The 492,058-nt window shown below is 41.0% G+C and overlaps 1 long non-coding RNA gene across 1 annotated transcript; it reads left to right on the forward strand.

The window, feature by feature from the left end:
* The first annotated feature begins 157,312 nt into the window (after nucleotides 1-157,312).
* LOC122810978 lies at nucleotides 157,313-464,259 on the forward strand. The gene is made up of 3 exons (XR_006366171.1): nucleotides 157,313-157,369; nucleotides 236,073-236,241; nucleotides 464,153-464,259. It is a non-coding gene; the product is annotated as an uncharacterized LOC122810978 (long non-coding RNA).
* The last annotated feature ends 27,799 nt before the right edge of the window (nucleotides 464,260-492,058 follow it).

The raw sequence follows: 492,058 nt of genomic DNA on the forward strand, positions 1-492,058 counted from the left end.
GAATGACAAGGTTTGAACCCAGGACTCTGTGCATCACAAGCAAAGTACAGAAAGAGTAAGCCATGACAACTTAGGGGAAACAGCCACTGTTAACATACATATACTTACTAATGGTAGTTTAACCATTACTAAGCAGGTCTGCAGTCAGCCGAGAATTTTAAAAAATGGCCAATCACAAAAAAGTGCGGGAAATGCAGCATATTTAATCCCCATAGGTGGGAATACATGCCATAACTGATTGTAGCTCACATCTGCAGTTAGAATGGTTGGTGTCAGAGAGGGAACACGCTTCCGAGCGCAACGTTGGGGCATCGAGGAGTCGAAATACATGGTTTGGCTCCTTGTCCACCATCATGAGTCAAGACTCCTGCAGGGCCGGTTTCAAGGGACAGAGTACAAGGCAGAGGCTTGGAACCGGTTAGCTCATGACCTCACCAGTGCCACAGGCATTCCTCGGACTGGTGAGCAGGTCCGTCACCACCATGCAGACCTGAAGAGACAGACGCAGGACCGCCTGAACCAATGGATACAGGAGGCCTGTGGGATGCAGGATGCCCCACAACTGAGTATGTAGCCATGGAATGCAGTATGTAAGAATTGATAATTGAGTATGTATAACGGATAGGTATGTCTCAATATCCCTTCATTTACTTTACAGCTACAGGTGACCGTGCTGCGAATCAGCAAGCCTATGCTGATAGGCTGCTAAGGCTGCACCACCAGGCAGGTTAGTGATTATTCTGCATGTATTGTTATTTGTTATATAAAATATGGGAGAGAGCATGAAAGAAAGTGTTGTAGTCCAATAATACAGCCATAAAATTGCCCGAATAAGTCCTCTGCATGTACTGTCAGATAAAAACGTCAGAGAGGCAGAAAAAGAGTGTAGTAACCCATTAAGAAAGGTAACATATGTCTGGAATAATATCTCTGCAGGCACTGTCATTTAAAATAAGTGAGTGAGCCTGAAAAAAGAGTGTTCTAAACTATTAATAAAGGTATAATATGTCTTGAACATGTCTGCCATATGCACCGTTAAAACAAATAAAGGAGTGAGCTTGTGGAAAAGTGTGTAATGTCATTAATAAAGGTCTAAAACCCAGAGTGTGTCTGTGTCACAGAGTTTGAAATATTGTTGCACCCTTGCATTATACAAATAGTACTGTTTGAAAAACTGCTGGCAACCCAGAGTTGTGCAGTCCCATATAAAGTGGGTGATGGAAGTGCTAGTAGCTGTGAAGCATATATACAGTCCGCAACAGTCAGTTACTGGCTGGCATGCATAAGTAAATCTGGCACACATGTAGCATGTTATTTTTTCCCCAGAGATGCGAGTGTGTGTCAAGAAATGCAGGGTTCTGTACAAATCAAAGTGAAAATGTCATATGAAAACATCTCAGATATGTAGATAAAGAAATAGAAATGCAATCAAAAAATATATAGCAGTAACATCTGCATCCTGGACAGTTAGTATGTCAGATATAGGTCAGACATATATTGAACTAGCCAAACCCATTACACAACCTAATGTATGGTGGCAAGTGTAATAATACATGTAGGGGATATACACTTGCAGTCACTAGGAATGTAGTATAGACTAAAAGGTAATTTTAAGATGTTAACTGAGGTTTTTTTCTACACCCTACTGTATGTGCATAAACCATGCAATTCCACACCTCAATGGGTATGTGTAATCTTAAATATTTGTTGGGACATATGTCCTATTTGCATTCACGTTGATGCATGTGCCCTGTTTAAACACCACAATCATGGTGGCCTGTTGCTACCAAACATCCCTGCATGCTGTTGGATTATCCACTATGGTTCAATATATGCATGTGTTATGCTTGCTGTTCAACTGTTGGAACCTTGGTGTGTTGGGTTAATGGGAATATTACTGCATGCTGTTACAACTAATCTGGAATGCTGTTGTTTATGTTGTAATTAAACACACCTACTCACAGAACATATGGGAAGGCCAGTCCCAGTGGACCCACCTGTCCCTCCTCAGCTAGCGAGTGCACCTGGCACCAGCAGGTCTGGTGCCCAGCCCGGGCTCCCCTCCTCCGTTGGTCCTGTGCCACCTTCGGAAGGAAGCGCTGCAGGGGATGGGGCTCATCCCCCTGTGCAAGCGTGGGCAGAGAAGGGTCACCTGTCACCCTTTGAAGGGTCCAGGTTGTGGTGCGTAGGGAGATCCAGGGTTCAGTCACTGATCCCCTATGCCAGCTTGAGGCGAGAGTGGCACATCTCACGGGTGAGCCGGCCCGTCCTACACAGCCCCCAGCACAGCCACCCTCAGGGCTGTGAAGGTGCAGTGGTGACTGCCCATGGGTGGGGATCTCAGTTCCACTGTTACCATCTGTGGGCTCATGGGCTTGCGATTTCCAAACATCCGACCCCGACAATTGTGTTCACCCACCCCATGTGTCATACAACGCCCCTGTATGCGTCTTGTCTGTCTTGTCTGTTTACCTCCCCAACCTACCTCCCCGGACATACCTACTTCCTCTACCTCACTTCCCACTCTCACCTAAAAAAAAACAAAAAAAAAAACAAAAAAGGCAATCTGTACCCACAAAAAAATTATGTCCCATACATAGTTGCCAATTTCGCACACATGTCCATTAGACATGTAAACTGATAATTATAATTTGCAGTACAACATGCTTTGTTGTCCTCACCCCTCTCCCAGGCGTGGAAGGTTTCAAATATCACTCCATATTTATTGCATATGCACAGCTGTTGCTGGTAAAGAAATGGGCAGATATGGACCTTCTCTACACCTGTCCTGCACAGCCTGAGCTTGTTTACCTACTGTTTGTCCCTCTTTGTGCCCCCTTTTTCACCACTTTCCTATCTCCCCATTTTCTTTTCTTTCAAAGAAATTAGCGCGGGGGTTAGCGGGAGTAAGCACTTTTAAGCAGTAGTAAGCGGGTTTAAGCAAGTGTGTGCATGTGTGCGCTTATCTAAGCATCACGCAAACCTGCTTACAACTGCTTAAAAGTGCCTTAGTCACTCTATGGCAGGGCCCTTGTTCTGCTGAGCAGCAAAAGAAACAACCTCTGCCAGTCTCGAACCCCAGACCATTGACACAATAGACTGCATGAATTACCACTAAGCCACAGCAGATATACAAATAACTTGGTTCCGAAATAAATATATTGTGCATTACAATGAGGGAATGTAAATGGAAATTAGGAATGGTATAACACAAATCCTGTTCTGTGGGTCTTTACCAGAAGTTGTTGTGGAATTGCATGACATGACTGTGAAAGGAGAACCAGCCGTCCTAGCAGGGAATAATGTTACAGTAGCACCTTACAAACACCACACAGTATCAGACCAGGATAAATACTGGCAAAGTTGAATAGGGCAGAGGCCAGACTCCACAACTGTGACTGCTTTACAGGGATGTCCCTGATTTGTAAACCAATGTTAGCTGTGCCCCACTGAATCACTCTGAAAAGTACTAACTGTAGGCAGACAAGTGTGGAATCACACATAGTGAATAATGTCAATAGGTGAGAGTAGACACTGCTTGCACGTCAGAAAAGGTGTACTTATACATATGCTCTGATTCCCAAGAAAGTCTCAACTGCGATATGTCAGTAATATATTGCAGGTGTATCTCGCTTATATGTACCTTTCATTGAGGCCGTTCAAATATATACCTGAGAGTATCTGAGGCCTGGCAGAGGCAGAAACACACAGGCATATCAGCATTACTGCTGTTACACACTCTGCAAATAGCTTTGGAAGGAGTTCCACAAGCATGCCCTTATGTAGGAGTACAACACAGGAATATCACAGGATGTAGCCATGTACTGCAAGCAAACAACTGACAATGCCAATGTGTCACTGCTGAAAAGACTGGTGTGGTGCACAAAGTATAATAGGCTAACCTCTAGCTACCATCTGGATATGTCCACAGATGTGAGCTACACAGACAGACTACTTGCCTTGATAGATTAACAGGTACACAGAAACCCTGTATGTTCAGTAATATAAACCTCGCATGATAATAAAAAATGCTCTTTGCAGTTCTGCACTCCTACCCAAAGGTACAACACACCTATGTATTCAGGCAAAAACCAGGGTGTAGGTAGGCATACTCAGTACTGAACTATGTCCAGTTGTGTTGAGCAGCCTGTGCTAATGTCAACACAAACAAACCACAAACTGTTCAGAACTGAGTAACATAATAATTACAGTATAGCAGTTCACAAACACTGCATGTGCCACAGGAATACAGTGCAATAACCACATTTGTATGGCAGTTAATTGTGTAAGTCAGAAATAAAGTGCATACTCCCATGTATCCTGTGTTAGCATTTGGAGTGGTGAGTACATGTCTACACTGAGAAGTGTGTACTGGAAGCAGCAACATTCAGGTTTGAGTACAACATGCATATAACTGGCTACAACCCTAGCTTCAGATAATAGACATATACCAACCTTCTGAGTGACACAACGGTGTCCAGAGCAAACAAGCATGGGCCCCACCTTGGAAAGATGAAAGGGCTACGCCTACCTAACCTAGCATTTTATAGCAGTGGGCCGCAATCACAGTGAGTATTGCAATCACCACACAGCAAGCTGTATGCAATTACTGAATGGTGGGCAGCAATTGGTGCAGAGGCTGTCACATGCACAAGTGCAGATACCTAGAAAAGCAGGCTGTACCTGCAGTCCACACATTCCACACATACAATTCTATCATTGCAGTTGCTGCGAGATAGAGAGTGAGAGAGAGAGAGACACGGACACAGACAGAGACAGAGACACAACAGAGAGAGAAACTGAGACATAAATCGAAATAGAGGGGGAAAACCCAAAGCAAACAACCAAAAAATAAAAAAAATAAAATAAAAACCTACAAAACCATAACACACGGAGCAGGGAAATACAAAGGTAAGGTATGTAACTCACATGTATGTGTTGGCATGTAGTAGATGTTCCTGAAGAGTACTCTACACACTGCAAATCATCCATGTGTGGCAGCAGTACATATCTATCTGTATCTGCACATGTGCATAGGGCAAGGGACATACTGCAACTGTTAGTGAAGGGTGGACAGATATCTGTCATTGGAGGTTGATATGTACATATATCTATGTAGGTTGTAGTGTGTGGCCTAGAAAACAGCATGCAGTGCTGATATATGTCATGTGATGGTTAAATGCTGTGGGACTGATTTGTCAGATCTGCTGTGTTACAGCCAGTGAGGCCTGCTAATGCTACATGGGCTAAGGACACCCACATGCATTCTGCACAACACTGTGCAATATAATCACATAACTGTACTTCCCACAACTGCCGCATAGGTGATATCCCCACCATGAGAGGTGGAGTGTACATGTGCCTATATGTACATCCATGTGTACAGCAATGGATGTGTACAGATATGCATATATATATATATATATATATATATAGATAGATATATAGATATATATATCCATATAGAGAGAGAGGGAGAGACAGAGACACGGGGTCATATGTACTGCAACAGGTGTGTGGTGACCAAGGCATGGACTGTAGACAAGTATTGATACTGCAGTGCCATTCCTCCTTTTCAAAACACTGTACCCATTAACTACCACATAGGTAGAGATCTTCCTAATAGTGACGGTGTGATAAGGGAACATGGGACACAGGTGGACAGTAGCCTCCGCTTTGATGAAGACAGTGCCACACTACACCTGTAATCAGTCTGCGTGGTATGTTTCATGACAACAGGTGTGTCATCTATAGAAATATAGGACAGTGTTCCCCTCTACTCATCACAATGCCCTGTGTGGTATGTACCTCACATGACAGCTACACCAGGTGAAAAGGCCACAGACATACCTCCCAAAGGGTAATACTGTCCGCAAACAGATGCCCTATGCAGACTGACTCACAAAACCACATCTACACTGTATTGCATACTGGCCACACAGAGGTGACTTCTGCCGGACATACAGAGGTATGTCATACCCATAGCTGGGTGACAACCACCATGGCAACATATCACAATCCCTCTGGGATACACGCTCCAGGGCCCTAAACCTTGTCAGCTCACTAAACAGCACATGCTGGTGGGATGGGTTCCCATCTCAGAGATATGCCATACACCGGAATAGACCACCTAGCAATAGCAAACAAGGATCCTCATTAGCTTGTCATAAATACCCCTGATGATTGTGTGGGAGATTGGTAATACACCCCAGGAAACACCTCTGTGGTTCTGGTTGGCATAGGCAAGTGAAATCAAAGTACATGAGTGTCAAAGGCCAGGGTAGCATATGGCTAGGCTGCCATAGGCCCTAGGGCCAACAGCATATTACCTACCTATGGCACTATGCACTCATACATGTACTCAATGCAATACCTGCTATGTGAGGTTGAATAAGTGTAACGCTGAATGTGTGCAAGGTCTGTAAAGGTGTGATAGCTTAGTGTGAAGATGTATCTGACATGGTAGTGTCTACCCTAGCTGTGAGGACAGCAAATGATGTGTAATGTACTGTTAGGCAGACATAGTAGTACAACATATGATGTGACGTAGTTCCTTGCTGACGAATGTGGTGTCTCATTGTAGGCTAAGGCAAAACATGTATGCTTAGTGAGTGGTACTGCTGGTGAATCCAACTCCCATATGAACTGTAGTACTACCTGAAGCTGTAGGCCAAAACAGCACAGTATGGTGTGTGTTCACATTGCTTGGAAACACTGTCATATGTGTTTCCTGTAGTCTGCACAGAGGACAAAACTCAGGCATAAGGGTGTGTAAGTAGTGGCACACAGTACTGTATGGTACACAGATAATGCTCATCTGTGTTGGCATACAGTGGTGTGTTGTATGTTTGTCCGATGTGTGTGTAATTATGCTTGTACAATGCCTGCAATCATATGTGTGTTACAGGGTATACGTGTGTATCCAGCAACATATATGCTCTGTTACAGCAGTATGCCACCTATAGTAACAACTGTACACATCTGTTAGGCAGGGCTATGGCATCAATGACTAGGGTGGTTGACTAGTACTACTGTACCTGTACTTTACATCCATTGCAATGGATGACATCTCTGTTAGTGCATTGGTGTGATATACCCCTCTGTCTTGAGGTTGTGCAATGTGTCACAAACAGTGTGTCGGGTACTGTTGTATAGTGGTGTGATATATAGAGTGTGCCAGGCACTGTTAGTTGTGGCCTGAGAACCAATAAGTGGTATTGAACGTGTGTAACCTCTGACAGACAATAGGATGGTATATATGTCAGTAAAGTGATATCTGTGGTTGAAGGTGTAAAGTGTGCCACAGGACTCACTCACACATATTGTTCATATCTTTTTCAGTGAGATGGCCCACCAACGCAATCCATCGTACACAGCGGATGAGGAAGAGGTGATACTGCAAAGCCTATTGCAGCAGTACACGATGCTGTTCTCCAGAAGCAGCCAGCACCAGCAGGAGCGGACTGCAATGTGGCAGGAACTTGTTAGTTGGGTAAATGAAATAGGCATGCATAACCAGACATATGAGCAGGTACGCCATCACTGCAGTGATTTAATTAGACATGTCCGGTGGCATGCGTCTGATATCCAGAGACAACAGCTTGCCACAGGTGGTGGGGTGGCCATTCATCCCCCCTCACCAGAGTGGAGGAGCTGCTCCTAAGCATGGTGGCTCCTGGACAACAGCAACATCAACCTCTGACATGTGTTGTCATGGAGGCCGGAGCCACCCAGCACGTTCACCTGGAGCAAGCAGGTAACATGCCCTATCTGTAGACGACAATTAACTATATTGTTAGATTATGTCTACATGAGATGTGTACTGTGTGTTTAGCAGTTCTGCTGCCTAGTGTTGTGTAATACTGATATTTTGAATAATATCTCTACACCTGTGACTGTTGACTGTTGTTATACTGCAGTTTAGCATACCCACTGTAGCAATGCCACAGTTGTGGGCACTGACAAACTCTCTCATATTCTCATAGGTCCCTCTGGTGTGACAGCAGGGCAGCCGATCCATGCTGGTGAGTGTGTTATAACTGCAATGTTGGTAATGAAATATGCATGTCATAGGTGAGGTGTAGGCCATGTACACGTAACACACCTACGCATAATGCATGCCGTGCATGTTTGCTGTAAGACGTTGCATAGCTCAGTAATGTCAGTAGCTGCCTCACTGACATGCAATACACAGAGCATAAGACACAGTTGTGGCAACCCCGTACTGCACATTAGATAGGCATAGTTGCAACACCTGTACACAACATAACACGTTTATCATACGCAGTACACAAAGACATGCTACATATGGCATAACCACACACCCACTGTAAAGTCACACTTCAGTATCCCACATGTTATCCACACACATGATGTACCTCAGGGGTAGAGGCCTATCATGGGGCTGTGAAACACTCTTCAACACATAACAGAGTCATGTTAGGCAATGCTTCCTATTGGGTACCTCATACACCCATGTACAAAGTGGCTGTGTAATAGTGAATGTAGCCATGGCACTGCAGTTCAGGTACAGCATGCTAGGCGGTGGTCTGTCACACAGTAGTAGCCATGAGTGACCACAAGATGCATGATGATGATGATGGCACATGGTACTACATCCCATCCAGTTACAGTGACCACAGTACTACACATAGCAGTCTTTGCTTTGCACCTCATTGTTGTGTGTGTGCAAACATATGCACCTAATACACAATATGCATAGCATGTTGTGTGTGTGCTTACATATGCCAGTATACACAATATGCACAGCTATTGCCATCTGTACAAAGAGTCACATATATGTCCTGGAATGCTATTGGGTGTATAGGTCGCATGCCACATTAGGTATGTGTGGTGTTTAATGTTGCAGTCGTGTAGCATGCCATGTCATGGCTGGCACCGACATATTTGCAATATGTCCCACACTCACCATAACCACTGTACAATGGCCATGTCGAGCATTGGGATTCCTTCACGTCTACATCATCCCATGTCTGTACATTGCATGCATTTGCTACACCTGTGCCCACTATTATTTGTTATGGGCACAGACACTGTAATCAGACATGGCAATCTATGTGTCACACAGATAACACATGCAGCCATGGTATGTATACCATTGAGTGATGGTGCACAGGACATTGTAGAGCAGATAATACTTGCACAGCAATGTTGTGTCTATGTACACATTGTGTTCCAAGGTGTAGACAATCACTGAACAACTACAAGCATGCATCACAGTCATGTATAATGTCATTAAATAGGGCCGTCTACACTTGCACTGCATAGTCTTGAGCAACACATTCTGCATGCTGACACATGTGAGGTGACTGTTTGCCTTGTGATACTGTCACCCACCTTCACCCACTATTGTGTATGTGTTGAATTGCTGGTGTGTGTGTGTGTGTGTGTATGTGCTGTGGTGAGCAGTTTATTTGTGTTCATGTGTGCATGTGTGCTAACATCATGTACAGATTGTGAAGTATGTTTCCTGTCTTCCTTCCACAGGTGCTGAGTTAGGGGTGTCTGAATGCAGCAGGGAACCTGATGTCACTGCCACTAATAGTGGAGATGATGAGACATGTATTATGGCACAGGAAGGCCTGACAGGGTCTGTCATTGGTCCACCAATCGACAGTACACAGCGTTCAACCCCATCTATGCGCACACTCATACTGCAATACATCCCTCATCACCAATGGCCTTAGCTGAGGTACAGCATACAGTTGGCATTGACCAGGAGAGTGTGGTACCCATGGAGCATGCATCCTGTCACAGCAGCCATAGCCAGATTACTGGAATGGTACCACATAGGCGGATGTCCAGGGGTTCTCGAGGAAGCACCACTGGTCGTATTGCCCCTGGCAGACGTGCCCCCAGAGGTATTACAACCTCCAGTATGTTCTGGGCTGTAATGCAGGCACAGGCACGTATGGAACGGTACACCCGACAGGGACTAAGGGCGCAGAGGGCCCATTACACTACTATCAATGACAGCATCTGTGACCTTGCCAGTGCCATCAGGAATTACACCGAGGTCACTGATAGCCATTGGAGGGAGACATTAGATGTCCTCCAGAATGTGTTAGCCATGAGCCAGGACCGTGTGGGACAGATGGGAAGCCGATATGGACGCATGCCAGCAACAGCATCAGCTGGCAGTCATCGCGGATGGACCACGAATCACAGCTGCTCCAGTAGTGGCAGTACCAGCCCCAGCAATGCTGGGGCTGGTCTGTCCATTGACCATCCTACTAGACCACGTGCACTTGGCACTGGCCAGTCCCAGCAGGGACATGGGTCCAGTCATCATACCTCTGCCTCTGATGATAGCACCCAGTCAAGGTTGGTACCCAATGCTGCCCGTAGCACCCCTGCTAGGCACAGGTACTGTGTCCGTGGCTAGAGACAGTGATCTCTACAGCCTAGCAGGTACAGTCTGTGGCTGTCCCACAGCCGCCCGTATGTGGCAGCAACATGGTGGAGTTGTGTGCATGCAGACACACACACATTAACCAAACAACTAGGGCTCACACATACACACATTAGATCAACATTGGCCCATGCTGTACTGTTGTCCCTCACACATACACACACACACACATACACACACACACACACACACACACACACACACACACACACACACACACATGTCGATTGGATGGGTCAGTGTCGGGCTCTGGCAAACCAACAACACACCCTGTGCATATGATGACACCTGTGCCACCTCCTGTCATCTGTAACATTGATGCAGGAATAGGCTAACATGGTTCTGATGCACAGGGTGACATTATAGCAGTGTAGCAATAGTAGCAAGTTGCCAACAGGAAAGTGTAATGATATCCTTGTAGGTATATCTGAGCAAGCATTATGCATCACAGCTCTGATAGTTATTGTAGCATTGTTTACACCAGTGTTAGCTCTCAGTATGTATTGTCCACCCATGTGCCACTTGGCTGAAGTGTACAGTGTTGCCAGCATGTGTTAGTAAGTGGACAGTACGTGTGTGATGTGTGCATTACACATTAGCAGGTGTACATCTGTGAACATGGTGTGTGCGCACTGTCTGTATGTACGTGCATAGTGGGCACGTGGGATGTGTGACATACCCTGTTGTACACATTGTTAGCATCTCATGGTATCTTTCGATGGCCAGTATGCATTCTACTACAGATATGTACTAACATGGGTACACATGTGTGTATGACATGGGTTGACACTATGCTGTGGGTGATACTGTTGATATCTGTCAGTGATCTGCAGTCTGGTAGTATACACCACCTCAACAGCATGACTATAACCAATCATTAGATGATGTCCTGACAAATGACACACAGTTGTAGGGAACTCAGTAACAGTTGGATCCTTCCAGTACTATACTATAACAGTAACCAGTGGTATTGACCGCCACATTCCTGGGACCAAATTTGTGTGGCATATAACCCTCTTAGGTACATGCAAACTCACTAGGGATATGTCCATCCACATCTGGAAATGCATGCATTGGCCTACATTGCATTCCCTGGATGGGATCCATATCCTACACAAGGGTATCATACAGACAGATACCTGTTGTCCAGTACATGCTGTATAGTCGTAAGCCGACTATGGCATAGTCATCCACATTTACTAGACATACTATCCCGACAGTACCACATAGGTGGTAGCCCTCAACATGTATGTTGGGTACCAATGTGTACAGACAGACACATGTTATGTCATCTGTCCCTTGGTATCCACATATCCATAGGTATTGTGGGGTCCATCGGTGTTTCACATAACACATTAGGGGCCTGCATGCATATCCACAGGGCTGTTGTACACCTATAATGACTGTCCATTACTGCCAGTCGTCATTGTGTATGAACATGTCTGACATATACCGCAGGCAATTACCCTCACTCACAGTACTCTATAGTACGTGTCATGGGTGTGTGTGGCACAGATGACCTTGGCCATGGATCACTACAGTGGCCAGGCTTGTTGCATACATACATATGTGACCGATGATCTGAGAAGCAGTGGCTCAATCTGTCAAAGGAAACATATGTATTCATGTGGTATGCAGGCTTCACACCTATGTACTGATTGAGGTCACATGTACACATTTATTTGCCATGCAGATACCCAATGTGTGCAATGCACATACTGTTTTAATCATTTGGCATACCGTAGTAAAAGCAAAACCCACACTGCATTGACCACCTGTGGCACACACACACTCAGCATTTGCAGGATTCAAACCCCTACCTAACTATGTTATGATACTAGAGAGCTACACATTAACACGGCGCAGTATATGCTTTACTTGGTGGTTTCTGTTCTCCTGATATATTTGTAGGATGCTGACATCATCAGACATTCCAAAGAGGGATGTACCTCTTTTATTGTGTTTTTCCAGTCTCCAAAAAGGCTACTCCTCTCAAAGGAAATCACACACCCCCACACACACACTAACACAAACTATCAGCGTTTGCAGGATTCAAACCCCTACTTAACTATGTTATGATACTAGAGAGATATGCATTAACACGGCACGCTATATGCTTTACTGGGTGGTTTCTGTTCTCCTGATATATTTGTAGGATGCTGACATCATCAGACATTCCAAAGAGGGATGTGTCTCTTTTAATGTGTTTTCCCAGTCTCCAAAAAGGCTACTCCTTTCAAAGGAAATCACACACTAACACACACTGTCAGCATTTGCAGGATTCAAACCCGTACCTAACTATGTTATGATACTAGAGAGATACACGGCGCACTATATGCTTTACAGGGTGGCTTCTGTTCTCCTGATATATTTGTAGGATGTTGACATCATCAGACATTCCAAAGAGGGATGTGCCTCTTTTAATGTGTTTTCCCAGTCTCCAAAAAGGCTACTCCTCTCAAAGGAAATCACACACTGTCAGCAGGATTCAAACCCCTACCTAACTATGTTATGATACTAGAGAGATATGCATTAACATGGCGTGCTATATGCTTTACTGGGTGGTTTGCAGGATTCAAACCCCTACCTAACTATGTTATGATACTAGAGAGATATGTATTAACACGGCGTGCTATATGCTTTACTGGGTGGTTTCTGTTCTCCTAGTATATTTGTAGGATGTTGACATCATCAGACTGGACATGGTAATGTGTGTGCACTTTCTTTTATGCAATCCCAGGAATGATCCATGTGAGTCGGCAGGTATCAACAGCTTGAGCAGGACCCTGTGAGTCTCACCTTGTGTGATCTGTCTGTGGACACATTGACATCCCTTCATATGTCAACACATATCTAGGCACAGATTGTTGGTTTTGTGGATACCACATGTGTCTGTCATGTTGATGAAGAGCTATTCAAAGTCTATGTGGGACATGTGTAGCTCTGTTCAGTGATGTATGTCCTGGGTGGCTGCCTTGCAAATGGTGTAGCATGTTTGGGAACCATGATCTGCACATGAACATACCACAGTTGGTAGGGTTGTGTGCTTTTCAGCTTCCAATAGCTCTGTTTATGACTTCAGCCATGATGCACTCCATGGCCTTGCAGATCAGACTTTATAGGTTTACTGGACTATACTTCCCATGGTGTGTTGTGCACCCACACCTGTGGGGTGTGCCATATGTTGCTGTAACACATTCGATGGTTCCAGACCCTGTGGAGTGGGTGAGGCTCAACAGACTGTTCAGGTGCAGGGTCTGTTTGTTCTGTCGTGAATGCATGACACACATTGGGAAACAATGTAATCCAATTGCTGCCATGCTTTTGGCTTTGTTTGGAGCTGATCAGCCATTCTGCACGTGATATCTCCTGGTATGATGTCAGGGACTATCAGCAGTGGGAGGTGGGTATGTATATATGGACCTGTCTGACAGGATGTCGGCATTGTCAGTAAGGTGCAGTTGGCCCTGACTCAGGACATATATGAGTGTACATTACTATTTATGACATAGCTGAAGGACATGTCATGATTCTCAGTCTGGACTCCTTCTCAGCTACTCTTTACAAAACACCAACAAACCTGAGCACTAATCCCGGTTATACTCTTTTACACATTTAACACCCTACTGATACTTTGTTATCAGGCTACAGAGTATGTCATCATAATATACTGGCATGTCCAGGGGTCGGTTTCGTGTGTACTCTCCAGTCCAGCTAGTGAATATTGTGGTTATGACACAATGTCACATCTGCCTCATGTACACAGACAACCCTCTCCTCCTCCCAACACACTCAGATATATGTGAGAGATGCAACTATATTGACATACAGGAGGCTGAGCTCTCTCGTCCCAAAACTGGCATAGTCTATCAGGTGATGAAGGTGACCACACACACCACATATCAGTCTCACATACACCGATAGCGACAGCAATCAAACCACATTATCACACATACACATACTCGGAGGCTCTACATACACTCTGCCTAAGCAGCAGAGACCTCCAAAGCAGACACACAAACAACTGCTACCTCACTACAATACCCACATATCACATAGTTCACAATGTCACTGTGCCACACAGTCACTGCCCTTCGGGCTAAACAACACACCTGATACACTTGTAATAGGTGACACTTAATGTCAGACACACTGACGTCCCACTCACCAGGCCAAACAAGGGAATAGTCACTTTGAGCTGTCTCTCAGGTGCCAGGATCCGCCACATAACACATGCACTCAGGTCACTCCAAAGCAAGTCCAGGACTGGCTCCATCATTGTCCATGCTGGTGAGTACAACCTCAGACATTCCTCCCTGGACCACATGACATGGTACATAGAGGAACTCTCTGATCATGTAGCCCAGGCCAGTATGACCCTGACCTTGTCTAGCATCTTGCACTCACCATGTATGATGTCTTAGTATACCAACAAACTGATCACGTTTAACAGTTGGCTAACATATTGGTGTTATTCAAAGGGGATACAGTGTCTGTCAGCCTGGGGTGACATGCTCGACATGCCACGTAGTTTCCCTATGGACAGCTTGCACCTGTCACCCTTGGACTTTTCCCTATGGACAGCTTGCACCTGTCACCCTTGGACTTTTGAATACTGGCTAAGGCACTTGCTGTCACCATACTGCCTTATTTAAGCGGGGCACAAAAGACAGACATACCACCATAGACATTACAGAGTACATGACACTGAGGGTAATGCTGCTCAACACCAGATGTATTACCCTCAAATTGCGCACACTCAGGAATCTCCTCAGTATGGAGAATAGCAATATCTGTGCACTAACAGACACATGGTTCAGGCTCTCACATGCACACCAGCACTACCAGGTTATATTTCGTACCATGCTTTCTGACCACATAACTCAGAATGGCCAACACAAATAGGGGGAGTATCCATATACATCACAGATACACATACCTCCGGGTTGGTAGCACTGCAAAAAGCATCACAGACCATACATATGCACCTAACATTGTGCAAATCTGCCTTTTGGTTTGTTGCCTGCTACAGAGCACACTCACAAACTCAGCAACCACACTTGGCTTTCCGGGGAACACTGAACAATATGACGGTCTCCCCAAACACCATTATATTGGGTGACATCAAATACCCACACATTGACCGGGGATAGTACTCAGGCTCCAACATCCTCACCCAACAGTTGCTACTATTTGTAAACTCATATGCTATGGCACAACCGGTCACCACACCCACAAGAGGGGACAACATATTGGACATGATCATCACCAACATGGGGACTCTATGTTCCACACCTGCAATATACTCCTCATTGGTAAGGTCAGAACATACTTTATCTCACGGGACATCCATATCCCGTCCCCACACCCATCCTGGGTAATCTTGGTGAACTTCCCAAAAGCAAACGTCACACTTCTCCATACCACGGTGGTATCCTTCAGAGACCCTAGGTCAGTGGTAAGTATGGCTCAGACTGCTGAATCCTTTACATACACATTCTATGGACACCTAGTGGACTGCATGGATCGTGCTATCCAAAATAACACCTGGACTCACTCCTCCAATGGCAGCGGACCTGTCTGGTGGACCCTGGCCATTAATACACTATACAACAAAAGGAGGAAGCTACTACATGATAGAGCACAATCCCAGACAGGGAAGGCATCTGTGATCTGTACTAGCAGACAGCTACAATCACTCGTGTATTTATGTCAGGCCCGCTTCTAACGGACAATTGCACCAGACACATCGGACACTCATAAGGTCTTCTTCAGTTAATTCAGGTACCTGGCTGGACACTCACTGATATGCTGTGTGTTACTGCATACTGACTAAACATACCCTGAACCCACAGACATTGCCAACATCCTGGCAAACAGTTTCAGTGCAGATGCCCCCCCCATCCCCCCTAAGGAGGTACTGTCCATCCCAACAGAGTGTAACCTCCCTGACATCACAAATAAACAGGTGAGTGCTGCCCTCATCACAGCAGACAACACAGCATCAATGGGACCAGACGGTGTCCCGGCCTGTGTCGTACACGGCCTTCATGACAGAAGTAACCCTCACATTACGTCACTATTCGATATCAGAGTTACTGCAGGATTTGTACCCACGGAATGGCGTACAGCTATAGTGGTCCCGCTCCACTGAATGCTGCCACAACAGACCACAGACAATATTGGCCTATAAGGCTAACTAGCCTGTTCTGCAAAGCTATGAAGCGTATTGTAATGAGACTCATGCACATAGACATGGGAAACCTACAGACACTGGGTCCTACACATTACAGCATTGTTGTCGGCAGATCTTGCCTGTTGGACCTGTTTGTATTCTTTAAACAGTTACCAGGTCCATCAGTGTTGGGACAGTTGTCCACACAGCCTGCCTGGACCTTGCACAACCCTTCAACACAATACCCCACTCGGCCATTATGCATAGGCTCACCGGCATCAATATCGACACATATCTCACATGATGGATTGCTACCTGGATCAGGGATAGCACCCACATGCTCAGTGTTGCAGGTGCCATGTCTGACTATACACCAGTTACACATGGCATCCCACAAGGCTCAGTCCTGGGACCTCTCTTGTTCAGTATATATTTGTGTGATGTACAGGCTATCACAGGAGGGATATGGCTGCCCATGTTCGCAGATGACTGCAAACTGGGTGCCATAATCAACTCTCCAGCTGGCACATGCATACTCATACAGGGTCTCACAGAGGTAGGATGACTGGTGCCTGAGCCATGGCCTATGGCTACATGCCATTAGTTGCATAGTCATCCCCTTTGAGAATGACAACATGCCCACACATTACCACATAGGTAGTAATCCATTACATACGGTAGTAGTTGTTACGGGTTTGGGGACGCGACCTGTTCGTACTCTCGCCTTTGACAAACACATTGCCAAAATGGTTAGACAGTACTTCTACATAGCCCACCATATCCCACATGGTTTCACATGTTGATCACATGTGGTCATTGTGCCCCTATGCTCATCACGACCATGCTTGGTTACTATGCCACATTTGGGATGTACCTTATCCGACACCTGCAGCAACTGTAATGGCCACAAATTTTACTTATCAAGCAGATGTAGGGACTCACACGGATGCCCTACACAGTTCAGATACAGTAACTCCAGCTCTACTCAGTCACTTACCACCTACACGGATGTGTTATGTGCCTGTAGTTTAAGGCAATATCTGACCCAGAATTAATGGACATGCTCCACCTCAGGATATCCAACTCCCTTGGAGCTACACACTCCAGGGACATATACCTCAGCACAGATGTTAATAGGACATGCTGGGGGGACAGATTATTATCTGAAAGGCTCCACTCACTGCGGAGTGTAGTCCCAGTTTTGCATAGGCAGAGCCACCCACTGACCACCTACAGGTGACATCTTGACAAGTAGATGGGTGATTGTATGTTTACCCATGGGATATCTTCTGGGTCCCTGCTAGACAGAGGCACAATACACTAAACGTAAATGGGCTATCTTGTGTGACCTACTATTCACGGGCACAGTGTTCTGATTTGACTGGATTGCAGAAGCCAAACACACTCTGGCTATGCTTGTGCATGCCCTAGGGCAGATAGCCTAGTATCAACCTCTGAACCTATGATAATGTTCATGATGCACAATGTTTATTGCTGATACTGTTTGCAGGTTTTTATCATCTTTGCTTTCCCACTTTCTATGAACTGCTTAGGTATCTGCAGAACATATTTGATTATGACAAGGTTCCACTATATTATATACGTGTCTGTTGTCATATAAGTGTGTGCACAGGACAGATTGCTGGATAGTGAGAGGTTCCTGGGTTAACACATGCAACTGCCTGATTTGTGTGGCCCACTACTGTACTCAGACATGGCCTAAGTGTGTGAGCATGCTCAGTTCAGACTGTCAGTGTTCTGTTGCCTGACATTTGTCTCATGTATTCAAGTGTGTGAGCATGCCCAGTGTGACCTTTCAGTATGTTGCTGTTTGAGGTCCACTACATTTGTTGATGTATGTGTACATGTCCAATATTAACATTTCTACTGTGTGTGTTGAAAGTCTGGTTCTATTCTTACTGCAGGACTCACCTTTGTGTCATAACTCTACAGGGATTATGCTGTGCCTGCAGGGTTTCCATGGAATACTTTGCATAGACTTATCAACATTTCTTCATACAGGCAAACCACTGCAATACTGTCATGGTTTAGTGGTTCAGTACTATGACTATAGTGCACAGTGTCCTGGGTTTGAGGCCCATCACCGCTTATATTTTCATACTGAGCAGACCAGACTGTTTAAGGGCCAGTAGAGCAACTATGAGCATGTTGGCTTTTGTTCAGCTATGCCCTACTTAGACCCAGCTTGTCCAACATTGCTCAATATTAACCATCATTGCTGGACGTTGGCCAATATTACTCAACATTGACCACATTTGTACTAGTAGGGGTGTGCGATTTTGTTTACATATACTACATGGTGGTAAATGCTGTTTAGCACTGCTTTATATTGCTTAACACATGGCAATCTTGCCTCAGGTGTTGATGCAGGGCTGCCTATGTCAGATGCACATACTACACTCCCTATACATGTTTGAAAGCAGGTAGTGTCAACGTAGGCATCCCTTTTACTATATGTGCGGGTCAGAGAGAGGTATCATTTCCAGAGTTCCTACTGAGCCAGTGTATGTGCTATGCGTTGCCTCTTTGCCAAGGCCAAAGCATACTGGGCATGCCTCCTTCTGCCTACTGGGGCAGGCTCAGGTTGTTCCTCCTCCGAGTCATGCTCTGAATGTGACGACCTTGGCAATGGTGGGGGGCTGTTTGGCCCGGGCCTATGCTGGTCCTACTGCAGCTGTTTTCGCAGGATCATATTATGTAGCATAGCACATACCATGACAATTTGGGTACATGTAGTTGGTGAGTACTGCAAGGCTCCACCAGATGTGTCCAGGCACTGGAACCGTGACTTGAGCAGCCCAAACACACGCTCTATTACATTTCGTGTTTGTGCATGTGCCTCATTATGGTGTTCCTGTTCAGGTGTGTGTGTGTTTCTGATGGGTGTCATCAGCCACGGCTCCAGTGCATAGCCAGCATCCCCCACTAGGTGTCCATGTGGGATGTCCCCATTGGCAAATGTCTGGTACAGCTGCGTCAGATGCCAGATATGGGAATCATGGTAGCTTCCAGGGCAGCCAGCACACACATTCAGTATTATGCCCTGGGCATCCCACATGACCTGGCAGTTGATGGAGGGGAAGCCCTTGCGGTTGAAGTAGACCCTACCCCGCTCACCGGCTGGTGCTTTGATGCATATGTGCATGCAGTCTATTGCACCCACTACCTCAGGGTATTCTGTTATTTGCTGGAAGAGACGCATATTGCTGGCCAATACTCATGGGAATTGGGGAAGTATACATGATCACTGACATGTGTTGACATGGCATCCAGGAACTGGTGCAGTACCCTGGATGCTGATGCCTGTGATATCCCCATCATATCACCAGTTGGTCTCTGGAAGGTACCTGTTGCTAATATTCTTAGGCCAACACATACCTTAGTTTCCACTGGGATGGGTTCCCCTCTGTTGGTTCTGTGTGTGAGGCGCAGCCTGCACAGCTCAACAATTTGCTGCAAGAGGTCTCTGTCCACTCTATAGCGCTCCACTATCTCCAGCTCATGTAGCCCCTGGTAGGTTACCCTGGGCCTGTACACTCTTCTCCGTCTCCTCACTGTGGGTTGTCCAGCAGCATTTACATTATCACCACCCTCAGCATGTTGCATATGGCGCCTTATAACAGCAATGGCAGCCCCTAACATTTTTTGTCTCAGTAAAGCTTTTTCAGTTTTCACTTCTATTAGCTTACTGCAGTGTTGCAGTGTCTCTTGAGAGAAACATAATGGACTGTTGTTTGCAGAGTTTTAAGTGCTGGGCTGGGCTGGGCTAGTGTTCTGCCTGGGTAATTGCCTGATTCTGATTGTTTTCACCTGCTAGCTCTGCTAGTACTCCCTGGTAACTTCCCTACTATTTGGTGTGCTTTCTTTTTCCTTTCTGTTTCCTGAGGGGGGAACGCTGCGCAAACACGCGCACAGCAGCTAACACGCACGCACACATGCTTACACGGACCAAAACTTGCTTATTCTTATTAAAACGCACGCACACCGGCACAAACACGCTTACAACTGTTTACACAGCTGTACATATGCTTACTCAAGCTTACACTCGCACACATGCTAACACGCACGCACACTGTCTTACTCAGGTTTACTGGCGCGTGCATGCATGCTCAGCAGAAAACTTTGGTGTTATCCACGGCATACACCTTCCATTTCTTGACTTTACCTAGCCTACCTATTGACACACCTCTTTCAATAATATGTAATTTTCAGCTGACACATGACACTCTGCTCCAATGAGCTTCACTCCTTTCATACATACCCCCCCTCGTGATGTCACCTATCTTCTACACTGTTACTCCCCTTATCCTACTTCTACACTCCACTGACTGTGCTCATTTCCTATGTAAACTTACGATTCACTATCCTAACTCTCATTTGCATAGAATTGCCTACTAATGCTTGGTTACATCTCTTAGACTGAGCTTCCCCCCTTAGCAACCTCTGCTCGGTGGCCATGTTGTCTTCAGCCTGCCATTCACTTGCATTGTAAATTCATTTTAGCTATAAAATCCACATTTGTGGATTTTAATTATTAATTTTCTGGTTTTTAGGGCACAGCATGTTTGCGCGGCGCTGCACTATGGTTAAACCCCAGAGATCGGGATGAAAAAAAAAAGTTATTTTATTTCTATTTTGCATCACTTCCCATTGCCAATGGCTGTATTTTTGGCCATTGGCATGCTTCCTCCTGTAAATGCATGCTTTTTTTGCAGCTGTCACGGCTCCGTTTTGCTATTTGCAGAACCGTACTCAGTTATCAACTGAGTACATTTCTTCAAATAACACTACTCCTACTCGGACAGGTTCGGGTTTCCTGGATCGCAACTTTACCTCATTTGCATATCTTTCGCCTGCAATTGAGATAATTTGCATATCCAAGCCCTGTCCGTGTAGGACTAGTTTGGAGAGCTCAGTTGCACGCCCCTACCGGCTGTTCCTGGATCGCTCGGCAGACATGTTGGCTGCACGGAGTCTTACTCTACTCTTAACTCCGTGCAAGCCTTCGTGAATCCAGCCCTAAAAGTATCCCGACAGAGTAACACAGCTCTCCTTATACTCAGTAGTGTAAAATTAAAGGCCCTAAATCCTTTTAACTATCCTGACAGAGTAGCACAGCTTTCCTTATAAACATTAGTGTAAAATTAAAGGCCCTAAATCCTTTAACAATCTTAGCAGAGAAGCACAGCAATCCTTATACTCAGCAGTGTAAAATGAAGGGCTCTAAATCCTTTAACTGTCCCAACAGAGTAGCTCAGCTCTCCTTATAAACAGTGTAAAATTAAAGGCCCTAAATCAGTTAACTATCCAGACAGATTAGCACAGCTCACCTTATACTCAGTAGTGTAAAATTAAAGGCCCCAAATCCTTTTAACTATCCTGGCAGAGTAGCTCAGCTCTCCTTATAAACAGTGTCAAATTAAAGGCCCTAAATCATTTAACTATCCAGACAGACTAGCACAGCTCACCTTATACTCAGTAGTGTAAAATTAAAGGCCCTAAATCCTTTTAACTATCCTGGCAGAGTAGCTCAGCTCGCCTTATAAACAGTGTAAAATTAAAGGCACTAAATCATTTAACAATCCAGACTGGCTAGCACAGCTCACCTTGTACTCAGTAGTGTAAAATTAAAGGCCCTAAATCCTTTTAAATATCCTGGCAGAGTAGTTCAGCTCGCCTTATAAACACTGTAAAATTAAAGGCCCTAAATCATTTAACTATCCCGACAGACTAGCACAGCTCACCTTGTACTCAGTAGTGTAAAATTAAAGGCCCTAAATCCTTTTAACTATCCTGACAGGGAAGCTCAGCTCTCCTTATAAACAGTGTAAAATTAAAGGCCCTAAATCCTTTAACTGTCTGGACAGAGTAGCACAGCTCTCCTTATACTCAGTGGTGAAAAATTAAAGGTCCTAAATCATTTAACTGTCCTGACAGAGCAGCACCTCTGCTCTCCTTAAACTCAGTAATGTAAAATTAAAGGTCCTAAATCCTTTAACTATCCTGACAGAGTAGCACTGCTCCCCTTACACTCAGTAGTGTAAAATGAAAGGCCCTAAATACTTTAACTGTCCCGACAGAGTAGCACAGCTCTCCATATTCTTAGTAGTACAAACTTAAAGACCCTAAATCCTTTAACTGTCTGGACAGAGAAGCACAGCTCTTATACTCAGTAGTGTAAAATTAAAGGCTCTAAATCATTTAACTGTCCGAACAGCATAGCACAGCTCTCCTTATATTCAGTAATATAAAATTAAAGGCCCTAAATCTTTTAACTGTCCCGGCAGAACAGCACAGCTCTCCTTATACAAAATGAAAGGCCCTAAATCCTTTAACTATCCTGAAAGAGCATCACAGCTGTCATTATATGCAGCAGTGTAATGCTTGCTTTTAGGTGGTCTTTGATGCCCTAAGTCCTTTAACTGTCCTGACAGAATTGCACACCTCTCCTTATACTCAGTAGTGTCCTGGCTGCCATGAGGTGGCCAGTGAGGCACTTTTTGAGCCATGAAATATATGGTCCTATTTTGCCACCTATTTTTTGCAAAACCAGTGGCTCATCAGACACTCATAACAAAGACCTAAATTTACAGCAACAAACAAGACTTGCTGGAGCGAGGGGTCCTTAATTCATTGTATTCTCAGTCTAGTGAGTGAGTCACCACTACACAGCAAACAAACTATTTTGTCTGCCTTTAAAGTTAGTCTTGATGATTAGATTTGTAGACATGAATTTACACCTGAGTTGTTATGTATGACTCTGAGCTGGGGTGCAGGCACTATTCAAAATTCTAACCACCCTTTATGAGTACTTAAGGTATATATACCTAGGCTTTTTATGGTCCCTGTGACCACCTGCCTAGTATTGTTCCTATGTTCATATCTTCATAACTCCACCTATTGCAATTTTTATGTGTTGAACAGGGGATATGGTTTCATCATCACCTGCTACTGACAGTATGTAAGGTTAGCTGGTCATAAGTGCATGAGGTACATGTGCACTGTTGCCTCAAGTAATAACCAACTACCTGCCTAAGTCAAATAAGCTTTATACTGTGCAACTGCAAAGCAAAATTATGACGACTGTCTCCCCTTGATTTTACCCAATACAGACTGGCTCCTTAGCAGCAGGAATTGAAACCTAACTAACATTATTTTTGCATGCAAACACACACACAAGCATATACAAACACACAGGCATAGACACACACACACACACACACACACACACACACACACATTTTCCTGAAGGGGGTTGTGATATCTGTTCAATAATCACCCCCATTGTTGTAATCAGCCAATACGTATTGATATTGTAGCTTTAAGAGAGGTCTACCCTAGCTGGTTTTAGATGGGCTTTAAAAGCATACCTATTTGAAATGGCCTTTAGTGGTGTGGACTATGCCTTTGTATAAATTGATAATGTTTTTACTTATTTTTATAGTTTATAGCCTAAATAAACTTTACTAATAGCTTGAGTGGTAACTCTTTGAAAGGTTATGGCCAACAGATATTAATACTCAGTTCTAGTGCATCTTAAGCAAATAAAATATGACCTGCAGCAAACATTTAAAAATACTTTAAATAAATAAAACTAAGCAATGCAATTCATAAAATCAAACATACAATAGCAATAAAAATGCATATAGAAAATACAAAATAAATGGTTTTAAATAAACATCTGAAATTCAGCAGAACTGTAACAAATAGCTTTTCTGGACCCATTTCTTCCAGTGCCTAAAATTATTCATGATTTTCTGTTTCTGACTTGAAAGTGAAAACTATAATGGTAAATCTTCATAGGCCATAAATTACAACTTGTGCTCTGTCCATAAATACACTTTTCCTGTTGAGTCTAAAAGTAAGGAAGTAGGAATACCTTCCTTGGGATTCAGAAACATTTTTCATGTCATACAACCTGATTTTGCATGGGGACTGATTCAGAGGAGCACTGAACTCTATTGCCAATGGCCAAGAAATACCGCCACTCACATGATATACAAATGGTGGTATAATGACATAGATATGAGCAACATTATTAAAATAAGGGACATGGCAACAGCAAATTGGGTGAACAATATGGCATAGTAATTCAGAGGCATAAATATTTTCTCTGAAGAGGCATTACTGCCAGAGTTGTTGACCACAGTAAAATCTAAATATAGGAGTTACATGAGGTAGACCATGAAAACATGTATGGCTTACTGTATTAGTGAATATGTGTATCTGAGGGATTGTTATTGCCACCTGTAGTCAACAATGTGCACGTCTTCACCATCAGTAGCATAGAGTCATTATTCTGCATTTAGCCTACCATGCTGTCCACTACACAGAAATTATGGACCACTGCTTGTGTGGATAGAGGTTCCATGCAGGACCAGGTCAAGATATAGAGTTCATATATGTATGCTTGTGGGATGCATGGGGTATCTATATCTGTGGACACCAAGATATATACGGCTTTGACACTATTAGAAACAGGGTCCTTTCAGTAGTTAATGGGGACAGAATGTATCACAATCATCTGCCTCAAGGATACCCCTCCAGTTCCTTGATGTCAAGCTACAGCAGACGAGGGATTGCATGTGGTTTCTACACACAGTAGAGGAGACAGGCAACACTGTACAGGCAGGCATTTTATGATATCTCCCATTTTGAGCCATTGGCTATGACCTCATTACAATAAAGGCTCTGGGGAGCAAGAGCAATGGTATAACAACCATAAATGGTTACACATCAACTTCCAGATGCTCTGTGATGCAGAGTGTTAATACGCATTGAGTTAGTAGGGCCTTGACTCTCACAGCTGGCACAAATGTGACAAGTACCAGTGGTTTGTTCAGGTTGATTTTCCATAGGGCCATCTTACTGGCCATAATAAAGGATGCATACAATAATGTCCTGTCACAGACCCAAGATATTGCTGAGACTGTATTTGGACTGCTGACGGGCTACTTGTGCTGTCTAGATGTCTGTGGCAGTGCATTCTAGTCTGGTGCTGGAACATGCAGTAAAATCTTTGCAGTATGTGCAGTATTATACAACATGCTGATACACAGTTACAACATGGCAGATACACTTAGGAAGATGAGAGCTCAGAATCAGCATCTGAGGATGTGCCCAATTTGGCAACTATAGAAAAGATGGCTGCAGAGAATGGTGATGTAAGATGGGGGCATTATCATTCTCCCACCAGTACTGGATGATATGGCAGAGCTTCTCAATGTTCTTCTTAGGCTGTAATAATCTACAAACCCTATGAACCTGTGGTGGTGGGCACAGTACACTGTGGCACTGGCTGTGAGACAGTGTGTGTCTGGTATAGAACTATTTTCCAGAATAAGTATTACATGGAGCAGTAAAACTGATGCATGCAAAACTGCACCCACACTGTGTTATACCATGCAGAGGCTGGCCACACTGTGCATCAAACACTGGCTACCTGAGTAACAGAATATTGAGGTGCAGGGCACAGATACTGTGATGTCACAAGAAAAAGTGCCACAAAAATCGAACTTAATGCCGTTGATACTAGCAAAAGAAGATGCAATATAATGACAAGCAGTAAAGCTACTAAATTTTAATTTCTCTCATGTTTATCAACAGTCACACATAACTTGACATCTAGTCTTTTAAAATATCTGTGTACCAGAAATCATGTAGATTTTTGCCCCTTCTTAGGCAGACATAGATTTTTCTAATAGATAATTAGAGTGTTGTTTATTCTACATCACAAGTTTCCATCCCTTTAAAAAAAAGTAGATGTTTCAATATATGTATTACTTGCCAGTATAGTATTCATTCTTTTTTTCCATATAACCCCCTTATTTTGTGTATGAGCTTTTAAATAATCTTCTTACAGTTTGATATATAAAGTTGTGATGGAGCTAAAGGGAAAGCCAGCCACTCTTACAATGCAGCATCTTTGAGGAAAAAGAAGATGTCCTTTATTTAACAGATGATCAATAGCAAAAAAATATGGGATCATTCATGCATGCTGTGGTAATGGCCATTTATATGTGATCAGTATATCCTGCTTTAGTGGTAACTCACTATATAAATTGCATAAAATTATGTTAACAGCAAAATGTTGTTGATGTAAACAAGAGGGGACCGCTTTGACTCATATGTTTTGGACATGTGAAAGGGCAGAGATCAGATGGAGGCAATGTTAGATGCTCTCAGAAGGCATGTTTGACAAAATAACCCAATGAATTTGGAAAGTATAGGAATTTCTAGGCTTAAGGATAGAAGGGATACAGCTAGATGGACTGAGGAGGCTAAGACTCTAAGGCTGATTCTCACTAATATTCCTAAATCGACTCTGACAAGAAAATGGAGGACTGACTATAATGCCAGACCCACAGACATTAACTGCAGGAATTCATAAAGCTTTTGCAAATGATAATGTATGTATATCAAATTTAACCCCCAAGGTTAACAGCAGAGGGAGCAATGGGAAAAGTATTTTCTTTCTTCCAAATAGGACTATACTAGGTTTGGCTACATAAAGAACACTACACCTGAAGGTTTATTTCTCCACTTCAGATACGGATATACTACTGGTCTATATGAAAGAACATTCGTCTTCCAATAGGAAGCTTTTCTGATTAACATAATATTGAAGAATTAAAATATATCCAGGCCTTATATGGAATCAGAACAATGGCATGATATTTCATACTAATGCTGTAGGGATGAAGCTATTTATTTTAATTTTTGTGAAATATAATGTGGTAAACCTTGTAGGATAATTTATATAGAGTAATATACACATGAAAGTATGAATGTTGTTCATAACTATTTACAATATCAGTGTTAAACTTCACTGTAATGTACAATGAACAGAGAAAAACATATGGATAGAACTTGATGTATCTGTACTGGCATTTATGGTACACAGTAAAGGAGTATTTATATCTATACCTGGCTAATAGTACTTACCATATTATCGTTGTTATTACCATTATCTGTGTCACTATTTTTACCACATTTGTTATATTCTAATTTTTTTTTCACTTTAACGCTGGAAGAAAAATTCCTTAGACAGACAAACTAATCTGATAGACATTCCCGGGATTCATTAAACAAAATATTCCATGCAGGAACAGTTTAGCCACTCCTGCATGGAATATGTCTGCCGAACGATTTAGCACACAGACAAACTGACGTACACAATCCTGCCGACACTGTTCCTGCATGGAAAGCCATGCAGAATGCTAATTATCTCATTTGCTAGTGAAAACAATGCAAATGAGGTGATTTAGTGATTCAGGAAGCAGGCAGGCATCCATGCAGGAAGAGTGCTAGTTGCAGAAATGCATTCGATTACTAACCAAACACATTTCTGCAAATAACAAAATGGGGGCATGACAGCTCAAATAAAAGCATGTATTATAAACTTTAGGCATGCCAATGGCCAAATATATGGCCATTGGCATGGGAAAGTGTTTAATTTAATAAAAAAATCAAAGTTTTTTTTTTTTTGGCCGATCTCGGCTGTTTAAGCATAGGACAGCGGTGCACAAATGGGATCATGCTGAAAATAAAAAAAATATATATTAAAACTTAATTTTAGGGGAAATCTGCACTTTGCCATTGGAGTCAATGGCATGCAGAAGCAAAACATTACCAGGGAACACTGGTTGTCAAGGGGAAAGGCTCCATGTCAGAGCAGTAACTATGGACTAAGGCAGGGGGGTATGCAAATGAGGGGAAATTTACTGAATCACAAAATAGAAAGTCCACACACTGCACCTAACCATGTAGGTGCCAGAACAGGATAGTGTAGGGAGGAGGAGCAGCTAACATGAAAAGAGGGTGTGTCATGCTTGCAGTAAGCACATTGGAGCTCCATTGTCCAGGTTTGTGCTTAGCTAAGCAAGGGGGTGTCCCTGAAGCTGTATAACTTTGTTTACATTGCCTAAATGGGTGTGTGCGGTGCGCACCGGGTCTTAGACAAAAAAAAAAAGAAAACAGGAAATGGCAACAGTGTGTACATGTTAGCAAGGGTGTGTGTCTTAGGCTGTACAGCCGTGTTTACCTTGCCTAAAAGGGTATGAGCGGTGTGCAGCGGGACTTAAAAAAAAAACAGGAAATGGCAGCACTGTTTACATTTGGGCAATGCGTTTGTGTGGCACACCTTGGGGCTTAAAACTGGAGGAAATGGCAAGTGGAACAAGAAAATAAAGAGAAACAGCAGAATACAGCCAGTTAAATGCAAGTAATATAGCTGGCAGGTGGAATGTGTCATACTCAGCCAATCACACAGGCAGCATCAGCAGCACACCACTATAAACTGTGCAAACACCTTTCAGTTTGTTTTTTTCCACAAACTCTACACCACAGGTATATACACAAAGGGGATTTTTAACTGACAAAACTAACAAAAATGCTGTTGGCTGCTGTCACTTTGATACACCAGCATGTGCTAGAGGCTGAGGGTGGTGAGAAGGATAATGCTGACAACCGCCCCAGACTCATAAGGAAAAGAAGAGTGTTCTAACCCAGGGTTACCTATCAGGGGCTACATGATCTGGAGATAGGAGAGTGCTACAGGGTAGACAAAGACATCCTTCAGCAAATCATTGAGCTGTGCCAGCCTCAATTCAGACCCAGAACCAACAGAGAGGAACACATCCCAGTGGATACCAAGTTACGTGTAGTCTTAAGAATACTAGCTAAAGGTACTTTCCAAAGACCTACTGGGGACATCATGGGGGTCTCACAGGCATCTGCATCCAGGATACTCCACCAGTTCCTGGATGCCATGCTGCCACATGCCAATGAGCACATCTACCTCCCCAACACCTGTGAGGAGAGGACCAGCAATATGCATCTCTTTCATCATGTAGCAGAATACCCAAAGATACTGGGTGGGATAGACTGCATGCACATCCACATCAAAGCACCACCCGGTGAACAGGATAGGGTCCACATAAACTGCAAGGGCTTCCCCTCCATCAACTGCCAAATCATGTGCAATGCCCAGGGCATTATCATGAATGTGTGTGCTGGCAGCCCTAGAAGTTGTCACAACTCCCACATCTGGCATTTGTCACAGCTGTACCAGGCATTTGCCAGTGGGGGCATCCTGTATGGCCATCTTGTGGGCGATGCTGGCTATGCACTGGAGCCGTGGATGATGACACCCATCAGAAATGCACACACACCCACACAAGAACGCCATAATGAGACATACACACAAACTAGGATCATTATAGAACATGTATTTGGGATGCTCAAGTCACAATTCAAATGCCTTGACATTTCCAGTGGAGCCTTGCAGTGCTCTTCAGCCACATGTGCACACATGTTCATAGTATGCGCCATGCTACACAATATGATCCTGCAGAAACCGCTGCAGCAGGAAGAGCATGGGGAAGGGTCACACAGCCCCCCGTCATTGCCAAGGTCCCCACAAGCACAGAGGGACTCACAGGAGGAGGCCCCTGAGCCTGCCCCTGTAGGCAGACGGAGGCATTGCCCAGTATGCTCAGGCCTCGGCAAAGAGGCAACGCATAGCACATACACTAACACTGTAGGGATCCCAGGGACTGACTCCTCTCTCTGACTCGCACAAACAGTAAAATGGAAGACACACACATCACATTACCTATAAATTACAATGTATAGGCAGTGTACTGTGTGCATCCGACATAGGCAGCCCTCAAGCACCGTCCTCACAACTGCCTCAGGCACAAGGTAAATCAGTCTTCTTAACAATAAATGACTGGAGTAGAATTTTCCGATAGCATATCTGTGGTATTGATGCAAGCATGCAAAGGAATGGGGTGGCTTACTGGGATAGCAGCAGACAACTGGCAGCTATGTGGGAGAGCAGGAAGAGTATAGCCATTACTGGCTTACTCACACTATGCAGTATCACCCTAGTTGACAAATACCATTGCAGTATATGTGGTGAGCCAAATAACTGTGGGGTCATAGGTCACATGCATGGATGTCAAAGTGGGGGTCCCATACTCATCCCCAGATTCACCCAGCATATCAGCTATAGAAAACCATACAGAAATGTCTGGCAAAGGCCTCCAAATGGCAACATCCATGAAATTCCCAACTACAGACTTTACACAGTGATATCACAGCAGGTCTGGCAGTGGCAGTATGGCTCTGAAAGCTAAGAAGTCCAAAACTAAAAATGTGTACGGCAGAACAATCTGACCTGTGGTCAATACTGTAATGCTTGTAATCTCAAAGATAGGGCACACCACTATTCTAAATGGGACCAAAATGTTAAGCAAATAGCAGCACAGTCTGTGCAAATGTGTATTATGTACAGGTCTGCCCATGCCACCCCCAACTGTAGTCCCATAAAAATGCAGTAACATGTCCCTAGCCTTAAGAAGCATCCAACTATCACCCAGAGTGATGGCTCAATATGAACAGAAAACAATCGTCAGTAACACCCACTCACTTACTGGTGCCATCCCAGGAGTGTCCACTGCCTGGTAGCCTGGGAACATATGATCAGCAGAATGCACTTCCTTGCTACAGATGACCTGCATTTGTCACACTTGGCCTACAGGCCTCTGGCAAAGGCCCATGCCTCACCCACAGTGCCCTTTTAGGGAGTGTCATGGGGTCCATAACACAGTCAACAAAAAGCAAAGAAAAGCCATGCTGCTAACTGCTAGGAGCAAACCTGCCAACATCAGAGAGCCAGATATCTGGACAAAGCCATGAATAATGGGGTGATAAAGGTTCAAAGAGGAGGACACCTTTGAAACACTGCTCTAATAATGTTAGAAAGTTGATGGAATGATTGTATCAGCATGGAATGTGTGAAGATTATGAAGTCTGAAACTGCAATGTCAACTGTCAGTAATATCTGACTTCAACCCTGAGTGAGTTGCAGAACACTTTTGCTTGAAAACCACACTTGTTTGGGTAACTGGACAGATATACAACTCATGAATCTGGACTTTCTGTGAAACTCTGTACAGTCGACAGGTATGGTTAGGAGTCTAAACATGGGAATGCACTCATTGCAGGCAGTCCTAACCCTGGAAGATGGTGACATGTCTGCACCCACAGAAACCTGGTCCACAGCCATGGGGAGTAACACAGCCTTCCCTGATCACTCAACCTATACAACATCCTGACCCCAAAATGTGGGTGGCCAAGCCAAATGTAAGACACACACACACACCTCCAGGCTGGTCAAACAGTCTGACACACACAAGACCCTCCAAGTGCCGTCAACCCATGAGAAGACCCCATGCAAAGTTTTGGTAGCTACAGGCCAACATATCTGACCCAGGACAGCTCCCCCACATATCTTACCTCGTACAAATCTATCTTGCGTCCGCCTGTGACCCTTATCCTGCCTGACTTATATTACCCTACCTTGGACTGGAAATCAAACCATGCCAGAACAGAAATGCACAGAGATTCCCCCATTGTAATATATCAACAAGGTGCTAGACCATTTACACAGCTCCAGCAGTCAATTGGTTGCAGGCACACCTCTCAACAGGCTGGATTGTGCAAGAATGCCTACCAATTGGCCCATAATATTGGTTTTTGCATCTGTATTCCTCTGGTAAATCACTGTGATGCTCCAAAGAGGTATGTCATGAGGTACTGAAACAATACATTACAGTGTCACATGTCATATATGTCAGATGTCTGCTAAAACAAACCCTGTAACTCCAACAACTCATACATTACTAAGAGAATTAGTCACAATCACACTTTGTATTGCCCATTGTCTCCCCATTTTGATAGACTATCTCCAGATATCCTGCACCAACAAATTGAGAGGTATGACTGTAGCATATAAAACACCATACTGGAGTACAACAATCTCTGGAATGGAATCCCACATTTACTGTAGAAGGTCACACTGGCATGCTTATACACTTAGAGAATTGTCAGTAGGATCTAGGAATTAACAGTCCTTTCCCATCCAGTGCACTTCCCATTGCCCTACTTTTGCAGTCCTGAAGACATCTGTCACCCTAGAAATACCTCTTGGCAGCACTCAGCCCTGTAAGCTCTGTGGCGTGTGTGATAACTGTGTAACATTATAGTATATGTAACTAGTTAAGTAGGAGTTCTAATCCCAGTCCTGAAAAATGTAAAGGTGTGTGTGCTTGTGTTTATAAGTCAAAGATTTTGGGTCCAGTCACACCCAGTACACTTTCCATTACCCTACTTTAGCAGTCCTGCAGATATCAGTCACCTTAAAAGTTTATTTTGTCAACCCTTAGCTCTATAAGTTCTGTGGCAGATGCGATAACTGTGTAAAACTATAAAACAAATAACTAGTTAGGTAGGGGTTCTAATCTCAGTCCTGACAAATGTAATAGTGTGTGTGTGTTTATAAGTCAAAAATTTTGTGTCCAGTCACACACAGTACACTTACTATTGCCCTACTTTAGAAGTCCTGCATATTTCAGTCACCTTAGAAGTATCTTTTGTCAACCCTTAGCCCTATAAGCTATGTGGCATGTGTGATAACTGTGTAACACTACAGTACAAATAACTAGTTAGGTAGGGGTTCTAACCTCAGTTCCGGCAAATGTGTGTCTGTGTAAGTGTATATATGTGCATCTTAAAGTATTTTGAGGCCTCCCACACCCAGTAGATTACCAAATACCATACTTTACAAAGGCTGGTGATGTTTCTCACCTTAGAAGTAGCTTTGGACAGCCTTCACCCTATAACCTCTGTGGTGCATGTGATAAATGCATGAGACTGTAGTAGCAATACGTAAATAGGTAGGGGTTCTAATCCCAGTCCTGGCAAGTGTGTGTGTGTGTGTGTGTGTGTGTGTGTGTGTGTGTGTGTGTGTGTGTGTGTGTGCGCATTTGAGAACCATATCCATTGGGGGTGATTTTTGCTGTTACCCACCCAGTACAATTCCCAGTGTCCACATTACAAGACCCACAGTGGTCATTCACTGTAGAGGCAGCTGTAGACATTTCACAGCCCTATCAGCATTGTGCCATGTGCAATAACTATGTGATAGTATGGAAAAGATAGCAAGATAGGCACCCCATTTAATCCTTGGATAACACTCCCCACTCAGGAATCATACACAAACACACTCAGCTAGACATCAACCCCTATATCAGTAGGTGGCCTGCAAACCAGTTCACAGATAGAACCCACAGTGTTAAAGAAGCGGACACCATGTCAGACTACTGACCAGTCATGAGTGGAGTCCCACAGAGTGTGGCTCTGGGTCCTGTCATCCACACCTCTGAGGACCAACCTAATATGAAGACACCCTGGCTGACAATGTTTGCAGATGACTGTAAGGTGGGTGCTATCATTTCCCCACCCGATGATGATGACATCCTCTCTGAGACCTATGATTTTGTCAGAACTCTGGACATTAACTCAATGCCAGAAGATGTTCTGCCATCCCCATTGGGTACAACATGGTCCCATAAAGTAATACATTGATGGTTATCCACTGAACACTGATGTTGTTATAACAGAACTGGGAACACATGTTGACACTGAGCTCTCTGTTGACCAACACAGTGCCACTGTCTTCAGAAAGTCCGTCTATGTGTCACATCTCCTGACTAGGGGTGTTGAATCCAGGAAGTAAAAGGACAGTGTCTCCCTGTACTCTCCCCTCAGTAGGCCAATCAATGCGTACAATGGCCCATTTGCCATGTACCCCACTGGACACCTGCAACAACAGGAGAGGCTGCAAAAGTACCCCAAAAGAGGATCATAGGTCTTACCCACTTGCCCTATATGGACAGACTCCAATGACTCCAGAGAATCTCTGTTTCAGGTCTATATCAGTTCATCGAAACGTCTGAATATTGAATACCAGATGTTCGAACTGTAAAATTCGAACACTGGTAATCAAGAAGCCGTGGCACACTGAATTCTTTCCCAGGGAAAGAATTTGGTGGGCCATTTCTGTGGCTTCGCAAGTATCAGGACTGTGGTGGGAAGTTACGGGTCGAATTGAGGTAAGTGTGTGAATGTGTGGATGTTAAGATTAGGGCGCAGGTTAGGTGAGTTAGGGTTAGGATGCAGGTGAGGTGGGTGTGCGATAGTGAAAGACTTTAGGGTTGGGGCGGGATAGGAGAGTTAGGGTTAGGGAGTGGGTAAGGTGAGTGTGTGGTAGTTACAGACCTTAGGGTTAAGGTTGGGTTAAGGTAAGTGGATAGCTAGTAGTGTATGTAGGGTTTAGTGTAGGGTTTTGTGAAGTGTATGTGTGTGTATTATGTATTTTGGTGTACTTGTGTTGTGTGTATGTTTGTTGGAACAGCGAATTGTTTCCCTGGGAAAAAAAAATCGCTGTTTTGAGTGTTCAGTGTTGTGGTGTTTTGGGTGAAATGGTTCAATATTAGAACATTAGAAGTAGTAATACTTCGATGTTCTAATATAGACCCCTCTGTTTCATATTGGCTACTTAGGTCCGATCTCTGCCTGACTTACACAGCCACGTCTGACCCAACTCTGTTGAAATGCTATATCTGAAGAAACCAATCTGTCCACACCACATGCCCCAGAGACCTCAACCTCATCCTCACAATCAACAGGACATCCTGGAGGGACAGGTTCACAACCCAGTGACTGGTCACACTATGGAGCAGATGTCACATACATGTCAAGCCAAGCACATCACTGGCCCTCTTCAAGATAAATTTGGAAGAGTGCATGGGGAATAGAATACCCACCCTGGGATTCACTCCAGGGACTATACTCAGTAGACACACGGGGGGTATCATTGGGTGGCATGATGCCAGGGTATTCCCATGGGCTAGCCTTGTATAGCCTACATGGCCATTTGTCTAATACACACCTGTGAAGCTATGAACCTATGGATCTCAGTCCTGGCAAATATGTGTGTGCACTAGTGTGTTTAAAAGTGTTTGAGTGTGTAAACATGTGGGTGAAAGTAGTTTGAGGCCTGTCTCAACCAGTCCAGTTACCATTGCCGTACCTTACAAGTGCTGTTGATGTTATTCAGTATATAGGTACCTTGGGACACTCTTCATTTTATTAGATCTGTGGTGCATACGGTAACTGCATAACACAATAATACCAATAACTACACAGGTAGGTGTTCTAATATGAGTCCTGGCAATTGTGTGTGTGTGTATTTATGTGTAGGTTATTGTATTTTATGGCCTCTCTCACCCAATACATCACCCATTGCCATACTTTGCAAGGCCTGGTAAGGTCCATCCCCTTAGAAGTACCTTTGGACAAGTGTCACCCCATAAGCAACATGGTGTGTGCAATAAATAAGTAACAATGTAGTACCAATACATAGATAGGTAGGGGCTGTAATCTGATTCATGGCAAATGTGTGTATGTGTGCGCGCGTGAACTGTTCCAATGTTTGAGTGAGAACTATATTCATTGGATGGGTGGGTTTTACAATTTTAGGCCATTATACTCCGAGTACATGTCCCAAGGTCCACTTCACAAGGCTCGCTGTCTTCATACACAGTACAGGTATCTGTTGACACTCTTCTGCACAATAAAGCCCATGTCACATACAGGAGCTATGTGACAATATGGAGTGACTAACAAGATAGGCATTCTGTGTGTAAGTGTGTATAACTGTAGGGTAAGGTATATTGAGTACATTCTCAAAGGTTCATATGTTGGTACTAGGCTATCAGCCCTACAGCCTATACAAGCCTAGCCATAACAATTCCCTGGGTATTTCTTCCCACAATATTTACTTCCCTGGACCCCTGTCTACTAGGGTGACAGACATGATTCCCGGGGTGAATTTCCAATCTCCAATCCAGTTGTCAAGGTTCCTTTTGAAGAAAGCCAAAGAGGCATTCTGCTTGACATGTATGGGCAGTCTATTCCAGACTGTGGAGTCTCTGGGTCAGGAACCTATCCCTCCAGCATGTTTTGTACATAGTGATGACAAGGTTTAGATCCCTTTAGTGTGTTGCTCTGAGGGATTGGGATTTCTATAAGTGTAGCATGTCCAGCAGCTCTGGGTTTGACATGGCCTTGTATGTTAAGCAGAGATAGCCTCTGAATAGACGATATGCGACAGAGTATAGCTGGCATTTTTTTAGATGGTCAGCATAGGGTATCTGCTTTAGGCCTGTGATTCTTTTAGCGAGGTATTTCTGCAGCCTTTCCAGTTGTTGCAGATGTCATGAGAGGTACATACCAAACAGGGCATTGTATTCTGTATTGGGTCTAATGAGGGATGGGTACAGTGGGACAATGACCTCCTTTTTTCTGGAAGAAAAGCTCTTAGTGATGAGATATGCCACATAGAAGGATTTTCTGACTGTTGTGACAATGTGGTTATCGAAGGTGAGACCACTGTCCACCTGTGTCCCTAAGTCTCTTATCATACTTTTGGTGTTTAGTGTACTGCCACCTATGTGGTAATTCATGGGTACATGTTTTTTTCCCCAAAGGGGATAACTATACATTTCTTGGCATTAAGCTTGAGCCCATGGCTCTGGCACTAAGCATCTGTTTCTATAAGGCCCTTTTGTAGAATATCCACATAATTTGGGGATTCAGTAATGGCTCCCAGTTTGCAGTCATCTGCGAAACTTGTTAGCCGGAGTCCCTTAGTGTTGGCCTGTACTTCAGAGAAGGAGATGCCAAACAAGAACGGTTCCAAGACTGATCCCTGAGGTACTCCACTTGTCTGGAGCTGGATTTGGAGTCGGCTACTTTTACAGTGTGGGTTCTGTCAGTAAGCCAGTTAGCAAACTATTGAGTAATGTAGGGATTAATGCCCAGCTTAGTATGTTTATCTATGATTCCAGAGTGGGGGATGGTGTTGAAGGCCTTGGCAAGGTCCAGATAGGCTGGGTGGACCGCCTTACCCTCGTCAACAGCTCTGGAGTCTGATTCGAAGAAGTCAGTCAGGTTCAGGAGACAAGATCGGCCCTTCACAAACACAAACTGGGTGGGGTACAGTATTTGAAGGTTGCCAGTGCCTTTGTTTATAAGTTCCATGATAACATGTTCCATGGCCTTGCAGATCAGGCTCGTCAGACTGATGGGGCTGTAGCTACCAGGATTACAGGTGGATCCCCCTTTGTGGAGCGGGATAATTGTAGCTGTGTGCCACTCAGTGGGCACAAAGCCTGAGGTGAGGCTATGATTAAACATGACACTTAGGTGAGGTGCCAGTTCATTTTGTAGTTCATGTAGTACACAGCCCAGGATGTAATCTGGTCCCATGGATGCTGTATTCCTAGCTTTGGAGAGTGTGTTTTTTACCTGTGTGGCTATTACTGGAATTTAGCAATCTTTCGGTATTGAGATGGTCCCTTTAGGGGGGTGAAAAGGGGGGGTGAAGTTGGCACTGAATTTATCTGCCAGGATATTGGCAATATCCTTGGGATCAGTATATTTAATTCCATTCTGTTGTAGCTCAGAGCAGATCTCAGCATTGCCATTTAGATTCTTGACATAGCTATAGAATGCCTTGTGGCTGTCTTTGGAATCTTTGGCAATTTTATTTTCATAACTAGCATTGGAGGATTTTAAGAGGGATCTCAGCTTCTTACTGAGGCTGGTAAGGTAGTTTTTTGCATACTGGGATTGTCCTCTTTTCTGCAACAGTTTCTTCCCTTTGTTGTAAAGTTTGTTTATGGCAGGGGACCACCAGATTGGCTTCCTTTTTTTGGAGGAGAGCATCCTGGTTCTATTTGGGATGGCGCGATTCATGCACAAGTGGATGTGCTCGTACAGTGCCTTAGTGTAGGATTCAGCAGTCAAACTTTCAGTTCCCATCTGCATGGGTGGCGTGAGGTTTGTCACTTCTGACTTGAGTAGCATGAAGTTGGCTTTGGAGAAGTTTTTTACAGAGGATTCCTTACTGGTGGGTGAGAGAGGGATGTGGATGTCAAGGGTGATTAGTTAATGGTCAGACCTGACCAATGAGGGGGTGACCATAGGTGTGGAGCATCGATTTCCTATGCTGGTAATGACCAGGTCTAGGATATTGGAGCCCCTGTTGGAACTATGGATTAGTTCATCCAGGGCAGTGGAACTTATGAATTCCAAGAACCATTGGGCAAAGGTGTTGATACATGATTAGTTTTCCCAGTTAATGGTAGGGTAGTTGAAATCACCCAGTATTAGGGTATTTGGTTGTATCTCAATATTTTGCAGTATGTTTAGGAAGGTGTAGTGAGAATCTTGGGTCATGGTGGGGGATCTGCAGCAAGCTACAATTTGGATTTCAGTCTTACTTAGTGTTAGTTGAACCTGGAGAATTTCAGACGCATTGTGTTGGGCAACTAGCCAGGTGCTGTGAATATCAACACTCCTCCACCTTTAGTGTTTCAGTCCTGGTTTGTTGGCCGAAAAGTGTGGTATGAGCTGTAGCCTGGTATTGCAGGGGTGCTGTCTGGAGTCCTGAAACAGGTCTCAGTTAGGAGTGCCTCGAGAGAGTGCATTTTGAGGTTTAGACTTGTAGCATTGAGTAGCATTACCTTCGGATTTTGCATGCTTGTACCTGTTACGGTGTTGGTTTTGTCCTTTGAACTTTGCCTAAAAAAGGCACTATAGGGGTGGCAAAAGCCTTAGCCAGTAACCTGAATCCCAAAGGTAACAGGTGCAGACCATCTCTGGCAAAGCATCATGGTCTGTCAATCATGTCATCCCAGGCAGACAGATACTGGATCCCCTTTGAATGACACCAGAAACTTAGCCAATTGTTGAAGTCAGTCATTTTGTCCTTACACTGTGGAATCATTCTGGGCAAAGGCAGGATGCTACTCAGGGCTAGGGTCATACCACATGATCCGAGAGCTCTTCCATGTCTCTTTTCATGTAGTCCAGAGAGGTACGTCTCAAGTCATAAACTCCAACATGGACAATGACAGAGTCATATTTGTACTTGTTGTGGTGTGATTTGAGTGCGTGGCAGATCCTGACACCCAACAGGCAGCTAACTGCAATTTTCTCCTTGTTCAGCCTGGTGAGTGGGACATCAGTGTGCCTGACTATAGAGTCACCTATAAAGTGTTGGGTACATTGTCTTGCCTTAGGGGCTGTTGTTGGGTGGCACACTGTTGTAAGCTATGTGACACTTTGGTTGTGATTGGTGTTTGTTTGCATTTCAGCTTCAGAGGTCCTTGTTGCTTGGGCAGGATACTGCTAAGGGCCTCCGCATATGAGGGGTTTAGTGTTGCTATGTGAGGGTGTTGGTGGTGTGGGTTTAGAAGGGCTATGTGTTTGCTTCCAGTTGGGCTATGTAAGTGCATCTCTCACAGGTTGTAGTGTTATGTGGTAGGAGGAGAGAGTTGTCTGTGTACATGAGGCAGTTGCTGCATTGCCCCAGTATGCCCATATTCACCAGGTGGACAGGAGAAATCACCAGAAGCTGACCCTTGGACATGCCTGGTTTGGTGTTTTGTAAAGTACAAGAGCTGTTTTCCCTTACCTTAGCAAGGTACTTTGCAATTATAGGCTTAGTGCCTACGATTAATTTTTCCTTATTAACAAGGAGTGTTAAGTGCTTTTATCAGTTTAAGGCTTCCTTGTACTTTCCAGCAGGTTTTAGAGCAAGTGCTAGTCACAGGGATGCTTAAAGGTAAGGAGAAAAAATGGTTTATCATAAACACTGTAGTATGCACTAGAGGAGTTAGATGTGAAAGTAGGTAACTTAAGTTTTACTTATCTAAAAAGTTAAGTTTTAGTGGAGAGTCACTATTTTTAAAACAGCAAGATAGATTGAAAGGGGGTGGTCACATTTGTATTCTGGTACTATGGAATACAGTCGGATGGCCAATAAATTTAAATAGTTGAAGGGGAGTGATTCCGCAAAATAATAATTTTGCACTTACTCACACAAGCCAGTAAAAGCAGAGAGGAAATGAGATATATGATCAAATTAACATAAAGGGCAGACAACTAGAAAGACAGTGGTGTTTTAAGAACACAACACTAACCAGGTGGGAGGGTGGGGAAAAAATTCCTGCTTAATTCACAGGACACAGAGCTGTGGTCTCTTTTCAATTTTTAATATGCAGTTAAAAGAAGAATACAAGTAAAGCACAAGGTAAAGAAAACAAATCACAGTATTCAAAATAGAAAAAGGCAATAAAGTTATACAAAATACAACAAATAAAAAGCATACTAACCTTTCCCTAACAGCAAAGTGTAACAGAGTCTGGGTGAGCCTTTCTAGTAAAGCTCTGAAGTTTTTTATTTTACCCGTTAAATAGAAGTTTTAGTTTCTAGCTCCACCCCCTCAATTCACAGATGATTAACCTTAACTGACCTGCTCTATGTTATGTGTGAGTCCTTAATTGAGCTGTTTTGATTTCTGCCTGACTCACAAGAGACAGAGCTGTGGTCTCTTTTCAAGTTTTAATATGCAGTTAAAAGCAGAATACAAGTAGAACACAAGGTAAAGAAAACAAATCACACAAAATAGAAAAAGGCAATAAAGTAATACAAAATACAACAAATAAAAAGCAAACTATCCTTTCCCTCACAGCAAAGTGTAGCAGAGTCTGGGTGATCCTTTCTAGTAAAGCTCTGAAATGTTTTACATTCTCACCCAGTACATCTCCCATTGCATACTTTACAAGGCCTGGTGATGTGCTCACCTTACATGTACCTTGGGACACTTTCCACCATGTAAGCTTTGTGGCACTTGTGATAAATGCATACCACTCTAGTAGCAATAGGTCAATAGGGGTTCTAATCTCAGTCCTGGCAAGTGTGTGTGTGTGTGTGGGGGGGGGGGGGTGAAAAAAGAGTATCTTGTATTTGTGTGAGAAATAGATCCATTGGATAGCCATGGTTAACTATTTTATGTCATGGTACTCCCAGTACACATCCCTAGGTCCACTGTATGAGGTCCAATGTTCACATCAACCTTAGTGGTATGTGTAGACACTCTTCAGCCCTATAAGCCCTGTGCAACAGTTTTGAACAGTATGGTATGGATAACAAGATAGATAGGGCTGCTATTGTCAGTACTGGCAAGTGTGTGTGTGTGTGTGTGTGTGTGTGTGTGTGTGTGTGTGTGTGTGTGTGTGTGTGTGTGTGTGTGTGCGTGCATTGGTGTTTATAACAGTGGTTGTGAGTGTGTAGGCTTGTATGTGACACTATTATGAGTACTCTCAAACCAAGTACACCCACAATTGCCATACATCACAAGGCATCAAAATGGCTGAGTGTAACAGTTGTGTGCATGGTCACATGCATGACCTTAACATGCCTGGGGTACTGGTGAGCTACAACAGGGAAATCCCATACTTATCGGCTTCAGGCTGCTGTCCCACGTGCAGACCAGAGGGACCTATTGGGGGAGAGGTAATGTCAGCAGATTTATGTATGGCATTGGTACAAGATGAATGCTATGTTTCTCCACAGGTACAGTACACACTATGATATTACACAATTTGCTGTCCTTCACCATAGATGTGCACTTGTTTGCATTACTTAACTGCACCCACTAATCCATTTTCACTGACATATGCATCTAGAGACTCTATAGAGGACAGTTTCTATGCTACCTCATTACATTGATGTGCACTTTGGCATTACCTGCACACTCCTCACCTGTTACCTGGGGACCACCCACCTCCATGACTGGAGTTTCACATGTTTTATGTTGTGTGGAGGCTACCCCAAGGTTGGCAAGCAGCACCTCTGTTGCCGTAAGTGGGGCCTGTGTGGCTGGACCCCCACCGGTAGCAGTAGAGTCTGTAGCTACAGTAGCAGCCCTTTGCCAGGCATGACATATCAGGTCAGTTTCTCTATGCCTGACCTGATTGTATGTTCGTCCATGGTGGCCCAAGATGTTCACTCTGTTGACAAGATTATCCCACATGGCAGTCTGCTCTCACAGATTTTGCCGCCTACGGCCAAAAAGAACAGCATAGTGTGTTATCACAGCTTCTGTGATGGCTGCTGTCTCCACAGCAGTGTATACAGGTTGCCTCTGCATGGCACATGGAAGACATAAACAGGGAAACACATCACAGGACCTCAGAAATTGCCCAGTCTTCTTTACAGAGCTAGCACATGAATAGTGCCTATTGTTAGCCACCAATTACAAACACATCATACCCCTGTACCTAGCAGCACTGTATGGACATGACATTGTACTCCTTGCTCTGATGTGTCATGTTCCCCTCAATGAGGGCCAGTACATTGCATTAACCACCATTCATCATTGATGTTTGTGTAGAGGGATGACCGTGGCCATGTTTCTTGCAGATGGGATGTCAGTGGTGCTCAGGATTCACTTGCATACAGTGTGTAATGGAGCTGGAAGCATATGCTTGGGTGCATGTAGGATGCAGACATGAATGTTATTAGGCCCCAACGGGACTTGCTTTTGTTAACTCTGGTTAGACAGTTTGCACCTGATCCATGATGATGAGGGAAGGAGTCTGTGTGCTGTGCATATCCACCTATACTGATGATGAGCCAGGGGTGTGATATTTGCTCTAAACCTGTCTGCAGCAGGTTGTCTGTAGCTATTGTATGTGTGTATGTGGTGTGGATGACCACCATTACAGGGTGGGTTGGGTTGTTGCCTCTGAGACTGCAAACATATGTGAAGATAGCCTTGCAATTTCCTAAGTGGATGTGTCCAATTTGTACTCATAGTTAGCCTTAAAGTAATCCACCTGTGACCTAATATGCTCATGCAGACAAAGGTTGACATGCTGCCCAGTTGGTGCATGATCCTACTTTGCCTTGTACAGCCAATATAGCATCCCATTATGTGCTTTGTGCATTGCTGCTGTCCAGCAAAGGAGATTCTACTGGTGGAGACAGGTTTTAAAAGTAAGGTATTGCTGAGGCCATACAGCTATGTCCATGGTCATATATCTGTTTGTAGTAGGCATGGACACAAGGTCATATCACAGTTGGATACCTCTCCAGTTTCAGCGTGATACACATGCTTATTCTAGTACCCGTGTCTGTGTCAGGGCAATGCAACAACCATTAGCTGTAGAAGTGTAACTCTGCTGGATGCACAGAAACTTAGATTACACACGTATACAACACGTACAGCTTATTTACCTGACATTTTGCATCCCGTGTCAGTTGTTATTAGGCAGCCAGGTACACCTACCCATGCATACATATGCACAGGTAATACCTGCTATACATTTCTGTTCCATGTCAGGATGGCACACTGTAATTACATTCTTGCTGCTCAATCATTCATGTCAACTTGTTAGGGCAGTGCAGCTGGAGGACACTGCACATTTATAGTGGGCTATGGACCAAAATTAGTGACACATTCTTCATATTGCTTAACATGCCTATGTCATTTGATAGTACAGTAGCCTTTGCATTCGGAGACATACCCTGGAGGATGTCTGGTGCTCATATGGTAGGCAGAGAGGAGATAGGCTAGGAGTGTGGTAGTGAGGGTAGGAACTGTTAATGTTGTGAGTATGACTGGTATGGGGAGAGAGCTAGCTGATATGATGGACAGAGGAAAGGTGAATATATTGAGTGTGCCAGAGACCAGATGGAAGGGGTGTATGGCTGTGTGTATTGGAGTCGGGTACAAATAGTTCTATCATGGTGTGTATGGGAGGGGAACTGGTGTAAGGGTTAACCTGAAGTAACATTATGCCAAGAGTGTTTATGGAGGTAATAAGAGTGTCGGGTAGAGTGATGTTTAGGAGGCTGAGAATTGATGGTGTAATGATAGTTGTTAGTGCATATGCTCTGCTAATTGCTTGTGTGATGGATGAGACATATGGTGTGCATGGCAAAAAGAGTAGTGGCAAAGACTGAGGATGGGGCATCTGAAGGGTTGCACGTAAGGTTGGTCACCGAGGATGGAGAATAGGTCCTGTACCAATTGGCTAGATAGAGGCACAAACTATGAAGGATGTGCAGCAAATAAGGTTGATAAAGGATAATGGTGGAAATGTACTTACAAGTGATGAGAGTGTGTAGAGCAGATGGAAACAGTACTTTGATGGGCTGTTGAATGAAGAGAATGAGAGAGAGAGAGAGAGAGAAGGTGGGATGATGTGACTATGGTGAATCAGGAAGTGCAACAGATTAGCAAGGAGGAAGTAAGGATAGCTATGAAGAGGTTTAAGAATGGAAATGCTATTGGTCCAGATGACATACCTGTGGAAACATGGAGGTGTTTAGGAGAAATGGCAGTGATCTTTTTAACCAGATTGTTTACTGTACTCTTGGAAAGTGAGAGGATGCATGAGGAGTGGAGAAAATGTGTTTGGGTACTGATTATGAGAATAAGAGTGGTGTGCATTGCTGTATTAATCACAGAGAGATAACACTGATTAGTCACAGCTAGGTTAAGAAGGGAGGTGAGGATTACTGATCAGCAGTATGGTTTCATGCCTGGAAAGAGCAGTACAGATGCGATGTTTGCTCTGAGAGTTGATGGAGATGTACAGAGAAGGCTGGAAGTAGCTGCGTTGTGTCTTTGTGGGCTTAGAAACAGCATATGACAGGATGCCTAGAGAGGAGTTGTGGTATTTTATGAGGAGGTCAGAAGTGGCAGAGGAATCCATAGAATACTACAGGATATGTACAAGGCTAGTGTGACAATGGTGAGTTCTGAGTTGGGAGTTAAAGGTGCATTTAAGGTGGAGGTGGGAGTACATCAAGGATCAGCTATGATCCCTTTCTTATTTACAGTGGTGATAGACAGGTTGACAGACATGATCAGACAGGAGTCCCCACAGACTGTGCTGTTTGCAGATGTCATTTTGGTCTGTAGTGAGAGTAGGGAACAGGTTGAGGAGACCCTGGAGAGGTGGAGGTATGGTCTAGAGGGGAAGGAATGATAGTCAGCAGGACTGAGATGGAATATATGTGCGTGAATGGATGGGAGGATAGAAGAATGGTGAGGATGCAGAGAGTACAGTTTGCAAAGGTGGATAGGTTTAAATACTTGGAACAACAGTTCAGAGTAATAGTGAGTGTGGGGAGAGGTGAAGGAGAGAGTACAGGCATGATACGGGTGGTGGAGAAGAGTGTCAGGAGTGATTTGTGACAGACAAGTACCATTAAGAGTGATATGGAAGGTCTACACGAGGGTAGTGAGACCAGCTATATTATAAGGATTGGAGACATTGTCATTGAAAAAATGAGTTAATGAGGATAAGATTTGCACTGGGTGTGATGGGGTGGATGTTATTAGGAATATGTATGTTAGGGAGTCAGCCCAGTTTGGACAGCTTGGGGACAAAGCCAGAGAGTGGCAAGATTATGTTGATTTGGACATGTGATGAGGAGGTATGCTGAGTATATTTGGGAAAGGATGAGGCTCCCAGGCAAGAGGAAAAATGGAAGGCCTGAGATAAGGTATATGTATGTGGTGATAGTGGATGTGCAGGTGGTTGGTGTGACAGAGCAAAATGCAGAGGACTGGAAGACATGGGGACAGATGATCTGCTGTGGCGGCCAACAGCCAAAAGAAAAAGAAGGTGATGTTGTAATGTCAGTGTTCACAAGTTTACAAGTATTTGCCAGACATAACACAAATCTTGATGACATAACTCCAAATATGACGCACACATATGGACAGTGTGCATAACACTGGACAGTTGAATGGTATGAGCTGAGTATATCACATGCAGTTCAACACACACAGCTGCGACAGTATTTCAGTATGCAAATACCCTGTATAGATCCATCACATTTCTGAGACAAACATGTATATCATATTTGTATTCACAAGTAACATATGGATATCTGTGCCATCCCAGCAGCTGGCCTAGCAGTGCCACAGTCAGTATTGTTCAAAACACACTCCAGTAGTGGTCATATGTGAGCCATCTTTTCCTGGAGTGACTCAGGGCCCTGAGCTGTGTTCTATGTCACTGCAGACAGACACAGATGCTATGACCATAGGTTCTGATCAGCAATATAGCAGTACAGTAAGTGTTGTTGAGACATAATATTTGCTGAACTTCCTATTTTCCACATTTACATACCCCTACTACATTCCATTACATGCTAAATTGTTTGGCATCCCTGTTTTTTTATTCAGTTGGTATAATCTTCACTTTCAGTGTGTATGTGTGTGTGTGTGTGTGTGTGTGTGTGTGTGTGTGTGTGTGTGTGTGTGTGTGTGTGTGTGTGTGTGTGTCTGTCTGTCTGCCTCTCTCTTTCTCTCTCTGAGACAGATGTAGGATATACATCTGTTTTGCATAGGCAGCAGCTTGCCTTTTGTTAGTAATGCTCATGAGCAGCTAAAGGCCTGTGCACCAATTGGAGTCCCCCACTTGCTAATTGCATGTAGAACAGCTGTGATATAATTCCTATACCCAATAGCATGGAAACACAGTCCTATAACAGGGTACTTCATGTGAGTGTTGCCTCTTTTCCATGCCTGTGAGGAGGACTTCATGGAGGTATGTGACAAATAGCATCACAGAGGGTAGCTGGAAATCCCTCTTACAACAAACACTGTGGAGACAGCCCAACAAACTGGCGGAGAATGTTCCAGACATAGGGACAGAATGTAAGTATTGCTGTTATACAGTTGAAGTAATGCTAGTTTGACAGGGTTTGTGTGGATATGACTACTCTGTATGATTTTAAGTCTGACAGTGTTATGTGGTTGACATAACTCTCAACTGTAGGGCTATCTGCAGACTGGCCAGAGATTTGACTCTTATATTTGGTGTGTTACTCACACATTTTTTGTCCTTGCAAATTCAGTAGCATACTCTGAGGAGTGCAGTCAGTAAATGGTAACATTCAGATGTCATGCAGCAAGAGGTGGATAGGTATGGTATATCATTATATAGTGACTTCATTCCTGATATCATCCCAGTGATGTATCAGACTGCCAGACATGTTATGTGTAGGAGGCCTTATATATTAGGACAAAGCCTGGACATTCTGTGGGACTCTGTACAGTTGAGAGGTCTGTGTATTTCTGGTGATTGTTGACAGACTGTCAGGATTGTGTAGCAGTGTATTGTGAATGTATTATTTAGCCTGTGTAGGGAGGGGGGTAGATGTAAGTGTTATGGGTCCTTTTCTATCTGACTTTGCATGCTGCTCTGGTTTCTGGTGCTCTATCAGCTCTATATGTTTGTAGGGGCAGACTGAGACATGTCCCATACCACAGTCAGGCGTCAAACTACACTGTGAATTGGGCCAGTATATGTAGTGGTAGTGTGTGAATGGCAAACATGATGATGATTTTGTTACACAGTCCATATACTCTACTGGTTCATTTGACTTACCAGTATGTCACTGTGAATGTGGTGAGATTGGTTATGGGTATGCACTTCCACACTGCTGTCTGTCAGTGCTGTTACATCCCTGTAGTGACAGATATATTTGCCATTACATGTGTATTCCCCATAGCAAAATTGGGTTAATGTTGTGTCAGTGTGCCTGTAGTTTAGACAGTGCTTATGTCCAGATATTTCTCAGATGTACTGTTGCCTGGTCCCCATAAGTGTTGTGTATTTCTGGCACATCAGTGGAATGATGTGAAGATTTATGTCACTAACTAGTGGGAGGTAATTGGGATTTGGACCTAGGCTATTCCCATCAATATATGTTAGAACAGACAGGAGGGTGTTACTGCATCAACTGTGTCACCTTATCTACTTCAGTATTTGGGATATATCCTCAGATTCATGGCTTTATCTCCCCCCCCTCTTGTCAGGCTTGGTCCAGATTTGTTGCACTAAGGGGGTCTGAGCATACCTCTCGACTGACCAGCTTGTTTCAGACTGTCCAGGTTTATTGCTCATATGTATGCTCTGTTCCACAGAATCATTATTTTCATTTTTCTGGTAAATCACTGTGATGGTATGAGGATTTCTGTCAGTAAATGATGACATACATTTCAGTTTCAGAACTCACATCCTTCAGAACATGTATGGTGACACAAAACCTGTTACTGTAGCAACATTCTACATTTATAACTGCAGTACATACATTATGTCCCTAGTCTTGGCCCATTGACCCCCCATTTTGACAGCCTTTGTCCAGAATTCTTGCACTAAGAGGTGGAGAGGTATGGTGCTGGGTATGACTCCACTACATGTTATGAGCGTATATATATATATATATATATATATATATATATATATATATATATATATATATATATATTGGAGAAAGATAGTAGGTACATTTGGGGAGGTAAGTTGGGTAGGAAGACAGACAAGACAGACAAGACAGCTGACAGGGGCGGTACACGACACATGTGGGGGGTAAACACCTTGAATGGGGAGGGTGTTTGGGAATCAGACATACATGAGCCCCCATATGTTTACAGTGGGACTGAGGTCACCACCCATGGGCAGTCACCACTGCACCTTCACGGCCTTGAAGGTGGCTGTGCTGGGGGCTGTGCAGGAGGGGCAGGCTGACCCTCAAGATGTGCCAGTCGATCCTCAACCTGGCCCAACTGATCACTGCGCTCTGAACAGAGGATGCTACGTACCAATCCCCAGACCTGACTGCGGGTGATGGTCTCTTCTCCGTGTCCACTCCTGGGGGGGACAAGCCCCATCCCCTGAGGCGGTTCCACCCAAAGATGGTGCAGGACCAATGGAAGAGGAAGGCCCTGGTTGGGTCCCAGACATTCTGTGGCCCGGTCCCACAGCCAGATGAGGCAGGACAGGTGGATCCACTGGGATCAGCCTTCCCAGATGTGCTATGGTGTTTCAGTTTAAAAAATATTTGGATTAGTGATGAACAACACATTTCAGGAACAGCATGCATGGGTGTTCCAACTGACCCCATAAAACAGAATCAAAACGTTGCATAGCAATCAGAATACATTCATATATGAAACCACAGTAGGCATTATGACAGCATGCAAATTACATTGATAGCAACAGGCCAACAATGATAGTATTTGAACAGGGAACATTAATATTCAAATGGTTCAGTATTTGAATAAAAATTGGACACATGTCCCAACAGTAGGTTTGGAGAGGAACATACCCATTCAATATGTATGAAGTATTGGTGCAGATAGGGTGGGGAGAGAGGTCAATTAACAACTGTCTAGGCTTCAGTTTTCAACAACTGTATAGATCATTACTCTATTCATTACTCTCCAGGGCCGATGTCACTGTATATCTACCTATTGCCTGGGGATGGACAGTGGGATTGTTGTACACATTGTATTGGTTAAGTCTTCTGACAGCTAATAGACACATTTCCTTACCTGGCAGACCTGTTGAAGAAATATCTGTTAACACTACCTGACTGTTTCTACACATATTCACATATTCAAATTACATATGTGACACTGACACGGGTGCCTGACACTCATGCTTGGGGGGTGTGATACTGACATACTCCACCAGGGTTTCTATCTGCCTCCCTGGTTATTAGCAACAGTAACCATTAGCTGTGACAGCATGACACTTGAAGGACATGTATCGGAACAAAGTGCTTGGTGTATGTACTTATCTTGCTGTCATTTGTAGCCTTGGGGTTGGACAGTGGATATGTTGAACACAGAGTGTGTGTTAATAAAGCCTTCTTACAGCTATTACAAACATTTCATTACCTCACAGACCCATGGAGGTAATTTATGTAAATACTAGCTGACTGTTTATACAAATATTCACATATTCTTATGTGACAATATGCATTCAGCATACTACCACTTTCAGGATTCAAACCATGCCTTTTTGTGCAAAAAGGTACACCACAGCTGTGTTTCATCACAATGAGCTCCTGAGTAACTGCTGATTTATGCTTGACTTTTTTCTCCCTAGTACTCTCTGGTTTGCACAATCTGACCTTGTAGTTAGACAAATACCCTAGGTAATGACAACTGTACTGCAATTTTCAGACAACAGATATGTGTTAAGATTTCAGTAATAGCTGCATAAAACAGTTATTTTCTACCAGAAACACATAACTATGCAGAACTTGTACACATTTATATTCCTACCACAACATGACAGAGTAAACACAACAGTCTGGAATTTTATTTTTATTAAATGTTACAGAGATCTTTATTCACCTGATAACAGTCCTTTATTTATTGCATACAGTACAGAGTTTACCTACTAGTTGTTGACAATCTACTACTTTCTAATAATTTACCATGAATACTGCAAGCTAGATTTTTACTTACCAGACACCCAGCACAGCGTTAACAACTTGCTGGTATGTGTGTCAATATTTGCAGTCCACTCATCTGCAGCTGTACAGGAGATAAATAAACATTTATGCATACTTATTGATTACATACTCAGGCTGGACTTTGCAGAACACTAATTGATACTGATACTTACACACTTCTGGGACATTCTTTGCCTGTGCATCTTGGATCCACTGGACCAAGAGATCCCTCTTTCTATGCTTCAGGTCAGCGTAATGGTGCTGGGACCTACTCACCAGTCAGAGAGATACCAGCAGCACTGGTGATGTCACATGCGAGATGATCCCAGGCCTCTGCTTTGTATTGGGTCCCCTGGTACTGGTCCTGCAGCAGTCTCCCTTCATGTTCTTTTATGAGGAGTCCAACCATGACCCTGAACTCTTGAATGCCCCAACACTGTGCCTGAAAGCGCACACCCACACCAATGCCAGCCATAGTGCCTGCAGTGATCAGCTACAACTGGTTATGGTTGCATTCCCACCTGCGGAGTTTAAATAGGGCTAGATTTCTACTCTTTGCTGTGATTGGCTGATTTTGAATATGCTGAGCTAAGCTAAGCAAAGTGGAAACCCGCTTAGCTAATGTTGGCAGTGTTTAAAAGGTTAGATGTTGAGTTCTGCTTAACAATGCACAAATCTGCTTAACTGGGCTACTCATTGCTTAGCATTTACATGTAAGCAATGCTTACACCAGCTCTGCATAGCTAGGCACTACTTAGCATTGCTCAAATTTCATTTTATAGACTATCAGCTTTATAGGTTCATAGGTTCATAGGTTGATACTAGGCTATCAGCCCTAGGGCCTATACAAGCCTAGCCATAACAATTCCCTGGCTATTTCTTCCCACATTATTTACTTTCCTGGACCCCTGTCTAGCAGGGCGACTGACGTGATCCCTGGGGTGAATTTCCTTTCTCCCATCCAATCGTTAAGGTTCCTCTTGAAGAGGTCCAAAGAGGCACTCTGCTTGACATGTATGGGCAATCTATTCCAGAGTCTGGGGAGTCTCTGGATCAGGAACCTATCCCTCCAACATGTTTTGTTTATTGTGATGACAAGGTTTAGATCCCTGGAGCGTGTAGCTCTGAGGGATTGGGATTTCTTTAAGTGTAGCATGTCCAACAGCTCTGGGTTTGACATGGCCTTGTATGTTAAGCAGAGATCGCCTCTGAGTAGACGATATGCGACAGAGTATAGCTGGAGTTTTTTAAGGCGGTCAGCGTAGGGCATCTGCTTTAGGCCTGTGATTCTTTTAGTGAGGTATTTCTGAGGCCTTTCCAGTTGTTGCAGATGTCTTGAGAGGTACATACCAAATGGGGCGCTGTATTCTATAATGGGTCTAATGAGGGATGAGTACAGTGGGACAATGACCTCCTTTTTTCTGGATGAAAAGCCCTTCGTGATGAGGTGTGCCACATAGAAGGATTTCCTGACTGTTGTGGCAATGTGGTTATCGAAGGTGAGACCACTGTCCACCTGTGTCCCTCAGTCTCTTATCACACTTTCTGTGTTTAGTGTACTGCCACCTATATGGTAATTCATGGATACATGTTTTTTCCCAAAGGGGATAACAATACATTTCTTGGCATTGAGCTTGAGCCCATGGCTCTGGCACCAAGCATCTGTTTTTGTAAGGCCCTTTTGTAGAGTATCCACATCATTTGGGGATTCAATAATGGCTCCCAGTTTGCAGTCATCTGCAAACTTTGTTAGCCAGAGACCCTTAGTGTTGACCTGTACTTCAGAGAAGTAGATGCCAAACAAGAGCGGCCCCAGGACTGAACCCTGAGGTACTTCACTTGTCACTTGTCTGGAGCTGGATTTGGAGTCGGCTACTTTTACAGTGTGGGTTCTATCAGTAAGCCATTTAGCAACCCATTGGGTGACATAGGGATTTATGCCCAACTTAGTAAGTTTATCTATGATTCCAGAGTGGGGGATGGTGTCAAAGGCCTTGGCAAGGTCTAGATAGGCTGTTTGGACCACCTTACCCTTGTCCATGGCTCTGATTCAAAGAAGTCAGTCAGGTTCAGGAGACAAGATCGGCCCTTCACAAACCCAGACTGGGTGGGGTCCAGTGTTTGAAGGTTGCCAATGTCTTTGTTTATAAGTTCCATGATAATACGCTCCATGGCCTTGCAGATAAGGCTTTTCAGACTGATGGGACGGTAGTTTCCAGGATCCAAGGTGGATCCCCCTTTGTGGATTGGGATAACTGTAGCTCTGCGCCACTCAGTGGGCACGAAACCTGAGGTGAGGCTATGATTAAACATGACACTTAGGTGAGGTGCCAGTTCATATTGTAGTTCATGTAGTACACAGCCCGGGATATCATCTGGTCCCATGGATGCTGTATTCTTGGCTTTAGAGAGTGCGTTTTGTACCTGTGTGGCCGTTATTACTGGAATTTGGCAATCTTCCGGTATTGAGATGGGCCATTTAGGGGGTGAGAGTGGGGTGAAGTTGGCACTAAATTGATCTGCCAGGATATTGGCAATATCCTTAGGATCAGTATATTTAATGCCATTCTGTTTTAGCTCAGAGCAGATCTGAGCATTGCCATTTAGATTCTTGACATAATTATAGAATGCTTTGTGGTTGTCTTTGGAATCTTTGGCAATTTTATTTTCGTAACTAGCTTTGGAGGATTTTATGAGGCATCTCAGTTTCTTACTGAGGCTAGTAAGGGAGTTTTTTGCATCCTGGGATTTTCCTCTTTTCTGCAAAAGTTTCTTCCTTTTGTTGTAAAGTTTGTTTATGGCAGGGGACCACCAGATTGGCTTCCTTTTTTTGGATGAGAGCATTTTGGTTCTATTTGGGATGGCACGATTCATGCATGAGTGGATGTGCTCGTACAGTGCCATAGTGTAGGATTCAGCAGTTGAACTTTCAGTTCCTGTCTGCATGGGTGTCATGAAGTTTGTCACTTCTGACTTGAGTAGCATGAAGTTGGCTTTGGAGAAGTTTTTTATGGTGGTTTCTTTACTGGGGGTGGGGTGGGATGTGGATGTTAAGGGTGATTAGCTTATGGTCATACCTGACTAACAAGGGGGTGACCATAGGTATGGAGCATTGATTTCCCATGTTGGTAATGACCAGGTCTAGGATATTGGAGCCCCTGGTGGGACTATGGATTAGTTGATCCAGGGCGTTGGAATTTATGAATTCCAAGAACCGTTGCGCAAAGGTGTTGGGACATGAGTAGTTTTCCCAGTTAATGGCAGGGTAGTTAAAATCACCCAGTATTAGGGTGTTTGGTTCTATCTTAATATTTTGGGATTGATTTATCATTACTGACATATTATAATTTTATGTCTAACTTCCCTGACATCCCACTATGTGCTTTCATTACATTTATTCTTGTGTGAATATACTGTATGGGGCACTTGTGTTTATATGGGGGTTTCACATCTTTTCTGGACTGATGCCTCACTTTTGGACCTGCTACACTACCCTGGTTACTAAATATTATTTACTACCTCATTTAATAAAATATATGATGTTTACAACTGCTTTCACATGTAAAAATGAACATACTTCATTGGGGCTCAAACCATGAATGCCTGTATACAAAGTTGAAGCTCTAACCACTAAGCTATCTTGGGCAGATAGCTTTACCTGTATATTTCTATTTAGCGCCTTTAGATATTTAAGCTATGCTAAGCACAGCTGCAAGATGTGCACACCCACTCAGCTACTCTTACATTTTACTTGGGATAAAAAAAAAAAACTGATTTTAAATTTTGCTCATTTTAGGGGTATGCACATATCTCCAACCTCTTTCAGCAAGACATCTGGACAATGTCATAAGTAATGGGTGACAAAGGCACAAACATAGGGGCAATTTTAGAATTGTTGTCTTAGAGACCTCACATGTTGATAGATAAATTGGTTTTGCATGGCTATGTATTTTGTCAGGTGTATGATGTCTGGCACCCGAGTTTCTGTGGTCATATACTTTTACTTTGGCCTTCAATGGCCAGGAATGTGAGGCAACAGTCTGGACATTCTGTGAATATTTGAACAGTTATGTGGTATGTCCGCAAACAACTGTTGTTTACATTTAACGGTGCCATAATGGCACTTTCTGAGTGCAGGGGGCATGTAACATTTGCGGGCACTGCTGTAGCATGCCCCCTGCACTTGTTCACGGATCGTGTCCGTGCAGGTTATACAGCAGCGTGCCTTCATGAATATGCAAGGCACACTGGTGTGCCACATGGGCACACTCCACTCAGTGCAAGAATAGACTTATTTTTGCATAGAGCTTTAAAGAATCCCAGGGATTGTCAGTGACACCTGCATGGCCATACCTCTCAAACTCTTAGTATACAAAATCTGAACAAAGCCTGACAAAATTGGGGGACAAAGGCACAAAAATAGGAGTACATTTTAAAGTACTGCTGTTATAAACTTAGATAGTTTCTAAAGTAACAGGGCTTATCGTAACATACATTTTTCTGAGGGATTTCAAGTATGAAACTCAAATGCATGTCATTATTTGGTGACTTCAATCCTCAGATCATCTCAGTGATTTTCCAGGAAGCCACAAATTTTATGGGAACAGACCAAAAATATGAAGCAAAAATCTGGATATTCTGCAAAAATTTGGACTGTTGAGAGGTAGGTATGGAGCATTGATTTCCCATGTTGGTAATGACCAGGTCTAGGATATTGGAGCCCCTGGTAGGACTATGGATTAGTTGATCCAGGGCGTTGGAATTTATGAATTCCAAGAACCGTTGCGCAAAGGTGTTGGGACATGAATAGTTTTCCCAGTTAATGGCAGGGTAGTTAAAATTACCCAGTATTAGGGTGTTTGGTTCTATCTTAATATTTTCCAGTATGTTTAGAAAGGTGTAGTGAGAATCTTGGGGTATGGTGGGGGATCTGTAGCAAGCTACAATTTGGATTGCAGTCTTACCTAGTGTTAGTTGCACTTGGAGAATTTCAGACACATTGTGTTGGCCAACTAGCCTGGTGGTGTGAATATCCTTGGTGAATATTGACACTCCTCCACCTTTAGTGTTTCGGTCCTGGTTTGGTGGCCGAAAAGTGTGGTAAGAGTTGTAGCCTGGTATTGCAGGGGTGCTCTCTGGAGCCTTGAACCAGGTCTCAGTTACTGCACAGATATCGATGTTCTCCATTTTTAGGAGTGCCTCGAGAGAGTGCATTTTGAGGTTTAGACTTCTAGCATTGAGTAGCATTACCTTCAGATTTTGCATGCTTGTACCTGTTATTCAACCTGTTATTGGTTTTCCAATTGTACAAGAGCAACAACAACAAAATCACCCTCGAAGCAAAAATCAGAAGAATCTGCGTTCGAGGTGGCAAAAAGAACAGGAGCTTTTATGACAACTGAAATTAAATGCTTGCTCTTTTCCTGTATTGAATGAATGCTGTTCATTGAAAAGTATACTTAAGTTAAAAGTTTTGTCTTGCTGAGGGGAGAATTTGATTTTGTATACAAATTTGTGCAGTTTTGTTTTTAATACACATATAACCTTATTTAGTTAAATTTCACATTAAGATTTTTTCAACATTGTGATTTTTATTTTTCGATCTGGGGAATTTATTTAGAAAGTGGAGGATGTCTTTTTAAAAATGAAGGGATTTGTAAAATGAGCAAAATTTAAAATCAGTTTTTTTTTTTTATCCCAAGTAAAATGTAAGAGTAGCTGAGTGGGTGTGCACATCTTGCAGCTGTGCTTAGCATAGCTTAAATATCTAAAGGCGCTAAATAGAAATATACAGGTAAAGCTATCTGCCCAAGATAGCTTAGTGGTTAGAGCTTCAACTTTGTATACAGGCATTCATGGTTTGAGCCCCAATGAAGTATGTTCATTTTTACATGTGAAAGCAGTTGTAAACATCATATATTTTATTAAATGAGGTAGTAAATAATATTTAGTAACCAGGGTAGTGTAGCAGGTCCAAAAGTGAGGCATCAGTCCAGAAAAGATGTGAAACCCCCATATAAACACAAGTGCCCCATACAGTATATTCACACAAGAATAAATGTAATGAAAGCACATAGTGGGATGTCAGGGAAGTTAGACATAAAATTATAATATGTCAGTAATGATAAATCAATCCCAAAATATTAAGATAGAACCAAACACCCTAATACTGGGTGATTTTAACTACCCTGCCATTAACTGGGAAAACTACTCATGTCCCAACACCTTTGCGCAACGGTTCTTGGAATTCATAAATTCCAACGCCCTGGATCAACTAATCCATAGTCCCACCAGGGGCTCCAATATCCTAGACCTGGTCATTACCAACATGGGAAATCAATGCTCCATACCTATGGTCACCCCCTCGTTAGTCAGGTCTGACCATAAGCTAATCACCCTTAACATCCACATCCCACCCCCACCCCAAGTAAAGAAACCACCATAAAAAACTTCTCCAAAGCCAACTTCATGCTACTCAAGTCAGAAGTGACAAACTTCATGACACCCATGCAGACGGGAACTGAAACTGCTGAATCCTACACTAAGGCACTGTACGAGCACATCCACTCATGCATGAATCGTGCCATCCCAAATAGAACCAAAATGCTCTCATCCAAAACAAGGAAGCCAATCTGGTGGTCCCCTGCCATAAACAAACTTTACAACAAAAGGAAGAAACTTTTGCAGAAAAGAGGAAAATCCCAGGATGCAAAAACTCCTTACTAGCCTCAGTAAGAAACTGAGATGCCTCATAAAATCCTCCAAAGCTAGTTACGAAAATAAAATTGCCAAAGATTCCAAAGACAACCACAAAGCATTCTATAACTATGTCAAAAATCTAAATGGCAATGCTCAGATCTGCTCTGAGCTAAAACAGAATGGCACTAAATATACTGATCCAAAGGATATTGCCAATATCCTGGCAGATCGATTCAGTGCCAACTTCACCACCCTCTCACCCCCTAAATGGCCCATCTCAATACCGGAAGATTGCCAAATTCCAGTAATAACGGCCACACAGGTACAAAACACACTCTCTAAAGCCAAGAATACAGCATCCATGGGACCAGATGACATCCCAGGCTGTGTACTACATGAACTACAATATGAACTGGCACCTCACCTAAGTGTCATGTTTAATCATAGCCTCACCTCAGGTTTCGTGCCCACTGAGTGGCGCAGAGCTACAGTTATCCCAATCCACAAGGGGGGATCCACCTTGGATCCCGGAAACTACCGTCCCATCAGTCTGACAAGCCTTATCTGCAAGGCCATGGAGCATATTATCATGGAACTTATAAACAAAGACATTGGCAACCTTCAAACACTGGACCCCACCCAGTTTGGGTTTGTGAAGGGACGATCTTGTCTCCTGAACCTGATTCACTTCTTTGAATCAGTCTCCAGAGCCATGGACAAGGGTAAGGTGGTCCACACAGCCTATCTAGACCTTGCCAAGGCCTTTGACACCATCCCCCACTCTGGAATCATAGATAAACTTACTAAGTTGGGCATTAATCCCTATGTCACCCAATGGGTTGCTAAATGGCTTACTGATAGAACCCACACTATAAAAGTAGCTGACTCCAAATCCAGCTCCAGACAAGTGACAAGTGGAGTACCTCAGGGTTCAGTCCTGGGGCCGCTCTTGTTTAGCATCTACTCTGAAATACAGGTCAACACTAAGGGACTCTGGCTAACAAAGTTTGCAGATGACTGCAAACTGGGAGCCATTATTGAATCCCCAAATGATGTGGATACTCTACAAAAGGGCCTTACAGAAACAGATGCTTGGTGCCAGAGCCATGGGCTCAAGCTCAATGCCAAGAAATGTATTGTTATCCCCTTTGGGAAAAAACATGTATCCATGAATTACCATATAGGTGGGAGTACACTAAACACAGAAAGTGTGATAAGAGACTTAGAGACACAGGTGGACAGTGGTCTCACCTTTGATAACCACATTGCCACAACAGTCAGGAAATCCTTCTATGTGGCACACCTCATCACGAAGGGCTTTTCATCCAGAAAAAAGGAGGTCATTGTCCCACTGTACTCATCCCTCATTAGACCCATTATAGAATACAACGCCCCATTAGGTATGTACCTCTCAAGACATCTGCAACAACTGGAAAGGCCTCAGAAATACCTCACTAAAAGAATCACAGGCCTAAAGCAGATGCCCTACGCTGACCGCCTTAAAAAACTCCAGCTATACTCTGTCGCATGTCGTCTACTCAGAGGCGATCTCTGCTTAACATACAAGGCCATGTCAACCCCAGAGCTGTTGGACATGCTACACTTAAAGAAATCCCAATCCGTCAGAGCTACACGCTCCAGGGATCTAAACCTTGTCATCACAATAAACAAAACATGCTGGAGGGATAGGTTCCTGACCCAGAGACTCCCCAGACTCTGGAATAGATTGCCCATACATATCAAGCAGAGTGCCTCTTTGGACCTCTTCAAAAGGAACCTTGACGACTGGATGGGAGAAAGGAAATTCACCCCAGGGATCACGTCAGTCGCCCTGCTAGACAGGGGTCCAGGAAAGTAAATAATGTGGGAAGAAATAGCCAGGGAATTGTTATGGCTAGGCTTGTATAGGCCTTAGGGCTGATAGCCTAGTACCAACCTATGAACCTATGAACCTATGAACCCTAGCTTTACAACAACCTTTTCAAGTGATGCACAAGCACTGGGGAAGATTTTAAATACAAATTGGGCTTTAATTAATGAGGATTTGGGTGTGAGAAGCAAACTTGGTTCTAAACCTAAGATTACATTTAGAAGGGGGCGGAATATTAAATCTGTTTTGGAGGGAAATATTAGATCTTATGTCCCAAATAAAGGCATGAAAAATGTGGTCAGTGCTCTTATTGTAAGTTTGTGGAAATAACAGGGTCCTTTACTATTAGGAATATGACATTTTCCCTATCAGGGAAATATGACTGTAATACTACGGGGTTGTATACCTTGCCAAGTGTCAAGTGTGTGATTGTTATTATCTTGGTAAAACTGAGAGACACTTGAGGCAGAGGATATACAAATACCAGTACAGCATTCAGAAAAAAGATGTAACTAATACTTTGGCCAAACACATTTTAGAAATACCTGGTCACCATTTTCTTTATTTGGTGATTGAAAAGGTTGAAATGAATATTAGAGGGGGGCCTTGGGCATTTAAATTAAAAAAACAGGTGCTTTTATAGTAATTGAAATTAAATGCTTGCTGTTTTCCTGGAGTGAATGAATGCTGTTCATTGAAAAGTGTACTTAAGTTAAAGGCTTTGTCTTGCTGAGGGGAGAATTTGATTTTATATATAAATTTGTGCAGTGTTTTGTTTTTAATACACATATAACCTTATTTAGTCATATTTAAGATTAAGATTTTTTCAACATTGTGATTTTTATTTTTCGATCTGGGGAATTTATTTAGAAAGTGGAGGATGTCTTTTTAAAAATGAAGTGGTTTGAGTGATGATGTCATGGAATATTTATTATTTAAGTCATGTGAAAATGTAGTTTTACTGTCTGAAGAAGTTCATTGATTAAGGTGGATGAAAGCGCTCACAATAAATCAGTGTATTTAACCATGTTTTTGTTGGTGCAGTGGAAACTTCTGAAGTTTTGCTTTTCATTATTTGTTTTAATTTTCCTAGTTTGTTCTTTGATAGTCATACCTGACTCTCACAAGTTCTTTCTCACACTATCCATCTATCTCTTTGCTGTATGTCCTCATCTCTTCTGACATTCTTCCTTTCTGTCCCAAATCTTCTTCACCAGAGTGGCTTCTGCTTTCCTGCACATATGCCTGAACCATCTTAATCTATTGTCTTTGACCTTCTCTGTAATTGGAGATACTTGGGCTTCTGCTCTAATGTTCTTATGTCCTCATCTGTCCAACAGTGTGCATCTTATCACCCATCTCATGCACTTCATCTCCATCACCTCAAGAGTCCTCAACTACTTTGTCTTCACTGCCCAGGTTTCTGTATCATACAGTAGTACTTGATGCACCACTGTTTTTTATAACTTACTTTTTAGTTTCTTTGGCATTCTTCTGACACACACTACCCTTGACACTTTGTGCCATTTGGCTGCATTCCCTCTAATTCTAGCTTTAACTTTCTCATTCAGACTTTTCTACTATGCAGCCACCCTTCCGAGATACTGGAAGCTGCTAACCTGTTCCACTATTTCCCTCTTCTATCTCAATTTTCAGCTTCTTTTAATTTACTTGCTGTCATTCCAAATGTCTTATCTAGTTTCATCCTCTGTGCCTTCAGCTTTCATTCCATTCTGCTATATTTGCTGATGTTCCTATTCAGAGTCTGCCTGTAATACCACGTCAACCGCATGGTAAGAATCAAGGCCTGCAAAAACTACAAGCACAGTTGTTGACGAATTGCTGGTGAGGAAAGTAGTCTCTTTGTATCTGTGAGTTGCTTAAACTGATAGAGCTGCTTTCTGTTTTACGTGTTCCATTTTGTTTTCTGTTTTGAGAAATCTGCTTGGCCTGGTGTTTCTGTTTGATATGGCAGATAAACACTTAAATAAACCAGGCTACACATTGCACATGATTTTTTCATTGGTTAATTTGTTTCATGAGTGATACGTAAATACACAGAGTATATCTGCAGCCTTTTCTTTTCATTTCTTTTCTGATAAGACTAAAGGCCTGCAAAAATTACAAGCACTGTTGGTGACTCCCTGCTGATTATCTTTCTCACCCAACATCCCATTCCTTGATCTACTTTTTAAGATTGGTGATTTTTAATCTGCACCCCCTTACTGTAAATTGAGTTTTATAAACCCCTCCCTTTCTATACTGCTGTTATCTTAAATTATTTAATTGCCTTTCCTTGTGCTTATTTTGAAAAAAAATGTGTATTTTGGGTCTCATTTTCTGTTATACAGATTTACTTGCTCTGAATTTATTATCTAACTAGCTGTTGGATAAAGTAGTGTGAATTTACACTCTAGCAAGCCTTTTTCTTTGTTTTTTTACATCAAGAGGACAAATGATTTTCCAGTGGGTGGTAGCCTGGACTGTATAGGTTGGAGAAACACACTAAATATTCCAGCATGTAGTTGTTTTATTGGTCGGAGGACTTTTCAATCAACTTACTTTGTTGTTAGTGTCTTTATAAATTCTGCACAATTGAATGGCTGTTTGCTCATTTCTACAAAGCAAATTACTTTTATTGAATCTTCACATTTTTACAAGCTATTTAAAGTGCACTGCTGTTATCTTGAATTATTTGTTGCCTTTTTGGAAGTTTTATTTTTTTTTATTTTTTATTTTACATTTGTTGACCTGGCTAGTCCAACTGGATATATGTCCATTTTCAGTAGATGCCCGGGGAGATAAGCTCCACGTAAACAGAATGATAGCAACTTCAGGTACAGTACTATTTTACAGTCTAGAATACAATTGTTATATAGTAGCATAGCCACTTTTAAAGTAGCATATAGTAAAGAGAAAGAGACAGAAACACACATATAGGTATATGCAGGTGAAAACATGTTCATACAGTAAAAATAATTACTATCCAAGTTCGTACTCTGTAGTGGTTCCTATATAAGATTAAGTTTTTAGAGACTTTAGTTAGCTTAACTGGTTCTACTCACTAAGGCTAATGAAAGAGTTGGATATAAACATTGCAAATGGTTAGATAGATAGAACTTTAGACATAGTTGGAGGGGATTATTAGTCTGGGTTACTACATGGGCATAGGCAGTGGTTTTTGAGGTATTCTCTAAGTTGCTTTTTGAAACATTGCACTGAAGAAAGAGATGAGAGTTCACTGGGAAGCAGATTCCAGATTTTACCCATGGTGTTGGAGAACAGTGAATCCCCAGCCTTATTTTTGGATTTCAGTGTAGATACTAGTACTTTATTTGCTGAGCGAAGGGTTGTAAGATTGTTATAGGGGGTGAAAGGGATAGTAAGTATTGGAGTATTACTGGGATGCTAAAGGATCTAGTGGGCAATAATAAGTTGGTGAAACTGAACCTGATTATGTTGTTCCAGCCATCCTAATTGCTTTAGGTTTTGACAGTGGTGAGTTCTAAATGAGGAACCAGTAGCAAATCTGGCAATGTTATTGTAGGAGGTAGCCAGTTTGTTGAGGTTGTTTTTTGATAGCTTGGTATAAATGGGAGAGGCATAGAGGAGTGTAGAGATTAGATGGGTATGGGTAATAGTAGTTCTAGCTGTTGGAATAAGGAAGGGTTTAATCCTGTAGAGGGAGCCTAGTTTTCTGTTAACTGATTTTATTGTAGTGTTGATATGTGTGTCAAAGTTAAGGTTATGGTCTATTGTTACACCTAAGAGCTTGGTGGCTGGGTCGGGAGATATGACAATGCCAATGTTAGATATAACTGTGGAGTCTCTTGGGGAGGACTTTTGTGTGTGAGTGAAGTGCAGTAGTTTTGTCTTTTTGTGGTTCAGGAGGAGGCTGTGTTGTAAGAACCAGTTTTCTACTATGTTAAGCACTTTTTGGGTAAGGGACTGGTGTTCAACTGCAGAGGTGGTGGAGCATATTAGTGTAGAGTCGTCTACATATTTTATACATGTAGCTTGAGGAATTATTACATTTAGATAATTGATAAAAACTGAGAAAAGGAGAGGGCCCCAGATTGAGCCTTGAGGGACACCTAGGGTAATAGGAAAGTGTGAGGATAGATTATTCTCCCAAAGCATGGTCTGTTGCCTGTTTTCAAGGTAGGATTTAAACAATCATAATGCCTGTGTATCTAGTGAAAGGGATTTGAGTATATTCATAAGTAGCTGATGGTTAACCATATCAAAGGCTTTTGAGAGGTCGATAAAGAGTGCAGAGGATAGAGTATTGTTGTTACAATTTTTATTAATGCAGTCAGAAAAGGATAAGAGGGCTGTGGTGGTACTGTGGAAAGGCCTAAAGCCATGCTGACAGTTAGCTAGTAAGTTATTTTGGTGGAAGTGGTCTAGTAGTTGACGGTGGATACATTTTTCCATTATTTTTGCTAAAGGAGGGAGTAAAGCTATTGTGCAATAGTTTGAGAGTTCTGTTGAGTTGCCATCCTTATATAGTGGGATAATGTGGGAGATTTTCCAGATAGATGGGATGGTTCCTTCAGTAATGGTTCTATTTATTAGGATAGAAATATAAAAGGCTACCACTGTTGCTGCTATCTGCAGATATTCTGCTGGTAGAAGGTCAGCTGAGGGGATACAAGGTTTAAGTTTTTGAAGAAAATTGCAGATGAGGGATGTTGTAAATGAAATGAGGGAGGTAATCTAGTCAAGGAAGATGACAGGCTTGTGCTAAAAGGAGGTAATGCATTCGCTAGAGACTGGACTGTCTCAGTAAAGAAGGTATTAAAGGCATTAGCAATATGCTTGGGATTCTCATGGGTGGATCCTGCTGGGGTTGGTGTTTTGGACTGACCTGGTTGTAGGAGTCTATTTATACCTGCCCAGAATTTTTGTAGTTTATGTTGGTAAGTTTGCTGGATGTGATGGTAAAAGTTTTTTTGTCTAGAAGTATTGATGTTTTGGTAGCATTTCTCAGCTGTCTAAATATTTGATGATCTGCTGGGTTTTTAGTTGTTTGCCATTTGGCCCAGATTTTATTTCTTAGTAGAAGTTTATGCCTTGTCTCTTTTGTAAGCCATGGAGCACTTTTAGTCCTATTTCTGATTAAGCATGTAGGGGCATGGTAGTCCAGGATTTCTAAGAATTTGGTATTAAAGTATGACTCTGTTTCATCTAACTGGAGGTGTTTTAGGGGTAGCCAATCACATGCTTTAAGTTCAGTTTGGAAGTTTACAGGGTTAAAATTTTTGTTGGATCGAATAGTTCTATATATGGATGGGTTGTGAGTATTGATCTCTTGCCTGATTATGTAGGTCAGTGAGTGGTCACTGATGTCATCAGGAAGGGTACCTGCTTTATATAAAAGGGGGTGACTATTTATAAGTATCCAGTCTAAAGTGGTTTCTTTATTGTTAGGTTTACGGATCCTAGTGGGGGACATAATAGTTTGGGAAAAAACATAAAGGTTTATATGGGTAGTATGGTTGGCTGAAGTGCAGGTGTTCCAGTCAATATTAAAGTCACCCAGCATTATGGTTTCTTGTGGTATGTTAGTCGAGAGCCAGCAAAGGATATTTTCAAGGGTGTTGATGTTGTTACCAGGAGGGAGATAGGAGCATATGATATAGATGGATTTACAGGTGTTGATCTGAAGTTTTGAAATAAGGATTTCAGTGTTATTAATTGAAGGTGGTTGCACATCTAATGATGTAACTTGTAGCTCTGTTTTGTATAGTATTGCTACCCCCACCCTTTTTGGCTTTGCGGTCTATTTTTAGGATATTGTATCCAGGTGTGGTGATTTCATTGTCTTGAGTTACAGGTTTTAACCATGTTTCTGTTAGGCATAGGATGACAAAGGAGTGTACATTTAAGAGAGCATGGAGGTAGGCAACTTTATTATTTAAGCTCCATATGTTGAGGTGTGCTATAAGGAGAGAGTTAAATGTTTTTGTAGGGGTCTGAGAGGTAGAGGGATTTGGTTTGTGGGGGTCAGTGGTGCCTGTGGTGTTTGGACCAGGGTTGGGGTGAATATCACCATCTAGTAGGGTATGTTTATGAAGTCTATGTACGATATTTAGGAATTTACAGGATGTGTTTTGTATTTTCTTGGGTTGGTGATAGGTAATACGGACTAAACAATGACATTTTGGAAGTAGATAGGTGGGTGTTTATGTAATGTTTATGTGGTTTAGAGAAGGTGCCAGATTTGCTAGGGAAGTTTGCTTAAAGGAATGGTGAAAGTCTGTAAAGGTTTGATGTTCGTAATTAGTTAGGACATAGGGTATAGATAGTAATGGTAGGAGTGCATGTAAGAGAAATAGTTTTGTGTGTTTAGACATGGGTGTTATGGGCATAGTGAGGAAATAATGTAAATAAGCTACTAGGGGTAAGGACTTGAAAAGTGGATGGTAGAAGGGAGGTTCTACTTAGTATCTTATTACCTTAAAGAGTCAAGTATGTAAATTTTATGTTTTGTACTTTGTAATTTAATGAGTATCTGTGAGTAATTGGAAGTATAGTAATTAATACTTTAATGAGTAGGAGGATGTCATTGGATGACTAGGGATGGGGGTGTGCCATTGGAGGTATATGGGTAGGATCTCTGGGGTGGGTGGGAATTGGGGGTAGGGTACAGGAGCAGAGTGAGCCCGCAAGGCAAACGTAGCAGGTTAGGACAAGTAACTGAAGAAATGTCAGCAAAAACAATCTGTGAGCAGCTGACTCCTGAGGTACTTACAGTTGGTAAGGGTAAGTATGGAGGGGAGGATACAGTTGTAGTGATAGTAAGGGATAGCTGAGTGCAATTACAGAGGAAAGTAGCAGATAGAGTGGGAAAGAATGGACAGGAAAAAGTTCCTTAGTCTTTCTTTGTTAGTTTAGGGCCTGATCTTTAATTAAGTTCAATTTTGGAGAGAAAAGATAGCTGTACTAGAAACTAGACTAGTTTAGGCTGCCATCTAGTGGGCAACAAATATATTACAGCAGAAGCTAGGGAGCACAGATAGATGGTAAAAGTTTTCTGAAGGCTCTGTAAACAGGTACGGGAGACAGCACAAGGAGAGGAAAAAGTTTATAGTTAAGGGGTAGAGAAGGGGTATGGCTGCTGGGTATTTTGGCTAGGTAGCATGTTTATATACATACGCAAGTTATTTAAGCAAGTGTTCAGCTTTACCGCTAGGTTTAGATAACACATACTTTCGTGCCTCCTTTGGTAAGAGGGTTCCTAAGCAGGACGGCAAGTTTCTTTTTATATGGAGGAGTTGGTTGGAATTGTTTGCACAGGGTCCTTTTCACCAGGTAGGTAGATTCTCAAAACCCTAGTGCAAGATAGATGGATTGAAATCTAGGAACGGTGGGGAGAAAAGAAACAATGAAGGGGTAAGAATACAGTAGTTTAAATAGAATTAGGGTAGTGAACACAGCATTTCAGTTAAAATCACTTCTAAACATTCATTACTAAGATTTCAGAGAAATAGCAAGGCATACTATGGTATCTAAGTCTAGTGGCACCAGTACACAAACTAAAATGGCACAGATTAATCTATCAAAAGTTAGGGAAGAGTTCTAAGTAGCTTAACACAGTCTAGCTAGGAGTGCTTTACAAAGTACAGGTATGTTCTCCTAGGTCATTAAATAGTATAAACAGTGAGCTATGGGGACACTGAGGCTGTTTGTAACATGAGAACCAAGTGGAAGCAAACCCTTGAGGTATTACATTCGGACTAGTTCCTCACTATCGACCACAATAGTACAGGAATAGGCAATAGCTTTTCAGGTCAATTAAAGCAGTACCACATAACATGGAAGATAGTATGCCTATGTTAACATATGGAGTCAAACGTTAATTTCTAACAGCTAATGATAGCTACATGTATCACTGCCCACACAAGTCTGAGGTACCGTAAGCTCTTCTCACTTCTATAGATGCCTGACTGGAGTTGAGATTATAAACAGGGAGGCTACAGCTGTTTCTGCCCAAGCACAGATCTAGGCTAACATCACTGCTAGTACATGGTAAGCCCTGAAGCCATATTGTAAATTTCATCCTACTGTTTAAATGAAGAAAGGAGGCTTTGAGTTATTGTGCCCATGGACAATGTATAAGTAACAGCGCTACCCTTACCTTGACAATGCCTCGATGTTAACTAGCATATGTTTAAGACAATGTAGCCAGAGGAGGTATCTTGTGTCTTATACCTGTTGTTAAGGGGAAACCTTTATAGCACCAAGAGTACTGATTATTTAGAGAACTATAGTTCCATGCAGCTTTTGCTGAACACTAAGTTACCACAGGAGGTATTTAGTACCTTATCATTGCTGTTGAGGGGAGATCCTTGCAGCGCCAAGAGTTTGAATATTTACGGCTCTTCAGTTCAGCCCAGCAGCTAGTACATTAGATTCCCTCAGGCTAAAACAATTAACTAGCATAGTGGAAGAGTGCAAGCAATACTCGCACAACCTGGAGTTGGTTAAAGTGAAATAAAATGCTCGCATTACCCTGAGGTCATATAGTGAAGGCTACCAAATTTGAGGTGTACAGGGGTATGACCATTAAGCAGGCTAGTTCCGTATAAAATACGTCCAGCAAATGTATGAGCCACGAGACTAATTAGAAATAACCCTCTAAGTTGAAGGAGTACACTAAGGATTAACACAGCTCTTTCTCACAGAAATGGAATAGCTTACAACAACTCCACGTGGTATGTGCAGAAGACAGATGACCGTTTCCACAACATGTACATCAGCATATAGTAATTAAAACAAGCTAGACGTTTATAAATCTATAACTAGTATTTCCATCCAACAGTTGAGCCGATTAAATTAGTCAGTCATTATACAATAAACAATAATATCAACATAAAGTAGCTTACAGAGTCAAAGATGCTGGGCCAGGTACGCACAGCAGCCAGCGGGTAAATTCCAGTTAATAAAGATGACACCTTGCAGGGCAAGAAGGATTTATGGGATTAGAAAAGATATGAGGTGGGAAGGGGTGGGAAATGGAGGAGCGGACAGGTAGACCAGGAGGGGCTAAACCCTAGAAGGTTAACAAGTGGAAAGTGGGACGTCCTATGGAGATATGTTAGGAAGGGGAGAGGAAGAGAAACGTGTGGGATACAGGAGTAAAGGGATAAGTTGTAGGTGGAAGTATGATCAAGAGGCAGACAGACAGTGGGAAATAGTAGCAGAGCTTGGACAAGTAACTGAAGAAATGTCAGCAAACCAAACTGTGAGCAGCTGACCACTGAGGTACTTACAGTTGGTAAGGGTAAGTACGGAGGGGAGGATACAGTGGTAGTGATAGTAAGGGATAGCTGAGTGCAATTACAGAGGAAAGTAGCAGACAGAGTGTGAATGAATGGGCAGAAAAAGTTCCTTAGTCTTTCTTTGTTAGTTTAGGGTCTGATCTTTAAGTTCAATTCTGGGGAGAAAAAGAGAGCTGTACTAGGAATTAGCCTTGTTTAGGTTGCCATCTAGTGGGCCAACCGTATATTACAGCAGAAGTTAGGGAGCAGAGATAGATGGTAAAAGTTTTGCGAAGGCTGTGTAAACAGGTATGGAAGACAGCACAAGAAGAGGAAAAAGTTTATATGTTAAGGGGTAGAGAGGGGGTATGGCTGCTGGGTATCCTGGCTAGGTAGCATGTTTATATACATACACAAGTTATTAAGCAAGTGTTCAGCTTTACCGCTAGGTTTAGATAACACATACTTTCGTGCCTCCTTTGGTAAGAGGGTTCCTAAGTAGGACGGCAAGTTTCTTTTTATATGGAAGAGTTGGTTTGAATTGTTTGCAGGGGGTCCTTTTCACCAGGTAGGTAGATTCTCAAAACCCTAGTGCAAGATAGATGGATTGAAACCTAGGAATGGTGAGGAGAAGAGAAACAATGAAGGGGTAAGAAAATAGTCATTTAAATAGAATTAGGGTAGTGAACACAACATTTCAGTTCAAAATCACTTCTAAACATTCATTACTAAGATTTCAGAGAAATAACAAGGCATACTATTGTATCTAAGTCTAGAGGCACCAGTACACAAACTAAAATGGCACAGATTAATCTATCAAAAGTTAGGGAAGAGTTCTAAGTCATTTAACACAGTCTAGCTAGGAGTGCTTTACAAAGTACAGCTATGTTCTGCTTGGTCATTAAATAGTATAAACAGTGAGCTATAGGGACACTGAGGCTGTTTGTAACATGAGAACCAAGTGGAAGCAAACCCTTGAGGTATTACATTCGGACTAATTCCTCACTAACGACCACAATAGTACAGGAATAGGCAATAGCTTTTCAGGTCAATTAAATCAGTACCACATAGCATGAAAGATAGTATGCTTATGTTAACATATGGAGTCAAAGGCTAATTTCTAACAGCTAATGATAGCTACATGTATCACTGCCCACACGAGTCTGAGGTACCGTAAGTTCTTCTCACTTCTATAAATGCCTCACTGGAGTTGAGATTATGAACAGGGAGGCTACAGCTGTTTCTGCCCAAGCACAGATCTAAGCTAACATCACCGCTGGTACACGATAAGCCCTGAAGCCATATTGTAAATGTCATCCTACTGTTTACATGAAGAAAGGAGGCTTTGAGTTATTGTGCCCATGGACAATGTATAAGTAACAGTGCTACCCTTACCTTGACAATGCCTCGATGTTAACTAGCATATGTTTAACACAATGTAGCCAGAGGAGGTATCTTGTGCCTTATACCTGTTGTTAAGGGGAAACCTTTATAGCACCAGGGGTAATGATTATTTAGAGAACTATAGTTCCGTGCAGCTTTTGCTCAACACTAAGTTACCACAGGAGGTATTTAGTACCTTATCATTGCTGTTGAGGGGAGATCCTTGCAGCACCAAGAGTTTGAATATTTAGGGAACTTCAGTTCAGCCCAGCAGCTAGTACATTAGATACCCTCAGGTTAAAACAATTAACTAGCATAGTGGAAGAATGCGAGTAATACTCGAACAACCTGGAGTTGGTTAGAGTGAAATAAAATGCTCGCATTACCCTGAGGTCATATAGTGAAGGCTACCAAAACTAAGAGGTTTACAGGGGTATGACCATTAAGCAGGCTAGTTCCGTATAAACTACATCCGGCAAATGTATGAGCCACGAGACTAATTAGAAATAACCCTCTAAGTTGAAGGAGTACACTAAGGATTAACACAGCTCTTTCTCACAGAAGTGGAATAGCATACAGCAACTCCACATGGTACGCGCAAAATACAGATGACTGTTTCCACAACACGTACATCAGCATATAGTAATTAAAACAAGCTAGACATTTATAAATCTATAACTAGTATTTCCATCCAACAGCTGAGCCAATTAAATTAGTCAGTCATTATACAATAAACAATAATATCAACATAAAGTAGCTTACAGAGTCAAAGATGCTGGGCCAGGTACGCACAGCAGCCAGGGGGTAAATTCCAGTTAATAAAGATGGTGCCTCGCAGGGCAAGAAGGATTTTTGGGATTAGAAAGGATATGAGGTGGGAAGGGGATGGGAATGGAGGAGTGGACAGGTAGACCAGGAGGGGCTAAACCCTAGAAGGTTAACAAGTGGAAAGTGGGACGTCCTATGGAGATATGTTAGGAAGGGGAGAGGAAGAGAAATGAGTGGGATACAGGAGTAAAGGGATAAGTTGTAGGTGGAAGTATTATCAAGAGGCAGACAGACAGTGGGAAATAGTAGCAGAGCTTGGACAAGTAACTGAAGAAATGTCAGCAAACCAAACTGTGAGCAGCTGACCACTGAGGTACTTACAGTTGGTAAGGGTAAGTATGGAGGGGAGGATACAGTGGTAGTGATAGTAAGGGACAGCTGAGTGCAATTACAGAGGAAAGTAGCAGATAAAGTGGGAATGAATGGGCAGGAAAAAGTTCCTTAGTTTTTCTTTGTTAGTTTAGGGTCTGCTCTTTAATCACGTTCAATTCCAGGGAGAAAAGATAGCTGTACTAGGAACTAGCCTTGTTTAGGGTGCCATCTAGTGGGCAAAACATATAGTATCACTGTTATGTCAGAGGTAGACGGAGGCACAGTATACCACCCATGACATATGTCATGGCAAACTCCAGTTACAATGTGTGTCGAAAGACAAACACACCCTGTGACTAGCATCAGAAATGACCTAGGGAACATCGCTAGTGTTTGCCAATGTCCACCTATGTTGTGGAATACACTACCAATGTTGGACGAGCCTGGTGTAGGTAGTCCATATCTGAACATAATGCAACATGGTCATATGTGCACAACTGGCCCCTACACAGTCTGTTGTGCACACTATGAAGATGTCAAGCAGTGATAGGACTAAAGCCCAGGATACTGTCCACCACAGTGAAAGTACTGAACCAGTACACTATACAGTACTACAGTGTTAGGTCATTATGAAAGTATGTTGACAACTGTCTGCAAAGTATCCCATGCAATCCCTGCAGGCACAGTATAATCCCTGTTGTGGCAGACACGAAGCAGTTGGCCAGTTAGTACACAACATGACACCCAACACACAACCATAAGCGTGAGATATTGTTGAAGTTCACACACACACAAATATGTGGTGGACTTCAGAGTGCAACATATGGAAAGCTCACACTGGGCATGCTCGCACACTTTGATAAATGAGGCATATGTCAGACAACATGCCATGGAAAGGCTGAACTGGGCATGCTCACACACTTGGCCATATCTCCATTTAGCAGTTGGCCACACATATCTGGTATTTGTACGTGTCATTTCAGGAACCAACCACAACACAGCAATCTGCCCAGTGCACACAGTAAATGACTACAGAGACTTAAGTGATATAGTGGATCGCCGTCATATGCAAACATCTTCCACAGATACACAAGTTGGTCATAGGAACAGGGAATGCTATGGCAATAAAGACTTGCAAACAGTAGAACAGCACAACAAATATTGTGCATCTGACAATTGAACATATGGGTGTAGAGGTCAATACTAGGCTTGTTGCCCTAGGGAATGACAGCTCAGCCAGAGTGTGCTTGGCATCTGCATCCCCAGTACAGTAGGCTACTATGCCACTGTAAAGTGGGTCACATAAGGCAATGTGTGAGGCTTGTGAGCTGTGCCTCTGTCAAGCAGGGGCACAGTGGAGATCCCAGGGTTTGAATGTGCTAAGCCACAGCCATGTTGTTGGTGTGTGCTGGAAGAGGGTTGCAGAGGATCCCTAAAACTAAGTGGCCATCAATAACAGACTGAGGGGAGCCCTATCTGCATTGTCTGGACAATTTCACTGTCAACACTGTGTTGTGATGATTATGTGGGAATGAAGTGTTGTGTCGGAACTGTTCACAGATGTCCTCTCTCTGTGGGCTTCAGCTCTGCAATGTATTAGCTCACTCTGTCTGTTGGACGGCTCATATATGACTGGAGTACACCTGACAGGTGTCTTGTTGTGGAGCAGTCATGGGTATATGTGGGATAGCATGATCAATGCAAACTGTACACATGCTCATAGAATGCAATTGTCAAGGATTATGCTGAGTGGCCAGTATAGTCCCCCAGCATGGGTCCTTTGAAGTCGGCCACCCCAGTCTTCACAAGTGTAGAGTCTGCTTGTGCTAAATACAGTTTGTGTGCAGTGACAACCTTGCCTGGGGTGGGGATGGGATATGGATGTCCAGGGAAAGGTGGGTATGGTCAGATATCAACAATGGTGGTCTACCTCTGGTGTGGAACAGTGAGTACCCATGTTGCAGATGGACAGGTGCAATATGTATTCCCCCATGTGGCTGTGGTGTGTGGTTCTGCCATAGCACATGGACCCACAAATTGTAGTGGCTGTAGGGTAAAGTGGTAGAGGCCTGAGTACTTCTCACACACAATATGCCTGTACCTGATGTTAACAACTGGAATGGTGTATGTGAACACCTGTATATCCCGGCACTGTTCCCAGGGAATCTAAGTGTGTGTCCTGGATGTGGGTGTGGTGTTCTGGACTGGCTGTGTTGTGTGTTACAGGTCCTGTGGTCACGAAGCATGGTATAGAACATAACCTGCCAGTGCAATGTGCATATCTGACCCTGACGTAGGTGGCTGCAAATGCATATATATGCTATCCCCCACCTGACAGGTAGTACTAGATGTACATAACTCTGTAGAAATAAAGATGTCAGCACCCTATAAATACTGCAGGTGCAGACCAGATGCCCTATAATTCGGTTAGCGCGCTCTGCTAATGCATCTCCCTCAAGTGTCATAATATAGGTAGGTAGGAGTTCGAACCATGCAATTGCTCAGTGTGTGTGTGTGTGTGTGTGTGTGGGTGAGCGGGGTTGATGTGTGTGCATGTCTATGTGAGTAAGATGTCCCTTTTGGCAACTGTGAAAGCACTCTACAGGATGCACATTCCCCTGTCTCAGCACGGATGATGTCAGCACCCTATAAGTACAGCAGGAGAAGGAAAGCCTCCCAGTAATTCGAAGAGCGCGCTCTGCTAATGCATCTGTCATGAGTGTCATAACATAGTTAGGTAGGGGTTTGAATCCTGCAACTGCCCAGTGTGTGTGTGGGGGGATAGTGTGTGTGCAAGTCTGTGTGAGGGAGATGTCCCTTTTGGCAACTGTGAAAGCACTCTACAGGATGCACATTCCCCTATCTCAGCACGGATGATGTCAGCACCCTATAAGTACAGCAGGAGAAGGAAAACCTCCCAATAATTCGATTAGTGCACTCTGCTAATGCATCTGTCACAAGTGTCATAACATAGTTAGGTAGGAGTTTGAATCTTGCAACTGCCCAGTGTGTGTGGAGGCGGGTTAGTGTGTGTGCAAGTCTGTGTGAGGGAGATGTCCCTTTTGGCAACTGTGAAAGCACTATACAGGATGCACATTCCCCTATCTCAGCACGGATGATGTCAGCACCCTATAAGTATAGCAGGAGAAGGGAAATCTCCCAGTAATTCGAATAACGCACTCCGCTAATGCGTTTGTCACGAGTGTCATAACATAGTTAGGTGGGGTTTGAATCCTGCAACTGTCCAGTGTGTGTGGATGGGGGTTAGTGTGTATGCAAGTCTGTGTGAAAGACACGTCCCTTTTGGCAACTGTGAAAGCACTCTACAGGATGCACATTCCCCTATGTCAGCACGGATGATGTCAGCACCCTATATGTACAGCAGGAGAAGGGAAACCTCCCAGTAATTCGAATAGCGCACTCTACTAATGCATTTCTCTCAAGTGTCATAATATAGTTAGGTAGGAGTTTGAAACCTGCAAGTGTGTGTGTTTGGATGTGGGGAGTTTGTGTGTGTGCCATTCTGTATGAAAAACATGTGCTTTTTTGCAATTAGGAGATCACACTACATGATGCACATTACCCTTTCCAAACAGTGATGATGTCAGCACCCTATACATACAGCTGGAGAAAAAACACCTACCAGTAATCTGAATAGCGCAGTCTGCTACAGCGTCACTCTCAAATGTCATAACATAGGTAGGGGTTTGAAACCAGCAAATGGCAAGTGTGTGTGTGTTTGGATGTGGGGAGTTTGTGTGTGTGCAATTCTATATGAAAAACATATTAGTTTTGGCAATCAGGAGATCACACTACCTGATGCACATTACCCTTTCAAAACACTGATGATGTCAGCACCCTATAAGTACAGCCAGAGAAGAGGAACTTCCTAGTAATCCGAATAGTGTGCTTCGCTAATGCATCTCTCTCACATGTCGTGACTTAGTTAGGTAGGGGTATGAATCCTGTAAATGGCAAGTGTGTGTATGTGGGGGTAGTAGGGTGTGTGTAAATGCAAGTGTAAGAGAACAGATCCTTTTGTAAAATATGACAATACACCAGTAAACACAGGGGATGTCACCACACTATCAGCACAGCCAAACAGGGCTAGTTGGCCAGTAATGCCAATAGTGCGCTCTGCTACTGGGTCTATTACCATTGTCAGAGTACAGATAGGTATGTTTTGGTAACCCACAACTGCCACGTGTGGTTGTGTCACACATTATGACCATGTGTGGGTCTTTGTGCATAACAATGCATGCCATTGCCTAAACCAGCAATGGCAATGCACACATGATGTATGTGTGTGACACATACACATAAATACCTGTGACCTGCAGTAGTTACCATGTCTGACACATGCCTCAAGTGGATAAATGGTATTTGCAATACATAACAATATGACTGTGTCTTACTGTGTAGGGGCTGCACGCGGTATGTGTCTATACAGTGTATGTGTATATGGTAAAATACCTACAGCAGGGGATACACATCTGGTCTGGACCATATAGTCTACATGTAGTTGATGTACAGGTGCTGCATGTTCCTACCTGTTGTGGGAGTGGTAACATGCCATTCCACTGCAATTCAGTGACCACATGCTGGGAACCCTTCAACTAGTGTGTTGTAGCTACAGTAATGCTCACATACAATGTTTGGCTGGATGCAGTCCAGCCATATAAAGACAGTTCTTGAGACTTGCATATTGCCAGTGTTGTTATGGAGGATAGGTGGGTTTCCTGTGTATGGGAGGGTTGTGTGTGCCAGGCTATGAACCAGACAGCAGTCTGACACACTGTTAGCTGCACATGAATAGGCCCTGATGCTTTGTGCTGTGCCAACAACCTGGAGGTGTGTGTATCTGTGGTGCCTTGGGATACCACCCCCCTGTCCAGTGTTACATGTGTAGGGGATGACAGGCATGGTATGAGGTATAACCTGGCAGTGATGGGTTGCACCTGTGAGCCATGAATCAGGACTCTGGTACTGCACAGACATTGCAGTTCACCATGCTGAGGACAGTGTCCAGTGCATGCAGGCTTGCGGTGTACACTGCAGGTGTTGTGTAGCATCACTGTTAGTGTCCTATCCTGTATGATACCCGCGGAGGTGGCTATGTAATCCATGTCCTGCAGCATAAGGCAGTATGTGTGTATCAAGGGGCTTCGCCAATATACATTGGGCCATGGGTGTCACGTGCAAGCTGCCCCTCGCACATCATTGTGGCTTCCCTAGCATGTAAGCACACGTTGACAGCCAGTGGATGCCCTATGAATGACATTGGAGACTGAGCAGAATGTAGACATAGAACACCCTTCCTACATATAGTGGTAGCATACCTGGTGAGGGTATGATGGCAACCAAGATCAGGCTCATACTGGCTCGTGCCACATGCTGAGAGATCCCTTCTATGTTCCCTATCATGTAGTCCAGGGAGGTATGTCTCAGGTCATCCATAGTGGCATGGTCAATGACTGAGTCATATGTGTCCATGCCTCTGACTGACCTGTATGCATGTGTTTTGTGGTGGACCATAGTGCCCCAGAGGCATATTACTGTGACCTTCACCATGTACAGCCTGTTGAGCGGGACCCCACTGCAGCGGCCATGAGAGAGGTACCTGACACATCTGTAGCAGGTGTGTTGTGTAGCCCTACAGGCTGTGAGTGTATGGCACACGGGATGTGTGTGCCATGTGTGGCATGTGCTCTGTTCCAACGTAACATATGCCTGTGTGCCAGCTGCGGAGGTGTGTGATGCTCAGGCAGGATGCTATTCTGAGTCCCCAAGTATGCCCCAGTGTGTTCAGCTTGCTGTCAGTGCGTGTCTATGTCTGACTGGTATTGTAGTCACTGTAGTATGACATGCCACCTGACAGGGTATGGCATTACTGGGTTCAGAGTGCTCAGTCCCCAGATTGGCTATGTGGTGGCATCCCACACATGTGTTGTACGTTCCTGGCCAAGGGTGATGGTTGACTGCATACATGTGGCAGCTGTGACATTGCCACATGACTCACAAACCACAACTGGACCATAGAGGTGATTCACAGGTTACCTTTGCACATGCTACCCTAGTAGTGTGATTGCCATGGTGAGTACCAACACATAGGGCCAATGGGGAACAACATACTGAAGGTGTGTATGTGTGGGTGTACTGCTACTGTTTCATAGCACTGGCATATATGACTGCACACATGGGTAAATGCCAGGTAAGACATGTGCAATGTGTCACAGGCAACGTACATGCGAACAGGACAGATAGTGACATTCTGTCATGTGTAAACTTGACATACGTATCGTACACTATGCAGATGTCACTAGGAGTCCACAGAAGCACTGTAACTCTGCATTGCAGGTGGAAGCAGTGTTCCAGGCAACCCCAAGTGAACATGCATGCAAACAAAGCTACAGTAAGCAGGGCTGGAAGTAGTCCATTGTACAACAAAGAAGGGGTAACACTAACAGTAGGTAACAGTGCAAATATGTAGGCACTATCAACATGTACCCAGGAATGCACAGCGCAGATGCCCATGGTAGAACTGATATTATGTCATAGTTAATTGTGATTTGGATTACATTGGTACTGCACACATATCAACATGCGCAAACATCCACATAGCATACTCGTTGTGGGCAACTTGCCACCATTATTGTACATGTCCATCATTGCATATCACTACTTGCATTAGCTTCCCCCCTGTGCTACCCATGTATGTGGCTATATGTTGACATCCTTACCACCGGTATGCAATTATGTGCAGCTGTTACACTTTGGTGCGTACTATGGGTGCAGATAACAATTCAGGACAGTCATACGGTTACTGCAGGAGGCATGCTGGGATATACACACAGTCATATCAGCACACTGTACTGTTACCAAAATGATACTACTAATACACTTCCATGTAGTCACCCTGTGCATCAGCAATGTGTTTACCTGTTCCTGCACTGATGTTGGAGATTGCAGGAGGTGGCACAGTTTCATCATATGCACAGGGTGTGAATTAGGTATGCCTGAGTCTGCCACTGATACCACCATTTGACATGTGTGTGTATGTGTGTTGGTGAGGGACAGCAGTACAGGATGGGGCACTGTTGGTGCAGTGTGTGCGTGTATGTGGTAGCCCTAGGTGTTAACATTTCGCATGTGTGTATGCACACACAGTTCCACCTCATGGCTGCCATATACAGGGGTTTGTGGACAGCCACAGACTGCACCTGGCAGGTCATACAGATCAGTGTCTGTGGGCACGGACACGGTACCTGTGCCTGGCAGGGGTGCTACGGACCGTATCCGGTACTAAGCCAGACTGGGTACTGTCATCAGAAGTGGGAGTGTGTTGACTGGACACAGGTCCCTGTTGGGACTGTCCAGAGCCACGTGCACGTGGTCTCCTGGGGCGTTCCGATGACAGCACAGACCCAGCATTGCTGGGGCTGCTGCTGGCACTATGGGAGCGTGCGCGGGCCTGTTGTCGTCTGCTCTGACTGCCAGCTGCTGCTGTTGCTGGCATATGGCCACGTCGACACCGCAACCACCCACCATTGCCCTGGCTCATGGAGATTTGGTTGTGGAACTGCTGTAATATGTCCCCACAACGTCTGTCTATGACAGCGGTGAAATTACAGATAGCATCCGCGATGTCACACATACTGTCAGTCATGGCTGTGCGACATGCTCTCAGCTCCCTCAGACCCTGTCTGGTGTACCTTTCCATACGCGACTGTGCCTGCATGACAGCCCGAAACATAGCTGAGGTTGACAGACCTCTTTGGGCACGTCTGCCAGAGGCAGTACGCCCACGGATGCTCCCACGAGAACCCATGGGCAACTGTCTGTGTGGTACCATTGCAGGACCCTGCCCATGGCTGCTGTGTGGGGAAGCATGTGCCACAGATACCACATTACCCTGGTCAATGCCCACTGTATCCTGTCCATCACCTAGGGACAATGGTGACAAAGGATGTACTGGCAGGATGACTGTGCGCAATGATGGGGTTGACAGCTGTGTACTGTCAATTGGCTGACCAATGGCGGACCCTGGCACACCTTCCTGTACCATTACACAGATATCATCATTACCAGTACCTGTGGCACCAGATTCAGGTTCCCTGCTGCAGGACACCAGAGCAGCACCAGAACCTGTGGGAGGAAGACAGGAAACACAGTTTACAGTGTCCACACAATGTTACCAGTGATGCACTTATGCACACATGCACACATGCACACATGCACACATGGACACAGGCACACATGCACACGTGGACACATGCACACATGGACACATGCACACATGCACACATGGACACATGCACACATGCACACATACACACAGGCACACATGCACACATGCACACATGTACACATGTACACATGCACACATGCACACATGCACATGTGGACACATGCACACATGCACCCATGGACACAGGCACACATGCACACGTGGACACAGGCACACATGCACACATGCACACATGCACACGTGGACACAGGCACACCTGCACACATGCACACATGCACACCCCGCAGTATACACACAGAGCACTACTGAGTTACACTATTATTACTAGCACTATCAGGACTATTATAGGTATTGTTAAACACACTCACCAGCATGGATGGCCTGCCTTGCTGTAACACCGGAGGGACCTGCAGAAATGAGGAGATTAATGTCAGTGGGCACAACTGTGCCATTGATACTGCATATGATACAGTGCAGTAGTACACCAGTTGCCTTTCACACGTCAGCTGCTGATATTGCCAATATCACACATGCACAATTACATACTATGTTGACAGCTACATACCACGGACACACCTTACACATGCATAAACTAACAGTGTACAGAACAGTCAAGTGTACATATGGCATATTACCTGCACGCTCCATGTCGTGCTGCTGTGTGGATCCAGCCTCCATCATGATGCAGGTGTATTGCTGTTGCTGTTCCAGGGCTGGATCCACAACACTTAGGAGTAGCCCCTCCAGTCTGGTGAGGGGTGGATGTGTGGCCACCCCACCTCCTGTGGCAACCTGTTGCCTGTGGATATCCGACGCACGCTGCCGGACATTTCTGATTAAATCACTGCAGTGATGTCGTACCTGCTCATATGTCCTATTATGCGTGCCAATGTCATTTACCCTACGGACAAAGTCTTGCCACAGTGCAGCCCTCTCCTGCTGATTCTGGCTGGTGCGGGAAAACAGTATGTCATAATCCTGCACCAGGCTCTGGTGTATCTCCTCATCTTCCGCTGCAGAGTAGGCGGGATTACGCTGACGCACCATCTCCCTGGAAGAGAACACAAACAGGATATCAGCAGACTATGTCAGCAATATATGGCACACATACTATACATGATACTCAAGTGTAGTGATATACTACTACTCCCATATGTCGCATGTGTGTGTCTCGTGGTGGATACACAAGTACATGGCCAGATATCAGTGCTCAGCCAACACCTGTGCAACAATACCTGCCACATTCCATACAACATAGTAGCATGCCCCATCGGTCAGCACACTGCGACAGGTCCAATGCACAACCTCACTCTGGGGATTCATACCAAGGTACTGTATGTGGAACACCATCCACTAGTGTGATGTGGACACAAGTTACTCGGCCTGGATATACATATCCCACCACCACCACCAGCACAGTAGACTACTTTGATATGTATGTGATTAGACAGTTATTCACTTGTTAGGACTGAGATGGTATCCATGCAGCCCACTGGGCCATTGGCAGCCACAACCCACAATGCTGACCCCTTTGCGAATGCTTACCACGGACATCCCACAGATTGCATGGAACTTGCACAGACATTTCTAACCCAGACCCTATGCACAAAGGTTAGGCATCCTGTCCGGTGGACCCCAGCCAGAGGCAGATTGTATAACAATAGCAAGAGGCTACTGCAGGACAGAGCAGATTCACATTAAGGGAAGGCATCTGTGGTCAGCACTGGTAATACGCTACGGTCTCTCATAACAAGAGCCACGGCTTACTTTGGGATGGAAACGGCCACAAACACTATAGATAACCACAAGGCCTTCTTCAGTTATGTTACACATATGGACCAAATACCTCAGGTATGCTCTGAGTTAATACACACCTACTTAACATTCACCGAACACACAGATATTGGCAACATTCTTGCAGACAGGTTCGGTGCACGTATTCCCCCTCCTTCTCCCCCACAAGTAGAAATACTTATCACAGCTGAATGTAACCTCCCTATCATCTCACATGTCCAGGTGAGGGCCACCCTCAGCAAAGCAGAACACACAGCATCACTGTGACCTGATGGTATCCCTGGATGTGTGCTATGTGCACTCCAAGAGGACATACAACCGCATATAAGACTGATATTTAACCTTGGCCGTACTACAGGATATGTACCTGAACACTGGCATACAGCAACAGTGGTCCCACACCACTAAGGAGGCACCTCTAGTGACCCTGGGAACTACCACATCATAAGCATAACCGGCCTGGTCTGCTAAGCTATGGAATTATTCAGTATGGGACGCATATACAGCGATATTGGGTACCTGCAGACACTTGTTCCCGGCCAGTTTGTCTTTGTGATTGGCTGATCCTGACTTTTGAACCTGGTTGACCTTTCAAAACAGTCACTACAGCCATTGATGAGGGCAATGCACAGACAACTGCTGCCAGGATCATGGCCTAACACTGACTGACATGTAATGTATAGTCATCCCCTTTTGGTGGAACTAAGTACACACAACATATCACATGGACATACCTATAGATACAGACCTATGACACATTTGGAGGGTTCACAGTATGCAGACTATTAACCTGCTACTTTACATTACCTGTGATTGTCACAGCTGGTTGCATTACCATTACTTCTGCTTCCTGCTGCTGCTGGCACGGCTGGCTACTGTCACTGCTGACAGCTTAGACTCAGTGTGTAGCGTGTGTATTTTTTTTTTCTCTCACTCTCTGTCTCTGTCTGTCTCTCTCCCTCTGTCTGCTTCCAGACAGTGCAATGAATGTATTGCATGTGTGGAGTGTTAGTACAGGATGCTTTTCTAGGTATCTGCATAGGTCCATGTGATGGCCTCTGCACCAATTGTAAGCCAGCATTTTCTAATTGCATGCAGCCATTTGTGTACTGATTGCAGTTCTCACTGTGATTTCAGGACAGTGCTATAAAAGGGTATGTGAGATAGGCATTGCCCTTTCAGATTGCAAGGGCGGGGACCATGCTGGTATGCTGTGGACACTGTTCTGTGAGTGTAAAGGTTAGTATCTCTCTCATGATTCAGGCTGTGTTGTAGATTCACATTTCTCCATTCCTCTCTCCTGTTCCCTGTAGTAAGTGTGTATGCACAATGACACCTACAACTATATATATATATATATATATATATATATATATATATGTAAATATACATACATTTATATATGCACATTAACTGACATTATTACCTACTAGCTACCAAATAGCATGGCTGTTTCTGTTCACACACTACTATTATGGAAATCCACTAGTTTTGACAGTAATTCTAAATGACATGCTTTGTGTACTACACATCCTATATTCCCTTTACATTCATTCCTACTATTACATGATATATTTATTTTAGCACAATGTTGTTCTATTAGAGTCATGGCTTAGTGGTAGGTTATGCAGACTACTGTTTCCTGGGTTTGGGAATGACAGTGGGATTTTATTTTGCTTTTGAACTGACTACAGGACCTGTCAATCAGAGTGACTAAGGCACTTTTAAGGAGTTGTAACCGGGTTAGCGCTGGTTTGCACGGAGCTCACGCATGCGCACTGGCGTTCCGCTCCGCGCACACCCGCTTACAACCGCTTAACAGTGCTTACTCTGGCGCACACCCGCTCTATTTTCTTTGAAAGAAATGAAAATAGGGAGACAGGAAAGTGGTGAAAAAGGGGTCACAAAGAGGGTAAGACAGTAGGGAAACAAGCTCGGGATTTGCAGGAGGGATGTAGGTAAGGCCCATAGCTGCCCATTTCTTCATCAGCAACAGCTGTGCATATGTATCTAACTTGGTGTGACATTTGAAACCTTCCACCCCTGAGAGAGGTGTCAGGACAACAATAATACTTGTTGTACAGCCAATTGTAATTGATAGTTTCCATGTCCAGCAGACATGTGTGCGGAATGGGCAGTTATGTATGGGGCGTAATTTTTTTGTGGGTACAGAGTGCCCTTTTTTTTTTTTTTTTTTTTTTTCAGGTGAGAGTGGTATGTCAGGTGAAGGAAGTCGGTATAGCTGGGGAGGTAGGTTGGGTAGGTCAACAGACAAGACAAACAAGACACATACAGGGGCGGTGTATGACACGTGTGGGGGGGTTACACAATTGACGGGGACGGAGGTTTGGATATCCAGAGCCCATGAGCCCACAGATGGCAACAGTGGAACTGATATCCCCACCCATGGGCAGTTGCCACTGTTCCTTCACTGCCCAGGATGGGGCTGTGCTGGGGGCTGTGTAGGCCGGGCAACAGGCATGCCCGTAAGTTGTGCCACCTGTGCCTCAAGCTGGCGTAGGGGCCCAAGAACAGAGTCCTGGATTTCCCTACGCACCACAGTCCAGACGCTACGGAGGGTGAGTGGTGGTTCTCCTCCGGCCACACTTGCAGAGGGGGGACGAGCCCCATCCCCTGCAGCGCTTCCACCTGCAGGTGGCACAGGGCCACCGGAGGAGGGTCCAGACTGGGCACAAGTGGCAGGTCCACTCGCCAGCTGAGTTGGAGAGGTGGGTCTGCTGGAACCCGCCTTCCCTGTCGTCCTATGTTTTGCATTATGTCATGACAGTTTGGGTTAGTAACATATAATACCAGTCACAATTAGTTGTAACAGCATGCATTAGTATTCCCATTAACCAAACACCCAGATATTCACACCATTGAACAGCGAGCATAACACATGCATAATTTGAACAGCAATATACAGTCCAACAACATGCAGGGTTGATTGATGGCAACAGGCCATCAGGTTTGGATGTATGAACAGGGCAGATGCATCAACGGACATGCAAATATTTATGACCCAACAGAACAAATGTCCAGGGGGGTTAATTGTGATTGCAGATACCATTTTCAAGTGGAATGGGTTATATGTGGTTATAGGGTGGGGTGAAGAAAATAATATTAACACCTTCGAATACCAATACATATGCTGTACATTTCTAATAGCTGCACATATATACACACTACTGTTCTAACTACAGTTTCCTATATGATAACTACTTCAATTTGGTGATAGGACTGTTACTGCTACATCAATATACATTTTATTGTTCTTCATACACATTCATATCTGGCTTTGTTCAGCTACATCATCCTGCTACATTTGCTTTATATATCTATAGACAACTGTGGATGTTTGGTATGTCAGACAATCATACTATCTGCATATTGCAGACTGAGAGCAACATATCCAGATTTTGGGATACACATTCCAGCTGCAGCAACACTTTGAACAGATTTTGCTGTTTGGTTTTGCTTCTCACATGCATTTAATTCTGTACTGACTGCAGTATACTTTATTCAGGGGTTATTACTACTTTATTGGTGGATTCGTAACACTTTCTCACACTCTGTCACTTGTTTTCATTTTACTATTCAGGATGGTACTTACTTCTAGGCTTTATTGACATGTTTTACCTGTAGTTATTACAATCCTATCCAGCAGTCTCACTTCTGTCATGTTTCAGTATTTCAACAGGGGTATATTTCACACATGTGATTTGCTCATCTTCTGCAGCTGTACTTTTCAGCCTGCTGCTGGTTGTGTACTATTATATTACAGGTGGGGCATCTTTATTTCAGACTTTATTTCAGACATTTTAATTTTTCTGTTTGGATTACAGACTGCAACACACTTTTGTAATCAAGCAATACTTGCAAACACTCTTACACTTGTTACTTGCACATTCTATTACTTAGTGACTACACTGCACTCTTTTGCTAACTGTCATACTTTTATATTTCTTTACAGTTACTGGGAGAGGATTACTGACCTGCCTGGTGGCGCAACCACACCAGCCTATCGCCATAGGCTCTGCGGTTCACAGAACGGACACCTGCAGCTGTAATATAAATGAAGTAATATTGGAATACACATCTCCATAATATCAGCTAGTTTAATTTCTTACATACATAATTACATGTAACTTACTCAGTAGTGGGGCATTGGGCATTTGCCGGGCCTCCTGGATCCAAAGGTTCAATTGGTCCTGCTTGCGTCTCTTCAGGTCCGCATGGTGGTGACGAACCTGCTCACCAGTCCTTGGAATCCCTGTGGCACTGGTGAGATCATGAGCCAACCGGTCCCATGCCTCAGCCCTATATGCTCCCCACAGGACCTGGCCCTGCATGAGTTGGGTCTCATGATTGTGGACTAGGAGCCAGACCATGTATCTGGACTCCTCAACGCCCCACCTCTGTGCTCGAAAGCAACTACCCTCACCTACTCCTGTCATTCTGGCTGCAAGTCAGTTCTACAATTATTTATGCTGTGTATTCCCACCTATGGGGCTTATATATGCCGTTTTTCCCGCACATATCTGTGATTGGCCATTTTGGAATTGTATCAACTTCACAAAACCTGCTTTGTCATGCTCCACTTTGTATTCATTCCTATATATTTGCTATTACTGCATTTATAGGTACTGCTGTCATGGCTTAGTGGTTCAGTACCGTGACTATGGTGCATAGTATCCTGGGTTCGAACCTGGCCACTGCTATTTATTTTTTATGACTGTCTAGACAGGCTGAGGGGTGTGTCTGTGTAAAGGCAGTTTTGATACGGCTTGCTCAACGTTGCCCGTTGGTTAGCTTGTTGGCGCGGTGCACAGCTCCGCGCAAACGGGGTACGCTGGTTTACGCCTCATTTGGCTATCAACACGCATATTACGCTCAGCTCAGCTAGGGGCACACAGTTTCAGAGTGTTAAACCACTGCTCACCTACGGGCACTCATTTTGCACCTGTTGAACCACTGCTCACCTTTGGGCACTCATTTTGCACCTGTTAAACCACTGCTCACCTACGGGCAAATGCACTCACCTTGTTAAACTGTAGCTCAGCTATAGGCACATCTGGCATTTTTTATTATTTTGTTATCTCACATTTCTTCAAAATAAATGGACTATTTCATTACATTTTACATGAACTATGATTTTATATGTGTACATGCTTGTCAGGGACTTGTTTCGTGCTTATTTTACTAAAAATAAAAATTGGTGCTGTGGGGGCTCGAACCATGAATGCCTGCTCTTCAGCCGACGTCTCTACCGCTATGCTATTGCTTCTTGGTTTACTTTGCATATGTAGTTCTTATATGCTTTTCCACAGACTGCTAACTGTGGCTAAGCTACGGGCACGCCCGTGCAAACGAGCGCACTCACGGGCAAACATCTTTACGTTTAAAAAAAATATATAAGATGTTCATTCATATATTTTATGTTCATAGTCTGTGGGGGCATGTGTTGTGTTGTGTTTATTCACATTTCCATGGCCTCTGTCGTGGGTGTTTACTTTGGGGAATTTTACTCTTATGGGGGCGTGTCCGCTTGCAGGGCTCGGCCTACGGATACGCCCCCTACTGTCTTCCATGGACCGTGTTAGCCTTCGGTGTGATTCAGCATGCCCTCATGCATATGCATGACATGCTGACGTCATACCGTTTAACTGCAAACTCCGTGTAAGCCATGTACCTCTTACACGGAGGCTTCGTGAATCCTGCCCATGGTTTAAACTCGCTAAACGTACCCCAGCAATGCAAGGTAATAATGCCTTTCAGACCTTTAGACTAGCTACTTCACAGGAGGGAACTAAAGGTGGAGGAATGTCAGTCTATATTAAGACTAAACTCACATCCAGACTAATTAAAGTGTATGGCCCACTGGAGCTCATACATGTGTAACTTATCATAAACAAGGGTGCCATGCCATATCCTTGAAACATATCGGTCCCCCTACATGTCACAGAAACCCCCTACTACCTATCTCAAGGTACTAGTGTCCCTCACCGTTCAACCCAAAACAATATTCATGGGGGATCTCTACTACCTCCTATAGATTGGGAATCCTACACCACTTCTAATGCACAAGCCCAGCAATTCCTAAACTTTATCAATACTAACATCCTGGAACAGTTGGTTCATTCTTCTATCAGGGGTACAAACATCCTTGACTTTGTAGTCACAAACATGGGGTGGCCAGTGCTCCTCACCTAATGTAATAACTTTGCTCATCAGATATGACCATAAGGCAGTATTACTTGAAATAAAAATTAAATCCAGTAATCCAGCAAAACCAAAAACCTTTAGGAACTATTCCAAAGATAACTTCTCTCTACTAAGCAACACCATTGCTAAATTCCAAGCATGTTCACACCCAATAAATACCTCAGAATACAGTGAACTCTTTACAATATCTCTGTACAGCCATATTGATCGCTCTATAGACTAAGCTGTGTCTACTTGTATTAAGAATAAGACAAAGCCAAAAGACAAGCCACCCTGGTGGAATCACGCTATCAATCAGTTATATAATAAAATAAAATAAAAATCTTGGTCAAGTGTAGGAGGAACAAAGCCATGCATACTAAAAGCCCCCTGACCAATCTTAACAGGCAACTAAGGGGGTTAATTAATACTTTATAAGCTAAATTTAAAGAAAAAATACCTCAGGTGAAGGACAACCTCAAAGCTTTCTACAGCTATGTCTGTAACCTCAGAGGAAATGCATAACAATGCACAGAACTTATTGTGAGTGGCATCACCCACACTGAACCAGAGAACATTGCCAACCTTTTGGTTGACGGGTTCAGCTCAAATTTCTCCCCCACTCCCACCAGTAGCTCAAAAGAAATACCACATAACACAATACCCCCAATGATTACTAGATAACAGGTCATCATTGCACTTTCCAAGGCTGAAAACACTGCATCAATAGACCCCAATAATATCCCAGGATGTTTAATAAACAGCATGAAACATGACCTCTCTGTTCCACTTGAATCACTTTTCAGCAGGAGCCTTCAGTCAAGTTTTGTGCCCATGGAATGAAAGATGGCCAAAGTCATTCCCCTGCACAAAAGAGGTCCAACCACTGATCCAGGTAACTACAGGTCCACAAGTCTTACCAGCCTCATATGTAAGGCCATGGAAAGAATCACCATGGACATGATAAATGAGGACATAGGTAACTTGAAAATGCCGGACCCATCACAGTTCAGCTTTGTTAAAGGAAGGTCATGTGTATTAACTGGTAGATTTTTTTGAGAGGGTCAGTGGATGAAGGTAAGGCTGTTCACACAACTTACCTCCACCTGGCCAAGGGTTTCAATACATTACCCTACTCAGGCATTATAAACAAGCTCAGTAATGTAGGCATAAACCCTTTTATCACTCACTGGATAGCCAACTGGCTCACTGATAGGACCTAGGAGGTCAAAATAGGTGAGGCCACTTCCACCAAGAGGTCAGTCACTAGTGGAGTCCCCTAGAGCTTAGTACTGGGTCTGCTCCTCTTTGGTATCTATTTCTCTGAAAAGGAAGCAAATACTGAAGGTTTATGGCTGACTAAGTTTATAGATGACTGCAAGCTGGGGGTGATCATCATCACCTTATAGACACTAGCATTCTTCAAGAAGGTCTATCTCTGACTAATAGTAATAAATGGTGCTAAAGCCATGGTCTTAAATGCAATTCTAAGAAATGCATAATTGTAATAATTGAGAAAACAACCATCCCAGCTAATTACCATGTTGATAATACACCCCTAGGAGTCGACCCAGTGGTTAGGGATCTGGGTATGCACGCAGACAGTAGCCTTACCTTCTACCTCCATGTGGCCACAGTGATGAGGAAACCCTTTTCTACTGCAGAACTTATAAGTAAGGGCATGGCATCTAGGCCTAAAGAGGTCATTATCCCACAGTACTCTGCCATTATCAGATCAATCATAGATAGAGTACAATGCTTTCTTTGGTATGTGCCTGACCAGGCATATGCAGCAACTAGAGCAACTTCCAAGGTTACGTACAAAAAGAATACAAGGTGTAACAAACCTGCCTTATGCAGAGTGCCTTAAAGCCCTTTCCCTCTACTCAGTCTCCTATAGATTACTGAGGGGTGATCTATGCCTGGCTTATAAGGCATTCACAAACCCCACAATTGTGAATCTCCTACATATTTGTAAGTCAAAAGTACCAGAAATACAAAATCTATGGACCTGAATTTTGTCTGTGACTTAAACAGAACAGGCTGGAGATACAGATATATGTCCCAGAGACTGCCCCTTCTATGGAAAATGCTTCTCATCCATGTAAAGCTGAGCTCATCTATTACCCAGTTTGAACACGGCCTGGGTAAGTGAATGGAGAAAAGGAAATTTACAATGGACTTGGCACCCATGTCCCCTATGGACAGAGGTAGCTTACTAATACCTGGCCCTCAATGTCCTATTTGGATGCAGGACATCATTATTTTTTCAAGAAAACTTGGCTGGGCTTAGAAAGACCCCTTGGGTCATTAGCCTAGTAATAGTCTATGAATGTATGAATCTATAAAAAGATATATCAAAAAATGACCCGTATATAGCAAAAATGTATTATCAGATCAATAATCCTAGTTCAGATTCATTCATTCATTCTAATAATTTTTCCCAGTAATTTAATACAATCTGCTCATGCAAATCAATAAATAAGCAAACAATTAAATTGACTGGTTTTACTGTATAAATTACAAAACTTACAACCTCCTATCTGACAGACTCATGGAGTTGGGTGGTACATTGCTGGATTGCGAAAGGCACTGTACCATGGCCTAAGGCCTCTACAGATTTGGTGACAAAGACAGATGGGAATCCTCAGGCCCAAGCAGTTGTCAATGGCATGAAAGACGTCTGCAGCTGCAGAGGAAGTAAATTATAGTAGGCATGGTGTGGGTGCTGGAATTGCAGGAGCTTTATGGTGCTCTTGTACTTCTTCACTGAAGCACATCAGTTCTAAAATCAGACCTACAATGGAAGAGAAATAAGAAAATACCCTTTGGACTCTGAAGCAAAAATAGTCAAAATTCTGACAGTGAAGATCATCTTTACAAACTCTTGTTAAAAGTTGTGTTTTACTGGTGCAGTGGTTCATACAGATTTATTCCATGGTAGTAGGATCTGATGTCTTCATTACTGATGTGTGCATCATACACTGATGCAAAAAAGTTATGGTTATCTAATTGCTTTCATGCATAGCAATTTAATTTGTGGACAGGGAGAACCCCTTAGACAAAGGGTCCTTTTACAAGATAGCCCCATGTATCTATCCAAGTTGTTAATACTCACACAGATACAGCAGTCTGTATAACTAGTGTAAAAACAACATATACTAAAAGTAATGCACATCAAAGCAGATGAAGAGTTACAAAGGATGATAACGTTAACTGCAGTGTAAGACAAGTCTGAGAAATATATAATCCTAATAAAGTTATGCAGCAATGATGATACAGCCCAAAACAGAGTACATTTATTTTTTCCAGTGAACTGGAAGTAAACAAGTGTAATACTGATATGTAAATCTGTGTAATCAGAGCTGGATCATGCTCAAATGGAGCCCTAGGCAGGGTAATGTATCAGGGTCCTCTCCTTGCTGCCAACCCACCCCCACCGTCAGCCCCTGCAGGCATTCTAGTGTCCCATTACTTGTCCATCTCTCTCCAGTTGCCATAAACACTATTTTTTCTTTACGTCAACAATGATTACATATATTTGGATTTAATTTAAAACTTTTATTGCAAATTTTATAGCACTGATAACCATTATCTAAACAAAACAATACAATCTCACTATGGAAACAGACTTGACATGAACAACAGTAAACATTTCTGCCCTTGAAACACATTCAATGAAAATGCATTGAAACCCACATTAATAGAAAATACAGTTTACCTGTAGCAGATTAAGTGTACCTTTGGGCTGTTTTCAAACCATGGGCCCCCTCCACACGTTAGTGTTTTAAATTTGTAGTTTTTAACATTTTTCCAGTAAGCAGTGAAACAAAACACATGAGCCAATAATGACAAAACTACCCATTTCAGAATATTTCAACCATAAAAGGCCACTCAACTGCTGTCATTATAAACCACCAATATCTATCAACATGCACAACTTACCAGAAGTAAAAGTCATCTGAATAATCTCATATTAAATATAACTGTAACTAATGAAAAGGTTGCTGTTGGGAAACAACATTTCAGTACTTCATATACAAATTAAGTTTTTGCTGCCATTGAAGAATATGTTGCCTATATTACATTAAAAATGCTGTTAACAATCAATTTACCTGCTGTGACAAGAGAACCCACAGCCTTCTGCACCAAAAGCAAGTGTGCTATATGCTGCATCACTGACATTGAACAACGTGACTTAGAAATTCTGTGACTGACATTGACAGACAGTTTGTTTGTCTTTTCAGCTTTCCCCAGTTAGGGGTTTCCACAGCAGAACTCCGATCCGCTAATGATTGGCAGTCGATTTTCATGAACGCCGAGGTGCCAGCTCAACATTCAACCTTCAACAAAGGTAATTTACAAAACAAAACAAAAAAAACCTCAGTACAATTAAAGGATAACTGGCACTGGTGTGGAGGTTTAAGGCACTTATTTGCCAATAATTAAGATCAGGGTTTGGTTCATAGGTTCATAGGTTGGTACTAGGCTATCAGCCCTAGGGCCTATACAAGCCTAGCCATAACAATTCCCTGGCTATGACTATGAGCAAAGTCACTTAACTAGACAGTGCGCCCAACTGGGGCATTTTACACACACATACACACACACACACACACACACACACACACACACACACACACACACACACACACACACACACAGACACCTTGAAGTATACATCTACTCACAGCTGGGCTTAGCTGCTGCTCTGTGTCTGTGTAATCCATTACCACAGGATTTTTCTTAATGAGGCTTGCTGTGTTGTATTGTGATAGAAGTTGTACTCCTCCAAATCTGTTACCCAATCAGATGTCTTAAATCTCCCTCAGTTTCTAATGTAGCAGGTTTCTGGGGATTGCTGTACTGTGTGGTAGTGGAACTCAGAGTGCTGTGTCTCTTGCAAGGTCCTAATGCAGGTGCTGTGTGGTGACGGAAGTCCGTGTACTGTGTCTTCTATATACAAGTGCTGTGTGGTGACAAAAGTCAGCGTGCTGTGTCTTGTGCAAAGTCCTTATGCAGGTGCTGTGTGATGATGGAAGTCAGTGTGCTGTGTCTCCTGTAAGGTCCTAATGCAGGTGCTGTGTGGTGAAGGAAGTCATTGTGCTGTTTCTCGTGCAAGGTCCTAATGCAGGTGTTGTGGGATGATGGAAGTCAGCATGTTGTGTCTTGTGCAAAGTCCTAATGCAGGTGCTGTGTGATGATGGAAGTCAGTGCGCTGTGTCTCCTGTAAGGTCCTAATGCAGGTGCTGTGTGGTGAAGGAAGTCAGTGTGCTGTGTCTCGTGCAAGGTCCTAATGCAGGTGTTGTGTGATGATGGAAGTCAGCATGTTGTGTCTCCTACAAGGTCCTAATGCAGATGCTGTGTGATGATGGAAGCCAGCATGTTGTGTCTCCAACAAGGTCCTGATGCAGGTGCTGTGTGGTGAAGGAAGTCATTGTGCTGTGTCTCCTGTATCCAAGTACTGTGCGGTGATGGAAGTCAGCATGCTGTGTCTCTTGCAAGGTCCTAATGCAGGTGCTGTGTGGTGATGGAAGTCCGTGTACTGTGTCTTCTATATACAAGTGCTGTGTGGTGACAAAAGTCAGCGTGCTGTGTCTTGTGCAAAGTCCTTATGCAGGTGCTGTGTGATGATGGAAGTCAGTGTGCTGTGTCTCCTGTAAGGTCCTAATGCAGGTGCTGTGTGGTGAAGGAAGTCATTGTGCTGTTTCTCGTGCAAGGTCCTAATGCAGGTGTAGTGGGATGATGGAAGTCAGCATGTTGTGTCTTGTGCAAAGTCCTAATGCAGGTGCTGTGTGATGATGGAAGTCAGTGTGCTGTGTCTCCTGTAAGGTCCTAATGCAGGTGCTGTGTGGTGAAGGAAGTCAGTGTGCTGTGTCTCGTGCAAGGTCCTAATGCAGGTGTTGTGTGATGATGGAAGTCAGCATGTTGTGTCTCCTATAAGGTCCTAATGCAGATGCTGTGTGATGATGGAAGCCAGCATGTTGTGTCTCCAACAAGGTCCTGATGCAGGTGCTGTGTGGTGAAGGAAGTCATTGTGCTGTGTCTCCTGTATCCAAGTGCTGTGCGGTGATGGAAGTCAGCATGCTGTGTCTCATGCAAAGTCCTAATGCAGGTGCTGTGCGATGATGGAAGTCAGTGTGCTGTGTCTCCTGTAAGGTCCTAATGTAGATGCTGTGTGGTGAAGTAAGTCAGTGTGCTGTGTCTCACGCAAGGTCCTAATGCTTGCTGTTAGTCAGGTTTTACTTTTTTATTTACAAGAGATTACAGGGCCCCCCAGACAACATGGGCTCTAGGCAATGACCTTGTTTGACTAGTGGTGGATTCGGCTCTGTGTATAATCATCATCATCTTCCATTTTCCCATTTTCTACATGGTTGGGGTGTCACGTCAACTGTCACCATCTCTCTTGATTCAATGCCACTTTCCTACCTTCTTCAACAGTCACGAAAAGCAAAACTTCAGAAGTTTCCACTGCACCAACAAAAACACACGGTTAAATGCACTGATTTGTTGTGAGCGCTTTCATCCACCTTAATCAATGAACTTCTTCAGACAGTAAAACTACATTTTCACATGACTTAAATAAGAAATATTCCATGACATTATCATTCAAATCCCTTCATTTTTAAAAAGACATCCTCCACTTTCTAAATAAATTCCCCAGATCGAAAAATAAAAATCACAATATTGAAAAAAATCTTAATGTGAAATTTAACTAAATAAGGTTATATGTGTATTAAAAACAAAACACTGCACAAATTTGTATACAAAATCAAATTCTTCCCTCAGCAAGACAAAACTTTTAACTTAAGTATACTTTTCAATGAATAGCATTCATCCAATCCAGGAAAAGAGCAAGCATTTAATTTCAGTTGTCATAAAAGCTCCAGTTCTTTTTGCCTCCTTGAACGCTGATTCTTCTGATTTTTGCTTCGAGGGTGATTTTGTTGTTGTTGCTCTTGTACAATTGGAAAACCCTAGCTTTACAACAACCTTTTCAAGTGATGCACAAGCACTGGGGAAGATTTTAAATACAAATTGGGCTTTAATTAATGAGGATTTGGGTGTAAGAAACAAACTTGGTTCTAAACCTAAGATTACATTTAGAAGGGGGCGGAATATTAAATCTGTTTTGGAGGGAAATATTAGATCTTATGTCCCGAATAAAGGCATGAAAAATGTGGTCAGTGCTCTTATTGTAAGTTTGTGGAAATAACAGGGTCCTTTACTATTAGGTATATGAAATTTTCCCTATCAGGGAAATATGACTGTAATACTAGGGGGTTGTATACCTTGCCAAGTGTCAAGTGTGTGATTGTTATTATGTTGGTAAAACTGAGAGACACTTGAGGCAGAGGATATACAAATACCAGTACAGCATTCAGAAGAAAGATGTAACTAATACTTTGGCCAAACACATTTTAGAAATACCTGGTCACCATTTTCTTTATTTGGTGATTGAAAAGGTTGAAATGAATATTAGAGGGGGGCCTTGGGCATTTAAATTAAAAAAACAGGTGCTTTTATGGTAACTGAAATTAAATGCTTGCTGTTTTCCTGGAGTGAATGAATGCTGTTCATTGAAAAGTGTACTTAAGTTAAAGGCTTTGTCTTGCCGAGGGGAGAATTTGATTTTATATATAGATTTGTGCAGTGTTTTGTTTTTAATACACATATAACCTTATTTAGTCATATTTAAGATTAAGATTTTTTCAACATTGTGATTTTTATTTTTCGATCTGGGGAATTTATTTAGAAAGTAGAGGATGTCTTTTTAAAAATGAAGTGGTTTGAGTGATGATGTCATGGAATATTTCTTATTTAAGTCATGTGAAAATGTAGTTTTACTGTCTGAAGAAGTTCGTTGATTAAGGTGGATGAAAGCGCTTACAATAAATCAGTGTATTTAACCATGTTATTGTTGGTGCAGTGGAAATTTCTGAAGTTTTGCTTTTCATTAGTTGTTTTAATTTTCCTAGTTTGTTCTTCGATAGTCATACCTGACTCTCACAAGTTCTCTCTCACACTATTCATCTATCTCTTTTCTGTATGCCCTCATCTCTTCTGGTGTTCTTCCTGTCTGTCCCAAATCTTCTTCACCAGAGTGGCTTCTGCTTTCCTTCACATATGCCTGAACCATCTTAATTTATTGTCTTTGTCCTTCTCTGTAATTGGAGATACTTGGGCTTCTGCTCTAATGTTCTTATGTCCTCATCTGTCCAACAGTGTACATCTTATCACCCATCTCATGCACTTCATCTCCATCACTTCAAGAGTCCTCAACTACTTTGTCTTCACTGCCCAGGTTTCTGTATCATACAGTAGTACTTGATGCATCACTGTTTTTTATAACTTACTTTTTAGTTTCTTTGGCATTCTTCTGACACACACTACCCTTGACACTCTGTGCCATTTGGCTACATGCCCTCTAATTCTAGCTTTAACTTTCTCATTCAGACTTTTCTGCTATGCAGCCACCCTTCCAAGATATTGGAAGCTGCTAACCTGTTCCACTGTTTCCCTCTTCTATCTCAGTTTTCAGCTTCTTTTAATTTACTTGCTGTCATTCCAAATGTCTTATCTAGTTTCATCCTCTGTGCCTTCAGCTTTCATTCCATTCTGCTATATTTGCTGATGTCCCTATTCAGAGTCTGCCTGTAATACCACATCAACCACATGGTAAGAATCAAGGCCTGCAAATCTACAAGCACAGCTGTTGACACCTTGCTGGTGAGGAAAGTAGTCTCTTTGTGTCTGTGAGTTGCTTAAACTGATAGAACTGCTTTTTGTTTTACCAATTGTTTTGTTTTCTGTTTTGAAAATCTGATTGGCCTGTTTTTTTTTTTTTTGTTCTATGTGGTAGATAGACACTTAAATTACACAGGCTGCAGATTTTACATGCTTTGTTTCTTGAGTGTGACTTAAATACACAGAGTATATCTGTGGCCTTGTCTTTTCTGATAAGACTCAAGGCATGCAAAAACTGCAAGCAGTGATGGCTACTCCTTGCTGTTGAGGAAAGTAATCTCATTGTGTCTGTGAGTTGCTTAAACTGATAGAGCTGCTTTCTGTTTTACCTGTTCCATTTTGTTTTCTGTTTTGAGAAATCTGCTTGGCCGGGTGTTTCTGTTTGATATGGCAGATAGACACTTAAATAAACCAGGCTGCACATTGCACGATTTTTTCATTGGTTAATTTGTTTCATGAGTGATACGTAAATACACAGAGTATATCTGCAGCCTTTTCTTTTCATTTCTTTTCTGATAAGACTAAAGGCCTGCAAAAATTACAAGCACTGTTGGTGACTCCCTGCTGATTATCTTTCTCACCCAACATCCCATTCCTTGATCTACTTTTTAAGATTGGTGATTTTTAATCTGCACCCCCCTTATTGTAAATTGAGTTTTATAAACCCCTCCCTTTCTACACTGCTGTTATCTTAAATTATTTAATTGCCTTTCCTTGTGCTTATTTTGAAAAAAATGTGTGTTTTGGGATTCATTTTCTGTTATACAGATTTACTTGCACTGAATTTATTATCTAACTAGCTGTTGGATAAAGTAGTGTGAATTTACACTCTATCGAGCCTTTTTCTGTGTTTTTTTACATCAAGAGGACAAATGATTTTCCAGTGGGTGGTAGCCTGGACTGTATAGGTTGGAGAAACACACTAAATATTCCAGCATGTAGTTGTTTTATTGGTCGGAGGACTTCTCAATCAACTTACTTTGTTGTTAGTATCTTTATAAATTCTGCACAATTGAATGGCTGTTTGCTCATTTCTACAAAGCAAAGTACTTTTATTGAATCTTCACATTTTTACAAGCTATTTAAAGTGCACTGCTGTTATCTTGAATTATTTGTTGCCTTTTTGGAAGTTTTATTTTTTTTTATTTTTTATTTTACATTTGTTGACCTGGCTAGTCCAACTCGATATATGTCCATTTTCAGTAGAGGCCCGGGGAGATAAGCTCCACGTAAACAGAATAATAGCAACTTCAGGTACAGTACTATTTTACAGTCTAGAATACAATTGTTATATAGTAGCATAGCAACTTTTAAAGTAGCATATAATAAAGAGAAAGAGACAGAAACACACATATAGGTATATGCAGGTGAAAACATGTTCATACAGTAAAAATAATTACTATCCAAGTTCGTACTCTGTAGTGGTTCCTATATAAGATTAAGTTTTTACAGACTTTAGTTAGCTTAACTGGTTCTACTCACTAAGGCTAATGAAAGAGTTGGATATAAACATTGCAAATGGTTAGATAGATAAAACTTTAGACATAGTTGGAGGGGATTATTAGTCTGGGTTTCTACATGGGCATAGGCAGTGCTTTTTGAGGTATTCTCTAAGTTGCTTTTTGAAACATTGCACTGAAGAAAGAGATGAGAGTTCACTGGGAAGCAGATTCCAGATTTTACCCATGGTGTTGGAGAACAGTGAATCCCCAGCCTTATTTTTGAATTTTAGTGTAGATACTAGTACTTTATTTACTGAGCGAAGGGTTGTAAGATTGTTATAGGGGGTGAAAGGGATAGTAAGTATTGGAGTATTACTGGGATGCTAAAGGATCTAGTGGGCAATAATAAGTTGGTGAAACTGAACCTGATTATGTTGTTCCAGCCATCCTAATTGCTTTAGGTTTTGACAGTGGTGAGTTCTAAATGAGGAACCAGTAGCAAATCTGGCAATGTTATTGTAGGAGGTAGCCAGTTTGTTGAGGTTGTTTTTTGATAGCTTGGTATAAATGGGAGAGGCATGGAGGAGGGTAGAGATTAGATGGGTATGGGCAATAGTAGTTCTAGCTGTTGGAATAAGGAAGGGTTTAATCCTGTAGAGGGAGCCTAGTTTTCTGTTAACTGATTTTATTGTAGTGTTGATATGTGTGTCAAAGTTAAGGTTATGGTCTATTGTTACACCTAAGAACTTGGTGGCTGGGTTGGGAGATATGACAATGACATTGTTGGATATAACTGTGAAGTCTATTGGGGAGGACTTTTGTGTGTGAGTGAAGTGCAGTAGTTTTGTCTTTTTGTGGTTCAGGAGGAGGCTGTGTTGTAAGAACCAGTTTTCTACTATGTTAAGCACTTTTTGGGTAAGGGACTGGAGTTCAGATGCAGAGGTGGTGGAGCATATTAGTGTAGAGTCATCTGCATATTTTATACATGTAGCATGAGGAATTATTACATTTAGATCATTGATAAAAACTGAGAAAAGGAGAGGGCCCCAGATTGAGCCTTGAGGGACACCTAGGGTAATAGGAAAGTGTGAGGATAGATTATTCTCCCAAAGCATGGTCTGTTGCCTGTTTTCAAGGTAGGATTTAAACAATCATAATGCCTGTGCATCTAGTGAAAGGGATTTGAGTATATTCATAAGTAGCTGATGGTTAACCATATCAAAGGCTTTTGAGAGGTCGATAAAGAGTGCAGAGGATAGAGTATTGTTGTTACAATTTTTATTAATGCAGTCAGAAGAGGATAAGAGGGCTGTGGTGGTACTGTGGAAAGGCCTAAAGCCATGCTGACAGTTAGCTAGTAAGTTATTTTGGTGGAAGTGGTCTAGTAGTTGACGGTGGATACATTTTTCCATTATTTTTGCTAAAGGAGGGAGTAAAGCTATTGTGCAATAGTTTGAGAGTTCTGTTGAGTTGCCACCCTTATATAGTGGGATAATGTGGGAGATTTTCCAGATAGATGGGATGGTTCCTTCAGTAATGGTTCTATTTATTAGGATAGAAATATAAAAGGCTACCACTGTTGCTGCTATCTGCAGATATTCTGCTGGTAGAAGGTCAGCTAAGGGGATACAAGGTTTAAGTTTTTGAAGAACAGTGCAGTTGAGGGATGTTGGGACTGGTTGTAAAGGAAATGAGGGAGGTAATCTAGTCAAGGAAGATGACAGGCTTGTGCTAAAAGGAGGTAATGAATTAGCTAGAGACTGGACTGTCTCAGTAAAGAAGGTATTAAAGGCATTAGCAATATGCTTGGGATTCTCATGGGTGGATCCTGTTGGGGTTGGTGTTTTGGACTGACCTGGTTGTAGGAGTCTATTTATACCTGCCCAGAATTTTTGTAGTTTATGTTGGTAAGTTTGCTGGATGTGATGGTAAGAGTTTTTTTGTCTAGAAGTATTGATGTTTTGGTAGCATTTCTCAGCTGTCTAAATATTTGATGATCTGCTGGGTATTTAGTTGTTTGCCACTTGGCCCAGATTTTATTTCTTAGTAGAATTTTATGCCTTGTCTCTTTTGTAAGCCATGGAGCAGTTTTAGTCTTATTTCTGATTAAGCATGTAGGGGCATGGTAGTCCAGGATTTCTAAGAATTTGGTATTAAAGTATGACTCTGTTTCATCTAACTGGAGGTGTTTTAGGGGTGGCCAATCACATGCTTTAAGTTCAGTTTGGAAGTTTACAGGGTTAAAATTTTTGTTGGATCGAATAGTTCTATATATGGATGGGTTGTGAGTATTGATCTTTTGCCTGATTATGTAGGTCAGTGAGTGGTCACTGATGTCATCAGGAAGGGTACCTGCTTTATATAAAAGGGGGTGACTATTTATAAGTATCCAGTCTAAAGTGGTTTCTTTATTGTTAGGTTTACGGATCCTAGTGGGGGACATAATAGTTTGGGAAAAAACATAAAGGTTTATATGGGTAGTATGGTTGGCTGAAGTGCAGGTGTTCCAGTCAATATTAAAGTCACCCAGCATTATGGTTTCTTGTGGTATGTTAGTCGAGAGCCAGCAAAGGATATTTTCAAGGGTGTTGATGTTGTTACCAGGAGGGAGATAGGAGCATATGATATAGATGGATTTACAGGTGTTGATCTGGAGTTTAGAAATAAGGATTTTGGTGTTATTAATTGAAGGTGGTTGCACATCTAATGATGTAACTTGTAGCTCTGTTTTGTATAGTATTGCTACCCCCCCACCCTTTTTGGTTTTGCGGTCTATTCTCAGGATATTGTATCCAGGTGTGGTGATTTCATTGTCTTGGGTTACAGGTTTTAACCATGTTTCTGTTAGGCATAGGATGACAAAGGAGTGTACATTTAAGAGAGCATGGAGGTAGGCAACTTTATTATTTATGCTCCGTATGTTGAGGTGTGCTATAAGGAGAGAGTTAGATGTTTTTGTAGGGATCTGAAAGGTAGAGGGATTTGGTTTGTGGGGGTCAGTGGTGCCTGTGGTGTTTGGACCAGGGTTGGGGTGAATATCACCATGTAGTAGGGTATGTTTATGAAGTCTATGTACGATATTTAGGAATTTACAGGATGTGTTTTGTATTTTCTTGGGTTGGTGATAGGTAATACGGACTAAACAATGACATTTTGGAAGTAGATAGGTGGGTGTTTATGTAATGTTTATGGGGTTTAGAGAAGGTGCCAGATTTGCTAGGGAAGTTTGCTTAAAGGAATGGTGAAAGTCTGTAAAGGTTTGATGTTCGTAATTAGTTAGGACATAGGGTATATATAGTAATGGTAGGAGTGCATGTAAGAGAAATAGTTTTGTGTGTTTAGACATGGGTGTTATGGGCATAGTGAGGAAATAATGTAAATAAGCTACTAGGGGTAAGGACTTGAAAAGTGGATGGTAGAAGGGAGGTTCTACTTAGTATCTTATTACCTTAAAGAGTCAAGTATGTAAATTTTATGTTTTGTACTTTGTAATTTAATGAGTATCTGTGAGTAATTGGAAGTATAGTAATTAATACTTTAATGAGTAGGAGGATGTCATTGGATGACTAGGGATGGGGGTGTGCCATTGGAGGTATATGGGTAGGATCTCTGGGGTGGGTGGGAATTGGGGGTAGGTTACAGTAGCGGAGTGAGCCCGCAAGGCGAACATAGCGGGTTAGGACAAGTAACTGAAGAAATGTCAGCAAAAACAATCTGTGAGCAGCTGACTACTGAGGTACTTACAGTTGGTAAGGGTAAGTATGGAGGGGAGGATACAGTTGTAGTGATAGTAAGGGATAGCTGAGTGCAATTACAGAGGAAAGTAGCAGATAGAGTGGGAAAGAATGGACAGGAAAAAGTTCCTTAGTCTTTCTTTGTTAGTTTAGGGTCTGATCTTTAATTAAGTTCAATTCTGGAGAGAAAGGATATCTGTACTAGAAACTAGCCTAGTTTAGGCTGCCATCTAGTGGGCAACAAATATATTACAGGAGAAGCTAGGGAGCACAGATAGATGGTAAAAGTTTTCTGAAGGCTCTGTAAACAGGTACGGGAGACAGCACAAGGAGAGGAAAAAGTTTATAGTTAAGGGGTAGAGCGGGGGTATGGTTGCTGGGTATTTTGGCTAGGTAGCATGTTTATATAAATACGCAAGTTATTTAAGCAAGTGTTCAGCTTTACTGCTAGGTTTAGATAACACATACTTTCGTGCCTCCTTTGGTAAGAGGGTTCCTAAGCAGGACGGCAAGTTTCTTTTTATATGGAAGAGTTGGTTGTAATTGTTTGAACAGGGTCCTTTTCACCAGGTAGGTAGATTCTCAAAACCCTAGTGCAAGATAGATGGATTGAAATCTAGGAATGGTGGGGAGAAGAGAAACAATGAAGGGGTAAGAATACAGTAGTTTAAATAGAATTAGGGTAGTGAACACAGCATTTCAGTTAAAATCACTTCTAAACATTCATTACTAAGATTTCAGAGAAATAGCAAGGCATACTATGGTATCTAAGTCTAGAGGCACCAGTACACAAACTAAAATGGCACAGATTAATCTATCAAAAGTTAGGGAAGAGTTCTAAGTAGCTTAACACAGTCTAGCTAGGAGTGCTTTACAAAGTACAGGTATGTTCTGCTAGGTCATTAAATAGTATAAACAGTGAGCTATAGGGACACCGAGGTTGTTTGTAACATGAGAACCAAGTGGAAGCAAACCCTTGAGGTATTACATTCAGACTAGTTCCTCACTGTCGACCAAAATAGTACAGGAATAGGCAATAGCTTTTCAGGTCAATTAAAGCAGTACCACATAACATGGAAGATAGTATGCTTATGTTAACATATGGAGTCAAAGGTTAATTTCTAACAGCTAACGATAGCTACATGTATCACTGCCCACACAAGTCTGAGGTACCGTAAGCTCTTCTCACTTCTATAGATGCCTGACTGGAGTTGAGATTATAAACAGGGAGGCTATAGCTGTTTCTGCCCAAGCACAGATCTAAGCTAACATCACCGCTGGTACGCGATAAGCCCTGAAGCCATATTGTAAATGTCATCCTACTGTTTAAATGAAGAAAGGAGGCTTTGAGTTATTGTGCCCATGGACAATGTATAAGTAACAGCGTTACCCTTACCTTGACAATGCCTCGATGTTAACTAGCATATGTTTAACACAATGTAGCCAGAGGAGGTATCTTGTGCCTTATACCTGTTGTTAAGGGGAAACCTTTATAGCACCAAGAGTACTGATTATTTAGAGAACTATAGTTCCATGCAGCTTTTGCTCAACACTAAGTTACCACAGGAGGTATTTAGCACCTTATCATTGCTGTTGAGGGGAGATCCTTGCAGCGCCAAGAGTTTGAATATTTACGGCTCTTCAGTTCAGCCCAGCAGCTAGTACATTAGATTCCCTCAGGCTAAAACAATTAACTAGCATAGTGGAAGAGTGCGAGCAATACTCGCACAACCCGGAGTTGGTTAAAGTGAAATAAAATGCTCGCATTACCCTGAGGTGATATAGTGAAGGCTACCAAATCTGAGATTTACAGGGGTATGACCATTAAGCAGGCTAGTTCCGTATAAAATACGTCCAGCAAATGTATGAGCCATGAGACTAATTAGAAATAAGACTCTAAGTTGAAGGAGTACACTAAGGATTAACACAGCTCTTTCTCACAGAAATGGAATAGCTTACAACAACTCCACGTGGTATGTGCAGAATACAGATGACCGTTTCCACAACACGTACATCAGCATATAGTAATTAAAACAAGCTAGACGTTTATAAATCTATAACTAGTATTTCCATCCAACAGCTGAGCTGATTAAATTAGTCAGTCATTATACAATAAACAATATCAACATAAAGTAGCTTACAGAGTCAAAGACGCTGGGGCCAGGTACGCACAGCAGCCAGGGGGTAAATTCCAGTTAATAAAGATGGTGCCTCGCAGGGCAAGAAGGATTTATGGGATTAGAAAAGATATGAGGTGGGAAGGGGTGGGAAATGGAGGAGTGGACAGGTAGACCAGGAGGGGCTAAACCCTAGAAGGTTAACAAGTGGAAAGTGGGACGTCCTATGGAGATATGTTAGGAAGGGGAGAGGAAGAGAAACTTGTGGAATACAGGAGTAAAGGGATAAGTTGTAGGTGGAAGTATGATCAAGAGGCAGACAGACAGTGGGAAATAGTAGCAGAGCTTGGACAAGTAACTGAAGAAATGTCAGCAAACCAAACTGTGAGCAGCTGACCACTGAGGTACTTACAGTTGGTAAGGGTAAGTACGGAGGGGAGGATACAGTGGTAGTGATAGTAAGGGATAGCTGAGTGCAATTACAGAGGAAAGTAGCAGATAAAGTGGGAATGAATGGGCAGGAAAAGTTCCTTAGTCTTTCTTTGTTAGTTTAGGGTCTGATCTTTAAGTTCAATTCTGGGGAGAAAAAGAGAGCTGTACTAGGAATTAGCCTTGTTTAGGTTGCCAACTATTGGGCCAAACGTATATTACAGCAGAAGTTAGGGAGCAGAGATAGATGGTAAAAGTTTTGCGAAGGCTGTGTAAACAGGTACGGGAGACAGCACAAGGAGAGGAAAAAGTTTATATGTTAATGGGTAGAGAGGGGGTATGGCTGCTGGGTATCCTGGCTAGGTAGCATGTTTATATACATACACAAGTTATTAAGCAAGTGTTCAGCTTTACCGCTAGGTTTAGATAACACATACTTTCGTGCCTCCTTTGGTAAGAGGGTTCCTAAGCAGGGCGGCAAGTTTCTTTTTATATGGAAGAGTTGGTTTGAATTGTTTGCAGGGGGTCCTTTTCACCAGGTAGGTAGATTCTCAAAACCCTAGTGCAAGATAGATGGATTGAAGCCTAGGAATGGTGGGGAGAAGAGAAACAATGAAGGGGTAAGAAAATAGTCGTTTAAATAGAATTAGGGTAGTGAACACAACATTTCAGTTCAAAATCACTTCTAAACTTTCATTACTAAGATTTCAGAGAAATAACAAGGCATACTATGGTATCTAAGTCTAGAGGCACCAGTACACAAACTAAAATGGCACAGATTAATCTATCAAAAGTTAGTGAAGAGTACTAAGTAGTTTAACACAGTCTAGCTAGGAGTGCTTTACAAAGTACAGCTATGTTCTGCTTGGTCATTAAATAGTATAAACAGTGAGCTATAGGGTCACTGAGGCTGTTTGTAACATGAGAACCAAGTGGAAGCAAACCCTTGAGGTATTACATTCAGACTAATTCCTCACTAACGACCACAATAGTACAGGAATAGGCAATAGCTTTTCAGGTCAATTAAAGCAGTACCACATAGCATGAAAGATAGTATGCTTATGTTAACATATGGAGTCAAAGGCTAATTTCTAACAGCTAACGATAGCTACATGTATCACTGCCCACACGAGTATGAGGTACCGTAAGTTCTTCTCTCTTCTATAGATGCCTCACTGGAGTTGAGATTATGAACAGGGACGCTACAGCTGTTTCTGCCCAAGCACAGATCTAGGCTAACATCACTGCTAGTACATGGTAAGTCCTGAAGCCATATTGTAAATGTCATCCTACTGTTTACATGAAGAAAGGAGGCTTTGAGTTATTGTGCCCATGGACAATGTATAAGTAACAGCGCTACCCTAACCTTGACGATGCCTCAATGTTAACTAGCATATGTTTAACACAATGTAGCCAGAGGAGGTATCTTGTGCCTTATACCTGTTGTTAAGGGGAAACCTTTATAGCACCAAGAGTACTGATTATTTAGAGAACTATAGTTCCGTGCAGCTTTTGCTCAACACTAAGTTACCACAGGAGGTATTTAGTACCTTATCGTTGCTGTTGAGGGGAGATCCTTGCAGCACCAAGAGTTTGAATATTTAGGGAACTTCAGTTCAGCCCAGCAGCTAGTACATTAGATACCCTCAGGTTAAAACAATTAACTAGCATAGTGGAAGAGTGCGAGCAATACTCGCACAACCTGGAGTTGGTTAGAGTGAAATAAAATGCTCGCATTACCCTGAGGTCATATAGTGAAGGCTACCAAATCTGAGATTTACAGGGGTATGACCATTAAGCAGGATAGTTCCGTATAAAATACGTCCAGCAAATGTTTGAGCCACGAGACTAATTAGAAATAACCCTCTAAGTTGAAGGAGTACACTAAGGATTAACACAGCTCTTTCTCACAGAAGTGGAATAGCATACAACAACTCCACATGGTACGCGCAAAATACAGATGACCGTTTCCACAACATGTACATCAGCATATAGTAATTAAAACAAGCTAGACATTTATAAATCTATAACTAGTATTTCCATCCAACAGCTGAGCCAATTAAATTAGTCAATCATTATACAATAAACAATAATATCAACATAAAGTAGCTTACAGAGTCAAAGATGCTGGGCCAGGTACGCACAGCAGCCAGGGGGTAAATTCCAGTTAATAAAGATGGAAGAGTTGTAGGTGGAAGTATGATCAAGAGGCAGACAGACAGTGGGAAATAGCAGAGCTTGGACAAGTAACTGAAGAAATGTCAGCAAAAACAATCTGTGAGCAGCTGACCACTGAGGTACTTATAGGGTTGCCACCTTTTAACAAGGGCAAAGTGGGACATGGGGGTGTGGTCAACAGGGTAGAGGTGTGGCCAACATGACACTGGCCACACCCCCACCACGACATTACCAGAGTTGTTAAAGGAGATGCAGTATTAGCTATGGATGCAACATTATGACATTACAGCATACTGAAAACTCAAACCATTTAAATGAAGTGAACTATTACTGCAAACACACACTAATCAGTTGTAAACTTTAAAGGAATAAAAAACACACTAATCATTAAACACACTTTATTTAAAAAGTAAAATTCATAAACCAACCATTGCTATTCAGAAAGAAAACTTAAAAAATCTACATACCACATACAAGCCAAGTATAAAATTAAGACTTAGTCAATTAAAGGTAAAGCAAAGAAAAAACACAAAACTACATACCCTAGTACTACATATGCACCCTAGCAAATTAATGCTAAACAAAGAAACACAAAATTACAAACTGCACCCTAGTACTTTATACTGCACACTAGTACAATAAATCACTTTTTTTTAAAAGTGTATTTTGAATTTGATTTTATGGCTTGAAGAAGGGCCCGATTTGAAATAATATTTGAGTAAAAGTCACAACATTTCATCCGGTAATTTACACTCATCATTAGTTCAGCTTTTAACAAGTCCACACTACATCGGTTTCGCACATCTGTCCATTTACATTTCATCAATGAAAAAACTCTTTCTGCAAATGCGTTTGAGGGCGGTATAGATAAAACCCTAGCAATTACCGGATAGAGTGTAGTCAGTTCAGGCCCTTCTTTGAAAAGCTTCAGCCACTTCACTCCTGGGGTCAAGCTTGTGTTACATAACTGTTCGAGAGAGGGCCTAATTGCCAAGTAGTCCCTAAAAAGATAATCTTCATCTACATCCTGCAGACTCAGGGCAGTGGTCACATTAAGCAAGTCACTGAAGGCAAAGGGCTCATTTAGAGATAATTTAGATAGTGTAAACAAGTAGTTGCTTTCAGTATAATCAAACCACTGCTCCAGGTATTTCACTGCTGTCTCCAAGAACACAATGAAGTCTCTTTTCAGTTTGTTAGCAGAAGTGCTGTCTAATGTGCTCATAAGTGCCCTAAGTTTCCCTCCAAAAAAGGCACCTTCAGCTCTTGCCTGCAGTTTTTGCTTCAGAGAGACCATTACACAAAAAGTTTCCATGGCAGTAAGTGCTGATTTTTCTAATGTACTTATATGTTCATTAAAATCGACAAGAACAGCACAGAGAAAGTGCAAATAGTACTGGTGCAGTGTAGGCAATTCATTCTCACCATGCTCATTAGCTGAAAAGTACTGCCATATCTGCCGGGGGGTCTCCTCTTCTCCCTGAGAGAGGAAATAGGACTGGAGCACTGGGAGATTTTTCACTACTCTTTCAATGGCTGGGAGTAGTGACAGCCACCTTGTTGGCACATGTCTTAACAGACTCTCAAATTCCATGCCACAAAACTCAAAGAAGTCTTTCAAGTCTCTGGTCCTTGTGGCGAACCTGAGAAGTGGCTGAAAAGTCTCATTACAAATGCTTCCACATCGTATGGTAGTTGTGCTGCAGCTTTTTTGGCTGCATTGTGAATGATATGGGCAACACAGTTAGCCTTCTGGAGTGATGGGCACTTTTCTTTTAATCTGGTATACACACCAGATTTCTTCCCATAGTTCACATTGGCATTATCAGCCCCATAAGCTGAAATATGGTTCCAGGGCAAGGAGTGCCTTTCCATAATGTTGGAAATTTGCTGTGAAATAGCCTGTGCCGATTCATCAGGGTCTTCATAGAAGTCCAAAAGGCCATTCACCACCCCTTCTTCTTTAGAAAATACCTCACAACAAGGGAAATAATTTTATGTTCCCCTTGTTGGAAGCATCTGATGAAATTGCAAATGAAGTACCTGGTTTTTGAAGGTCATGCAGGAGGCATTCCAATGAGTGTGGTCCCAAAACATTTTCGACTATGGCTTCAGCCTTGGTTCTGCACAAGATAGTTTCTTTGCAGTGTCTGAGTCACTGTACAACTGGCTGGCCAACTTTACTGCACAGTCCAAGCTGTTATACGAAATATTGTGCTTAACAGCATGGAAAACCTCAGAGGCTTCTGCTGCAATGATCCTAAGTTCTGGTCCCTCAAGGTTTGCGTTCCTTGCCCACTTTGTCATCAGGTGAGTGGATTTAGCTTGAAGAATGGCAGTCTTATGTTGTTCAGTTGCCTCGTGTTGTGCGACATCATTTCTTCCACCGTGGGTCACTAGAAATTCTCTCTTGCAGTACATGCAGAATGCTTTGACATCAGTGCATCTCTCGATCCAGTCAAATTCTGTTTTCCAAACGTCCTGCCACTTGCACATTCTCTTGCTGCTGGTTGACTGTGAAGCTGCTGCTCTCTTCATGCTTGAATCTGTACTTACCTGATATGCAACATATTTACCAACACTGTGTTAGTAGGGTTCAGTAACATACTGCTGCACAGTACAAATGAACTGGCTTAATTGGCACAAAAAACTGGCTCGAAAAATATTGGCACACGAAAGAACTGGCTCGAAAAACATTGGCATGCGAAAGAACTGGTTTGAAAAACATTGGCACATGAAAGAACTGGCTCGAAAAACATTGGCATGTGAAAGAACTGGCTTGAAAAACATTGGCATGCGAAAGAACTAGTTTGAAAAACATTGGCACATGAAAAAACTGGCTCGAAAAACATTGGCAAACGAAAGAACTGGCTCGAAAAACATAGCCACAAGAAAGAACTGGCTCAAAAAACATTGGCATGTGAAAAAACTGGCTCGAAAAACATTGGCAAACGAAAGAACTGGCTCGAAAAACATAGCCACAAGAAAGAACTGGCTCAAAAAACATTGGCATGCGAAAAAACTGGCTCGAAAAACATTGGCAAATGAAAGAACTGGCTCGAAAAACATAGCCACAAGAAAGAACTGGCTCAAAAAACATTGGCATGCGAAAAAACTGGCTTGAAAAACATTGGCATGCTCAAGAACTGGCTCGAAAAACATTGGCATGTGAAAGAAATGGCTTGAAAAAACATTGGCACACAAAAGAACTGGCTTGAAAAACATTGGCATGCAAAATAACCGAGGAATGGAGCAAAAAAGAGTTTACAGTTTGAAAAAGGTCAAATAGTAAATGAGGTAATGTAGGGGGCATTTTGGCCATTGAAAACTAACATTAATACAGCTTGTAGAAAATTAAATGCATTATTTTTACCACTGAACATGCCCACCTCACCCCACCCCTCAAGACAAACAAAGTTAACCACATTCACTGAACCAAAAAACACTAAAATGAATGAGAATGCACAGTGGATACCATAGACCTGCTTTAGCTTTTGACCACAGCAGTTAAAAGAAATGTACGGCACTAATTTACACAGCGCAATGATCTATTAATGAACATGCCCAACAGCAGCACTGGTCGTAATCGGACTATAATGAAAACAGTACACAAGTATGTTGAAGACATCACTAAAACACAAAATACAAACTTTGCTACTTATAAACGCAAACTACCCTGTAACAACGACATGGTTTAGCACAATCTCAAATACATTGCATTAACTTCTGAGCATCCATCCACAAAAAAAAATAAACGGGAAAAAAGTCCATAAACATTTTAACTTTTAAAAATACTTCTTGCAAGAGAAGTAACAAACTACAATGTACAGCAGACTCCATGGGCTCCTTTTACCTCAAAACAGCAATTAATCCAGCACAGCAATGCAATAAACAGGCCCAAGTAAAAGCAACACACCCATATTCACATTACAAGCAAAGCAGTACATTTTAACCTTATTAAAATGCATAATAAATTAAATGCACACATTTACAAGTATAAATGAAAACAATCTTGAAACAGCTTCGCAAATTGGCAACATGTACCTACTAGAATAATAAATGAATTACACTAAGTGTTAACATTCCCCTCAAAAGGTAGACTTGTACCACATACACATGGACTTGCAGGAACTAACAGGAAAAATTACCTAAACAGTATATCGTAACTTCCTGAAAACAGCATTAAATTGCACACATTTCCATACAAAAAAGTGCAAACTATGCTTGAACATTTCCTATCTGCAAACAGACAATACCCAGAAAAAGCTATGACAATAGAAATGAGTCACACTAAATTTATATTTCACTGCCCCCCAACAGAAACAAACAACTTCTATACATAGTTCAGCCTTTTAAAAGTAATGCTTCCAAATCATACCCCCAAGAATAATAACAATTATATACATTCAGGTTTTATATCTTTAAAAACTACTACTCAAAAATATCAAAATAACCACTGCACAGATTTAAATACTGCGTACTGCACCCACCATCTACCTCTAAACATTAAAAAAATGAAACCACAATATATTCCCATTTTAAACTAGTACTCAAAAGTCTCAAAATAACCACTGCACAGATTTAAATACTGCATACTACATCCCCATCTACCTCTAAACATTAAAAACTTAAATAAAGCACACTATTCCCATTTTAAATAACTAAAGCCACAAAATGCAATTTACTTACCACTATCACAGTTATTGCTGGGCTAACTTGCTTCCTTCCCGACAGAATGGCTAGATGGTTTTTCAAGCAGTGGCTGGGCTGGCTGGCTCCCTTGCTGGCTTCTTTCCTGGCTGGCTGGCAGGTAGGCTCCCTTGCTGGCTTCTTTCCTGGCTGGCTGGGCTGGCTGGCTGGCAGGCAGACTCCCTTGCTGGCTTCTTTCCTGGCTGGCTGGGCTGGCAGGCAGGCTCCCTTGCTGGCTTCTTTCCTGGCTGGCTGGGCTGGCTGGGCTGGCAGGCAGACTCCCTTGCTGGCTTCAATCCTGGCTGGCTGGGATGGCAGGCAGACTCCCTTTCTGGCTTCAATCCTGGCTGGCTGGGCTGGCAGGCAGACTCCCTTGCTGGCTTCAATCCTGGCTGGCTGGGCTGGCAGGCAGACTCCCTTGCTGGCTTCAATCCTGGCTGGCTGGGCTGGCAGGCAGACTCCCTTGCTGGCTTCAATCCTGGCTGGCTGGGCTGGCTGGAGATAGAATATTCAGATCTCGATCGCAGCTGCTATAGAGCTTAGTGCTCTACAGCTGCGACCTTTATGGGGCTCTTCTAAGCAAGTTCCCGCCCCCTCCAACCCCTGCAGCCAATTACTGTGCTGCATTACCACCCGGACCTAGCAGGGAATCCCTCTAACTGCAGGTCCGGGTGGTGACGTAGCCGCATTGCTGTGGAAAAACCGGAAGTATTTTCGGCTTTTCCACGGCAATTAAATTATTACCATTTTGCGATCGCAAAACGGGACTTTTAAAGTCCCACGCTTGGTGACTGCGGGAAGCGGGATGAGAGGCCTCAACCCGTGAGTGTCCCGCTGACAACGGGACGGGTGGCAATCGCAGGTACTTACAGTTGGTAAGGGTAAGTATGGAGGGGAGGATACAGTAGTAGTAACAGTAAGGGACAGCTGAGTGCAATTACAGAGGAAAGTAGCAGATAAAGTGGGAATGAATGGGCAGGAAAAAGTTCCTTAGTTTTCTTTGTTAGTTTAGGGTCTGCTCTTTAATCAAGTTCAATTCTGGGGAGAAAAGATAGCTGTACTAGGAACTAGCCTTGTTTAGGGTGCCATCTAGTGGGCAAAACATATATTACAGCAGAAGTTAGGGAGCAAAGATAGATGATAAAAGTTTTGCGAAGGCTCTGTGAACAGGTATGGGAGACAGCACAAGGAGAGGGAAAAGTTTATAGTTAAGGGGTAGAGAGGGGGTATGGCTGCTGGGTATCCTGGCTAGATAGCATGTTTATATACATACCCAAGTTATTAAGCAAGTGTTCAGCTTTACCGCTAAGTTTAGATAACAGGGTTCCTGTTGGTAACAGGGTTCCTAAGCAGGACAGCAAGTTTCTTTTTATATGGAAGAGTTGGTTATAATTGTTTGCAGGGGGTCCTTTTTACCAGGTAGGTAGGTAGATTCTCAAAACCCTAGTAGAAGATAGATGGACTGAAACTTTCTTGCCTCCTTTGGTAACAGGGTTCCTAAGCAGGACAGCAAGTTTATTTTCATATGGAAGAGTTGGTTAGAATTGTTTGCAGGGGGTCCTTTTCACCAGGTAGGTAGATTCTCAAAACCATAGTGCAAGATAGATGGATTGAAACTTTCTTGCCTCCTTTGGTAACAGGTTCCTAAGCAGGATGGTTAAGTTTGCCTCTTTACAGAAATGTAAGTTTGTTTGTAGTAGAATTTCACTTAGGACACTCTTTTACTGTGTTTTTACATTAGAAGGACTGGGATTTTTCATCTAGTGGCAGTCAGTGTTTGTGTGGCCTATCTGAGTTGGGAAGTACACAAAAGGGCTCTAAGTGTAGTCTTTTTACTGGCCAAAGGCCTCAGTAGTTAGTTTTCTGTATTTCCAGTGTTGGTATAAATTAGGCAGATTTGTTCCAAGCTGCTCACCATGCCAGTGCCCTGTACAGATGCAAACATCTAGAAACACATTTCCCTTTAGAACTGCCCATAAAACGGAACCCTGTAAAGCAGTAAAAAACAAATACCTTGCACAGTGACAAAATCAGCAGCTAGTCGCATATGGAGAGCAAATATTTCTAAATTTTGTATTTTATAGCTTAGTCTGCCACCAGCCCCCTCCAAAAATGCACCCTTGATAGTCTTCTGTTAACTCACATATGCCACACTCTTATATCTCACCAATTAGGGGACCAGACAACATGAATATTCAATTTCTAATTTCTCTGTAGCCAGCTTTGTGGATATTAGTATCTTGAAACAATGTAGCGATTTTGTCTGGTTTACAGACAACCATTTAATCCTTAAAGTAACTGATACAGTATGCAAGAGGTAAACATACACAATGTCATTAGAGGCTAAACTTTTGCATAAAAGCACAGGTTGTCAAAACCTCACACACAGCCCTCCCCACACAGAACACAAGACACACAATGACCATCATATGCTGATGCAATTAAATGCAATCTTCCTAAACAAAAGAGATCTCCTAGAACACCCATCAGCAAATATTATCCTCAGAAAACCCCAAAGCACTCAAGAAAAGCAGCAGTTAACATCATACATACAGCCTCAATAAGTGCAGCCCCAACTACAAAGCCCATGGGGCAAGCAAACACACATCCGGGACTCTAGTAATAGAGAACTCTATTGTAAGATATACTGATGCCCCTCTAACCAGGTTATACAAGAGGAAGATAACAGTTAGCTGCCTATCCAGAGCCAGAGTCCTCCAACTTATGCATGGACTCAAGTCTCTGCACCACAGGTGGCAGTGTGATTATATCATAGTCCATGTAGGTGGAAATGGCCTGAAACATACCTCCCTAAACTATGGAGAGAGACATTATAGATCTCTCTGACTATGTGTCTCAGACTGGTTTCAGTCTAGCACTGAGCAGCATATTACCTTCACCAAGAATTATGCCACAATACCAACAAAAGATGATTAATTTTAACAGTTAGTTGAGTTTCTGGTGTCATTCTAAAGGGCTTTAATATTTGCCTGCATGCAAAGACATGGTTAACAAAGCATGTTGCTTTGTCAGGGATGGTCTGAACCTATCCCCTCTAGGCATTTAAATACTGGCTAAAACCTTATCCTTCCCTATAGAGCCTTTTAGGCAATGCTAAGCTAACAAACCTACCAATGTAGCAAAGTTCAACTCAGCTGAGCATCAGAGTGTTATTATTGCTCAATACCAAGACCCTACATAAAAATAAATAAATAAACTATAGACACCTATGCAGTTACTGAGACATGGTTTAAAGCTGCAGACACCACTTCAGTAGTACTAGATTTCAGTGGCTTCCATGCTTTTGACCAGTAGCTGCACAGATGGGGACTAAAGTTGGAAGTGTCTTGGTATACATCAGTAATAATGATACCTCCAGATTTGGTTAGACAGGACAATACACTGGAGTTTCTCCATGTGAAGGTCACCACAGATAAAATCCTGTGCCATGTCCTAGCAAGATATATCTCACCCTCTATGTCCCATGAAACCCATAGCACCAACTTAAATCTATTGGAGACACTCACCATCCAACCTAACACCTTACTTATGGAGGACTTTAATTACCCATCTATAGACTGGGAATCCTACATGGCTTGAAATCTGAAGACACAGAGATTCTTGGACTTAGTAAATACAGCCACCCTTAATCAGTTAGTGTATACACCCAATAGATGTTCCAACAAACTAGACCTTGTACTCAAAAATTTGGAAGAATGCTGTACCATCCCCAATGTCATGTCTTTCCTGGTAAGGTCTGACCATAAAGCTGTTCCTTCGAAATCAAAATCAGCTCTGTAACTCCAGTAAACCCAATAACAGTTAAGAACTATTCCAAGGCAAGGAACCTTTTATTAAGCAATAGTTTGTCAAAATTCAGTGCCCCTACAAATACAGAAAACACAGCAGCCTATGTAAAATTGTTCACAGAAACTCTGTATAACCATATTAGTGGCTGCATTGAGGCTACTGTACCGACCAGAAGTAAGCCCAAAACTAACTCCCAAAACAAATCACCCTGATGACATCCCAGATTTATTTATTTATTTATTTATTTTATTTTCATTTGGCATTTGTTGACTGGGATAGTCCAACTGGATACATGTCCATTTTCAGCCAAGGCCCAGGGAGAAAGGCTCCAAGGTAGAACATACAGTAAAAATCACAAAATGATTACAAGTTACACACAGTTTACAGGCTCCAGTTGAGCAAGCAGGTAATATAATCATACATTTTCAAACAGTGTTGACAAATTGACTAGGCAATGTAACATGATTACAGACTATAGAGGAGGATCTAGTCAGGTTTTGAACTAGGGCATAGTCAGTGAGTTTTAAAGTCTAGCTTGAGGCTTTTTTTAAACTGAGTAAAAGAGGGTTCAAGAGTAAGACTAGCAGGAAGAGAGTTCCAGGTTTTGCCAACAGAGTTAGCAAACAGAGAGTCCCCAGCAAGCAGAGTTGTTGATTTTGGATGTTTGAACCAGCAGTTTATTAGAAGAGCGAAGTGACCTCAGGTTGCTATATGGGTTGGTGATATTTTTAAGTGCAGGCGTAGTATCAGGGTGGTTGAGAACTTTATGGGAAATTATAAGCTGGTTGTACTGAAGTAGGATAGGCCATTATAGTCAACCCAGAAGATTTAGGTTGTGACAGTGGTGGGTCCTATAGGCTGTGCCTGTTGCAAATCTAGCAATATGGTTATAACAGCTGGAGAGTTTGCTAAGAGTGGATTTGTTCAAATTAGTGAGTAGAGGGGAGGCGTAGAGAAAAGTGGAAAGTAGATGAGAATGAGCAATAACAGTCCTAGCAATTGGAATAAGGAAAGGTTTGATCTTATGGAGGGAGCCAAGTTTTTTGTTAATGGTTTTGATAGTTTGATTGACATGGATATCAAATTTGAGGGTGTTGTCTATTGTGATGCCTAAGAGTTTGGTTTGCGCACCTGGGGAGATAATGGCACCATTATTAGATTTTATGGTAAAGAGTAGTGAGGAAGACTACAAGTGGGGGAGAAAAGAAGCAACTTTGTTTTGTTAGGGTTTAATATCAGCTGCCAGTTAGAGAGCCAGTTTATATACAGGTTATATAACAAAAGAGAAAAAAAACATAGCTAAAATCAGGAAGTGTAACTCCTATAAAGATAAGAGCTCTCTCATCAAAATAAACAGGCAGCTAGGAATGCTAATTATGTCTAATAAATCCAATTTTGAGGTCAAGGTAGCCTCCCAGGCAAAATACAACAATAAGGCCTTCTTTAGCTAAGTCAGAAACCTCAAAGCCAGCAAGTAGAAGTGGCTCATTTACTGAGCCACTCTATATAGAGAATCTGCTGGCTGACAAATTCAGTTCCAACTTTACCCCCCACTCACCCCTGGAAACCTCCCATGAAATGCCTTCAAACATAACCCCTCCAGCTATAAATAGACAGCACGCCCAAACACAAAGTCTCAATGGGCACATATAATATCTCAAGATGCGTCCTGTATAGTCTAAAACATGACCTATTAGGTCCACTGGAATAACTATTTAACTATAGTCTTAAAACAGGCTTCATGCCATGAGAATGGAGAGCTGCAGCAGTCATCCCTCTTCATAAGGGTGATCATCAATATATCCCAGAAAAATAATTATCATGGAAATGATCAATAAAGACATAGGAGACCTTCAGACAGTTGATCCATCCCAGTTTGGCTTGGACAAAGGAAGGCATCTCCCAAGGGTTGGGAGGGTGGCCTAATGGTTAAGGTGTTTGCCTTACAAACACAAGGTGTGGGGTTTGAGTCTCACAAGGGATGATTGGCTAGGCTTAAAATGGCTTGCAAGGGCAGTTAGCTTACTACTAATCTATGAACCTATGTCTACTGAACCTGGTGGATGTCTTTCAGAAGGTCACCAAGGCAATGGATAAGGGTAAAACAGTACATACTGTCTACCTTGAACTGGCTAAGGCATTTGATACAATATGCTACTATGGCATTCTTAACAAACATACAGAATTAGGCATAAACCCTCATATAACACACCAGCTGACTCAAAGATAGGAAGTTAGGATTGGTGAGACCACATTCTCAAAGAGAGAGCAGAGTCCCCCAAGGCTCTGTGCTGGGCCAGCTCCTCTTTGACATCTCCTTCTCAGAAGTCAAGGTTAATGTCAATGGTCACTGGTTGACCAAGAGTCCGTCCAAGATACTAACATCTTACAAGCATAACACAGACAATGCCAAAACCATGGATTAAAACTCAATACAAAGAAAAGCATTATAGCAATTTTGAGAAGTCAGCCACCACAGGAAACTACTTCATGAATAAAACACCCCTAAAAGTTGACCCACTAGTCAGGGATCTGGGAAGACATGTTGACAGTATCCTGGCCTTCGACCAACATGTATCCAAGGTAGTAAAGAAATCCTTCTATGTTGCTTAATTTATAAGTAAGTGCATGGTATCTAGTTCCAGGGTAGTCATTGCATTACTATACTTGGCCCTCATTAGACCCATCATTGAGTATAATTCCCCCTTCAGTATGTAGCTGACCATACACATGCAGTAAATATAATGTCTGGAATTAGTTTCTTACAAAAAGAACACAGGGCATAAACACAATGTCCTATGCAGATCCCATCAAAGCTCTGTCTCTATACTTGGTCTCCCACAGACTATTGAGAGGCGATCTATGCCTGGCATACAAGGCATCCCTGGACCCCACTCTGATGAACCTTTTGAATGTCTGCAAAAGAAACAGAGTCAGAACTACTAGCTCTAAAGACTAAATATGCTTGCAACATAAATAGGACATGTTAGAGAGACAGATATGTATCTCAGAGAATTCCCTTTCTCTGGAATAGGCTTCCCATCCCTAAATTGGAGCATTGGGTGGAAAATCAAAAATTCACTCCTGGTCTGCCACCCATGTATCTAATGGACATAGGTAATCAGTAAATTTTATCATAAGCAAAAATCACCCCTATATAAACATCTAAAACATATAAGTTGTGGACACACTTGGGTTGCACAGTTAGGCTTATAAAGCCCCTAGTGGTCGTTAGCCTAGTATACACCTATGAACCTATATGAACCTATGTTGATCTGTCTCTTCCAACCTGTTTGCTGATGAAGTCCATCACCAGAATGAACAGCAGTGGGCTCAGATCTAAACTTTGGTGGACACACACTCCCACTCACACTGGTAACCCCTAGGTGTGTCTGAACACTGTCTGTACATGTTTTACTGGTTTCTTGTACATAGATTGCACTAATTCTACCAATGTTTCTGAGACTTTGAAACATAGCAGGACTTCCTAAATCAGATGTCTTGGAACTTTGGCATATGCTTTCTCCAAGTCCTTGAATGTGTAATTAGACTCTTAGCTTATCTATAGCTTCTTCTCATCTATCTGTCTCACTGCAAATATCAGGTCAGTTATCCTGCTCCCTAGTCTAAATCCAAACTGCTCATCTCCCATCTTGCTGTCTACTATTCAGTATATTCATTTATTGATCATCCTCTCCAGAACCTTCATGCAGTATGACAGGAATTTGATACCGCTGTATTGCTCACAGTTATGAATGTCCTCTTTGTTTTTATAGACTGATATTAGAATCCTTATACTCTGTCATCTGGAATATGCCTATGTCTCCATACTGCTATGAGTACCCTCTGAAGCCATTTCTCCCCTAACTCACCCATTATCTTGATCATATCTGCTATTACCGCATCTGAGACAGCTGCTTTCCCTGACTTACATTTCTTTAGTGTTGTTATTATTTCTTCTAGATTGGGCTCCTCTTCTTGATTCATTGTACAGCTTCTGTGGGATTTTCTTCATTTAGAAGCTGCTGAAAGTATTCCCTCCATCTGCCTTTGATGTCCTCTGGACTGGTGAACAGGTTGGTGCTGGCATCCCTTATGAAGGAGTCTGATGACTACTTTCTTTGTCGTTTTGTCTGATAGAGTTTGTTTCTCCCAGCTGGTGAGTCACTTTCCAGAAGTGAGTAGAGTGCTTCTAATGTCTTGTTCGTTGCTATTGTAACTGCTCTCCCAGCCTCTTTGTATCTATCCAGTATTCCCTCTTAGGCTGGTCTGTCCTTTCTATCTCATATCCCACTTTTTCCTGCACTACTCCTTCTTTCTTTTGATGACTTCTTGCACTTCTGCATTACACCACTAATTGTCCTTATGTACTTTATTTACATACCTCACTCAGCCGCATAATTTTCATAGTCCTCACACATGCTGTTTTGAGGTGCTGTCATTCATCTTCAATCCACCTATTTCCTCATTTTTTCTGAGGTGCTAGAGCCCTGAGTATTTCCCTGAACTCTTGTGCTTTTTCTCCAGTCAACTTCCAGGTCTTCAGCCGAGTCTCTGTTGACTTTAGAGCCTTTTCTGACCACTGTTTGCAGCTTATGGTAGCAACCAGTAGTTTATGCTCTGGGCCCTCTCTTTGACTTGAATGACTTTGCAATTGCTGATTCTACTCCAGTCCCTTTCCTTACTAGGAAAAAGTCAACCTGCCTTGCATGTTGACTATTTTTGTGATCTTGTGATTGACTGTCTTGCAAATCATTTGTTGATCACCATCGAGATATTTGCCAGACAGAAGTCTAGAATGGCTTCTCCTTCCTTATTCCTGTTGCCCCACCCATTTAGACCCAGACAGTCCTCATATCCTGTTCTATCTGTCTGAGCATGTGCATTCAGGTCTCCCATTATCAACACCTACTTACATTGTTCTGCTTTATCTAGTAGGTCCTGCAACTGCTACATGATTATACTCCTTTCCTCACTATCTCAGCCCTATTGAGGAGTATAAGCTGAGATTAAGAATAGTCCTTACACCAGAGTCTCATTACTGTGAGCGTTTTACCAATTCTGATGACATCCCTCATTGTCTTCTGAACTTTCTCCATCACCATAATTCCCCCACCATTTCTACGCTATCCTCCCCCTGAATAGTATATTCTGATCCCAAGCCAGGTGGCTTTGCTGCACTGGACTTCCATCTTGTCTTCTGGATATACAGGATAACCAGCTTTCTCCCTGACATCATGCCAGCCACTTACAAGCTGTGTCCTGTCGATGAACCTATATTGAGTGCAGCAATTCTTAGTGTATGTTTGGCATTTGTGTAATGTTCACATGTATTTATTTAATAACAGCTTGTACAAAGTAAGGCAGACTGATAAGTTCTGAAAAAGGGGAAAATACAGATTAATAAGATACTTGAGAGTAAACGATTTTAAATATAAATTCTATGATTTAATAATTGTCTTTTTCTTACTGTATTATGGTAACTTACAAGGCCAAAAATGTTATCATGATATGAGTAGTGGATCTGATTAACTAAACAACAGTATACCACCACATCCATGCTTTTTCACAATCTGTTGGCACCATTTCTGATTTATTTTTGGGTTTAGATTGACTTGCACATTCATCTCATCATGATGTGGCATGTAGGTATGCAGACACACACACACACACACACACACACACACACACACACACACGCACACACGTATATAAAATATAAATCGGCTTGCTTCACATTCAAAAATTAGCAGTGAACAAGAGTCATGGAAATTTATTGCTAAATAGCATATCTGTTTTGCAACCAGTCCTTTACTCCTTTGGACCATATTTTGGGAGGAAGGCCCCCCTTCTAACTTCTCCACATAAAGTGAAGACCCCCATGGGACTCTTATTTAATATAATCAATTCCAGGGTTAAGCAGAAAGACATAGAGGTATCCTATTTTGGGATCATTTTAGTGAATACGGTCATTGAAATTAATTCTATACAACACAACAGAGGCTATTATTACATCATATCACTTATACTATTTATTTGTTTTTTTTATTTTTCCTTTTTTCTCACTTTGCACCAAAGCTAAAAGAACAAAAAAAAATCGGAATTTTAAAATAAAGTAAAAACTGCTGCCATTCTAACCAAAGCAATTAAAAGCAGACATTTTATGGTTTCTCATTTGTCTCACTGAGAAACTTGGATTTTAAGGATGCATCACAAGCATACCTAAATTAGAGTCAGAATCCTTTGTTTCAATGACTGGTCACAAATGCCTATGTTCTTCAAATAAATGACGTTTTGATAGGTACGTATTGACCATTAGCCTTGTTTTGGTAATGGATTCTAAGCACAGAGCTGCTTAGTAAATACCAAACAGCACACTATTGTGTGCGCGATGCACTATGTATGGGCATTTGTGAATCCAGCCTATTGGGAGTTGATATATACTTGGCATTCATAATAATTTTTGAAGTAAATGGTATGTTTTCTGTTAAATGGCAGGACTTCATTATGGTATGATTGTGTTACTGAATGCACATATCAATCATATACAGTGAATTCTACAATAATATTCAGTGCTTGATTGCTGCTCATGATTTATATAAACCATAATTTTAGATGTCCTGGATTTGTTGCCAATAAGGATTTTTTTTTTGCATGGACTGATTAATCCTACCTCATTGCTTTCTGTTTTAGATGCTGGCTAAGTCTGGAAAGAGGCTTCATATGGAGCTTCATGGGACCTGTATGTTTTATAATTTTGGTAAGTTATTTCCTTAATTAGTTTTTAAATCTTCAACTTTACCCAGAAATGCATTATTATTTAGTTTTTGTAATAGGTAAAATTTAAAGCTGTGTTCTTCTGTATGTGTCTTCTATCTGCATCACAATATGAAGAAGGAGGTACTGTTCTCCAGCATGGAAGTATCAGCTACACTTCCTAAATTTCTAACACAAATCTCTTGTCTTTTTTATCTTTTGTTTATGTTTTCATCACTGAATAATAGACACAAGACAAACAAAAATGCATTTAGCCCTGGCAAAAAATCATATCCTAATTTCACATAAGGATCTTCTGTCACCAAATGCTTTTGTAATATCACATATATGGAAGATGCTAATAGCATAGCCAAACTGTATTAGATAATGTACACAGAGACAAGAGGCAGTCTGTGCATGGAAGTCAAATCCACTGTTCACTAAGAGGAAGTATTGTTGTGTGTGTGTGTGTGTGAGTGTGTGTGTGTGTGTGTGTGTGTGTGTGTGTGTGTGTGTGTGTGTGTGTGTGTGTGTGTGTGTCTGTGTGTGTCTGTGTGTGTGTGTGCGTGTGTGCGTGTGTGTGTGTGTGTGTGTGTGTGTGTGTGTGTGTCTGTGTGTGTCTGTGTGTGTGTGTGTGTGTGTGTGCTCCCTTAGGTAAAATTCTTAAACTCAGCAGGTGTTCAAGACTCAGTGTAGAGTAGAAAGGCATACCAATATACAATCCCTGGCTTAATTCTAGAAAACTACAGAAGCAGTTTAGATGCAAAGTGTTAAAGCTAGTATGTTATACAAACCAGATTCACCTAGAGCATTGCACAATGTCAGCAATAATGCCACAGATGGCCAAAAGCAAGGTATAAATTATCAGAAGCCCAAGTTCACTCTTCAAAGTAATTCATTGTTTGTGAATTAGCCATATTTGATGAAAATTTACCAAATAGTAATTATTGCATAAGCCAGTGTGAGTTGCCATTATGTTCATGAATTTAGATTGTCAAGTAATACAGTCACAATTATACATACTGCCTCTGTGTAGTAGGGTGAAGTAAACTTAGGCAAAACACATGTAAAATCCTGAGAACCACACGTGTGTAGAACACTGTGTTACAGTAGTCAAAATGGGATAGTAACAGCCAAAGATTTCTTACATATCTCTCATCTCAGATGTCCAGACTTTTGTAGAATGTACAAATTTTGCCTCATATTGTTGGTCTGTTCCTTATAAAATTTAAGATTTTCTTGCAAACCACAGAGAAAATAAGTCATTAAAGTATGCCAGACATTTGAGTTTCAGACTTCATGTCTTTCAGAAAATGCATGCTAATGCAAAATCTTTGTTCTTGGAACTTTCTACATTTATAAGATCAATGTTTAAAACACATTCCTGATTTTGAGCCTTTGTCCCTTGATTATTTTTGTTTTTGCCCAGAATTCTTGTGGTTAGGAGCTGAAAGGTATGATTACTTATCATTAAAGAATTTAGCCATATCAGTGCTCTTCCTTAAATGAGATATACTGAAGATGCCAGAAACATGAAGGAGATTTAAGCAGTGTACGAACTTAAATGTGTTTGGCTATTAGACTCCACAAGCAGAAGTAAAAAAAACTTTACTATACATTACTGTTGTCTGGTAACAAATGGAGAGATAATCTCAGCTGGCTGTCACTGCAATTTGATTATCAGATCGTACTCCACTTATTTTACAAAGTTAGTGCGGTGTGTTATACAATAAGTGAGTACTCCATTTTGGCTCTAACAATGTTATTTATTTTTTTTACTTTGAACAATACAATCTTGGATAATGTGAATACAGTAAGGGATTTGGGGTTGCTAGTATGGTGTAAACTTTGACTTGAAGATAATTTAAAGATGGTGGTTAGGAAATGTTATATAGCTATCAAAGACGTCTTGCATGCAGTTGTTAGCAAGGACAAGCAAATCCTTTTACCCTATACAAATTTGTAGTTAGGCTATACACTAGGTATTGTGTATCAGTCTGCTCACATAATAAGGCTCAGCTGAAAAAGTTAGAAAGAATTCGGAGGTATTTTGCAAAACAAATACCTCAAGTTAAGGAACTGGACTATACGACCACACTAGAAAGATTGTCATTGTTTATTGTCAATTACAGGCAAATAAGGAGGGCGATCTGATACTGATGAATAAATGTGTTTGCTATGAACAACTGGCAGTTAACCCAGGAGTGGAAGTCAGTAATCGCACAGTAGGCACCAGGAGTAAAAACGGATTTGTGGATGTTCCTTTTTATATAATACTGTTTTAAGAGAAAGATTTTTTAATTGCCAAACTGGCTTGCTATGAAATGCTCTTCCATATAGATTAAGGAAAGTTAGTAACTTGATGGTCTTTATGAATGCTTGAATCATTGATTGCAAAAAGTTGGGATGGGTTTTCTCCTCTTTAGATCCAGGTTGTTCCCTCCTCCTTTGTTTGGACTATTTTCTGACCTATACCCTGGAGTTACCGACTAGGGGCTCCCTACTGTTGGGGTAAGAAAGTGCTGGGATTGTGTTGCCAGCTGACTTCCTTTATACCAGTACATTTTGATGTTGGTCAGGGTGTCCATCAGCTTCAGGATGAGGAAGAGGAGGAAGTTTTCTGGTGGTTGGGCCAGCTGAGGGCTTCTGGGGTAGGAAATCCCATCAGTTTGCAAAGCACTAAACTAAACAACCAGTGTAAGCAGTCATTTGTGGGTCCAATTTCACGCTTTTGATTTTTATAAGTTTTTATTGTTCATGAATTGGTGGTGTTTTGTTGTTCATTAGTCGGATAGAAATTATATTTCACAAAGGGCCAGTGCCATGGCATAGAGGAATAAAGCCCTAACTGCATCCCAAGTGACCCCTTAAATTCAATTAACTGCTCAGGCATGTGAGATGCTGGCAGGGAGGGATGGGTATGCCCACCTCTGGGGAATGGTGTTCATCTAGGTGATCCATGTGGGAAGACATGGTCCATAGAGGGAAGTATCCCTCAGATGTAAGCAGTGGAGAGGGGAACCAAAGGGTAAGTCATAACTGAAAAATCCTGCAGCAGAAGCAGACAACAGCATGCCTCCAGGGATGCCTTTAGGTTTGCTTTGTCCCCAATTTTAGAATGGTGGTAGTCCAGGGGATGTAGGAGAGGCAGGTCCATCTGGCGATGAATGAGGCATTGGGTAAGGCAGAATGGATGAAGCAGAAGAGGAACAAAAAAAGAAATAACTTTTTACAGGCGCATGGGATGGCTATTTAATGAAAGCTTTGAAATACATCCAATAATGATTGCAGATCATGCAACAATAAAGACAAGATGAAAATGTAGGAGAGTGAAGTAAAAATGAAGCACTATTGCTTTCCTTGTTATCTATTAAAATTGAGGTATATAAGGAATGTGCAATGGAATTGATCTGGGAGTTGTTGGGGATGATATAAATTTCTTTAGAATGTATAGCTAAGAAGTAGGACAAAATAAAAATGAAATTTAAAAGTATGGTTGTAATAACAGAGAAAGAGATATGAGAAGGAAGTAAAATTAATTATTTAGAGCGGTTGGCAAGGTTAAAATATTGCAGAAGGGAAGCAAATATTTTTGATAACTTCAGAACACAATAACTCTAAGCACAACAAGTTATACAATAGAAGGTAGAAAGGGTTGTTGCCAAATTTGGGAGCACACGACAAGAAAAACAATCAAAGAGCCTATAGAGAGGCAGTAGACATATTTTGGAAATTCTATGAACATTTGTATAAAGCAGAGCAATGGGGAAGACAAGAAAAGGCACACATAATAATACTTATGGAAGATTTGTCTATGCCAAGGATAGAGGAAGACGAGGCTCAGGAATGAATACCCAAGTTAGGAAATGATGTGATAAAAATGGTGATAGGAGCATGTGGTATTCCTGGGGATGTTGGGAAATTAGGCATGAAGAAAAGTTTTGCTTAACAATACTTTAAAAGGAGGGACTGTGCTAAAATCTTAAGCTGTGATGGCTGTATTACCGAGTGTTGTTAAAGACCCATTAGACCTAGCTTTAGTATACCATTTTCAATTTTTAAATCATAATTATAATGCTTTACATCAATATTAACTAAAGGAATGGCAAATGTAGTGCCAGAAGTGATAAATATGGATTAGTGAGGTTTTGTGGAGGGTTGGCAAACATGTGACAACATTACTATAACAATGATGATCCACATGGAAAGCTGAATGTAAGAAAACACCACTATTCTTGGTGGGTCTTCACACATTCAGTAGAGTCAGCTGGGATTTTATGAGTAGCACAATGGTAGCATTCCTTTTTATTCACTCTATCCAATTTGATATGTAGGTCTGTGAGCTGCTGTTTGGACCCAATCCAGCAGAATTGGTGCTGCAGCCTTGAGCCTCTTTAAGAAATCTTGCTTCCTATACTGTACCTTTTCCCCTAGTTAGGACAGATCTAATTTTCTGCCTTTGCAACCAGAAGCATAATCTGAAGTAGATAAGTGCACTATCATTTTAGATAACTAATTGCATAAAGTTTTTATCATTTAAAGTGGTTTCTTTATCTAGAGGTTTTTATCATTTAAAGTTGTTTCTTTAGCTAGAATATAGCCTTATCTTCACTCTGGTATGGTCCTTTATCACTTTTACTGGAATTTTCCAGTCAAGGTTTTGTACCTAACTCTTCTTTGGCATTGTTCACCATTTTCCATCCCTCTGGGTATCAGTAATTAGGATTAATAGATGTTTGCACATGCTGTTATCTTGTTATACATAGTGTGCTAATTGTTAGATATTGTTAAATGATTTAATGTGCACTTAACCTTCTTACATTTATATTTACAGTTTATTAGATATGTAGAGTTTCTCTTACAAGTCCATGTACATTGGACATTTCCTGCTCTTGATGGGTAATTAATTGGTGTCTTGTTTAGAATTTATTCACTGTGGATACATAAATTGCTGGATTGCTGGCTGGCTCACAGATAGGACCCAAAAAGTCAGGATTGGTGAGACCACCTCCACCAAGAGACTGGTCACCAATGGAGTACCTCAGGACTCTGCGCTGGGCCTGCATCTGTTTGACATCTACTTCTTGGAAGTCAAGGCTAATGCCAAAGCCTTTGGCTCACCAAGTTCATAGATGAGTGTAATTTGTGAGCTAACATACATTCCTGCCACACCACCATCTTGCAAGAGGGTCTAACACAGACAAGTCACTCATGCCAAAACCTTGGTTTAAAACTCAGTGCCAAGAAATGCATTAAAATTCCCTTTGGGAAATTGTCCACCCAAATTAATTACTCCAGTGATAAAAAAATCCCTAAAAGTCAACCTGGTAGTTAGGGATCTGGGAACATTTGTAGACAGTAATCTGGCCTTCAACCATCATGTAGCAAAGATAATAAGAGAATCTTTCGATGATGCCCAACTTATTGGTAAGGGTACTGCATCAAGATTCAAGGAAGTTATAGTGCTACTCTACTTAGTCCTTATCAGACCCATCATTGAGTACAGTGCCCCCTTTGGCATGCACCTAACCAGACACTTGCAACAGTTGGAACACCAACAATGGCTACCCACCAGAAAAATCCAGGGCATGAATATCCTGTCCTACACAGACCACCTAAGATCCTATCACTGTGCCTGCCTTACTAAGCGTCCTCAGATCCAGCCCTGATGGATCTTTTGCACATTCATAAAAAAAAAAAAGCACTAGAAACACTAGATCCAATGATTAGAACTTCACTTGTGACATAAATAGGACAGATATGTGACTCAAAGAGTCTCCCCCCCCCCATTTTATGGAATAGGCTTCCCATCCATGTGAAGCATAGTTCATCCCTGACCCTTTTCAAAAGAAATCTTGACCACTGGATGGGAAGTCGCAAATTCACCTCTGGCCTAGCTTCCATGTCTCTGAGTGACAGAGGCTGTCTGTAAATAAAATGTTCTCCAATTGATACCCCCCCCCCCCACACACACACACACACACACAAATCCCTTAGCCATCTCCTTACTAATGTACCCTTCCTCCCAATAGACATCCAAGGTACTCTAGATCAAATTGGAGCGGGATACATGGCTAGGGTTACAAAGGCCCTAGAAGTCATTAGCCTATTAACAACCTATGAGAAACAGATTAGTTTTAAAAAGCATGTCAAGTGTAGGCATAAGATTCCACCTCAGGAGCTTCATGACTTGTATGTTGTTTGATTAAGAGTTTAACACATCTCTGTTTCTTGTGAAGCTTGTACTTCCATTGGACCCAGAGCTTCTCCTTCTGCCAGATCCAGAGCCAAAAAAATATATATATATATATATAGAGAAATCTGCAAAAAATCAAGGAGTCTGGATTGTAAAAGAGGTCAAGTGAAATTTGTCCCTGACTCCTGCTCCAAAGGTTCCTATAGTTGAGGAGGATAGGGCTTGAACTCCCACCTATACTCCTGCTCCTCCTCCAGATCCACAAACTATGTATACCATTACAATTCAAGATTTTCCTAAAAATCTGGCTTCTAACAAATTGGATCGTCCTCCTTCCAGACCACTCTCTGAACTTTCTGTGTGGTCCTTCAGGTCTTATAGGAGCACATCAGAGGCAGCTTTAGATTACCTAATGCAGAAATTTGTCAAGACCCAGATTGAGAAGGGGGTCACTCCATCCCTTTCGAATCCATATACAGTTGGTTCCACCCAGTTCACCCATCCAGGCTCCCTCACTGGTCCGTATCTCAACATTGTTTTCCTCAGAACAGTTGTGCCTTCTGGATCCTGTATCCCAGAGAGAAACATTCCACATTTATTTGGCTCCAGGACTCATTGCACAGAGTCATTTAACTCAGGCATTGTCAGATCTGACTGAGTTTCAGGTCCGAGGAGTTGTCATCAATGACCTCTGCTCCAGTGATGGTGATAAGTAGGATGAACCAGCCTACTCCAACCTATGCTAGGGACCCATGCTAATGGTGGGAAGGGTGTATGTGCCCCTGTTGGCCAGTGAGTGCTTGCCATAAAGCCCAGTAGCCCTGGGTCAGTAAGCTGACTGGTCGGTGTCCATTTTCCCAGCTTGGGTTACCTGGGATAAGTTTGTTGAGCCAAAGAAGGATGTAAAACTAATCAATTTGCCAAACATGAATTGAGAATTGCTACATTCAGTGCAGGTTCCCTGACAAGAAGGAGCTTAGAAGTAGATGACATGATGGTAAGGAGGAGGCTAGACATCCTATGGATCCAAGGAGGAGGCTAGACATCCTATGTATCCAAGACACAAGATGGAAGGGCAGTGCAGCAAAGCCATCATCATCATCACCCCCTTTTTCCCATTTTTCTACATGGGGTCGGGGTATTGTGTTAACTGTCGCCAACTCTCTTGATTTAGTGCCACACTCCTGCCTTCTTCAACACTCATGCCTGACTGTCACAGATCTTCTTTCACACAATCCATCCACCTCTTTGCTGGACGTCCTCGCTTCCTCTTACCTTCATCTTGTCTGTCCCAAATCTTCCTCACCAGATTGTCTTCTGCTTTTCTACACATGTGCCCAAACCACCCTAATCTGTTCTATTTGATCTTTTCTGCAATTAGAGCTACTTTGGCTTCTGCTCTTATGTCCTCATTTCTTCATCTGTCCCACAGTGTACATCCTATCACCTTTCTCAGGCACTTCATTTCCATCACCTCTAGCTTGTTCAAGTGTTCTGCCTTTACTGCTTGGTTTCTGTACCATACAGTAGTACTGGTCGCACCACTGTCTTGTACACCTTACTTTTCAGCTTCTTTGGCATTTTTCTGTCATAGACTACACCCTGATACTCTATGCCAGTTGGCTGCAGCCCCTCTGATTCTAGCTTTGACCTCTTCCTCAACTAGCAGCAAAGCCACTTGGCTTGGCATCCGCAGTCTATGACTGAGGAGGAAAGCAGGCTAGAAATGGTGTGGGAAATGTGGTGAGGGAGAGGCTTCATAAGGCAGTAAAGATTGTTATTGGAATTCGTGACAGACTCATGGCAATCAGACTTCATCTAAATGATGGGGCAGTATTCATAATCTCAGCCTGAGCCCTACAGCAGGGTTGTGATTGTGAGGAAAATAGTGTATTCAGGCATCAGTTGCAGGACATTCTAGTTAAAGCAGGATAGCATGAACTGGCACTGATAATGGGTGACCTAAATGCAAATATCAGTACAGACAGAGCAGGAAATGAGGACTGCCTGGGGCAACATGGGTGGAGCAACAGGAATAAAGAAGGAGAGGCCATTCTAGACTTCTGTTTGACAAATGGCTTGATAGCAACCAATACATGGCTCAAAAAGAAAGACAGTCACAAGATCATATAGAAGATTAGCCTACATGCAACTCAGGTAGACATCCTCCTAGTAAGAAAAAGGCAGTGGTAGACTTAGTAATTGCAAAATCATCTCCAGAGAAACAGTTGATCCACAGTATAAACCACTGATTGCCACAATTAGCTGTAAGTAGTGGCCAGGAAAAACTCCAAGGTCATCAGACACCAGGTTGAAGTCCTGGAAGTTGACTAGAGAGAAAGTACAACATTTCAAGGAATTACAGGGCCCTAGCACCTCAACAAAAAGAGGAAATAGGTGGAGTTGAAGAAGAATGGCAGTGCCTCAAAATAACATATATGAGGACTACAGAACAGATATGTGGCTGAGCCAGATATGGCAATAAAGTATATAAAGAAAGCTGGTTGTAAAATGCAAAAATCTAGGAAGTCATCAAAAGAAAGGTGAGAGATAGAAATGACGGACAGGTTAGGAAAGAATATTGGTTGACTAACAAAGAGGCCAAGAGAACAGTTGCAATAGCAAAGGACAAGGCATCAGAGACACTCTACCAGCTTCTGAAAAGTGACTCAGTAGAGGGCACAAAGAAGATATATCAGCTTGCAAGACAAAGACAGAAAGATAAATAAGATAGACACCCTTCACAGTGGATATGAGTAACAACCTGCTCACTAGTCTACAGGACATCAAAGGCAGATGGAAGGAGTACTTACAGCAGCTTCTGAATTAAGAAAATCCCACAGAAGCTGTGGTGTTCCCGCACAGCCTATGATGAGAGAAGAGGAGGAGCCCTGCATAGAAGAAGTAAGACCAACACTAAGGAAAATAAAGTCAGGGAAAGCAGCAGGTTCAGATGAGGTCACAGCAGATATGATAAAGATGTTGGGTGAAATAGGGGAGAAGTGGCTCCTGAAGGTGCTCATACTAGTGTGGAGAGAAAGTTGCATCCTGGATGACTGTAGAATAAGCTTACTAGTGCCAGTGTTGAAAAAAAAAGAGGACATTCACAAATGTGGGCAGTACAGCGGTATCAAATTCCTGTCACAGTACATGAAAATTCTGGAGAGGGTTACTGATAAACAAATACACAGAGTAGTTGAAAGTAAGATGGAGGATGAGCTGTTTGGAGTCAGATCAGGATACAGCACAAATGAACCAATGTTTGCAGTGAGAGATAGTAGACAAAAAGCTAGAGATGAGGAAGGAATCCAACTGGGTATTCCTAGAGTTGGAGAAAGCATATGACAAGGTCCCAAGACAGCTGATTTGGGCAGTCCTTTAGTGATTCAAAATCTCAGAAACATTGGTAGAATTAGAGAAAGCCATGTACAAGGACCCAATGACTCCAGTAGGAACAGTGTTCAGCCTCACAAAGGGGTTCTCAGTGGGCATGAGTGTGCATCAGGGTTCAGCTCTGAGCCCACTGCAGTTCATACTGTTGAAGGACTGCATTAGCAAACAGGTCAGTAGGGTAAATCAACAAAGCTGCTGTATGTAGACAGTGTGGCATTACAGGCAGACTCTGAGTAAAAACTTAACAAAGGGTAGGGGAATAATGCTAACTGAAGGTACATGGGATGATACTGAGTACAAATAAGACAGTTGTAATGGCAGTAAATGGGGGATCAGTAGAAACTGAGAATTCAGATAGAAGGGAAAATAATGGAACAGTTTAACAGATTTAAGTATGAGGAGAAGGGAAGTCTGAATGTAGAGGTCAAAGCTGAAATTAGAAAGACTGCAGCCAACTAGCACAGAGTGTCACTTGTTCCATATGACAGAAGACTGCCAAATAAGTGAGGTGTACAAAACAGTGGTGCAATCACGGTGGGGGTGGGGAGGTTGGTTTAACAATTAAAGTATTTATTTCACAGATTCAAGGTACAGGGTTTGATTCTCTCAAGGCTAAAGTCAATGGCTTCTGGATGACTAAATTTGCAGATGATTGCAAATTAGGAGCTGTCATTGAATCACTCACTGACACAAATGTTCTCCAGGAAGGGATGACACAGATAAACAACTGGTGCAAGAGCCATGGACTAAAACTGAATGCCAAGAAATGCATAATAATATCCTTCAGGAAGTCATCCACCCCTAGTAACTATCATATTGTCAATACAGCCTTAAGTGTTGATGCAGTGGTCAGGGGCTTGGGGACACACATAGACCGTAATCTAGCCTTTGATCATCACATATCTGCAGTAGTGAGGAAATCATTCTACATTGTGTACCTTATAAACAAAGGTATGGTCTTTAGGTTCAAGGAAGTCATTGTTCCACTGTACTCAGCATTTATGTGACCTATCATTGAGTGCAATGTCCTGTATGGTGTGTACATACCAGCTGTATCCAACAATTGGAATGTCCATAGAAGTTCCTCACTAAAAGAATGCATGACATAAGTAACATGTCCTATGCAGACTGCCTCAAGGCCCTATCCCTGGTATTTTGTCTCCTACAGTCTGTTGAGGGGAGATCTATATCTGGCATACAAGGCATTGTCAGAAACCACTCTGATGGACCTCTTGTATATCCACAAAACAAACAGTACCATAATTACCTGTTCTAAAGACTTAAACTGTGGTATGTATCCTGGAAATTACCCCTTCTCTGGAACAGGCTCCCCATCCATGTGAAGTAGCGCTCCTCTCTAACCTAGTTGGATGGGGAACAGGAAATTCATCCATGGTTTGGCATATGTATCTCTAATGGGCACAGGCAACCTGCAAATGGTTAATCTCCCAGGCATCTGCTAGTAACTGTTTCACATCCCAAGAGTGTTTACACTTATCAAGTGTACCAGAACTTGTCAGAGATCTGGGATGCATGGATAGGCTTACAAAAAGGCCTGTGTGGTCATTAGTCTAGTAAACACCTATGAACCTAGGTATTTGATCCTACACCAACAAGTCAAGAAAGGTGAGTCTGCCCCCACAAAAAGGCCAGTCACTAACATAGCCCCCAGGGCTTGGTGCTATGGCTTATCCTTTTTGGCATCCAGTTCTCTGAAGTCAAGGCTAGTGTCAAAGAGCTTTAGCTCACCAAGTTTGCACATGATTGCAAACTAGGTGCATCATAGAATTTCCTAAAGACACAAGCATCATCCAAGAAGGTCGGACACAGACCAGTAACTGGTGCCAGAGTCACAGTCAAAAATGGCACAAAATGAATAATAGTATTTTTTGGAAAGGCAGCCACCTCTGGACATTACTGCATTGATAATACACAAGTAAGAATTGACCCTGAAGTTAGGGATTTGGGAAAGCATATAGACATGATTGGACCTTTGACCATCATGTGCATGCTGTAGTAAGGAAATTATTTTATCTTGCACAACTTATACACAAGGATATGGCATGTAGTTTCATTGTACTCAGCCCTCATTAGACCAGTCATTGAGTGCAATGCTCCATTCCAACTGTACCTGAAAAGGTGTATGCAACAACTAGAAAATCCACAGAGGTTCCTCACAAAAAGAATACAAGATGCAGACAACATGCCCTATGCAGACCACTTCAAAGCCTTATCCATAGTTATTCCCATAGTTATTCAACTGCAACTTCTATCAGTGAATGTGGAATTGTAAAAGTTAACCCTGGTTGGCCAACTATGTCCCTGTTAGAAAAAGGAAGCTCATAAATGTTCAGTCACCTATACTCAAGCTATATCCCTCCCTCCAATAAAATGAGCACAGTGAAAACCTGTCAGTTACATTTGTGAAGCATGGTTAGGCTTATAAAAGCCCTTTATGTAGTAATTACCTATGAACCTATTAACTTTTGTTGTGATTTCAGAGTATGAGGGAATTTAATGAAGTCTACACTTTCTTATTTACCCTGTAGGCATCATCCTATGGTGCTTATATGAAAATAAGCATATTTGCAATCCAGTAAGCACTGCTGGGTGGCACGCATGCATGCCCAAACACGGGAAGTTCCATGGCATGCAAATCACCTCATAAGCAGATGAATCTCAGCAAATAAGGCAGGTAGAGGGATCCAGCAAGCAGATAGGCAGCCCTGCAGACCCCGTGTCAGTGTCCGTAGTGTACACGGAAAAGTTTCGTATACAGGACTGTGAAAAGACAAAAGGGGCTGTAAAAATGTAGTTAGATGGAAAGAAATGGAATACCAGACACATATATGAGTGAAGCTACCCTCTTTGTGTTTCAAATGTTGCAGTATATATATATATATATATATATATATATATATATATATATATATATATATATATATATATTAAAATATTTTTTTTTAATAATCTGGGCATGTTTGCATGGTGTACCACAGTGCCATATAAAAAATAAAACAAAGTGTGGAAAAATCAAAATTAATATATGAGACAGAAATGTATTACAGGATCCTTCATGCAGTATTTACAACGGTGCATTGGTGCTGTTGCTAATGTGGTAGTGCATGGAAGTATGTAGCATCCAAGGTGTGAGCATGGATCCCTAGCCAAATGAGGGGGAGTTACTGAAATGCATAATGGGGTAATCATGTCTGCAGATCCCCTCTGTGTAGGCAGAGAATCATGTTGGTGTCCACAGAGGAGATAGCTGACATCAAAAGAGTCCACTAACTTTTGAGCTGATTGGAGCACAGCTGCTCCTGTTTGCATGGTGCACCGCCATCCTGAGCATGCAAGTCTGAAGGGGGTGTGCCTTGAGTGCTAAGTCTTGTTTACTTACGAGGCATGCGTTTTCACGTGTTTGCACTGCACAATGCTGTGTTGAACTTGCAAGTCTGGGGTGGTATGTCCACTGACATGTAAGCTTTGTTTACCTACAAGGCACATGTTTTCACCTGTTTGTGTAGTGTGCCACTGTGCTGAGAGTATCTAAAAGTATGTAAAAGGTCAATGATGTATTAATCACTGTTTATCCATGATTAACCTAAACTAGGGCCAAGTTAGTGATATACTAGGCAGGTGCAATGCATCATAGGTTGCCAGTCTTGCAGGCAACACCTACAGTACATCACTATAAAGTAGACATAGACCCTACAATCTGATTTTCCCCCATATTCTGCACCATTGGAGTACAGACTTGGAGAATTTTAATTGTAAGAATGCTAGGGGCTACTGCAAGTCTGCTACACAGGTATGTGCTAGAAGCTGAGGCCATTGCTGCTGACAATAGGCCTAGGCAGAGAAGGAGAAGAGTGTTCAGGCCCAGGGTAACCTTCCAGGAGCTACATCACCTGGAGACTGTAGAGTGCTACAGGGTGGACAGGGGCATACTACATCAACTCACTGAGCTCTGCCGCCATCAACTCAGACCCAGAACGAACAGAGGGGAACCCATCCCAGTGGAACAAAGGTATGTTTAGCCCTGACGATAATAGCCACAGGTACCTTCCAAAGACCAACTGGGGCCATGATGGGGGTCTCACAGTCATCAGCATCCAGAGTACTCCACCAGTTCCTGGATGCCATGTTACCACATGCCAGTGAGCACATTTATTTTCCCACACCCCAGAGGAAAGGGCCAGCAATCTGCAACACTTCTACCATGTAGCACACTACCCTGAGGTACCGGGTGCCATAGATTGCACTCATGTACACATCAAGGCACCACCTGGTGAGGAGGGCAGAATTTACATCAATTGCAGGAGGTACCACTCCATCAACTCCCAGGTCATGTGCAATGCCCAGTGGCATTATAATGAATGTGTATGCTAGCAGCCCTGGCAGCTATCATGACTCCCATATCTGGTGCGCATCACAGCTGTAACAAATATTTTATGGGGGGGAGTCATCCAACACAGACATTTACTGGGGGATGCTGGCTATGCACTGGAACTCTGGATGATGATATCCATCTGAAATGCACACCCACCCACCGAAGAATGCCAAAATGAGGCACACACACAAACTAGGAACATCACAGAGCATGTGTTTGGGTTGCCGAAGTCACAGTTCCAGTACCTTGATATATCTCGTGGAGCCCTGCAGTACTGTCCAGCCACACATGCACATATGTTCACAGTATGTGCCATGCTACACAATACAATCCTGTGGAAACAGCTGCAGCAGGATCAGCAAAGGGAAGGGATATACAGCCCCAAACTACTGCCTAGGTCGCCACAGCCACACTCACAGGAGAACTCGGAGGAGGAGCCCCCTGATGATGTCCCTGTAGGCAGATATAGGCATGCCAGGTATGCCCTGACATTGGCTAAGAGACAACGCATAGCACATTCACTGACAACCTAGGGTCATAGGGACTGACACCTTATTCCTACTCACACACATATATTAAAATAACCAGTACTATGCGTTCCTTAATATTCATTAGGCTGCATGGTTGAAATAATCACAACATCAGGCAAGGGAGATGTTAAACAGTAAGCACACATGACATCTGGACTACTGTCTACCCAGTCTTGTCATGAGCTGCTGTTCCCCCACTCTCAACACAGCAGTGTACCCATATAACCACTGTAACAGAAAATCAGTTATGGTATATCAGTGAACTAGGCAGTCTCAGGACTGTAACATAGATATCACTCACACATTGTATGTCTCTCTTCATGCAGGATAACACTGTACATATGTATGGTGTTGATTGTATGATGAATGACCCCTCTCTGTTTAGTGACCTGTGTGGTTCAGTGGACTAGGGAAGCTAGCATGGGTGATGGTGTTGATGGTTCTAATCTGGTATTACTCACATCTTTTTGCATGTGAGGTAGTACTATGTTGGTGTTTGCAATGAATATCATACCTCTCAAACTCTTAGTGCAGGAAATCTGGAGAAAGCTAGAATGATTGGAGAGACAAAGGTTCAAACATAAAGGATAGATTTTAAAGACTGGTCACACAAACCGAGACAGTTGCTGGAATTAAAGGTGTTGCAGCATTACATATTTCCTGAAGGATATAAAGTGTGAAACACAAATGTTTGTCTGTAGTTTGAAGAATGTATTGATGTCTACATTCAATAAATCACAAGAAGTCAACAAATGTGTGAAGAACAGACCAAACATATGAGGCAAAACTGTGGACATTCTGTATAAATCAGGAGCATTGAGAAGTATGCAGATTATCAGTCTGTTGGTGGTGTAACACTACCAACCTCAGTCACATATTAACTACAGTAGACAGCTGAGGAATGCTGTGGACATTTTGAGTAAAGTGTTGTACAGCAGAAACAGGGGTGGATGTTAATGTCTATAACGTACAAAATCCTGGACTGGAGTACAGCTAGGTTCATAGATTCATAGGTTCATAGGTGTTTACTAGACTAATGACCACAATGGCTGTTTTGAGCCTAGCCATGCATCCCAAATCTCTGACAAGTCCTGATACCCTTGATAAGTGTAAGAATGGGCCTGGGAGATGAGCCATTTACAGGTTACCTGTTTGCATCAGGGACATAGGTGCCAAACCAGGGATGAATTTCTGTTTTCCCATCCAATTGTCCAAGTTGCACTTGAATTAGATTAGGGAGGAACTCTGCTTCACATGGATGGGGAGCCTGTTCCACAGACAGGGTAGTCTCTGGGATACATACCTATCTCTCCAGCAGGTCCTATTTATATCACAGGCATAGTTTAAGTCTTTAAAATGGATAATTCCGGTACCGTTTGTTTTGTGGATATGCAGGAAGTCCATCAGAGTGGGGTCTGACAATGCCCTATATGACAGGCATAGATCTCCCCTCAAAAGCCTGTAGGAGACAGAATGCAGGGATAGGGCCTTGAGGCAGTCTGCATAGGACTTATTACTTACATCCTGTATTCTTTTAGTGAAGAACCACTGTGGACATTCCAGTTGTTGGATATGCCTGGTTAGGTACATACCAAAGGGGGCATTGTACTCAATGATAGGTTTGATGAATGCCAAATACAGTGGAACAATGACTTCCTTGGACTTAGATGCTATACCTTTGTTTATAAGTTGCCCAACTTAGAATGATTTCCTCACCACTGTAGACATGTGATGACCAAAGGTTAGATTACTATCTATGTGTGTCCCTAAGTTCCTGACTACTGGGTCAACTCTATGGGGTGTGTTGTCATTATGATAGTTACCAGGGATGGATTACTTCCCAAAGGATACTATTATGCATTTCTTGGCATTCAGTTTTATTCTGTGACTCTGACACCAGTTGTTTCTCTATATCAGCCCCTCCTGGTGAACATTTGTGTCAGTGTGAGATTCAATGAAAGCTCCTAATTTGAAATCATCTGCAAATTTAGTCATCCAGAGACCACTGACATTGGCCTTAACATCTGAAAAGTAAATGTCAAAAAGGAGCCATCCAAGGACTGACCCCTGAGGGACTCCACTTATGACTGGCCTCTTTGTAGGGGTGGACCCCCTCAATTCTAACTTCCTGGGTCCTGTCTGTGAGCCAGGTGGCTATCCACTGGGTGACATATGGGTTGGTACCTAACCTCTTAAGTTTCTCAACAGTGCCTGAGTGGGGAATTGTGTCAAATGCCTTGGCCAGGCCAGGGTAGGCAGTGTGAATGATTTTGTCCTCATCTATTGCTTTGTTGACCTTCCCAAGGAAGTCCACCAGGTTGAGTAGGCATGATCTGCCGTTGGCAAAACCTAATTGGCCTGGGTCCAGTCTCCGGAGGTTTGCTATATCTCTATTGATCATTTCCATGATAATACTTTCCATGGCTTTACATATAAGACTAGTGAGACTTATGGGTCTGTAGTTTCCAGGGCCTGTAGATGGCCCACCTTTGTGCAGATGGATGACTGTTGCCTTTCTCCATTCATGATGCACGAAGCCTGTTTGGAAGTTACAGTTAAACTGTAATTAGAGAAGCCCTGATAGGTCATGTCTCATGCTATTTAGAAGGCATCCTGGGATACTGTCTGGGCCCATTGATGCAGTGCTCTTGGTCTTAGAAAGAGCATTAAGGACCTGTTCCCTAGTTATAGTAGGGGGAGTTATATTTGATGATATTTCCTGAGGGAAGGTTGAGGGGAGAGAGGAGTAAAGTGGAGCTGAATTTATCAGCCAGGAAGTTTGCTATATCTTCTGGCTCAGTATAAGTGGCTCCATTTACAATGAGCTATGCACACAATTGTGTAATGACTTTGAGGTTGCAGACATAGCTAAAGAATACTTTGTGGTTGTCCTTGACCTGGGTTGCGAAACCTACCTCAAATTTTGCTTTGGTAGACTTTCTTTGTCCTCTGAGTTCTATGTTTAGCTTAATGAGAGTGCTTTTATCCTGCTGGATGTTGCACCTCCTAATTTTTGCCATGATTTTCTTCCACCTGTTAAACATCTGATTGATTTTGTGATTCCACTAGTGTGGCTTGTTTTTTGAGTTAGTTCTGTACTTCTTCCTGGTTGGTGCAGATGCCTCTATGCAACTTTTAACATGCTTGTACAGAGTTTCTGTGAACAGTTCTGCATAGGCAGAAATGTTCTCAGGTTTTATAAGGGTTTGAAATTTTGCCAGGTTCTCACTTAGTAGCAGGAGGTTAGCCTTAGAAAAGTTCCCGGTTTAGCTGTGGGTCCAGGTTTTATTTCTACTTCACCGGAGACCATTTTGTGGTCTGACTTTGCCAGGGAAGGCATTACAGTAGGGGGTGTGCAGCACTCTCCCATATTAGTGAGGACCAGATCCAGTATGGGTGAACCCCTGGTTGGTGTATTGACTGTCTAGTCCAGGGAGTTTGTGATTACAAAATCCAGGAATCTCTTTGCATGTAAGTTTGCTGTTGTATAGGATTCCCAGTTAATAGTGGAATAATTGAAGTAACCCATGAATATGGTATTAGGTTGGATGGTTAGTGTTTCTAATAATTTTAAATACATAGTATGGGTTTCCTGGGTCATAGAGGGAGACCTATAGCTTTCAAGGAAGTGGTATTGGATTTTACCTATGGTGATTTGAACATGGAGCAGCTCAGACCAGCCTTGAAGTATAATTATTTTTGATGTAGAGACACCTCCACCTTTAGTACCTACCTGTGAAGTAGCTGGTCTAAATGTGTGGAAGGCATTATAACTCTGCACTCGTGGTGTGCTGTCCATGGCTTTAAACCACATTTCAGAGACTGCACAGACATCAGCATTCTCTAAGGTAAAGAGAGCTTCCAGGGAGTGGAGTTTTTTGTTTAGGCTCCTAGCATTGAGCAGTAATACCTTTATATTTTCTTGGTTTTGATTTGCTATGTCAGAAGTACTTTCAGTTTGGCATTCCCTAAAAAGGCACTATGGGGGAAGACAATGTTTTAGCTAATATTCAAAAGCCTAGAGGAGATGTGCAAACCATCCCTGCCAAAGCAGCATGGTCTATTGACTATCTCCTTCCATGCTGACAAATATTACATCCCCTTAGAATGACATTAGAAACTAAGCCAATTATTAAAGTCAATCATCTTTTGTTCGTATTGTGGCATCATCCTTGGAGAAGGTAAAATGCTGCTCAATGCTAGGCTCATACCAGCCTGAGACATATTCTGAGAGCTCTATGATGTCTCTCTTTATATAGTCTAGGGAGGTATGTCTCAGGTAATTTATTCCCACATGGACTATGACTGAGTCATATTGGTAATTGTGATCCAATGACCTGAGTGCATGCGTAATTTGGTGGATCCTAGCACATGAATAGCAATTGACCGTAACTTTCTCCTTACTCAGCCTGGTGAGAGGGACATCAAGTGTGTCTCACAATGGAGTCTCCAATGACTAGAATGTTGGATTGTGTGGTGACTTGCCTTATGGGCTTAGAGGCAGAGGCTCCATGAGATGTAGTTCTATGTGTTGATGTGGGGGTTGTTTTAAAAGAGTGCATTTGGGGTTGCTGAGGGCATTTCTTATGTGTACTTTGTCTAGGAGGTCTTTGTGGTTAAGGAAGGTTACATATAAGTGCCTCATTATATGTGAGTCTATATGTCTGCTTTGAACAATTCAAAGCAGACATATAGGCTCTCATATACTGAGGCACTTACATGTAACCTTCCTAAACCACAAAGAGCTCCTAGACAAAGTACACATAAGAAATACCCTCAGCAGCTCCAAATGCACTCTTTTTAAAACAACACCCACATCAACACATAGATTCATAGGTTCATACTAGGCTATCTGCCCTAGGGCATTTATAAGCCTAGCCAGAGTGTGTTTGGCTTTCGCCACCCATTTTAAATTAATTTTGCTATGCCCTTTTTCGAGGTTAGTATACTGTGCCTCTAACAGTGACACAGAAGTGATACCCGGGGTAAACCTACGATCTCCCATCCACTCATCAAGATTCCTCTTGAAGAGAGTCAATGAGGGACTCTGCCTAACTTGGACTGGGATTTTATACCAGAGTGAAGGGAGCCTCTGGGTTATGAATCTGTCCCTCCAGCATGTCCTATTTATTTCAGTGCTGAGGTTCAAGTCTCTCGAGCATGTAGCTCGATGGGATTTGGATTTTCTGAGGTGCAGCATGTCCATTAATTCCAGGTTGGACATGGCTTTATACGTCAGGCACAGATCGTCTCTGAGCAGGCGGTATGCCACTGAGTAGAGCTGGAGTTTCTTTAACCAGGCAGCATATGACATCTGTTTGAGCCCTTTGATCCTCTTGGTGAGTTGCTGCAGGTGTCTGGTAAGGTACATCCCAAAAGGGGCATTGTACTCAATTATGGGCCTGATGAGGGATGAGTAAAGAGGCACGATGACCTCCCCTGATTTAGATGTGGATCTCTTCATGATTAGGTGGGCTATATAAAATGTTTTTCTAACCACTTTGGCCACGTGGTTGTCAAATGAGAGATTGCTATCAACTTGGGTCCCCAGGTCCCTAATTACTTCTTTTGTACTTAATGGATTACCACCTATGTGGTAATTTGTGGGCACTTTGTTTTTGCCAAAGAGGATGACTATACACTTTTTGGCGTTTAGCTTGAGGCCATGGCTCTGGCACCAGTTGTCTGTTTCCATGAGGCCCCATATATAAATATGTTATATTTAAAGAGTGGGGCTACATCTCATGGAGCCTCTACCTCTAAGCCCATAAGGCAAGTCACCACACAATCCAACATTCTAGTCATTGGAGACTCCATTGTGAGACACACTGATGTCCGTCTCACCAGGATGAGTAAGGAGAAAGTTATGGTGTGGTCTGGAGTCACATTATAAGTACTGACAGTCCTGCTGGGCATGCCTGTACACTTAGGAAAAATGAGAGCATTTCTGTTGCCCCATCATTGAAATGACTGGTTATGTATAAATTGTCTATATGTACAGACATATATGTATACATATGCGTCTGTCAGATTCTCTATCTCACATGCATAGTATATCTATTGCTATGTAGTATCAAGTAGATATATACCGATATATATATAGCTATATATCTCAGTATATATATAGATATATATATATATATATATATATATATATATATATATATATATATATTAAAAGGATACGTAGACTTCCCTATATATCTGCAAGATATATATACATATCATGCACACAGCTACATTTATATATACATCCTTGTTATACTGTTATAACACAGAAATATGTGTCCCTGCCCACAGTTTCACCTATCTAACTGCAAGCAGCCACATATAGCCATACTGGTAACTGTACACACATAGCTAGTATGAAGCAATATCACCCTGCAGGATACAGATGCTCAACATAAACCTAGTTTGTGTGATGCATAATTACTTTGCCTGCAATCGCATGCACAATAGACATAACTTGTGGCATGTGATAACTACTGTGATCTGTCATTTATAAGCCTAGATATATAGGGATTCTAATCTCCCTGTAGCCCACATGATGCATGTCTATGTGGGTGTATACCTCCCTGCAAAACAACAGCCAGTTTTCATGGGCTGTTCACCCACAATCATTATGCACGTTTTGGGCCTATAACTTGCTGGTGGCTTCCAAACTGCCCTCTCTAAAAGGCATGATGATGTCAGTCACTTTAAGACTACCATCTGACAGTGCAGTATCAGATGTAAGTTGTGGTACATGTGATAAATACTGTCCTCTGTAGAGTGTAAGCCTAGATAGGAAGGGGTTCTAATCTCATTCCAGCCCTCTTGGTGTGTGCATGTGTGTGTGTATACTCCCCTGCAAAACAACACACCGTTCTCATGGGCTAGCCACCTGCAATGGTTATGCACTTTTTGGGCCTGCAACTTGCTGCTGGCTTCCAAACTGCCCTCTTCTACAAGGCCTGATGATGTCAGCCATCATAAGACTACCAGCTGAGAGGGTAGTATCAGATGTAAGCCATGGCACATGCGATAAATAAGATCTATATTATTTAAATGAAGATTTCTAACTTCAAATACCATATGGCCGACACCATATGGTCAAAGTTAGAAAACTTTGAATATGGGAAAAAAATCACCTAAGATGTTAAAGCAGGGGGCAATCCCTTCTGCACCTCCATACCCCCTGCTCTTTAAATATACCAACTCCGAGATAGTACTGCAGTGCAGTAAGGGGAAGTCCTCCCTTTACCACATTATAGTGCAGTCTCAGAGTTGTTATATTTAAAGAGTGGGGGGGTGGGGGGGTGCAGAGGGGCTTGCCCCCTGCCTACAACCCTTAGTTTAGGGTTTAGTCTTTTTTTTTTTTTAATGAATTCAAAGTTTTCTAACTTCGACCATATGGTGTTGGCCATATAGTATTTGAAATTAGAAATCTTCATTTAAATAATATAGACTCAATAAATACTGTGGTTTATAGTATATAAGCCTTGATAGATAGGGGTTCCAATCTCACTCCACCCAAACCGGTGTATGTGTATATCCATATGACTGTGCAACCTAGACATAGGTAACGTTTTGCATTACATTATTATTTGTAGTGGGTGATGTGCCCCCCCATCAACGAGCATTATAGGTTTTATACTGATAGTACTAGCAGAGATGAGGTGTGCTGCATGCATCAGGTACTGTGATCTGTAGTGTGCATGAGTACATATGTATACTAATCTACACATATCCAACTTGCACTATGTGTTTGCCTTGGCGTGTACTGTATGCATGAATGGAAGTGGTGCTAGCCTGAATGTGGCCATGTATGTGTGTGAGGCTGTTACAGCATTTAACATCATGTTACAGAGCCATAAGACATGTGAACTTGACTAGCATAATGTCATACAGCCCTCACAATCAGAGACATCTTTATAACCCTCGGTATGGGATCAGCACATATTGTCCCAGTCCAGGAAGGATGCAGGCAGATGCTGTGTTAACCTATGGAGCCATGCACGTATACTGCTGTACCTTGCTGAAGTCATATGTCTGCTGTGCTGCCATGCCATCCTGTGTGCTGCTTTACTTCCACCATGTGTCCATTGTTTATCCTTTCAGACTCCTGGAACAGAAACATACGCAGGTCCATGTCACACCTGTCATTGTGCAACAATACCACCAGTACAACTTCATACAACATAAGGTATACAAAAGTATGTTGTGTAAAGCATACAGTATCTGTTGTCGACTACTACAAGTGGCATGGCAAAACAATAGTACATTACACAAAAACATGCCAAGTAATATAGTCAACCTGTGCATCAGATACATAGCTTCATGTCCCTGCACCAATGGGAAGGATGACAGGGATGTGGCACAGGTGTCATCATATGCACAGGGTGTTGTGTGGGGGTGCTGGAGGCCTAGGCTGGCCTAAACAGTTGACAGCATGTGTGTGTGTGTGTGTGTGTGTGTGTGTGTGTGTGTGTGTGTTAGGAAGGGGAGTGGATTAGATGGACCATGGAGAGGTGCTGTGTGTGTCTGTAGGTCATCTGCATGTGACAGTGGTGTGTGAGTGTGTGCGTGTACACAGTCAAGCTCAGTGCTAGTCCTATATGTGTGTATGTTGGACTGCTTTGGATCATACGTGGTAGAGGTGACAGTTCCCCACCTCCGGCCCTGAACATGTGAACTGGCTCTGCCAGGAGTTGCACTGACACCACCATGCTCAAGGTCAGATGTAGTGCTAGTACCTGATGGTGACTGCTGTCTGCTGGGACCGTGTCCCTCACAGGACCAACTAGGAACATGAGGCCATGTCCTGCCATGTCATGGTGTGGACAGCACACTCCCCTTTGTAGCGCTGGATGTACTGCCACTACAGGAGCGTAATCATGCACGGCCATGTGGACTCTCAGCAGAAGGAGTTGCTGACCTGTGTCCACAGGTCTGATGCCCTATTCCAACCATACATTCCAGCACAGAGAATGTGCAGTCCAAGGCAGACACTGTCACAGCCCACTGTTGGTCCACTGCATCAGTGAAATGATTCAGGGTGTCCCCAATGCAGTGGAGGCAGTCAAGGATATCAGACTGTGCTGCATTCATAACCCTAAGCATACATCTGGTGTTCCATTCAGTATGTGCCTGTGCCTCCATGATGGCCCAAAACATGCACTGAGTGACCTATGATGTGACACCTGCAACAGGTGGTGGATAGACAACAGTCATCATATGCACAGCCCTGTCAATCTGCCTGTGTGGGACCTTGACAGCTGTCTGGCTATGGCAAGGGTCTACACTCACTGAAACCATAGTTGCCACACTGTCCTGTTCAGTGTCACTACTCTCTCTGACTGTCCAATATCTGTGGCCTCTAGGCACTAGGTATGTGTGGGCATACTGACTGTGTGCAGTGACAATGGAGGCAGAAGAAGGATATCAACCTCTGGGACAGATTCAGCCCCTGACAACCTGAAGAGACACTGACATCAGGTTGTGTGGGGGAGAGTTTCTAACCCCTTTCATCACCTGTGGAAATCAAGACTAAAGCAGTTCATTACTACCTGCACTATTATGTATAGAAAATCCACACAGACTCATAATAATGGGGATCCACAACTATATTACCAATCTCACATCTTCTCATCTCCACTTTCATGCACAACAGACTTCCTCACAACAAGATACACATTCCACTGCAGCCCTTTATAACAAGCACATCAGGTAAATCAAGTGAAACTTGGCCAGTATAACTTACTCTTTACTTATGCAATATGACACTATATACTTGATAAAACAACACTTACAACCCAGTACACCTATCTTAACAAATATATAGACATACACGTTTCAATGCCTAAGGTATGTACAATCAACCTTTCTGTTTTTAAAAGGCATGTTGGATTAATTGTCACATGTAACCCAGGAGGCTTATTCACTCTTAAATATAACTGCACAAGTGTTTCTGTTCATTTAACTGCAGTGCTGTGATTGCCCACTCTAGGAACCTAAGGCACAGGTTATGGACTAGAACATACCAAGATTCTACTGTGGTTACACTCAAGATTAATTGTACATAGGCCATTATTCTGGCCCTTAACTTTAATAGCATATATATGTTCCACAACATTACAGTATCAAGGTTACCAGGAGCAAGAACATAGCCTGAGACACCACTTGATGGACCTGTAAAAAGGTGAGGATGAGGTAATTTCAGTACCACTGCATATTGCAGCATAACAAGGTAATTCCTGCATATGTCCCACATGTACAATAGCTACTGTGTTACTTGATGTATTGGTGACATTCTGAGTATGAGTGTACAACAGAGCACAATCCCCCCCAAAGCACTTAGACCTGACACCGACAAAAATATATGTACAGCCTGACAGAACGACTGCTACACTATTACAGTGGTGATCACAGTAGGCTTACCTACATGCTTCTCTGCTGTGGACACTGTAGCACCCACCTCCATGATGTATGGTGTGATGGATTCCTGGGAGCTGTCATTTGTCCCTAGATTCATCAGGAATTCCTCAGTGGCCATGAGTGGTTGTTTGGCTGCAGATCCTCCACTGCTGATGACAGAATCCCTGGCTACATCAGCTGCCCTTCATCATGCAGCATTCACCATGTTGGTAGCAAGGTGTCGAATCTGCTCATATGTCCTGTCCTGGTGGCTACCAGCATTCATCTCCCAGACAAGGTCTGCCAACATTGCAGCCTGTTGTTCTCTGCTATGCCTCCCCCTGGACAGGAGTATGTGGTGCTGCTGCCTTAGTCCTTCAATTATCAGGTCATTCTCAGCATCTGAGAATGGGACATGCCTTCTAGAATACATTAGTTCTGAAAGACAACAAAAGGGAAACACATTACAGGATCATATACATGGATGTCCACTATGTACAGGTACACCAAGAACAAAATGGCCAGCACTATCCAATGCTTGCTCACACATGCCATACCCCACATTGTCACAACATACTATGTGTGTGGATACAACTGACTTCCAGCATTGAAAAGCAGTTATTACACTTGCAGTGATTTGTGTGGATAAAGAGTGCATGAGTAATTCATTCATTGCTGTCTTCACAATAATGTAATTGACATGCAGCACAACACTGGATTTGAACCCAGGACTGTGTGTGGCAAAAATCTACTGCATATAAGGCATTTACCAAACTGAGCTACTGACTCACAGCTAGAGCAGCTGTATTTTCAAGATATATGTGCATGTATACAGACTGTGACAAACATTTTCTACATCCATCAGTATGTGCATGGCTTTATATGGCTGTATTTCTGCATCAAGATCCCAGTTGTACATGTACTTTGCCAACGATGTCTTAGCATTTATCTTTCTACATGTTGCTGATAAAAGGGAACATTTACCTGCTATCACAGGCCTCCCTTGCATCCATAATCATGTCTGTGGCTGTCTAGTGGTGTACTATTGCACTAGAGTCCAAGGTACACACCCATTTTTTCCATTGTTTATTATTCCAGTTTGTGCAGTGCAGTGCAGGGTGCAGCTCTATTGAAACACGCCTAATGACTATAATTGGCAATTAGTTATGTTTCGTATAAATCACCTGCTTTAATAAAGAGTTTTGTGGCATGGCAGGCTAATGCAGTGTGCTATAGCTGTGATGGCCCTTGGCTTGATACATGGCAAAGGTGTTTATTTTGTACATGCGTCTGACAATGTGATAAACACATACAGTCATTATAGCTCTATATAGCTGAGCTGAGCGAAGCTGCATGACTCTGCACATCGTGCAGCACCATGCTAAAAAGATATAAAAAAAAAAGAAAAAAAGGGGAGATAGGAAAGTGGTTAAATGGGGACAAGCAGGGGGAAGAACATAGTGAAAGAGCAGTAGGGATGTGCAGGAAGGGTGTAGGAAAGAACCATAGCTACTCATTTCTTCAACAGCAATAACTGTGCACTTTAAATGATTTGTATCTGAATTTTGACTGTAACCCCCAGAGAGTGCATTGTCAAGCCAATTGGACCGAAATACATGTGTCCAGTGGACATGTGCGCAAAATGGAAAGCTATGTATGGGACAATATTTTTTTTGGGACAGGTGCCCATTTTTTTTTTTTTAAGTTCAAAGTGGAATGCTGGGGAAGGAACATAGGTACACGTGGGAAGGGAAGGTGGGTAGGTGAGGATGCATTTGCAATCAGACAAGACAGCAGACAGGGGCAATGTGTGACACATGAGGGGGGTGAATACCTTGGAGAGGGAGAGTGTTGTGGAATCTGAGTCAGATGTGCCTCCTGATGGCAACAGCATGACTCATGTCCCCACCCATGGGACTGCTGCCACTGCTCCTTCACTGCCCAAGGGTGGCTTTGCTGGAGGTTGGGCACCAGGGTGAGGCTGCCAAACCAGGTTAACTAGCTTGCCCTCAATCTGGTGCAGGCACTGATCATAGCCACGGTAGACTATCTTGTGCACCAGGACCAGTAGCTCATCCCAGGTGACCACTCTACCTCTGCCGCCAATCCCAGAAGGAGGCTCGTCCCTGTCCCATGGGGTGGTACTACCCAACACAGCAGGTAGTGCAGGGGCAGCAGAGATAGCACCACTGGTCTGGGTCCCAGGTGTGCTGGGACCCAGTGCCATGACCGGTTGAAGCAAGGTAGGGAGATCATCTGGAACTGGCCTGCCTTGACATGCTGTGGTATATGAGGTATAACATTAAGTTACGGTTAGTAATAACCAAACCATTGATAGTATTAACAGAATGGAACATCATATTTATTAATTCAAATACAAATTAATGTATATTATGTGCAACACAACTATATAACATAACAGTATGGTAACTGCATGCAGGGTGAAGTAAGCCATAATCCCAATACAACATTTAATTTAACAACATCTGTTAATATTGCATCATAATAACACATAACAATAATCAACCACAATTTCCAAAATATAGTTAGCTTAAGAAATTATGTTAATATTAATTCATAATAATACATACCAGTAATGAATAAATTAAGATAAGGGGTGGGGAGAGAGACAGAACATTCCTTTAGAAACTTTGCAGATGATATCCCTGACAACACATTGGTAATAGATAGTTATACAGGTGTGTACCAGCAGTTGTGATTACAGTGACTATAATTCTCTTATAGCTGTTGTAGCATGGACATACCTTTCAAACTGATAGCATGGAACAGTAAGGGCCAGGCACTAACAAATGCAGGTACACAATGGACACAGAACAGGTTCACATAATGTGGACTTAAATAACTGCCAGCATGTTCTGTAAACTGATTTGGTAATACATTACATTCCAGGTAATAATTTATCTGGTAATCATGTGACCGATGGATTAGTCAGTTTTAACTACATTACAAGAAATCGCAACACTTGAGAGGCATGTTTGTGTACAGTAATTAAACTAGACAGCCGTCATGGCTTAGTTGGCAGGCATGGGAGTAGAACCCAATAGCTTTGACTGCAGGGGACATCTGCAAATAAGTTAATGATTGACTGCAGCAGCAGCATAGTACAGACATGCAAGGGATACAGCCATATTGGGATTATTCAGATTTATTTATGAATCAACAGTGATGATGAACACATTCCTGGTATTGATTGTAACATTATGTGAGATCTAAACACAATATTTCCACATAATATGGGCTAACTCACCCATATATTTTTTGTGTTCCTGAGGAGAGAGAAAATGTGAGCATTACATGACTGATACTGAAAATGTAGTTCTACATACCACTGGATTCGAACCCAGAACTGTGTGTGGCAAAATGTACTGTGTGCAACTAACTTAATGGACTGAGCTACTGAGTCACTGCTGACTACTAGGTGACAGATACTTGCCTGGGAACATACTATGCACTGAACAATACAAGGTACAGGACATTCCTCTAGCATTCTAGTACTGTTACAGTGTTATACTAGACTGCAGTGACAATAGAACACACATGCATGGAATACAACCATGCTGAAAATATTAATACAGCTTTATTTTAGATGCAACAATGCTGGTGAATACATTTTATTGTTATTGGTTTGAAATATCTGGGAAGTCCACACACAGTATCTGGCCTTGGAGTGGGCTATCTCACCCATATACCTTTATTACCTGAAGTCTTAGGAAGAGAGGGCATTATGTGACCGATGTTGGCCTGTAGACAGCCTTGAACAGTACTATGAGTTAATGGATACACTTTGCAGGCCATTAGATTTGCATTCTACAGCTATTACAGTGTTATATTTGACTGCAGCAACCTTACCTTACAGACTCAACGCATACAGCTCTACTGCAATGGTTATGACAACACAATCCTGCTGCACACCATTTTGCTTACTGGTATTGGTATTGTTTCTTGTTTTTATTGAACTACAGTTATTATTCCTTTATTGCATTACAGCTCTAATTCCACATTTATTGCAATACCGAATTTCTTGTATATACTTTATTGCAGTTAATGCTTTACCCTTTCATGCCTATTGTACTACAGTTAGCATAATATAGCCGTACTCACCAAACTCATGGCACAACCTGGCCAGGTACCTGGCATGAGACTCAACATTGCGAGCCTTCTCAGCTGCAGCTGTTGGGAGAGAAGCACACCATTATGCATATCAATTTTGGAGACATTGAGCTTGCATTTTGGAAAGACAGTGGAAAAGATACTTACATACTTGTGGAGCATTCCCTGCTCTCGCTTCTTGGACCCAGGTCTCCAAAGTTCCCTTCTTTCTCCTTTTCAGGTCATCATAGTGGTGACAACACTGCTCACCTGTGTGGGGTTACCAGTAACACTGGTGAGTTCTCTGGCCAATAGGTCCCAGGGCTCCGCCTTACACTCTGAGCCCAGGAAACCGCCCTGCAGCAGCCTATAATCATGTTTTTTACAAGGAGCCCAACCATGACCCTGGACTCCTGAATGCCCTATTTCTGTGCCTGAAAGTACATACTTTCACCAGAACTGCCTGCCATATCAACATTCAACTAAACTACAATGAATGCTGCAGAATTCCTGCTTATTGGGGCCTTAATATAGGCTGTTTTACCACCCTTACATGTCATTCAGCAACATTCAGAAAAGTGCATTGCTGCTTAGCTAAACAGAGTTGAGCAGCACAAGAACCAGCTAAGCAGAGATGAGCAGCATGAAAACTCACACAACAGCGGTTTTAGCGAGGCTTAGCAATGCGCAAACATTGGCAGCTGTTATCATGTTTATACGCTGCTTAGTATGGCTGTGCAGAGCTCAGCATAGCTCAGCATAGTGCAGCAGTGCCATATTTTACAGTTTTGATATTAATTAAATAATACAAAAGCAGTACATGTCATTACAGACATGTTCTGGCTGCTAAGGACTCCAACCCAGGACCTACTACACATGAACCCAGAACTCTATGCATATAGCTACTTGGATATCATGAAAGCTACTACACCTTCACATATACTACTGTGTTACCTGTTAGGTTCATATGTTCATAGGTAGGTACCAGGCTATTGGCCCTAGGGCCTATACAAGCCTAGCCAAAAAAGGTAGCCTGGCTTTCGCACCCAAGAAAATTATTTTCCTGTGCCCCTGTTGAGCAGAGCCACAGAGGTGATCCCCGGGGTGAATTTCCTATTTCCCATCCAGTCATCAAGATTTTTCTTGAAGAGTGCTAATGAGGAGCTTTGTTTGATATAGATAGGTAATTTGTTCCAGAGTATGGGAAGACTCTGGGACAGGAATCTATCCCTCCAGCATGTTCTGTTTATTGTGGTGACAAGGTTTAGGTCCCTAGAGTGTGTAGCATGGAGGGATTGGGATTTCTTTAAGTGGAGCATGTCCAACAGCTCTGGGTTTGATATAGCTTTGTATGTTAGGCAGAGATTGCCTCTGAGTATGTGATATGCGATGGAGTAAAGCTGGAGTTTTTTGAGAAGGTCTGCGTAGGGCATCTGTTTGAGGCTGGTGATCCTCTTTGTGAGTTATTTCTGCGGCCTTTCCAGTTGTAGATGTCTTGTGAGGTACATACCAAAATGGGCATTGTACTCTATAATGGGTCTAATGAGTGATGAGTAGAGGGGAACAATGATCTCTTTTTTCCTGGATGAGAAATCTTTTGTTATGAGGTGTGCCATGTAGAAGGATTTTCTGACTACTGTGGCGATGTGATTATCAAAGGAGAGACTACTGTCCACCTGTGTCCCAAGGTCTCTTATCACACTTTTGGTGTTAAGTAGACTACCACCTATGTGGTAGCTCATGGGTACTGAGTTTTTACCAAAGGGGATGACAATGCACTTTTTGGCATTGAGCTTGAGGCCATGGCTTTGACACCAGGCATCTGTCTCAGTGAGGCCCTTTTGTAGGATGTCCATATCGTTAGGAGTTTTGATTATGGCTCCAAGTTTTCAGTCATCTGCAAACTTCATTAGCCAAAGACCTTCTGTGTTAGCCTGCACTTCAGAAAAGTAGACACCAAACAGGAGAGGACCCAGTACTGAACCCTGTAGTACTCCACTTGTCACTGGTCTGAAGTCAGATTTGGAGTCTGCTACTTTCACAGTGTTGGTTCTATCAGTGGGCCAGTTGGCAACCCATCTTATGACATAGGGATTTATACCTAGTTTAGTGAGTTTATCTATAATTCCAGAGTAGGGGATAGTGTCAAAAGCCTTGGCGAGATCTAGATAGGCTGTGTGAACCACCTTACCCTCGTCTATAGCTTTGTGACTGCTTCAGAGAAGTGTATTAGGTTTAGAAGACATGATCTGCCTTTTACAAACCCAAACTGGGTAGGGTCCAAAGTTTGGAGATTACCAATGTCTTTGTTTATAAGTTTCATGATGATACGTTCCATGGCCTTGCAAACCAGGCTCATTAGGCTAATGGGGCAGTAGTTCCCAGGGTCTGTGGTGGCTCCCCCTTTGTGGAGTGGGATAACTGTCACTCTGCACCATTCAGTGGGCACAAAGCCTGAGGTGAGGCTATGATTGAACATGGTGCTTAGCTGGGGTACCAGTTCATTCTGTAGTTCGTGTAAAACACAGCCTGGGATGTTGTCAGGTCCCATGGATGCTGTGTTCTTGGCTTTGGAGAGTGTGGTTTTTACCTGTGCAGCCATGATTACAGGAACTTTACATTCTTCCAGTATAGAGATGGGCCCTTTAGGGGGTGAGAGTGGGGCAAAGTTAGCACTGAACCTATCTGCCAGGATGTTGGCAATATCAGTTGGTTCTGTATATTTAGTGCCATTATGCTGCAACTCAGAGCGGATCTGAGTGTTGCTATTGAGATTCTTGACATAGCTATAGAATGCTTTGTGATTATCTTTAGAATCAGTGGCAATTTTGTTTTCATAACTAGCTTTGGAGGATTTTATGAGGGATCTCAGCTTCTTACTGAAGCTGACCAGGGAGTTCCTCCAATCATGGGATTTTGCTCTTTTTTGCAACAGTTTCTTTTTTCTCTTGTAGAGTTTGTTTATGGGAGGGGGACCACCAGATTGGCTTCCTTTTTTTGGAGGATAGCATCTTGGTTCTGTTAGGGATAGCACAATCCATGCACTCGTGTAAGTGCTTATAAAGTGCATTTGTGTAGGATTCGGCAGTTGCACCTCTATTGTCCATCTGCATGGGTGTTGCGAAGTTTGCTTTGGAGAAATGTTTTACGGTGGTTTCCCTAATGGGGGGTGGGGGCAGGATGTGGATGTCTATGGTGATTAGCTTGTGGTCAGATCTGACCAATGAGGAATTGACCTCTGGTGTGGAACACTGATCACCCATGTTGATAATGACCAGGTCTAGGATATTGCTGCTCCTGGTGGGAGTGTGGATAAGTTGATCCAAGACATTGGAATTTATGAATTCCAGAAAATGTTGAGCAAAAGAGTTGGTACATGAGTAGTTTTCCTATTTAATGGTGGAGTAGTTGAAATCACCCTAATAATTTCCAGTGTATCAAGAAATGATGGGAATCCTGGGGCATGATGGGGGATCTGTAGCAAGTTAAAATTTGGATTGCTGTCTTGCCCAGAGTTAGTTGCACTTGGGTAATCTCGGATGCATTATGCTAAGCAACTAGCCTGGAGGTGTGGATATCCTTAATGGATATGGATATGCCTCCACCTTTAGTGTTTCGGTCCAGGTTAGGTTGCCCAAAGGTGTGGTATTATAGCCTGGTAATAAAGGGGTGCTCTCTGGAGCCTTGAACCAGGTGTCTGTCACTGCACAGATGTCGATGTTCTCCATTTTAAGGAGTGCCTCGAGTGAATGCATTTTGAGGTTTAGACTTCTAGCACTGAGTAGCATTACCCTCAGATTTTGCTTGCTTGTACCTGTTATGGTAGTGAATTTGTCATTTGAACCTTGCCTAAAAAAGCACCATACTGCACCATGCAAAAACCCATAAACACGCGTAAACACTTATAAACAACACTTTAAATAAATAATTAATTACATACAGTTTCTATTTTTAGATATCTGGCATCCATTTTCTATTTTTAGATGTGTAGCACATGCCAGCTGTCTATATATGTGTGCTGCTTGGCATTGCTATGCTCCACACTGCACAAACATGGGTACATAAGTAAAAAAAAAAAAAAAACAGTTAAATGGAACATTATAAAATAAAACTTGCATATTACAAATTTGACAGACTTCACAGCCTATCAACAGTGGTGGGGTGCATTAATGGCTGCCTCACCGTTTACTAAACATCCGAGCAGGCATCTGCAACCATGAGGATACCCTATACCTCTCCCTACACTGATTCAGTAACCCTGTTCCTTGGCTCTCCATTAGCAATGTGCCATCATTAATATGCATGGCGCTCTGCTGAGGGGCAACCGTGGCTGTGTACATGGATACATTCTGTGTAGGCTCTACACGGTGCCTACACAGATTTTACTAAATCATGGGGTATGTATTCCTGTACAGAAGTATATGTTGTATGTGTTATGGCATAAATTTAAATTAAAAACTGATTTTTGTCATTACAATTCAAGTCGTAGTTGCTGGCTTTTTTGCCTTTAAGGGAAGGAGCCCAGACTCAGTTTTTATATATATAATCATGTCAGTGAATTGTTTTTGAAAGATAGGCATATATTTACAGATAGAAAAGATACATAAACCAGGTAGTTGCTTAGAAGCAGTTCTCTGGAATATAGTTTGTAATAAAAGGATTACATGTAATTGATTGAGTAAATGCAATAAAAGATACCATGCCTAAAGTAGTATGTCTTACTCTATGTTTTCTAGTGTACACCACTTATGCTAGTAATGCAGTTTGCACCCGGCTGCAGATATAAATGACTTTTGCTATGAAGTATCCTTAATTGTACATTGAGAGTTATGAACAGATATGGCCAACAACAAACTATAAAACTAGAAAAATGGGTAAATTCTGAGTAAAACTGGCTAGACTTTTAAAGGCTCTCGAGCCATTAGCCTGCTATTTTCCTATGAAACTATGACCCTAAGAACTTATAGTTTTGGTAGTTTAACTAATTGTTGATGCCTTTTTGTCTTCAGTCAGCTTAGTAAACCAGAAGGATATATTAAAGAGTTTCTTGATCAGAGATCATGAATTCAGAGCATGAATCTTTTCTGTTTTATATGAGAATTAGTGGCTTGTAATATGCAGTTTATGTAAATTTACATCCATGCAAATAAAAGTAAAAAAGCTTACAGCTGCAAATTATGACTTATTCTTTTTGTGTCTATGCATAAATAACATCCTTCAACATCTTTCAGTGATCTGTTGACATATACAAAGAGTTCAAACTGAGCTTTATGCATTTGCTTTATAGAAGTACATATAGCAAAATACATTTTGCCATTTGTTTCTCTGTCTTATTGGAAGGATATTGTATTTTTTATTGAGTAGAATAATACTGAAGAATTTTGCATGTGCTAGAACAAGTTTAGATAGCAATGCATAGTAATTGTGCATATTTCAGTATGGTAGAGGAACAATCACTGTATTAAATTATGATATCATTGTAGAATATGTATAAATTGTTTTGGTGAAATAATTTCAATAAAAGGTAACAATTTTAAGTTTATTGTTTACTTCCTAGTGTCTTTTTTTTGGAGGATGCATTTTATAATATTTTGCCTTACGTATGTCCGTATTTGCTGCTGCAGAGTTCCTAATTCATATTTATCTCAGGTTTGGGGCACTGTTTGATCATGAAGGCTAATATTCATAAATATATACATTAGACTAAATTCTGTCACTGTGTATTGCATTTTATAATGGCAATAATTAATGCTTTCTTTCAGCATTGTTCTGTTGTTTACCAGCATGTAAATTTGTGCTTCTTCTAAAAGCATGCTAATTAGTATTCTAATTAGCTACAGTGTCCTGTATTTTAGTGAGACTGCCAAACTGATAGGATAAGTGATCTGGCTTCTGATTTGAGTGTGGTACACTTCAGTAGCAGATACAAAAAAATACCCATTGTAACGTATAGTAATGCACCATATTAAGGTGTACGTAATTTATGATTTTCCTGCAGCGGGGAAGCTGTATAGTCACAAGGGCAAAACATGAGTATACAAATTACAAACTTGCAAACATGGGTAAATGTACTCCCACCTCCTTTCATCTATCTCAAATCTACATCATAGAGAACTAGCAGCCCCTCTAATATCAGATAGAATGCAGTTAACATACTTAATAACATAATTTCTTCTGCATACTCTTATAAGACACTATGGGTGACTACTCATATATTTATTATATGCCGAGTCTTGACTCTTTTATTATTTCTTAATATAGACATATAAATTCATGTATCTGATACAGTATGGTGCAAATGTTACTGTCACTTGAATTTTTTTATTGACTGTATAATTTTGTACAAGTATTATAGTGTGGTGCAAATGTCTCCTTTTTACATATTTTCTGTGTATTACTGTATGGAGCTTTTCTCCCTAGGCCACCACTGAAAATGGACAGCTCTGCCTAGTCGGACATTCTCTGTAAACAAATGTAAAATAAATAAAATGACCTTTACCCCTGACATAGTGTATAAGTTATTATGCAACCACATTATTTTAAAAACAAACATCTTACATTATTAAAATAACAGTATAATATATTTCAAACTCCATCTTCTTCCTTATATCTGCAGTGATGCAAGTCAGTGGGAATGGTTTTAAAATATGCACTGCGTGTGTATATCACTGCCATGGTGAAATATGCATAATGCTTAGAAGGGTATAGTTTTTGCCACTTGCAATCATGGCAGCAGAAAAAAGAAACTGCATTTTGTTAATGTATAGGACGGGGGCATTTTAAAAATAAAGAACTGAGGGAAGTAAATGAAATACAATATTAAATATAGCTGACTCAAGAATAGCTTTTAAACTTAAATAAATATTAAGCTGTGTTTGGCTTCTTAATGGTGATTACAAATCTGGACATTTTGTAAATACTTTTGGCTGCTACACTGACCAAGGTTTACTTTGGCTATTGAACTCATATGTGGGAGTTATACATTCCAATGTGTTGCACTTCCATGGAAGGCAAAAAATCTTCCTGTTACATAATGTTGTTTAAAAATGTCCCTTGGTGTATTTTTATTATGTCTTTTTTTTTCTAGATGAACATATTTTTATCCATAAAAACTGTCTCTCAGTTAAGAAAATATTTTCAGTCAATCGATAAAGATGTATCAAAGATCAAGAACACAAAGTAAGAAATTGTAAGACTTACTTACATGGCTTTATTTTCTTTTGTTCAATACTTCCTCTAATGTATGTGATACTGACATAAAATGGAAATATACTTCACAATTTAATCATATGAGTATGCTAAAAAAGGTTAATAATGTATGTGAAGAAAATTGATTGTGTGGTAAATTATGCTGAGCCTTGGAAAGACATAGCGTGGAATTCAATAAACCCCACACGGAGCAATTCTCCATATAAGAATAGCGTTGCAGCCTGAACAAGGAACATGGCCACCAAGCAATTCAGGAAACAGGGCTGAGGGGCGTGCACAAATGTACGGACATGGAGTTGTCCGTGGAATGCAAATCACCTCCTAAGGTGGTGAAAATCATGCAAATGAGGTTGATTTGTGATTCAGCAAACAGAAAGGCACCTGTGTAGGTGTCATGCAAGTGTAGGAAATGTACGTGGTTAGAAACCATGTACCGGACTGTAAAAGTTAAACAGGGGCTGAAAAAGCCCTCCAAAAAGGTGGACAGTGCACAGTAGGCATCCAGATTTCCAAAACTATGGCCAGCAATTCCAAAAAGCAATGCAATGTAATAAAAATATAAACTTTTTTAATATATCTGTCACTTTTAAGCAGCGGACAGCGATGAGCAAACATGCTATTATGCAAAAAAATAAATAAATAAATAAATAATAAAAACTTTATAAAATGAAAATTAGACACTTGCAAACGTATTGCATTATAGTGCCCAGCAGGCAGGTTACAGTGGTTGCTAACGGGACAGGCCCTGATGTAGTGCAGTATTCAGTGTATATGCAATGAGGTGTATGTAAATGAACCAAGGTTATATAACAGCGAAAAGGGCCACCGTGTCTGCAGGTACAAACCATGGTAGGGCTAGAACAGTGATGGTGTAGGCAGAACAGGTAGCTGATATCACAAGGGGGTTAGTCACTCTATGCTAAAGCAGATTGGAGTTTAGTGGCATCTGTTTGCTCTCAGCTAAGCACAGATAAGCAGGGGTGTGCCTGATGCTGCTGAGCATGCTTTAGCTAGTTTAAGAAAAGCTAAGGGTGGCCATGGTTGTGGGAGGGTCAAAACTGCTGAGCACTGTTTACATTAGCGCCGCAGGTTTGCGCGATGCGACACACTGCTTAGCAGTGAAAGAAATAGGAAAGAAAAAGTAAAAAAAAAAACTTGCCTGGGAAAGCTAATCAGGTAGAAATGACTGATAAGCCCTGTTCAACAGACACTGGCCCATTCAAACCCCCCCCCAGTGCTATACCTATCAGGTGGATTGCAACATAATGAGCCAATCACAAAGGCTGCACCTGCAGCACACCAGTATAAAGTATGCATACATCATACAATCTTATTTTCTCATATACTCTGCACCATTGGAGTACACACTTGGGAATTTTAACTGACAAAATGCTAGGGGCTGCTGCTGATCTGCTACATATGTATGTGCCTGAGGCTGAGGTCATTGAAGATGATGATGCTAACAATAGGTCCAGACTGAGAAGGACAAGAGTTTTCAGGCCCAGGGCAACCTTCCAGGGGCTACATGAGATGGAGATTGTAGAGCACTACAGGGTAGACAGGCACATATTACAAGAACTCACTGAGCTCTGCCACCCTCAACTCAGACCCAGAGCCAACAGAGGGAAACCCATCCCAGTGGAAATAAAGGTATGTGTAGCCCTTAGAATATTAGCTACAAGTACTTTTCAACGATCATCTGGATATAATGGGGATCTCACAAGCATCTACATCCAGAGTACTCTGCCAGTTCCTGGATGCCATACAAGCACATACCAGTGAGTGCATTTATTTACCCCGTACCTCTGAGGAGAGAGTCAGCAATATGCATCTCTTCCACCATGTAGCACACTACCCTGAGGTGCTGTGTGCCATAGACTGCACTCATGTGCACATCAAAGCACCACCCAGTAGAGAGGGTAGGGTCTATGTCAACAGCAAAGGGTATCACTCCATCAACTGCCAGGTCATGTGCAATGATGAATATGTGTGCTGGCAGCCCTGGCAGCTTTCATGACTCCCACATCTGGCATGCCTCACAGCTGTACCAGACATTTGCCAGGTGGGACATCCCATACGGCCATATAGTGGAGGATGCTGGCTACACACTGGAACCATTGATGATGGCACCCATCAGAAATGCACACACACCTACTGAAGAATGCCATAATGAGGCACATGCAAAAACTAAGAACATCATAGAGCATGTGTTTGGGCTGCTCACGTCATAGTTCCACTGCATCGATATAGCTGATGGAGCCCTGCAGTACTCTCCAGTCACGTGTGCACAAGCATTCACAGTATGTGCCATGCTACACAATATAATCCTGTGGAAACAGCTGTGGCAGGAATATTACAGGGAAGGACACACCACCTTCCACCAGTGCCAAGGTCCCCACAGCCACAAGAGGACTTGGAGGAGGAACCCCTTGAGCCTATCCCTGTAGGTAGATGTAGACATGCCCAGTATGCCCTGGCCTTAGCAAAGAGGCAATCCATAGCACATGCACTGACAACCTAGGGACCTAGAGACTGACACCTCACTCTAACTCACATGCATAGTAAAAAGGATGCCAGCCACACCACACAAACTGTACCTTAGAATGTATTGGTTGTGTACAGCATGCATCAAACAGAGACAACCATGAAGCACTGCTATCTCAACCGCTGATAGCATAAGGTATGTCACTCTTCTTTACAATTAATTAATGGGTTGGTAGACTGGGGTAGCATATGTATAGACCTGCCGCATGTATGCAAGGGAATAGAGTGGGCTAGCAGGATAGCTGCAGACAACTGACAGCTGTGTGGGGCAACAGGAACTCTCCACCCAATACTGGCAGTAGGCCCCAAGCCAGCAAAATGCAATGCACTATGTGAGAGAATGACATACAGTAGGGTCACAGGACAGATGCCTGACTGTCAGTGCTGGAGTTCCCTACCCAAGCACACTCGTATCCTCATACAACTGTAGTCACAGTATATTTGCAAGGTAAAAGCACGCACCACACAATCCCTGGGCTGCCCCACTCAACCTGGTGATGTACCATTTCCCCAATATGCAGGGTTCAAAGGGCTATGTTTGTCTGGGGTTGATAATGTCAGGAAGTAAACTGCACTGTCTGGTGGCTGTTGTGGCTTAGTGGGTAAATGAATTACCATGGTTGATGAGGTACATGGTTCGAGACTGGCTGCACCTACTGTTTTGCATGTGAGCTACAGCTATGGTAGGAGTTCTACAGACTGTCCATATTTCAGTATTTCTTACTGGAAGAAAGCTGGACAAAGACAGACATAATTGAGGGACAGGTGGTCATGGATATGTACAGTACATAGCCTTCAGTAACCTAGACAGTGGCTAGTAAAACAGCAGATTGTAACAAGTCAGTGTAGCAGCAGGATATAAAGGCTGTAGTGTAACTGTTTCTGTATTTACAGCAAGTCAGTGAGAACCATCCATACCCCACAAATGTACAGAGTTTAACAGAATGTCCACATTTATGGCTCGCATATCTGTTCTGTTTGTCATAACATTTGCAGCTTTCTGGCAAACTATTGACAAATGACTAAAGCTTGCTGTGAGCAACTAATAACAGACAGGTGAGATGCAGACTTCATACCCATTGGAAAATGCATGGTAATACAAAACCATTCTACCAACTGTCTAGGTTTGTAACAGCAATATTAAAATCCTGTCCCCATGTTTGGGCCTATGTCCCACTGTTATATATGGCCCTGTCCACATTAATGGCTGTAAGAGTATGAGAGGTTTGGGCAACATGTAGCCTTATAATAACAGTACAAGACAAAATGCCTGAAGAGCAGAGCAGATGTATGGGGCACTATGCCTGACAACCTGCAAAACAGGTACAGTCAGAGGTGTGAAGTCTGTAACCCTGTCTGTGGTGTTACATCTCTTATACCACTCACAGTATACCTACAAGTACACAGAGCAGCAACTGTGGACAAAGGCAGGAACTGGAGCAGGGCAGGACAAAGCTCCACATATAAGGGGAAGGATGAACTACTGGCCAGACTAATGTAGAAAGTACAGAATACAACAGTTTGTGTAGCAGCATATATTCCCTGCAGTGTATGGAGTCAGTAACCCAAATGTCTGTCAGCGTTTCCTCACATCAATCTATAATGATCTGCCACTGATGTTCCAAGAAATCACAGTGCTGTGTAAAATGACCAGACATATGCAAAACTATGTTCAGTCCAATACACGCTGTACACACCCTGCATATGGGTCAGATATTGCAGACAGCACACAGCCACAAAATCCCTCAGACAGTATATCAGGGAGGTGTTAGACTGTTCCACCAGGTCCAGCAAACAATTGGCTGTAGCACAAAAAATCTTGGACTGGAGTACAGGTAGTTCTGGCCTGGAGTCCCATTGGTAATTAATGATGGTCATACTGGGCATGCTCCTACACTTAGCTAATTTCAACTCATGTCTGAGCCCACATCTGACTATAGAACTGTAATGTCCATATATCTTTGTGCATACAGACAGCTATGTATACCTCAGCTGTCTCTCTCCCTATCCCCATCAGGCGTGATTACCCTTATCTATCTGTTTGTGGCACATAAAAGATATATCTGGATCTGTTGGGTTTAATATAGACACGTATATATATAGATTATCTATATATATATATATATATATATATATATATATAGAGAGAGGTAGACAGAGGGGGAGAGAGGCAAACAGAGAGAGGGAGAGAGATAGAGAAACTCAGTAAGGCATAGTATGATGTAGTGCTGCAGCCACTTGTCTTCTGTTGATAACCAATGGCACATGCGAATAGTATGGTGAGCAGTAGTGTGTAATAGTAGGTAAGTTGGAGTTCTAATCTAACATTGGCCACCTTGTGTGTGTATCTGTATATATTCCACATACAGCAGAATACACACACCCAACAGGCCTATGTCTGTGCAGTGGTCACTTATTTTATGGCCCTGTAACTACTGTCCTCCACAACAGTTGCCTCCCTGTCAGCAGCTAATAATGTTATCTACCCCAACAGCAGTGCAGACACTATCCAAATGCATAAGCTCTCTGGTGCATGTGATAACTACATAGCATTATAGTGTAAAGAGATTGATAGGTAGTGGTTCTATTCCCAGCAACAATAACTCAGTGTGTGTGTGTGTGTGTGTGTGTGTGTGTGTGTGTGTGTGTGTGTGTTTAAATATATCCCCTTGCAGCTGTGTTTAGTTTCTGCCTAGGTTTGTGCAATGCCAATATATTTTAAAGCATGTGCATACCTGTGACTCCCCATTGGCCTACTTTACAAGGCCTGCTAATTTCATCAACCTTTGATGCACCATTAGACAATCTGCAATCACATAAGGTCTGTTGCGCATGTGATAAGTATATAGCACTATAGTGTATACAGTTAAATAGGTAGGGGTTCTAATCCCAACAATGATAACTCAGTGAGTGTTTGTAACTAAATCCCCCTGTAGCGGTGTGTTTATCTTGACTATGTGTGTGCAGTGCCAATACATTTTATGGCATGTTTCTCCCTGTTAACCCCCCCATTGGATTACATTCCAGGGCCTGCTGCTGTCAGTCATGCTTAGATGCACTGTTAGACACTTTCCACCCACATAAGCTCTGTGGTGCATGTGATAAATATGTAGCACTATAGCAAAGGTAGGGATTCTAATCTCACAACTGGCAACTCTCTGGGTGTGTGTCCTGTAGCAGTGTGGCCGCCTTGTGTGTGTGATGGTTATACCATTTTGAGAGCCTGTTAACCCTCCCATTGGATCATATAGGCCAGACTTCCAGACCTTATTACGTTACGTATATCTGAATATCTGAGCAACATTAGGAATAAATGTTCTACAAATGCACTTTATAAACATGCTATTAAACATCCAACTGCCAAATTTCAATTTACAGTCATTGACAAGGTATGTGGCAACAGGAACTGTAAGGCAGGTTGGCATAATATTTTGAATAGAAATGAAAAAGCCTGGATTGTTAGACTTGGTGGGTTATTTCCACCTGGTTTAAATGAACATTTATAAATTAATTAATTATTAATTGGCTTAGTGATAATTGTGGTTCTTAAATTACTAGATATGTGAGTCTTGATACTGCAGTCTATGTGATACATTGAAAAAGGCTTTGTGCCAAAACCAGTCTGTTGATTGTGGTTTGACTTTAATAAAGTAAATGTTTCCTCAACTACTAGTGCTGGCCTCATTTATTTGATGTCATGTACACACTCAAGCCATGCGTCAGCCCTACATTAGGGTATGTTGGACAGCTGTGGAACATAGGTTCATAGGTTCATAGGTAGGTACTAGGCTATTGGCCCTGGGGCCTATACAAGCCCAGCCAAAAAGGTACCCTGGCTTTTGCCACCCAAGAAAATTATTTTCCTGTGCCACTGTTGAGCAGAGCCACAGAGGTGATCCCCGGGGTGAATTTCCTATTTCCCATCCAGTCATCAAGATTTTTCTTGAAGAGTGCTAATGAGGAGCTTTGTTTGATATAGATAGGTAGTTTATTCCAAAGTATGGGAAGTCTCTGGGACAGGAATCTATCCCTCCGGCATGTTCTGTTTATTGTGGTGACAAGGTTTAGATCCCTAGAGCATGTAGCTCAGAGGGATTGGGATTCTTTAAGTGGAGCATGTCCAACAGCTCTGGGTTTGACATAGCTTTGTATGTTAGGCAGAGATCACCTCTGAGTAGGTGATATGTGACAGAGTAAAGCTGGAGATTTTTGAAATGGTCTGCATAGGGCATCTGTTTGAGGTATTTCTGCGGCCTTTCCAGTTGTTATAGATGTCTTGTGAGGTACATACCAAAAGGGGCATTGTACTCTATAATGGGTCTAATGAGTGATGAGTAGAGGAGAACAATGACCTTTTTTTTTCTGGATGAGAAACCTTTTGTGATGAGGTGTACCACGTAGAAGGATTTTCTGACTACTGTGGCGATATGATTATCAAAGGAGAGACTACTGTCCACCTGTGTCCCAAGGTCTCTTATCACACTTTCGGTGTTAAGTATACTACCACCTATGTTGTAGTTCATGGGTACAGAATTTTTATCAAAGGGGATGACAATGCACTTTTTAGCATTGAGCTTGAGGCCATGGCTTTGACACCAGGCATCTGTCTCAGTGAGGCCCTTTTGTAGGATGTCCACATCATTAGAAGTTTCGATTATGGCTCCTAGTTTGCAGTCATCTGTGAACTTTGTTAGCCAAAGACCTTCTGTTTTAGCCTGTACTTCAGAGAAGTAGATACCAAACAGGAGAGGACCCAGGACTGAACCCTGCGGTACTCCACTTGTCACTTGTCTGAAGTCGGATTTGGAGTCTGCTACTTTCACAGTGTGGGTTCTGTCAGTGAGCCAGTTGGCAACCCATCTTGTGACATAGGGATTTATACCTAGTTTAGTGAGTTTGTCTATAATTCCAGAGTGGGGGATCGTGTTGAAAGCTTTGGCAAGATCTAGATAAGCTGTGTGAACCACCTTACCCTTGTCTACGGCTTTGGTGACTGCTTCAAAGAAGTCTATCAGGTTTAGGAGACAGGATCTGCCTTTTATAAACCCAAACTGGGTGGGATCCAGAGTTTGGAGATTACCAATGTCTTTGTTTATATGTTCCATGATGATACGTTCCATGGCCTTGCAGACCAGGCTCGTCAGGCTAATGGGGTGGTAGTTCCCGGGGTCTGTGGTGGCTCTCCCCTTGTGGAGTGGGATAACCATTGCTGTGCGCCATTCAGCAGGCACAAAGCCTGAGGTGAGGCTATGATTGAACATGGTACTTTGGTGGGGTGCCAGTTCGTTCTGTAGTTCATGTAGAACGCAGCCTGGGATGTTGTCTGGTCCCATGGATGCTGTGTTCTTGGCTTTGGATAGTGTGGTTTTTACCTGTGCAGCCGTGATTACAGGAACTTTGCATTCTTCCAGTATAGAGATGGGCTGTTTAGGAGGTGAGAGGGGGGTAAAGTTAGCACTGAACCTATCTGCCAGGATGTTGGCAATATCGGTTGGGTCTGTATATTTAGTGCCATTGCGCTGTAACTCAGAGCAGATCTGAGTGTTGCCATTGAGATTCTTGACATAGCAATAGAATGCTTTGTGGCTGTCTTTAGAATCAGTGGTGATTTCGTTTTTGTAACTAGCTTTGGAGAATTTTATCAGGGATCGCAGCTTCTTACTGAGGCTGATCAGGGAGTTCCTCCACTCGTGGGATTTTATTCTTTTTTGTAAAAGTTTCTTCCTTCTGTTGTACAGTTTGTTTATGGCAGGGGACCACCAGATTGGCTTCCTTTTTTTGGAGGATAGCGTATTGGTTCTGTTTGGGATAGCACAATCCATGCACTCATGTAAGTGCTTATAAAGTGCAATTGTTTTGGATTCAGTAGTCGTAACTGTATTGTCCATCTACATGGGTGTCATGAAGTTCACCACTTCAGTCTTAAGAAGCATGAAGTTGGCTTTGGAGAAATTTTTTAGCATGGTTTCCTTAATGGGGGTGGAGGCAGGATGTGGATATCTAGGGTAATTAGCTTATGGTCGGATCGGACCAATGAGGCGTTGACTTCAGGTGTGGAACACCGGTCACTCATATTGGTAATGACTAGATCTAGGATATTGTTGCACCTGGTGGGGGTGTGGATAAGTTGATCCAGGGCATTGGAGTTTATGAATTCCAGAAAGCGTTGAGCGAAGGAGTTGGTACATGAGTACCCTAATATTTTCCAGTACATCAAGAAAAGAGGAGTGGGAGTCCTGGGGCATGGTGAGTGATCTGTAGCAAGCTACACTTTGGATTGCAGTTTTGCCCAGAGTTAGTTGCACTTGGATAACCTCGGCTGCATTATGCTGAGCATCTAGCCTGGAGGTGCATGGCAGATTGTACAGTTAACCATCTCTGGCCACAAACATGAGTACTGGTTCCTCCAGGTGTGGCACTGGCACCACCATGCCCACAGCCAGATGAGGTACTACTTGCTGATGGTAACCGGTGTCTGCTGGGTTCGTGTCCCTGACAGGACCATCCAAGGCCACGTGCCCATAGCCTTCCACATTGTAGTGTGGACAGCACCCTCCCTTTAGTAGTGCTTTTGACACTGGCACTACAGGAGTGTGACTGTGCATGGCTGCATGGGCTCTCAGCTGATGTTGCTGACCTACGTCCACATGCCTGACACCCTGCTCCCAAAGCATTTTGAAGCACAGACATTGCATGGTTAAGGACTGACAAGGTCTCATCCCTTTGTCTATCCACTACATCACCGAAATAATGTAAGGCATCATTAATTTTGTGGATGGAGTCATGCATTCTAGGCAGTGTGGCATCCATGACCCTGAGCATCCATCTGGTGTACTATTCACAATGTGCCTGTGCCTCCATGAATAACTAAAACATGCATTGGGTGACACATACTGTGACACCTCTGACAGGTGCTGGATGGGCAGCAGTCTTCCTTCCAGTACCCCGTCAGTCTGCCTGTGTGAGACCTCACCAGCTGTCTGGCTATGGATAGTGTCTACAGTCACAGATGCCATAGTTGCCACACTATCCTGTTTGATGTTACCACCCTGTGACTGTCCAATATCTGCGGAAGCTGGAAACTGGGTATGTGTGGGCATACTGACTCTGTGTGGGGACATTGGGGGAGGAAGTGGGATGTCAACAAATGGTACAGATTTAGCTCCCAACAACCCCACTTGTGCCTCACAATGGCCACCATCATCATCAGAGTCTGATGAGACACTGACATCAGGTTTTGAGAGGGACACACTCCAACCCCCATAGTCACCTGTGTGGGGAAGACAACATGACTACATTAATTCCTGCACTATAATGTCTGCTGATCCACACACATATACACACACACAGACACACACACAGACACACACACACACACACACACACACACACACACACACACACACACACACACACACACACAAAACATACAAGTGAGGTGCCACAAATGCATTAGACAGATCACACTTTATGACTGATGTCATGCATAACACACAAGCAGACCACAACAGACACACACAAGACAGGCCCTTAACAACATGCAGTGCAGCTACATCCATGAATGTTGCTAGTACTATACAACTGTGAGATAAGTGACATGTCAGTGTATGTGATGGACTTTCACCTACAACACAGTGCACCCATTTCTACAATAGTAATGTACCCCTTTATAGCAGACTACCTACACCTTCACAAAAATATGTGCCAGTATGTTACAGCACCTGCAAATATGCTACTGTGATTACCGATGTAATGCACTGTAGTGCACCCCTTCATAAGTGAACATGCAGGTATTGCAATATGGCTAAGCTTAACAGTTGTGTCCATGGCAAACTGGCAGCCCTTAACAAGCCAAGGGTACAGATGAGCCATAACAAAACAATTCCACACTCGACAGTAGCAGGATGATGGACCCCAGCCACACCAGAGGTACCTATGGATTTGAGAGGGAGAGGTATTGTCAGCAGACACAAATGTGGCATTGGCACAGGATAATATGTGCATAAAGCAAAACGTACAGTACAAACTGTGATACTACCCATATTGCTGAAATTTACAAAATGTGGTGCACACACATGCATTACAACCCCCCACAAATGCAGATTGACCTGGCATATGCGTACATATATGAAGAAGCTGCCACTATGAATGCTGCAGTGTTAACATGACAACTGGAGGCTTACCTGGATGCTCCTCGGCTGTGAAAGCTGTGCCACCCACCCCCACGACATATGGTGTGATCATTTCTTGTGAGCTGGTGGCTGTACCAGGTTTGCCAGGAACTTCTCTGTGACCGAGAGTGGTTGTTGTGTAGCAGACCCTCCACCAGTGCCAGCACGGTCCCTGGCCACAGCTGCAGCCCTTTGCTATGCATGATGTATCATATCAGTGGTATGCTGTTGGACCTGCTCATAGCTCCTGTTGTGGTGACCCACATGATTAACTGATGCATAAAGTCTGCCCGCAGTGCGTTCTTGCTGGTTATGGTGACTCATTGACAGCAGGACCTGGTGATGGAGTCTCTCTGCATCAATTATGGTGTCAGTCTCTGCTTCTGAGAAAGGTGGATTCCTACTGTGGGACATCCCTCCTGAAAGACATGAGGAAGGGAACACATCACATGACCACATACATTGCTCACCATTATGTACACACCCTGCGCATCCACATTTGCCAGCACTATCCACCACTAACTTCCACATCATATCCCACCATCTATCACCACAGTATGTATGTGACTATCAGCAACATAGTGGCAATACATCATGCATTGCCCTCCTGATCTTGATGTTTCCTGCTACTTGCTGTATGTCCTATAAGATGTTTAAATGCATGTTCCTGTTGCACTTATTACTGCTTGTTCATAACCTAACTATATTGTATGCAGTGGTGTCAGCCTCCTACTGTTGTAGTAAGCACCTGGGCTGTAGGCCCACCCCTTAGGTTTCCCTGGCCTTCCTCCCTCAAATTCTGGAATATATGGCTGGGCAAAGTCCTAAAGTTTCCCCTGCCAGTCCAGTTGATATGGGTATCCTGGCACAATGTAGCACCTGTCTTATGTACAGGAATGGACAACCATCTACAACCACCACCAAGGAACACACTGTGAGAGAGATGCTGTGACATTAGGAATCTACAGTCAATGCTCTCTCCCTCTCAAGCCTGCATATCTGTCCCCGAAGAGGTTGTTGACACAATCAGTACACCTCACACACCACCCACACATACACACACACACACACACACACACACACACACACACACACACACACACACATGCAGAGCTCCTCAACATACACATCCGCAAACAAAGGAGATCTCCAAGGCAAAGCCACAAGTGAATGCCACAGCCCTACACAGCACATACCACACATAGCCACACACCTGTGTACCACAACCACGAAGGTGTCACCACATATCAAATATATTACACATAGGAGACTCCATTGTGAGACACACTGATGTGCCTCTCATCAGGCTGTATATGTGGATGGTCACAGTTGCTTGTGTCAGTGGACAGAATCCACCATATTGCATATGCACTGCTGTCTCTCATCAACAGGTACTATCATGAATCTGTCTTACTCCATGTTGGTGTGCCTGACCTGAACTGTACCTGCCTGGACTATATGCAGTGAGACATGAGTAAGCACGCTGATTATGTGTCCCAAGCAGGTATGTCCCTAGCCTTATGCAGCATACAGCTGTCACCCAGACTGATGCCACAATACAATCAGGAAATGATTGATCTTAACATGTGGCCTGTTATCTTGTGATATTCCAGGGGGTTCTAGTACCTCAGAGCCTAGGATGATATGGTCAACAAACAGACCATGATGCTTTGCTGGAGATGGCCTCCATCTGTCCCAACTGGTCTTTAAATTTCTGGCAATGGTTCTCACCACCTCCATACTGCCTTCATTAGGAAAAGTGGTGAGGTTATCACTATCAACATACAACTGTCAGTGCAGCACACATTGAAGGTCATGCTGCTAAATGGTAGCAGTCTGAACATAACTTTGCCCTGAGTGCAAACATTCGTAACCCTGGGTAATGATGACATCTGTGCAGTCACAGACACATGGTTGAAAGCTACAGAGAGCACCCCAGTCTTACCTGGTCAATCATCCTATCATACAGTCAGACCCCAAAGTGTGGGCGGTAATGCCATGGGACATGGGATTTCAGTATGTATGAGACACATACACACCTCCATGCTATACAACCAGTAAGATGCACAGGAGACACTGCTGGGGCAGTTCACCATTGCCAACACACCTATTCAAACCATAGCTAGCTACCAGCCAACACATTTGACCAGGAAGCCCATTCTGCGTATATGAACCTCATCAACTTTAGTAGGATTTATATCTGTACCCTGATCCTGGGTTACTTGACTGACCCAAACATACATTGGAATACATACCAATGCCAGCACACAAATGGACAGAGAGCCATCAACACAGTAATTGCAAACACCTTGGTGCAGCTAGGGCTACCCCCACATGAAGTGAAGATGTGGTGGAGTTGAAATTACACAAACTGGGTTACCACTGCTGTATCCATACAGTGTCACTCTCCATGGCAAAGCAACCATCATGTGGTCATGTTTTCTGTTACTATCTCCCACAATACCTGTGTAGCTAAGGTCAGACATACATACATACATACACCACCAACGTGGAATACAGCCTCCTGTGGAGTGGTATACACAGCTTCCAGCCCCCAACCCCTCTGTAGGAACTGGCACCAATATCCACACATACACACAAGCGCTATATGTGCATTTGTATAGATGCATGGAGTCAGGTATATCCAACAGGACTACATCATACTCTGCAAGGATAGGTACACCTGTGTGGTGGACATCTGTAAGAAATAGTGTCTATAATAGGGATGGCATACCGCCATCCGAGACAAAGTAGGAGCAGGTGCCCATTTTAGAGCAATGTCTCCTTAGCATGAACAAGCAAATGGGATCACTCCTGGAAACCTGCACAGCAAACACAGAGCCTACATTGTCAACATCCACTACAGACAATCCTCTCCCCTTCTGCACATATGTCTACAACATCAGAGGAAGCACTAGAATCTGCTCACTTGTGGTGGACAAGGACACCACCTATACCAGTGTTGTAGGTTTAGCATACTTGATGCGTGACAAAGTCAGTGTAGGCTTCACCTCCTGTCCCCCCATCTGTACATCAGGATGTTCCCAGTACCTGCCCCCTTCTCCTATATGTAGTGAACAGATCACCACTGCCATATGAAAGTCATGGTATGCAGCCACCATGGGAGCCTATAACATCACAGGATACATCCTGTATGACCCCAAGCATGACCTTGCAACACCATAAGGCACTGTATTCAAAGGAGGCTTGACTACCGCCTTTGTCCCAACCATGTGAAGGACAACCACTGTCACCCCTTTACATTAAGGTGAGCCGTCCACCAATATGTCACATTATACACCCATCAGCCTAACTAGGCTGATCTGCAAGGCCATAGCACAGTTTATAGTGACCTCATTAACAAGGACATTGACAACATCCCCACACTCCATCAGCATAGTTAGACTTCATCAAGGAAGGGATCATGTCTGGTACACTTGGTTGACCTCTTTGACACAGTCACCAAAGCCATGTGGGGAGGTGAGAGTGCACACTACCTACCTTGACCTGGACAAAGACTTTGACGGTATAACCCATTTGGCCATAACAGATGTATGCTCCCAAGTATGCATCACACCATATTTTACAAGCAGGGTAGCACACTGGCGCGCTGACATGACCCACCTAATCCACATAGGAGAATCCACCTCAAGTGGTTAGCCAAAACTAGCAGCACCACCTGGTGTTTTGTGTTTGAGCCTCTGTTATATGTGGTGTGCACTTCTGATGTGCAGGGCACAGCCACTGGGCTATGGGCGACCATGTTTGCAGACAACTGCATGCAGTGTGCTGTCACCGGATTCCATAGTGATGTGGACACCTGCCTAGGTGGGTCTCACACAGACACATGATGGGTGCCAGAAACATGTCCTCAGGCTACATACCAGGAAATGCAGTGTCAACCCCTTTGGGGAGACTGACATCCCCACATATTATCACAGTAATAACATCCTAGGCACACAATCAGTAGTGAGGAATCTGTGCACACAGGTTGATGGCAACATGACAATTCCCTACCATGTTGATTCTGTTGTAAGGTATACCTTCTACATGGCCTTCCTCATACATAAGGGTATGTCATCCAGGGACATGGGATCATAACATCTCCCCAATAAGGCCCATTATTGAGTATAATGCCCTGTTCATCATTCACCTCACAAAGCACATGCAGCAATTGGGGACATCACAGATGTTCCCCACCAGGGAATACCAGGGCCTCAAACATCTACCATACACACATAGGCTATAAGCCCATCCCTCTATCCAGTTTCATACATACTCCTCAGAGGTAACCTCTGCCTAGTATACAAGGCAGTGAAATCATGGACTCCACTTTGTTGGGAATGCTGCACAAATGCAACTGAAGCTCAACTCTATTAACCCACACACATGCCCTCAACCTGGTGTGTGACATCAACTGGGCTTGTTGGTGGCTCAGATGTGTATCCCACACACTCACCCTTCTGTGGAATGGACACCCTTTCCACATCAGGCAGGATAGCTGTTTACACCTTTGCAAGCGGAACCTGGGTAACTGGGTGGTTAACACCACATACAACCTTGGGATACCACCTGTGTCCCTGTTAGGCTGTGGCATCAGGTGTTGCCTTGCATACACATGGGATATCATCTAGGCTAGCTTTATGGGGGCTCAGAGCCCATAATCTAGTAACCTCATATAATCATATGTATACCAGTTATGGCCTGTGTGCTGTAACAGACTGTGTTGTTATGTGTCCACACACATCACAGCCATCTACTGTGGTGTGTCCCCTATGGGCAACATTACAGTACCATGTCATACAGTGACCATCTGACAAATACATGAGTGTTATTACAAATGTATGTGGACATGTCAGCAACATGTGTGCTACACAATACTTGGGAGTGGTGCAAATGTGGTGTAGGGTTTCCTCCTGGTAGGTGCCTGACATCTGCAATACACAGATGTTTGTGGAATGTGTACATGTGCCTGATATATGTGAACCCCCTGCCAGACAAACGTGGATGTCTGAAAACCAGTTGGACTATATGTCATTGTTGTACCTAGACCCCTCAGAAGACAGTAATTAATATCTAGTACTGTATTTATTCCCTTACATTGCATGCTCAATATGTACACACTGCTGCTGAGGTGCAGCCTATGTCCCCCAACTACTGCTGCCTATAACCTGCTGTCCTGCTGCAGGGGCTCCCAGGTATGCTAGCCATAGCTGTCAGGCAATGGGATACAGGTGTGGCGTACACAGTGACCTACCTAACCAGAGTACATCAGGAACAGTCAGGAGCACCTGGACCCTGGTTGAACTATGCCTGTATGACAGTCACAGACTGAGAGGGGCTCACTGACAGTGCATTATGTGATATGCCAGCTGTATCCCCCAGTAGTTACTGTCACTATTGTACAACAGACAATCCAGTATCATTTGTATGTGAGCTGACCATTGCTGGGGGACTCAGGGGTCAGACCTGTGATCTATGTCACTGCAGACAGAGCCAAAAGGGAAGACTGTAGGTGCCTGACAGCTGACTAACAGCAACATGTCATCCCAAGATATGTTGTTGAGACCTACTGTTGGAATTCCTATTTCCCATGACTGCATTCCATTACATGGGGAATTCTATGGCATACCTGGTATATTGCTGTACTTCTTTGTGAGCAGAAATCCAGTGTTAGGTTTCCTAGAAAAGCACAGTCTGTCTTCATTAAGAAAGTCAAAGACCTGTTTACCATAGGCAGCAGCGTGCCTTTTATAGGTAATGCTCATAAACAGGTGATTGCCTTTGCACCAATTTGTGACTCACACTTGCTAATAGCATGTGAAAGCTGGGTTGCATTTTCATTAGCCAATGGCATGGCAACACAGTGCTATAATTAAGGCCTTCATGTAGGCCTTGGCCCTTTTTCTGGCCTGTGAGGAGGACATTATCGAGGTGTAGGAGCTACAGCATCACAGAGGGTAGGTAGAAATACTATCCACTGTTTAGATTGATGTGGTATGTCAACAGTTTTGCATGCTATGTTTGGCCATTGTTAACAGATTTTCTGATTCTATGGCAGTTTACTGTTTAACAATGTGTGTTGGGGTCAGTAAGAAGACAGGCAGATGTGAGTGTCATAATGGGTGTTGTGTGGAAGGGATTCCTATGTGTTTGGGAGGCATGTTAGGTCTGTAGCAGGTAGCTGAACATACTGTTGCATGTGTAGCAAGCTGCAGCTGCTGCATTCTGGCCAGATGTCATTCTCAGGATTGTGACCACATTGGGGGAGAGCAAGCTGTATATGTGAATGAGGGAACAGTGTCAGCTCTATTGTGACAGCATAGCCAGAGTGAGGGTACACATAACAGTCGAGGTGAGGCATGTGCCTCTGGTACATATGTTACATAATAGTGCCATCCAGAGAGTAGTAGGCAGCATTTAGGACACATATTTATATGTGTGACATGTGTCCCACCCTACAGGCCTTTGACATGCTACTGTGAGTGGAAGTGACTGCGATAGCAGCAACCAGTTCTGCTGGACATTGCAAGGCTCAGTTATTTTTATGTTGTATTAACAAGCATGTAGTTGTCATGCAACAGACTGGACTGTGGCCAGGACTGTGAGTGTCCAGATGTCACACGTGTTAGGTATGTCACAGACATTCCTACTGACTCATTATTATAGCAGGTGTAGTTTCATGACATATGTGCATGCATACAGTGTGTTACACAGGACTGGCATGAACATGTGTGTTTCGATGGGTATGACATGTGACACTGACATGTCTGTCCTGATTTTGTAACCTTAGTCTGCACTGACTTGCCAGTACGTCAGCACACAGAATAGGTTTTATGATAACCATGCCATAAGTAGGTGGCACAACTGTGGACATTCTGCAACAGTCTGTGCAGTTGTCAGCTCTACCTGATATCATAGGCCTCATGTACATCCATCAACATATTTTTGGGTGTGTACTGGTTTGGTGTCTGCATCACAGGCCCAAGTACACTGTCATTTATCCCATTATATGTAGATGTAGTATTTCACTGGCAATCAGGATATCTTTGTAAAAACACCAGTTTTTTTTTCACAGCTGAGTGGCCTGGTGGATGACTGCATTATGCTGTAGTTGGCAAGGTGCTGGGTTCAATACGTGTCAGGGGTGTATGTTTTTGCTGATGTGACATCAGTGTAATTAATGCATGATATATTTATAGAAACACCAGTCATTTTACAGAGCTGAGTTGGTTTAGTAGGATAATGTACTATGTGGTATTTCAGAGGGTCCTGGGTTCAATAGTTGGCAGGGGTGTATATTTTTGCTCATGTGACATCACTGTAATGCATGATATATTTATAGAATCACCAGTTATTCTCCAGAGCTGAGTTGGTCTAGTGGGCTAATGCTCTGTGCTGTAGTTCAGAGAGTCCTGGATTCGACACTTGGCAGGGGTGGTTATTTTGTTGATGTGCATAACAGTGTCTGAATCAGATAAGGTGATTAAAGCAATTTTAAGTGGGTTTGCACAGGTTTGCGCAATGTTAAGTGGTGCTTAGTCCCACTTAAACCAACCCTATTTCCAAAAAAAAAGAAAAGAAAAAGGGTGATAGGAAAGTGGTGAAATGGAGGCAAACAAGGGGAAAAACAATATGAGAGGCAGATAGGGATGTGCAGGATGGGTGTAGGAAAGGACCATAGCTCTCCATTTCTTGGACAGCAACAGCTGTGCATGTTGTGACAATTTGGAATTGGGAGCTTCACATCCCACAGAGAGGGGTTTGGGCAACATAACTTTCTTGATTAATTGCTGCGATGATTGATTGATGGCAGTGTACATGGGAAGAAATGGAGAGCTATGTATGGGGTGATATTTTTTTGCGGAACAGATGCCCCCCCCCTTTTTTTAAGGAGAGTGGAATGTTGGAGAAGGGTTGTAGGTACATTTAAGGAGGTAAGTTGGGTAGAAGAGGTTGTATTTGCAGACAGACAAGACAGGGGACAAGGGCAGTGAATGACACATGAGTGAGGTAAACAACTTGAACAGGGAATTTGGGAATCGGAGGACCAAGAACCTCCAGATGGCAACAGTGAGACTGAGCTCCCCACCCATGGGCAGTCACCACTGCTCCTTCACAGCCCCAAAGGTGGTTGTGGTTGGGGATGGGCACCAGGGCCAGCCTGTTCCTCCAGATGTGCCAGTCTGCCCTCAATCTAGCACAGTTGGTCATCCAAATCATGCTGGATAACCCTGCACACCATCCCTGGGAACTGATTTCGGATGACAACATCCTCTCCATGCATGGGGTGGTGGGCCTCATCCCCTGAGGCAGTTCCACCCATGGGTGGTGTAGGACCAATGGAGGAGGCAGCTCCAGGTTGGGTCCCAGATGTGCTGGGACCCAGTGCCATGGCCAGATGAGGTGGGATAGGCAGATCCAGTGGAACCAGCATACCCAATCATGCTATGGTGTTGAGGTTTGTCAAAGTTTATTGGTTAGTCATGATCAGAACATTTCAATGTTAGCTATAACAGCATGCATGGGTGTTCCAATTAACCCAGAACAATAGAATTGCATAGCATGCAGAACACAGGCATAAACAGAATAACATTCATTATTGTAACAGCATGTCAATAACAGTTATGGCAAAAGGCCAACAACATTGGTATTTCAACAAGGTATGTTAGTATGCAGCCATTGTAATATATAACCAATATTACAGCATAAGGCCCAATATTAGGTTTTGGGAACAGCATATGTAAAATTGCAACCATACCCATAGTATAAGAATATTAATTTATGATGCAGGTAAGGGGTGGAGGGAGAGGAAGGCATTCCATTGCCAACTGTATAGGCTATATTTTTCACAACAGTACTGCTCAATATTCTACAGTCTGTCTTTACTTCATGTCTACAAGTGCCCTATAGCTTTTGTAGCATGTATATACCTCTCAAGCTATCCAGATGGGATAGTATTGGCCAAGCTGTAATACCTACAAGTACATAACTACAGTGGACTGTAACATGTCAGGGGAACATATATGACAACCAAGGTGTACTCTGCACTGATGTTGTTTGAGTGTGGTACTGGCATACTTCAACTGGGTTAATATCTTTGTCCAAGGTTTTTGGCAGCAATGATCACTATCCATGACAGCGTGACACTTGAGAGACATGTACTGTACACAGTACGGAGAGTTTACACTTATCCTGCTGTCATTGGCAGGCATGGGGTTAGACTATCAGCAGACATTAACAGACACACTAGGCATACACCCATACTTACAGTAGACCATTAATTTGTCTTATTAACTTGGAATAGTACGTACTTCATGTTGTTTTATTTAATAGAGTCTTATCACCTTGCTGAGAAATGCTGTTTACACACTACTACATCTGGACACAGACATTAGTATACTCTTCATACAGCTACTACAGACATTTATTTACTTGTAAGTCCTGTGGGGAGAATATCTGTTAACAATACATAGCTATTTTTATAAATAGTTAGTACTACTTGGCTGTTACTATAAATATATCTTGCACATGTCCCTGGATTCAGACCTCGGTCTGTGTGCGGCAAAATTAACAACATATATATTGCTTATCACACTGAGCTACTGGGCCACTGCTGTGCATTGATTGAGTGATATGTACCTAAAGCTCACCTGGTGAAAAAGTCTGACTTGGTAATATAGGTGCAGTGTCACACAAGACTGCAGTGACAGTTGAACATACATGTGTGAGATTCAGGCATGACAGAGATAGTAGTGAACTGTGTATTAATGCTTGGAATGCAGGTGTACACACAATTAACCCCTAGTGGATGGGAATATGTGTGATCTGTACAGACCATATTGGGGTGCTGGGTTGCCTACCTGACCCATATACATTTGCAGATGGTATATTTGCTATTACACTTCCATACTTGCATGCATCAGTGTACATACGCTCAGGGATGCATGTAGCTGAAAAGTAAAGGTTAACACAAGACAGTCCTGGAAGAAACACACTATAGTACCTTACACAGTACTACTCTAGGTTCAAATCTTAGTGCAGAACAAATATCATATTGCATTATGTCATGTAGTACAGTTCCACATCTACATTTTAGCATGACAGTTATTTATTAGACAACCTTTGGTCACTTCTTGGTGTTATACCCATGTTTACTTCACAAAACCTGTAATATCTGATTTCTTGAATAACAGCCCAGAATACACACAACTGGCAGAACACAGATTTATTGAGGGTGAGATGACATAGTGCTTGGTATACAGCTGACAATATTTATTGTTCTACACTTTAAATAATGCAGGCATAGGAAGACATCTGTTATTACACAATCTATGTAGTACTACCTTTATTTATTCACAATTTTGACTGCAGATGTACTGTATTGCCTGTAGATTAGGAATGCAATTAATTTATTCCCTTCACATTTTCAATGCTGGTGTACTTCATTACCAGAACATGTAATATTACTACAGTATACACATGTTATTCCCAAACATTTTTAATGCAGTATTAACTTTCTTTCCATAACAGCGTGTTTCATGCTTTCATCTATATTGAACTGTACCTGGCAATACTCAGTTATATCAGTCCAGGTCTATGTACACATTCATTTCAGTACACTCACAATAGACTATACCTACTGGCAGTTACTGCTGTACTCTTTTTTAAATTAGATTACTATATATATATATTGCAAGATATAGATGTACTCACCATACTCTTGATGCATCCTGGCCAGACACCCTGCATGGGCCTCCAGGTTGTGAGCTCTCTCCTCTGCAGCTGTATGGGGAAAAGACACCATTATGCATGCCTGTCTAAAAGATATTCATACTAGAATTTGATAAATCAATGTTTCCTATAGTTACAAACTTCTGGGGCATTGCGGTCCTGAGCGTCTTGGATACATTGGGTCAAGAGCTCCCCCTTCCTTTGTTTCAGGTCATCATAATGATGATACACCTGCTCACCAGTGTGAGGGATTCCAGTTGCAGTGGTGAGATCATGTGCCAGCCAGTCACAGGCCTCTGACTTGTTTTTAGACCCTGGTACTGGCCTTGCAGCAGCTGATCACCATGGTCTTTGACAAGGAGCCCAACCATGATCCTGGACTCCAAAAAGCCCCAACACATTGCCTGAAAGCATGCACCCTCCTCCAATTCCAGCCATTGTTTCTGCAGTGATTAAACTCCAACAGGTTCTGGCTGTATCCCCACCTGTTCAGCTTAAATAAGACTGTTTTCCCTACCCTTTCCCACCAGTGGACCATTTTTAAAAACGGTAAGTGAAGTTCAGCACCACACAAACCTGCTAAGCTTAGCTGAGCAGTGCTTAAACTGGTAATGCTTAGAAGTGCTTAATGGTGCACAAACCAGCTTAGCTGAGTTGTGGACTGCTTAAATTGGGATTGCTTAGCATTGCCCAATCCAGCTAAATGGAGCTGTGCATTGCTAAGTACGGCTAAACCAGGTCCTGTTTAAGCATTGCTTGGCTTGGCTTAGCAGTGCTTAGCAGAGCTTAGATAAGGGTAAACCAGATTTTACATAATAAATAAAGTATATATTCACATGAATTGCTCATTCATGATACTTTATTATTATGTGCATGTATTTTACTGTACATGACCTAACCCTATGTATTTTAATTACGTTATCTTGGGATGTGACTGTAATGCATTGGACCTTTGTGTGCAGCTGGGGCTTTTCTCCTCGTATCTCCACTGAAAATGAGCTTCTGGACCAGCTGGACTAACCCGGTTAACAAATATCACTAACTACATTGATTAAAAAAAAAAAAATTAATATATTAATGATATCAGATGTAAAAGCTGAATGCCCTGCTGGGTAATCAAACCATAAATCTTCTGCACACAAGGCCATGACTATAACCATTCAGCCAATGTGGATGTGAATATTTCAGCTATACATTTCTGTATAGCTTTTGGTTATGTTTAAGCACTGATGAACGGCGCAATGCTGCATGCAAACCTGCTCAGCTATGCTTAAACATGACTTTTTCCATTAAAATTAAAAGCAGCCAGTTTCTGTTTTTAGATGTCTGGCATGTGTTCATTGGTAAGTGCTATGCTGTGCTGAGGAAACACAAGAGAGAGAGAGAAAAAAAAAGGAAAATGACACTTTAACATTTATATTGCAGTGCCATCCAGCACTTTGACAGTAGAGGAGGTGTGTTACCCATCTCTGGACACTGTAACACACCCTCTGCAAAAAAAAAAAAAAAAAAAACTTGGGAAGGGAACACATTTAACCTTTATATTTCAGTGCTGTCTAGCACTTTGACAGTACAGCGGTTGTGTTACGGATACTGTAACACACCCCCTACAAAAAAAATGGCCAAGAATACACAAATTTAACTTTTATATGGCACTTTGACAGTGCAGGAGGTGTGTTACACATCTCCGAGCACTGTGACACACCCCCTACACTGATTCAGTAACCATGTTATGTGGCTCTCCCTCAGTAGTATGCCTTCATTAATATGCAAGGTGCGCTGCCAAGGGGGAGCTACAGACATGGCCACAGTAAACTCCATGTAGGGCTTGCACTATTCCTACACAGAGTTTATTAAATCTGGGGGATAATAGACTCTTAACAAAATATGTAAATTTCTCTACAATGGTCCCCATGTTGAGGTGAACCTAAATAGAGCTGAACTCACTCTTTTAAGTGAATGGATGACTGCAGATACAAATGTCTCATCTGGAGTACAAAAGTTACTGATTATGACAGCATAAATTTAAAGAAAAAGGTATAAGTATTAAGCAGCTGTATAAAAATATCATAAGCAGGAAACAGTTGTGTCATATATGGTGTAGTCAAAATGGGCATTACAGTCACTTGAAAGAGTTAAGGGACTTATGAAAACTGGAAAAAAATTTGAAATTGCAAAAAGATAAAATACATTAATAATGGAGGTTAAGGCATAGAAAAGACTTTGAAACTTTTAAGCAGTCTCAATATCTCAGGCCTAAACAACCTCATCCTGTAAACAACGGACTCCTTCAAATATCTAGAGCCCTGGCTTGTCCAGTCACTCAACTTTTGGTCTCAAATAGGAAAAAAAAATTGGACAAATATTAATGTCTGCCTCTTCTGTGCCAAAATTATCTCTCGTTTTCCATCACCCTCTATAAGAACCTCTATTGGGAAATGAGTGATGCTCTCCCAAATTAAACATGTCTTCTCATTATTGCTCTTGCATCCAAAACAACACAACCACACTGCAAACCATTTTCAGTTCCATTTGCTGAGTCATCGCTAACTTTCCTTCCCAATAGGAAACATGACCAGCATATAAGCATACTATTAAATATCTACACCAGAAACTAGGCTCCCTTTATAGGATTAATGGATTCCTTACCGATACTACAAGAAAAATTCTCACCACCACCTTCTTATTGCCAACTCTCTTATATACCATTGCTATCCTAGTAAACTTAAACGATACAGAAAGAAAGAAAGAAACCTGCCTCCTGCTACAACAAAATATCTAAGCCACACCTCAGGCTTCATGCCCACTGAGTGGCGCACAGCTGCAGTTATCCCACTCCACAAGGGGGGGCCCACCTTGGATCCCAGGAACTACTGCCCCATCAGTCTGACGAGCCTGATCTGCAAGGGCATGGGATGTGTTAACATGGAACTTATAAACAAAGACATTGCAACCTTCAAACACTGGACCCCATGCAGTTTGGGTTCATGAAGGGCTGATCTTGTCTCCTGAACCTGATTGAATTCTTTGAATCAGTCTTCAGAGCCATGGACAAGGGTAAGGTTGTCCACACAGCCTATCTGGACCTCGCCAAGGCCTTCAACACCACCCCCACTCTGGAATCATAGATAAACTTACTAAGCTGTGCATTAATCCCTATGTCACTTGATGGGTTGCCAACTGGCTTACTGACAGAACCCACACTGTAAAAGTAGCTGACTCCAAATCCAGCTCCAGACAAGTGACAAGTGGAGTACCTCAGGGTTCAGTCCTGGGACCACTCTTGTTTGGCATCTACTTCTTTGAAGTACAGGCCAACAGTAAGGGACTTTGGCTTACAAAGCTTGTAGATGACTGCAAACTGGGAGCCATTACTGAATCCCCAAATGATGTGGATATTCTACAAAAAGGCCTTACAGAAACAGATGCTTGGTGCCAGAGCCATGGGCTCAAGCTCAATGCCAAGAAATGTATAGTTATTCCCTTTGGGAAAAAAACATGTACCTGTGAATTACCACTAAGGTGGCACTACACTAAACACCAAAAGTGTGATAAGAGACTTAGGAACACAGGTGGACAATGGTCTCACCTTCGATAACCACATCACCACAACAGTCAGGAAATCCTTCTATGTGGCACACCTCATCACTAAGGGCTTTTCATCCAGAAAAAAGGAGATCATTGTCCCACTGTACTCATCCCTCATTATAGCCATTATAGAATACAATGCCCCATTTGGTATGTACCTCTCAAGACATCTGCAATAACTGGAAAGGCCACAGAAATACCTCACTAAAAGAATCACAAGCCTAAAGCAGATGCCCTATGCTGACTGTCAAAAAAACTCCACCTATACTGCGTTGCATATCATCTACTCAAAAGCGATCTCTGCTTAACATACAAGACCATGTCATACCCAGAGCTGCTGGACATGCTACACTTAAAGAAATCCAAATCCCTCAGAGACACATGCTCCAGGGATCTAAACCTTGTCATCACAATGAACAAAACATGCTGGAGGGATAGGTTCCTTACCCAGAGACTCCCCAGATTCTGGAATAGACTGCCCATACATGTCAAGCAGAGCAGCTCTTTGGCCCTCTTCAAAAGGAACCTTGATGATTGGATGGGAGATAGGAAATTCAGCCCGGGGATCATGTCAGTCACCCTGCTAGACAGGGATCCAGGGAAGTAAATACTGCGGGAAGAAATAGCCAGGGAATTGTTATGGCTAAGCTTGTATAGGCCCTAGGGCTGATAGCCTAGTACCAACCTATGAACCTACATAATCTATGAACCTAAATTTGCTACCAGTTGCACTCATAGGAATCAACATTGTCATAGCTTAAAGCAATTAAACTGGTTTGAATTACACAACTACCTGATGTATTTACAACTACAGTGCACAAACTCATTCATCATCCAGGAAAATGCCCTACACTATATAACTTATTGCTGTCCTAATGTCCAGCAAGAGACCTGTCTATTAACAAATTCTTATTACTTACAAATAAGTTAAATAATGTTGCAGAGACTTGTTCTACTCCCATTACATTGCTAAGCTCTGAAATATTATTGCCACACAAATAAAACTCTCTGACAAACTCAGTAGTTTTAAATCACTGCATAAACAACATCTTAACCAGTCCTGGTCCAGCACATGCTCATCACAGGGTTAAGACTTTGTGTTCACCATACAATAGTCTATAAATACTCTCCTTAAACAGAATACTGTCAACCTCTCAGTGAAATGATAAAACAACTTTTATACATAACTGCTGCCTGTACAATCCACTAAAGTTGCATGTGGGCATTCTCTTTACAACTTCCACCTCTGTATATCTTAGAATGTATAAATGTAACTACTGTTTGTGTATAAATGTAAATAGAAATGTAGCTATTGTGTGTTTAACTGGAACTTAGTAGAATGCAGTATAAGCAAATTAATCTTTTCTCCCGAGCCACTGCTGAAAATATATATTTACCCAGTCAGAATTTCCTAGTAAACAAAGATAAATAAATAAATGCATAAATAACATCACTGCCTTTTGTTTAAAAAAAACACATTCTTTTCCCATTCAGGGAAGAGACCATCTTCCTAGCAATTCAGCTATTTTACTCTTCTATAACTACTACTTCCCTGGTCAGCCAAACTCCATGATCATACTTGTACACCTTCCATGAGAGATGCCCAGGATTAATAATCAAAAGGTGCCTCAACCACATCCATTGATGTCTTTCAGTGTAAAGGAATAGTGGCTGCACACCAAGATCTCCCTGGATTGCCAAAGTCCTTACTCCATCCTAGAGAGTTGTCCTAGCTATTTCGCATGGGTCCCTGATGACTAGCACTTGTACTTGTAATCTTATCCTTTCAATCACTATCAGTTTCTAGTAGAGTATCTGCAAATGAAGCTGTGGCCACCAGAGTCAAGACCTCCTCAGTGTGATCCTTCTATATCTTTACAACATTTACATTTGAGATCTGTATTTCTCCTTTGCTGATAATAACAACATGGGTAACATATTTTTGCAGAATGCCTGGGTCATTATAAAAGTCATTTTCTATGGCCTGCCAATCTCTTCCTTGCTTTAATGAATTCTGCATCTGTTGCTTTCCTGGCTTATCAGTATTCAGCAGTGAGCTGCATAGACCTCAACTAGCACTGCATATAATACATATCTTTATTGAACCTGACAACTTCTCACCACTGGTTTCTAAGGTTTTAACCATGGCAACAACTGAACATTTGGCCACATTTCCTTGCCATCACATCTATGAGGTCTTAAACAGATCACATCAGATTTTACATTCCTGACCTCACCACACACACACACACACACACACACACACACACACATATATATATATATATATATATATATATATATATATATATATATATATATATGAGAAGCTTTCACTGTAGTAGGAGTTAGACTCATCATATAAAGAAGTACTAGCTAGTTGTTCTGAGGACACCTCATAATTACATTTCCTGAGTCTGTTCAGCTACACATACCCAGGCATCTGATCGAGGTAATTTCCAAAATGCTGATCAGCTGACAACTCACCACATCTCTGGACCTAAGTGTCTCAGGTCTAATGATGTGGCTACAACGTCAAATGTTGATCTTTGGCTCAAGGTATTCTGGTGTCAAGTGCACTTATGAAAATCCTAGTGTTCAGACATGGTGCTTGTCATGGGCAATCTATCACTAGTACACATGTCCAAAAACAATTCCCAACTCGGCTTTAGATTAAGCATGGTGTTACTCATCTCACCTTACAGGCAAGTCTTTCACTCCCGATACAGGTTCATAGGTTCATAGGTAAGTACTAGGCTATTGGCCCTAGGGTCTATACAAGCCTAGCCAAAAATGTACCCTGGCTTTCGCCACCCAAGAAAATTATTTTCCTGTGCCCCTGTCAAGCAGACCCACAGAAGTGATCCCCGGGGTGAATTTCCTATTACCCATCCAATCATCAAGATTTTTCTTGAAGAGTGCTAATGAGGACCTCTGTTTGACATAGATAGGTAGTCTGTTCCAGAGTATGGGAAGTCTCTGGGACAGGAATCTATCCCTCCAGCATGTTCTGTTTATTGTGGTGACAAGGTTTAGGTCCCTAGAGCGTGTAGCTCGGAGGGATTGGGATTTCTTTAAGTGGAGCATGTCCAGCAGCTCTGGGTTTGACATAGCTTTGTATGTTAGGCAGAGATCGCCTCTGAGTAGGCGATATGCGACGGAGTAAAGCTGGAGTTTTTTGAGACGGTCTGCGTAAGGCATCTGTTTGAGGCCAGTAATCCTCTTTGTGAGGTATTTTTGCGGCCTTTCCAGTTGTTGTAGATGTCTTGTGAGGTACATACCAAAAGGGGCATTGTACTCTATAATGGGTCTAATGAGTGATGAGTAGAGGGGAACAATGACCTCTTTTTTTCTGGATGAGAAACCTTTTGTGATGAGGTGTGCCACGTAGAAGGATTTTCTGACCACTTTGGCGATGTGATTATCAAAGGAGTGACTACTGTCCACCTGTGTCCCAAGGTCTCTTATCACACTTTCAGTGTTAAGCAGACTACCGCCTATGTGGTAGTTCATGGGTACAGAATTTTTACCAAAGGGGATGACAATGCACTTTTTGGCATTGAGCTTGAGACCATGTCTTTGACACCAGGCATCTGTCTCAGTGAGGCCCTTTTGTAGGATGTCCACATCGTTAGGAATTTTAATTATGGCTCCTAGTTTGCAGTCATCTGCGAATTTAGTTAGCCAAAGACCTTCTGTGTTAGCCTGTACTTCAGAGAAGTAGATACCAAACAGGAGAGGACCCAGGACTGAAACCTGTGGTACTCCACTTGTCACTGGTTTGAAGTCTGATTTGGAGTCTGCTACTTTCACAGTGTGGGTTTTTTCAGTAAGCCAGTTGGCAACCCATCTTGTGACATAGGGATTTATACCTAGTTTAGTGAGTTTATCTATAATTCCAGAGTGGGGGATAGTGTTGAATGCCTTGGTGAGATCTAGATAGGCTGTGTGAACCACCTTACCCTCATCTATGGCTTTGGTGACTACTTCAAAGAAGTCTATCAGGTTTAAGAGACATGATCTGCCTTTTACAAACCCAAACTGTGTGGGGTACAGGGTTTGGAGATCTCCAATGTCTTTGTTTATGAGTTCCATGATGATACGTTCCATGGCCTTGCAGACGAGGCTCGTCAGGCTAATGGGGCAGTAGTTCCCAGGGGGTCTGTTGTGGCCCCCCCTTTGTGAAGTGGGATAACTGTCATGGTGCGCCTTTCAATGGGCACAAAGCCTGAGGTGAGGCTATGATTGAACATGGTACTTAGGTGGGGTGCCAGTTCATTCTGTAGTTCATGTAGATGGCAGCCTGGGATGTTGTCAGGTCCCATGGATGCTGTGTTCTTGGCTTTGGAGAGTGAAGTTTTTACCTGTGCAGCCGTGATTACAGGAACTTTGCATTCTTCCTGTATAAAGATGGGCCCTTTAGGAGGTGAGAGGGGGGGGTAAAGGTAGCACTGAACCTATCTGCCAGGATGTTGGCAATATCAGTTGGTTCTGTATATTTAGTGTCATTGTGCTGTAACTCAGAGCAGATCTGAGTGTTGCCATTGAGATTTTTAACATAGCTATAGAATGCTTTGTGGTTGTCTTTAGAATCAGTGGCAATTTTGTTTTCATAACTAGCTTTGGAGGATTTTATGAGGGATCTCAGCTTCTTACTGAGGCTGACCAGGGAGTTCCTGCAATCGTGGGATTTTACTCTTTTTGCAACAGTTTCTTTCTTTTGTTGTAGAGTTTGTTTATGGCAGAAGACCACCAGATTGGCTTCCTTTTTTGGAGGATAGCATCTTGGTTCTGTTAGGGATAGCATGATCCATGCACTCGTGTAAGTGCTTATAAAGTGCATTTGTGTAGGATTCAGCAGTCGTACCTCTATTGTCCATCTGCATGGGTGTCATGAAGTTTGCCACTTCTGTCTTAAGAAGCGTGAAGTTGGCTTTGGAGAAATTTTTTATGGTTGTTTTCCTAATTGGGGGGGGGGATGGGAGCGGGATGTGGATGTCTAGGGTGATTAGCTTGTGGTCGGACCATGTTGGTGTTGACCAGGTCTAGGATATTGCTGCCTCTGGTGGGGGTGTGGATAAGTTGATCCAAAGCATTGGAATTGATTTCCAGAAAACATTGAGCAAAAGAGTTGGTACATGAGTAGTTTTCCCAGTTAATGGTAGGGTAGTTGAAATCACCCATTATTAGAGTGTTGGGTTGTACCTTAATATTTTCCAGTGTATCAAGAAAAGAGGAGTGGGAATCCTGGGGCATGGTGGGGGGTCTGTAGAAAGCTACAATCTGGATTGCGGTTTTACCCAGAGTTAGTTGAACTTGGATAATCTCGGATGCATTATGCTGAGCAACTAGCTTGGAGGTGTGGATATCCTTAATGAATATGGACAGGCCTCCACCTTTAGTGTTTTGGTCCAGGTTTGGTGGCCGAAAGGTGTGGTATGAATTATAGCCTGGTAATGCAGGGGTGCTCTCTGGAGCTTTGAACCAGGTCTCTGTCACTGCACAGATGTCAATGTTCTCCATTTTAAGGAGTGCCTCGAGTGAGTGCATTTTGAGGTTTAGACTTCTAGCATTGAGTAGCATTACCCTCAGATTTTGCTTGCTTGTACCTGTTACGGTGGTGAATTTGTCATTTGTACCTTGCCTAAAAAGGCACTATAGGGGTGGCAAGAGCCTTTGCCAGTATCAGGAATCCCAAGGGCGACAGGTGCAGGCCATTTCTGGCAAAGCAGCGTGGTCTATCGATCATGTCATCCCAGGCAGACAGATACTGGATTCCCTTAGAATGACACCAGAAGCTTAGCCAATTGTTAAAGTCAATCATTTTGTCCTTGTACTGTGGTGTCATTCTGGGTGATGGCAGGATGCTACTCAGGGCTAGGGTCATACCGGCCTGGTCTACAAGATCAGAGAGCTCCTCCATGTCTCTTTTCATGTAGTCCAGGGAGGTACGTCTCAGGTCATTCACACCAACATGGACAATGACAGAGTCATATTTGTACTTGTTGTGGAGTGACCTTAGTGTGTGCGTTATGTGGCGGATCCTGGCACCTGACAGGCAGCTGACAGTAACATTTTCCTTGTTTAGCCTGGTGAGTGGAACATCAGTGTGCCTGACTATAGAGTCACCTATGACTAGAGTGTTGGGTACATTATGCCTTATGGGCTGTAGTTGAGTGGCACACTGAGTATGTGGACTATGTGTCCTTTGGGTTGTATTGGGAGGTGGAGGTTGCTTGTATTTCTGCTTTGGAGGTCTCTGTTGTTTGGGCAGATTAGTACAGAGAGCCTCCGCAAATGTAGGGGTGTGTTTTATGGTTCTGTGTGTGTTTTGGAGGTGTAGGTTTTGAGGGACTATGTGATGAGTGTGGTGCGGTGCAAGTGTTTACCTTCTCCTCTTGACTGTCTAGGCCTGTCTTTGGTAAAGAGAGCTTTGCTTCCAGTTTGGCTATATAAGTGCATCTTTCACAGGTCGTAGTGTTGGGTGGTAGGAGGAGAGGGTTGTCTGTGTACATGAGGCAATTGCTGCATTGTCTCAAGATGCTCAGATTCATCAGGTAGACAGAAGAAAACACCGGGAGCTGACCTTTAGACATGCCTGAATAGGTGCTTATTTATTAAGTACTAAAAACTGTTTTCCTCTAGACAAGTGAGGAAAGTTGAGTGCTGTAGTAATTTGTAACTTATTTAGTGCTTACAATGAGTTCTGAACAAGTGCTGAGATCAAAGAAACAGATGAGTGCTAAAACTAAAAAGCTGGCTAGTTGCAAGGGAAATTTTGAAAAACAGACTTTATGGCGCCAGGAATAGTTTAACCCCAGTTAAGTGGGGGGGGGGGGTTTAGGAGCTCACAAACAATCCTGGACTCAGGAAATCCGTATCTGACCTGCCACAGGAAAGGGGGGAAGCAAGCTTAGAATTAATTTTTTTCCAGTAAAGTGGAAATGGAGAAAGCTGGAACAGAAGTTAATTCAACGTTAAGAATCTAAGTGGGTTGGCCTTCACAAATGTTCTCTATTAGATTGAGTGAACTAATGACACTAGACTGGGAGGAGTGTCACAGATCAAATATACAGTATGGGCGGGCAACTGCAAAGCCACCAAGTATAAAAACACACAACACTAGCGAGGGTGGGTGGGAAAAAATTACAGTTCCTAGCTGTAGCCACTAAATGAAAGTTTTAAACAGATCAAGGAGCAGACTAGAGAATGCTTTTAACAGACAAAAATGCACATAAAGGTTCGGATAGAGCAATCACAAACAGAAAATACAACTCTCAGTATGAAAAAGCAGTTTACAGTTAAGTAATGTTAAAACAGTTTAAAACAGTACATAAATGCAGTGAAACAATAAAAAGCTTTATAACAGTGCAAAAATATAGTAGATCAACTGTATAGCACAATTATAAGAGTTTCAGAAGTGCACTTCAGTGAACTAAGTGTAAGAAATAACTTAGCCTGCTCTTGGAATCTTAAGGAATTTCCACTTATGCAATGCAATCCAGAGCCTGACAATACAAACAGAGCCTTTATAAGACACAGGGTTTATATAGCAGTAAGAATGGAAGAGTTGGGAAGATCAGCTTACTCCTCAGCCCCTGCTATTACCCAATCACTCGTACTACAGAAGGTCAGGAGGCCTTGTTACTCTCAATAATGAAGACAATCAGCAGAAAATGGCTGCCAGAAACACAAACAAAACTTCCAGCCTACACAACAGGCCTCTATCAAGATTATGCCACCTGAGCAGAACACAGAAACCTCACTTTAAAAGCATAGAAAGAACACCCACAAATAGAAAATCCAAGTCTCAGTATGAAAAAGCAGTTTACAATTTAGTAATTTAAATAAAACAAAAACAATTATAGTAATGCACAGTATTACAGTTCCTAGCTGTAGCCACTAAATGAAAGTTTTAAACAGATCAAGGAGCAGACTAGAGAATGCTTTTAACAGACAAAAATGCACATAAAGGTTCGGATAGAGCAATCACGAACAGAAAATACAACTCTCAGTATGAAAAAGCAGTTTACAGTTAAGTAATGTTAAAACAGTTTAAAACAGTACATAAATGCAGTGAACAATAAAAAAAGCTTTATAACAGTGCAAAAATATAGTAGATCAACTGTACAGCACAATTATAAGTGTTTCAGAAGTGCAATTCAGTGAAATAAGTGTAAGAAATAACTTAGCCTGCTCTTGGAATCTTAAGGAATTTCCACTTATGCAATGCAATCCAGAGCCTGACAATACAATATGAACATTGAAATTTACCTGTAGAACTACAGAATTCATTGGTGAAACCTCTATTGAACACTGCAAACACAGTCTCTTAGGAGAGGGAGTACTCCAAATAGCTGTTAGATGTGAATGCACAAACCACAGACAAAAATGTTCTTCTTGCACCACAATATTTCATTGAGGGGATCCTCATATTTACTGCAACCAATCTCCTGCTGAAGACCACACAGCTGCATGCTGACTCTTTGAAGGCCACTTCTAGAGACTAGAAATACCTCTCATTTCTGTGGTGGTTCCTTAATAAGATAACTTCACTGTGGAAAATTATGTATTATTTGCTACTTTTTCTTTCTCCTTGAATACTGAACATATCTTACCTAGTATAAAAATGTAACAGATCACATATTGCTTGTTGATCGTGGGTCTGTATGAGAATCCATGCCAAGAAAAGGATTATTATGCCAGATAAAATGCCTTTTCTGTTAGAGTGTGGTCTCTATCTGTAGTAGTGTTGTTGCTTCTTTTTGTGTCCCAAAAAATGGAAAATTCATGTGAGGTTATGCTGAAGGCTACCACAGTTCTCCAGGAGTGAAATATGGGGACATACTAAACCTATTTAACTTACAGTAACTGTTTATTGCCCTCATAAATCAGCAGGAAAACTTACTGGGGATTTCACTTAGGTGAAAGAATGACCTTCTGCCTTTTTTTCTGTCTAGTGGTGTTCAAACAATATGTGACAATAGGAAACAGGCCTCAAAGGCAATGGACCAGAATTTTTTATTCACACCTGTGCTATGAAAGATTAAAAGTATTGAAAAGTCACTCTGGCTGCTTCTTAAAAATGTAAAATATAGATTAATTTTACCATTACACCTATTTGGTTACACAGTCATGCCAAGCACCATGTTATTGCATCAACCATGGCATGGTATAATTTGTACTTAACTCCACATCTACAATTTTGTCTTCAAAGTCCAGAACAACACTGTGCATGCCTAATATTGCTTATATCTTTGGGCTATTTTGACAATAATAATTTAATCAAGTAGTCTTGTGCAAATGCTATAATAAATTTTGTCTGATGCATTGAGCGATGAACATCTACCATTTTGTCTGTGTATTGGGTATATCACTTTTCTGTTGGTGCTAGCATTTCACTGAAATACCCAACAGGCCTTAACTAAGTGTTAATGGTTTTAAACTGCTAGTCTTTGCCACTATTATCAAAACTTTCTGGGATGCTGTAATTATTTCCATGAACTCGAATGCAAAAGGGCTGCAGGTCTAAGAAAAAAAAAAATAGAATACCAGCATCAGCCACTCTTTTTTTTAATTTTTAATTTTTGTGCAGTTTCTTATTACAGTTTTGCACTATTGGTGCCCTTGTTTGTACCTCTTAATTCATTCAATAGCTATGCTAGGTTTGCTAATTATTTATAAATTCCCCTAGAGAAATTCATCAGATTGTGTAACAGGGCTCATACATTTCCTATGAGCAGTAATTTTATCTGAAGAGGTACCTCCTGGATTTCTTTTACTCCTTGCAAGATTGACTTATGTCTATAAGTAAATATTCCACTCCTGTGATCTAAACCTGTGATATGCACAACTGCAGCTTATCAGGATTCAGTGCAAAACCTTCCTGCTGTAAAGCTGTACACAGTCTGTGTAAAATCGTGTCTATGTCCTCAGTTTTTATCATATATCATAATTATATTGCAATACTTTATTTCACAAGTTCCCTGTATACAATACCCTTTCCAATATTTCATGAAAATAATTAGAAGAGATACGAAAACCTTGTGGCAAGTTAGTTGTAAAAATATGGTTTTGGAATGCAAATGCAAAGTGTAGAGCTGGCTCATGAATAAAATGCATTGCAAGAAATTGATTTGCTAAATCTAACTCTGAAAACTATTTTACATTTGGATCAAGTAATATCACAAAGTCAGGGATACAAAGAGCTGAATGTGCTACTTGTATGTTTTATCAGTGCTATACTCAAATCCATCACCATTCTCCTTGAGACATTTTTACTGGCCAAATGTTGCTATTACAAAATCAATTACCATTAACAATAATTTATTTTTTATTTATTTAAAATTTGTTAACCGGGAAAGTCCAACTTGGAACAAATACCAATAAAAACTTCGTCCCAAACACGTTTTTAAGGCTTTATTGCATCAACATCCACCAGATTGAGCGCTTTCATCTGCCCTAAGCAGATTCCAACTTGGAACAAAGCCAATTTTCAGCAGATGCTTGGGGAGAAATGCTCTAGATGCATGTCTTTGAACATGGGAGAAAACCAGAGCACCTGGAAGAAACCCACATGAATGCAGAGAGGGCATGCAGGCTCCGCACAGAAGGCACTCCAGCCAAGAATCGAACCAAAGAATCTCTTGCTGTGAAGTGACGATGCTACTGCTGCACCATTGTGCCATCATTTCTGTTTGCTGTAATCTGTTCATTTTCTCAATCCTGAATAGCCTGGCATATATAGGCTAAGGAACTGCCTCTCCTGGGATTTTTGTACTGCCACTAATTTGATACTAACTTATCCTCTTCTGCTAAACCATTTCAGACAAAAGACCACAATCAGTTTTTGATCTGGACAATAATTTACATTAATGTTTGCTTTAGGCTCTCATCTGAACTCACACTAGTAACTTCTTTAACTATTTATGTTTGGTCTGTTAAATGTGTCATAGTTCACACATGAGTTTGATGGCCTTGCATCAAGATCTGATTCACCATATCCATTACAATCCCCATGTTTGCCAATACAGCCATTCTAGAGATCATTAAGGATGAATGCGGATTTATTAAAAATAGCATCTAACTCCCTTTTCGAAGTGGACAACCTTGGTAGGCCGAGATCCAAAAAGCATCAAATGCAATTGATATAATTACATCCATCAGCCCTTAGAAGGAAGCTTACATTCAATAACAAATGCAGTAGCCCCAGTATCTTACAAAATGTCTTACTTGGCCATCTCCCCCCCACCCGGCTGCTTAAAAAAGGTATGCCATCTTTCCCAAAAGATAATGGAGCTAAAAAGTCCAGGCTAGCTGGAGGCTCACCCCATCAATCAGAGTTAGAAAGATCATTGCTAAATGTGTTAACATATTCACCATCAGTTGCTATCGATCCTGATTTTCCAGGCTCTTCCTGAAGGGATGAATTTGATGACAGCCCTGGAGGACCTGCCATTATAACTCCTAATTCCTCCAGCTATTTTCTTAAAGGAGTGCAATGTGTTTCTACCACTTTTATTTTAACTCTGTTGTGAAGATCATTGTGTTCTGAACCATTACTGCTTATTTCAATTTGTATCAGATTCTGAGTATCTCCATCAGAATTACTGGTTCGTCTACACAAAGTTCTATAAAAGAATTATCTTGTATTTGAATCCTCAACCATTTTCAGTTTAAAAATGGCTGTAGAGCTTTATCTACAGTATCTACTTGTTTGGGGAAAAGTATATGCCTTATAGGCTTGTTTCAGTGTAGCATCACCAGTCGGCTTTTCTGGCCATTCTAGTTTTCTGCTTTATTTCACCCTCTCAGTATACCATCCTAGACACGATTTTTTTAAAATTACCTTCTTATCTACAATAGAAGTGTAGAAACTTTGCTCTAATCTCCTTTTTATTTTGTTCTGGAGCACCGTCCCTTTGTTTGCTGTGGTTAAATGCCAACATTCTATTCTACTTTTATACCTTTTGTTTTGCTTCTCAGATACTACAAACACAATGCTTCACATAAGTTCCTCTTTTCTGACTTTAGCAGACTCTTTTTATCCAATAACAGATGAGCAGCATGCCCCATAATGTCTCCTTTTTTTTCACAGTCCTGGAACATCATGGCTTTATCCAGCCCTAGAATCTTTTGAATAAACTGTTTCATCATTAACTTCCTGTTTACTTCTTTAAAGCTGTCTGCATCCTTGTTGAGTACTAAACACCATGCCCAGCTAAAATTAACCCCTGTCTCTACCAGTATGTCAGATCTTTGGATGTTAAATCCTAAACCAAAAAGGTTTGCTTGGAGATCCAAATAAGGGCGCCAAGACCACAATGTATAAAATCCAAATGGTTTATTCAAAAAACAGCAAAAGAAAGTGGATTTTATCGCTAAGCACAGAAAATATGTTTTCAAATGTCTTCCTCAGAAATCAGATGATCATTTCATTTCTGAGGAAGACGTTCAAAAACGTATTTTCTGTGCTTAGTGATAAAATCCACTTTCTTTCTCTGTTTTTTTAATAAATCATTTAGATTTTATACATTGTGGTCTTCTTAATTTCAAGAACCTTTGGTTTAATGGTTTTAATTTGTTCGCTTTCATCTCTTTTGCTGGTTGCCAATGTTAAATCCTTCTAATAACTTAACATCTAAAATATTTTTGCTGTGTGTAACATAACTGCACAATTTCTGTCCTGAGATTCTGTTACATCAATTTGTTTTACACAAAACTGAAAGAAGCAAAACTTGCAGCTATCATCAAGAAAACTAGCAGAACAACAATTAATAGTCCACCCTCTGTGCAGATGCAAGCAGTGCTGCTTTTTTGACTTCCCTTTAAATATCCTTTTTATTAGGCCCCTATATGCAAAAAGTCATAGTTCCTTGTTGATAGTAACATCATATTTCCATGACATATACATTTAAAAGAGCTGTTCCTAGTAAGTTAAGAAAGTGGGTGTCTTGAGCAGTACTAAATCATCTGAAATGTGTTTGTTTTTTAAGTAGAATGTTTGAATTTTTTTTTGAAGCAACAAATTCTAAATCTTACTAGCTTGAGCTAAGGGCAAGTAGCATGCTCTCACATAATAGAATACATATGCCTGTAAACAAACAAAAAGCAGACCATTCTGAACTAATTTGTTTAAATGTTCTCTATTATATCTACTCCTTGTTTTGATGGAGGAACCCCAAGCTTCAACTTGATTCGCTCTATTTGAACTGCTATATGAAAGACACCCCCAAAGCTTGCTAGTTAGTACAGGAAATATGGGAAGAGGAAAATAACCTTAAAAGTGTGACAAAATTTTACAACCTAAAAGGAGTGATTAAGAATAATAATGCCTATAGTTTCTATAGTAAAATAATGCATAGAATGGGCACAGAAAATACAGCAAAGAACATACAATATAACTGCATGGTTTAAAAACATCAAAGCAAGGGAAAAGTATTTATGTTGGTGTTCACTGCTGAGAAAAAGAAGATCCTTGCAAAGTGTCAAGGACCCATAGGCACCGGAAGCTGTTGAAGACTGGGGGCGGAGGGTGAGAGGGGCACTTAGTGCTCTAAAAAGGGCAAACTTTTATAACTATTTACTACCACAACATAGGTTCACTTGGAGGACATTTTAAGCTTAGCCAATTCCCTTTTGGTGCTTGAATTAACATTTTTGATTGGTCTTACCTATCCCATGACTGATAATTGTATATTAGCCCTAGTGAGAATAACTGTGATCATACCATAAATAATTTGAGGGGACCCATGTAAGGGATGCAGCATTTAGGAACTGCCTCTATCCATTAGTGGCATGAGGAGCAGTCCTAAAGTTCATTTTCTATTACCCATCCTTTGATCCAAGTTGCATTTGAATATGGACAGATGAGCTTTGTTTTATTTTTACGGATAGTCTGTTCTGGAACAGTGGTAGCCTCTGTGATATATATGCATCTGTCCACAACATTCACTTTAGATACCTAGGCTGAGTACTTCTGATGACATTTGACTTGCTGATATTTAGTAGGTACATCTGTATTAGGTCGGAGGATGTCTTGTATGCTAGATATGTCCACTCTAAGCACTCTGTAGGATACTGAGTATAGTAATAAATCTTTGAGGTGGTCCATGCAAGACCTATTGTTTAGGACATGTATCCTTTTAGTAAGGTATCTCTGAAGGTATTCCAATTGTTGCATGGGGCTAGACAGATACATGCCAAAGTGGGAATTATACAAAGTGATTGACCCAATGAGAGCTTTGTAAAGGGGACAACAACATCTCTAGATCTAGTCACAATTTGTTTATAACCTGTGCAATATAGAAAGGCATTCTTATGACTCTGGACACATGTTGGCCAAAAGTTAGATCACTGTACACACAAGTTCCCAAATACAAAACAATTGGGTCAGTTCTCAGAGGGCATTGTCATGATTTTGACACCAGCTATTATCTGGGACAAACCTTTCTGCATGATGGTCAAATCATTTGGGGATTCAATAACTGCTCCTAGCTTGCAATCATCTCAAACTTAGCTGGCCAAAGCTCTTTGGTATTTCCTTTTACTTTTGAGATATATATGCCAAACAGAAAAAGTCTCAGCACCGAACCCTGGGGGACTCCATTGGTAACGGGTCTCTTCCCTATTTTGATCTCCTGCATCCTGTGAGCAAGTTGGCAATCTAGCTAGTGATGCAAATGTTTTTTCCTACATTATTTATCTTTTGTACTAAACCTGAGTAGGGGATTGTGTTAAAAGGCTTGGCCAGGTCAAGCTAATGTGGTGTGAACTGTTTTACCTTCATCCATTGCTTTGGTAACAAGAGTAAAGCTTAAAACTTGCCCATGATTTTGAGCCATTCACTCTTTCCTCTGGGCTGTTTTCAAACACATTTTAGGGCCATGTATATATGTATGCATTCTTTGATTCACTTCCTGATTGTATTAAATTATATTCATTGTATAAGACAGCACCAATTGTTATAATGTGTTTTACATTTGTAGTTTTGAACAGTCTTATAGTAAGCAATGAAACAAAATGTATGAACAAATAATGACAAAACTACCCATTTCAGAAAATTTCAGCTATGAAAGGCCACTCAAACTTCTGTCATTACAATCCACTAATATCAGTAAATATGCAAAATGTCTGCAGAAGTAAGCCATATAAATAATTCCACATTAAACACATCTCTAACTAATGAAGAGGTTACTGCTAGGAAACAAATGTATATTTCATTGTTTCATCTACAAATAAAGTGGCTGTTGCCCTTGAAGAATAAATTGCCTATATTACATTAAGAAATGATAAGATAGTAATATCGCAATAGGGAATGGATGGGAAACTGATAACAGATTCATAGTTACTAGGTAACTCTTCCAAAGGAGGACATTCACAGCACTGCAGCATCCACTCTCTTTAAAGTACAACACAGTACAGTATCAGCGATCCAGCTGCATACTGTGGAAGTAGATGCCTTCTGCATCAAAAGTAAGGCTACTACCTGTTGTGCTACTAACAATGCAAACAGACTTGGAATAAGCAGTGCTAAACTTCTCTTCCCCTGAAGTTCTCAGATCCTTGTAATATGTTTGATTTATGTAACATTTGATTACTAGGAAAGTCCAACTTGGAACAAAGCCAATTTTCAGCAGAGGCCCAGTAAGAAATGCTCCAGACATATGTTTTTGTAACATGGGAGGAAACCAGAGCACCCACAGATTACACACTCTGCACAGAAGGCACCCTTGCCATGAATCAAACCTGAGAACCTCTTGCTGTGAGGTAACAGTATTACCACTGCACCGTCCACTTGACACAACTAAGTCGCTCAATTTCACAGCAGAAGAAATCTGGAAAAAGGCAAAATTTATTTGGGAGGGGCACATGCCCAAAACCAGGGACACATTTTAAATATTGCTTGTATAATCTTAGAAAGTTGCTTAAATAATATTTTTTGTTACCATGCGTTTCCAAAAAAGATAGGAAGACTGAAACTTAATGGGCTGGTAATTCTAACCAGCAGGTATAAGTAACTGGGGTATTTTACACACACACACACACACACACACACACACACACACACACACACACACACACACACACACACACACACACTCTCTCTCTCTCTCTCTCTCTCTCTGTCTCCTGCCATCATAAAATACACACTTCTTTTGCATCATAAAATACACACCTCCTGCCATACTAAAATGCACACTCTCCTGCCATCCTAAAATACACACTCTCCTGCCATCCTAAAATACACACCTCTCCTGCCATCATAAAATACACACTTCTCCTGCCATCATAAAATAGAAATGGAGCACTTCTCCTGCCATCATAAAATAGAAACAGAGCACTTCTCCTGCCATAATAAAAGAGAAACAGAGCATTTACCCAGCCATAGAATAGAAACGGAACACTTACTCAGCCATAGAATAGAAATGGAGTACTTATCCATCCTTAGAATAGAAATGGAGCACTTATCCAGCCATAGAATAGAAATGGAGCACTTCTCCTGCCATCATAAAATAGAAACAGAGCACTTATCCAGCCATAAAATAGAAATGGAGCACTTATCCAGCCATAAAATAGGAATGGAGCAAGACACACTTCTCCTGCCATCAGAAAATAGAAATGGAGCACTTATCCAGCCATAAACAGAGCATTTATCCAGCCATAAAATAGAAACGGAGCACTTATCCTGCCTGCCTAAAATTCAAATGGAGCACTTCTTACCATGACTCTGGCAATAGACTTAATGTGCTGCCTGCCATAAAATACAAATAGAGCACTTCTTACCATGACTCTGGCAGTAGGCTTAACATGCACTAGTAGCAATGATGTGATCGGGAACATTTTCCGCACACTTATGTGTTTAAAAGTCATGTTACCATGTGATGCACACAAGAGTCCTCCTTAAAGGAAAATGTTACAGGTCTTCAGCTGTAAAAGTGGAGGCACTCTCCCTCCCCCTCACCCTATGGCTCCAGCGCCTATGCAAGGACCTTTGGAATTTATGGAAAAATTAAGCAAAGCAAAGAATAATGTGAAGCAACCTTGAAGAGGGAAACCAGAACAGATATACCACATCAAAGTAAACCTTGGAGAGAAACTTGGGTACTATAGTGAGTATTTTGTAGAAAATATTAAGGTCCCTCCATGCATTCTTAAGACACAGTAAGTGAGTCACTATCACTGTCGCAAAAATAGCAGTTTAAGAAGTTATATGAAAGAACAGAGATATATTTTCAGAATTGCTTTGCAGTACCAATTTAATCTAGCATGATATTGGAACTGCGTATGTTGGAAAGGTAAATCTATTACCATAGCAGATAACAGAGTTCCGGCAACTAGGAATTAAGAAAGAGCTACATGAAATATTCAACTTGAGGATAGAGAGGAATCTGAAAATAAGTGCAATAACGCCACGTTATGGGTCCCCAAGCCTAATGGAGCTATTAGATTTTGCAATAATTTCAAAAAACTAAACAGCATCTCCAGCTTCAACTCATATCCTATTCTCTGTATGAATGAAGTAGTCAAAACATTAGAAAAGGCTAGCTTTCTCTCAATTTGAGACATAACTGAAGGCTAGTGGAAAATTCCACTGGTCTCAGAAGTACTATGCCTGTCTATCTATCTATACAAATCATTTAAGGTTAGACATGTATTGAACATCCCTGTCAACCGCGCAATCAGACTGAGTTTCATTTTATCTAAGGACAACATATCTAAACACAAATGAGGTAACACAACTAATTTAAATACACTTTTACTTAAACCCAGCATAAATAAACAAGCATTAAAAAATATATATTTTAGGGGGCAAGCCACCCTGCACCTCTCAAATACCTCTCAAATGCTTAGTGTATGAAAGTTGAACAAATTCTAAAATAGTGGGGAACAAAGGCCCATAATTAGTGACAGATTGTAAATATTGCTCTTGTAAACTCAGAAAGTTGCTAGAATAACGCAATTTATGTTAGCATGCCTTTTTTGAACTATATGAAGTCTGAAATTAAAATATATGTCATTACTTATTCACCTTAGTCCTCAGTAATTCACTAGAAAACCACAAATTTTATGAGAAACAGACCAAAAATATGAGGCAAAAATTTGTACATTCTGCAAAAATCTGGGCAGTTGACAGGCATGGTGGAGGCTTTTCCCAACCATCCACCTACTTTATATATAATAACTCAATTACATGGTTGTAGTATACTGGAAGAAAAGGAGAAAACACTGGAAGTGCATCACCAGCTCAAGCAATCCAATACATTGTGATACAGCAAACTCAAAATAACTTATAAATATATAAGAAAGCTTATATCCATGATCAAAAATCATAAACTGTCATAGTTATCAGAGTTATAACTGGTAAAATGCCCTGCAGGTTATCATTGGATGAAATGTGATTAGATCACTTTTCATTAGACCACTTGTGACTGGATTCAAAGTTACATAGATTCATGGATTGTTACTAGGCTAACAACTGGCGGAGGCTTTCTAAGTCCAGCCAGGTTTTCCCAAAAGAATAATGATGTCCTGTATCAAAATAGAGCAATTAAGGGCTAGGCATTTATAAGCTACCTATGTCCATAAGAGACATTGGTGCTGGGACCAGTGTAAATTTCCTATTCCCCATCCATTGGTCTTTGCTGTGCTTAAACTGGGTAATAGAAGAACTCAACTTCACATGAATGGGATGCCTGTTTCATAGGAGGGGCAGTCTCTGGGACACATATCTGTCTCTCCAGCATGTTCTGTTTAAGTCACAGACAAAATTCAGGTCCCTAGACCTTATATGCCTGGTACTCTTTGACTTACAAATATATAGGAGATTCATAAGTGAAGGGTTTGCAGATGCCTTTTAAGCCAGGCATAGATCACCCCTCAGCAATCTATAGGAGACTGAGTAAAGGGAAAGAGTTTTAAGGTGCTCTGCATAAGGCAGGTTTATTATGCTTTGTATTCTTTTTATAAGGAGCCTCTGGAGTCACTCCAGCTGCTGCATCTGCCTGGTCAGGTACATACTAAAGAAGCATTGTACTTTATGATTGTTCTGATAAGGGCAGGGTGCAGTGGAATAATGACCTCTTTGGAGCTATATGCCATGCTCTTACTTATAAGTTGCTTAATATAAAAAGACTTCCTCACTACTGTGGCCACATGGTGGTTGAAGGTAAGGCTACTATCTATGTGCGTACCCACATCCCTGACCACTGGGTCAACTCTTGGGGTATATTATCAACATGGTAATTAGATGGGATGATTGGCTTCCCAAAGTGTAGAGTTATGCATTTTTTAACACTGCGTTTAAGACCATGGCTTTAGCACCATTTGTTAGTCAGAGATAGACATTCTTGAAGAATGCTAGTGTCTGCAGGGGAGTCATGGATAACCCCCAACTTGCAATCATTTGCAAATACAGTCAGCCATAAACCTTCAGTATTTGCTTCCATTTCAGAGAAACAGATGCCAAAAAAGGAGCAGGCCCAGTACCAAGCCCTGGGGGACTCTGCTAGTGATTGGCCTCTTGGTGGAGATGGCCTTACCTATTTTGACCTTCAGGGTCCTATGAGTGAGCCAGTTGGCCATCCAGCAGGTGATATAAGGGTTTATACCTAAATTAGTGAGCTTGTCTATAATGCCAGAGTGGGATATTGTATGAAAAAGCCTTGGCCAGGTCAAGGTAAGCTGTGTGTACAGTCTTACCTTCATCAACTGATTTTGTGACCCTCTCAAAAGTGTCCACTAGGTTTAATAGGCATGACCTTCCTTTAACAAAGCAGAACTGTGATGGGTCAAGCATGTCTATGATCATTCTTTTATGGTCTTACATATGAGACTGGTAATATTTATGGGCCTAGCATTACCTGGATCAGTGGTTGGACCTTCTTTGTGCAGGGGAATGACTGTAACCATTTTCCACTTCTTGGGTACAAAACCTGACCGAAGACTCCAGTTAAAAAGTGACTCAAGTGGACCAGAAAAGTCATGTTTCATCCTATTCATTAAACATCCCAGAATGTTATCAGAGCCCATCAATACAGTGTTTTTAGCCTTGGAAAGTGCATTGAGGACTTGTTACCTAACAATGGTTGGAGAAATTGTGGTATGCAATATTTCCTTTGGACTATCGGAGGGGTGGGGGGAGAAATTTGAGCTGAACCTGTCAGCCAAACATCTGGCAATGGCTTCTGGTACAGTGTGGGTAATGCCATTTACAATAAGTTCTGTGCATTGTTATGTATTTTCCCTGAGTTTATGGCTATACCTGTAGAAAACGTTGTGGTTCTCCTTTACCTGAGAAGCTATTTTTTTCTTAAAATGTAACCTTTGAAGCATTAACTAACCCATTGAGTGGAATACATATATATATATATATATATATATATATATATATATATATATATATATATATATATATATATATATGATGTATGACATTTCCTTGAAATGTCAACATGTCAAAACACTGTTCCTCAGATAATTAAATAATTAAACTAAAAAGTTCAAAGAACAAAACATCCAAAAAAACAGACTTTTTTGCACTACATAGGGGAGAGGGCAAATTCCCTGATCCTCACTGTTCTACATTTTCACAGAATAAACCCAGCAGTTTTTGAACTGCTGATTTTTGATCAGCTGAACCAGCTTTCTCATTTTTCACAAATAAATTGTTGATAAAATGTACTTAAGTCATTTATATATATAACACTGGACTCAAACCCCATAGATTTGTTGAATGTTTTACCATTATCATACTTTACATTACACCAAAATCATCTCAACTCATTCAAGTCTATATCACCTTTTTGCATACTTCCAGTTCACACCCAAACCTCTTTATGGTGGCCAGAACATTTTGGGTCTGTCTTCTTTAACTAAGTGACTTACCAGCTAATAATAGGCAGCATTAGGAAGGGCAAGCAGTTATTGACAAAATGACACTAAGATTGTTAGTCTAGGATGTCCTGGAATGCAGAAATTAATCTTTGCTAGACACTTATTATTCATATTTTAATATTTATAACTTTCTAACTGAGAGACCTACAGTTCATTAAGGTAATTGGTGTGTAACACTATTGGTGTAGACTGGACAATTCACTGAAAATTATAGTTTGTATCACACTATACTAGAAATGTTGCTAGTAATTATGGAAATAAACAATATTTCAATATGTGCTTAATACTTCAAAAACTGAGTGACTTACAAACTGCTGCATGACATTAGGTGAAACCTTAGATATTGCTGAAGAAAACTGTCTTTGATATTTGCACTGTAAGTTGCACATCTTGAGAGATATCCAGTATTATTTGTATTGCTAATTTTACGATTAAACATATGTTTTGATTTTCTATAAATATCTCAATAAACATGCACTTGTAGAGGGATCCCCTGTTTTCATTTGAAAGTTTTTGTCTGGTTAACATATATATTCTAACAATATATATATATATATATATATATATATATCTATCTTGTATAGTTTTTAAGATAGGAACATTTGTTTGTGAATGTTTAGAAACATATAATTTGGGGTTTGTATGCACTATAATACTTTAAAGTATTTTGGAAAAGACTATCCCCAGGATTCACTAACCTTCCATGTAAGACTAAGTTAGTCTTACAGGGAAACTGCAGCCTAAGAGTAAGACGTCAGCGCGTCATGCATATTCATGAGGGTGCGCTTCCTCAACTCTAAGGCTAACACGGAGCATGCACGAGTGCAGGGGGCATGTCCGACTGCCGAGCAGTCCAAAAATCCACGCCCCTGCATGTCTCTCAATTGGGAAATGTCAACTGACACGAGCAAGTCCGCTCAAATGTGTACATACCCAACACTACACTCCCCCACATTCTTAACCCCTGTACAATTATAAAATGTAAAACTTTTATTTATTTTTTATTATTCCCAATATAGCTGCCCGTATTTGCATGGGTTTGCGCGGGTTTGCCCATTGCTTAGCTACAGTTAGCAGTTTAGACATCGAAGAGGATAATAAGAAACTTATATGCAAATTAAGCCAAATAGCAATAGCGTAGTGGTAGAGCCTTCGCACAAAGAGGAGGCATTCCCGGTTCGAATCCCACCACTCCCCTTTTTATTTTCTGTTGGAAATCTGTATATAAAAATAATTCCTGACATTTATCCTTTACATTTTAGTAAAAAGCATTGAAATGGCCTATGTAGTAGTGAACAATATTTTATATATATATATATATATATATATATATATATATATATAAGAAGGTGAAATGGTTATGCATACTGATGAATGCAGAAGTGACATATCTTAAGCAATGTGAAGAACTGCTAAACAAAGTTTACCAGTATTAAGCACATTTAAGTATAATTGCTCATAGCTTAGCACTGCTTTAACTAGTGCAATGGCTTTGCGCGTAGCTGTGCATCGTGCCAACTAGAGCAAACAAAACATGTTTGCGTGTAGCTGCGCACCGTGCTAACTAGTGCAACGTCGAGCAACGTAGAGCACCATCGAGCACTATAGAGCAACATAGAGCAAAGTTGAGCAAAGTCGGCTAAACACAGCCACACCTCCTAGCTGGTCTGGCCAGTAGTAAAATAAAAAGCAATGACAGGCCTCAAACCCAGGATACTGTGCACCATAATCCCAGTACTGAACCACTAAGCCATGACAACTTTTCATATGCATGCACTTTCAACACACACATACATATCAATGGAAGTTTACCCATTGCTAAGCAGGTGTGCTTTCAGCTGAGATTTTTCAAAACCGGCCAATCTCAAATAAGTGCGGGAAATGAGGCATATTTAAGCTCCATAGGTGGGAATACTTGCCATAACTGGTTGTAGTTCCCATCTGTAGTCAGCATGGCCGGTGCTGGAGAGGGATCTCGATTTCGAGTGCAACATTGGGGCATTGAGGAGTCAAAAGTAATGGTTTGGCTCCTCGTCCATAATCATGATGAGAGACTCCTGCAGGGCCAGTTCCAGGGCACCCAATACAAAGCGGAAGCCTGGAACCATCTAGCTCATGATCTCACCAGTGCCACAGGCGTCCCTTGGACTGGTGAGTAGGTCAGACACCACTACTCAGACCTGAAGAGATGCAAGGAGGACTGACTGAACCAGTGGATACAGGAGGCCCGTGGGATGGAAAATGCCCCACTACTGAGTAGGTAGCCATGGAATGAAGTATGTAAGAATTGCTATTGTAGTCTATATTATGGATAGGTATGTCTCAATATCACTTCATTTACTTCACAGCTGCAGGTGTCCATGCTGTGAATCAGCAAGCCTATGCAGATCAGTTGCTAAGGCTGCGCCACCAGGCAGGTTAGTAATTATTCTGCATGTATTGTTATATAAAATAAGTGAGAAAGCCTGAAAAAAAGTGTTGTAGCCCAATAATAAAGGTATAATAAGTCTTGAATAACTTCTTTGCATGTACTGTTATATAAAATAAATGAAAGAGCCTGAAAAAGAGTGTTGTAACCCATTAATAAAGGTATAATAAGCCTTGAATAATTTCTCTGCATGTACTGTTATATAAAATAAGTGAGAGAGCCTGAAAAAGAGTGTTGTAACCCATTAATAAAGGTATAATACATCTTGAGTAAGTCTTCTGCATGCACTGTTATAGCAAATAAATGAGAGAGCCTCTAGAAAAGTGTGTTATGTAATTAATAAAGGTATAATTCCTGGAGTGTGTCCGTGTCACTTTCTTCGATATGTTGTTGTACTCTTGCATTATAGAACTAGTACTGTTGTATTAAGCGCTGTCAACCCACACTTGGGTAGGCCCATATAAAGAGGATGAAGGGAGTGCCAGTAGCTGTTAAGCATATATACAGTCTTCAACTGTTGGTTCATGGCTGGCATGTACAGGTTAATCTGGCACATGAGTAGCTTGTTATTGTGTTCCCCAGAAATGTCAGTGTGCTGCTAGAAATGTAGGGAGCTGTTAAAATATAACTGATAATGTCACCTGAACACATTTAGATATGTAGATATATAAATATAAATATAATATATAAATACGTGGCAGTAACATCTGCATCCTGGACAGTTTGTATGTCAGATACAGGTCAGGTATATAAAGAACTAGCAAAACCCATTTCACAATTTAACGGACATTGCGTAGTGTAATAATACATGTAGGGGATATATACCTGCAGTCGATAGGAATGTAGTGTAAACTATAAGTATATATAAGTTGTTAATGAAGGTATCTTTTTACACCCTACTGCATGTGCATAAACAATGCAATTCCACACCTCAATGGGTATGTCTAATCTCAAAACATTTGTTGGGACATATGTCCTATTGGTTTATAAATATCTGCATTTACTTTGATGCATGCGCCCTGTTCAAATACCAGAATCTTGGTGGCCTGTTGCCACAAATCAATCCTGCATGCTGTTGGAATGTCCACGGTTGTTCTATATATGTATGTGTTATGCTTGCTGTTCAACTGTTGGAACCCTGGTGTGTTGGGTTAATGGAAATACGACTGCATGCTGTTACAACTAATTTGGAATGCTGTTGGCTGTTAACAACCCATATTGTCATTAAATCCTCATAAACATAGAACATATGGGAAGGCTGGTCCCAGCGGATCCACCTGTCCCACCTCAGCTGAAGATGGCACCTGGCACCAGCAGGTCCGATGCCCAGCCTGGGACCTCCTCCTCCATTGGCCCTGTGCCACCTTTGGGTGGAAACGCTGCAGGGGATGGGGTCGTCCCCCCGTGCAAGCGTGGCTGGAGGAGGGCCACCTATCACCCTCCAAATGGTCCGGGCTGTGGTGCATAGGAAGATTGAGCGTTCTGTTGCTGATCCTCTATGCCAGCTTGAGGCACGAGTGGCGTGACTCATGGGTGAGCCTGCCCCTCCTACGCAGCCCCCAGCACAGCCACTCTCTGGGCTGTGAAGGTGCAGTGGTGACTGCCCATGGGTGGGGATCTCAGTTCCACTGTTGCCATCTGTGGGCTCATGGGCTTGCGATTTCCAAACATCCTTCCCCGTCAATGGTGTTCACCCACCACATGTCATATACTGTCCCTGTATGCGTCTTGTTTGTCTTGTTTGTTTACCTCCCCAACCTACCTCACCAAATATACCTACTTCCCCTACCCCACATTCCACTCTCACCTGAAAAAAAAAAGGGCAATCTGCTCCCAAAAAAAATTACGCCCCATACATAGCTGCCCATTTTGCACACATGTCCGCTGGACACATAAACTGATATTTAATTGGCAGTACAACATACTTTGTTATCCTCACCCCACTCTCAGGGGTGGAAGGTTTCATATTTCCCTCCAAATTTATTGCGTATGCACAGCTGTTGCTGTTAAAGAAATGGGCAGCTATGGACCTTCCCTACACCCATCCTGCACATCCCGAGCTGTTTTCCCTACTGTCTTTCCCTCTGTGTGCCCCTTTTCACCACTTTCCTATCTCCCCATTTTCTTTTCTTTTAAAGAAATGAGCACGGGGTTAGCGGGAGTAAGCACTTTTAAGCAGTAGTTAGCGGGTTTGCGTGAGTGTGCGCTTGTGTACGCTTAGCTAAGTATTGCTAAACTTCGCGCAAACATGCGCAAACCCGCTTACAACTGCTTAAAAGTGCCTTAGTCACCTTGCATGTGAGGGCCCTTGTTCAGCTCAGCAGCAAAATAAAACACCTCTGTCAGTCTCGAACCCCTGACCTTGGACACACTAGATTGCATAAAGTACCACTAAGCCACAGTAGATATACAGCAGGTTGCTGCTGAAATAGATATATCATGCATCAGAATGAGTGAATGTAAAGGAAAGATAGGAGTGCCATAATACAAAACCTGTTCTGTGGAACTTTACCAGCAGTTGTTGTGGAATTGCATTACATGACTGTGATAAGAGAACCAGCCATTCTAGCAGTAAATAATGTTACAGTAGCACTTTACAACCCCCCACACAGTATCATAGCAGGACAATCCCCACCCAAATGTACAATATACCTGTGTGTTCAGGGTCTACCAATGATGTAGGTAGGCATACTCAGTACTGGAATTGTCCAGTTTTCTTGAGCATCCTGTGCTAATGTCAACAATAAAAAGCACAAACTGTGCAGAAGTGAGTACATTAATATTCACAGTATAACAGTTCACAAACAGTTCATGTGCCAAATGAATACATCTCAATAACTACTTATGTATGGCAGTTAATTGTATAAATAGAAAATAAACTACATACTCCCATGTATCTTGTGTTAGCATTTGTAGGGGTGAGTACAATTCTACACAGACAACTATGTACTGGAAGTGGCAACATTCAGGTCTGAGTACAACATTTAAATCACTGGCTACACCCCAAGCTTCAGATATAAGAACTATACCAACCTTCTGACTTAAACAACAGTATCCACAGCAAACAAGCATGGGCCCCACTTTGGAAAGCTGAAAGGGCTACGCCTACCTGACTTAGCAATTTATAGCATTGGGTTGCTGTGACAGTGAGTACTGCAATTACCACACAGCAGGCTCCATGCAATTACCAAATGGTGGCCAAACAATTGGTGCAGAGGCCATCACATGCACATTTGCAGATACCTATAAAATCAGGCTGTACTTGCTGTCCACACACACAATAATTCCATCGCAGCTATTGAGAGAGAGAGAGAGAGAGACAGAGACAGAGAGAGAGAGAGAGACAGACACACACCTACATCAACATCAACAGAAAAAAAAAAGACACACGGAACTGAATACTACCAACACATACAAAGGAAAGGTATGTAACAGATATGTATTTACTGGCATGTAGTAGATGTTTTTGAAGAGTACTCTACATACTTTGAAACATCCATATGTGGCAGCAGTACATATCTATGCACAGATGCCCTACATAACTTCTGCCATGGACAAATCAGTGTGTAGCTGTGTGCAGTGGGACATAACTGTGACATATGTAGCTCAGCATTAAATGTCAAACATCAGATCCATGTTATCTGTGTTCTGTACAGTAGTGTGGACAATGGCTGTCTGGGGGAGTAGCGCATACAGCTATATAAACATGGATGTGACAGAGTAACACATGCATGATAGCCATATTAACGTGTAGCTTAGCATTGGCAACTGCTGTACCAGGCTAGTATGCTAATCTAGCATTTGTAGCTATATATACACCCTCTAATATTACTGTGTGCTCACACGTGACACCTGTTCATGTTGCAGCAAGGCCCAACAGGTCAGCCGTGAGGCCCAGCGACTTACAACAGTGTGGACCTTGTGTGTGTATGGCACACACATACGGAGAGATATATCTGTGTCAGATATATTAGCATCTGTACATGTGCATAGAGCAAGGGACATACTGCAACTGTTTGTGAAGGGTGGACATATATATGTTGGTGAAGGTTATGTGCATATTTGTATGTAGGTTGTAGTGTGTGGCAAACAACACAGCATACAGTGCTGGTATATGACATGTGGTGGTTAAACGCTGTGGGTGTAATTTGTTAGGTTTGCAGTGTTGCAGCCAGTGAGGCCTGCTAAAGCTACATGGGCTGAGAACACCTTCAATGCATTCCACACAAGACTGTGCAATATTATTACATAACTGTATACCTCACAACCTTCGCATAATTGATATTCCCACCATGAAAGGTGGACTGTATATGTGCCTATATGTATATCTATATGTACATCAATGGATGTTTATATGTATGTGTATATATAGATGTTTATATATATATATATATATATATATATATATATATATATATATATATATATATATATATATATATATATATATATATATATATATATTAAGAGAGAGAGAGAGAGACAGGGTCATATTTACTGTGACAGATGTCTGGTGACAAAGCCATGGCCTCAAGCTCAATGTCAAAAATGCATTGACATCCCTTTTGGTAAAAATTCTGTACCCATGGTAGTCTACTTAACACCGAAAGTGTGATAAGAGACCATGGGACACAGGTGGACAGTAGTCTCCCCTTTGATAATCACAGTGCCACACTAGTTATGTGATCTGTCTACGTGGCACACCTCATCACAAAAGGGGTGTCATCCAGGGAAAAAGAGGTCAGTGTTCCCCTCTACTCATCATTCATAAAACCCATTATAGAGTACAATGCCCCTTTTGGTATGTACCTCACAAGACATCTACAGCACCTGAAAAGGCCACAGACATACCTCACAAAGAGTATTACCGGCCTCAAACAGATGCCCTATACAGACCGTCTCACAAAACCACAGCTAGACTGTGTTGCATACCGCCTACCCAGAGCTGACCTCTACCTAACATACAAAGCTATGTCAAACCCAGAGCTGTTGGACATGCTCCTCTTAAACAGATCACAATCCCTATGAGCTACATGCTCTAGGGACCTAAACCTTGTCACCTCAGTAAACAGAACATGCTGGAGGGATAGATTCCGATCTCAGAGACATCCCATACTCTGGAACAAACTACCTATCAATAGCAAACAAAGCTCCTAATTAGCAGTCGTCATGAATAATCCTGATGATTGAATGGGAGATAGGAAATACACCCCGGAAATCACCTCTGTGGCTCTGCTTGACAGGGGCACATGAAATTAAATTACATGGGTGTCAAAGGCCAGGGTACCATATGGCTAGGCTTTTATAGGCCCTAAGGCCAATAGCCTATTACCTACCTATGAACCGATACACACCCACATGTACTTGTTGCAATAATTGCTATGTGAGGTTGACTGAGTGTGATGGTGAATGTGTCAAAGTTGTGTATATGTGTGATAGCTTAGTGGGAAACTGTTTCTGCCATGGTATTTTGTGTCCTAGCTCTGATTCCAGCAAAAGATGTGTATGCTATTGCTAGGCAGAAAAAGCACTATGGCATACGGTCTGACATATTCCCTTGGTGTTGACTGGGGTGTGCCATTGTAGGCTAAAAAGTACATGTATGCTTATTGATTGGTACTGCTGGTGAATCCAAATCCCGTATGAGCTGTAGTACTACCTGAAGCTGTAGGCCTAAACAGCACAGTATGGTGTATGTCCACATTGCTTGGAACCACTGTTTTGTGTGTTCCCTGTAGTCCTCACCGATTACATACCTCAGGCATAAGGTTTTGTAAGTACTGACACACAGTACACTATGGTACACAGGTAAAGCTCATCTGGGTTGCCATACCTTTGTGTCTTGTATGTATGTCTGATGTGTGTGTGGGTATGCCTGTAACATGCCCTCGGTCATATGTGTGTTACAGGATATAAGTGCGTATCTAGCAACATGTATAGTCTAGTACAGCAGTATGCCACCTATATTCACGAATGTGCACATATGTTAGGCAGGAGTTTGCCATCAACAACTAGTGTGGTATACTCGTAATACTGTAACTGGACTTTACAATCATTGCAATGGATGACATATTTATTTATGCATTAGCTTGATATATACCTCCTGTGGCTAGGTGGTGCACTGTGTCGCATACAGTGTGCCATGTACTGTTGTATAGTCTTGCATACTGGTTTCTCTTTGCTGCTGTGCAGAACATGGTTTAATATATAGAGCGTGCCAGGCACTGTCAGGCAGTTGTGGGTTGAGCACTGATATGTGGTATTGAAAGTGTGTATCCCCTGACAGACAATAGGTTGCTATATGTGGCAGTTCAGTGATATCTGTACTTTAGAATGTTAAGTGTGCCACATGACTTGCTCACACATATTGTTTCATTGTCTTCCAGGGTCATGGCCCACCATCGCAACCCAACCTATAGTCCAGCTGAGGATGAAGTAATAACAGCCAGTGTAGTTCAGCACTACACCCTGCTTTTCTCAAGAACCAAAAAGGACCAGCATGAGCGGACTGCACTGTGGCAAGTTGTTGTCCATAGGGTAAATGACATAGGCATGCATAACCGGACATATGAGCAGGTACGCCATCACTGCAGTGATTTACTTAGACATGTCTGGCAACGTGCGTCTGATGTCCGTAGACAACAGCTTGCCACAGGTGTTGGGTCACCATCCATCCCCCCTCACCAGAGCGGAGGAGCTGCTCCTGAACCTGGTGGCTCCTGGCCAACAACAACATCAGCACACATGTATCATCATGGAGTCTGGAGCCACCCAGCAAGTTCACATGGAACGTGCAGGTAAGATGGCATATCTGTAGACTACTGTTACCTCGATTGGTAGATCATGCATATGTGAGATGTGTACTGTGTAGTTAGAAGATGTGGAGCCTGGTGTTGTGCAATACTGATAATTTGGAACATAATCTGTAGGCCTGTGCCTGTCAACTGTTGTACTACTGTAAGATTGCAAACCTACAGTAGCAATGCCACAGTTGTTGCCACTGACAAACTGTCTGATATCCTTGTAGGTCCCTCTGGTGTGACAGCAAGGCAGCAGACCCATGCGGGTGAGTGTTTTCTACATTTAATATTGCAAATAAAATGTGCATGTCATAGGTGAGGTGTAGGCCATGTACACATGTAACACACCTACGCATAATGCATGCTGTGCATGTTTGCTGTAAGACTATGCACATCTCAGTAACGTGAGTAGCTGCCTCAAACACATGCAATACACAGAGCATCCCAAACAATTGTGGCTACACTGTAGTGGACATTGGATAGGCAGAGTCGATACACATGCACACAAGATACTCAACTTTGTCATATGCAGTACACGTTAATATGCTACACATGGTGTATTCAGACACCCGCTGTAAGGTCACACTCCAGTATCCCAAATGTCATCCACAAAGCACACATAATATACCTGGGGGTAGAGGCCTATCATGGGGTGATGCGAAACTCTTCAACACACAACACATTCATGTTAGGCAATGCTCCCTATTGGGCACCTTACAAACCCATGTAACAACTGGCTGTGAAATGGTGAATGTAGCCATGGTACTGCAGTTCAGGTACAGTATCATAGGTGCCGGTCTGGCACACATTAGTAGCCTTGAGTGACCACATGATGCTGTATGATGATGGCTCATGGTACTACACCCCATCCAGTTACAGTAACCACAGTACTACATAGCATTCATTGCTATATACCTCAATGTTGTGTGTGTGCAAACATATGCACCTATACACAATATGCATAGCAATCACCATTTGCACAAAGTGACACATATATGTCTTGTAATGCTATTGAGTGTATAGGTCACATGACACACATTGGGTATGTGTGATGTTTAATGTTGCAGTTGTGTTGTAGCATGCCATGTCATGGCTGGCACTGGCATGTCCACAATATGTTCTACACTCGCCATAACCACTGTACAATGGCTATGTTGAGCAATGGTATTCCGTCAGGTATACATGCACCACTCATCCTGTGTGTATACATAGCATGCATGAGCTAAACCTGTGTCCACAATTATCTGCTAAAGACACAGATGCTCTAATCAGAAATGGATATCTATGTGACACACAGATACACATCCAGCCATGGTATGTATACCTGTGAGTGATGGTGCACAGGATATTGAAGAGCTTTTAATACTTGTTGTGTCCATGTACACATTGCATTCCAGGGTGAGGCCAATCACTGAACAACAACACACATGCATCAAAGCCATGTATACTGTTATTAGCAAGGACTGTCTACACTCGCACTGCATGCTGTTGAGCAACACATGTCCTGCATGCTGACAAGTGTGATATGACTGTTTGGTTTGTGATACTGTACCCCACCATCAACGTCTATTGAGTATGTTCTGGATTGCTGGCGGTGTGTGTGTGTGTGTGTGTGTGTGTGTGTGTGTGTGTGTGTGTGTGTGTGTGTGTGTGTGTGTGTGTGTCTGCTTTAGTGAGGAGTGTATTTGTGTGCATGTGTTCATGTGTGCATGTGTGCATGTGTTCATGTGTGCATGTGTTCTGACATCATGTACAGGTCGTAAAGTGTATTTCCTGTCTTCCTCTCACAGGTGCTGAGGTTGGGCTGGTTCACTGCAGCAAGGAACCTGATGTCACTGACACAAATAGTGATAATGAGGATAGGTGTGTTGAGGCACAGGCATGTTTGCCAGGGTCTGTCGTTGGGCCACCAATCGACAGTACACAAGTGTCCACCCCATCCATGCACACAGTCATACTGCCAATACATCCGTCACCAATGCCCTTAGCTGAGGGACAGTGTACAGTCGGCATTGGCCAGGACAGTGTGGTATCTATGGCACATGCATCTCGACACAGCAGCCATACCCAGATGTCTGGAATGGTACCACATAGGCAGATGTCCAGGGGTTCTCGTTGGAGCACTGCTGGTCATCATGCCCCTGGCAGACGTGCCACAGGTCTTACAACCTCACGCATGTTCCAGGCCATCATGGAGGCACAGGCACATATGGAACGGTACATCAGACAGGGACTAATGGCACAGAGGGCACATAACACCACTTTAAATGACAGTATCCGTGACCTAGCAGGTGCCATCCCTAATTACACTGAGGTCACTGATAGACGTTGGGGTGAGACATTAGATGTCCTCCGCAATGTCATGTCCATATGTCAGGGCAGTGCGGGATGGTTGAGACGTCGACGTGGAAGTATGCCAGCAACATCAGCAGCTGGCATTCGCTACGGACGTCCCTCAAGTCACAGCCGCTCCTGTAGTGCCAGTACCAGCCCCAGCAATGTTGGGGGTGGGCTGTCTATAGACCGTCCTAGAAGACCACGTGCACATGGCTCTGGTCAGTCCCTGCAGGGACCTGGTCCAGTGTACATATGTCTACCTCTGAGGATAGAACCCAGTCTGGCTTAGTACCTGATACTGTCAGTAGCACCCCTGCCAGGCACAGGTACCATATCCCTGGCCAGAGACGGTGATCTGTAAAGCCTGGCAGGTACAGTCTGTGGCTGTCCCACAAATCCCCATATATGGCAGCCACATGGTGGAACTGTGTGCATGCAGACACACACACATAAACCAGACACCTAGGGCTAACACATACCCGCACACATTACATCAACATTGGCCCATAGCAGTACTCTTGGCCCTCACACACACACACACACACACACACACACACACACACACACACACATACACATACGTGTTGATTGTATGGCTCAATGTAGGCCTCTGGCAAACCAACAACACACCCTGTGCATATGATGAAACCTGTGCCACCTCCTGTCATCTGTAACATTGATGCAGGAACAGGCTAACATAGTGCTGATGCACAGGGTGACTTTATAGCAGTATAGCAATGTTAGCATGTTGTCAGCAGTAAAGTGTAATGATATCCTTGAAGGTGTAGCTAAGCAGGCATGATGCATTAAAGCTATGATTGTCAATGTAGTATTGTTTACACCAGTGTTAATTCTAATAGTGTATTGTCTGCCCACGTGACACTTGGCTGATGTGTGTAGTATTGGCAGCATTTGTTAGAGAGTGGACAGTACTTGTGGGATGTGTGCAGCACAGATTTGCAGGTGTACATTTGTGAACATGGTGGAGGTGCACTGTCTGCATGTACGTGCATAGTTGACACATGGGCAGGGTGACATGTCCTGTATTACACAGTGTTAACACTCCATAGTTTCTATTGGTGGCCAGTATGTATTGTAATACACACATTTTGGAACTTGGGTACACATGTGTGTATGACATGGCTTGACACTGTGCTGTGGGTGATACTGTTACTATCTGTCATTGGTTTGAATTCTGGTAGTATACTTAACCTCAACAGCCTGACCATAAACAATCGTTAGATGATGTCTTGACAACTGACACACAGATGTAGGACACACAGTAACATTTGGATCCTTCAGGTACTATACTATGCTAGTAACCAGTGGTATTCACCTGCACCCATTCCTGGGACCACTCCTGTTTAGCATATAGCTCTCTTAGGTACAATCAAACACAGTAGGGATATGTCCGTCCACATCTGGAAATGCATACTGTGGCCTGTAATGCATTCTCCAGATGACAAACACATCCTCCACAAGGGTATCATACAGACAGATACCTGTTGTCAAACCCATGCTGTAAAGCTATAAGCCAACTAAAGCATAGTCATCCACCTTTACAAAACATAGTATCCCCACAGTACCACATAGGTAGTAGCCCCCAACATGTTGAACAGGTACCGATGTGTACATACAGCCAAGTGTTACATCATCTCTCCTTTGGTAATCACATTTCCAAAGGTATTTTGAAATCCCTCGGTGGATCACATAAGCAATAAGGGGTCTGCATGCATATCCACAAAGGTTGTTGTACACCTATAATGAATAGCCATCATTGACAGACTTTGCTGCATTTGAAAATGTCTGAAATATACCTCAGGCATAAACCCTCACTCACATTATTCAATAGAAACCGTAATGAGTGTGTGTGACATGGATGAACTAGGCCAGGGATCACTGCAGTGGCTGGGCTTGTCACAAGCATACAGATGTGACCTAAGGTCTGGAAAGCGGCAGCACACTTTGGCAAAGATAACAGATGTGTTCATGGAGAAAGCAGGGTTCCCACCTATTAAATAATTGAGGTCACATGTACGTATATGTATTTGCCAGACAGCTACCTGACATGTGCAATGCACGTACTGTTGTCATAGTGATATGTCATACAGTAGTAAAAGCAAAACCCACAACACATTGACCCTCACCAAGTGCAGGATTTAAACCCCTATATAACTACTTTATGCTACTAGAGGAGTATGCATTAACACAACGCACTATACACATTACTGGGCATTCTCTTTTCCACAGGAATATTTGTAGGATGGTGACATCATCAGACTTGACAAAGATAAGTATACCACTTTTAAGGTGTTTTAGTAGTCTCCAAAAAGGTTGCACCTCTTCAAGAAGATACACGCAAACACTTGTCAAGTGCAGGAATCAAACCCCTACCTAACTACTTTATGATACTAGAGGAATACGCATTAACACGAAGTGCTATACACATTACTGGGAGTTTTCTTTTCCACAGGTATATTTTAGGATGGTGACATCATTACTCCTCTCCAAGGAGATACACACAAACACTTGTAAAGTGGAGAATTCAAACCCCTGCCTAACTACTTTATGATACTAGAGGAGTATGCATTAATATGACGCACTATACACATTATTGGGAATTCTCTTTTCCACAGGTATATTTGTAGGATGGTGACATCATCAGACTTGATAAAGATAAGTATACCACTTTTAAGGTGTTTTAGTAGTCTCCAAAAAGGTTGCTCTTCTCCAAGGAAATACATACAAGCACACTTGTCATGTGCAGGATTTAAGCCCCTACCTAACTACTTTAGGTTACTAAAGGAGTATATATTAACATGACGCGCTGTACACCTTACTGGGAGTTATCTTTTCCTCAGGTTTTTTTGTAGGATGGTGACATCATCAGACTTGACAAAGGTAAGTATACAACTTTTAAGGTAATTTAGTAGTCTCCAAAAAGGTTGCTTTTCTCCAAGGAGATACACACAGTTGTCAAGTGCAGGATTCAGACATCTACTTAACTACTTTATGATACTACAGCAGTTCGCATTTACACAATGCACTATATACATGACTGGGAGTTCTCTTTTCCACAGGTATATTTGTAGGATGGTGACATCATCAGACTTGACAAAGATAAGTATACCACTTTTAAGGTGTTTTAGTAGTCTCCAAAAAGGTTGCTCCTCTTCAAGGAGACACACACAATCTTTCATACAGTTGTCAAGTACAAGATTCAAAACGCTACCTAACTACTTTTGGATACTACAGCAGTATGCCTTTACACAACAGGCTATACACATTACTGAAAGCGCTCATTTCCACAGGTATATTTGTAGGATGGTGACATCATCAGGCTAGATAAAGTGGGTTACATTAAGTGACATTAGGTGGGCTACATAGAAGGAATTTCTAAACACTTTGGCCATGTGATCATCAAAGGAGAGTTTACTATCTACCTGGGTCCCCAGGGCCATAATTACTTTCCCCGTACATACTGGATTACAACCTATGTGGTAATTTGTGTGCACCTTGTTTTATCCAAAGGGGATGACTATGCATTCTTTGGCATTCTGCTTGAGGGCATTGTTTTGACACCAGGTATCTGTCTCTGTAAGATGCTTCTGTAGGATGTCTGTGTCAGCCGTAGAGTCGATTATGGACCACAATTAGCAGTCATCTGCAAACTTGTTCAGCCATACTCCTCCCGTGCTTGCCTGTACCTCTGAGCAGTATCTACTGAACAGGTGGGGTCCCAGGACCAAGACCTGTGGGATGCCATTTGTGACTGGTTTAGAGTTGGACATGGCACCCGCAACTCTGAACATGTGTGTTTGATCTGTGAGCCAGTTGGCCACCCATCCTGTGACATAGCTGTTAATGTTCAAGCTGGTAAGCTTGTCCATGATGACAGAGTGGGGAATGGTGTTGAAAGGCCTTAGTGAGGTCCAAATGGGCTGTATGGACTACTTTCACCTCCATCTATGTCCTTGGTAACTGTTTCAAATAAGTCAACTAGGTTTAGGAGGCAGGATCTGCCTTTAACAAAGCCAAGTTAGGTAGAGTCCAGTGTCTGGAGGTCCCCAATGTCTCTGTTTATGGGTTCCATGATAACTTGCTCCATAGCATTGCAGACCAGGCTGAGTAGGCCTATAGGGCAATGGTTTCCAGGTTCTGTTGTGGCAACCCCTTTGTGGAGCTGGATGACTGTTGCTGTATGCCATTCTTTGGGTACATAGCCTGTGGTAAGGTTGAGTCTGGACAGTGAATGTAGGTGAGGGTGTAGTTCCTTTTGGGCTGGTGTACGACGCAGCCTGGGACACCATCCAGTCCCATTGATACTGTGTTCTTAGCTTTGGAGAGGGCTGTTTTTACCTGCATGTCCATGAAGTCTGGGGCTCTGCATTCTTCTGGGATGGACACAGGCCCTTTTGGGGGTGATGGGTGGGAATTTGCACTGAAGTTGTCCCCCAGGATGTGGGCAGTGTAAGTTGGTTCAGTGTATTTCTTGCCATTTTGCAGTAGCTGACAGCATATTTGGAAGTTGCCACCTAAATGTTTGGTATAGCTAACGAATGCTTTGTGGTTGTTATTCTTACATTCCTTGGCAATTTTTCTTTAGAAACTGGCCTTGGACTATTTTATGAGCGATCATTGTGTCTTCCTAATAATAATCAGTGATGCCTTTCCTTTTGTGAAGTTTGCTCTATCATGTGTTTGTTTCCTCCTTCTGTTGTATAGCTTATTTATGGGCGATGACACCCAGATTGGTTTCTTATTTTTGGAGGAGTGCATCTTGGTTTTATTTGGGATGTCTCGATCCATGCATCCCTGTAGATGCTCATAGAATGCACTGTAAATGATTAGGCATTATCCTATAGCAAGGGGGATTTGGAATTTTCCACTTTGGTCTTGGGAAGTGTGCAGTTTGCTTTTGAAAATGTCTTCACAGTGGTTTCCTTGACTGGGGGTGGGGGGGTGGGATGTGGATGTCCAGTGTGATTACTTTATGATCTGATATTACCAGTAAGGGGTTTATCTCTGTTGTGGAACACTGGTACCCCATGTTGGTGATGATCAGGTCCAGTATGTTGTCACCTCTAGTGGGTGTGGTGACCAGCTGTTCCAGGGAGTTTGAGTTTTTAAACTCTAGGAAACATTGGGCAAAGGACGCTGTACATGAGTAATTCTCCCACTCAGTGTTTGGGTAGTTGTAATCTCCTCATTTAATGGTGTTTGATAGGACCTTTATATTTTCCACTATTCTCTGGAATACTGAGTGAGGTTCCTGAGACAAGGTACATGATCTGTAGCAGGCTACAATCTGATAAGCAGCTTTGCCCAATGTTAGTTGCACTTGCATGGTCTCCAAGGCCATGCTGTGCCACTAACCTGAAGGTGTGGGTATCCGTAAGGTAAATGGATACACCCCTTCCTTTTGTATTTCACTCATGGTTTTGGGGCCGAAGATCAGAGGGATTGTGAGTGTTTTACGTGGAGCATGTCCAACAGCTGTGTTTGACATAGCTTTGTATGTTAGGCAGAGATCACCTCTGAGTAGGCGATATGCGAGAGAGTACAGCTGGAGCATTTTGAGATGGTCTGTGTATGGCATGTATTTCAGGCTGCTAATGCTCTTTGTCAGGTATTGCTGCAGGCTTTCCAGTTGTTGTAGATGTCTTGTGAGGTACATAGCAAAAGGGACGTTGTACTATTATGGATCTAGTGAGTGATGAGTAGAGGGGAACAATGTCCTCTTCTATTCTGCATGAGACACCTTTTGTGATGAGGTGTGCCACATAGAAGGATTTCCTGACTACTGTGGGGATGTGATTATCACAGGTGTGTCCACTGTCCACCTGTGACCCAAGGTCTCTTATCACACTTTCAGTGTTAAGTATACTACCACCTATGTTGTAGTTCATGGCTACAGAGTTTTTACCAAAGGGGATGACAATGCACTTTTTGGCATTGAGCTTGAGGCCATGACTTTGACACCAGCCATCTGTCTCAGTGAGGCCCTTTTGTAGGATGTCCACATCTTTAGTATTTACAATTATGGCTCCTAGTTTGCAGTCATCTGGAAACTTCATTAGCCACAGACCTTCCATGTTAAAGTTTACTTCAGAGAAGTAGATACAAAACAGGACAGGACCCAGGACTGAACTCTGTGATACTGCACTCGTCACTGGTCCAAAGTCATACTTGGAGTCTGCTGCTTTCACAGTGTGTGTTCTGTCAGTGAGCCAGTTGGCAACCCATCTTGTGACATAGCAATTTATACCTAGTTTAGTGGGTTTATCTATAATTCCAGAGTGTGGGATGGTGTTGAAAGCCGTGGCAAGATCTACATAGGCTGTGCGAACCACCTTACCCTTGTCTACGGTTCTGATGACTGCTTCAATGTCATCTATCAGGTTTAGGAGACATGATCTGAATTTTACAAACACAACATGGTTGTGGTCCAGAGTTTGGAGATTACTAATGTCTTTTTTTATAAGTTGTATGGTGATACATTCCATGGCCTTGCAGAGCGGGCTCATCAGGCTAATGGGGCGCTAGTTCCTGAGGTCTATGGTGTCTCCACCCTTGTGTAATGGTATAACCATCACTGTGCACCATTCAGCAGGCACAAAGCCTGAGGTGAGGCTATGACTGAACATGGTACATCAGTGTGGTGCCTGTTCATTCTGTAGTTTGTAAGGAACACAGCCTGGGAAGTTATCTGGTCCCATGGATGCTGTGATACTGGCTTTGGAGAGTGTTTTTTACCTGTGCAGCCGTGATGACAGCAACTTTGCAGTCTTCCTTTATAGAGATGTGCTCTTTCATAGGTGAGAGGGGGTAAAGTTAACAGTGATCCTATCTGCCAGGATGTTGGCAATATCAGCTGGGTCTGTATATTTAGTGCCATTGAGCTGTAACTCAGAGCAGATCTGAGTGTTGCCATGACATGGACCTGTCTGTTGGGCAGAGATCTCCTGAGTAGACAGTATGCAACAGAGTACAGATTGAGTTAAATTTAGTCTTGTTGCATGGGGCAACTGTTTGAGGCCAGTAATCCTCTTGTTGAGGTACTTCAGTGGTCTTTCCAGCTACTGAAGTTGCCTAGTCAGATTCATCGCAAGTGTGTTGTGGTACTCTCTGACAGGTCTGAGGACTGATGAATAGAGGGAACCTCCTTTGACCTACATGCAAAGACCTTGGCAGTTTGTGAGAACACATAGCATGATTTTCTGACCACTTTGTGAATGTGTTTCTGAAAGTAGAGATTACTATCCACATGTGTCCATAGATCCCTTATTATCACCTCCATATTTAGGGTGTTGGCACCTATGTGGTATTTGTATGACTGTAGCTCGAGGCCATAATTTTGACACCACATCTGTCTGACTGAGACCCTTTTTAAGGATGTCTCTGTTGTCCCAAACATCGATTATGACAACTTTTTGGCAGTCATCTACAAACTTTGCTAAACATAGCCCTTGTGTGTTTGACTGTATTTCTGAAAAGTATACACCAGACAGGAGGGGTCCCAGGACTGAGCCATGGGGGACAGCAGTTGTTACCAGCTTGTACAGGAGACCACAATTCTTACCTTGTGTGATCTGTCTGTGCCCCAGTTGGCAATCCATCAGATGACAGACATATTTATGAACAGGTTGTTGATACGACATGTGTCTGGGATGTTGGCAATGGGCTTTTCAAGGTCTATGTGGGACATGTGTAGCTCATTTCATTGATGTATGTCCTGGGTGACTGCCTTGAAAACAGTCTAGCAGTTTTGGGAACCATGATCTGCCCATGACCAAACCGAAATTGGTAGGGTTGGGTGTTTGTAGGCTCCCAATAGCTCTGTTTATGAGTTCCATCATGATGGACTCCATGGCCTTGAAGATCAGGCTTAATAGGCTTATAAGACAGTAGTTCCCATAGTCTGTTGTGCACCAATACTTGTGGAGTGTGCCAAATGTTGCTGTAACACATTCAGCAGTTTCATATCCTGTACAGAGGGTAAGGCTCAACAGACTGTTCAGGTGCAGGGTCTGTTTATTCTGGAGTTCACTTATGACACAGCTAGGGAAACAATGTAATCCCATAGACGCCATGTTTTCAGATTTGGAAGGAGCTGTTTACCCATTCTATATGTGATATCTGTGCTTTCACAATCTCCAGGTATGATGATAGGGCCTTTTGTCAGTGGGAGGGGGGTATGTATGTATGAGCCTGTCTGACAGGATATTGGCAATGTCAGTCATTTACAGTTTACTGACTCAGGACATATATGAGTGTACATTGCTATTTATGACATAGCGGATGGAAGCGTCATGGTTCTCTATGGACTCCTTCACAGATTATTTTGCCAGAACATGGATTGGATAATGTTTGGAGTGGACATTGTTTATTGATGATACTGATTGCAGGTTTATTGATCTTCTTTGCTTTTTCACTTTCTGTGAACAGCTTAAGTACTTTTGGTACATAGTTTGATTATGACAGGGTTCCAGTATATATTATATGTGTCTGTTTTCATATAACTGTGTGCACAAGGCAGGATTGTGTGAATAGTGACAGGTTCCTGGGGTAAAACATGCAACTGCCAGATATGTGTGGACCACTGCTGTACTCAGACATGGCCTAAGTGTGTAAGCATGCTCAGTATGACCTTTCAGTATGTTGTTGCCTGACATTTGCTTCATTTATTTAAGTGTGTGAGCATGCCCAGTATGACCTTTTAGTATGTTGCTGACTGAAATCCACTACATTTGTTGAAGTGTGTGAGCATGCCCGGTATAGACATTTATACTATATGTGTGTGGAAAATCAAGTTGTATTTTTACTGCAGGGCTCACCTTTGTGTCATAAATCAACAGGGATCATGCTGTGCCTGCAGGGCTTCCATGAGACACTTTGCATAGACTTATCAACATTTCTACATACAGGGGGGACAGCTATTCTTTGCACATTTCTACCCGGGGGCACACCTTATTGTTACTGTGGGTGTACATAGGATGAGGGGTTCACCTGACACTTATACACATTTGCTAGGCCTGCACTGCTATGTAAGGTACACCATTTCAGTCTGTACTGTTGCCTATCATACTGGCTTGAGGCATACTACTGTACTACAGATCTTAGCATCCAATGTCACATATATTAGATTGCAACTTCATAGCCTACCCAACCCACATCACACCGCTTGGCCTGCTGTTCTCTGTCTGCATAGGCCTGTGGGGGATGTTACCCATATGCCTCTTTAGGGACATGATACAGCATTTCTTTGTGTTTGCATTAGTGTACAATTGTCCTGCTGTGTCTGTGCCAGTGAAATGCTGTCATGGCTTAGTGGTGCAGTACTGTGACTATAGTGCACAGTATCTTGGGTTCGAGCCCTGTCACTGCTTTTAATTTTCATGCTGGGCAGACCAGACTGCTTAAGGAACAGTGAAGCAAATATGAGCATGTTTACCTGACTTTGCTCAGCTTTGCCCGACTTTGCCCAACATTGCTCAACGTTTCCCGACGTTGCGGTAGTTTGCGCGGGCAATTTTGTTTACATATACTAAATAGTGGTAAAAGATGCTTAGCACTGCTTTATGTTGCTTAAAACATGGCAATCATGCCTCAGGTGGTGCTGCAGGGCTGCCTATGTCGGATGCACATAGTACACTCTCTATACATGGTCGAAAACAGGTAGTGTCAAGTTAGGCATCCCTTTTATTTTATGTGCGAGTCAGAGAGAGGTATAATTTCCAGGGTTCCTACTGAGCCAGTGTACGTGCTATGAGTTGCCTCTTTGCCAAGGCCAAGGCATACTAGGCATGCCTCCTTCTGCCTACTGGGGCAGGCTCAGGTTGTTCCTCCTCTGAGTCACGTTCTGCCTGTGATGGCCTTGGCAATGGTGGGGGGCTGTTTGGCCCTGCCCCATGCTGTTCCTGCTGCAGCTGTTTTTGCAGGATCATATTGTGTAGCATGGCACATACCATGACAATTTGGGTACATGTAGTTGGTGAGTACTGCAAGCCTCCCGGCACTGGAAATGTGACTTGAGCATCCCAAACACACGCTCGATTACATTTCATGTTTGTGCGTGTGCCTCATTATGGAGTTCTTGTTCAGGTGTGTGTGCATTTCTGATGGGTGTCATCAGCCACAGCTCCAGTGTGTATCCAGCATCCCCCACTAGGTGACCGTCAGGGATGTCCCCATTGGCAAATGTCTGGTAGAGCTGCGTCAGATGCCAGATATGGGAATTGTGGTAGCTTTCAGGGCAGCCAGCACACACATTCAGTATTATGCCCTGGGCATTGCACACGACCTGGCAGTTGATGGAGGGGAAGCCCTTGTGGTTGATGTAGGCCCTACCCCACTCACCGGCTGGTGCTTTGATGTGTATGTGCATGCAGTCAATTGCACCCACTACCTCAGGGTATTCCGCTATTTTCTGGAAAAGACACATATTGCTGGCCAATGCCTCATGGGAATTGAGCAAATATACATGATCACCGACATGTGCTGACATGGCATTCAGGAACTGGTGCGGTACCCTGGATGCTGATGCCTGTGAAATCCCCATCAAATCACCAGTTGGTTTCTGGAAGGTACCTGTTGCTAGTATTCTTAGGCCAACACATACCTTGGTTTCCACTGGGATGGGTTCCCCTCTGTTGGTTCTGTGTGTGAGGCGTGGCCTGCACAGCTCAACAATTTGCTGCAGGAGGACTCTGTCCACCCTATAGCGCTCCACTATCTCCAGCTCATGTAGCCCCTGGTAGGTTACCCTGGGTCTGTACACTCTTCTCCGTCTCCTCACTGCGGGTTGCTCAGCAGCATTCGCAATGGCACCACCCTCAGCATCTTGCACATGTTGGCTTATAATAGTAATGGCAGCCCCTAACTTTTTTTGTCTGAGTTAAGCTTTTTAAGTTTTCACTCTTTGTATACTGCAGTGTTGCAGTGTTTCTGAGAAAAACATGGGGCAATGTTGTTTGCAGAGTTTTAAGTGCTGGGCTGGGCTGGGCTAGTGTACTGCCTGTGTAATTGGCTGATTCTGATTTATTTCACCTGGCAGCTCTGCTAGTTCTCATTGGTTAACTTCCTACTACTTCTTTTCCTTCCTTTTCCCTTTCTGTTTCCACAAGGGGCAGCACCGCGCAAACAAGAGCAAACACGTGCACATGAGCACACACGAGCACACACACAGGCTTACACAGGCTTAGACGGGTGCACACGTGCGCACACAGGCTTACACAGGCTTACAGGAGCGCACACGCGCACACACGGTCTAAGCACATTTGCAAGAAATTTCAGATATATCCACGGTGTACACCTTCAGTTTCTGGGTTTCAGCTAGGACAACTGTAGACATGCCTTTTGCAGTCCTGAGCAACTCATGTCAAACACAAGCCACTCTCCTCCAATAAGCTTACAGTCTTTCAGACATACCCCCTCATGATGTCACCTATCTTCTACTCTACTACTCCTCTACTCCTACACTTACACTCTAGGGACATGGCTCACATGCCAGGGAAAATTCGTATTCACTATCCTTATCCTCATTTGCATAGGATTGCCTACTAATGCTTGGTTACATCTCTCAAAATGAGCCTCCCCCTTTAGCAACCACTACTCAGTAGCCATGTTGTCTTCAGCCTGCCATTCACATGCATGGCAGAATAATCTTTTTAAAAGGATCAAAAACGCTGCTAAGGTAAGGCTCCAGAACATGCAAATGTCAATGCATCAGAAGAAACTTTCTGGCAGTACTGTCTTTATTGCAACACAAGCGCTTTCACATTCAGCTTCATCAGGTGTATAAGCATACCACAAAACACACACCTTTTATGTCATACCTCTAAATCACATGACCCTCATCAATCAACATTTAAAAACATATTATTTGTTACTAATCATTAAAAGAATACATAAGAATTTTTAATAAACCTATTTCTAAACAAGGTATTAGAAAATGGCACAGAAATATATTACTTTCAAAGTACATTAAAACAGATAATAGTGATGAAAAAACAAATAAACTACCTACGTAAAGCTCTTTTTCCAAGTACAGGTTTCATGGGCACACAATCATTAAGCCCATGTCCATAATTTGCTGTAAGCATCACGATCCATTTTGCTTCCATCTCTTCTGTCCTTGCCTTAACATCCCCTTTCCTCATATTCACATATGTCCTACAAACAACCATAAATCGAAAGCTATGTTGATCACCCATACTTAAAACATGTTTCGCTAGAGCACTAACTCTAGAACCTTTTCTTATATGATAAACATGCTCCCTAATTCTTTCCTTCAATGTCCAGTCCGTTTTGCCTATATAAAATTTATTACAGACCAAGCAACTAGCCAGATAAACCACATGTGTGCTCTCGCAAGTAGCACTGACCCTAACATCAAAAATTTGTCCTGTATCAGGATGTTTAAAACATGTTTCTTTATTAATATATTTACATTGTGCACATTTACCACATGGTTTAGTTGCATGATCTAAAGTACTATGAACCTTATATTTTGGCATACATAACCTTCTCTTCAGATTCTTCTTATTTTTAAATGTAAACTGAGGTGTCTGTCCTACTATATAACTAATCTGAGTATCTGTTACTAATATTTTCCAATGCTCATTAATAATATCTGTATATTTCCTAACATCCCTTGAATAAGGTATACAGACTTTAAGTTTGTTTTCTTCCTTATATTCTTTCTTAGGGGGTCTCTCTGAAAAATAAGGCTTTGCTCTTGTGCCCCTTAACTGCTTAGTGACCATAACACTATTCTGAATCATTACTTGGTCATAACCCCTTTCTGAAAGTTCATAACTAGTTCTAACCAATTGTTTCTCATATTCATCATTCTTAACACTCAATCTAGAAACTCTTAAGAACTGGTTTTGAGCTACATTTTTAAAAACATATTTAGGATGCATGCTATCTCTATATAAAAGTTTATTTGCATGACATTCATTCCTATATAATCTAGTAGTAATGCTACCTGTGCCATCTTTCTCTACAAAAACATCTAAAAAGCTAATACCTTCACTTGAATAATTTAATGTGAATTTTAAAAACTCTGATGATTCATTAATATACCTGACAAAATCAAATAGTTGTGTTGTGGTCCCTTTCCATAAAAGAAAAAGGTCATCAACAAACCTTCTGTAAAATAAAATCAAATTACTAAAATGCCCTTCTAATAAGCTTTCTGATTCCCATACAGACATAACTGCATTAGCATAGCTGTTAGAACAAGAGCTGCCCATCGCAACCCCATTCTTTTGCCAAAATATCTGTTCACTAAATAAAAAAGCATTATTCACAAGTACAATGTTCATTAAATTCTGTAATAACTCAAACTTTTCAGTAGTAAATGTCCCAAATCTTTCCAACAACTTTTTCAAATATTCAATGCCTGCTTCATTAGGAATAACAGTAAACAAAGAGACCACATCAAGGGTAACAAAAAAAAAATTTAGTAACAAATAATATGTTTTTAAATGTTGATTGATGAAGGTCATGTGATTTAGAGGTATGATATAAAAGGTCTGTGTTTTTGTGGTATGCTTATACACCTGATGAAGCTGAATGTGAAAGCGCTTGTGTTGCAATAAAGGCAGTACTGCCAGAGAGTTTCTTTTGATGCATTGACGTTTGTGAGTTCTGGAACCTTACCTTAGCAGCGTTTTTGATGCTTTTGGACTTATTATTTCTATCTGCGAAGGTACCTCATGTTTGTTGGGCATTTTTATTTTCAGAATAATCTTTTTATTAAACATGCCTAGTTTTGGCTATTTTTTAATTATTTTCTGGTTTTTAAAGCACCGCACGTTTGCGCGGCACTGCTCTATGCTTAAACATCGGTGATCGAGGAAAAAAATGATTTTTATTAATTTTCAACCTATAAAAATGCCAATGGATTTATATTTGGTCATTGACATGCTTCCTCAACTGGATGCATCCTTTATTTGGAGCTGTCATAGCTCCGTTTTGCTATTTTCAGAACGGCATTCCATTACCAATGGAGTACATTTCTGCAAATAACTCTACTCTTCTACGGACAGGTTAGTGTTTCCTGGATCACAAATTTACCTAATTTGCATAGCTTGCAGCAGCAAATGAGGTAATTTGCATATCATAACACTGTCAGTGCAAGAGTAGTTTTAGGAGCTCTCATGCTCGCCCCTGCCGGCTATTGCTGAATCGCTCGGCAGACATATTGCCTGTCTGAAGTCTTACACTACTCTTAGACTCCGTGCAAGCCTTTGTGAATCCGGCCCTATGAATGCACGATCATCACTAAATACTTCTTAATGATAATGTTGCTACTGTACAGTTTTGCTAGCTTTTATTGTTCACAAAATATTTACATTTGTTTATTTTTTTTAAGTTTATTTTTCAGAATATGCTCTGGAATGCAAGATGTGTATAGGCGGGAACACTTTAGTATCTCAAACTTTTAAAAACTTGAATCTCATATGGATGAGCCCATATGATCGAGTTTTCAAAAATTCAAAATTCTAAAGTCTTAAAAAAATTTAAATTTACTTAAATACAATGTTTCTGCAGGGAGGCAAGCCCCCCTGCACCCTCCCTACTTAAATATACCATCTCCATGAGCACACTATAGCGAGGAAATGGGAAATCTCCTGTTCTGCACTTCTGCATACAGCATAGAATGGGAGATTTCCCTTTTTCCAACTGTGGCACAATCTCAGAGTTGGTATATTTAAGTAGGAGGGTGTGGGGGGTGCAGGGGGCTTGCCCCCCCCTGCAGAAACAATGTCTTTGACTATTTTTTTTTTACTACACTTTGGAATTTCAAGTTTCTGAAAACTCGATCATATGGTTTCAACCATATGAAGTTCGAGTTTTCAGGAAATCGAGATTCTGAAGGGAATCCATACATGCTGCTAAAGGTGTGACATTCTACACCCCATTGGTGTTAATGAGTTAATGAAATAATAAGCCCAATAACTAGTTAATAACAATAACTAGTTAGACAAGATAATAACCTGGGACTCCTCCACTTCCAACTTACTATTAACAAAACCCTTTATCATATCATAGCTAAGTAAAGGATCCCCTCTGTGTATTCAATGGCAGGGAACAGGGGAACAACACGAGGACATGAGGTGACTGTATTTTAACTAATTCAAGCAGTTTGATTGTAGAACAACATGACATTAATTTAGAGACTTGGTTGAAGCAAAATATTAAGTTTAATAAAACTGCACAAACAGTATTTATTGATGATTCAGATACATATGCTAACAATTTAAATAAACTGAATGACTTACTGTTTAAATTTAAAAGGATGAATGTGGACAATATGTACTTAAAGGAATGTATTAAGTCTAAAATTGTAAAACCACACACGTTGATTTATTATGCTGATAAATTCCAACACTCCACGTAAAACCACGATTCAAGGTACAGGTAAAGGTTCAGTTTGAAAAAGTCTGTCAAGTGAACAGACGAAAGCGCTTACTTAATCCTTTGGTACCTTGAATCTTGGTTTTACGTGGAGTGTTGGAATTTATCAGCATAATAAATCAACTCATGTGGTTTTAGAATTCTGTGTCTTGAGTGGTCTGTTCAAATTTGGATTGTTTTTTTTTTCTGAGTTGGTGTATTTTCCAATCCACATGCTTGTTTTTGTTTCGAAGTCTAAAATTGTGCCTAAGGGCTTAAGAGTGTACAGATTTCCAAACAATGTTGAGGAAGGTTCGGATTTCCATATGGAATTGTTTGAAATTTTAAAAGCTATTATAAGACAAAATGAAAGGGTTATGGAAGTTTTAAATTCGAGAATTAATAAGGTTAATAGCTGTTAGGTCAATGATTTAATATTCACTGTGGAAGAAGAAGAAAAAAGGAAATATTTTGAATTAAGGAAACATGGTGATGAGAAGATAAATGACATTATTTATCGGAAAAAAAGGAAAATGGATAGGGACCTTACTGAATATGCACAGAAAATACACTACCCTAAACCAAGAAGTTTTACTAACCTACTTAGGGTGGATAAGGGATTTTATAGGGCAGGTGGAGGTTGTCTCATGAGTGAGAAAGTGGATGAGAGACATAATATTAATAATGAAGTGTTTAATGAGAACGGGGAAGGCCCAGGTGACATCAATGACCCTTTAGAGTACCCCCCCTTTCCAAAGGTCCGAAAGACTAAAAAACAAAGGGAATGTGGTTTATTATCAGGGCAACTGGAGGGGGTGGCACAACAAAGGAATGAATCAAGGTTATAAAATGATTCAGTAGGAGAACATATTACATCTATGGGTAATGTAGGGCCTAGTCAAAGAACAATCCACATAGTAAGTAGTGGCAACACATTAACACTTAAAGGTTATAAGATTTTTAACTACAGCAGTTTAGAAGTTAATGAAGGTTACTTTGATCTGTTTGCAAAAGGTTTTAAGTTCGTCCCAAAGAGGAAAAGTGAAATTAGTAACTTGCTTATTGATTTAAAAATGTCTGTCAGAAAGAAAAATTTATAATTATTGTTAGGTAAACAAGGGGAGAAAGTAGAAATGTTAAAGAAAAGGAGTGTTTGGAATCCACCATTGCATCCGCAATTAAACAATTTTGAGAACATGGTGGAAAATAGTGTAAGGGTCAAAGTTATGAAAAATAAAATATGGTCCAATTTAAAGAGGAAAGGTCTATTTTGAATACACTTCGGGATACCAAATATGTCAGGGTAATGAAACCGGACAAGGGTGGGGGACTCTTCTGATGGATTCTATCATATATGACAGCAAAATGATGAAGCTTTTAAATGATGAAATTAAGTATTCCAAGGTTTCTGTAAATGAAATAAACATTGCATATAAAAAGATTTATGCGGCTTTAAATGATTTAGTGTTGGAGGGTGTTATGGATACAGATACATTTAAATTTTTATATAACAATGAACCAAGGGTACCCACCATATTCGGAATCCTGAAAGTACATAAGGATTTAATGGACCCACCCATGAGACCAGTGGCAGCGGCTAGTCAATCTGTTGCAGCTCATATAGCAAAATATCTTGATTTTCGACTAAAAAATATTTCTTTAAATGCAACAAATGTAATTAAGGATTCTTGGGACTTTCTTAGAAATGTGAAAAGTGATTTATTCAAAGAGAATATGATTTTCATTACAATAGATGCTGTTGACCTCTTTACTTCTATTCGCCACAATGAAGCTTTGGAATTGCTAGAAGAAATTTTAAGGGACAATAAAGATTTCAGTGACATGGACATATATGTGATTTTAGTCCTGATGGAAATAGTTTTGAAACATAATTTCATCTATTCTGAGGGAGAATTCTTTCGACAAGTGACTGACATAACTATGGGGGCCATGTGCGCCCAACATTTGCCAACTTGGTGTTAGTCTGGTGGGAGAAGAAATATATTTTCAATTCTGCGGATTCCGGCGTGTAGCTCACAAGACAGTTCCCTGCGAGCCACATTGCCGAAACCAAATGGCTGCAGCAGCACTTTGCCGTAGTGCAATTTGGCTGAAAAGCATTTCCGCTGCAGCTGTAATCTATGAACGGGCAGATACAGCCGTACGGGATGTGTAACGCATTCCTTCTTCTCATTCAATGAATGCATTTATTTAATTATTTATTTATTTTGTTGTCAGACTGACAACAAAATAAATAAATAATTAAATAAAGTCCTTGAATGAGACGAAGGCATGCGTTACACATCCCGTACGGCTGTATCTGCCCATTCATAGATCACAGCTGCAGCGGCTATGCTTTTCAGCCAAATTGCACTATGGCAAAGTGCTGCTGCAGCCGTTTGGTTTCAGTGATGTAGCTCGCAGGGAAATGTCTTGCGAGCTACACACCGGAATCCCAATTCTGCATATAAAGATTGCTGATCTCTTTATCAATGCTTTTTAGATGACATATGCCTGTTTTGGATAGAGAGTGAGGCAAAATTTGGGGAGTTCTTGGATTATATTACAAAAAGTACAGGGTTTTTAATATTCACCTACAAAATGGTCTGTGGGTGTATTGATTACTTGGATGTGAGTAGTGGGATGGACCATAGTAACAATAAATTTACATCAAAGGTGCATAGGAAAGACACTTATTGTAATTCCTTCTTACATCTTCAGAGTGCTCACCCATATATGCAAAAGAATTGTGAAAGGGCAATACGTCAGCGGTAGTAGAATGACATCAGGGTATGAGGATTTTATGCAGGAAGGTGAATTATTAAAATCTATGTTCTTGGAAAGGGGATATCCCAAAAGGTTAGTTTGTAAGACCTTCAAGGAGGTCCTTGGAAATAGAAATAATAAATTTGCCCCGATTATAGGTAAGGAAAATATTAATGAAGGAGGAAATCTACATGTTAATGCTATGGAGAATAGGTTTGATAACATTTTTGTTTTGGATTATAGTGGGGATGCTGAAATCATTATGGAAATTCTTAAAGAAGAATAGGGTAGATTTAGCAAATTGTCAGATTTGAATATAAAGTTTGATTACCCCTTGAAGTTTGTCTTTAGAAAAGGTAAATGTATAAGAATATTCTAGAAAACAAAGGTTTTGCCAAGGGGAATAAGAAAGTGGGGACGTACAAATGCGGGGCTTGTCCACAGTGTTCATTCATATCCAGTAAATCAGAGATATACATCCCTAGCAGGAGGAGGTGCATTACAGCGAAAGAGTACTCCAATTATGATTCAAAGGGGTTAGTGTACATGGCTTTATCTGGAAAATGTGAAAGATTTTATGTAGGTAAGACGGAAAGATGTTTAAAAAGGAGAATTTACGAGCATAATTACAACATTTAGAAAGTTAATAATAGGAATTCATTATATAAACATACACAAATGTGTAAGGAGGCATCTTTCACATTTTTTGTGTTGGAAGAAGTTCAAATGGATGTTAGAGGGGAGACCTTTGGAGACTCAAATAGAATATAGAGAAGTATATTGGCAACTGGTCTTAGAAACGAATAAATGGCCGGGCCTAAATGGTTTTACTGTTTTGTTCTGTGCTGTGAATAAAGGTTCTGGGGTGCAAACAGCTGTCCGAGTGCTTTTCTGGTTTGTTGGTGATTACCTTCAGCACTCTGTCCATTTTGTCACCTCACAGTAAGATGCTGTCCGGTTCGATTCTCAGCTAGGGCGTCTTCTGTGTGGAGACATGCGTGAATGGGCATACCTTCGTTGAAGGTTGTATGTCAGGGCTGGCAACTTGGCACGTAAAAATCTACTGCCAATCATTAGCGGACCGGAGTTCCACTGTGGCGACCCCTAACCGGGAAAAAGCCAAAAGATACAACTCTGTCCATTTTTGGTGAATTATCCCTTCTGTTTTCCTTCAGCCTATAACTCCTACCTTCCAAGTATGGATCCTTATGTACTAACCAAATACCATTCTCCTGTGAGAATTAAATTACCCCTCCATAAACTGGAAGATGTATACATCCTCAAACATGTATATTCAGAAATATCTGGACTTCATCAATACAAACAACATAGACTAGATAGTCTAACCCCAACCAGGGCAATAAAATTATGGATGCGATATTTACCAGTATGGGGTAGCTTTGCTCCCCACAAATTGTAACTTCCTCCCTGGTCAAATCAGACTACATATTAGTCATAGTCACCATAAGACTGAAGCTTGAAGCATCTTTCATTACTGTGGTATTCAGACATTATTACAGAATTGAATGATGACCTTGCTAAATTCAAAAGCCCTTCCATCTTGATGACCACATTGCTTGTGCAGAATCCTTCACTGCCAAATTTTGTGTGTAAGTAAATAGCTGCATAGATGCACCTGCCCCCCAAAAAATAAATACAACTCTAAATCTGAGCAGTATACCCCCAAGCTGGAACTCAAATATAAACAGGCTCTATAATAAAAGAAAAAATAATTTTACTGCACACAAAAATTATTCTAACTCTCAAGATGTCAAAAACACTCTTGCAAGACTAAACTAGTAACTCTGGATAATGGTCAAGCCAACCAAAGCCAAATAGGAGGTAAAACACCTACCAGGTAAAGGATAACCACAAAGCCTTCCTTAATTATGTTAAAATGTCAGAAAAATGCCAGTACTGTGCAGGACTAGTATGATACTCAGACACAGGGGCCAACTTCATCCTTTTTTTTTTCAATATTCTCATATCACATACCCACATATACACTCTCAATTCAAATCCCCCAAGAACACCTTCTCAGGACAACCTTTAAGCACAATAACACTGCATCTATAGAGCCAGATAACATACCAGACTGCCTGCTGTTTAGCCTGAGGAATGATTTGCCTAATCCAGTACACAAGCTATTCAGTATCAACCTCAAAAGAAGCTTCATGCTGGATGAATGAAGAACAGCAACAGTCGCTCCCTTGCACAAAGCTGGAGCTTAAACAGTCTCAGGTAATTATAGACCCATAAGCCTTACTAGTCTTATCTGTAAGACAGTGGAAAAAACATTGTGGAATTAATATACATAGGTAACCTGCATAGTCTTGCCCCAACCCAGTTTGAATTGATGGGTCCTGCTTATTTAACCTGATTAACTTTTTCATAAAAGTTATTGAAGCAATAAATGATGGCAGAACAGTGCACACTGCATATCTAGACCTTGTAAAGATGTTCAACACAATCTCACACTCAGGTATAAGCTCTCACGGCTAAACATTAGTCTCTGTGTAACTTGTTGGATAGCAAATTGTTTCACAAAACAGAACCATGGTTTTAGGGTGGGCAGCTATACCTCCTCCTCCGAAAGACCTGTCACTAGTGCACCACAGGATTCAGTCCTTGAGCCTCCTCTTTGGCATTTACTTCTTGCTGGTCAAAGCTAACGTTAACGGTTTGGAGCTGACCAAGCAAATGACTGCAAACTTGGTGTCATCATAAACTCCAAAGAGAACATCAAGATCCTCCAAGTGGTCTTAATTAAGAGCTAAACTGTTTTAGAGGACCAAGGATCTCATTAGTAGGTAAGATAAGATATTTCAGTATCAGAATAAATTAATTTGTCATATAAACTCAATCACAAATTATGCATGGCTTTAACAACCAGAAGGTAGTCTAGGACAATGGTGAAAATACTGTTCAGCTTCCTCCAAATTCACTAGTGCAATTGTTTTTTTTTTCACTAAATTCACTAGTGTAATTTGTTTTGTTTGCAGGATACCTCTTTTTAAGGCCATTGCTCAGTTCCTTGTACTGGGCTGTACATGGATATTTGGTATGTTTCAGTTTGATAAAGGGACAATTGTTATGTCGTATCTCTTCACAATACTGAACAGCTTCCATGGAGTTTTCATATTTCTGCTCTATTGTGCTGCTAACAAACAGGTAAGGGTGACACTCTACTTGTACATTAAACATCATTATCAGGTTTGTCTTTCTGCTGTTTTTTCCATTTAGTTACAAATGCAGAATGAATGCAGTTTCTAAAGAATGTAGATTCTTAAGCTGATTGCTCACTTAAAATGGTAGTACAAGTTTTATACTTTAAATCACTGCATATAGATAGCATATGGGGTATAATGTATTGCTGGATGTAAGATATGATAATTATCACAAGTAGCCAGTATCCATAAAATCTGACATAGTACTGAAATTTGTTTTCTGTAGCCATGTAATCTTAAACAACATCCATGCAAAGTGCTGCATGTATTTTTCTGTATGCTTACCTGCAGTGATGACATTAATTGTAGGCGCTGGCAGAAGATGATGTAGCAGAAGTACTGAATGTGCAGAGTAATGAATGTTCTGATTTTTCTACTTTTTAAAATACATATTTACTGATTTTTACAAGCTGACGTAAAAGAAATGCAGTTCACAAAATAAATATCATAGTAAGGAATTAGGAGCCTTGACATTTACCTGCAGCTGAAATGCATGGCTAGTGCTACTCAGTTAGAACAATGAACAACACACATGTACACACACATACACACACACACACACACACACACACACACACACACACACACACACACACACACACACACACACACACACACACAAGCACACACACACACACACACACACACACACACACACACACACACAAACACAGACACACGCACGCACAAAGCCAGTAGTATAATATGGATAAAATGTATTTATTTATTTATTTATTCATTCAGATTTTGTTTATCAGGGTACAGTCTCAGCCCGCGCACAAAGCCAGTAGTATAATATGGATAAAATTTATTTATTTACTTAGTTATTTATTCATTCAGATTTTGTTTACCAGGGTGCAGTCTCAGCCCACGCACAAAGCCAGTAGTATAATATGGTAAAATGTATTTATTTATTTATTCATTCATTCAGATTTTGTTTACCAGGGTACAGTCTCAGCCCTCGCACAAAGCCAGTAGTATAATATGGATAAAATGTATTTATTTATTCATTTATTCATTCAGATTTTGTTTTCCAGGGTACAGTCTCAGCCCGCGCACAAAGCCAGTAGTATAATATGGGTAGAATTTATTTATTTATTCATTCATTCAGATTTTGTTTACCAGGGTACAGTCTCAACCCGTGCACAAAGCCAGTAGTATAATATGGGTAAAATTTATGTATTTATTTATTTATTCATTCAGATTTTGTTTTCCAGGGTACAGTCTCAGCCCGCGCACAAAGCCAGTAGTATAATATGGGTACAATTTATTTATTTATTCATTCATTCAGATTTTGTTTACCAGGGTACAGTCTCAACCCGTGCACAAAGCCAGTAGTATAATATGGGTAAAATTTATGTATTTATTTATTCATTCATTCAGATTTTGTTTACCAGGGTACAGTCTCAGCCTGCACACAAAGCCAGTAGATATGGGTAAAATGTTTTTATTTGTTTATTCATTCAGCCAGATTTTGTTTACCAGGGTGGAGTCTCAGCCTGCGCACAAAGCCAGTAGTATAATATAGGTGAAATGTATTTATTTATTTATTCATTCATTCATTCATTCAGATTTTGTTTACCAGGGTGCAGTCTCAGCCCACGCACAAAGCCAGTAGTATAATATGAGTAAAATGTATTTATCTATTCATTCATTCAGATTTTGTTTACGAGGGTACAGTATCATACCATGCACAAAGCCAGTAGTATAATATGGGTAACATTTATTTATTCATTCATTCATTCAGATTTTGTTTACCAGGGTACAGTCTCAGCCTGTGCACAAAGCCACTAGTATAATATGGGTAAAATTTATTTATTTATTCATTCATCCATTCAGATTTTGGTTACCAGGATACAGTCTCAACCCACGTACAAAGCCAGTAGTATATTATGGATAAAATGTATTTATTTATTTATTCATTCATTCAGATTTTTTTTACCAGGGTGCAATCTCAGCCCACGCACAAAGCCAGTAGTATATATGGGTAAAATTGATTTATTTATTCATTCATTCAGATTTTTTTTATCAGGGTACAGTCTCAGCCCACGCACAAAGCCAGTAGTATAATATGGGTAAAATTATTTATTTATTTATTCATTCATTCAGATTTTGTTTACTAAGGTACAGTCTCAGCTCACGCACAAAGCCAGTAGTATAATATAGGTAAATGTATTTATTTATTTATTTAGTTATTTATTCATTCATTCAGATTTTGTTTACCAGGGTGAAGTCTCAGCCTGGGAGAAAATAAAGTCAGAAATATGTTAGTGTGCTGTAAAGATACATATTTGTCATATACTAGCACCAGCTAACAAAAAAGAACAAGAGTGTATGCAATTCAAATCTCATTTAAAAAGTGATCTCTCTGTGTAATTATTACAGTTGTGCATTGTCCAAAGGAAATTATAGGATAAGGATGTCAGAATGACCCTGGGATTCATTAACAATCATGTAGTTGTCACACAAAACCTACATAGTTTCAATGCGTTAGAGTAATGAGCATCAGGGCTCATTGAATATGCATGCTACCCATCATGCTTACATGTTTACAGGCATCACTTTGTGGGCAGCAGCAGTGTTGGTGAGTAATGAGCATCAGGGCTCATTGAATATGCATGCTGCTTATTATGGTTACATGTTTACAGACATCACTTCATGGCGCTCATTGAATATACTTGCTGCATCATATTTACACATGTACAGGCATCAGTTCATGGCCAGCAGCAGTGTTGGTGAGTAATGAGCAGCAGGGCTCACTGAATATGCATGCTGCATCATGTTTACACATGTACAGGCGTCGCTATATGGCCAGCAGCAGTGTTGGTGAGTAATGAACAGCAGGGCTCATTGAATATGCAGGCTGCTTGTCAAGCTTACACATTTGCAGGTATCACTTCATGACCAGCAGCAGTGTTGGTGAGTAATGAGCAGCAGGGCTCATTGAATATGCATGCTGCTTATCATGGTTACATGTTTACATGCATCGCTTCATGGCTAGCAGCAGTGTTAGTGAGTTATGAGCATCAGGGCTCACTGAATATGCATGCTGCTCATCATGGTTACATGTTTACAGGCATCGCTTCATGACCAGCAGCAGTGTTGGTGAGTAATGAGCAGCAGCGCTCATTGAATATGCATGCTGCTCATCATGGTTACATGTTTACAGACATCGCTTCATGGCCAGCAGCAGTGTTGGTGAGTAATGAGCAGCAGGGCTCATTGAATATGCATGCTGCATCATGTTTACACATGTACAGGTATCGCTTCATGGCCAGCAGCAGTGTTGGTGAGTAATGAGCAGCAGGGCTTACTGAATATGCATGCTGCATCATGTTTACACATGTACAGGCATCGCTATATGGCCAGCAGCAGTGTTGGTGAGTAATGAGCAGCAGCGCTCATTGAATATGCATGCTTCTCATCATGGTTACATGTTTACAGACATCACTTTATGACCAGCAGCAGTGTTAGTGAGTAATGAGCAGCAGGGCTCACAGAATATGCATGCTTCTCATCATGCTTACACGTTTACAGGCATCGCTTCATAACCAGCAGCAGTGTTGGTCACTAACACTGCTGCTGGCCATGAAGCAATGTCTGTATGTCTGTATTAACTGCATTGCCCTCTTGCTTAGGTTTCTTAGCTATAAATCTTAGTTCATTCTGAAGTATGCTACTTTACCCCCCACCAAACCTTTCTGAATGCATTATTATATAACTGCCTGTTGTTGCCTTCATGCTTACCCTAGAATCTCTGCTTTTCTCTTTTCCTAGTTGAACTCTACAGTTCCCTACAAAACGGTGTCTACAGGACTGCAATCAGTTTCTCTCAACATTTAAACAGAGTAGGTTACACACACAAAAGCATTTGTTAAGCTTTCAGTTACAGTGCTTTGTAATTAAGCAGGTCACCATATTGGTCAGCCATAGGGCTCTTTGTTTCTACTTGAGTGGTTGCCTCCTTCCCCTGTAACTGAAGTAAATTGACTCTTACATTAAGAGCTGTAATACTTACCTTATAGCTTTAGGACACCTTAGGAAACCTTGTAAACTGCAATAGCCCTGCTACATTCGCCCTCGCTACGCTCGGGCTCTCTTCGCTCCCCTCCCTGCCCCCAATTTCCTCCTGCCCCCAGTACCTCTAAATTTATAGTACTATAGCCACTCCCCCACTTTCTAGATCCTATCTGCTTTCATCTGTGATAATTCCACCCACCCCCATTCTACTACCTACATTTTAATAGCACCTATTAGCTTTCATCTGGCATTCTCCCATCCCCCTTCCAGTACCTTTACCTCACCACTCTATCTTCTGGTGTTGCATCACCAGGTAAAACAGTTCCTTAACTCACTAGCTGAATCACAGATAATGATATACTCCTCTTTACTACCCCTCTTGTTCACATCATACCTCCTTACCTTTTATGAAAACCAGTTTCCCACAGGATTTCGGGTCCCAAAAGGCCATACTATCACCCCAGCTGTAAATCCTTCCACCTTCAACCATACTTACAGTACCAGATCCTATCTAACATCTTGTTCAGTCTATCAACATCTCAACCCCAGGCACATTAGTTCTAGATCCAAACACTACCACAAACTAATAAACAAATTCCTGAAGTTCATCACCAAGTATAGACTCAACCTAATACTTGGTGGTGATATTCACCCCCAACCCTGGCCCACTCACTTCAGATACACATACCCCCTCTACTTGTAATCTAAGCTACAAACCTACAATTAATAGGCCAACTAATTCTCTCCTAGTCTGTCATCTCAATATTAGAAGCATTAATAACAAGGTACATGAATTGCATGCACTTCTTGATGTCCACTCCCCTGAGATTCTCTGTTTATCTGAAACCTGGTTAAAACCTAACACTAAAGACAATGAAGTGTTACCACCTGGGTACAACATACACAGGCTGGATCGTGCTTTGAGGAAGGGGGGTGGGGTAGCTGTACTCTATAAATCTGAGTTGAATGTCACCATAGATGTAATACAACCTCCTCAGATTAATAATTCAGAGATTCTTGCCACCAAATTGCAACTTAATAAAAATAAATGCATTAATATCATCTGTATGTACTTTCCCCCAGGTAACAATATATCTACATTTGAAGATATCCTGCACTGGCTATCATGTCACTACCCCCAAGAAACCCTACTACTTGGAGACTTTAACATAGACTGGGGCACCTGTTCCTCAGAATCCTCAACCACCCATATTAACCTGCATGCATTTACACAAATCATATCCACCCCTACCATGGTAGGTAAACCCAACCAAAAAGAAAGTATACTTGACTGGGTACTCATAAACAGTAACCCCCAACTGTACACCTCTGGTACCCTCCTTAATGGCCTAAGCGATCACCTTCTCACATATGTAATTAAGCACAAAACCATTAATTCCCAACAACCCTTACTCAGAAAGGTTAGAAACAATAAAAACTTTGACCCTGCTAAATTCCAACAAGAACTAAACTCATGTAATTGGTCTATTCTAAAACACCTACCCTTAGGGGAAGCAGTAGCATACTTTAACAACAAATTCCTTGAGATCCTTGATTTGCATGCACCTGTTCGTTCAAAGAGAACCAAGGCAAAAACTGCACCATGGCTTTCTACAGAGTCTAAACTCAAAATTACCCTTAGAAACAAAGCATGGGCTTAATGGCGTTCTTCTAAAGACCCTCAAGATCACATTAAATACAGACAATCCAGGAACGAAACCAAAAAATCAATTTTACAAGCCAAAAAACAATACTACTGTAATTTACAGACAGTAAATCAAAATAACCCTCAGAAGTTTTGGGCAGGTTTAAATAATCTACTACATCCTGGACAAACTTCAACCCCAATCCCTGCTACTACTATTGACAAAACCCCTGAAGATGTTTCTGATAGTTTTAACCAATTCTTTACTGAGAGAATTCAAGCCCAAGCTAGCCAACTACCTCCTAGCTCCCCTGGTCCTGAAAGTAGCACCCCTAGAAACCTACTTGCGTTCAGCTTCCAACCAGTCACCACTTCACTTATCCGTACCTTGATCAAAAAATTAAAACCCACTACACTTTCTGCTGATCAACTCCCTGCCGAGTACCTACAAAAATCAGCTGATGCTATTGCTTACCCCGTCTCAATACTAATCAATCGAACCATAGTAGAAGCTAAAATTCCCACCATCTGGAAAATATCCTATGTAATCCCACTTCACAAAGGAGGCAGCTCTACTGAATTCTCCAATTATAGGCCAATAGCTATTCTCTCTCCACTTGCAAAGATTATGGAAAAATGTATTCATAGACAACTCATGCACCACCTAATCCAAAATCGCCTTATGGCAGACACTCAGCATGGCTTCCGTCCTCATCACAGCACTACTTCAGCCCTCCTAGCCTTTACTAACACCATAAACCATAATTGCAACAATAATTATATATCCTCAGCCCTCTTTTTGGATCTTTCCAAGGCATTCGATATGGTTGATCACCAACTTTTAATCCACACCCTGCAAACATTCTGTCTAGATACTGGAGCCCTCCAATGGTTTCAGTCCTACCTGAATGGTCGACAGCAGGCTGTCCTCTGGCAGAACAAGCTCTCTAACCTTCTACCTAACACCCTTGGAGTACCACAAGGCTCTATACTAGGGCCCTTGCTGTTCTCCATCTTCATTAACGACCTTTATACTGTCATCCCAAAAGTCAGCTGTATCCAATATGCTGATGACTCTACTCTGATTTGCTCAGCCACATCTCCAGTAGAGTTATGGTCAGCTACCCAGACCACCTTTAATATAATAGAAAACTGGCTTTCTGAACATCATCTTATCCTAAATCCCCAAAAACTAAAATGCTGTTATTTTCACCAACACGTAAGTCTACCGCTTTCACCTTTACCATAAAATCAAATGATGGCACAATAATCTCCCCTGACCCATCTACAAAACTATTAGGTGTCATCATAGACAATAATCTAAAATTTGACCTACATGTTAACCAAACTATCAAAACCATCAATAAAAAAATAGGGTCACTTTACAGAATAAAAGCCTTCCTAACCCCTCCAGCTGAAATTGCCATAGCTCGATCTCACCTTCTTTCAACCCTTCTGTATGCATCCCCTCTACTCTCAAATTTAAATAAGACTGTCCTTAACAAACTCTCAATTTGCTACAACCACATTGCCAGGTTTGCCACTGGGCTGCCTTTTAGGACACATCATTGCATCAATCTAAATCAGCTTGGGTGGCTTGAACTACCCAGCCTAATCCAGTATAACAAACTGATTATGACCTATAAAATCCTCTATAATCCGGAAAATACTCCTGCACTTAAAAATATTATCAGCCCCTATAACAATCCTAGACCGCTTCGATCCTCTAACAAACTACTAATTCAGACTAGCAAAATTAATAACACAGCCAGTGATTCTCTCTTTGCAAACTCTGTAAGTAGATCCTGGAACTCTCTTCCAGCTGATATTACCTTTCTTTCCACCTTAGGTCAATTTAAAACTAGACTCAAACAACATCTGTCAATTAACTGGCTATGTCAGTGTATCAAGCCTGGCTAACTCTCTCTAGAATGTGTAAAAATCTGTTAACCAGTTTACTGTATAATTTAATTTAATCCTGACTTGTGCTCAGGATTAACTGTAACCTGTAGAACTTGTTTAACTTGCTTACTTATGTAATCTCTGTAAATAGTCTGTTTGTAATATGTAATGCTGGTATTATGTAATGTTGTATCTGCTTACTCTTGGAGCTTTTCTCCCCAGGCCTCCGCTGAAAATGGACATGCATCCAGTCGGACTATCCCGGTCAACAAATGTAAAATAAAATAAATAAATAAATAATGAGCAGCAGAGCTCATTGAATATGCATGCTGCTCATCATGGTTACATGTTTACAGGCATCGCTTCATGACCAGCAGCAGTGTTGGTGTGTAATGAGCAGCAGGGCTCACTGAATATGCATGCTGTATCATGTTTACACATGTACAGGCATCACTTCATGACCAGCAGCAGTGTTGGTGTGTAATGAGCAGCAGGGCTCACTGAATATGCATGCTGTATCATGTTTACACACGTACAGGCGTCGCTATATGGCCAGCAGCAGTGTTAGTTTCATAGTTTCATAGTTTCATAGTAGTGTACTAGGCTATCTGCCCGGGGGCATTTATAAGCCTAGCCAACAGTGATGTGGCTTTACGCCACCCCATACTATATAGTTGCGCCTCTCTAGTAGTGACACATGTGGAACCCTATTATTTAGTAAACTATACCTCTGTCTAGTAGTGACACTGAGGTCACTCCCGGGGTAAACTTGCGATCTCCCATCCATGCATCGAGATTTTTCTTGAACAGTGCCAATGAAGGGCTCTGTCTCACGTGAACTGGGATTTTGTTCCAGAGTATGGGTAACCTCTGTGTTATGAATCTATCCCTCCAGCATGTCCTATTCATATTTGTGCAGAGGTTGAAATCTTTAGCTCGTGTGGTTCTGGTGGATTTGGATTTTTTGAGATGGAGCATGTCCATCAATTCCTGGTTGGACATGGCCCTGTATGTTAGGCACAAATCACCTCTGAGCAGGCGGTATGCTACTGAATAGAGCTGGAGTTTCTTTAATCTAGCTGGATACGGCACATGTTTTAGACCTATGATCCTCTTGGTGAGGTACTTCTGGGGTCTTTCCAGTTGTTGCATGAGCCGGGTGAGATACATCCCAAATGGAGCATTATATTCAATCATGGGCCTGACAAGGGAGGAATATAGAGGTACAATGACCTCCTTTGATCTGGATGAGAATCCCTTCATGATGAGATGGGCAAGGTAGAATGTCTTTCTGACCACTTTGGCAACATGGTTGTCAAAGGAGAGGTCACTATCGACTTGAGTCCCCAGGTCTCTGATTACATCTTCCGTATTCAGTGGGTTATTGTCTACGTGATAGTTTGTGGGTACTTTGTTTTCCCAAAGGGATGACTATACATTTTTGGCGTTAAGTTTGAGGCCATGATTCCGGCACCAGTTGTCCGTTTCAGTGAGACCTTTCTGTAGGATGTGTGTGTCGGCAGGTGAATCCACTATGGCACCCAGTTTGCAGTCATCTGCAAACTTTGTCAGCCATAATCCTTCCATATTTGCTTTCACATCTGAGAAATAAATGCCGAATAGGAGTGGACCCAAGACAGAGCCCTGTGGGACACCACTTGTGACGGGTTTTGAGTCTGACATGGCTCCAGCAATTTTAACCTTATGGGTTCTGTTTTTAGCCAATTTGCTACCCATCTTGTGACATATGGATTTACATTTAGGCTGCTGAGCTTGTCAATGATGCCAGAGTGTGGTATTGTGTCAAAGGCCTTAGCTAAGTCCAAATAGGCAGTGTGGACAGCCTTGCCCTCATCGATGGCACTAGTGACTGTCTCAAAGAAGTCAACCAGGTTTAAGAGGCAGGATCTGCCTTTTACAAAACCGAACTGTGTGGGATCAAGGGTCTGCAGATCCCCTATGTCGCCATTTATGAGTTCCATGATGATTCTTTCCATAGCCTTACAGATCAGGCTGGTCAAACTTATGGGGCGGTAGTTACCTGGGTCAGTAGAATTTCCCCTTTGTGGAGTGGGACCACTGTTGCTGTGCGCCAGTGTTCAGGTACATATCCTGTAGTGAGGCTAAGATTGAATAGAGTTCTTAGGGGCGGGTTTAGTTCATCTTGGAGTTCACCTAACACGCAACCGGGGATACCATCGGGTCCCATAGATGCTGTGTTTTTTGCCTTGTTGAGTGCTGATTTCACCTGTGTGTCTGTGATGACTGGTAGGTTACATTCAGCAGGGATAGTTACTTCATCTTTAGGGGGTGAGGGAGGGGAGAAATTTGCACTGAACCTATCTGCCAGAATGTTGGCAATGTCAGTAGGGTCAGTGAATTTTTGTCATTGTGTACTAGCTCAGAGCATATCTGAGAATTTCCTCCCAAGGTTCTGACATAATTGAAGAAGGCTTTGTGATTGTCTTTGGTATCCTTGGCAATCTTTTTCTCAAAGTTTGCTTTAGATGTTTTATGAGAGAGCGTAGTTTTTACTTGTGCTGATCAGGGAAGCCTTTCCCTTGTGGGATTTGGCTTTGTCCTGCAGTAGCTTCCTTCTTTTGTTGTACAGTTTGTTTATAGCCGGGGTCCACCAAACCGGGCGTTTTCCCTTAGTGGAGAGGGTCTTGGTTTTAGTTGGGATTGCTTGATCCATGCATTCTTGGAGATGTCCGTAGAAGGCTTTTGTGAAGGATTCAGCATTTTGGGATGTGGTTTCCATTAACCCAGTAGGCTTAAAGGATATCATTTCTGACTTAAGGAGCGCAAAGTCAGCTTTTGAAAAGTTTTTCACTGTAGTCTTTTGTTCTGGGGGTTGGGGTGGGATATGTACATCCAACGTGATCAGTTTATGATCAGATCTTACTAGTGAGGGGTTTATATCCGGTGCGGAGCATTTGGACCCCATGTTTGTGATAATCAGGTCAAGTATATTATCTCTCCTCGTAGGAGAGGTGACCAGTTGCTCCATAGCATTTGAGTTTATGAATTCCAGGAATCTTTGGGCTAGGGTGTTAGGGCTAGAATAGTGGGCCCAGTCTATGTTGGGGTAATTGAAGTCACCCAATATGATGGTGTTTGGTGTGACATTCATATCCTCCAGTGTTTTCAGGAATGCTTGATGGGATTCCTGGGATTGGGAGGGTGTTCTATAACATGCGACCAGTTGTATGGCAGTTTTGCCTATGGTGAGTAAAACTTGTATGGTTTCTGATGCTTCATGAGTAGCCACCAATCGAGAGGTGTAGGTGTCCTTTATGAAAATGGACACTCCCCCTCCCTTTGTGGTTTGGCCTGGAACTTGAGGTCGAGACGCATGATATGAGGTATAGCCTGGTAGCGCTGGAGTGCTCTCAGGAGCCTTGAACCAGGTTTCAGTTACTGCACAGACATCGATGTTCTCCATACTGAGAAGTGCTTCGAGTGCCTGCATCTTGAGATTTAGACTTCTGGCGTTGAGCAGCATTACCCTTAATTTTTTTCCATTTTTGTTTTTATGGAGGTTGATTTGTCCTTTGAGCATTGCCTAAAAAGGCACTATGGGGTGGCAAGAGCCTTGGCCAGTATCCGGAAGCCCAGTGGTGACAGGTGCAAGCCATCCCTTGCGAACAACGTGGCTTGTCCAGCATATCATCCCAGGCTGACAGACATTGGATCCCCTAGAATGACACCAGTGATTAAGCCAATTGTTAAAACTGATCATTTTGTCTTTGTACTGAGGCATCATTCTTGGTGAAGGCAGGATGCTGCTCAGGGTCAGGGTCATACCAGTCTGGGCTACATAATCGGAGAGCTCCTCAATGTCTCTTTTCATGTAGTCCAGGGAGGTACGTCTCAGGTCATTTACACCCGCATGGACAATGACTGAATCATACTTGTACTTGCTTTGGAGTGACCTGAGTGCGTGTGTAATGTGGCGGATCCTAGCCCCCGATAGGCAGCTCACCGTTACCCTCTCCTTATTCAGCCTGGTAAGTGGGACATCGGTGTGTCTGACTATAGAGTCACCTATTACTAATGTCTCTGGCATAGTATTTTGCCTTAGGGGCTGTGATTGTGTGACACACCTGTTGCTTGAGGTATGTGTTGTAGGTGTTGTGTTTTGTGAGGGTGTATTTCTGGGTGTCTGCTTTGGAGGCCTCTGTTGTTTTGGTAAGTTTTTTACAAGAGCCTCCGAGTATGTCTTTGTGTTTTTATGTGTTTGGTTTGCATTGGTGGTGGTTATATGTGTGACTGGTTTTGCCTTGGGTGTGGGTACCATCTCTTCCTGACTGGTCTTGCCAGTCCTGAGTTGAGAGAGTTCAGCCTCCAGTCTGGCTATATAGTTGCATCTCTCACAAGTATATGTGTTAGTAGGAAGGAGGAGAGGGTTGTCTGTGTACATGAGACAATTGTAACATTGTCTTAAGATTCCCAGATTAACCAGCTGAACAAGAGAGGATGCTAGTGGTCTACCACTCGACATACTAGAATATTTTAAGGAGTGTTGTGCCTTTAAGGGAAGTGGGTATTCACAGGGGTAGTGGATGCCTGTGGTGCTTACTTTAGGGTAAGAGTGCTTGGTTTTATTATGAGTGCTTGCTAAGGATAGAAGTTCCGAAAACAAGTGCTAATATATACAGCTAGATAGACTGAGTAGAGCTTCTAAGGGAAAAATTGAAGAGCAGACTTGGCGGAGCCAGAAAAAGTTAAAACCTGTATAGAATAGTTTACACCTGTATAACCGCTGTTGCGCTTAGCCGACCCATAAAAGCGCAAAACGCCCTGAGGCGGATTTTTATACAGGGAACTTGAAAAGAGCTAGAAATGGTCCAAGGCAACCAATGAATTACAGCTCAAGTGCTGAGATCACTTCCCCTAGGGACAGATAGGCTGCTCAAGGCTCCCCACTCCCACTGGTGAGCTCAGAAACTTCCTTCTATCCAAGTAAGGCAATGGCCAACACAGGAACTACACACATAGAGCAGCAGGGCTCACTGAATATGCATGCTGCTCATTATGGGTACATGTTTACAGGCATCGCTTCATGACCAGCAGCAGTGTTGGTGAGTAATGAACAGCAGGGCTCATTCAATATGCATGCTACTCATCATGGGTACATGTTTACAGACATCGCTTCATGGCCAGGAGCAGTGTTGATGGCCATGAAACAGTGCAGATAAGTTCAAACACACAATATAAACTAAATGGCTTGTCTGTAAGCAAACCTACTATGCGAACACACATGGACTGCTTATATGAAGTAAGGGTAAGTTAATTATGAGAATTAAACTGCAGGGAATGTTAAATGGGGAGATTATACACAGAATACAATGTTAGTAGTGCAGACATATGTTAAGATGAAAGGGTAAATGTAGAAAATGTTCTCAGTTAATGCAGTCAAATGTGATTGTCACAAAGAAACATTTTAAACATAAATACTTCCATATTGATGTAATAATCATTAATCCCATTCTCAATTCTTGACTCATGCACATAACTAAAAGGAGACATGTTAACAATGTATGTGAGAGGGACACAATGCACATTGTAACACAAGGAAGTAAATGTGATAGTTATGTTGATAACCCTGCTGAGTTGAGAAACAGCACCCAAATAATTGCAGTGAGCAGATTCGTCTTGATAATATTATCAAAGATATGGATAGATTTATTAGTAAAGGGCTAGAAACTAAGAATCTTAAATTAATAAGGGACACCAATGATTATAAAAATAAAAAAGTGTATGTGCATTTCAAAGAGTTTAAAAGCATGAGGCGGTTATTCAAACAGCCTATGGCCGATTCAGTTGCTGAGAACAACTTGAATACCACTAACAGCCACTCCAGTTTACAACAGAACTATAGAGTTAATAATGAGAATGGAGAAGGTGTTTTTTTAGAGGAGCCGACACTGAGAAGGTCAGAGCGGCTCCGGGACCGATATGGGGGTCAACAATATCAGCAGAATCGACCATATTACAAGACAACACACAGAACCAATTCTTGGTACCGCTAAATAGTAGTCACAGTAGTAATAATATAACATGTATGAGTGAGGCACCAGTTTATCAAACTAGTCATTTTATGAGTGATATTTATGACAGTGTCACTTCATGCCACAATTATATGGATAGTGGTGATAGACTGCCATATTCTATGGTATTTACACAGGAGAAGGACACTGATAACACTGACTGGCACTGTTCTGTTATTACAGAAGGAGGGTTTAGTATATACAATTATACTGATACTTGTTTTAATGCTGCCTATGTTAAACTTTTTAAGAAGGGTTTTAGATTTGTCCCTTCATTTAAATTAGATGTTGGTAGAATTTTGATTAATTTAAAACTTTACACTAGAGCACTTAACCTTAAGCTGTTTTTTGTTAACAACAAATGTAACCAGAGAGACAATACTAGTTTTACTCTAAAAAGGAGTAGTACTTTTATACCCCCACAGAACCCAATGATTTATTTGTTTGAGAGATTATGTGAAACACAAATCAGAAGAATATTAAAGAATGAAAAAATGACTTCTGATAATTTGACTTCCGCTGAAAAATTTTGTCTTAAGGAATTAACTTCTACCGACAAATATAGGGTAATGAAACCCGATAAAGGGGGTGGGGTTGTTATTATGAGCAAAACAGACTGTTTGAACAAAATGACAATAATGTTGAGTGACAATATGACGTATGAAAAAGTGTCAAAACATGAAATGGAAAGGGCATATGTTAAGGTGGATTGGTATCTATATGAATTTTTGATGGATGGAGTCATCACCAAAGATGAATATAATTTTTTATTAGTGGAACATCCAATGATGCCATCCATTTTTGGTATCCCCAAAATCCATAAGGACATACACAATCCACCCTTTAGGCCCATAGTCTCTGCCAGGGGTTCAAAGACTGAAGCCATTGCTGCTTATATAGATTTGCATTGTAAGGGAACTTTAAAACATCTGCCTCATATATTAAAAGATTCCTGGCATTGTCTAGAAAAAGCTAGAGAACATTTTGTTGATATTGGAGACAATATGACAATGGTAACTATTGATGTTGTCAACCTATTCACAGTGATTCCTCATGACTTAGGTCTTGAAATGTTTGAGACAAGTTTGCTGAAATTTAGTGAGTCTAATAAGGCTAAATGCAAATTGTTACTTGAACTGATGGCTATTGTACTTGAAAACAATTTTATGTTTATTAATGGTGAATATTATAAACAAAGTACCGGTGTGGCCATGGGGGCTAGATGCGCCCCCATTTATGCCTATTTGGTGTTAGCCTTATGGGAAACACAAAGTGTTTTTACTTCTAGTTTCTGGCCTAACATTGCCCTTTACTTAAGGTACCTGGACGACATTCTTATTTTTTGGAAGGGCAACAGAGAAATGCTTATTGAGTTTGAAAATTTTCTAAAAACGACATCTAGTTTTTTGAATTTCACTTTTAAGATATTTGACAACAATTGTGAGTATTTAGATATTTTATTCTATAAAAACATGGGCAAGTTAGAATCAAGTATTTTTAGGAAAAAAACTCATTCCAATTCTTTTTTACATTTTGATAGTTGCCATCCCTATTACCAGAAAAAGAATTTAGTAAAGGGACAGATGGTCAGATTTTCTAGAATTATTAGCGAAGACATTAATTTTTACAATGAGATTAAAATATTATCAGATATTTTTCTGGATAGAGGTTATCCATTAGAATTAATTGTTAAAGTTAGTGAAGAGATTTATATTAAAAGACATCAAATATACAAACCTATATTAAAGTACGGTTTTGACAACAGTATATCTAGGACTAATAACACTACTAGAAATGACACCTTTATTATACCATTTAATGACATATCACCCAGGATAGTTAATATAGTACATGAGACCTGGATAAGTATTCTCCAGAATAACGGTGACCTTATTGATAATTTAGGGACTGGGCCCAAGGTCACTAATAGTAGGGGGATGAATCTTAAAGAACATTTTGAGGCAGTTAATAATAATAATATGTTCAACACATCTTCGATGAGCAAATGTGGGGCATGCCATACTTGTAAATTTATTAATGATGGACCATATGTTGCGGTACAAAATTTTGGCAAAACAATTAGATGCCCAGGTCATTGTAATTGCAACACAAAAATGGTGGTGTACCTAGCTATATGTTCATCATGCCCAGCCTTTTATGTTGGCAAAACGATAAGGAAACTTCGAGAAAGGATAGTGGAACATGTTAGAGACATTAAAAAACAGAAAAATACTAGTTCTCTTTATATGCATAGTCTAAGATGCCAGAATTTTAAGAGATTTTTATTCTTTGTTATTGACAGAATTGTATACTACAATAATAACAAAGGTGGTGATGACAACACCTTACTTGAGACTAAAGAATGTTTATGGCAATTACGGCTAAATGCAAGTACTAGCCCTGGTATTAACGAACATATTTCTATATCAAGTATACTAAAGTACAAGTCTCAATTTATTTAATCTTGTATGTATTAGGTTAACATCTGATAATTTAATGTTTGAAATATTTTGTATAACAATATGAATTTTAATGTTAGGAAATTTTTTAATGAATGATTTTATGCTGGATTGTATAACAATTGTTTATATTTAATAATAATTTAGATTTATACTATTATCTAGATATTTATATATGTATTTTTACTTTTATTTATTGGTATTACATATACATAGTTTTTGACAAGAAGGTTTTATTACATTTACAAATTAACAAGTTTGCACAAGTCCTGGCTGTTTATGTTCATTTTTGCTGATTGTACCTTTAAGAATTTTTAGCTGCGTAGGTAATAATTTGTTTAATTGTTTAATTGTTCAATTATCTAATTTACATAAGGATTTAAAAAGAGGTTCAACACAAGGATTGTCAGTACTCTGAAGATGCCCTGATGTGTGTGGGTGAAAGCGCTTAGTACAATTTTGGTTAAATAAATAAATAAATCGGTGGTCTGCAGTTGTTCCTGGTTCGCCTTTTTTGTTTTACAATGCACATTGTACCACAAGGAAGTAAATGTGATAGTTATGTTGATAACCCTGCTGAGTTGAGAAACAGCACCCAAATAATTGCAGTGAGCAGTGCCATAGCAACAACTGAACAACACCAACACAGAAGAAGGTATCTTAACACAGGCCCAATCACATTTTATAATGATCTTGCATCATGCCATAAGGTAAGAAAGTGTATGTACATCTCCAGGTGCTATGAAGCTGTACAGTGTAAAGAAAATAATTACAGAAATACATAAACATTTGGGGGAAGGCATGTAATACAATGTATTCTTATTTGGAAATTAAGTAGTGCCTGTGAACAGTCAATGCCATATGCAACATTTGCATTTCACCAGACTCAAACACATGCCAGAACAGATATCAGAAAGGTACATATCAACCTGTGACACCACAGAAATGGGCATACTGTGTGTATCATGACAAACACACCTGAAGGGCTTACAGCACTTCCCTACTGTAATGGGTATGGAATCTCCTCCTTGGAGGGTGATGCCTTAAAAATGCTGCCATAAATACTTTTTTTGCATAAGGCACTCATGTCTGATACAGTTATCTGACAGACATGTTAACAGATTCAAACCCTGTCTATCACACTACATACTCTAAAGAACTGTGTGTTGACTGTGTCTCTCACATGACATAGCAATGGATCCTGTCACAAATAAATGAAATTAATGTGTGAAGTAATAAAGGACATTTGAGGATAATATTTCTACAATATGATTTTGCCAAAATGATGACAGGGAAGCAACTATGTTAATGTTCACATTACTGTCAACAGTACAATGTCAATGATTCCCAGGCAGAAAAAAATGTTCCTGTTGTTTTGTACAACAATATTGTTCTAGAATGAAACACTTACTATCTGTGTAGGTAACTTGCTATGCCTCCTCTCCCCTATATCACCTGCCCTCTTCACATTCCTCTTTTATGCATCTTCCAACTGGTCTTCCAGTTGCTGGACACTGTCTCCTGCTCAAGTTACCTCAGTGCAGCTCTGTATCCTACAACTATGCCAGTATCATATTTGTCTAAGTGACATATGTGATCTCCTTATCAGCTTCTTCATTCAAGTCTTGTATAAAAATGAAACAGAATACGTTATATTGCAATCTGTTATGTTTGTGTTTGTACAATTTCTATTTCGTGCTGAAATAGTTTTAAGCTATGTTGTTACCTATGATACTATGTAAGTACAATTTATACTTGTTGCTTTAAGTGTATGGAGCGTTTCTCACCGGGCCTCCACTGAAAAGTGGCCTGTGGCCCAGTCCAGACTTTCCTGGTAAACAAATGTAAAATAAAATAAAATATGCTATAGAAATCATTACTGAATGCACATGCTGCAGAAGTACTCACACCACGACATGTAAAGAACAACTATTTCACTGGCAGGAAATAGGAAAACAAGTTTGTCATTCTATCTCCAAAGTAAAACTGTGAATATTAACTTCATGCATTGTTATTTGTGTAACATCAGTACATTCAGGTATTGTTGCCCTTTGCTGGAATTAAACAGCAAGCTACACAAGTCCAGTAATAACATTTGCATGAATCCCATGCACTACAGTGGAAGTCTTAACACAGCTGTGAGAATCGACCTATGTGAAGTTATTACATCAAAAGATTGTGCTGCAAACATTTTGTATAGATAAAAGGGATGGGGAGGCTTCTCTCACTGGAACTCTACACATTATAACTGTTATGGCTGTCAGTCATGCATAACAGCATAAGGACAAGCAATGCTTATGGACAGTCCATGCGGATTTTGAATACCTGGCTATATAACAACAGAAGCTACATGATATTGTCAAGAATGAATGTACCACAGTGCAAATGTTGTGAAAATTGTGAGATATTTTGGTATTTGAAGCCATGACACTGTATTATTGCTGCAAGGGATACATGTGCCTGTAATTTCTTAAAAAACACTCTTGCAATGGATCTACTTTGTTAGGTCAAAAATGCATTACATCAAACAAAGTAGATACCCACTTCAGCGAAAGTGCATTTCAACGAAAGTGCACTTTCATTGAAGCCTAGCTGCCAGATCGGCTGACAAAAAAAAAAAAAAAAAGAGCACAGAAAACACATTTTGCAGGGGTACAAACCCCCCTGCACCCGCCATGTGGGAGGCTTTTCCCCCCACACCTCCCCTACTTAAATATACCAACTCCGAGATCGTACTACAGCAAGGAAAAGGGAATATTCCTATTCCCCACTGTATTGTGATCTCTGTACTTCATTTTCAAAGTTTTAGTACTTCGAACAACTGGTCTCGACCCTGTGGGTTTCGAAGTACTGACATTTTGTACAAACAAAGTAGACCCGTTGCAATATGTCTATTTTTCACACAACATTGCTTACTGCTAGGTATAACCAAACATACGTGATGTATAATGCATCCAGCACTGTGGTTGGAGAATGGCAATCATGCACAGTGTGTGGATAATCACAGATTCAACCACATCTTACTAAGGCAAGGGCATGCAGAATATTGTCTCATTTCCTCACACCACAGGAAAAGCCTTAGTAGTTTTTTTGGGAAAGCCAGATGTCTTACAGTGGAATTATCAGTATCTAATTAAACATTTCTGTGTAAAAAATTAGCAGAAATTCTTGCAATATGAATCCCCAGCTACACATGTACACAGAGGATAGCTGGGTGACAACATTTTTACCTACACACACATTCACAGTCATAACGACAAAAGTGAGTCTAACAAGCTGGATTTGAAATGACTACCTAAGATCACGATGTATGTAACACTGCCTGAATTGCATGTGTTACATGACATGTTGGTTTGCAGTTGTTACAGTCACATTTGAATGGATGACATTACCATTGTTTAATCCAGTGATGTTCTTCTAAAAAGGTAGGAAGGTGGAGAGCACAGTAACAATATGCAGCTACACATACTATATTCATTAAAAACCTCTAGACAGCACTAGAGGCAAGCACCTACTTATGGTAGTCAGTCCTCGCTGGATTCACATCTCCTACTTATTTATTTACTCGGTCTAGAGAGCATAGTATCAAAACCCACAGCCACAGGATACATCGTACTACAACTATAATGTAGTTCATTTTTTGATAGCATTATGTAGTCATTGTGTTTTCAAAACTGGGTATTGCCTGCAGGTAATAGAAGTGTATAGGACAGCCCTCTACTGGTATGAACCCTAAGTGGAATGTTGCATAAAGGATGTTGTCAGAGATCTAATTGTACAAGACACTATGCACAGTTGCAGTAGTTAACCAATGCTGAACTTACACCCCATATCTATCTAGGTTACACAATCTGCAGAACACAGAATTAGCCACAAACATCACAGGAGAAATTTGACTTGTGAAAGGAGAAAGTGTACTTTTCACAGGATGACCTCATCAGTGTGATGCAGAGAAGATGTTTGTAGTGAAAGTGGAAAAAAGGGATGGGGCATCCTCTCCCAGGTTAAATACTTCCACTGAGTGGAAGTTGATATAGCATGTCTGTTCAGAAAGCTATACAGACCTCATATTGCAGGCATCCAAAGAAGCTCACCATTTTGAGATTTGAACCTTTGACTTACCTAGTTGTAGGATCTAGAGAACACTGCATTAGCCACAAATGCCACTGGAAAAACCTGCTTCTGAAGAGGGGAGAGTGCATTTTTGATACAATGACCTTATCAGTGTGTTGTAGAGAAGATGCATGTGGTAAAAGTGGGATAAATTGCAGAGGGAGCTGTGCTCAATGTTAAATGTTTCTTCTGAGTGGAAGTGAACACAGAATATCTGTTGCTGAGGCATTACTTACCTGTAACTAGAATCACAGGACAAGTTCACCACTGTGAAAATTGAACCTCTTACCTATCTAGTTGCACAAGCTATAGAACACACTATTAGCGACACATGCTATAAAGAAGTTTGGCATGTAAGGACAGGGAGTGCACTTATGAAAGGATGACCTCCTCTGTGTGTTGCAAAGAGGATGTTTGTGTTAAAAGTGAGATAAAGAGCAGAGGGAACTGTGTCCAAAGTCAGTTTTTTTGCCTGAGTAGAAGTGGACGCATCACATCTGTTGTGAAGGTTTTACATACCTGTCCAGAAACGCCCCCTGCATACACACACACACACACACACACACACACGCACACACACACACACACACATTCACCACTGTCAAATTCAAACCACCTTCCTAATTAGTTACATAATCTAGAAAACACGGTATGAATTGCAAGCACCACAGGAGAAGTCTGACTTTAATAATGTGAAAATGCACATTTATAAATAAAAAAATGTCGCTGTTTGGAACATCAGCAACTATGTATCACATGTTTTCGGACATATGCATGTGGAGAGACTGACTTAATAGCACTGTATTTGCCCAAGTAATTATATACACATCTGCTACCATCTATATACTGTTGTTCATGTATATATGTTACTGTCAGTCACATGCACCTGTTTCATGGTATGGTGTGTCAGTGACAATCACAACTGTAATACAGAGTGGAATCTCAAGCAAACATTTACGAATGTTTGTACTGGAATGATTGCATGCAAATAGTAAACATTCATTGTGTCACTGTCAATTGTCTAGCTTATGCCACCACAATGTGCATTGACAGTACAAGCAGACACTTCCAAAATATGACAGCAAACTTCTCAATATTAGTGATGGATTATGTATGAAAACTTTGCAGACCACTGCAACAAAGTTGCAAATGTAACCACTGGAATGCAGACATATATTAACAGACTATATTAATTGAGTCAACATCACTCTGAAATCCAGATACCTTGGTTTCCAAATTCCATTAACATACACAGAACCTGTACAACCTACTCACATAATTCTTTGTTGAACACTTTTTTAACCATCTCCCTGAAATGCACTGCTGTCAAACTCATTTGCACAGTTGATGGCAAAGTATTAGTACATGCATAATCATATCTTAAGGTTGTTGATGTTAAAATGGAAATTAGTAATAGTCCATGGTGCTCCTTGCTGACATTTGTGCAAATCAACAGTATAAACATACAATCATGTCTGAATCTGATGGAATACAGTACAGATAAATGTTACAGTCATGTTTCAGGTATCATGATTTACATATTTGTCGTAATAGTTGCAGTCCTTCAGTGCTGTATGTATGATACAGGTTGATTATGAAACACAAGAGGGTACAAGCATGTTATTTTCTGGAGGAAGCATGGCATATGGAAATAGTTTTGAATGAAGGATGTTTATTTGATGACACAGAAGGGGTGGAAAGAAATGGACATTTGGAGACAGGAATACAATACAGGTATACTAAGTGATTAGTTCATGGTTCATTTCTGCACATATTTGTGTTGTGTTACTATTTAGTTTGTAATCATAATAATTCAGGCAAGATCTGTACAAGATGGTGTTCAAAATAAGGAGCAAGCTCATAATACAGCAGCAAGACAATGATGTGTTAACAAAATGCATATCCAACACTTACACAAACAGTAGTCATAAAATACATTCAAGAAAACTTTAAAATACATCTGGATTCAAACCTTGACATTATTCCAAAACAAATCAACAAACGTGAGTATTATCTAACCACACTATATAGGAACTCCTACTTAACAAAGTTCAAATCTGAGAAGAGATTGAAGCAAATCTACAAACCTGAGTGTTAATCTAACCATACCACATAGGAACTCTTACTTAAAGTTCAACTCTGTGGACAAACTGAAGCAAAGGAGAATGCATGTATTAGTGTTCATTGCATTCATGACAATGTACATTACATCTAGTAGCCAATAAATATAACAGAGTTAAAAAAGACATAGACATGGAGACAGAGATAAAGACAAAGAATGTTATATTTTTATGGGGAATTTTAACATCTTTGGGGTGTGTTAATGTTATGTTTTTTCCCAATAATTTATCTGTCATGCTATGTACCATCAAGTGTTTGCAACAGGGAGCGAGTAGGGGTCAGAAAGTATAACCATGACTGAGACATTAGCAACCTTAATTTTAAGGGTTTGAAGGCGCAGTCAAACACAATGAGGCAAGGAAGAATGTATACATCAGACTTCATTACAGTAATGACAATTTTAACATTACAGAAAGTGTAAATTACATATCCGATAAACAAAGGAAGTAGGCAGAAAGTAGGACTGCAGTAAAACAATGTAAAACACACACGTTTAATGATTAAGTGCTTTTCATCCAGTGGATTCACATGAACTTCATCAGATAAAAAAATCTTAATAATCTCTGTTTTTAAATGCTCCTCCTTACTATGTCATGTGACTTTTGAAACTTTTTATTTAAAGTGCCCTTATGTTAAAATATATAAAGGTCCTCACTAGTATACTTAAAAATATTAAACAATTTAAACAAAATATCAATAAACATCTATGCAAACAAAAATATACATCATACTAAACTAAAATGTTATCTAATAAGACTTTTTAACTTCAGTACGCAATGAACTAAACACATGTCATTGAGACCTGGATTGCTATAGAGATTCAAATGCACCTGCCATATCAATTCTAATTGTTCCAAAACTAAAGTAATCTGTCTCTCCTCCAGTGGATTCACATGAGCTTCATCAGATAAAAAAATCTTAATAATCTTTGTTTTTAAATACTCCTCCTTACTATGTCATGTGACTTTTGAAACTTTTTATTTAAAGTGCCCTTATGTTAAAATATATAATGGTCCCCACTAGTATACTTAAAAATATTAAATAATTTAAACAAAATATCAATAAACATTTATGCAAACAAAAATATACATCATACTAAACTAAAATGTTATCTAATAAGACTTTTTAACTTCAGTAAGCAATGAATTGAACACATGTCATTGAGACCTGGATTGCTATAGAGATTCAAGCGCACCTGCCATATCAATTCTAATTGTTTCAAAAATAAAGTAATCTGTTCTTCTCTTGGGTCACTTCTAACTTGGTCTATCACCCAGAATTTAAAACTATGATTTGGGTTCGACACAACATGTTTGGCTAGTGCATTCTCCATCTTACTTCTACTAATACTGTATAGGTGCTCATACACTCATTCTCTGAGCTTACAGTCTGTTTTTCCTATGTAGAAAGATGGGCAAAGTTGGCATTTAGCAAGGTAAACAACCATTCTCAAGTTGCAATTGAACTTATCTTTGCAACTCAGTGTCTGGCCATTAATTTCCATACTTTGTCTCAATTCTCTGTTTACAATACAGACAACTTCCACATGTATACATGCCTGGGTTTTTACATTTCCCCCTTTTATTGCCATTAAGCAAAATTTTCAAATCCATTCCTTTTCTAAAGATTATTTTTGGTCTTACTCCTACTCTCTCTGCAATGTCATTCTCTTGCACTATCAGACTCCAATTCTTATTTAGAATGTCTCTTAAAAAAGTAGCTTCCGAAATAAAATTCATAAATCCTATATTAAAATTAGGATTTGTTTCCTCCTCATTGCCATTATTATTATTATTTATGGCTAAAAGGGAATTACTCTGGACCCCACACAGCTGGGTTTTATGATGGGTAGATCATGTCTTCTCACTTTGGTCGACTTTTTTTGAGTCAGTCACCAGAGCTGTGTATGAAGGCAAGGTGGTTCATACAGCCTACCTTGATCTGGCCAAGGCCTTTGATACCATTCCCCAATCAGGGATCATAGAAAACCTCACTAAGCTAGGCATCAACCCTTATATCACTAGATGGGTTGCAAACTGGCTCACAGATAGAACCCACAGTGTGAAAGTAGCTGACTCCAAGTCAGACTGCCAACCAGTCAAGAGTGCAGTCTCACAGGTATCAGTCCTGGGTCCTCTCCTGTTTGGTATCTACTTCTCAAAGGTACAGGCCAACACGTAGGGACTCTGGATGACAAAGTTCACAGATGATTGCATGTTTGGTGCCATTATTAACTCCCCAAGTGATGTTGACATCCTACAGAAAGGCCTCACTGAGCCCAACGACTGGTGTCAGAACCATGGCCTTAAGCTCAATGCCAAAAAATGTGGCATCATCCCCTTTGGGAAAACCCCAGTTCCCATGAACTACCACATCGATAGTAGTCCACTGAACACAGAAGGTGTTATAAGAGATCTGGGAACACAGGTTGACAGCAGCCTCTCTTTTGACCACCATATTGCCGCTGTGGTTAGAAAGTCCTTCTATGTGGCACATCTCATTACTAAGGGTTTTGCATCCAGGAAGAAAGAGGTCATTGTCTCCCTCTACTCTTCCCTCATTAGGCCAAACATTGAGTACAATGCCCTATTTGGCATGTACCTCACTAGATACCTGCAACAACTGGAGAGGCCGCAAAAGTACCTCACAAAGAAGATTATAGGCCTTAAACACTTGTCCTATACGGACAGACTGAAAAACTCCAACTGTTCTCTGTCTCATATCGCCTACTTTGAGCCGATCTCTGCTTGACTTACAAAGCCATGTCTGACCCAGCTCTGTTAGAAATGCCACAGCTAAAGAAATCCCAATCCCTCCATACCACATGGTCCAGAGACCTCAACCTCATTACCACAATCAACAGAACATGCTGGAGGGACAGGTTCATAACCCAGAGACTGCACATGCTATGGAATAGACTTCCCATACATGTCAAACAACACCTCACTGGCCTTCTTCAAGAGAAATCTTGATGAGTGGATGGGAAATAGAAAATTCACCCCGGGATCACTGCAGTGGCTCTACTCGACAGAGGCACTGGGAACTAAGGTTGGGTGGCATGATACCAGGATAATCCTATGGGCTAGGCTTGTAAAGGCTCCAGGACCATTAGCCTAGTACACATCTATGAACAAGTATCTACTGGTCTTTCACTCTGTATACTAGTATTCGTTGATTCACCATCCAAAATAAGCTTATAAAGGCCTCTATTTCTCTTCATTATTACTTCTTCTATCAACTCATCTAGCAATAAGGGTGAATAAGCTCATCTCAAAAACATTTGTCTGAGATTTTGGCATTCCATGTTTAAGTCCACTTCAACTGACACCATCCTTGCTGCTCTAACAAGTTGGCCCTTTACTATTGCACGTTTCTGATGGTATGGATGGGCACTCGAATAATGCAAGGTGTTTGAATATGTATTCTTCCTGAAAATTCTTGCAATATACCTACTTTCTTTCTTATATTTACTTAAGTTAACATCCAAGTAAGAAATAATTTGATCCTGGAAGTTGAAAGTAAATTGCAAGAATTCAGTCATATTATTAAAATACTGGACTAATTTTATAGCTGTAGTTTCATCCACTTTGATTATGATAAAGATATCATCCAAATAATGCGTAAAAAAGTATATTTGGTCTAATAGTTGAGTATTCCCAAATACATATTCATATTCCCAGTGTGCCATCACCAAATTGGTAAAAGTTGCCCCACATGGTGCCCCATGGCCACTTTTATTTTTTGTAAATACTAATTTTGTTTAAACAGGATAAATCTGTTAGTCAAAATGATGTCTAATAATTCTTCTACCAAGGCTATTGTGGTAGGTGGAGCATCTTTCCTTCTCATAACAGTGGATACCCATTCTATACCTAAAGAATGGGGTATAGATGTATATAAATGTTTTACATCCACTGTTAAGAAATTATAGCCTACATTAAATTCTAATTGATTAATCCTGTCAAGAAATGTCCAAGAGTCTTTACAAATTTGATTTTCCGTCATTACATACTTTTTCAAAACTGAATCCACCACCTTAGCACTTGCATAAGTTATACAGTTTCTTTCATCTACTATTGGTCTTAGTGGTAGATTCTGAAAATCTTTATGTATTTTAGGGACTCTGAAAGCATATTCATATAATTAAACAGAGTAACATCTATTTTCCCTTCTATGAACAGATCATTGATATACATTATAATTCATTGATTTGCAACATTCACTTCATTAAGGGACACTGGTAAGCATCTGTTTCTAAAATACATTCTATTCTGTTTTCATAGTCATCTATCTCCATGAAAACTAGTCTCCCACCTTTGTCTGGTTTCATTACTCTTACTTAAGCAGATCTAAAGTGATTGAGAGTTTCTCATTAATTTTTATTTATATTGTTCTTGATTTTGTTAAGGGAGATGGAGGAAGGAAACAAGTAGATTATGACATAAACATAATAATGGTGACTCACAAAATATGTAGGAAACAATTACCCATAAAATACATGTGGTACAGTACTTGGCAAAACAAGGTATTTTTTTTAATTTTGTTTTTTTAATGCCTTTTACATTTGTGCTCCATGTGGTAGTGCATAAACATGGTTCACTTCCAAAGGAAAAAAGTGAAAAAATTAATTTCGACTGCCTTCTGTAGTGCAAACAAGCCTGATACCAATGTACATCAGTCATCACTCTTGATAGTACTCAGTAAAGAAAATGCACCTAGCAGTTAACTTTTCCTGTGGTAGAAGGTATAAGTGAAGTGAGTTTAGAAAAGTAAGCCAGATGATGCAGGATTTGAATCCAGGGTGGGTTTGGTGATACAGTAAAGCTAGGAGGCATACAATTTACAATGAGTGATATTTCTGTACTAGGTAGAAGATTTAGAAACAGGAATATAAGTAGAGATCAATAAAAAAACATAATAGAAGAAATAAAGGAAATTTGTAATTTTTAGAAAACATATCATTTAGAAAAAAAACAGTTTATTTAATAAATTTAGTCTTGATAAGAATGTTAGCATATTTATCAAGTGCTTTTTTATTTATATGGGATTCAAGATTAAATCCTGGGGTGTTGTAAGCAGTTAAAAATGAAGGAAGTTTAGGCTTAATAAATCCAGTTGTACACACATGTTAAACTTGTATAAAATGTTAAAGAAGCTAAATGAAAAATTGAGAAGTTGGTGATAAATATATTTAACTATAAATAAGAAACAATTTTGGGAAATGATGGAAAGATTTTAAAGATACAAAGAATATGTAAATGAAGAAATGAAATGGTATCAAGAATAATATCTGTACGGAAGATAACTGAGGAAACTGAAAGAGAGAACATTTTGGTACAAGAATATAATGATACAATATTATTAAGCTAACCTATGAACAAAGTTAACAGAAGAAAAGATTAGAGCTATAAAAGTAAGAACTGAATGTTGTAATAAAAAGTAGAATGTCAAGATGTTTTATGGAGACGAACAAACTCCCAATAAAAGGAAATATGCTATGTAAAAAGGTAAGTGATAAAGAAGAAACTACAGAGCATTGTTTCTTAATTTAAAAGGGTAGTTAAACTATGGGAAACGTTATGTAAGGATTTTTTTAAGATATTAAAGTGAATAAGATAAATATGGACAAACATGTATACAAATATTTCAAGCATGGGCATTAATGCCCTTTTAGCTTGCCAATATACCAAAACAATTGTTCCCATAATAAGTGGCCAGGATGTTATTAAAAATATCTAAACTAGTACTTGCTTTAATGTAATTTGGTAGTCTGTTCCATGTATCAGCTACTCTGTCAGAGAACCAATTAGTACGCTTCTCATTCCTATAGAATCTTCTACATAGGCTGTATTATGATTCTCTAGTACTTTTTGATAGCCCCAAACATTCCCAGAGGTCACTGTCTCTAAATGCCCTATAAACCTGAATACAATCTCTTCTTAGATATCTGTAAGAGACACTGTACAAGTTCAGATATTTTAGTCTTTCATAATAACTTAAATTTTCACATCCATTCATGTCCTTGGAATATTTCTACTGTACTCTTTCCAGTTTACTCATGCTTATTTTCTTATAGGGTTTCCATATTGTTATTCCATACACAAGTTTGGGTCTAAAGTAATTAACAAACAATGATGTAATTATTTTTGATTTCCTAGATTTTATAAATCTTTTTATACAATCTATAGTTCTATAACTATCATTAACCAATTGGTTGATATGATTACAAAAACTCATAGCTGAACCTGTCTATATACCCACGTCCATAAATGAGTCCACAGTTTCAATCACTGTGTGCTGTATTAAATATTCACCTTTCAATTTATGTCTCCCAAATCTCATACGCTTAGTTTTTGTTGTATTTATCAGACATGATTGAGTATGGATATTATAAGAACAAAAGGAAATAGTTTGTTGAAAATCAGATAAAAAGATGTTTTATGTCATATGTATTATATGGAATAAAACTAATTATGTTTAATGGAAAATGGATGTTAGCAACAATATTACAAAAAATAAATCAGATGGTGGTTATGGAAAAAGGAGTGGGGGTCTAATGAGAACAAAAGAGATAAAAGTTACAAAATAATTGTGATTATATAATGAAGGAAATAAACATAAAAATATAAACTGTACAAATTTATAAATATGTAAAACTATACATGATTTTTCAAAGAAGATTGTAAATAGTGTTGTAAATGAAGAACCCCTACTCTTTTGGATAGGTACAACGGTATCTTTTACATCCACCTATACTACTAGTACTACTAATTCATATAATGAAGTAAATAATCAGAAAAATATATACTGTACAAATTTCTAAATATGCAAATATGTAAAACTGTACATGATTTTGCAAAGAATATTGTAAATAAAAAACCCTATTCTTTTGGATAGGTGCAATGGGATGATTTACTTCTACCTGAACTACTACTACTAATCCAAGCATACCAGGGACTCGGTTTAACATCTCATTCAAAGGATGGCATACTCAGAAATGCACCATCTACCTTATCTTCCACTGTAGTGTCTGCAATTAATTTGCCTGGTGCTAAAACAGAACTCACAGCCTTCTGCACCAAATGTGAATGTGGTACCTGTTGTGCCACTGGCACTGCTCTTTATTATTATATACTTTTAATTTCTTACTATTGATATATATATATATATATATATATATATATATATATATATATATAGTTTCACTTGATATTGCCGACATGCTGAAATATCGAATTTCAACATTTCGACAGTATAAAGAAGAAACCATCAGAACAACGATACCTCAAAATCATGAACTCACATCAAACTCACAGCATACAGCACACAACACACAAACCATAATACCCACACCATAAACAATAAAATACAACACAACACCATACAGCCACACACCTACACTACACAAATGCAGGGGGCAAGCCTCCCTGCACCCCCACACCCTCCTACTTATATATACTAACTCCGAGATCGCACAAACAGTAAAAAAAAAATTCACACACAACCAGCACACACACTCATACCTCCACCTTCCTACCCTAACCCACTCGTACAAGTTACAAAAATACTCACGCACACTCACTCACCTTAAACTGCAGATACCATCCCAGACAAACACTTCTGTATGATAACGTAAATGCATAAGTGCAAATTTGACATAGTCCAATTTGTGATTATGCATTTTATTTTGAAGTTTCGGCTTCATGGACACGAATTGCTGAAATTCGATATTTCAGCAATTCATGTTTATGAAGTGAAACCATACACACACACACACACACACACACACATATATATATATATATATATATATATATATATATATATATATATATGGGTCTACTATGTTAAACCGACACCCACAACACTGACACCACAAGAACGAAACCACAAAAACATGAAAGTTCACATACCCGACAAACCACAATACTGACAGTTAATGAAACAAAACATTCTCTGTTCCACACAACACACACACACAACACAAGCACACCAACAACCTAAAAACATACACTACACCTTACACACAACTATCTATGCACTAACCTTAACCCAAACCCTAACCCTAAGGTCCGTCACTATCGCACACTTACCTTACCCGCACCCTAACCCTAAGTCCCTCACTATCGCACACTTACCTTACATGCACGCTAACCCTAAATCCCTCACTATCGCACACACACACCTTACACACACCCTAACCCTAAATCCCTCACTATCGCACACTTACCTAGTCACACTCACACATTTCCCATGTCGGTGTTTTCGCTGTTGGGATTCCAAGTTGCCAGTTAACTGCTCCGTCGGTCTTCTGGCGTTGGTGATGCCAGTGTCAATCTTCTGAGCTTTCGTTCTAATGTAGGGAACCTATATATATATATATATATATATATATATATATATATATATATATATATTTATTTATATATATATATATATATATATATATAGAGAGAGAAAGAGAGAGATGACATCTATCTAGCTAGATGTGTGTGTGTGTGTGTGTGTGTGTGTGTGTGTGTGTGTGTGTGTGTGTATCTACATATACACATTTATATATATATATATATATATATATGTGTGTATGAATTCACTTTTTATTTTAGCATTCTTGCTGTTTATAACTGCTGTTAACTCCTCTGGGAATTCTAACTTACTGTTGTGTTGTTTGTATGCTTAATACTGCCTTTATGCAGTTATGGGGCTTTTCTAAAGTGTTTTAAAACTTGAACTGGAATACTGAAGTTTTTTTTAATGTCAGCTGAACACTAGGGACTGCCACATGCATGTAGGCCAATAGGTCTGTTTCTTTTATTTATTTGCTTAATTTTGAAGTTCTTACAAGAAAATACTACATTTTCACTTTTTTCCAGTTTTGTGTGATCACTTTTCTGGAGATGGTCAGTTCAGTACACAATATGCCATATTTCATTTTTTTAACAAAAGTGGGAATAGGGGTATTAAAAAGAACTAATGATTTAGATAAAATAAACGTATCTCCAAAAATGCATGTAAAAAAATTAATATTTTTCCAAAAAAGAATCAAGACAGTACAATCAAAGAAAATGTGTTGTCAATCTGCTTTAAATTCTTTCTTGCATCTCCAACAAAGTTGTTTTTTCTTGTACAGCAATTCAAGTTTATGAGAGGTGAAGAAGGACCTATGTATATCTTCCATGTAAACAAATGCCATCTAAGAGATGAAGTAGTATGTTTAGATGATAATAGATTTTTTTTTATTTTTCACTTACTGGGCTATTATTAATTTGGGTTAAATAGTTCCAATATGTATCATTACATTTTTTTGTTATAGATAGTCTACAAGATTGTATATCTAACCATATATCTTTATCCAAATCATATTTATTCCAAATGTAATCTACTGAGTGCAGCTTTTCATCTTTCATTAACTTAAACCAGTACAACTGACTCCTCTCTTTAAAGACACCAGTTGTTTCTAAATTTGAAGTAGGGATATTACTTTGCATATATGGTATAGGAAATATAATATAGTCAAAATCAAGTAAGAATCACTTGTTTGGTGACTTTTTCCCTATAATGTAATCCTTTAACAGCCAAAGAAAACTCTTATTTAATATAAGAAAATTATTAGTATATCCATTACAGTTAGAATGCATAAAAAGGTTTCCAAAATATTCCTTCCCTCTAGCTGTATAAGTGTTGTTGATCCAAAGACTTATTGTTTTCATAACTGATGATGTTGTTGTGTTGTGTCTTTTGGCTTTTCCCAGTTAGGGGTCGCCACAGCGGAACTCAGGTCCGCTAATGATTGGCAGTAGATTTTTACATGCCGAGTTGCTAGCCCTGATGCACAACCTTCAACAAAGCTATGCCCATTCACGCATGACTCCACACAGTAGACGCTCTAGCTGAGAATCAAACAGGACAACGTCTTACTGTGAGGCGACAACGCTATCGCAGCACCACCACCGCTGATGATAATGAATATAATTCTATGTCTGATAGTCCTATTCCCCCTACATCTCAGTCTCTTATATGATGATTTAACACAATTCTTAGTTTGTCAGGGGAAGCAAAGAAATTTCAGTATTAAAGTGTTAATTCTTTAATACAGGTTTTCATAGGAGGTAATGTTAATGACTGAATAGGATTTTTGGCATGATAATCATTGTGATGATAAAAAGTCTTTTTTTTTCATTATAAAACAATTTTATTTCATTTGTCCATTAGACGTTTTATCGTATTTATACAATATATATTTAATATTATCCATTATGGATATTCTGAAGTAATTCATTTTTTTCTTTAACAATATATTTAAGGAACTTATTTGGGATTTTATTCTTATTTATGTGCATCAGTAAAATTTTTGTTTTCTTATTATTAAATGTTAAACCAGATTTCTTTGAAATAGTTCCATTGCTAAAAAAGTTGCAGATATAGAGTTATTATTATCACTCAATGTCAATAAGATGTCATCTGCAAACAGCTGAATTTTAGAACCTGAATTATGTTATTTTAATATCTTTTATATCTGTAGTTGATCTAATAAAATTAGCAAAATGCTCCATAACTAGGGTAAAAAGTATTGGTAAAAGAAGATATTCTTGTTTAGTTCTTTTTAATACTTGTACAGAATCAGATGTGAAAGTGCTTATTTTGACATATGCAAAGCAATCTGCATAGAAAAGATTAAAAAGTTGTGCAAAGTTAAAAGAAAACTTGTATTCTTCTAGAAGTAGCAAAAGATATTTCCAGTTGACTGAGACAAAAGCACTATTTATATCAAGACGCATTAATGTTCTCATTTCTGTTATTTGCATACTCAGTTATTGTAATTATTCTTTTAATATTATCATAGGTGTTTCTATTTAAAATTCATGCAGTTTGATCTTCATCAATCACAGAAGATATAATGTGTTTTAATCTATTAGCATGAATTGCTATGAATAGTTTATAATGTAAATTTAGAAGTGAAATGGATCTGTATGAAAAGCATTGAGTAGGATCCTTGTCAGTTTATAAAATTGGAGAGATAAGGGTATATTCCCAAGAAATTTAGTTAAGTCCTTAACTATAGAATAATAGGTTACAACATGTAAAGTTCAGATATAATTCCATCATTATCTGGTGCTTTATTAGACTTTAATTTATAAATTTGGATTTGAAGTTCAGACATAGAAATTGGTTTCTCAATTTCATTTGGTCATTTGATAGTCTAGTTTATGTATATATATATATATATATATATATATATATATATATATATATGGAGCTTTATAATCTCGAAATACTGAAATGTCGAATTTCAGTATTTCGAGACTATAAAGCCAAATGTTTACAATAGTGAAAGTTCATAATCACGAATTCGAATATCTCAAATTTGTGGTTATGACCTTACGCTACATAATGTCTGGGATTGTGTGTTGATGGTCCGTGGTGCTGTGTGTTGATCTAGGTGTTATGTCAGGTAAGTGAGTGTTTTGTAAGGGTTTTGAGTGGGAGTTAGAGTGTATGTGAGTTTGCTGATATGTTTGATGTGTGTGTTAGGGACTGGAGAATGTGCGTGTGTGAGGTTTGCTTTTGTTTCCTGTTTGTGTGATCTCAGAGTTAGCATATATAAGTAGGGGGTGTGGGGGGGGTGCATCCCCCCACATGGGGGGTTCAGGGGGGCTTGCCCCCTTCTTATGTGTGTATGAGTTGTGTATGTGAGTAGTTTTCTTTGTTTATGTTGCTATGTGGGTGTTGTGGTGTATGTATGGTGTAGTGTATGCAGTTTGTTCGGTGTTTTGTATTTTGCAGTTTTGTTGTTTCAGTGTTTTGTGGATTTGGTTTCATGGTCTCGAGATACTGAAATTCGATATTTCAGTATTTCGAGATTATGAAGTGAATCCTTATATATATATATATATATATATATATATATATATATATATATATATATAAATAATGTTTTGATTCTTTCCTCTGGATCTATTAGTATATTATTTTGATTAATTTCATTGTAATAATCTCTGACTTCTTTAGAATATTTTCTATTTCTGTTACTTTTTTTTTCTTTCTATTTGACTAGATTTTTTTATGTGACTGAATTTTGTTTTGGTGGCTAGATTGCACATAGACTTTGCATTGATAGAAAAGTTAATTATCTTAAACTTCTCAAGATTGATTTTTGTTTTATGATTTACAATTTCCAAGTATTTGTCATTTAGCTTAGTGATCTCTTCTATGTTATTTTTTATTCTTCTGGTTTTCTAACTTCAACTTATCAGGTTTTCCCTGAATTTCATGTAATTCTTTGTCCCACTGCTTTTTTATTTGATAGACAATTCATGATTCTACCAAATAGATATGCTTTTAGAGTGTCCCGTATATAGATTTCTGAAGTATCCAGTGTATTGTTAATTTGTATAAAGGAGGAAATTTCTTTAAGAAAATAGTCTTTACATTTTTGTAAACCTGTTATATAGGCTGGTATTCTTCTTATTTTAACATTATTATTAGAGTTCAAAGACAATTCAAAAATGATTGCATTATGATCTTAAAATGGTCAAGTTATGGTCTTATCTTTACCCACCTTATCTACTAGTTCATTAGAGCTATAACTATGTCTATTCTGGATTGTGTTCCAGGCCTATGTGAATAATGCATAATGATTAATGAATTTGGCTCTGAAAATTCTTTTATATCTCTAAGATTAAATAATTCAGTAAATTTCATTAACTTTTTTTGTAGAAGGCTGAATTTTCCTTTTACTATTTGTATTAGTATTACTTAGTGATAATAAACAGTTAAAGTCTCCTGCCAAAATGATACTGCCTTTTGCATATTGACTTATTTGCTGTAAATGTTGATCAACTGTCTTAACTCTTATTCCTGGAATCCAGTACACATTAACAAGAGTTAAAATCTTCTTATTGTATTTTATAGTAGCAAGTACAAAACATACCTTTATCATCTTGATATGTTCCCATAACTTCAGGCATAGGTAAAAAAGTATTCTATAAAATAGCTACCCCCCCCCCTTTTTTTGATTATGTTGTGAACTAGGTAGTATAATGTAACTCTTAGTATTAAGTCTGTTTATATCTTCTGCTAATAAGTGTGTTTCCTGTAGAAAGATAGCCTGAGAATTAAACAGCTTCAGATATCTTATTTAAATTATTTCTCTTGCTTCCATTGTTTAATCCATTAACATTATAGAAATACAGTTATAAATGTCATTTGCTCTATTGATCAGAAACATATACTTTTTTCTCATAGATAATGACACTCTATTTATAAAGAACTGCTTATTAATACTCATGCAAATAGTAACTTCTGAGAGTAGATCTAGGAACAAAATCATTACATTTGTGGGCACTTGTAAAAAGGCAGTAAGTTATTCATAAGATTGTCATAAAACAATTACTTCTAAAACCACCTCCTACTCCTCATGGAGCCTAACACTCTATGCATGAATAGTCTAACCATCCAAGCAAACCAACTCATCCAATATTCTGACAAAGAGTGAGACGAAAAATACCCCCAAACCACTCTATTACAAATATATAAAACTCTAACAACAACTAGCTAAAAGTATAGCTGTATCCTTTAAGTCTTTAGTAATATAAAATAAGTAGAATGGTTGTTTCATTTTTAGACCTGTTTACTAATAAACAAGATTTCCTAACTGTATATATGAAATAAATTATTAAAGAACAACACAGACTATGATTTACTATTGTAAAGATAAATCCCCAGCATTTTTATTTCTTTGGAACCTTCGTGTGTTTTATCAGTATGCTCTATACTTATATATTTTGCAATAAAAATAAAACTTTCAATATTACATTTGTATTCATTTGCATCAAATAATACCTTTGAAAACTATACACTTTTTTCTGTTTCAGTTATAAGCTTTCACGCTTCATGTAACATAATATGAACTTTTCTTCTGCTATGCTAGCTTGTATAGTTACTGTATGTATTGTTACAGTGAAATTTGATCTAATGCATATTCAGAAGGTTCCATCTTTTATGTAAATTATCTTTCCAAAACTGCCTGTCAAATGAGATCTCCAAGCTTGAACAGTTCTGTTCTGAAAGTTTGAGTGGGGATTTCAAGTTATCTCAGGCCTTTTACCTCAAAAGCTTCTCATAAACTAGTGAAAGAAAAAAAATTGAGCCTGAAAGAAAGGAGCTTTGTTTCTAAGTCACACTGAAGCTCTTCCCATAGGTACAGCCCTCAAATAACAATAATTTTTATTACATACAACACCAAACTAGATCTTTCACTCAAGTAGAGAGTTTTAAGGTTGTTTAATATACTAAAACCGCTTTTTAACTAAACAACCATAAAATATCCTTCTTTACCAATTATATTCACTTCCATCCCCACCTCACATTTCATTGTGTCTAGCAAAAACAATAGCGTATTATCTAAGACTGCATATTGGCTTTCCAGGCAGCCTTAGAATGCAGTTATTAGCTTTAACAAAACTTCCTTTTAAATATTGCTCTAGAAAGTGTTTACCTTGAATAATTTCTATCCATTTTATATTAAAGTGATGATGATGATATTTTGTATAATATACTGTTTAAGTTGTTCTTCTTTTGGCTTTTCCCGGTTAGAGGTCACCACAGCGAAACTCTGGTCTGCTAATGATTGGCAGTAGATTTTTTTACAGGTGCTGAGGTGCCAGCTTGATGCCCAACCTTCAACGAAGGCACGCCCATTCTACGCATGTCTTTCGAATGCCACTTGACTGAGGGGAGGATATGCAGACTCCACAAAGAAGGAGCTCCAGCCGAGAATCGAATGGGAGAACCTCTTGCTGTGAGGCAACAATGCTACTGCTGCACCACCGCGGCTTTTAATATACTGTTTAAGTAACAGGTAAAAATTAACACCGTTGGTACTTTTCCGAAAAGCATCAAGACAAACAAGATGGCATTAAGGATATATGCTGTGTTCAAGCCTGTAACAGCAACTATGTAAGATAAAGAAATGTGAGTTCAACTATGTGTCATACTGCAGTCTTTTCTATTTCATAAATAAAATATGTATTATCTTCTAAGCATGCATTTTCATACAGAAACCTACAACTTCTATATTAATATAAACACTGAATGTTTTTGTTAAAAAACATGTATAACTTTTTGTTTCAACTCATAAAAATATATTGTCAGTTAACTGCAAAATAACTAAGTATAACTTAGAAAACATTACATTACCTTTCTTAAGCAGTCTACTTGCTTGTAGTCAAGTTTCTATTTATGTTGTAACTGAGTATGTTGTTTCTTGCTTTATTGATAAAGCTTTATATAAAACTAAAAGTATGCTTGTTTACAAAAAGGAAAAAGCAAACATGCTTTGACATCATGTTACTTTCCTTCTAAATAAGAATTGAAGAAAGTGAAAAGGAAAAAGGAAAAGTTATTCATTGTCTAAATATTTTTTTTCTTTTTCTCACTTATTTTGTTTCCATTTTAATCTATACATCTCTTTGAGGATATATTACTTCAATCCATTTGCTCTGTTTGTTCAAGAATTTTATTTGTTTGTAGAAATGACAAAGCAGGGTCAGCATCTTTTAATAGTTTAACCCCATTTGTAAGGAAAAACTTTAGTCTAGCTGGGAACACTAAATGTGCTTCTATTTGCTTCTTTTTACGTTTTCTAATAAGTGGAAGGAATTGTTTTCTTTTTGCCATCACTGTTGTTGAGTAGTCATTGTCAAAATGTACAATATTTCCATGATATTTAAGTGGTAACTTAGTTTGTGCAGTTTTAAGTACCAATTTTTTTTAGATGAAATAGACTTCACCACTATAGAGAAGAACCAGGTTTTGCAGCAGGTTTACCTACGAACCGCTGTGCTCTCTCCATCACAGAAGGGAGAGCTTTGGGGAGGAAGCCAGGCAGTTAAAAAATAAATCATATTGTTGCCTTCACTACGTTCAAGAAGTCCAAATTTATGAATATCATTCCTTTGAGATCTAGTTTCAAGGTCATCTACTTTAGCTGACAAGATTTTATTTTGCTGCAATAAATATCCAGTTGTTGTTTTCTCCTGCATTTACCCTTGCATCCATAATATTAAGGGATTCTTTGATGTCAGAGATCTGATTGTTCTGTAACTGAAAAGCCTCATTAATTTATAATTTGTTCCATTTGTTTGGAGCAATCTTTCTTAAAATCATTAATTTTATTGTGCAAGCTGTCCATTTTTAATGATAATTGTTGAATATGAGACAAAAGTGACTGAAGCTCTTTCTTACATGAAGAATCCTGAAGTGCTGCCTTGGTGTAGCTCATGTTGCTGCCAGACACAGTGAAATAAATTACTTTTACACAGTTTTTGACAGGAAAGCTATTAGAATTTTGATTTTTTTCTTGAAATAACCCTTTATACCACCAAGGGCTGTCAAAATTCACTAGTTTGGACCGTTTAGGATTATTCAAACAAACAAAAAATTCCCGTCAGAAATATATTTTTTGTAGCAGAGCAGTGAAGAAGTGCTGCTATGCTTGTCTCATGCTGACCATGACCCTCCTGTTTGATTTTTTGACAGTATTTGTTGAAGTGAATTTTACTTGGTATTGTGACTGTGTGTGTGTGTTGCTCTTTACTACACTGTGCAGATTGCTGAACAAGGCTTAGCAAAATTTAAACTGTTTATTTAACATTTGTTTGCTGAGAAAGTCCAACTTGAAACAAGACAATTTTCAGTGGAGCCCCAGGGAGAAATTCTCCAGATGCATGTGTTTGTAATGTGGGAGAAAACTGAAGCAAACCCACACAAATGCAAGGAGGACATGCAGACTAACACAGAAGGCACTCCGGCCAAGAATCAAAATAAAGAACCTCTTGCTGTGAGGCGACAACACAAACTGCTGCACCACTGCACCATCAATGGTATATGGTATATTTTATGCAGTTTATCCTTATTTGCTATGTGGTAACATAGTTTATATTTTCTATTATTGCTACCCTTACTCAGCCCTTAATAGTGACAATGCATTATTTCATCTACTGTTTTTTTTCCAACTTGATAGATCCTTATACAGCTGACCCTTCCCTCTCAAATCAAATCTAGTTGCATCTAAAAAGAAAAAAAATCAATAAAACCATGCCTCAGCCTACAGTTTGTGAATATCTTGTTATCATAAGTCAGCCTGCAGACCACATGCCTTTTTTCCTGTCACCCTCTGATGTGAGCCCAAAGTCCTCTATGGTATGGGGGCCAGACACATCTTCCAGGGCTGTTCCAGTACCTGGTTCAGGTATTGGAGAACTAAACCCTTTAGGTGCAAGTGAAGTCCAGGGTAATAAACCCCTTTGCCAGATAAAATACTTCATCTTTAGATATTTTGTCCCCCAGTGTGGTTCATAGTAAGAAGGAAAAGAAACTTCACCACACAACAGACAGATTATTACCATGTAAAGGGCTGATGTAGTTTCATTAGCTGAAAGTGTTTTACAATCAGCTAATCTTGAAGACTACATTCCTATTTAGAATGACTATGGGGCTACCTTCTCTACAGATCAGTCTAACACTGCATATTTTGAATGATACTTTGATGCAGACAGTACTGAAAAATCTGAGTCCTTCCAATCTAAATCTTTGGAGGGTGAACAAGTTCAAAAAATTCAATTAAGTTTTCACCTTTCTTTAGATACTAGTTAGGTTTATAGATGGAAACAATGGAGTTGTACCAGAAACTGGCAGAGTTTATGATCTTATTGAGGATGATATTCCAAATGTTTTGACTGTTCTTCCTGCACCGTTAATCTTAGAAGATGTCTCTAAAATTGAATGTAAAATGCTAGTAAACCAGTTCCTAAAAAGCTATGAGGAAATACAAGGTGTACTCTGAACTTGCAGCTCTCTTTACCCTTTGTCAGCTGTCCCAGCTGTGGTTTCTCCAGCTGCCTACTCTAACAAGAGAGGATAAAATTGGCAAGTGGTTAGAATATCAGGGTAAAAAGTTGTCTCGGTCTAATAATTTAGTCTTTAGAATTTTAAATTATCCAGGATTCATATGAAAATTTATATTGCAAAATGCTTACTATTTAGATGACTTTGCTGTACCTTTGCCTGCTAAACAGAAGTGTTATATGAAAGATTGTTTATAATGTTACCTAGATTTTGAATTATGCCTTGAAGAGTGTCTTGGAAAATGTGATAATATTTCTAGAAATGCAGCTGAAGAAGGTATGTTTGGTTACATAACCAGATTTTTTCTAAGGATTTAAAAAAATGAAAGTTTGAATGATCCCATAAGTTCTAAAATTGTGTTTGGTCTTGATGCTACTCAGTTTTCCAAACAGTAGGATGATAAAGGTAAACGGATGCATATGGCATCTAAAATGTCTCATACCTGCAGGTTCTTCCATAACATGGTGTCCAACTGCAAAGGGCAGAACAAACACAAATCCCAGCCTAAAAAGAGTCAGGGTAGAAAGAGGAAATGGCAGGAGTATAATGTTTCCAAACCAAACAGAAGGGGTTCCTTTCCCCAAAATGATCATTCCCCTGTGAAAGAATGAATATGCCAAGACTCAATCCTGTCCTTTCCTCTTTTCCCTCCCCAAATTTTCCTTTCCTCCAGGCTTTCATTCAGCACAGCAGCCTAGCTAAAAATAGACTTACACAAGTGGGTGTTGAGAATACTTCTGTGAGGATACTCTTCACAGTGTTCAGTAACCTTCAGAGAAATCCACCTACACCCACCTGACAAGATAAATATGCTCTCTCTGGTACTCCTTCACATGTTGCAAGCAGGGATTATAAAATCAGTTCCTGCACCACAAAAATAAAAAATATTTTTCAGCAGCATCTTTTTGGTATCCTAACAAGAGCTATCATGGAAACCATTGTTAAATTTGTCATACCTAGACACATTTCTGAAAGTGCTAAAACTCAAAATGTTCACCCTGCAGATGATCCTATCCCTTCTTCTGGACCACTGTTTTATGGGGACTTTGCATCTGAAGGATGCTTATCATCACAATTGCTCCCAACTTCAAGTTGAACCTTCAAATGTTCTGTCTTACACCCTCACTAAGAATTGTTTCCTGGGATGTATGATGAACACAGATAAAAAATATGGCTTTTCTACCAAAGACAATGTCCTGACTTATCAGAAAATTTTCAGAGATTTCTCCATTCAAGAAGATACCTCTGCAAGAGTGTTTCTAAAAATTCTAGGCCTCTTGACATCAATTATCCTCATGACACCACTGAGCAGAATCTACATGAGAAAGATACAATGGTACTTTAAAAGTTATTGTACTCAGCATCTACTTCCCTTGGAGTTCTAGATACCAGTGCTGGATTTTTGAAATGAGAGTTACAGTGGTATAGGAATCAGATGTCTCTATATCCAGACCTACCTTTTTCCCTCCAGACCACAGTTCATTCAGTCCACAGACTTGTCATATTTTGCATGAGGAATGATGTTCAGCAAATTTCAAGTAAAAGGCAAATGGGATCTTTCAGATGCTACAAAACACATAAATGTCAAATAAATGTTAGCAGTGATTCAAATCTTAAAACTTTTTCATCGATTATGGTTACCAGGTCTCCTTTTATTAGTCAAAGAGAACACCACATTGATGGGGTATCTGAAAGGATAACATGATTCAAGGTCATACCCTCTTTGCCAGTTGGCCATAATTGCTGTGGAGCTAGCCTTACAACCTTCTCTGATGCTTCAAGCCTCATACATCCCTTAAGAGAAAAACCTATGGCAGACAGGCTAAGCAGATACCAAAAAAACCTTATGGTAGACAGGCTACACAGATACTGGATGGACCCTCATGAGTGGAACTTTAGTACAGAGATCAGCTTGGATTTGGTTGAAATGTAGGGAAGATATCAAATTGTTCTGTTTGCCTCCTTTCAAAACAGGCAGTTGAAAGAATTCTGTTTGAGAAATCCTTGCAGCCATGATTAGACAACTTAAGCATTCTTGTTTCCTTAGACAGGACTGTTCCTTTATGCATTTACACCCTTTCCACTGGTACCCAGGGTAGTTCTGAAGATTCAGAAATTATTACCAAAGATCATTGTGGTGACTCCTTGTTGTGTGGTGAATGTCTACTGAAGCACACAAGAGTGTTGGCATAACAAGAGTGTATGACTACCAAACACCATAACTTTCTTATCGTTAGTATGTTTAGTCAGACACCTCATCATCATAGCTGCTTCCTTATTAGCAATTGGCTTACTACTAAAGTTCTTTGGGCAGATAAGTGCCAGGTTAGAGACTTTCTTACATTTTTGTTCTGTGAAAAGTTATGTTAAACTGTAGCATATGTCTGCCAGGAAAGGGAAACAAAACTATGCAAGCTATGCATGTGGAAGACAGATAACTTAGAAGGATTCACAACATGGCTTGTTATTTCTTTTTGGATAGGGTCACAATGTCAAATCTTGTAACATCTGTTTACCCCTGAAAAAAATAGAAGTAGGCTTAGTTCCTTGACACTTTTTGTTAGCACCTGTGCCCCAAAGGTTTTGTCATCCACATCCATGGATGATGACTCTTTTTCCACAAATCTCTCACCCCCTCAGATAATGAAAACTTTCAAGAGAAGTTTCTGAAGAGACTAATTTGTCCACTCTTTCCAGTGGTCTGGGAAGGATGGATTCCTGAGGTAGTTTTGGAGCCCTTGGATCATTAATCTTATTTATCTAATCCCTCTGGCAAGGCTCCATGGAAAACTACTAAGGACTAGAAACAATAAACTTCTTTTCATAGAGGACTTCAAACATCCTTAGCCAAGAAAGGAGAACCTCATGCTATCCTTACTGAGGGGGAAGGAACAGCTTATAAACTCATGGAAAGAGAATAAGTAGCTGGGTCATTGGTGGGAGTTACTACATCTCATTCTTCCTCACAAACTATCAGACTTGACAACCCAAAGAAAAAAATCCCAGGAGACTTAACACTTGTCTCCCCTTCTACTCCTTCTAGTCAGAAGGGCTTCCAGGAGGACTTGTACAACTTTGCCAGCCAGAGTCTTCCCAGGACAAAAATTAAGAGATCTCTTCCTATTGACCCAGGTCAATGTACAACTGTAAAGAAAGAAGAGAGTTCTGTTTCCAATTCCCCAGCTGTGCAAGCAGTCAAGAAATTTAAAATTGTGTTTTTTTTGGCATGAAAGCCCAAAAACATGGTACTTAACTACCCAACATACTTTAGCAGCAAGCCAGATGATTCACAGCTCTCTTCTTTCATCCTCTGTAAATTAGAATCTAGGAGCACTTTGTCACCAGATTCTCAAAATGAAGAAGCTTCTTTCTCTGACTTCGTAACTAAAATGAAAAACTTCTTCAGCTGAGAGGAAAGAGAAGTTTTGGAAGCTCAAAAAAGAGCATGAATTTGTCAAACTTTGTAGCTATCCCTCCAGTTGTGGGGACATTTAAAGGCACTTTTAATGCTGCTTCTTCTTCTCTTGATTCTCAACCTCCTGCACTAGAAAACTAGACAGATTTTAAAAGGTGCCAGATTTCATAAATTTCTTTTCAGAAACTCTATTGTTAACCCGATGGTAATATCTCCAGACAGGGACTCTAGCTCATAACCCTTTGCTTCTTCTGTCCTTGACCCAAAAGATAAAGACAACAGTGCTTTTGAAAGGTATGGGAAGTATACCTCAACTTCTTAGAACAAAACATCTGGACAAAGCCATAATTATTGGTGAGACAAAGGCCCAAAAATAAGAGCAATTTTTAAATATTGCTCTTATAAACTTAGAAAGTTGATAGAATAACAGTTTTTCCATTAACATGAATTTTCTGAAGTACATAAAGTCTGAAACTCAAAAACTATCATTATTTTCTGTCTTCCATCCTCAACAATTTCTGCAGAATGCCCAGATTTTTGCCTCATATTTTTGGTCTGTTTCTCATAAAATTGTGGTTTTCTGGCAAATCACTAACACATCATTGAGGGTTGAAGTAAAACAAATAATGAGAGACTTTTAAATTTCAGACTTCATACCCTTCATAAAAATTATACTAATGCAAAACTTGTTATCCTATCAACTTTCTAAGTTTGCAAGAGCAATAGTTAAAAATTGTCCCTATTTTTGGGCCTTTTCCCCCATTATTTATGGCTTTGTCCAGACTTCTTGTTCTCAGAGGTTGACAGGTATTTGACCCATGCCTGACTTACAAGGCACTCACAAATCCAGCCCTGATGGAGCTGATACACATCCACAAATCAAACAGCATGAGGGTCACCTGATCTAGGGATATAAAGTTAAGAGACTCAAACAAAACATACTAGAGAGAGACATAAATGTGTCTCAGAGATTGCCCCTTCTTTGGAAAAGGCTTCACATTCACATTAAGCCGAGCCCTTCCCTGGCTCTCTTCAAACACAGTTTGGATTAATGGATGAGGAATCACTGCTGACTTTATGGACAGGGGCAATCTGTAAGATGTTCAATGCCCAGGCACAAATACAAGCCATCCTCTTGCCCCTAGGTGCCGTATATCAGGTAAAATTTAATTATATTGGCTAGGCTTGTAAGGGCTCTTAAGCCATTAGCTTCGTAATCTCCTATGAACATGTGTACCTATACATATGTTTGATTTAATTCATGACAGATAGTTGCAGTAGTTCTGTGGCTTTTTCATTGGACAGGAGTGTTCTTCTATGCCTTTTCTCTCTTTCATTTGGTTACACCAGTCTTACTAAAGAAAAAGTAGTACTCTAAAAACACTTCTCATAACCCCTTTTTGGCCCAGATAACATTAGTTCTCCCTTCTCATGTACCTGATGGGGAGCATTACCAAAATCTTCCTATTTGAGCAGACCTACTCACACAGGACAAGGGATTTGCCATCTATCCCATGATTCTCAGCTGCCATCTGACTGTATGGGTGATATGTATTTAACCTCATTTAGGCTTGTCTTTTCAGAGGAAGCACAACAGTTGTTAACAGAGGCTAGTAGACCTGCTACTAGGAAACCAGATTTTGCCAAATAGAAAATGTATTCTACTTGGTGCAGAATTATAGTCTAGAATTCATCCCACATGGGTGATCCACTGGTTCTCCAGTTCCTGTGAGAATTATTCAGATCAGGCCATTCTTACACTTCCATCAAAATGCATGTTGCAGACATCTCTACCTGTCTGCCACTTAATCTCCCTTTCTTCTTTACTCCAAGTCAATCAGTTCTTGAAAGGATTTTACACATTAAACCACCTAGAAAATAGGTAACTCCATCCTGGGATTTTAATATTGTGTTGAAGAAACTGACTTTATCTCCTTTTGAACTTGCAGCCAGTTCTCCTCTGAAGTTTCTTACTTGGAAGACAGTGTTACATATTGTTCTGACTACTGCTAGAGACTATCTGAGTTGCAGGCCCATACGTCTTCTCAGCCTTTTGTAGGTGCAGGGTGAGTCTTAGAACCCACCCTACTTTCATACCAAAAGCTGTGTCCGAGAAGAGTTTGAATCAATCTGTTTACCTCCCTAATTCTTCATAACTTGGAGGTCCACAGGCAACTCATATACTACCCAGATAAGACAAAACATTTCACAATTCTGAATCAACTCTTTATTTCCTGTGAGGTCAAGATTTAAGGATAGTCTGTTCATAAGCAAGCCATTTCTAGGTGTCTGTCTCATGTTATTCAATTATATTATTCTCATTATGTCTTCATGTAGTTAGGTGGGGGACTCTTTTACTTTGGTTCCTTTTTCCAACATGACATTTTATTATTTGATGAACTTTTTTTACAGCATTAGCCTTCAGCCTCCCTTCCTTTAGACAAGAAAGTTCTAGTTTTTGGCATCGGTATGTTATTCCTATACCACCAAGCTTTCCTACTTGAACAGACATATGCTGCATGAGGAAGGTTCCCAAAGCTATAGTAGAGTGGCCGGATATCTGATATCTTTGTCGGGATACTTCCCATATAGTTATATTCTACTGCAACAGTGATCTGTTTGAACATGTACTTTTATGGTAAGTTAACTTACACAGCAGTACTTCCTCATTGTTATTATTTTCCATGCTACATGCAAAGCACATTTAGTAGCTTCAGTCCAAATTAGGTGTATAACAAACATACAGCACTTTTATTGTAATTAGATGTATAACAAACATATAGCACTTTTATTGTAATTAGGTGTATAACAAACATATAGCATTTTTATTGTAATTAGATGTATAACAAATATATAGCACTTTTATTGTAATTAGATGTATAACAAACATATAGCACTTTTATTGTAATTAGATGTATAACAATCATATAGCACTTTTATTGTAATTAGATGTATAACAAACATATAGCACATTTATTGTGAGAACAGAAGTGCTTAGACCTGTTTTCTTTTCAGTGGGAAAATATGGGGGCTACGTGAAGGGATGTAGTAATCAAAAAAGTTTTATTTCCAGAATGAAAACTACATCGTGATTTTCAGGTTAAAAGACATGCCCCAGGATTTAATAAAATCCATGTAGGCACCATGTAGAGCCTACATAGAATGTTACTTTGTCCATGTACACAGTTCTCCCTTAGCAGTGCACCATGCATATTAATGATGGCATGTTGCCTAGGGAGAGCCAAGGAACATGGTTATTGGGTCAGTGCAGGGAGTGGTGTAGTGATAACCATGTTCGCAGAGGACTAAGAGACTCCCTGCACTGTCCAAGTGTTTTAATTTTATTTGTTTTTAAATGCATGTTTCTGTGATACAGCACAGAGCACAGCAATGCTAAGCAGAGCTCACAGATAAGACAGCAGACACCTTCCAGACATCTAAAAATAGAAACCGGATATAATTAATTATTTATTTGAATGTCATATTTAATTGTATCTAAGCATGTTTTCATGGTGCAGCACGGAGCTGAGCACTGCTTGTAAGCAGCTCAATAGTATATGTGAAAGTATACCGGATTTCTTAATATCCATGTATCTAAATGGGTAGAGTGATGGCTTCAAGTGCAGTAGATCCAGCATTTGAATATGTGGAAGGGAAAATAAGTATTTCATTTTGATATACAAGTTTTGCAGACTAATTTAAAATATGTCCCCATTGTGCTCTGCTAAGCTCTGCTGAGACCTGCTAAGACCTGCTAAGCACCCCATAAACAGCATAACGGCTACCAATGTTTATGCCTTTCTCAGCTTAGCTGCACTGGTTTGCACAGTGCTAAGCAATGCAAGGCTTTTTTGAATGTTCCCAGTGACATGTAAGGGCAGGAAAATAGCCTATATTAAGTCCAACAGGCAGAATACAGCAGAATCCATTGGAGTTCTTCCTCTGATGGGTGCTATGGCTGGTGTTGGTGATGGTGGGAGCTTTCAGGCACAGCGTTGGGGCATTCTGGAGTCCAGCATCATGTCTAGACTCCTAGTTAAAAACCATGATGACTCGCTGCTGCAGGGAGGTTTCCAATGTTTGGAGTGTAAGGCAGAGGCCTGGGACTGGTTGGCTAGAGAACTCACCAGTGTTAATGGTATCCCTTGCACAGGTGAGCAGTGTTGTCACTACCATAACAACCTGAAATGATGAAAGGGGAACTCTTGGACACCTGGGTCCAAAAAGCTTTGGCAGGGAATGCCCCACAAGTGTGTAAGTAATTTTACCTCTGTTTTACCAATATCTGATCTGAATGTCTGCAAAACTGGCATGCATAATGGTGTGCTTCTCTCCCAACAGCTGCAGCAGAAAGGGCTCACAATGTCAAGGCACAAGCCGAGCACTTGGCCAAGTTGTGCCATGAGTGTGATGAGTATGGATGTATTATGCTAACCATAGTGAAATAAGCAAGAAAGGCTAAAGCATTAACTACATTAAAGTACATAGAATAAAGTCTGTAGTGCAATAAATGTGGAATTAGAGCTGTATTGCAAGAAGTGAATAATGGCAACTGTAGTGCAATAAAAACATGAAACAATACCAGTAACTGCATGAAAGTATATACAGTAAAGTCTGTAGTGGAATAAATGTGGAATTACAGCTGTATTGCAAGCAGTGAGTAATGCCAACTGTAGTGCAATAAAACATGAAACAATACCAGTAACTTCACAGTGCAATAAAACATGAAGCAATATCAGTAACTGCATTAAAGTATATACAGGAACGTCTGTAATGCAATGCTTGACAAGCCACGCTGCTTCGCAAGGGATGGTTTGCACCTGTCACCCCTGGGATTCCAGATATTGGCCAAGGCTCTTGCCACCCCCATAGTGCCTTTTTTAGGCAAGGCTCAAATGACAAACCTACCTCCCTAGAAAACATAAGTGGAAAAAAACTAAGGGTAATGCTGCTCAATGCCAGAAGTCTAAACCTCAAGATGCACGCCCTCGAAGCCCTCCTCAGTATGGAGAACATCGATGTCTGTGCAGTGACTGAAACCTGGTATAAGGCTCCTGAGAGCACCCCAGCACTGTCAGGTTTTACCTCATATCATGCTTTCCGGCCCCAAAACTTGGACCGAACCACAAAAGGAGGGGGAGTATCCATTTTCATCAAAGATACCCACACCTCCAGGTTAGTGGCAACGCACGAAGCATTGGAGACTATCCAGGTGCAACTAACCATAGGCAAAACTGCCTTACAGTTTGTAGAATGCTACAGACCACCCTCTCAAACTCAGGAACCCCACACAGCCTTCCTGAAGATACTGGAGAGTATGAATGTCTCTCCAAATACCATCATTTTGGGAGACTTCAACTACCCAAACATAGACTGGGAATGTTACTCAAGCCCCAACACCCTAGCCCAAAGGTTCCTAGAATTCATAAACTCAAATGCAATGGAACAACTAGTCACCATTCCCACAAGAGGAGACAATATACTAGACCTGATCATCACAAACATGGGGACAAAATGCTCCACACCGGAAGTACATCCCTCTTTGGTAAGATCAGACCATAAATTAATCTCACTGGAAATCCACATCCCGCCCCCACCCCCTGCACAAAAGACCACAGTGAAGAACTTCTCAAAAGCAAACTTCACACTTCTTAAGACTGAAGTGGTATCTTTCAAGGCCCCTGGGCCAGTGGAAACCACAACCCACACTGCTGAATCCTTTGCAAATGCTTTCTGAGGGCACCTTCAAGAATGCATGGATCATGCAATCCCAAATAAAACCAAGACCCATTCCCCCAAAGGCAGGCGCCCGGTCTGGTGGACCCCAGCCATAAACAAACTTTTCAACAGGAGGAGGAAGCTACTACATGACAGAGCAAAATCCCTAAAAGGGAAGGCATCTCTGATCAGTACTAGCAAAAAACTTCAATCACTCATAAAATCATCCAAGGCCAACTTTGAGAGAAAAATCGCAAAAGACACAAAAGACAATCACAAGGCCTTCTTTAGCTATGTTAGAAACCTGGGTGGAAACTCCCAGATATGCTCAGAATTAGTCCAAAATGACACAAAATACACTGAACCCACTGACATTGCCAACATTCTGGCAGACAGGTTCAGTGCAAATTTCTCCTCCCCCCCCCCAAAAGGAGAAATAACTATCCCAGCAGAGTGTAGCCTCCCTAACATATCAGATGCCCAGGTGAGAGCCGCCCTCTCTAAAGCTAAAAACACAGCATCAATGGGACTGGATGGTGTCCCGGGCTGTGTGCTACATGAACTCCAAGAGGAACTAAACCCACACATAAGGCTGCTGTTTAATCTTAGCCTTACCACAGGATACATACCCAAAGAGTGGCGTACGGCTACAGTGGTCCCACTTCACAAAGGCGGTGCTTCTACGGACCCTGGAAATTACCGCCCCATAAGCTTGACGAGCCTGGTCTGCAAAGCTATGGAGAGGATCATTATGGAAATCATAAACAAAGACATTGGGGACCTACAGACATTGGATCCTACCCAATTTGGCTTTGTCAAGGGCAGATCCTGCCTTTTGAACTTAGTCGACTTTTTTGAAACAGTCACTAAGGCCATTGATGAGGGTAAGGCAGTTCACACAGCCTACCTTGACCTTGCAAAAGCCTTTGACACAATACCCCACTCGGGCATCATAGACAAACTCACCAGCTTAAATGTAAACCCATATGTCACAAGATGGGTTGCAAACTGGCTCAAAGACAGAACCCACAGGGTCAGAGTTGCTGGAGCTATGTCAGACTCTAAGCCAGTCACAAGTGGTGTCCCACAGGGCTCAGTCCTGGGACCCCTCTTGTTCAGCATTTATTTTTCCGAGGTACAGGCAAACATAGGAGGATTGTGGCTGACAAAGTTCGCAGATGACTGCAAACTGGGCGCCATAATTGATACTCCAGCGGACACAAACATCCTTCAGAGAGGCCTCATAGAAACGGATAATTGGTGCCAGAGCCATGGCCTTAAGCTGAATGCCAAAAAATGTATAGTCATACCCTTTGGGAAAAACAAGGTACCAAAAAATTACCACATAGGCGGTAATCCATTAAGTACGGAAGAGGTAATCAGGGACCTAGGGACCCATGTTGACAGTAACCTCTCATTTGACACTCACATTGCCAAAGTGGTTAGGAAGACCTTCTATATTGCCCACCTTATCATGAAGGGTTTCACATCTAGATCAAGAGAGGTCATTGTGCCCCTGTACTCTTCTCTTATCAGGCCAATGATTGAGTACAATGCCCCATTTGGGATGTATCTCACCCGACACCTGCAGCAGTTGGAAAGACCCCAAAAGTTCCTCACCAAGAGGATAAAGGGTCTTAAACATATGTCATATGCTGCCCGACTGAAAAACTCCAGCTCTATTCAGTCGCATACCGCCTACTCAGAGGTGATCTGTGCCTGACATACAAGGCCATGTCCAATCCTGAATTAATGGACATGCTCCACCTCAGAAAATCCAAATCCATCAGAGCCACGAGAACAAGTGACTTAAACCTCAACACAGAAATAAATAGAACGTGCTGGAGGGACAGATTCATAACCCAGAGGCTCCCTACACTCAGGAACAGAATCCCAGTCCATGTTAGGCAGAGCCCCTCACTGACTCTATTCAAGAGAAATCTCAACGAGTGGATGGGAGATCGTAGGTTTATCCCGGGGGTCATCTCTGTGTCACTACTAGACAGAGGCATAGTAAACTAAACCCTAAAAGGGCGTAGTATTCTCATCCTAAGGGGTGGTGTAAGCCACATACACTCTGGCTAGGCTTATAAATGCCCTAGGGCAGATAGCCTAGTACGAACCTATGAACCTATGTGGAATTAGAGTTTCATTGCAAGAAATTAATAATGCCAACTGTTGTGCAATAAAAACATGAAACAATAGGGTTGCCACATTTTCAAATGACCAAAGTGGGACATTTTTTGTAGAAGCATGACATTATGAAGGACAAAACATACCCATGAACAGTGCAAAGTACATAACTTCACTTTTTTGCACAAATTAAACCTCATTCTTATAGCATTTGAGTTGCTTATGCTGTTTCATATAACATTTAGGTGTTTCAGATAAAAAAGTAACTGTTTTATGCAACTATTAAAGAAAACGGGAAATACTTTTTGCCCTAAAATCTTAGGGCATTTGCCATTTTGTAGTTTTTTTTTTGTTTTGTTTTTTGCAGGGTATAACTGCTCAAAGAGGGACTGTCCCTCTGTCCCTCACAAAGAGGGACAGGTGGTAATCCTATGAAAAAATTCCAGTAACACCAAGGTGGTGTACAGCAGGATTGTCTGGTTGTAACTATTGCAGTAGAGCTGTATGCATTCAGGCTGTAAGGTAAGGTGCTGCAGTTAAGTATAACACTGTAATAGCTGTAGAATGCAAATCTAATGGCTGCCAGTTGTATTGTTTAACTCATATAGTACTGTTCAAGGCTGTCTCATGGCCAATATTGTTCACATAATGCCCTGTCATACACAGACATCAGGTAATCAAGGTATATGGGTGAGGTACCCCACTCCATGAGCTGATATTGTTTGTTGAATTCACAGATATTTCAACCCACTAACAATAAATTGTGTACACCAGCATTGTTTATAGTGATATATAGCATACCTACTATCTGCGTTATGCTTCTATTTCATGCATGTGCATCCTACTGTCACTGCAGTCTAGTATAACACTGCAGTAGTACTACCAGGTCATATTTTGCTTCCCGGTAAGCTCTAGGTAAATATCAGACAGTCAGTAATCAGTACTGACTCAGTAGCTCAGTTTGTATGTAGTGCATTTTGCCACACACTGACCAGGGTTTGAATCCAGTGGTATGTATCGCTAAATATTATAGTAGCAGTCATGTAATGCTCACAAATTCTTTTGTCACAGGAACTAATGGTAAATGGGTGAGGTAGCCCATATTATGAATAGATAACTGTGTGTTTAGATTTCAAAGAGTATTAAAATCATTAGCAGGAATGTGAAAAATCAGCAATGTGCTGTCAGAAGTAATATGTAATCCTGGCATGGCTGTATGCCTGGAGTGTCTGTTAAAAGTTGCTGCAGTTGATTAATACATTCCATGCAGATGTCCCATGCAGTCACTGCTAGTGGGTTCTATTCTCATGCCTACCAACCAAGGCATAACTGCGGTTTAGTGCCTGTACTGTGCACATACATGTCTCTCAAGTATCACAATTTCATGTTATGTAATTAATAGTGCATAATCCACCTGCTGCAAGAATACCATGAAAATGAGTACCTAGATTGAAAAGTATCACCTTATCATCCCACAGAACACCTTGGTATGTCTATAAGTCCACGTGATGTGCAAGTGTTCAGTGTAGGTGTGTACTCGCAATTGTCACTGCTTGGCCCATAGCATCCCATGCAAGTCGCATGAGAGGTATGTACATGCTGCATCAGCTATAGGAGACTTGTACTCGCTGTACACATAAAGAACATACAGACCCATAGAGTAGATAGTAGTACTGTTGTTAAGGAAATAAGCTGCAATGTTACTAATCAACTCTTCTTCTCTCTCTCTCACCCCACCCCTTATCTTCATTTATTTATTATTGTTATTCATTGGTTGTGGTTTACTATTAACATATGTTGTTACATTAACTGTTTTTGGGAACGTGTTTTATTATTGTTATGTATTATAATGGTGGCATATTAACATATATTTTTAAATTACTATTTTGTTGGCCTTATGCTATAACTGTTACTGGCATGCTGTTATATTGACCGTTCTGTTATTTTTGTTGTGTTTCACATAATATGCATTGATATGGGATTGGATTATTTCCAATGTTTTGCCATGCTGTTATTACCCCACATAATTTTAATGTATTCGCTGTTATAAGAAGGTATATCTATTAGAAATGCATTGATATATATATATATATTTAGTAAAAACTATTGGCATAATGTGGGGGAGGGCTGCACCCCCCACAGTCCCCCAATGTGAGGGGCTGTGCCCCCCACACCCCCCTTATTTAATATTCTCACTCCAGGGTTGCACTGCAGTGGGGCAGGGGCTATATTCCATTTTCGACCAAATGAACTTCGACCAAGTGAGCTTTCAGTCAAGTGAACTGCCTGGAATCATTTTTGACTAAGTGTAATTCGACCAAGTATATGGAATCCCCTTAATCACATGCCTTAACTGGACTGTAAAGGGTACCTTTACCTTGGCTTTGCCATAATGACAGGGTTGACACAGCTGACACAGTTACACGTACACTTTCAAAGTGTTAACACACCTCCCATGTGTTCCAGTCATACACATCTGTAAGTAAAGGTAGCTGCCATACCTCCCAACCCCCCCAGAACAAGGAATCCAGGCACAGCCATACTTAATGGGGGGGGGCAAAGGCTCAGAGATAAGGACATGTTTAACAGTTTGCTCCTACAAAGATAGTAAGTTGATAGAATAACAGCTATTGCATTAGCATGCATATTCTGATGGATATGAAGTGTGACAAATATGTTTCTTTCCTTACTGACCTTAACCCACAATGTTTGCCAGTGAACTGTCAGATGACCACAATGTCATTGGACACTGATCACACATATGAGGCACAACTGTGGACATACTTCATAAATCTCTACAATGGACAGTTTTTGTACCTACCCTCTGTAGTCTCCGCACCTCAGTAATGTCCATCTGAAAAACCAAGAAAGGGACCAAGGCCTACATGAAGGCCTTATATATTCCGCTGTGGTGGTATTTCATTGTCTAATGATAGTGCAATTCAGTTGTTTTGGCTGCAATTAGCTATTCTGAGCCACAGATTTGTGTAGAAGCAATTACCTGCTAATGAGCAGTGCCTTAAAAAGGCAAGCAACTGGTTATGGGGAACAGGTCTGCATGAGACTTAACTCACACAGACAGCATATTTCCAAAAGATTTCCAGAAGCAAGATGCACCAAAACAGTTCTGCACTCCACCAGATATGTAATACATTTCTCCATATAACAGGATGCATATGGGAAGATGTAGGTATGGGGAATAAGGATTACAGCAGTAAGCCTGTCTTAGGTCTATGGTAATGACATGTCATTGATACTCTGTTGTCCTATACCTACTGGCATGCCTCTCAACTGTCCCTGATTTCAATCACATCTCAGCTCTGTCCCTGTCAATCCCTCCTACAACAGTCGGCAGTTGTAGGAAAGCTAGTGAATGGCATGTAATACATAGTGACAATAAGTAAGGGTGTACACTCCTGTAATGTCAAACGATGTACTGTAATTCACATTAATTAAACATTTTTTAAGCAACACAAATATTTTCAATGGTATTTTACCTGCTCTGTAACCATAGTGCCAAAACATCCAAAAGTTGTAACAAAATAAATAAAGTCCTTATCTTTTCTATCACTAGATCTAAAAGGGGCCAAATAATGTCTGTAATTAATATGATGTCCTATAGTTGAAATATTACACAATTTATTCCAACTCTTTTCAAGTAAACTTTTACTATAGCCTCTATTATGAAACATATCTACAGTTATTCCTAATTCACATTTAAAATCACAAATATTATTACACAGTCTGGAAATCCTAAGCATCTCATCATAGGGGAGTGCTTCAATAGTATGAGAAGGATGACAACTATCACCGTGTACATATGTGTACCATGATCAAATTTTCTATGTACCAAAGTGGATAACTCAGTACCATGTTTGATACTAATAACCACATCCAAAAAGGGAATACACGTACCTAACTTAAGACCATCAAATTGCAAACCAAACCTATTATTATGTAACATTTCAACAAATTGGAATACCAGTTCTAAACCACCTTCAGCTATAAAAATTAAATCATAGATATATCTAAAATATCTAATGACATGATCACAAAAAAAATGTATTTCTATAGATATATTCACTCTCAAAAAGGCCCATACACAAATTGGCATACATGGGGGCAAAAGCAGCCCCCATTGCTGTGCCTTGTTTCTGCCTATAAAGATTGTTATTAAATTAAAAAAAAATGTGAGAAAGGCAAAAATATACCAATTCTACTATATATTCTGTTACTGGTGAATTACCCCCCAAAAATCTTAAGGCTTCCAAGCCAAAATTATGGCTAATATTTGTATAGAGGCTTTTAACATCAATGGTGAAAAAGTACATATTATCATTCCACTTAACATCATTTATTTTAGCCAAAAAGTCAAATACATCACGAATATAAGATGGCAAGATGTAGACTGCAGATGCTAAATAACTATGTAAAAATTAACCCAATTTGTGGGTAAAATACTCACAACCTGAAACTATAGGCCTCCCCGGAGGCTTAATTAAATAACTTTCTAATTTCTGATTATGAATATTCCTTGCATGCTCCAGTAATCTCACTTTAAATGCCCTCTTTGTTTCCACAATATAAAATAAATTGCAGGGGCATTTAAGAGCATACACAACACCTTAAGTGTCACAGGAAAAATGATTCCAAGTTTGAAATGGAATATTATTAATATTTGGAAAACTCTTAACTATAAATTTACAAGCTTTGCACTTATTACAACAGGTAGTCCCTGTAAGATGTAAACTATGTGGTACATTAACAGATGGCATACAAAATCTGCCCTTCACTAAAAAATTATTAATATTTCTCCCCCTTCTATATGAAACACCAAGAGTGGCATTCAACCAGGAAGAAACATTTTTTAAGAAACACAAATATTTCCAACGGTATTTTACCTGCTCTATAACCATAGTGCTGAAACATCCAAAAGTTGTAACAAAATAAATAAAGAAGGGTTACAAGGCACTATTTTAGAAAAAAATAAATGTGTCATTATATGATATATGTAACCTTAAAAAATTTCTTCTGACTAAGGAAGCAGTATATATTCTTAAGTTTGATACTTTGTACCCATATGGGTTGAATGAAGAGATAAATTGGAGATTGCTAATTTAATTGTTTAATTGTTTTATTGTTATGTTTTTTAGTATTTAGGCAAGTTCTTTTTTGATGCTTTTTTACTCCTTGAAGGCTTTTTTAGCCAAGACATCAGAGAGAGATATTCTTGTGCTTTATTGTGCAATAAATTTGCTGTGGAATCTGTGGCTGGTCGTATTTTATTTATTTGCTTTCATTTGTGGTGATACACAGATATGATGAATGCTGCACAACAAAGGGCAGCTGCTATTGCCAGTGATTGTGCCCCCACCAGTGGAGGGCTTGCAATGGAAGAGCCACTCTTGGCCACAGAAAAATTCCTGGTGAACCAAGGAACACCTGATAGCTGTCAAGCATCCATCATGCCATACATCATGGAGGTGGGTGCCACAGTGTCCACAGCAGAGGAGCATGCAGCTAAGCTTACTTTGTTTACCAGTGTAATACTGTATCAGTCATTGTGGCAGGCTGTACATATCAGTACATTGGTTTCAGGTCTATCTGCATGGAGGGGTTGGGGTTTATACTCAGTTGTGCACACATACTCAGAATGTTGGCAATATAGCCTAATGGCTACTGTACATGTGGATATATGCACATATTACCTTGTAGTGTTGCAACATTTGGTGGTGCTGACAACACCTCTCCCTCACCTTTTCATAGGTCCATCAGTTGTAAGCCTAAGTCCATGGTCCTATACCTGGTAAGTGTGATATTGTTGTACAGATCATATATACCCTATGAAAGTTAAAGGCTGCCATATTGCCCTATGTACAACTGTTGTGCTTATCCAGAGTAGAAATATTTGTATGTTCCATTCTGGAACAGTTAACTACAGTGCATAGACTGGGTAATTACAGGTGTGTACTTGTACAAACATTATCACGTTTGCACTTATAGTTATGAGTGACTAAGCAGCCTGGTATACATGTGGCAATTACTCCATGATGCCTGTTCAAACACAAGAGGGAGATAGTACATACCTGTGGCAGTGATATTACTACTGGCATATCATTCTCAAGATAGGTGTACTAGGTTTTATGTATCGTTCTATCACATATACTGTCATATTGCAAACCTGTAAGGTATGCAATATGGCAGTATATGTGATAGGTGTAGTAGGTTTTATGTATAGTTCTATCACATATACTGTCATATTGCATACCTCACAGGTGTAGTGTATTGTACTGGCAACATTAACTGGATGTAGCTGAAGTGCATGTTATAAAGGGCCTGACTTGTCTGTGGATGTTGTGAGTTTGTCTGTTGTGAACGGGAGCAGAGATGAGGAGATGTGGGACTGGTAATGTGGTTGTGGATCCTCATCTGTATGAGTCTGTGTGGATTACTATGCATAGTAGTGCAGGTAGTAATGTACTGCTTTTGTCTTGCTTCTCACAGGTGACTGGGGGGAGTTGGGGTCTGTCCCCTTCAGACCCTGATGTCAGTGTCTCATGACTCTGATGATGATGGTGGCCATAGTGAGGCACAGGTGGGGTTATCAGGTGCTGAATCTGTCCCAGAAGTGGATATCCCTCTTTTACCCCCATTGCTACCTCACACAATCAATATGCCCACACATACCCAGTCCCCATAAGCCACAGATATTGGACAGTCAGAAGGTGGCTACATTGAACAGGACAGTGTGACAACTATGGTGTCAGTGAGTGTAGACACTGGCCATAGCCAGGGAGCTGGCAAGGTCCCATACAGGTGGATTGAAAGGGGTGCTCATAGGAGGACTGCTGTCCATCCAACTCCTGTTGTAGGTGTCACATCACGGGTCACTTGCCGCATGTTTTGGGCTGTCATGGAGGCACAGGCACATTTTGAACACAACACGAGATGGATGTTTAGGGTTATGGATGCAGCACAGTCTGACATCTATGACTACCTCCACCACATTGGGGACACCCTGGATTGGTTCACTGATGTAGTGGACAGACAGTGGGCTGAGACAGTGTCTGTCTTTGACCACACATTGTCTGTGCTGAAACATCTTGTTGGAGTTGGTCGTCAGACATATGGATGCAGGTCAGCAACACCATCTGCTGAGAGTCCACATGTCCATGCACAGTCACTTTCCCATAGTGGCAGTACCTCTAGTGTTACAGAGGGAAGTGTGCTGTCCATACCAGGATGCAGCAGGTCATGGGCATGTGGTCCAGGATGATCCTCTGAGGGACATGGCCCTAGCAGACTGCAGTGACTATCAGCTACTAGCAATACATCTGACCTTGGGCATGATGGTGCTAGTGCCACTCCTGGCAGAGTCAAGTCCCATGTTTGAGGCCAGAGATGGTGAACTGTCCACTCTGCCATGTACGGTCTACAGCTGTCCAACATACTTGTACATACATGTATGACTAGCACTGAGCTTGACTGTGTACACGCAGACACTCAAACACCACTGTCACATGCAGGTCATCAACAGACACACATGGCACCACTCCATGGCCAATCTAACCTGCACCCCTTTCTGACTCACACACATGCTGTCAACTGTTTGGCACAGCCTAGTATTTTAGTAAAGGTCTGAGGAAGCGAGGTTTTCTTGCGAAAGCACTTACCATTTTTAAATAAAACTTTTTACATTTTTTGGTCATTGTATAATCCATTTATCTTTGGATATGGTGATTTTACTTTGTTGATTATATATATCTTATACCTTCCAACCTCTCAGTGCAAGAAATCTGGATAAAACAAGAAGGAATGGGAGGACAAAGGCCCAAAAATAGGGACAACATTTAAATATTTCTCCTATTGACTTAGAAAGTTGCAGTAGTAACAGGTTTTGCATTAATGTGTATTTTCTGAAGGCTATAAAGTCTGAAACTCAAATGTCTGTCATTATGTATTATTTATGGATGGTGCAGTGGTGCAGCTGTAGCATTGTTGGCTCACAGCAAGAGGTTTTTGTGTTCACTTCTCAGCTGGGGTGCCTTCTGTGTCGAGTCTGCATTTCCTCCCTGCATTCATGTGGGTTTTCTCTGGGTGCTCTGGTTTCCTCCCACATTACAAAGACGTGCATCTGAAGTGTTTCTCCTTGGGCCTCTGCTGAAAATTGGCTTGTTCCTAGTTGGATTTTCCTGGTTAACAAATATAAAATGAAATTTAGTATTATGTAGTGACTTCAGTCTTCAGTGATTTGCCAGAATACCACAAATTTTATAAGAAACATACCAAAAGTAAGGCAAAAATCTGGATATTCTGAGAACTTCTGTGCAGTTGAGAGGTGTGATATATATATATATATATATATATATATATATATATATATATATTTATTTATTTATATATATATATATATATATATATATATATATATATATATATATATCGGTATCATACGTGTTTGGGGTACATACTGATAGATACAGTAATCATGTGAGAGAGGGATAGGGGCAGCCAGATATGTATGTATGTACAGATGTATTTCCACATAGCAGGTCTTTCTGATGAATAGGCAGCAGACTTGCACTCAAGTATAGGAGCATGCCCAGTGGGAATGTCAGTACATACAAGCTGACTCCAGGCCAGAACTACCTGTACTGCAGTCCAGGATTTTGTGTGCTGCAGACATTGGCTCCTGCACCTGTCTCCACAGTACAGCACTTCCCTGAAAGTTTTCATGGCTGTGTGCTGTACTTAATATGTTACTGGGGTACATAGTCTAACACCACACACATGGTGACATTTGCATACCTGTCACTGTAAATGTTTTTACAGAATGCCCACCATTTCATCTGATATGTCTGGACTGTTTCTCATACATTTGTGGTGTTCTGGGAAAATTGTATAATGCAGTCACTGAATTGTACTAAGTACTGACACATTTAATTGATAGCCTTTACATCATGCAGCTATTCTGTTCTGTTGCAACCTGCTGTTATACTAGTCATCTTCTAGGTTAATCAGAACATGTGTAATGTCTGTCTGTAGTTTTGGCCCTTTGTCCCTCCCACTGTCTCTGACTTTGCCCAGCTTCCTTGCAGTAACAGATTGAGGGGTATGACATTCTGTGGGAATACCACAATACAAGTACTTCACAAGCAAAAGATGTGGATACTACTAGATTCAAACCATGAACACCATCACCCATGCTATCTTCCCTAGCCCAGTGAGCCACACCAGCCACCAGACAGAGAGGTGTCATTCCTCACACAATCAACACCATATAGACATACATTGTCATCCCTGCATTACGTGAGACATACAACGTGTGGCCTGATTGTATGCCACAGCCCTGGAATTGGCTGATCTGCTGATATACCATTGTAGACTTACTGTTACAGCAATTGTATGGGAACACTGATGTGTTGGGGGTGGGGGGTGACCAGCCCATGCTTTGCTGGCATAGACAGTTGTGCAACTGCCTGTTGACCCTACTGTTTGACATCTCCCTTGAATAATGTAGTGGATTTTCCAGCCATGTGGCCTAGTGAATATTATGGGGCACATACTATTGGAGAGAGTACCTGTTGTCCCAAGTGCCTGTTAGATCTCTCCAAGTAGCCCAGTAGCCCACTATATTACCTTGCATACATGTGGCAGTTCCATACATATGCTACTATATTCTAGTACCCCTAACAAGTGGTGTATAGGTGAGTGACTTACCTTGTGAATGCAACTGTTGAAAGACCTGTACTTCGCGGTTGACTCTGTCTAATGCATGCAGTACGCAGCCAATAAATGGTTATGTACAAGTTGTATGGGCTGGCTGGCATCCTTTTTACTATATGTATGCGAGTTGCAGTAAGGTGTCAGTCCCTATTTTTTTTTAATTATTTTCCATACAGTTTTGTACACATGGTGGATAGTTTTGCACATATCTGTGTCTGCTATGCTATTTCTGCTAATCTAACTGCATCTTTACAGCCCCTGTTGTCTGTTTTACATCCTGTACATGGAATTTTTCCATGTTCACTATGGGCACCGACACGGGACTGTCTATCTGCTTGCTGGATTGCTCTACCTCCCTCATTTGCATGCAGTTCACATGCTGATGAGGTAATTTGCATACCACGAATACTTCCATATTGACGTGCTCATGCATGATGCTCAGCTCTGTTTACTGGATCGCACACCTGCTGACTTTCATGTAAGCAGTGTGTCACAATGCCTACATGGAAAAAAAGTCTGTGTAGACTTTATTAAATTCCCCCCGTGGACTATGTGAATGTATATTTTGACTAAAATGCAGTCCTTCAGATTTGATTTATATTTAGTTGAGGCAAGTGTTACTTTTTATTTATCTGTTTATTTTATTTTATTTTATTTTTTATTAGGCTAAGGATTTTTTCTTTGCTGAGACTGATATTCTAGAAAGGGAATATTCACTTGGTTAGTCTGACAGAATGATTGCTAAGAGTTGATTATGCTGCTACACTTGGAAATGGAAATATAGCATAGATAATAATGAATGCATAGGGGACAATAACAGTGTTAGCAGGGTCGTTATGTATAAATTATAAACTTGTAGTAATGTAGTAGAGTATGAATAACTATATAACAGGGAATGCTATAAGCAAACAGAATATAATAAGGGAGAATTGAGGGGGGAAATGCATTATGTGTGGCATGGCTGGTATATGAAGAATGAGTGAGATGAGTAAGACAACAGAAATATAGGCCACTAGTGGTCATAGAAACATAGTAGGAACTAGGAAGGTTACATGATAGTGAAAGTTACTTATAAATAAGATAAAAATGATGGCATGGGGAGAGATATTGAAATAGAGCTCTTAGATATGTCGATGGCAAGCAGCAACTCAGGCCTCTCATGACTAGATGAAAGTATTGCCATGCATATGACAGAGGTCCAAAATCCTCTTGGGTCTAGCTCAAAAGAAGCAATGGACTAATTTAGTATAGGGAGGGACAGCGTATGGGAAATCATTACATGGAATGTTGTGGGGGGCATAAGTAGCTTAACAAAAATGAGAGAGCCACTTCCAGACATGACAATAGAACAGGAGTTGAGATTAACCAGCTGAAAATGAGGAGGATGCAGAAGAAGGTGAACATTAATAGGCTGTAATAATGATGCAATGAAGGAGGGTGGAGATATTGTGAGAGATAATGTGATAGATTTGGGTTGGGAGTATAGAATAAGGGAAAGGAACATGGGTAGTATGTAGAGAGATGCACGAACAAAGGAGAATTGTTGTATCGTCATATGATCTGAATGAAGATGTTACAAATGAGATGAAGAAATGCATAAAAACTATAAAGGTGAGAAGCATAATCTGACCAAGATGTCATTATGTTGTGGTTTTTAGAGAACAAGACAGCTTATATGGGAAAGTAAGATTTATTTTTGGATGCTAAAAATGTTTTAAAGAGGGTATGGAAAAGTGGGGATCATTTTATGTATGAAGAAAGAGAATGGTGTTTATATTCAGTATTAGATTTGCTAGAATTGCAATGGATGGGAACAAATATGTGAGGTGGTGGAAATTAACACAAGACAGAGGAATGTGTCAGATCATGCATTAATAGTAATGATATAGAAATAAGGGGGCAATTATCTGAAAAGATTGGAGATGAAATTCTGGAAAATGGGGATGGTTAAACAAATGAACTGAATGCAGAGTATTGTGAAGGAGCTAGAAGATATGTGATGGATGTAAAGGACAGATGCAACAGGCTATGGAGGGAAACAAACAAGGCAACGATAACTAAAACTGAGGAATTAGGAAGGGTATTGAAAAGAGAGCAGCTGATGGAGATTAACAGAGTGATGACAACTGGGTGTGCATAATTAGAGTGTGTAAAGAGGACTTGAGGGAATTGAAGAAAAAGATGCAGTCAGGCTGAGCTTGAAAAGATAGGAACTATATGGAGGAAAAGGTAGATGTAGCGGTAAAGTTAACGAACAGAAAAAGCAGGTATGAACAGCTTGACTGGAATGCAGTTGATAGGAAAATTATGACTACTAATAAAAAAACAAAGGAGTTTTGAGGGCCACCTACTCTGGCTTATGTAACAAGAGACAGGTAATGGTGAATATGTTTAACAAGTAAAGAGATCCTCATCTAAATCAAGGAGATGGAGATGGTGGGTGCACAGATAAATAGGGATAAGAAATATAAGGACTGCAATAACACATTAGAAAGTCAAGAAGACAGGAATCCCTATGGAATATACAGTAGATTTCAGTAAAGTAGAAGTATTACAGATTGGATAGGAATTGGTTCAGTTATTCAATAACACAGGGCTGGACAGTTGTATACCAGCATCTGTGAAATAAGTACAGATTAATTATAACTAATTATAGACCAAATTCATACTACAATGTGGACGCTAAGCTGTTCACTGTAGAAATAGCATTAAAGGTGAGTGGAGAATCTCGGTTAAGGTTTGTGAAGAACAGATTGTCAAAAGACCATTGGAGGCCTTTATTGCATTTCATTTACTGGGTAGAAGCAGTAGAGAGTGACGTGGCTGGAGTAGAATTAATGGGCAACTAGAAAGCATTTAACTCCATTAATAGGGGCATTCATATTTTGAATATTAGCTCAGGTGATGGGGAGTTTCTAGGACTGATAGCAGTTAAAATATTATATAATGACCTAGGAGTAAGGATTAGAGCAAATGAGGAAGTACCTGATAGGGTTAATTGATAAAAGGTACAAAATAAAGGAATTCACATATTTTTTTCTTATAATGGGAAAATAAGCCTACAAGCTGAGGGATGAGGAGAAGGGAGGATGGTAGAATCAATACATTTATCAACAATTGTAAGATGCTTTTAGAAAATGTATGTTACCTATTACCGTGGGTGTTATACGTATATCAGTGGCTTGAAGATGAAACAAGATTAATTTATTACCCTAAAAAAAACTTCAGTGTTCAGATTGTGAAAAGGAAGAAAGGGAAATGTGGGATTCCATGGACAGAGGGTGGTGAAAATATTTAGGGATGTACATGTCTTCTGCAATGGAAGAGATTAAAAAACAGACAAATTGCAGGACAGAACATCTGGCTTGTTGGATAAGTGAACAGGGAAAGTATGGACTTTATGTGCTTTATGGGGAAGAAATGAAGTTACAGGAATTATTACATTCCTGTTAGTTGTACACCTGTTAAGGCATGCAACAATATTTCCAAAAGATAAATGCTGAGGGGACACTCAGACGATGTGTGCGAATGTGTGCATGTGTGGAGCAGAAAATGAAAAGTAGAGAAAAGATAAGCTAAGAGCAAGTTGGAAATCACTTAGATGATTGATGCCTGACTTCAAAAGATACACTGTTGCAATAACTGAAACAGTGTATTTGAAGAAAAGAAAATTAAAATGCATGATAGAGGCTTTTCCTGGCCCAATGGCAGCATGCCTGTTTCTACATAAATGCCTGTCAAAAAGAAACAAAAGCTTAAACAAATGTCTTCTCATGTCTCAGTTACATTGGACAGGAGTAATATATGGATGGGGTGTATACATGTATGGTATATATGGGGACTATATATGGGATGCATGGCTAAGCTTAAAAAGACCCTTGTGGTTGGTAGCCTAGTAAACAACTATGAACTTGTGAACCTATACTGGGCTTTGCTCAGGGTTATTACTGGTTCTTGACCTTTCCTGTATGGATGTTTTTGATAAAAGAAAAAGGAATTCTCCTTTTTTTCTGAAAATATTGGAGAATGTGAAACTCAAAATGATTCTGAAAACACTGATTCATAGATTTGTAAATGTTTACTAAATTTATGACCACAAGGTCCTTTTTAAGTCTAGCCATGCATTCCAAATCTCTGACACGTTCTCGTACCCTTGATAAGTGTAAGCAAGGGCTCGGGAGAGGAACCATTTATAGGCTGCCTGTGTCCATTACAGACATAGGTGCCAAATCAAGGATGAATTTACTGTTCCCATCCAATTGTCATTGTTACACTTGAATTGGGTTACAGAGAAACTCTGCTTCACATGGATGGGTTGCCTTTTCTAAAGAAGGGGTAGTGTCTGGAATATATACCTGTCTGCCCAGCAGATCCTATTTATATTTCAGGCAAAGTTTAAATCCTTAGAATGGGTAATTCTGGTGCTGTTTTTTTTTTTTTTTTTTTTTTTTTTTTTGTGGATATGCAGGAGGTCCATCAAAGTGGAGTCTGACAGTGCTTTGTAAGCCAGGCATAAATCTCCCCTCAGTAGCCTGTATGAGATGAAATACAGGGATAGAGCCTTGAGGTGGTTTGAACAGGACCTGTTACTTATGCCCTGCATTCATTTAGTGAGGAACCTCTGTGGACATTCCAGTTGTTGGATATGCCTGATTAGATATATGCCAAAGGGGACATTGTACTCAGTGATATGACTGATGAATGCCAAATACAGTGGAACAATGACTTCCTTGGACTTAGATTCCATACCTTTGTTTATAAGTTGCACGACATAGAATGATTTCCTCACTGCTGCAGACATGTGATGGTCAAAGGGTAAATTATTGTCTATGTGTGTCCCCAAGTCCCTAACTACTGGGTCAGTGGTGTGTTGTAAATATGATAGCTACCAGGAGTTGATAACTTCCAAAATGATACTATTATGCATTTCTTGGCATTTAGTTTCAGTCCATGGCTCTGACACCAGTTACTTGTCTTTATCAGTCCTTCCTGAAGACCATCTGTCTCTGTAGGGATTCAATGACAGCTCCAAATTTGAAATCATCAGCAAATTTAGTCAGTCAGAGGCCATTGACATTGGCCTTGATATCAGAAACCAATCCCTGAGGGAATCCTCTTGTGACTGGCCTCTTTGTAGAAGTGGACTCCCCAGTTCTAACTTTCTGGGTCCTGTCTGTGAGTCAGCTGGCTATCCAATGGGTGACATAAGGATTTGTATCCATCCTCTTGAGTTTGTCAGCAATGCCTGAGTGGGGTATTCTGTCAAAAGTTTTGGCCAGGTTAAGGTAGGCAGTGTGAATCATTTTGCCCTCATGCATTTCTTTGGTCACCTTGTCAAAGATGTCCACCAATTTGAGTACGCATGACCTGCCCTTGATGGAACCAAATTGGGTTGGTTCTAGTGTCTGGAGGTTTCCTATGTCATTATCGATCATTTCCATGATAATTCTTTCCATGGCTTTGAATAATGAGACTAATAAGATTTATGGGTATAGTTTCAAGGGTTTGTAGATGGCCCACCTTTGTGCAGAGGGATGACTGTTGCTGTTCTCCATTCATGAGGCATGAGCCCAGTTTGGAGGCTACAGTTAAATACCAATTCCAGTGGGCCTGATAGGTCATGTTTCATGCCATTTAGAAGGCATCCTGGGATACTGTCTGATCCAATTGATGGAGTGTTCTTGGCCTTAAAGAGAGTGTTAATAATCTGTTCCTTAATGATAGCAGGTATTTCCTGAGGGAAGGTTGAGGAGGAGAGAAGGGTAAAGTTGGAGCTGAATTTATTTGCTGGTAGGTTTGCTATATGTTCTGGCTCAGTATAGGTGGCTCCATTAACAGTGAGCTCTGCACACATTTCTGTATTGCTTTTAGGTTGCAAAGAATGCCTTGTGGTTGTCCTTGGCATGGAAGACCAAATTTACTTCAAATTTGGCATTGGTAGAATTCATTTGTCCTCTGAGTTGTTTGTTTAGTATGATGAGAGTGCTTTTATCCTGTTGGGTGTTGCACCTTCTAATTTTTACCATGGTTTTCTTCCTTCTATTATACAGCCTACTGATGTTGTCATTCTACCAGGGTGGCTTTTTTTAAGTTAGTACTGTACTTCTTCCTGGTGGGTACAACTGCCTCTGTGCAGCATTAACATGCTTGTACAGAGTATCTGTGAACAGTTCTTAATAGACAGCAGTGTTCTCGGGGTTTATGCTTGCTTGAAATTTTGCCAGGATATCACTTAAAAGTAGGAAGTTAGCCTTAGAACAGTACCTGAATATTCCAGTGTTAGCTGGGGTTCCGAGTTTTATTTTGACTTCAAATGAGACTATTTTATGGGCTGGCCTAATCTCAGCAATTAATACTGATTCAGATTATGAGGAGAATTTTGCTTTAGACAATACTTTTAAATGATTATTTTTCTCAGAAACAATTCCCTGAATGAATCATTTATTCAGAGTGAAAATAATTATGTTTCTCAGTCCTTCTGCGAAGTATTATGACTTGTTACATCTGAAATTTCCAGAACTTACTGCTATTCCTCCTATTGTGTCTACTTTGGAGGAAGTTTTTGTTACATCCTGCAATTTCCAAAACAGCCAGCCTGCTACCCCCACAAAAGCTGATAGACAAAGTGCCTTAAGTGTTTTAAGTTGTTATAAACTCCTCCTAGATCAGATACAGCACTGACTCCAATTGCTGCTAAACATTTGGTTAACACTAATCTCTCTCCTTCTGACGAGGATGGGAAGGCTTTTGACAGATTTAGGGAGAATGTATTTTTCTTCAATACTAGTCATTAGGCATCTTATCTGTCAAGCTCAAATGATAAAGTTCATGCCTCTTATGAGAACAGGAAGGCTATGTTGGCAGCTGTTTATGCTTGTGAGGAGAAATCTGCTTTGTGTAACTGGTTACTCATGTGTCTCAAGTGACTACCTACAGTTTGAAATATTCATTGACTAGGGCACTCCATTTATTTCCAGAATAATGTACCAAATGTACTAGTACTTTAAGCTCAAGCAATTAAAATCTTAGTGTATCAACCCCAAATACATGAATTAGTGGTGCACTTTAACTGAACATTAAACTCTGTGACAAACAAATTTATTGACTGAAGATAACAAAAACTAGGACTAGTTAATGCTATACCTCCTCTCCACCATTATGGAAGTGCTGCAAGTATCACGAAGATTCACTTCTTTTGCATTTTATGGTAGGCACCCCTGGTGCTGCTAGATATTGCTGGAGAAATGTGGGAAGAAGAGAAACCCCAAGTGTCATCTAACACTATACAGGATAGGCTAAAAGTTGTAATGCCCACAGTACAAGAATACATGGAAATATCTGACACTACACAAGAAATACAAGGACCAGGGAATTTATAGCTGCAGAACAGATGTTAATTTTGGACCCAGTACCAGAGAACAATTTTTGGTGAAATTGCAGATCCCATTTGAAATAACAGAAATATTAAATGTGGCAAACTACAGTTATACAGACGAGTAAGACAAGACCAGTGGAGATAAATCATATTGATGTTTTGAAACCATTAAAGGAGGTACATATCTCTATAGTTAATTCATCAGCATAGATTAGTATCTCTAATGAAGGAAGAAAACTGCTATCTATACTGGTATTTCAGGTAGCTAAGTCACAGAAATAAGAAATAATGGAATGTGTTTCCAGAGCTGCCAGCAAGAACAAACATGGCTGAACACTATACTTATACCTGGCACAGAGAAAAGATTAACTTAAAACCTTACAGATTACTAGAGTCACAAAAAAAGGCAGCACAGGACATATGTGAGATGCTTCAGATGGGAGTAACTGAAGAGTCAAACAATGAGTGGAACAGCCCTGCAGTATTAGTCACTAAACTGCATGGAACCATCTAGATTTGTAATGAACAGCATTACAAAATGTGGTAGTTACCCAATGACTAGAGTAGAAGAAGTCACCGAAAGATTTGGGAGGACCTTACCAAGCAGTACTTGCAAATCTTTCAAATAAGTGAAGGCAACGAAAAAGCACTTTTCTAGCACATGAGGGATAACTCTAGTATACTGTCCTCCCTTTCTGTTATATGATGCTCCTACAACCTTTTAATAACTCATGCACTGTATTCTAAAGTTACATGCCTTCTTGGATGATGTTATTATCCAGTCTGAGAATTGGGACTCCTACCTGGCTAAGATGCAAGCTTCGTTGAGTACCTTCAGCAAACAAGTTAATTGTTAATGCTTCCAAAGGCAAGGTAGGCATGAAGATGCCAAGAAAAGAGTGCTAGACATAACCGAGGTTAAAGAAATAGTAGAATGGGTGAACAACTGGCTTTTAACAGCCACTAAAAAGCAAATGAGGTTGTTCTTGGAATTATCAAGGTATTATCAGAAGTTTGTACCCAATTTTGCAACACAATCACAGGTTAATAAGCCCTTTAAAGTAAACTGGACTGTGGAAGCTGATGCTGTTTTGAAGTAGTTAAAGTAAGGATTATATTCAGTGCCCGCATTATCATCTCTTGATTCAGGAAAATCATTTATAGTCCATACGGATGCATCAAAGGGAAGCTTAGAAACACTGCTATAACAAAATCTTAATAAGCAGGAACATCCTGCAGGTTTCCTAAATTGCAAATCAAGCAAGGCAGAAGCTAGGTATTCTGCAAACTGAAAGAGAATGTCCATCTATTAAGTAAGTCCTTTCCTTGTCTACTGTGGATAGAATTCACTTCAGTCAAAGACCATGGTCCTTTTATGGCTATATCAACACACACACACACACACACACACACACACACACACACACACACACACACACACACACACACACACACACACACACAAGGGAACATATTTTGTAGTTGTTCAACCTCAATGTGCAGCAGAGGTTAGGTTCAACCCACTACAAAGTGGATAGCCCATTAAGGGCATATAAACAAGCAAAGAGAATGAAACTGATGTTTAAGCTGGATTGTCAATTGTAGCATAGTGTGGCAAATCTTAGTAAATGAAGTAGAAGTAACCAAAGAGTGTGCAAATACTGATGTAAATAGTAAATGTAGGGCTTTTTTCAGTGATTGTGGTATAACTGAACACTGTTATTTAAAGTTGGAATAGATTCATAGGTTCATACTAGGCTATCTGCTCTAGGGCATTTATAAGCCTAGCCAGAGTGTGTTTGGCTTTCGCCACCCATTTTAAATTAATTTTGCTATGCTCTTTTTCGAGGTTAGTATTAAAGTTGGAATAGATTCATAGGTTCATAGGTTCATACTAGGCTATCTGCCCTAGGGCATTTATAAGCCTAGCCAGAGTGTGTTTGGCTTTCGCCACCCATTTTAAATTAATTTTGCTATGCCCTTTTATGGGGTTAGTATACTGTGCCTCTGTCTAACAGTGACACAGAAGTGATACCCGGGGTAAACCTACAATCTCCCATCCACTCATCAAGATTCCTCTTGAAGAGAGTCAATGAGGGACTCTGCCTAACCTGGACTGGGATTTTATTCCAGAGTGAAGGGAGCCTCCGGGTTATGAATCTGTCCCTCCAGCAAGTCCTATTTATTTCAGTGCTGAGGTTCAAGTCTCTCGAGCGAGTAGCTCGATGGAATTTGGATTTTCTGAGGTGCAGCATGTCCATTAATTCCGGGTTGGACATGGCTTTATACGTCAGGCGCAGATCGCCTCTGAGCAGGCGGTATGCCACTGAGTAGAGCTGGAGTTTCTTTAACCGGGCAGCATATGGCATCTGTTTGAGCCCTTTGATCCTCTTGGTGAGGTACTTTTGGGGTCTTTCCAGTTGCTTTAGGTGTCTGGTAAGGTACATCCCAAAAGGGGCATTGTACTCAATTATGGGCCTGATGAGGGATGAGTAAAGAGACACAATGACCTCCCTTGATCTAGATGTGAATCCCTTCATGATTAGGTGGGCTATATAAAATGTTTTTCTAACCACTTTGGCCACGTGGTTGTCAAATGAGAGATTGCTATCAACTTGGGTCCCCAGGTCCCTAATTACTTCTTCTGTACTTAATGGATTACCACCTATGTGGTAATTTGTGGGTACTTTGTTTTTGCCAAAGGGGATGACTATACACTTTTTGGCGTTTAGCTTGAGGCCATGGCTGTGGCACCAGTTGTCTGTTTCTATGAGGCCCTTTTGGAGGATGCTTGTGTCGGCTGGAGAGTCGATTATGGCGCCCAGTTTGCAGTCATCTGCGAACTTGGTCAGCCACAGTCCTTCCGTGTTGGCCTGTACCTCCGAGAAACATATACCGAACAAGAGAGGTCCCAGGACTGAGCCTTGTGGGACGCCACTTGTAACTGGTTTGGAGTCTGACATGGCTCCAGCAATTCTAACCATGTGGGTTCTGTCCTTGAGCCAGTTTGCAACCCATCTAGTGACATAGGGGTTTATATTTAAGCTGGTGAGCTTATCTATAATGCCCGAGTGGGGTATTGTATCGAAGGCTTTTGCGAGGTCCAGGTAGGCTGTGTGGACCACCTTCCCCTAGTCAATGGCCTTGGTGACTGTTTCAAAGAAATCGACCAGGTTTAAGAGGCAGGATCTGCCCTTAACAAAGCCAAACTGGGTAGGATCCAGTGTCTGTAGGTCCCCAATATCTTTATTTATGAGGTCCATGATGATCCTTTCCATAGCTTTGCAGACCAAACTAGTCAGGCTTATGTGGCAATAGTTTCCAGGATCTGTTGAGGCACCACCTTTGTGGAGAGAGACCACTGTTGCTGTCCGCCTCTCTTTGGGTACATATCCTGTAGTAAGGCTGAGATTGAACAGTAGTTTTATGTTTGGGTTTAGCTCTTCTTGGAGTTCATGTAGGACGCAGTCCGGGACACTGTCTGGTCCCATTGATGCTGTGTTTTTTGCTTTGGAGAGGGCGGCTCTTACCTGAGCATCTGAGATGTCAGGGGGGCAGCACTCTGCTGGGATAGATATTTGCCCTTTCTGTGGGGAGGGGGGAGAAGTTTGCGCTGAACCTGTCAGCTAGGATGTTGGCAATGTCTGTGGGTTCGGTGTATTTTTTGTCATTTTGGACTAATTCTGAGCATATCTGGGAATTCCCACCCAGGTTCCTAACATAACTAAAGAAAGCCTTGTGATTATCCTTAGTGTCCTGTGCAATTTTTCTCTCGAAGCTGGCCTTAGGCGATTTTATGAGTGCCCGTAGTTTTTTGCTAATACTGATCAGAGATGCCTTCCCTTTTTGGGATTTTGCTCTATCATGTAATAGCTTCCTCCTTCTATTGTATAGTTTGTTTATGGCTGGGGTCCACCAGACAGGACGTCTGCCTTTGGAGGATTGGGTCTTGGTTTTATTTGGGATTGCAAGATCCATGCATTCCCGCAGGTGTTCATAGAATGCGTTTATAAAGGATTCTGCAGTCTGGGCCGTATTTTCCACAGGCCCGGGGGCTTTGAAGGATTCCACTTCGGTTTTGAGGAGTGTGAAATTTGCTTTAGATAAGTTTTTCACTGTGGTTTTCTGGGCAGGGGGTGGGGTCGAGATGTGAATATCCAGTGAGATTAGTTTATGGTCTGATCTTACCAGTGAGGGATACACTTCTGGTCTGGAGCATAGAGTCCCCATGTTGGTGATGATTAGGTCCAGTATGTTTTCCCCTCTTGTGGGAGTGGTAACAAGTTGTTCCATAGCATTTGAGTTTATAAATTCTAGGAACCTTTGGGCTAGGGTGTTGGAGCTAGAGTAATGCTCCCAGTCTATGTTTGGGTAGTTGAAGTCACCCAATATAATGGTGTTTGGAAAGACCTTCATATTTTCCAGTGTTCTCAGGAAGGCCGAGTGGGGTTCCTTGGTTTGGGAGGGTGGTCTGTAGCAGGCTTTAAACTGGAAGGCAGTTTTACCCACTGTTAGTTGCACATGGATAGTCTCTGATGCTTCGTGCTGTGCCACCAACCTGGAGGTGTGGGTATCTTTGACAAATACTGATACTCCCCCTCCTTTTGTGGTTTGGTCCAAGTTTTGGGGCTGAAAAGCATGGCATGAGGTATAACCTGGTAGTGCTGGAGTGCTCTCGGGAGCCTTGAACCAGGTTTCTGTTACTGCACAGATATCGATGTTCTCCATGCTAAGGAGAGTTTCGAGTGCGTGCATCTTGAGGTTTAGAATTCTGGCGTTGAGTAGCATTACTCTTAGTTTCTTATCCCTTGTGATACCTATGGAGGTGGGTTTGTCTTTTGAGCCTTGCCTAAAAAAGGCACTATGGGGGTAGCAAGAGCCTTTGCCAACATCTGAAAGCCCAGGGGTGACAGGTGCAAGCTGTCCCTAGCGAAGCATCGTGGCTTGTCGAGCATGTCATCCCAGGCTGACAGGCATTGGATCCCCTTTGAATGACACCAATACTTAAGCCAATTGTTGAAATTGATCATCTTGTCTTCATATTGTGGCATCATTCTTGGTGAGGGTAAGATGCTACTCAAGGTCAGGGTCATACCGGCCTGGGCTACATGCTCAGAGAGCTCCTCTATGTCTCTTTTCATGTAGTCCAGGGAGGTACGTCTCAGGTCATTCACACCAGCATGGACAATGACTGAGTCATATTTGTACTTGCCTTTGAGTGACCTGAGTGCTTGTGTTATGTGGCGGATCCTAGCGCCTGACAGGCAGCTCACCGTGACCTTCTCCTTGTTCAGCCTGGTGAGCAGGACATCAGTGTGCCTGACGATAGAGTCACCTATTACAAGTGTATCAGGTGTGTTGTTTAGCCTTAAGGGCTGTGACTGTTTGGCACACTGGCTTTGTGAGCTATGTGTTGCATGTGTTTTGTTTTGGGGTAGCGGTTGCTTGGGTGTCTGCTTTTGTCTCTCTGCTGCTTAGGTAGATTTTTATTTAGAATATCCGAGTATGTTTTTGTGTGTTTATGTGTTTGGCTTGCTGTCATGGTAGGTCTATGTGAGACTGGAATTGTAGTGAGTGTGGTTTCCTTCTCCTCCTGACTGGTTACACCAGTACTGAGTTTAGAGAGCTTAGTCTCCAGTTTGGCTATATGGTTGCATCTCTCACATGTGTTGGAATTTGTTGGGAGGAGGAGAGGGTTGTCTATGTACATGAGGCAGTTGTAACATTGCTTCAAGATTCCCAGATTCACCAGCTGGACCGGAGAGGAGATTGACAACTGACCTTTGGACATGCTAGAATAGTATTGGGAATTCCTTTATAATTGAAAAAAAGGGCAATGGGGAACAAAGTACTCAAGGGGAGTTTGTGAGGGTGTAGTGCTTTTAATTGTTTAGTGCTGACTTAGTGAGCAAGTGCCAGGTAACTTAAATGCAATGTGTTACAGGTAACTTAAATGCAAAAACAACAAACAGTAACTTTCTTTCAAGTGAAACAAGGAAATAAGTACAGTAAGCAATGCAGATATCACTAGGGATCCACAGAAGTGCTGAAAAGCTGCGTTTTAGGTGAAATTAGCGTTTCAGGGAAATAAGCAAACAAACAACAAGCATACAAACAAAGCTAGATTCAGCAGGCCTGGATCTAGTCTATGCTACAGCAAACAAGGTGTACCAATTTCAGTAAGAAACAGTTAAAATATGCAGGCACTATAAGCCTTTAACCAGAAATTCCCAGCTCAGAAGGGCAGAGTCCAGCCTCTCCTCCCTCAAGAGTGCAGACCACGAACCTTCTTAATGTAAAATAACTGGCCTGAAGCCCAAGTGCTTAAACCAGAACTAATACACTTTTAGAATAACAGACACTGAGCCCTCAATCAGCAGTTCCCAACTTAGAAGGATGTAAGCTACCTGTTCTGCCACTACAGTGCAGACCACAAACCCTCTTAATGTAAAACAACTGGTCTGAAGCCCAAGTGATTAAACTAAAAGGCTTAGAATGAGTTACACCAAGCAGTAATAAATACAATTGAGTACTTTTAAGATGACGCAAAAGCAAAATAAAGTAGGAAGAAACACAAATACAGTAAAAGCAGATACATTTTTTTTTTTTTTTTTAAGTGGAAAGAGAGAAAGGAGAGAGAGAAAGGAGTAGCAGAAACAGCTGATTTGCCTTCTCAAATGTTCTCCCTGTACTGGGTAGAATGAGGTAATGACACTAGACTGGGAGGAGGGTCCCAGATCAAATTTACACTAGGGGCGGGCAACTGCAAATCTACAGTCCCTTAGATAAACTTGTTTCTTTTAGTAGAAAATAGTTTCCTGCATTAACAAGAGGGTTTATTTAATGAAGCAATTATAGTTATATAAAAGGAAGGCTGATGAAAGCCTGTGAAGCATTTGCTTGTCCTTTGCGAAGCAGGATTTGATGTCAAGAGTAATAACTTGGGTAAACTGGAAGACAATGTCAGGAGGAAACTGAAATGTATTCCTCTTAAGGAAGTCCTGAACTACTGAAGGAGAGTAACTTAGATAGAAATAGAGACTTTACTGAAAGAGACTGTAAACCAGCAATATGGAGCTGTTTGGGAGGTACTGTGTTACGATTCTATTTTCTAAAATTAGTGTTTCTGCTGACATTATTGCTCCTCACATACGTGTGTGTGTGTGTGTGTGTGTGTGTGTGTGTGTGTGTGTGTGTATCTTTTCCCTTCTCATTGCCTTTACAACCCTCAGGTGATGTGTGGCATTGTCGGTGGGTACTGCACGAAGTGAACTCCTTCACTAATTCCCTCCCACATACTATTGGAATACTGGATGCTGATGCACTGATGTCCTCTGTGAACTCCCTCCCCACCAAAGTTAAAACTGGGCATCCTCTCTGCTGAATTACATTGCATGTATGTAATTATATTTTATTTATATCCCTGAATAACAGGTACCTTTAAGCCCCAACTTCTGTTGCACATCACTGAGGTTCTAAACTCTTACCCTTCCCTCTAAATTGTAGTTTTTTTTTTTGCATAGCATTGAAATGCTGATACCTGCTAACATCACTTATAGAGTTCTATTTGTTCATAACTCTATCTTGCCTTTTTACTTTTATTCTGCACTGGTTTCTGCTCCCTGCTCCCTCCTCTCTCCTGCCTTCTTAATTTTATTTTCCACTATTTTCTGCTCTCTCTTCCCTCACTGTTAGTCCCTGTAATAGCTTTCCATTTAAAAAGACCACTACTACACATACATTTTTTTCTTTTGTCCTTTAGATACAAGTGGACATTCTGCTCTGCCCTCCAACTTTAATAAAGTCTGCTACTTGTGCATAGTATACGACCATGAATTTTTAGCTGTCCCTTCCCATAAGCTCCTCACCACAAGCTATCGTTTTCAAATTTGACTACATAAAAAATGGTTGTGCTTACTGATAGTTTTTTTTTTTTTTTGGAGAATTCTGATGTCTCTTGAAGTCCACTCAACTTCACCGAACTTTGACTCAGAATTTTTTTAAGTCACAGAAAGCTGTTATGAGAATTCTACTCTCTCATATCAGACTTTTAAAACAGCTGCTGTGGAGATTCTATTCATTTTATCTCTGACACACGATGACATCATATCCAGGTCACCTGACTGGTATAAGAAAACATATACATTTGGTCAGCCAGAAGAACACTGTCTGATTCAAACATCTTACATAAATCAAAGTAATAATCAAAAAATATAAACTTATTTACAAAATTATAGCTAGTCATGCCGGCATATATAACACAGAATAATTTACAATTATTTACAAGTATCTACAAAACTTCAACCAGTCATGCAAGCACAGATAACAATATCTAATATCTTTACAGTATGCATAAAATACATTTTATTAAATGTTATCTTTTTTATAGTTGTTGGTAGAATAAATGGATTTGTTTGCTTAAGTCAATCAATTTCAGGACGTTTTTAGATATTGTAAAGACGGGCAGTCCAAAAATATGCAGTTTCTGGGCAGAGGGTTGGGACCTATACTTGAATGATGAAATACTATATTCTAAAGTTGGCATATAATGTCAAATATCTTTTGTATGTCCATAACATCACATAAAAGGTCCATTGAGGTCAGTGGTCTAACCAGGAAAACAAATGCAAATAAATAAATGATGCAGGGCATTACATGAAATCATTTGACATATACCATTTGAAGTTATTATTACTTATAATTAAAAATTCTAACTACATATCCTGATAAGTGAACAGTGGTGTAGCTAGGGTCGGGTGAAGGGAGTGGCCTCTCTGGGTGCAAAGTGTTAGGGGTCATGAATGGCAGAAGCCATTCATTCTTTGGTGCATTACTGGCATCTGAATGTGGGTATGTGCTGTCTGAGCTGAAGAGCTTTAGCGTTCTTTGTATGTGGCATTTACTGAAGAGGTGATTTGCTACAAATGTAGCAAGCAATGTGCTACAGTTTAAAATGAAAGAAGAGTTTTTCTTTTTCACAAATATAGATTATTAGAAAGCAATTGCTACAGTTTAAAAGATTAGAAAGAAAGAAGATATGTTTTCTTCCTCAGGATAGAGTTGGGGGTGCTAGATCAGGGGAGGCACCAGCTGCCAGAACAGCTTGCTACACCTCTGTAAGTGAACATTTACAACATTTTATGATATGCAGTATATCACAAGACTATTGCAGTATTGCAATGCAGTACTTATTAAGAAGCAAACCCAAAACCTCTGAATTTATTAAATATTGCAGGTTTTAAAAACTCTGTTGCTGAACCATGCATACAGTGTTGTGCTGAAGTTTTTTTACAAATTCACTAAACTTATTGAACTTGACAAATTATTCCAAATCTGAGCTGCCATCTGAGTGAAAAAAAAAACAAAACTTTTTTTCAAAGATGTATTGGATGAGTTCACTTAAATTAATAAATTGTCTCTTGTTACTGTATTATGGATTCGGAAGGTAGCCCAGATTATAAGCTAAACTTCTATCATGAAAGCATATGTAGTTTAGAATTAATTCTCCTCTAATCAGGCTATTACTGATTCAGTGCTAGTGCTGAACCAAGTTCTCCTTATATTTCAGATTCCTAATGAACCAGACTTTCCTAGTACATGATTCCTGTATTCTCTCTATTTTTAATAAATCATATCACAGATGTACAAGGACCCACAGTAATCAGTATGTGTAGTCTAAAACGTGACATATAATGTCAACAGCAAATTATCTTGTGCTGTAGTTGTGGTTCAAAACATATCCCTCATTATTCCATAGTACCTCCAGATTATGAGTCAGCATTAATCAAATATAACATCCATATCCTTGCCATGATCAAAAAGTGACAAAAATGGAGTTAGGATATTCTTTATTAGGTGACCAATATGTATTACAACACATTTTTGCACCAAATGAAAACCCACTCTTCTCTAACCAGATGTACAACAAATCCAAGTAGTCCTGTAACGGTAAGCCCTCAAATGTTTACTATGTTTCCTATCTTACTGTCATCAGTAAACTTAGAAGTCTGTATTCCTTAATTAACTGAACATGCTGCCATAAATATATTTAAAAAAATAGCGTCAGAATAGAGCCATGTAAAACTCTTTGGTTGACTTTGTTTTAGATGAATACCTACTGCATACCATAACTCTGCTTTTATGATTGGCAAGCATGTTAATAATCCTTCTGATAATGTTAAAACTCACCTGTATAGCAGATAGGAATTGAATCATGTCACAGTGAGGCACAGTGCTGAAGGCTTTTGCCAGATTGAGGTACACTGCATGTAAAGCCATGCCTTCTATCATCTTGCATATTAATGAAGTTGTTGCATGACTTCAGTAGGTTGGTGAGACATGAACCTTCACTCATGAACTCATGTTGACTGACATCAACCAGCTGTTTAAATAAAGACAAAAACCATCTGAGCAAAATATTCTTGAAATATTTGCCAGTACTGCTAGTAAAGCAGAGGGGGGTATAATTATCTGCTCATTACCATTATCGCATTATGTATGTCAGGGATTGCCACAGCTGTGGCTATTTTACACAGTTCTGGAACATATCCAGTCTACAACCTTTGCTGAAAAAAAAAGAAGAAAAAACATACCTTCAGTGATTAAACACAATATACAGTGTAAAGCGGTCTCCAACAGCAACTAATCCAAACTATGATGTAACCGCAAACCACAGGCTAAGACGGACTGCATAGGGCCATAAAGACTCTCCAGTTCCATGAGTATTACTGCATAAAAATCTTTATTCAAAGTGAGTGAGCTCTTTCATCCTGCTTGACAGGACTTCATCAGAATCTAAAATCAGTAAACAAATAAATGGCTTTATATAGCTTGAGATCATTCTCAATTAACCAGTCATTACATCTTGCTAAAAATTAAAAGGGCAGGTAGCAAAATTGTCAGTAAATCACCACAAAATACTAAAGGTGAACATTAAAACTTATATTCTAAAAACACAAGTTAAAAAAAAAAACACATGAGCACTTCTATAATAAATGTAAAAACACCCGCTCTACATACACACCATTACCTATCTGAACTGGGATACTTAAGAATATTCAGCTCTAAGTTCTAGAACAGGTTTCAAAGAAATATTTTCATTAGTACCTGGGGGGTAGAGGCATTCAACATTAACTGCCACTTCCCTTCTTTTTCTTCAAGCAAAACTTTATGGTTACCATCCCTAGGGATGACTGCTAATTTTTCCAGTATACCAAATTCAAATATATGGCACCCCGGACTACTAGGCAGATGTCTATATAAAGTCCTGTTGCTATTTTGTTTCCTTATCTGTGTGCTCATATATTCTATTTTCTAACACCCTGTCAGTTTTATCCAACATAAAATGCACTGCTAAATATATTGCACATGTAGTTTTACAATTACCATTTTTAAAGGAAACCCTTGTTTTATTAATATTCTCCATCTGTAATTCAACATTCTCCAAAATGTAAGAACATTGACTTCATGAGACACACTTTTTGGTACCAAGGTTAACCGTAACATTTGGATGAATCTTTACATTTTCTAGATTATTTTTCAAATTAGCTCCAGTTTTGTATATGAGACATGGGCATTCTCCTACAAGGTTAAAAATCTCCCCATTGCTTCTTAGTAAATTCCAATTTCTAGTAAGCACGTCCTTAATCTGTTCTGTGTATGGACTATATTCTAATACAAGGGTCCTATTGTAATTACTATCATACTTGTTTTCTACTAAAGGCTCAAAATGTTCCCCTAAAAGGGGTCTGTACCTATCATTCCATTGAGATAGAATATATTCCACTGTGTCTTTCACTAGCTTAGGTGGGTACTCCCTCTCAAGAAACACATCCTACCATATCTAATTCCTTTACCACATTGTCATAAGTAGATGTCATCCGGGCCGCTCTGATGCATTGTCCTTTTAGAATACTTTTTTTCTGGCTGTAAGGGTGACAGTTACTATATTTAAGGTAGGAATTACTAAAAGTGGGCTTACAATACACTTTGGATTTAAACCCTTTATTAGAATGAGAGATATAGGTGTCTAGATATGAAATACCAGTACAACCATAAGTGTACATAAAATTGAAAAAAGTACTAACATTGTTCAACTATTTCATAAAGTTGTCAATTTCTGTAATACTCCTTTTCCAGAGAATAAAGACATCACTTCAAATTACCTGAAAATTCACTATGAAACACATTTATTTTCCCATTCAGTAAGGACAAGATTAGCGAATATGGGGCGACAAGATGCCCCCCACAGCAACACCTTTTATCTGCTTGAAATATTCCCCTTCGAAATAGATGAAATTATTTTCCAACACTGTAGTCATAAACTCAACTACTAGTTGTACCTTGTCCCACTGTAAACTGAAAATGTTACCATGCTGTCTTGAAACAATTACAACCCTTCCTTCTTGGGTATGGAAGTAAAAAGATCAACTACATCAATGGTTAAAATGAACGAAAGTGCTCAATCACTTTGAATAAAGTTTTTTATGCAGTAATATTTGTGGAAATGGGAGTCTTTATGGTCCTATGCAGTCCGTCTTAGCCTGTGGTTTGTGGTTACTTCATACCTTCAGTGATTGTGAAACAGCTATTTTCCACTGAAATATTAAGTGTACAAGTTAAGACAATTGTCCACCATGCTTTACAATTAATGACATATTACCATGAAAATCACATCAAAAGGGTTTTAGATGTTTGTATAAATTATTTTCATTATTTTCTGTGTGACTGGCAATCTTTCTTCCATAACTGGACCTAAGAGGTTCTACTTTTTCCTTCCGTGACCTTCATGTAACTTTCCAAATGATAAGTAGTTTGCACTCGGCAGCTGTGTTTTTTCCTGCTCACTATTTGTTTGACCATGGCAGCTGTTTTATTTTATTTGGCATCTTTCACAGTGGTTTCTTGTGAATATATTGTTCAATGATATGTTCCTATAAAATTACAGTGAACCCTTCTTAATATGGAGAATTATGATTGGGGTCTGTGATTACAGCCAGTTTATTATGTGTTCAAAACATAGATGCCAAAGAAATTCATCTTGAGAACAACACCTGATAGGTGAATCTTGGTATTCTTGTTGAGAATGCATAATTAAAAATTATGAAAGGTGACCCAATCATTATTCTTTTGTAGTGCATGGAAGATTGTTTGCTAGATGTACTACATGCTAAAGTTCATAGTTTCATATTAGGCTAACTACCCTTGTGGGCCAGTTTATGCCTAGATGATTTTTCCATTAGTAAAAATTGCTCTTCGACAATTACTAGGTCTATCCCTGTTTAATACAAACAGGGTAGTGATTATTTATCGATGTGGTAGTGATTACTTCTAGGGTAATACCATACAGTGTGTGTGTGTGTGTGTGTGTCTGTGTGTGTGTGTATGTGTGTGTGTGTGTGTGTGTGTATATATATATATATATATATATATATATATATATATAGATAGATCTATGGTCCATCTTGTAGGAAAGAATGTTTAGGTGCTGCCTCTGTCCATAAATAGTACAGCAGGGAGTCCTGGAGTAAATTCTCTCATTCCTGCCTATAGGTCCAGGTTACACTTGAATAGTAAAAGGGATGAACTTTGCTTTACATGGATGGGAAGTTTGTTTCACAGTAGTGGTAACTTCTGAGAGATATACCTGTCTCTCCAAATTGCTATGTTTAAGTTGCAGAAGGGGGTTAGGTTCCTGGATTGAGCACTTCTGATACGATTAGACTTGTGGATGTGCAGTAGGTCCATCAGAATTGGGAGAGAGGAAACCGTATAAACCAGACATAGATCCCTGTCAGAACTCTGTAGGAAATTGAATACAATGACAGTGCTTTGAAACAGTCCTTATAGGACATTTGTTCTAGGCTATTTATCCTCTTTGTGAGGAACTTCTGTGGACATTATAGTTGCTACATATTTCTGGCCAGATATTTGCCAAAGTGAGCAATATATTCAATGACTGGCCTGATGAGAGCAGAGCAAAGGTGGACAATGACATCCTGGACCTAGGAGTTATCCATTTGCTTATAAGCTGTCCTGTATAGAAGCTTTTTCTTCCCACTGTGAACACTTGTTCGTCAAATATTAATTTACTGTCCATGTATGATCCCAAATCACAAACTACAAGGTCAACTCTTTGGAGTGTATTGTCAAGGATGTGGTAATTTCCCAAAGGATACAATAATGCACTTTTTGTCATTTAGCTTTTATCTATGGCTCTGGCACCAGCTATTTGTTTGGGACAAGCCTTACTTCTGAATGGCTGAGTCATATGGGGATTCAGTCATTGCTCTCAACTTGCAATCATCCATAAAATGTGTTAGCCATAGACCCATTGTGTTTGTCTTTACCCCCTGAGAAGCAAATGCCAAGCAGAAAATGTCCTGGCATTGAGCCTTGTGAGACTCCATTGGTGATTGGTCTTTCTGTGTCAGTAGCTTCCCCCATCTTGACATCTTATCTATGAGCCAGTTGGCAATACAACCGGTTTATTCCTATTTGGGTAAGCTTCTCTACTATGCCTGAGTGAGGTATTGTGTCAAAAGCTTTGGACAACAGGCCTAGATAAGTGTTGTGCACCCTCTTGCCATCATCAATTTGCTTTGGTGACCTTTTCAAAGAAGTTTACCAGTCTGAATAAGCAAAACCTGCCTTTGATTAACCCAAACTAGGATGGGTCTAGTGTTTGGAGGTTCCTTATGTCCTTACTGATTAATTCCGTGATTTATCTTTCCATGGTCTTACAAATGAGACTGGTCAGCCTTATGGGTCAATAAAGACCCTAGCTCAGGGGTATGACCATTGCTGTCTTCAATTCAGTAGGTACAAAAACTATGTGAAAGCATAGGTTGAACAGTCTTGTTAGGGGCATAGATAATTTATGCTTCATGCATACCTCTCAACCTGGAATCATCAACAATCTGGACAAGGCCCATGAAAAATAGGTACAAATCGGTATACTGAACAACATAAAATTTGCATATATAATTATGTTACTCCACCCACTCCAATGGAATTGTGGGATACCAACTTTCAAATGCAAACTAAACAACAGACAACCAAAATATGGCACCAGAGTCCCCCTGCAGCCATTCCAATGTCCCATTACCTGGCTATTTCGCCCCATTTACCATAAACACTAATATGTGCATACTGCTTTACTAATACAATGATTATTTGGATTTTATTTTTACATTTTACAGCCCAATGTACAAGCACCAATAGGCATCTGCTAAACAAAGCAACACTATCTCACAAGGAAAATAGACTTGGCATTAAAACTTCTCTACTGCAGTTTAGTTTCATGCATTTCAGTGTTTAAATTATGATCATTCATAAATTCATAGGTTTGTATTGCAAATTCTTTGTGTGCATGTGTCTGTGTAGGCCTGTGAGTGGTTACTCTAAAACTAATTATTAACTGATAAATAATACAGCCATTTCAAAAGTCAATAACTGCCACAAAACTGACATTGTTAATATTACAACTAAGTTTATAATCAAGCTGCAAATGGAAAGGAAAAACATTTGGCTTATCACATACTTGTATGATGACTCATGGGAATGCACATTTTAGTAAGTGCTCACATTTATCTGTACCAGGTGTAAAGCAGTATAGCAAATTCAGATAGAGTATAAATATTAACATAACAGCAAAAATATAGAATATAATATAAAAGGATCCCTATAAATGTGATCCTGAGTGGTTAAATATGAGCTATACAAGTCCAATATGACAAAATCATAGCAAAAATAAAATCAAAAATAAAAGACATTCCTACACACTCACAAACATGTACAGCTATTTAGATAGATAGATAGATAGATAGATAGATAGATAGATAGATAGATAGATAGATAGATAGATGGATAGATGGATAGATAGATAGATGGATAGACAGACAGTTAGACAGATATTGATATATAATTATCTTGGTTTCTCAAATAGTGTTGTTTGTTAGACAGAACCTAGATTAAGCCCATAAATAAATTAACAATACATTTAGTATGTGTACTGTACAAATCTATGAAATGCATGAAGATATCTGTCATGACAAGAAAGACAATCACTGCTATTTGAGCATTAAAAGGGATTTTAGCACCTGGTCTCAGTGGAATGCATTAGTTACATGTTAAAACAAGCAGCTGCTGTCTTTTCAAGGCAGACAAAATGTTTCAGTGTTCTTCTTAATGAAGACTCTGCAGTACAGATATGGAAAATTATTGTATTTATATCTATAATCTAAAACTGTTGCCATATTATTTCTTTTATGTAGATGTTGCTTAGTTTTATGTCTTAATAAATGAGTCAAAGAATACTAACACACACTTTTCAAAAATATCTTTCAAGTGAGAAATGATGTGATATTTTTATCATGAATGTTGGCTGTGAAATGCAGCTCATCAGATCTAGGTAGCTCCTTAAAACAGATTATTAGCCTAGCAAAAAAAAAAATGAATTTAAGGCTGCTCATTCAGTTATATAGCTTACTTCTCAACTGTCCAGATTTTTACAGAATGTCCAGATTTTTGCCTCTTATTTTTGTTCTGCTTCTTATAAAGTCTGTGGGTTTTTTTACTGGCAAATTCCTGGAAATTGAAGTCATTAAATTCGAGTTTCAGACCACATCCTTCAGAAAACGTATGCCTGCCAACACAAAACATGCTATTCTAGCAACAGTTTATAAAAGTAATATTTAGGGCTTTTGTCCCCCAAATATTTTTGGCTGTGTACAAATTTCTTGCACTGAAGTTTGAGAGGTAGGTTTTTACCTTGGATGCGACATGGCAATTGGCAACACAAACAGATCAGAGTATGTGAGTGGCAGCCACACACACAGGTATGTTTATACTTTACTGCATATTTGGTACAGACAACATATTGTTGCAGGTGTCATTTGGGTATAATAACAGTAATATATAACAAATGAGCACATTAGGCTAATTTTACATAGAGTATAAGGATATAGGGAATGAAGTCAAATCACACAGAGTGTAATCCTGAGACACGCCACTTTTTGGCTAGATGAGAGAAGGTCTCAAGGACTCAATTAAAAATGGTTTGCAGGGGAATTTAGAAATTTTGGCACATGGGATGGGAAAACTTTTTGTTTTTTTAACTTTTTGGTTCCCATTCCAAATGTTTACCATCAACAGTGTCCTGCAGCCTCTACTTAGTCATCTGCACCACTTTCATTGACACTTGTCTTATTTACCCCTTTGCACCAATGACCCACAAGTGAGGACATCTTTAGTATAAACAGACAGTGGAACTATGCAGAGAAGAGGTCAAGGAACTATGCAGAAAGGAGATCATGATATGTCAGTATGGCACCATCCCAATAGCTGCAGATGGCTTTTCTAGAATGCCTTAACAACTGTCATGCCCAATCCCCCTATCTACTGTCCTACTCAGTTCTCAGTGTGCACTGCATATGCTCATGTCTCTAGACTAGCTTCTTTGGTCTGCACTGATTGTTATTAGTATTTGACTGTAACTCTCTGCCTCTCCCAAAGAGAGGTAAGCTGGCAAAAATGTCACTTCACACACACACACACACACACACACACACACACACACACACACACACACACACACACACACCACTTACCAATAAATAAAAGGCGAGCGAGCTTCTTCATTAATAAACTCCCCACATTCCTCGTAACTCAAATTCCTGAGCTTCTTCCAAATAAAATCCCCCAGAGTGAGCTTATCCACACACAGCGAGAGTCTTGTAAATAAAATCCCCACAAGCTTCTTCTTCATTAAATCCACACACAGTGAGCTTCTTGTAACTAAAATCCCCACACTCCTCGTAACTCCTTTCCAGCTCTGGTGACTCCCGCTCGCAAAAGCATTTAAACCAGAGCTGGAAATATGTGCTATGTACGTGCGTGGAGCATTCCAACAGGCTGGTGGTGCTGACGTCATTGCGCATGTGATGACATCAGCACACGAAGCGCAAAATTAAAAAAAATAAAAGTGTGAATAAATCAGAAATGAAGAGGTGCCACTCGGGAATCATGACACCCCATTATTTGAACCCCAAAACTCGGTAAAAAACGAGGAATTTGGGACAGCTGAGAGGTATGGTTTCATGCTATTTAAGATACATTCTGGAATGTTGTCAGGGTTCATTGCTGATATAACAATCTTTTGACAGTTCTTTCAGGACTTCATCCTGTATGAAAGCTGAGGGGGCATTGGTTACTGGAAATACTTGTTAGATAATTGTGGGTAAAAGAGGGTGAAGTTGGACCTGAGTTTATCAGCTTGTAAGTTTGCTATGTCTTCAGGCTATCACTTGTTTGGCTGGATATTTTTACCATAGACTTGACTTTGATGGATTTAATTAAATTCCTGCATTGTTTATTTATTTTAACGATTGTAAGAATTGATAATATTGCACTGTACAGTAGTTAGCTGGAAACACTGTGATAAGACTGAAAACTAAAGTCTTTATCTGTTAATTACCCAAACTCACGCAGAACAGGTGCCAGTCTCTCCTTTATGGACCAGGTTTTGTGTACTTTTCAGAATGAATTCTTTAAACACTGTAGTTCATTTAATAAGGCTTTATCAGATGTTTACAATATCTGAATAATGTCTTTATTAACAGTGCTAATAAACAATTAGTGTTCAAAGTTACTGCACGTCATATTCTGATTGTCCTGAACAACGTCTTTAGTTGATCTGTTTTCTGCATTCAAGCTCGAGTGTCTGTAATCTTTTCTGAAGTAGCAGGTCGAACAAACTTACTAACCTTAACTGAACTGCTCTCCTGAACACAACATATTATATTGTGTCAGTCCAGTAATTTTTTCTTATTTACTTCTTTCTAACTTTGGTCTCAAGCTTTGTCTCATATGTGCTTTATTTAAAGAACATTCTGTAGCTGACATTATGCCACAAGGGGTGGGAGGTTGGCATAAAGGGGTGGGAGGTTGGCATAATGGTAAAGGTGTTTACCTTACATACACTAGGTGCAGGGTTCGATTCTCACATGGGATAATTGGCTAGGCTTAAAATGACCCACAAGGACAGTTAGCCTAGTACTGATCTATGAACCTATGAACCTATATATGATTGTATCTTTCCCTTAAGAAGAAAACATTCTGTATGTCTGTATTTTTTTACACACTTTGTGCTTATCTTTCCTTTCTAATAAACTGTCTCTCATGCTTGACCAGCAAGGTTATTTTTCTTTCTGCTTAACTGTCTTTTATCCATAAATAAAACACAATTTCCTGTCTAATGTCTAATAACTACTTTAAAATGAATGCCCCTAATCTAACAATAATGTTGCATCTAGCCTGCTATGAATTACTCTTCTAATTTTGGCTATAAAGTTTTTTAATGTAATGGTTCCAGCAGGGAGGTTTGATTTTGGTGTTAGGCCTAGGCTTGTTCTTACAAGGTACAGCTGCTTCTATGCAGTTGTTGGCAAGCTTATACAAATTAGTGGTGTACGATTCCGCAATATTAGACTTACTGGGCTTGAAGGGATTTGAAACTTACCAGGGTATCGATTAGAAGTAGGTAGCTTACTTTGCAGAAATTTCTAAAGATTCTAGGGGCTGCTGGGATCTCAGAATTCAATTTTATGGACTGACCTAATGAATGAAGATAAAACACAAGTGGTGGAGCACAAACAGACCATATTAATAAGTATAAGGTCAAGGATGTTATTTCTCCTTGTCTGGCACCAGATAAGCAACTGGCCAAACTCTTTCCTTGCTCAGCCTAGTAAGAGGTACATCTGGATATCTTACAATGGCGTCTCCTATGACTAAAGTATGTGTCTGCCTTATGTGCTTAGCGACTAAAAATTTGGGACTCTTTGAGCTATGTGAAGTGGCAGGCTTTGCAGTGCGAGAGTGTTGCTGAGGATTTTTAATGCTTGTGTTACATTTTGAAGGTCTCTGTGGTTTAGGCAATTAAGTTCTCAGCACTTCAGCATATAATAAATTATGTATTGTGTTAGTATCATGGTGGGATGTATTATATAAGTACATTTCTCACACACAGCATTATGCTGTTTGAGTACTATGGGTTTGCCAGACAGCATGAGACAATTCATAGATTGTCTCAAAATATACATCTCAATTAGGCTGGCCACAGACATTTTAGGGAAGTACTGTTCCATGGTTTCAATAGGAGTAATGTTGGGGTGGAGTGGTTTAACTTTTGAGGAAGATAGTTTAATTCCAGTGATGCAGGAGTGAAGGGTAGCAGATGATGGTACAAGCTAAATCTGGTAATTTAGATAAACAACTAAAAATAGTTTTCTTGGGCTAGATACAGTTTACTACCACTTTAAGTGACTTACCTGAACTTAGTACAGAATACTGCAGCTGCAAGATTTGAGCAATGAGAGCCATTTAATTTATCAAGGCTTCCTGTAGAGAAAAAAGGTTTTGTGCAAATAACCCACTATAGAATGAGTCCTACAGCTGTGGTGCACAGAATACAGCTTTACACAGCTTCTTCTTCTTCTTCCCCTTTTAATGAAAAATGCTATTTGGAATGCCCAGAGGACACCAGAATCAAATCAACTCTGTTTTCACTGATGAAGGTTTACCATACTTCTCAGAGTCCTTATTCAAACACCCTGAGTGAGCAGAGCTCAGTGCTAGTTATAAGAGAAGAGTTAATGGATTAATCTAATCAGAAAATCTAAAAAAATCTAAATCTGTGGAGCTCTGTGGCTTAATTATATCTATAAAACTCTGAATTTGAGTAGCTATAGGTACTGTAGTAAATCAAAATCCTTACATTTATTGCAACTCAACCTATAAGACTATGACATTTATTTATTTTATTTTACATTTGTTGACATAGATAGTCTGACTGGATACATGTCCATCTTCAGTGGAGGCCTGGGGAGAAAAGCTCCAGTATACATACATTCAGAAAAATATTACATATAATATTATTCATGATAAAAACATCATTTTGCAGACTTATTCAGACAAGCTAGTTATACAGTTACATCAAATGTAGAATTGAACTGAGGTTATATACATACCTCCTGTTAAAACTCTAGTATACATACATCCAGAAAAATATTTACATATGATATTAATCCTGATAAAAACATCTTTATATCTTTTTGTAGACTTACTCAGACAAATAAGTATATGCACCAAATTAAAATTTCAAGCACATCATTTTGGTACAAAAAAGGGAAAAATGCAAAAAAGTACAGAACACGTGTACTAGAACACAACAGACAATAAGTTCAACTGAAATAAGTAGCAGATGTGAAGTGAATGTTTTTTTTTTCTTACCTTGAAAAACCTTGGATCACCTGCAGGATACCAAAAGCAACTCTGCTCTTTACCCACAGTTCTGGGCATACCATGCTGTTCAGAGTCTTGATTTAAAGACCCCCCGGTGAGTGCATATGAGTACAAGTTATAGGAGAGGAGCTAATGGAGTGCACCAATCAGAGAAGATTTTAAGCCTGTGGAACTCTATAGCTAATTCCTGTTGTTAACAGTTCTCTCACCACTGAGAATGTAAACCACAAGCCTAAGGTCACAGGTGGGCTACATTTGCTGCCAATTGTAAAACTATGGCAGGGAAAGCAATATCAAGTATAGCAGCAGGACAAAACACTGGGGAAACAGTAGTTATTTTAACAAAGAGTCTAGGGAACAGTAACAAATGCATCGGGCACAGGCAGGGAAAGCAGCAGATGTAACAAATAGAGGATACTATTTAAGTGCAGATTTTATCAGGCAATATTTAGCAGAATTAAAACAAAATGCTTTGGATATTAGCGCCTATAGATATCAGAGACCCTGCAGTAAATCACAATACTGACAATATTACAAATTAAACTACACATCTGTGGCAACAGACCAGTCAGAAGTAGCCAGTAAATGTACTTCAGCAGTAGCTGTTTGTATGAGTATAGATCCTGAAGTTCAAAGTGTTTTACTGGCTTTCAAAGGGTTAACTGTGTCAAACAAGGATTAGGCAGAACTACAGTGCCACTCTGTAGACTAATGGTTTTAAGAGCTGTAATACACTTAATTCTGCCTCAGGTTCTGTTTATAAGTGTGGTAGAGTGAAACATCTAACAGCTTTTAAAAGCTGTTTCACCTTCTAACATTGCTCTTTGCCAGCTGACACTGCCCCTTTTAATCCCTAGCTTGAGGCCCAATCATAACAGATCTTAGGGGTGCTTATCAAGCTTGTCTGCTTCCCATTTTCAAAGCATATTAGCATTACTCCATGTACTATTTAGAGAATTACAATTCCTTCTCCAATCATAACAGTAATTCATTATGATCAGACAGCTGATCATATGATGACATTGGTGTACAGTATAGTAAAACATAGTCTGAGCAGTGCTATATATATATAATTCAGGTATCAGCAGGTCAATGAGGTAAGAAAAATATCTGAGCATCTTAAAAAGTAGGAGTAGTGTGCCTTGCAAACTGTAGGTGAGATAGTATTGTTCTGTGTTCACATGAGACAACATTCTAAATTGAAAATTTCATAAAAAGTACATATGTTGTAGTGAGAATTGTATGCCTTGATAAGGCTAAGCAGTTTGTTAAGACTGAGAGGATCTAAGATTTGTAATTGAATGGATTTGGGTAAAGGTGGGCAGAATCACAGAAGTATCATTTTATATATTTGTTAAAGGTATGTATATGCCTATATCCTAAGCATTTTATATAACAGCGCAACAATACATGAGACATGAGAGGGCAGATACAAACCAAAACTGCAAGAGACATAAATACTCAAAGCTGAAAACTGTAAGAGACATAAAATTAAATATTCAAAGTTCAAACAATTCAAATCAAAAGATTAGGCATCTGATGGCTGTTGAAATTTTCCTATACTGTTCTAAGTAAACTCTTGTGAGAAAAGGGAAATTTATGGACCTCCTAAAGAAATACCCAGAATCACTTGCTAGAATCAGGAAAGCTAGCTGATTCCACATGAAAAAGCAAGATATGCAAAAGAAACGCTGCCTGCTGTTTCAAAAATGGCCCACAAGAAGGGCCAGCAGCTCATCTGATTACTTCAGTTGTCTAGTCAAGGCATACATCCTAAGCAGTTACCTAAGTTAAGCAGGACCCAAACTGTGAAAGGGCCACTAGATGAGGACCAAGAGTGTAAAGACACTTTTTGTTATGACAAGAAGTCAACGTAGACCTCACTGAACCAGAGTAAGATGACTAGTATCAAAAATCTGGCTGCAGAATTCAGCAGACATTGCAAGCAAAACAGTTCAACATTTGTCTCCCAAGGCATTGAACATTAAAGTAATCCAAGTGTAAGGGGGGGTAATATAGTGGCAGACAAAGGAGCGTTTGAATCCCATGACTGCAAGACAATTTTAACAGAGAAGAACAGTGGACAGGGGCTAAGGTGCTATGATCCAATCTACTACTTGCCACTAAAATGTAATCTTTCTAATCTAAAAATCCAAAAAAAAATCTTAAAATCTTGTATGAGATTACCAGCAGAGGTGTCGTCTTTCAAGTTAAACCACTGGTGCAAAATAAAATATAGTAAAGAGCATGCAAACATAAATCAGTAAACAATTTCCTAAGTACAGCCTGGCCACAAGAGAATGCAGTAAATATGCATTTCTATTGTGAGAGGGTGGTAGAGAGTCCAGCCAAGATGTTTGCCTAAGCCCAAAGCACTGGACAGTGCCTGCAGAAATTTGGATAAAAATAGTGATCCCAGGATGAAAAAAAATAACTTTGAAAGAAAGATTAGTGAGAAAAAACAAAGGGAGGAATGCTAGGCTGTTTATTACAACTACAAATAAGGAGGAGCAATTGTATATTTTGTGTATTTTGCTTCAAAAGGTAACCACAGTATACCAGGATGTGACCTTGAAACAAACAATAGAACAACTAGCAATGGAGAGACCACAAGGAAAGCTTCAAGATCTGGAGGAAGATAAATTAGCAAGTAAAACTGAGGTACAGGAGCAGATACACATAATTCAGGAGCTACTAGCCATAATAAAAAGTCAGAAAGGAAAGATTAATGATCTTAAAAATCTCTCAAGAATGAGTAATATCAGTATATTTGGAATACAAAAGAGTGGCTGACAGTGTACTAAAGCAGATTGTAATGTAGCTATTACGAAAAATATATGATACCATGAAATCAAGAGACACCAACAGAGAGGATGAACAGAGTGGGGCAGTGGAAAGTAGCAGAAGAAAGCAGGCCCAGGCACATTTTGCCATGTCTCTATTCCTTTGCTGTAAAAAGTTAAATAATAAGGCAATCAAAATAATTAAAGTATCCCAGTTCCAGGGATGTTCATAAAGCTAGTTATGATGATAGGTAAAGGCTGCCAGCCTAGCCAGATAGAATTCCGTAGATAATTCTGTCATTTGTAAATATTAATGTAAGCCACAGGCTTGTTCTCTTAAATGTGAAAAGACTGCATTGGATATTGAACTGCAAAAATGTAACAACAGTGCACTCTTCTATAAGAAAGATAAGTCAAGCATTTTATAATTGTCTTTGAAATCAAAATTCAGAACCGATATGTCTAGAGGGAAGCATCCTGCCTATTGTTTTAAGATGAGAGTTAATTGTTAGAATTTGCATTTATAAATGTCCTTTGTTGCTCTGGTTTCTGATCAGGTATAAAGAATGTAAATGTAGTTTGTGTTAGCCTGGGAACACCAGAGAAGTGTGAAGAATGATGTCATGTGAAGCAGCTCCACAGAGCAATTAAGAGAGAGAAACAGAGAGCTCTGACCATTTGTCTTGAGGACATCCAACATCACCAGCAGTGCTTTCCTCTGTATGTAAGTTATTTAGAACTGTCTTCTCTTAGAAATAGCTAGGAATTAGGAAGATTAGACTAAGTGATTTCTGTGATGTCAAAACTTTTCTACGGTATTATTTTAACTATTTCTTTGTGATCTCTGAACTCTTGAATGGCACTGTGTAGTAAGAAGTATTGTCTTGTGTTTTTATTATTTATTATTAAATATTTTTAAACCTTTCAACTGTGGCTGTTTTATGTAGAGTTCATTTAAGCTCTAGAGTACATTGCATGTATAGTGATACTGTACCAAGTAACTCTAATAAGCCTTGACTGTTCAGTCACACTTACCATTTGGATAATAATATTGAACAGTAATAATTGGACACACTTTTAAGGGCCTTTATGTAGCTGATAAATATTAGTGGGTGGTGGCAGCTGATACTACCTTTTAGACTGGGCAGAAAAGGGGCACAGTTGGAGAACCTGTCCTATCCTTCCTCAGGATTGTCTGCGTGGTTGTATAAACTCTTATCTCAAAGTGTGTGTGTGTGTGTCAGCTACATGAAGCACTGGTTCAACAGAGAGGGTGCTGAAGGTTTTAGCTTGCCCACTAGGCTGAGATCTGGACCCTATAGCTGTGCCAGTGGGGAGTCTTACTGGGTACTGGGAGGAAAGGGAGAGACCAGCCCCAGACTGAGTGTGATATCTGTGTGCTGTTAAGGGAAATTTTGCTTTACTGTGTGTGTATTCATTATCCTTTCCCTATATGGACGTCCCTCACTGGTGTTAGTGGTGAGGATTGAGGCCAGTGCACGGGCATCACACTAGTTGAGGAATACAAGAGGTATTAAATGAACTAATAATGAATAGAACAGATGCAAGGTTACAACTCCAGGCAATTCTGAAAGTATAGCAGGGAGCAGAATGTTTCAGGTTACACAATATGCAGGATGTTCAAAAGTTTAAACAAAGATATCATGGACAGTTACACAACACAAGAAGTAAACATCTGGATCACCCACAAAACACGGACTGAGAGAGCTATCGAAGATGTAGGAGAGGTGATACAAAGACACTGGGAGGATGTGCAACATCAAATGCTAAAACTGGTGAAGGAAGGAAGACATTGGGAAGTTTAGAGGGGCTGCATGCCAGTAAAAGAGATGGACTGAAAATAAATCACAATCCCAACCACAAAGAGAAAAGAAAAGAAACAAGACAGTAAAGGGGAAACAAGTAAAAGAGTTATAGCAAGGGTTCAGAAGAGTACAAATCCACTCTCAAGATAGATTTGTCAAAAAATGGAGAAAGAAGCAGAAACAGACAACAGAGAGCTGTAAGGTGATGGGAGGATGGTGTCTCAGATGTTTTGGGAAACTCAGAAGTGCACTGCTGGATAAACAAGAAATGAAACAAATTTGATACAAGTATTTATGATGGATGGCAGAGTCAAAAAGGTAGAATGCAGGACTACCAAAGGAATGAAAGTGACTGCAGAAAGTGGAAGAAATGGACAGTGAGAGGAAGATGTCTGTAGGCAGGGTAGGAAGGATATATTAAATGAAACAAATCCTTACCTTGTGAAACATGCCCCAAGGTACACAGTATCAAAACTTTACAAGCCATGGGAGGAACAAGTCAATTCTCATGGCAATATGTAATTCAGTGAAGGAGAGCATGGGGGAAGTCTCCAAGGTAAGCAATACCTTTTTCATAAATGTTTAATGATATACAATAAACGGCAGTACGTATTTAATATACAAGTCTAAGAGAAAATAAATAATAATTGCAGTTGCAACAACTGTGGGCATGAAATGAAATGTATGGTGGGAACAGAAGAAAAGTAAGCCCACAGAGATATATGAAGTAAGGGGACAATGGTGCATTAATAGCATAGTAAAAAACTGTAAAAAAGGAATGGTAGTGTATAAGTAAAGAACTGGAAAACTGGAAAAAAATAATGGACAGTCACACAAATGAAGCTGGTGTACTAGACCGGTGAACAGCAGTGGGTAAGGGAGACCAATGAATGAGAATGCTATAATGCAACTGTGACATTAATACTGAGTTTGCATGCAAAGTGATGGATACTAGAAGGGAAAAAACAAATGGGGGAATTTAATAAAGCCTACATAGATTTTTTTTCCATGTAGGCATGGTGCCATGGTGCTTACATGAAAGTGGAAGATGTGTGATCCAGTAAACAGAGGTGAGGGTATGCACGAGCATGCCAACACAGAAGTATCCATGGCATGCAAATCACCTCTTAAGCAGGTGAAATTTCATCCAAATGAGGCAGGTAGGGCAACCCAGCAAGCAGATAGGCAGTCCTGCAAACCTGGCAACCCAGCAAGCAGATAGGCAGTCCTGCAAACCCAGTGTTGGTGTCCATAGTATACACAGAAAAATTCCATATTCCGGATGTAAAACAGACAACATGGGCTGTAAAAGTGCACTTAGATTGGCAGAAAAAGCAAAGTAGACACAGATATGTGCAAAACTACCCACTGTGCATCTAAAACCATATGGAAAGTAATTTAAAACTTTTTTTTTTAATAATCAGGGTATGTTTGCATGGTGCACCACAGTGCACAAGCATGCTGTTATGAAAAAAAAAATTAAAAAGTGCAAAAACAAAATTTAGTAGTAATGCATTATAGGACCCTGCATGGAGTATGTACAATGGTAGAATGTTGTGGTTGCTAATGAGGCAGGGTGTGAAACCGTGTAGTTTCCAGGTTGTGTGCACGGATCTCTATGCAAACGAGCTGGGGTTAGTGAATAGCACAAATGGGTACCCATATTAATTATTGATGACCCCTGTTTCACTTAAACTAGGGCCATTAACAGTCCTTATTGATGTGGGTCATAGGTAGCCAATCACACAGGCTGCACCTACAACATAGCAGTATAAAGGTTGAACACACCATACAATCTGATTTCATCCCTATACTCTGTACCAGTGGAGTACAGACTTGGAATTTTTAACTTAAGGAATACTAGGGGCTGCTGCAGGTCTGCTTCATCTGTATGTGCTAGATGCTGATGTCAATGCTACCACTACTGCTGCTGACAGTAGGCCTAGACTGAAAAGGAGAAGAGTGTTTAGGCCCAGGGTAACCTTCCAGGAGCTACATGAGCTGGAAATTGTAGAATGCTACAGGGTGGACATGGACATACTACAAGAACTCATTGAACTCTGCTGCCCTCAGCTCAGACCCAGAGTCAACAAAGGGGAACCCATCCTAGTCGAAATAAAGGTATGTGTAGCTCTTAGGGTACTAGCAGCAGGTACTCTCCAAAGACAAAATGGGGAAATAATGGGGGTCTCACAGGCATCTGTATCCAGGGTACTCCACCAATTCCTGGATGATATGCTACCACATGACAGTGAGCACATTTATTTTCATCTCACCCCTGAAGAGAGGGTCAGCAGTATGCAATACTTCTATCATGCAGCACACTAACCTGAGTACTGGGTGCCATAGATTGCACTCATGTACACGTCAAGGCACCACCCGGTGAGGAAGGTAGAATCTACATCGACCACAAGGGGTATCACTCCATCAACTGCCAGGTCATGTATCATGAATGTGTGTGCTGGCATCCCTGGCAGTTATCATGACTGCCATATCTGGCACACATCACAGCTGTACCAGATGGTTGCTGGGGGGGGGGTGACATCCCGCATGGCCATTTACTGGGGCATGCTGGATATGCACTGGAACCGTGGATGATGACACCCATCAGAAAGGTGCACACACACACACACACACACACACACACACACACACACACACACACACACACACACACACACACTGAGGAATGCCATAATGAGGTACACGCACAAGCTAAGAACATCATAGAGTGTGTGTTTGGTCTGCTGAAGTCACAGTTCCAGTGCCTCAACATATCTGCTGGAGCTCTGCAGTACTCTCCAGGCACATGTGCACAGATGTTCACAGTATCTGCCATGCTACACAATATGATCCTGCAGAAGCAGCAGGATCATCAAAGGGAAGAGATAGGCAACCACCCACCAGAGCTTAGGTCCCCACAACCACACTCAAAGGGGGACTCAGAGGAGGAACCCTCTGAGGATATCCCTATAGGCAGACATAGGCATGCCTAGTATGCCCTGGCCTTGGCCAAGAGACAACACTTAGCACATGCACTGACAACCTAGTACCCTAGGGACTGACTCCTCCCTCTGACTTGCATACATATAGTAAAAAGAATGCCACCCAGCACACACATCCTGTACCTAATCATGTATTAACTGTGCACTGCATGCATCAGACAGTGTCAGCTCTAAACTACAGGTCTGTTAGCTGCATTCACAAGGTAAGTCACTCACCTATACACCACTTGTAAGGGGTACTAGAATATCGTAGCATATGTATGGACCTGCCACATGTATGCAAGGGAATATAGTGGGCTACTGGGTTACTTGGGGAGATCTAACAGCTACTTGGGACAACAGGTACTCTGTTCAACAGTATGTGCTCCAGAATATTCACTAGGCCACATGGCTGGAAGATCCACTACATTATTCAAGGGAGATGGCAATCAGTGGGGTCTCATGGCAGTCAAACAACTGTCTATGCCAGGAGAGCATGGGTTGGTCATCCTCCACCCCCAACACATCAGTGTTCCCATACAACTGCTGTAACATTAAATCTGCAATGATATATCAGCAGACTAGCCAATTCCAGGGCTGTGACATGCAACCCCATCATACAATGTATGTCTCACATAACGCAGGGATGACAATATATGTCTGTATGCTGTTGATTGTGTGAAGAATTACACGTCAATGTCTGGTCACTGGACTAGGGACAGTACACGGGTGATGGTGTTGATGTTTGAATCTGGCAGCATCCACACCTTTTTCATTTGAAGTGCTTGTATGGTGGTATTCCCACAGACTGTCATACCCCTCAATCTGTCACTGCAAGAAAGCTGGACAAAGTCAGAAACAATGGGGGGGGGGCAAAGGGTCAAAACTACAGACAGACATTACTATAACAGCAGGTTGCAACAGAACAGAATAGCAGTTGGATATAAAGAGCATCCCTTACATGTGTCAGTACTTATTACAGTTCAGTGACTGAATTATACAATATATTCATGGAACACCACAAATGTATGATGAACAGACCAGGCATATGGGGTGAAATGCTGGCCATTTTGCAAAAACATATACAGTGAGTGCAGTGACAAATATGCAGACTGTCACCCCGTGTGTGATGATACATTCTGTACCCCAGTCTTATATTAAGTACAGCACACAGCTGTGGAAATTTCAGGGAAGTGCTGTACTGTGGAAACAGGTGCAGCAGCCAATGTCTGCAGCACACAAAATCCTGGACTGGAGTACAGGTAGCTCTGGCCTGGAGTCATCTTGTCAGTACTGACAGTCCCACTGGGCATGCACCTACACTTGACTAACTTGAGTGCAGGTCTGTTGCCTCTTCATCAGAAAGACCTGTTGTGTGGAAATACATCTGCACATACAGACAGCTATGTATACATATCTGTCTGTCCCTGTCCTCCTCTAACATGATTATTGTATGTGCCCCAAATACATATGATACCCATATATATATATATATATATATATATATATATATATATATATTACAATGATACATAGACTCTCCACATATATCTATATAACACATATACATAACGTACACATACAGCAACATTTAAAGAGACATCCTGTTATACACATTTATATATATATATATATATATATATATATATATATATATATATATATACACACACACACACACACACACACACACACACACACAGATCTTCAGTCGAACAAATTTTTAAATGTTCGAAGTGCATATGGACGAGACCATAACATCGAACATTTAAAAATTCAAACATTTAAAAAAAAACAAACAAAAAAAACAAAAACAAAAATAAATGTTTGTAGCAAGGGGAAAGCCCCCCTGCACCCCCACATCCCCCGCTACTTAAATATACCAACTCCAAGATTGTGCTACATTGTGAAAACATTCTGCACTGTACGGGGATTTCCATTCAGACTGTTCGAACTTTTAAAAGTTTAATCATATGGTCTCGGCCATATGCTCTTTGAACTTTTAAAAGTTCGATCAACTAAAGGGGACCCATACACACACACACACACACACACACACACACACACACACACACACATATATGTGTGTGTGTGTGTGTGTGTGTGTGTGTGTGTGTGTGTGTGTGGGGGGGGGGGATGTAAAAATTCCGCCACATACCCTCGGAATGCTGATGTTATCTACACTCACACATCAAAACATTTGTCCAAAAGAATCAGACCAAGACCACAACAGTACATAATCCACTCACCCACAGACCCCATGTGCCAGCGAAATATCACTTTATCTGTAGACAGACACAGAAGAGCAGGTGGTGTAGTTTACAATGGTTTCAATGCATGCCTGGGACAGGCAATATTGTCCCTGGCCACACGTTTGCCTGTCTAACTGCAACCAGACACATATGGCCATACTGGTAACTGTAAACACATAGCAGGGAAATTAACAGGTATCCCACTCCTAGGACACGAGATACAATAACAGTACCAAGCAATATCACTCTGCTGGCCACACATCCTGCCTAACAAAAGGCTACTTTGCATACTCCATAAGTATTGTGCCTGCAATCACATATACAACAGACATAACCTGTGGAGCATGCAATAAGTACTGCAAGCTATAGTGTGTAATAGTAGATGAGTAGGGGTTCTAATCTCACATCAGCCACCTCCATGTGTGTGTGTCTATAAATATATCCCCTTGCAGCACTACAAACATGTCTATATGGGCTATCTCTGTGCAATGTTTATGCATTTTACAGCCCTGTGACTAGCTGCTGGCCCTAAATTACCCTCATCTACATAACTGTAACTGATGTCCACCACCTTCAAGATTTGTATGTTTAGAAAACCCAGGTAACATGTATCAAGGGTAGAAGACCTTGTCACAAAGGATGAATGCATGATTACACTGACTGCCCCTATTGTCCCTGATGCACCGTTCTACACATATGTACATAGAGAGAAATGCACGTATAATGCCGTACCTTGCTGCTGTGCTGCCATGCCATCCTGTGCCACTGTATTGCTGCCATGTGTCCATTCTTTAACCCTTCAGACTCCTGAAACCGAAACATACACAGGTCCATGACACACCTGTCATTCTGTAGCACTACCGCCAGTCTGACATCATGCAACAAAGATACACAAAGTTCTATGTGTAGTCATGACACATGCCAGCATACATTACCTGTCATGGCCCACAACAAGTGCCATGGCTAAACAATACTGCACTACACAAGTACATGTAAAGTAATATAGTCACCCTGTACATCATAAAGTAATATAGACACCCTGTACATCAGACACATATTTGCATTTCCCTGCATCAATGGCACAGATGGCAGGGATGTGGCACAAGTATCATCACATGCATAGGGTGTGGTGCAGGGGTGCCAGAGGCCTAGGCTGTGCTAAACAGTTGACAGCATGTGTGTGAGTCAGGAAGGGGTGCGGATTAGATGGGCCATGGAGAGGCACCATGTGTGTCTGTTGTTGACTTGCATATGACAGTGTTCAAGTGTGTGCATGTACACAGTCAAGCCCAGTGCTAACCCTATGCATGTGTATGTTTGACAGCTGTGGACTGTACATGTTAGAGTGGACACTTCACCATCTCAAGCCACAAACATGGGAATTGTCTCTGCCAGGCGTAGCACTTGCACCACTATGCCCAAGGTCAGATGCGGTGCTAGTAGCTGACAGTGACTGCTGTCTGCTGGGCCTGTGTCCTTCATGGGACTGCCCAGGACCACATGCTTGTGGCCTGCCACATTGTGGTGTGGACAGAACACTTCCCTCTGTAATGCTGGAGGTACTGCCACTACAGGAGCATGAGTGTCCATGGCCACTTGGACTCTCAGCAAATGGTGTTGCTGACCTACGTCCATGAGTCTGAGGCCCACCTGCAAGCAGATGTTACAGCACAGACAATGTGCAGTCAAAGACAGACACTGTCAATGACATGCCACCACAGTGCAATATATAAGGCCTTCATGTAGGCCTTGGCTCCTTTCTGAGTTTTTGAGATGGATATTACTGATGTGTGGAGACTACAGCATCACAGAGAGTAGGTACAAAAACTGTCCACTATAGAGATTTATGAAGTATGCCCACAGCATCATTTTGTATGTTTGGTCAGTGTCCCATGACATTGTGGTCATCTGGCAGTTCACTGCAAACATTGTGGGTTGAGGTCAGTTAGGAAAGTGAGACATGTGAGTGTCAGACTTCATACCCATCCGAATATGCATGCTAATGATATAGCTGTTATTCTATTAATTTACTATCTTTGTAGGAGCAAACTGTTAAACATGTCCCTATCCCTGGACCTTTGCCCCCCATTAAGTATAGTTGTGTCCAGATCCCTTGTTCTAGGTTGTTGGGAGGTATGGTAGGTCTGTAGCAGCTACCATAACATACAGTGGTGTATGCTACAGTAGAGGAGTGTGAACATTTTGGAGGACAGCAAACTGTACGTGTAACTGTGGCAGCCCTGCTGGTATGGCAGAACCAGGATAAGGGTTCCCTTAACTGTCCAATTGATGCATGTGCTTGAGGTACATCTGTTGTGCAACAGTGCCAACAGAGTAGCACGCAACATATAGTTAGGCTCTATGGATATGTGCAGTGTGTCCCTACCTGCAGGCCTTTGACTTGCAAAACTGGGTAACAGTTAATTAATTAGAAGTAACCTGTGGGGATTAAAATTACATGACTCAGTTATTACTTGCTGTCTTCACAACAATGTGATTGACGTGCAAGACAACACTGGATTTGAACCCAAGACTGCATGTGGCAAAATGTACTGCATGCAAGTATTTAACAGTCTGAGCTACTGAGTCAGTGGTGCAGTAGGTGCACTTTCAAGATATATGTGCAGACATATAGGCTGTGACACACATTGTTTGCATTCATCAGTATGTGCATGTCTTTCATTGTCTGTTTTTCTGCACCAGGGTCCCAGTTAAACAGATGTACTTTGCCATTGATTCCTTAGCAGGTGTGTTTAAACATGTTGCTGATAAAAGGGAACATTCACCTGCTATCACAGGCCTGACTTACTTCCATTATTATTTAATTGTCTGTCTACTGTTGTATTATTGTACCAGAATCTAAGGTACACTCCCATTTTCCCCATTAGGGTTAAGTTCAGTTTGGGAGGTGTGGTGTGGTGCGCAGCTCTGCTAAGACATGCTTAATGACTATAAGTGGCAATCAGTATGTTTTGCTGCAAACACCTATTTTTATTAAAATCTGTGTGGCATGGCAGATTAATTCACTGAGCTATAGTTAAGAAGGGCCTGTGTCCAAATCATGGCAGAGGTGATTATTTTGTACATGTGACTAACAATGTGGTAAACACATAGGATTATTAAAGCTCACTACAGCTCATTTAAGCTTAGCTAAACGAAGTGGCGCTGCAAGCCTTACAGCACTGCATCACTTATCTCCACACAAATCCTCTAAAAAATAAAAAGAAAAGAAAAAAGGAGATGATAGGACAGTGGTGAAAAGAGGGCAAGCGGGGGGGGGGACATAGTGAAAGGTAGTTAGGTATGTGCAGGAAGGGTGTAGGAAAGAACCATAGCTACCCATATCTTGTACAACAACAGCTGTGCATTTTGACAGAATTTGTATATGAACTTGGACTCTCAAACCCCAGAGATAGGGGTGCGGACAACAAAATGGTGCTGTCAAGCCAATTAGACCAAATTAGTGATTTGCAGTGGACACGTGTGAAATGGAGAGCTATGTATGGGCCAATGTTTTTTTTGGGACAGGTGCCCATTTTTTTTAAGGTGAGAATGCAATGTAGGGGAAGAGACATAGGTATATGTGGGGAGGTAAGTTGGGTAGGATACATTGCATTGGCAGACACACAAGACAGACAAGAGAGCAGTCAGGGGTGGTGTGTGACACAACAGGGGGTAAACACCTTGGATGAGGAGGGTGTTGTGGATCTAAGTTGTATGTGCCTCCAGACATCAGCAGTGTGACTCACTTTCCCACCCATGGGACTGTAGTCACTGCTCCTTTCCTTGAGGGTGGCTGTACTGGACCCTGGGCACCAAGGTGAGCCTCCACCACCAGGTCAGCCATATTGCTCTCAATCTGGTGCTGGTGCTGTTCATAGCTCCAGTGAATGATCCTGTGCACTATGACCGGCAGTTGGTCCTGGGTGACTGCAGCTCCTCCACCATCACTCCCAGAGAGAGAGGACAGGTTCTGTCCCCTGAGGCGGTTCCACCTGATGTTGCACGTGGTGCAGGTACAGTGAAGGGGCACCACCGGACAGGTCCCAGATTTGCTAGGACCTGGTGCCATGGCCACTTGAGGCAAGGTAGGCAGATGACCAGAAACCGGCCTACCTTGACATGTTGTGGTGATGGAAGTATAGGAATAAGTATAAGTCAGTTATTAACAAAACATTGTTAGTAATAGCATGGCAGATCATTGGAAAGAACTCAATTACATATCAATGCATATCATGTGAAATACTACAACATATAACAGAACAGTCAGTATAACAGCATGCCTGTAAGAGTCGCAGCTTAAGGCCAACAACATAGGTAATTTAACAAGATATGTTAATATGCAACCATTATAATACATAACAATAATAAAACGCATGCTCCAAAAAAAAACAGGTAATGTAACAACATATGTTAATAGTAAACCATAACCAATGAATAACAGTAATAAATAAATGAAGATAAGGGGTAGGGGAAGAGAGAGAGCAAGAGAAAAAACACAGTCCATTAGTAAAACTGCATCTGACTTCCTTGACAGCAATACTAATATCTGCTATATGGATTTGTATTTTCTTTATGTTTACAATTTGTACAGGTCTCCTACAGCTGATGCAGCATGTACATACCTCTCAAGCTATTTGCATGGGACACTATGGGCCAAGCAGTAACAACTATGGGTACACATCTACACAGAACACTTGCACATCAGGTGGACCTATATTACTACCAATGTGTTCTGTGGGCTGATATAGTGATACTTTCCCATCTAGGCACTCATTTCCATTGTATTCCTCTAGCAGGTGGATTACACACTATTAATTACATAACATGAAATCATGACACTTGAGAGACATGCATGTGTACAGTACAGACACTAAACAGCAGTCATGCCTTGGTTGGCAGGCATGGGAATAGATCACAATAGTAGTGATTGCAGAAGATGTGCATGGAATGTATTAATTGACTGCAGCAACTTTTAACAGACACTCCAGGCATACAGCCATATCAGGGTTACACATATTATTTCTGACTACACATTGCTGGGTTTTTTTTGACATTCCTGCTAATGATTTTAACAGTCTGAGAAATCTTAACACACAATTATCTACTCATAATATAGGCTACCTCACCCATTTATCTGTAGTTCCTGTGGAAAACAGAATTTGTGAGCATTATGTAGTACCATCCAGCACTGGATTTGAACCCTGGTCTGTGTGTGGCAAAAACAGAGCATTTAACAAATTGAGCTACAGAGTCAGTGTTGTGTTCTGATTGTCTGATATTTTCCTAGAGCTTACCTAGAACCAAAATGTGACCTGGCAGTACTACTTCAGTGTTATACTAGACTGCAGTGACAGTAGGACACACAACCATGAAATACAAGCAAAACAATGATAGTCAGTACACTATATACAAGTATAAAGAATGCTGGTGTACACAATTTATTGTTAGTGTTTTGAAATATCTGTGAAGTCAACAAACAGTATCAGCTCATGGGGTGGGTTACCTCACCCATATACCTTGATTACCAAATATCTGTGGGTGACAGAGCATTATGTGGACAATACTGGCCTAGAGACATCTTGAACAGTACTAAATGAGTTAAACATTAGAATTGGCAGCCATTATAGTTGTATTATAGTGTTATACTTGACTGCAGCACCTCACCTTATAGCTTTAATGCATATGGCTCTACTGCAAAGGTTACAACAAGACATTCCTGATGTACACCATTTCCCTTGGTGTTATTGATATTGTTTCATGTTTTATTGAACAGTTGGCCTTATTAATTTCTTGCAGTACAGCTCTAGTTCCACATTTAGTGCATTACATACTTCATTGAATATACTTTAATGCAGTTACTGGTACTGTTTCATGTTTTATTGCACAACAGTTGGCATTTTCCATTTTTTGCAATACAGCTTTAGCTTCACTTTTAGTGCATTATAGACTTTATTGACTTTAATGCAGTTACTGGTACTGTTTCATGTTTTATTGAACAACAGTTGGCATTTTTCATTTCTTGCAATACAGCTCTAGTTCCACATGCATTGCACTACAAACTTTATTTTATATACTTTAATGCAGTTACTGGTATTGTTTCATTTTTTATTGCACTATAGTTGGCATTATTCACTTCTTGCAATACTGCTCTAATTCCACATTTATTGCACTACACGCTTTATTGTCTCTACTTTCATGCAGTTAATGCTTTACGTTTTCTTGCTTATATCATAGCAGTTGGCATAATATATTTGTACTTACCACACTCGTGGCACAACCTGGACAGGTGCCCACTGTACAACTCAACATTGTGACCTCTTTCTGTTGCAGCTGTTGGAAGAGAAGCACACATTATGCATACTGGTTTTAAAGACATTCAGATTAGATACTGGTTAAAAGAGATGTATAATTACTTACATTCTTGTGGGGCATTCCCTGGCTGAGCTTCTTGGACCCAGGTGTCCAATATCCCCCTTTCTTCACTTCAGGTCATCATGGTGGTGATGGCACTGCTCACCTGTATGGAGGATACCAGTAACACTAGTGAGTTCCCTGGCCAGCTAGTCTCAGGCCTTCGCCTTACACTCCAAGCCCTGGAAACCTCTCTGCAGCAGCCAGTCATCATGTTTTATTAGTAGGAGTCCAACCATGACCCAGGGGATTATAGAATGCCCCAACACTGCACCTGAAAGGGTAAACCCTCACCAACACCTGCCATAGTACCATTCAGAGACAGAACTCCAACAGATTATGCTGTATTACTGCCTGTTGGGCTTAATATAGGCTGTTTTCCCACCTTTACACATCATTGGGCAACATTCAAAAAAGTGGCACGTCATTTAGCACCGCACAAACCAATGCAGCTGAGCTGAGAAGTACATAATCATTGGTAGCTGTTATTTTATTTATGCTGTACTTAGCAGGTCTTGACAAGTCTCAGCAGAGCTTAGCAGAGCACAGCAGAGCTATATTTTAAGATAGTCTGAAAAATGTGTATATCAAAATTAAATACTTAATTTCCCTTCCATGTATTCAGACCCTGAATCTACTGCACAGAAAGCGGTCACTCTACCCATTCAGCTTCATGATGGTAAGAAATCAGGTGTACCTTCACATATACCACTGAGCTACTCATAAACAGTGCTGAGCTCTGCACTGCGCCATCCAAACATGCTTAGATACACTTAAACATGACATTTAAATAAATAATTAAATACATCCGGTTTCTATTTTTGTATGTCTGGCAGGTGTCTGCTATTTTATCTGTGGGCATCACAAACACAAACTAAATCCATACCACCAAAAGAAGAAACCACTCAGCTGCCCAAAAAAATCCTGTAAGCACGAGTAAAGTAACGTACTGTTTATTCCAAAAAACAAGAAATCACATGCGATTTCTTGTTTTTTGGAATGTGATTTCTTGTTTTTTGGAATAAACAGTACGTTACTTTACTCGTGCTTACAGGATTTTGTTGGGCAGCTGGACACACTGAGTGGCTTCTTCTTTTGGTGGTACGGATCTGTGGGCATCACTTAGCATTGCTGTGCTCTGTGCTGCGCCGTGCAAACATATGCTTTTTTTTTTTTAATTAAATAAAAATAAAATACTAGGACAGTGCAGGGAGTCAATTACTCCTCTGTGGACATGGCTATCACTACACTACTCCCTCCACTGATTTAATAACTGTGTTCAATGGCTCTCCCTCAGCAACACGTCATTATTAATATACATAGCGTGCTGCAAAGAGGGAACTGTGTACACGGGCATGGTAACAGTCCATGTAGTCTCTACATGGTGACTACATGGATTTTATTAAATCCTGGGGCTAGTCTTAAAAGACACATGTCCAGGGCATATCCATGCACATGCATGTGCCAAATCACAGCGATCCAGAGGCTATCAATAAAGAGGAGAGGACTGAGCATAGCCAGAGAATACGGTGTTCAGCTTAGAGGATAGGCCTAGAAGAAGGGCTATGTCTGATCGCAGAAACTGAAGAAGCAGAGAGGGGTGGGCAGAAACAACAAGTAAAATACAGGTAATTGGATCATTGGGGGTTCATCAAATCTTATCAGATGATGTAGAATACAGGAAAAGTTAAAGACAATTGGGGAGACATATTCCTATTTCAAGAAACAAAACTGAAAAATCAGAGCTGGGAGAAGATAGTGTGTCATGATTGTGCACAGGGGAAATGGACAACAAGACGGGGAGAAAGAGGGGATTAGCAACTTATTTTGTAAGGGGGCTGTAACAGCTGTGGAGAAAGTGATAAAAGGTGAAATAGGTAAAGTGATCATCTGGCTGGGAAGGGTGGAAGGTGCATTCTAGATAATAGGAAACATGAACATATGTATGAAACATCAATGAAGAAGGATTCTACAAGAACATTTTTGCTAACTGGGCACAATCAATAAGAGATGTAATAAAACTAAAGGGTGATTACAATGTCACCACAGAACCAGAAGAAGAAAGGATATGAAGAAGGAGGGAAGATAACAAAAGCATGTGACAGGAACTAACCCAAGAAATGAAAGAGGGAAGGTGAATGTAAATATGGAAGGAAAGGTAACCAACAAAAAGGAAATACGTATTCACAAGAAACAAATGTTACAGACAAGTAGGTTAGAAAAGTTCTTAGGGAAGGAAAACCACATGGAAATAATGGAGTAGACCCACATACAGGAGAGACACATACCAGATCATGTAACAGTGACACTTAATGGTAAGTGCATATGAACAGAAAATGGGTATGCAACAACTTCTTGAATAGTCATATATTGAAAGTCATAATACTGGATGCAATATCCTGAAGTGTCAAAATGCTGAAACTTTTAATATTGAATTCAAAATGTCTGCTAATAACATACATGCAATACATTTGTAGACTGCACCAGAGCAAAGCCAAACAGTATCACTCACCTGATCGTGAACTTGGAAACAAGACCAGCATGGGTCCTGTGGGAGGGAGAGAGAGCAAGCTCTCTACCAAATGTAGGGGAGTAGGTATTTTGATTTCAAAATTTTAACATTAGTGCATTTTGATATTTCAGCATTGTACCTTCAGTTTCTAACTTTCAATATGTTGCTTTTCAGTAGTATGACATGGACCCAGAGAACACAATGAGAAGGGGTGAAGGTGGGCTACCTATAAGTGGAGAGAGACAGCAGACACTGGAACACTACAATGACTAATAAAGAAGCAAACAGGGAACAATATAAAAGACAGGGACAAACCAGGAGAGTGATTGTAGGATAGGGTCTAGAACACTGTCAAGGGAAAACTGAAGAGTGCATAATGAAAGAACGGAAGGGTGATTGAGGAGCTGGAGAGAGAGAGATAGAGGTGGTACAGAAGGAAGCCAGAAGAAATAAAAATATAATAGAAAAGCTACAGATCAGAGAAAAGCAATACAATGGAGTTATTGAGTATAATTATTGCAGAGACAAAAATCTTCACTGGTACTAAAGAAGCAGGCAGTAGACAATTGATAAAGTACAAGGGAAAAGAGCTATCCAACAAATACAAGAGAAATGGGCAGGTAAAGGGGTACATTGTATAAGGGGAGGTGATAGAGAATATTTATAAGAGGTAGTGCTAATCAGGGAAAGATTTAATGAATACTACATGGAAGTTGGAGCTAATTGATACCACATGGAGGTCAGAGCTAATCAGGGAAAGAAATAAGGAAACTACAGGGAGATGTAAAAACAACAGGAAGGAAAAGAAGTTTTAGAATGTAACTGGGGAAAGAATGTAGAGAAATATATACTGGGAGTGAACGAAGAGATAATCTAAGTGCATTGGTGACACGAGATTAGGAAAGTCATATACAATATAAAGGAAAGGAAAACTGGAGAGCTGAAAGAATTGCCCTAGAATTCTACAAATGGAAAGGGGAGGAATGTGGAAGATTCTAGAGACAGAATAAAGGAGAATACAGGACTTGGGAAAAATATTTAAAGGTATGAGGAGGGCTATGATAACCATGATCCCTAAACAAGGAAGAAAATGGAAGGAAGTGAGAAATTATAGGCTTATATGTTTGATTAATGCAGACATCAAGATTTTGGCAAAAGTATTTGCTGGAAAACTGAATGAATTATTGCCAAAAATGATACAAACAGGACAAAATAAATTGGAATGGAAAGAAAGCAGAAAAAATGGTATGACTTGCTATAATTCATTCATAGAGAGGAGCACATGCAAGAAGAGGAAGGTGGGATTGTACTCTTTAACCTACAGAAGGCCTTTGATATGGTGAAGTGGGCATAGGATCATAGGAGAATACTAGGCTATCAAACCAGAGGTCATTTTAAGCTTAGCCATTTCAACCCAATGTAATACTATAGAGGTACTAGTCAATACCTAAGATTACATTTAGTGATGACTGCCCATGTCAAGGAGGGTTGTGGGCACTATCCCTCATAAGAATTTACAGTGCCCCATCCACTCATCCAGGTTCCTTTTGAACAGTGTCATAGAGGTACTCTGTTTCACATGAATTGGTAGCATGTTCTAAAGATGTGACAGTTTCTGGGAGATAAATATGTCCACACAACATGTCTTATTTAACTTGCAGGCCATATTTAAGTCCCTGGAATGGATAGCCCTTGACCCATTTTATTTACAGATATGCAGTAAGTTCATTAGGTTTGGTCCTTAGGTTGCTCTGTGGGCCATTTATAAGTCTCCCCTAAAAAGTCTATATGATATGGAGTATAGTGACAGGGATTTTAGTCGGACTGTGTAAGGTATATGCTGGAGGCCCTTTATCTTCTTTGTTAGAAACCTCTGTGGTCTCTCTAATTGCTGTAGATGCTTAGTATGGTACATACCAAATGGGATATTATACTGAATCATGGGCCAGATAAGTACCGAGTATAGAGGGGTTATAACTTCTTCTGCTGTCGCGGCGATGCCTTTACTAATCAAGTGAGCTATGTGGAAAACATTCCTTACAATGGTAGACACATGGTGGTCGAAGTTAAGGTCACGGTCAACCTGTTATCCCAGGTCCCTTACCATTTCATGGGTGCTTAGGGTATTGTTATTGATTTGCTAGTGTGAAGGGATATATTTTTTTCTGCTGAAGGGAATGATGATGCATTACTTTGGATTCATTTTGAGACCATGACTAAAACACCAGTCGTTGGTCTGTGTCAGACCATTCGGGAGTATACTGTCATCCTTTGGGGATTCAATGATTGTACCTAGTTAGCAGTCGTCTGCAAATGTAGTCATCCACAACCCTTTAGTTTTGACCTGAACTTCAGAAAAGTATATACTGAACAGTAGGGGGCCCAGCACTGACCCCTGTGGCACCCCACTGGTAACAGGCCTGCTGGTTGATGTGGAGTCATCCACTTTGATAGTGTGAGTATGATTTGTGAGCCAATTGACAACCCATCTTACAATGAAGGGGTTTACATTCAGTTTGCTAAGTTTTTCGGTAATGCCTGAATGTGGGATTGTGTCAGAAGCCTTTGCCAGTTCAAGGTATGCTGTGTGCACAGATTTGCCCTCATTAATGGCCTTGGTCACACTTTCAAAGAAATCCACCAGACTTAACAGGCAGGATCTTCACAAAGCGGAATTGGGTAGGGTCCAGGGTTTGAAGATCACCTATTTATTTATGAGGTCCATAATGATACATTCTATGGCCTTACAGATGAGGCTGGCCAGGCTTATGGGTCTGTAATTCCCTGGATCTCTTGCTAGGCCACCTTTGTGGCAGAAATAGCTGTAGTTCTCCTCATTCCACAGGAACAAACCTTGCAGTTAGGCTATGATTGTAAAGGATATTTAGTAGCAATGCTAGTTCATATTTTAGCCTGTTTAGAAGTTAGCCTGGGATGTCATCTGGTTCCATAGAGTCTGTGTTCTTTGCCTTGGACAGGGCTTTGAGAACCTGCTCTTCAGATATGTAAGGAGGGGGGAAGTTTGGGAGAGGGTTTGCTGTAAGTTAGGAGGGGATAAGGGAGTGACATTTTCACCAAACCTATCAACTAGCAGGTTCACTATCTCGGTGGGGTCAGTGTGTGATACTGTTGGCCACCAGTTCTGCACATGCTTGGGTCCTAGCTTTTAGGTTATGTATATAGCTGTAAAAGGCCTTATGGTTATCCTTGGCAGTACTTACTAGGTTTCTCTCAAAGGAGCTCTTAGATGATTTGACAAGTTGTCTTATTTGTCTGTTAAGGTTGAGGAGGGTGCTTTTCCATTGGGTCTTTGTCTTTGTTTTCTTGGATAGCAGCTTTTTGCTTTTATTGTAGAGTTTGTTGATGTTGGAAGTCCACCATGGCAGCTTGATTTTACTTGGGGCTCTTTGTTTGATTCTGTCTGGTACAGCCGAGTTTATACACTTATGCAAGTGATTGTAAAGGCCTTTAGTGTAAGCTTTGGAGTCGTTACTACTTTCAGCTTGAGGTGGGGCTTGGACTGTATTTATACCTTCACTTGCAGGGTATAGTTTGTCTTGGTGAAGTTTTTAGTCTGATTTCACCCTTTGTGAGTTCTAGTGTTAGTGTCAGCTTGAAGGCAACTAATTTGTGGTCAGTTTTAACTAATGAGGGTGCAACAGTTGCAGTAGTGCACCTATTTAACATGTTGGTGAGGACCAGATCTAGAATTTTTGTTCCTTTTTTTGGGGTATGGACAATTTGCTCGGGGGCGTTTGAATTCACAAAGTCAAGGAACTTTTTTGCTAGTGAGTTTGGGCTAGAGTAGGTTTCCCAATTGATGCTGGGATAATTGAAATCCCCCATAACCAGTGTGTTCATTAAAATATGGATTGTCTTCAGTTTGGATAAGTAGGCTTCATGAGTGTTGTGACCCATGGAGGGGGATCTATAACTGACAAGGACTTGAATGGGGGTCTGGCCCACTGTAACCTGGACCTGGAGTAACTCCATGGAGTTGTCCAATCTAACCAGACATGAGGTGAATTTATCTGTAATATAGACTAAAACACCACCTCCTTCCTTTTGTGGTTTAAAGGTATGGAAGGCATTGTAGCCTTGCATGGCCAGGGTACTCTCTGAAGCCTTAAACCAGGGTTCTGTGACTGCGCAGACTTCTACATCTTTGAGTGATAGAAGTGCTTACAGGGAGTGTATTTTTTGGTTTAACTTCCTAGTATTTAGCAGCGTGACCTTTATTTTGCTCTGATTGGTTAATTTCATTGGTAAAGCTGTTTTCGAGACCTTGCATAAAAAAAGGTGTTGTGGGGGAGACAGGAGCCTTTTCCAGCAGCCAAAAGCCTAGAGGTACCAGGTACAAACCGTCTCTGGCAAAAGAGCAAGGTTTGTTGAACATGGCTTCCCAGGCAGACAGGAACTGGATCCCCTTGGAATGACACCAAAAACTAAGCTAAGTATTGAAATCAATAATTTTTTGTTTATACTATGACGTCTTTCTAGGTGAGGGTAGTATGCTGCTCAAGGCTAGGGACATACCTGCCTGGGACACATACTTAGAGAGTTCGAACATATGTCTCTTCATATAGTCCAATGAAGTATGTCTCAGGTCATTCATGCCAACATAAACTATGGCAGAGTCATAATGGTACTTGTTGCTGAGAGACCTGATTGCATGCATGATTTGGCAAATCCTGGCATTGGTCAGGCAGCTGACCATGACTTTCTCCTTGTCTAACCTGGTGAGTGGGACATCTGTATGTCTCATTATTGAGTCTCCAATGACAAGGAACTTGTTTTTTGAGTGTTACACCTCACGGGCTTGGTGAGTGAGACAATGGTGTTGCTATTTGGCATGGGTGCTGTGGAGACTGTGTTAGCTCTAGCAGACTTATTTTTTGGGGGTCTCTGGTGTTTTGGCACGTTTTTTGAGAGAACCTCCATGTATGTGGATTTACGTGTTTGATGTTTAGTATGTGTATGAGTAGTGGTATGTGTATGAGTAGTAGTACTATGCGAAAATGTAGTGGTAGGTGAGATGACAACTTTCTTTGTGTTACTGTTTCGAGTGAGACAGAGCATAGATTCTAGATTCTTAGTGTAACGACATCTCTCGCACTGTGTACTAGACTGTGTTATTAGTAGAGGGCTGTCTGTGTACATGAGGCAATTACTACACTGACTCAACAGACCAAAGTCAACAAGGTTGGCAGGAGAAACAAGGGTAGCGCAACTGTCCATAATGCAAGGTTGAAGACTGTTGTCACTAGGGGTAACTTTTCAGAAACAATCAGGGTGGAGCTCAATGAATGGATATTTCTGCCTGGGCTATAAAAGAAAATTTGTTGAATTTAACTGTCTGACCCTGGCACACAATTGCTCGGTAGTGCATAGTGCTGAGTGACATACAAACAAGCAGAAACCTACTTAGATACAGGGCCTAAAGACCAAAAGCTAAAACTTGAAAGAACTCTAACAAAATTCAAAATGACCAATGAGGATGCTTATTCCAACCCTACACCAGCCTCCCTTTACCAGTCAGGTGTCAATCAAACACAATTCTCTCACTAAAGTGCAGATAGGCCCCGTCCAATCCAAGATGGTCTGGAAAATGTGCTCAGAACAAACAACTACAAACAGTTCCAGAAGCCTGGATCTGGACTATGCTACAGCTGCTAGCTACCCTAGTTTCAGTGGGAAACAGTAGAGAATATTTAATACAATAGAAAAATAGCAGTGAGTCACTGAAAAAGAACACTTAAAACAGCAGAAAATCAGTCAGGAAGCTTTAAAGAATGATGCAAACATTTAACAGAGCAGTTAATTAAGTACTGCTTGTTCGGAAAACCAGAGCAGGCAGAACAGATAGCTTTGAAACAGTGAAAAATACCAGTACTTAACAAAGAGTGGAAACAACAAGAAACCTTGCTAAACAGTGAAAACAGCAATAAAATTTGATTTTACAGGCACATTGTACCAAGCAATTGCAGTATAATACTGTAGTTTAATACACAGTAAATAAATACAGTATAAAAGTAGACAGCAGGCAATAAAAAGTGCAGTAAATAGTATAAATAAGCAAAAAAACAGGAAACATATGTCTTTTTGGAAGGTCGGTCCAAATTAAGATGAGAAAAAAGCTGTTGACTAAGTTACAAATCAACAAAATTAAGGAACCCCATATATATAGGTTCATAGGTTCGTACTAGGCTATCTGCCCTAGGGCATTTATAAGCCTAGCCAGAGTGTATGTGGCTTACACCACCCCTTAGGATGAGAATACTACGCCCTTTTAGGGTTTAGTTTACTATGCCTCTGTCTAGTAGTGACACAGAGATGACCCTCGGGGTAAACCTATGATCTCCCATCCACTCGTCGAGATTTCTCTTAAATAGAGTCAGTGAGGGGCTCTGCCTAACATGGACTGGGATTCTGTTCCAGAGTGTAGGGAGCCTCTGGGTTATGAATCTGTCTCTCCAGCACGTCCTATTTATTTCTGTGTTGAGTTTTAAGTAACTTGTTCTCGTGGCTCTGATGGATTTAGATTTTCTGAGGTGGAGCATGTCCATTAATTCAGGATTGGACATGGCCTTGTACGTCAGGCACAGATCACCTCTCAGTAGGCGGTATGCGACTGAATAGAGCTGGAGTTTTCTCAGTCGGGCAGCATATGACATATGTTTAAGACCCTTTATCCTCATGGTGAGGAACTTTTGGGGTCTTTCCAACTGCTGCAGGTGTCAGGTGAGATACATCCCAAATGGGGCATTGTACTCAATTATTGGCCTGATAAGAGAAGAGTACAGGGGCACAATGACCTCTCTTGATCTAGATGTGAAACCCTTCATGATAAGGTGGGCAATATAGAAGGTCTTCCTAACCACTTTGGCAATGTGAGTGTCAAATGAGAGGTTACTGTCAACCTGGGTCCCTAGGTCCCTGATTACCTCTTCCATACTTAATGGATTACCGCCTATGTGGTAATTTGTCGGTACCTTGTTTTTCCCAAAGGGTATGACTATACATTTTTTGGCGTTCAGCTTAAGGCCATGGCTCTGGCACCAATTATCCATTTCTATGAGGCCTCTCTGAAGGATGTTTGTGTCCGCTGGAGTATCAATTATGGCACCCAGTTTGCAGTCATCTGCGAACTTTGTCAGCCACAATCCTCCTATGTTTGCCTGTACCTCGGAAAAATAAATGCCGAACAAGAGGGGTCCCAGGACTGAGCCCTGTGGGACACCGCCAGTGACCGGCTTAGAGTCTGACATAGCTCCAGCAACTCTGACCCTGTGGGTTCTGTCCTTGAGCCAGTTTGCAACCCATCTTGTGACATATAGGTTTATATTTAAGCTGGTGAGTTTGTCTATGATGCCCGAGTGGGGTATTGTGTCAAAGGCTTTTGCAAGGTCAAGGTAGGCTGTGTGAACTGCCTTACCCTCATCAATGGCCTTAGTGACTGTTTCAAAAAAGTCGACCAAGTTCAAAAGGCAGGATCTGCCCTTGACAAAGCCAAATTGGGTAGGATCCAATGTCTGTAGGTCCCCAATGTCTTTGTTTATGAGTTCCATAATGATCCTCTCCATAGCTTTGCAGACCAGGCTTGTCAAGCTTATGGGGCGGTAATTTCCAGGGTCCCTAGAAGCACCGCCTTTGTGAAGTGGGACCACTGTTGCCGTACGCCACTCTTTGGGTACGTATCCTGTGGTAAGGCTAGGATTAAACAGCAGCCTTATGTGTGGGTTTAGTTCCTCTTGGAGTTCATGTAGCACACAGCCCGGGACACCATCCGGTCCCATTGATGCTGTGTTTTTAGCTTTAGAGAGGGCGGCTCTCACCTGGGCATCTGAGATGTTAGGGAGGCTACACTCTGCTGGGATAGTTATTTCTCCTTTTGGGGAGAAATTTGCACTGAACCTGTCTGCCAGAATGTTGGCAATGTCAGTGGGTTCAGTGTATTTTGTGTCATTTTGGACTAACTCTGAGCATATCTGGGAGTTTCCACCCAGGTTTCTAACATAGCTAAAGAAGGCCTTGTGATTGTCTTTTGTGTCATTTGCGATTTTTCTCTCAAAGTTGGCCTTGGATGATTTTATGAGTGATCGTAGTTTTTTGCTAGTACTGATCAGAGATGCCTTCCCTTTTAGGGATTTTGCTCTGTCATGTAGTAGCTTCCTCCTTCTGTTGTAAAGTTTGTTTATGGCTGGGGTCCACCAGACAGGTCGCCTGCCTTTGGGGGAATGGGTCTTGGTTTTATTTGGGATTGCATGATCCATGCATTCTTGAAAGTGCCCATAGAAGGCATTTGCAAAGGATTCAGCAGTGTGGGTTGTGGTTTCCACTGGCCCATGGGCCTTGAAAGATACCACTTCAGTCTTAAGAAGTGTGAAGTTTGCTTTTGAGAAGTTCTTCACTGTGGTCTTTTGTGCAGGGGGTGGGGGCGGGATGTGGATTTCCAGTGAGATTAATTTATGGTCTGATCTTACCAAAGAGGGATGTACTTTCGGTGTGGAGCATTTTGTCCCCATGTTTGTGATGATCAGGTCTAGTATATTGTCTCCTCTTGTGGGAATGGTGACTAGTTGTTCCATTGCATTTGAGTTTATGAATTCTAAGAACCTTTGGGCTAGGGTGTTGGGGCTTGAGTAATGTTCCCAGTCTATGTTTGGGTAGTTGAAGTCTCCCAAAATGATGGTATTTGGAGAAACATTCATACTCTCCAGTGTCTTCAGGAAGGCTGTGTGGGGTTCCTGAGTTTGAGAGGGTGGTCTGTAGCATGCTATAAACTGTAAGGCAGTTTTGCCTGTGGTTAGTTGCACCTGGATAGTCTCCGATGCTTGCGTTGCCACTAACCTGGAGGTGTGGGTATCTTTGATGAAAATGGATACTCCCCCTCCTTTTGTGGTTCTGTCCAAGTTTGGGGGCCGAAAAGCATGATATGAGGTAAAACCTGATAGTGCTGGGGTGCTCTCAGGAGCCTTGAACCAGGTTTCAGTCACTGCACAGACATCGATGTTCTCCATACTGAGGAGGGCTTCGAGGGCGCGCATCTTGAGGTTTAGACTTCTGGCATTGAGCAGCATTACCCTTAGTTTTTTCCACTTGTGTTTTCTAGGGAGGTAGGTTTGTCATTTGAGCCTTGCCTAAAAAAGGCACTATGGGGGTGGCAAGAGCCTTGGCCAATATCCGGAAGCCCAGGGGTGACAGGTGCAAACCATCCCTTGCGAAGCAGCGTGGCTTGTCAAGCATGTCATCCCAAGCAGACAGACACTGGATCCCCTTAGAATGACACCAGTAATTAAGCCAATTGTTAAAACTGATCATTTTGTCTTTGTACTGTGGCATCATTCTTGGTGAGGGTAAGATGCTTCTCAGGGTCAGGGTCATACCGGCCTGGGCTACATAATCAGAGAGCTCCTCTATGTCTCTTTTCATGTAGTCCAGGGAGGTACGTCTCAGGTCGTTCACACCGGCATGTACAATGACTGAGTCATATTTGTACTTGCTGTGGAGTGACCTGAGTGCTTGTGTTATGTGGCGTATTCTGGCTCCCAACAGGCAGCTTACTGTGACCCTCTCCTTGTTCAGTCTGGTGAGCGGGACGTCAGTGTGCCTGACTATGGAGTCACCTATTACAAGTGTGTCTGGCATGTTGTTTGGCCTTAAGGGCTGTGACTGTTTAGCACACTGACTTTGTGAACTATGTGTTGCATTTGCTATGTCTTGAGGTGGTGGTTGCTTGGGTGTCTGCTTTGGAGGCCTCTTTTGTTTTGGTAGATTTTTAATCAGCCTCGAGTATGTTTTGTGTGTTTATGTGTTTGGTTTGCAGTTGTGATAGTTCTATGTGAGACTGGGTTTGTGGTGTGCGTGGTTACCTTCTCCTCCTGACTGGTCTTGCCAGTACTGAATTGAGAGAGCTCAGCCTCCAGTTTGGCTATATAGTTGCATCTCTCGCATATATTTGTATTTGTTGGGAGGAGGAGAGGGTTGTCTGTGTACATGAGGCAATTGTAACATTGCCTCAAGATTCCCAGATTCACCAGCTGAACAGGAGAGGACGCCAGCAACTGACCCTTCGACATGCTAGAAATAATGAAAAAGATTGCTGTGTAACTGAGTCAGAAAGGACCTATAGGGAAATGGGTACTCAACAGAATTTAGGTGAATGAAGTACTTTTCGTTTGTTTAAGAGTGCTTTACCTGTATACAAAATGCTTTAGGAGCAAGTGCTGAGCTTTTCAGATAGAGTATAGGCTGTTTAGATTGCAAGTAGACCAGTTCTAAGGGAAAAATTGAAGAGCATACTTGGCGGAGCCAGAAAAAGTTTTACCTTGTTTAACCAAATTTACCCTTGTTTAACCGGCGCTGCGCTATGTGCACGACCGTGCAAAGCCGTGCAAAGGCGGATTTTAAACAGTGAACTACAAAAGAGCTAGGAATGGTCCCAAACAACCAATTACTAACAGCTTCTTGTGCTGAGGTCACTTCCCCCAAGGATAGGTAGGCTGCTCAAGGCTCCCCACTCCCACTGGTGAGCAAAGAAACTTCCTTTTATCCAAGTAAGGTAATGGACAACACAGGAACTACACCACAGCCCAGAATACAGCAATGCCTGTATACTGGTCTAAACTAGTCGAGAAAGGCAGGAAAACAAGGATTATTTTTTTGTTTTTTTGTTTTTTTTTTGCAGAAATATACAGAAAATGCAGAGACTGTGATAAATTAGTTACACAGGCTAGCACACTTTAGTGGGCAGCCTCCACAGTTCAATTAAACAAACAAACAAGCAAATTTCGACTAAATTTGACTAAATGTAACTTTAAGTGCAGTTTTTAAAATAAATGCAGTAATCAGTAAAGAAACAGTTCAGGCTAGTTTAAAGTAAGCAGCAGAAGCTATTTTCAGTGAAAAAAAAAACAGAGATACTTAAATCCAGAAGGTAGTCACTTTTTCGAGTTCCTTGGTGCTAGGACCACTCTGTAAACCCACGTGGAGCTTGTCTGAGCAGTATATATATATATATATATATATATATATATATATATATATATATATATATATATATGTATGTATATATATATATATGTATGTATATATATGTATATATATATATATATATATATATATATATATATATATATATATATATATATATTTCTTATGAAAGACTCTGGAGGAGAAGTGGGACAGCTCAAGATGAAGAACTGGTATGCAAAGAAGAGGATAGTGGAGAAAGATTTAAAACAATTGAGGAGTTAATACAGAAATGTATTATACCAGAGGCTTGTGGTAGAAATAACTGATACTCAGGAAGACCGGTAAAAAGCATAGAGAGAGGGCAACATGAGGAAAGAATATTGTAGGAAGGGAGGGAAAAAGGAGAGGAGATGGCACACTGGAGGAAATGGAACAGGTCAAGGAACCAAACAGATTGATGAAAAGCTAAATTAAATATGGGGCACATACCTCTCAGCTGCCCAGATTTGCGCCTCATATTTTTTGTCTGTTTCTCATAAAATTTGTGTTTTCTGGCAAATCATTTGCAAATCGTTGAGGACTGAAGTTAGAAAATAATGACAGGCATTTGCATTTCAAATATCATACCCTTGAGAATATTCATGTTAATGCAAAACCTGTTATTGTTTCAACTTTTGAAGTTTATAAGAGCCGTATTTAAAAATTGTCCTTTTTGGGTCTTTGTTCCTATTATTTATGGCTTTGTCCAGATTTCTTGCTCTAAGAGGTTGAGAGGTATGATGGGGTAAGGTCAAAGAACAGAGAATGAGAAAAAATTTGAAAAGTAAGGAAGAATGGAAGAGAGTCATAGGATACTGTCAGAAGACAAGTCAGGCAGTAAATGGAAGACTAAAGCCTGATAATGCTGCATAGATGGTATTGAACCCCCATAAGATTGATAAAGGAAAGCAGAAAGGATAATTGGTGCTGGAACTTTCAGGAGGAAGAGTCAGGAATAATGCACATGTTATGGGACTGTGGGTGGGCACAAGAAGAATGGAAGCATTTAGAGAAGAACTGGGGAGACATATTTCAAAGGGAAGCAGACCATACTTGTGAGTTCTGTAAATGGAACATATAGGAAAAGGACAGCAGCTGGAAAGAAATACAAATGAACATCCTCAGACTGCTAAGTACCGAAATTAAAACCAATCAGCTCTCAAAACCTATAGGGAGCAAAGACAGTACAGAAGCAAGAATTACAAATAATGTTCCTGGATATAGGGAGAAGATGGCAGAAAGTGACTAGAATGAGGAAAGAATGTGGGTGGGGGAATGAAAAAGCAATGAAAGAAGTATTAGAATACTACAAGAGTTAAAATCATATAAGGATGAAGGAGAGGGCAAACATGAAGGAAAACCAAGGGGGAGAGAAAAAGGTAGGGTAGGATAGGATAGGATAGAAAAGGATAGGATAGAATAGGATAGGATAGAATAGGATAGGATAGGAGAGGAGAGGAAATGAAGGAACCAACATCTGATGAGATGTGATTTGCCATGTATGAGAGTTGCATCTGAATTTGCTATATTGTATGGTGCTCATAAAGTTTAAAAAAAGAAATATACTCTAAAAACTCAACATGAATAATGTTAACAAAAATAAATAACACAAACTGTATTATGTGTATGCTATGAGAAATATGAGACATAATCTCAGAGCATGCAAACAGAAAACAATATTTCTGTAGGGGATGGGCAAGCTCCACTACATCCCCTGTCAGTATCATACTCTAATAAAATATACCAACTCTGTGATTACACAATACTGGGGAAAGGGCATATTCCCTAACCTTGGTATTATAAATGAATTTCTTTTTCAAATTCCTCCTTAACTCATTCGGGATTTTTTTACTTCTATTTTCTCTTATTTTTCATTATACACTACATTACTCATAATTTGCTTGCACACTTTTTATCTCGGCTATTACATTTTTCATTTCTCTCAATATACTAATATTGTCCTTTACTATTTTATCCAAATATCCAGATACCTCCTCCTCCCTTCTCCCCTTGTGAATAATATATCTGCATATACAGTAATACTTTAAATTTTTTTCTCAATTTCTTTTATGTATTTTTTCTGTTATAGTAGTACTGTCTTGTATTGTAAGCTAAATTCTATAACACATTTCTATAATTTTCCCATAATCCACTTTCTCGTCCTTTTTTACATCTTTCTGTCACTGAAAAAAAAACATATTTTATGCTTATTTTTAAATTGAGTCTAGACCAGTTTTTATAGAAATCCTTCATAGTTATATGATCCTTCCATAGCTCATAACTTTCCCTGTCCTTTTTCATCCTATAATTTCTCATTTATTTTTTGTATTCCCTTTCCTATTTTAATATATTCCCTTACTCCAATCACTTCCATCCTTATTGCTAAATGGTCTGAAAAACCTGTCACAACTTTATCACCCTCTACAACCTCCAAGACCTTCTGATAACACAAAATAATGAACTTCAGATCCATGTATCCCCTTCTTTAAGTCCATTGACTTTTGTTCCTCACAACTAATGTACCACATTGTATCACTTCCTGTATTTTCACATATTTTCCTTTCTTTTTATGTCTTCCCCTTAAATTACAGTTAAAGTCTCCATCAATTATACTTTCTTGCCTGATACTTGATGAAGCAGATTCTCTCTTTTCTTGATAGTTATATATGCATACAATGCTATAGTCCTATAAACATGTTATTTCCACCTTACATCCACAACAATTAAGCTTCCCATCCTTACCAACATTATTTCTAGTATTTTCAGTTTTTTACATAACTACCCCAGAAAAGCATTCATTTCCTAAGTTCCATATTAGATTCCCACCCCACAATTTATCTGTTTGCAGTCCTGCATCACTTGTCAGGAATAGGTTGATAGGTGTGTACTAGGATAATGGTCCTGTAGTCTTTACAAGCCTAGCCCATAGGATTACCCTGCCATTGTGCCACCCAACCTTTATTCTTAGTGCCTCTGTCAAATAGAGCCACTGGAGTGATCCCCTGGGTGAATTTTCTATATCCCATCCACTTGTCAAGATTTCTGTTGAAGAGGGACAGTGAGGTGCTCTGCTTGACATTTATGGGAAGTCTATTCCATAGCATGGGCAGTTTCTGGGTAATGAACCTGTCCCTCCAGCATGTCCTGTTGATTGTGGTAATGAGGTTGATGTCTCTGGAGCATGTGGTGCAGAGGGATTGGGATTTCTTTAGATGTAGAATTTCTAACAGAGCTGGGTCAGAAATGGCTTTGTTTGTCAAGCAGAGATCACCTCTGAGTAGGCGATATGAGACAGACAATACTTGAAGTTTTTTGAGTCTGTCCATGTAGGACAAGTGTTTAAAGCCTACGATCCTCTGTGTGAGGTACTTTTGTGGCCTCTCTAGTTGTTGCAGGTGTCTAGTGAGGTACATGCCAACTGGGGCATTGTACTCGATGATTGGCCTAATGAGGGAAGAGTAGAGGGAGACAATGACCTCTTTCTTCCTGGATGCCAAACCCTTGGTAATGTGATGTGCCACATAGAAGGACTTTCTGACCACAATGGCAGTGTGGTGGTCAAAAGAGAGGTTGCTGTCAACCTGTGTTCCTAGATCTCTTATAACTCCTTCTGTGTTCAGTGGACTACCATCGATGTGGTAATTCAAGGGAACCGGGTTTTTCCCAAGGAGGATGGCGACACATTTTTTGGCATTGAGCTTAAGGCCATGGTTCTGACACCAGTCGTTGGTCTCACTGAGGCCTTTCTATAGGATGTCAACATCACTTGGGGAGTTAATAATAGCTCCCAACTTGCAATCGTCTGAGAACTTTGTCAGCCAGAGTCCCTTCATGTTGGCCTGGACTTCAGAGAAGTAGATACCAAACAGGAGAGGACCCAGGACCAAACCCTGTGGGACTCCACTCATGGCTGGTCAACAGTCTGACTTGGAGTCAGTTACTTTCACACTGTGGGTTCTATCTGTGAGCCACTTTGAAACCCACCTAGTGATACAGGGGTTGATGCCTAGCTTAGTGAGCTTTTCTATGATTCCTGTATGGGGAATGGTATCAAAGGCCTTGGCCAGATCAAGGTAGGCTGTATGAACCACCTGACATTCATCCACAGCTCAGGTGACTGACTCAGATAAGTCAGTCAAGTTGAGTAGGCATGATCTACCCTTCACAAAACCAAACTGTGTAGGATCCAGAGTTTGGAGATTCCCTATATCATTGTTTATTAAGTCCATGATGATGCGTTCCATAGTATTGCATATCAGACTCATCAGGCTAATGAGACAATAGTTCCCAGAGTCTGTAGTCACTCTTCTCTTGTGGAGAGGGATGACTGTAGCAGTGCGCCTTTTGGTAGGGACAAAGCCTGAGGTGAGGCTGTGATTGAACAAGGCACACAGGTGAGGTGCCAGTACACACTGTAGTTCATGTAGAACACAGCGGGGGATATTATCAGGTCCCATAGAAGCTGTATTTTTGGCCTTGAACAGTGGTGTTTTAACCTGCGCAGCAGTAATACTGGGTGCCTGGCAATCTGCTGGTATTGTGATTGGTCTTTTGGTGGGGAGAGGGGTAAAGTTGGCACTGAATCTGTCAGCCAGTATTGGCTGGATATAGGAGGTACCATTGTGCAGTAGCTCAGAGCAAATCTGGGTATTGTTGTGGAGATTCTTTACATAACTATAGAAGGCCTTGTGATTGTCTTTACTATCTGCTGCAATTCTGTTTTCAGAACAAGATTTAGAGGATTTGATGAGGGATCTCAACATTTTGTTGAGGCTTATAAGGGAGTTTTTTCAGTCTTGGGACTTCACCTTATTCCACATCAGTTCCTCCTTCTGTTGTAGAGTTTGTTTATGGCAGAGGACCATCAAATTAGCTCCTTTTTTTGAGGAGAGCATCTTGGTTCTATTGGGTATGGCGAGATCCATGCATTTGGGTATGTGTTCGTACAGTGCATTGGTGTATGATTCGGCGGTCATGCAACTATCCTCCATTTGCATGGGTGCCGTGAAGTTAGCCATCTCTGTTTTTAGGAGCCCAAAGTTAGCTTTGGAGAAGTTTTACATTTTTTGGGGGGGGGGGTGGGAGGTATGTGTATTTCCAAGGTGATTAGTTTGTGGTTGGATCTAACCAGGGAGGAGTTGACTATTGTTGTAGAGCAATGGTCGTCCATGTTAGTAATGACTAGGTCAAGGATGTTGCTACCTCTAGTGGGGGTAAGAATGAGATGATCCAGGGCATTGGAATTAATGAATTCCAGAAAGCGTTGGGCAAGTGTATTGGTACAAGAGTAGTGTTCCCGGTTAATGGAAGGGTAGTTGAAGTCGCCCAGTATGAGAGTATTAGATTGGACCCTAATATTCTCCAGGGTGCTCAGGAAGGTGGAGTGTGAGTCTTAGGACATGGTTGGGGACCTATAGCAGGCTACAACCTGAATTGCTGTTTTACCCAATGTTATCTGCACCTGAAGTATCTCAGATACATTATGTTGGGCTACCAGTCTGGAGGTGGGCACATCCTTTATGAATATGGAAACACCACCACCTTTTGAGCTTCAGTCCAAGTTCTGGGGCCGAAAGGTGTTGAATGAGTTATAGCCTGGTAGTGCAGGGGTGTTTTCTGCTGCCTTGAACCAGGTCTCTGTTACAGCACAAATGCCGATGTTCTCCATTTTAAGCAGTGCTTCAAGTGAGTGCATTTTGAGATTTAGACTTATAGCGTTGAGCAGCATGACCCTCAGATTGCATTTCTTTGTAGCTGTTATGGTGGTAATTTGGTATTTGGAACACCGCCTAAAAAAAGGCACTATAGGAGTGGCAAGAGCCTTGGCCAGTATCAGGAAGCCCAGGGGTGACAGACACAGGCCATTTCTGGCAAAGTATAGAGGTCTGTCAATCATGTTATCCCAGGCAGACAGATACTGGATCCCCTTAGAATGACACCAGAAACTTAGCCAGTTGTTGAAATCAATCATTTTCTGCTTGTACTGTGGTATCATTCTGGGTGATGGTAGGATGCTGGTCAGGGTTTGGGTCATACCCACCTGGCCTACATAATCCGAGAGCTCCTCCCTGTCTCTTTTCATGTAGTCCAGGGAGGTATGCCTTAGGTCATTCACACCCACGTGTACAATGACAGAGTCATATTTGTACCTGTTGTTAGTGAACTGAGTGCATGCATTATGTGGTGGATCCTGGTGCCTGACAGGCAGCTGACTGTTACTTTCTCCTTATTCAGCCTAGTGAGTGGGACATCAGCATGCCTCATTATCGAGTCACCTAGGACTAGTGTGTTGGGCATGCTGTTTTGCCTTAGGGGTTTTGGTTGAGTGACACACTGTTTAGGAGAGTTATAAGTCTCATGATTAGTGTTGTGTTGTGGTGGTCGAGTGCATTTCTGCCTTGGAAGTCTCTGCTGTTTGGGTAGATTTTTACTGAGAGCCTCAGCGAAGGTGGGTGTGTGATTTATGATTTTATGTGAAGACAGTGCTGGTGTGTGTTCTGGAGGGCTATGTGTTCCATGTGGTGTCGTGCAAGTGTTGACCTTCTCTTCTTGACCAGCTATTCCGCTCTTGGCTGGAGAGTACGTGCCTTCCAGTTTGGATATATAAGTGCCTCTCCTGCAAGTCTGAGTGCTGACAGGTAAGAGGAGAGGTTTGTCAGTGTACATGAGGCAGTTTCTACATTTCCTCAGGATGCCCAAGTTCACCAGGTTAATAGGAGAAAGCAAAGGGAACTGATCTTTAGACATGCCTGGAGGGGTGGGCATTAATAATAAGTCCTGGAGCTGTTTTCTCGTAGAACATTTAGTGTTGGTAGCACTTTTGTGTACTACAATAATTGCTACAAGAAATCTAGTAGAGTGCTAAACTAGTAAGCTAGTAAAAGTGCAGGAGAGGAGAGAACTAGCAGATCTATGGGAAAAAGTGAAGAGCAGACTTTGGCACCACTCAAAAGCTTACAAACAGTCTTGGGTACAGCAAATCTGTATCTGGACTAGACTAGTTACAGGAAAGGTGGAAAACACGTGCAAATGCAGGTTTTTACACCAGAAAGTTGAAAGAGATGAAACAACTGCCCAAATGGCCAATAAACTACAATTTCTGGGGCAGAAACCACTCCTCTTGTGGTAGATAGGCTACCTAGTGCTTACCACTCCCACTGATAAGCTAGAAGGCTTCCCTCCAACACAGAAAGGCTTGGGGGGCTCAGAAGCTTGCAAACAGTTCTGGATACAGCAAATCTATACCTGGACTAGACTAGTTACATGAAAGGCAGGAAACAAGCTTAGATTTTTTTTTTCAGAAAGCAGCTAAAACAGCACTAAAACAAAATTAAGTCTTATGTCCTCTAACAAAATAACATCTGGATTCCATTTAATACACCTTTCCAATATTTATTTTCTTCTTACAGTGAGAATAATACTGCCCTCATTTACTAAAACATTGTAAATTGTTGATTTTTCCTTCTTTTTAAGTTAAAACACTGAGTAAAAAAGTCACACAGGAAAAAAAAACAATCAATATAAACCAAAAAAATATATATAGCAAAGCTAGACTTTCCACTGTGTGATTCCTTAAACCTCTTGTGTTAGAGGTGACATTGATATATGCAAATGACCCTTTAAGGACATCAGTTGTTTCAGCTATATAGCAATTCTAAATGTCCATGATTTTTTTTTTAAGTCTGTTACTGGACAAATTCAGGCAAATAAAGCCAAACCCCATTAGCTGTGGACATGCATGTTTCAGCCTTCTTATGGCATCATCAGCGCAGCATAAGTGGAATGTTTAGCTGACCTTTAGAAACACAGGTTTGTTGTACCCAGCTAATATCCATAATCATTAGGGTGTCTGCAAAATATCCCAACCAACAAACTAAAACAATGACCACACTCACTACAATTCCAGTCTCACATAGACCTACCACGACAGCAAACCAAACACATAAACACACAAAAACATACTTGGAGGCTCTAAATAAAAATCTGCCTAAGCAGCAAAGACCTCCAAAGCAGACACCCAAGCAACCGCTACCCCAAAACAAAACACATGCAACACATAGCTCACAAAGCCAGTGTGCCGAACAGTCACAGCCCTTAAGGCTAAACAACACACCTGATACACTTGTAATAGGTGACTCTATCATCAGGTACACTGACGTCCCGCTCACCAGGCTGAACAAGGAGAAGGTCACGGTGAGCTGCCTATCGGGTGCTAGGATCCGCCACATAACACAAGCACTCAGGTCACTCCAAGGCAAGTACAAATATGACTCAGTCATTGTCCATGCTGGTGTGAATGACCTGAGACGTACCTCCCTGGACTACATGAAAAGAGACATAGAGGAGCTCTCTGGGCATGTAGCCCAGGCCGGTATGACCCTGACCTTGAGTAGCATCTTACCCTCACCAAGAATGATGCCACAATATGAAGACAAGATGATCAGTTTCAACAACTGGCTTAAGTATTGGTGTCATTCAAAGGGGATCCAATGCCTGTCAGCTTGGGATGATATGCATGACAAGCCACGATGCTTTGCTAGGGACGGCTTGCACCTGTCACCCCTGGGCTTTTGGATATTGGCAAAGGCTCTTGCTACCCCATAGTGCCTTTTTAGGCAAGGCTCAAAGACAAACCCACCTCCATAGGTATCACAAGGGATAAGAAACTAAGAGTAATGCTACTCAACGCTAGAAGTCTAAACCTCAAGATGCACGCACTCGAAACTCTCCTTAGCATGGAGAACATCGATATCTGTGCAGTAACAGAAACCTGGTTCAGGACTCCGAGAGCACCCCAGCACTACCAGGTTATACCTCATACCATGCTTTTCGGCCCCAAAACTTGGACCGAACCACAAAAGGAGGGGGAGTATCGATATTCATCAAAGATACCCACACCTCCAGGTTGGTGGCAAAGCACGAAGCATCAGAGACTATCCATGTGCAACTAACAGTGGGTAAAACTGCCTTCCAGTTTATAGCCTGCTACAGACCACCCTCCCAAACCCAGGAACCCCACTCGGCCTTCCTGAAAACACTGGAAAATATGAAGGTCTCTCCAAACACCATTATACTGGGCGACTTCAACTACCCAAACATAGATTGGGAGCATTACTCTAGCTCCAACACCCTTGCCCAAAGGTTCCTAGAATTCATAAACTCAAATGCTATGGAACAACTTGTTACCACTCCCACAAGAGGGAAAACATACTGGACCTGATCATCACCAACATGGGGACTCTATGCTCCAGACCAGAAGTGTATCTCTCACTGGTAAAATCAGACCATAAACTGATCTCATTGGATATTCACATCCCGACCCCACCCCCTGCCCAGAAAACCACAGTGAAAAACTTCTCTAAAGCAAATTTCACACTCCTCAAAACCGAGGTGGAATCCTTCAAAGCCCCCGGGCCTGTGGAAAATACGGCCCAGACCGCAGAATCCTTTATAAATGCATTCTATGAACACCTTCAGGAATGCATGGATCATGCAATCCCAAATAAAACCAAGACCCAATCCTCCAAAGGCAGACGACCTGTCTGGTGGACCCCAGCCATAAACAAACTATACAATAAAAGGAGGAAGCTACTACATGATAGAGCAAAATCCCAAAAAGGGAAGGCATCTCTGATCAGTATTAGCAAAAAACTAAGGGCACTCATAAAATTGTCAAAGGCCAGCTTCGAGAGAAAAATTGCACAGGACACTAAAGATAATCACAAGGCTTTCTTTAGTTATGTTAGGAACCTGGGTGGGAATTCCCAGATATGCTCAGAATTAGTCCAAAATGACAAAAAATACACTGATCCCACAGACATTGCCAACATCCTAGCTGACAGGTTCAGCGCAAACTTCTCCCCCCCTCCCCACCAAAAGGGCAAATATCTATCCCAGCAGAGTGCTGCCCCCCTGACATCTCAGATGCTCAGGTGAGAGCTGCCCTCTCCAAAGCAAAAAACACAGCATCAATGGGACCAGACGGTGTCCCAGGCTGCGTCCTACATGAACTCCAAGAAGAGCTAAACCCAAACATAAAACTACTGTTCAATCTCAGCCTTACTACAGGATATGTACCCAAAGAGTGGCGTACAGCAACAGTGGTCCCTCTCCACAAAGGTGGTGCCTCAACGGACCCTGGAAACTATCGCCCCATAAGCCTGACTAGCTTGGTCTGCAAAGCTATGGAAAGGATCATCATGGACCTCATAAATAAAGATATTGGGGACCTAAAGACACTGGATCCTACCCAGTTTGGCTTTGTTAAGGGCAGATCCTGCCTCTTAAACCTGGTTGACTTCTTTGAAACAGTCACCAAGGCCATTGACGAAGGGAAGGTGGTCCACACAGCCTATCTGGACCTCGCAAAAGCCTTGATACAATACCCCACTCAAGCATTATAGATAAGCTCACCAGCTTAAATATAAACCCCTATGTCACTAGATGGGTTGCAAACTGGCTCAAGGACAGAACCCACATGGTTAGAATTGCTGGAGCCATGTCAGACTCCAAACCAGTTACAAGTGGCGTCCCACAAGGCTCAGTCCTGGGACCTCTCTTGTTTGGTATATATTTTTCGGAGGTACAGGCCAACACGGAAGGACTGTGGCTGACCAAGTTCGCAGATGACTGCAAACTGGGCGCCATAATCGACTCTCCAGCCGACACAAGCATCCTCCAAAAGGGCCTCATAGAAACAGACATCTGGTGCCAGAGCCATGGTCTCAAGCTAAATGCCAAAAAGTGTATAGTCATCCCCTTGGCAAAACAAAGTGCCCACAAATTACCACATAGGTGGTAATCCATTAAGTACAGAAGAAGTCATTAGGGACCTGGGGACCCAAGTTGATAGCAATCTCTCATTTGACAACCACGTGGCCAAAGTGGTTAGAAAAACATTTTATATAGCCCACCTAATCATGAAGGGATTCACATCTAGATTAGGAGAGGTCATCGTGCCTCTTTACTCATCCCTCATCAGGCCCATAGTAGAGTACAATGCCCCTTTTGGGATGTACCTTACCAAACACCTGCAGCAACTGGAAAGACCCCAAAAGTACCTCACCAAGAGGATCAAAGGGCTCAAACAGATGCCATATGCTACCCGGTTAAAGAAACTCCAGCTCTACTCAGTGGCATACCGCCTGCTCAGAGGTGACCTGTGCCTGACGTATAAGGCCATGTCCAACCCGGAATTAAGGGACATGCTGCACCTCAAAAAATCCAAATCCCATCGAGCTACACGCTCAAGAGACTTGAACCTCAGCACTGAAATAAATAGGACATGCTGGAGGGACAGATTCATAACCCAGAGGCTCCCTTCACTATGGAATAAAATCCCAGTCCAGGTTAGGCAGAGTCCCTCATTGACTCTCTTCAAGAGGAATCTTGATGAGTGGATGGGAGATCATAGGTTTACCCCGGGTATCACTTCTGTGTCACTGTTAGACAGAGGCACAGTATACTAACCTCGAAAAAGGACATAGCAAAATTAATTTAAAATGGGTGGCGAAAGCCAAACATACTCTGGCTAGGCTTATAAATGCCCTAGGGCAGATAGCCTAGTATGAACCTATGAACCTATGAACCTATAAAAGGGTCACACAGAAAAAACAATCAGTAAAAAACAAAAGAAAAATCTAGCAAGGCTAGTGGGGTTTGGCTTTATTGGCCTGCATTTGTCCACTAATAGACTTAAAATGAAAATAGTCATGGACATTTAGAATTGCCATATAGCTGAAACACCTGATGTCCTTAAACAGTCATCTGCATATATCCATGTTGCCTCTAATACAAGAGGTTTAAGGAATCACACAGTGGAAAGTCTAGCCTTGCTAGATATTCCTTTTGTTTTTTTACTGACAGTATTTCTGTGTGACCTTTTTACTCATTGTTTTAATTTGTTGGTTGGGATATTTTGCAGACACCCTAATGATTATGGATATCAGCTGGGTGCAACAGCCCTGTGTTTCAAAAAGATAGCTAAATATTCAATTTGGGCTGTGCTGATGATTCCATAAAAAGGCTGACGCATGTATGTCCACAGCAAGTGGCATTTGGCTTTATTGGCCTGAATTTGTCCATTAATAGGCTTAAAAAGAACAAAAGTCATGGACATTCAGAATTGTTATATAGCTGAAACACTTGATGTCCTTAAAGGGTCATTTGCATATATCCCATGTTGCCTCTAATACAAGAGATTTAAGGAATCACACAGTGGAAAGTCTAGTCTGGCTAGGTTTTTCTTTTTTTTTTTTTTTTTTTGTTTGTTTTTTCTTTTTAAGTTAATGTAAATATTTTTAATTGTTTTCATATTTTCACTCTTTCTGGTATTTTTCTGGTATTGAAACATTTTCCTGTGTTTATGTACAAATAATCCCTGATCATCAGAATCAGATTTTTCACTGAGCTAGAACTTCAAATAATTCTTAGGACAATCCCTTCTCCTGATCTCTCTTCCTGCATGCAGAATTTCTCATCCTTTTCCTCGCCTTAGTTTTCCTCTTCTACAGCTTCCTCTACATCATTCACCCTCTCCCTCAGCCTCTTGCTGTCCTTCCTTATTTATGTTTTCTTCTATGTCCCCTTCTTTTTCATTATTTACTGTTTTCTCTTGACAACCCATTCAAAAGTGTCATTTGTTACACATTCTGCATTCAGCCACATACCTTCTTCGTGTATAGCGTTTCTCCCCATACTGGCTCCCCTGTATCATTTCACAATGATTAATTAAATGAGAAAATTCCCCACAAAAGAAACATGATGTCTGCTGGTCAGCTTATCTTAATGTTCTCTGTATCTAGCCACAAAAATAATACTTTGCCATGTTTTTCTTTTTCAAATTTCAAATCAACTTCTAACCTCCATACGGCATTCCATAAGTTTCTATTATCTATAATTTTCACAATATTATCAGCAGTTTCACAGAAACCACGCATGCATTTTTTAACATCTTTTCCAATTCATCAGTTCTAACCTGCAAAGTAACATGTTTATAACATTTGAGTCACTACCAGAAAACAAACAAATGTTTCATGGATAAATGTCCTTTTTTAACAGACTTCCAAAAATTTCATCAACAGTCCATCAATGTCATATGTTAAGTCAAAAAAGTCTCTGTTCCATTATACAAAAAGACCAAATTTCTTGAGCTTTAAATCCAAGAACAATTATCAAATCATTCCGTATATAACTTTCTTTTACAGTCACATTTTTTGTTCCTATTTTGAGAGTTGGCCTTCACTTCCTTCTAAATACTTACAGTTTTTGCTTCTCTCCCTTTCTGCCTGCTTTCACTAAGTTTTAGCTACTGCATTATCAGCTGCCACAAAACTGGACTTCTTATCAATTTGTTGCTGCTTTCCTCTTTTCCTTTCTGTCACTGCTGCATTCTTTGCCACCACATCACCTAGTTCATTCCCCAGTTATCATCCTCAGCACTTTAAAAAAAAGTTATCTGCCATCTCACCCCATGAAACAGCAGAATTGCATCTGGAACATCCAAAAGCTCTCCTGATACCAGCTCTGTTATCAGCACCACTCCAATGGACTTACTTCATTCTACATTGAGACAAATGCAGCTCATTTGTATTATCCACTACTCAAAAATCTTTATCTGCATTTTGATACGCAGTATCAAACACATTTTTTTTCCAAATTCTCATTTTCCACCTCTAAACTCTCCATAGCTTTTATCTTGCCTTCTTGCTCTTACTTCTCTTAGCATCTTTCTTGTTTCTACAGGAGAACTCCAGTGTCATCTAGCAGCTGCAAAGTATAGAGAATGTTCCATGATGCCCAGGCCAAATTTCCACCAAAAGCTAACTTTGCCAACAAAGAATAAATAAATATTGCCTCATCTATTTTATCTCTGAATCACTCTTGTTTAACACTAGTGATATCAGACCTGATGACTGTAGTGTTTTCCCTGGTGGGCCGTGCATGGCTTTAGCAAAGGCACACCCCTATACTCAGACATGCACACATATACACACACACACACACACACACACACACACACACACACACACACACACACACACACACACACACAGATTAGGGCACCTGTGCACACTCTCAGACACACACATAGACATATGTGCGTGCACACACACACACACACACACACACACAGATTAGGGCACCTGTGCACACTCTCAGACACACACATAGACATATGTGCGTACACACGCACACACACACACACACACACACACACACACACACACACACACACACACACACACACACACACCCTCTGTCCCCCTAGTATGACCATTCAGGCAGACACACACTGCATGCACTCATATGTTCAAAAAAATACACACATTTATACCACCCCAACCACCTCATCTTTGTTGAACATAACAGCCTCATGACTGCTATCATAAGCGTGAATGTTTCGCTGTTATCTTTTGATGGGGCTCAGTGTTACTCTAATCATAGAAAATTACACAGCTGATCAATTCTGTAAATCATTCAGCAGTGAAAATTGGGAGTTTCAGGCATTTCCAGTGGACAGCGCATGGCTGACTAACATTAACCACGTCCCTAAATTGCTGCATTACCATACAGCCTGACTAGCAGGCCTGACCTCTGTGCTGAGGCCCCTGTCAATAGATAACCTCAAAAGTGGATCAGTCTAAGAATTTTAAAGGCTTACCACAAATGAGTAGTCCTGCTAACAGTTCTCACTCACCCACTGTAAGCCCTTCTGAATCCTATGGCATGTTTGAGTAGTTCTTGATATGTTTTATTTCTTTCTTTCATATCTTTCATAAATGTAACATTTTTGTATATTTCATTTTTTCTATTCCTTTATTTTTGTGAGCACCAAAGAGCCATTTTGCCATACATTGATTCATTGAGTTCCTTAATGCTGAATATGAACTTCTCTACTATAACTGAAACTTAAGCATTCTTTTGTTTGTTTGCTCCACTGTTTTTAGAATTCTTAATTTAATCATGTACATATTAATTGTGTTCATTATTTTCAGAGATAGAATCAACTTAAAACTTAAGTCATTGTGAACAGACAAAATGAAAGATAAGATTTTTGACAATTTCTAGTTTAGATGTTAAATATCTAGTTATGCATATTCTATCAGTTCTTGTTTCAGCACCAAACACATAGGATTATGGATAAACAGAAGGAAATTTGGTTTTGCAAAGTCCTTTATATCACTCAGTTTTGGTTATCAGTCCAATTCTTAATGGCCTTTGTAGAAGCTATAATTGCACTGGTATCTTCCTTACTTGTAATACAGTTAAAGTCTGCCTAGACTTAAACTACTTTTAATGTTATTTAATAATATCTCTAAACCTTTTTGCCAATCTTGCTCCTATGCACAGTATCCAATACATGCTGGCCAATGTAATGTGCTTTTTTGCTATTCCATGACCAATTTAAAAAACTCACCAATATTATTAGCATAAGAAATGACAACCCAGGACATAATTACCAAGTTGTACCATAAGACTGCAGTTTCTCTCTTTTTATTAAATGTACAATTAATTAATATTTTAAAATCTTTACAATTAAGTTTATTGATATCATTACCAAGATTTGTTTCTTGAAAAAAAATATGCCAACTACTCACTTTAATATATATAAATGCACTTATTTTTTCACCACTGTAGAGTCTCTTTTTTTCTAACAACATGAAATTTAAACTGACCATTTATGTTCTAGCATTAGCCAGTCTAAATATATTTATCCTGATGCAATAGTTAACATTTTGGATATTTATGATGTTCTTTAATTATGATGCTATTATGTATATTATTTAAAAAAAGTCATCTATGGTGTCAGCCATAAAGATTAAACTAACTTTTGAATTCCTTAGCTTATTAGAAAACCATTCCAAATCCCTCTTCTTGGAAAACTCTGTTCCTAGTCAGACTGAGAAGTTCTAAGCAGACTAACTACTGTCTTATCTGTCAGTTTAGAAGTATTTAATTCCCCCGGATTTACTAATCTTCCATGCAGAACAAATCTAGTCCTGCACAAAAGTGACAGTTTAGGAGGAGGACGGCAGCATGCCATGCATATTAATGAAGGCGCACTGCCTGACCTCCTAATCCTATACGGAGCATGAACGAGTGCAGGGGGCGTGTCTGAGAGCAGAGCTCTCAGAATGAACACACCTCTGCAAAGTAGAACAGCAGAAACTGTAAATAAATGAGCGAGACCACTCATAGGTGTCCGCATATCCCCACCAACAATCCCCCATGTGTGCAAAAGAACAGGACATAAAAATAAAAAGAGGAACCCCCTTTATTTTTTTTTAAACCCCGAGTACAGCTAACCATAGGTGCGAAGGTGTGCCCATCGCTTAGCTACGGTTAAAGCAGCTGAAAAGGCTAAAGAGGATAACAAGGAATATATATGCAAATGAAGCAGCACAGCAATAGTGAACTGGTTAGAGCATTTGGCTAACAAACAGGCATTCCCGGTTTGAGTCCCACTGCAGCACATATCATTTTCCATGTGAAATCTGTATATGAACATATTTTTACATCTTTTTGCTGTATAACCTACTAAATAACATTTAAATGTGAACTGGAGTACTGCATTAAATGCACATGTGAAGTGTCACTGTCATAATAAATAAGGCACAAGTAAGCAGGTTTAAGCACAAATAAGCAGTAGTAAGCATATATAAGCACTAATAAGTGTGTTTAAGTGCGTTTGCACAGGGGTAAGCATTGCCTACACAGATTAAGCAAAGTAGAAGCTAACTGAGTGTAAGAAACTGTAACCGGAGGTTAGCAGTGCTTACCATCATGCAAACCCGCTTACAGCTGCTTTACAGTGCCTTAATCACTCTGTACCCATGTTCTGCCCAGCAACAAAATAAACTGCCTCTGCAAGGCTCGAACTCTGTACACTACAGTCACAGTAATTAACCTCTAAGCCATCATAACAATACATACGAATGAGGTATCAGCAAACTAATCCTAACCACAGAAAACTCAAATCAAACATGTGAACTGAATCTATGTACAGTGTGAAGTGGTATAACCTGCTACATAACATAAATATGTGAACTGGAGTACTGCAGTAAGCATAGATGTGAGGTGTTATTGTAATAAAGTGTAGAAGTAGTAGAAGTGTAGAATCATGAATACCAAACACATATAGAACCTGTAATGAATAATAAATCACTGCCAAAAGGCAAATATAGTGTTAATTAACTAATAAGCAATGCTAACAGCAGCACAGCTCAACTTAGTAAGAGTAAGCAATGTGTAGGGGAGCCAATCCAATCTGCCTAGTGGTATACCTCTTTAAGCACTGCCAACCTTAGGTAAGTAGGTGTGCCCATAGCTTAGCCTTTTCAAACCCAGACAATCACAGAAAAGTGTGGGTAATTGGCCGTATTTAAACCACACAGGCGGGAATACGTTCCACAACTGGTTGTAGCTTCCTACTGCAGGCAGAATGGCTGGTGTGGGTGAAGGCACTCATTTTAGAGCGCAGCGCTGGGGCATCCAGGAGTCAAAAATCATGGTATGGCTCCTAGTAAACCACCATGAGGAGAAACTACTGCAGGGCCAGTACCAGTGCTCGCAGTATAAAACTGAGGCCTGGGACAGTCTCGCCCATGACGTCACCAGTGCCAAAGGTATCCCCCAGACTGGTGAGCAGGTCAGGCACCACCATGCTGACCTGAAGCGGCGGAGGGGGGATGTACTGGAACAGTGGATCCAGGTGTCTCGGCAGATGGCTAATGCCCCAGTACTGAGTAAGTACTCATTCTACTAAGTAGTTAAGAATTGCCTAGCTTGTGTATACTATGGATAGGTATGGCTAAATATCACTGTATTTCTCCAACAGCTGCAGATGAACGGGCTGTGAACCAGCAAGCTCATGATGCTAGGTTGCAAAGGCTGCATCGCAAGGCAGGTTAGTAATTAATCTGCATGTACTGTCATAACAAATAAATATAATAGCCTTAGAAAGTGTTGTACCAGTAAAAATAAATGTGTAATATTCTGTGAATAAAGGTATAACCCCTGGAGTGCTTCTGTTTACTCTTCTGTCATATGTTGGTGAACTGTTGCATACTATAAATAGTACTGTTGTGTTTTAAGCAGTGTCACCCACACTGTGGTATGCAGATAAAATGTGTATGAAGTCCTGCATAACAATGTTGGAAGTGCCAAGAGGTCAGTCATATTGTACAAGTGAGGGAGACTTAGATAGAAAACAGTAGAAAGCTTAACATCAATTCCCTGATAGCACAGTATACTCTGATGTTAGCTATAATTGTTTATCACACACAGCAGGGGTTTGAGTCCTACTGAGTTGTATGCATAATCATACCCCACAACTGTACAGATTATGTTACAATGTTCAGATAGAAAGCTGTATGCATAATTACACCCAACAACTGTACATAATTTGCTAGAATGTTCATATTGAAAGTTGCATACATATTCATGCCCTGCAACTTTTCCAATCTGTCCAGCATGTCCAAATAAATGGCCTATATCATCAGCCTGGTACCCCGTCCCCCTGACAAATCAGTGTGATGATCCAAGAAATGTAGGCAGCCGTTAATGACATATAACTGATAGTCAGATGTGTACATAGTCATAGAATGTATATGTAAACAAACCTGTCATTCTAGCACCTCACCCAAAGTGTATGACAGCAATTCTCAGCATATGTTGCATTAACACCTGCATCTTGTCATGCCTATATGTAAGACACAGGTCACATATATAATAATCTATAAACATGCCAGTGTACAATATAAGGCCATTGGGTAGTGTAATAATGCATGTAAGGGAAAGATCACTGCACTGACTTGAAAATTACAAGGATATATTAGTTGTTAATTGAATCCTCTCTCTCTCACCCCTACCATATGTGCAAAATAACCCAATGACACTTCTCAACTGGTATGTGTACACTCCAGACTTTTGTTGGGACATATGTCCTAATGGTTTATAAATATTCACATTTGTTTCTATGCATGTGCCATGTTAAAATACACCCATATTGGTGGCCTGTTGCCATCAATGAAACCTGCATGCTCTTGTAATGGCCACTGTTGTTCCATATATGCATGTGTTTTGCTTGCTCTGCAACTGTGTTAAATCTGGTGTTTTGGGTTAATGGGAATACCTAGACAAGCTGTTATAACTAATCCTGAATACTGTTGACTGTTACCAACCCATATCTGTCATAAACGTGCTACAACATAGCTCGTATGGGAAGGCCGGTCCCAGCGGACCTACCTGTCCCACCTCAGCTGGTCATGGCACCAGCACATCTGGGGCCCAGCCTGGGACCTCCTTCACCGTGGGCCTTGTGCCACCTTCGGGTGGAACCACTGCAGGGGATGGGGCTCGTCCCCCCTCGGAGCGGACATGGAGGGGAAGCTGTCCCCCATCAATAGGTCCTGGCCATGGTGCATAGGGAGCTCGAACTGGAGTATCGAGACTGGCTACGCCAGCTTGAGGGCCGAGTGGTGCAATTAGAGGGTGAGCCTGCCTCTCCTACACAGCCCCCAGCACAGCCACGTTTGGGGCCGTGAAGGTGCAGTGGTGACTGCCTGTGGGCAGGGACCTCAGTCCCACTGTTTCCAGTTGGAGGCTTATGGGCTTGCGACTTCCAAACACCCCTCCCCGTCCAAGGTGTCTACCCCCCACATGTGTCATATACTGCCCCTGTATGTGTCTTGTTTGTCTTGTCTGTTAACCTGCCCAACCTACCTCAACAAATATACCTACTACCCCTCCCCAACATCCCACTCTCACATGAAAAAAAGGGCAATCTGTTCCCACAAAAAAATCTTGCCCCATACATAGCTCTCCATTTTTCACACGTGTCCACTGGACACATATAATCTGGTCTAATTGGCATCACAATGAATATATGTTGTCCTCACCTCTCTCCCAGGGGTTTGAGGGTTCAAATCTACCTCCAAACTCAGTGTATATGCACAGTTTTTGCTGTAGAAGAACTGGACAGCCATGAACCTTTCCTATACCCTTCCTGCACATGCCTAGCTATTTTCCCTACTGTCTTTCCCTCTTTGTGCCCCTTTTTTCACCACTTTCCTATCAACCCCTTTTTCTTTTCTTTTAAAAAAATTAGCATGGGGGTAAGTGGCAGTAAGCACTTTTAAGCAGCAGTAAGCAGGTTTGCGTGGGTTTGCACGGGGGTAAGCTATGCCTACACAGGTTGAACAATTCTGAAACTAAGTGTAAGAAAACATAAGCGGAGGTTAGCAGTGCTTAGCTCCATGCAAACCCACGCAAATCCACTTACAACTGCTTAAAAATGCCTTAATTACTCTGTATCCAACAGCCCTTGTTCTGCCGGGCAACAAAATAAACAGCCTCTACAAGGCTCAAATCCAAGATCCTACACTCCACAGACAAAGTGATTTAACAATAAACCATGGCAGATATACATAAAATTATGTTTTCACAAACATATCATCCAGCACAATCAGTCAACAGTACAGGAAGTGTATTAATATCATACCACACAACCTGTTAATGCAAGAAGTCTGGACAAAGTATGCCACACTGTGGGTACAAATAGGGATATATGTCAGCTAATGCTCTAATACACTTAAAATGCTGCTAGTTACCCAGTTATATGTATTAGAACACATATGTAGAAGGAGATGAAGTGTGAAACACAAAAGTGTTGGTACTAGTTGCTGACTCCAATGCTGTGATCATTCATGTCAATTGCCAAGAGAATGAGGTACAGGCCAAAATATGAGCCGAACATGTATGGACATATGTACAGATATATATTTGTAAATGTAGACAGACAGCTATATGGATATATATATATATATATATATATATATATATATATATATATGCATTAATCACAAATAATCATACAACACCAATTGTATATAGATACATACATATGTTCATATGTATATATATATATATATATATATATATATATATATATTTATACACATATATATAGATATAGCTATATGAAATATAATAGGTACATACACATATACACAGACAAAAGGTATTAGTAACCATACATATGTAGAAGTAGTGTGGAAGTACTGGGTGTAAAGTATATCCCTCAGCCACAAGCCCTTTAACTGCCACCTGTGAAATGTGGAGTGTGGCAACCATTTCACAAATGAGAATACTGACATTAAACATATACCCACCCACAACTGAAAGAACATGACATGACACACAGGTATGCATACACAGATAACCTTTATTTCTGTATTATACAATAATGTATGCCAGTACTTACACCACATAAGGTTTGAAATATGTAATCAGTGATGAATGCAAGGCCCACACAAAACAGTAGTTGCAAGCAATGTGGATATATACCATATGATGCTGTCCAGGCCAAGGCCTTCAATTAGTACAACAGCAGACACAAGATTTGCCTTTAAGATACATAACAATCAACAATTACAGATGTAGTTCAGCAGCCTCCAATTACACCCTGTAGTCAAGCCCTAGGGGGAAAAGTAACACTTGTGTTAATGTCACAGTATCTTGTACATAACATTGCTTAACCTAACATCTCACTATTACACTGAATGACCCTCACCTTAACAGTTATATCCCTAAAAAGGTGTCACAGCCTAGGTTAATGGCATTGACCCACCCCCCATATAAGGCTGCACAAGGGCAAGGAACATTGTGTACCACACACTTACCTCTGGAATGTACAAGGGCACATATGTGCTCTCCAGCTGTTACCCCCATATATATGGACATGGCCCAACAGTTGGTGTGGGAGTCCATGACATGAGTGCGATGATAGCAGTAATGCTAGCGGTAAATAATGATAGGCCATTACCTAACAACTCCTTTCTGTATCACAGCAGGACAAAGACTGGCATATATGTGGACGACAGAGGCAGGAACATAGGGCTATATTTGCATTATTGCTGTTACACACCCTGGAAATTGCTGGTGTGACAGGATTTGTTGCAGCATACCCTTATTCAGGAATACGACATTGAAATACAAATGGATGTAGCCATGTACTGATAGCACTCAACAGAGAATGCCACAGATATATCTGGGACAATACCTGTATGGTGCACAGACAAAACCTAACAGCCAATCCTCCTGGTATCATATGGATAGGCTCACAGTTGAGAGCTATGCAGACAGACAACATTCCATGCAAACGTACCATGTACACAGAAACCCTGTAAGACCAGCAAGATAAAATGCACACAACAACACTACTCATGCTGTCTGTAGGTCTGAAACCTTACCCAAATGTGTATTTGGCCTGTGTCTGCAGGTTCTGCTGTAAGAGGTACTTCTACCTGCTGTCTGTAACATTGATGTCCACACACAGGAAGGATGTCATCCATACTGGAAAGATGAAGGGACAATGCCCACAGAAGTCAGCAATTTAAAGTACAGGGTTGCCATGACAGTGGTTATCTGAAGTACTACACAGCAGGCTGCATGCAATTAGCAACTGGTGGACACTGACTGGTGCAGAGGCCATCACCTGATCATGTGCAATACCAACAAAAGCATGCTGCAATCTATTCAAACCAGCTCAATCACTCTACTGGAGAGACTGAGAGAGGAAAAAGAAAAAAAAATAACAACTTTAATACAAGTAAGATAGCTCAGGGTTGTGTTACAGCAGAAAAAAACATAAAAGGTATGTGAAACAGATATGTATTTACTGGCATGTAGTATATGGCATAGAATAATAGGATGTATAATGTGAAAGGATTTATATGCCATCAGTACTTGTTCCTGTAATGATGTTCTGCTCAACAACTGCTCTGGACAATAGTGTCAGTCCCTGTGGGCAGTGGGACATACCTGTCAACTGTGCGACCCATGATATCTGTGTTCTGTACATTACTGTGGCCAACAGCTGGTGGTAGTATTAATACTGCCATGATAGACACATGGGTATAAGACCACACCACCTGCAGGACAATCATGTTAAAATGTAGCATAGCATGCCCAACTGCCATAGCAGAATAATATGCTTATCTGAAATCTGTCACCATATATACCCCCCTAATGTTAGTCTTTGTTCACATGTGACACCTGTCTGTGTTGCAGCAAGGCAGAACAGTTCAGCTGTGAAGTAAAGAGAGTTATAAGAGTGTGGACCAGATGTTTGTATGCAGATACATATATGTGTGATACATATTCACAGCTGTGTATGTCTACAGAACCTTGGACAGTTATACATATATATAGGTATATAAACAACACATAATGATATCTACACATATATGCACATATGTATATATATATATATATGTGTGTGTGTGTGTGTGTGTGTGTGTGTGTGTGTGTGTGTGTGTCTTCATATATATATATATATATATATATATATATATATATATATATATATATATATATATATATATACATATACATATATATATATATATATATATATATATATATATATACATACAGACACATACACACATATACATAATACTGACACGTATAGGTATACACACACACACACACATATATATATATATATATATATATATGTATATATATATATATATATATATATATATATATATGTATATATATATATATATATATATATATATATAATACATGTCCCCTGCCATGACATGTGTGAGAGAACATCACGCATATCTACACACAAGTACATGGCTGCAAAATGGAGTGTGGAGTGTGGTGTGTAACCTATGTTGGGAGCACATTGCAATTGTTTGAGAAGGTGGGATATATATGTTGGTGAAGGGTATTAGGCACATATTGGTATGTAGGTTTGGTTGGGTGACAAAAAAGACAGCATACAAAGCTGGTTTATGACACATGTGGTGGTTAAACACTGTGGATGGGTAGTTCCATTTGGAATGTGGAGGCCATTGAGCTGCCATATGGGAACAAAGGGAATATAGTACCCACCCATGGACAGTCATGACAGCATCTAGATAGTCATAAAGGTGCCTGGGCTGTGGGCTGAGCAGGAGGAACATGCATGTCAAACCTTGTGTATGTATACTGCATGCCCCCAGGTGATGTAGCACATACCCCATGTCTCTGTGGAGCTCTCTATGCACAAGACTCTGGACCTAACTGGGTGACAGACATATGTCTGTGTGTGCTCCATAGGGGGGAATACCATCCCCTGAGGTGGTTCCACATGAAAGTAGTGCTGGAACAGTAGATAATGAGGTTCCATGGTGGGTCACGGATGTGATGTGGACTGGTAACATGTGTACATTAAGTGGGAGTGGTGTTCTTGCTGGCAAATATCCCCTACACATACTGTTGTTTAACTGTCATGGAACATATGTGGGTTGTAATAGTCCACACAATCCCAGAACATGTCCAACAGCATGCATAGATATCCCCAATAACACAGCATGGCAGATGTGTAGCAATCACATAGCTAGCATAGCACATGCATATGTGGAAACATAGTGGCTGTGACAATGTCATGCAGGTGAAATACTCTGTAACAGTCCAGCAACTCTAGTGCCCCCACAGGGAGCATGTTTATAAACACATAGCAGAAAGTGTTGTACAATACAATATATGTTCCAATGGTAGATAAAAGTTGTGGAAATACAGTAAAACTCACCAATAAATCCAAGCAAAAGTGCTGAAAGCAGAGCGAGGTATATCCAAAAGATGTTTAATGAATCCACACAACACAAACGTTAAAACGATAAAACATGAACGCCTTCACTCAGTACATATGCGTTTTCGTCTCATTACTCAAGACTTCATCAGATGACCAGTGTATGCTTCCATTAATTATATATATTGGGTTTAATTAACAAAACACCAATGAAATTAAGGTAAATGCATTCAAAAGATCCAATGATTTTGCACTTAAAAGACAATTAAAACTTCAGTCCGTGACTTGTCATATATACATTTCTCATGAAACCAACGAGGCTTTCAATAATAATTCTTAAAATAATAAGTATACATATAAAATTCAATTTTGTTTCTATTTAAAATCATTACTAATAATAAAAATATATAATTAAAACTGTCACTTGTTTCTTTCTTATTATATTGTGAATATATGAGGTCTAAGGAAACAGTGCTATCTGCTGGCTGAACTTATTATTACATTCAAATACTTTCAAAGTTTAGCAGACCTTAATTTCAAGAGTGGCAATATTGAAACATAATCATTTAACCCAGGGGTATTTCCTGCTTCTAGGGTCACTTGCCACCATAGTTCCCTAAATTCTATCTTCTCTTCCCATGGGCCTCCCCTAATATCATTTCTAACTTGTTCTAATACCAGAAAAGAAAATTTGGGTTTTATACATAACTTTGAATGTTTGAACAGGGCATTAGCTTCCTTGCCCACCGCCATGTCATAAATATGTTCGTATATCCTTCTTTTTAACATTCTTTCAGTTTTCCCTACATAGAAGGAATTACAAACTAAACAGATGGCTAAATAAACTATTCCTTTTGATTCACAAATATAATAATCAGTACTAATGATCCATTTTTTCCTACTTTCTAAATAATACCTATCTATATTCATAATATATGTATATTGTGCACAGTGCCCACATTTATATGTGCCCAACCTGTTTATATTAAAATTAGACTTACTATTTTTATTTTCTAAAATATTTCTTATACACTGTGAATTTTTATATACTACTTTGCAAGGGAATTTGGATATATTATCCAAATCAGAAAGGGAAACAAATCTGTCCCATTCTCTTAAAAAAATGTTTTTAATATTGTTATTCAAAGCATTGTATTCCAAAATCATTGCTTGTTGGTAATTGTCACTAGTGTTCTCTTTATACTCATTTCCTCCATTACTTTGCTCAATATATTTTTGAATAGGTTTGAATGTGTTATTTCTTCCTTTTTCAACCTCCACTCTAAAGTCTCTAATGAATTCCGGGTGATAACCTCTTTCTATAAACATTTTTTACAGCAGATTACACGCTATTAAAAAATCTGTGTTGAGGCTGGTCATGTGGTATCCCCTTACAAACTGCCCCTTAACTATGTTTTTCCTTACAGTGTAGTTTTGATAATGCAGGAAAGAATTACAAAAGGTAGTTTTTCTATAGATCTTAGTTTCAAATTTTTTATCTACCTTATAAATTTCCAAATCCAAATACTATAAACTTTTATTTGAAATTTTGTGTACATTTTAGAAAATTAGTAGTATTGTTCATATATATCATGAACTCCTCAAACTTTTCTTTTCCTGCTGTCCAAAAAATAACTATATTGTCCAAAAATCTACGATAAAGAATCCAACAGGAATTAAATTCAGTATTTAGGATGTATTTTTCTTCCCATTTGGCCAAGACCAAGTTAACATATGTCGGAGCACAAGCTGCTCCCATAGCAACCCCTTGAATCTGCTGGAAAAATTCTCCATTAAAATATATAAAATTATTTTTCAAGACCATGTCCATTAGCCAAACATTTGTTAATTTTTCATTTTGTGTTAGTCCCTGGTCCTCATAGACTATTTCCTCAAACATTTCTATTCCAGTATTGTACGGTATAGAGGAGAATAAGTCTATAATATCAGTGGTTATAAATAACAGATTTTCATGATATAAATCATTGGATATTTCTCCCAGAAGGTCCCATGAATCCTTTAAAATAGATTTTCTTCCAACCCAAAGATGTTTTAATTTTGTATCCACATATTTAGCCAAAGGGCAAGTTTTAGACCCCTCGGCAGATACTATGGGTCTTAACGGGGGATTGCTTTCATTTTTGTGGATCTTAGGGATTCCAAATATAGTAGGAACCCAAGGTTTTCCACTTTTAAATATATATACATTTTATAATCTATGAGGTCTTCTTGTAGCATATCATTAAGTCCTGTATCTATTTTATTATAGGCTATATTTACCTCATTTTAGAAACACTAGCATATATTGAGTCATCCCATAATATTACATTCATCTTACTCTCATACTGTATACTATCCATAATAACCACCCCTCCCCCTTTATCTGGTTTCATCACTCGAATGTTAATGTTTCCCCTCAGTTCATCCAATATTTCTCTTTCCTTATTACTTAAATTAGCCTTATATTTTCTCTGTTCATTCCTCACCTCCTTCTCAATAATTTTTTCCAGATTTTTTTAACTGTGGGTGTAAAGGGGGGTTATAGGTAGTTTTCCATTTTAATTCTTGATTTTTAGACATTTTATCCATAGGAAATATAATACTCAAATTAACTTTCCTTAGAAACAATTTAGCATCTAGCAATGTTTTAGTTACATCCCCTTTTCTGTATGGAATAAATTTTAAACCTTTAGAAAGTAGTTCAAAATGTTCTCTCTCTAATTTTATATTACTAAATTTGTATATAGCAAAATCATTGTATGTATTTTTAACTCCATCAACTAAAATCTCATTGTGGTCCCTCATGGTGGGGTGGGTATAGGTTAATATCTCTCCCTCCCCCTTCTCCCCCCCTCCACTGAAAATTTGATTGTTGATAAACTTGCTTGTTCATAAGCCTTTCCGATCTCCGTAAATGTGGAAAGGCTTGATCATACTCCGGGTCAACATCTTCCTGGTAGTGACTGTCACTTAAACCATTGTCAGGGTTGGGGGTTTCATTAGTCTGTCTGTTCTCATTTATTTTCTTATTATATCCATATTGGGGTTTAGGATAATTTGTATTACTATCATACTCCTTAACATCTCTTTCTAACTTTTTCAATTTTCTATGTACCATATCATCGCATTTGTCAGCAATTTCTTTTCTTATATTAAAATACTTGTCTTTCTCTTCTTTAATAGTGAATATCAAGTCATCCTTTATACACTGGTCAAGTTCCTCTATGTTTTTCTGTAATTCATCCTGACATCTTGTGTTTTCTCTAATAATAAGTCTTAACACATCTAAACCACACTTATTAAAAACTTCTATGAATTCATTATAAAATACAGAACCTATTTGCACATTATTAGGAAACTTACAAACATGTAGTCCCTTTGGGACTATTTCCCTTGAGATACATTCATTTAGATATGTCCAGAGTCCTATATTTAGGAATTGATTTAGCTAATCTGTCCAGTTTTGTATGGTAAGAATCATTAATGGCTGGTTGTTTACTGCCATTACCATCAAATTTAAAAAGATATTTGGTCCGTAACCATTCTCTTGTATCTTTATCATTATTAGTTTTAACAGTACCTGTAGCCATTTGTGGAACAAACACTAGTTTTTGACCCGGTGCTATGCTTGGGTAGTTTCCATTTGTAAGGCGAGTTGCTGTTTCAACAGCTTTTAAAATGTTTGGTGTGGATTCAGGATGGTAGATAAGCCAGAGACATACCACTTGCACTGTGTGAACATTAAGTTTGAGCTGATATGGTGATGGGAGACTGATATGTGTATTGTATTATGGTAAACATGCCATATGAGTTGTGCAGACATATTTCCATCTTTATGTCTTTCAGGGAGTATGGTGCACCCAAGGAATCCCACTTACAGTGCCACTGACGATGACATAATACTCACCAGCATCATCCAGAACTACCAGCTGCTGTTCTCAAGGACAAGCCAGGACTAGCATGAGCAGACTGCCATGTGGAACGATGTGGTCCGCAGGATGAATGAGGTGGGGATGATCAGCCCTACGTATGAGCAGGTCTGCCATCACTGTAGTGACCTGTTCCATCATATACATCGACGTGTTGCTGCTGTGCGGGGTGACCACCTTGCAATGGGGGGGCCATAACATCCATCCTCCCCTCACTAGAGTGGAAGAGCTGCTCATGAGCCTGGTAGAACCTGCCCACCCACAAGAGCTACAGACATATACAGTCATGGAGGTGGTTGCTAACCACACACCAGACATGGAGCATGCAGGTAAGGTTCCAGGGCATATCAGTAGACCACTGTTGTGTTTGCATCTATACAGGTAGATCATGCATATGTGAGATGTGGAGTATGTTGCTGTGTAGTACTGATAAGCCATTATGCATAATCAGTAGTACTGTGGACTTCAGCTGTTGTTTTACTGTAATATTGCAGCCACCATGTAGCAATGCCACAGCTGTGGCCACTGACATTAGCTCTATCTCATCTCAATGTAGGTACCTCTGGGATACCAGCAAGGCAGCGGCCAGATGCCGGTGAGTATGGTCTAAGGTTATGCTTGGCAATTCACTGTACATGTCATAGCTAAGATGTAGGCCAAGTACACATCTAACACACCTACCCATAATGCATGCTGTACATGTTCACTGACAGAGCACACACCTCACTAATGGGATTACCAGCCTCAAACACATGCAATACACAGACCATCTCAGACAACTGTAGCTACACTCCAGTGCACATTGCCCAGGCACAGCTGGCATCTGCCTAACATACACAGCTATGTCATACACAGAGCAGATGAACATGCTACACATAAAGAAATACAACTCCCTCTGCAAACACACGCTCCAGGGTCCTAAACCTCATCAACACATTACACAGAACATACTGGAGGGATAGGGGCCTGTCCTGGGGAATTCCCACACTCTGGAACAGACTACCCATTCATGTCAGGCAATGCTACTCATTGGCCGTCTTTACAAAAACACTTGACAACTGGATGGGAAATGGGGAATTCACCCTGGGTAGTATGTCTGTGCCACAGCTTGACAGGGGCACAGCGGAAAAACATTATTGGGTGGTGCATGGCTGGTAACCCCTGTGGCTAGGCTTATGTAGGCCCCAGGACCAATAGACCAGTACTCACATGTGAACCTATGTGTACCACAGGCAACATCAGCCAGGGCTCAATAATGGTCAGTAGTGGTCTCTACACTCACCATAGGTACAATACATTGTGTCTGTGGTCCGTCTAATGGTATTCTATCAGTCATACATGCACCACTGATGATGACATCTGTGAATACACATCAGGCATTCACTAAACACATGTCCACATATAATACAGAAACACACAGAGGCTGTGAGCAGCAGAGGAAACATAACTGACACACAGATACACATCTTGCAATGGTGTGTACACCTATGAGATATGGTGCACAGTACATGCCAGGGTGCTAAACAGATGCACAGCAATGCTGTGGACATGGGTGCAGTGTGTTCCAGGGGGAGGGCCATCACCTACTAACAGAAGTCATGCATCACAGTCATGTATAATGTTGGTAATGGGGAGTTGCACTGCATGCTGTTGAGCATCACATGACCTGCATGCTGACATGTGCACAATTACAGATTTGTGTGTGATACTGTACTGCACCATCACCTGCTACTGTGTGTGTTATGGGGGTGCTGGATCTGTCTGTAGGTGCTGTCTGGTGGCGTGTATGGGTTGTCATGTATATCGAATGCATGTGTTTATGTCTGTGTGTGTGGCATTGTCTGCACACATCTGTGTGTGTGTGTGTGTGTGTGTGTGTGTGTGTGTGTGTGTGTGTGTGTGTGTGTGTGCGTGTGTGTATGTACTGTTTAGTGGTGATGTACAGTTCTTACAGTCTGTTCCCTATTTTCCTCGCACAGGGAATCTGATGTCACTGATACAGACAGTGACCATGAGGATAGGTGTGTTGAAGCACAGGCAGGGTTGTCAGGGGCTGCCAATGGGCCACCAGTTGACATCCCACAAGTATCCACCCCATCCACGCACACAGTCACACTGCCTCTACATACCTCATCACCGTTGGCCTTAGCTGAGGGACAGTCTATGGTTGGCATTGGCCAGGACAGTGTGGTATCTATGGCGTGTGTGTCAGGACACAGCCGCCATAGCCAGATGTCCGGCAGGGTACCACATTGGTAGATGTTCAGGTGTGCTCTTCGGAGCACTGCTGGTCATCATTCCCCTGGCAGACATGCCACATGTATATCAACCACACGCATGTTCCAGGCTGTCATGGAGGCACAGGCATGAATGGAACGGTACACCAGACAGGGTCTAAGGGTGCAGAGGGCTCATCACACGTCTGTAACTGACAGCATCCATGACCTAGCAGGTGCCATTCATAATTACACTGAGGTCATGGATAGACAGTGGGGTGAGACATTGGATCTTATCCACAATGTCATGTCCATGCATCAGGACAGGGCATGATGGTTGCGGCAGCCACATGGACGTATGCCAGCAACACCAGCAGCTGGAGGTCACCATGGATGTCCCACCAGTCACAGCCGCTCCCGTAGTGGCAGTACCAGCCCTAGCACTGTGGGGGGGGGTGCTGTCCACAGACCGTCATAGCAGACCACATGCATGTGGTCCTTGCCTGTCCCAGGAGAGACCCGGATCTAGTGGATATCTGTCAACCTCGGGGGATAGTACCCAATCTGGCTTAGTACCTGATACTGCCTGTAACACCCCTGTCAGGGTCAGGTCCCATGTCCGTAGCAGGAGATGGTGAACTGCAAACCCTGCTAGGTACAGTCTGCAGCTGAGTCACAAATCCCCATATAGGGCAGCCACATGGTGGAACTGTGTGCATGCAGACACACACACACATAAACAGCAAACCTAGGGCAACCACATACCTGCACACACAACATCACCATTGGCCCATAATAGTACTCAGCTCCCTCAAACACACACCCACACACACATGTCAATTGTATGGCTCAGCCTAGGCCTCCGGTGAACCAACAACACACCCTGTGCATATGATGATACCTGTGCCACATCCTGACATCCATAACATCGATGCAGGGACAAGCTAACATGGTGCTGATGCACAGGATGACTGTACAACAGTGTAGCAGTGGAATGCTGTGTAGCATGTTGTCAGCAGTAAAGTGAAATGCTAATATCCTGGAAGGTGTAGCTGTGCAGCCATGATGCATTATAGATGTAGTTAACAATGTTGTAGTGATGTCACCATTATCTCTTCTGATTGTGTTGTGTTTGTCCATGTGCCACAATGCTGATGAGTGTAGTGGTGTCAGCAGGCCTTCTACAGTGGACACCAGTAAGTGTATTGGGTGGTACACATGACATGGCTGGGTACAACACAAAGAGCCTTTGGTTTGGATGCAGTACAGGTACAAGACTGTACACATGGAGCGATGTCCTCATGCAGGTAACACATCTGTTGCCCATGTAATCCCACCAAGACAGGATAGGCACAACCACACATTGCTATATATGCAGTCTGCAATGTGGATGACATTGAGCATGCTAACAGCAGGGTGTATGTCCCTTTCCCCACTCTACTGTGATCCTCACCTCAGTAACATGAGTGTGCCAATGCCGCTGGCATAGCCCTTCCCTTAAGAGGGTGTGAGGCGATCAACTACTGTGGAATGGTGTAAACAAAACCTAACAACCTGATTACATACACTGTACAGTATTACAGACAGCTATGTTGGGGGGATAGACGCACCAGTAACTGCAGTGATGGTGGATGTGTCCACAACAGCCACACCCAGTGAGTTATAGCAACCCCAGTAGTGCTGCACACCTCTACAGTGTGGAGGAGGGCATTAACACATCTATGACCTGTGAAGGACTATATGTCCACAGGATGGCACCTGTGGAATGTTGGCATTTGCCAAGCAGTCATGGTGGAAACATATTTTGTGAACGGAGGTAGATCCCTTAACATCTACACACATTCCTACATCTGGGATGGTGTACAAAAGCCTGCTATGATCTATATAGGCATTGTGCACCTCCTAACCCTCATCTACACCTGTCATGATTGCGTCAAGGAGGTATACCAGGTTCAGGTTGTATTCTCTGCCTTTGACAAGTCCAAAATTGGCAGGGTCCATTCTGTTAAGATTACCAGTGACATTAGCCATGGGTTTATTGTTGATATGTTCCATGTCCCTGCAGACCAAGGTCATGGGTTTCTGGGTGGCATTTCCCAGCTGACATAGTGGATCTGTGGTTGTCCTTGCCAACATTGGTAAATCCATTGTCAGGTGTAGGCCTGTTGAATCATATGATGGATCCCAGCTGCATGCTGCACCTGCTCAGGCACTTGCCCCAAGCATGACACTTCACGTGACTGTTCTGCATGATATGTTAGTAATGCCAGCCTGACATTCTACAGGTGGGATGGAGTACTGCTAACATGTACTTCCCTTGTCTTGTAGGGTCCTGGTTATGGGATCTGCTAAGGTTGGTAGTGTATTGCAGGCCAGACGTGTTTGGCTGTGGGGGGGATACCTATCCGTGCCAGATGTATGTGGTTTGGGTCTCTCAAACCCATCAATGGTGCATGTGGACATATATGTTGTGGTTATATTCCCAATTTCATCTACAGTTGTATGCCCATATATACATATATATATATATATATATATATATATATATATATATATATATATATATATAGACACATATATACATATATACATATTTATATATATATATATATATATATATATATATATATATATATATATATATATATATATATGTATATATGTGTGTGTGTGTGTTTACCTTTGAAAAAGAGACAATAATTTCTTCGAACGGCCCTTTCTGCAAACCAAAAAGACCAATCTATAATTTCTAATTGCACCACAGTCCAAAACACAGCAAATCTAAAAAGCAGCTTTGCTGATTCTCGAACTACAAGTTGGAATACATATCGTAATGCAGGGTGGCAAGCCCCCCTGCACCCCCCCATCTGGGGGGCTGGGCCCCCCCACAACTCCCTACTGTGATATACTAACTCTGAGTTCACACTACAAGGGGGAAAGGCAAATTTTCCCCATCCCCATTATAGCGCCATCCACACCCAAATTGCCAAATTTGCAATTAGCGAATACATAGTGACATTCGCTCATTGCACATTCGATGCATTTATTTTAAGACAGTGCAGTTTTGAAAACATACTTTCAGCCTTCCAGCTTTCGGAGACATGATTTTCTCCCATTGAAAGATGAACCATATATATGCTTATATATATGTATTTTTAGGGCTGTATATATGTGGACATATGGATGTATACATATATATCTATAGATGTATGCGTATCTATGTATATATTGACATATATATATATATATATATATATATATATATATATATATATATATATATATATTATATATTTCTATAGCTATATCTACATATATAGATATGTTATATCCATTTAAATATGAATATATATATATATATATATATATATATATATATATACACACACACACACACACACACACACACACATATATATATATATATATATATATATATGTATATATATATATATATATATATATATATATATATATATACACACACACACACACACACACACACACACACACACACACACACACACACACACACACAGACATACATCTACATGGTGGAATACATTCCCTGTAGTGTTGAATACCTGGGCTGGATGATATGTATGTGAAAAAATTATGATTATGCATATCTGCCATGGCTTAGTGGTAAGTCACTGTGTGTATGGTGTGCAGGGTCCTGGTTTCGAGCCTTGCAGGAGCTGTGTATTTTGTTACTGGGCAGAAAATGGCCCGTTGGATACAGAGTTATTAAGGCACTTTAAAGCAGTTGTAATTGCCCAGCATAACCTTAAAACATACTCACCGGCATCCGGCCGCTGCCTTGCTGGTATCCCAGAGGTACCTACATTGAGATGGGATACAGTTGATGTCAGTGGCCACAGCTGAGGCATTGTTACTGCGTGGCTGAATTATTACAGTATAACAACACCTGAAGTCCACAGTACTACAGAGTATGCATTACTGCTTATCAGTACTACACAGCAACAGACCCCACATCCCACATATGCATGATCTACCTGTACAGATGCATACACTGCAGTAGTCTACTGATATGCCCTGGAACCTTACCTGCATGCTCCATGTCTGGTGTGTGTGTAGCACCCACCTCCATGACTGTATAAGTCTGTAGCTCTTGTGGGTGGGCAGGTGCTAACAGGCTCATGAGCAGCTCCTACACTCTGGTGAGGGGGGGATGGATGTTATGACCCCCCTGTTGCAAGGTGGTCACCCTGCATGGCAGCAGCACAGCAACGTACATGGCGGAGCTGGTCACTACAATGGTGGCAGACCTGCTCATATGTATGGCTGTGCATCCCCACCTCATTCACCCTGTGGACCACATCATTCCACATGGCTGTTCACTCCTCCTGGTCCTGGGTTGTCCGTGAGAACAACAGCTGGTAGTTCTGGATGATGCTGGTGATTATAATGTCATTCTCAGCAGCACTGTAGGTGGGATTCCTCGGGTGCACCATACTCCCTGAAAAATATAATGATGGAAATATGTCTGAGCAACTCATATGTCAAGTTTACCATAATACAATACCCATATCAGTCTCCCACCACCATATCAGCTCCAACTTAATGTTCACACAATGCTAGTGGTATGTCTCCAGTATATGTACCATTGGGTCATATATTATATTGTACAACACTTTCTGCTATGTGTTTATAGACATGCTCCCTGTGAGGACAATAGAGTTGCTGGGCTGTTACAGAGTATTTCACCTGCATGCCATTGTCACTGCCACTATGTTTCCACATATGCATGTGGTATGCCTGCTATGTGATTGCTACACATCTGCCATTCTGTGATATTGGGGATATCTGTGCATGCTGTTGGACATGTTCAGGGATTGTGTGGACTATTACAACCCACATATGTTCCATGACAGTTACATACCAGTATGTGTAGGGGATATTTTCCAGCTGTAACACCACTCCCACCCAATGTGCACGTTACCAGTCCACATCACATCCGAGACCCACCATGGAACCTCGTTATCTACTGTTTCAGCACTACTTTCATGTGGAACCACCTCAGGGGATGGTGCCCCCCCCCCCACGTGGAGCAAACACAGACATATGTCTGTCACCCAGTTAGGTCCAGGGTCTTGTGCATAGGGAACTCCACAGAGACATGGGGTATGTGCTACATCACCTGGAGGCATGCAGTACACATACACAAGGTTCGACATGCATGTTCCTCCTGCCCAGCCCACAGCCGAGGCACCTTTATGTCCATGTAGATGCTGTTGTGACTGTCCATGGGTGGGCACCATGTTCCATTTGTTCCCATGTGGGGGCTCAATGGCCTCCACAATCCAAATGTAACTACCCATCCACAGTGTTTAACCACCACATGTGTCATATACCAGCCCTAGATGCTGTCTTGTTTGTCACCCAACCAGACCTACATACCAATATGTGCCTAATACCCTTCACCAACATATATATCTCACCTTCTCATACAATTGCGATGTGTTCTCAACATGGGTTACACACCACACTCCACACTCCATCTTGCAGCCATGTTCTGGTGTGTACATATGTTGTGTATTGATGTGTGATGTTCTCTCACACATGTCATGGCAGGGGACATGTATTGACATAAATATATATATATATGTGTGTGTGTGTATGTGTGTGTGTGTGTGTGTGTGTGTGTGTGTGTGTGTGTGTGTGTGTGTGTATGCATATATTTATATATATATATATATGTGTACATCTACATATAGATTTATATAGATATATATATGTAGACATACACACAGACACACACACACACACACACACACATATATATATATATATATATATATATATATATATATATATATATATATATATATATATAGATATATATATATATATATATATATATAGATATATATATATATATATATATATATATATACATATGTGCATATATGTGTAGATATCATTATGTGTTGTTTATATACCTATATAAATGTATAACTGTCCGAGGTTCTGCACAGCTGTGAATATGCATCACACATATATGTACCTGTATGTGGGGTGCATACAAACATCTGGCCCATACTCATGTAACCCTCTTTACTTCACAGCCGAACTGTTCTGCCTTGCTGCAACATAGACAGGTGTCACATGTGAACACAGATTAACATTAGGGGGGTATATATGGTGACAAACTTTGGATAAACATATTATACTGCTATGGCAGTTGGGAATACTATGCTACACTTTAACATGACTGTCCTGCGGGTAGTGTGGTTTCTCACCCATGTGTCTATCATGGCAGTATTAATACCCCCTCCAGCCACTTGCCACAATAATTTACAAAACACAGATATCATGGGTCACATCTTTGCCATTCACTGATGATCTGCACATTTGACAGGTATGTCCCACTGCCCACAGGGACTGACACGACTGTCCAGTGCAGTTGTTGAGCAGAACATCATTATAGTAGTTTATTGGCCATTTTGGGTCAATTCCTGGCTCTTTTCAACCCCCTGCTATAAAGCCCATTTTTGCGCGCTTTTTCACTTGTAAAAGACTCAGCACAGCTCCTCGTGGTGTCCTGCAGAGTTCTACAAGCAGCAGAGAGTGAAAGAGTGACTTTCCTTGATTAAGTATTTTTTCTGGCTTTCGCTTTAATTACTGCATATCGACTGCATTTCGCCTAAAATACAGCTCTGCATATTGTTTTTACTGTACCTGTGTAGATTCTAAACTGTTAGCACTTTAAAAAGTTATTTTTGTTTAATTTAATTGTTAGGCTAACACACTCAAGTGTGCTAGCCGTTTTATAGCATTTACTGTTTGCTACTGTATCTTTTCTTCTGTCTCTGTAAAAAAAGAAAAAAACAAAAAATATCCTTGTTTTCCCGCTTTTCTGAACTAGAATAGTCCAGTCTTCAGATTTTGCTGATCTCTGGGCTTTGTCTTAGTTCCTGTGCTATCCATATCCTTATTTGGATAAGAGGAAGCTTCTTTGTTCACCAGTGGGAGTGGGGAGCACTGAGCAACCTATTTGTCCCTAGAGGAGTGGTTCCAGCCCAGCAACTTTAGTTTATTGACCATTTTGGGTCAATTCCTGGCTCTTTTCAACCCCCTGCTATAAAGCCTGTTTTTGCGCGCTTTAGCGTGATTTAGCGCAAAGTTGCCCATAGGACAGCATCGGGCAGCGCCGGTTAATCAAGTTTAAACTATTTCTGGCTCCATAAAGTCTGCTCTTCAATTTTTCCCTTAAAACTGCTCTACTTGCAATCTAAACAGCCTATACTCTATCTGAAAAGCTCAGCACTTGCTCCTAAAACATTTTTTATACAGGTAAAGCACTCTTAAAAACAAAAGAAAGTACTTCATTCGCCTAAACTCCCTTGAGTACTCATTTCCCTATAGGTCCTTTCTGACTCAATTACACAGCAATCTTTTTCACTATTCTAGCATGTCGAAGGGTCAGTTGCTGACGTCCTCTCCTGTTCAGCTGGTGAATCTTGGAATCTTGAGGCAATGTTACAATTGCCTCATGTACACAGACAACCCTCTCCTCCTCCCAACAAATACAAATATACATGAGAGATGCAACTATATAGCCAAACTGGAGACTGAGCTCTCTCAACTCAGCACTGGCAAGACCAGTCAGGAGGAGAAGGTAACTACGCACACCACAAACCCAGTCTCACATAGAACTATCACAACTGCAAACCAAACACATAAACACACAAAAACATACTTGGAGGCGTTGATTACAAATCTACCAAAACAACAGAGGCCTCCAAAGCAGACACCCAAGCAACCGCCACCTCAAGACATAGCACATGCAACACATAGTTCACAAAGTCAGTGTGCTAAATAGTCTCAGCCCTTAAGGCCAAACAACATGCCAGACACACTTGTAATAGGTTACTCCATAGTCAGACACACTGACGTCCCGCTCACCAGACTGAACAAGAAAAGGTCACAGTAAGCTGCCTGTCGGGAGCTAGAATCCGCCACATAACACAAGCACTCAGGTCACTCCACAGCAAGTACAAATATGACTCAGTCATTGTACATGCCGGTGTGAACGACCTGAGACGTACCTCCCTGGACTACATGAAAAGAGACATAGAGAAGCTCTCTAATTATGTAGCCCAGGCTGGTATGACCCTCACCCTGAGCAGCATCTTACCCTCACCAAGAATGATGCCACAGTACAAAGACAAAATTATCAGTTTTAACAATTGGCTTAATTACTGGCGTCATTCTAAGGGGCTCCAATGTCTGTCTGCTTGGGATGACATGCTCGACAAGCCACGCTGCTTCGCAAGGGATGGCTTGCACCTGTCACTCCTGGGCTTCCGGATATTGGCCAAGCCTCTTGCCACCCCCATAGTGCCTTTTTTAGGCAAGGCTCAAATGACAAATCTACCTCCCTAGAAACACAAGTGGAAAAAAATTAAGGGTAATGCTGCTCAATGCCAGAAGTCTAAACCTTAAGATGCACCCTCTCGAAGCCCTCCTCAGTATGGAGAACATCGATGTCTGTGCAGTGACTGAAACCTGGTTCAAGGCTCCTGAGAGCACCCCAGCACTATCAGGCTTTACCTCATATCATGCTTTCCAGCCCCAAAACTTGGACCGAACCACAAAAGGAGGGGGAGTATCCATATTCATCAAAGTTACCTACACCTCCAGGTTAGTGGCAACGCACGAAGCATCGGAGACCATCCAGGTGCAACTAACCATAGGCAAAACTGCCTTACAGTTTGTAGCATGCTACAGACCACCCTCTCAAACTCAGGAACCCCACACAGCCTTCCTGAAGACACTGGAGAGTATGAATGTTTCTCCAAATACCATCATATTGGGAGACTTCAACTACCCAAACATAGACTGGGAACATTACTCAAGCCCCAACACTCTAGCCCAAAGGTTCCTAGAATTCATAAACTCAAATGCGATGGAACAACTAGTCACCATTCCCACAAGAGGAGACAATATACTTGACCTGATCATCACAAACATGGGGACAAAATACTCCACACCGGAAGTATATCCCTCATTGGTAAGATCAGACCATAAATTAATCTCACTGAAAATCCACATCCCGCCCCCACCCCATGCACAAAAGACCACAGTGAAGAACTTCTCAAAAGCCAACTTCACACTTCTTAAGACTGAAGTGGTATCCTTCAAGGCCCCTGGGCCAGAGGAAACCACAACCCACACTGCTGAATCCTTTACAAATGCCTTCTACGGGCACCTTCAAGAATGCATGGATCATGCAATCCCAAATAAAACCAAGACCCATTCCCCCAAAGGCAGGCGCCCGGTCTGGTGGACCCCAACCATAAACAAACTTTACAACAGGAGGAGGAAGCTACTACATGACAGAGCAAAATCCCTAAAAGGGAAGGCAACTCTGATCTGAACTAGCAAAAAACTACGATCACTCATAAAATCATCCAAGGCCAACTTTGAGAGAAAAATCGCAAAAGATACAAAAGACAATCACAAGGCCTTCTTTAGCTATGTTAGAAACCTGGGTGGAAACTCCCAGATATGCTCAGAGTTAGTCCAAAATGACACAAAATACACTGGCCCCACTGACATTGCCAACATTCTGGCAGACAGGTTCAGTGCAAATTTCTCCTCCCCCCCCCCCAAAAGGAGAAATAACTATCCCAGCAGAGTGTAGCCTCCCTAACATCTCAGATGCCCAGGTGAGAGCCGCCCTCTCTAAAGCTAAAAACACAGCATCAATGGTACCGGACGGTGTCCCAGGCTGTGTGCTACATGAACTCCAAGAGGAACTAAACCCACACATAAGGCTGCTGTTTAATCTTAGCCTTACTACAGGATACGTACCCAAAGAGTGGCGTACGGCAACAGTGGTCCCACTTCACAAAGGCGGTGCTTCTACGGACCCTGGAAATTACCGCCCCATAAGCTTGACGAGCCTGGTCTGCAAAGCTATGGAGAGGATCATTATGGAACTCATAAACAAAGACATTGGGGATCTACAGACATTGGATCCTACCCAATTTGGCTTTGTCAAGGGCAGATCCTGCCTTCTGAACTTGGTCGACTTTTTTGAAACAGTCACTAACGCCATTGATGAGGGTAAGGCAGTTCACAAAGCCTACCTTGACCTTGCAAAAGCCTTTGACACAATACCCCACTCGGGCATCATAGACAAACTCACCAGCTTAAATGTAAACCCATATGTCACAAGATGGGTTGCAAACTGGCTCAAGGACAGAACCCACAGGGTCAGAGTTGCTGGAGCTATGTCAGACTCTAAGCCGGTCACAAGCGGTGTCCCACAGGGTTCAGTCCTGGGACCCCTCTTGTTCGGCATTTATTTTTCCGAGGTGCAGGCAAACATAGGAGGATTGTGGCTGACAAAGTTCGCAGATGACTGCAAACTGGGCGCCATAATTGATACCCCAGCGGACACAAACATCCTTCAGAGAGGCCTCATAGAAATGGATAATTGGTGCCAAAACCATGGTCTAAAGCTGAACGCCAAAAAATGTATAGTCATACCCTTTGGGAAAAACAAGGTACCCACAAATTACCACATAGGTGGTAATCCATTAAGTACGGAAGAGGTAATCAGGGACCTAGGGACCCAGGTTGACTGTAACCTCTCATTTGACACTCACATTACCAAAGTGGTTAGGAAGACCTTCTATATTGCCCACCTTATTATGAAGGGTTTCACATCTAGATCAAGAGAGGTCATTGTGCCCCTGTACTCTTCTCTTATCAAGCCAATGATTGAGTACAATGCCCTATTTGGTATGTATCTTACCCGACACCTGCAGCAGTTGGAAAAACCCCAAAAGTTCCTCACCAAGAGAATAAAGGGTCTTAAACATATGTCATATGCTGCCCAACTGAAAAAACTCCAGCTCTATTCAGTTGCATACCGCCTACTCAGAGGTGATCTGTGCCTGACGTACAAGGCCATGTCCAATCTGGAATTAATGGACATGCTCCACCTCAGAAAATCCAAATCCATCAGAGCCATGAGAGCAAGAGACTTAAACCTCAACACAGAAATAAATAGGACGTGCTGGAGGGACAGATTCATAACCCAGAGGCTCCCTGCACTCTGGAACAGAATCCCAGTCCATGTTAGGCAGAGCCCCTCACTAACTCTGTTCAAGAGAAATCTTGACGAGTGGATGGGAGATCATAGGTTTACCCCGGGGGTCATCTCTGTGTCACTACTAGACAGATGCACAGTAAACTAAACCCTAAATGGGCGTAGTATTCTCATCCTAAGGGGTGGTGAAAGCCACACACACTCTGACTAGGCTTATAAATGCCCTAGGGCAGATAGCCTAGTACGAACCTATGAACCTATGAACCTATAGGAACAAGTACTGATGGCACATTTACATCCTTTCACATTATGCATCCTATTATTCTATGCCATATACTACATGCAAGTAAATGCATATCTGTTTCACATAACTGTTATGTTTTTTCTGCTGTAACACAACCCTGAACTTTGTGACATTTCTTGAAGTTTTTTTTTCTTTTTCTCTCTTTCTCTCTTTATCCCTTTCTCTCTCTCTCTCTCTCTCTCTCTCTCTCTCTCTCTCTCTCTCCTTCAGTCTCTCCAGTAGAGTGATTGAGCTGGTTTGAATAGATTGCAGCATGCTTTTGTTGGTATTGCACATGATCAGGTGACGGCCTCTGCACCAGTCATTGTCCAGCAGTTGCTAATTGCATGCAGCCTGCTGTGTAGTACTTCAGATAACCGCTGTCATGGCAACCCTGTACTTTAAATCACTGCCTTTTGTGGGCGTTGCTCCTTCACCTTTCCAGTATGGATGACATCCTTCCTGTGTGTGGACATCAGTGTTACAGACAGCAGGCAGCAATACCTCTTACAGCAGAACCTGCAGACACAGGCCAAATCCACATTTGGGTAAGGTTCCAGACATACAGACAGTGTGAGTAGTGTCGTTGTGTGCATTGTATCTTGCTGTTCTTACAGGATTTCTGTGTACATGGTACTTTTTCATGGTATGTTGTCTGTCTTCATAGCTCTCAACTATGGGCCTATCCATATAATACCAGGGGGATTGGCTGTTAGGTTTTGTCTGTGCACCACACAGGCATTGTCCCAGATATATCTGTGGCATTCTCTGTTGAGTGCTATCAGTACATGGCTACATCCATTTGTATTTCACTGTCATATTCCTGCATGAGGGTATGCTGCAAGGAATCATGTAACACCAGCAATTTCCAGGGTGTGTAACAGCAATAATGCAAATATGGCCCTATGCTACTGCCTCTGTCCTCCACATATATGCCAGTCTTTGCCTTGCTGTGATACAGGAAGGGTTGTTAGGTAATGGCCTATCATTATTTACTGCTAGCATTACTGCTGTCATCCCAGTCATGTCATGGACTCTCACACCATCTGTTGAGCCAAGTCCATATATATGGGGGCAACAGCTGGAGAACACATATGTGCCCTTGTACATTCCAGAGGTAAGTGTGTGGTACACAATGTTCCTTGCCCTTGTACAGCCTTTTATAGGGGGGTTCTATGCCATTAACCTAGGCTATGACACCTTTTCAGGGATATAAGTGTTAAGATGAGGGTCATTCAGTGTGATAGTGAGATATTAGGTTAAGCAATGTTATGTACAAGATACTGTGACATTAACACAAGTGCTACTTTTCCCCCTAGGGCTTGACTACAGGGTGTAATTGGAGGCTGCTGAGCTACATCTGTAATTGTTGATTGTTATGTATCCTGAAGGCAAATCCTGTTTATACTGTTGTACTAACTGAAGGCCTTGGCCTGGACAGCATAGTATGGTGTATATACACATTGATTGCATCTACTGTTTTTTGTAGGCCTTGCATTCATCACTGATTACATATTTCAAACCATATGTGGTTTAAGTACTGGCATACATTATTGTATAATACACAAATAAAGGTTATCTGTGTATGCATACATGTGTGTGTTGTGTGATGTCCTTTGATTTGTGGGTGGGTATATGTTTAATGTCAGTATTCTCATTTGTGGGAATGGTTGCCACACTACACATTTCACAGGTGGCAATTAAAGGGCTTGTGGCTGAGGGATATACTTTGCACCCAGTACTTCCTCACTACTTCTACATATGTATGGATACTGATACCTTTTGTGAGTATATGTGTATGTACCTATATATATCTCATATGGCTATATCTATGTATATGTATCTATATATCTATATATATATATATATATATATATATATATATATATATATATATATATATATATATCTAATCTATATACATCTGTATATATATATATATATATATATATATATATATATATATACACACATACATACATACATACATATGAACATATGTATGTATCCATATACAATTGATGTTATATGATTATTTGTGAGTCATGCATTAATGTATATATCTACATATAGCTGTCTATCTGTCTTCATTTACAGATATATATCTGTCCATATGTCCATGCATGTTCGGCTCATATTTTGGCCTGTTCCTCATTCACTTGGCAATTGTCATGGATGATCGCAGCATTGAAGTCAGTAACTAGTGCCTACACATTTGTGTTTCACACTTCATCTCCTTTTACATATGTGTTCTAATACATATAACTGTGTAACTAGCAACATTTTAAGTTTATTAGAGCATTATTTGACATATATCCCTATTTGTACCCACAGTGTGGCATACTTTGTCTAGACTTCTTGCATTAACAGGTTGTGTGGTATGACATTAATACATTTCCTGTACTGTTGACTGATTGTGCTGCATGATATGTTTGTGAAAACTTCAGGCTATGAATATCTGCCATAGTTTAGTGGTAGATCACTTTGTGTATAGAGTGCAGAGTCCTGGGTTCAAGCCTTGGAAAGGCAGTTTATTTGGTTGCTGGGCAGAACAAGGGGCATTGGCTACAGAGTGATTAAGGCACTTTTAAGCAGTTGTAAGTGGGTTTGCGTGGGTTTCCATGATGATAAGCACTGCCAATCTCTGCTTATGTTTTCTTACAGTCAGTTAGCTTCATATTTCTCAACCTGTGTAGGCATAGCTTACCCACGTGCAAACCCACGCAAACTCGTTTACCACTGCTTAAAAGTGCTTACTGCCACTCACCCCATGCTAGTTTCTCTAAAAGAAAAGGAAAAGGGGTTGATAGGAAAGTGGTGAAAAACAGGGCACAAAGATGGAAAGACAGTAGGAAAAATAGCTAGGCATGTGCAGGAAGGGTGTAAGAAAAGTCCATAGCTGCCCATTTCTTATACAGCAACAGCTGTGCATATACACTGAGTTTGGAGGTACATTTGGACCCTCAAACCCCTGGGAAAGGGGTGAGGACAACATATATTAATTGTGATGCCAATTAGACAAGATTACATGTGTCCAGTTGACACGTGTGCAAAATGGACAGCTATGTATGGGGCGAGATGTTTTTGTGGGAACAGATTGCCCTTTATTTTTTCAGGTGAGTGTGGGATGTTGAGGAGTGGTAGTAGGTATATTTGGGGAGGTATGTTGGGTAGGTTAACAGACAAGACACACAAGACGCATACAGGGCCGGTATATGACACATGTGGGGGGTAAACACCTTGGACGGGGAGGGGTGTTTGGAAGTCACAAGCTCATGAGTCCCCAATTGGAAACAGTGGGACTGCAGTCCCCACCCAAGGGCAGTCACCACTGCACCTTCATGGCCCCAAATGTGGCTGTACTGGGGGGGGTGTAAAAGGGGCAGGCTAACCCTCTAATAGCGCCACTCGGCTCCCAAGCTGGCATAGCCACACTCAGTACTCCTGATCAAGCTCCCTGCTTACCTCAGCCCATACCTGTTTACGGGTGACAGGTTCCCCTCCGTGCCTGTTCCGAGGGGGGGTGAGCCCCATCCCCTGCAGTGGTTCCTCCCGAAGGTGGCACAGGGCCCATGGAGGAGGAGGTCCCAGGCTGGGCCCCAGATGTGCTAGTGCCCGGTGCCATGGCCAGCTGATTTGGGACAGGTGGGTCCGCTGGGACTGGCCTTCCCATATGAGCTGTGTTGTCACAGGTGTATGTTAGATATTGGTTAGTAACAGTCAACAGCATTCAGGATTAGTTATAAGAGCATGCATAGGTATTCCCATTAACCCGACACACCAGATATAACACAGTTGCAGAGCAAGCAGAACACATGCATATATGGAACAACAGTGGCCATTACAGGAACATGTAGGTTTCATTGATGGCAACAGGCCACCAATATGGGCATATTTTACCATGGCAGATGCATATTTATAAACCATGAAGGCATATGTCCCAACAAAAGTTTGGAGTGTACACATACCAGTTGAGGAGGGTCATTGGGTTGTTATGCACATATGGTAGGGGTAAGGGAGAGGGCTCAATTAACAACTAATATATCCTTGTAGTTTTCACAACATTCTTAGTCACTGCAGTGATCTTTCCCTTACATGTATTATTACACTACACATTGGCTTTATATTGTACACTGGTATGTTTATAGATTATTATATAAGTGACCTGTGTCTAACATACAGGTGTGACAGGCTGCAGGTGTTAATGCAACATATGTTGAGAATTGCTGTCACACACTTTGGATGAGGTGCTAGAATGACAGGTTTGTTTTCATAAACATTCTCTGACTATGTACACATTTGACTATCAGTTATATGTCATTGACAGCTGCCTACATTTCTTGGATCATCACACTGATTTTCAGGGGGACAGGGTACCAATCTGGTGATATAGGCCATTTTTCTGGACATTCTGGACAGAATGGAGCAGTTGTGGGGTATGAATAAGCATACAACTTACAATCTGAACATTCTAGCAAATTCTGTACAGTTGTTGGGTGTAATTATGCATACAGCTTTCTATCTGAACATTGTAACATAATCTGTACAGTTGTGGGGTATGATTATGCATACAACTCAGTAGGACTCCCAGGATTCAACCCCCTGCTGTGTGTGACCAAAAATTATAGCTAACATCAGAGTATACTGTGCTATCAGGGAATTGATGTAAAGCTTTCAACTGTTTTCTAAGTCTCCCTAACTTGTACGATATGAATGACCTTTTGGCACTTCCAACATTGTTATGCAGGACTTCATACCCATTTTATCTGCATAACATGGTGTGGGTGACACTGCTTAAGATACAACAGTACTATTTATAATATGGAACAGATCGCCAACATATGAGAGAAGAGTAAACAGAAGCACTCCAGGGGTTATACCTTTAGTCACAGACTGTTACACATTTATTTCTACTGGTACATCACTTTCTAAGGCTCTTATATTTATTGTTATGACAGTACATGCAGATTGATTACTAACCTGCCTCACAATGCAGCCTTTGCAACCTAGCATCATGGGCTTGCTGGTTCGCAGCCCGCTCATCTGCAGCTGTCAGAGAAATGCTTTGATATTTAGCCTTACCTATCCATAGTACACACAACTAGGCAAGTATTTACTACTTCATAGAATGAGTACTTACTCTCTACTGGGGCATTGGCCATCTGCCGAGACTCCTGAATCCACTGTTCCAGTACATCCCCCCTCTTCCGCTTCAGGTCAGCATGGTGGTGCCTGACCTGCTCACCAGTCCGGAGGATACCTGTGGCACTGGTGAGGTCACGAGCGAGACTGTCCCTGGCCTCTGTTTTATTCTGCCAGCCCTGGTACTGGACCTGCAGTAATCTCTGATTATGGTGTTTTACCAGAAGCCATACCATGATTTTTGACTCCTGGATGCCCCAGCGCTGCGCTCTAAATCGAGTGCCTGCATCCACACCAGCCATTCTGCCTGCAGTAGGAAGCTATAACCAGTTATGGGAAGTATTCCCACCTGTGGGGTTTAAATATGGCCATTTTCCCGCATCTCCTCATGATTGACCAGTTTTGAAGATGCTAAGCTATGGGCAGACCTGCTTACATAAGGCTGGCACTGCTTAAAGAGGTATACCACTAGGCAGATTGAATTGGCTCCCCTACACATTGCTTACACTTACTAACTTGAGCTGTGCTGTGGTTAGCATTGCTTAATAGTTAATTAGCACTATATTTGGCAATGATTTATTCTTCATTACAGGTTATATATGTGTCTGGTATCCATGATTCATGTGTACATACACTGTATGGGGACCTGGGGACTTCTACACTTTATTACAATAACACCTCAAATCTATGCTTACTGCAGTACTGCAGTTCACATATTTATGTTCTGTGGTAGGTTATACAACATCACATTGTACATAGATTTAGTTCACATGTTTGGTTTGATTCCTGTGATGAGGATTAGCTTGCAGATACCTCATTCATATCTATTACTATGATGGCTTAATGGTTAACTGCTGTGGCTATAGTGTGCAGGGTCCTAGGTTTGAGCCTGGCAGAGGCAGTTTATTTTTATGCTAGGCAGAACAAGGGCCATTGGATTACAGTGTGATTAAAGTACTTTTGAGCAGTTGTAAGCAGGTTTGCATGGGGGTAAGCACTGCCTACACAGGTTAAGCAATGTAGAAGCTTACTGGGTGTAGGACACTGTAACCAGAAATTAACAGCACTTACCTCCACGCAAACCCATGCACATGGCTTTAAACTCACTTACTAGTGCTGACATATGCTTACTACTGCTTCTTGCTGCTTAACATAACTACTGCTTTATGCATAATGATACTGACACCTCACATGTGCATTTGCAGTACTCCAGGTCATACATGTGTATATATATATATATATATATATATATATATATATATATATATATATATATATGTTCTTTCATGTCAGCAGTACTCCAGTTCTTATGTATGTATGTATATATATATATATATATATATATATATATATATATATATATATATATATATATATATATATATATATATATATATATATATATATATATATATACTTATATATATATTATGTTATTCCATGGGTTATGCAACATACATATTACTCATAATGTGCTTTGCCATGGGAAATGGTATGTCTCAGTTACCTTCCTGTTTCACCCCCTCCTTTCTCGCTTACATCCATGGGATGGTCCCATTAGAATGGGTCTGTCCAACCCCAACACGCCTCAGCCCATAATGTCTTACCCATCATTCCCTCTACCCCCTCCGACCTCCACACCAATCATCCTTCCTACAGGTTCCATCCAAATCTCACCACACCACTACACATTGCCCACTCTCCACTTCTCGGGACCCATCATATAAGTTGTCTCACCCCATGGATCTTCAGGGTTCCCACATGTTCCCACTCAAGATTTCCTCCTCTCACCTGCTAATCCATTTTTACTGTCTTTTTGTGACTTACTGAAGTGAGATTATTATACTCATTTGTGAAATGTATGTATCATTTTCCCTATCAACTCATATAGCAACATGAATATAGATGTATATTATATTACTTCAGCTACCATATTTTTGATACTAATACATTTATGCTCCAGTAATGTTCCTCAGTGTGCACCAATGTCACTTTTTAGAAGTTTTCTTCCCCAGGGAATACAATTGTGAATTGCTCCAGCTCTCTGGAAGCATCAGATGATATCCAAATGTACTATCCCTAACCTTAATCCTAACCATAAAATTCCATCCTTAACATTAAAATTCCATCTGTGAGCATAATGCTAAAATCCCTCCCTAACTCTAAAACTCCATCATAAGCCTAAAACCCCCATCCTTAACCCTAATTCTAAAATCTCTTGCTAATCCTAAAACTCAGTCCCTCATCCTAATACTAAAACCTTACCCTAACCCTGAAATGTTGTTTCTAGCAATGATCCTAAAATGTGTCCTTGCCCTAAAACTCCATTTCAAACCCTAAAACAAAAATCTGGCCCTAACCCCGATCATAAACCCCCTTTCCTAACACTAAAACTCTGACCCTAACCCCATAGCCTTGTGATTATGCAGGCATAACTCACTTCTGTATTTTACTTTCAGAAATGTAATCACAAGTTACCCCTGATCTCTTTAAGCAGCTGTTGACATCTCAGTGTAGAAACCCTACCACCTTCATCCCTAACACTACATCTATATCCCTAACCATAAAACTCACCCTCAGTCCTAAATCTGAAACACTTTCTTTAAATTTAAAACCCAGTCCTTAATCTTAATCTTAAAACCTCATCTCTAGCCCTAACACCCAATCTGTAGCACTAAAACTCTGTCACTAATCATACTCTATAACCTATAACTAATCTTAAAAGTCTGTCCCTGGCCCTAAAACTCTTCCTTACCTTAACTCTAAACCTACTTTCCTAGCACTAACCCTACAACTCCATCCTTAACCTTAATAACTGTCACTAACCTTAAAACTCCATCCATAATCTGAAAATTAAAACCTGTTCCTAAAGTTATAACCCTAAGCCTAAAACACTGCAACTAACCCTAAAAATCTAACCCAAAACCAAACATTTTATATCACTCAGAAAAAGTAGATGATGCCTGGAACAGACTGCCAAAGTACATTAAAACAAACACTAGTTTAGATATTTTTAATAACAACTTGGACACTTATTATAGGGATGACTGTTTTGTTTTATTGGAATACTAAAAGATCATGGCCGGGATTTAGTAATCCTCCGTGTAAGACTAAGTCTTACTCGGGAACGGCAGCCTAAGAGTATGACATCAGCGCACCATGCATATTCATGAGGGCGTGCTGAATCAACTCTAAGGCTAACACGGAGCGTGCACGAGTGCAGGGGGCATGTCAGACTGCCGAGCAGTCCAAATATCCACGCCCCTGCAAGTGCCTAAATCTGCAAATGTCACCAGATAAGAGCGAGTCCGCTCAAATGTGTATATCCCCAACACTACACTCCCCCACATTCAAAACCCCTGTACAAATGAAATAAAATGTAAAACAATTTTTTTTTATTATTCCCGATATAGCTGCCCGTATTTGTGCATGTGTGCATGGGTTTGCCCATTGCTTAGCTAGAGTAAGCAGTTTAGACATCGAAGAGGATAATAAACCACTTATATGCAAATTAAGCCAAATAGCAATAGTGTAGTGGTAGAGCCTTTGCACAAAGACATCGAGTCCCACCACTCTCCTTTCCATTTTCTGTAGGAAATCTGTGCATACAAATAATTCCTGACATTTACCTTTTAAATTTAAGTAAAATGCATTGAAATGGCCTATGAAGTAGTGAACGATAATTTAAATATATATAAGAAGGTGAAACAGTCATGCATACTAATGAATGCATAAGTAACCTATCTTAAGCAATGTGAAGCACTGCTAAGCAACGTTTACCAGTATTAAGCACATTTAAGAATAATTGCCCATAGCTAAGCACTGCTTTAACTAGTGCAATGACTTTGCGCGGAGCTGCGCATTTCGCCAACTAGCACAAACAAAACATGTTTGCGCGAAGCTGCGCATCGAGCTAACTAGACCAACGTCGGGCAACGTAGAGCAACGTAGAGCAACGTTGGGCAAAGTTGAGCAAAGTCGGCTAAACACAGCCACACCTCCTAGCCGGTCAGGCCAGTAGTAAAACAAAAAGCAATGACAGGCTTCGAACCCGGGATACTGTGCACCATAATCACAGTACTGAACCACTAAGCCATGACAGCTTTTGCTGTTCATGCACTGTCAACATACATATACATATTAATCAAAGTTTACTCAGTGCTAAGCAGGTGTGCACTCAGCTGAGATTTTTCAAAACTGGCCAATTACAAATAAGTGTGAGAAATGAGGCATATTTAAGCTCCATAGGCGGGAAGAATTGCCATAACTGCTTGTAGCTCCCATCTGCAGTCACAATGGCCGGTGTTGGAGAGGGCTCTTGTTTTCGAGCGCAATGGTGGGGCATTGAGGAGTCAAAAGTGATGGTTTGGCTCCTCGTCCATCATCATGATGCAAGACTCCTGCAGAGCCAGTTTCAAGTCACTGAGTACAAAGCGGAAGCCTGGAACCAACTAGCACATGATCTCACCAGTGCCACAGACGTCACTCGGACTGGTGAGCAGGTCAGACACCACTACGCAGACCTGAAGAGACGCAAGCAGGACCAACTGAACCAATGGATACAGGAGGCCTGTGGGAATGAAAATGCCCCACTACTGAGTAGGTAGCCATGGAATGGAGTATGTAAGAATTGCTATTGTAGTCTATATTATGGACAGGTATGTGTCAATATCCCTTCATTTACTTCATAGCTGCAGGTGTCTGTGCTGTGAATCAGCAAGCCTATGCAGATAGGCTGCTAAGGCTGCACCACCAGGCAGGTTAGTAATTATTCTGCATGTATTGTTATATAAAATAAGTGAGAGAGCCTAAAAAAGTGTTGTAGCCCAATAATAAAGGCATAATAAGTCCTGAATAACATCTCTGCATGTACTGTTATATAAAATAAGTGAGAGAGCCTAAAAAAGAGTGTTGTAACCCATTAATAAAGGTATTATACATCTTGAATAAGTCTTCTGCATGCACTGTAATATCAAATAAATGAGAGAGTCTCTAGAAAAGTGTGTACTGTAATTAATAAAGGTATAATTCCTAGAGTGTGTCCGTGTCACTTAGTTTGAAATGTTGTTGCACTCTTGCATTATATAAATAGTACTGTTGTATTAAGCCCTGTCAACCCACACTTGGGCAGTCCCATATAAAGTGGATGAAGGGAGTGCCAGTAGCTGTGAAGCATATATACAGTCCTCAACTGTTGGTTAATGGCTGGCATGTATAGGTAAATCTGCCACACAAGTAGCTTGTTAATGTGTTCCACGGAAATGTCAGTGTGCTGCTAGAAATGTAGGGGGCTGTAGAAATATAACTGATAATGCCACCTGAACACATCCGGATATGTAGATATATAAATATAAATAAAATATATAAATACGTAGCAGTAACATCTGCATCGTGGACAGTTTGTATGTCAGATACAGGTCAGGTATATAAGGAACTAGCAAAACCCATTTCACAACTTAATGGACTTTGCCTAGTGTAATAATACATGTAGGGGATATAAACCTGCAGTCAATAGGAATGTAGTGTAAACTATAAGTACATATACGTTGTTAATGGAGATATCTTTTTACACCCTACTGTATGTGCATAAACAATGCAATTCCACACCTCAATGGGTATGTTTAATCTCAAAACATTTGTTGGGACATATGTCGTATTGGTTTATAAATATCTGCATTTACTTTGATGCATGTGCCCTGTTCAAACACCACAATCTTGGTGGCCTGTTGCCACCAATCAATCCTGCATGCTGTTGGAATGTCCACTGTTGTTCTATGTATGCATGTGTTATGCTTGCTGTTCAACTGTTGGAACTCTGGTGTGTTGGGTTAATGGGAATACTACTGCATGCTGTTACAACTAATTTGGAATGCTGTTGGCTATTACTAACCCATATTGTCATTAAATCCTCCTAAACATAGAACGTATGGGAAGGCCAGTCCCAGCAGACCCACCTGTCCCACCTCAGCTGGCGGTGGCACCTGGCACCAGCAGGTCCGGTGCCCAGCCTGAGACCTCCTCCTCTGTTGGCCCTGCACCACCTTCGGGTGGAAGTGCTGCAGGGGATGGGGCTCATCTTCCCATGCAAGCATGGCCAGAGGAGGGCCACCTATCACCCTCCGAACGGTCCGGGCTGTGGTGCGTAGGGAGATCGAGCGTTCAGTCGCTGATCCTCTATGCCAGCTCAAGGCAAGAGTGGCGCGACTCATGGGTGAGCCTGCCCCTTCTACTCAGCCCCCAGCACAGCCACCCTCTGGGCTGTGAAGATGCAGTGGTGACTGCCCATGGGTGGGGATCTCAGTTCCACTGTTGCCATCTGTGGGCTCATGGGCTTGCGATTTCCAAACATCCTTCCCAGTCAATGGTGTTCACCCACCCCATGTGTCATATTCCGCCCCTGTATGCATCTTGTTTGTCTTGTCTGTTTACCTCCCCAACCTACCTCCCCAAATAAACTTACTTCCCCTACCCCACATTCCACTCACATCTGAAAAAAAATGGGCAATCTGCTCCCACAAAACAATTACACCCCATACATAGCTGCCCATTTTGCACACATGTCCGCTGGACACATAAACTGAAATTTAATTGGCAGTACAACATACTTTGTTGTCCTCACCCCTCTCTCAGGGGTGGAAGGTTTCAAATTTCCCTCCAAATTTCTAGTATATGCACAGCTGTTGCTGTTAAAGAAATGGGCAGCTATGGACCTTCCCTACACCCGTCCTGCACATCCCTAGCTGTTTTCCCTACTGTCTTTCCCTCTTTGTGCCCCCTTTTCACCACTTTCCTATCTCCCCATTTTCTTTTCTTTCAATGAAATTAATGCGGGAGTTAGCGGGAGTAAGCACTTTTAAGGAGTCGTTAGCGGGTTTGCGTGAGGGTGCGCATGTGTGCGCTTAGCTAAGAATTGCTAAGCGTCGCACAAACCCACGCAAACACGCTTACAACTGCTTAAAAGTGCCTTAGTCACCCTGCATGTGAGGGCCCTTGTTCTGCTCAGCAGTAAAATAAAACACCACTGTCAGTCTCAAACCCAGGACCTTGGACACACTAGACTGGAATGCCATAACGCAAAACCTGTTCTGTGGAACTTTACCAGCAGTTGTTGTGGAATTGCATTACATGACTGTGATAACAGAACCAGACATTCTAGCAGTAAATAATGTTACAGCAGCACTTTACAACCCCCACACAGTATCATAGCAGGACAATCCCCACCCAAATGTACAAAATACCTGAGTGTTCAAGGTCCAGCAAGGATGTAGGTAGGCATACTCAGTACTGGAATTGTGCAGTTTTCATGAACATCCTGTGATAATGTCAACAAAAGAAAAAGCTCAAACTGTGCAGAAGTGAGTACATTAATATCCACAGTATAGCAGTTCCCAAACAGTTCATGTGCCAAATGAAAACATCTCAATAACTGCGTATGTATGGCAGCTAATTGTATAAGTAGAAAAGAAACTACATACTCCCATGTATCTTGTGTTAGCATTTGTAGGGGTGAGTCCAATTCTACACTGTCAACTGTGTACTGGAAGTGGCAACATACAGGTGTGAGTACAACATTCAAATCACTGGCTACACCCTTAGCATCAGTTATAAGAAGTATACCAACCTTCTGACTTACACAATGGTGTCCACAGCAAACAAGCATGGTCCCCACTTTGGAAAGCTGAAAGGGCTACGCCTACCTGACTTAGCAATTTATAGCATTGGGTTGCTATGACAGTGAGTACTGCAAGTACCACACAGCAGGCTGCATGCAATTGCCAAATGGTGGCCACCAATTGGTGCAGACGCCATCACATGCACATGTGCAGATGCCTATAAAAGCAGGCTGTACTTGCTGTCCACACATGCAATCATTTCATTGCAGGTATGGAGGGAAAGAGAGAGAGAGAGAGCGGACGAGAGAGAGAGAGACACACAGACATCAGCAGAAAAAAGGATCAAAGAAAAAAATATATCGAAAGTAAAAGTAATATATTAAAAAAAAGATAAAAAAAGAATATATTGAAAAAAATAATATATTGAAAAAAATATATTGAAAAACAAAATTATATTGAAAAAAATAAAAATATATATTGAAAAATAAATAATATATTGAAAAAAAATATTTTGAAAAAATATATATATCTTGAAAAAAAAATAAGATATAAAAAAGAAAATTAATTTCAAAACACATGGAACCGACAAATACGAACACATACAAAGGAAAGGTATGTAACAGCTATGTATTTACTGGCATGTAGTAGTTGTTTATGAAGAGTACTCTACATAGTTTGAATCATCAATTTGTGACAGCAGTACGTATCTATGCACAGATGCCCTGCATAACTACTGGCATGGTATATTCCTAAAGGAATGTTCAAATGTGGGGCTTGTTCCCAGTGCAAGTTTATTATGGTGGGTAACAACTGTTGCATTAACAACAAGACATATATGGCTAATTCTAGATACAATTGTGACACTAGAAGCGTTACCTATGTAGATCTATGTGGCCAATGTAATGCTTATTACATTGGCAAAACAGAAAGAAAATTAAAACAGCGAATATATGAACATTGCTACGCCATAGGGAAAGGTGACATCAATAATGTACTGGCCAGACACATCTTGGAATGTCCTGGACATAACTTTAAATTTGCCATTTTACAACATTGACCTAACAATATTAGAGGCGGACTATGGCAGATTTTATTAGAGATAGATGAACTGATGTGGCAAATTAAGACAGGGACATATATCTCGCCAGGTCTCAATGAAAATGTATCTATTAAATGTATATTGAAACTCTATGCTTTGAAGAGATGACTTGCATTTATATTTTAACTACCTTAACACATTTACATATATATGCATACTTACTTTTATATCTACATATTTTTGTTTAAACATCAATAACTGTATGACGAGTAATTAATAACACAAGTATGGTTTAGTATTTTTTTAAGACATGCACATTGTGTTTTTTCTGTTTGGTTTTAAATGAGTGTATTCGGATTCCACCCACACTTACTATGTAGTTTATGCCAAGCTATATATATATATATATATATATATATATATATATATATTTTTACTATCTTACAATTACCATTCTTTAGTAACCCATAATTAATATTATTTATTACTATTTATTAATATGTATATTCACGGCACAGTATTTATTTACTTTTGGTTGATGTGCTGTAGTTATATTTACATTCACATCTGTACCATTTAGTAAAGAGCATTCAACTGGCTACTTTAGTTTCATAATGCCATATGAGATATACACTTTTTTGACCGCTCACCCCATAATATACACACATATTTGTATATTTTCACATTTTAACACTTTAAAATATATATATTTTTATACCTTCATATTTTTATATTTACATTTTTGCTTGTGGATTTATACAACGTTCAAGTTGATGTATTGCAAGTGACAATGTCATGGTTTAAATCATATTTAGTGTAATATGTTTTTTGAGTGAGATGCCTAAACATCTGAAAAAATGACTTGCTTTTTATAAGTAAAGTCACTCGCCCTTTAACAAATCATGTCAGGTACAATAATTGAATGATTCACTTTTAATTTGTTTATTTAAAGGAGGTTAATTGATTTTTATCTTTTGTCTGAGGAAGGTGAGGCACTGTCCACACTGAAAGCGCTTACAAATAAACAGTTTGTGTTTTTTTATTTTCAGCCGGCTCTTATTGTGTTCCTAACGCTTAGATTTTTACCAGTTGGTGTTTTGTTTTTCACTGGTTTAGTTTCTATAGGCCCTAGGGCCAATAGCCTATTACCTACCTATGAAACGATACACGCCCACATGTACTTGTTGCAATAATTGCTATGTGAGGTTGACTGAGTGTGATGGTGAATGTGTTGGTGAATGTGTCAGAGTTCTGTATATGTGTGATAGCTTAGTGGAAACCTGTTTCTGTCATGGTAATATGTGTCCTAGCTGTGATCCCAGCAAAAGATGTGTATGCAATTGCTAGGCAGAAAAAGCAGTATGCCATACGGTCTGACGTAGTCCCTTGTTGTCGACTGGGGTGTCCCATTGTAGACTAAAGCAGTACATGTATGCTTATTGAGTGTTACTGTTGATGAATCCAACTCCTGTATGAACTGTAGTAATACCTGAAGCTGTATGCCTAAACAGCACAGTATGGTGTATGTCCACATTTCTTGGAACCACTGTTTAGTGTGTTCCCTGTAGTCCTCACAGATTACATATCTCAGGCATAAGGTTTTGTAACTACTGACACACAGTACTGTATGGTACACAGGTAAAGGTCATCTGGGTTGCCATACCTTTGTGTCTGGTATGTATGTCTGATGTGTGTGTGTGGGTATGCCTGTACCATAGCCTCAGTCATATGTGTGTTACAGGATATAAGTGCGTATCTAGCAACATGTATAGTCTAGTACAGCAGTATGCCACCTATATGAACTAATGTGCACATATGTTAGGCAGGGGTTTGCCATCAACGACTAGTGTGGTATATTGGTAATACTGTAACTGGACTTTACAATCATTGCAATGAATTACATATTTCTTGATGCATTAGCTTGATATATACCTCCTGTGGCTAGGTGGTGCATTGTGACACATACAGTGTGCCATGTACTGTTGTATAGTCTTACATACTGGTTTATCTTTGTTGCTGTGCAAAATATGGTTTAATATATAGAGTGTACCAGGCACTGTCAGGCAGTTGTGGGTTGAGCACTGATATGTGGTATTGAAAGTGTGTATCCTCTGACAGACAATAGGTTGCTATATATGGCAGTTATTTGATATCTGTACTTTAGAATGTTAAGTGTGCCAAATGGCTTGCTCACACATATTGTTTCATTGTCTTTCAGGGTCATGGCCCACCATCGTAATCCCACCTATAGCCCGCCAGAGGAGGAACAGATAACGACAAGCCTGGTGCAGCACTATGCCCTGCTGTTCTCCAGAACCAGCCAGGACCAGCATGAGCGGACTGCACTGTGGCAAGATCTTGTCCGTAGGGTAAATGACATAGGCATGCATAACCGGACATATGAGCAGGTACGCCATCACTTCAGTGATTTAATTAGACATGTCCGGCAGTGTGCGTCTGCTATCCGTAGACAACAGCTTGCCACAGGTGGTGGGGTAGCCATCCATCCCCCCTCACCAGAGTGGAGAAGCTGCTCCTGAGCCAGGTGGCTCCTGGCCAAAAACAAGTAACATGTATCATCATGGAGGCCTGAGCCACCGAGCAAGTTGACATGGAACATGCAGGTAACATGGCATAGCTGTAGACTACTGTTGCCTCTATTGGTAGAGCATGCTTATGTGAGATGTGTACTGTGTAGTTAGAAGATGTGGTGCCTAGTGTTGTGCAATACTAATAATTACGAATATAATCTGTAGACCTGTGACTGTCAACCATTGTACTACTGTTAGATTGCAAACACACAGTAGCAATGGCACAGTTGTTGCCACTGACAAACTGTCTCATATCCTTGTAGGTCCCTTTGGTGTGACAGCAAGGCAGCAGACTCATGCTGGTGAGAGTGTTCTACATTGCTAATTAAATGTACATGTCATAGGTGAAGTGTAGGCCATGTACACGTAACACACCTACGCATAATGCATGCTGTGCATGTTTGCTGTGAGACTATGCACATCCCAGTAATGTGGGTAGCTGCCTAAAACACATACAATACACAGAGCATCCCACACAATTGTGGCAACACTGTAGTGGACATTGGATAGGCAGAGTCGATACACATGCACACAACATACACAACTTTGTCATACGCAGTACAATTTAACATGCTACACATGGTGTATTCAGACATCCGCTGTAAGGTCACACTCCAGTATCCCAAATGTCATCCACACAGCACACATAATATACCTGAGGGGTAGATGCCTCTCTTGTGGCTGTGCGACACTCTTCAAGACATAACACATTCATGTTAGGCAGTGCCCCCTATTGGGCACCATACAAACCCATGTAACAACTGGCTGTGAAATGGTGAATGTAGCCATGGTACTGCAGTTCCGGTACAGCATGGTATGTGCCAGTCTGGCACACATTAGTAGCCTTGAGTGACCACATGATGCTGCATGATGATGGCTCATGGTACTACACCCCATCCAGTTACAGTGACAACAGTACTACACATAGCATTAACTGCTATGCACCTCAATGTTATGTGTGTGCAAACATATGCACCTATACACAATATGCATAGCAATCACCATTTGTACAAAGTGACACATATATGTCTTGTAATGCTATTGAGTGTATAGGTCACATGACACACACTGTGTATGTGTGATGTTTAATGTTGCAGTTTTGTTGTAGCATGCCATGTCATGGCTGGCACTGGCATGTCCACAATATGTCCTACACTCACCATAACCACTGTACAATGGCTATGTTGAGCAATGGTATTCCATCAGGTATACATGCACCACTCATCCTGTGTGTATACATAGCATGCATGTGCTAATCCTGTGTCCACAGTTATCTGCTAAAGACACAGATGCTCTAATCAGAAATGGATATCTATGTGACACACAGATACACATCCAGCCATGGTATGTATACCTGTGAGTGATGGTGTACAGGACATTGCAGAGCTTTTAATACTTGCACAACAATGTTGTGTCCATGTACACATTGTGTTCCAGGGTGAGGCCAATCACTGAACAACAACACACATGCTGACTTTGGGCTGGTTCACTGCAGCAGGGGAAACTGATGTCACTGAGCAAAATAGTGATAATGATGATAGGTGTATTGAGGCACAGACATTTTTGCCAGGGTCTGTTGTTGGGCCACCAATCGACAGTACACAAGTGTCCACCCCATCCATGCACACAGTCATACTGCCAATACATCCATCACCAATGTCCTTAGCTGAGGGATAGTGTACAGTCGGCATTGGCCAGGACAGTGTGGTATCCATGGCACATGCATCCCGACACAGCAGCCATACCCAGATGTCTGGAAGGGTACCACATAGGCAGATGTCCAGGGGTTCTCATCAGAGCATTGCTGCTCATCATGCCACTGGCAGACGTGCCAAAGGTCTTACAACCTACGCATGTTCAAGGCTGTCATGGAGGCACAGGCATGTATGGAATGGTACACCACTCATCCTGTGTGTATACATAGCACAGAGGGCACATAACACCGCCGTAATTGACAGTGTCCGTGACCTAGCAGGTGTCATCCGTAATTACACTGAGGTCACTGATAGACGTTGGGGAGAGACATTAGATGTCTTCCGCAATGTCATGTCCATGTGTCAGGACAGTGCGGGATGGTTGAGTCATCGACATGGACGTATGCCAGCAACATCAGCAGCTGGCAGTCACCGCGGACGTCCCTCAGGTCACAGCCGCTCCCGTAGTGCCAGTACCAGCCCCAGCAATGTTGGGGGTGGGCTGTCCATAGAACATCCTAGAAGACCACGTGCACATGGCTCTGGACAGTCCCAGCAGGGATCTGGGTCCAGTGTACATCCATCTACCTCTGGGGATAATACCCAGTCTGGCTTAGTACCTGATAGTGTCAGTAGCACCCCTGCCAGGCACAGGTACCGTATCTGTGGCCAGAGACAGTGATCTGTAAAGCCTGGCAGGTACAGTCTGTGGCTGTCCCACAAATACCCGTATATGGCAGCCACATGGTGGAACTGTGTGCATGCAGACAAACACACACATAAACCAGACACCTAGGGCTAACACATACCCGCACACATTACATCAACATTGGCCCATAGCAGTACTCTTGCCCCTCACACACACACACACACACACACACACACACACACACACACACACACACACACACACACACACACACACACACATGTCGATTGGATGGCTCACTGTAGGCCTCTGGCAAACCGACAACACACCCTGTGCATATGATGGAACCTCTGCCACCTCCTGTCATCTGTAACATTGATGCAGGAACAGGCTACCATGGTGCTGATGCACAGGGTGACTTTATAGCAGTATAGCAATGTTAGCATGTTGTTAGCAGTAGAGTGTAATGATATGCTTGAATGTGTAGCTGAGCAGGCATGACGCATTAAAGCTATGATTGTCAATGTAGTATTGTTTACACCAGTGTTAGTTCCAGTAGTGTATTTTCCGCCCACATGCCACTTGGCTGATGTGTGTAGTATTGGCAGCATGTGTTAGAGAGTGGACAGTATGTGTGGGATGTGTGTAGCACAGATTTGCAGGTGTACATTTGTGAACATGGTGGAGGTGCACTGTCTGCATGTACGTGCATAGTGGACACATGGGCAGGGTGACATACCCTGTATTACACAGTAACACTCCATAGTTTCTATTGGTGGCCAGTATGCATTGTACTTCACACATTTTGGAACCTGACTACACATGTGTGTATGACATGGTTTGACACTGTGCTGTGGGTGATACTGTTACTATCTGTCATTGTTTTGCTTTCTGGTAGTATACATAACTTCAACAGCCTGACCATAACCAATCATTAGATGATGTCTTGACAACTGATACACAGATGTAGGACACACAGCAACATTTGGATCCTTTAGGTACTATACTATGCCAGGAACCAGTGGTAATCACCTGCACCCATTACTGAGACCACTCCTGTTTGGCATATAGCTCTCTTAGGTACAAGCAATCACAGAAGGGATTTGTCTGTCCACATCTGGTAATGCATACTGTGGCCTATAATGCATTCTCCAGATGACACACACATCCTGCACAAGGGTATCATACAGACAGATACCTGTTGTCAAACCCATGCTGTAAAGCTATAAGCCAAACTAAGCATAGTCATCCACCTTTACGGAACATAGTATCCCCACAGTACCACATAGGTAGTAGCCACCAACATGATGAACAGGTACCGATGTGTGCATGCAACCAAGTGTTACGTCATCTCTCCTTTGATAATCACATTTCCAAAGGTATTTTGAAATCCCTCGGTGGATCACATAAGCAATAAGGGGTCTGCATGTTGACAGACTTTGCTGTGTTTGAACAGGTCTCACATATACCTCGGCCATAAACCCTCACTCACACAATTCAATAGAAACCATAATGAGTGTGTTTGACACGGATGACCTAGGCCAGGGATCACTGCAGTGGCTGGCCTTGGCAGAAGCATAAAGATGTGACCTAAGGTCTGGGAAGCAGCAGCACAGTATGGCAAAGGTGACAGCTGTGTTCTTGGAGAAAGCAGGGTTCCCACACATGCAATAATTGAGGTAACATGTACGTATATGTATTTGCCACACAGCTACCTCACATGTGCAATGCATACTGATATGTCATCCAGTAGTAAAAGCAAAACCCACAACACATTGACCAACAGTGTCATACACATAGAACACACACACTCACCAAGTGCAGGATTCAAACCCCTACCTAACAACTTTATTATACTAGAGAAATACGCATTAACACGACGCGCTATACAAATTACTGGGAGATTGCTTTTCCACAGGTATATTTGTAGGATGGTGACATCATCAGACTTGACATAGATATGTATGCCACTTTTAAGGTGTTCTGCTACTCTACAAAAAGGTTGCTCCTTTCCAAGGTAATTACACACAAACACACACACAGTTGTCAAGTCCAGGATTCAAACTCCTACCTAATTACTTCATGATACTAGAGAAGTACACATTAACATAAAGCGCTATACATATTACTGGGAGTTCTCTTTTTCACAGGTATATTTGTAGGATGGTGATATCATCAGACTTGACATAGATATGTATGCCACTTTTAAGGTGTTCTACTACTCTCCAAAAAGGTTGCTCCCCTCCAAGGTGATTATGCACAACCACACAGCTGTCAAGTGCAGGATTCAAACTCCTACTTAACTACTTCATGATACTAAAGGAGTACGTATTAACGTGTCACACTATACACATTACTGGGAAGTCTTTTTTCCACAGGTATATTTGTAGGATGGTGACATCATCAGACTTGACAAAGATTAGTATACCACTTTTAAGGTGTTTTACTACTCTCCAAAAAGGTTACTCCTTCCCAAGGAGATCACACACAAACACACTTGTCAAGTGCAGGATTCAAACCCCTACCTAACTACTTTATGATACAATAGGAGTAAGCATTTACACAACGTGCTATATACATTACTGTGCATTACTCTTTCCACAGGTATATTTGTAGGATGGTGACATCATCAGACTATACAAAGTGGGTTACATTAGGTGACATTAGGTGGGCTACATGGAAGGAATGTCTAAACACTTTGGCCATGTGATCATCAAAGGGGAGTTTACTATCTACCTGTGTCCCCAGGGCCATAATGACTTTCTCCGTACATACCTATGTGGTAATTTATGTGCACTTTGTATTACCCAAAGGGGATGACTATGCATTCTTTGGCATTCAGCTTGAGGGCATTGTTTTGACACCAGGTATCTGTCTCTGTAAGACACTTCTGGAGGATGTCTGTGTTAGCTGTAGAGTCGATTATGGAGCACAGTTAGCAGTCATCTGCAAGCCTGTGCAGCCATACACCTCCCGTGCTTGCCTGTACCTCTGAGCAGTATCTACTGAACAGGTGGGGTCCCAGGACCAAGACCTGTGGGATGCCATTTGTGACTGGCTTAGAGTCGGACATGGCACCTGCAACTCTGAACATGTGTGTTTGATCTGTGAGCCACTTGGCCACCCATCCTGTGACATAGCTGTTAATGTTCAAGCTGGTACACTTGTCCATGATGACAGAGTGGGGAATGGTGTAGAAAGTCCTTAGTGAGGTCCAGGTGGGCTGTGTGGACTACTTTCACCTCCATCTATGTCCTCGGTAACTGTTTGAAGTAAGTCAACTAGGTTTAGGAGCCTGGATCTGCCGTTAACAAGGTGAAGTTGTGTAGAGTCCAGTGTCTGGAGATCTCCAATGTCTCAGTTTATGGGTTCCATGACAATTTGCTCAATAGCTTTGTAGACCAGGCTGAGTAGACATATAGGGCAATGGTTTTGAGGTTCTGTTGTGGCACCCGCTTGTGGAGCTGGATGACTGTTAGTGTATGCCATTCTTTGGGTACATAGCCTGTGGTATGCTTGAGTCTGGACATTGAATGTGGGTGAGGCTGTAGTTCCTTTTGGGCCTAGTGTAAGACACAGCCTGGGACACCATCCAGTCCCATTGATGCTGTGTTCTTAGCTTTGGAGAGGGCTGTCTTTACCTGCATGTTCATGATGTCTAGGGCTCTGCATCCTTCTGTGAAGGACACAGGCCCTTTTGGGGGTGATGGGGGGGAGTTTACACTGAACTTGTCCCCCTGGATGTGGGCAATGAAAGTTGGTTCACTGTATTTCTTTCCTTTTTTCAGTAGCTGACAGCATATTTGGAAGTTGACACCTACATGTCTGGTATAGCTACCGAAGGCTTTGTGGTTGTTATTCTTACATTCCTTGGCTATTTGTCTTTAGACATTGTCCTTGGATTATTTTATGAGCAATCATTGTTTCTTCCTAATAATGATCAGTGATGCCTTTCCTTTAGTGAAGTTGGCTCTATCATGTGTTAGTTTCCTGCTTCTGTTGTCTAGCTTATTTATGGGCAACAACCACCTGATTGCTGTCTTATTTTTGGAGGAGTGCATCTTGGTTTTATTTGTGATGTCTCATTCCATGCATCCCTGTAGATGCTCATAGGATGCACTTGTAAATGATTCAGCAGATTGTATACCATTATCCTATAGCAAGAGGTCTTTGGAACGTTCCACTTTGGTCTTGGGAAGTGTGCAGTTTGCTTTTGAAAATGACTTCACAATGGTTTCATTGACTGGGTGTGGGGGGGTGGATGTCCAGTGTGATTACTTAATGATCTGATATTACCAGCGAGGGGTTTATCTCTGTTGTGGAACACTGGTACCCCATGTTGGTGATGATCATGTCCAGTATGTTGTCACCTCTAGTGGGCGTGGTGACCAGCTGTTCCAGGATGTTAGAGTTTTTAAACTCTAGAAAACATTGGGCAAAGGACGTTGTACAGGAGTAATTCTCCCACTCAATGTTTGGGTAGTTGTAATCTCCTCATATAATGGTGTTTGATAGGACCTTTATATTTTCCACTGTTCTCAGGAATACTGAGTGAGGTTCCTGAGACAAGGTAGGTGATCTGCAGCAGGCTACAATCTGATGAGCAGCTTTGCCCAATGTTAGTTGCACTTGCATGGTCTCCAAGGCCTCATGCTGTGCCACTAACCTGAAGGTGTGGGTATCCATAAGGTAAATGGGTACACCCCTTCCTTTTGTATTTCACTCGTGGTTTTGGGTCCGAAGGTCAGAGGGATTGTGAGTCTTTTACATGGAGCATGTTCAACAGCTATGTGTTTGACATAGTTTTGTATGTTAGGCAGTGAACACCACTGAGTAGGCAATATGCAAGGGAGTATGGATGGAGCATTTTGAGATGGTCTGTGTATGGCATGTATTTCAGGCCACTAATGCTCTTTGTGAGGTATTGCTGCAGGCTTTCCAGTTGTTGTAGTTGTCTTGTGAGGTACATAGCAAACGTGGCATTGTACTCTATTACAGTTCTAGTGAGTGATGAGTAGAGGGGAACAATGTCCTCTTCTATTCTGCATGAGACACATTTTGTGATGAGGTGTGCCACATAGGAGGATTTCCTGACTACTGTGGGAATGTGATTATCACAGTTGTGTCCACTGTCCACCTGTGACCCAAGGTCTCTTGTCACACTTTCAGTGTGAAGTATACTACCACCTATGTTGTAGTTCTTGGGTACAGAGTTTTTAACAAAGGGGATAACAATGCACCTTTTTGGCATTGAGCTAGAGCCCATGGCTTTGACAACAGCCATCTGTCTCAGTGAGGCCCTTTTGTAGAATGTCCACATCTTTAGTGTTTACAATTATGGCAACTAGTTTGCAGTCCTCTGGAAACTTCAGTAGCCACAGACCTTCCATGTTAAAGTTTACTTCAGGGAAGTAGATACTACACAGCCTGGGAAGTTATCTGGTCCCATGGCTGCTGTGATACTGGCTTTGGAGAGTGTTTTTTTACCTGTGCAGCCGTGATGACAGCAACTTTGCACTCTTCCATTATAGAGATGTGCTCTTTCATGGGTAAGAGGAGGGTAAAGTTAACACTGATCCTATCTGCCAGGATGTTGGCAATATCAGTTGGGTCTGTATATTTAGTGCCATTGAGCTGTAACTCAGAACAGATCTGAGTGTAACCATGACATGGACCTGTCTGTTGGGCAGAGATCTCCTGAGTAGACAGTATGCAACAGAGTACAGATTGGGTTACATTCAGTCTTGTTGCATGGGGCAACTATTTGAGGCCAGTAATCCTCTTGTTAATGTACTTCAGTGGTCTTTCTGGCTGCTGAACGTGCCTAGTCAGATTCATCGCAAGTGTGTTGTGGTACTCTCTGACGGGTCTGATGACTGCTGAGTAGTGGGAACCTCCTTTGACCTACATGCACAGACCTTGGCAGTTTGTGTGAACACATAGCATGATTTTCTGACCACTTTGTGAATGTGTTTCTGGAAGTAGAGATGACTATCCACATTTGCCCATAGATCCCTTATTATCACATCTGTGTTTAGCCTAAGTGTGTAAGCATGCCCAGTATGACCTTTCAGTATGTTGCTTCCTGACATTTGCTTCATTTCTTTAAGTGTGTGAGCATGCCCAGTATGACCTTTCAGTGTGATGCTGAATGAAATCCACTACATATGTTGGAGTGTGTGAGCATGCCCGGTATAGACATTTATACTATATGTGTATGGAAAATCAAGTTGTATTTTTACAGCAGGGCTCACCTTTGTGTCATAAATCAACAGGGATCATGCTGTGCCTGCAGGGCTTCCATGAGACACTTTGCATAGACTTATCAACATTTCTACATACAGGGGGGACAGCTATTCTTTGTACATTTCTACCCGGGGGCACACATGATTGTTACTGTGGGTGTACATAGGATGTGGGTTTCACCTGACACTTATACACATTTGCTATGCCTGCACTGCTATGTACGGTACACCATTTCAGTCTGTACTGTTGCCTATCATACTGGCTTGAGGCATACTACTGTGCTACAGATCCTAGTGTCCAATGTCACGTATATTAGATTGCGATTTCATAGCCTACACAACCCACATCACACTGCCTGGCCTGATGTTCTCTGTCTGCATAGGCCTGTGGGGGAGGTTACCCATATGCCTCTTTAGGGGCATGATACAGCATTCTTTTGTGTTTGCATTAGTGTACATTTGTCCTGCTGTGTCAGTGCAACTGAAATGCTATCATGGCTTAGTGGTTTAGTACTGTGACTATAGTGCACAGTATTCTGGGTTTGAGCCCTGTTACTGCTTTTTTATTTTCATGCTGGGTAGACCAGACTGCTTAAGGAACAGTAAAGCAAATATGAGCATGTTTACCTGACTTTGCTCAACTTTGCCCGACCTTGCCCAACATTGCTCAACATTGCCCGACATTGTGCTAGTTGGCATGGGCAATTTTGTTTACATATACTAAATATTGGTAAAAGCTGCTATGCACTGCTTTATATTGCTTAAAACATGGCAATCATGCCTCAGGTGGTGCTGCAGGGTTGCCTATGTTGGATGCACATACTATACTCCCTATACATGTTTGGAAACAGGTAGGGTCAAGTTAGGCACCCCTTTTATTTTATGTGCGAGTCAGAGAGAGGTATAATTTCCAGGGTTCCTACTGAGCCAGTGTATGTGCTATGCGTTGCCTCTTTGCCAAGGCCGAGGCATACTGGGCACACCTCCTTCTGCCTACTGGGGCTGGCTCAGGTTGTTCCTCCTCCGAGTCACGCTGTGCCTGTGCAGGCCTTGGCAATGATGGGGGGCTGTTTGGCCCTGCCCCATGCTGTTCCTGCTGCAGCTGTTTTCACAGGATCATATTGTGTAGCATGGCACATACCATGACAATTTGGGTACATGTAGTTGGTGAGTACTGCAAGGCTCCACCAGATGTGTCCAGGCACCGGAACCATGACTTGAGCATCCCAAGCACACACTCGATTACATTTCGTGTTTGTGCGAGTGCCTCATTATGGAGTACTTGTTCAGGTGTGTGTGCATTTCTGATGGGTGTCATCAGCCACGGCTCCAGTGTGTATCCAGCATCCCCCACTAGATGACCGTCAGGGATGCCCCCATTGGTAAATGTCTGGTACAGATGCGTCAGATGCCAGATATGGGAATCGTGGTAGCTTCCAAGGCAGCCAGCACACACATTCAGTATTATGCCCTAGGCATCGCACACGACCTGGCAGTTGATGGAGTGGAAGCCCTTGCGGTTGATGTAGGCCCTACCCCGCTCACCGGCTGGTGCTTTGATGTGTATGTGCATGCAGTCAATTGCACCCACTACCTCAGGGTATTCCGCTATTTGCTGGAAGAGACGCATATTGCTGGCCAATACCTCATGGGAATTGGGGAAATATACATGATCACTGACATGTGCTGACATGGCATTCAGGAACTGGTGCAGTACCCTGGATGCTGATGCCTGTGAAATCCCCATCATATCACCAGTTGGTCTCTGGAAGGTACCTGTTGCTAGTATTCTTAGGCCAACACATACCTTGGTTTCCACTGGGATGGGTTCCCCTCTGTTGGTTCTGTGTGTGAGGCGTGGCCTGCACAGCTTGACAATTTGCTGCAGGAGGTCTCTGTCCACTCTATAGTGCTCCACTATCTCCAGCTCATGTAGCCCCTGATAGGTTACCCTGGGTCTGTACACTCTTCTCTGTCTCCTCACTGTGGGTTGCTCAGCAGCATTCGCAATGGCACCACCCTCAACATCTTGCACATGTTGCCTTATAATAGCAATGGCAGCCCCTAACATTTTTTGTCTCAGTTAAGCTTTTTAAGTTTTCACTTCTATTTGTAGACTGCAGTGTTGCAGTGTTTCTGAGAAAAACATGGGGGAATGTTGTTTGCAGAGTTTTAAGTGCTGGGCTGTGTAATTGCCTGATTCTGATTGATTTCACCTGGCAGCTCTGCTAGTTCTCCTTGGTTAACTTCCTACTACTTCTTTTCCTTCCTTTTCCCTTTCTGTTTCCACAAGGGGCAGCACCGCACAAACAAGCGCAAACATGCGCACACGCACGCACACAGGCTTACAGAAGCTTACACAGGCTTAGGCGGGTGCACATTCGCACACACAGGCTTACATGGGCGTACACATGCGCACACAGGCTTAGATGGGGTTACAGGCGCGCACACACGCGCACACAGTGTAAGCAGCTTTGCAAGAACCTTTGGTGATATCCACGGCATACACCTTCGGTTTGTGCATTTCAGTTAAGACAACTGTAGACACTCCTCTTCCAGTCCTGACTAACTCACAGCAAACACATGCCACTCTACTCCAATAAGCATACAGTCTTTGATACATACCCCCTCATGATGTCACCTATTTTCTACTCTGTTACTCTCCTAATCCTACTCTTACACTCTAGGACATGGTTCACATGGCAGGGAAAATTGGGATTCACTATCCTTATCCTCATTTGCATAGGATTGCCTACTAATGCTTGGTTACATCTCTCAGACTGAGCTTCCCCTCTTAGTGACCACTACTCAGTAGCCATGTTGTCTACAGCCTGCCATTCACCTGCATGGCAGAAGAATATTTTAATAAAATGCCTATTTTTGGCTTTTTTCATGTTTTTAGAGTGCCGCACGTTTGCGCGGCGCTGCGCTACGCTTAAACATTGGAGATCGGGGGGAAAAAAAATATTTTTTATTATTTTGCAATGGATAAAAATGCCATTGGCCTTATATTTGGTCATTGGCATGCTTCCTCAACTGGATGTATCCTTTATTTGGAGCTGTCATAGCTCCGTTTTGCTATTTGCAGAACGGTACTCAGTTACCAACCGAGTACATTTCTGCAAATAACACTACTCTTATTCGGACAGGTTAGTGTTTCCTGGATCGCAAATTTACCTCATTTGCATAGCTTTCAGCAGCAAATGAGGTAATTTGCATAACCTAACACTGTCCGTGCAAGAGTCGTTTTAGGAGCTCTCATGCACACCCCTGCCGACTGTTCCTGGATCGCTCGGCAGACATATTGGCTGGCTGGAGTCTTACTCTACTCTTAGACTCCGTGCAAGCCTTCATGAATCCGGCCCACTGATTGCCCATGCATGTATATATTACCTGCCTACAATGTATATACCTCACATTTAACTTGAAAGTGGCACACTGCTGTGTTTGTTGGTGAAACCTGTGGTACATACATACATACAAATATTTCAAGCACGGGCATCAATGCCCTTCTAGCTTGCCAACATACCAAAATGCTTGTTCCCATAATAAGTTTCCAGGCTGTTCTTAAAAATATCTAAACTAGTACTTGCTTTAATGTAATTTGGTAGTCTGTTACATGCATCACCTACTCTGTCAGAGAATAAATGAGTACACTTCTCATTCTTATAGAATTTTCTAGATAAGTTGTCTGATGATTCTCTAGTACTTTTTGATAACTCCAAACATTCCCAGAGGTAGTTGTCGTTAAATGCGCTATATACCTGAATAAGATCTCCTCTTAGATATCTATAAGAGACATTGTACAAGTTCATATACTTTAGTCTTTCATAATAACTTAGATATTCACATCCATGGATGCCCTTTGTATATTTCTGCTGTACTCTTTCCAGTTTACTCATGCTTGTTTTCTTATAGGGTTTCCTTATTCTTATTAGATACTCAAGTTTGTCTCTAATGTAACTAAAAACAATAGATTCATTATTTTTGATTTCCTAGACTTTATAAATCTTTTTGTACAACCTATAGTTCTATAACTATCATTAAGCAGTTGGAGGACATGATTAGAAAAACTCATAGCTGAATCTATCCATATACCCAGGTCCTTAAATAAGTCTACAGTTTCAATAACTGTGTGCTGTATTAAATATTCACCTTTCAATTTATGTCTCCCAAATCTCATATGCTTAGTTTTTGATGTATTTATCAGCAAATTATTCTCCTGTGCCCAAATGGTTAATTTAGTCAAGTTATTTTGCAGACGTGCCTTATCTGTAACACATGTAATCAGTTTACCCAATTTCAGGTCATCTGCATATAGACTGTAAAACATCTCAGATGAAAAAAATAGGTCTGAAAGATACAATCTAAACAAGTAAGAGCCTAGGAAAGAGCCTGTGGGACACCCTGACTGTAACCAAGGATTTCATCTGGCCAGTTGCTGTATGCTACTTGACATGTTCTATTTGTAAGCCATGCAGCTATCCATCTTATCAAGAGTACATCAATACCAACTTGTACTAATTTATTGATCAGAGTTTTGTGTATGACCCTGTCAAATGGTGAAGTTAAATCTATATAAATTACATTACAGCACAATTTTTCATTCATAGCTGTTATTATATTGTTATAGAACATCATATTACAGGTGGTAATAGATCCAATTTCAACATATGCATGCTGATATATGATTTCAAGTCTCAATCTATTCAGTTCTGACAATAACTTATCCAATATTACCTTCTCCATTATTTTTCCACAACTGGAAAGTAAACTTAAGGGTCTATATGACTCTGGGTTTGTCTTTCTCCCTTTTCCCTTAAAGACAGGCTTAATAAGCGCATGTCTCCAATCCTGAGGAATCTCCCCATATTTATATGACCTAGTGAATAGTATGTATAATGGTATTACTCTTTTTTAATTTATCCAAGTCTTTTGGGTTTCAAATATCATGACAGGAATAGTAAAGTTCATGAAATAAGTATCGTTTCACTCTTTGATGTCAGCCAGTAGTGCTCTTCGCACCACCCACAATGTGCCCAGTAATGACTCCTTCTCCAATTTGTATGGAGTTACATGTTTTGGTAGTATATTTAAATACGGTTGCAGACTCTTCTTTATAACACCTGTTGATCCCACTACTATTAGAACTGTCTGGGTATCTTTCTTCAACATTGCTCTTGTTTCTGCCTGCAAATCCTGATATTTTATGACTTTGTGTCTCTCTGTATGCAGGACATTGTAGTCACTGGGTGTGGTGATTTCAATGATTAGTGCTACTTTTGTCTTCTATTCCTGGACCACTATATCTGGTCTTCTAGCATCTATCTTTTGAACTGTTGGTAATGGATGATCCCATGTGATGTAGACATTCATTTTCTATGATGCTTTGTGGCTCAGGTTTCCAGTGTTTTTCAGCCACTTCAGTACCATAATGTTTGCACAATCCCCAGTGTAACAGTCTTGCCGCATTATTATGCCTTTCAGTATACAGTCCTTCTGCCATTAGTATGTCGCAACCAACAATGAGGTGTGCAACTGTTTCCAATTTGGTTTTACAAAACCTACATTTGCCTGTTTCTCCACATGTTCAATGGACTTTGTAAATCAATGTGTACACAGCCCACTGTCTTGGGCCACCAGTATTAACCTTTTAACTCTTGGTTTGAATTCACCTCTCCTTAACCATTCCTGTGTTTGTATCAACATGAGGTTCTTCCAGAAGTTTTCTATACTTAACTATATTTATGCATTTTCCACATTTCTTGCCTTCTCATCTGATCCTTTACCTTAAATTATTTCTTTTGTTTTTTGGCACATTCAGTTGCTGCCTGATTTTTAACTACCTCTGGTTTGATTTCCATTCTTGCTTGATGCTGATATACTTCTGCTAGACTAAGCAGGGTAGTCATCTTAGATTTATTCTCTTCATGTATCAAAACGTTCACTATATCTGGGTCTTGTGAGGTCAGCAGATATGTGTGGAGTCCCACGATTGCAGATCTATACATATAATCAATTTCAAGGAGGCCCATCCCTCCTTTGGAACAGGGAATATGTAATCTTGGTATGCAATGATTTTTATAAATCATTTGTTGAGCATGAAGCATCCTTCTTGTTTTCCTATCTAATCTATCCAAAACTTTTTGGGGCCAGTCAATCACACCAAAACTATATGTTAGGACAGGAAGAGCAAATTGGTTTATAGCTTGGATTTTTTTCCTGGATGTCAGTGCTGTTTTCAGGATTAATTTAAGTCTTCTGAAGTATTCCTTATTAAGTTTTATTCTCATTTGTTTGTGTTTTATTGTTGATCCTTCATCGATTCCCATATATTTATACATGCCTTCTTAATGGTGCTGTAAGTTCTTGTTGAAGTGTTCTCAGGTCATTGTTACTAATTCTGTCTCTTCACTGTGCTTTGTTTGGATCCAGTTCATGCAGTTCTTTTTCAATATAATCTAATTTGATTCCAGTATCTGGAGTTTCCTGGATGTCACTCAGACAACTTATCACCCCTTTTGTGGAGCCAAACTGTTTTGCATAAGATTTTGTAAATATATCTATAATCTGCTGTGTCTGAGAATAAGTTTTAGAATCTGCACACAGTTTACCAATTTGTGTGGCTTTATTCCTTCCATATCTTATGTATCTATAAAAAGGTTTCCTATTATGCTTAATATCTTTAGATAAATTTTCTTCAAATTATTCTTGATCTTGTCTCAGACTATGCTTCATCTGTTTGACCAGCTTGTTTATTTCAGTTTTCAAAGTTGTAATTTTACCTCTCTTCCATTTCTTTATGTTTTGCCTGTCACCTTAATCAGATATCTTGTTCTTATGGAAATATATCCCCCTGATGTTGTATGCCTAGATCCTGATGTTAAACATTTTTTTTTAATTTTTTTTTTTTTTGCACTCAAACAATTTTTCTTTCAATTAACCTTCTGTGCATTGGCTTACATTTCAGTTTGGCAGAATTATCTAGCAATAAATTAACCTTTATAACCCCATGATCAGTGCACATCAATGGTGGTTACACTGATTCCACACAGCCTCTACATGTAAGCCATAAGTAACCATTGCCATGCATAACTTACAGTAGAAGCATTTAATACCTCCCAAGTTATACAATGTACAATGAAAATATTGACAGCTTCATGCATAATCTAAAGTTTCATTTAATACCATGTCAAATGGTTTGGCAATGCTAATTAAACTGCGTAGCTTATTTTTGTAATGATTAACAACTTAAACTATATCTTGTGCATTGTATTACAGATTGGCAGCAGTGGCATATTGTTCTACCGTCCAATAAATTCCTCACACTGTGCTTCCCAACAACATAGCCCACTCAGAAAATACAAATGTAAATATTAAAATATATAGGTTGCGAGAAGTGGTTAAAATCTCCAGTACAGGGAATCTTAGACAAAGGATCTCAGTGTCTTTTCATTTCTCACATTCTGCTTCTCATTAAGTGAAAAGTCATTCATTTAAAGAAGTCATCTCATGGCAACATAAGGAGCTATGGGTGTTAAATGGAAGATATATAGCAAAAAGGCACTGTAGCAGTGAAAGAATTAAAAGGGAAAAGATTATGGTCTAACGCTTTCCAAACTGAGCTATTTTGGTGAATAGCCAACTTCATCACTTTTATGTGTTAAGAACTTTGGCCACCTGTTCAACTGATATTTTGTTCCCCTGTCTCTTAACCTCTATTTTGCTGAACAACATGGCCACTTCTTTTCCCTCCTCACTCAGCTGCTAGCTTCTCTTCAATCATTCATCTTCCTCATTCTTGAATGGGTTTTTCCTTAACACTGGTAGCAGCAGTAAAGTGTCTCGACTTACTTCTACTCTGAACACTATACCTTTTTCATCCATTCCACAGTTCTTCCCAGAATGCACTGACTTGTTAATGCTAAAAACTTCTTGATTGTAGAGTCTGTTAGTTAAAATATAAAAATGTAAACAAGACTACCACGTAAATCTTTAATGCCATTTCATATGCTGACTACCCAAACCCACTCAGTTTATTTTGATGTTTTTGTGGGCTTCTAAGATTGACTCCTCTGCCAGTTGGCTGATACTTGAGCCAGCCTTTCATGATTCCACATTGCTGATGGGGTGGTGGTAAGTGGGACAACTTCAGAGATTAATTATTTCAGTAGTCATCAGTTTTTTGGACTCCTTGGCATCCTTGTAAATCCACTGCATAACCAAGGAGTCCCAGGCATAGCATATAGAAGAATTTATCAGCATCTGTAAAATTGAAAGATTTGAGCAGTTTAGGATGAAACCTGCTGTTGTGCTTCCCTGTTAAATCTGACAGTGGCACCAAAAACTATAATACAAATGCTTTTAACTTGCAGTGCACTTACCTACAGCCATAGGCCCTATGTGGAGTGTAAGATCTCTCCTATTATAATTCACCATTATAGTAAATCAACTTGCATCAATGACTTGGCTATAACAAGTCTTTATAGCAAGTGCATTGTACAACTAATGAACAAAATCATGAAATGAAAGCCATTCTTTAAATGAATTATGCAGAAAATGCTTTCTGCTTTGATGGTTTCCTCAAGACTGTAATTCACTTGAGATGTAAACTTTAGAGTTATAGAAATTGATTAAGTGCCATAATTAATGAAATATAGAAATGTAATAAAATATAAATCATTTGTAGAAATTAGAGTTATAGTACACACTTTTAGGTTGTAACATGACCTCTACACTTTACAGAATTGGCTTGCACTTCGTTAAGTATACAAGTGCTTTGCTGTTTTAAGATATATTTGCAGGAATTGTATTTAGGCATACTTTTGGAGGGATTTAAGTTTGCATTCAAAGAGTTCAGTGTTCTGTGATGGTAGTTCCTTGAGATAGTTATGTGAATCTGTGAAATATAGAAAAAATATTTATGAAAATAAACGTAGTAGACAGCAAGAAACATTTCTAAGTTGTTAGCTATTCAGTGAGTCATTGGCTAGTTATCTAGACCAGAACTTACTGTAAACGTAGAATAATAAGCTGAATGAGGATCTCTGTTCCTGAAAATTAATGCAATTAAATCAAATATTTAGCCATTTAAGATTTGTATAGCCCAGCCGCATTTCTCATCATAGTAATCACTTTCATTGTAATCACACAAAGATATGATTTTATTTGATTTTATTCAAGCAAAATACTTGCAGATCAAGGTAGATCTCATATCCCTTAATACAGATAGTCCCGGGATTCATGAAGCTCGGCGCAAGGATGGTTTTAGCCTTGCACCGAGCATCCTCCTCAGAGATGGTGCAGCAGCACCATGTGAATATTTATGAGGACGTGCTGCTGCACCCTCTATGTGCACAGGAAACGTGTGTGAGTGCAGGGGGCGTTTTAAGCATGGTATGGAGGCTTAAACATGCCCCCACAGTTGCACAACCTACAATGCTTACTATTAGAGCCTGCCTCTAATAGTAAGAAATTATTTAGGTGTCCGTGGATACTGAAATGTATGTAAAGCATGCAAGAGTGTCCACAAATACTGAAATAAAATCAAAGGAGTAAACACACAAGCACGTAGTTGAATGTTGAGCCCCTGTCCCTAGAACTATTAAAATTAAATTCCCCGTGTCCCCATTTTACAATTTTATTTCTTTATTATTTAAAGTGTAAGCGTAGCGCAGCATGTTTGCACATTGCAGCCCTTTGCTTAGCGTAGCTTACACGTCAAAATCATCCAAATTGGAAAAACATGCTTAATCAATGTTAATGTCAATAGTGTAGTGGTTACAACATTCGCCTACTCAACAGGCATATATGGCTCAAGTTCCACTGCAGCACATATTATTTTCCATGTGGAATGTGTATATGAACATATTTTGTACATCTGTTTGCTGTATAACCTACATAATAACATATAAATGTGAACTGGAGTACTGCATTAAATGCACATGTGAAGCGTGAACAAGTGCAGGGGGCATGTTTGAGAGCAGCTCTCTCAGAATAAACACGCTCCTGCAAAGTACAACAGCAGGAAGTCTGAATACATGAGCGAGACTGCTCATAGGTGTCCGCATATCACCAAGAACAGTCCCCATATGTACAACAGCAACAGTACACATAAATAAAACGAAGAAACCTTTTATTTTCATTTTTAAAATCCCCAAGTACAGCTAACCGTAGGTGCGCGGGTTTGCCCATCGCTTAGCTACGGTCAAAGCAGCTGGAAAGGCTGAAGAGGATAACATGGAATATATATGCAAATGAAGTAGCACAGCAATAGTGTAGTGGTTACAGCATCTGCCTAATGAACAGGCATTCCTGGTACGGGTCTCACTGCGACACATATTATTTTCCATGTGGAATGTGTATATGGACATATTTTTACATCTTTTTGTTGTATGACCTACATAATAACATGTAAATGTGAACTGGAGTACTGCATTAAATGTTTAATTAATTTAATTTAATTAATTAAAGTGTTAGTGTAATAATGAATAAGGCACTAGTAAGCAGGTTTAAGCAGAAATAAGCAGTAGTCAACATATATAAGTACTAGTAAGTATGTGTAAGTGCGTTTGCGCATGGGTAAGCAGTGCCTACATACATTAAGCATAGTAGAAGCTAACTGAATTTAAGAAACTGTAATCGGAAGTTAGCAGTGCTTACCATCGTGCAAACCCGCACACACCCGCTCACAACTGCTTAAATGTGCTTTAATCACTCTGTATCGAACGGCTCGTGTTCTGCCCAGCAACAAAATAAACAGCCTCTTCAAAGCTCGAACTCAGGACCCATCACACCACAACCAATGTGATTTAACAGTAAGCCATGGCAAATATACATATATCTGATGTTATCACAGACATATCATCCAGCAAAGTCATTCAACAATGTATGTGCGTGTGTATGTACATATATATATATATATATATATATATATATATATATATGAAGAATGAACATCATGACAATAAATCCTTCAAAAAGAATGAGAAGGAAAACAACAGCAACTCCTGTATTATTTAGTGCTGTCATCTTATGTCATATCAAGCTGGGCAGGGGTGAGCAAATCACTGCTTCTCAAACCACAGGCAGGATACTACCAGTGGGAGTAACATTGTCCACCTGCTAAGTCTATCTTACAAACAATTACAGGGTAGTCCCTGGTGGGACTACCCAGAAATTGTAGGTTGATTGAACTTCCACCTCTTTAGGCAATCCACGGCAGGTATGTTCAAGGACTAAAATGTCTGGAGAGCCTGATGATACATGTGTTGAGATAACATATGTGTAGGGTCCCTATCGCTGGGGAGAGGGCAATGTGTGGAGGTGTGTTATGGCTGGGATAGCAACTGGAGAATGGATGGTTTGTGTGTATGTGGAACTCGGGTGGGGTGGAGGAACCATGGGTATGAAATTATGGATCCAGGCGTGTCACGGTTGGACGGCCTGGTTCTAATTGGACCACCTCGTGTAGGTCAGCAAGTCCGTTATAAATATAAATGCATGCACACATACATACATCTATATGTAGAAGTACATTCCCAGTACCGCATTCATTCTTTTTACAGACATAAATAACATGAAAGTGCCCCTACAAACCTCGACAGTAGATAGAATAATAGGTTGTGCATCAAAATAAATGTAATTGGTTCATAGGTAGGTACTACGCTATCTGCCCAAGGGCATTTATAAGCCTAGCCAAGGTGTGTCGGTTATGCAACCCCATTGATCAATTTACTGAGCCTCTGTCAAGCAGAGCTATTGAATTGATCCCAGTATGTCCCAATCATTGCTCCCCTAAATTTATCACAGCCTTGGCTAGATTCCCTACATTAAGAGGTTGAGAGGTATGATTCTCGTGTATGTTTAGTTGCGTTGTTTGGCCTCTAAGGCTCAAGTCGTGACTGAATGGAGTTCTGACTCATTGGAACAGTCTGCATACTCGGTTAACAGATGTCAAATAAATAAACATTTATGTATAGTTCATTACAGAAAAGACATTGACCCTCTTCTCTGCACTGTGGCTTATATATCCTGACTGAATTTCATGCAAAATGCATGGCCTTTTTAACAGTGCAGCCCTTATTTAGACTGTCATGAACTACTTGTCATTTATATATATATATATATATATATATATATATATATATATATATATATATATATGTGTGTGTGTGTGTGTGTGTGTGTGTGTGTGTGTATATATATATATATATATATATATATATATTTATTTATTTGCGACATTTTGCACGATTTTGCTGGGATATAAAATTCCCAGGCAAATTCAGTTGTTTTGTTTCCGTTGTATATTGCAGTACTATAGTATTAGAGTTACGAGAAGATAGAGGGAAGGGAGGAATCAGCAAAAATTCAGAAGTGTGTATTTTGTTGTAAAGGTAGTGGTGTTCTTAAAAAAATAAAATGTGAGGACTTTTTCATTGTGAACTATATGAATCATTTTTGTGATTTCCCGGCTACATCAACACCAATCACTACACCGGTCTTATTTGTAATATAAATTTGGAGAAATCATACATTATAAGTTGTCATGTGTAACGTGTGTGTTATCATATATTGTTAGTTGTTTATTTATTTTAGTCTCTTGTTAACCGGAGTAATGAAGTAATAAAGTAGAGTCTAATCTTGAAATAAATACATGTGTGTCCCAGGTGGGCAACCCAAAAATGCAAATTGTGTCCTATTGGTCACCCATTTCACCAATGTTGGTGGACTAAAAGGTTGGGATGTCTGAGGATACTTGGATTAAGTCAACCCATGGGATGGGTCCAGCGGAGTAGGGATTGGCCAATGTGTAGTGGTGTGGATACACTTTGTTTCCAACTGGAGAATGGATGACTGTTGTGTCAGTGAAGTGTTGGGGTGGGTGTTTGGGGAACTAGCATCCATGGGTATATGGGTATATATGCAAATGAAGCAACACAGCAATAGTGTAGTGGTTAGAGCATACGCCTAATGAACACACGTGCTCGGTTCAAATCCCACTGCAGCACATACCATTTTCCATTGGATATCAGTATTTGAAAAAAAATTTAAATCTGTTTGCTGTATAACCTGCATAATAACATGTAAATGTGAACTGGAGTGAAGTGTCACTGTCATAACAAATAAGGCACTAGTAAGCAGATATAAGCATAAATAAGCAGGAGTAAGCATATGTAAATACTAGTTAGCGTCTTTGCGCATCGGGGAAGCAGTGCTAACAGCCGATTACAGTTTCTCACACTCAGCTTCTAGATTACTTAACATGTGTAGGCAGTGCTTACCCCAGTGCAAACAGGCTGAAACCTGCCTACTGCTGATTAACAGTACTTACTCCCACTTACCCCTGCGCGAACAGGCATAGACACGCTTATTGCAGGAAGGTGGTGAGAAAGGGTCACAAAGAGGGAAAGGCAATAGGCAAGATAGCTAGGGATGTGCAAGAAGGGTGTAGGGGAGGCCATACCCACCCATTACTTCTACAAATGTGCTGGTGCCTGGTCCCACCTGCATAGATAGCATGATACAGGTACTCCCTGGTGTCAGTGGCATCTGTCCATACAGGGCATGTGTGTAACACATTGTATTTTCTTTGTGGATCACATTTGATGACACCACATATGTTGCAGGTGTCCAGTGGGGAACATAGTGAAGGTGCATTGTCTGCAATTATGTGCCTATTGTACTGGTGGACATGGTGCCATGCCCTCTGCAGCAGACTGCAATCATACCATGCCTACTGTCAACAATATGCAGGGTACTAGGAATGTAGCGGCTGTCTTCTAGGCAAGTGTGTTTCTGTATGAGGCATGGATTCAGATCGTATTCTGGGTAATATTAGGGTTGCTTACTTTGTTCACCAGGACTTTTATCAGATGTAGGGTTATGGCTTGCCAAACCAGTCTCTTGGCTGATCGAAATCTGTAATTCTCGTCAGGTGGACATTGTGACATATAATATGGCCACCATATAGTAAAAGTACAAAATCCACTCCTCAACAAGTCCAGTTGTTAGACACTCACAGCCACCTCCACACAGGATATGACTGAGAAACACACAGACACACTTGTCATGTCTCAGAATAGAACTCCTATCTAACTAGTTCATCACACTACAGCATTACACAGTTATAGCATGTGCTATAGAGATTACTGGGCTATGAGGTTCCCAGACGTATATTTCCAGGTGGGTGACATCGGCAGCCTAATCCTGAATTCCTTGGCAAAGTTGGGTATGTGAATTTTATGGAGTGTGACTTCTCTAAAAAGCATTATTCTCTACTCAGGCAGAGACAGACTGATGAACACACACACAGTTGCCAGGTCTGGCATTAGAACACCTAACTAACTACTTTAGCATACTACAGCAGTACGCAGGTACAGGACTCGCTACTGATAATACTTGGTTACCACATTCCCAGAGGTGTATTTCTAGGTGGGTGACATCAGCAGGATTGCCATATTAGGGCCAATGAATTGTAGTGAGTGTGACTAGCCAAACATGCAGCACTCTCTACACAGGCATAGGAACGGACACAAAAGAATCCACAACTCCCATGTGTGAGATTAGAACCCATACCAGAGTTCTATATCACACTACAGCATTACACTGTTATAGCACGCACCACAAAGTTTGCTGGAGTACTTTTTTCCCCAAAGGTGTACTCCCCAGTGATTGACATCAGCAGGATTGCCAATGTAGGGCATTTGAATTGCATTGAGTGTGACCAACCTAAATTGCTACAATTAGTCTGTATGCATTAATCGCTGTCCTGGCCAGACCAAAACAGCCCACCTTTGCAGGTCATGAACCGAGGACCCTGTACATTATAATCACAGTAACTATCCAGTAAGCCATCACAACAGTACATGAGACTGAGGTTTCACCACAGTAATCCCACTATAGGCTAATCAAAGTGAACATGTGAAAGGAATGTATATACAGTTGTCCATAAAAGACCTCCCCAAAGCCAACTTCATGCTACTCAAGGCAGAAGTGACAATGTTTGTGACACCCATGGAGACAGGAGCTGACAGTTCTATAGATGAATCCTGCACTAAGGTACTGTATGAGCACATCCACTTGTGCATGATTCCTGACATCCCACATGGAACCACAACGCTCACCTCCCAAATAAGCAAGTTAGTCTGGTGGTCTCCTGCCATTAACAGAGTATATGACAGAAGGTAGACACTGTTGAAGCAAAAAGGATACTCCAAGAATGCAAACAACTCCCTTACCAGCCACAGTAAGACGTTGAGATCCCCCATGGAATCCTCCAAAGCTGGTTATGTAACTAAAATCACCACAGCTTCCACACACAACCACGCACCATTCTATAGTTATCTCCAGAATCTAACTGGCAATGCTGAGAAGTGCTCTGAGCTACGACAGAATGGCATTACATAGACTGCTCCCACGGATTGTGCCAATATCTTGGTGGATTGGTTTAGTGCCACAGTCACCCCCTCTCACCACCAAAAGGGCCCATGGCAATATGAACAGAATTCCATTGGCCAGTAGTCACGGCCACACAGGCAGAAACCACACTATCCACAGCTAAGAATACATCATCCATGGGACCAGACTGTCATATGTAATCATAACCTCGCATCAGGCCTGGTGCCCGCTGAGTGGAACACAGCTGCAGGTATCCCACTCCTCAAGGGGGGATCCATCTTGGATCCCTGGCACTACTGTCACATCAGTGTGATGAGCCTGATCTGCATGGCCATGGAATGCATTATCAGGGAAGTTTGGAACACAGACATTGGCAACCCTCAAACACTGGACCCCACACAGATTGGGCTCATGGAGGGCCAGTCTTGCCTCTTGAAACTGATTGTCTGCTTTGACTCAATCTGCATAGCTGTTGAAGAGGGTAAGACAGTCCACAATGCCTATGTGGACCTCGCCAAGCCCTTCAATACCATACACCAGTCTGGAAACATAGATTAACATACTAATTCGGCCATACATCCCTATGCCACTCGATGGTTTGCCACATGGCTTACTGACAGAACCCAAACTGTAGGTGTAACTGTCTCCAAATCCATCCCCAGACAAGTGACAGGTGGTGTACCTCAGGGTTCAGTTCTGGGACCACTGTTGTTTGAATTCTACATCTCTGTAGTACAGGCCAACAGTAGGGGACTCTGGCCAGCAAAGGTAACACATGGCTGCAAAATGGGAGTCATTATGAGCCTGACTGTACTGCATCATATGTTACTGATACCAGCCTGACATCATACTGGTGGGATGGGGTACTGTTAACATCTTGCGGCCTTGTTGTGTAAGGTCCTGGTTAAAGGATCTGCAACAGTTGGTAGTGTATTGCAGGGCAGATATGTTTTGCTGTGGGGGGAATACTTATTCATGCATGACGTATGTTGTTTGTGTCTGTCAACCCCATTCATGGACATATATGCTTCTGCCATGTTCCCACCTTATCTACAGATGTATGTCCACATATACCTATATAGATATAAATATCTGCTTACACATATGTAGATATATATATATATATATATATATATATATATATATATCGATATCTATATCTCTCTCTCTCTCTCTCTATATATATATATATATATATATATATATATATATATATATATATATATATATATATATATATATATATATATATATATATATATATATATATATATCTCTCTCTATATATATATATATATATATAGATACACATTTGTATCTGTGTAGACATTAATATATTTTCACACACGCATACATCTACATGTTAGAATACATTCTCTGTACTGTTGAATGTCTGGGCCGGATGATATGCTTGTGAATACAGCAGGGTTATGTATTTCTGAGGTGGCTTAGAGGTAAATCATTCTGGCTATGTTGTGCATGGTCCTGGGTTAAAGCTTAGCAGAGGTTGTTTAGGTTGCTAGGCAAAACAAGGGCCGATGGATATAGAGTGATTAAGGCACTGCAAAGCAGTTGTAGGCATGTTGTCAGGCATGGTATGTCCATTGTGAGCCACATGTGAAAGCACCATAGGTGGTGCAGGTGTCCATTGGGGAACATGGTGGAGGTGCACTGTGTGCATGTACGTGCATATTGGACAAATGGCCTGGGTGGCATGCCCCCTGTAGCCCACTGCTATCACTGCATAGTTACTATCAGTGGCCAATATGCAGAGTACTAACCACATATTGGCTGTTGCCTAGGCATGTGTGCGTGTATGACACATGGGTTGAGTGTGTGCTGTGGGTAATATTGGGGTTGCTAACTGTGATTGGCTGGCCGTGATGTCACATGTATGGGTATGGCTTTGCACCCCAGCCTCACAGCTAATGTACATCTGTTATCCCTGTATGGTTGACATTGTGATATAGAGTACGGCCAACATAAAAAATATGCAACCCCCCCAACATTGCCCACAGGTGTCACACACTTACAACCACCACTACAGAGGATACAATTCACACACACACACACACACACACACACACACACACACACACACACACACACACACACACACTCACACCTGTCATATCTGGTATTTGAACCCCTCCTTAACTAGTTTATTACGCCACAGACATTACTGAAGTATTTCTTCCCCAAAGGTGTATTACACAATGAATGACATCAGCAGGATTACCAAAGAAGGGTATTTCAAGTGTACTGCGAGTTTTACATTTCTTTTAACTGTGTTTGCCCGCTGCTTACTGTCGCAAAAACACATTTACACCCGCCTTATTCTGTCCTAAAAGGAACTATGAACAACCCTTGCAGGTCTTGAACCGTGGACCATAAACATTATAGTCACTGGACTTACCACTAAGCCATCTGAATTGTATATGGGTTTCATGGTTTTTAGAATACACCTTTTACTACAGGTATTCCACAGTACTGAAAACAAATGGGACAGTCACTTTGTGTACATAGGTATAGTACCTTTGAATGTACTGTACTTTGTGAAACAACATGGACAAGTCCACATATGTACAACTGTTATAAATAAATACTAAATATATATATGCATTTATGTGATGTGTATACACACACACACACACACACACACACTTTGTGTACATATGTACAGTACATTGTAAAGTACTGTATTTTGTGAATCAACATATACAAGTCTACATATGTATAACTGTTAAAAATTAATACTAAATATATATATATATATATATATATATATATATATATATATATATGTATGCATTTCAGTGATGTGTGCACATATATATATATATATATATATATATATATATATATATATATATATATATATATATTATATATACAGACACATCTATAGCCATATATATAAACATCTCTGAACACCCTTTGTGACACAGAAAGATTCCAAAGGAATTGAAGTGTACACAAAACAGAGGCAACTATTGTATTATAACATTTAAATTTTAATTAGTTCACCAGAGAAGGGATGGTTGTTGTGTATGTGGAGTTTGGGGTGGGGAATGATGACTAAGGAAATATACCGCTGGGATTGACGAGTTTGGGAGGGGGAATGCTGGGTAAGGAAATACACCCTGGGGATCACTTCCATGTCACTGCTTGACAATGGCACAGGAAAATCACATACTCAACAGTAGTTATTCTTGACTGTCTATTCTTTTCTATTCTTACCTATGTAATAATTTGCAGATTCCACTCACCACAGGTGACTACCATGGTGTGCAGTATGTCAAAAGACATAACACGTGTGTATGCCTGACTACAGGGTAGTCAGACACACACAAACACACACACTTGCCAGTATTGTGCTTACAAGTCTTGCCTATGTAAAGGTTACTAGTAGAGGGGTATGCAGTTGGGGTATGTGCCACAGAACCCATACAATTACAGTCAATCTGATTCTGCTTCTGAGCTGTGTGACATCACAGGAATGATTACTTGGAGTGGGGAAGGGGGAAAAGGGTGGTTTAGCAGATGACAAGGATAAAGGCCAGTGCAAAAGGTGGTTTCTCTTTGGAAAGCAGTAAAACCAACTGTCATGACAGGATGCAGACACAAATATGCACACAGTTGCCAGTGGTAGGATCAGAACGCCTGCCTATCTACAGATCACTATTATTGTACTATGCAGTTACGAGACACACCACAGAGATTACACATTTCCAGGCAGTCAGAATGCCCTTCTACGATTGAGGACATCAACAGGGATACTGACAGTTAAGATGTACATAGCTGTAAACCTGTGTGTTTAAGTAGGAGTCCATTACAACCTGTATGCACAAACAAGACACATCATCTGCAGGTAAGACATAGGTAGGCCTGAGAGGTATATTTGTAGCACAACAAGCCCTGAAATGGAATATGCCCATCTGTGGAATGGATTACTACTATCACTATACAGGGTTACAGTAGGCATGCTCATACACTTAGAATAACAGGACTTGTTTGGATGCATTGACTCCAATTACACAAGGTGCCAATGGGCATGCTCATACACTTAGTAGCACAGGGCCGCTTGGGATGCACTTTGACTCCAACTACACAAGGTTATACTGGGCATGCTCATACACTTAGAAACAAAGGGCTTGTTTGGATGCACTGACTCAAATTACACAAGGTGACAGTGGGTATGCTCATACACTTAGCAGCACAGGGCTGTTTGGGATGTACTCTGATTTTAACTACAGAAGGTCACAGTGGGCATGCTCATACACTTAGACATACAGAACACATTGTAATGGACTCCTATTGTAAACACACAGGTTTACAGCTATGTACATCTTAACTGTCAGTATATATGCACATCATACAGGTTTACTATGAGATACCTATATGTGGCCCATAAATTATATATCTGCATCTGTGCTGTGTGATACACATGCATACATGTACATGAAGTACTGCCATATATATGTGAAGCATACACAATCATGCATGTGTTGAAGTGACAGACAGTTGGTTAACTGGGACACACAGGTGGATGCAAAGTACTGCATGTGTCACAAACATAGCTGCCCTGAAAGGCATACATTGATATCAGGTTGTGGACAGTGGCATTATACTTGGAACAGTGGTATGTGCAAGCATAATATGTGAGCCCCATTGTCCAATGGTACTGAGGTGCAGGTGTCAAAATGACCTCACCTGCCTGTGTTAGTAGTTGTCATTATTAGCAGGACTGTTCCACTAAGTATATCTGACATTGGTCATCTACACAATGTCTGCTGCTGTCCGTCACCTTAGATGTAGCATTTGATACCAAGCACAATGCTGCCACTTCCAATGATGTCATGGTACGAGTGGCAACTGCATGACCAGAACAATGAGCCAATGTCCTGCTGTAAGTAGGAGGTTGTCCAGTGTCTGTCATTCCAGGATGGCATGACTGAAAGAAAACAAGCCTTTGTCACAGATCACATGCATCCATGATTCAAGGGAGTGTGGATAATACCTAGGTTGCATTTACCCATATAGTTCCATTCCAAGGCAAATGTCCTAAACACAGCAGTAACACCCTGACACCTACAAGACAATTGTATTGGATGCTTATGCTAACCAGTGAAAGATGTGTGGCTTTCATAATCCACTTGCTCAATGTAGAACCTACAATGGGAAATACTGACGTCTGTGCAGTGAGGAACACCTGGCTGAAGGCTCTGTAGTGCACAATAGCACTACCACCATATAAACCAGATCCAAACATGTGGGCCATAACACTGGTATGGACCACTCCAGGTGGTGGTGTCCCCATATTCATAAAGTCTACTCACAAGTAAAGACCACTACTCCAGCATAATTCATCACAGATGAGTCAGGTACAGGTGACAGTAGCAAAAGCTGCATTCAAGGTTGTATCCTCAAATACATCCCCCACCATGTCCTCAGACTACCAAAACACATCCATAAATGTGGTATGAAATATTATGGTTCAACACCAAATAACATTCGACTGGTGGAATGTACCTAGCCCTACATCAGCTGTGCAAAGTACCCATGTATCGACACAGTTGCATAATGTGTTATGCAATGCAATAATACCACTCTTTGTAACCAGGTCAGTTGTAAACATACCAGGGTCCCTTGGTTGTTGTCAGCAGTAACACAGTTGACTTTTGCTATACACCAGTAAACAACACCCTCATGGATGGATATGACCTAGACGTACCTGCTCTGGATATGTGCATCCCACATTCATACACCATACATGAAAATACCATAGCTGTTGTTGTCCTTTGTACATACAGGTGGCTACATTCATTACACACTTGCACATGGAAGATAGGTCCATGGCTGCTGAATGCTAACAGTACATATGCTTTGATATCTATGTTGACAGAGGTAATAATCCCTTTCTACTGGTCACTCATGACACCTATCATATCATACAACAATCCATGTGGCATGTATGTCATTAGACATGTCCACCAAATGCAAGTCCTACAAACATACCCAAATAACAGGATTGTAGGCCCTACACACATGACCTGTAGTGACAGACTCAGGGAAATAAAGCTATGCTCTGTATGTTCCTGAGTAGTTACAGGTGATATGTCCATGACATGTACAGTCATGTGTGACCCACATCTCCTACATATACCCCATGTCAACAATTGCAAGCCATGCATGCTGTGTGCTGTCTGGACATTAACCTTATTACCACAATAGCCAGAATGTGCTGGGGTGAGATGTTTATCAGCCACAGACCTCGCACATGCTTGAACAAGTGTAATGCCTTGCTCAAACAGAGCACATTGCTGGCACTCTTTCAATAATCATGAGGTGTCTGATGTGTGTGTGGCAAATATGATGTGCTCACTGTTGACTATTACAGTGCCCTGGCTTCACAGTGGAACTGTCAACTAACAGTTTGTGGCATCATGACATGGAATATTGCTGTGTGTGTGTCTTGCTGATATGTGCTGTTGGCGTAAATGTACACTTAGCTACTCAGTGAAGGTGGATGTGTGCCCTACCAGTACATGAGTAGAACATCCATTATGGTGTAATGTTCAGCTAGATTTTACACATGGTGTGGGGAAGGTGTGGAATGTATCCTCTTGACCTGCTAGTCCACTTACCGATGGAGACTGCATATGTGTACATGTATCAATGTGTGTTTAGATTCCATGCGTGTGCAGTGTCTGATGTTTGAAGGTGACTGTTGTCTTAGTACATCATGCAGTTGCAATGCAGCCTCAACATTGCCAAGTGTATATGGTGATATGCTCAAAGTACAGTAAGCTGTACTCTAGTTATGGACAGATGTTTGGACATAACTACTAAGTGGTGGGGCTACTTTACAGACGAGTGATTACTGAAGACAGCTCACAGGTGTGTTACAACCATTCCTACAATAACCTGTGTAACTACTAAGCTATGGTGTTGTTAACTGAAGGGGAAGATACACAAAGTAGAATACAGTAAAGGTGACACTGAAGGCAAACCTCTTGACACCTGTGACAGAAACACCTCCCCTGTGCATATATTGTGCATATATCAGCACAGTTGGCAAAGGAAAGAGTCAGTATGCTTTGTAGTGCATGCAATAGTGCTGTAACTCTGTAATACCTATCATGAGATAGGCATGTGTTTGATACCCAGTACTGGCACATGTGTGTGTGTCCATATATGTCACGTATGGTGGGGAATACATCCCAAATGTTTTTTACTCTCCTGTACACTGTTGTAGACATCTGTACAGAGTGAAGTGTAGAAAACAAGACATAGGCAGGGGTTTGAATCTCACACATGTCAAGTGTCTGTATGTGTGTGACTTAGGTGTATATCTTTGTGAATGCCACAGTGTGTGTGTGTGTGTGTGTGTGTGTGTGTGTGTGTGTGTGTGTGTGTGTGTGTGTGTGTGTGTGTGTGTGTGTGTATGGCTGTCTGATCCCTGGAGTGAGGCTGAATTTTACCATAGTCAAATGATAAAAACCTCTCCCCCTATCCACTCAATGCAATCTAGTATCCCTTTTGATGTCATCAGTCTTAGCAGGGCATTCTAACTGCCTGTAAACATGTAAGCTCAGAGGTAAGGCTTGTTTTACCATAGTCTACTGATAACCCCCCTCCCCACATACAATCACCGCAATCTAGTATCCCTGTTGATGTCCTCAATCTTAGAAGGCTATTCTGACTACCTGTAAATGTGTAATCTTGGTGGTGCATCTTGTAACTGCATAGTACTATAATAATAATTTGTACATAGGCAGGGGTTCTAATCCCAACACTGGTGAGTGTGTGTTACTGTGTCTGTGAATCCCTGGGTGTGTTACTGTGTCAATCTCTGAGTGTGTGTTTGCATCCTGTCATGAGAGTGGGTATTATTGTTTCCCAGTGAGAAACCACCTTTACCTTTGTCATCTGCTAAACCACTCTTTTATCTCCTCCCCACTCCAGGTAACTATACATGTGATGCCACCCAGTACGGATGTGAAGGCTGTGGCCACAGTAGCTTACTACACAGTTATCATGCTTCTGGACCATTAGATCAGTAAACATGTTTGAATCTTGGGAGATTATAACTGTGATGTGAAAGCTACAAAGTGCATGCAGGCATTGTCATACAGACCTGTGATTAGTCTAAATTTACATATGGGACACTAAATTAAAACACTGACATCCCCCTTGTAGTCTGTATGCATACGTTTGGCACATGCAATTACACCTGAAAGAGGAAGGCAGAACATCAAGATCAACATGCAGTTACTGTTGTTACACATGATACATACTGTCAAAAGTACAAAATGCATTCTAAAACTCTAGTACATGGTATGTCTGCTGCCTGTCAACACTACTCAACAATGGTAATATACAATTGTCTTCTTAGTATGTTCACCCAGTGCATCAGACCATGTCCCTACACTGATGGTATGGATGACAGGGATGCGGCACAGGCATCATCATATGCACAGGGTGATAATGTTTGCCACAGGCCTAGGCTGCACCACTGGATGACATCATGTGTGTGTGGGTTAAGGCCTTTTATCTCATTAGGTATCTGTGGATGTTATGCGTGTGTGTGTGTTGAGGTGCTCTACATTTGTTTCTGGTGTGTGTGTGTGTGTGTGTGTGTGTGTGTGTGTGTGTGTGTGTGTGTGTATACACACTGGTCTGGCATGTGGCTGGCCTACACAGGGGTATTATTGACAACTGCAGACTGTACAGGGCAGGTTGTACAGTTCATGGTGTCTGGCCATGGCCACGTGACCTGCGCCTGCCAGGGGTTACATGGCAACTACCAAGCAAAGGTCCAGATTGGGTACTGTCTGATGACACATGTCCACTAAAACCATGTCCCTGTTGGAACTGTCCAGGTACACATGACCTGCTGTGTCCTGGTGTGGACAGCACAGCACCAACTGCACTGCTGCTGCTACCACCACTATGGGAGCGGGCATGTGAAGTAATATGTTCCCATAGACCTTCAAAGTTGATGTAGCTGGCCTATGTCCACATGCCCGACACTTTACTCCCACCAGATGTTCTAGCACAGACATTCCACGCTCGAGGATTGACATACCATGGTCAAGAACTCCCACCATGTCACCCAGTCGTCTATCCAAAACATCTGCAAGATGATGGTGAGCATTTGCAATTGCCTGGATGTTGTCAGTTAAAGAACCAACAGCAGCCCTCTGAAGCCTCAGACTTTCTCTGTTGTGCTGTTCAAAATGTGTCTGTGCCTCCATTACAGCCTGAAACATGCATCTGGTGACACCAGCTGATGTGCTATGTCTTGCAGGGGCATGTTGGCCAGAAGCCCTCCTACGAGCAGCCCTGGGCACATGCCTGTTTTGGACATCACCAGTCAGTTGTTTGGGATCATGGTGTGCAGGCACACCTTCCATAGTCTCCACACTTTCCTGTTTCATGCTACCACCTGCCAACTGTCCTTCCACTATGGTCACTGGTGATGGGGTATGTGTAGGCATGACAACTGTGTGTGGGGATGAGGGGGATACAGGTGGAATGCCAACCAATGGTACTGATTCAGCCCCTGACAACCCTGCTTGTGCCTCAGTCATACTTTCATCACTGCTAGAGTCTGTGGGGACACTAACATCAGGTGGACCGCAGGAGAGCAACACACCTACATCAACACCTGTGAGGGGCAGACAAGCACTGTACATTACAAGTTACACATCATAGTACAGACACACAGAGACAGACACACAGAGACAGACACACAGGCAGACACAGACAGACACATGATATGGCACCCAACGGCATGCAACATGCATGTGATATGGCAGAAGGCATTCAGCTTAGACAATTATAGTGGTTGTTATCATACATCCCTGAGTTGCACACAACAGCATGCATGTGTTATAGCAGAAGGCATGCACCTTACACAATTATAGTAGTAGTTAACATACATCCTAGTGTTGCACAATTTGTGTTAGTAGGTTATGCCCCAAACCTGCAACACAATGCATGCACTATACACCGTTGCACCGCACTGCCATGTTTTGTGCAACATACCCCACATTTTAACAGACATCGCTGACCTGTGTACATCTGCCACTGATGCTTTGTGTTGGCCACTGCCCCCATGTGTGAGGAGGACATGAGCAAAAGGGTATGTTGAGTGAATACTGTGTTTGCCTGAGCCCTAGCTTGCATATCTCCCCATAAGCAGTGCATGTCTGTTCAACATTTTTCTGCTTACCCCTGAGCTGAGTCTACAGACAATGTGCATGTGGCTGTACACACATTTGACATGGCTGTCCCTACTTTGCAATGGTGCCACAGACCAGCACAGGTTAACAGTACACCAGCCTGATGTGTGGCATATGACCTTGCCAATCACATGTAGTATGACATGACTTCTGCTGAAGTTTTGAATGACATGCATACATATTTAACACAATGGTGTCCTTTCAAGTATACAGTGAGGTACTGGTGTCCCAACGCAGGGATGTGTTATACTAGCATGGACCTTCAGCTGACGCAATGTTGTCAGTCCACCCTACAGATATACAGTGACATACTGCACATTGAGCTGATGTGCATAGCCATTGCAGGACATCATGTGGCTTCAATATTGCTATACAGTGCGAGTTACAGACACAATTCATAGCCATGACTGTGTTCAGATACAATACATATCTAATGCAGAATGTAACCCATGTCACTGAGGTGTATACACACTAAACCCTAATGTGAAATGTGTGACACAGGTCACTGAAGGGTATATAGATGACACCCCTGCACATCTGCAACCATATTGCTGATGCCTGGCAACTATGCCCTGACATGGCTAACTTAGCAGTACTCCGTGTTCCACATGCCATCTGTGTACCTCACACACATGAGAAGCAACCATGACAGTGATGTCTGACACCAGTAAAGTGAATGTACTGTATCTGTGGCCTGCTGTGGTTGTATGTGTATGTTGTGCAACGCATGTATGTATTTGGATACTGTATAGGTGAAAGCTTTCATGTCATGACACACTCAAAATGTTCAAGACATGTTTTGTGGTGCTTTGATGTCATGCCTACACAAGCTGTGCACAGGCCTCTATGATGTTTAATGTGTCACATCTGCAATATAACCATTACACAAAGGCCATAGTTGTATTGTGTTGAGCCAATGTACAACAGGGTGTACACACATGTACATCTCTTCTACTGTCTGTGTTGTTTCATGTCTCTGGCCATCCTCCATGGCCATGTGTAAACATGTTTTGTCCAATGGTTGTGATGGGCATCTATTTCATATGTCAGTGTTGTCCCATAAGACATACATCCATAGATGTCATATGCTCCACTGAGGACAGGTGCCATGACACTGTTTTGCCCATCTAATTAGGTCAGTGCAGTGTCGGCACACCTGCTGATAGGTACGATTGTGGCCGCCAACATCATTTACCCTCCTGCAAAGTTCCTCCCACTGACCATCCCAGTGCTGTGCATCCTGTGGCACATGGCTGCAAAGTGTTTCATGGTTGTCAAGGGGTATGGAATGAGGATCTCATCCTCCATGTGGCTGTATGGTGGCAGCTTGGCACACGGCATACCTGGAAGACATAATGATGGAGACAGGTCACAGTAACTCACAGAGAAGTACAGAAGTACAGCTGCACATACATGTGTATCACATTTATTATAATTACAAATATTTGCAAATCTGCATGACACTAACAACACTGACATGTTTAACTCACACACATTTGACACTTACTGGTGATTTCATGTTATCACCTTATATGTGTGTGTCAAGTGATGACATTGCTCATACTCCATGTGGATGTTGTCTTGATGTGGGCATGTCTGTTTGCCTGTACTGGTGTCTTTACCTATGAGCACATGCCTGGGTGTGTTAACATTAATGCAAGAGACCTTAATGTTGTGTATATGTCACATATATAGTCATACAAAGCCTTAAGGGACATGATCTGTGACCATGCAGACTTGCTCAAAGCAAGTTGTACATGTATGTGTTTTGCCATATACATCTACATGGAACTGTACAGCAATATAGCATCCTGCTATGTATTACCTGTATTGCAGATGTAAAACACATGGGACAATGGCTAGCTTGATGGTATTTGCAGGGTTGGATATCAACTATAGCATGTATGGTTATAGTGAACTAGTAGCCTATATGTCCTGGGCCATTTATAAGCATAGGCTAAAAGGTTACCTAGCTGTAGCCAACAGACAGGTAACTTTCAGTGGCCAGTTCAAGCAGTGCCACAGAACTGATCCACAGGTTTACTGAAATATTTACCATGCAGTCATCACACCATGTCTCAAAGTGGAGCAATGTGCAGCTTTGCTGGACAAGGATGCGTAGTATGGCAGGAGTATGTAAAGTGTATGGGACAGGTATCTGTCAGGCATGTTATGATCCTTGCACTAGAAAGGTGGATGTCCATGAAGTATGTGTTTATTTGAAATCAGGATGTGTAAGTGCAGCATGTCCAACATCTCTGGGTTGGACATGGCTTTATTCAGGGTAGGCATCATGCTACATAGTGGAGCTAGGGTTTGGGAAGGCCAGTGTAGGCCATCTGAACATGGCCAATAACCCTTAAAGAAAATATGTGATCTATTATGGGTTACTTGAGTGCTATGGCTGAACAATGATCTCTATATTCATGGATGGCACCCTGTCATGATTAGGGGTGCCACTTATGACTACCTGACTGGTGTGGTGAAGTGACTATCAAAGGAAAGACTACTGTACAGCTGGATCCCATACACACACAGTTTCCATTATGTTGACTGCTGCCTAGGTGGTAGTTTATGGGTACAGGGTTTCTAACATAGGGGATGGCAATGCAATACTTTGTTGTGAGATTGTGGCCATACTTCAGGCACCACACAGCTGACACACAAAGGCCCTTCTGTATGTTGCCCACAGCACTCATTGAGTCAACTATTGCTCCTAGTTCATAGTCATTTGCAAACTTCAATAGGCAGATGCCTTCTGTGTTAGTCTGTGTGGTATAGATATAGATAACAAAGAGGGGGAGTACCAGGACTGAACCATGTATTACTGTAGTTGGCACTGGCTTGATGTGCGTGTATTAGTCAGACACCTTCTGTAGTGCTGGTTCTGCCAGCGGTCCAGTTGCCAACCAGTCTTGTGACATAGGAATATACACCTAGTTTACTGAGTGTAGCTGGAACACAGTATGGGTGATGGTGTCCTAAGTCCTGGCAAGGTCAAGATAAGCTGTGTGAATCAACTTTACTATCATCTACATCTGTACTGACTAAATCAAATAAGTTGATCAAGGTTCATGACCTTACAGACCAGACTCAGCAGGGTAGTAGTGCACTATTTCCCATTATCAGTGGTGTTTCCCCCTTTGTGGGGTGTGATGACTGTTACTGTGCACCATTCAGTGTGTACACAGCCTGACATGAAGCTATGATTGAACATGATGTGTAGGTGGAGAGCAAATTGTTCTGACATTTGTGTAAAACACACCCTGGGATGTTGACAGGTCCCATGCAAGATATATGTATGGCATTAGAGAGTGCAGCTTGTACCTGCATAGTTGTTATTACAGGGACTCTGTAGTGTACATGAATATATAAATATATGTAACTGTTGGGGGGTGAGAGTGGGTTTAAGTTATCCAAGACCCTATCTGGATGAACAAGTTCTATTTTTGTAGGTGCAGTACTTCTCATGCCATAGTGCTATGAAGCACTGCAGGTCTTGTTGTTGCCATTACAATTCATGACACAGCTATAGAATGCTCTGTGGTTAGCCTCATATGTGTCTGATTAGTTTCACACTAGCTTTGTGTGGTCTTATATAGTGTATCTGCATCTTACTGAGGGTGACCAGGGATCACCTCCACTCATGTGTGTTCACTCTTGCAACAGTTTCTACCTTCTGTGGTACAGTGTATGGCAGGGTACCACCAGTTTGCCTTCCTGTTTGTGTTTGGTTGAGTCTTGGTTCTGTTTCAATAGCACAATCACTGCATGTATGTGAGTGCTTAAAGTGCATTTGTGTAGGATTCAGCATTTGCACATGCATTGTCCATCTGCATGGGTGCCATGACATTCACCACTTTACTCTTAAGAAGCATAACATTGGCTTTGGAGAATGACTATGTGTAGCACACTGTTAGCCCTGTTTCTGTGACTATGGTAATCCAGGTCATTGGGGTTAATGAAATCCAACATGCATTGAGCACAGGTGTTGGTACATGAGGAGTCTTCCCAGTTAATAATGGGATATTTGAGAGTAGCCATTATTATGGTTTTCTGTCTCAAACCTAATATTCCCCATTACAGCACAATATGACAGTTGGGAATTCTGAGGCATAGTGGGTGATCTGTTACAAAGTGCAATTTGGATTCCACTTTGGCACTAAGATAGTTGCTCAGCATAATGCATCTGAAGTTATGCAAATGCAACTAGCGTGGGGGTGTACATATCCTTCAGGAATATGGACACACCTGTGGCCCGTGTGTTCCATTAAAGGATAATGGGCAAGAGGTAAGGTATGTGTTATAACATGGTCATGCAGGGGTGCTCTCTGGAGCATTGAACCATATCTCAGTCACTGCACAGATATGTTCTCCATGTTAAGGACTGACGTAAGTGAGTCCATACTGAGTTTCCAAAATGTACATTGAGTAGCTAGACCCACAGTTTATTGCTTGGCTGTCCCTGTTACAGCAGTGGAATTTCATTTGTACCTTGCATGATAAAGGCACTATAGGGGAAGCATGAGCCCTAGCCAGTATCTAAATTCCCAGGGGAGACAGGTGCAGGCCCTGTCTGGCAAAGCATCGTGGTCTGTCAACCATGTTATCCCAGGCAGAGAGATACTGGATACCCTTTGAATTACACCAGTACATTAGACAATTGGGGAATATATTCCTTTTGTCCCTGTACTGCAGTATCATTCTGGGCAATGGCAGAATGCTACCCAGTCCTTGGGACATACCTGCATGGGCTACAAGACCTGATAGTTCCTACATGTGTGTTTCCATGCAGTCCAGGCTACTGCATCACAGGTCCTGCACAACAACATGGAATATGCCAGAGCCATGTGTATAGCTCAAAAGGTGGTCTGAGTGTATGGGTATGTGGCTAATCATGGCAGACAGGCAGCTGACAGTATGTTTGCCCTCATATAGCTTGGTGTGTGACATAGTGCTAGAGTTTGCATTCACAAATAAGTACTGTTGGGCATGTTTCTGGCCATGTGTTCTGAGGATTGGCACAGTTTTGCAAACTATGTCATACAGTTTGTGTATTTTGTTATCTGTCTATTCCAGTTTGGGAGGTCTCTTGCTTGGCCAGATACTTGGAAGCCTCTGTGAATGTGTGTGCATTCCGGTGGTATGTGTGGGTGTTCTTACTGTGTTCTGGTAAGGGTATGTGTTGAGTGTGGTGATGAGATGCATGTGTTAACCTACACCTCATGACTGTCCAGTCCAGTCATGGCTGTAGAATGGACTGCCTTCCAGCTTGCCTCTGTAGCTCCATCCTAGACAATGTGTGGGGTGTGGTGTTAGGTGGGTTTGGCAGTGTACATGGCATAGAGATTACATTCCCCCAGAATTGCCATATACACAAAGCTGACATTAGTAAATACCAGTAGCTGACTAGTGGACATGCCTGTATAAGCATTCAGTACTACAAGTACCAATTACTGTATTTAGTTTACTTATTGCTTATGAAGATGTTTTAGACGGTGATGCTCACAAGTAAATATTTGAGTTATGGATGTGAAAACACTGGCTATTACAGATACATAGTAGCTAACTTTAGCAGCAATCCTCATCTGAGGAGCACATCACATCCTGATAGTTGATTATAGATGATGCAAGTGTCAACAGGTCTGTATCCTTTTCTGGGTATATACACACATATCCACCAGAACCATGAAGTCTGTTGGGCACGGACACCCACTCCCCAAACAGAGTCAAGTATCAATAGACTCTGCTGTCACTATCAACATGATCAGGATATAATCAGATAGTGCAAGCCATCACCTATGAAGCAGCTATTCCACATGAGCAGCAGTCTCCTACATCTTACACTCCTACTGCAGATGCTACACTGGAGTTAAAGATGATATGCAACATGTTTCATTACCAGTACTATGCACTACCTTACATGCAGTATTTGCAAGCGGCTGTTAGGTTGGCAATGAGAGGGTAGGCTACACAAACCTGAAAGTTCAACCAGTGGGTCTCTACTCTCAATATCCACTCTATGTAGGTGTGCACATTGCCATTTGACCCAGCCCTGTAACAAGGGTCACTACACATTTGCATAACATGTGCACATGTACAGCTGTTATTGCTTGCAAACGATACTAGAGAAGTGGATATTACATGTCTTATATGCATGGATAGTTACCTAGCTCCTCCAATTGTCTTTGCTATCACGTTGCTAAACTGTCAGATGAATACAATTCATATGTATCCTGTTATTGAGTATTGTAATTGCCAACAGACATAAATAATGTTTACATAACATAACACAAATGCTGTGTAAAATGTAATACAGATGAGACAGATCTGCCTAGAATTCTGTACATTACACAGTTATTGGCACAATATCCCACAATGCAAATCATATTTGCAAAGTAAGCCCACCTTTGACATGTTCATCTCACTAATACACCCATGCATATGTCTACTGTTACAATATATCAACATATACTATCCCCTGTTATAGCCCATACTTGGACCAACCCTGACACAGACAGTGGTTGGAAAATAATTAATGAATTCCAAGCCCAAATATATCATCCCTTGTGGTGGATGAGGAGTTTGCCTTGTGACCTACAGCAGTACACACATAGAATACTACAGGCATAAATACTGCTCAACAATACATTACTACAAGATAGCTATTTCCACTATATGCATTGATTACACTGTAATTATTACAGAACAGGTACTACATACACAGAAATACTACAATTTATACATACCTTATTGGTAATTGGAGGTGTTATTGACTGGTATTTTATTTATTTTGGTGTTTGTTTTAATTTTCTTTTGGGTATTTTGTAATGTTCTGCAGGTATATACAGATGGTTTGAATGTGTGACAAGCCATCCTTTTATAGTTAGAGATCAGTACCATGTGTTTTTCTGATCACCAATGGGTGTTCCAAAGTAGTTAATTACATGCACATCAGCTGTACAGCTACTCCATTAGACAATACCATGGCAACAGTGGAGTATAACTGAGTACTCCAATTAGGCATTGTCCCTTTGCCTTACTTGTGAGGAAGACAGCCTGGAAGTGTTGTCTGAAATCTATTGCAACAGCTGTATGGAGACAAACTCAAATATATTGTGTGGAATGTCAAGAAGTTTTGGTCTAAATGTGAGTACTGCTGTTATATTTCTGAACATTGCTACTTATGCAGGGTTTGTCTGTACCTAATACTTCTGCATATGTTTCAGTCTGGCCAGGATGTTTGACCAGCTCAAGATTGTATGGCTATGCATATAATGGTTTTTTTCTTTCACTTCATCTCTGCTTTCCCTAGTCTTCCCAGCCTTTCCAGTAATTCTAACCCCCTCTAGACACTCCCTTCTAATTCACTTTATTCTTCCCTCAGCCCTGCTTTAATCTATTCCTTTAATAGCCTGGATCTCTTCCTACTAGCCTCTTGACTTTCTTTCACACTCTCCCACTCCAACTTCCAAATCCTCCAAACTTACCTGCTGAATTTGTCATATTTCACTGATTGCCTTCCTTGATAGTCCTCTCTTTTGTCACATTCTCCCTCCCTCCTTTTTACATATACACCTACAATTTCCCCTCCCTGACCTTCCCTCTGGGTATTAACCCTCTCACTGTGCCTCATATTCACAACACAGACTACCCTCCTCCTTTATCTTTATCAATCTACACTTTCTGTCCCCCCCACTCTACACACTACCTCCAACTGTCTGTATAAACTATTCTGACTGCCTCCTTTATCTTTTACTAGTTCTCTCTTTTCTATCTACCTCCCTCTCCCTTCTACCTCCTGGTTCCATTCTATTAGAGCCTTGGACTCTCTTTCTATTCTCCACCCCCACCCTAGCACTATCTTCTGGTTTGCCACTGTCTTCCCCCACTTTACTCCTCCCCCCTACCATCCTACATCCACTCTAAACCTATTATATGGACCTAGTCTCCAAGAGGCGCCATCTTTAAATTCCCTTCTCTCCGTGTGGCTGCTGTGCGTACCCTGGCTTGTAGGTTTGCATTTAAATGTAAGTGTGTTACTGCCTTTATTTTTCTCTGTGCAACTAAACAATACTGGAATAACTTGGTGTATTTAGGCTTCTAGATTTGTATTTACAAGTTAGTGTGTTACTGCCTTTATTTTTTCCATGTGTAACTTATTGTATTTAATTGCCATGTTCTGATGGGACTGTAATGCTTTACAAACTAGCCGCTTAGGGTCTCTGTATACTACATATATCTGGCAATCACCGTGGCTCCATTTACCTTCTCAGTGCTAAGCTAATAACTTGCTCCACACTTCTTGTTGTTAGAACTAGTCATGTTTGTTTATCTGAATGCTACAATGTACTATTCAATTCGTCCAAACAAACATCTATCCACGGCTCCACTTAATTGAAGCAGCGCTAAGCCAGCAACCTGCTCGGTACTACTAACTACTTAGCTTGAGTGGCGTTTGTTATTTTGATGCAATAAACCTTTAGTAAGGTCGTCCAATCCAATTTGTTATCTTATATAGCATTAAAGGTGGCCAGATACTGTTCTGGCTCCACTCAGCTATGTATCAGCACATGCAGGTGCCATAAGATATATGTCTAGAGACCGTAGTGTACTCTTAGTACTCCGGTTAAGCTTTTACTCTCATATTAGGCTGCACGACTTTCCAGCCCTTAAAAGTAAATATCTTACTGGTTTGAGGTTTCATAGGTATCTATGTGCTAACTAACTGGCTGTAGCGAATAAAGTTCTCTGGTGCATAATTTAATCTTCGGATAGCCAACTGTTAAATAAGAAACTTTGATTTTAACCTTGCAAGGGTTTTACACAGTCCTTGTGCTTGCAAACGGCAGGAAAATGTTAATAGAATCCTGGTGCAGCTATTAATTCCTACATCAATGCAGGACTCCCTCACAGAAATGAGAAATTGAATTACTTATCCTTCTGAGGTTTTTATATGTACCTCGGCGCATAAACACAGCAGTAGCGTGTTTGGCATTTTTATACTGCGTCCAACATCTATGTTAGTCACAGAATATGCTACCCTGAAAAAAGGACAAGTAACAAACTAAAACATATTGAGATAAATAACTTATTGTTCTTGGCTTCAAACCCTACTATATACTATAAGCTCATAGTTCCCACTTACTTTCTTACACTCAATATGTAATAGTCAAGCATCTATTTTGCTTCGCCTAGATACCAGGTTGTAAGTATACCTGGGTTGCGCCGACCTAATAAGGCACATGCAAGTGTATTTGTGATTCACTGTTTGAGTCTAGTTTCTTACTGAATTTGTACTTGAAGCTAATTTGAGCTAAATGTACCTTTTCTTCTCATAGAGTCTATGGCAAATATTATAGTGTTGCTAACTGCTGAATTAGAGTTATAGACTTCACCTTACCATTGAACTCCGGCTAGAGTGCTCTAGTCTTTAACTACTGTATGTGTTGTTAAAAGCCTTATATTAGACTTGATATTCTCTATTAATCTGCTAGTTTCAATGTTTATATATAGCTGCTATTATCTAGTTGTATAGCTGTTATATAGTTGTATAGAATGAAACCAACCATTTAAGTGGAATGTTCTAGAGCTGTTACCTAATTTCATTTGTTACTTCACCTGGTGCTGATATTGCTTTGTTATTGTACAAGCTCATATGTTTCTGTTTGATTTTTACTGTTTAACTAATTCTTCCCTGTTCCATACCCAGTATTCATTATACCTTTCTCCTCTCTTTTTTATTCTCTCCAGTTGTGCATACTTTTTTTACCTAATTTCTCTACCTTGGGTTGTGCCCTCCTGGACTCCTAACACCAACTCTACTCACCTACCTCAGCCTGCCTGTGTATCTCCTCACCTGGGTAACAAAAGTACCCCCTGGATTGAATGGCAAGCTAAAACAAAAATAGTATGTCATACAATATAGTACCTTCTACTAGATGCATAGGTTAATCTTGTGATACTTGTTAGGTGTCCTACTTAAACTGCCATATCAGCCAGCAGCCATACCCCCCACCCTCTGCTTGTTTTTCTTTCACTTCATCTCTGCTTTCCCTAGTCTTCCCAGCCTTTCCAGTACTTCTAACCCCCTCTAGACACTCCCTTCTAATTCACTTTATTCTTCCCTCAGCCCTGCTTTAATCTATTCCTTTAATAGCCTGGATCTCTTCCTACTAGCCTCTTGACTTTCTTCCACACTCTCCCACTCCAGCTTCCAGATCCTCCAAACTTACCTGCTGAATTTGTCATATTTCACTGATTGCCTTCCTTGATAGTCCTCTCTTTTGTCTCTACCCGCTCCGTTCACCCTGCGGGCTCACTCCGCTCCCCTACCCTGCCCCCAATTCCCACACACCTCCAGTACTCCTACATTTATTCTTCCAGAGGCCACACCCTCCAATCTCTACACCTATCACACATAACACATCATTAACACTAGCTACCTCCTTTTTCTCACCACACCCATTTACAACTAACTCTCATCCTTCCTTTTCCTAACAACAAAGCAAATACTATATCACCTCTAGGCTTTTAACACCTACCTCCCACTTTTCTCAACCTCTACACCCTCTAAAATATTAGTAAGACATTTAAGTCCCTCATGAAATCATCCAAGGCTAACTTCAAAAGGAAAATAGCCAAGGATTCTAAAGATAACCACAAAGCCTTCTTTGGCTATGTCAAGAAACTAAGTGGTAACTCACAGATTTGTGCTGTGCCGGTGCAATATAGCACAAAATATACTGAACCTACTGATATCTCCAACATCCTTGCAGATACATTCAGTGCAAACCTAACCCCCATATCACTCCCTAAAAGGCCCACAACAATACCCAAAAAGTACAGTATCCCAGACATCACAGACACACAGGTGGAAATAGTCCTCTCAAAAGGCAAAACAGTGAGAAATGAAGGCAGATGGTGTCCCAGGCTGCATCTTGCAAAAACTACAAGATGAACTAGTCCCCCACTTAATTAAGCTTTTCAACCTCAGCCTCCCCACAGGCTACATGCCCATACAATGGCGCATAGCAATGGTTATTCCACTCCACAAAGGTGGAGACACAGTTGACCATGGTAACTACCACCCCATAAGCCTGACTAGCCTGGTCTGCAATACTATGGAGCGCATCATCATAGAACTCATTAACAAAGACATTGATAACCTCCAAACACTTGATCCATCCCAGGTCAGCTTGGTTGAGGGCAGATCATACCTACTGAACCTGTTTGATGTCTTACAGACAGTCACCAAGGTGATAGATGAGGGGAGAGGTGGTTCACACATCCTACCTGGACCTCACCAAGGCTTTTGACACCATTCTCCACTCGGGAATTATTGATAAACTCACCAGCCTGTACATAAACCCATACATCACAGGATGGGTTGCCAACTGGCTTACAGACAGAACCTACATGGTAAGACTAGCAGCCTCCAGGTCCAACTCTTAACCAGTCACAAGTGGTGTCCCACAGGGCTCAGTCCTGGGACCCCTACTGTTCGGCATATACTTTTCAGAGGTACAGGCAAACACAGATGGACTATGGCAGACCATGTTTGGCAATGACTGCAAACTGGGAGCCATAATTGACAGTCCAGCTGACACAGACATCCTTCAAAAGGGCCTCACGGAGACCTACACAGGGTGTCAAAGTCATGGCCTCAAGCTAAATGCCACAAAATGCATAGTCATTCCATTTGGGAAAAATAAAACACCCACAAATTACCACATAGGTGGCAGTCACCTTAATACAGACGAAGTAATAAGAGATCTGGGGACTAAGGTAGATAGTATTCTCTCCTTTGACAATCATATCTCCAAAGTAGTTAGGACATCCTTCTGTGTAGGCCATCTAATTACTAAAGGGTACGCATCTAGACATACTGAGGTTATAGTGCCCCTTTACTCATCACTCATCAGGCCCATCATAGAGTATAATACCCCATTTGGGATGTACCTCAAAAGGCACTTCCAACAGCTGGAAGGACCACAAACGTACCTCGCCAAGAGGATTACTGGCCTTAAACATATGTCCTATGCAGCCAGACTGAATAAACTCCTGCTGTACTCAGTGGCATCTCGTTTACTCAGGCATGATCTCTGCTGGCCTACAAAGCCGTGTCCAACTCAGAGTTAATGGATATGCTCCACCTATGGAAATCCATGTCCCAGTGAGCCATACGCTGTAGTGAGCTACACCTTGCCACAACAATAACTAGAACATGCTGAAGGGACAGATTCCTGTCACAGAAACTCCCCATGCTTTGGAACAACATCCCAAATTACATTATACAGAGCCCCTCACTAACACTCTTTAAGAGAAACCTTGAAGAGTGGATGGGGAACAGTAGATACACCCTAGGGATTCCACCATTGGCTCTGCTCCACAGAGGGACAGTTTATTAATCAATGGGGTGGCAAAAGCTGACACATTGTGGCTAGGCTTATGAATGCCCTCAGGCAGTTAGCCTAGTACCTACCTATGAACCTATACATACAGTAGCAGCACATGCTGATAGCTTAATTTACTGTTCAGGTGTTGACTAACCTTGTGCCAATAGCAGTTGTGTGTGCAATAGTTGAGGGCTGCCTATGTTGGATGCACAGAGTAGGTTGCCTATACATGACAATTTACAGGTAGTTTTGTGTGTGTGCCATCCATTTTTACTGTGTGTGCAGGTGGAGAAAGGTGTCAGTCCCTAGGTGCCTACACTGTCAGTGTGTGTGCTATATGTTCCCTCCTTGCCAAGGCATGGGCATACTGGGCACGCTTCCATCTGCCTACAGGGGCTGGCTCAAGGTGTTTGTGATCTGAGTCTCTCTGTGCCTGTGGGGGCCTTGGCAATGGTGGTGGGCTGCGAAGGCCTTCACCATTCTGTCCCTGCTGCAGCTGTTTCCACAGGATCATATTGTGTAGCATGACACGTACTATGAAGATATGGGCACACGTGCCTGGAGAGTACTGCAAGGCTCCACCAGATATGTCCAAGCAACGGAACTGTGATTTGAGCATCCCAAACACATGCTCTATGATGATTCTAGTTTGTGCATGTGCCTCATTATGGGTGTGTGTGCATTTCTGATGGGTGTCATCATACATGGTTCCAGTATATAGCCAGCATCCCCCACCAGATGGCCACATGGGATATCCCCCCTGGCAAATGCCTGATACAGCTGTGAGGCATGCCAGATGTGGGAGTCATGATAGCTTCCAGGGCTGCCAGCACACATCCATGATAATGCCCTGGGCATTACACATGACCTGGCAGTTGATGGAGGGGTATCCCTTGCGGTATATGTAGCACCTACCCTGCTCACCAGGTGGTGACTTGATGTGTATGCGTGTGCAGTCTATTGCACCTAGTACCTCCGGGTATTCTGCCACATGGTGGAAGAGACGCATATTGCTGGCCAACTCCTCCTGCATTTGCTGGAAGTATATGTTCTCATTGGCATGTGGTAACATGGCTTCCAGGAACTGATGGAGTACCCTGGATGCTGATACCTGTGAGATCCCCATGATATCCCCAGTTGGCCTTTGGAAGGTACCTGTGGCTAGTATTATCAAGGTTATACATACCTTGGTATCCACTGGGATGGGTTCCCCTCTGTTTGTTCTAGGTCTGAGGCGTGACCGACACAGCTCCACAAGTTGCTGTAGGATTTCCCTGTCCACCCTGTAATGCTCTAATATCTCCAGATCATGTAGCCCCTGGTAGCTTACCCTGGGACTGAACACTCTTCTCCTCCTCTGGTGCCTGCGGTGGTTGTCAGCATCATCCTCCTCACCATCTTCGGTCTCCATCACATGCTGGTGGATCAAAGCAATGGCAGCCCCTAACATGTACATATTAAATCTTCCCCATTTGTATACACCAATGGTGCAGTGTGTATAGGAAAACACAAGTGTGTGTGAGGTGCTTTCACACTTTATACTATAGTGCTATAGATGTTGCTGATGTCATTGGCTTTGTATGAGCAATTCCAGCTGCAAGGTATCTTACTAATGGGTTTTATATTGATTACTGCAAGTGTGGGGGCTGTAGTGTGGAGTTATGCTTGCCTGCCTTGATTCATCTGTTGCCCTTTAATTCCCTTTTAAACCTAGATCCCCTCCCATTGTCAGGCATGCATCCACCTGCCAGCTTTATTGTCTTCTACTTTCCCTACCCAGTCGTGTGTTGCAAAGTGTGTTAGGTAGCTGATATAATGCAATTCTACTTTGTTCTGCTGTGACACTTTAGTGTTTTCTTTGCAGTACAGCCCCTCCCCTTTCCTGTGGGTAGCTGCTAGCAGCCTTGTTAGCTGTTGTCAGTAGCCCACTGTAGGTTCCTAGATGTTAATTACTCATTTGTACTCCTATTTCCCTGCTGCAGCATTTTCTTATTTCTTTCCTATATATTTCCTGTTTCAGCTCCGGTGCGCGCTGTGCAATCCTATTTACTGGGATTAAGCATGGTTTAATCTCCGTTCACATGCATACTTGCTTACCTTGTGTGCCCTCAGCTGAGTAAAGCTAACACCAGTTATACACACCCCTTTCCTTTAGCTTTGCTTAGCTATGGGCTAACCGGATTGGCATTGCTCCAATGTGCTTACAGCAAAGGTGACACACTCCTCTCTTGATGTTATATTTATCTCATAGTCACACCTCAGTGTTATAACACTACACTGTGAGGTGCATCCTTACACCAGGGGGGAATCTGTGATTCAGTATAACTCCTCTCATTTGCATTAAATTGCCTAGTAATTCCTAGAAACTGCACATAACACTGACACAGCCCCTTAGCAACCCTTGCACCATGAAGTGGTGTAACATGCCTGCCATTGACTATTATGGGGAAATCATGATGTGTGTTACATTGCATTATTTTCTTTTTTTCTATTTTTCTTACGATCCCGTTTGCACGCCACTGCCCTACGCTTACACTCCGTGATAGCTCGAAAAAAAAAGTGTTATTTTTACATTTTGTGCATGTTTTTTTTATTCCAATGGCTATATATTTAGCCATTGGCATATTGGCATATATTAACAATATAATACATGGGTTTGGCCGGCTGACATGGCTCCGAATTTATGTTTGCAGTAATGTAAACCTTTTTTACGGTTTACATTACTGAATGCTTACACTACACCTGCACCACTTCCTGGATCGCTAAATACCCTCATTTGCATGCTACACTGCTGCAAATGGGGTAATTTGCATACAGGAGCCGAGAACTGTGCCGGTGTAGTGTACGCAGGTATTGCACGTGAAAACAGCTCGTACCTGGATCGCTCGGCAGCCATATTTGGTGTTGGAACATTAATGCTACTCCTGCACCTGGCGTAAGCTTCGTGAATCCCAGGGAGTGTTTTTGTATTTTGAAAAATATAATTTCAGTAAATGAGCTGACATACCAATTCAAAACACCACCTGATTTTTTTTTTCTTTTTTTTGGAAAGGTCATTGATAAATATAAAATTTGGCTTCAAAGACTCTTCCGCACTGAGACGAAAGGAAAGGAACTTCGTACCATCACCAGCGCAACCACAACCACCACCAGTGCCATACCTGCCACTACAGAAGCTACATTACAAGTTCATGCTGTAAGTATTACGAAAGTATTATGAAATGTCTGAAACATATAAGACCCTGAGAACTGATAAGATTATCATATGATATAAAAATCCTTAGTTCTGTTATCATAGGTAAACATAGGTGATAATTAATGAAGTGTCTCAGCAGATAACTATAGAAAGAGTTTCCATTTCATGTAGTTATATGTAGTAATTTGGCATAAACAGTAAGCACATTGTCATGGATGAGTGACTAAGAGACAGTGGATACTAACCTTAACTCCATGAAACTTTGCTTCAGACAGACTGAGAATGCAGGGTCACGTCACCCACTCTAACTCTACTGAAGACATACACATACTTACCTAATATTTAAACATGGGCTCAGACATAGACAATTAGATAGGTTACTCAGCATTCCAAAGAAGGAAAGCATTGTACAGAAAGAGAAAGAGAGAGAGAGAGGCAATACCCACTCTATTAGAATGAGAACTAAATCTGCCCCATGGCTTTCAAAAAAAAAACAGGCAAAAAATCCATCTCAAAAATAAATACTGGAATAAATCTCATTTAACTAAAAACCCAGTAGACCAACAAAACTTCAGACAGCTGAGAAATGAAACTAAAAAAGCTATACTGTCTGACAAAAAAAAAATACTACCTACAATTTCTGCAGGCTCACCATAATAAACCACAAAAGTTCTGGGCGAGTATTAATCAATTATCACACCTAGGTCAATCCATCAGACCAAACCCACAAGGCACAGACCAGTAGAATCCCAAGCAGACTGCTAATGCCTTTAATACCTTTTTCACTGAGGCTATTCAAACTTTTGCCAGTCAGTTATCTACTCAGAACTTAACTATATCCAACTCTAACTCTAACCCATCCCCTGCGTTTTTCTTCCAACCAGTCCCAACAACATATATTCTTACCCTTATCCAAAAACTGAAACCGTGCACTCCTTCAGCAGACCAACTACTCGCTGAATATCTACAAAAGTCAGCCAAATCCATCACCTATCCCATTTCCATTCTCATCAATAGAATCATCAGTGAAGGACACATCCCTAAAATCTGGAAAGTATCCCATATTATCCCCCTTCACAAGGATGGGAACTCTACTGAACTCTCCAATTACCGTCCCATAGCCCTACTTTCTCCCTTAGCAAAGATCATGGAAAAATGCATCCACAGATATATGCTAGACCACCTAATCCAAAATAACTTACTTTCAAACTCTCAACATGGTTTCAGTCCTTCCCACAGCACTACTACTGCCCTCCTTTCCTTTACTGAATGTATTAACAAAAACCGTAACCTCAATATGCTTTCCTCTGCACTGTTTATAGATCTGTCTAAGGCATTTGATATGGTAAATCACCAGATACTTATAAATATCCTCAAATCCCTGTCACTAGATCCACTAGCTGTAAAATGGTTCCAGTCCTACTTAGATAGACAACAGGCTGTACTTTGGCATAACATTCTATCTACCCATCTGCCAATTAACATTGGTGTTCCTCAAGGGTCCACATTAGGACCTCTCCTGTTTTCTATATTTATCAACGACCTTCACCTAGCAATCCCCCAAGCTACATGCATACAATATGCAGATGATTCCACGCTTATATGCTCAGCCACATCTATATCTGAACTTCACTCCCTTACCCAAAATGTGTTTAACACAGTTGAACAATGGTTTACACAGCGCTGTCTCCTTCTGAACCCCCAAAAAACTAAACTCCTCCTTTTTACTCCTACTTGTAAGTCCCTCCCAACAGACTTCACAGTAACATCCAGTAAGGGTACTCTCATATCCCCAGATCCAACTTCCAAACTACTAGGTATCACCATAGATAACAACCTTAACTTCGACACCCATATTAACAATACTCTAAAATCTGTTAATAGAAAACTAGTCTCTCTCTACAGGATCAAACCCTTCCTCTCTCCTGCAGCTAGAATAACTATTGCTCACACCCATCTAATTTCTGCTCTCCTCTATGCCTCACCCATATATACTAATCTCTCTAAAAACAACCTTAATAAAATGGAAAACTCCTACAGTAACATAGCCAGATTTGTTACAGGTAACCCTTTCAGAACCCATCACTGTTTTAATCTAAAGCAGCTAGGATGGCTTGAATTACAAAATCAGCTTAAATTCCACCAACTGACCATTGCTCATAAAACCCTTTACCAACCTACCAATACCCATATAATATGTACCCTCATTACCCCCTACAACAATCTAAAGACCTACGATCATCACATAAATGTCTTGTAAATATTTGTAAATCAAACAACAGGGCTGGGGACTCTCTTTTCTCTAATACTGTTGGAAAATCATGGAATCTCTTCCTAACAAACTTTCCTCTCTTCCCTCTATATCACTCTTTAAAACCAAATTGAAACTTTTCCTCAGAACACACTGGTTGTGCCCCTGTACTAAACCTGACTGATCAACTAGCTCTTCTTACTTGGTTCAACCTACCCTCCTCTTCTCAGTAATCAAGTTCATTTTCTTAATAACAGCTTACCTTGTCCTTCTATACTATTACTTACATCTTCAGAATCTCATTAAGGAGACTACTTTTACTAATATATTGTATAATTTCAGCTCCTACTTTTTCTTTATGATTAGTTGTATACTAATATATTGTATAATTCAGCTGCCATATTTTCTTTATGATGTATTGCAACATTTTGTATTGTACTAATTGTATCTGTATATTTTGCACTATGTTATGAACGAATTACCTCTTTTATTATTCTCTGTACTCCACCTGCAATGTTCATTATATACATTAATTTTTGTATATGTGATTTTGTTTGTTCCCTCGGAGCTTATCTCCCTGGGCCTCTACTGAAAATGGACATATATCCAGTTAGACTAGCCCGGTCAACAAATGTAAAATAAATAAATAAGTGCTCCTATTCCTGGCACCAAATGTATATGCATTTACTAAAATCTTTCCTTCCAGACACCATTTGTTTACTGCTAACTAACTAATAGCTAATTTAAAAAAAAAAAAACAAACTAGAGTGGAAAACTGCAAGCAAACAACACACTATCCATAGTACCAGAACATCAGAACTCAAGTCAAAAAACAAAAACTAAAGCAGAAGTTAGAAAGCTGTAAAACAGTAATCTTAACAGAACTAAATACAGCTTGGTTACCAAGAGCAGAAAAGACAGCTGTATGGTATAATAAAACATGGACTTCTTCACAACAGTGTACGCTGCTTTACTGTTGTTGAAGTCTGTCTACTTAACTGTCTCATGGCAACCAGGACATATCTGAACCATTAACAAGAAATAAGACAGCAGCATGTAAAACATTACTTGTGTTTGTGTGTGTGAGTTTCAGAGTATATATGTGTGTCTGTGCTTGTGTGGGTATGTGTGTATATGTGTGTGTGCGTGAATTTGCTGTAAAATGTAGCACCCAATGGGGAAAGTACTTTTATTTCAGTGTGCACTATTTCCAATTAAATATAAAGATAAAAATAAAACAACCTTAGTTCTTCAACAGGAAAGGTCTGTTAAACAAAAGCAATATCTTACAGTTCTTGTGCTCCAAGCCTGAATCCCTAGTTCCTCCCTGAACACAGGCACATCCACCATTAGGTTTGAAGTGTTCCTTTGTTCTTGTACACATCCAAGTAGATCCACTGGTAGCACCCTATTACTTAAAGGTTTCTTCAAGTCAGCTTTCTGACTCCTAACCTCCACAAATGTAGCATCTTGTGGCCACAAACAACTTCCTCTCAATGAAATGCAAATATTTTTGCTTCATTGTGCTTAAGTCCTTCCGATTAACTGCATCTTTACAGGAGTTTCAAATGTGTCACGGCTGCTGCATGCTCTCCGCTGTTGTATGCTTTACAGTATTGTATGTTGTGTACACAGTAACTTTCAAGACTCTCTAACTGCTTGATTTATGCCAAATGGGATAGTGACATATCAAACATTATTTTCATAGAAAAACAGCATTTTTACAGCCTTTGGCATGTACTATGCGACAGTGACTCCCTCCCAGTATAGATCCCCCCACAGTTCTATACTGTCCTACAACTCATCTACGTTGGCATTCATACGGCTTGACCTTTATCTGACCATGCATTTGAAAGGTTGCAGGGTCAAAGCCCACCTCCTTCTTTTTGTGTAACTATTGCAGGGCTACATGATAAATAACAAGTAGCATTATAATGAGGTGAGTACCCATTTAATGACAAGGTACAATCATTTTATGGCAAAGTATCGTGAATCTGACCTACTTAATTTTCTGCTCAGATAGTAGACCAGGTAGTTATCATTATTTTCTTCCTGAGAAAATATAGCACCTACCCCTTATTTTATGTATAAGTGTAGACAATAAAAGACTTATCAGAGTCAGGGACAACTGAGACTGGATCTAAAATGGAGACTGATTAATTGTAACTTGTTTCTATGAGCTCCATTCTCTAAACCATCACTTTTCAATCCCAGACATTTGAGCCACAACAGCATTTCTTCTATCAGCAGTGGATGAACTGTATTGATGGGATTCTGTCCAGTTTGAACAGATTGCCATTTCTCTAACTGTTAAGTTATTCAGTATAACTTCTAATGATTGACATTACTTGATTCATTGAGAATATTAGTATCTTATAAGACCTATTTCATCATAGAAGTGGAGGAATAAATGGATGACTTAAAAATACAAACAAAAAACCCCTTCCTTCTCCTGTGAATCGTTAGCAGACATCGTGGCCATGTCCTTTCCACCATGCAATGATCCTCTTCTGAGTGGCACTTAGTCCAAAAAGCCCACAGAATTTCACTTCAAAGTCACTGAATTTCAACTTTAACACTCAGGTATGATTTATAAACACACCAAATCAGCAAAACATAAATGTATTCCCCTTAATTGGGATAATAACAAATAATTATTGGAGCAGGAAGGCACCAGTGCAATTATCAGTCTGTATTTACAAGCATCCATGAACACAACCCATAAGCAGCACCATACCCTTGTGCACTTAGTCTTTAGTGGCCGGTGTTTTTGTGTCATAACATAAAAAATGATATGCACAGACTTGTTAATCCAAAAAATTATGGTCTGTTGCTACTGTGATGACCAACATTTAGGAATTTCCACAATAAGTTTATGTGATGCTGAAACAATCTAGGAATATTCACAAGTGCCAGGTTGTTCATGTACATGCATGCCATATAAGTGTGCAATGCGCAAGTACCACATCACATATGGAGGACTCTGGATATTGCTAAGTAATAGCTTAAGTGACATCAGTTTTTGCTGTTTATTAGGTCATAGATATGAATATGCACCAAACTGACCAAAAAATGCAAGCCTATAGGTGGGTAGCCTGTGACATGGATATAGCTGGCTCCACCCTTAAGTCCAGCTAAAAGCAATGTGAATCATGTTATTAAAGGTTACTTTTCCAGTCTTACTCTGCTCTACTTATATTATAGGTAAGGATAACAAATTAATTGATATCATAGAATGTACAAGGTAAATGGGCCATGTGGCCATTTATGCCTTGGCAGTACCCACCTTTAGACCTTACCTCCTTTTTGAAAGTGTTATAGAGCAGTCATACCCGGTGTGAATTTATGACTACCCAAGCAGTTGTCTAATTCCTTTATAAAGGAAGTTAGTGTGTCACATTGCTTGATATGAAGAGGAAGTTTGTTTCAGGAAAGGGGTAGTCACATGACAAATCTGTTGTGCCACAATGATTTATTTGCTGAAACAGGTTCAGTTTTCTGGTTCTACACTGACATTGTTTGATTTGTGCAGAAATATCAGGTCTTGGGCAGTCAGATCCCTAATGGCCTGAATGTCAAGGCACAGATCACCCCTAATGAGTCATTAAACACCAATGACAGGGACAAGGCCTCCAGATTATCTTGATAGGTCAAGTTCTTTAGTACCATGATCGTTTTTGTCAGGTACCTTTCAAGGGTGCTAAGGATGGAGCTGCCAGGTAAGAGGAAAAGATGAAGGCCTAAGATAAGGTTTATGGATGTGGTGAGAGAGGACATGCAGGCGGTTGGTGTGACTGAGCAATATGCAGAGTGCAGGAAGAAATGGAAACAGATGATCTGCTGTGGTGACCCTAACGGGAACAGCCGAAAGAGAAGAAGAAGGCCTTTCAAGACTCTTTAACTGCTTCATATATGACAAAGGGAACATTAAATTCTAGGAGTTGCCTGATTAGTGTGGAATACAGGGGGGTCAGAATTTGTTTGAAACTAGGGGGAAATACCCTTAGTCATCATCTATGCAAAACAGAAGGACTTCCTGACCACTGTTGCAACATGATGGTCAAAGTAGAGAGCATTATCTACCCACATTCCATGCTCACTCACAATATCTTCATTTTAGTAAGAAGTATTTTCTATACTATAATACGGGTAGAGGTTTGTTTGTCAAATGCAAAAAATATTGCATTTTTTAACATTTAGTTTTAGCCCATTATCAATGCAACAGCTACTGATGTGTCAGTTTGCTTTGTAGCATCTGTATATATAATATGACATTTTCATAATTAAATCTCAAAAGAAGGGAAGACATATGTTTTCAAAAACAGGCCTCAGTGGCTTTACTGTCATATTCTGACATTTTACTTTGTACTCAGTTTCCATTGTGGATGATGTGGTAAATTTCAGCTTTGCATGCTGAGTAACTAATGACCTAGAGAATTCCTGCATAAAGGATTTTTGTCATGGGACTAATGACCCCTCCCCCCACTTTCGACTTGTATACAGTAAACCACATGATGTACAAATGCATGTTGCAAGCTTGATTCACCATTTACATTTTTTTTAGATGAGGATCATTACACATTATTTTGAGAAATTTGTTGTAAAATGGTTACAAAGAAGGAGTCATTTATTATGAGATGCTATCAGTAGTGTAGCTGTTTGGCTGCTCTGTCTTTATCATTTGGTTCACAAAGAACTGACAATGGAATTTTTAGTTTGATACCTTTAATATATATATATATATATATATATATATATATATATATATATATATATATATATATATATATATATATATATATATATATTTAAATCATTTTATTAGAGTGCTCTTACGAAGTGTGAAACAAAAAATACTATTTTATAGGAAAACATGATATTTTCTGACTTTTACTATATCTGGAGCATTATTAATTGTTTCCCCATTCTTCATTGCTGGTTCCTGCTAAATTCTTAACGGAGCCAAAGAGCCAAACCACACCCTTGGCTAGCTTTGGCTAGGATCTTCTTCAAAAAATAAAAGCTTGTCCACATCTAAGGTTCTATTAATAATATTATTCAACCCAGCACATCTAAACATACAGTTGTGTGGTCATGATTATGTGAAATTATTTATTGAAGTACACATGTAACTGAGCTTCATGCCATGGCAGCACATGAAAACTAAATAAAGTATTATACACAGTTAGACGTTGCCCGTTCGATTCTCAGAGCGTCTTCGGTATGGCGACATGCGTGAGTGGGCTTTCCTTTGTTGAAGGTTGTGCGTTAGGCCCGGCAAGCCAGCACGTAAAAATCTACTGCCAATCATTAGCGGATCGGAGTTCCGCTGTGGCGACCCTTAACTGGGAAAAGCCAAAAGGCACAAATTATTCTGTGTTTAGAGTCACTGTAAATTTAGCTTCTGCCATTAAACTACATGGCTATTAGGTCATCTCCTGGCAGCAATTTTCTCCTTTTTGTGTGCTTCACCGAGTTTAATCTTCTGCAGCTTCAACAAGACAAAACACACTGGATGAAGCTTCAACTCGTCAAAACTCACATTTTTTTTTCTGTGGAGTACAAGCTACCACAGGTGGGCTTCATCTTCCACACACATTTACTTAGTAAAACTCTGCAATCTCACAACCAGGAAATGTACCAGCTGTATAACCTATCTTCCTCTTTCTTCTTATATGATAACTAAACTCCTGTGGTTTTTGCTACTGATGACTGATGATGTTTTCTCCATAATTATTATTTTTTGTCACTTGTTGATACTGGTACAATAATGCTGATTAATATATCTCTGTTTATACCTTTCTGATTGAATTCATCTGGCAACCAGCACAATTACTGCTTTTATGTATATATTATGTATATATTACTGTAATCACTATGTGTAACACTCTATCTACTTTTGTACCAATTAATGTTTAATATTTATTGTATCGATGCTCTTGTCGGAGCTTTTCTCCCTGGGCCGCCACTGAAAATGGACTCTTTTAGGCCCGGTGGATTTTCCCGGTAAACAAATGCAATAAATAAAAAAAAATAGAGGAAAGACCAAACAAATGGAAATACTGTCAGCATACAGATAGAAACTAATCTAGCAGTAATGTCCTATTGTGAACAGCAATTATGGTTTTTAACTTGAAGGAGCTTAACAAACTCATTCACTGTATATATACATATATATACATATATATATATATATATATCTATCTATATATATATATATATATATATATATATATATATATATATATGTGTGTGTGTGGGTGTGTGTGTATATAAAACTATAAAAGGAAAATGTCAGCTTTCATTGAGTCTTGGGACAAGGCTTCCAATATAAAGAAAGCTTCCTGATTAGGCATTGTTTGAATCACAGAAATATGAATGGAAAATGTTTTCTCATTTATGACTTGAGCCCAAGACCTCCATCATTCCGGAATAGCATCACTCTTAATGAACTAACAAGGTCCTCTTACAAGTGATGTATTGAGTCTTCATTTAAAAAGCCCCTTTTCTTTCAGCTAGGAATGCCCTAGAGCCATAGCTTGTCCATCTAGTGCTTGGTGTCATTCAGTTAGTGCCATAGGTTATCCACCTAGTGCTTGGTGCCATTCAGTTAGAGCCATAGCTTGTCCATCTAGTGCTTGGTATTATTCAGTTAGAGCCATTACGTCTCCATCTAGTGCTTGGCGTCATTCAGTTAGAGCCATAGCTTATCCATCTAGTACTTGGTGTCATTCAGTTAGAGCCATAGAGTGTCCATCTAGTGCTTGGTGTAATTCAGTTAGACCCATTACTTGTCCATCTAGTGCTTAGTGTCATTCCCCATTCTGGGAACCTTCAACTTCTAATTAAAAAATTAAAAAAGTCTGTTTTCTCCCATTTCTGATCTGACACTCCTATAATAGGTCCATTCTCCTGGTCTATACTCCTCAACTCTTAATTGAGGATCCTCCAAAATAAATAAATAAATAGATAAATACATGAATACATAAATAAATAAATGAGTGTTTGTCTACAGAGGCACACTGTCTGTTTTCCCTGGTCTTCACTCCTCAGTTCCACAAAAAACAGGTTTTCAGATAAAAAAAAGAGAAAGAGAGAGGGAGAGAGAGAGAGAGAAGATATAAAAGGTTTTCTACTTTAATCTAAGCAAATTACTTACTACAAATACAAATTTACATTGTAGCAAGCAGTTTATTGCAGTTACCGCACCACTGACTATGTTTCAGCCCTGACACCAATTCAGCAATTACAGTATCAGCATTCATTTCTGAATGCAGGTACTGTAATAAAGCTCCAATGGCAACTAATGATCATGTCTCCTAACAAATTGCTCCTGGGGCAGCTGTTCCCATCTGCCAACCCTAGCTACACTTCTGCATTCATTATGTAAAGTAGTCTTTCAAGAAAAAGTTGAATACCTGTTATCGTTTAATTAATAATTTTCTATGAAAAGTTCTTTCTATTATGGAAAGCTACATAGCAGCATAAGGAAGCATGAATGCACACGCACACACACACACACACACACACACACACACACACACACACACACACACACACACACACACAAAACACACTTCTCTTTGATGCCAAAATCATGTCTGTTGTATGAGCTGCAACCCTACAAGAATGCAGATTTGGGTCTTCTCAGTGACTCAATATAACCATTACAACTTAGTTATCAAAAATATAGCAATTTCTTATTTTAGTGCAGTGGTACATTAATTGATGGAGAAGTACAGAGAAGGTCAGAAGGCGTTGCATTATGTCTTTGTGGACTTAGAGAAAGCATATGACAGGGTGCCTAGAGAGGAGCTGTGGTATTGTATGAGGAAGTCAGGAGTGGCAGAGGAGTATGTAAGAGTGGTACAGGATATGTACGAGGGTAGTATGACAGCGGTGAGATCTGCGGTGGAAGTGATGGATGCATTTAAGGTGGAGGTGGGATTACATCAAGGATCAGCTCTGAGCCCTTTCTTATTTGCAATGGTGATGGACAGGTTGACAGACGAGATCAGACAGGAGTCCCCATGGACTATAATGTTTGCACATGACATTGTGATATGTAGTGAGAGTAGGGAACAGGTTGAGGAGACCCTGCAGAGGTGGAGATATGCTCTAGAGAGGAGAGGAATGAAGGTCAGCAGGACTAAGACAGAATATATGTGTGTGAATGAGAGGGAGGATAGAGGAATTGTGAGGATGCAGGGAGTAGAGCTGGTGAAGGTGGATGAGTTTAAATACTTGGGATCAACAGTTCAGAGTAATGGCAAGTGTAAAAGACAGGTGAAGAAGAGAGTACAGGCAGGGTGGAGTGGGTGGAGAAGAGTGTCAGGAGTGATTTGTGACAGACAAGTACCAGTAAGAGTGAAAGGGAAGGTCTACAAGAGGGTAATGAGACCAGCTCTGTTATATGGGTTTGAGACAGTGGCATTGACAAAAGGCAGGAGTCAGAGCTAGATGTGGCAGAGTTAAAGATGTTAAGATTTGCACTGGGTGTGACGAGGGTAGACAGGATTAGGAATAAGTATATTACAGGGTTAGCCCAGGTTGGATGGTTTGGAGACAAAGCCAGAGAGGTGAGATTGCATTGGTTTGGACATGTGATGAGGAGGGTTTCTGGGTATATTGGGAAAAGGATGCTAAGGATGAAGCTGCCAGATAAGTGGAAAAAAGGAAGGCCTAAGATAAGGTTTATGGATGTGGTGAGAGAGGTCATGCAGGTGGTTGGTGTGACAGAGCAAGATGCAGAGGACAGGAAGAAATGGAAACAGATGATCCGCTGTGGTGACCCCAAATGGGAACAGCCAAAAGAAGAAGATGGTAGATTAATGTTCCAGCGGACAACCAAGGAAAATGGCAAGAATCTTGAAACTAGTAAAAGATTAATAGGGCTGTTAAAAACACAATTGCATTACCACAACAACTGACTCAGATTAGCTTAAGCTTGTGCAGAACATCTGTAGTTGCTAAAGGTTCCTTGGTATCAGAAACCTACTGGGCAAATGCAGGTTTCTGGAGGGTGGGTTTCAGTGCCTGTCATGCATTCAGACCAGAAAGAAATTGCAGGAAAGATCAATATTTGTTAGATTTCCACCTATTTCTAAATATATACCCTGCAGCCTATAAACAGAATTTACTGAGCTTCAAATTACCTTAACCAATACAATTATCAGTCCATAACCTGCTACAGGTCACCTTCAATGGAGGACTATAGTTTCTGCATTTGCTTGTTTTTCAACAAAGGTTTATTAAATTACTACACAATATAAACACAAACTCAAAAGGCAATATGAAAGTAAACTAACAAAAGCAAACAGCAAAACATTAATTCTTTGCAATAAAATTCAGTTTATCACTGGTAATCTTATTAGCAGGATCCACCATAGTGAAGTAAGAGATGCGTCGTTCAAACATACATTCAGTAACAAACACATTTTTGTTGGAAGGGAGTTCCATGACCAATGCAGGAGAAATGTGTTCCATAAAGTTTCAAAGAGTGATATCACTCCAAATAGTGCAAGTCCTTTGGAAATTTTCATTTTACAGCAATATAAGAATGCATCACTGCAGAAAACTGTAGTGTGCCTGTTTGAAAGTACTATATTACACCTACTTCAAAATGTGCCCCCATTTTTTGAGGTTCAGGTGTAAAAAAATACTGTGGGGGAACATAGGAGTACTGAACATAAACATTGCCTCAGTATAGCAATCACCTGTTTAGTAAGCATTTCAAAATTTGTGCAGCACCCCCATGATTGCAATAGAGCAACCTGTATAACCCTGCTTTTGGATAAACATCATACCAAAACATCAAGCACATTTTGCAAGCGTAGCTATTCTCCTTCAACTTTTTTTTAATTAACTTATGAGGGTGGATTCTCTTTCAGCTCTTTTAATTAACTTATGAGGGTGGATAGTTCTTCCCCTAGTGGATTATTAAGAACATAACTGTATGTTGACATAATTTTGCCTTAGAGGCATAAGCTGTAGGTGCCTCAATGACCGTATATCTGTCCACCAATTTGAAGTGCTGCCTCAGGTAACCTTTGAGGGATTTACTACCACAAATGTCCCTGAATGGAAAGAAAGGGGAACTCTTGCTCGCCTGAAGCTAGACATTATAAATGCATATATCATGTAATTCCAGAAAGCTGTGTTATGAAGTATCAATTTGACCTGAATATATTGTAATGAAGCAGAGACTTTCACTTCACCCACAATTTGTGCCATATGCTTTACCCACTGTATCCCTGTCTCAGCCCATAATTGTTCTTCCATGAGGCTGAAATCTACCAAGTCATAGCAATTTCAACCTGGGATGGCTGACCCCATAAATAAGTGCGTGGAACCATTTTCTATAACTTCTATAATGTATCAAAAGCTGCTCTAGGTAGATTCAAGAATACTAAGTGCTTAGGCAACTTCTTAGGATAACAAGGGATGCCCCATGATTTTGTGGCTTTTGGAATTTTGACATTCAGCTATGTGTAAATTGGAGCTGGGCTGATACTGCTAATTTTAATTTATTTTTTTTAATTTATCTTTTGTTGACTGGGATATTTCCCATTAAGCTAGTAGCCTCTTTTCAGAGGAGACCCAAGGGGCTATTTATACTACTAAGGAAGATTTAAACAGGGAATAAGGGAATTTCCTCTAGTCTTGGTAGTCAGAGAAGAGTTTGTGTGCTACACATCCTGACTTCCTGTTTCCTGCCCAGGGGAGGAGGCAGCGAGGAGAAAACAGGGCTGATTCTGCTTTTGCCAAAACTGGAAAGTTGCTAAAAATGTGGTTGAAATGGTAGAATCACTACCAGAAGTTTTTTCTGAAGATGTGGGTGCAGAAAAAAACAGTGACATTGAAGAAAAAGGAGACTGTAGCTGAAACAGTGATGAATTCAGGTGAAAACTTTGTTTGAAGGAGAGACAGTTACCTCTGAAAAATGCATAATTACAACCCTCCAGTTGGGGGGGGGGGTGTAGGATGATTATTTGAAAGAAATGATAATCCAAAGTGAGCCAGAAAATGGACCAGCAATTTCAGGGAGCAACATCATGGAAAAAATAGAAGAAGAAAAGAGAGAAGAAGAGACTGTGCCAGAAAAAATGTTCCAGAGACAAAAACTTATGCACAAACTGTTGATGAAGGAACAAAGAAGAAAGAAAAAAAAATAAAAGAAACAAAAAAGAAGTATACCATACATGTCATCAGTAAAAAAGAAGAAAGTTTGGACAGGTATGAGGTTTAGGACTCTGTCATAGCACCTCTGGGTGTCAAAGCCAATGAGGTTAGAACATTTATTTTAATTAATAAATAGACTTTGTGTGACTTGATATTTGAGACTGGGGAGGCCATGGAAAATATTTTGGGTGCATATGAACAAAATAAAAATATTTATCCATGGTCAGAATATGTGATGCAAGCTTTTTACAGTCAAACAAACAAACAAACAAACAAACAAACAAACAAACAAACAAACAAACAAAAAGAATAATGATCCAGTTTAGAACTAAAGTTGATGGAAAAGAACTGAAAGAACATTTGTTAACTATATGTAAAGAAGTAATGGACACTACAAAAATATATGATGAAAGAGGTCTATGGACTGGGGGGTTGGAATGTGCAATAATACCAAAAATAGAAAATGGCAATGTTATGCATGTACCTAGGATTATTAATGTGCCTGGCAATAGGGGTTTTGTGAAATACAGGGGTCAGCCAAAGACTTGTTATTTTTGTGGGAAAAAAAATAATCATTTAATCAATGAATGTGATAAAAATATGTTATTTATGTGATAAAACAGGACATAATGCAAAAATAAATGTGATTTAAATTGCAAAAAATCTGGCAATACTGGTCATTCATGGCTAGAATGTGAAATGTGTGCAAGAAAATGAAAATGAAGTTATACAGGAGAAAGAGGTAGAAGAATGTCTTATACAAGAAAATGGACGAAAGACGTGACTGATAAAGAGGTTGTAAATGAAGTTGAAGAAGGTAAAAAGGAAACAGAAACAGACGAGACAAGTGAGGAAGAAGCTGACTTGCATACAGTAAGAAATAAAAATAATTTGACAGGGAAAAGAGTTAAAGAAAAGGAAAGAAATTTCAAAAATATAATGCTTAGAGGAAATAAGAAATGGATAACATTTTTATTATACTAACTGCTCTTAAAAGCTGAAAATATTAGCTTTAAATGTAAACAGTATGAAAAATCTTAAGAGGAGAATAGGTATATTACAGTGATGTGCTCAAGTAGATGCACATAGTATAGTTTTAGAAGATATCAGATTATTAAAATAGGAAGAAAACACAAACTGAAAAAGTCTGGAATGGTGTGGTAGTTTTGAACATGGGGAAAGAAATGTGCTCAGGCATATCTATATTATATCTAGAAAACATTAAAATATTAGATGTAACAATGGTGGAACTAGGACAAACTACAGTAATAGACTTGAGATGGAAAAACATGTATAGAATTATAGCTTTATATGCATATGTAACAAAAAAGAGAAAGAAATGATGTTTAAAATATTCTTGAATATGTTTGTGTAAATATGGACATTATAGTGGTGGGTAATTTTAATTGTAGTTTAAGAAAAAATAACAGTAATTGTTATGTTAAAATGTTAAAGAAATTATGAGAAGTGGAAAGTTACGTATATGGGAGAATAACCACTGGACCTACAAAAGTAATGACATTAGTACAGAAATTGATTTTTTAAATATCTGATAGTTTAAAATTAAAGAAAAAGGAATTAAGTATGCTGGATTTTAAGATTATGTGGCTATATGGGTTAAAGTACAGGAAAATGAAGAATATTTAAGAATAGGAAAAGGAATAAAGAGAATTAATGACAAGGATTTAGATTTAGAAGAGACAAAAGAACTTACGGAATTATGGAAAAATCATATAAATACGAGAGAGTTTTATGAGAACTGGACAGTTTAGTGGCTTAATTTTAAAGAGAAATATAAAATGTGCTTTTAGAATGTGTAAGGAAGAAAAGGAGGAAGAAAAAGAGAGATACAAGATATTAAGTCAAGAAACGTTCAGAGACTTATTAGAGAAGAAAAATTCCTTGTATGAAAAAGAAAGAGAAATATATAAAATGAATCAAATTAAAATTAAAAACTTGTTATATAAACAAAAATATTATTTACAAGGAAAGAAAAAGCGGTAGGACCATATTTGAGTAAAATAGTAAAAGAAGGAAAAATAAGAGAATTAAAGAATAAGGAAGGTAAGCAAATAAGACAGCAAGAAGGAATATATGACATAATTAACAAATACGTATTGAAATTTTTTGCTAAAAGAGAAGAAAACGTAGAATAAATCTGTAAATGTGAAAACTTAAATAAAGAAGATAATGAGTATTTAGAAAATAAAAGAACTATGAAAGAATTGAATTAAATTCTAAACGTTATTAACATGAATTCTGCAACAGAGTTGGATGGAATTGAATACGGTATATATAAAGAACTGTAGGTGTGGTAAAAAATATTTTTTATAGAAGCTATGAATGAATGGTTAGAAACTGGAATTAAAGAGAGAGATGTGTACAGGAGTTACACAATTTATATTAAAAAAGAAAATAAAGATGAAATAAAAAATGAAGCTCGGCAATATTGAGTAATATGGATTATAATTTTATTATGAGAATAATAACAAAAATTTTACAAAAATGGATAGAATATATAACCAAAATGTATTCTAAAGAAAGGGAAAATGAGGTCAAGAGTTATTATGGATAATAAGAGAAATAATTGATGAGATCATAAATAAAACAGTAGAAGCAAAGATTATGATAGGGGATATACGTAGAGCCTATGATAATATTCAGTATAAATCATTATAGGGAATTTTGGGGGCATATAATATAAGCAAAACATATTACATTAATAAAATCTGTTTATGAAAGGAACTATGTGAAGCTAAATGTAAATGGCTAGATTGGGGAAGAAACAAAAAGTAGAATGTGGAATAATGCAGGGCTGCCCAGCTAGTAGTGTCATTTTCTCATTAGTTATGAATGTAAGAGTGAAGGAAATTAATAAAATGTCAAGTAAATGTGGATACAAAATGATGAAGAATATACAATTGCCAATAACATATAATTATGTGGATGATAATGTACTAATTGTTAAAAATAAAGTATGGCTGGAAGAAGTAAATGAAAATGTAAGTACAAATTTAAAAAATAGTTTAAGTATAAATAAATGGAAAAGTAAAGGATTTGGTTTTCAAGGTATGATAGGATATATTGAGTTCAATGAAAATATATACCATATATTAGGAATAATATTTGAAAGGAATGAATACAGACAGCAACAATTGGGATATCTCCTGATTCAACTACAAAACTACTAGGGGTCCTAATTGATAAATGACCTTAACTTTGATACTCACATTAACAGCCCTATAAAAACAGTCAACAAAAAACTAGGCTCCCTCTATAGAATCCAACCCTTTCTGACCCCATTAGAAAGGGCTACTATTGCCCGCACCCACTTAATCTCTCCTCTACTCTACGCCTCTCCTATATATACTAATCTGTCTAAAAACAACTTGAACAAGCTGGCTATCTCCTACAATAATATTGCCAGATTTGCAACAGGTTCCGCATTCAGAACCCATCACTGTATTAATTTTGAACAACTAGGATGGCTAGAGTTGCCAAATTTACTACTATTTAACCAATTAACAGTTGCCCACAAGATCCTGTATCAGCCTACTAATACGCCAATTCATACCACCCTTATCACTTCCTACAATAACCTTAAGACCCTATGCTCATCTAATAAAATATTAGTACAAATAGGTAAAACCAACAATATGGCTGGTGACTCTTTGTTCTCTAATACTGTGGGCAAAACCTGGAACTCACTCCCCAGTGACCTGACTTCCCTTTCCTCAACAACACTGTTTAAAAACAAACTGAAACTCTACCTTAAATGACATTGGTTATGTCCTTGTGCAAACCCAGACTAATTACCCCATTTATCGCAAGACACTCGTCACTTCATCTGTATATACTAATTGCTTTCTGATAACCATAAAGAAAATGGGCTTTTTATATATTAATCGAATGTCTTTATCAATATCTTCTTATAACTAACCAAATATGATAAGTAATATGATTCTGTAAGCAGAAATGTATTGAAGTGAAAATAATTGCTTATATATTTAATGTACCCACATCTGTAAAAACTGTCTTGTAAAGAATTGCTTAAATATGTATTGTACTTGCATCTGTAAAAACTGTCATTTTATATAAATTTTACTGTGTTTTTGAGGAGGTTTACTCCCTGGGCCTCTGCTGAAAATGGATATATATCCAGTTGGACTAGCCCAGTCAACAAATGTAAAATAAATAAAAATAAAATAAATAATGTGCTCAAAGTAGAAAGGTATATGACTATTTTTTGGAAATGTTATAGATTTTCCTATACAAAAAAGCACACTTGTTGAACACTATGGTAATAGGAAAAATTGCTTATGTCGCTAACATCTTTATGATTCTTATTAAATATCAAAAAGAACTAATGATTATATATTTTTTTATAAGGCGCTCTAGACAGAATCCAGTCAAGAGATTGATTCTATATATGAAAGAAGAGCAAAGAGGCTTGGGTTTAATAAACCCAAAAGTACATGCAGCATCTTTACTTTTATATAATGTATTAAAAGGAATTATTAAGGAAAATAAAAACATGATCAAAATGATACTGTATTATAAATGCAAAGAACTGTGGGAAGGAATGCAAGTTAAAAAGTAGTAAAAGTATTGTGAATGAAGAAATGAAAGAGTATCAAAACAAAAATGTGCTATGGAAAATAAAAAAAGAATATATGTAAAAAAATAGAAAGGAATGGTACTTACATATTATGTAAGCATTTCATTGCATTGATCCGTAGAAAGATTTAGAAAACAGATAAGAAAACACCCACAATGATGACATATAATAATTATAAAAAGATTAAAGAATGTAATGATTTTTATGGAGTCTGTCTATTAGAAAATTGCTGGTTAAGGCAAATATGCCATACAAGAAAAATCAAGATAGAATATGTAATAATGTGGAGAGTTTGAGACTACTGAGCATGTATTTTTGAAATATGAAAAAGTTAATAATTTGTGGAAAGAAATATGTAAACATAATAGGATGAAAAGTTTTTGAGAAAATAAATATGGGTATATAATTTGGTTATTATGGTGCACACAACCAGGAAGAAGTAAAGAAAATGGATAGAGTAATATTTTATGTATGGACTATATGGAATGGAAGACTAAGGGCCGGATTCATGAAGGCTTGCACGGAGTCTAAGAGTAGAGTAAGACTCCAGCAAGCCAACATGTCCGCCGAGCGATCCAGGAACAGCCGGCAGGGGCGTGCAACTGAGCTCTCCAAACTAGTCCTACACGGACAGGGCTGGGATATGCAAATTACCTCAATTGCAGGTGAAAGCCATGCAAATGAGGTAAAATTGCGATCCAGGAAACCCGAACCTGTCCGAGTAGGAGTAGTGTTATTTGCAGAAATGTACTCAGTTAATAACTGAGTACGGTTCTGCAAATAACAAAACGGAGCCGTGTCAGCTGGAAAAAAAGCATGCATTCACAGGAGGAAGCATGCCAATGGCCAAAAATATGGCCATTGGCAATGGGAAGTGATGCAGATTAAAAATAAAATAACTTTTTTTTTTAATCCCGATTTCCGGGGTTTAACCGTAGTGCAGCACCACGCAAATGCGCTGCACCCTAAAAAGCAGAAAATTAATAATTAAGATCCACAAATATGGATTTCATAGCTAAAATGAATTTACAATGCAAGGGAATGGCAGGCTGAAGACAACATGGCCACCGAGTAGAGGTTGCTAAGGGGGGAAGCTCAGTCTAAGAGATGTAGCTAAGCATTAGTAGGCAATCCTATGCAAATGAGAGTTATGATAGTGAATCGCAAGTTTACATAGCAAATGAGCACAGTCAGTGGAATGTAGGAGTAGGATAAGGGGAGTAACAGAGTAGAAGATAGGTGACATCACAAGGGGGGTATGTATGAAAGGAGTGCAACTTATTGGAGCAGAGTGACATGTGTCAGCTTACATTTACATAATAGTGAAAGAAGTGTGTCAACAAGTAGGCCAGGTAAAGTTAAGAAATCGAAGGTGTATGCTGTAGATAACACCAACGTTTCTTGCTGAGCGTGCATGCGTGTGCACGCCAATAAACCTGACTAAGACAGTGTGTGCACATGTAAGCGTGTGTGCGCGCGTGTAGGCTTGAGTAAGCATATGTAAGGCTGTGTAAACAGTTGTAAGTGTGTTTGCGCTGGTGTGCGCTCGTTTTAACAAGAATAAGCAAGTTTTAGTCTGCGTAAGCATGTGTGCGCGCGTGTGAGCTGGTCTGCACGTGTTTGCGCTGGTTTGCGCAGCACTGCTTCCTGAGGAAACAGAAAGGGAAAAGGAAGCACAACAAATAGTAGGAAGTTAACCAGGGAGTAATAGCAGAGCTAGCAGGTGAAAACAATCAGAATCAGCCAATTACACAGGCATTACACTAGCCCAGCCCAGCCCAGCACTTAAAACTCAGCAAAAAACATTCCAGTATGTTTTTCTCAGACACACTGCAACACTGCAGTAAGCTAATAGAAGTGAAAACTGAAAAAGCTTTACTGAGACAAAGAAATGTTAGGAGCTGCCATTGCTGTCATAAGGCGACATATGCAACATGCTGAGGGTGGTGACAATGCAAATGCTGCTGAGCAACCCACAGTGAGGAGACGGAGAAGAGTGTACAGGCCTAGGGTAACCTACCAGGGGCTACATGAGCTGGAGATAGTGGAGCGCTATAGAGTGGACAGAGAGCTCATGTATCAAATTGTTGAGCTGCGCAGGCCACGCCTCACACACAGAACCAACAGAGGGGAACCCATCCCAGTGGAAACCAAGGTATGTGTTGGCCTAAGAATATTAGCAACAGGTACCTTCCAGAGACCAACTGGCGATATGATGGGGATTTCACAGGCATCAGCATCTACGGTATTGCACCAGTTCCTGAATGCCATAGCAGCACATGTCAGTGATCATGTATATTTCCCCAATTACTGTGAGGTATTGGCCAGCAATATGTGTCTCTTCCAGCAAATAGCGGAATACCCTGAGGTAGTGGGTGCAATAGACTGCATGCACATTCGCATCAAAGCACCAGCCGGTGAGCGGGGTAGGGTCTACTATAACCGCAAGGGTTACCCCTCCATCAACTGCCAGGCCGTGTGTGATGCCCAGGGCATAATAATGAATGTGTGTGCTGGCTGCCCTGGAAGCTACCATGACTCCCATATCTGGCATCTGACACAGCTGTACCAGACATTTGCCAATGGGGACATCCCTCATGGTCACCTAGTGGGGGATGCTGGATATGCACTCGAGCTGTGGCTGATGACACCCAGCAGAAATTCACACACACCTGAACAGGAACGCCATAATGAGGCACACGCACAAACATGAAATGTAATTGAGTGTGTGTTTGGGCTGCTCAAGTCATGGTTCCAGTGCCTGGACACATCTGGTGGAGCCTTGCAGTACTCACCAACTACATGTACCCAAATAGTCATGGTATGTGCTATGTTACACAATATGATCCTGTGAAAACAGCTGCAGCACGAGCAGCATAGGGCCGGGCACAACAACTCCCCCATCATTGCCTAGGCCATCACAGGCAGAGCGTGACTTGGAGGAGGATCAACCTGAGCCTGCCCCAGTAGGCAGAAGGAGGCATGCCCAGTATGCTTTGGCCTTGGCAAAGAGGCAACGCATAGCATATACACTGGCTCAGTAGGAACCCTGGAAATGATACCTCCCTCTGACTTGCACATATAGTAAAAGCGATGCCTAACTTGACACTACCTGTTAACAAACATGTATAGGGAGTGTAAAATGTGCATCCGACATAGGCAGCCCTGCAGCACCACCTGAGGCATGATTGCTAAGTGTTAAGCAATATAAAGCACTGCTAAACAGTTCTCACCACTATTTAGTATATGTAAACAAAATTGCACACACTAAGTAGCACAACTACAGGCAATCTTCAGCAATATTGTGCACTGTCCAGCAATGTTGGGCAACATTGAGCAATGTTGTGCAAGTCTGGTCAAATGTGGGTATAGTTCATCAAAAGCAGGTTAACAAGTTCATATTTGCTTCACTTTTCTTGAAGCAGTCTGTTCTGGCATGTATGAAAATATGAAGCAGTGACAGTCTTCAAACGCTAGTTACAGTGCACTATAGTCAGAGTACAAAACCACTAAACCATGACAGTATATTAATGGTCAGCTTGTAAGAAAAAATGTTGATAAGTCAATGCTAAGTATCTCATGGAAACCTTGCAGGCATAGCATAATCCCTGTTGAGTTAAGACACAAAGGTGATGCCTGCAGTAATAATAGAACCTGATATTCAACACACATATAGTATAAATGTTAATATTGGTAATGTTCACACACATCAACAAATGTAGTGGACCTCAGACAGCAACATACTGCAAGGTAACACTGGGTATGCTCACACACTTGAAACTATGAGACACATGTCAGGCAGCAAAACACTGAAAGTCTGAACTGGGCATGCTCACACACTTAGGGCAAGTTTGAGTACAGCAGTGGGCCACACATATCTCTCAGTTGCAAGTGTCAACCCAGGAACCTCGCACTATTCACCAATCCACCATGTGCACACAGTGATATGACAACAGACACAATATAATATAGTGAAATCCTGTCACAATCAAATATGTTATGCAGAAACCTATGTTGTTCATAGGAAGTGGTAAAGCAAAGAAGAAACTAAACCTGCAATCAGTACCATAACTGAACAATGTGCATCCCGAACATTAGCATAGGTTCAGTGGTTGTCACTAGGCTATCTGCCCTAGGGCATGTAGAAGCCTAGCCACAGTGTGTTTGTATTCTGCAATCATGCTAGATCAGTAGACTGTGCCTGTTAATAGTAGGTCACACAAGATATCTCACATATGTTCATTTCATTCTGCCTGTGTCTAGCAAGGACCCATAACATATCCCAGGGCTAAACATACGATCACCCGTCCACCTGTGAAGATGTCACCTGAAGGTGGTCAGCGTGGGTCTGGCCATATGTAGGACTGTGATCACATTCCTGAGTAAGTGGAGCCTCTGTGATGGTAATATGCCCCTCCAGCATGTCCTGTTAACATCATTGCTCACGTACCTGTCCCTGGAGCATGTAGCTGTAAGGGACTTCGATATCCTCATGTGGAGCCTGTCCATCAATGCTGTGAAATGCTGTGATGGACATAGCATCAAACAAAAGGCACAGACTGCATCCAAGTAGGCAGTAAGCAACTGAGGAGAGCTGGGGTGACCATAGCCAAACTGTGCATACCATCTGTGTGAGTCCCTAGATCCACTTGGTTATGTAAATTTGTGTACATTCCAGTTGCTGTAGGTGTTGGGTAAGGTACATCCGAAATGGGCAATTGTATCCAAGCATGTGCCTGATGACTATAGGGTCACAATGACCCCACCTGATCTGGATGTAAAACTGTATGGGATAAGGTTGCCTAAATAGAAGGTGTGCCCAACAACATTGGCAACGTGAATGTCAAAGGCAAGAGTACTAAGTATTCATGTCCCCAAATCACAAATCACACACACTGTACGTGATGTATCATCACCTATGTGGTAATGTGTGTGACCAATGTTACTACCAAAGGTGATGGCTATGCATCTAAAGTAAGGTAGCTGTAGGCCATGGCTCTGGCACCAGTCATCCATCTCTGTGAGACCCTTTCTGAGGATGCTTGTGCCAGCTGTGGAGTCGATTATGGCACACAGTTTGCAGTCATCTGCAAACATGGTCATCCATATTCCTCCTGTGTTAGCCAGTATGTATCAGAAATATATATACAGAACAAGAGAGGTCCCAGGACTGAGCCCTGTGGGATGCCACGTGTAACTGGTGTATAGTCAGACATGGCACCTGCAATACTGACCATGTGTGTGCTATCCATGATCCAGTTAGCAATCCATCTTGTGACATATGTGTAGATATTGAATATGGTGATCTAATGTGTAAAGGCCAAGTGGGGTATTGTGTAGAAGTGGTGTGCGAGCTCCAGGTAGGCTGTGTGGACAACCCTGTGTACGTCTATGGACCTGTTAACTGTTTAAAGGCATCAAACATCTGCAAGAGGCAAGATATGCCCACAACAACACCAAATTGTGTGGGATCCAATGTCTGTAGGTTCACAGTGTGTATGTGTATGTGTTCCATGATGATACACTCCATAGCATAGCAGACCAGGATAGTTAGGCATATATTTTGATAATGGCCAGGGTCCCTTGTGGCACCAGCACTGTGGAGCGTGTACACCGTAGCTGTACACCATTCCATGGGTACACATCCTGTAGTAACTGTGATATTGAACAGTGACATAATGTGAGTGTGAAGTTTGTCATGAATCTCGTGTATGCCACAGTCTGGGACACTATCTGGTCCCACTGATGCTGTGTTGTCTGCTATGGAGAGGCAGCACACACATGTTCATCTGTGATGTCAGGGAGGCTACACCCTGTTGTGATGGACATGTGCACTGCAGGGGGTATGGTGGGGAAACATTCCCACTGAACCTGTTGTCCAGGATGTTTGCAATGTCAGTGGGTTCACTGTATCATTTGTAATTATGCAGTACCTCACAGCATATCTGTGAGTTCCCACCCAGGTCCCTGACATAACTAAATAAGGCCTTGTGATTGTCCATAGTGTCTGTTAGAAGTGGGCCTTAGATGAATCAACAAGTGATCGTAGCTATACCATAGTACTGATCAGAGATGCCTTCCTGATTGTGATTGTGCTCTATAATGTAGTAGCCTCCTCCTGTCCCTGTATAGCTCAGTAATGGCCGTGGTCCAGTAGACAGGTCCCCTGCCTTTGGAGAAGTGAGTCTTATAGTTATCTGGGATAACATTATCCATAATTCCAGTAGTTGTCCATAGAATGTGCTTGTAAAGTATGAAGTTGTCTGAGCCATAATTAACACTGTCCCAGGGTCATTGAGGGATACCACCTCAGTTTGTATAAGTGTGACATTTGATCATGAGAAGTATGTCACTGAGCTCACATAGGATGTGTGTGTGTATGGGATATGTATGTCTAGTGAGATGAATGTATGTTCCGACCTTAACAATTACAGGTATACCTCTGTTGTGGAACATAGAGTCCCCATGTGGGTGATGATCAGGTCCCACATGTTTAACCCCCTCTGCATGTGGTGACCAGGTCTGCCCTAGCATTTGCGTGTAACAATATTAGCAACTGTTGTGCGAGGGTGTCACTGCTTGAGTAGTATACCCAGTCAATGTTTGTGTATTTGAAGTCACACAATATAATGGTGTTTGGTGAGACCTTCACATTCCCCAGTGTTCCCAGGAATAACGACTGTTGTGCCCATGTTTGGGAATGTGGTCTGTAACAGTCTACAAACTGAAATGCAGTTTTGCCCACTCTCAGTTGCACATGTACGTTCCACAATGCTTTGTGTACTGCTACCAACCTGGAGGTGTGTGTATGAATGATGTATATGGATTTCCCCCCCTATTGTTGTTGTCCGGTCTGAGTCTTGTGTCTGAAAACCGTGGTATGATGTAAAACCTGTTAGTGTTGCTATGCTTTTGTGAGTCTGAACCAGGTGTTTGTTACTGCATATATATCGACATATTCCATACTGATGTGAGTCCTGAGTGCATGCATTCTGAGGGTTAGACATCAGTTGTTGAGCACCAACACTCTCCGTTTCCGGTACCCTGTAACATCTATGGCTGTGGTTATGTCTTCTGACTCTCGCTTCAAACAGTCACTATGTGTGTGTCAAGAGCCTAAGGCAGTCTGTGAAAGCCTAGGGGTGACAGGTGCATGGCGTCCATAGCGAATGTACATGGCATGTTGAGCATGCAATCCCAGGCTGACAGATACTGGATCCCCTGTGAATGACAACAATATGTTAGGCAACTGTTAAAAGTGATCATGCCATCTGTATACTGTGACATAGTACTTGGTGAGGGTAAAAGGCTACACAAGGTCAGGGTCATAATGTCCTGGGCCACATGATCAGAGAGCCCCTCTATGTCTCTTGTCATGTAGTCCAAGGAGGAACGTCTGAGGGTTTACACACCAGAATGGTCAATGATGGAGCCATATTTGTACTATCAGTGGACTGACAACAGTGCATGTGTCATGTGGCATATCCTGGCACCCGACACACAGCACAAAGTGACCTTCACCTTGTTCAGCCTGGTGAGTGGGATGTCAGTGTGACGGACAATTACAGTCACCTGATACAAGTGTATGAGGTGTGTTGTGTAGGCCTAAGGGCAGTGACTGTGTGGCACAATGACTTTGTGAACTATGTGATATGTGTGTATGGTTGTGTGTTAGCAGTTGTTTGTGTGTCTGCTTTGGATGTTTCAGCTGCTTAGGCAGAGTATATTTAGATGCTCCAAGTATGTCATTGAGTGTCAATGTATACGGTTTGCTGTTGTCATAGGTGCATGTGTGACTGTATTTGTGGTGTGTGTGGTTACCTTCACCACCCGATAGACTGTGCCAGTCATGGCTTGGGAGAGCTCAGCCTCCTGTCTGTCTATACAGTCGCACCTCTCACAGATATCTGAGTTTGTTGGTAGGAGGACAGTGTTACCTGTGTACATAAGGCAGTTGTAACAATGCGTCAGAATTCCAAAATACACCAGCTGGACTGGAAAGTACACACAAAACCGACCTTTGGACATGTCAGGATATGATGACATACACTGTCGACTGATCACAAAGGATCAGTAGTGTATCAAGTGTGTAAAAGAGTATAACAGGGTTTTAGTGTTCAGGTTTGTTGTTGCTGTGGAAAGATAATCTGCAAAGGGGTACAGACAGAAACATTACACCTCCTTCAGCTATGTCAGAAATATCGATGTACAGTCATATATGTCCTGAGTCAGGGTCAACTCTACCTGACTGACAATGTCAACATCCTGTCAGACAGGCCCATACATACATACATACCCACCTCCCAGTGACAAAAGGCCCTAACATCATACCAGTAGATATCACATGTAGAATGTGTAAACTGGTCCTCCCAATGCCAAATGAATCCCATCATGTGGATAACATTGTTTCCCCATATGTATCATAAGTGAATGACAAGACAAACAGACACTGCACCCGAACAGTCTGTTGAGCCTCACACTCTCTACAGGATCTTACACCGTTGAATGTGTTACAGCAACATGTGGCACACCGCACAAGTGTTGGTGCACAACACACCATAGGAACTATATTCCTATAAGCCTATGAAGTCTGAAATGCTAGTCCATGGAGTCCATCATGATTGCAGTCAGGAACAGAGATATTGTAAACCGACAAACACACAACCCAAACGTCTGTGGTATGTTAATGAGTACATCGTGTTCCCTAAACCTGCTAGATATCTTGCAAGGCAGCCACCCAGGACATACATCACTGACAGGAGCAACACAGGTCCCACATAGACTTTGAATAGCCCTTTACCAACATCACAGACACATGTGGCAGCCACAAAACCTAAAATCCGTGCATGAATATGTATTGTCATATGAAGGAATGGTAATATGTCCACAGATAGATCACACCAGGTATGAATTGTGTATTCCTGTTCAAGATGTTCACACCTGCTGACCCACAAGGTTCATTCCTGGGATTGCATAACACTAAGTGCACACACATTACCATGTCCAGTCTGATGATGTCAGCAACCTACAAATACAGCAAGTGAATAAAAAACACACAATAAAGCATAGAGCACATCATGTTAATGCGTATCTCACTAGTATCATAACATAGTTAGGTAGGTGTTTGAATCTTGCAATTGCTAAGTGTGTGTGTGTGTGTGTGTGTGCGATTGGCTTTGAAAGGAGTGGCCTTTTTGGAGACTGTGGAAACACATTAGGAGTGGTGAATACCTCTTTGCCAAGTGTGATGATGTCAGCATCCTACAAATAGAGCTTTGGAAATGAATGCTCCCAGTAAAGCAAGTAGTGCATCGTGCTAATGTGTATCTCGCTAGTGTCATAACATAGTCGGTTAGGGGTTTAAGTCCTGTAAATGCCAAGTGTGTGTGTGTGGGGGGGGTGTATGCATGTGTGTGATTTCCTTTGAGAGGAGTAGCCTTTTTGGAGACTGTGAAAACACATTTTTAAAAGAGGCACATCCCTCTTCAGAAAGTCTGATGATGTCAGCATCCTACAAATATTCAAGGAGAATAAAAACCACCCAGTAATGCATATAGCCTGCTGAGTTAATGCGTATCTTTCTAGTGTCATAGCATAGCCAGATAGGCGTTTGAATCCTGCAAATGCTGAGTGTGAATCTGTGTATGTAAGACTGTTTTGAGAGGAGTGTCCTTTTTGGAGACTGTGGAAATACATTAGGAGTGGTGAATAC

Source organism: Protopterus annectens, chromosome 9.part0 (assembly GCF_019279795.1).
Source record: "Protopterus annectens isolate FY-2018-M chromosome 9.part0, PAN1.0, whole genome shotgun sequence".
In the NCBI taxonomy this organism is placed as follows: Eukaryota; Metazoa; Chordata; order Ceratodontiformes; family Protopteridae; genus Protopterus; species Protopterus annectens.